The sequence below is a fragment of the Ranitomeya imitator genome, chromosome 1 (genome assembly GCF_032444005.1).
Source record: "Ranitomeya imitator isolate aRanImi1 chromosome 1, aRanImi1.pri, whole genome shotgun sequence".
Classification (NCBI taxonomy): Eukaryota; Metazoa; Chordata; class Amphibia; order Anura; family Dendrobatidae; genus Ranitomeya; species Ranitomeya imitator.
Window position 1 is genome coordinate 611,231,943 of NC_091282.1, and position 562,340 is coordinate 611,794,282.

Sequence of the window (562,340 nt, forward strand, 5' to 3'; positions counted from 1 at the left end):
GGAGGAAAGAGGAGACTCTTAAAGAAGAAGTTACAGGTCTGTGAGAGCCAGAAATCTTGATTGTTTGTTTCTGACCAAATACTTATTTTCCACCATAATATGCAAAAAAAATGATAAAAAAACAGACAATGTGATTTTCTGGATTTTTTTTTCTCAGTTTGTCTCCCATAGTTGAGGTCTACCTATGATGTAAATTACAGACGCCTCTCATCTTTTTAAGTGGTGGAACTTGCACTATTGCTGACTGACTAAATACTTTTTTGCCCCACTGTATATATATATATCCAAGAACAAAAAAGTCTGCGGCACTCACCCCGTTGTTGCTGTGTGAACGTGTTCTTTATTGAAGCATTACGTTATGGAAGTGTATACATCCAACTAGGCAGCAGGTTTTACAGGAGGGTGCGGTGATGGAGGGTGGACGACGGCCGTTTCGCACTGAATGTGCTTCGACGGGTCCAGGTGACCTACAATTTATGGGCAGGTAGAGTTGATTACCGCCACCTACAAGGTCAATGGGGGAAGTGCAAGATAAGTCTGGATGTTGCCACATCCATACAAATAGAAGAAAAAAAACAAATCAGCACTTCCAATGTGAACACGTCCAAGCTGCAAACTGCAACACACTGATAAAAAAAAGACCACAGCAGCATATGTACATGAATCGGCCATGTGAAAACACAAAAAAATATACATTTCACAAAAATATTTTGCGGTGGAACGCAGGACAGGTGAATATAGTAAGTGCTGGGGGGCCTGAGCTGGCGGCGATACCGGCACCTGACCCCCACAGCGCGCCGGTGTCCCCGCCTGCTCAGGCCCCCGGATGGGTGCAGCACATGACAGGATGGGGACGCAGGATGGGTGCAGCACATGACAGGATGGGGACGCAGGATGGGTGCAGCACATACCAGGATGGGGACGCAGGATGGGTGCAGCACATGACAGGATGGGGACGCAGGATGGGTGCAGCACATGACAGGATGGGGACGCAGGATGGGTGCAGCACATGACAGGATGGGGACGCAGGATGGGTGCAGCACATACCAGGATGGGGACGCAGGATGGGTGCAGCACATGACAGGATGGGGACGCAGGATGGGTGCAGCACATGACAGGATGGGGACGCAGGATGGGTGCAGCACATACCAGGATGGGGACGCAAGATGGGTGCAGCACATGACAGGATGGTGACGCAGGATGGGGACACAGGATGGGTGAAGCACATGACAGGATGGGGGCGCAGGATGGGTGCAGCATATGACAGGATGGGGACGCAGGATGGGTGCAGCACATGACAGGATGGGGACGCAGGATGGGTGCAGCACATGACAGGATGGGGACGCAGGATGGGTGCAGCACATGACAGGATGGGGACGCAGGATGGGTGCAGCACATACCAGGATGGGGACGCAGGATGGGTGCAGCACATGACAGGATGGGGACGCAGGATGGGTGCAGCACATGACAGGATGGGGACGCAGGATGGGTGCAGCACATACCAGGATGGGGACGCAGGATGGGTGCAGCACATGACAGGATGGGGACGCAGGATGGGGACGCAGGATGGGTGCAGCACATACCAGGATGGGGACGCAGGATGGGTGCAGCACATGACAGGATGGGGATGCAGGATGGGTGCAGCACATACCAGGATGGGGATGCAGGATGGGTGCAGCACATGACAGGATGGGGACGCAGGATGGGTGCAGCACATGACAAGATGGGGACGCAGGATGGGTGCAGCACATACCAGGATGGGGACGCAGGATGGGTGCAGCACATGACAGGATGGGGACGCAGGATGGGTGCAGCACATACCAGGATGGGGACGCAGGATGGGTGCAGCACATGACAGGATGGGGGCGCAGGATGGGTGCAGCACATGACAGGATGGGGACGCAGGATGGGTGCAGCACATGACAGGATGGGGACGCAGGATGGGTGCAGCACATGACAGGATGGGGACGCAGGATGGGTGCAGCACATGACAAGATGGGGACGCAGGATGGGGACGCAGGATGGGTGCAGCACATACCAGGATGGGGACGCAGGAAGGGTGCAGCACATGACAGGATGGGAACGCAGGATGGAGATGCAGGATGGGTGCAGCACATACCAGGACATACCAGGATGGGGACGCAGGATGGGTGCAGCACATGACAGGATGGGGACGCCGGGTGGGTGCAGCACATGACAGGATGGGGACGCAGGATGGGTGCAGCACATACCAGGATGGGGACGCAGGATGGGTGCAGCACATGACAGGATGGGGACGCAGGATGGGTGCAGCACATACCAGGATGGGGACGCAGGATGGGTGCAGCACATGACAGGATGGGGGCGCAGGATGGGTGCAGCACATGACAGGATGGGGACGCAGGATGGGTGCAGCACATGAAAGGATGGGGACGCAGGATGGGTGCAGCACATGACAGGATGGGGACGCAGGATGGGTGCAGCACATGACAGGATGGGGACGCAGGATGGGGACGCAGGATGGGTGCAGCACATACCAGGATGGGGACGCAGGATGGGTGCAGTACATGACAGGATGGGGGCGCAGGATGGGTGCAGCACATGACAGGATGGGGACGCAGGATGGGTGCAGCACATGACAGGATGGGGACGCAGGATGGGTGCAGCACATGACAGGATGGGGACGCAGGATGGGTGCAGCACATGACAGGATGGGGACGCAGGATGGGAGCAGCACATGACAGGATGGGGACTCAGGATGGGTGCAGCACATGACAGGATTGGGACGCAGGATGGGTGCAGCACATGACAGGAGGGGGACGCAGGATGGGTGCAGCACATACCAGGATGGGGACGCAGGATGGGTGCATCACATGACAGGATGGGGGCGCAGGATGGGTGCAGCACATGACAGGATGGGGACGCAGGATCGGTGCAGCACATGACAGGATTGGGACGCAGGATGGGTGCAGCACATGACAGGATGGGGACGCAGGATGGAGCAGCACATGACAGGATGGGGACGCAGGATGGGTGCAGCACATGACAGGATGGGAACGCAGGATGGGTGCAGCACATGACAGGATGGGGACGCAGGATGGAGCAGCACATGACAGGATGGAGACGACCATATACCAATATAAATGCTCGCCACCCGGGCGTAGAACGGGTTCAATAGCTAGTATATATGTATATATATATATACATATATATATACACACACACACACACATTTTATGTGTTTGAATTGGAGGTGTATGTATATACAATACACTGGCTGTAAGGGTTGTCCAGTTGTACTGTAAATATAAAAATGGATATTTTGATTCCATAGTGAAATATAGTGCCTTGTGAAGGTATTTGGCTCCCTGGAACTTTTCAACCTTTTCCCACATATCATGCTTCAAACATAAAGATACCAAATGTAAATTTTTGGTGAAGAATCAACAACAAGTGGAACACAATTGTGAAGTTGAACGAAATTTATTGGTTATTTTAAATTTTTGTGGAAATTCAAAAACTGAAAAGTGGGGCGTGCAATATTATTCGTCCCCTTTACTTTCAGTGCAGCAAACTCACTCTAGCAATTCATTGTGGATCTCTGAATGATCCAATGTTGTCCTAAATGCCTAATGATGATAAATATAATCCACCTGTGTGTAATCAAGTCTCCGTATAAATGCACCTGCTCTGTGATAGTCTCAGGGTTCTGTTTGAAGCACAGAGAGCATCATGAAGACCAAGGAACACAACAGGCAGGTCCGTGATACTGTTGTGGAGAAGTTTAAAGTCGGATTTGGATATAAAATGATTTTCAAAACTTTAAACATCCCAAGGAGCACTGTGCAAGCGATCATATTGAAATGGAAGGAGTATTGGAGCGCCCTGCAAGGGCTAGGGGTACTCTGTACCGGGTCCTTTGGTTCTCAAGGGGGATGTCACGGTGGCTGACCCGGTCCGTGGCCCTCGGGACGTCCGAGTATAAAGGGAAAGGTCTTTAAAGGGGAAATGTTCGTGATGCCACCTGTGGTATTCGGTCAGGGTGACCGACGCTGCTAAGGGGTCCGCTGGGGTGATGTTATGGCAGCTAGATGGTATACCTTCCCACAGGTGAAGTATGTCCCCAGGGCTTCCCAGTGTGTAGATGGTGGATGGTGGATGGTGAGAGGCGCAGTGAAAAACGAGGACACAAGGTTGCAGTCTCTTTACCTTTTTACTGAAGGCTTCAGCATCCACAGTCCAGGGCACCAGATCACAAGGCAGGCAGAGTCCGGCCGGTTTGGAGGCAAGTCCAGAGTCCCCTTATCCAGATGGAAATCAGTAGCCTTCCTCTAGCGCCTTGGTGTTGTAGTTCCTTACTGCTAAGCCTCTCATAAGGTCCTCACAGATGTTGTAGATGCTATCGATGTTATCTCTCTCTCTGTCCCCCAGATGGATAGAACAACCCATATGACCGGTGGCTTGAGGCTTTTTACAGGGACTCGATCATGCCCCGGCCTCTTGTGGGTGCCACCTTGCCTCCTGGGTATAGGGCGGATCAGTAACTTGCAATTAGCTGTCCTGCCGGTCTCTGGAGCAAGGTATAAAGAACTGTTGCTCCCTCGGTGTTCTGGCTACCAGGATCCTGCGCCTCAGAAGGAGGCAGCCTGTGTCGGGCAGAACTCCTCCTGGTATCTACTCCTTTGCTATGACTTCTTCACCCTCTCTACAATACAGTTCTCTTGTCGTGTCCTTTCTTAGGAACTGCCGTACTCAGGGCAAGCGCAGCTCCATGTCCCTCTGTCTCAGCGTCTAACAGGCTCCCACCCTGCCAGAGACCAACTACCTGAGCAAAGCTAGCCAGCAACTGTCTAACTTCCTCTCCAGGCCACCAGTTTTACCTAAGTGTGAAGAGTGCTGTTGTGAATTCTGTTGTCGGGCTCCCTCCTGTGGTCATGAATGGTACTTCGGCTGGTTCTGTCCATGGACTTCCTCTGGTGGGTTTTTCTGAGTTTCCTTCCTCAGGTGACGAGGTTAATTCGTTAGCTGGCTGTTCTATTTAACTCCACTTAGATCTTTGCTCCATGCCACCTGTCTGTCAATGTTCCAGTATTGGTCTAGTTCTCTCCTGGATCGTTCTTGTGACCTGTCTTCCCAGCAGAAGCTAAGTTCCAGCTTGTATTTCTTTGGTTTGCTATTTTTCTGTCCAACTTGCTATTTTTATTGTTGTCTTGCTTGCTGGAAGCTCTGGGACGCAGAGGGAGCGCCTCCGCACTGTGAGTCGGTGCGGAGGGTCTTTTTGCGCCCTTTGCGTGGTCTTTTTGTAGGTTTTTGTGCTGACCGCAAAGTAACCTTTCCTATCCTCGGTCTGTTCAGTAAGGCCTCACTTTGCTAAATCTATTTCATTTCTGTGTTTGTATTTTCATCTTTACTCACAGTCATTATATGTGGGGGGCTGCCTTTTCCTTTGGGGAATTTCTCTGAGGCAAGGTAGGCTTTATTTTTCTATCTTCAGGGCTAGCTAGTTCCTTAGGCTGTGCCGAGTTGCATAGGGAGCGTTAGGCGCAATCCACGGCTATTTCTAGTGTGTTTGATAGGTTTAGGGATTGCGGTCAGCAGAGTTCCCACGTCCCAGAGCTCGTCCTTATTATCAGTAAGTGCCCTAATAAATAGGAGCATAGCTCCCCCTGGTGGACTGGAGTATGAGATCTCCTTTATTGCCTCCAAATGTAACATCACTTCCCCTTAGAGGAAAATGACATTACTGCAATGACCAGGGCCATGGGATGCTGCAGTATCATACCATTACAAATCTACCAAGACCCAGCCGTCCCTCTATACTTTCATCTCAAACAAGGAGGAGACTGATCAGAGATGCAGCCAAGAGGCCCATGATCACCCTGGATGACCAGCAGAGATCTAAAGCTGAGGTGGGACAGTCTGTCCATAGGACAACAATCAGTCGTACACTGCACAAATCTGGCCTTTTGGAAGAGTGGCAAGAAGAAAGCCATTTCTCAAAGATATCCATAAAAAGTGTTGTTTAAACTTTGCCACAAGCCACCTGGGAGACACACCAAACATGTGGAAGAAGGTGCTCTGGTCAGATGAAACCAAAATCGAACTTTTTGGCAACAATCCCAAACAATATGTTTGGCATAAAGGCAACACAGCTCATCACCCTGAACACACCATTCCCACTATCAAACATGGTGGTGGCAGCATCATGGTTTGGGCCTCCTTTTCTTCAGCAGGGACAGGGAAGATGGCTAAAATTGATGGGAAGATGGATGGAGCCAACCACAGGACCATTCTTGAAGAAAACCTGTTGGAGTCAGCAAAAGACCTGAGACTGGGATGGAGATTTGTTTTCCAACAAGACAATGATCCCAAACATAAAGCAATATCTACAATGGAATGGTTCACAAATAAACATATCCAGGTGTTAGAATGGCCAAGTCAAAGTCCAGACCTCAACCCAATCGAGAATCTGTGGAAAGAGCTGAAAACTGCTGTGCACAAACGATCTCCATCAAACCTCACTGAGCTCGAGCTGTTTGCCAAGGAAGAATGGGCAAGAATTTCAGTCTCTCGACGTACAAAACTGATAGAGATATACCCCAAGCGACTTGCAGCTGTAATCACAGCAAAACGTGGTGCAACAAAGTATTATGTTAAAGGGGCCGAATAATATTTCACACCCCACTTTTCAGTTTTTGAATTTCCACAAAAATTTTAAATAAGCAATAAATTTCGTTCAACTTCACAATTGTGTTCCACTTGTTGTTGATTCTTCACCAAAAATTTACATTTGGTATCTTTAAGTTTGAAGCATGATATGTGGGAAAAGGTTGAAAAGTTCCAGGGAGCCGAATACTTTCTCAAGGCACTGTATACAGAATGCATTCAGACCATGAGGGTATGTGCACACGTTCAGGTTTTTTCACGTTTTTTTCCACGTTTTTTCGCGATAAAAACTCATTAACAATGCATACATTATGCATTCTATCATTTAGAATGCATTCTGCAATTTTTGCCAACATGATGCATTTTTTTCCACGAAAAAAAACCCATTGCGGTAAAAAAAGGAGCATGTTCATTAATTTTCATTAATTAATTTTCTGCATTTTTCCCACTATTCTATGCATTTGGAAAAAACGCAAGAAATAACGCATCAAAAACGCATTAAAAACACGCAAAAAAAAAGCGGGGAAAAAAAACGCAAAAAAAAAAAAAAAACGCATGCGGATTTCTGGCAGAAATGTCAGGTTTTCGTCAGGAAAATTTCTGCCAGAAATCCTGACGTGTGCACATAGTCTGACAGAGCAGCATTGCTGGTCATACACTTACAGACAATGCTCATAGTGACACAATCATGAGAACTGTTTACATATTGTCTGAAAGATTTTTTACCTCACAATTGGTTCTGTTTTTCTATGTTTGTTATTGTAAAACATGGAGGTTTATTTTACCTATGTTTGATGTTCTCTTTGGGAGCTTTTATATTCTATGGGTTTATTGCCCCCATTGTCTGGTGTTTGCCTGGTATCTCTGATTCTTCTTATTTTGAAAGCTAGCTGGCCACTGAAGGGGCAGGCTGAGCCAGAGTTAGTGTAAATTATAAGGACAGAGAAACATGACTGAGACGTAAGCAGAAAGTTAGGTACCTGTACTTATACGTGTACAGTATTGTGATACCTGCATAAGTGGGGACGCCCGTGCAGTGTTATGAATTTCCCAGGGGTTCTCTTTCTTGGTGTTGCTTCTTTGATATTCTGGATGGATGATGTTTAAAAAGCTCATTGGTGATGATGTGATTATGTGTATGCAATCATACTATTCCTTTAATTTTGTTCTTTGAAAAAAATTGCGTTATATCCCAAGTAGTAGCCTTCTTTAAAGCCATATCCGAACCTTAGTGTTAAAAACTTGGCAATACTCCAGTTTAGAGTTGAGCGACCTTGACCTTTTTAGAGTTGAGCCGGGTTTCGCGAAACCCGACTATCTCAAAAGTCGGGTCGAGTGAAATCGGCCGATTATGATGTAAAGTCGGGATCGACCGAAACACGAAACCCAATGCAAGTCAATGGGGCAGCATAGTCGGCAGTGAGTGGGGGCCAGGAAAACACCTAGAGTGCCCATTTTAATGTCAAAACCATCCATTCTTCTTAATGAAGCTTGTCAAGCGTAATTTACCTTATAATAATTGGAAGGCATTTGAAATTGGGGGTCATTTGGCTAAAGTTGTGGTGGCTAGGGCTGGTTCAAGTAATTAGTGGGCCCAGGAAATCTGGACCACGTCACGGCAGTGGAGCAGGGAGAGGTAAGTATTTCAACTTTGCCAGTGCTGTGAACCTGAGCAAGCAGGGGGGGCCCACTCGTTGGCATTGGCACTGGCACAGGGCCCCTCAAAGTACAGCGGTGTGTTTGCACGGCGGGGGCGCCTCCCACCGGCAGCAACACTTTTGCGTACTATGAGAGGCCCTGTGCCAGTGACGTCGCCAACTAGTATTCCTCCCCCCCACCTGATGAAGGAACCTGCACTTTCATCTGCACCTTCCTCTTTGTCCCCGTGTAAGGTGGTATGGTATGCGGGAAGAGCAACCTGACTTTCAGCAGGGTCACAATGTTGTTGTGTAGCGTGCACGGGGAATGTTGCGTTATGGGTCAATGTACCAGCAGACTCATCTATCACTGGCTGGGCAATGGGCAGGATGAGGAGGAAACACAGATATAGGCCCAAAGAATAAAGTTGGCTAAATGCAGTTCAAAATTGGTAACACAGGAATAACCAGGGGGCATTGCAGTGGAGGACAACTGGAATGAGAGGCTGACACAGAGAGTAGGCCCAAATCAGTAAGTAGTCGAAATGCAGTTCAAAATTGGCAACCGTAGTAAACAGGCGGCACAGCTTTGTTCAGTGGAGGAGAACAGCAAGGAGTGGCAGACACCGATAGTAGGCCCTAACCCAACTAGTAGGCAAAATGCAGTCTAACATTAACAACTACTTAACGAGCGCCTGAAAACGGAATTTCAGGACAGGAAACCAGGAGAACAGCAAGGAGTGGCAGACACCGATAGTAGGCCCCAAACCAACTAGTACGCCAAATGCAGTTGTTCCGTTTAACCACAATTTAATGAGAGCCTGAAGATAGAAGTTCAGGAAAGGCAACCTGGAGAACACCTTGGAGTGGAACACACCATCTCTCTACACCCCATACCCAATTTGTAGGCCTAATGCAGTGTAGTTTCCAAGAACTACTAAACGAGAGCCGGAAGATCGAAGCTCAGGAAAGGCAACCTGGAGAACACCTTGGAGTGGAACACACCATCTCTCTACACCCCATACCCAATTTGTAGGCCTAATGCAGTGTAGTTTCCAACAACTACTAAACGAGAGCATGAAGATCGAAGCATTGGCGAGGAAACCTGGGGAACACCTTGGAGTGGAACACACCATCTCTCTACACCCCATACCCAATTTGTAGGCCTAATGCAGTGTAGTTTCCAAGAACTACTAAACGAGAGCCGGAAGATCGAAGCTCAGGAAAGGCAACCTGGAAAACACCTTGGAGTGGAACACACCATCTCTCTACACCCCATACCCAATTTGTAGGCCTAATGCAGCGTAGTTTCCAACAACTACTAAACGAGAGCATGATGATCGAAGCATTGGCGAGGAAACCTGGGGAACACCTTGGAGTGGAACACACCATCTCTCTACAGTGGAACACACCATCTCTCTACACCCCATACCCAATTTGTAGGCCTAATGCAGCGTAGTTTCCAACAACTACTAAACGAGAGCCGGAAGATCGAAGCTCAGGAAAGGCAACCTGGGGAACACCTTGGAGTGGAACACACCATCTCTCTACACCCCATACCCAATTTGTAGGCCCAATGCAGCGTAGTTTCCAACAACTACTAAACGAGAGCCGGAAGATCGAAGCTCAGGAAAGGCAACCTGGGGAACACCTTGGAGTGTAACAAACCCTCTCTCTACACCACGGAAGGGCTGATTCTTAGGAAGGAAGGCTGTCGGAAAGAAGCAGGGCGCGTCCGAGGGTGATTATATTCTTATTAGGTATATACTCACCCTCGGACGCGCCCTGCTTCTTTATTTGTAATGAATGTTTATTTGCAATGTGGTTTTGACTTAATCTATTTTTTTGGTAAATAATGATTTTATTATTTTCATTGTTTTGCATCTTCTTGGCAATAATATAAAGAAGACGTGACAGGACAACACTCGGTGGATGCCATATCTGTGTTTAAAATTGAAAAAACCTTTCAGTTAACTACTTGCAGGAGAAAGTTATTGTAGCTGGTGGCCATTTTTAGTACTGTACCAGATTTCTGTTGTATGTGTTTGTTTTTAATGTTAAAATGTCTGCATTTGATATCTCTCCAGTATTTTCTTTTTTATAAGCAAAATACTTATTTTTATATTTTCTGATGTTGGTTCCAGGGGTACACGGGCAGCAGTGGTGTGGTCAGTGGAGGCCTAGTGGAAGGAGTGACCGCAGACAGGCATCGAAGGCCTAAAATAATAACACATGGCTGTAGGCAATTCTAAATTGGTTACAGGGGTACACGGGCAGCAGTGCCCTGGTCAGTGTAGTAGTAGTTGAAAGAATGGACCGCAGACAGGCATCGAAGGCCTAAAATAAAAAAATTGGGCTAGCTGTAGGCAATTTTAAATTGGTTCCAGGGGTACACGGGCAGCAGTGGTGTGGTCAGTGGAGGCCTAGTGGAAGGAGTGACCGCAGACAGGCTTCGAAGGCCTAAAATAATAACACATGGCTGTAGGCAATTTTAAATTGGTTCCAGGGGTACACGGACAGCAGTGGTGTGGTCAGTGGAGGCCTAGTGGAAGGAGTGACCGCAGACAGGCATCGAAGGCCTAAAATAATAACACATGGCTGTAGGCAATTTTAAATTGGTTCCAGGGGTACACGGGCAGCAGTGCCCTGGTCAGTGTAGTAGTAGTTGAAAGAATGGACCGCAGACAGGCATCGAAGGCCTAAAATAAAAAAATTGGGCTGGCTGTAGGCAATTTTAAATTGGTTCCAGGGGTACACGGGCAGCAGTGGTGTGGTCAGTGGAGGCCTAGTGGAAGGAGTGACCACAGACAGGCATCGAAGGCCTAAAATAATAACACATGGCTGTAGGCAATTTTAAATTGGTTCCAGGGGTACACGGGCAGCAGTGGTGTGGTCAGTGGAGGCCTAGTGGAAGGAGTGACCACAGACAGGCATCAAAGGCCTAAAATAATAACACATGGCTGTAGGCAATTTTAAATTGGTTCCAGGGGTACACGGGCAGCATTGCCCTGGTCAGTGTAGTAGTAGTTGAAAGAATGGACCGCAGACAGGCATCGAAGGCCTAAAATAAAAAAATTGGGCTGGCTGTAGGCAATTTTAAATTGGTTCCAGGGGTACACGGGCAGCAGTGGTGTGGTCAGTGGAGGCCTAGTGGAAGGAGTGACCGCAGACAGGCATCGAAGGCCTAAAATAATAACACATGGCTGTAGGCAATTTTAAATTGGTTCCAGGGGTACACGGGCAGCAGTGGTGTGGTCAGTGGAGGCCTAGTGGAAGGAGTGACCGCAGACAGGCATCGAAGGCCTAAAATAATAACACATGGCTGTAGGCAATTTTAAATTGGTTCCAGGGGTACACGGGCAGCAGTGCCCTGGTCAGTGTAGTAGTAGTTGAAAGAATGGACCGCAGACAGGCATCGAAGGCCTAAAATAAAAAAATTGGGCTGGCTGTAGGCAATTTTAAATTGGTTCCAGGGGTACACGGGCAGCAGTGCCCTGGTCAGTGTAGTAGTAGTTGAAAGAATGGACCGCAGACAGGCATCGAAGGCCTAAAATAAAAAAATTGGGCTGGCTGTAGGCAATTTTAAATTGGTTCCAGGGGTACACGGGCAGCAGTGGTGTGGTCAGTGGAGGCCTAGTGGAAGGAGTGACCGCAGACAGGCATCGAAGGCCTAAAATAATAACACATGGCTGTAGGCAATTTTAAATTGGTTCCAGGGGTACACGGGCAGCAGTGCCCTGGTCAGTGTAGTAGTAGTTGAAAGAATGGACCGCAGACAGGCATCGAAGGCCTAAAATAAAAAAATTGGGCTGGCTGTAGGCAATTTTAAATTGGTTCCAGGGGTACACGGGCAGCAGTGCCCTGGTCAGTGTAGTAGTAGTTGAAAGAATGGACCGCAGACAGGCATCGAAGGCCTAAAATAAAAAAATTGGGCTGGCTGTAGGCAATTTTAAATTGGTTCCAGGGGTACACGGGCAGCAGTGGTGTGGTCAGTGGAGGCCTAGTGGAAGGAGTGACCGCAGACAGGCATCGAAGGCCTAAAATAATAACACATGGCTGTAGGCAATTTTAAATTGGTTCCAGGGGTACACGGGCAGCAGTGGTGTGGTCAGTGGAGGCCTAGTGGAAGGAGTGACCGCAGACAGGCATCGAAGGCCTAAAATAATAACACATGGCTGTAGGCAATTCTAAATTGGTTACAGGGGTACACGGGCAGCAGTGCCCTGGTCAGTGTAGTAGTAGTTGAAAGAATGGACCGCAGACAGGCATCGAAGGCCTAAAATAAAAAAATTGGGCTGGCTGTAGGCAATTTTAAATTGGTTCCAGGGGTACACGGGCAGCAGTGGTGTGGTCAGTGGAGGCCTAGTGGAAGGAGTGACCGCAGACAGGCATCGAAGGCCTAAAATAATAACACATGGCTGTAGGCAATTTTAAATTGGTTCCAGGGGTACACGGGCAGCAGTGGTGTGGTCAGTGGAGGCCTAGTGGAAGGAGTGACCGCAGACAGGCATCGAAGGCCTAAAATAATAACACATGGCTGTAGGCAATTTTAAATTGGTTCCAGGGGTACACGGGCAGCAGTGCCCTGGTCAGTGTAGTAGTAGTTGAAAGAATGGACCGCAGACAGGCATCGAAGGCCTAAAATAAAAAAATTGGGCTGGCTGTAGGCAATTTTAAATTGGTTCCAGGGGTACACGGGCAGCAGTGCCCTGGTCAGTGTAGTAGTAGTTGAAAGAATGGACCGCAGACAGGCATCGAAGGCCTAAAATAAAAAAATTGGGCTGGCTGTAGGCAATTTTAAATTGGTTCCAGGGGTACACGGGCAGCAGTGGTGTGGTCAGTGGAGGCCTAGTGGAAGGAGTGACCGCAGACAGGCATCGAAGGCCTAAAATAATAACACATGGCTGTAGGCAATTTTAAATTGGTTCCAGGGGTACACGGGCAGCAGTGGTGTGGTCAGTGGAGGCCTAGTGGAAGGAGTGACCACAGACAGGCATCGAAGGCCTAAAATAATAACACATGGCTGTAGGCAATTTTAAATTGGTTCCAGGGGTACACGGGCAGCAGTGCCCTGGTCAGTGTAGTAGTAGTTGAAAGAAAGGACCGCAGACAGGCATCGAAGGCCTAAAATAAAAAAATTGGGCTGGCTGTAGGCAATTTTAAATTGGTTCCAGGGGTACACGGGCAGCAGTGGTGTGGTCAGTGGAGGCCTAGTGGAAGGAGTGACCGCAGACAGGCATCGAAGGCCTAAAATAATAACACATGGCTGTAGGCAATTTTAAATTGGTTCCAGGGGTACACGGGCAGCAGTGGTGTGGTCAGTGGAGGCCTAGTGGAAGGAGTGACCGCAGACAGGCATCGAAGGCCTAAAATAATAACACATGGCTGTAGGCAATTTTAAATTGGTTCCAGGGGTACACGGGCAGCAGTGCCCTGGTCAGTGTAGTAGTAGTTGAAAGAATGGACCGCAGACAGGCATCGAAGGCCTAAAATAAAAAAATTGGGCTGGCTGTAGGCAATTTTAAATTGGTTCCAGGGGTACACGGGCAGCAGTGCCCTGGTCAGTGTAGTAGTAGTTGAAAGAATGGACCGCAGACAGGCATCGAAGGCCTAAAATAAAAAAATTGGGCTGGCTGTAGGCAATTTTAAATTGGTTCCAGGGGTACACGGGCAGCAGTGCCCTGGTCAGTGTAGTAGTAGTTGAAAGAATGGACCGCAGACAGGCATCGAAGGCCTAAAATAAAAAAATTGGGCTGGCTGTAGGCAATTTTAAATTGGTTCCAGGGGTACACGGGCAGCAGTGGTGTGGTCAGTGGAGGCCTAGTGGAAGGAGTGACCGCAGACAGGCATCGAAGGCCTAAAATAATAACACATGGCTGTAGGCAATTTTAAATTGGTTCCAGGGGTACACGGGCAGCAGTGCCCTGGTCAGTGTAGTAGTAGTTGAAAGAATGGACCGCAGACAGGCATCGAAGGCCTAAAATAAAAAAATTGGGCTGGCTGTAGGCAATTTTAAATTGGTTCCAGGGGTACACGGGCAGCAGTGCCCTGGTCAGTGTAGTAGTAGTTGAAAGAATGGACCGCAGACAGGCATCGAAGGCCTAAAATAAAAAAATTGGGCTGGCTGTAGGCAATTTTAAATTGGTTCCAGGGGTACACGGGCAGCAGTGGTGTGGTCAGTGGAGGCCTAGTGGAAGGAGTGACCGCAGACAGGCATCGAAGGCCTAAAATAATAACACATGGCTGTAGGCAATTTTAAATTGGTTCCAGGGGTACACGGGCAGCAGTGGTGTGGTCAGTGGAGGCCTAGTGGAAGGAGTGATCGCAGACAGGCATCGAAGGCCTAAAATAATAACACATGGCTGTAGGCAATTCTAAATTGGTTACAGGGGTACACGGGCAGCAGTGCCCTGGTCAGTGTAGTAGTAGTTGAAAGAATGGACCGCAGACAGGCATCGAAGGCCTAAAATAAAAAAATTGGGCTGGCTGTAGGCAATTTTAAATTGGTTCCAGGGGTACACGGGCAGCAGTGGTGTGGTCAGTGGAGGCCTAGTGGAAGGAGTGACCGCAGACAGGCATCGAAGGCCTAAAATAATAACACATGGCTGTAGGCAATTTTAAATTGGTTCCAGGGGTACACGGGCAGCAGTGGTGTGGTCAGTGGAGGCCTAGTGGAAGGAGTGACCGCAGACAGGCATCGAAGGCCTAAAATAATAACACATGGCTGTAGGCAATTTTAAATTGGTTCCAGGGGTACACGGGCAGCAGTGCCCTGGTCAGTGTATTAGTAGTTGAAAGAATGGACCGCAGACAGGCATCGAAGGCCTAAAATAAAAAAATTGGGCTGGCTGTAGGCAATTTTAAATTGGTTCCAGGGGTACACGGGCAGCAGTGCCCTGGTCAGTGTAGTAGTAGTTGAAAGAATGGACCGCAGACAGGCATCGAAGGCCTAAAATAAAAAAATTGGGCTGGCTGTAGGCAATTTTAAATTGGTTCCAGGGGTACACGGGCAGCAGTGGTGTGGTCAGTGGAGGCCTAGTGGAAGGAGTGACCGCAGACAGGCATCGAAGGCCTAAAATAATAACACATGGCTGTAGGCAATTTTAAATTGGTTCCAGGGGTACACGGGCAGCAGTGGTGTGGTCAGTGGAGGCCTAGTGGAAGGAGTGACCACAGACAGGCATCGAAGGCCTAAAATAATAACACATGGCTGTAGGCAATTTTAAATTGGTTCCAGGGGTACACGGGCAGCAGTGCCCTGGTCAGTGTAGTAGTAGTTGAAAGAAAGGACCGCAGACAGGCATCGAAGGCCTAAAATAAAAAAATTGGGCTGGCTGTAGGCAATTTTAAATTGGTTCCAGGGGTACACGGGCAGCAGTGGTGTGGTCAGTGGAGGCCTAGTGGAAGGAGTGACCGCAGACAGGCATCGAAGGCCTAAAATAATAACACATGGCTGTAGGCAATTTTAAATTGGTTCCAGGGGTACACGGGCAGCAGTGGTGTGGTCAGTGGAGGCCTAGTGGAAGGAGTGACCGCAGACAGGCATCGAAGGCCTAAAATAATAACACATGGCTGTAGGCAATTTTAAATTGGTTCCAGGGGTACACGGGCAGCAGTGCCCTGGTCAGTGTAGTAGTAGTTGAAAGAATGGACCGCAGACAGGCATCGAAGGCCTAAAATAAAAAAATTGGGCTGGCTGTAGGCAATTTTAAATTGGTTCCAGGGGTACACGGGCAGCAGTGCCCTGGTCAGTGTAGTAGTAGTTGAAAGAATGGACCGCAGACAGGCATCGAAGGCCTAAAATAAAAAAATTGGGCTGGCTGTAGGCAATTTTAAATTGGTTCCAGGGGTACACGGGCAGCAGTGCCCTGGTCAGTGTAGTAGTAGTTGAAAGAATGGACCGCAGACAGGCATCGAAGGCCTAAAATAAAAAAATTGGGCTGGCTGTAGGCAATTTTAAATTGGTTCCAGGGGTACACGGGCAGCAGTGGTGTGGTCAGTGGAGGCCTAGTGGAAGGAGTGACCGCAGACAGGCATCGAAGGCCTAAAATAATAACACATGGCTGTAGGCAATTTTAAATTGGTTCCAGGGGTACACGGGCAGCAGTGCCCTGGTCAGTGTAGTAGTAGTTGAAAGAATGGACCGCAGACAGGCATCGAAGGCCTAAAATAAAAAAATTGGGCTGGCTGTAGGCAATTTTAAATTGGTTCCAGGGGTACACGGGCAGCAGTGCCCTGGTCAGTGTAGTAGTAGTTGAAAGAATGGACCGCAGACAGGCATCGAAGGCCTAAAATAAAAAAATTGGGCTGGCTGTAGGCAATTTTAAATTGGTTCCAGGGGTACACGGGCAGCAGTGGTGTGGTCAGTGGAGGCCTAGTGGAAGGAGTGACCGCAGACAGGCATCGAAGGCCTAAAATAATAACACATGGCTGTAGGCAATTTTAAATTGGTTCCAGGGGTACACGGGCAGCAGTGGTGTGGTCAGTGGAGGCCTAGTGGAAGGAGTGATCGCAGACAGGCATCGAAGGCCTAAAATAATAACACATGGCTGTAGGCAATTCTAAATTGGTTACAGGGGTACACGGGCAGCAGTGCCCTGGTCAGTGTAGTAGTAGTTGAAAGAATGGACCGCAGACAGGCATCGAAGGCCTAAAATAAAAAAATTGGGCTGGCTGTAGGCAATTTTAAATTGGTTCCAGGGGTACACGGGCAGCAGTGGTGTGGTCAGTGGAGGCCTAGTGGAAGGAGTGACCGCAGACAGGCATCGAAGGCCTAAAATAATAACACATGGCTGTAGGCAATTTTAAATTGGTTCCAGGGGTACACGGGCAGCAGTGGTGTGGTCAGTGGAGGCCTAGTGGAAGGAGTGACCGCAGACAGGCATCGAAGGCCTAAAATAATAACACATGGCTGTAGGCAATTTTAAATTGGTTCCAGGGGTACACGGGCAGCAGTGCCCTGGTCAGTGTATTAGTAGTTGAAAGAATGGACCGCAGACAGGCATCGAAGGCCTAAAATAAAAAAATTGGGCTGGCTGTAGGCAATTTTAAATTGGTTCCAGGGGTACACGGGCAGCAGTGGTGTGGTCAGTGGAGGCCTAGTGGAAGGAGTGACCGCAGACAGGCATCGAAGGCCTAAAATAATAACACATGGCTGTAGGCAATTTTAAATTGGTTCCAGGGGTACACGGGCAGCAGTGGTGTGGTCAGTGGAGGCCTAGTGGAAGGAGTGACCACAGACAGGCATCGAAGGCCTAAAATAATAACACATGGCTGTAGGCAATTTTAAATTGGTTCCAGGGGTACACGGGCAGCAGTGCCCTGGTCAGTGTAGTAGTAGTTGAAAGAATGGACCGCAGACAGGCATCGAAGGCCTAAAATAAAAAAATTGGGCTGGCTGTAGGCAATTTTAAATTGGTTCCAGGGGTACACGGGCAGCAGTGGTGTGGTCAGTGGAGGCCTAGTGGAAGGAGTGACCGCAGACAGGCATCGAAGGCCTAAAATAATAACACATGGCTGTAGGCAATTTTAAATTGGTTCCAGGGGTACACGGGCAGCAGTGGTGTGGTCAGTGGAGGCCTAGTGGAAGGAGTGACCGCAGACAGGCATCGAAGGCCTAAAATAATAACACATGGCTGTAGGCAATTTTAAATTGGTTCCAGGGGTACACGGGCAGCAGTACCCTGGTCAGTGTAGTAGTAGTTGAAAGAATGGACCGCAGACAGGCATCGAAGGCCTAAAATAAAAAAATTGGGCTGGCTGTAGGCAATTTTAAATTGGTTCCAGGGGTACACGGGCAGCAGTGCCCTGGTCAGTGTAGTAGTAGTTGAAAGAATGGACCGCAGACAGGCATCGAAGGCCTAAAATAAAAAAATTGGGCTGGCTGTAGGCAATTTTAAATTGGTTCCAGGGGTACACGGGCAGCAGTGGTGTGGTCAGTGGAGGCCTAGTGGAAGGAGTGACCGCAGACAGGCATCGAAGGCCTAAAATAATAACACATGGCTGTAGGCAATTTTAAATTGGTTCCAGGGGTACACGGGCAGCAGTGCCCTGGTCAGTGTAGTAGTAGTTGAAAGAATGGACCGCAGACAGGCATCGAAGGCCTAAAATAAAAAAATTGGGCTGGCTGTAGGCAATTTTAAATTGGTTCCAGGGGTACACGGGCAGCAGTGCCCTGGTCAGTGTAGTAGTAGTTGAAAGAATGGACCGCAGACAGGCATCGAAGGCCTAAAATAAAAAAATTGGGCTGGCTGTAGGCAATTTTAAATTGGTTCCAGGGGTACACGGGCAGCAGTGGTGTGGTCAGTGGAGGCCTAGTGGAAGGAGTGACCGCAGACAGGCATCGAAGGCCTAAAATAATAACACATGGCTGTAGGCAATTTTAAATTGGTTCCAGGGGTACACGGGCAGCAGTGGTGTGGTCAGTGGAGGCCTAGTGGAAGGAGTGACCACAGACAGGCATCGAAGGCCTAAAATAATAACACATGGCTGTAGGCAATTTTAAATTGGTTCCAGGGGTACACGGGCAGCAGTGCCCTGGTCAGTGTAGTAGTAGTTGAAAGAAAGGACCGCAGACAGGCATCGAAGGCCTAAAATAAAAAAATTGGGCTGGCTGTAGGCAATTTTAAATTGGTTCCAGGGGTACACGGGCAGCAGTGGTGTGGTCAGTGGAGGCCTAGTGGAAGGAGTGACCGCAGACAGGCATCGAAGGCCTAAAATAATAACACATGGCTGTAGGCAATTTTAAATTGGTTCCAGGGGTGCACGGGCAGCAGTGGTGTGGTCAGTGGAGGCCTAGTGGAAGGAGTGACCGCAGACAGGCATCGAAGGCCTAAAATAATAACACATGGCTGTAGGCAATTTTAAATTGGTTCCAGGGGTACACGGGCAGCAGTGCCCTGGTCAGTGTAGTAGTAGTTGAAAGAATGGACCGCAGACAGGCATCGAAGGCCTAAAATAAAAAAATTGGGCTGGCTGTAGGCAATTTTAAATTGGTTCCAGGGGTACACGGGCAGCAGTGCCCTGGTCAGTGTAGTAGTAGTTGAAAGAATGGACCGCAGACAGGCATCGAAGGCCTAAAATAAAAAAATTGGGCTGGCTGTAGGCAATTTTAAATTGGTTCCAGGGGTACACGGGCAGCAGTGGTGTGGTCAGTGGAGGCCTAGTGGAAGGAGTGACCGCAGACAGGCATCGAAGGCCTAAAATAATAACACATGGCTGTAGGCAATTTTAAATTGGTTCCAGGGGTACACGGGCAGCAGTGCCCTGGTCAGTGTAGTAGTAGTTGAAAGAATGGACCGCAGACAGGCATCGAAGGCCTAAAATAAAAAAATTGGGCTGGCTGTAGGCAATTTTAAATTGGTTCCAGGGGTACACGGGCAGCAGTGCCCTGGTCAGTGTAGTAGTAGTTGAAAGAATGGACCGCAGACAGGCATCGAAGGCCTAAAATAAAAAAATTGGGCTGGCTGTAGGTAATTTTAAATTGGTTCCAGGGGTACACGGGCAGCAGTGGTGTGGTCAGTGGAGGCCTAGTGGAAGGAGTGACCGCAGACAGGCATCGAAGGCCTAAAATAATAACACATGGCTGTAGGCAATTTTAAATTGGTTCCAGGGGTACACGGGCAGCAGTGGTGTGGTCAGTGGAGGCCTAGTGGAAGGAGTGACCGCAGACAGGCATCGAAGGCCTAAAATAATAACACATGGCTGTAGGCAATTTTAAATTGGTTCCAGGGGTACACGGGCAGCAGTGCCCTGGTCAGTGTAGTAGTAGTTGAAAGAATGGACCGCAGACAGGCATCGAAGGCCTAAAATAAAAAAATTGGGCTGGCTGTAGGCAATTTTAAATTGGTTCCAGGGGTACACGGGCAGCAGTGGTGTGGTCAGTGGAGGCCTAGTGGAAGGAGTGACCGCAGACAGGCATCGAAGGCCTAAAATAATAACACATGGCTGTAGGCAATTTTAAATTGGTTCCAGGGGTACACGGGCAGCAGTGGTGTGGTCAGTGGAGGCCTAGTGGAAGGAGTGACTGCAGACAGGCATCGAAGGCCTAAAATAATAACACATGGCTGTAGGCAATTTTAAATTGGTTCCAGGGGTACACGGGCAGCAGTGGTGTGGTCAGTGGAGGCCTAGTGGAAGGAGTGACCGCAGACAGGCATCGAAGGCCTAAAATAATAACACATGGCTGTAGGCAATTTTAAATTGGTTCCAGGGGTACACGGGCAGCAGTGGTGTGGTCAGTGGAGGCCTAGTGGAAGGAGTGACCGCAGACAGGCATCGAAGGCCTAAAATAATAACACATGGCTGTAGGCAATTCTAAATTGGTTACAGGGGTACACGGGCAGCAGTGGTGTGGTCAGTGGAGGCCTAGTGGAAGGAGTGACCGCAGACAGGCATCGAAGGCCTAAAATAATAACACATGGCTGTAGGCAATTTTAAATTGGTTCCAGGGGTACACGGGCAGCAGTGGTGTGGTCAGTGGAGGCCTAGTGGAAGGAGTGACCACAGACAGGCATCGAAGGCCTAACATAACAAAAATGTCAATACAATGGTATTGTCAGTTGCAGGCATTGAAGGATGTCAGCGCATAGACTAAACATTGGTGGAGCTGTGAGATAATTTTGCAAGTGGTAGAGCACTGTTTGAGCTGGGGTGGGGGGAAACTGTCTTGTGGCCGGCGGTACAGGCCCAGGGCCCCTCATATTACAACGGTGTGTCTGACGTTGGGTGCGCACCACCACCGCCAGAGACACTTTATTGTACTAGGAGGGACCCAGTGGCAGTGCCGTCGACCAAAAGCGGGCTCACCCACCTCTTCAGACAAACTGCACTCTCACGGGTGCTGTCGCCAAGTGTCGATACCACGGCCCCGTGTGGGGAGTTTGGCCATTTAGTGAGGTGTAAACATGTCGTATGCTGGACAATCAGGTGCAGAAAATTACGAGATTGGAAAAGGCATTCAGAATAGTCCACAGGCAAGACCTTTTCATAGGAAAGCTAGGTGTCAGCCGGGCAAGGTGGGGCAAAAGATTTCGAAATCCAGTTGTGGTTCATTTTAATGAAGGTTAGATCATCTACATTTTGGGTAGCCAGACGAGTCCTTTTTTCTGTTAGTATTGAACCTGCAGCACTGAATACTCTTTCTGATAGGACACTAGCTGCCGGGCAAGCAAGCTCCTGCAATGCATATTCTGCCAATTCTGACCAGGTGTCTAATTTTGATGCCCAGTAATCAAATGGGAATGACGGTTGAGGGAGAACATCGATAAGGGATGAAAAATAGTTTGTAACCATACTGGACAAATGTTGTCTCCTGTCACTTTGAATTGATGCTGCAGTACCTGTCCTGTCTGCGGTCATAGCAAAATCACTCCACAACCTGGTCAGAAAACCCCTCTGGCCAACGCCACTTCTGATTTCTGCCCCTCTAACTCCTCTGGTCTGCTGGCCCCTGCAGCTCGTGTGAGAACGATCACGGGCGCTGTGTGCAGGGAATGCCAGAAGCAAACGGTCAACAAGAGTTGATTGTTTGGTTGCTAATATTAGTTCCAAGTTCTCATGTGGCATTATATTTTGCAATTTGCCTTTATAGCGAGGATCAAGGAGGCAGGCCAACCAGTAATCGTCATCATTCATCATTTTATTTATGCGTGTGTCCCTTTTGAGGATACGTAAGGCATAATCCGCCATGTGGGCCAAAGTTCCAGTTCTCAAATCTGCGGTTGTGCTTGGTTGAGGGGCAGTTTCAGGCAAATCAACGTCACTTGTGTCCCTCAAAAAACCAGAACCCGGCCTTGCCGCGCCACCAATTTCCAGTGGCCCCGGAAAAGCTTCCTCATTAAAAATATAATCATCCCCATCATCCTCCTCGTCCTCCTCCTCCTCTTCGCCCGCTACCTCGTCCTGTACACTGCCCTGGCCAGACAATGGCTGACTGTCATCAAGGCTTTCCTCTTCCTCAGCTGCAGACGCCTGATCCTTTATGTGCGTCAAACTTTGCATCAGCAGACGCATTAGGGGGATGCTCATGCTTATTATGGCGTTGTCTGCACTAACCAGCCGTGTGCATTCCTCAAAACACTGAAGGACTTGACACATGTCTTGAATCTTCGACCACTGCACACCTGACAACTCCATGTCTGCCATCCTACTGCCTGCCCGTGTATGTGTATCCTCCCACAAAAACATAACAGCCCGCCTCTGTTCACACAGTCTCTGAAGCATGTGCAGTGTTGAGTTCCACCTTGTTGCAACGTCTATGATTAGGCGATGCTGGGGAAGGTTCAAAGAACGCTGATAGGTCTGCATACGGCTGGAGTGTACGGGCGAACGGCGGATATGTGAGCAAAGTCCACGCACTTTGAGGAGCAGGTCGGATAACCCCGGATAACTTTTCAGGAAGCACTGCACCACCAGGTTTAAGGTGTGAGCCAGGCAAGGAATGTGTTTCAGTTGGGAAAGGGAGATGGCAGCCATGAAATTCCTTCCGTTATCACTCACTACCTTGCCTGCCTCAAGATCTACAGTGCCCAGCCACGACTGCGTTTCTTTCTGCAAGAACTCGGACAGAACTTCCGCGGTGTGTCTGTTGTCGCCCAAACACTTCATAGCCAATACAGCCTGCTGACGTTTGCCAGTAGCTGCCCCATAATGGGAGACCTGGTGTGCAACAGTGGCAGCTGCGGATGGAGTGGTTGTGCGACTGCGGTCTGTGGACGAGCTCTCGCTTCTGCAGGAGGACGAAGAGGAGGAGGAGGGGGTGCGAACGGCTACAGCCAATTGTTTCCTAGACCGTGGGCTAGGCAGAACTGTCCCAAACTTGCTGTCCCCTGTGGACCCTGCATCCACCACATTTACCCAGTGTGCCGTGATGGACACGTAACGTCCCTGGCCATGCCTACTGGTCCATGCATCTGTTGTCAGGTGCACCTTTGTGCTCACAGATTGCCTGAGTGCATGGACGATGCGCTCTTTAACATGCTGGTGGAGGGCTGGGATGGCTTTTCTGGAAAAAAAGTGTCGACTGGGTAGCTCGTAGCGTGGTACAGCGTAGTCCATCAGGGCTTTGAAAGCTTCGCTTTCAACTAACCGGTAGGGCATCATCTCTAACGAGATTAGTCTAGCTATGTGGGCGTTCAAACCCTGTGTACGCGGATGCGAGGCTAAGTACTTCCTTTTTCTAACCATAGTCTCATGTAGGGTGAGCTGGACTGGAGAGCTGGAGATCGTGGAACGAGCGGGGGTGCCGGTGGACATGGCAGACTGAGAGACGGTGGGAGATGGTATTGTTGCCACCGGTGCCCTAGATGCAGTGTTTCCTACTACGAAACTGGTGATTCCCTGACCCTGACGGCTTTGGCCTGGCAAAGAAACCTGCACAGATACTGCAGGTGGTGCGGAAAATGGTGGCCCTACACTGCCGGAAGGGATGTTGCGTTGCTGACTAGCTTCATTGGCCGAGGGTGCTACAACCTTAAGGGACGTTTGGTAGTTAGTCCAGGCTTGCAAATGCATGGTGGTTAAATGTCTATGCATGCAACTTGTATTGAGACTTTTCAGATTCTGTCCTCTGCTTAAGGTAGTTGAACATTTTTGACAGATGACTTTGCGCTGATCAATTGGATGTTGTTTAAAAAAATGCCAGACTGCACTCTTTCTAGCATCGGATACCTTTTCAGGCATTGCAGACTGAGCTTTAACCGAATGGCCACGCTGTCCTCCAACAGGTTTTAGCTTTGCCACGCGTTTTGGGCAAGATACGGGCCCGGCAGATGGAACCTGTTGCGATGTTGATGCCTGCTGCGGCCCCTCCTCCTCCGCTTCAGAACTGCTGCCGCCTGCACCCTGTTCCCCCAATGGCTGCCAATCGGGGTCAAGAACTGGGTCATCTATTACCTCTTCTTGTAGCTCGTGTGCAACTTCGTCTGTGTCACCGTGTCGGTCGGTGGTATAGCGTTCGTGATGGGGCAACATAGTCTCATCAGGGTCTGATTCTTGATCAGCACCCTGCGAGGGCAATGTTGTGGTCTGAGTGAAAGTACCAGCATAGTAGTCTGGCTGTGGCTGTGCATCAGTGCACTCCATGTCAGATTCAACTTGTAATGGGCATGGACTGTTAACTGCTTCACTTTCTAAGCCAGGGACGGTATGTGTAAAGAGCTCCATGGAGTAACCCGTTGTGTCGCCTGCTGCATTCTTCTCTGTTGTTGTTTTTGCTGAAGAGGACAAGGAAGCGACTTGTCCCTGACCGTGAACATCCACTAACGACGCGCTGCTTTGACATTTACCAGTTTCACGAGAGGAGGCAAAAGAGCTAGAGGCTGAGTCAGCAAGATAAGTCAAAACTTGCTCTTGCTGCTCCGGCTTTAAAAGCGGTTTTCCTACTCCCAGAAAAGGGAGCGTTCGAGGCCTTGTGTAGCCAGACGACGAACCTGGCTCCACAGCTCCAGACTTAGGTGCAATATTTTTTTTCCCACGACCAGCTGATGCTCCACCACTACCACTACCCTCATTACCAGCTGACAATGAACGCCCCCGGCCACGACCTCTTCCACCATACTTCCTCATTGTTTTAAAAACGTAAACAAACTAACGGTATTTGTTGCTGTCACACAAATTACACGGTGAACTATAACTTCAGTATGATTTAGCTACCCCTTTACAGGTGAGTGAGACCACAACGAAAATCAGGCACAATGTTACACACTCTGTTGTTGGTGGCAACAAATGAGAGAGATGCCACACACGCAGGACTGTCACTGAAGCACAAATGTAAATATTAATCTCCCACTGATTTGATTTTTTTTTTTTTTTTCAGGGAGACTTTAGGAAAAAAAAAATAGAATAAAATGATTTTTTCAGGAAGAATTTAGAAACCAAATAAAATAAAATGATTTTTTCAGGGAGAATTTAGAAAACAAATAAAACAAAAAAAGGCTTTCTATGGCCCACTGAGTGAGAGATGACGCACACAGGAGTCAGGAGTGGCACACAAGCCTAGAGGCCAATATTTATCTCCCACTGATTGATGTAGTGATTTTTTTCAGGTAGATTTTGGAACCCAAATCAAGCTAAAAAAAATAATAGGCTTTCTATGGCCCACAATTGGAGAGAGAGAGAGAGAGAGAGATGGCACACCCAGGAGTCAAGACTGGCACACAAGCAGAAAGGGCAATATTAATCTCCCACTGATTTTTTTTTTTTTTTTCAGGGAGACTTTAGGAAAAAAAAAAATAGAATAAAATGATTTTTTCAGGAAGAATTTAGAAACCAAATAAAATAAAATGATTTTTTCAGGGAGAATTTAGAAAACAAATAAAACAAAAAAAGGCTTTCTATGGCCCACTGAGTGAGAGATGACGCACACAGGAGTCAGGAGTGGCACACAAGCCCAGAGGCCAATATTTATCTCCCACTGATTGATGTAGTGATTTTTTCAGGTAGATTTTGGAACCCAAATCAAGCTAAAAAAATAATAGGCTTTCTATGGCCCACAATTGGAGAGAGAGAGAGAGATGGCACACCCAGGAGTCAAGACTGGCACACAAGCAGAAAGGGCAATATTAATCTCCCACTGATTTGTTTTTTTTTTTGTTTTTTTCAGGGAGACTTTAGGAAAAAAAAATAGAATAAAATGATTTTTTCAGGAAGAATTTAGAAACCAAATAAAATAAAATGATTTTTTCAGGGAGAATTTAGAAAACAAATAAAACAAAAAAAGGCTTTCTATGGCCCACTGAGTGAGAGATGACGCACACAGGAGTCAGGAGTGGCACACAAGCCCAGAGGCCAATATTTATCTCCCACTGATTGATGTAGTGATTTTTTCAGGTAGATTTTGGAACCCAAATCAAGCTAAAAAAATAATAGGCTTTCTATGGCCCACAATTGGAGAGAGAGAGAGAGATGGCACACCCAGGAGTCAAGACTGGCACACAAGCAGAAAGAGCAATATTAATCTCCCACTGATTTGTTTTTTTTTGTTTTTTTTTCAGGGAGACTTTAGGAAAAAAAAATAGAATAAAATGATTTTTTCAGGAAGAATTTAGAAACCAAATAAAATAAAATTATTTTTTCAGGGAGAATTTAGAAAACAAATAAAACAAAAAAAGGCTTTCTATGGCCCACTGAGTGAGAGATGACGCACACAGGAGTCAGGAGTGGCACACAAGCCCAGAGGCCAATATTTATCTCCCACTGATTGATGTAGTGATTTTTTCAGGTAGATTTTGGAACCCAAATCAAGCTAAAAAAATAATAGGCTTTCTATGGCCCACAATTGGAGAGAGAGAGAGAGATGGCACACCCAGGAGTCAAGACTGGCACACAAGCAGAAAGGGCAATATTAATCTCCCACTGATTTGTTTTTTTTTTTTTTTTTTTTCAGGGAGACTTTAGGAAAAAAAAAAAATAGAATAAAATGATTTTTTCAGGAAGAATTTAGAAACCAAATAAAATAAAATGATTTTTTCAGGGAGAATTTAGAAAACAAATAAAACAAAAAAAGGCTTTCTATGGCCCACTGAGTGAGAGATGACGCACACAGGAGTCAGGAGTGGCACACAAGCCCAGAGGCCAATATTTATCTCCCACTGATTGAAGTAGTGATTTTTTCAGGTAGATTTTGGAACCCAAATCAAGCTAAAAAAATAATAGGCTTTCTATGGCCCACAATTGGAGAGAGAGAGAGAGATGGCACACCCAGGAGTCAAGACTGGCACACAAGCAGAAAGGGCAATATTAATCTCCCACTGATTTTTTTTTTTTTTTTTTCAGGGAGACTTTAGGAAAAAAAAAAAAATAGAATAAAATGATTTTTTCAGGAAGAATTTAGAAACCAAAGAAAATAAAATGATTTTTTCAGGGAGAATTTAGAAAACAAATAAAACAAAAAAAGGCTTTCTATGGCCCACTGAGTGAGAGATGACGCACACAGGAGTCAGGAGTGGCACACAAGCCCAGAGGCCAATATTTATCTCCCACTTTTTTTTTTTTGTTCCAGGGAAAATTTATAAACCCAATAAAAAAAATAATAAATAGGCTTTCTATGGCCCACTATCTGAGAGACAGAGAGAGATGGCACGCTTAGGACTGGCACACAAGCCCAAAGGCCAATATTAATCTCCCTTTTTTTTGTAAGGGAGAATTTATAAAACCAAAAAAAATAAAATAAATAGGCTTTCTATGGCCCACTATTTGTGAGAGAGATGGCACACTTAGGACTGGCACACAAGCCCAGAGGCCAATATTAATCTCCCACTTTTTTTTTTTTTCCAGGGAAAATTTATAAACCCAATAAAAAAAAATAAAAATAAATAGGCTTTCTATGGCCCACTATCTGAGAGAGAGAGATGGCACGCTTAGGACTGGCACACAAGCCCAAAGGCCAATATTAATCTCCCACTGATTGATTTATTGATTTTTTCAGGTAGAATTTAGAACCCAAATAAAGCAAAAAAAAAAAAAAAATGGGCTTTCTATGGCCCACTGAGTGAGTGATGATGCACACAGGAGTCAGGAGTGGCACACAAGCCCTGAGGCCAATATTTTTCTCCCACTGATTGATGTAGTGATTTTTTCAGGTAGATTTTAGAACCAAAATCAAGCAAAAAAATAAATAGGCTTTCTATGGCCCACTGAGTGAGAGATGTCACAGACAGGGATGGCACTCTAGCAGAAATGTCAATCTTAATCTCCCACAAAAAAAAAACAAAAAAACAGGGAGTGCCCTTCAATTACTATCTCCCTGCAGTAATCTCAGCCAGGTATGGCAGGCAGCAATAAGGAGTGGACTGATGCACAAATTAAATAAAAAGTGTGTACAAACCAAAAAGATAGCTGTGCAGAAAGGAAGGAACAAGAGGATTTGTGCTTTGAAAAAAGCAGTTGGTTTGCACAGCGGCGTACACACAGCAATGCAGCTATCAGGGAGCCTTCTAGGGCAGCCCAATGAGCTACAGCGCTGAGGGGAAAAAAAAAAAAATGTAGCTTCCACTGTCCCTGCACACCGAAGGTGGTGTTGGGCAGTGGAAATCGCTACAGCACCAGCGGTTTGGTGGTTAATGGACCCTGCCTAACGCTATCCCTGCTTCTGACGAAGCGGCAGCAACCTCTTCCTAAGCTCAGATCAGCAGCAGTAACATGGCGGTCGGCGGGAACTCCCCTTTATAGCCCCTGTGACGTCGCAGACAGCAAGCCAATCACTGCAATGCCCTTCTCTAAGATGGTGGGGACCAGGACCTATGTCATCACGCTGCCCACACTCTGCGTTTACCTTCATTGGCTGAGAAATGGCGCTTTTCGCGTCATTGAAACGCGACTTTGGCGCGAAAGTCGCGTACCGCATGGCCGACCCCGCACAGGGGTCGGATCGGGTTTCATGAAACCCGACTTTGCCAAAAGTCGGCGACTTTTGAAAATGAACGACCCGTTTCGCTCAACCCTACTCCAGTTGGCCTCTATAAATGATTGTGGTGGAGCTAGTTCCTTTTGTATTTGTCACAACTGGAAGAACAGGACATACAATTAGTGCACAAGTCCTTCCAAAATGTTTCACCTATAAGCGATATAAAGGGGTCGTGTCTGGCTTGTCGCCATTCTTGCCACTGTCATATACCCTGATGATGCCGCACATATGGTGAAACATGTTGGGAGATTTGTGCTCTGACTGTATGTCCTGTTCTGCCACTTAGTGATGACACCCCAGGGTGCCATCTTTTGAATATATACTGTATATTAGGAAGCAATGCTTAATGTCTATAAACAGTAGGCAGATTAGGGACATTATTATATCCACACCCAGTATGTATTTAACACATAATGTTAAAAGCTAAGCTTTATAGCTTGTTAGAGTGGGATTTCAGGTGGAGTTCTCCCCTTTTGATTCTTTTGAATACATCCCTCAGAAGATCCCTCTCATGGTCCTAATGCTCTGACAATCTGCTCCTGTACTGCATGCCTCCTTGTGTCAGCAGAGCCCCCTCCTTAGTCCTGGTGCCGCCCTGACTGTGGATGCTGAGGAGTGCAACCTCCTCCTCCATAGATGCTCACACCCCATCACTGGTACTGCAATTCCTAGATGCAGGCAAGCCGCAGACATCCTCCAGGACATCAGGTACCAGGGATGTGGATGGACGAGCTGTATATTGTGGAGGATGTGGATACTGGGGGAGGGGCTGGATATTGTGGATGATGATGTGGATACTGGTGGAGGAACAGGATACTGGTGGAAGGGCTGGATATTATGGAGGATGTGGACACTGGTGAAGGGCTGGATATTATGGAGGATGTGGACACTGGTGAAGGGCTGGATATTATGGAGGATGTGGACACTGGTGAAGGGCTGGATATTATGGAGGATGTGGACACTGGTGAAGGGCTGGATATTATGGAGGATGTGGACACTGGTGAAGGGCTGGATATTATGGAGGATGTGGACACTGGTGAAGGGCTGGATATTATGGAGGATGTGGACACTGGTGGAAGGGCTGGATATTATGGAGGATGTGGACACTGGTGGAAGGGCTGGATATTATGGAGGATGTGGACACTGGTGAAGGGCTGGATATTATGGAGGATGTGGATACTTGTGGAAGGGCTGGATATTATGGAGGATGTGGACACTGGTGAAGGGCTGGATATTATGGAGGATGTGGACACTGGTGGAAGGGCTGGATATTATGGAGGATGTGGACACTGGTGGAAGGGCTGGATATTATGGAGGATGTGGACACTGGTGAAGGGCTGGATATTATGGAGGATGTGGACACTGGTGAAGGGCTGGATATTATGGAGGATGTGGACACTGGTGAAGGGCTGGATATTATGGAGGATGTGGACACTGGTGAAGGGCTGGATATTATGGAGAAGCAGGATACTAGTGGAGGGGCTGGATATTATGGAGGATATGGATACTGGTGGATGGGCTGGATATTATGGAGGATGTGGATACTGATGAAGGGGCTGGATATTGTGGATGATGTAGACACTGGTGGAGGAACTGGATATTATGGAGGAACAGGATACTAGTGGAGGGGCTGGATACCAGTGGAGGAACAGGATACTGGTGGAGGGGCTGGATATTGTGGATGATGTAGACACTGGTGGAGGGGCTGGATATTGTGGATGATGTAGATACTGGTGGAGGAACTGGATATTATGGAGGAACAGGATACTAGTGGAGGGGCTGGATACCAGTGGAGGAACAGGATACTGGTGGAGGGGCTGGATATTGTGGAGGAGCAGGATACTGGTGGAGGGGCTGGATATTGTGGATTACGTGAATACAGGTGGAGGGGCTGGATATTGTGAATGATGTAGATACTGGTGGATGGACTGGATATTGTGAACAATGTGGATACTGATGGAGGGGCTGGATATTGTGGAGGATGTGGATACTGCTGGAGGGGCTGGATATTATGGAGAATGTGGACACTGGTTGAGGGGCTGGATATTGTGGATGATGTTGTGTCATGAGGTTACTTCGACAGTGTAGAGCCAGAAGACTACAGCATCTAATTGCTCCTACTCCGGCGCTGAGAAGAAGCACTTCTCTTTCATTTTAAATGTGTTTATTTCTTCTGGCAGAACAGGGGTTAATCGGCCATGATGGAAATCCCTGTGCTCACAGCTGTGCTTGATTGGTAACTCCTTTCCCCTTTACAATCTGGGTTCTGTTACAAATCCTTGTCAGAGCTAGCATTTGCTGCATGGCTAACGGAGGGAGAGGAGTACATATGAGAAGGAGAGTTGAAGGAGTTATTAGTGACTGCTGTATGGTTTGTATGTGTGGTAATTCTTATCCTCTGTTTTTGTTTATTCCCTACCTTTACACCCCGATGCATTCCTCTGTTTTATGTGAGTGAATATTTTGCATGTCTGGAGTTTTCTGTTAACCTTTGTTTGTGTTGCCTTGTTTGTCGGGTTGGTGTACTATGGTGCACAGTAGCGCCCCTCTTCACTGGGAGGGGGAAGAGAACAGATGGAGGGATGATTCAGGAGATAAGGCAAGGGTGGATGCTCAGGCACCTTCGCCATCTAAAGTATCCCAGGGAGCAGGGCGCCCCCTAGTGTTATGGACAGGGAAGGAGCCCCTGGTCCCGGGTCACCCGACAGCTGTGCCATGACATTTGGCTACTAGTGAAGAGGCTGGATATTGTGGATGATGTGAATACTGGTGTAGGGGCTCACAGTAAAGGTGAAGGGTGTCTTGGCTCTGTATGAGACTCCTAACTCCTTGAGGCAGCCATGTCTCTTGTGATCTGGGTTTATCGCCGTCTTCACCAGAGACATGGGCACTCACCTCTGTGTGCAGGAGGTCCTGGGTCAAGGGAGGTCAGTACTGAGCCTACTGAGGAACTCTTGCAAGTGGGGGTGGCACCTCACTTGGGTAAACTACCTTTTGTCTGGTGTAAGGGGCGAGCAAGTTTCAATTGTAGTAAAAAAGGGCCATTTCATGGGCACATGTCCATACTGATCACATGGTAAACAACTGCCTTTGTGGATAGTACACACTTTTTTCTACCAGCTTTTGGCCACCTGGGTGGGTTTAAGGTGGACCTGTCTACAATTTCTGGACAGTGGGGTGGGGTTTAATTTGATTGATGCTTGGTTCATCCAGGTCCAAGGCCTCATCCCACATACTGTGTCCAGACCCATACTCATAATTGCCATGGACTCCGCCCCCTTGAGACAGGTGCATTTTGCTCAACTCGTCCGAGACTTGCAGCTTCAGTTGGGGGCCATGCAAACTGAGGTGATAGACTGTTAATTGCTAGAGGGTGTGCCTTCGCCTGTGATACTGAGACTTCCTTGGCTCGCTCTGCACAATCCTGTAGTAGATTGGCAGACTCGGGAAGTAGTAAAATGGAGTGGGAATTGTCAAGGACACTGCTTGGGTACCCAGTTTGCTAGGGTGGATACCCAGTCTGTACCTCGTTACCTGTTGGAATTTGGGGATGTGTTATTGGAGCAGGGGTCCCAAGAACGCTCTTCCCATCGTCCTTATGATTGCGTCATTAATCTCGTTCCTGATGCTAAGCTGCCCAGGAGCAGACTCTATAATATCTCTGGTCCAGAGAGACAGACCAAGAAGGACTACATCGTGGAAAGCCTGGTTAAGGGTCATATCAGACCATCCCCCATTGCTGTGGGGTTCCTTTTTGTAAAGAAAAAAGATGCGGGTTACGCTCTTGCCTGGATTTCCTGGAAATCCTCTCTTCTTTTGTACTTGTATGTGTCTTGTATTGCTCATGTTTATTGTACTTATCTTTGTATGCACCTTTTTCACATGTAAAGTGTCATGGAATAAATGGTGCTATAAAAATGAATAATAATAATCATAATTCAGTACGATCAATGTCCGTGATCCTTAATCGCTCTCTCTCATTCCAGACCTCTTTAATCAAACTGTAGGGGCAAAATGGTTCTCTAAGATGGACCTCAGGGGGGCGCATAATCTCATCCCCATTAAAGAGGGGAATGAGTGGAAAACAGCGTTCATTAAGCCCAAGGGACACTAGGAGAATCTGGTGATGCCTTTTGGGTTGAAGAAAGCGCCTGTCGTCTTTCAACATTTTAGAAATGACATCTTTAGTTGCCTGGTAGGCAGATTCATTGTTATCTCTCTGGATGACATATTAACGTATTCACCTGACTTTGTGTCACACAAGATACATGTCAGGCAGGTCTTAGGCATACTCAGAGACCAAAATTTATATGTCAAACCCTTTCCTAGGATATGTGTTGTCTTCCACCAGTTTTCGCATGAATCTGGTGAAAGTCCAGGCGGTATTGGATTGGGATCATCTTGATGATTTGAAGGTATTGCAAAGATTTTTAGGTTTCGCCTACTACTACCGTAAATTCGTAAAGAACTTTTCGGTAGTAGCCAAACCTCAGTTATGACCAGGAAGGGGACGAACTTCTCCAAGTGGTCCAGTCCTGCCAGGGAGGCATTTGTTAAGTTGAAAAGATGTTTTTCTTCTGTGCCAATCCTTATACAGCCTGACGTCTCTTAGCCTTTTATCGTTGAGGTTGGTGCATCTGAGGTGGAAGTGGGGGCTGTATTGTTGCAGGGTGCATTTCCTGGTAAATAGCAACCATGTGCTAATTTTTCTAAAAAACTGTCACCTGCTGAGAAAAATTATGACATTGGTAACAGGAAACTGTTAGCAATCAAATGGGCTTTTGAGGAGTGGCGCTGTCAGGAACATAAGGTATTTGATTGTCTATTATCGGGCACACTGAGCTCTGCTACATCCAACAGCAGAGAACAGACACACGCTGTGGGCCATTTCAACCCCCCTTTTTTTCTCTGCCTGCAGCACAGTGGAATTCAAGCCACTCCTTTTCCCCTCCCCCAGGAATGTCTTTGTTGCCACTCTGAAGCTAAACGTAAAAAGTGTAGAAACCATGAGCTTCTATTGTTCTATTAAAGTGATATATAGGGGCACCGATCCGGGCTAGAGATATAAGAATTATATATTCCCGATGTCCATCGATAAATCTATCACTCACTGAAACCGCTAGCAGTTAACGCAATGAGTGCAAAGAGTGGATTACTTCGTAAGTGGATCATGTAATTACTCTGTGTTTACACTTAAAATAATCTCCATGATGTGGGGCACATTCTGATCATTGTGTCTTTCATATATGAGATTCATACAGCGAGCTAGGCATAAAAATAGTCTTCATAATTCTCAGGAAAGGAGATGTTTCAGCCTCTAAGTGAGGTCACCACAGGGGGAGGGCTTTGGTTTTAGGCTAGGAAATAACTGTGTGAAGCAGGAGTTTTCAGTGTCTTTTGTCTGGGGTCTAGCTGCTATGCAGAGGGGTGCTATGCATCTGGATATATGCTCGCCCTGCCCCCCCGCACACAGCCACCCATGATGATGCAGTGACATAACGACCTGTAAGTGTTTTTTTAAATTGTAATCCCTTTTTTATTTGTAATTGTACATATGATTTGTCTCCTTTATAATATCTTTGTGTACTTTGTAAACACTGCCTACCTTTTTTGTAGTAAAATATCAAAGTAGTAGCTTGTCTCTCCTTGTTCTATAACGAACTGTCATGTCCTCTGAAGTGAATTACACTACTGATTTGGGTTGGCTCCAGACCCGTTAATACTTGAAAATCGGAGCTGGTGGCAGCAGAATTTGTCCTGTACGTTTGGGAGGCTTTGAAGCGATGGCGGCATTGATAATTATTGTTCCCGCCTGAGAGGGAGTAGTTATATCACCCTCGCTGCAGTGTGCCCAATAGCCAGTACATAGCAGGCAGCCATTCTAGCGACTATTTACCCTAGGTGCAATACCCTGACTGACCTGAGGGTAAGGGGGGTGCCAGAGAGCTGCAAGTTCCAAACTGGAACTGGGAGGTGGGATATAGATAAATCCACTTCAGAAGTAACCAGGGGCAACCAAATAACCCCGGTCGTGACAAATTGGTGTGAGTGGTGGGGATGATAAAGGTATCTTCCCCGTGAACCGTGACATACAGTATTGGTGGGATCCCTGACATATACAGTGGGATTCATGACAGGCGCCATTTTTTGGAGAGAGCAGTTCACCCAGTTATGGTAATCACTGATCATAAGAATCTGGTAGATTGGAATCGGCGAAACGTCTAACACCTCGACAAGCAAGATGGGCATTATTCTTTACCACTTTTAACTTTTTTTATCACATATAGGCAGCGGAACAAAAACATTAAGGCGGATGCCTTATCTCATTGCTTTCCTGGGGGGCAGATAAGTGTGAACTGGTACTTATTCTTCAAAAAGAGGTGGTTATGACGGCTATATGCTTCGATCTGGAAAGAGAGGTGATTGATGCTCAGGGGATGCCCCTGCTGACTATCCACTTGGTAAACTGTTTGTTCCCGTTAATCTCCTTTTTAGAGTCCTTAGCAAACATCACGATTCAGTGTTGGCTGGACACCCTGGTAATAAAGCCACTGCTGATCTGCTTATTCAGCGTTTTTGGTGGCCAGGTGCTCATCAGGATGTCTGGTACTATGTAACCGCTTGCAGTGTCTGTGCACGTTCTAATACTTCTCATACTTGCCTGTCGGGGGCTCTCTGTTGTGAATTCTGTTGTCGGGCTCCCTCCTGTGGTCATGAATGGTACTTCAGCTGGTTCTGTCCATGGACTTCCTCTAGTGGGTGTTTCTGAGTTTCACAGGTGACGAGGTTAATTCGTTAGCTGCTGCTCTATTTAACTCCACTTAGGTCTTTGCTCCATGCCACCTGTCAATGTTCCAGTATTGGTCTAGTTCACTCCTGGATCGTTCTTGTGACCTGTCTTCCCATCAGAAGCTAAGTTCCAGCTTGTATTTCTTTGGTTTGCTATTTTTCTGTCCAGCTTGCTATTTAATTTGTTGTCTTGCTTGCTGGAAGCTCTGGGACTGTTATGCTGTGCTATCAGGCAACACAGTGTGCAGTAATCAGCGCACATACAGTGATATGGCAATAACCCAAAAACAATACCTGAACCTATCCTCACACAACTAAAAGCAGCAGTGGATTGCGCCTAACACTACCTATGCAACTCGGCACTGCCTGAGGAGCTGACTAGCCTGAAGATAGAAATACAAGCCTGACTTGCCTCAGAGAAATACCCCAAAGGAATAGGCAGCCCCCCACATATAATGACTGTTAGCAAGATGAAAAGACAAAACGTAGGAATGAAATAGATTCAGCAAAGTGAGGCCCGATATTCTAGACAGAGCGAGGATAGCAAAGAGAACTATGCAGTCTACAAAAAACCCTAAAGCAAAACCCCGCAAAGGGAGGCAAAAAGACCCACCGTGCCGAACTAACGGCACGGCGGTGCACCCTTTGCGTCTCAGAGCTTCCAGCAAAAGAGAATAGCACAGCTGGACAGAAAAAACGGAAACAAAAACAAAGTAACACTTATCTAGCAGAGCAGCAGGTCACAGGAAAGATGCAGTAGCTCAGATCCAACACTGGAACATTGACAAGGAGCAAGGAAGACAGACTCAGGTGGAGTTAAATAGCAAGGCAGCCAACGAGCTCACCAAAACACCTGAGGGAGGAAGCCCAGAGGCTGCAATACCACTTGTGACCACAGGAGTGAATTCAGCCACAGAATTCACAACAGTACCCCCCCCTTGAGGAGGGGACACCGAACCCTCACCAGAACCCCCAGGCCGACCAGGATGAGCCACATGAAAGGCACGAACAAGATCTGGGGCATGGACATCAGAGGCAAAAACCCAAGAATTATCCTCCAGAGCATAACCCTTCCATTTGACCAGATACTGGAGTTTCCGTCTAGAGACACGAGAATCCAAAATTTTCTCCACAATATACTCCAATTCCCCCTCCACCAAAACAGGGGCAGGAGGCTCCACAGATGGAACCATAGGTGCCACGTATCTTCTCAACAACGACCTATGGAATACATTATGTATGGAAAAGGAGTCTGGGAGGGTCAGACGAAAAGACACCGGATTGAGAATCTCAGAAATCCTATACGGACCAATAAAACGAGGTTTAAATTTAGGAGAGGAAACCTTCATAGGAATATGACGAGAAGATAACCAAACCAGATCCCCAACACGAAGTCGGAGACCCACACGGCGTCTACGATTAGCGAAAAGCTGAGCCTTCTCCTGGGACAAGGTCAAATTGTCCACTACCTGAGTCCAGATCTGCTGCAACCTGTCCACCACAGAATCCACACCAGGACAGTCCGAAGACTCAACCTGTCCTGAAGAGAAACGAGGATGGAACCCAGAATTGCAGAAAAATGGAGAGACCAAGGTAGCCGAGCTGGCCCGATTATTAAGGGCGAACTCAGCCAACGGCAAAAATGACACCCAATCATCCTGGTCAGCAGAAACAAAACATCTCAGATATGTTTCCAAGGTCTGATTGGTTCGTTCGGTCTGGCCATTAGTCTGAGGATGGAAGGCCGAGGAAAAAGATAGGTCAATGCCCATCCTACCACAAAAGGCTCGCCAGAACCTCGAGACAAACTGGGAACCTCTGTCAGAAACAATATTCTCAGGAATGCCATGCAAACGAACCACATGCTGGAAGAACAAAGGCACCAAATCAGAGGAGGAAGGCAATTTAACCAAGGGCACCAGATGGACCATTTTAGAAAAGCGATCACAGACCACCCAAATGACCGACATCTTTTGAGAAACGGGAAGGTCAGAAACGAAATCCATCGAAATATGTGTCCAAGGCCTCTTCGGGACCGGCAAGGGCAAAAGCAACCCACTGGCACGTGAACAGCAGGGCTTAGCCCTAGCACAAATCCCACAGGACTGCACAAAAGCACGCACATCCCGTGACAGAGATGGCCACCAGAAGGATCTAGCCACTAACTCTCTGGTACCAAAGATTCCTGGATGACCAGCCAGCACCGAACAATGAAGTTCAGAGATAACTTTACTAGTCCACCTATCAGGGACGAACAGTTTCTCGGCCGGACAACGATCAGGTTTATTAGCCTGAAATTTCTGCAACACTCTCCGCAAATCAGGAGAGATGGCAGACACAATGACTCCTTCCTTGAGGATACTCGCCGGCTCAGATAACCCCGGAGAGTCGGGCACAAAACTCCTAGACAGAGCATCCGCCTTCACATTTTTAGAGCCCGGAAGGTACGAAATCACAAAATCAAAACGAGCAAAAAATAACGACCAACGGGCCTGTCTAGGATTCAAGCGCTTGGCAGACTCGAGATAAGTAAGATTCTTATGATCAGTCAATACCACCACGCGATGCTTAGCTCCCTCAAGCCAATGACGCCACTCCTCGAATGCCCACTTCATGGCCAGCAACTCTCGGTTGCCCACATCATAATTACGCTCAGCAGCAGAAAATTTCCTGGAAAAGAAAGCAAATGGTTTCAACACTGAGCAACCAGAACCTCTCTGTGACAAAACCGCCCCTGCTCCAATCTCAGAAGCATCAACCTCGACCTGGAACGGAAGAGAAACATCTGGTTGACACAACACAGGGGCACAGCAAAAACGACGCTTCAACTCCTGAAAAGCTTCCACGGCAGCAGAAGACCAACTAACCAAATCAGCACCCTTCTTGGTCAAATCGGTCAATGGTCTGGCAATGCTAGAAAAATTACAGATGAAGCGACGATAAAAATTAGCAAAGCCCAGGAATTTCTGCAGACTTTTCAGAGATGTCGGCTGAGTCCAATCCTGGATGGCCTGGACCTTAACCGGATCCATCTCGATAGTAGAAGGGGAAAAGATGAACCCCAAAAATGAAACTTTCTGCACACCGAAGAGACACTTTGATCCCTTCACGAACAAGGAATTAGCACGCAGTACCTGGAAAACCATTCTGACTTGCTTCACATGAGACTCCCAATCATCAGAGAAGATCAAAATGTCATCCAAGTAAACAATCAGAAATTTATCCAGATACTCACGGAAAATGTCATGCATAAAAGACTGAAAAACAGATGGAGCATTGGCAAGTCCGAACGGCATCACCAGATACTCAAAATGACCCTCGGGCGTATTAAATGCCGTTTTCCATTCATCTCCCTGCCTGATTCTCACCAGATTATACGCACCACGAAGATCAATCTTAGTAAACCAACTAGCCCCCTTAATCCGAGCAAACAAGTCAGATATCAATGGCAAGGGATACTGAAACTTAACAGTGATCTTATTAAGAAGGCGGTAATCAATACACGGTCTTAGCGAACCATCCTTTTTGGCTACAAAAAAGAACCCTGCTCCCAATGGTGATGACGATGGGCGAATATGTCCCTTCTCCAGGGATTCTTTCACATAACTGCGCATAGCGGTGTGTTCAGGCACAGACAAATTAAATAATCGACCTTTAGGGAACTTACTACCAGGAATCAAATTGATAGCACAATCACAATTCCTATGCGGAGGTAGAGCATCGGACTTGGGCTCTTCAAATACATCCTGAAAGTCAGACAAGAACTCTGGGACCTCAGAAGGGGTGGATGACGAAATCGACAAAAATGGAACATCACCATGTACCCCCTGACAACCCCAGCTGGATACCGACATAGAGTTCCAATCTAATACTGGATTATGGGTTTGTAGCCATGGCAACCCCAACACGACCACATCATGCAGATTATGCAGTACCAGAAAGCGAATAACTTCCTGATGTGCAGGAGCCATGCACATGGTCAGCTGGGCCCAGTACTGAGGCTTATTCTTGGCCAAAGGTGTAGCATCAATTCCTCTCAACGGAATAGGACACCGCAAAGGCTCCAAGAAAAATCCACAACGTTTAGCATAATCCAAATCCATCAGATTCAGGGCAGCGCCTGAATCCACAAACGCCATGACAGAATACGATGACAAAGAGCATATCAAGGTAATGGACAGAAGGAATTTGGACTGTACAGTACCAATGACGGCAGAGCTATCGAACCGCCTAGTGCGCTTAGGACAATTAGAAATAGCATGAGTGGAATCACCACAGTAGAAACACAGCCTGTTCAGACGTCTGTGTTCTTGCCGTTCAACTTTAGTCATAGTCCTGTCGCACTGCATAGGCTCAGGTTTACTCTCAGACAATACCGCCAGATGGTGCACAGATTTACGCTCGCGCAAGCGACGACCGATCTGAATGGCCAAGGACATAGACTCATTCAAACCAGCAGGCATAGGAAATCCCACCATGACATCCTTAAGAGCTTCAGAGAGACCCTTTCTGAACCAAGCCGCCAATGCAGATTCATTCCACAGAGTGAGTACTGACCACTTCCTAAATTTCTGACAATATACTTCTACATCATCCTGACCCTGGCATAAAGCCAGCAAATTTTTCTCAGCCTGATCCACTGAATTAGGCTTATCGTAAAGCAATCCAAGCGCCTGGAAAAACGCATCAACATTACTCAATGCAGGGTCTCCTGGCGCAAGAGAAAACGCCCAGTCCTGTGGGTCGCCGCGCAAAAAAGAAATAATAATCAAAACCTGTTGAATAGGATTACCAGAAGAATGAGGTTTCAAGGCCAGAAATAGCTTACAATTATTTTTGAAGCTCAGGAACTTAGTTCTGTCACCAAAAAACAAATCAGGAATAGGAATTCTTGGTTCTAGCATAGATTTCTGATCAATTGTATCTTGAATCTTTTGTACATTTATAACGAGATTATCCATTGAGGAGCACAGAGCCTGAATATCCATGTCCACAGCTGTGTCCTGAAGCACTCTAATGTCTAGGGCAAAAAAAAAAAAAAAAACAACTGAAGACAGAGCTGAGGGAAAAAAAAAAAATGATGTCAGGACTTCTTTTTTCCCTCTATTGAGAATCATTGGTATGGCTCCTTGTACTGTTATGCTGTGCTATCAGGCAACACAGTGTGCAGTAATCAGCGCACATACAGTGATATGGCAATAACCCAAAAACAATAGAACAAGCTCTGAGACGTGGAATCTCTGCAGACTGCAATACCTGAACCTATCCTCACACAACTAAAAGCAGCAGTGGATTGCGCCTAACACTACCTATGCAACTCGGCACTGCCTGAGGAGCTGACTAGCCTGAAGATAGAAATACAAGCCTGACTTGCCTCAGAGAAATACCCCAAAGGAATAGGCAGCCCCCCACATATAATGACTGTTAGCAAGATGAAAAGACAAAACGTAGGAATGAAATAGATTCAGCAAAGTGAGGCCCGATATTCTAGACAGAGCGAGGATAGCAAAGAGAACTATGCAGTCTACAAAAAACCCTAAAGCAAAACCACGCAAAGGGAGGCAAAAAGACCCACCGTGCCGAACTAACGGCACGGCGGTGCACCCTTTGCGTCTCAGAGCTTCCAGCAAAAGAGAATAGCACAGCTGGACAGAAAAAACGGAAACAAAAACAAAGTAACACTTATCTAGCAGAGCAGCAGGCCACAGGAAAGATGCAGTAGCTCAGATCCAACACTGGAACATTGACAAGGAGCAAGGAAGACAGACTCAGGTGGAGTTAAATAGCAAGGCAGCCAACGAGCTCACCAAAACACCTGAGGGAGGAAGCCCAGAGGCTGCAATACCACTTGTGACCACAGGAGTGAACTCAGCCACAGAATTCACAACAGGGACGCAGAGGGAGCGCCTCCGCACTGTGAGTTGGTGCAGAGGGTCTTTTTGCGCCCTCTGCGTGGTCTTTTTGTAGGTTTTTGTGCTGACCGCAAAGTAACCTTTCCTATCCTCGGTCTGTTCAGTAAGTCGGGCCTCACTTTGCTAAATCTATTTCATCTCTGTGTTTGTATTTTCATCTTTACTCACCGTCATTATATGTGGGGGGCTGCCTTTTCTTTTGGGGAATTTCTCTGAGGCAAGGTAGGCTTTATTTTTCTATCTTCAGGGCTAGCTAGTTTCTTAGGCTGTGCCGAGTTGCATAGGGAGCGTTAGGCGCAATCCACGGCTATTTCTAGTGTGTTTGATAGGTTTAGGGATTGCGGTCAGCAGAGTTCCCACGTCCCAGAGCTCGTCCTTATTATCAGTAACTATCAGGTCATTCCGTGTGCTCTTAACCACCAGGTCCATTATTGTCCTGACCACCAGGTCATAACAGCTCTCCAACCATTTGATATTCCCAGTAGACCTTGGACTCACGTGTTGGTCAATTTTATCAAGGATCTTCCCGTGTCATAAGGGAATATTGTAATAGTGGTGGTTGGTAGATAGATTCAGTAAAATGTCTCATTTCATCGTTTTTCCAGCTTTACCAAACGCCAAATCCTTGGCGCAAGTTTTCATCAGGGAAGTAATTAGATTGCATGGGATCCCGACCGATATTGTTTCGGATCAGAGGGTGCAGTTTATCTCCAAGTTTTGGAGAGCATTTTGCACTCATCTGGGGATTCGTTATCTAGAGACGTAACTCAGGTGTTTCTTTCCTGAAAACCAGCAGGACTTGGTTACCTATTTACCGTTAGTGGAATTCGCTGTAAATAATCGTTGTCAGGAATCAACTGCTAAGTCCCCGTTTTTCAGGGCATATGGGTTTCATCCTCAGTTTAGTTCATTTAATAGTAATCGCCCTTCTGGATTACAGGAAGAACGGTTTTCATCTTCTATTAGTACCATATGGCAGGGGGTTACGAATAATTTGAGGAAGATGAGATCCAAATATAAGAGCGTGGCTGATCGGAGACGTTTGGTGGGTCCGGGCCTGTGTGTTGGTGACTTGGTGTGGTTGTCCTCTAGGAACACTAAGCTGAAGGTTCTGTCTTGAAAACTGGGTCCCAGGTTTATAAGCCCTTATAAGATCGAAGCCAACGTCCATCACGTAGCATTTCACCTTGCTTTACCGCCTACCTTTAGGATCCACAATGTATTCTATCGATCTCTCCTCAAAAAATACCTTGCATTATTATTATTATTATTTATTTATAGAGCTCCATTAATTCCATGGTGCTGTACATGAGAAAAGGGGTTACATACAGGGTTATAGATATCGTTAACAGTAAACAAATTTACAATGACAGACTGGTACAGAGGGGAGAGGACTCTGTCCTTGCGGACTTACATTCTTCGGGATAATGGGGAAGAGACAGGAGGTCGGGATGCTGCAGCACTGGTGGAGGTGAGGCAGCAGCTCTGGTGGTGGTGAGGCAGCAGCTTGGGTGGATGGTGAGGTGGAAGCTCGGGTGGTTGGTGAGGTGGCAGCAGCTCGGGTGGTTGGTGAGGCAGCAGCTCGGGTGGTTGGTGAGGCGGCAGAATGGTTGTTGCAGGCTGTAGGCTTTCCTGAAGAGATGGGTTTTCAGGTTCCGTCTAAAGTATCCGAGGGTGGTGGATAAACGGAGGTGTTGAGGCGTGGAATTCCAGAGGAAGGGGGATATTCGGGAGAAATCTTGGAGGCGGTTGTGTGAGGAACGAATAAGTGTGGAGGAGAGCAGGAGGTCTTGGGAGGATTGAAGATTACGTGAGGGAGGATAATGGGAGATAAGTTCAGAGATATAGGGAGGGGACAGGTTATGGATGGCTTTGTAGATCAGTGTTAGTAGTTTGAAATGATTAGCTGGGGAATTGGGAGCCAGTGGAGGAATTTGCAGAGGGGAGAAGCAGGGGAGTAGCGAGGAGAGAGGTGGATTAGTCGAGCAGTAGAGTTGAGGACAGACTGGAGTGGTGCAAGAGAATTAGCGGGGAGGCCACAGAGGAGGGTGTTGCAGTAATCAAGGCGGGAGACAATGAGGGCATGCACAAGAGTTTTAGTAGATTGGGGGCTGAGGAAGGGACGGATTCTGGCAATATTTTTGAGTTGGAGGCGACAGGAGGTGGCAAGAGTTTGGACATGCAGTTTGAAGGACAGCGCAGAGTCGAGAGTTACCCCGAGGCAGCGGATTTCAGGTGTGAGGGAGAGCGTGATGCCGTTTACCATAAAAGACAGATCAGGTGGGGGGGGGGATACGCGAGATGGGGGAAAGATGATGAGTTCGGTTTTGTCTACATTGAGTTTTAGGAAGCGAGAGTTGAAGTAGGAGGATATGGCTGACAGACACTCCGGAATTCAGGACAGCAGAGAGGCGACATCTGAGCCAGAGAGGTAGATCTGAATGTCGTCCGCATATAGGTGGTACTGGAAGCCATGGGGGTGGGAAACGCTAAATGTGTGGTCAGAAAGGTATGAGGCAATCCAGGACAGGGCAAGGCCTTTGATGCCGAGGAAAGAAAGAAATTGTAGCAGTAGGCAGTGGTCGACTGTGTCGAAAGCAGAGGACAGGTCGAGAAGGAGGAGGATGGAGAACTGTCTGTTAGCTTTGGCTGTGACTAAGTCGTTAGTAATTTTGGTCAGAGCAGTTTCGGTGGAGTGGTGGGGCGGAAGCAAGATTGGAGGTTGTCAAGGAGAGAGTTAGGCCGGGATCACACATGCGAGAAACACGTCCGTGTCTCGCATGTGAAATCCAAGCTCTGGCGCCGGCACTGTGGAGCGGAGCGTGCGGCCGCATAGCAATACATGGAGCTGCACGCTCCGCTCTGGAGTGCCGGCGCCAGAGCTTGGATTTCACATGTGAGACACGGACGTGTTTCTCGCATGTGTGATCCCGGCCTTAGATGAGAGGTGGGAGGAAAGTTGACCATGGACATGCTGCTCAAGGAGTTTGGAAGCAAATGGGAGCAGTGATAAGGGACGATAGCTGGGCATAGCAGTTAGGTCAAGGTTAGCTTTTTTTGCATACTGTGGAGGATGTGGATACTGGTGGAGGGGCTAGATATTGTGGACGATGTGGATACCGCTGGAGGGGCTGGATATTGTGGATGTTGTGGATACCAGTGGAGGGGCTGGATATTGTGGAAGTTGTGGATTCTGGTGGAGTGGCTGGATATTGTAAAAAATGTGAATACTGGTGGATGGGCTGGATATTGTGGATGATGTGTATACCAGTGGAGGGGCTGGACATTGTGGAGGTTATGGATACTGGTGGAGGGGCTGGATATTGTGGATGATGTGGATACTAGTAGAGGGGCTGGATTTTATGGATGGTGACACTTCTCACTGTCCTATACAGAGGACTGACACATTAAAATGTGCAATTTAACCCCTCAGTGACCGGTCCAAATTTTTGAAATCTGACCAGTGTCACTTTATGTAGTAATAACTCTGGGACGCTTCAACAAATCCCAGTGATTTTGAGATTTTTTTGTGGCATATTATAATTTAAGGTAATGGCAAATTTAGATATTTTAAAAGAAGAAATTTAAGAAAAAATTTTAAAATTAGCAATTTTCAAACTTTGAATGATTATCCCTTTAATCCAGATAGTCTTACCATACAAAAACATTAATAAATAACATTTCCCTCATCTTCTTTACATCAGCACTAGAGCTGAGCGACTTTTACTTTTTTTGGATCGAGTCGGGTTTCGTGAAACCCGACTTTGTCAAAATTCGGGTCAGGTGAAATCAGCCGATTATTGCGAAAAGTCGGGGGCCGACTGAAACACGAAACCCAATGCAAGTCAATGGGGAATCAAAGTCGGCAGTGAGTGGAGGACAGGAAAACACCTACAGTGCCCATTTTAATGCCAAAAACATCAATTCTTATTACTTAAGCTTGTCAATCTTAATTTACTTTATAATAATAGTTAGGCATTGAAAACTGGGGGTCATTTGGCTAAAGTTGTGGGGGGTAGGGCTGACTCTAGATTTTCGTGGGCCCAGGAAACGCAGAATACGTCACGGCGGTGGAGCAAGGAGAGGTAAGTATTTAAACTTTGCAAATGCTGTGATCCTAGCAAGCAGGGGGGCCCACTCGTTGGCACTGGCACAGGGCCTCTCATAGTACGGCAGTGTGTTTGACGGCGGGTGGCGCCTCCCACTGGCAGAGACACTTTTGCGTACTATGAGTGACGTCGCCAACGAGTATGCCCCCACACCTGATGAAGGAACCTGCACTTTCATCTGCACCTTCCTCTTTGTCCCCGTGGTAAGGTGGTATAGTATGTGGGAAGGGGACCCTGATTTTCAGCAGGGTCAGATTCTGGCTGTGTAGAGTGCAAGGGGAATGTAGTGGTCTGGGTCAATGTACCAGCAGACTCATCTAGCAGTGGCTGGGCAATGGGCAGGATGAGGAGGAAACACAGATATAGGCCCAAATAATAAAGTAGGCTAAATGCAGATCAAAATTGGTAACAGGACTAAACAGGCGGCATTGCTTTGTTCAGTGGAGGAAAACTGTAATGATTGGCAGACACAGTTAGTAGGCCCAAATAATAAAGTAAGCTAAATGCAGTTCAAAATTGGTAACAGGACTAAACAGGCGGCAATGCTTTGTTCAGTGGAGGAAAACTGTAATAAGTGGCAGACACAGTTAGTAGGCCCAAATAATAAAGTAGGCTAAATGCAGTTCAAAATTGGTAACAGGACTAAACAGGCGGCATTGCTTTGTTCAGTGGAGGAAAACTGTAATGAGTGGCAGACACAGTTAGTAGGCACAAATAATAAAGTGGGATAAATGTCTGCCAAAAAATTGTTCATAAATAAACTGATGGCATAGCTAGGTACAGGGGTGGGCTCCTCTGCTGAGTAGTAGACAGTGGTAGTAGGCGCAAAGTATTAACTGGTCTAAATGGAGGCCAGGGCCCCTGTATATTTTAACTATCATCTATCATTTCAACAAATTTGTATTGGCAGTGCCATTGAAGGATTTAACAGCACAGACTACACAGTGGTGGAGCAGGGAGAGGTAAGTATTGCAGGTGGTAGAGCACTGTTCGAGCTGGGGGGAACACTCTCTCGTGGGCGGCGGTACTGGCACGGGGCCCCTCATATTACGACGGTGTGTCTGACGTTGGTTGTGCACCACCACCGTCAGAGACACTTCATTGTACTATGAGGGACCTTGTGCCAGTGCCGTCGCCCAAGAGAGGGCCCACCCACCTGTCCAGGCAAACGGCACTCGCACGGGTGCTTGCGCCAGGTGGTGACCACGGCCCTGTGGGGGGAGTCAGCCCTTTAAAGGGACACTGTCACCTGAATTTGGAGGGAACAATCTTCAGCCATGGAGGCGGGGTTTTTGGGTGTTTGATTCACCCTTTCCTTACCCGCTGGCTGCATGCTGGCTGCAATATTGGATTGAAGTTCATTCTCTGTCCTCCGTAGTACACGCCTGCACATGGCAATCTTGCCTTGCACAGGCGTGTACTATGGAGGACAGAGAATGAACTTCAATCCAATATTGCAGCCAGCATGCAGCCAGCGGGTAAGGAAAGGGTGAATCAAACACCCCAAAACCCCGCCTCCATGGCTGAAGATTGTTCCCTCCAAATTCAGGTGACAGTGTCCCTTTAAGGGAGGTATAAAAATGGCCTATGGTGGACATTCAGCAGCTGCAAATGGAGGAATTGGAGAAGTCAGGAAGAGGAGGCCAAAAGCAAGACATTTTTCAGGCAAGCTACGTGTCAGCAGGGGAAGGTGGGGCAAAATAATTTTAAATTCATGATTGGTTCATTTTAATGAAGGTTAGATCATCAACATTCTGGGTAGCCAGACGTGTCCTTTTTTCAGTCAGTATTGAACCAGCAGCACTGAAGACTCTTTCTGATAGCACACTAGCAGCAGGGCAAGCGAGCTCCTGTAATGCATATTCTGCCAATTCAGGTGTCTATTTTAGATGCCCAGTAATCAAAGGGGAATGACCTGTGAGGGAGAACATCGATAAGGGAGGAAAAGTAGTTCGTAACCATACTGGACAAATGCTGTCTCCTGTCACTTTGAATCGATGCAGCACTACCTGTCGTGTCAGCGGTCATTGAGAAATCACTCCACAACCTGGTCATAAAACCCCTCTGTCCAATGCCACTTCGGATTTGTGCACCTCTAACACCTCTGCCATGTTTCCCCCTATGGCTCGTGTGAGAACCATCACCGCCGCTGTGTGCTGGGAATGCCTGAACCAAATGGTCTACAAGAGTTGCTTGTTTGGTAGCCAATATTTGCAAAAGGTTCTCATGCGGCATGATATTTTGTAATTTTCCTTTATATCGTGGATCCAGGAGGCAGGCCAACCAGTAATCGTCATCGGTCATCATTTTGATAATGCGGGGGTCCCTTTTTAGGATACGCAAGGCATACTCAGCCATGTGGGCCAATGTTCCAGGTGTCAATTCACTGCTTGTGCTGGGTTGAGGAGCACTTTCTTGCAAATCAGCATCACTTGTGTCCCGCAAAAACCCTGTACCTGACCTTGCAACGCCACCAGTTTCTATTGCCCCCTGAGAAGCATCCTCCTCCCATAAATATTCATCCCCATCATCCTCCTCCTCTTCGTCCGCCCCCTCGTCCAGGAGAGTTCCCTGAGCAGACAATGGCTGACTGTCATCAAGGCTTCCCTCCTCCTCGGCTGCAGATGCCAGCTCCTTAATGTGCGTCAAACTTTGCATCAGCAGACACATTAGTGGGATGCTCATGCTTATGATGGCATCGTCTGCACTTACCAGCCGTGTGCATTCCTCAAAACACTGAAGGACTTGACAGAGGTCTTGTACCGTAGCTTCGACCACTGCACACCAGACAACTCCATGTCTACCATCCAAGTGCCTGCCCGTGTATGTGTATCCTCCCACAAATTAATTACAGCACACCTCTGTTCACACAGCCTCTGAACTATGTGCAGTGTGGAGTTCCACCTTGTTGCAACGTCAATTATTAGGCGGTGCTGGGGAAGATTCAGCTATCGCTGATGGTTCAGCATACGGCTGGAGTGTACGGGCGACCGGCGGATGTGCGAGCAAAGTCTTCGCACCTTCAGGAGCAGGCTTGGTAACTCCGGATAATTTTTGAGGAAGCACTGCACTACCAGGTTCAAGGTGTGAGCCAGGCAAGGTATGTGTTTAAGGTCTGAAAGGGCTATGGCAGCCATAAAATTCCTTCCGTTATCACTGACTACCTTGTCTGCCTCAAAATGTACACTGCCCAGCCATGACTGCATTTGTTGCTGCAAATACTCGGCCAGTACTTCCACGGTGTGTCTGTTGTCGCCCAAACACTTCATTTGTAACACAGCCTGCTGATGCTTACCACTAGCTGTTCGATAATGGGACACCTCGTGTGCAACACTGGCAGCTGTAGATTGAGTGGTCGTGGGACTGCACTCTGTGGACGAGTTTTTGCTTCTGGAGGAGGAGGAGGGGTGGCGAACGCCTACAGCCAACTGTTTCCTAGACCGTGGGCTAGGCAGAACTGTCCCACTATGGCTGTCCCCTGTGGACCCTGCATCCACCACATTAACCCAGTGCGCCGTGATGGACACATAACGTCCCTGGCCATGCCTACTGGTCCATGCATCTTTTGTGAGGTGCACCTTTCCACTGAATGATTGCCTCAGTGCATGGACAATGCGGTCTTTGACATGCTGGTGGAGGGCTCGGATGGCTTTTCTCGCAAAGAAGTGCCGACTGGGTAGGTCATAGCGTGGTACTGCGTAGGCCATCAGGTCTTTGAAAGATTTGCTGTCAACCAACCGGTAGGGCATCATCTCTAACGGGATTAGTATAGCAATGTGGGCGTTCAAACCCTGTGTATGCGGATGAGAGGATGAGTACTTTCTTTTCCTAACGAGAGTCTCTTCTAGGGTGAGCTGGACTGGAGAGCTGCATATGGTGGAACCAGCGGTGGTGGTGGTGGACATGGCGGATTGAGAGAGGGTTGGTGATGGTATTCTTGATGTTGGCCTACATACAGTGTTTCCTACCAATAACCTTGTGAATCCCTGACTGCTTTTGCCTTGCGACGATACCTCCACATTTGCTGCTGGTGGTGTCCTAACCGGTGGGCTTACAGTGAGGGAAGTGGCTTTGCTATTTAGTTCAGTGAGGGAAGCAATGTAGCGTTGCTGACTACCTTCATTCTGAGCAGGTGCACCAACGGTACGGTACGTTTGGTAGTTAGTCCAGGCTTGCAAGTGCATGCTGGATAAAAGCCTAAGCATGTACGTTGTATTTAAATTTTGAAGATTCTTCCCTCTGCTAAAGGTCTTTGAGCATTTCTTACAGATAACTTTTGACTGATCATTCGGATATTGGTTAAAAAATTGCCACGCTACACTCTTCCTATTATGGAATACCTTTGCAGGCATTGCACACTGTGCTACTTTCATCGGATGGCCACGCTGTCCTAAAACTGTTTTTGTTTTTGACAAACGTTTTTGGCCTGATACAGGCCTGCCAGATGACAGCTGTTGTGATGTAGATAGCTGTTGCGGATCATCCTCCTCCACTTCTGAGCTACTGGCAGCGGCACCCTCTTCCCCCAATGGCTGCCAATCTGGGTCAACAACTGGGTCATCTATCACCTCGTCTTCAATGTCATGTGCACCTTCCTCTGTGTCACCGTGTAAGGTGCTATAGCGTTCGGGAAGGGGCACCATAGTCTCATCAGGGTCAGATTCTGGCTCAGTACACTGCGAGGGCAATGTAGTGATCTGAGTCAATGGAACAGCATAATAATCTAGCTGTGGCTGTGCATCAGTGCACTACATGTCCGATTCATCTTGTAATGGGCAGTTAACAATTTCCCTTTCTAACCCAGGCACGGTATGTGTAAAGAGCTCTATGGAGTAACCTGTAGTGTCGCCTGACGCATCCTTCACTTTTGGTTTGGGTGAAGGACACAAGGAAACGTCTTGTTCCTGACCGGGAGCATCCACTGATGACTCGCTGCTTTTATATTTGGAACTTTCTGAAGAGGAGGCGAAAGAGCTAGAGGCTGAGTCAGCAAGGAAAACCAAAACTTTTGCCTGTTGCTCCGGCTTTAAAATCTGTTTTCCTACTCCCAGATAAGGGAGCCTTCGAAGCCTTGTGTAGCCAGACGCTGGCTCAACACCTCCAGCCTTAGGTGCTATTGTGCTTTTGCCACTACCACCAGATGCACCACCACCACCACCATCAGTACCAGCTGGCAACCACCGCCCACGGGCTCTTCCACCAGACTTCCTCATTTTTTGGAAAATCTAACCAATATAACAACCATTATATGGTACTGTAAAATAAGGTAGAAGGTGTATATAAACTTGTTGAGAATTTAAATCTCCCTTTTTTTTGGGGGGGGGAGGGGGGGGAGACTGAACCAAAACTCAGGCCCTGTGCATGAAACAACACAATGTAAGTGGCAGAAAGTGGCTGGCTGACATACGACAAACTAACAGGACTGAAGTATATCCACTTTGTGAGAAATTGAATCTCCCTTTTTTTTGGGAGACTGAACCACAACTCAGCCCAATGTATATAACAACGCAATCTAAGTGGCAGAAAGTGGCAGGCTGACATACGACAAACTAACAGGACTGAATTATATCCACTTTGTGAGAATTTGAATCTCACTTTTTTGGGGGGAGACTGAACCAAAACTCAGGCCCTGTGCATAAAACAACACAATGTAAGTCGCAGAAAGTGGCTGGCTGATATACGACAAACTGACAGGACTGAAGTATATCCACTTTGTGAGAATTTGAATCTCCCTTTTTTTGGGGGGGAGACTGAACCAAAACTCAGGCCCAGTGTATATAACAACGCAATCTAAGTGGCAGAAAGTGGCTGGCTGATGTACAACAAACTAACAGGACTGAAGTATATCCAATTTGTGAGAATTTGAATCTCACTTTTTTTTTTTGGGGGGGGGGAGGGAGACTGAACCAAAACTCAGGCCCTGTGCATAAAACAACATAATGTAAGTGGCAGAAAGTGGCTGGCTGATATACGACAAACTAACAGGACTGAAGTATTTCCACTTTGTGAGAATTTGAATCTCCCTTTTTTTTGGGAGACTGAACCAAAACTCAGGCCCAATGTATATAACAACGCAATCTAAGTGGCAGAAAGTGGCTGGCTGACATACGACAAACTAACAGGACTGAAGTATATCCACTTTGTGAGAATTTGAATCTCACTTTTTTTTGGGGAGACTGAACCAAAACTCAGGCCCAATGTATAAAACAACACAATGTAAGTGGCAGAAAGTGACTGGAAGATATATGAAAAAATACAAGGACTGTAGTACAATTTTAATCTCCCTACAATGATCTCGGGACAAGTATGGCAGCAATAAAAAGGACTGCTGCACACAAAAGTGTGGACAAATAAACAAGATAAGTGTGCAGAAAGGAGCAACAGGATTTTTGCTTTTAAAAAAGCAGTTGGTTTGCTCAGCAGCGTGCAAACAGCAATGCAGCTATCAGGGAGCCTTATAAGGCAGCCTAATAAGCTACAGAGCTGATGGCAGCCTAATAAGCTACATCTGAGTGGGTCCCTAACAGGAGGACATATCATTGGTGCAACTTGCGCAGCTGCACATGGGTGCAAGAGGTAAGGGGGCCCATTTCTACCTCGAAAAAAGGTGCAATTTTGAATTTTTAGGAACTCTTGGACTGCAAAGGGCCCATATACTGTTGTGGTCAAAAGTATTGACACCCCTGCAATTCTGTCAGATAATACTCAGTTTCTTCCTGAAAATGATTGTAAACACAAATTCTTTGTTATTATTATCTTCATTTAATTTGTCTTAAATGAAAAAACACAAAAAGAATTGTCCTAAAGCCCAATTGGATATAATTCCACACTAAACATAAAAAGGGGGTGTGGACAAATGTATTGTGAAAAATCATGTGATGCTTCTCTAATTTGTGTAATTAACAGCACCTGTAACTTACCTGTGGCACCTAACAGGTGTTGGCAATAACTAAATCACACTTGCAACCAGTTGACATGGATTAAAGTTGACTCAACCTCTGTCCTGTGTCCTTGTGTGTACCACACTGAGCATGGAGAAAAGAAAGAAGACCAAAGAACTGTCTGAGAACTTGAGAACCCAAATTGTGAGGAAGCATGAGCAATCTCAAGCCTACAAGTCCATCTCCAAAGACCTGAATGTTCCTGTGTCGACCGTGCGCAGTGTCATCAAGAAGTTTAAAGCCCATGGCACTGTGGCTAACTTCCCTAGATGTGGACGGAAAAGAAAAGCTGCCCTGCAGTCCGAGGGTACAACAGTGTCAACCCATACTATCCGTCGGCGTCTGAATGAAAAGGGACTGTATGGTAGGAGACCCAGGAATACCCCACTTCTTACCCCGAGACATAAAAAAGCCAGGCTGGAGTTTGCCAAAACTTACCTGAAAAAGCCTAAAATGTTTTGGAAGAATGTTCTCTGGTCAGATGAGACAAAAGTAGAGCTTTTTGGCCAAAGGCATCAACATAGAGTTTACAGAAGAAAAAAGAGGCATTCAAAGAAAACAACACGGTCCCTACAGTCAAACATGGTGGAGGTTCCCTGATGTTTTGGGGTTGCTTTGCTGCCTCTGGCACTGGACTGCTTGACCATGTGCATGGCAATATGAAGTCTGAAGAATACCAACAAATTTTGCAGCATAATGTAGGGCCCAGTGTGAGAAAGCTGGGTCTCCCTCAGAGGTCATGGGTCTTCCAGCAGGACAATGACCCAAAACACACTTCAAAAACCACTAGAAAATGGTTTGAGAGAAAACACTGGAGACTTCTAAGGTGGCCAGCAATGAGTCCAGACCTGAATCCCATAGAACACCTGTGGAGAGATCTAAAAATGGCAGTTTGGAGAAGGCACCCTTCAAATATCAGGGACCTGGAGCAGTTTGCCAAAGAAGAATGGTCTAAAATTCCAGCAGAGCATTCTAAGAAACTCATTGATGGTTACCGGAAGCGGTTGGTCGTAGTTATTTTGGCTAAAGGTTGTGCAATGAAGTATTAGGCTGAGGGTGCCAATACTATTGTCTGGCCCATTTTTGGAGTTCATTCTCTTTTGTGTTTTTTCATTTAAGACAAATTAAATGAAGATAATAATACCAAAGAATTTGTGATTGCAATCATTTTCAGGAAGAAACTAAATATTATCTGACAGAATTGCAGGAATGTCAATACTTTTGGCCACAACTGTATTGTTCTTGCACAGGGGCCCTTTCTTTCTGTGTCCGCCTGTGGCCCCTAACCAGGTAATCAGGATTATAACTACAGTGGGTATAGGGGAACCTCATTAGATGACCGCCCTGTTATTGAAAATAAAAGTCTATACAAAGACTAGCACTGATATGACCGCCTAAGGCTACGTTCACACTAGCGTTATGCTAGTTTGCGTCGGGTTTGCGTCGGGCGACGCAGCGGCGACGCATGCGTCATGCGCCCCTATATTTAACATGGGGGACGCATGCGTTTTTGTTTGTTGCGTTGTGCGACGCATGCGTCTTTTTTGCCACAAGCGTCGGACCAAGAAAACGCAACAAGTTGCATTTTTCTTGCGTCCAAATTTCGGCAAAAAACGACGCATGCGTCGCAAAACGCAGCGTTTTTGCGTGCATTTTGGTGCGTTTTTGCGTGCGTTGTGCGTTGCATCGCCGACGCAGCGGCGCGCAACGCTAATGTGAACGTAGCCTTATGGTGACATATAGTGGTAGATACCAGTCCTGCAAGATATATAGAGATTACTGCATAGTTATCGATGGTGACTTACAAAAGACGTTCTTTCTGGTGGTGTCGTTCACTTTTCCTGTCTTTTCAATCTGGCCAGAGGTGTAGCTAGGGTTTTGGTTCAGGGGAGGCGAAGCTTCTGAGTGAGCCCCTAACCAGGTAACCTTGATTACAATTCAGTGACGTGCCCTAATAGTGGAGGAGAACCTCAGCAGATGACCGCGCTATTACTGAAGATAATCTCTATATAACGACCAACATGGATATTACAGCCATATGGTCAGTGGTAGATACCAGTCCTACAGAACATGTAAGAGATCACAGCACAGTTAGAGATAATGTCTTACCGCTGATGTTCTCTGATGGAATCGTTCACTTTTCCCGTCTTTTCCATCTGGCACAGACCGACATGACAACTTCCAGCAACGACTCACCTGCAGAGAATACAACAAAGACACATTTCATTTCTCATATTCCAGCCCCATCACCATCTATTCCCAACCTGCACAAACTCCTCATCCTGCTGATACCCCAATACTGAGCCGCTGCTGCCGTACGTGTCCCTATTACTGCACCTGATACCCCAATACTGAGCCGCTGCTGTCGTATGTGTCCCTATTACTGCACCTGATACCCCAATACTGAGCCGCTGCTGCCGTATGTGACCCCATTAGTGCACCTGCTGTGTGGTTCTATGTGCCTTCTAAATTCTAAAGCACCCCACTATAATATAGTAATGCCAGGTGCAAGTGCCCTAGAAAACAGTGCCCACATTTTGCTCCCTAGAAAGTAATATTGCTATGTGTGCCCCTTTGATAGTCACAGTAACCTGAGAACCCCTATAACAAGAAGTGCCCACTTTACATTTAATAATGTCCTGAGTCTATCCCCCTGTACAGCTCCCCTATACAGTATAATGCCCCTCACTGTATAGTACCATCCACACAGTATACTGACCCCTTAGTAGCCCCCAAACTGTTTGATGGCTCCAACACTGTATGATGGCCCCTTCAGTGTAATCTCCACACTGTATGATGGCCCACTAGATGGCCTCCATATAGTATAATGCACCAGATCATCCTAAATATAGTATAATGCACTCCCCATAGGACTCCATATAGTATAATGCACTCCCCATAAGCCTCCATATAGTATAATGCACTCCCCATAGGACTCCATATAGTATAATACACTCCCCATAGGACTCCATATAGTATAATGCACTCCCCATAGGCCTACTCTATAGCACAAGGCAGCACCCATAGGCAGATTCTGAAGTATAAGACAGCACCATATAGGCAGACCCTGTAGTATAAGGCAGCCCCCTATAGGCAGACTCTAGTAAAAGGCAGCACCCCATAGGCAGACCCTGTAGTATAATGCAGCACCCCATAGGCAGACTCTAGTAAAAGGCAGCACCTCATAGGCCGACCCTGTAGTATAAGACAGCACCCCATAGGCAGACCCTGTAGTAAAAGGTAGTACCCCCATAGGCAGATTCTGAAGTATAAGGCAGCACCCATATAGGCAGATCCTGAAGTATAAGGCAGCCCCCTATAGGCAGATCCTAAAGTTTAAGGCAGCCCCCCTATAGGCAGATCCTGAAGTATAAGGCAGCCCCCCTATAGGCAGACCCTGTAGTATAAGGCAGCACCCTTATAGGCAGATCCTGAAGTATAAGGCAGCCCCCATTAAAAAAAAAAAACAATAAATAAATACTCACCTCTCTTCCTCCTTGTTCCAGCGGTGCTCCGACCTCCCGCTCATCTTCTGACAGCGGCCGCCATGTGGTGACATCATCGTGCCCACTGTCAGAGTCGGCGTTGCTGACGCCAGACGCTGACAGGGGGATGATGGGAGAAGGAGCGCAGCACAGCGCTCCTTCCCTCATCAGTGCGGTGACCGGTGGGAGCCCACTACTGGCACCGGCCCCCCCCCCCAGCCTGCTCAGGGGCCCCATGGTGGGCGGCAGAGCAGGGAGATTGATACAGCGCGCGCCGATACAGTTACAGTAGCGTAGCTCCGGGTGGACCCCCTCTGCCCCCCTTCCCGGTAGCTACGCTACTGCATCTGGCCCAGACCAACATGTCGACTTCTCCAGCCAGGACTCATCTGCAGAGATTACAGCAAAGACACATCTGTCTTCTCATATTCCCAGCACTGTTCACATGTAGAATTATGAAATCCTAGAATGTTGGAGTTGGAAGGGACCTCCAGGGTCATCGTGTCCAACCCCCTGCTCAATGCAGGATTCACTAAACCATCTCAGACAAATGTCTGTCCAGCGTCTGTTTGAATAATTCCATTGAAGGAGAACTCGCAACCTCTCAGGGCCGCCTGTTCCACTCATTGATCACCCTCACTGTCAAAAAGTTTTTTCTAATATCTAATGTGTATCTTCTCCCATTCTGTTTCATCCCATTGCTTTTCGTGTTTCAATGTGAAAATGTATTCCCAACTTGCACAAACTCTTCATCCTGCCGATTCCCCAAAACTGAGCCACTGCTGTCGTATGTGTCCCTATTACTGCACCTGCTGGGTGGTACAAAAACAGAGCTCCTCTTAGTGCCCCACATAAAAATGCCACCACTGTGCCCCTTACATCATAATAATGCCTCCTTTGTGCTCTCTAGATGGTAAAATTGCCCCTAGAAAATATTAATTTCATGTGCATGTGCTCTCCAAATTTTGTCCCTTGAAAGTAATAATACTCCATGTGCAACTTTGATGGTCACAATACTGAGAGACCCTATAACAATAATGTTTAAGTGCCCACTTAACATTTAATAATGTCCCCTGAGTTCACTAAGTATAATTCCTCTATACACAGTATGATGATCCCACAGCTCTCCTATACACAGTATGATGATCCCAAAGCTCCCCTATGCACAGAATGATGGGCCCACAGCACCCCTACACACAGTATGATGCCCCTACACCTGCCCTGTACACAGTATGATGATCCCACAGCTCCCCTATACACAGTACGATGATCCAACAGCTCCCCTATACACAGTATGATGATCCCACAGCTCCCCTATACACAGTATGTTGATCCCACAGCTCCCCTACACACAGAATGATGGGCCCACAGCTCTCCTATACACAGTATGATGAGCCCACAGCTCCCCTGTACACAGTATGATGATCCCACATCTCCCCTTTACACTGTATGATGATCCCACAGCTCCCCTACACACAGAAAGATGGGCCCACAGCCCAGCTCCCCTATACACAGCCTTATGCCCGCAGCTCCCGTACAAACAGTATGATGTCCCCCAGAGTTCCCCTATACATATAATGATGTCCCCACTGTTCTTCCAATACAAAGTATAATAGTTAATAGTGTTCGGACACCTGCACTGAGAGCTCCTCTGTGATTATGACTCTTTCGGCTTCTTCCAATTATCTTCTATTGAGTGAAGTCACTTATCTAGTCTAAACGTGCAAATAGCAAATGTGGTCACATGACCGCCTGATTGCACCAGTGGTCTTGGGGTCTCATGACGGCAGGCGCACCCTATCACGATTTTGTGGTCTGTAGTCTCAGAGTGACTGCAGACAACTATCCTGAGCCTTTAATAACTTTATAATAATAATAAATTGCTTATTACTAAATTATTAAATAGAATGCAGCTCATGGTTACTTTATGGTTATACTTGTTAGGGACGTATTTCTCGTGCGAGGATCACTTCGCAATCCTCAGACTGACCGTCGGGTCTCCACACCTGAGAGTGACAGATGAATAGTAATACATCACGCTGTCACACTCATGTCAGGAGCGGTACCAGCCAGTCCGAGGATTGCAGTGCCATCCTTGCATGAGTTAAACGGCTTTCTGTCTGTGCCCTTGTTATACTAATATTGAAATATTAATCTATTATTAAAGTATTAACGAGCTCACAAGTAAAAAAAAATCACATTCACCCCAGTGCTCTGTCCCACCTGCCTCACAATACCCCTATCCTCTCACATTCATCCCACATTAACCATGACATGCATAAGCTGAATAAATTTCATAAATTCCATCCCCACTTACAGTACCAATAAAGTTTGCAGGCAGTGACTAAGGCAGGACCAGGAAGTGTCTGGTACACAGAGGGCACTAGGACCCAGTGTGGCTTGACAATCAGAGCCTGCATGGCAGAAACTGCAGCTGCTGCCCGAAACAGGAAACAGCTCCTCCCCTGAGAAAGCAACACCATACACTGCAGCCACAGACAGGCTCTGCAGCCGTGCAGCCGGCCACTGTGCAGAGTCTGTCAGACAGGGGAGCCGACATTGTGCTTCTCTCTCCCTGACACCTCAGATACAGCCAAATGACAAAAGTGGCTATGTCTCCCAGTGGGCCCCTGCATGTGACTGGGCCCTGGGCAACGGCTCCCTCTGCCCCCCCAGTAGCTACGCTACTGTCAGTAACTTCTGAATCTGGACAAGTCACTGTAGCCGGCAGACTCTAAGGTTGTGAATTGCCATGGCAAACATCAGGACCACAAAATCATGATCTGAGGGCACCGACGGGGATAAAGAGGGTACCCCCCACACCCTGTTAACTATTTACAGTGGGTACGGAAAGTATTCAGACCCCTTTAAATTGTTCACTCTTTGTTTCATTGCAGCCACTTGGCAAATTAAAAAAAGTTCATTTTTTTTCTCATTACTGTACACTCTGCACCACATCTCGACTAAAAAAAACAAATGTAGAAATTTTTGTATATTTATTAAAGAAGAAAAACTGAAATATCACACGGTCATAAGTATTCAGACGCTTTGCTCAGGCTCTCATATTTAAGTCACATGCTGTCCATTTCCATGTGATCCTCCTTGAGATGGTTCTACTCCTTCATTGGAGTCCAGCGGTGTTTAATTAAACTGATAGGACTTGATTTGGAAAGGCAAATAGACGCCTGTATATAAGACCTCACAGCTCACAGTGCATGGCAGACCAAATGAGAATCATGAGGTCAAAGGAACTGGCCAAGGAGCTCAGAGACAGAATTGTGGCAAGTTACAGATCTGGTCAAGGTTACAACAGAATTTCTGCAGTACTCAAGATACCTAAAGGTACCGTCACATTTAGCGACTTTAGAGCGATAACGATAGCGATCCGTGACGTTGCAGTGTCCTAGATAGCGATATTGTTGTGTTTGATCAGGATCCTGCTGTGACATCGCTGGTCGTTGCTGAAAGTCCAGAACTTTATTTCGTCGCTGGATCACCCGCTGACATCGCTGAATCGGCGTGTGTGATGCCGATCCAGCGATGTCTTCACTGGTAACCAGGGTAAACATCGGGTTACTAAGCACGGCCCTGCGCTTAGTAACCCGATGTTTACCCTGGTTACCATTGTAAAAGTAAAAAAAAAAACACTACATACTTACATTCCTGTCACGTTCCCCAGCGTCAGCTTCCCTGCGTTCCCCAGTGTCAGTGCCGGCCGGCCGTAAAGCAGAGCACAGCGGTGACGTCACCGCTCTGCTTTCCGGCCGGCGCTTTACACAGTGCAGGGAAGCTGACACTGGGGGACGTGACAGGAATGTAAGTATGTAGTGTTTTTTTTTTACTTTTACAATGGTAACCAGGGTAAACATCGGGTTACTAAGCGCGGCCCTGCGCTTAGTAACCCGATGTTTACCCTGGTTACCCGGGGACTTCGGCATCGTTGGTCGCTGGAGAGCTGTCTGTGTGACAGCTCTCCAGCGACCAAACAGCGATGCTGCAGCGATCGGCATCCTTGTCTATATCGCTGCAGCGTCGCTAAATGTGACGGTACCTTAAAAGCACAGTGGCCTTCATAATCCTTAAATGGAAGAAGTTTGGAACCACCAGAAGTCTTCCTAGACCTGGCCGTTCAGCCAAACTGAGCAATCATGGGAGAAGAGCCTTGGTGAGAGAGGTAAAGAAGAACCTCAAGATCACTGTGGCTGAGCTCCAGAGATGCAGTAGGGAGATGGAAGAAAGTTCCACAAAGTCAACTATCACTGCAGCCCTCTACCAGTCGGGCCTTTAAGGCAGAGTTGCCCGACGGAAGCCTCTCCTCAGTGCAAGACATATGAAAGCCCGCATAGAGTTTGCTAAAAAAAAAAACACATTAAGGACTCCCAGACTATGAAAATAAGATTCTCTGGTCTGATGAGATGAAGATAGACCTTTTTGGTTGATCATTCTAAGCGGTATGTGTGGAGAAAACCAGGCACTGCTCATCACCTGCTCAATACAATCCCAACAGTGAAACATGGTGGTGGCTGCCATCAGGGCATTACTACCCTTACTGGCATATGGAGCCCCATGAACAAAGGGGGCTTGCATCGGGCCCCCTCTCTTCCGCTCATCGGGCCCCAGCGGCAGGCTTCTGCCTGTGCAACTCAACCTGCGTCCGAAACGCAGATTCAATTAAACTCTATTGCTGTGCTGGCCCGCGTGGCAGTAGTTAAAAGCTGCCAGCCAATTGGAGGCTGGCAGCTGACGTCAGCACGCACATCGCCGGTGTATGATGTAATTGTCATTTGCTGGCGAGCACACGCTTGAAATGCCTGGGGTGGATGTTGGTGCTGGAGCGCGGCCTGGGAAGGAGAAAGTTTTTTTTTTTTTCATTTTTATTGAAAGCAGCCAAAGCGGTAGAATGGAGACAAGGGGCAGAATGGGAGACATGGGGGCTTGAAGGAGACACAGGGGGCAGGATGGAGACACAGGGGCATTTCCCACATGTCTACTTTACATCAGAAGTTTTGGAAACATAATTTTTTTTTGTTAGGAAGTTCTAAGGGTTAAAAATTGACCAGCGATTTCTAATTTTTACAACAAAATTTGCAAAAACATTTTTTTAGGGACCACCTCACATTCGAAGTGACTTTCAGGGGCCTATATGACAGAAAATACCCAAAAATGACACCATTCTAAAAACTGCACCTCTCAAGGTACTTAAACCCACATTCAAGACACGCAAGAAGTTTATTAACCCTTCATGCGCTGCACAGAAATATTTGGAATGTGGAAGGAAAAAATAAACATTTACTTTTCTTTCACCAAAATTTTCCTTTATACCTCATTTTTTTACTTTTGCAAGGGTAACAGGAGAAAATGGACAATACATTTTGTTGTGCAATTTCTACTGAGCATGCCGATACCCCATATGTGGGAGAAATCTACTGTTTGGGCACATGGCAGGGCTCGGAAGGGAAGGAGCGCCATTTCACTTTTTGAATGTAAAATTTGCTGGCATAATTAGCGGCTGCAATGTCATGTTTGGAGAGCCCTTGATGTACCTAAACAGTGGAAACCCCCAGCAAGTGACACCATTTCGGAAACTAGACCTCTTAGGCTGCCGTCACACTAGCAGTATTTGGTCAGTATTTTACATCAGTATTTCTCAGCCAAAACCAGGAGTGGGTGATAAATGCAGAAGTGGAGCATATGTTTCTATTATACTTTTCCTCTATTTGTTCCACTCCTGGTTTTGGCTTACAAATACTGAGGTAAAATACTGACCAAATACTGCTAGTGTGACGGCAGCCTTAGGGCTCATACTCACTGGCGAGCAAAATGGATAAAAAATCGGATTGCACTCGGACCAATGTTAGTCAATGGGTGACATCTCATTTGCAATTTTTTTCTCAGCCGAAATCGGACTGAGAAAAAAAAATCTCAGCATGCTGCATATTGCTGCGATTCTCGGACGAGACTCACCAATGTAAGTCAATAGGTGCGAGAAAAAAATTGCACAGCACTCGCACCATGCAAGTGCTGTCTGATTTTTACGCAGCGGTGTTCTTTGAAAAGCCAGCAATTCAGCGCAGTGTACAGTAAAATCACACTGACAGGTTAGAATAGAATACATATATACACATAGAATAGGTATATATATATGTAAGTGAGGCACATATATATATATTTATATTTCATACAGCGCTAGATATCAGAAAAGCCAATTGCCGGCTTTTGCTATCTCCTTCCCAAACCTGACAGGATATGAGACATGGTTTACATACAGTAAACCTTTTCATATCCCTTATTTTTTTACATATTCCGCACTAATAATGTTCTAAGGGTATGTGTGCAAAATATGGGGGCTCTAGCTGTTAAAATAAAGGGTTAATTCATGGGAAAAACTGACGTGGGCTCCCGCGCAATTTTCTCTGCCAGAGTGGGAAAGCCAGTGACTGAGGGCAGATATTAAAAAAATAAAGGGAACACTCAAATAACACATCCTAGATCTGAATGAATGAAATATTCTCATTGAATACTTTGTTCTGTGCAAAGTTGAATGTGCTGACAACAAAATCACACGAAAATCATCAATGGAAATCAAATTTATTAACCAATGGAGGCCTGGATTTGGAACGATACTCAAAATCAAAGTGGAAAATCAAATTACAGGCTGATCCAACTTCAGTGGAAATGCCTCAAAACAAGGGAATGATGTTCAGTAGTGTGTGTGGCCTCCACATGCCTGTATGACCTCCGTACAACGCCTGGGCATGCTCCTGATGAGGCAGCGGATGGTCTCCTGAGCGATCTCCTCCCAGACCTGGACTAAAGCATCCGCCAACTCCTGGACAGTCTATGGTGCAATGTGATGTTGGTTGATGGTGCGAGACAAGATGTCCCAGATGTGTTCAATCGGATTCTGGTCTGAGGAACGGGAAGGCCAATCCACAGATTTAATGCTTTCATCTTGCAGGAAATGCCAACACACTCCAGCCACATGAGGTCTGGCATTGTCCTGCATTAGGAGGAACCCAGGGCCAACCGCACCAGCATATGGTCACACAAGGAGTCTGAGGATCTCATCTCGGTACCTAATGACAGTCAAGCATCCTATGGCAAGCACATGGAGGGCTGTTTGGCCCTCCAAAGAAATGCCACCCCACACCATTTCTGATCCATGTCAAACCGGTCATGCTGAAGGATGTTGCAGGCAGCAGATCGCTCTCCACAGCGTCTCCAGACTCTGTCACGTCTGTCACATGAACTCAGTGTGAACTTGCTTTTATATATATATGAATGTGAATATATATACTGTATATAATAGATAGATTAAAAGCCGGTAAATGATCTGGTGCGTACAGTATAGAATAGAATAGGCTAGAATAAAATAGATTGAATAGATATATACACATATATCTATATACAGTACAGACCAAAAGTTTGGACACACCTTCTCATTTAAATATTTTTCTGTATTTTCATGACTATGAAAATTGTACATTCACACTGAAGACATCAAAACTATGAATTAACACATGTGGAATCATATACTTAACAAAAAAGTGTGAAACAACTGATAATATGTCTTATGTTCTAGGTTCTTCAAAGTATATACCTTTTCCTTTGATGACTGCTTTGTACACTCATGGCATTCTCTTGATGAGCTTCAAGAGGTAGTCACCGGAAAAGGTCTTCCAACAATCTTGAAGGAGTTCCCAGAGATGATTAGCACTTGTTGGCCCTTTTGCCTTCATTCTGCGGTCCAGCTCACCTCAAACCATCTCGATTGGGTTCAGGTCTGGAGACTGTGAAGGCCAGGTCATCTGGGGTGGCACCCCATCACTCTTGGTCAAATACGTAGCTCTTACACAGCCTGGAGGTTTGTTTGGGGTCATTGTCCTGTTGAAAAATAAAACGCAAACCGAATGGAATAGCATGCTGCTGCAAGACCCTGTGGTAGCCATGCTTGTTTAGTATGCCTTCAATGTTGAATAAATCCTCAACAGTGTCACCAGCAAAGCACCACCACACCATCACACCTCTTACTCCATGCTTCACGGTGGGAACCAGGCATGTAGAGTCCATCCGTTCACCTTTTCTGCGTTGCACAAAGACACGGTGGTTGGAACCAAAGATCTGAAATTTGGACTCATCAGACCAAAGCACAGATTTTCCACTGGTCTAATGTCCATTCCTTGTGTTCTTTAGCCCAAACAAGTCTCTTCTGCGTGTTGCCTGTCCTTAGCAGTGGTTTCCTAGCAGCTATTTTACCATGAAGGCCTGCTGCACAAAGTCTCCTCTTAACAGTTGTTGTAGAGCTGCTAGAACTCTGCTGCTAGAACTCTGTGTGGCATTGACCTGGTCTCTAATCTGAGCTGATGTTAACCTGCGATTTCTGAGGCTGGTGACTTGGATAAACTTATCCTCAGAAGCAGAGGTGACTCTTGGTCTTCCTTTCCTGGGGCAGTCTTCATGTGAGCCAGTTTCTTTGTAGCGCTTGATGGTTTTTGCAACTGCTCTTGGGGACACTTTCAAAGTTTTGCCAATTTTTCGGACTGATTGACCTTCATTTCTTAAAGTAATGATGGCCACTCGTTTTTCTTTACTTAGCTGCTTTTTTCTTGCCATAATACAAATTCTAACAGTCTTTTCAGAAGGACTATCAGCTGTGTATCCACCAGACTTCTGCACAACATAACTGATGGTCCCAACCCCATTTATAAGGCAAGAAATCCCACTTATTAAACCTGACAGGGCACACCTGTGAAGTGAAAACCATTCCCGGTGACTACCTCTTGAAGCTCATCAAGAGAATGCCAAGAGTGTGCAAAGCAGTCATCAAAGCAAAAGGTGGCTGGCTACTTTGATATCTTTTGTTTGAAGCATGATATGTGGGAAAAGGTTGAAAAGTTCCAGGGGGCTGAATACTTTCGCAAGGCACTGTAAATATATATATATTGTATATATATGTCAGTGACTCACACACACCTATATATATACAGTGTATATATATATATACAGTATATATATATATACATATGTCTTTATATTTCATAGACAGATAGAAGAATAGCCGTTAATTCATTTGTTGGCTTCTGTAAAATCAATGCAGAAGCTGACAGGATAGAAGACACGGATTGCATACAGTAAATCCATGCAGAATACGTAGATATATAGATGTCGTGACCAATACAATTAGTATAGTGTGTGTGTGCAAATTAGGGTACATGTATGTATTTAATAAAATAATCTTTTCGGTTGAAAAAATGGTTTGGGCTCCTGTGCAATTTTCTACGCCAGAGAGGGAAAGCCAGTGACTGGAGGCTGATGTTTATATGTTAGGAAGGGGTTAATAACCATGGATCTTCCCAGGCTATGAATCTCAGCCTGCAGCTGTATCTTTAGCCTTTACTGGCTATTAAAATGGGGGGCCCCTAAAAAAATGACGTGGGGTCCCCCTATAATTAATAGCCAGAAAAGGCTATGCAGACAGCTGGAGGCTGATATTCATAGCCTAAGAAGGGACCATGGTTATTGGCCCCCCTGGCTACAAACACCAGCTCACCGCCGCCCCAGAAATGGCACATCTGTAAGATGCGCCAATATCGGCACTTAGCATCTCTCTTCGCACTGCCCTGTAGCGGTGGCATGTGGGGTAATAGGGGGTCAATGTCACCTTTGTATTGTAAGGTGACATCAAGCCCAGCTTATTAATGGAGAGGTAGGTATCAATAAGACACCTATCCATTACTAATCCTATAGTTGGTAAAGGGTTAAAAAAGACACAGCCAGAAAAAAGTCTTTTAATTAAATAAAACACTAATCACAGCCTCATCCCTGGCATTTTCCCAGGGTCCTGAAGTCACAGCAGTTCATGCCGGCTGCGAGAACATCTTCAGTAAATAGAGATGATGTCACTGAATTACTGAAGCTGCGCTTCCTCACAGCCTGACCCGCACTGAACTCTTCAGCATGGGAAAATCAGCTGGCATTTTCCTATGCTCAAGAGTTCATCTGAGTTCAGGCTGTGAGGGAGCGCAGCTTCAGTGATGTCAGCGCTAGTCACACCAGTCACACCAAAAGTTCATGAACCGGAGTTGTTTGGTTGCCCAGTTCTTTCTGAAAGGGATTTATATATATCCCACTTCCCAGTTCTGGTTTGGAACTTGCAGCTTTCTGGTGCTCCCCTTACCCTCAGGTCAGACAGGGTACTGCACCTAGGATAATTAGTCGCCAGAAAGGCTGCCTTACATTGTACTGGCTAATGGGCACACTGCAGCGAGGGCGTTATAACTACTCTCACTCAGGTGGGAACAATAATTATCAACGTCGTCCGTCGCTACCAGGTCTCCCAAACATGCAGGACAAATCTGCTGCCACCAGCTCCAATTCCTTAATTAATAATAGGTCCAGAGCCAACCCAAATTAGTAGCGTAATTCACTTCAGAGGATGTCACAGTACATTATAGAGCAATTAGGTATGACGCTAGTAATTTTAAATATTTTACTCTAAAAAGGTAGGCAGTGTTTACAAAAGGAGAAAACTGAGAGCACTCACCGTCCTAAAAATAGTCCTTTGTTGCAACGGAAGAATCTTCAGCAGGGGAGAATGTGAATTGTGACAGACGACGGCCGTTTTGCGCTGCTGTGCTTCCACGGGTCCACGTGGTAGGACCCGTGGAAGCGCAGCAGAGCGAAACGGTCATCGTCTGTCACAATTCACATTCTCCCCTGCTGAAGATTCTTCCGTTGCAATAAAGGACTATTTTTAGGACCGTGAGTGCTCTCAGTTTTCTTCTTTCATTGGAATTTCCCTGCATATTTTTTTCAGATTGAGCACCCGATCCTTTTGGGGCATTTATGGCACATGGCTGTGGTGAGTGTGAGGCGCACTGATCCCTTGTTGCAGTGGTGTGGATTCTTTGCTTTTTTTATAGTGTTTACAAAAGGGTAAAAGGATATTATAAAAGAAGACAAGTATCGTATGTACAGTACAATTACAAATAAAAAGGGATTAACAGAAGAAAATCGACTTACGGTTCTTTCATATCATTCAATGGTATGCCATGTGGTGGCGGGGGTGGGGACCTTCCCAAAATCTTCAAGTCAGTTTGCCCAGCCTGTCGTAGCTGAATCCCCTGGCAAAAGACACCCCCTTATCTGGGCCTCTGAGTTTTATACCTTTGCCCAAAACAAAGGGTCTCCCCCCTGGATGACCTCATGGGGTGGCCAGAGCTATGAAATGCACTCCTCTTTCTTGAGTATATGAAAAACCATCATCGCATGTGCAGCACCCCAAGGTTTTGGTCGTCGCAGTGGTATTGCTTTCCTCTCGGGGAGAGTGATGCTACCTTTGGAGGCAATGAAGGAGAACTCTTTGTCAGGTAACACAATGCATGCAACATGTTCACACTCCAGACCAGAAGGGGGAGCTCTAAGCCTGTTTAAGGTGAACTCCCCTATAAGAACATCCTGATCAGGAGGGAAAGGGTTCAGTTCCTGTCAGAAAGACTGAGGGAAAGGAGGCAGAGGAGCCCTGTGGCATGAAGTGCTGCACCCCAGCAGACCCCTTAAAGCAGCATCGGTCACCCTGACCGAATACCACAGGTGGCGTCACGAACATATCCCTTTAAAGACCTTTCCCTTTTACATGGACGTCCCAAGGGCCACGGACCGGGTCAGCCACCGTGACATTCCCCCTGTGAATCGAAGGACCCCGTACCGAGTATCGCCGCTGCCCTTGGGGGCGCTCCACATATCTCGGCACATGAACCTCGTAGAAAGACGACACCCATGCCGTTATGCTCATCGTGACATAGGGATTCGTTTAAGTGTAGACATGGGGTAGCTGGGTGACCCAGTTATGTAGTAATCCGTTTCTCAATTGTGCTGGTTCTGGAACCTAGAAAACTTACTGGCTGCTAGTTCTACCGAGCCATATGTCAAAAATGTAATTGTCCCACTTCTATCAATAATCAGTGCTATGATAATTACATTTGCAAGGACAAAGGAACCTTAATTTTTTTCCATGTGCTTCTACTTGTATTTTAGTTTAAAGCCATAAAACTCCTCAGTGAACGTTGCTGGCACGCTGGTCTCACATTACAGCTCTATAGAAGGGGGGAGGAAGAAAAGTGGCTTAGAATTTCACTGTGCTAGCAGGCAGAGAAAAGAAGGGGGGTCGAATCTGCAGCGTGTGTCAGTTCTCACCTCTTGGATGTAGCAGATCTCGGTGTGCATGATAATAGACAATCAAATACCTCAGGTTCCTGACAGGGAGTTCACGGGGTGTACCCCAGGGAAGGAGTGGTGTCCCTAAAAGGGGTGGTGTCCCTAAAAGTGGGTGGTGACCCAAACAGGGATGGTTGCGCAAAAGGGATGGAGTCCCAAAAGGGGGTGGTAACCTGAACAGGGATGATTTCCTGAAAAGAGGTGGAGTCCAAAAAGGGGTGGTAACCCAAAAAGGGATAGTTGCCGAAAAAGGGGTGGAATCCCAAAAGGGGGCGGTAACCCGAACAAGGATAGTTGCCCAAAAGGGGGTTGAGTCCTGGGGAATGGTGGTTTCCCAAAAGGGCGGAGCATCCCAAAGAGGTGCTGCAGACGAACTGTTGCCCTGGGCATGTGAATTATGTGTGTCCAGTCTGTTATGTGAACTATCCACCCGGCGACAGTTTACGGGGCTGTGCCCTGCAGATGCATGAGAAAGAAATGTGCGAACTGGTCAATTACGGGAGCCCGGTAACTATAGTGAGGGTTGCACCTGAGGGATCTGAAATACCCAATAGGAAGGTCAGGGTCACCTGCATCCATGGGCGCACTAAGGACTATCCAGTGGCCAGGGTGGTCCTTGAGACGGCCAGGGACAGTGCAATCCATGATGTCGCTTTAGTATCAAACTTAACCTGTCCGGTGATAGTTGGCTGGGACTCTGGGCTGTTCACAGACTTGTGGGAGGGGAGCTTCTCTACAGCACGAGAATGGAGGGCTCTCGGCTGGTGGGGTTGAGTACTTAAAAGCACTAATACCTCTCAAAGTTAATGGGTCAGACATCATGTTGACCAGTGGGAAGGATGCGTCTGCCCAACTTACGGACATGATGTCACCTGACGTGTACCACAAGATGACTATTAGTGATGTAGTAAATAAAACATGTGGAGCTGACACCCAGATAGAGAGGAACTTGAGGGTTCACCATACTGTGGGGTGTGATACAGAGCCCGGGGGTGACTGTGACGTGTCATTGCCAGTAGCAACCCCTAGGGCTGATTACAATAGTGTGCTGACAGAAGCACTGACACAGAGGAACGACAGTGCTCCACAAGGTGACGTCAGGATGACGGAGGTAGCCATATCAGAACGTATGACCAAACGGAAGTGTGGGTCTGACCAACTCTGGGACTTGGCAGAGGTGACCAAAGGTGTGACCGTTGAAGACAGAGAGGCTCCAGGAATGGGGTCCGACAGCGTAAGAAATGGGGACCGCTGGTTCCAGGATGACCGATTGGGTGGTGGTAACTCCCATTCAGATGGTGACAAAAGGGGAAAAGAGAGGCGTAAAGGGCAAAAAGGGGCAGAACAAATGGCACCCTCTGAGAAGATAAATAAAAAGGAGACCGGGACAGGTGCCAACAAAGATAATGTCCTTGAGAAAGAGGTCACTTTATCCTTGACAAAACTTAGCACTCAAGTAGCCGAGGACGTGGGAAATGTAAAACTGTGTAAAATAAACTTTGGTACTCAACTTTAGTGATTCGTCCATCACTGTATACGCACGGTATATAATCATGCATTAGTCTCCCTACTCCATTTATGGAATTGTGTGAATTCTGTTGAGTTTTTTTGTTATGTATATTGATGGCTTTATTTTTATTTTGATATTACTGCAGTACACTGAAGAAGGTCAACAATACTGACCGAAACGTTTGTACAAGTGGCTGCCAATAAAAATACTTACGAATCACTAAAGTTGAGTGCCAAAGTTTATTTTACACAGTTTTTGGTTTGGAACCTTCTTTGTGCACCTCACAGCTGTGCCACGTTACATTGTAATATAGGAAATGTAAAACTGTCCCAGGGTGGTGGTAGGGCTCCAACAGCTGGAATCAGAGTTGGAGAACAACTCCAAGATAAAATAGAGAGCCTGCTGGAGAAGCTGTCCAATTCGACTGCTATCACCCAACAACTAGAGGTTCAAGTTGACAAACTGACCGAGGAAATGTGTACGTGGAAAGAATGAGGCAACAGTTTTCACCAGGTAGAAGCACGCGTACAAAGCTTGGAGAAAGAGCGCGAAGAGGTCTGTCAACAACTGGCGAAGGAAAGTTTAAAGGTGGCGATTATGGAAGTCACCAACTCTGTGCAGTTGGATCAGGGGCGTCACCTGGAGCCCGAGCTCTCGGCAGTCAAGGCCCAGCTTGGAGTGAAGGAAGCACAGGGTTTCCAGGACCTCGCTAAAAAGTTGTCTAGTGAGAAGAAAAAGGTGGCAGATTTACAGGCTGAATTAAAAACCATAAAAGAGCATGTCGAACAAGAAAAGGCCCTGAGAGAAATGGCGGAGCACAGACATAATGAGCTGGAAAGGAAGTCTCTGAGCTCAGAGGTCACCTGTCAGTGTGGCATAGTGTGAATAAGGCCTTAAGGGAAGATGTGGAAGTGCTCAGAGAAGCAGAAAGAGGTCTTCTGCAAGAGGAGAAGTTGGTGGTCGGAGACTTACAGCAGCCGTGCCCGAGTGATAACAGATCGGAGCTGCAAATGCCCATCTTAGCGAGGGGACTTGAAGAGTGGAAAAGTTAGGAAAAGTGTGCGCTAAGAGCGGAACAAGACAATAACCGGATGTGGCAGAAGTCTTGCTGGAAAGGTCTGTGGCAAAGAGGGAGTCATCCGTTCACAGAAAGAATGAGACTTCGCTCTTCAAGTCCGTAATAGAGGTACCCGAAGAGGTGCGAGAAACATGTACCAGTGAGTAAGTGCATGAGGCCTTTAAAAAGGCGGTCGAAGCGTGTAGTGTTGTCACGGTTCACGAGGAGGATACCTTTATCGTCCCCACCACTCACACCAAATTGTCATGAACCGCGGTTGTTTGGTTACCCCTGGTTCTTTCTGAAGGGGATTCATCTATATCCCACTTCCCAGTTACCCTCAGGTCAGACTGGGTACTGAACCTAGGATAATTAGTCGATAGAAGGGCTGCCCTACTTTGTACTGGTTAATGGGCACACAGCAGCGAGGGCGATATAACTACTCCCACTCAGACGGGAACAGTAATTATCAACACCGCCGGTCACCACAAAGACTCCCAATCGCACAAGACAAATTACGCTGCCACCATCTCCGATTTCTTAATTATTAACGGGTAAGGAGCCAACCCAGATTAGTAGCGTAATTCACTTCTGAGGACGTGATCGTACATTATAGAGCAAGGAGAGACAAGCTAGTAATTTTATATTTTACTCTACTTTTACAGAGGTATCAAAAGATATTATAAAGAAGACAAATATCATATGTACAATACAATTACAAATAAGATGGGATTACAGTTGAAAAACATTTACATTTCGTTGTCATATCATCTTATGGCTGACCGTTTGCTATGGTGGGAGGACGAGTATATATCCAGATGCATCACCCCTGTCTCTCAGCAGGACCCCAGACAAAGACACGTGAAGACTGCTGCTTCACTCACTTATTTCCTAGCCTAAAACCCAGGCACTCCTCCTGTGGTGACCTCACTTAGAGGCTGAAACCTCCCTTTTACTTAGAGTCATGGCCACCATTTTTATGACTAACTTGCTGCATGAATCTTGTATATTAAAGAAACACTGACCAGGATGTGCCCCACATGAGAGGGATTCTTTTAAGTGTAAACATGGTGTAATTAAATGACCCACTTACGGAGAAACCCATTATTTGCACTCGTTGGGTTTAGCTTCTAGCGATTTCAGGCAGTTATAGATCTCTCGATGGACATCCGAAATATATAATTCTTATATCTCTAGCCCTGATCATTGCCAATAGACATAACTTTCAGAGAACAATAGATTCTCATGCTTTCAGTACCAGTTTTAACCAGTACCAGGTGGGAGGGGGAATGAGTAGTGTAGGGAGACCTGCCTGCTGCAGCACGGAGCTGTATAAATTCTTGAGGGAGGGGGAAAATGAGGGGTTTAGGGTTACACACAGGCAGAGGGAGAAAGAGTGGCTCAAAATTCCAGCCATGTGTGGGCAGGCAGGGGAAACTGCAGCTGAGAGCACTGTATGTGTAAGTGAAGTAATCAGAACTTTCCTATTTCCTGACAAGTGTGCACTGGGAGCCTGAGACTCAGTAATTGTTCATACTGTCGACTAGGAAAGTCACAGTGAAGCTGGTGGCTGTCCTGAGGGATATGCATCTACAATGCCTCCGCGCGAAACAAATGATCATGTGGAGGAATAACGAAGCCGCTCGACGTCTGGAGCTTGCGAGAGAAGCTCAAAATCGGCTGGGCTTTGTGGAAGACATCGTCCTGGTACCCGGAAATTTGGTGGGGAAAGTCATCGGAAGACTTGGGAGAGTAATGCAGGAGATTGTGAATAGATCCGGTGTGAAGAGACTGAGGATTCCGGCTGATGACGAGGCCCAGGTCGTGGGTGAAGATGGGATGATTCCATTCCTTCTTGTCGGATCCATGGACAGCCTTGGGAATATCGGGATGCTCCTGGGGTATCGCGTGGCGTACCTAAAAGAAATCAAGCAGCTAAGACGTGAGAGGGAGCAGATCAGTAAAGAGCTGCAGAAAATGGTAAACATATGGCCGTCAACTTCATCTTGCGGGACAGAGAGGCGAAGAGGTTCGCTAAGGACTGAATGTCCTCAAAATGCAGCTAACAGAGGACATAGAGACATATGGGAGAACTGCTCTCTGGCCAATAAAGACCATACGAGAAATGTCCAGCAGAGAAATTACAGAAAGAGGCCTAACGAAAGAGGTAGAAGTAGTGTCGCCTCAGATTGCTCAAGGCTGAGTGACTTAGGTGGGAGACCCTGCAGCGGATTGTATGGGAGCAAGGGAATTGCGATGCCGGGTTGACCGTGACACACAAACCCGACTAAGAGGGCCCTTGCGACTTGTAGGACAAGGTGACTTGGGTACCCGGTCTCGAGACCCCTGGTTTATGACAAATGTTCAACCCCACAAGTTTGAACAGAGGGGTATGTGAGGCAGTGACCCCTGTCACAGCTAGGGGGCGCTGTATTGGCTCCTGAGGATATGCTTGGAGGCGTAATTGTAATGGTGAGATAGGGACTGGTATTATTGTGAATGGCCGGTATGTGTCACAGAGGAAGATTGCGCTGTAAGCCAGTAATGTTGTTCTGGGACCTGTAGTCCCACAAGTATTTACTTAGTTGCCCTTAGCAACCAATCAGATTCCACTTTTCATTCTTCACAGACTCTTTGGAAAATGAAAGGTGGAATCTGATTGGTTGCTAAGGGCAACTGAGTCAGTTTCACAGATCCAGTTTTCACAGATAAATCTCCCTCAAATCTGTTTTCTTTTCAGATAATTCAGATAACCCATAATGGCAAATAATTTAAATACCGATCAAAGAAAATGGATTTTAAAAGAGTATTGGAAATCTCAAAATGCTGAAACATTTAGAGCAAATTGGGTTGAAACATTTGGTACTCAAGCCCCAAAGAGACAAACCATTTAGGCTACGTTCACACTAGCGTTGCGCCGCCCTGCGTCAGCGACGCAACGCGCGACGCACGAAAAAACGTGCGCAAACGCACGCAAAAACGCGCGCGTTTTGCGACGCGTGCGTCGTTTTTTGACCAAAATCGGACGCACAGAAAATGCAACTTGTTGCATTTTCTTGCGTCCGACGCTAGCGTCGAAAACGACGCACGTGTCGAAAAACGCCACCCAAAAAACGCACGCGTCCCCTATGTTAAACATAGGGGCGCGTCGCCGCTGCGTCGCCGCTGCGTCGCCGGCGCAACAGCGACGCACATTGGCGGAACGCCTTCGTGACAAATTCGATGCCACTCAATCTTTAATGCTCCAAAAACTGGTCGACCCAAAACAGCCTGTACAGAAAATAATAAACAACTTGTTGCTGAAACATTTGTTCAGAGTCCAAAAAAGTCCACCAGAAGAGTGTCTTTAGAATAGGGAATTTCACGAGCTTCCATCATGCTAATCTTGAAATCTTTTCGGGGAAAGCTTATCGTCCATTGTCAGGAATCCCTGACCGCTGCCACCAATTTATCACGATTCACACCGTGACCGTCACCCCTACGTCACGGGTCGGGGTGACTTTAGGCCAACATACGGCTATCACATGTGCAGGGGGGCTTATCTTAGTTATCCCTCCACTGCTAACAATGTGATGAGAAAACACACACAAGGCTATTGACCTCTTAGTTTACAGCAGGGGCTTATTGTAGGTATCCCACTGCTTTTCAATATACCACGAACTGCAGGGATTTATGTCTATCCCGCTTACAGTTTCACTTAACACTTGCAGCTCTCTGGCGCCCCCCTTACTCTCAGGTCAGATTAGGTACTGCACCCTGGGTAATTAGTCGCAAGACAGGCTGCCTGCTATGTACTGGCTATTGGGCACGCTGCAGCGACGCGATGAACTACTCCCACTCAGGCAGGAACAATAATTATCAACGCCGCAGTCGCTACAACATAACCCAAAAGTCTGCACACGGTATCGCCGCCACCAGCTTCGATTAAACGGGTCCGAAGCTAACCCAACAACAACAGTAGCGTATTTCCCTTCAGGAGACTTAGGGTACGTTTAGAGAATGGAGAATGAACTAATATTAAATATTATATCCCATAAAAATTAGGCAGTGCTTTATCAAAAATATTTTATAAAGATGTTACAAATGAGACAATTGCAAATATGTACACGGTAATTATAACATAAAGGGAATAAAGGAGAAAAGCTAACACTCACATGTTCAAAGCATGGCAGGCACCCAGGCTAGTGCAGTTTTCCATACGTCCCAGTTCATGGGACGTGCTCAGCTCTTCCAGGGAAAAAGACAAGAAGTCAAGAAGACTGAGCTGGGGATCTTGGCAGACAGTTATAGCTTCAGCCTGTGACATCACAGAAAGGCTGGCTTATCCAGACCCTCCTCTCTCTACATTCTGAGTACTTCCAATCTTAAATTTATCTACTTTCTATAACTTCGCTACAAAACATGTCATAGTCATAACAAACCCATCATTCATCTCGGATTAACATGAGCATTCTAATGAGATCAAATATGTCCTATCTGGGATACATATTTACAGAGAAATCCCTACTTCTTTACCAGATGGAGTTAGAAGCCCGTGTTTCGAGGGATGGGTAGGTCCACCGAGTGAGATTAAGAATATATATTTTCGTGTTCGTAACGTAAAAGGTTTGCATAATATCTTACAAAAACAAAACAAAGAACTTTCATGGATCCTAGAAGTTTCTAGTTCACTTATAGCTGGACAAGAGCTTACACAGCAGGAAATGCCGGTCGTAAATACCTTGGCTCTCCTAAAACCCCCACACTCTGAGAAGGAAAGCTAAACTCTTAAGTAATGGGAAGGGGGGTTTTGAGCCCAGGGTCTGCCATGTGTTTTTGGAACCATGGTCAGAAGTGCTAAAAATCCCTCAGCTATGGTGCTAACAGGCAGAGAAACTACTACTTATTTTATACAGTTTCCTCACACCTCCCCCTTTTGGTGTGCACTACGGAGGCAGGACCTGATGGTTCTCCTCCATGCGCACCTCAGCAGGTTCACCCTGGTGGGCCAACCCATCACCATTGCCATGCTCTGGCTCCATGGTGCCTCCGCCTACCCGGTGCCTATCTGGCACTTTCCCAGCTTGATAGTCAGTCCTGCTTGGTGAATTCGCCTGAGCACCTCCTCGAGATGCTGCAGGTGTTCCTTCCAGGAGGAACTGAAGATGGCAATGTCATCCAAGTACGCCACGGCGTACTTCTCCAGTCCCTGAAGCAGGAGGTTGACCATCCGCTGGAAAGTGGCAGGGGCATTTTTCATGCCGAAGGGCATGACCGTGGACTCGTACAGTCCAAAGGGTGTGATAAAGGTGGACTTCTCCTGCGCCTCGGGGCTCAGGGGAATCTGCCAGTATCCTCGACTCAGATCCATTATTGTTGGGTAATCTGCGCCAGCTAGCTTCTCAAGCAGCTCCTCGATGCGCGGCATTGGGTGCGCGTCAGAGGCTGTGATGGCGTTGAGCCCCCTGCAGTCCACGCAGAACCGGGTGTTCCGGTCCTTCTTTGGCATGAGAACTACAGGTGATGCCCACGCGCTCTTTGACCGTCGAATCAGCCCCAGCTGTAACATCTCATCGATCTCTTGGCGCATAATCTGCTGCACCTGGCCAGAGATTCGATAGGGTGTTCGCCGTAGTGGGGCGTGATTCCCGGTGTCCACCTCGTGGACTGCTAACTGAGTCCTCCCAGGTCGGTTGGAGAACATGACCCGGAAGGGTTCCAGTGTGGTTTGCAACTGAAACCACTGGGGTTCAGTGTTGTGAGTTCTGTTTTTGGGCTCCCTCTGGTGGTTACTGATGGTACTGGGTGACTTGTGTTCTCTGCGGTCTCTGGTGTCCACCTGTTCCATCAGGTTATGGGAGTTTCCTATTTAACCTGGCCTTTTTGTCATTTCCTCGCCGGCTATCAATGTAATCAGCATGTCTTTTTACCTCTGCTCCCTGCGTCTGTTATCTTCAGGACAAGCTAAGTTTTGATTTTCCTGTTCCACGTTTTGCTTTATTTTTGTCTTAGTCCAGCTTGCTGATATGTGATTCCTTGCTGCTGGTTGCTCTAGTGGGCTGAAATTACTCCTCATGTTCCATGAGTTGGCACATGAGTTCAAGTAATTTCAGGATGGCTTTTTGAAGGGTTTTTCGCTGACCGCGCAGTTCACTTTTGTATCCTCTGCTATCTAGCTTTAGCGGGCCTCATTTTTGCTGATTCTATTTTCATAACTACGTATGTGCTTTCCTCTCATTTCACCGTTATTACATGTGGGGGGCTGCTATTTCTGTGGGGTGTTTCTCTGGAGGCAAGTGAGGTCTGTGTTTCTCCTAATAGGGGAAGTTAATCCTTCGGCTGGCGCGAGACGTCTAGGAATCATCGTAGGCACGTTCCCCGGCTACTGCTAGTTGTGTGTTTAGGTTCAGGATCGCGGTCAGCTCAGGTTCCATCACCCTAGAGCTTGTTTTGTTTTTGTGCTTGTCCTTTTGTGATCCCCTGCCATTGGGATCATGACAGTTCAGTTAACGAGGCGCTTACCTCCACGTCCTCGATGGACCCATTGGCCTTGGCTTGGGCCAGCATGTCCAGGAGGGTGTCTTCCTCACCGTCTTCGGGCAAGCTGCAGACCGGTAGGATGAAAGGTTCACGTTCGTGATGAGCCTTCACCATGTTGACGTAAAAGGCCTTTCGCCTACCCCGAGCGTGGTCAAGCATGACTACGTAAGTGACCGGGTTGAGCTGTTGGTGGACGACGTACGGGCCCTCCCAGGCTGCCTGAAGCTTATCCGTTGGCACGGGGACCAGCACCCACACCTTTTGACCCATGTGGTAGGTCCGCTCCTGGGCGTTCTGGTCGTATCAGTGCTTCTGGTCAGCCTGAGCCTGCGTCATGTTGTCATGCACCAACTGCGTCAAGGTCTGCATCTTGTCACGGAAGCGCATGACATACTCCACTATGGACACTTCAGAAGGGTTCGGCTCCTCTTCCCAGGATTCTCTTACCAAACCAAGGGGTCCCCGGACTCGCCTGCCGTACAGGAGCTCGAAGGGGAGAACCCCGTCGAGGCCTGCGGAACCTCTCGGTAAGCGAACAGCAGGTGTGGGAGGTACCGCTCCCAGTCGCGCCCTTGAGTCTCAACCAGCATGCGTAGCATCTGTTTGAGGGTACTATTGAAGCGTTCACACAAGCCATTGGTCTGTGGGTGATACGCACTCGATACCAGGTGCTTTACCTGCATTCTCTTACAGAGAGCCTCCATTAGGCGAGACATAAATTGGGTCCCTTGATCAGTAAGTATTTCCCTGGGAAATCCTACACGTGAAAAGATAGCCAACAGGGCATCCGCCACCTTATCTGCCCTAGTTGACGACAGAGCTACTGCCTCTGGGTAGGGTTGAGCGAAACGGATCGTTCATTTTCAAAAGTCGCCGACTTTTGGCAAAGTCGGGTTTCATGAAACCCGACCCCTGTGCGGGGTCGGCCATGCGGTACGCGACTTTCGCGCCAAAGTCGCGTTTCAATGATGCGAAAAGCGCCATCTCTCAGCCAATGAAGGTGGACGCAGAGTGTGGGCAGCGTGATGACATAGGTCCTGGTCCCCACCATCTTAGAGAAGGGCATTGCAGTGATTGGCTTGCTGTCTGCGGCGTCACAGGGGCTATAAAGGGGCGTTCCTGCCGACCGCCATCTTACTGCTGCTGATCTGAGCCTAGGGAGAGGTTGCTGCCGCTTCTTCAGAAGCAGGGATAGTGTTAGGCAGGGTCCATTAACCACCAAACCGCTTGTGCTGTAGCGATTTCCACTGTCCAACACCACCTTTGTTTGCAGGGACAGTGGAAGCTACATTTTTTTTTCCTCAGCGCTGTAGCTCATTGGGCTGCCCTAGAAGGCTCCCTGATAGCTGCATTGCTGTGTGTACGCCGCTGTGCAAACCAACTGCTTTTTTCAAAGCACAAATCCTGTTGTTCCTTCCTTTCTGCACAGCTATCTTGTTTGTCCACACTTTTTATTTAATTTGTGCATCAGTCCACTCCTTATTGCTGCTTGCCATACCTGGCTGAGATTACTGCACGGAGATAGTAATTGTAGGACAGTCCCTGTGTGTGTTTTTTTTTTTTTTTAATTCTCCCTAAAAAAAAAAAGCTGTGGGAGATTAAGATTGGCATTTCTGCTCGAGTGCCATCCCTGTGTGTGCCATCTCACATAGTGGGCCATAGAAAGCCTAATTTTTTTTTCTGTTTTTTTTTTTTTTGTGGGGTTTCTAAATTCTCCCTGAAAAAAAAAAAACAGTAGGAGATTAATATTGGCCTTTGGGCTTGTGTGCCAGTCCTGAGCGTGCCATCTCTCTCTGAAATAGTGGGCCATAGAAAGCCTATTTATTTTTTTTTATTGGTTTTATAAATTCTCCCTGGAAAAAAAAAAACAGTGGGAGATTAATATTGCCCTTTGGGCTTGTGTGCCTGTCCTGAGCGTGCCATCTCTCTGTCAAATAGTGGGCCATAGAAAGCCTATTTATTTAATTTTTTATTGGTTTTATAAATTCTCCCTGAAAAAAAAAAAACAGTGGGAGATTAATATTGCCCTTTGGGCTTGTGTGCCAGTCCTGAGCGTGCCATCTCTCTCTCAAATAGTGGGCCATAGAAAGCCTATTTTTTTTTTTATTGGTTTTATAAATTCTCCCTGAAAAAAAAAAACAGTGGGAGATTAATATTGCCCTTTGGGCTTGTGTGCCAGTCCTGAGTGTGCCATCTCTCTGTCAAATAGTGGGCCATAGAAAGCCTATTTATTATTTTTTCATTGATTTTATAAATTCTTCCAAAAAAAAAAAAACAGTGGGAGATTAATATTGCCCTTTGGGCTTGTGTGCCAGTCCTGAGCGTGCCATCTCTCTGTCAAACAGTGGGCCATAGAAAGCCTATTTCTTTCTTTTTTTTATTGGTTTTATAAATTCTCCCTGAAAAAAAAAAACAGTGGGAGATTAATATTGCCCTTTGGGCTTGTGTGCCAGTCCTGAGCGTGCCATCTCTCTCTCAAATAGTGGGCCATAGAAAGCCTATTTATTTATTTTTTATTGGTTTTATAAATTCTCCCTGAAAAAAAAAAACAGTGGGAGATTAATATTGCCCTTTGGGCTTGTGTGCCAGTCCTGAGCGTGCCATCTCTCTGTCAAATAGTGGGCCATAGAAAGCCTATTTTTTTTTTTATTGGTTTTATAAATTCTCCCTGCAAAAAAAAAAAATTGTGGGAGATTAATATTGGCCTTTGGGCTTGTGTGCCAGTCCTGAGCGTGCCATCTCTCTCTCTCAGATAGTGGGCCATAGAAAGCCTATTTGTTTTTGTTTTTTAATTTGGTTTCTAAATTCTCTCTGAAAAAATCACTTTTTTTTTATTTGTTTTCTAAATTCTTCCTTAAAAAATCTTTTTTTTTTTTGGGTTTCTAAATTCTCCCTGAAAAAATAAAAACAAACAGTGGGAGATTAATATTGACATTTGTGCTTGAGTGACAGTCCTGCGTGTGTGGCATCTCTCTCATTTGGTGCCACCAAAAACAGAGTGTGTAACATTGTGCCTGCTTTTCCTTGCGGTCTCACCCACCTGTAAAGGGGTATCTAAATCATACTGAAGTTATAGCTCACCGTGTAAGTTGTTTGACAGCAACAAATACCGTTAGTTTGGTTACGTTTTTAAAACAATGAGGAAGTCTGGTGGAAGAGGTCGTGGCCGGGGGCGTTCATTGTCAGCTGGTAATGAGGGTAGTGGTAGTGGTGGAGCATCAGGTGGTCGTGGGAAAAAAAATATTGCACCTAAGTCTGGAGCTGTGGAGCCAGGCTCGTCGTCTGGCTACACAAGGCCTCGAACGCTCCTTTTTCTGGGAGTAGGGAAACCGCTTTTAAAGCCGGAGCAGCAAGAGCAAGTTTTGGCTTACCTTGCTGACTCAGCCTCTAGCTCTTTTGCCTCCTCTTTTGAAACTGGTAAATTTAAAAGCAGCGCGTCGTTAGTGGATGTTCATGGTCAGGGACAAGTCGCTTCCTTGTCCTCTTCAGCAAAAACAACAACAGAGAAGGATGCAGCAGGCGACACAACGGGTTACTCCATGGAGCTCTTTACACATACCATCCCTGGCTTAAAAAGTGAAGCAGTTAACAGGCCATGCCCATTACAAGTTGAATCTGACATAGAGTGCACTGATGCACAGCCACAGCCAGACTACTATGCTGGTCCTTTGACTCAGACCACAACATTGCCCTCGCAGGGTACTGATCCAGAATCAGACCCTGATGAGACTATGTTGCCCCGTCACGAACGCTCTACCACCGACTTACACGGTGACACAGACGAAGTTGCGCACGAGCTAGAAGAGGAGGTTATAGATGACCCAGTTGTTGACCCCGATTGGCAGCCATTGGGGGAACAGGGTGCTGGCGGCAGTAGTTCTGAAGCGGAGGAGGGGCTGCAGCAGGCATCAACATCGCAACAGGTTCCATCTGCCGGGCCCGTATCTGGCCCAAAACGCGTGGCAAAGTCAAAACCTGTTGGAGGACAGCGTGGCCATCCGGTTAAAGCTCAGTCTGCAATGCCTGAAAAGGTATCCGATGCTAGAAAGAGTGCATTCTGGCATTTTTTTAAACAACATCCAATTGATCAGCGCAAATTCATCTGTCAAAAATGTTCAACTACCTTAAGCAGAGGTCAGAATCTGAAAAGTCTAAATACAAGTTGCATGCATAGACATTTAACCACCATGCATTTGCAAGCCTGGACTAACTACCAAACGTCCCTTAAGGTTGTAGCACCCTCGGCCAATGAAGCTAGTCAGCAACGCAACATCCCTTCCGGCAGTGTAGGGCCACCATTTTCCGCACCACCTGCAGTATCTGTGCAGGTTTCTTTGCCAGGCCAAAGCCGTCAGGGTCAGGGAATCACCAGTTTCGTAGTAGGAAACACTGCATCTAGGGCACCGGCGGCAACAATACCATCTCCCACTGTCTCTCAGTCTGCCATGTCCACCGGCACCCCCGCTAGTTCCACGATCTCCAGCTCTCCAGTCCAGCTCACCCTACATGAGACTATGGTTAGAAAAAGGAAGTACTTAGCCTCGCATCCGCGTACACAGGGTTTGAACGCCCACATAGCTAGACTAATCTTGTTAGAGATGATGCCCTACCGGTTAGTTGAAAGCGAAGCTTTCAAAGCCCTGATGGACTACGCTGTACCACGCTACGAACTACCCAGTCGACACTTCTTTTCCAGAAAAGCCATCCCAGCCCTCCACCAGCATGTTAAAGAGCGCATCGTCCATGCACTCAGGCAATCTGTGAGCACAAAGGTGCACCTGACAACAGATGCATGGACCAGTAGGCATGGCCAGGGACGTTAAGTGTCCATCACGGCACACTGGGTGAATGTTGTGGATGCAGGGTCCACAGGGGACAGCAATTTTGGGACAGTTCTGCCTAGCCCACGGTCTAGGAAACAGTTGGCTGTAGCCGTTCGCACCCCCTCCTCCTCCTCCTCGTCCTCCTGCAGAAGCGAGAGCTCGTCCACAGACCGCAGTCCCACAACCACTCCATCCGCAGCTGCCACTGTTGCACACCAGGTCTCCCATTATGGGGCAGCTACTGGCAAGCGTCAGCAGGCTGTATTGGCTATGAAGTGTTTGGGCGACAACAGACACACCGCGGAAGTTCTGTCCGAGTTCTTGCAGAAAGAAACGCAGTCGTGGCTGGGCACTGTAGATCTTGAGGCAGGCAAGGTAGTGAGTGATAACGGAAGGAATTTCATGGCTGCCATCTCCCTTTCCCAACTGAAACACATTCCTTGCCTGGCTCACACCTTAAACCTGGTGGTGCAGTGCTTCCTGAAAAGTTATCCGGGGTTATCCGACCTGCTCCTCAAAGTGCGCGGACTTTGCTCGCATATCTGCCGTTCGCCCGTACACTCCAGCCGTATGCAGACCTATCAGCGGTCTTTGAACCTTCCCCAGCATCGCCTAATCATAGACGTTGCAACAAGGTGGAACTCAACACTGCACATGCTTCAGAGACTGTGCGAACAGAGGCGGGCTGTTATGTTTTTGTGGGAGGATACACATACACGGGCAGGCAGTAGGATGGCAGACATGGAGTTGTCAGGTGTGCAGTGGTCGAAGATACAAGACATGTGTCAAGTCCTTCAGTGTTTTGAGGAATGCACACGGCTGGTTAGTGCAGACAACGCCATAATAAGCATGAGCATCCCCCTAATGCGTCTGCTGATGCAAAGTTTGACGCACATAAAGGATCAGGCGTCTGCAGCAGAGGAAGAGGAAAGCCTTGATGACAGTCAGCCATTGTCTGGCCAGGGCAGTGTACAGGACGAGGTAGCGGGCGAAGAGGAGGAGGAGGACGAGGAGGATGATGGGGATGAGTATATTTTTAATGAGGAAGCTTTTCCGGGGCCACTGGAAATTGGTGGCGTGGCAAGGCCGGGTTCTGTTTTTTTGAGGGACACAAGTGACGTAGATTTGCCTGAAACTGCCCCTCAACCAAGCACAACCGCAGATTTGACAACTGGAACTTTGGCCCACATGGCGGATTATGCCTTACGTATCCTCAAAAGGGACACACGCATTACTAAAATGATGAACGATGACGATTACTGGTTGGCCTGCCTCCTTGAACCTCGCTATAAAGGCAAATTGCAAAATATAATGCCACATGAGAACTTGGAACTAATATTAGCAACCAAACAATCAACTCTTGTTGACCGTTTGCTTCAGGCATTCCCAGCACACAGCGCCTGTGATCGTTCTCACACGAGCTGCAGGGGCCAGCAGACCAGAGGTGTTAAAGGGGCAGAAATCAGAAGTGGCGTTGGACAGAGGGGTTTTCTGACCAGGTTGTGGAGTGATTTTGCTATGACCGCAGACAGGACAGGTACTGCAGCATCAATTCAAAGTGACAGGAGACAACATTTGTCCAGTATGGTTACTAACTATTTTTCATCCCTTATCGACGTTCTCCCTCAACCGTCATTCCCATTTGATTACTGGGCATCCAAATTAGACACCTGGCCAGAATTGGCAGAATATGCATTGCAGGAGCTTGCTTGCCCGGCAGCTAGTGTCCTATCAGAAAGAGTATTCAGTGCTGCAGGTTCAATATTAACCGAAAAAAGGACTCGTCTGGCTACCCAAAATGTAGATGATCTAACCTTCATTAAAATGAACCACAACTGGATTTCGAAATCTTTTGCCCCACCTTGCCCGGCCGACACCTAGCTTTCCTATGAAAAGGTCTTGCCTGTGGACTATTCTGAATGACTTTTCCAATCTCGTAATTTGCAGCACCTGATTGTCCAGCATACGACATGTTTACACCTCCCTAAATGGCCAAACTACCCACACGGGGCCGTGGTATCGCCACTTGGCGCCAGCACCCGTGAGAGTGCTGTTTGTCTGAAGAGGTGGGTGTGCCCGCTTTTGGTCGACGGCACTGCCACTGGGTCCCTCATAGTACAATAAAGTGTCTCTGGCGGTGGTGGTGCGCACCCAACATCAGACACACTGTTGTAACATGAGGGGCCCTGGGCCTGTACCGCCAGCCACAAGAGAGTTCCCCCACCCCCAGCTCAAACATTGCTAAACCACTTGCACAATTATCTCTCACAGTTCCACCAATGTTTAGTCTATGCGCTGAGATCCTTAAATTCCAGCCACTGACAATACCATTGTATTGACATGTATGATGGTACTTAACATAGTCCGGGGCAGTGTCCTATATTTACCCAAGTAAATACTTTGCGCCAAATTACTAGGTCTGAAACTCCGCAGAGGAGCCCACCCCAGTACCGAATGATTGCACCCTTTGGTGGTTTCGTTTTGTTGTCATGCGAGAGATTAACATCTATTTATTGTTTGGGACTACTAACTGGCAGACACTCATTACTATCGGCCTCCGCTGACAACACCAATGCTGCCCGTGTACCCCTGGAACCAATTATAAAGTGCCTACAGCCCAATTTTATTATGTTAGGCCTTCGAAGCCTGTCTGCGGTCCCTTCTTTCTACTACTCCTCCACTGACCAGACCACTGCTGCCCGTGTACCCCTGGAACCTATTTTAAAGTGCCTACAGCCCAATTTTTTTTATGCTAGGCCTTCGAAGCCTGTCTGCGGTCCCTCCTTCCACTAGGCCTCCACTGACCTGTCTACTGCTGCCCGTGTACCCCTGGAACCAATTATAAAATGCCTACAGCCCAATTTTATTATGTTAGGCCTTCGAAGCCTGTCTGCGGTCCGTTCTTTCTACTACTCCTCCACTGACCAGACCATTGCTGCCCCCCGTGTACCCCTGGAACCTATTTAAAAGTGCCTACAGCCCAATTTTTTTATGGTAGGCCTTCGAAGCCTGTCTGCGGTCCCTTCTTTCTACTACTCCTCCACTGACCAGACCAATGCTGCCCGTGTACCCCTGGAACCAATTATAAAGTGCCTACAGCCCAATTTTATTATGTTAGGCCTTCGAAGCCTGTCTGCGGTCCCTCCTTCCACTAGGCCTCCACTGACCTGTCTACTGCTGCCCGTGTACCGCTGGAACCAATTATAAAGTGCCTACAGCCCAATTTTTTTTATGTTAGGCCTTCGAAGCCTGTCTGCGGTCCCTTCTTTCTACTACTCCTCCACTGACCAGACCAATGCTGCCCGTGTACCCCTGAAACCAATTATAAAGTGCCTACAGCCCAATTTTATTATGTTAGGCCTTCGAAGCCTGTCTGCGGTCCGTTCTTTCTACTACTCCACTGACCAGACCAATGCTGCCCGTGTACCCCTGGAACCTATTTAAAAGTGCCTACAGCCCAATTTTTTTATGTTAGGCCTTCGAAGCCTGTCTGCGGTCCCTCCTTCCACTAGGCCCCCACTGACCTGTCTACTGCTGCCCGTGTACCCCTGGAACCAATTATAAAGTGCCTACAGCCCAATTTTATTATGTTAGGCCTTCGAAGCCTGTCTGCGGTCCGTTCTTTCTACTACTACTCCACTGACCAGACCACTGCTGCCCGTGTACCCCTGGAACCTATTTAAAAGTGCCTACAGCCCAATTTTTTTTATGTTAGGCCTTCGAAGCCTGTCTGTGGTCCCTTCTTTCTACTACTCCTCCACTGACCAGACCACTGCTGCCCGTGTACCCCTGGAACCTATTTTAAAGTGCCTACAGCCCAATTTTTTTTATGTTAGGCCTTCGAAGCCTGTCTGCGGTCCCTCCTTCCACTAGGCCTCCACTGACCTGTTTACTGCTGCCCGTGTACCCCTGGAACCAATTATAAAGTGCCTACAGCCCAATTTTATTATGTTAGGCCTTCGAAGCCTGTCTGCGGTCCCTTCTATCTACTACTCCTCCACTGACCAGACCAATGCTGCCCGTGTACCCCTGGAACCAATTATAAAGTGCCTACAGCCCAATTTTTTTATGTTAGGCCTTCGAAGCCTGTCTGCGGTCCCTTCTTTCTACTACTCCTCCACTGACCAGACCAATGCTGCCCGTGTACCCCTGGAACCAATTATAAAGTGCCTACAGCCCAATTTTATAATGTTAGGCCTACTACCCCTGTCTGCGGTCCCTCCTTCCACTAGTCCTCCAGTGACCAGTCCACTGCCGTCCGTGTACCCCTGGAACCTATTTCAAAGTGCATACAGCCTACTTTTTTTCTTTAATTTATAATTATAAAGCCCAGATGGACTACGCTGTACCACGGTAAGAGCTACCCAGTCGTCACTTCTTTTGCGAGAAAAGCCATCCCAGCCCTCCACCATCATGTAAAAATCCGCATTGTCCATGCTCTCAGGCTATCTAATAGTAGAAAGGTGCACCTGAAAACAGATGCATGGACCAGTAGGCATGTCCACGAAAGGTTACATGTGCATTACGGCACACTGGGTTAATGTTGTGGATGCATGGTCCACAGGGGACAGCCTACTAAGTCTGTCTGCAGTCCCAAATAGAAATTGTCCTCCGCTTACCACACCAATGCTGCCTGTGTACCCCTGGAACATTTTATAAACTCCATTGACCAAAATTTTGGGTTTAAAGCCTACTACCAGTGTCTGCCGCTCCAAGGTGTTCTCCGGGTTGCCTTTTCTGAGCTTTGATCTTCAGGCTCTCGTTTAGTATTTTTTTGTAAATCTAACTGCAGTGGGGCTAGTACTTGGGTTGGGGCCTACTACCAGTGTCTGCCGCTCCAAGGTGTTCTCCATGTTGCCTCTCCATTGCTTAAATCTTCTGGCTCTCGTTTAGTAGTTGTTGAAAACAACACTGCATGTGGCCTACAAGTTGGGTTAGGGGTGTAGAGACGGTGTGTTCCACTCCAAGGTGTTCCCCAGGTTGCCTCTCCATTGCTTCAATCTTGAGGCTCTTCTTAAGTAGTTGTTGAAAACAACACTGCATTCGGCCTACAAGTTGGGTCTGGGTTGTAGAGACGGTGTCTTCCGCTCCAAGGTGTTCTCCAGGTTGCCTTTCCTGAGCTTCTATCTTCAGGCTCTTGTTAAATAGTTGTTAAATGGAACAACTGCATTTGGCCTACTAGTTGGGTTGGGGCCTACTAACAGTGTCTGCCGCTCCTTGCTGTTCTCCTGGTTTCCTGTCCTGAAATTCCATTTTCAGGCTCTCGTTAAGTAGTTGTTAATGTTAGACTGCATTTGGCCTACTAGTTGGGTTGGGGCCTACTATTGGTGTCTGCCGCTCCTTGCTGTTCTCCTCCACTGAACAAAGCTGTGCCGCCTGTTTACTACTGTTGCCAATTTCGAACTGCATTTAGACTAATTACTGATTTGGGCCTACTCTCTGTGTCAGCCTCTCATTACAGTTGTCCTCCACTGAACAAAGCAATGCCCCCTGGTTAGTCCTCTTACCAATTTTGAACTGCATTTAAACCACTTTATTCTTTGGGCCTATATCTATGTTTCCTCCTCATCCTGCCAATTGCCCAGCCAGTGATAGATGAGTCTGCTGGTACATTGACCCATAACGCAACATTCCCCGTGCACGCTACACAGCAAGATTGTGACCCTGCTGAAAGTCAGGTTCCTCTTCCCGCATACCATACCACCTTACACGGGGACAAAGAGGAAGGTGCAGATGAAAGTGCAGGTTCCTTCATCAGGTGGGGGGAGGAATACTCGTTGGCGACGTCACTGGCACAGGGCCCCTCATAGTACGCAAAAGTGTCGCTGCCGGTGGGAGACGCCCCCGCCGTGCAAACACACCGCCGTACTTTGAGGGGCCCTGTGCCAGTGCCAATGCCAACAAGTGGGCCCCCCCAGCTTGCTCAGGATAACAGCACTTGCAAGGTTTAAATACTTACCTTACCTTAACTATTATTATAAGGGAAATTAAGATTGACAAGCTTCATTAAGAAGAATGCATGGTTTTGGCATTAAAATGGGCACTCTAGGTGTTTTCCTGGCCCCCACTCACTGCCGACTATGCTGCCCCATTGACTTGCATTGGGTTTCGTGTTTCGGTCGATCCCGACTTTACGTCATAATCGGCCGATTTCACTCGACCCGACTATTGAGATAGTCGGGTTTTGCAAAACCTGACTCGACTCTAAAAAAGTCAAGGTCGCTCAACCCTACCTCTGGGTACTGGGTAGCATAGTCTACCACAGTTAGGATGTATTGCTTTCCAGAGCTGCTGGGGACGGCCAGCGGACGCACAATGTCCACCATGATCCTCTGGAAAGGCTCCTCTATCACTGGCAAAAGGATCAGGGGAGCCTTAATAGCAGGCCCCGCCTTCCTCACTCTTTGACAGGTGACACAGGAGCGGCAGTAGTTTGACACATCTGTCCCCATCTTAGGCCAATAGAAGTGTTGAGACAGCCGGGCCTTAGTTTTGCTCATCCCCAAGTGTCCAGCTAGCGGGATCTCATGGGCAATCCGCAACAACTCACCCCGGAATTGCTGCGAGACGACCAGCTGTCTTTCCCTCAACCACTCCTTTTGTGATTCTCCGGGTACTGTCTCCCGGTACAACCTTCCTCGTTCCCAGAACACCTTCTCCTTATCAGTCTCGGAGAAGAGCGTCCTGGCAAGTTGTCTCAAACTCTCTAGGCTCGCATCTGTGTGCAGAGCGGCCTGAAACTCCTGGCTAGGGGAAGCCAGCAGCGATGTCAGGGTCCCTTCCCCACGGGAACCCTCTTGGACCTGCTCTGGGTCGACCTCTGGTTCAGTCTCAGTGATGACTGAGGAGGGTCCGGAAGGCCGACAGTTATCTGCGTTCCGGGCACTCTGACTGCGGGTGACAGCAGCTACGTAGGCTGTCTCCCCGGCGTTTTCTACAGACCCATCAGCCGGCGCTGCTATGGGCTCTACCTCCCCATCCACCCCCAACACTCCAGGGGCAATGTTACTTATGGGCCAGTTACCTTCCTCGGTGGCACTGGTCACTTTCATGGCATCACCTTCCTCACGGTTCCCATGCATCTCCCCATTTCCTGTAGCACCGACACTTGCCCCTGTTAGGGGTTCCTCAGCCGTCTCACTCCTGTACCTATGGACACATTAACCTTCACAGAAAAATCATTATCAGGTTCAGATGGCACAGGTACAACATTTTCACCATCAATCCTAGGAAAAAAATGGTTATTAGATGCATCATTACAAGATAAAGCATGGTCAGGTAACACATGCGATTTCCCATCATCATCATCATCATCATCATCATCAGGGTTAACGTTACCCTTATTAGTAGATTGGGGAGGGGTGTCAGGGACGTAGTGTGCAACCAACCTCCCCAAATCAGTCCCCAACAAAACATCAGTGGGCAAATTATCAGACAGCCCCACTTCCTTCACCCCGCTCCTGGCACCCCAATCAATAAAAACCCGGGCCATCGGTAAGGGACAGCTGATGCCCCCAATCCCGGTGACAGTTAGGGTTTTCCCCGGAATGATTTCTTCAGGGGCCGCCAGTTCGGGTCGGATGAGGGTTCGTTCAGCCCCGGTGTCCTTGAGGCCTGTAGCAACATGGCCTCCCACAATGACGTGCTGTACATTGTCACACACCCTCCCAACCACACCACCCACCAAAAGAACTGCTGCATTAGGCCCTGGGGCCTTGGCTGGGGGGTTCTTCTGCTTGGTTGGGCAGGGGGGGCTGAGATGACCAGCCTGATTGCAGGTGTAACACTTGCGAGATTCGGTGGTAGGTCTGGTGCTGTTGGCTACGGGGACAGGACCTCTGGTGTGCTGGCTGGCAGGGGTACTGGCGTTGGTTGCAGGCTTACCCCCTCTCCAGTTGGTGGTGACTGGCTTCCGCACTTCCGATCTACGGTTGGCCTCGTAGGCATCGGCAATCTGCGCTGCTTTCGTCACGTCTTTGGGTTCTCTGTCCATCACGAACTGTCGCACCTCAGCTGGGCAAAGATGAAAGAACTGGTCTTTGATCATCAGGTCTCGCAGCTGTGCAAAGGTGGTCACTGACAGTCCTTGGGTCCACTGGTCAAAGTGGGTCCCCAGTCCATGCACCACATCACTGTAACTGTCGTGTGGGCCACGTTTGAGGGTTCGGAACTTTCTACGGTACACCTCAGGTGTAAGCTGGTACTTTGCTATCAGGGCCTGCTTGATGGCCTCATAGTCACCATCTTGTTCTTGAGGGAGGGCAGCAAACACCTCCAGAGCTTTGCCTCTCAGCCCTGGTGTCAGGTATCGTGCCCATTCATCTATAGGCAGCCGGTACTGTCTGCAGGCTTTCTCAAAAGCCCGCAGAAATGTGTCCAAGTCCCCATCCTTCTCCATAACAGGAAAGTGATCGGGCCGGGGCTTAGGTATCTGAGCGCTGCTGGGCTCACGTCTCTGGGCGGTGGAGGGCATCTCCCCCTGCCGGAGCATCTCCAGTTCATGTGCTCGCTGGGCTTGGCGCTCGGCTCTCTTAGCCTCCCGCTCGGCTCGCTGGGCCTGGGCCTCTCGCTCGGCTCGTTCCTGGTATTGCTGAATCATCTGCCGACGTCCCTCATGGTCATCAGTGGGGAATTCTTTCAAGGCCGCCTGCAGGTGGGGGTCCAATTCGCCCAGATTGCTAACAGGGTCAGCATTCAGTGGTTGGACCTCTGCTGCAGCACCTCTGCTCGTGCTGGCTTCTGCGGCCTCTGAGCTCTGAGAGTGGTCTAGAGCGGCTTCCCATTGCACCAGATCTGCGACCAGTTGGGCTTTGTTTTTGCTTGCAAAGTCAATGTGCTGTGACTTGCATAAGGCAATAAGGGTGTCTCTGGTCTGCTGCTCATAAAAGGTTTCTCCCAGCACAACCATGGTTGCCAAATAAAAGATAGGACAGAAAAACGAAGAGAAAGGGAGGGGATAATTACCAGTACGCAATTGTCTCAAGACTAAAAAATACTGAGATCCTTCTCCAAACTTATTTGCGCAGAGTCCTCGCAAGAACTTTCTGCAAGTTTTTAGTGAGAGGAATGATTACTCAAACCAAATCACTAATGCTCTAAGATATCCCACCGCCTTGCCATCAATTTGTCAGGAATCCCTGACCGCTGCCACCAATTTGTCACAATTCACACCGTGACCGTCACCCCTACGTCACGGGTCGCAGTGACTTTAGGCCAACAGACGGCTATCACATGTGCAGGGGGGCTTATCTTAGTTATCCCTCCACTGCTAACAATGTGATGAGAAAACACACACAAGGCTATTGACCTCTTAGTTTACAGCAGGGGCTTATTGTAGGTATCCCACTGCTTTTCAATATACCATGAACTGCAGGGATTTATGTCTATCCCGCTTACAGTTTCACTTAACACTTGCAGCTCTCTGGCGCCCCCCTTACTCTCAGGTCAGATTAGGTACTGCACCCTGGGTAATTAGTCACCAGACAGGCTGCCTGCTATGTACTGGCTATTGGGCACGCTGCAGCGACGCGATGAACTACTCCCACTCAGGCAAGAACAATAATTATCAACGCCGCAGTCGCTACAACATAACCCAAAAGTCTGCACACGGTATCGCCGCCACCAGCTTCGATTAAACGGGTCCGAAGCTAACCCAACAACAACAGTAGCGTATTTCCCTTCAGGAGACTTAGGGTACGTTTAGAGCATGGAGAATGAACTAATATTAAATATTATATCCCATAAAAATTAGGCAGTGCTTTATCAAATATATTTTATAAAGATGTTACAAATGAGACAATTGCAAATATGTACACGGTAATTATAGCATAAAGGGAATAAAGGAGAAAAGCTAACACTCACATGTTCAAAGCATGGCAGGCACCCAGGCTAGTGCAGTTTTCCATACGTCCCAGTTCATGGGACGTGCTCAGCTCTTCCAGGGAAAAAGACAAGAAGTCAAGAAGACTGAGCTGGGGATCTTGGCAGACAGTTATAGCTTCAGCCTGTGACATCACAGAAAGGCTGGCTTATCCAGACCCTCCTCTCTCTACATTCTGAGTACTTCCAATCTTAAATTTATCTACTTTCTATAACTTCGCTACAAAACATGTCATAGTCATAACAAACCCATCATTCATCTCGGATTAACGTGAGCATTCTAATGAGATCAAATATGTCCTATCTGGGATACATATTTACAGAGAAATCCCTACTTCTTTACCAGATGGAGTTAGAAGCCCGTGTTTCGAAGGATGGGTAGGTCCACCGAGTGAGATTAAGAATATATATTTTCGTGTTCGTAACGTAAAAGGTTTGCATAATATCTTACAAAAACAAAACAAAGAACTTTCATGGATCCTAGAAGTTTCTAGTTCACTTATAGCTGGACAAGAGCTTACACGGCAGGAAATGCTGGTCGTAAATACCTTGGCTCTCCTAAAACCCCCACACTCTCTGAGAAGGAAAGCTAAACTCTTAAGTAATGGGAAGGGGGGGGTTTTGAGCCCAGGGTCTGCCATGTGTTTTTGGAACCATGGTCAGAAGTTCCAAAAATCCCTCAGCTATGGTGCTAACAGGCAGATAAACTACTACTTATTTTATACAGTTTCCTCACATCCATGTCCAAAGGTACCTTCACACTGAGCAACTTTAGAACGAGAACGACAGCGATCCGTGACGTTGCAGCGTCCTGGATAGCGATCTCGTTGTGTTCGATCAGGATCCTGCTGTGACATCGCTGGTCGGAGCTAGAAGTCCAGAATTTTATTTGGTCGTCAGGTCGGCGTGATTCGTCATGTTTGACAGCAAAAGCAACGATGCCTGCAATGTTTTTTCATGGAGCAACAACCAGCGAGAACGATAAGTACGTCACTGGATTGCTCCTGCATCGTTCAGCTGTTGCTGTGTTTGACGTCTCCTAGCGACCTAAACAGCGACGCTGCAGCGATCAGCTCGTTGTCTATATCGCTGCAGCATCGCTTAGTGTAACGGTACCTTAAGTCATGGTTTATTGGAGGATGATCCAGACAGGCGGCTGCAATTTACTGAGATTATGCTTAACGAAATTGAAGAAAATCCAGTAATTTTAGATAACATTATGTGGAATGATGAAGCTTCTTTCAAATTATCTGGCCATATTAACAGACATAATTGTATTTACTGGTGTCATGAGACCATGCATGTAACATTAGAGCAACAAGTAAATGAGTCTGGTGTCAATGTTTGGGGTGGTGTTTCAAGTTTTGGTGTTTTTGGAGGATTTTTTCTTTGATGGAACAGTCACAGGAGATAAGTATCTCGAAATTCTAATGAATCAAGTTGTTCCCCAGTTACCGCAACAGCCTAATTCAAATGACCTTTATATCCAACAAGATGGGGCCCCTCCACATTATTCAAGAGTATTCAGCGAGTATCTTGACGAAACATTTCCTAATAAATGGATTGGCCGAAGAGGCCCACTTGATTGGCTGGCACGTTCACCAGACTTGACCCCAATGGATTTTTTCCTTTGGGGAGTACTCATGGACAAAGTTTATAGTAGAAAGCTAAAAAATGTCAGTGATTTGAAAAATTACATAAGGGATGCATTTCAAGAAACTAATACCCAAAGAGACTTGTGCAAAAATGTTTGTCGAAGCGTAAGAGGCAGACTTCAAAGCTGTGCAAATTGTGATGGAAAACAGTTTGAGCACTTTGTGTTGATAAAATTTAAGGGCTATTGTATTATTGTTCAGAATAAAATGTACCGTATATACTCGAGTATAAGCCGACCCGAGTATAAGCCGACCCCCCTAATTTTGCCACAAAAAACTGGGAAAACTTATTGACTTGAGTATAAGCCTAGGGTGGAAATGCAGCATTTACCGGTGAATTTCAAAAAATAAAAATAGATCATTCTTGCCCCATAGCTGTGCCATATAGTGCTCTGCAAGTTCATTATTGCCCCATAGCTGTGCCCCACATAGTGCTCTGCACCATTCATGATTGTCCCTATAGCTGTGCCCCATACAGTGCTCTGCACCGTTCATTATTTCCCTATAGCTTTGCCCCATATAGTGCTCTGCACCGTTCATTATTTTCCTATAGCTGTGCCCCATACAGTGCTCTGCACCGTTCATGATTGTCCCATAGCTGTGCCCCATACAGTGCTCTGCACCGTTCATTGTTCCCTATAGCTGTGCCCCATATAGTGCTCTGCACCGTTCATTGTTCCCTATAGCTGTGCCCCATACAGTGCTCTGCACCGTTCATTGTTCCCTATAGCTGTGCCCCATATAGTGCTCTGCACCGTTCATTGTGACCTATAGCTGTGCCCCATATAGTGCTCTGCACCATTCATTATTTCCCTATAGCTCTGCCATATAGTGCTCTGCACCGTTCATAGTTCCCTATATAAAGCTGTGCCATTGCCGCTGCTGCTGCAGTAAAAAAACAAAACAAAACATACTCACCTCTCTTGCTTGCAGCTCCCAGCGTCCGGTCCCGGCGCCTCCATCTTCCCGGCGTCTCTGCTCTGACTGATCAGGCAGAGGGCGCCGCGCACACTATATGCGTCATTGCGCCCTCTGACCTGAACAGTCAGAGCGCAGACGCCGGGAAGATGGAGCGGCGCCGGGAAGATGGAGCGACGCCCGGCGGCTGGAACGCGGACAGGTGACTATTACATACTTACCTGGTCCCGACGTCCGGCTCCCTCTGCCTGTCACAGCTGGTCTTCGGTGCCGCAGCTTCTTTCTCTAATCAGCGGTCACCGGCAGCGCTGATTAGAGAAATGAATAGGCGGCTCCACCCCTATGGGAGGTGGAGCCGCCTATTCATCTCTGTAATGAGCGGTCCCACGTGACCGTTGAAGAGGGGAAGAAGCTGCAGCACAGAAGACCGTGGGACGGCAGGGACAGCGCCAGGGTCGCTGGAAGCAGGTAAGTATGCCTCAGCGCCCTCACCCCCTCACCCGCCGACCCTGCCACCCACCTTGACTCGAGTATAAGCCGAGAGGGGCACTTTCAGCCCAAAAATTTGGGCTGAAAATCTCGGCTTATACTCGAGTATATACGGTAATTGTCAATGTTATGCTTGTGTTCATAAATATAATTTTACACATAAATCAAAAACTGGACTTCAGCTTTAAAACTGGAGATACAAATGAATGCAGCCTAAAAGGGACAGGACAGGTTCTGAATCATCAGATTTTCCGTATTATTGGACAGTCATTGCAAAGTCTACCTTCTAAGGTTGCAGCTTATTGGTGACCTTGGGTCACCTCTGGTTCCAAGTAAAAAACTGCAGCGTTGGCATAACTCTGACTGTACATTGTTTCCCGATGGGAGAGATTAGTGGAAACAACCTTGCAAAAATTGAAAAAAAAAAATTCATCCGTAGGAAAAAAAAGGTTAAATAATCCACAGATATTATTTTTTTTTAAAGGGATATTCTCATTTATTATACAATGGTGTAAATAAGCTTAGTTATGGGGTCAATTCTCCTTCATCATTTTTACTGTCAAAGTGGCACTGCTGTACAGGGAGCTACCCCGTTCACATACATAGGGCTGTGTTGCACTTCCCTACACTGCAGATAGATGGCAGTGCTGCTGTGGAGGGGGAAAAATGCTGCTGCCCTGTTCTTTTGCAAAGTCCTGACAATCAGACCCCTTCTGATCAGTAAGTAAAATACCATTACACCATGTTACAAATTATTATGCAAATGACATTTTTCTTGGATTTTCCTAAATGTTCGGTGCAAATGACAGTCTGATAAAAGTCATCACTAGGGTTGAGCGACTTTTCATTTTTTGAGGTCGAGTCGGGTTTTGCGAAACCCGACTTTCTCAAAAGTCGGGTCGAGTCAAATCGGCCGATCTTATTGAAAAGTCGGGGTCGGAGATCGGCCCAATGCAAGTCAATGGGAATTTTTTTTATATTTACTTCAGCGCGATATAGCAGAAAAGCCAGTAATTCAATTGCCGGCTTTTCATTTCTCCTGCCTAAATCCGACAAGATATGAGACATGGTTTACATACAGTAAACCATGTCATATCCACCTTTTTTTTGCATATTACACACTACTAATGTTAGTAGTGTGTATTTGCAAAATTTTGGCGCTCTAGCTATTAAATTTAAGGGTTAAATCGCGGAAAAAATCGGTGTGGGCTCCCGTGCAATTTTCTCCGCCAGAGTAGTAAAGCCAGTGACTGAGGGCAGATATTAATAGCCTGGAGAGGGTCCATGGTTATTGCCCCCCCCCCTGGCTAAAAACATCTGCCCCCAGCCACCCCAGAAAAGGCACATCTGGAAGATGCGCCTATTCTGGCACTTGGCCACTCTCTTCCCATTCCCGTGTTGCGGTGGGATATGGGGTAATGAAGGGTTAATGTCACCTTGCTATTGTAAGGTGACATTAAGCCAGATTAACAATGGAGAGGCGTCAATTATGACACCTATCCATTATTAATCCAATAGCATGAAATGGTTAAAAAAACACACACACAATATTGCAAAGTATTATAATGAAATAAACACAAAGGTTGTTGTAATATTTTATTGTACTCTCAGTGAAGATCCTCGCTCTGTAACAAAGGAAAAATAAACAAAACAACAATATCTCATACCTTCCGTTGATCTGTCACGTCCCACGATGTAAATCCATCTGAAGGGGTTAAAATATTTTACAGGCAGGAGCTCTGCTATAATGCAGCTGTGCTCGTGCCTGTAAAACCCCGGGAAATGAAGGTAATGTAGGTCAATGACCTGTAGTTACCTTCATTCGCGGTGATGCGCCCTCTGCTGGATGTCCTCATATGACCTCGAGCCTGGGAACTTTTCTGAATATTTTCCCACGCTCGAGGGACATCCAGCAGAGAGCGCATCACCGCGAATGAAGGTAACTACAGGTCATTGACCTACATTACCTTCATTCGCTGGGGTTTTACAGCCACGAGCACAGCTGCATTAGCAGAGCTCCTGGGTGTAAAATTATTTAACCCCTTCAGATGGATTTACAGCGTGGGATGTGGCAGATCATCGGAAGGTATGGGATATTGTTTTTTTTTTCATTTTTCCTTTGTTACAGAGTGAGGGTCTTCAGGTGGATTAAGAGTCTAATAAAATATTACAACAACCTGTGTCTTTATTTCATTAAAAGACTTTGTAATAATGTGTGTGTGTGTTTTTTAACCATTTCATACAATTGGATTAATAATGGATAGGTGTCATAATTGACGCCTCTCCATTATTAATATGGCTTAATGTCACCTTACAATAGCAAGGTGACATTAACCCTTCATTACCCCATATCCCACCGCTACACGGGAATGGGAAGAGAGTGGCCAAGTTCCAGAATAGGTGCATCTTACAGATGTGCCTTTTCTGGGGTGGCTGGGGGCAGATGTTTTTCAGCCAGGGGGGGGGGGGCAATAACCATGGACCCTCTCCAGGCTATTAATATCTGCCCTCAGTCACTGGCTTTACTACTCTGGCAGAGAAAATTGCGCGGGAGCCCACGCCAATTTTTTCAGCGATTTAACCCTTAAATTTAATAGCTACAGCGCCCAAATTTTGCAAATACACACTACTAACATTAGTAGTGTGGAATATGCAAAAAAAATGGGGATATGACATGGTTTACTGTATGTAAACCATGTCTCATATCATGTCGGGTTTCTGAAGGAGAAATGAAAAGCCGGCAATTGAATTACTGGATTTTCAACATTATCGCGCTGAAGTAAATATAAATATATATATGTCTCTATGATATATATATATATATATATATATATATATTGAAAAAACAGGAACAGCATCTAATACTACCTCAATGGTGTGCAAAGCTCTCCCAACCAGCAGTCCAAATGGCCTCCAGTAATAACATCAAAAAAAAGAAAAGCAGCACAAAAAATAATAGAAAAGGTGGACTTTATTGCCTGAGCAGGCGTGGCAACGTTTCGGATATGAGAATCCTTTTTCAAGCAGTGAACATGTGAGTGAGACATCTCTTTATACAAATAGTGAGCATATCCAATTACAACATTCATTATATTCAATAACATAAATACCGGCTAAATGTAAATATGTTCTAAAAAACAATGTGATGACGTGACCTGTGTCCCTTTCATAAAATTCATTGTCCATAAATACCGCCTCACCAACACCGGAGCTCCTGCAACTCTCAACCTACTGTCTCCTTCCCCATAATCCTGTAGAATGTAAGCCCGCAAGGGCAGGGTCCTCGCCCCTCTGTATCAGTCCGTCATTGTTAGTTTGTTTACTGTATGTGATATTTGTAACTTGTATGTAACCCCTTCTCATGTACAGCACCATGGAATCAATGGTGCTATATAAATAAATAATAATAATAATAATATGGCGCATCATGTGATTAATCTTAAAATTCTGCTCAATGAGCAATTAATACTTATAAAATCCAGGTGCTCCATTACCCAGAATCATGGTTACAGCAGACTTACAGCGTTACTTTCATGCACGCCCCGATCTCCGGCGTCCTAGCGCACTCACTGCGCATGTCTGTGACATCACAGTCAACGTACCCATAGTACACAGGCACGCAGCTGCGCAGTACCGCCAGGAGGACCGCGGTGCCATCTTTTTTAAGGGAAGGATCGCTGTATGGAGTGCCGAATCTCTTAATTAAATAATAATAAAAAAATAAAAAAATAGGTCAAACTATGTCCGATTTACATCAACCTGTTCTCATTGGGTTAAATATTTAAGAAAATAGAAAAATAAATAGAAAATTAACACTCGAGAGCACTATGAGGAAATTCCATATTGTGCTGGGGATGAATTAAGTTGTGCCTTCAGCAGGATTTAAGGGGCCAGGGCATAAGCCCATAGAAGTCATAAGGGCCGGGATACCCTCCCCAATCAAGTGGGGCATCCCGTACCTCCATGTGGAAATAGAGACCATAGAGATTATTATTATAGAGGTCATTTAATCTCTATGGCCTCTACATCTCCTGGTTCTCCTTTTTATTTGTTTTTTGTTTATTTTTTGGAAAGTAAAAGAAAGAAAAAACAATATGAGAGTATAATAAACTTTGGATATTAGGTGCAACTGTAACCTTGTGTGTGTCTTTGTTATGGGTTTGATATGTTGTGGCCATGGATACGGGTCGTTATGAGTCATTAGTGGGTTGGAGTTATGCGGGGGGGGGGACTTCTATGGGCTTATGCCCTGGCCCCTTAAATCCTGCTGAAGGCACAACTTAATTCATCCCCAGCACAATATGGAATTTCCTCATAGTGCTCTCGAGTGTTAATTTTCTATTTATTTTTCTATTTTCTTAGTTATTTAACCCAATGAGAACAGGTTGATGTAAATCGGACATAGTTTGACCTATTTTTTTATTATTATTTAATTAAGAGATTCGGCACTCCATACAGCGATCCTTCCCTTAACCCCTTCGTGACATGCGCCGTACTAGTACTGCGCTGCCGGCACTGCATTTGTGCCAGCAGCAGTACTAGTACGGCGCACCGATCACCGCGGTCTCGCGCTGAGCGCCACAATGATCGGGTGCGGGTGTCAGCTGTATATGACAGCTGACACCCCGCAGCAATGCCCACGATCGGCGGTAGCTCCGATCGCGGGCATTTAACCCCTCTGATGCCGCTGTCAGTAGTGACAGCGGCATAGAGGGGGATCGCGCAGGGACGGGGGCTCCCTGCGCTCTCCCACCGGAGAAACGCGATGAGATCGCATTGCTCCGGTGACCCGGAAGGAGTCCCCGGATCCAAGATGGCCGCCGGACTCCTTCCGAGTCATGAAATGACCTGGCTAGCCGGCGCCTGCTGAGAGTTGCTGAGAGCAGGCGCCGGAAAGCCACCTAAACTTGCCTGTCAGATCGTTGATCTCACAGAGTGCTATGCACACTGTCAGATCAACGATCTGATCTAATACAGTGATGTCCCACCCTGGGACAATGGTAGAAGGTAATAAAAAAAAAATAGAATGTATAAAAAAAAAATTAAAAAAATCCCCAAATAAAGAAAAAAAAAACATTTCCCAGTAAATCCATTTATTTATGTAAATAAAAAAAAAAACAATAAAAGTACACATATTTGGTATCGCCGCGTCCGTAACGACCTGCTCTATAAAACTATCCCACTAGTTAACCACTTCAGTGAACACCGCAAAAAAAAAAAAAAAAAAACAAGGCAAAAAACATTGCTTTATTATCATACAGGCGAACAAAGAGTGGAATAACACGCGATCAAAACGACGGATATAAGTAACCATGGTACCTCTGAAAACGTCATCTTGTCCCGCAAAAAAAAGCCGCCATATAGCATCATCAGCAGAAAAATAAAAAAGTTATAGCTCTCAGAATAAAGCGATGCAAAAACAATTATTTTTATTATATAAAATAGTTTTTATCGTATAAAAGCGCCAAAACATAAAAAAAAATTACATAAATGAGGTATCGCTGTAATCGTACTGATCCGAAGAATAAAGCTGCTTTATCAATTTTACCACACGTGGAATGGTATAAACGCCCCCCCTAAAAGAATTTCAGGAATTGCTGGTTTTTGTTCATTCCGCCTCACAAAAATCGGAATAAAAAGCGATCAAAAAAAGTCATCTGCCCGAAAATGGTACCAATAAAAACGTCAACTCGTCCCGCAAAAAACAAGATCTCACATGACTCTGTGGGCCAAAATATGGATAAATTATAGCTCTCAAAATGTGGTGATGCAAAAACTATTTTTTGCAATAAAAAGCGTCTTTTAGTGTGTGAAGCGGCCAATCATAAAAATCCGCCAGAAAAACGCTATAAAAGTAAATCAAACCCCCCTTCATCACCTCCTTAGTTAGGGAAAAATAATAAAATGTAAAAAAATGTATTTATTTCCATTTTCCCATTAGGGTTAGGGTTAGGACTAGGGTTAGGACTAGGGTTAGGGCTAGGGTTAGGGTTGGGGTTGGGGCTAGGGTTAGGGTTACCATTGGGATTAGGGTTAGGGGTGTGTTTGGATTAGGGTTTCAGTTAGAATTGGGGAGTTTCCACTGTTTCGGCACATCAGGGGCTCTCCAAACGCGACATGGCGTCCGATCTCAATTCCAGCCAATTCTGCTGTGAAAAACTAAAACAGTGCTCCTTCCCTTCCGAGTTCTCCTGTGCGCCCAAACAGTGGTTCCCCCCAACATATGGGGTATCAGCGTTCTCAGGACAAGTTGGACAACAACTTTTGGGGTCCAATTTGTCCTGTTACCCTTGGGAAAAAAAAACCTGGGGGCTAAAATATCATTTTCGTGGAAAAAAAAATATTTTTTATTTTCACGGCTCTGCGTTATAAACTGTAGTGAAACACTTGTTGGTTCAAAGTTCTCACAACACATCTAGATAAGTTCCTTGGGGGGTCTAGTTTCCAATATGGGGTCACTTGTGGGGGGTTTCTACTGTTTAGGTACATCAGGGGCTCTGCAAATGCAACATGATGCCTGCAGACCAATCCATCTAAGTCTGCATTTCAAACGGCGCTCCTTCCCTTCCGAGCTCTGCCATGCACTCAAACGGTGGTTCCCCCCAACATATGGGGTATCAGCGTACTCAGGACAAATTGGACACTAACTTTTGTGGTCCAATTTCTCCTGTTACCCTTGGCGAAAAAAAAATTGCGGGCTAAAACATCATTTTGTGGAAAGAAAAAATGATTTTTTTAATTTTCATACCGCTACATTCTAAACTTTAGTGAAACAATTGGGGGTTAAAAGTTCTCACCACACATCTACATAAGTTCCTTAGGGGTCTTCTTTCCAATGTGGGGTCACTTGTGGGGGGTTTCCACTGTTAAGGCACGTCAGGGGCTCTCCAAATGCGACATGGGGTCCGATCTCAATTCCAGCCAATTTTGCATTGAAAAGTCAAATGGCGCTCCTTCCCTTCCGAGCTCTGCCATGCGCTCAAACAGTGGTTTATCCCCATATATGAAGTATCAGCGTACTCAGGACAAATTGCACAACAACTTTTGTGGTCCACTTTCTCCTGTTACCCTTGGTAAAATGAAACAAATTGGACCTGAAGTAAAAATTTTGTGAAAAAAAAGTTAAATGTTCAATTTTTTTTAAACATTCAAAAAATTCCTGTGAAGCATCTGAAGGGTTAATAAACTTTTTGAATGTGGCTTTGAGTACCTTGAGGGGTGCAGTTTTTAGAATGGTGTCACTTTTGGGCATTTTCTGTCATATAGACCCCTCAAAGTCATTTCAAGTGTGAGGTGGTCCGTAAAAAAAATGGTTTTGCAAATTTTGTTGCAAAAATGAGAAATTGCTGGTCAACTTTTAACCCTTATAACTCCCTAACAAAACAAAATTATGTTTCCAAAATTGTGCTGATGTAAAGCAGACATGTGGGAAATGTTGTTTATTAACTATATTATCTATATATATAATTGTCTAAGGGTTTTTCCGTCTGTCTGTCTTTCTGTCTGTCTGTCTGTCTTTCTGTCTGTCTGTCTGTCCTGGAAATCCCGCGTCTTTGATTGGTCGAGGCCGCCAGGCCTCGACCAATCAGAGACCGGCACAGCATCGACGTAGAAATCCTGCGTCTCTGATTGGTCGAGGCCACCAGGCCTCGACCAATCAGCAACGGGCACAGCGACGATGATGACATAAAGGACGTAGACATCTCACGTTTCTGATTCAGCGACGGGCACAGTATCGACGTAGATGTCATAATGGTTGCCATGGCGATGATGATGTCATAAAGGTTGCCTCGACCAATCAGCGACGGGCACAGTCTGCCGCGAATTCTGGAATCATCATTGTCCATATACTACGGGGACATGCATATTCTAGAATACCTGATGCGTTAGAATCGGGCCACAATCTAGTGTGATATAACTCTCTAATTTAAGGGCATAAAAACGAAAAGTTTGAAAATTGCTAAATTTTCATAATTTCCGACAAATTTTTGTTTTTTTCACAAATAAATGCAAGTCATATCGAAGAAGTTTTACCACTATCATGAAGTACAATATGTCACGAGAAAACAATGTCAGAATCACCAGGATCCGTTGAAGCGTTTCAGAGTTATGACCTCATAAAGTGACAGTGGTCAGAATTGTAAAAATTGGCCCTGTCACTTGAGTGAAAACAGGCTTTGGGGTGAAGGGGTTAAACAAGATGGCGCCGCGGTCCTCCTGGCGGTACTGCGCAGCTGCGTGCCTGTGTACTATGGGTACGTTGACTGTGATGTCACAGACATGCGCAGTGAGTGCGCTAGGACGCCGGAGACCGGGGCGTGCATGAAAGTAACGCTGTAAGTCTGCTGTAACCATGATTCTGGGTAATGGAGCACCTGGATTTTATAAGTATTAATTGCTCATTGAGCAGAATTTTAAGATTAATCACATGATGTGCCATATAATGTATTTATGGACAATGAATTTTATGAAAGGGACACAGGTCACGTCATCACATTGTTTTTTAAAACATTGATATTTACATTTAGCCGGTATTTATGTTATTGAATATAATGAATGTTGTAATTGGATATGCTCACTATTTGTATAAAGAGATGTCTCACTCACATGTTCACTGCTTGAAAAAGGATTCTCATATCCGAAACGTTGCCACGCCTGCTCAGGCAATAAAGTCCACCTTTTCTATTATTTTTGTGCTGCTTTTCTTTTTTTGATATTATATACAGTGGGGCAAAAAAGTATTTAGTCAGTCAGCAATAGTGCAAGTTCCACCACTTAAAAAGATGAGAGGTGTCTGTAATTTACATCATAGGTAGACCTCAACTATGGGAGACAAACTGAGAAAAAAAAATCCAGAAAATCACATAGTCTGTTTTTTTAACATTTTATTTGCATATTATGGTGGAAAATAAGTATTTGGTCAGAAACAAAATTTCATCTCAATACTTTGTAATATATCCTTTGTTGGCAATGACAGAGTTCAAACGTTTTCTGTAAGTCTTCACAAGGTTGCCACACACTGTTGTTGGTATGTTGGCCCATTCCTCCATGCAGATCTCCTCTAGAGCAGTGATGTTTTTGGCTTTTCGCTTGGCAACACGGACTTTCAACTCCCTCCAAAGGTTTTCTATAGGGTTGAGATCTGGAGACTGGCTAGGCCACTCCAGGACCTTGAAATGCTTCTTATGAAGCCACTCCTTCGTTGCCCTGGTGGTGTGCTTTGGATCATTGTCATGTTGAAAGACCCAGCCACGTTTCATCTTCAATGCCCTTGCTGATGGAAGGAGGTTTGCACTCAAAATCTCACGATACATGGCCCCATTCATTCATTCATGTACCCGGATCAGTCGTCCTGGCCCCTTTGCCGAGAAACAGCCCCAAAGCATGATGTTTCCACCACCATGCTTTACAGTAGGTATGGTGTTTGATGGATGCAACTCAGTATTCTTTTTCCTCCAAACATGACAAGTTGTGTTTCTACCAAACAGTTCCAGTTTGGTTTCATCAGACCATAGGACATTCTCCCAAAACTCCTCTGGATCATCCAAATGCTCTCTAGCAAACTTCAGACGGGCCCGGACATGTACTGGCTTAAGCAGTGGGACACGTCTGGCACTGCAGGATCTGAGTCCATGGTGGCGTAGTGTGTTACTTATGGTAGGCCTTGTTACATTGGTCCCAGCTGTCTGCAGTTCATTCACTAGGTCCCCCCGCGTGGTTCTGGGATTTTTGCTCACCGTTCTTGTGATCATTCTGACCCCACGGGGTGGGATTTTGCGTGGAGCCCCAGATCGAGGGAGATTATCAGTGGTCTTGTATGTCTTCCATTTTCTAATTATTGCTCCCACTGTTGATTTCTTCACTCCAAGCTGGTTGGCTATTGCAGATTCAGTCTTCCCAGCCTGGTGCAGGGCTACAATTTTGTTTCTGGTGTCCTTTGACAGCTCTTTGGTCTTCACCATAGTGGAGTTTGGAGTCAGACTGTTTGAGGGTGTGCACAGGTGTCTTTTTATACTGATAAAAAGTGCCATTACTACAGGTAATGAGTGGAGGAAAGAGGAGACTTTTAAAGAAGAAGTTACAGGTCTGTGAGAGCCAGAAATCTTGATTGTTTGTTTCTGACCAAATACTTATTTTCCCCCATAATATGCAAAAAAAAATGATAAAAAAACAGACAATGTGATTTTCTGGATTTTTTTTTCTCAGTTTGTCTCCCATAGTTGAGGTCTACCTATGATGTAAATTACAGACGCCTCTCATCTTTTTAAGTGGTGGAACTTGCACTATTGCTGACTGACTAAATACATTTTTGCCCCACTGTATATATATATATATATATATATATATATATATATATATATATATATATATATATATATAAAAAAACGAAACCCGACCTTGGAGAAAAGATCGCTGACCGCCGACCCGATCCCACAGTGGGGGTTTCACGAAACCCGACTTTGCCAAAAGTCGGCGACTTTTGAAATTGGCCGATCTGTTTCGCTCAACCCTAGTCATCACCCGTTAGAGTATACATCGAATTTTATTGAGGAAACCTCCCAATTATAACAGTATGATCTCCAAAATGAATAAAAACTCAAAATGCACTGTTCCAAATTATTAGGCACAGTAGAATTTCTATACATTTGATATGTTTTAAAGCATTGAAAATGCTCATTTGTGGAATTTGCAGCATTAGGAGGTCACATTCACTGAACAAAAAAGCTATTTAACTCCAAAACATCCTAACAGGCCAAGTTACATGTTAAAGGGAACCTGTTACCCCAAAAATCGCGGGTGAGGTAAGCCCACCGGCTTCAGGGGCTTATCTACAGCATTCTGTAATGCTGTAGATAAGCCCCCGATGTTACCTGAAAGAGGAGAAAAAGACGTTATATTATACTCACCCAGGGGCGGTCCCGCTGCTGGTCCGGTCGGATGGGCGTCTCTGGTCCGCTGCGGCGCCTCCTATCTTCATTCCATGACGTCCTCTTCTGATCTTCAGCCACGGCTCCGGCACAGGTGTACTTTGTCTGCCCTGTTGAGGGCAGAACAAAGTACTGCAGTGTGCAGGCGCCGGAAAGGTCAGAGAGGCCTTGCGCCTGCGCACTGCAGTACTTTGCTCTGCCCTCAACAGGGCAGACAAAGTACGCCTGCGCCGGAGCCGTGGCTGAAGATCAGAGGGAAAACAAAACACTAGTTCATAGACAGGCACCAGGATCTGGCCGCAGCAGCAGATCCTAGCTCCTCACACCACACAGGTCCCAGAAGAATGATAGTATATCCATGGTCTTATTGTTCCACCCTCTAGGGATCAGCCCCTTGGATGGGTGGAGGGCTCACACCCACCCTCAAACATTTGTTACCTGGAGCTGAAAGTACAAAAGAGGCTCCAGATGTCCAGTCCCAGCCAGTCTGAGAAGCCCCCTGCAGAGAGCAACAAAGGAACACAATGCCCCCCACCAGAAGCAGGGTAGGAAATGTTAATGAAGTATGGTCTATGAAATCAGGGCGGGGGTGGTACTCCGTTACAACCCCTTCCCCTCTCAGATTGTGTACAGACTAGTGACCTCAACAGGTTGCTTGTCAAGTACACTTAAAGGGCCACTGTCACCCCCCTCCAGCCGTTATAAACTAAAAGAGCCACCTTGTGCAGCAGTAATGCCGCATTCTAACAAGGTGGCTCTTTTAGTTTTGTGTTCAGGTATTACTAAAATAAAGCAGTTTGAAACTTTGCAAAAATACCTATCTTTGTCCACGGAGGCGGGTCCTCAGCCCCCAGCTTGAACGGTACTCTGCCGTCACTCACATCTTCAGGGGCTTGGAGGGGGGTGACAGTGGCCCTTTAAGGTACCGTCACACTCAGCAACTTTGCAAAGAGAACGACAACAATCCGTGACGTTGCAGCATCCTGGATAGCGATCGTTGTGTTTGACACGCAGCAGCGATCTGGATCCCGCTGTGCCATCGCTGTTCGGAGCTAGCAGTCCAGAACTTTATTTCGTCGCCAGGTCGGCGTGTATCGTCATGTTTGACATCAAAAGCAATGACGCCAGCAACGAGCATAGGGCCCCTAGATGTGTGTCGGATCTGTACACTCCAGCTGTTTGACATGGAGCTAACAACCAGCAAGAATGAGAAGTGAGTTGCCGTTACGTCACTGGATCGCTCCTGCATCATTCTGGAGTTGCTGTGTTTGACGTCTCTACAGCGACCTAAACAGCGACGCTCCAGCGATCTAGTTTAGGTCGGCTCGTTGTCTATATCGCTGCAGCGTTGCTGAGTGTGACGGTACCTTTAGACATAGCCAACATGACTCATGACTCCTCCTGCCTGGACAATCCATTAGCCTTTGTGTCGACTGCCTCATCTTTATTGTATGGTGCAGCTGTAGGCTTAAAGGCGAGCTCCATTTTACATCTTCTTTGACTTAAACTCTGCTTCCGGCACCCACAAATCGACATTGTAGCTCTCCCACATCATTTCCTAAGACAATATCTACAGGCAGGCCCCCATCACCCCAACCACGCATTGCTTGACCCCCAAAGCCAAAGTCCAGTTCTACTATTGTGTTACGTGTTACGGAACCACTCAGCACCCAGAATATGTTGTGCAGCTATCTATATACATAATTGTCTAAGGGGTACTTCCGTCTGTCTGTCTGTCCTTCTGTCACGGATATTCATTGGTCCTGGCCTCTGTCTATCATGGGAATCCAAGTCGCTGATTGGTCGCTGCAAAACAGCCACGACCAATCAGCGACGGGCACAGTCCGGAAGAAAATGGCCGCTCCTTACTCCCCGCAGTCAGTGGCCGGCGCCCGCTCCCCGCAGTCACTGTCCCCGGCGCTCCGCTCCCCGTAGTCTGTGTCCCTGGCGCTCCGCTCCCCGCACTGTGTCCCCAGCGCTCCGCTCCCCGCACTGTGTCTCCGGTGCTCCGCTCCCCGCACGTTCCATACTCCCCTCCGGTCACTGCTAACACAGGGTTAATGCCGGCAGTAACGCATTCTGTTACCGCCACTATTAACCCTGTGTCCCCAACCTTTTACTATTGATGCTGCCTATGCGGCATCAATAGTAAAAATATGTCATGTTAAAAATAATTAAAAAAAACACAAAAAAAAACCTGCTATACTCACCCTCCGCCGCCTTTCTCGCTCCTCTCCATGCTCCCGGCACCGCTCCATTGCAAGCGGCAGGTTCCGCTCCCGTCCCAGGGCTGGTGTGGGACAAGGACCTGCCGTGACGTCACGGTCGGTCATGTGACCGCGACGTCATCATAGGTCCTGCTCACACGAGCCCTGGGATGGGACCGCAAGCTGCCGATTGCAATGGAGCGATCCCGGGAGCGTGGAGAGGAGCGAGAAAGGCGGCGGAAGGGTAAGTATATAGCAGGACTTCACCGGGCTATAGGTGAGTATATGTTTTTTTGTTTTTTTTAAGTCTCTATACTACGTGGCTCTGTGCTGGGCAATATACTACGTGGCTGGGCAATATACTACGTGGCTGGGCAATATACTACGTGGCTCTGTGCTGGGCAATATACTACATGGCTGGGCAATATACTACGTGGCTGGGCAATATACTACGTGGCTGGGCAATATACTACGTGGCTCTGTGCTGGGCAATATACTACGTGGCTCTGTGCTGGCCAATATACTACATGGCTGGGCAATATACTACGTGGACATGCATATTCTAGAATACCCGATGAGTTAGAATCGGGCCACCATCTAGTATGTATGTATAATAGGTTCCATGTGAGATGCATGTCCCTAATGCATGAGCCCACAGGCTGCGCCCCTGGGCAGAGGGGACACAATATTCCCCTTTTGTCCGCACCCCTTTGTAATTCCCACAGTAAATATCGGCAGGCTCCAGCCACCTGCAGCTATTGTAATGTATGTCTGGCCTGCCGCTGTTCTATTGGCCTGCCCTCTGTATCTGTGGGATATATTCTGTGTCCTGTGAGTAAAGTGTTGTCAGACTGGAAATACGTGGAGAAGCAGTGATCTTTTATATGTGCCCATGTAACCAAGCAATTCCAGCCAGCGTCCTTCATTCAGACTCCAGCCAAAGCAGAGTGGACCTCCTGAAACACGGGGTGGTACTGAAAGAGGTACCCCAGCTTGGTAGACCCCGTTAGACTGGTGGCAGACAGCGGGATATGATACCCCTTCTACAGGAGGAAAGGAATGAATGGAAAACAACTACCAGAAGTTAAAGAGGACTACATTAAAACATCAGGTGGAAGCCCGAGGGTTGATCGCCAGCAACAAAACAAAAGCGGATTTGATAGCAGCCATCATGGAACACGACAGTGCAGCACCCCCCAATGTGAACGTGGAGGAGACTGAATTCCAGAGGGAGGTAAAGAACAGACTGGCGTTCTATGGCCCAAACCCTGCAGTAGAGATCATACGAGAGGTGATGGCTGATGTGCGTACTGATCTGAAGGAAAAGATGGCCGAGCGGACCAGGATAGAGCTAGCCAAGATGGAGATGGCAGAGCGGACCAAAGTGGAGCTGGCCAAGATGGAGATGGCAGAGCGGAGAGAGGAGAGTCAGCGAGCAGGGGGAGCTCTGGCCTTTGACCAGGTACCTTCAACAGTAAGCCACAAAAAGATCCAGTATAATGCCTTCTGACAGTTGGGGGAGGCAGAGGAAGACATTGATGGCTTTCTGCAGGACTTTGAGCGGCAGTGTGCCCCTCATCAAGTGAAGCCAGAGGAATAGGATCAGATTCTGGCCAGCAAGCTGACAGGCCGGGCAGCGGACGCCTATCGCACGGTACCGAATGAGGACTGTATGGGCTATGAGCGGATCAAAGAAGTGATCTTGGCCCGGTATGCGCTGACACCAGAGGCATACCGTCAAAAGTTCCGCTGACTTATAAAACGTGTAACCGATACCCACGCTGAATAGGCCTGTAAATTACGGCGGTCACTGCTACAGTGGGTACAAGGGAGCCAAGCAACCACTAAGGAGGATGTCCTCCAGCTCTTCTTGTTAGAACGATTCTTTAATGGACTAACCACTGAGACACAGGAATGGCTTCGGGACAGGCTGCCAATGACTCTTGAGGAAGCCGCTCGTCTGACCGATGAACAGCATGATGCCAGGAGGCCTCAGTTGTCCGGATCAAAGATGGTCACTAGGGGCCCGCCCATGGACCTGGAGGGCCCCAAACCACTGAAGATTGTAGAGGACCAGCTAGAAACCCAGCCTACCACAGTCCCCCTGGGGTGCGATGCCACAACTGCTGTCAGCTGGGCCACCTGCAAAGACAATGTCCCAACCGGACTCAGCATACCCAGTGGCCAAAGGCGGGAACAGCTACCTTCAGCCGGGCTGCTGTACACTGCTACCAAGGCGAAGCTGACCCGGCATTGGGGGCTACGACTAACCAAGGGGTGGAAGAGATGGAGTAAGTGCTGCATGAAGTAGACCCCGTGCAGGCAGCTCAGGCAGATAATCGACAACAGCATCGACAGGTCGTGTGGGTTAATGGGAAACGAATGCAGGGACTAAGAGATTACGGGGCAACTATGACCCTTGTAAAGCCTCATCTCGTCCGGGACCAAGAGAAGACGGACCGGACAGTGGCAGTCCATGTAGCAGGGGGAGCTATACATCGACTGCCCACTGCCAGGATTCACCTGCACAGGGGAGTCGGGGATGGACTTGTTGAGGTCGGCTTGATGGAGGATTTGCCTGCAGACGTCTTGCTGGGAAATGACTTGGGGCCCATGTTGTCTGCCTTCTCGGTTGCCCCTCTGGCTGAGACATATCCTGTGACCACCCTGAGACAAGCTCAAGCTGCGGAGGCGGAATCACACTCAGAGGAGGCCCAGGTAAGACATCCCAGCCCTACACGTATTCCCATAGCCAGACACATTTCTTGTGCCACCCCAGATGAATTTAAGAGGGAGTTACTTGAGGATCCTTCTTTGGAGGAATATCGCGGGAAGGCACAGGAGGGGAGAGGGGTACTGGAAGGGGAACAGTTTGTATGGAAGCAGGGACTCCTCTACTGGATCACAGAGCAGCACCACACAGGGACGAGACCCACTATAAAACGACAGCTGGTAGTTCCCAAGAAGTATAGGCAGGAGTTACTGTGAATCTCTCATGACATACCTTTGGCCGGGCACTTCGGCGTCAGTCGCACCAGGCATCGTCTGACACAAAACTTCTTTTGGCTGGGGGTAACCTATGGTGTTCATCAGTACTGCCAGACCTGTGACAGTTGCCAGCTCATTGGCAAGATGCAAGGCCAAATTACGCCCCCTCCCCATTGTGGAGGAACCATTTAGCCGAGTACCGGTCGATCTGATAGGGCCGTTAGCCAAACCAAGTCCATCAGGGAAAAGGTATATATTGACAGTGGTAGATTATGCCACACGGTATCCAGAGGCGGTTGCGTTACCTAACATACTGGCAGAGACGGTGGCGGCCGCCCTGCTCCAGGTTTTCTCATGGGTTGGATTTCCCCGGGAGATTATCTCGGACCAGGGTACCCAGTTTACAGTAGAGGTGACCAACCAACTGTGGAAGCTGTGCGGCGTAAAGTCCATTAGAAGCACCCCGTACCACCCACAAACCAATGGGTTGTGTGAATGCTTTAAAGGGACGTTAAAACAACTCATTGGGACTTTTACCAGGACCTACAGGGACTAGGAGAAATTCTTGCCACACCTCCTGTTTGCCTATCAGGAGGTACCACCCACAAACCAATGTGTTGTGTGAATGCTTTAAAGGGACGTTAAAACAACTCATTGGGACTTTTACCAGGACCTACAGGGACTAGGAGAAATTCTTGCCACACCTCCTGTTTGCCTATCAGGAGGTGCCCCAAAAATCCACGGGGCTGGTATACGGGAGACGGGTAAGGGGACCCCTAGACTTAGTGCTAGAACACTGGGAAGGGGATGGCCTCATAGAAGGGGTATCTATTGTACCCTATGTGCTGGAATTCCGGGACCGCCTACAGGAGCTGACACAGGCTGTACGTGAGAACATGCAGGTGACCCAGCGGCGCCAGCACGTATGGTACGATCGGAGGGCCAGAGAGCGCATCTTGGAAATAGGACAGAAGGTCCTGGTGTTAGAGCCCACTAAGCAGAACAAGTTCCAAGCTGCATGGCAGGGGCCCTACCAGGTAGTGGCGAAAATAGCCGACACAACCTATAATGTCGCCGATTGTGACGACCCCAGGGTTATCCGAATGTTCCACTTGAATATGCTGAAGCCCTACCGGGAGCGCCCTGAAGAGATAGTGGCCATCTGTGCACCTGAAGCAGAGGATTTAGCCGGACTTCCCTTGCCGGATGTGTTAGGGGAAAGGACTCAGTCTAAAACATGGAACCAGGTACACTTGGGTGAAGACCTAGGCCCCTGGGAGAGACAGCAGGTGGAGGAGTTGTTGAGGCAGCGACAGGGGATGTTTTCGGGGAGACTAGGGTACACTCACCTGGCACAACACAAGGTTGAGACCCAGGATCAGACCCCCCTGCGACAAAACCCCTTCCGCGTCCCTGAGTCTGTATGAGAGGGGATGCGACAAGAGATACAAGAGATGTTGCGTTTAGGGGTCATTGAAGAGTCAAATAGTCCCTGGGCATCCCCCGTAGTGTTAGTGCCCAAGAAGGATGGGACTACACGGTTTTGTGTAGACTATCGTAAGCTCAATGAGAAAACAGTGACGGATGCATATCCCATGCCGCGTGTGGATGAGTTGTTAGACCGGCTGGTGGGGGGCAAAAAATTTGACCACCATCAATCTATGCAAAGGCTACTGGCAGATTCCCCTTAGTCCTGACGCTATTCCCAAGTCGGCATTTGTCACCCCGTTCGGCTTATTCCAGTTTCGAGTTATGCCATTCGGGATGAAGAATGCCCCGGCGACCTTCCAGAGGCTGGCTGACCGGCTTCTGGATGGTCTCCAGGACTATGCTTGTGGCTACCTGGACGACATCGCCATCTACAGTGCGACATGGGAAGAGCATCTAAATCACCTAGAGACAGTATTGGACAGGATCCACAAGGCCGGAATCACCCTGAACCCAAACAAGTGTCACGTGGGCAAAGCAGAGGTTCAGTATTTAGGGCATTGGGTGGGAAGTGGGAAACAGAGACCAGAAGCAGCCAAGATTGAGGTCATAGCCAAATGGCCCACCCCACGCACTAAAACCCAGGTCATGGCGTTTCTAGGGACAGCGGGGTATTACAGGAAATTCGTTCCCAATTACAGCAGCGTAGCCAATCCCCTCACTGATCTGACCCGTAAGAACCAACCCCACCAGGTAACCTGGACCCCAGAGTGTGAGGAAGCCTTCCGCCAACTAAAGGACGCCCTCACCAATACCCCTGTATTGGCCACACCCGATTCAACTAAACGTTTCCTTGTTCACACAGATGCTTCTATGTTTGGATTGGGGGCAGTACTGAGCCAAGTCGGACCGGACAGCCAAGAACACCCGGTAACTTACCTGAGTCGGAAACTACTGCCCCGTGAAGTAAGCTATGCGGCCATCGAGAAGGTGTGCCTGGCAGTAGTATGGGCACTCAAAAAGTTGCAACCATATTTGTATGAACGCCAGTTTTCCCTCCTAACGGACCATAATCCCCTAGTCTGGCTTAATCGGGTCTCCGGAGACAACGCCAGATTGCTGTGATCGAGTTTAGCCCTACAACCTCTGGACTTCACATCCATTACAGACCCGGTAAACAAAACGGTAATGCCGATGGACTAAGTCGACAAACAGATCTCGTACCAACCCCATAAACTTCGGTCATCCCTAAACCAATCCGTTAAGGATCAGACTGTGTATGCCGATCGCGTCGCTGAAAAGGGGAGCTGTGTTACGTGTTACGGAACCACTCAGCACCCAGAATATGTTGTGCAGTTATATGTATGTATAATTGGTTCCATGTGAGATGCATGTCCCTAATGCATTAGCCCACAGGCTGCGCCGTTATGAATAGGTAATTCAGAACCACAATGGACCTTGAAGTTCAGAGCACACAAAGTGACCTGACAACAACCAGAAAACATAGGACGAGCTCTGAGACGTGGGAACTCTACTGACCGCAATCCCTAATCCTATCCAACCACACTAGAGGCAGCCGTGGAGCGCTCCTGACCAGACCTATGCGCCTCGAGCAAAGCCTGAGAAACTAGCTGGCCCTAAGATAGAAAAATAAGCCTACCTTGCCTCAGAGAAATACCCCAAAGGAAAAGGCAGCCCCCCACATATAATGACTGTGAGTTGAGATGAAAATACAAACGCAGAGATGAAATAGATTTAGCAAAGTGAGGCCCAACTTACTGAACAGACCGAAGATAGGAAAGATAGCTTTGCGGTCAACACAAAACCCTACAAACAACCACGCAGAGGGGGCAAAAAGACCCTCCGCACCGACTAACGGTACGGAGGTGCTCCCTCTGCGTCCCAGAGCTTCCAGCAAGCATGAAAAACCAATATAGCAAGCCGGACAGAAAAAATAGCAAACAAAAACAACACAAGCAAAACTTAGCTTATGCAGGATAGACAGGCCACAGGAACGATCCAGGAGGAAGCAAGACCAATACTAGAACATTGACTGGAGGCCAGGATCAAAGCACTAGGTGGAGTTAAATAGAGCAGCACCTAACGACTTAACCTCATCACCTGAGGAAGGAAACTCAGAAGCCGCAGTACCACTCACATCCACCAACGGAAGCCCATAGACAGAATCAGCCGAAGTACCACTTGTGACCACAGGAGGGAGCTCGACCACAGAATTCACAACAGTACCCCCCCCTTGAGGAGGGGTCACTGAACCCTCACCAGAGCCCCCAGGCCGACCAGGATGAGCCATATGAAAGGCACGAACAAGATCGGCAGCATGGACATCAGAGGCAAAGACCCAGGAATTATCTTCCTGACCATAACCCTTCCACTTAACCAGATACTGGAGTTTCCGTCTCGAAACACGAGAATCCAAAATCTTCTCCACTATATACTCCAACTCCCCCTCCACCAAAACCGGGGCAGGAGGATCAACAGATGGAACCATAGGTGCCACGTATCTCCGCAACAATGACCTATGGAATACGTTATGGATGGAAAAAGAATCTGGAAGGGTCAAACGAAAAGACACAGGATTAAGAACCTCAGAAATCCTATACGGACCAATGAAACGAGGCTTAAACTTAGGAGAGGAAACCTTCATAGGAATATAACGAGATGACAACCAAACCAAATCCCCAACACGAAGTCGTGGACCCACAAAGCGTCTGCGATTAGCGAAACGTTGAGCCTTCTCCTGGGACAAGGTCAAATTGTCCACTACATGAGTCCAAATCTGCTGCAACCTGTCCACCACAGTATCCACACCAGGACAGTCCGAAGACTCAACCTGCCCTGAAGAGAAACGAGGATGGAACCCAGAATTGCAGAAAAACGGCGAAACCAAGGTGGCCGAGCTGGCCCGATTATTAAGGGCGAACTCAGCCAACAGCAAAAAGGACAACCAATCATCCTGATCAGCAGAAACAAAGCATCTCAGATATGTCTCCAAGGTCTGATTGGTTCGTTCAGTCTGGCCATTTGTCTGAGGATGGAAAGCCGAGGAAAAAGACAAATTAATGCCCATCCTAGCACAAAAGGCTCGCCAAAACCTCGAAACAAACTGGGAACCTCTGTCAGAAGCGATGTTCTCCGGAATGCCATGCAAACGAACCACATGCTGGAAGAACAATGGCACCAAATCAGAGGAGGAAGGCAATTTAGACAAGGGTACCAAATGGATCATCTTAGAGAAGCGATCACAAACCACCCAAATGACCGACATTTTTTGAGAGACGGGGAGATCCGAAATAAAATCCATAGAGATATGTGTCCAAGGCCTCTTTGGGACCGGCAAGGGCAAAAGCAACCCACTGGCACGAGAACAGCACAGCCCGAGCACAAATCCCACAGGACTGCACAAAAGAACGCACATCCCACGACAGAGACGGCCACCAAAAGGATATAGCCACTAAATCTCTGGTACCAAAGATTCCAGGATGACCAGCCAACACCGAACAATGAACTTCAGAGATAACTTTATTCGTCCACCTATCAGGGACAAACAGTTTCTCCGCTGGGCAACGATCAGGTTTATCAGCCTGAAATTTCTGCAGCACCCGCCGCAAATCAGGGGAGATGGCAGACACAATTACTCCCTCTTTGAGAATACCCGCCGGCTCAGGCAAACCCGGAGAGTCGGGCACAAAACTCCTAGACAGGGCATCCGCCTTCACATTTTTAGAGCCCGGAAGGAACGAAACCACAAAGTCAAAATGGGAGAAAAACAGCGACCAACGAGCCTGTCTAGGATTCAACCATTTGGCAGACTCGAGATAAGTCAAGTTCTTGTGATCAGTCAAGACCACCACGCGATTCTTAGCTCCTTCAAGCCAATGACGCCACTCCTCGAATGCCCACTTCATGGCCAGCAACTCTCGATTGCCAACCTCATAATTTCGCTCAGCAGGCGAAAACTTCCTGGAAAAGAAGGCTCATGGCTTCATCACCGAGCAATCAGAACCTCTTTGCGACAAAACAGCCCCCGCTCCAATTTCAGAAGCATCAACCTCGACCTGGAACGGAAGCGAAACATCTGGTTGACACAACACAGGGGCAGAAGAAAAACGATGCTTTAACTCTTGAAAAGCTTCCACAGCAGCAGAAGACCAATTGACCACATCAGCACCCTTCTTGGTCAAATCGGTCAATGGTTTAGCAATACTAGAAAAATTACAGATGAAGCGACGATAAAAATTAGCAAAGCCAAGGAACTTTTGCAGACTCTTCAGAGATGTCGGCTGAGTCCAATCATAAATGGCCTGGACCTTAACAGGGTCCATCTCGATAGTAGAAGGGGAAAAAATGAACCCCAAAAATGAAACCTTCTGAACACCAAAGAGACACTTTGATCCCTTCACAAACAAAGAATTAGCACGCAGGACCTGGAACACCATTCTGACCTGCTTCACATGAGACTCCCAATCATCCGAGAAGACCAAAATATCATCCAAGTATACAATCAGGAATTTATCCAGGTACTCTCGGAAGATGTCATGCATAAAGGACTGAAATACTTATGGAGCATTGGCAAGTCCGAATGGCATAACTAGGTACTCAAAATGGCCCTCGGGCGTATTAAATGCAGTTTTCCATTCATCGCCCCGTTTAATACGCACAAGATTATATGCACCACGAAGATCTATCTTGGAGAACCAACTAGCCCCCTTAATCCGAGCAAACAAATCAGATAGCAGCGGCAAGGGGTACTGAAATTTGACCGTGATTTTATTTAGAAGGCGGTAATCAATACAAGGTGTCAGCGAACCATCCTTCTTGGCCACAAAAAAGAACCCTGCTCCCAATGGCGATGACGACGGGCGAATATGACCCTTCTCCAAGGATTCTTTTACGTAACTCCGCATAGCGGCGTGCTCAGGTACAGATAAATTAAACAGTCGACCCTTAGGAAACTTACTACCAGGAATCAAATCGATAGCACAATCACAATCCCTATGCGGAGGTAGGGCATTGGACTTGGGCTCATCGAATACATCCTGGTAATCAGACAAGAACTCTGGGACCTCAGAAGGGGTGGATGATGAGATAGACAGAAATGGAACATCACCATGTACCCCCTGACAACCTCAGCTGGAGACAGACATTGATTTCCAATCTAATACTGGGTTATGGACTTGTAGCCATGGCAACCCCAACACGACCACATCATGCAGATTATGCAACACCAGAAAGCAAATATCCTCCTGGTGCGCAGGAGCCATGCACATGGTCAGCTGGGTCCAATACTGAGGCTTATTCTTGGCCAAAGGCGTAGCTTCAATTCCTCTCAATGGAATAAGACACTGCAAGGGCTCCAAGACAAACCCACAGCGCCTAGCAAACTCCAAGTCCATCAAATTCAGGGCAGCGCCTGAATCCACAAATGCCATGACAGAATAGGAAGACAAAGAGCAGATCAAAGTAATGGACAAAAGAAATTTCGACTGTACCGTACCTATGGTGGCAGACTTAGCGAACCGCTTAGTGCGCTTAGGACAATCGAAGATAGCATGAGTGGAATCACCACAGTAGAAACACAGCCCATTCTGACGTCTGTGTTCTTGCCTTTCAGCTCTGGTCAAAGTCCTATCGCACTGCATAGGCTCAGGTTTATGCTCAGATAATACCGCCAAATGGTGCACAGATTTACGCTCACGCAAGCGTCGACCGATCTGACTCATTCAGACCAGCAGGCATAGGAAATCCCACTATGACATCCTTAAGGGCTTCAGAGAGACCCTTTCTGAAAATAGCTGCCAGCGCACATTCATTCCATTGAGTGAGCACGGACCACTTTCTAAACTTCTGACAATAAATCTTTATCTCATCCTGACCCTGACACAGAGCCAGCAAATTTTTCTCTGCCTGATCCACTGAATTAGGTTCATCGTACAGTTACATAGTTACATAGTTATTAAGGTTGAAGGAAGACTATATGTCCATCTAGTTCAACCCATAGCCTAACCTAACATGCCCTAACATGTTGATCCAGAGGAAGGCAAAAAAACCCCATGTGCAAAGAGTAAGCTCCACATTGGGGAAAAAAATTCCTTCCCGACTCCACATACGGCAATCAGACTAGTTCCCTGGATCAACGCCCTATCAAGGAATCTAGTGTATATACCCTGTAACATTATACTTTTCCAGAAAGGTATCCAGTCCCCTCTTAAATTTAAGTAATGAATCACTCATTACAACATCACACGGCAGAGAGTTCCATAGTCTCACTGCTCTTACAGTAAAGAATCCGTGTCTGTTATTATGCTTAAACCTTTTTTCCTCCAACCGCAGAGGATGCCCCCTTGTCCCTGTTTCAGGTCTATGATTAAAAAGATCATCAGAAAGGTCTTTGTACTGTCCCCTCATATATTTATACATTAAAATAAGATCACCCCTTAGTCTTCGTTTTTCCAAACTAAATAGCCCCAAGTGTAATAACCTATCTTGGTATTGCAGACCCCCCAGTCCTCTAATAACAGTAATCCGAGCGCCAGAAAAAACGCATCAAAATTACATAATGCAGGATCTCCTGGCGCAAGGGAAAATGCCCAGTCTTGAGGGTCGCCACGTAATAAAGAAATAATGATCTTAACTTGTTGAACTGGGTCACCAGAGGAGCGAGGTTTCAACGCCAGAAACAGTTTGCAATTATTTTTGAAACTCAGAAATTTAGCTCTATCTCCAGAAAACAAATCAGGAATAGGAATTCTTGGTTCTAACATAGAATTCTGAGCCACAAAGTCTTGAATATTTTGTACTCTTGCAGTGAGATGATCCACACATGAAGACAGACCTTTAATGTCCATCACTACACCTGTGTCCTGAACCACCCAAATGTCTAGGGGAAAAAAAAGGCAAAACACAGTGCAAAGAAAAAAAAATGGTCTCAGAACTTCTTTTTTCCCTCTATTGAGAAGCATAGTACTTTAGGCCTCCAGTACTGTTATGAATAGGTAATTCAAAACCACAATGGACCTTGAAGTTCAGAGCACACAAAGTGACCTGACAATAACCAGAAAACATAGGACGATTTCTGAGACGTGGGAACTCTACTGACCGCAATCCCTAATCCTATCCAACCACACTAGAGGCAGCCGTGGAGCGCTCCTGACCAGACCTATGCGCCTCGAGCACAGCCTGAGAAACTAGCTAGCCCTAAGATAGAAAAATAAGCCTACCTTGCCTCAGAGAAATACCCCAAAGGAAAAGGCAGCCCCCCACATATAATGACTGTGAGTTGAGATGAAAATACAAACGCAGAGATGAAATAGATTTAGCAAAGTGAGGCCCAACTTACTGAACAGACCGAAGATAGGAAAGATAGCTTTGCGGTCAACACAAAACCCTACAAACAACCACGCAGAGGGGGCAAAAAGACCCTCCGCACCGACTAACGGTACGGAGGTGCTCCCTCTGCGTCCCAGAGCTTCCAGCAAGCAAGAAAAACCAATATAGCAAGCTGGACAGAAAAAATAGCAAACAAAAACAACACAAGCAAAACTTAGCTTATGCAGGATAGACAGGCCACAGGAACGATCCAGGAGGAAGCAAGACCAATACTAGAACATTGACTGGAGGCCAGGATCAAAGCACTAGGTGGAGTTAAATAGAGCAGCACCTAACGACTTAACCTCATCACCTGAGGAAGGAAACTCAGAAGCCGCAGTACCACTCACATCCACCAACGGAAGCCCATAGACAGAATCAGCCGAAGTACCACTTGTGACCACAGGAGGGAGCTCGACCACAGAATTCACAACAGCGCCCCTGGGCAGAGGGGACACGATATTCCCTTTTGTCCGCCCCCCACCTTTGTAATTCCCACAGTAAATATCGTCAGGCTCCGGCCACCTGCGGCTATTGTAATGTATGTCTGGCCTGCTGCTTTTCTATTGGCCTGCCCTCTGTATCTGTGTGATATATTCTGTGTCCTGTGAGTAAAGTGTTGTCAGACTGGAAATACGAGGAGAAGCAGTAATCTTTTATATGCGCCCATGTAACCAAGCAATTCCAGCCAGCGTCCTTCATTCAGACTCCAGCCAAAGCAGAGTGGACCTCCTGAAACACGGGGTGGTACTGAAAGAGGTACCCCAGCTTGGTAGACCCCGTTACAGCTTGCTTTTGGGATATTCTACTATTGGCCTCCAGTTAATTCAATGGTAATCCCAGGTCCATGCTGTATTGCCTCTGGCCGAACCACTCTGGGATCAGCTGTGGTGAGAAATGCCCCAGAGTCACAATAGCCAATAACTCTTCGACCGTCCAGCATGACCTCCTGTACGTGCTTTCTTTGAGGATTAAAGGAACTTGTGGCTGTGGCCTGCACCCCATAAACCCCTAATGGTCGAACATGGGTTTCTGAGCTATTACGCAAATCATTTTGTAGGGGTGGCACCTCTTCCTCCATTGTGTTTGGCTGTAAATAATTGATAGGCCGATTTGGTGCAGGGTCATTCCTCAATTTACCCTGAGGGCAGGTGTCTTGCAGATGCCCTGTCTGTCTACATCGGTAACATCTGCGCTGTATCGCACTCCTTCCCATGTGCACTCTGGGGACGGAGGTAAGGGAACCTGGAGGCTGATGTCTATGTGACGGTGCATGAGGTGGTTGTTGGGGTTGAGACCAATTTCTCCACTGTATAGCTGGGCAGGTGGCCTGCAGATGCCCACATCCATAACATTTACGATCTGCTATTCTTCCCCCACGTCGCATTCCAGAAGATGCGGTAGTAGCTGCAGTCACATTCACACGGGTATCAGTATGAGAGGGCGGTCCAGTAGGGCGGTGAACATTGGGGACTGAAGGTAAAGAAGCCACTGGTGATGAAGGGGAGTTGGTAGTTCTTTCTCCCTCTATCAGTAACTTTTTCCACTGAGGCTTGATGGTGAGAACCTCATCAGCGAAGGCGGCAGCTTCTTCTACTGTAGCTGGCTTTCACACCCATTCCCTGATCTCTGTGTGACACTTCCCAAAGAACTGTTATTTTAGGATGGCCTGGAGGATGGTCTCCGGAGTTAAGGCCCCCTCCCCCTCCAGCCAGCGATGGCATGCTTTTTTGATTCTATGGGCATACATTTTAAAAGACCCATGCCCCCTACAGGATAGCAAGCGGAAATGAGTCCTGTAGGTCTCCGGAGTCATAGCATAATGTTCCAGAATGGTTTATTTGATGCCGCATACTCTCGATTCCACCGAGGGTCCATAGCTCGGTATGCATCCGCAGCCCCACCGTCCAAAAGTCCCACCAGATGTCTGACCGGCTCCATTTCTGGGACTTCCATTAACTGACATTGATGTCCAAAGTCTTGGAAGAATCCCTCAATGTCCCCTGCAGACTCGTTAAATGGCTTAAAGTCCTTGCCAGACACTCTTGGAGGTTCCCTCATGGTGGGAGTTATGGTGGAGGTCTGCCTGTGGGCTCTAGCTGCTTCCTCAGAGAGCTGCCTTTCATGAGCTCTCCGAATAGCCTCCCATTTATCTTCTATGGTGGCTTCTTCTCCCAGCAAGGCCATCTCCTCCTCATACCACACAACCCACTGACTTTTCTGAGTATTTGCCTCCAGGTCCCGTCTTTCCTCCAATTGCTCTGGGAGTCCCTCTCCCGTGCCATCTTGAAGGCTAGCTCCTTCCAAAGCCTCAATCAGCTGATCCTTGTACAGTCCTTTGTAACTGACCCCTAATTCACGGGCCTTTGTCTGTAGGTTCATCACAGTCCAGTTCCTGTATCCTGATGTTCTGGTTCCATTTGTTGCTGGGCCGCTGATCTCCATTCCCTCTGCTCTGATCCCACTGCTTGCCACCAGTTTGTGACAGGGTGTGCGACAGAGCAAGCAGGGACAGCAGACCGATGAATAATCCAAGAGACCTTTATTGCAACTGAGAGAATATTCCGGCAAACAGTGATCAGGTTCTTCAACTTACACTAAAGGTACCTTCACACTGAACAACATTACAACGATAACGATCCGTGACGTTGCAGCATCCTGGATAGCGATGTCGTTGTGTTTGACACGCAGCAGCGATCAGGATCCTTCTGTGACATCGCTGGTCATCGCTGAAAGTCCAGAACTTTATTTCGTCGCTGGATTGGCGTGTGTGACGCCGATCCAGCGATGTGTTCACTGGTAACCAGGGTAAATATCGGGTTACTAAGCGCAGGGCCACGCTTAGTAACCCGATGTTTACCCTGGTTACCATTGTAAATGTAAAAAAAAAAAACCCTACATACTTACATTCCGGTGTCTGTCACGTCCCTCGCCGTCAGCTTCCCGCACTTTCTGTGAGCGCCGGCCGTAAAGCACAGCGGTGACGTCACCGCTGTGCTCTGCTTTACGGCCGGCCGGCGCTCACAGTCAGTGCGGGAAGCTGACGGCGAGGGACGTGACAGACACTGGAATGTAAGTATGTAGTGTTTTTTTTTTTTTACATTTACAATGGTAACCAGGGTAAACATCGGGTTACTAAGCGCGGCCCTGCGCTTAGTAACCCGATGTTTACCCTGGTTACCTGGGGACTTCGGCATCGTTGGTCGCTGGAGAGCTGTCTGTGTGACAGCTCTCCAGCGACCACACAAGGACTTTCCAATAATCACGGCCAGGTTGTATCGCTGGTCGTGATCGTTGGAAAGTTGCTGAGTGTGACGGTACCTTAAGGCCGCAACAAAATAACAAATCCAGGGCGACACCCGATAATCCGACTCCAGGGAAAACAAAGCACTAGTTCATAGACAGGCACCAGGATCTGGCCGCCACAGCAGCAGATCCTAGCTCCTCACACCACACAGGTCCCAGAAGAATGATAGTATATCCATGGTCTTATTGTTCCACCCTCTAGGGATCAGCCCATTGGATGGGTGGAGGGCTCGCACCCACCCTCAAACATTTGTTACCTGGAGCTGAAAGTACAAAAGAGGCTCTGGATGTTCAGTCCCAGCCAGTCTGAGAAGCCCCCTGCAGAGAGCAACAATGGAACACAATGCCCCCCACCAGAAGCAGGAGGGGCATTGCCCCCCACCGGAAGTAGGAAATGTTAATGAAGTATGGTCTATAAAATCAGGGTGGGGGTGGTTGTCCGTTACAGATATTCCAAAGGTTCTCTATAGGGTTGACATCAGGGGAAGATGGTGGCCACACCATGAGTTTATCTCCTTTTATGCCCATAGCAGCCAATGACTCAGAGGTATTCTTTGCAGCATGAGATGGTGCATTGCTCCTGAAGGCATGTTTCTGCTTTTTATACCATGGAAGAAAGTTATCAGTCAGAAACTCTATTTACTTTGCAGTGGTCATTTTCACACCTTCAGGAACCTTAAAGGGCCCAACCATCTGTTTCCCCATGATTCCGGCCCAAAACATGACTTTTCCACCTCCTTGCTGACGTTGCAGCCTTGTTGGGACATGGTGGCCATTTACCAACCATCCACGATTACATCCATCGGGACCATCCAGGGTTGCTCGATACTCATCAGTAAACAAGACTGTTTGAAAATTAGTCTTCATGTATGTCTGAACCCACTGCAACTATTTCTGCTTATGAACACTGTTTAGAGGTGGCCGAAGAGTAGGTTTATGCACCACAGCAAGCCTTTGATTTGAAGGATCCTACACCTTGAGGTTCGAGGGACTCCAGAGGCACCCGCAGCTTCAAATAACTGTTTGCTGCTTTGTAATGGTATTTTGGCAGCTGCTCTCTTAATCCAATGAATTTGTCTGTCAGAAACCTTCCTCATTATGCCTTTATCTGCATGAACTCTGTCTATGCTCTGTTTCAGTCACAAATCTCTTCACAGTAGTTTTCGTGAAATATCTATATATGTTTTCATACCTTGTCCAAGACATTGCATTATTTAACGCTTTTCAGCAGCAGAGAGATCCTTTTTATTTACCATATTGCTTAAAACCTGTGGCCTGCTTAATAATGTGGAACATCATTTTTAAGCAGTTTTCTTTTAATTAGAATCACCTGGAAAACTAAATATCACATGTGTTTAAGATTGATTTCAGTGATCCATTGAGCCTTGAGACACAATACCATCCACAAGTTTATTTGAAAAATAAAACAATTAAATCTTTATGACACTTAAATCCAATTTGCATAATAATTTGGAACATGGTGTATGTTTAATGTCGGGGGATCTCCTTTAGGCTGGAATCACAGACAACATATAAAAAATCAGTCCGTTTTACACGGACGACAATCGCAGAAATGTTCTCTGAACAGTGATCCGTATGTCATCCGTGTGCAGTGCGAGGATGCGATTTTCTCCCATGTAAGCATCCGTGTGACATCCATATGACATCCGTATAGCGAGATTTTGTCGCCGGCTTGCAAAATAGACATATAATGGATCCATGGGCTCAAATATTCATAGAAACATATATAATCTCTCTCTCCATATATATATATGTCAGTGAGACACATACCTCTGTGATCATCATCTCATTAAATACATTTACATTTGACCATCTTGATTTTCCTGAAATTACCTGCGCCCCCGACAACCAATGTGCGAAAATTTTGCATGGGCCAACTAGTATATATATATACTTATTCTATGTGTATATATGTAACTAGATGGAGGCCCAATGCTATCGCATCGGTTCTTCGGTAATGTCATGATGGAAGCAGGTATGCGGCGCTGTTGTTGCCTAATGGCATTCTGCGATAATCTAATTTTGCATTAGGGGACTCATGTGCTTGACGCCTACACTTATATGCATTGTTTTTGTCCCAGCGATGCTGTTGTTCTTCAAGAGTCTCATTTTCCCTTTGTTGTCTTCGACGTTGTTCCTTTCTTGCTTTCCTTTCAATGTCATTGGTGTACTTTTTAGGAGGAGCCATGTTGGCATTGATATTTGCTTTTTAAAAGGGTTTTCTCATGAATACAACTTCATTCTAAAAATTGTCTGTGACCGTGTACCGACATACCACAGCTCCTGGGTGGGGGTGGAAGCAAAACACAATACTGACATACTGAGATTGCAGAGGATACATTTTGTTAGGTAAAATATTTTTTAAAAAGTCAGTGAAATATTTTACCTCACAAAATGTATCCTCTGCGATCTCCTGCTGTAATGTCAGTATTGTCTTTTGCTTCCTCCCCTGCCTAGGAGATGTGGTATGCTCCGTACACGGTCAGTCACACTCACTCCTGTGTATGACAGTGTACAGAACATACCACAGCTCCTGGGCAGGGGAGGAAGCAAAAGACAATACTGACATTGCAGCAGGAGATCGCAGAGGATACATTTTGTGAGGTAAATATTTTTAAAAAACAGTTAAATATTTTACGTCACAAAATGAATCCTCTGTGATCCCCTGCTGTAATGTCAGTATTATTTTTTGTTTTCTCCCCTGCCCAGGAGATGTGGTATGCTCCGTACATGGTCAGACACAGTCAGTTTTTAAAATGAACTTACGTTCATGGGAAAACCCCTTTAATGTAACCGGCTTCCTCTGCCTGTAGACACGTCGCGCATCAACCGCCGTGATAAGCCAAATGATTCACTGCCCCTGCGCGTAATTCGTGCAGGCGCAGTAAATCAGACCACCGCCATCTTTGTGCAGATAGCGGCGGTCACATTAAAACTGCGCATGCGCTCCTCCTGTACAAAGATGGCGGCAGTAAGTGAATAATTCGGATCATCCTGGTGGCAGCGTGTTCGTGACGGTGTTCAGCTGGTGGTACTGCGCAAGAGGCTGCATGAGTGTGAATGTGAGTATGAATGTGAGTGTGAGAGTGTGTGTGTGTGTTTGAGTGAGTGTGTGGTGCGTACGGCGTATACAGTGTGTGTAGTGCAACGGTGTTCCACTGGTGGTACCGTGCAAGAGGCTGCGTGAGAGTGTGTGTGTGATTGAGTATGTGTGTAGTGCCACGGTGTTATGCTGGTGATACCGTGCAATAGGTTGGTACCAGCAGTAGTTTCCATATTGAGACACCCATCACTTGGGTGTCCCAATATGGCAGTCAGTGAACTTCCTCCGCTTGGAATTCTGGGATACGGTGACATCTGGACAGAACAGGAAATGAAAACATTACAAGGCAATTATTTAAATAGATGTATCTTTTCTATTCTAACCTGTCAGTGTGTTTTTACATTAGCCGCATATGAAATGCCGACTTTTCAAAGGACACCGGTGCGTAAAAATCGCACAGCACTTGCATGGTATGATTGCTGTGCGATTTTTTTCTCGCACCCATTGACTTCTATTGCAGGATGCGATCTGTTTTCTGATTAAAATCGCAGCATGCTGTGATTTTATTCTAGCCTGATCGTGATCCGATCCAAGCTGGAAAAAAACGCAGATGAGCACAACATCATAGATTAAGATTGGACCGAATTCAATCCAATTTTTTTATAGGATTGAATTCGTCTGCTTTCATCACAAGTGGACATGAGCCCTAAGTTTCATCTTAGCCTTCTTTTTTGCAAGCTAAACATTCCCAGATCCTTTAACCTTACCTCAAAGAACATACTTTTTCCACTTACCATCTGGTAGCTCCTCTCTGAACTTGCTCTAGTTTTTCAATGTCTTTTTTAAAATGTGGTGCCCAGAACTGGACACAGTATTGTAGATGAGGCTTGACCAAGGAGGAGTAGAGGGGGATAATTACTTCATGTGATCTAGACTCTATGCTTCTCATAAATACATCCTAGAACTGTGTTTGCCTTTTTTACTGCTGCATCACACTGTTGACTCATGTGCAGTCTGTGATCTATTAGTATACCTAAGTCTTTTTCACATGTGCTGTTGCTTAGTTCTATTCCTCCCACTCTATAGATGTAATTTTCATTTTTCTTGCCTTGCCCAGGTTTAGAATATTGCATTTCACCCTGTTAAATGCCATTCTATTAGTCGTTGCCCATTGTTCAAGCTTATCTAGATCCATCTGAATCCTTTTTCTGTCTTCTCTAGTGTTAGGGTACCGTCACACAGTGCAATTTTGATCGCTACGACGGCACGATTCGTGACGTTCGAGCGATATAGTTACGAGATCGCAGTGTCTGACACGCTCCTGCGATCAGGGACCCCGCTGAGAATCGTACGTCGTAGCAGATCGTTTGAAACTTTCTTTCGTCGTCTAGTGTCCCGCTGTGGCGGCATGATTGCATGGTGTAACATATATCGTATACGATGTGCGCATAGTAACCAACGGCTTCTACATCGCACATACGTCATGAAATTATCGCTCCAGCGTCGTAGATTGCAAAGTGTGACAGCAGTCTACGACGCTGGAGCGATATTGTTACGACGCTGGAGCGTCACGGATCGTACCGTCGTAGCGATGAAAATTGCACTGTGTGACGGTACCCTAAGCTATGCCTCCTAGCTTTGCATTGTCCTGCAAATGTGATTAGTTTACCTTCAGTTCCTTTATTTAGATCACTTATAATAATATTGAAGAGCGTGGCCATAATTTATTGTACCACCAACAAAAAATAACACTGGGGCCAGAACAGAGCCTTGTTGTACCCCACTTGAAAAACTCTTCCAATTGGATGTGCAACCATATATTACCACTCTGAGTACAATCACTGAGCCAGTTATGAATAGCCTTGTCAATCCCATACTTGGTCATTTTTTCAAAAAGGATAGTATGAGATACTTTATTAAATGCTTTGCTGAAGTAAAAATATACTATATCTAACGCATTTCCCTGATCCACCCAGTCAGTGATTCCATCATAGAAGGAAATTAGATTAGTCTGGCATGACTTGTTTGCTACAAACCCATGCTGACTCTGATTAATTACTGTATCCTTATCCAAGTACTTACATACATGCTGTATAATATTTTGTTAAAAATATCTTTCCTGGTATATAAGAAAGACTCACTGGCCTGTAATTTCTTGGCTCCGACTTCTTTCCTTTTTTGATGATAAGGCCAACTTTTGCCCTTCTCCAATCTTCTGGGACTTCCCCTGTTCGCAAGGATTTTTCAAAGATTCTGGCTAGTGGTCCTTCAATTTCCTCTGCTAACTCTTTCAGTACCCTAAAATGTAATTCATCTAGACCAGGAGATTTAAATTAGCTCAGTATTCCCTCACCATCTCTCTTTTTATGGATAAAGTGGATTCTTTTATTCCTTCTATGGCACCATGAAGATTAATTGTTACTCCTATATAACACCTGTAGTGCAGGGATATCCTCGCTGTGCAGTCATGAGGCAGTAACCCAGCAAAGTTTCAAACAAAAGTCTATTTAATGCGTTTACTTCACAGCATTAATGTCCAACTCACAGCATTATTGTCCAACTCACAGCAATACACAGTACACGATATCCTCCAGATCCCAGCCAGGAACCACATTCTTAAGTTTGCAGCTGATAAATATGCCAGTCCATTTCTGAGACCAGTTGCCGTGGATGACTGCACCGCTGTGTACACTGTGGTTGCCAGGCCTTCCAGCTGCCTTGGCTGTTTGGCTCCACTTACCAGTGTGGACTCACACAGGTGCAGCTCTGGAGCCCTGCAGAGCCGATTGCTCTGCAATCCTGCAAACACTAGACTGACACTGAACCTGACACACCCAAATCCTATACTGCGGGGTTTTTAACTTGAATCTGTGGCCTTCAGCCACATGGAAAACCTGGCCCGGAATGAAACGGACTATACCACTACTATACTGTAGACCAATTCAAAACACGAAAGCCCAGCAGGTTTTCTTAAATCTGCCTTGGACAAATAGGTTGCCCAAGACTAACACTTACTTTTATTCTGCATTGCAATCACAGCTATGCCTGTTACTGGAATGCACTCCCATGGCCTCAATACACCTCCGTGCGCATCCTGGGGAAACACACAGCAACTCCTACATGTAACACCGGTCACTGCCTCACACACCGAAGAAATGGAGCTTTACACACAGCCATATATCAATTAAAATAGTAATTTTTATTAAACAACTTCATAAAATAATTATTTAACAAAAGGAAGACAAATACCACAGGTACAGAGAAAACTGGGTGGGTACACCAGGGAATATTAATGATCCTCACAGAACGGTGTTGTACAAATAAATTAGTACACAAATTATCTGTTGCATATATATTCCATTATGCACACATATTCTAACTATCACACAATAGAAAGGAAAAAATCCTCAATATATCAAAAGGCAAAATAGTAAAAAGGAAGCCACAATACCATACACAATAGTACAAGTAAACTACTATTATAAAGATCAAGGTTGAAGTAAGAAAGTAAGGTATGTATAGGTGCGTGGTAACTGAAGTACAGTAAATGAGCCTCCTATATGACCTATTAGATAGCAAGGTAAAGTATGCATACATGTCCAGTGTGATGGTAAAATAAAGGTGCCTATATGGTAAACCAGAGACAGAGGAAGGTAAAATTACCTGAGGATGAAACCTGGAGGACTTTAGTGGGTGTCTTTTTTTTCTTCCTGTGTTAGCAGCTCCAATTCTCCTTGTTTCCCATTCTCTGTGCATTTGTATAGACACATTTTAGTTTGTAGTTGGCTTCTCTTGCTCCTCTATTTTCATTCAGAGTTTGTTGTTTTTGTTCTTCCTTTCCACTTCTCTTAGCAGGGTTCTCAAAAGAATTCATTATCTGCATATTTCTTCTTGGCCGTATGTTTACCATCCCATATTGCTCTAGTTTAACCCCTTAGTGACAGAGCCAATTTGGTACTTAATGACCAGGCCAATTTTTGCAATTCTGACCACTGTCACTTTATGAGGTTATAACTCTGGAACGCTTCAACGGATCCCGCTGATTCTGAGATTGTTTTTTCGTGACATATTGTACTTCATGTTAGTGGTAACATTTCTTCGATATTACTTGCGATTATTTATGAAAAAAACGGAAATATGGCGAAAATTTTTAAAATTTTGCAATTTTCAAACTTTGTATTTTTATGCCCTTAAATCAGAGAGATATGTCATGAAAAATAGTTAATAAATAACATTTCCCACATGTCTACTTTACATCAGCACAATTTTGGAAACAAAATTTTTTTTTGTTAGGGAGTTATAAGGGTTAAAAGTTGACCAGCAATTTCTCATTTTTACAACACCATTTTTTTTTAGGGACCACATCACATTTGAAGTCATTTTGAGGGGTCTATATGATAGAAAATAATGAAGTGTGACACCATTCTAAAAACTACACCCCTCAAGGTTCTCAAAACCACATTCAAGAAGTTTATTAACCCTTTACGTGCTTCACAGGAACTGAAACAATGTGGAAGGAAAAAATGAACATTTAACTTTTTTTTGCAAACATCTTAATTCAGAACCATTTTTTTTATTTTCACAAGTGTAAAAACAGAAATGTAACCATAAATTTTGTTATGCAATTTCTCCTGAATACGCCAATACCCCATATGTGGGGGTAAACCACTGTTAGGGCGCACCGCAGAACTTAGAAGTGAAGGAGCGCCGTTTGACTTTTTCAATGCAGAATTGGCTGGAATTGAGATCGGACACCATGTCACATTTAGAGAGCCCCTGATGTACCTAAACAGTGGAAACTCCCCACAAGTGACACCATTTTGGAAACTAGACCCCTTAAGGAACTTATCTAGATGTGTGGTGAGCACTTTGAACCCCCAAGTGCTTCACAGAAGTTTATAACGTAGAGCCGTGAAAATAAAAAATCGCTTTTGTTTACACAAAAATTATCTTTTCGCCCACAAATTCTTATTTTCACAAGGGTAACAGGAGAAATTAGACCACAAAAGTTGTTGAGCAATTTCTCCTGAGTACGCTGATACCCAATATGTGGGGGTAAACAACTGTTAGGGCGCACCGCAGAGCTTGGAAGAGAAGGAGTGCCGTTTTACTTTTTCAATGTAGAATTGGCTGGAATTGAGATTGGACGCCATGTCGCGTTTGGAGAGCCCCTGATGTGCCTACACAGTGGAAACCCCCCACAAGTGACACCATTTTGGAAACTAGACCCCTTAAGGAACTTATCTAGATGTGTGGCGAGCACTTTGAACCCCCATGTGCTTCACAGAAGTTTATAACGTAGAGCCGTGAAAAAAAAAAATTGCATTTTTTCTACAAAAATGATCTTTTTGCCCACAAATTTTTATTTTCACAAGGGTAACAGGAGAAATTAGACCACTAAAGTTGTTGTGCAATTTCTCCTGAGTACGTCGATACCCAATATGTGGGGGTAAACCACTGTTTGGGCGCACCGCAGAGCTTGGAAGAGAAAGAGTGCCGTTTTACTTTTTCAATGTAGAATTGGCTGGAATTGAGATCGGACGCCATGTCGCGTTTGGAGAGCCCCTGATGTGCCTAAACAGTAGAAATCCCCCACAAGTGACCCCATTTTGGAAACTAGACCCCCCATGGAACTTATCTAGATGTGTGGTGAGAACCTTGATTGCCCAAGTGCTTCACAGAAGTTTATAATGCAGAGCCGTGAAAATAAAAAATATTTTTTTTTTCCACAAAAAAGATTTTTTAGCCACCAAATTTTTATTTTCACAAGGGTAACAAGAGAAATTGGACCCCAAAAGTTGTTGTCCAATTTGTCCTGAGTATGCTGGTACCCCATATGTGGGGGTAAACCACTGTTTGGGCGCACGGCAGAGCTCGGAAGGAAGGAGCGCCGTTTTGGAATGCAGACTTTGATAGAATGGTCTGCGGGTATTATGTTGCGTTTGCAGAGCCCCTGATGTACCTAACCAGTAGAAACCCTCCACAAGTGACCCCATTTTGGAAACTAGACCCCCCAAGGAACTTATCTAGATGTGTGGTGAGAACTTTGAATGCCCAAGTGCTTCACAGAAGTTTAGAATGCAGAGTCGTGAAAATAAAAAATATTATTTTTTTCCACAAAAAAGATATTGTAGCCCCCAAGTTTTTATTTTCACAAGGGTAACAAGATAAATTGGACCCCAGAAGTTGTTGTCCAATTTATCCCGAGTACGCTGATGCCCCATATGTGGGGGTAAACCACTGTTTGGGCGCACGGCAGAGCTCAGAAGGGAGGGAGCACCATTTGACTTTTTGAGCGCAAAATTGGCTGTCGTATTTGGAGACCCCCTGATGTACCTAAACAGTGGAAACCCCCCAATTCTAGCTCCAACCCTAACCCCAACACACCCCTAACCCTAATCCCAACCTCATCCATAATCCTAATCACTAACCCTAACCATAATCACAACCCTTACCCCAAAACAACCCTAATGTCAACCCTAACCATAACCCTAATCAAAACCCTAAATCCAACACACCCCTAATCCTAATCTCAACCCTAACCTCAAACCTAACCCTAATCCCAATACACCCCTAATCACAACCCTAACCTTAACCCTAATCCCAAACCTAACCCTAATCCCAAGCGTAACCCTAATGCCAACCCTAACCCTAATACGAACCCTAATCCCAGCTCTAACCCTAACGTTAGCCCCAACCCTAGCCCTAACTTTAGCCCCAACCCTAACCCTAGGGCTACTTTCACACTTGCGTCGTTTGGCATTCCATCGCAATCCGTCGTTTTGGACAAGAAACGGATCCTGCAAATGTGCCTGCAGGATGCGTTTTTTGCCCATAGACTTGTATTGCCGACGGATCGTGACGGATGGCCACACGTCGCGTCCGTCGTGCACTGGATCAGTTGTGTTTTTGCGGAGCGTCGGCACAAAAAAAGTTCAATGAAACGTTTTTTTGTACGTCGCATCCGCCATTTCTGACCGCGCATGCGTGGCCGTAACTCCGCCCCCTCCTCCCCAGGACATAGATTGGGCAGCGGATGTGTTGAAAAACTACAGCTGCTGCCCACGTTGTGCACAATTTTCACAACGTGCGTCGGTATGTCGGGCCGACGCATTGCGACGGCCCCGTACCGACGTAAGTGTGAAAGAAGCCTAACCCTAAGTTTAGCCCCAACCCTAACCCTAAATTTAGCCCCAACCCTAACCCTAAATTTAGCCCCAACCCTAACCCTAAATTTAGCCCCAACCCTAGCCCTAACCCTAGCCCTACCCCTAACCTAACCCTACCCCTAACCCTACCCCTAACCTAACCCTACCCCTAACCTAACCCTACCCCTAACCTAACCCTACCCCTAACCTAACCATACCCCTAACCCTACCCCTAACCCTACCCCTACCCCTAACCTAACCCTAACCCTACCCCTAACCTAACCCTACCCCTGACCCTACCCCTAACCCTACCCCTAACCCTAATTTTAGCCCCAACTGCTGTTCTCCTGCCGGCCGGCAGATGGAGACAGATGGCGGGCGCACTGGGCATGCGTCCGCCATGTTCTGCTGCCGGCGGCCAGGAGGAGCAGCAAGAGGATCCAGGGACCTAGGTGAGTATGCTAGGGTCCCCGAATCCCCCTATTTCTCTGTCCTCTGATGTGCGATCACATCAGAGGACAGAGAATTACACTTTACTTTTTTTTTTTTTGCGGTCGCCGGTAAACAGTTAATTACCGGCGATCGCAAAACAGGGGTCGGTAATACCGACCCCGATCGTGCTCTTTGGGGTCTCGGCTACCCCCGGCAGCCGAGACCCCAAAGATTCTCCAGGTGCCGGCCGGCGGGCGCACTGCGCATGCGCCCGCCATTTTGAAGATGGCGGCGCCCACCGGGAGACACGAGGAGCATCGGGGGAACTAGGTGAGTATTGGGGGGCCACCTGGGACCCCTTTTCTCTGTCCTCCGATGTGCGATCACATCGGAGGACAGAGAAATTAAAAAGAGATCGCTTTTTTTTTTTTGCGATCGCCGGTAAACGGTTAATTACCGGCGATCGCAAATGCGGGGTGGGTTAAAACCCCCCCGAATCATGTTCTCTGGGGTCTCGGCTACCCTCGGCAGCCGAGACCCCGGAGAAAATCGGCCTCTGGGGGGCGCTATGGACTTTTTCCACAGCGCCGTTAATTAACGGCGCTGTGGTTTAAGTACCCTTAGCGGCCGCCGTTAAAAGGCGTATCGGCGGTCGCTAAGGGGTTAAAACTCTCCTGATGAGTGTAGAAAGGAATCTACTAAATACAGTGGGTATACAGTATTCAGACCCCTTTAAATTTTTCACTCTTTGTTTCATTGCAGCTATTTGGTAAATTCAAAAAAGTTCATTTTTTTTCTCAGTAATGTACACTCTGCACCCTATCTGGAATGAAAATAACATTGCAATTATTGCAAATTTAGTAAAAAAGAAAAACTGAAATATCACATGGTCATCAGTATTCAGACCCTTTGCTCAGACACTCAAATTTAAGACACATGCTGTCCATTTCCATGTGATCCTCCTTGAGATGGTTCTACTCCTTTATTGGAGTCCAGCTGTGTTTAATTAAACTGATAGGACTTGATTTGGAAAGGCACACACCTGTCTATATAAGACCTCACAGCTCACAGTGCATGTCAGACCAAATGAGAATCATGAGGTCAAAGGAACTGGCCAAGGAGCTCAGAGACAGAATTGTGACAAGGCACAGATCTGGTCAAGGTTACAACAGAATTTTTGCAGTACTCAAGGTTCTGAAGCACACAGTGGCCTCAATAATCCTTAAATGGAAGAAGTTTGGGACCACCAGAAGTCTTCCTATACCTGGCCATCCAGCCAAACTGAGCAATCATGGGAGAAGAGCCTTGGTGAGAGGTAAAGAAGAACCTCAAGATCACTGTGGGTGAGCTCCGGAGATGCAGTAGGGAGATGGGAGAAAGTTCCACAAAGTCAACTCTCACTGCAGACCTCCACCTGTTGGGCCTTTATGGCAGAGTGGCCTGACGGAAGCCTCTCCTCAGTGCGAAACACATGAAAGCCTGCATAGTTTGCTAAAAAAACACAAGAATGACTCCCAGACTATGAGAAATAAGATTCTCTGGTCTGATGAGATGAAGATAGACCTTTTTGATGATAATTCTAAGCAGTATGTGTGGAGACCAGGCACTGCTCATCGCCTACTCAATACAATCCCAACAGTGAAACATGGTGGTGGCAGCTTCATCCTATGGGGTGTTTTTCACCTGCAGGGACCGGATGACTGGTTGTCATTGAAGGAAACATGAATGCGGCCAAGTACAGAGATGTCCTGGATGTAAACCTCTCCCAGAGTTCTCTGGACCTCAGACTTGGCAGAAGATTCACCTTCCAACAAGGCAATGACCATAAGCACACAGCTAAAATAACAAAGGAGTGACTTCAGAACAACACTGTGACCATTCTTGACTGGCCCAGCCAGATTCCTGACCTAAACCCAATTGGGCATAACTGGAGAGACCTGAAACTGACTGTCCACCAACGTTCACCATCCAACCTGATGGAACTGGAGAGGATCCGCAATGAAAAATGGCAGAGAATGCCCAAATCCAGGTGTGAAAAACTTGTTGCATCATTTCCAAGAAGACTCATGGCTGTACTAGCTCAATAATGTGCTTCTACTTAATAATGAGCAAAGGGTCTGAATACTTATTTTTTAATAAATTTGCAAAAATTACTACATTTCTGTTTTTTCAGTCAAGATGGGGTGCATTAATGGAGTGTACATTAATGTGAAAAAAACGAACTGTTTTGAATTTACCAAATGGCTGCAATGAAACAAAGAGTGAAAAATGTAAAGGGGTCTGAATACTTTCGTACCCACTGTATGTGTGTTTTCCTGTTTTCGTAAGATGCAACCAATCTCTAGCAAAGAGTCCAACATGCAGGTAATCCATTCCATGGTCAAAAAGCCCAAAATGTAGCTCACGGCAATGTAAGAAGGTGCGGAAAAGCAGTTACATAGGGATTGCAGAACAAGGCTGTATAACAATATTATTATTTAGATCTGAGAGTCCTCAGTGGTTGATACCTTTTAATGGCTAACAGAAAAGATGGTAACAAATTGCAAGCTTTCGAGACTACGCAGGTCCCTTCATCAGGCAAAGAATAAAGCAAGCTCTGAAGAATCACATACTTATATACAACACAGCACAGAGAGAAGGAAGGCAATAGATAAGACAAGTGACATGAAGCAGAATTATTATGTGAGAGGGATAGCTATAAATAATGGAACAGTTCATAGATAAGGAAGTCTCAATGTTTTATGGTTCTCTGAATGGGTCTGGTTCTTTGTTGTGATGACCCCAGAAGGTCTGAAAAGCAAATTCCTTAATTGATGTAGAAAGACATAAATCCATGCAAAACATTCATTCCTGCACTGAGTGTGTCCAAGGTCCTCATGAGTTTATACTCTCAGATTCTTCTGTCTTTCTGAGATTTGAAATTACCTTTTAAAACAAGTAATTTCATGTCCATGATGCTATGACCGGGGAAACAAAAATGTTTTGCTATCGGTAGGTCCATTCTTTTTTCTCTTATTGTGTGGCGATGAGAATTCATTCTTGTTCTAAGTTTTTGTCCTGTCTCCCCCCCAGTTGTACATTTAGTACAAATAATTAAATACACCACAATAGATGTGATGGAGCTGAAAGTACCTGGGATATTGTAGTCCTGATGTGAGTTGGGGATCTTTATCTTGTCTGTGGTTATTATAAATGGACAAGTTTTACATTTTTAATGGTTGCAAGGAATGGTTCCTGCAGCTGTTTGAGAGGACAGGGAGCTTCTGACAATGATGCTTCTTAAATTTGGAGGCTGCCTAAAACACAGTTTTTGGGGGTCTGGAAAAATAGATTGTAATCGGGCATCTTTTTGTAGTTTTGTAATATGCTAATTATCTCCCACGAGCTTCAATTCCTGGTTTGACAATTTCCTCCAAGCAGTTCGATTCAGCTACACCCAAAGGTGCTCAAACTCGCTGTGACTCTTCACTCTTCCCAGGATGCACCAGGAATATGCAAATTATCTCTCACGAGACTAAATTCCTGGTTTGATGATTTCCTCCAAGCAGCTCGATCCAGCTACACCAAAAGATCCTCAGACACGCTGTGACCCCACTCTTCCCAGAATGCACCAGGAATATGCAAATTATCTCCCACGAGCTTCAATTCCTGGTTTGAATGCTTTGGCTAAACTCTCTTGGATGTATTCAGACATGGCTCAAGTCACAGGATGAGTCATGGGACCTGGGATGGTGAAGTGCCAGGTAAGAGATCTAAGAGGCAGTCATAATGTCTGTGGGGTGGCAGGACCTCGGCCTTCTTTTCACAGATGGTGTCTGAAAAGGCACAATAATGGATGGGCAGCGAAGTGAGGTTTGAATGCACAGGAGGTGGAGTCTTGGGCATGATCTTGGCTAGGCAGTTGGAAACACAGTGCTGTCCCCAATGACATACCTGACTGGAGGACCAGTCAATAACTGGAGCTTGTAGACGAAGCGAACATAGTTCTACGAGAATGGAGTTCACAGATCTAGGTAGCATGTAGAAGGAAATCTCAGTGGGCAGGGCTCCAATCCACAGCATGACTGCCAGCGTGATGAATCAAACAGGTTCAGCCACAAGTTGTGCATCAACAAAGGCGACAGCCAGGGGATGATCCAGTTGTTGAGTAGGGAGTTGAATTCGATGGGCCAGATCCAGATGATTGAAGTTGCCTGAGGCGTCATAATCCAGATGAGCAGCAGCAGATAAGGATTATTCCTGCCAGGTCAAGGTAAATTCAGTCAGTAGCTTTGGAGAGCAATTACTCTCCAGTCTCTCCAGCCAACCCTAGATGCTGGAGGTTCCTGGTCTCACTGGGAACTGGTGAACAAAATGTCCCTTGCCTACACATTACATAGAAACGTTTTCTCTGTACCTTTGCTGTCACTCCTGAACAGAAAGTTTGGCCTCTTCAACCAGCATCAGCTCAGTTGCTGGTGATGTGACTTCCGTAGCAAAGGGAACTGGAAATTTGGAGCCAATATGTGTGGTCTGGTGACATGAGGAGATGCTGAAGCTTGTTCAAGAGCTCACTCGTGGAAGTGAAGATCAATCCTAGTGGCCAGGTGTATAAGGACATCCAGCGAAGATGGTAAGTCTCTGCCAGCCAACTCATCCTTGATATGACCAGATATGCTCTACCGGAAGGTGGCCATAGGGGCCTATTCATTCCCAGCCAGCTATGCCACCAAAGGACAGAAGAATAAGGCATACTGGGCGACGGTCTCCGTGCTTTGCCTAGAAGACAACAGGGACAAAACAGCAGAGGTGTGGACTGGAACCTCGAATACCACTCAGAACATCTTCAGGAACCTGCCATCATTGCGGGTCTCTGGACCTTCATGCTACCAAGTAGGCTTTGCCATGACCATGGCTTATCCAGGCAGCAGAGAGACCATTAACGCTATCTTGGTCTGCTCCAGTGGAAAGAGGGGAGTGTGAAATTAATCTGACACTGATTGAAGAAGCTGTGGCTTTCCTTGAGGTCTCCATTGTAGCCAGATTGAATTGGAAGCTGGAGCTTGGCAGTTTCACCAGAAACTGGAACATTAGGCGGTTCCTTTGGAGAGGTTAACTTTCAAAAGGAGGGTTGGCCAGACATGATAAAAGCATAAGGCAGAGTGGACATTTTGACAAACAGACCCTGCAGCTGGGTTGCCACCATATTGATGACTTGCATCAGCTGGTCCTGACGCTAGCGCTGAGAGTGGACCTCCTCATGCTATATTGTACACTAGACTTGGGATCCCTGGGGCCTGATTTGTCAGCGGGGCCCATGGCCCAACCTTAATATAACACTGGTGGGGGGCAAACCCACTGCTCCACGAGCCGGGGGCCGTAACTAAGTGTCTACTGAGTCTTCCCTAGGGCCTCTGATAGTGAAGATAGGCTGGGCTGCTGGTACACACCTGGTACCACTCGAGGGAAGTGCCCAGGACTGCAGCAGGTGACCAGCAGCACAGGTACAAGGTACAAGAAGGCGAGACAAAAGCAGTCAGATGGTCCAAAGTTGGGGCAGGCAAGAAAAGAAGTCAAGCAGAGTAGGTAAACAGGCTAGATGGATAACGGGAGATAAAATATGGAGATACCCTTAAACAAGGTGCAAGCAGACTAGGAACCAATGATCAGGTGAAGAAAGGATGGAGCTGCCTGATATGTCACCTGCTATCAGGTGATAGACAGGGGAAGCAAATCTCTGCAGGACAGGGTGGATTTAAATTCCTGCATAGTTCGACCACGCCCCCTACTACTCGCAGCCAGCACAAGGCAACTGAGTGATGGTCAGGTATTGGGTGGAGCAGAGCAAAACACACGGTGAGTAGGGTGGCACTTTGAAGGCATGAGAGTGGCTGGTGTAACTATCTATAAGCTAAGCTTTATAATTCATGAATAAAAGATTAAAACCGCTGTGTGGACTGACACAAGAGGAAATAGAGAGGATATAACGCTAGTAAATATACATTTTCATATGCAATCAGCAAGCAGTGTAAAGTCTACTATTAGTACTTGGCTTTTGAAATTTGTGACCTTAACTTGAGACAACCCAAAAATGACAAACTAGACTACAGGAAGGTGTTATACATGATCGGGGCTTTCAATTCTGGGGGACAGGTCTACTGGAATAGACTAGGGAAGCAAGGACAATAGCCTGACTCCATGTTCCTCTAGGTAATATGGTGTAGGCAGTGACCTGTTTTGTGGATATGGTGGATTAAATTTCTTGTATAACGAGTTTACCACAACAGGGAGGAGCTAGAAGCATCTAATTTCTCCTATTCCTGCACTGTTTAGAAGTACTTCATCTTTATATTAAACGGTGCAGGTTTATTTTAGCAGTGCGAGGGTTAATCTGCTCACTTTAGAGCTCTTGGAAGCTTTCCTACATTAAAGCTATTCACTGTTGGCCACTCCCATCTCCTATATAATCTGGGCCCTGGCTAGCACCAATTGGCAGAGATAGCTTATGCTGCATGCAAGGAGATGGCGGTTTGTGGCTGTTGCTTGAGAAGGCATTTGGTGGATTTATCGGTGACTGTTGCTAGATTTTGGGTGTGCGCTAAATCCTCTCCTTCTCCTACTTTGGTTTTGCCCCATCTTCCACTCCCCGGTGTTTACCTCTGTTGTTTGCATGAGTATTTTTGTATGATTGGTATTTTCCTTTATCCTTATTTGAATCACCTTGTTAGTCTGGTTGGTGTATTGCGGTACCCTACTACTCCCTTCTCGCCTGGGTGTAGAAGGACACAAACTGAGGACGGATTCAGCAGCTAAGGCAAGGTATGTGGCGCCGGCGTCTTCACCATCATAAGTAATCAGGGGAACAGGGAGAGCTAGGGCGCCCCCAGCGTTAGGGACATGGAAGGACACCCAACAACAGAGTTGTGACATCTTGTCTCTGGATACCTGGTGATTGTGTCGTCTTGTCCTCGTTGTGTAGAGTATTTAACCCTTACGGTTTCTTGGAGTTAATGCCTCATCTTGGACTTTCCTGGTTCTTATCACCCACAGGAAACCATTAGGGCAATGGGTGCTTGGCGACTATGGGAAGCAAGATTGAATGACTGATGACTACATCCACAGCGGAAGTTAGACCTCTCCTGGTCGCTTTACCAATCTGAAGACCTTTCATGTTCACATTGTAAACAAGCACTAAGAACAGATTTCACAATGCTGGCCTCTAGAAAAGCTCTTTTGAGTAATCTGAACTATGTCCACCTACAGCATGTGTCCCTTGGTGTCCATTTATCAATACACCCAGAAGTGACTGATACTACCATGAACCAAGGAACAGGAGCGAAAGATGGATGTCACCACAAGTGGGGAAACAAAGAAGAGGTGGACCCCAACTCGAACGACCCATCAATGCCTTGTCAGTGCTGTGAACAACACCCAAAGCAGGAGTCTTTACAGTACAGCTCCTTGGAAGATCTGGAGGCAATCATATGTGATGAGTGCCTGTCCCCTGATGATCTCCCATTGAGTCCTCTATCTCTCTCTTCTCCTTCCACCGACAGTAGCAGCTCATCAGACTTCACTCTGGATGATTCTCCAGCCTCCATGTATTACAAGGAATACTCTCAGGATGGCCTGGACACCCCAGACCAGCAGCCAGATATTATTCCTCTTGATGTGGCCACAAACGGTCTGTACTGTCATTCACCACTAAAAGTGGACACAACCCCCAACTCCAACCTTTTGGAGACCTACTACCAAGAGATCACAAACAACAACATGGAGGCAGACGATACACCATTTATAGACTGGGACTCTGATTCGATACTGGATAGTAACAGTAACACCCTCATAGAAAAATCGGGGTGTTCTACCTTGGACAGTGATACCATCACAGAACCAGAAAGCCAAACAAGCAAAATGGGCCAAGATCAGTGGTCCCAGGAGCAGGACCTTCTGCCAGCATTACCCTTCCCAGAAAACACATCCATGCCAACCCCAAAGAAGAAAACTATTACTTCATTCCATGAGTTAGCTATGAGGAGGCGGAGGAGTGGGGGAGAGCTGCCTTCACAACCAAAAAGAGACCGTAGTGATTGGCTCATTGCCTTCTCCCCCGACACTGAGCATCCCCCTATGCATGAACTGACGACCACTGCTTTTGATCATGGAATTCTAGAATCCCAAATTCACCCATTAAAGGCAGCAAAGGAAGTCACTACCTTTCGGGAACTGAGATATCGCAACACACTGAACAAGATGAGTGTTCAGCAGATAAAGGTCTATGAAGAGCTGTCAAGCATGACCTCAGCAGAGGCCACCACTGATCCATCACCCTTAGGACAGGTTCTGAGTGGAGCCAGGGAACCAAAAGATTGTCAGCAGGTTCTCACAACACATGATGACACCATCGGAGAAACCAACAACCAGACTCAAGGGTCACAGCGCCCCAAGAGTCCAGCCGGTAGAAGTGGCACAGATACAAATATACCATCCTGGACAGATCATAAACAGTACAGCCTGGTTAACACCCTGCCAAGGATCAAGAATAAAGGTGACAGGTATTGGGAAATCCCAGACAAGCAGGCCATGACAACTGCAGCAGTGACCTGGACACGAGGATTGGCAGACGGAGGAGATCGAAGAGGTCATCAAGGTAAGAACCTGCGCACACAAGTACAGCATGATACACTTCTCAGTGACACCTGTAAACTCTTAGGGCCAGGGATATTGGTAGGGGACAGGAGCAATATTATTATTATTTATTGTTATAGCGCCATTTATTCCATGGCGCTTTACATGTGAGGAGGGGTATACATAATAAAAACAAGTACAATAATCTTAAACAATACAAGTCATAACTGGTACAGGAGGAGTGAGGACCCTGCCCGCAAAGGCTCACAATCTACAAGATAACAAGGAACTCCAGAAACAGGTGATGACATGTTCGAGAAGCACATGATAGATAACATGTTGTCAGAATTAAAAAGAACACAACTCCCTTTGTGTGTAAAACTGGGCAGTTTATGTTTCCTGATACTAGACAGCAGTGCATTGTGGGACCACAGACAAATCAGTGCACATATCTGTGATGGTGATAAGCTGTCACTGGCAGAATTCTGAAATCAGCTCTGGCTGCTGAATGTGCTACAGCCCCAAGTGGTGACCACTTTGCTCTGATGTCCCCTGGTCAGACAGGTCGCCTGCAGTGAGACATAGGTCCCGCAGGGTCTATGATGGAGTATTTAGCAGAACATTTTCTGGGTATGGTAGTAAATTACAGGAGCAGACACTCTGCTGACATCAGTGTAATCTGCTCCATTTTTGTGTTGTCACTAACTGCCCTTCCATCTCTTCTCTTGCTTTGCTCATTCCATCCTTGGGATAACCATGTCTCTGCTTTACTTCACCCCCTGCTGGCACCATATGTTGGTATTGTGACTCCTGTGCATCACGTTTTCCACTAAAACATCATCATGCAACATCCCTCCCGATGCTACAGATGCTATGACCTTTGCTTCTTCTCAATTTCTCCTCCCCATCTCTAAGCTGTGGCCCCTCTACCCACACTCCCTGATGTCCTGGCATAGCTTTGGCAATGATTATCCCCATCCTTGTGGCCCTGTCCAGATGCCCTGTTACTCTGGCTTACCTCCCCGTCTCTCCCCTGCGGGGGCCTCCTCCCCTCCTCACCGGGCATTGCTCCCACTGATGGACACACCAGATGTAGCCATCCTGCTATCACCATTGTTTCCAAAAAAAAGAACCTTCATCCAAGTGACGAGAGGCCATGAAGCATTGTGCCAGGTGAAGACAAATCCCCTCGACACAGGTTATACTACTTTACATAATGTTTCTTCATTCCATATAAATGGTTGCCAGCAGGTGACCACCCAATATCAACCCCCAAAAATGAATGATGCGCACTCTGTTGTAATCATAAGGTGCAGGCTGAACCTGGACTAAGTCCAGAGGTCAAACGGGTGAAAAGCAGCAGCACTCAAAAAAAGGGATTTTATGCATCAGTTTGCAAGTAATAAAAGATTTTAAGTTTATTGAACATTCACCACAGGAAAATGTCACTACAATTAAGTGTCAAGCTAAGGTAACGTTTCGACCCTGTTCCCGAGTCTTTATCAAACCACACTTTGGAAACAGAAAAAATAGCCAGGATTGACCCAGGTATATTGAGGACAAAAGTCCTAGCTGGGGCTTAAGGTATCTGCAATAATGGCGCCGTCTGTGGTGGTCAATCCTGGCTATTTTTTCTATCTCCCAAGTGAAGTTTTTTACTTGCAAACTGAAGCATAAAATCCCTTTTTTGAGTGTGGCTGCTTCTCTCACCCACCCGACATCAACCACACTGCCTCGCACCCCTACCCCTAAGTATTTCATGAGTTTCACACCTACCGCTCTTTGACTTTTTTCATCTTTGTCTGCTTCCATCCCGTGTATCTCTCTTTTCACCCGTCTCTTCTCAACTCCTCTGTATCTCTCCTGTAAAACCTTTACGAAGTATCACACCATTCTTTATCTTACAGCGCCCCCCTGTATCTCCTCTCAGCATTTCCCTCTGCGTATCTCTCCTCTGTATCTCTCTTCTCATCCCCTCTATATCTCTCCTCTCACTGCTCCATGTTTATTCTCAGCCAGTGAATCTCTCCTCTTACCCAGTGTGTGGCTCGCCTCTCACCAGCTCTTAATCCCTTTTCCCATCCCCTCAGTGTCTCCTCTCACCCACTCTGTGCCTGCTCTCACCCCTGCTGGCTCTTTTTACCCCTGTCTCCTCTCACTCCCCTCTGTATAGCTTTTCTCAACCCGCTGTATCTCTTCTCATCCTGTTTATCTTTTCTGACCCCTGTCTCCTCTCACCCCCTCTACATCTCTTCACTCCTCCATGTTTCTTCTCACCCTGTGTATCTCTCTTCTTTCCCAGTGTGTAGCTCACCGCTCACCAGCTCGGTATCTCTTCTCTCATCCCCTCTGTCGCCTCTCACCCCCTCTTTTTACCCGTGTCTCTTCTCACGACCTCTGTATCGCTCTTCTCACCCTCACTGTATCTCCTCACCCCGTTTCCTCTCTCACCACTTGTCTCTCCTCACCCCCTCTGAATAGCTCCTTTCATCTTTTTTAGTATCTCGTCTCCTGTCTTCTCTCACTTTGTGTCTCCTCTCACACTATGCATCTTTCCTCTCTACACCTGTGTCTCCTCTCACCCTTATTTCACCCCCTATGCATCTTTCCTCTCTACACCTCTGTGTGTCTCCTCTCACCCAGTCTCTTCTCAAACCCTCAGCTCCTATCTCTCCTCTCAGCCCGTCTCTCTCTTCTCAGCCCCTCTGTCTGTCTTCTGAGCCCGTCTCTCAGCCCCTCTGTCTCTCTCCTGTCAGACTCTGTCTTTCTCTTCTTAGCCCATCTCTCCTCTCAGCCCCTCTCCCTCTCTTCTCAGCCCCATTGTATCTCTCTCCTCAGCCCCTATCTCTCTTCTCAGCCCCTCTGTGTCTCTCCTCTCAGCCCCTCTGTCTCTCTCCTGTCAGACCCTGTCTTTCTCTTCTCAGCCCTTCTCTCCTCTCAGCCCCTCTTTTTCTCTCTTCTCAGCCCCTGTCTCTCTCTTCTCAGCCCCTCTGTCTCACTTTTCTGAGCCTCTCTGTGCCGCTCTTCTCAGCCCCTCTGTCTCTCTTCTCAGCCCGTCTCTCTTCTCAACCCCTCGGTATCTCTCTTCTCAGCCCCACCGTCTCAAATCTCAGCCCATGTCTCTTCTCAGCCCCTCTGTGTCTCTCCTGTCAGACCCTGTCTTTCTCTTCTCAGCCCGTCTCTCCTCTCAGCCCTCTGTCTCCTCAGCCCCTTTGTGTCACTCTTCTGAGCCTCTCTCACATTCGATGGGGACTGGCTGCATTACATTCTATGGGGGCTGTGCTGCATTACATTCTATGGGGACTGTGCTGCATTACATTCTATGGGGCTGTGCTGCATTACATTCTATGGGGGCTGGCTGCATTACATTCTATGGGGGCTGTGCTACATTACATTCTATGGGGGCTGGCTGCATTACATTCTATGGGGCTGGCTGCATTACATTCTATTGGGCTGGGCTGCATTATATTGTATGGTGGCTGTGCTGCATTACATTCTATGGGGACTGGCTGCATTACCTTCTATGGGGGCTGTGCTGTATTTAAATATGGGGCTGGATGTATTACACTCTATGGGGGCTGTGCTGCATTACATTCTATGGGGGCTGGCTGTATTACACTCTATGGGGGCTGGCTGCATTACATTCTATGGGGACTGGCTGCATTACATTCTATGGGGGCTGGCTGCATTACATTCTATATGTCTGGGCTGCATTACATTCTAGGGGGTCTGTGCTGCATTACATTCTATGGGGTCTGTGCTGCATTACATTCTATGTGGGCTGTGCTGCATTACATTCTATGGGGTCTGTGCTGCATTACATTCTATGGGGGCTGTGCTGTATTACATTTTATGGGGTCTGTGCTGCATTACATTCTATGGGGGCTGGCTGCATTACATTCTATGGGGCTGGGCTGCATTACATTCCACGGGGCTGGCTGTATTGCACTCTATGGGGGTTGACTGTATTACATTCTATGGGGGCTGGCTGTATTACATTCTATGGGGGCTGTGCTGCATTACATTCTATGGGGGCTGGCTGTATTACATTCTATGGGGGCTGTGCTGTATTACATTCTATGGGGGCTGTGCTGTATTAAATTCTTTGGGGGCTGGCTGTATTACAGTCTATGGGGGCTGTGCTGCATTACATTCTATGGGGGCTGGCTGTATTACATTCTATGGGGGCTGTGCTGCATTACATTCTATGGGGGCTGGCTGTATTACATTCTATTGGGGCTGTGCTGTGTTACATTCAATGGGGGCTGTGCTGCATTACATTCTATGGGGACTGAGCTGTAATGCTGGATACAGCTGTAATTATATGTTATATAGTCGTGTTACACTCCCCTCACTTACGTTCTATGGGGACTGGCTGCATTACAGTCTATGGGGCTGGCTGTATTACACTCTATGTGGGATGGCTGCATTACATTCTATGGGGGCTGGCTGCATTACATTCTATGGGGGCTGTGCTGCATTACATTCTATGGGGGCTGTGCTGTATTACACTCTATGGGGACTGGCTGCATTACATTCTATGGGGGCTGGCTGCATTACATTCTATGGGGGCTGTGCTGTATTACATTCAATGGGGGCTGTGCTGCATTACATTCTATGGGGACTGGCTGCATTACATTCTATGGGGGCTGTGCTGCATTACATTCTATGGGGGCTGTGCTGTATTACACTCTATGGGGACTGGCTGCATTACATTCTATGGGGGCTGGCTGCATTACATTCTATGGGGGCTGTGCTGTATTACATTCAATGGGGGCTGTGCTGCATTACATTCTATGGGGACTGGCTGCATTACATTTTATGGGGGCTGGCTGCATTACATTCTATGGGGCTGTGCTGCATTACATTCTATGGGGCTGGCTGCATTACATTCTATGGGGGCTGTGCTGTATTACATTCTATGGGGGCTGTGCTGTATTACATTCAATGGGGGCTGTGCTGCATTACACTCTATGGGGGCTGTGCTGTATTACATTCTATGGGGGCTGTGCTGTATTACACTCTATGGGGACTGGCTGCATTACATTCTATGGGGGCTGGCTGCATTACATTCTATGGGGGCTGTGCTGTATTACATTCAATGGGGGCTGTGCTGCATTACATTCTATGGGGACTGGCTGCATTACATTTTATGGGGGCTGTGCTGTATTACATTCTATGGGGCTGTGCTGCATTACATTCTATGGGGCTGTGCTGCATTACATTCTATGGGGCTGGGCTGCATTACATTCCACGGGGCTGGCTGTATTGCACTCTATGGGGGTTGACTGTATTACATTCTATGGGGGCTGGCTGTATTACATTCTATGGGGGCTGTGCTGCATTACATTCTATGGGGGCTGGCTGTATTACATTCTATGGGGGCTCTGCTGTATTACATTCTATGGGGGCTGTGCTGTATTAAATTCTTTGGGGGCTGGCTGTATTACAGTCTATGGGGGCTGTGCTGCATTACATTCTATGGGGGCTGGCTGTATTACATTCTATGGGGGCTGTGCTGCATTACATTCTATGGGGGCTGGCTGTATTACATTCTATGGGGGCTGTGCTGTGTTACATTCAATGGGGGCTGTGCTGCATTACATTCTATGGGGACTGAGCTGTAATGCTGGATACAGCTGTAATTATATGTTATATAGTCGTGTTACACTCCCCTCACTTACGTTCTATGGGGACTGGCTGCATTACAGTCTATGGGGCTGGCTGTATTACACTCTATGTGGGATGGCTGCATTACATTCTATGGGGGCTGGCTGCATTACATTCTATGGGGGCTGTGCTGCATTACATTCTATGGGGGCTGTGCTGTATTACACTCTATGGGGACTGGCTGCATTACATTCTATGGGGGCTGGCTGCATTACATTCTATGGGGGCTGGCTGCATTACATTCTATGGGGGCTGTGCTGTATTACATTCAATGGGGGCTGTGCTGCATTACATTCTATGGGGACTGGCTGCATTACATTCTATGGGGGCTGTGCTGCATTACATTCTATGGGGGCTGTGCTGTATTACACTCTATGGGGACTGGCTGCATTACATTCTATGGGGGCTGGCTGCATTACATTCTATGGGGGCTGTGCTGTATTACATTCAATGGGGGCTGTGCTGCATTACATTCTATGGGGACTGGCTGCATTACATTTTATGGGGGCTGGCTGCATTACATTCTATGGGGCTGTGCTCCATTACATTCTATGGGGCTGGCTGCATTACATTCTATGGGGGCTGTGCTGTATTACATTCTATGGGGGCTGTGCTGTATTACATTCAATGGGGGCTGTGCTGCATTACACTCTATGGGGGCTGTGCTGTATTACATTCTATGGGGGCTGTGCTGTATTACACTCTATGGGGACTGGCTGCATTACATTCTATGGGGGCTGGCTGCATTACATTCTATGGGGGCTGTGCTGTATTACATTCAATGGGGGCTGTGCTGCATTACATTCTATGGGGACTGGCTGCATTACATTTTATGGGGGCTGTGCTGTATTACATTCTATGGGGCTGTGCTGCATTACATTCTATGGGGCTGTGCTGCATTACATTCTATGGGGCTGTGCTGCATTACATTCTATGGGGCTGGCTGCATTACATTCTATGGGGACTGGCTGTATTACATTTTATGGGGGCTGGCTGCATTACATTCTATGGGGCTGTGCTGCATTACATTCTATGGGGCTGTGCTGCATTACATTCTATGGGGCTGGCTGCATTACATTCTATGGGGGCTGTGCTGTATTACATTCTATGGGGGCTGTGCTGTATTACATTCAATGGGGGCTGTGCTGCATTACACTCTATGGGGGCTGTGCTGTATTACATTCTATGGGGGCTGTGCTGTATTACACTCTATGGGGACTGGCTGCATTACATTCTATGGGGGCTGGCTGCATTACATTCTATGGGGGCTGTGCTGTATTACATTCAATGGGGGCTGTGCTGCATTACATTCTATGGGGACTGGCTGCATTACATTTTATGGGGGCTGTGCTGTATTACATTCTATGGGGCTGTGCTGCATTACATTCTATGGGGCTGTGCTGCATTACATTCTATGGGGCTGTGCTGCATTACATTCTATGGGGCTGTGCTGCATTACATTCTATGGGGGCTGGCTGTATTACATTTTATGGGGGCTGGCTGCATTACATTCTATGGGGCTGTGCTGCATTACATTCTATGGGGCTGTGCTGCATTACATTCTATGGGGCTGGCTGCATTACATTCTATGGGGGCTGGCTGCATTACATTCTATGGGGGCTGTGCTGTATTACAATCTATGGGGCCTGTGCTGTATTACATTCTATGGGGGCTGTGCTGTATTACATTCAATGGGGGCTGTGCTGCATTACATTCTATGGGGGCTGGCTGCATTACATTCTATGGGGGCTGTGCTGTATTACAATCTATGGGGCCTGTGCTGTATTACATTCTATGGGGGCTGTGCTGTATTACATTCTATGGGGGCTGTGCTGCATTACATTCTATGGAGGCTGTGCTGCATTACATTCTATGGGGGCTGTGCTGCATTACATTCTATGGGGACTGAGCTGTATTACATTCTATGGGGGCTGAGCTGTAATGCTGGATACCCTCCCTTCTCAGCCCCTCTCCTCTCAGCCCATCTCTCCCCACAGTCCCTCTTTATCTGTCTATTGTCCGTACCTCTCTTCTCACTCCTTCTGTACCTCTCTTCTTAGCCCGTCTCTCTTCTCAACCTGTCCATATCTTTTCTCATCCCCTCCATCTCGTTCTTTTGAGCCCATCTCTCTTCTCAACCCCGCTGTTCACAGCCCGTCAATCTCTTCTCAGCCAGTCTCTCCCCTCAGCTCCTCTGTATCTCTGTCCTCTCAGCCCTGCTGTATCTATCTCTCTTCTCTTAGCCCTTCTGTGTCTCTCATCTCAGCTCCTCCGTCGCTCTCATCTCTGAGCCCCCGTATTATGCCACACAGCTCCTCCTTCGTATCTTGCCCCTCTCTCCTCCCCCCTTTTTTGATCGCCCCCCTCCGTATCTCAGATTCTCGCCATTTCAATTCTCGCGTCTTTTGGCGAGACCTGTCAGCTGAGCGTGACCGCCTGCGGATTTTTATCAGGAAGTAATTACTGTGATTGCCTAATGTGTCACGTGACGTGTCTCTGCAAATCACAAGTCGGACTGGCGTTAGCGGGTGTGCGACCGCAAAGGGTGAGTGACGGCCCGGCCCCGCCTCAACACGTGACCACAGCCCCTCATAAGTGTCTGCCTGGACGCCGCAGAGGGGCTCAGCGCAGACCCTTACTGCAGTCACGTTTTCTGCCAGCATAGGTCGGAGTTTGTACTTGGAAGTGTGCCCCTGTTAGGGGCTGTGTGACTGATATCTGAGGGGCCCCTTTGGGTTTCTCCAGAGACTCGGCTCTGCTGCACCCCTAGTACCAGTCATTATAAGGGTCTCCATCTTCCTACTGTCATTATATAGGGCCACTCCGTCCTCTTGTCATTATATGGGACCCTTCCGTATAGGGCCTCTCCATCCTGTCCTAATATAGGACCCCTCCATCATGTCGTATAGGACCCATCCGTCCTCCTGTCTTTAGCAAACCAGAGAGCAAAAGCACCAATGTATGATATGCACAAGCCACTGTAATATTAAAATGCATAACTATTGACACACATCAAGCAATTAAAACACAATTAAAAACGTGGGTCTCCCCCATATCTTCTATCATTCCAACAGTAAACATATGGTTCATATCATACAAAAGTCAAACGTATATATGCCCCCTGTGAATCAACATAGCAGCCCAGTAATTGAGTACAGTAATAAGTATGCCATATCCCTGGGATAGCCTAGGCATCATGCATATGTGCATATCATACAGTGGTGGTTTTTCTCTCTGGTTTGCATTTCATGTGTGTTACCACTGATATTGCACTCATGTTATTATTCTCATGGTAGTGTGCCTTGTGAATGTTGTTATGGCCCTGTCTTAATATAGGGCCCCTCCGTCCTCATGTCATTATATGGGTCCCCATTTGGGATGTGTTTGGGGTAATGACCCCAGATGTCTCTCCTCTTTGGCTGCGGCCTCTTTTGTTCTTCGCCGGGGCCTACAGAGGGATCAGACTCCTGGGGTGTGGGTCCTCCTCACTCCACAGCCTTAATGCTATTTGCCCCAATGACACATGATCTGACACCAACTCTGTTCCTGCAGCTGCTGAGTGTGAGCTGTTAATGGCGGATGAGGCTGAAGACTCTGGGCAGCGGCAGAAAAAAAGTGAGTGCCATACCTGTCTGAGGCCTGGACCCCAAGTATAAAGGAAAACATGTCACACATATACCCTTGAGACCCCATTAAACTTTTTTTATACTGTGATCATAATACATCTACATAACAAGTGTAATCTCCGAGGTCTGCGCAGTCAGAGTCAGGACACATCAGGCAGCACATAATACACCTACACAATGAGTGTCATTGATGTGGCCTCTGGATAAGTTAGGAGTGATCCAGAGTCCAGGGGCAGCTCTGGAAGAGACTTCTATATTGGTGGGAGTTTTGTGTCACCAGACTTGTCTTATCTCCACCAGCTCTCCTCATTGCTGTTGGCTCGTCCGTGGAAAAGATCATCTCTCATTTCAACGCGAGCAGGAACCAAGTGCAGAAGGTAAGTGGCCATTGGGCTAGGCAATTGCCCCACAGGAACAGCTCTTCCCCTGGGACGTGATAGTCCTGTAGTCATTCACGTGGCTATTAGACACTAGCAGCGCGTCCTAGGAGCGTTCACGTTTTGGAGTGGGAGAGGATCCCATTCTTTGGAGAATATCATGATATTCTTGTCCTGTAGATGCCATGAGAGTGCAGGATTCTAGCTTTGTGGCATTGGATCTTTCTGCTCTCCCAGCACCTCCTTGTGGTTGCAGAGGGCTGTAGTTACAGTTATAGCTCCCTCTTTCAGGCACAGCTCGGGGACAGTAGACTGAGTCCTGTATTGGGCTACCTCATTCTGAATCACCTTTGTCCCTCGCTGTACTCACTCCTCGGCGATGGACTGAAGCCCTATCAGAAGGACGTGATTGTCGGTCGGCGGAGGTCCAGTCCATGGAGTTTGGTTGCGGCTTCTACGAAGACGGGTGAGAAGTTTGTTCTGTACTCCGAAGTGTAGTCAGGACTTCGCTTTACGTCTAACATCCGTCATTGTGGACACAGGCCCCGAGACCGTGCACCTCCTGTTCAGTAAAATCAACCATTTACCACAGCTACGAGACCCTCAGAGGAAATTCAATGCCTTCATCTTTGGCCTCCTGAAGTGAGTAAAGAATGGGATGAGCATGTTTTGTGGGTGGGGGTGTCCCAGATGAGGCACCTGGTGCATTCTAGCTCAGGCCGTCCCATATATGACATAACACGTTGGCCCTACTTCCGTATATTCTCTGTGTGTGATGTCACATCTTGTCTTTGTAGTATGAAACAGCTGGACATGTGGGTTCTGCACCTTCATCAGATATATGGTAAGTGCTCCTCCAATGGTAAGCATTGCTATCTTTCCTTGAGCCTGGTCTACATCCCCTGTTTCTCCGGTCCTTGCTTCACACCCGTCCCGTCCTGTCTGCCGGTAGACTCTGATAGGATATGACTGCTGAAAAGTTTGGTTGTTTCACCTTTCATTTTTCATCTGCAGAACAGATTTCCACATTTTACCTCCCATCTGGGTTTGTGGCGTTGGCAGCGACTTTGCATCTAAATCTTCGGGATGAGCTGCTGCTGAGCTTACAGCCCCTTTCTGCGCTCACCTTTCACACCGACCTTCTGTTTGAACATCATCACCTCTCACTACATGACCTACCAACCCCTCATAGTGTACGCAACCCTTTGTCCAACAACTGGGCAGTACCTTCCTTGCAGAACATATTGGACCTAGGAGGCTGGATCACACACAACCTCACAGGGAAAGCTGAGAAGGGCGCCTCTAATAAAGGAAAATCAGTGGATGTTGCTGGTGAAAAGTATGCTGCTGATAGTTCACAACCAGATTCCGCTTCCCTGGCTGGAGATCGTCCACACATTAGAGACACGTTTGTCCATTCTGAGCCTTCATCTTCAGGCACAGATGCCAAGGAGCTAGCTGCCTACGTCGAATCTTCCCAAGATGTGACCCCTGGCAACTGGTGGGGACATCTCCGCCAGGCCTCCCATATCTACATCTCAGAAAATAAGGAATCGCTGACCTTCTCTACTCTTAGGAAACTGACAAGCTGGGACCCCATAGGCAAAGAGTTGAACTACAGAGCATCGTCTACGAAAGAAAAAGATTTAGAAGAGGAAAGACTCACAGAGGAGATAATCAGAGTAGCCCCCAAAAACATGCCAAGAGGGACTCCGCTAGAGAAGCAAGAGGGTAAGAACGTGCCGTGTACTGCATTCACCCAGAGAACATCAGATGGTAATTCCTACAGCACTGGAGCTGAGCCTATGAAGGATGCCACCACCATGGACAGCAGCCAAGGGCAGTGTCTAACCAATGATGAGAAGGGCAGGTGGCTTGGGCAACTATTTGGTGTGAACTCCAGTCATGGGCGAGAGACAGAAGCAAAAAGCTCTAAATCCAGGTAGGACAAGTGGAAAATAGAAGTGGGTTTTTAGTGTGCTACCTTTATGGGGGAAACCCAAAATACAGCAACATTGTACTCTTCCAGAGAAGCCACCTCAAGCTTCCGCTCCTGTACCAGTGGCCATCAGATAGGAGGAGGTGTGGAGTGATGGGCTGGTGGATGATGCAGCCTCACACATTTTACCTTAGTTACACCAGACACACACAGTGATAGCTATGGATGAGCAGTCATCCGTGACCTCTTAGACAATGGTGGTCCCTCATCAGCAACTAAAACCATGTCATTACCTTTAATCCAATAAACAATCATTTTGGGTAAAATGTAACTTGTATTAGCGCAGCTGCCCTCTCATCCCGGCATTTTCTAGATGATGTATCCCTCATCACACCTTTCATTAGCAGTGACTGGCTACTGGATGTCCTCTGTCTAATGCAGATGCTTTCATCCTATAGGCGTCCTTCTAGTTGGCTGCTTCCAAATGTCAATGTTTGGCACCTCATAAGGAAGCAATCCACCCCAGGGAACACAGATACCTTCTGGCATAAAGAAGAGAATCTAAAGGATAGCACCAGACCACAAAGGTATGCAAGATGTTTTTAGTCTGCAGGCCACCATTACATGCCACATTTGGAGTTTGTAGGGGGCGGGTGTTGTGATGATTCCTACTGGGCATAAACCACAGTTTCCCTCCTGGCAGGTCTCTCCGTGCTCTCTGTGATCACTCCGCCTCAGCCAAGACTCATCTAAGCTTTAAGAAAGGTGATGTTCTGCAGTTGCTCAGTACGGTGGATGAGGACTGGATTCAGTGTTGTCGAGGCAGTGATACAGGTTTGGTACCAGTGGGATACACATCGCTGATCCTATGATGACTTCCCTGTGTAAAAGAGTCTTGTATCCAAGCTTCTTCCTCCATGTCGGAGATACTTTGCCTCCCACATCTCAATATTCAGCCCCACTCTTGGCAGGGGTGTCCTGATCGTAGTATGTTGTGCTGCCATGATGTGACGATCCGAGGACAGTCTGCCGATAGCATATTATGGAGGCGCTGGCCTTCATCATTGTGTCATTGGTATATTAATGTTATGATGGCACAGCCTGGAATAAGGCCGGTGGTGCAGAAGATGCCGTGCCGCCATTTCTTTGCATCACTCCCAGTCTGTAATGGTTATCAGATGAAACTGCAAAATAAAGAATGAAAATAAAAGCGACAGCTCCCACTTTTGTTGTGTCTTGTGCTCCTGTCACATCCAGAGCTGCGGCTCCACTTCTGTCATGTCTTGTGCTCCAGTCTCATACAGAGCTGCTGCTCAAAGTCTGTTTCATGTCTTGTGATCCGATCACATGCAGAACTGCGGCACCACGTCTATGCGTGTCGTATCTTGTTTTCTGGTCACATCCTGAGCCGCGGCTCCACATCTAGGTTATGTTGTGTCTTGTGCTCCAGTTATATCCAGAGCTGCGGCTCCACTTCTACGTATGTAATGTCTTGTGCTCCGGTCACATCCAAAGCTGCAGCTCCACGTCTATGACTGACTGACATCCTAGGACCGTTACTGGTGGTTTAGTGTTCAGGAGGTGCACACAGTGCAGGAGCACGTGCAATCACACATTGGCCATGTGGTGTGACTACAAAGCAGCAGAATAGAGCGCAGCTCTAGATGACATCACCAGACAATGGCTACCACTTCTTGCAGCTCGTGGCTCTTTATGGGAGAACTAACCCTCGGTCATTTATCCCTGTGACGACACTGCCTGTGCTTCAGCGATGTTATACACGCAAGGGAGCCCACCGGACAGGACTAGGCAGAGCATCCGGGCGGAGCCACTGGGCAGAGGCAGACATACAGCTCCTCCAGCTGTACATCTGTTCTGCCCGGCAGAGCGTCCGGGTAGAGTGTCCTGGTGGAGCTTAATGGCAGAGCGTTCGGGCGGCCTGCTGTACCGCTTTTAGAAACCATTAATAGAAAACCAGAAATGATGGAAAAGACACAAGCAACACACACAAGAGCCGATCTGGCCAGTGAGGCTGCCGCTCCCCGCAGAGCCGCCCACACTTGACAGTAAGAAAATATGCACAACACATCCATGGCCTTTTTTCTTTTTTAATAAAATATTTTTTACTGAAATGATTTGTGCGCTCTGGCCATGACGAGCGCTCATCTAGACGGGGCGCCGCCGAGCATCGTATTGCTTTACACCCTTAGGACTTGGCACATTTCTCTCCTTCTTTTACAAGGACTGGACATAATAGTTAAGCTTGGCTTTATTTACAACCGCCAGCCCCGGGTGGTCCTTCTTCCTGGGCGCTGGGAGGTTTGGGAGTGGGACACCTCCGCTTAGTGTGTGCTGACCATCACCGTCACTTGTCCCGCTGGGTAAAGTGCCTCTAGACCGTGGTGACAGCTTGGGTACATTGGGTAAAGTGCCTGTTGCCTGCCGCGTCTCTTGCTGCCCTGCGGAGGGCGCTGATTCGTTAGTGAACCGTTCATGTAAACACCAATGAGCAGGAGCCGGCGGGGGTCTGCAAATCTCCGCCCCTTACATTCAGCGCTCTGCAGAGGATTGTGGGTACTTAGTGTAAGGAAACCTCTCTTCTGCTGCAGTCAGACAAGGTAGGCGGGAGACACCCGACCCTGCGGAGCACGGAGCAGCTCAGTCCTTTCTTGTGGTCTCCATCGCTCCAGCATGCTCGGAGGTCACTTTCTGAAGATGCACTCGGGAAGGTTCAGAGTTCGGCGTCGTAGCTTCCGGCACGGACCCTCCTCCAGGAGGTATGTGACATCAATGGCTGCAGAAAGCAGAGAGCAGTCATTAACAGGACTAGACAAAATGAGATAGAGGACCTTGGCCCTGTGCAATGGGTGACTGGGTCCTCGTATGGACATACACACGGGAAAGGGGGGGAGCACGGGACTTACCATTCTTCCCGGGCAGTTTCTCCAGAAGTCTGAGTAGGACCCGGTTCAGCTTGTCTCTCTTAGTTCGCCGCTGTTCTTGCAGGGAGAAGAGGCGGGGGGGCCGCTCACTCACTTCAGCCTGGGGGGGTGCTAATAGATCTGAAAGAGGGGCCTCACTGTCCACCAGTAGGTCCTCCATGACGGGCATGGGCTCCTCCTGCTGTACGTCTGTTCTGGATGCCTTGGGTGGCTCACATTTCCATGATGACCTATAAGGGGGAACAGTCAGTGTTAGGCTGTGTGCACACGTAGAATGGTCCTCTGCTGATTTTTCCGCGCAGATTTGATAAATCTACCGCGGTTTTTGTGCGGATTCCACTGCGGTTTTACACCTGCGTTTTTTTTTTATTATGGAGCAGGTGTAAAACCGCTGCGGAATCCGCACAAAGAAGTGACATGATGCGGAATGTAAACCGCTGCGTTTCCGCTCGTTTTTTTCCGCAGCATGGGCGCAGCGTTTTCGGTTTCCCATAGGTTTACATTGTACTGTAAACTCACGGGAAACTGCTGCGGATCCGCAGCAATTTCCGCAACGTGTGCACATACCCTCAGAAGGTACCACAGTAACGTATGGCACGTATAGCCGGGGATGCCAAGTTCTCACCTGCCGCCATTACGCTTGTAATTATCTGGCACATAATGAGGCTGAAAAACAAGATACAGGACATATTACAGCAGAAGAAGCAGCATCCGAACACACCAGAATGTGGGACTCATGTGTGACACTCACTGAAAAGTCCCTTTTTGGGGTCAGCTTCTTGGGGAAATGGTGGAAGGCATAAGTCTTGGTGCAGACCGGGAAGCGGTTGCGGTGGATTTTGTAGAAGAGGTGAGCGGACTTATCAAGCCGGTAGTCGCAGATATACACGTCCGGCTCCTTAACTCCTTTTGGACGCCCTGTAATAAGACAGAGGAGTGTCATGACTGATGTGCAGACGAGGCGCATGGCAGCTGCTGGCTCGACCCTTTCTCTACCTTTGCAGTATGTGTACAAGTCCAGGACACAGCAGGTGCCGACCACAGCCTCCAGGGGGATGATCTCGTATAGCGGCACGCGGAACAACTCATTCTGGTAGAACTTACGGGATGGCGAGTGATGGGTTTCATGTGGCCGAAAATAATGGTGACCAAAGGCAAAGCGCTCGCCTCTGCGGAGAGAAGAACATCTGTTGGTGGCGTGTGTAATGTCCATCACTCGGGTACAGAGGAGACACCAAGGATGGGGTGGTAAGGGTGTAGACAAGACAACGGTTGGTGGCAGGGGCACAGAAGGCGACGGTTGACGGAAAGTGCACAGGAGGCGACGGGCAGCGGCAGGCGCACAGGAGCAGACAGTGGCAGGCGCACAGAAGGCGACAGTCGGCAGCAGGTGCACAGAAGGTGACGGTAGGCGCACAAAAGGCGACGGTAGGCGCACAGAAGGCGATGGCGGCAGGCGCACAGAAGGCGACGGTCGGCAGCAGGCGCACAGAAGGCGACGGTTAACAGCAGGCAGAACGCCTATCCACACAGTGGTGGCCATACTTCTCGTTCTTCCACAGCTTCTCTATCCGGAAAATATCCAGCTTCTCCCGGTTGATGTGTGACAGCAGTCGGTAGGACTGTCTGATGGGCTGTCCATCAGTTGTCCGGCGGCTGTCCCGCATGAGATAGACGCAGTCACCTGACAGACACAAAGTTAGAGGGCACACATCCAGAATACACCTACATCTAGTACTACTCATGTGACTGCCCGTACCTTGGCGCAGCAGAAGTTCATCTCGCAGGAGACAGATGAAATAGACGAATCCGGGCTTAGCGTAATGTGGGCACGGGATCATGGGAACTTCCTGGAATATCACATGACACCATGATGACTAGGCACCAACGCAACCACAAGACTATGATGTCATCACTCACCTTATCCACAGCCCGCGGGTCACAATGCTCGCACAGGTAATGCTCCACGTCAGATGTCACCCCCATACAGTCACAGTGTTGCCAGACCTGCTGGGCATAGAGCCATCACTAGCTATATGGAAGATATCGACAGGACACAGAGTATACACAGCTCATACAGCACATTACCGGACACAGGATGATATACAGTATATACACCGCTCATACTGCACATTACAGGACACAAGATGATATACAGTATATACACCGCTCACACAGCACATTACAGGAGATAGGAGGATATACAGTATATACACCGCTCATACTGCACATTACAGGAGAATATACAGTACTAGATGGTGGCCCAAATCTAACGCAGCGGGTATTCTAGAATATGCATGTCCACGTAGTATACAGCACAGAGCCACGTAGTATACAGCACAGACACGTAGTATATTGGCCAGTCACATAGTATATTGGCCAGTCACATAGTATATTGGCCAGTCACATAGTATATTGGCCAGTCACATAGTATATTGGCCAGTCACATAGTATATTGGCCAGTCACATAGTATATTGGCCAGTCACATAGTATATTGGCCAGTCACATAGTATATTGGCCAGTCACATAGTATATTGGCCAGTCACATAGTATATCACATAGTATATTGCCCAGTGACGTAGTATATTGCCCAGTGACGTAGTATATTGCCCAGTGACGTAGTATATTGCCCAGCCACGTAGTATATTGCCCAGCCACGTAGTATATTGCCCAGTCACGTAGTATATTGCCCAGTCACGTAGTATATTGCACAGCGACATAGTATACAGCACAGAGCCACGTAGTATATTGCACAGAGCCACGTAGTATACAGCACAGAGCCACGTAGTATATAGCACAGACACGTAGTATATTGGCCAGTCACATAGTATATTGGCCAGTCACATAGTATATTGCCCAGTCACGTATGTAACAGGTTAAAAAAGACTTAAAATAAAAAATAAACATATACTCACCCCTCCGAAGGCCAATTGAAGTCCTGGCCCTGTGTGCGGTGCACGCGGCAGCTTCCGGTCCCAGGGTTGGTATGAGCGCAGGACCTGTGATGATGTCGCGGTCACATGACCGTGACGTCATGGCAGGTTCTTCTCGCATAGCATCCTTGGCACCGAAGCCTGCCGAAGACAGAATGCGACGTCGGAGAGTGAGAATAACATTTTTGTTTTTTTTTTTATTATTATTTTTAACATTAGATCTTTTTACTAATGATGCTGCATAGGCATCATCAATAGTAAAAACTTGGTCACACAGGGTTAATAGCGGCGGTAACGGAGTGAGTTACCCGCGGTATAACGCGGTCCGTTACCGATCGCATTAACCCTGTGTGAGCGGTGATTGGAGGGGAGTATGGAGCGGGCGCTGCAGGGGAGTAGGGAGGGACTAATCGGACTGTGGCCGTCGCTGATTGGTCGCGGCAGTCATGACAGGCAGCTGGGGAGACCAATCAGCGACTGGATTTCCATGACAGACAAAGGCCGCGACCAATGAATATCCGTGACAGATAGACAGACGGAAGTGACCCTTAGACAATTATATAGTAGATATACACCGCTCATACAGCACAGTACAGGACACAGGATGATATATAGTATGTACACCGCTCATACAGCACATTACAGGACACAGGATGATATACAGTATATACACCGCTCATACAGCACATTACAGGACACAGGATGATATACAGTATATACACCGCTCATACAGCACATTACAGGAGGATATAAAGTATATACACTGCTTATACAGCACATTACAGGTGGATATACAGTATATACACCACTCATACTGCACATTACAGGACACAATGATACAGGTGCATCTTACAAAATTAGAATATCATGAAAAAGTTAATTTATTTCAGGTCTTCAATACAAAAAGTGAAACTCATATATTAGATAGAGTCATTACAAATAGAGTCATGTATTTCAAGTGTTTATTTCTGTTAATGTTGATGATTATGGCTTACAGCCAATGAAACCCCAAAAGTCATTATCTCAGTAAATTAGAATACTTTTTTCTAAAAGTGATTTTAACATCTGAAATGTTGGCCTACTGAAATGTATGTTCAGTAAATGCACTCAATACTTGGTCAGGGCTCCTTTTGCATCAATTACTGCATCAATCCGGAGTGGCATGGAGGCGATCAGTCTGTGGCACTGCTGAGGTGTTATGGAAGCCCAGGTTGCTTTGATAGTAGCCTTCAGCTCGTCTGCATTGTTGGGTCTGGTGTCTCATCTTCCTCTTGACAATACCTCATAGATTTTCTATGGGGTTAAGGTCAGACAAGTTTGCTGGCCAATCAAGCACAGTGATACTGTTGTTTTTAAACCAGGCATTGGTACTTATGGCAGTGTGGACAGGTGCCAAGTCCTGCTGGGGTATGAAATTTCCATCTCCAAAAAGCTTGTCAGCAGAGGGAAGCATGAAGTGCTCTAAAATTTCCTGGTAGACGTCTGCGCTGACTTTGATCTTTGTAAAATACAGTGGACCTACACCAGAAGATGGTATGGCTTCCAAAACCATCATTGATTGTGGATACTTCACACTAGACTTTGGAAATCAAAGTCTCAAGAGTCTGGAGGAAGAGTGGAGAGACAGACAATCCAAGCTGCTTAGGGTCTAGTGTGAAGTTTCCACAATCAGTGATGGTTTGGGGAGAGATATCAATTGCTGGTATATGTCCACTGTATTTTATCAAGACCAACGTCAGCGCAGCCATCTACCTGGAAATTGTAGAGCACTTCATGCTTCCCTCTGCTGACAAGATTTTTGGAGATGGAAATTTAATCCTCCAGTAGGAATTGGCACCTGTCCACACTGCCAAAAGTACCAATACCTGGTTTAAAAAGAACAGTATCACTGTGCTTGATTGGCCAGAAAACTAGCCTGACCTTAACCCCATAGAAAATCTATGAGGTATTGTCAAGAGGAAGATGAGAGACACCAGACCCCACAATGCAGATGAACTGAAGGCCGCTATCAAAGCAACCTGGGCTTCCATAACACCTCAGTAGTGATACAGACTGATTGCCTCCATGCCACGCCACATTGATGCAGTAATTGATGCAAAAGGAGCCCCGACCAAGTATTGAGTGCATTTACTGAACACACATTTCAGTAGGCCAACATTTCAGATGTTAAAAATATTTTTTCAAGCTGGTGTTATAAAGTATTTTAATTTACTGAGATAATGACTTTTGGTTTTTCCATTGGCTGTAAGCATAATCATCAATCATCAACAGTAACAGAAATAAACACGTGAAATAGATCACTCTGTTTGTAATGACTATCTAATATATGAGTTTCACTTTTTGTATTGAAGAACTGAAATAAATTAACTTTTTGATATTCTAATTTTGTGAGATGCATCTGTATACAGTATATACACCAATCATACAGCACATTACAGGACAAAATGATATACAGTATATACGCTGCTCATACTGCACATTACAGGACATGATATACAGTATATATATTGCTCATACTGCATATTACAGGAGACAGGAGGATACACAGTATATACACCATTCTCACTGCACATTAGAGAAGACAGGATATACAATATATACACAGCTCATACTGCACATTACAGGACACAATGATATATAGTATATACACCGCTCATACTGCACATTGCAGCATAGATCAAGAGGATATATAGTATATACACCGCTCATACTGCACATTGCAGCATAGATCAGGACGATATATAGTATATACACCACTCATACAGCACATTACAGGAGACAGGAAGATATACAGTATATACACCGCTAATACAGCGCATTACATGATATATCAGGAGGATATATAGTATATACACTGCTTATACAGCACATTACAGGAGACAGGATGATGTACAGTATATACACCACTCATATGGCACATTACAGCATACAGATCTGGCAACTATTAAGAGACCACTGCACAGTATTATAAAAATCAGCTTCTCTACATGTCTGACAGCCATTCCGTTCCAGTGTCAGTTGAATTCCAACCAGAGTACACCTCATTCTACTTAATGTGCTTCTGATTAGCTGATTACCTGAATCAAATCTTATTTAATGAAGGAAAGTCTAAAAAACACTGCTGTGGTGATCACAATTCTTTTGCAATAGGACAAGCTGGATGGCAAAACAAGTGCTATCCCAAAAGTAATAGGAATGAAAAAATAACTTTTAACCATGCCAAAGGAGTGGAAAAGAAAAGTCTTGAGTGAGGAAAAGAAGGGATTAATTCTGGCTTCACTAGCAGAGGGACACAGTGAGCGTCATGTTGCCTCCATCCTTACAATTTCTAAGACGGCAGTCCATTACAACAAGGTCAAGCAGCAGACATTGGGGACAACGAAGCTACAGACCGGAAGAGGACGAAAGTGACTCTCCACTGACCGGGATGACCGTCATCTTATTCAAATGTCACTCAGCAACCGCAGGATGACATCAAGTGACCTACAAAAGGAATGGCAAATGGCAGCTGGGGTGAAGTGCATGGCAAGAACAGTTCATTACAGGCTCCTAGAGGCTGGACTCAACTCATGTAAAGCTAGAAAAAAGCCTTTAATCAATGAGACGCAAAGGAGAGCCAGGCTGAAGTTTGCCAAAGACCATAAGGATGGGAGCATAGAGGACTGGACTAAGGTAATCTTCTCTGATGAGTCTAATTTTCAGCTTTTCCCAACATCTGGTTATTATTATTATTATTTATATAGCACCATTAATTCCATGGTGCTGCACATGAGAAAGGGGTTACATACAGAGTTATAGATATCGTTTACAGTAAACAAGTTTACAGTGACAGACTGGTACAGAAGGGAGATGATGCTGTCCTTGCGGACTTACATTTTATGGGATCTAATGGTTAGACGGAGACCTGGAAAAGCATACAAGCCACAGTGTCTTGCACCCACTGTGAAATTTGGTGGAGAATCGGTGATGATCTGGGGATGCTTCAGCAGGGCTGGAATTGGGCAGGTTGTTCTTTGCGAAGGACGTATGAATCAAGCCGTATACAAGGTTATCCTGGAAACAGTTAATTCCTTCTGCTCAGGCAATGTACCCGAACTCTGAGGACTGTTTTTTCCAGCAGGACAATGCGCCATGCCACACAGCTAGATCAATCAAGGTGTGGATGAAGGACCACCACATCAAATCCCTGTCATGGCCAGCCCAATCTCCAGAGCTGAACCCCACTGAAAACCTCTGGAATGTAATCAAGAGGAAGATGGATAGTCACAAGCCATCAAACAATAAAGAACGGTTTAAAATTTTGGACCAGGAGTGGCATAAGGTCACCCAAAAGCAGTGTGAAAGACTGGTGGAAAGCATGCCAAGACGCATGAAAGCTGTGATTAAAAATCATGGTTATTCCACAAAATATTGATTTCTGAACTCTTCTCTTTCTGAGTTAAAATATTAGCATTTCTGTTTCTAAATGATTATGAACTTGTTTTTTGCATTATTTGAGGTCTGCAAGCAATTTTTTTGTTATTTTGATCATTTCTCATTTTCAGAAAATAAATACAAAATTTATTGCTTGAACTTCGGAGACATGTTCTCAGTAGTTTATAGAATAAAAGAACATTTTACATTTTACTCAAAAATCTACCTATAAAGAGAAAAATCAGGCAAACGGAAAATTTTGCAGTGGTCTCTTAATTTTTGCCAGAGCTGTATATCAGGAGGATATACAGTTGTGTTCAAAAGTTTACATACCCCGGCAGAATATTTGCTTTCTTGGCCCTTTTTCAGAGAATATGAATTCTAACACCAAAACTTAGTCTCCACTCATGGTTTTGTTTATAAAAAAAATCTTGTAGTCTGGGAAATATGGTTGTCCCTACTATTCAAAATAAATCTTCTACTAAACAACCTACATTTTTTCAAAATATTCTAAAAGGTTTGTTCCCTGCCGCAAGTGCAGGATGTGCCAGCAGATTGCAACCCATAAACAAACAAGCATTAATAAGGGGGATACAAAGGTTAAGATCAATAATTTTATTACATGCTCCGCAGCGGGAGTCATATATGTTATCAAATGTCCATGTGAAAAACTTTATGTGGGATGTACCAAACGCCCATTTAGGGTTAGAATCAATGAGCATATACGAAATATAAAGAAAAAAATTTGTTGGACACCCGCTTTCTAAACATTTTGTAGAACATCACAGTCGACTGGTACATAATATGAAGGTCACTGGCATTGAAATTGTACATCCTCACTGAAAAAAGGGCAACTATATCAAATGCATGTCGCGAGTAGAGACTATCAGAGGACTTAACAGTGAAGTAGAGCTTTTTGGCTTCTATTGATAAGCACAAGGTAGGAAGAAATAGAAGGACCGCCAACTGGGGTAAGGACCATCCCGGTGGAAGGAAACAGATGTTACCGAAACGCGTCGGTTTATGGTTCTTACCGCGATTCGCACTCACACTCCAGTCACGCGGGTTATCACGTGATCCACTGCATCATGCAGATCCTCCAAACTAGCTGCACTCACTGTTCTCGTACTATGCGGCGTCTGGATACCAGGACCCGGAAACCTCCGCTGCTCACTGGAGTCTACAAAGTAGCTGCCACCGGCCGGGGCAGCTTTCCGGCATTATTTTTCAGACTCTACAGAATCTTCTGGCTCATCCTACCCTACCCAGGACAATCTGGACACCACCGACTAGACTGGTTATCTTTTTAATGGTAAGAAACATATACATTCGACTGCAACCTAGATTCCATAGATCATCACTGCAAGTGTATTGCATTGCACTCATTGCAGGTAATACCTGCAGGCTACATCTACGCAATTGACCAGACCTCAATGTGGCTTTTGGTGGCTATACCATACGAATCTGAGTAATGTTTGTCAAACTACCCATTTGTGTCTGCTCTTTCTTCAGCGTGAATACATTCCTTTTGTTAAAACAGCACAGACACAAGCCTCAAAACTTTTGGAACAAGATAATTTGAAGTGATGAGACTAAAATTGAACTTTTTGGCCACAACCATAAATGTTACATTTGGAGAGAAGTCAACAAGGCCTATGATGAAAGGAACACTATTCCTACTGTAAAGCACGGAGGCGGATTGCTGATGTTTTGGGGATGTGCGAGCTACAAAAGGCACAGGAACCTTGGTCAAAGTTGAAGTAAAGATGAATGCAGCACGTTATCAGCAAATACTGGAGTCATATTTGCACTCATCAGCCCGGAAGCAGCGCATGGGACGTACTTGGACGTTCCAACAGGACAATGATCCAAAACACAAGACCAAGTCGACTGGTCATTGGCTACAGCAGAACAAAGTGAAGGTTCTGGAGAGGCCATCTCAGTCTCCTGACCTCAATATCATTGAGCCACTCTGGGGAGATCTCAAGCGCGCAGTTCACCGTACTAACCTGATTAACATTAGCTGTACTCCATCTCCATATTTTAATTGTGTACTCTGGAATCCACGGTCTGTATGCAATAAGCTTCCTAAACTACACAATTACTTTCTGAACAACTCTCTTAGTCTGTTGGCCCTCACTGCAACCTGGATTCAGGATTCTGATACTGTCTCCCTGCTGCCATTTCCCATGGTGGCTTACAATTCTCCCATTCCCCAAGACCCACAAACAGACTTGGCGGTGGAGTAGGTATACTCCTGTCCCCACAATGCACTTTCCAGGTCATCGCCCCAGTTCCATCACTCTCATTCCCTTCTTTTCAGGTCCACACCATCAGGCTCTTCCATCCTCTCTCCCTCCAAGTAGCAGTCATATAACGTCCCCCAGGCTCTCCCACCTACTTCCTTGACCATTTCTCTGTCTGGCTGCCACACTTCATGTCCTCAGAACTACCAACTCTTATCCTGGGAGACTTCAAAATCCCCATTAACAGACCCACTTCCACATCTGCATCCCTGCTTCTATCACTAACCACTTCTCTCAGCCTCTCACAGCTCTCAACCTCTGTGACACACAAAGACAGTAAACCCTTGACCTGGTCTTTGTCCGGCTCTGTTCAATCTCTACACCACCCTGATCGCCTCACTAACAACCCCAAAAAACCCTGACATTTTTCATTCCCTCCTTAGTCCGAAAGCACAGGCCCCTATCACAGATACCTGTGCTGATGACCTGGCCTCCAACTTTATAGAGAAAATAGATAATATCCATCAGGAAATCCGCTCCCAGCCACCAAGAGCTGTGACACCCATCCCTCCCTGCATTTACCCTGGCTCACTCTCCACATTTGATACCATCACAGAAGAAGAAGTCTCCAGGCTCCTCTCCTTCTCGTCCGACTACATGCACTACCGACCCCATTCCCTCACATCTCCTCCAGTCTCTCTCCCAGTCGTCACTAATCACTTAAAGGGACTCTGTCACCTGAATTTGGAGGGAACAATCTTCAGCCATAGAGGCGGGGTTTTCTGGTGTTTGATTCACCCTTTCCTTACCCGCCGGCTGCATGCTGGCTACAATATTGGATTGAAGTTCATTCTCTGTCCTCCATAGTACACGCCTGCGCAAGGCAAGATTACACATTGGATAAATAATAACCACCCAGCTTTGCTGAGTAGGAAATACACACATTGCGCGGAGGCATCATACTCCAAAAAACAACGAGGAGTAGCTATATTAATCTATAATGGCCTTAAGTACGAAGTTCTTGACACTCTGGAAGATCCACAGGGTAGATTCTTCCTAGTTAAGATTGTAATTGAGGGTATGAGTTATAGTCTAATTAATATTTACGCTCCTAATACACCAGAAGCGCAGTTTCAAGCCAGGATTCTGGAGAAACTGGCGGGGTGGGATACGTCCAGGGTGGTCATGGGCGGGGACTTTAATGAGGTGGCTGATGCCTCCATGGATAGATCCAGTTCGTCGGCTACCCATAGGTCAGCACAAGGAAACAGCATTCAATCACTTTCGAAACATTTAGATCTGGTGGACATATGGAGACTGCAACATCCTCTTGAGAGAGATTACTCCTATTACTCCCATGTACATAACTCTCACGCTTGGATCGATTGTTGACTTTTACATTCATCACTTCTCCCCTTAATAGTTCAAACGGATATACATAACATCCATATTTCAGACCATGCCCCAGTGACATTTAATTCTAGATTGACGTCCCCAATACATCAGGAAAGGGGGTGGCGTTTCCCCTCCTACCTCTATCAATCAGATGATTTTAAGAAATATTTGCAAATGTCGTGGGGGGTTTATAAGGAGGATAATCGCATTCATTGGAATGATTCATAGTTGTTTTGGATGGCGTCAAAAGCTGTATTAAGGGGTCAGATTATCTCTTACGTCAGTCATTAAAGAAAAGATCTAATGAAGAGGACCGTAGATACACAAAACTCGCTGACCCAGGCCTACAAGGCTTTTTTATATGATTGTTTTGTTTTATGTTGAGAAACTTAATAAACAGATTTATAAAAAAAAAAAAATTAAATAACACTCCACTAACGAGAACACAATTTTTGGAGGCCAGAGACAGGGCGGATGTTTCGGCACATGAGACGGCCATGTTGAATCTAGATTATCAGAAACATACCGTATTTTTCGGACTATAAGACGCACCCCAAATTTTCAGAATAAAAATAAGGGAAAAAAAAAATGTTTCAAATGGCGGTACGTCTTACAGTCCAAATTCAGTTTACCAGTGAAGGGATCGGCACAGGTGGAGAAGTGGTCACAGGGGTCTTTCGGTGGTCCAGGCTGGTGCGTTGGCCTCCAGGAAATCCCATCCCAGGCTGGTGCTCTGTGCTTGGGCAGGGGTGGAGGCTCTGTGCTTCGGGGTAGTGGCTGTGCTCCGGGGCAGGGGCTGTGCTCTGCTCTAGAACAGTGGCTGTGCTGCGGGGCAGGGGCTGTGCTGCGGGGCAGGGGCTGTGCTGTGGGGCTGTGGCAGCAGCTCTCTGGGCTCAGTGAGGGCTCCGAGGCAGTGGCTGGGGCTGTGCTGCGGAGCAGGGGCTGTGCTGCGGGGCAGGGGCTGTGCTATTGGGCTGTGGCAGCAGCTCTCTGGGCTCAGTGAGGGCTCCGAGGCAGTGGCTGGGCTCCGGGGCTGGGGCTGTGCTGCGGGGCAGGGGCTGTGCTGCGGGGCAGGGGCTGTGGCAGCAGCTCTCTGGGCTCAGTGAGGGCTCCGACGGCATTTTGTCAAAGCCCGGTGGCCCCCCGCTCATCCGTTAATGGCATGGCCATGTTGTGGTGGCCTCCGAGAACATGGGCGCCGGGAAAATGGCCGCCGGCTGGCGCACGCTCAGATTCAGATCTTGTTGCCGAGATCTCGGGAGACGAGATCTCGTTGACGAGATTTGAATCTGAGCGTGCGCCGGCCAGGCGGCCATTTTCCCTGCGCCCATGTTCTCGGAGGCCACCGCAACATGGCCATGCCATTAACGGATGAGCGGGGGGCCACCAGGCTTTTTCGAAATGCCGTCGGAGCCCTCACTGAGCCCAGAGAGCTGCTGCCACAGCCCCGCAGCCCCACAGCACAGCCCCTGCCCGCAGCACAAGCCACAGCCGCACCAGCATTGGAAGGGAGGCTACATCGGGACCGCCGCCGCTGCCGCATGATTTGTAAGTATATTGCGACTACAAGACGCACCCCCATTTTCCCCTAACATTTTTTGGGAAAAAAGTGCGTCTTGTAGTCTGAAAAATACGGTAAATACTACAAATGGGGCAACAAACCAGGAATGGTTCTGGCTTCACTTACACGGCCGTATAGGATGATGACAAAGATACACAAAATACAACATCGTAGTGGCCACCAAGTAACTAAAGACGAGGAGATAGCAAACGAATTTAAATTTTTTTTTAGTGAATTATATAAATTTAAACCAACGGTAGGGGAGGAGATTGGGAGATTTCTCAAGGGTCACTTAGCACCAGCACTAGCTGAAGATGAGAGAGAGGTAATTAACGCTCCGATTTCTGCCTCAGAAATCTTACAGGTCATCAACAAACTTAAAATCTCCAAGGCACCGGGCCCGGACGGGTTCAGTAATGAACATTATAAAATTTTAGGACCCCACTTGGTGCCTCACCTTTGTCAATTATACAATGACATGGTCAGGAGTGGCTGTCTTCCGGACCGGTTCAACGAGGCGGTTGTCATTGTCCTTCCAAAACCAGGCAAGGATCACATGCTAGTTGAAGGGTATAGACCAATATCCCTACTTAACTCTGACTTCAAGATTTTTACAAAAATTTTGGCTGACAGACTCCAAAGAATTATCCCTAATTTAATCTCACCACAACAAACCGGGTTCGTACACGGGAAATCCATTACTTATAACATTAGAACAGCTCTGGGAGCTATATCTTATTGTAGAGCACATAAACTTATGAAAACTATCGTGGTCAGCTTAGACGCCGATAAAGCGTTCGATAGGGTAGCATGGGATTATCTACATGACCTGTTAGCATTTCGAAATTTTGGCCCCTGGTTCTGTGAAGCTGTTAAAACAATTTATAAAAACCTGATGTCTAGATTATCAGTGAATAACATTTTATCTAAACCATTCGAAATTCAACGGGGAACCCGTCAGGGATGTCCTTTGTCCCCTCTGCGGTTTAATTTGGCATTGGACCCACTCTTAAGAACTTTGCAGAGTGAGGCGGTTTTTGAGGGGGTAAAAGTGGGAACTGATTTGATAAAAATCTCAGCCTTTGCAGACGACATCCTTTTATTTATCGCCAATCCAGCCCAGGCAATTCCGGCTATCATGAAAATTCTAAAGAGTTTCGGTATGTGCTCGGGCTTCAAAATCAACTATGGTAAATCCGAGGCCCTGGCAGTTTTTAGAACTGGGAGGCTGCATGATCCACTGTTTCCATTTCACTGGAGCCAAGAATCTATCAAATACTTAGGGATACGGCTAACAGCAGATATGTCTAATCTGTACAGAGTCAACTATAAACCACCGATATCCTCAATAATTAATCTCCTTCACTCATGGAAACATTTTACATTGTCATTCTCAGGCAGATGTCATTTAATTAAGATGATAGTTTTTCCTAAACTGCTATATGCCTTTCAGACTTTGCCTCTCCTATTGTCTAAAACAGATCTTAGCTTACTACATTCAAATTTCCGGAAATTTATTTGGGGTGTGGGAGGTAGGACGCGCATCAGCCTTGTAAAGCTACAAGCGACAAGGGCGGAGGGTGGAATTAATTTTCCTGACATAGGTAGGTATAAACTTAGCTGCTAACTTTAGATTTGCCATTGATTGGATAAGGGATGTCTCATTTTGCTAATGTGAGCCTAGAACAACAAATGTGTCCACAGATCTTGCTGTCGGCATTATTGCATTTAAAGGGAGCGGAGATCCCGGCGGAGGTACAAGAATATCCAACATTGTGGCAAACAATACTGACTTGGAGGCGTTGTAGGGGGCTCTGTGGATTGGGTGCTGGGGCCTCCCCTTTTCAGCCATTTATTGGGAATCCGGGATTTTTGGGGGGTGGTGCTCCATCACTCTATAATCAACTGGCGACTCAGGGATGCAGGCAAGCAATAGATTTGCTAGATCTTAATTTTTCAGTGCTTTCATTTGAAACTGCTTCGCTCCGTTTTCCATTATTTGCCAATAACCCTTTTCTATTCCTTCAAGCGCGTAGTTTAGTACAAAAATGCCTGACTACCGGGGGGATGGGAGAGGGGAAAATCAATCTGGATGGTTTTATTAGAAACGCAAGATCTCAACCGGCGTCTATAAGTAATATTTATTCAGTAATACGTAGAAGATGGTCATGGGAAGGAAAGTCAAGGGATCTCACGGGCTTTCAAGCGGGAGACTTTCTTGAAGCTACCACAACACAAAGGAAATTTATATCATATAGTAGCTACACTGACATGGCTCTCTTAATCTTACATAGAGCCTATATCACACCTTACGTGCAGGCTAGGATGTCTCCCTTAAAGGTATACCTATGCTCTAAATGCAAATCACGCAACACTGATATTTACCATCATTTATGGAGTTGTTCAAGAATTCAGGAGCTCTGGGGTACCATACATAATGAGGTACAGAGGTTGTGTGGGATCAGCTTCATACTTACACCACAATGGGCCATTTTTAATATTATAGAGGATGCACATAATAATTGGCCCAAACATATCAAAGCAACTCTGATGATCTGGGCTTCGGCAACTAGGAAAAGTATATTGCAGCATTGGCTAAATCCAGCCGTCCCATCAATGTCTCTCATACATGCAAAGATTATGTTTTTATTTAAAATGGAGTGGATGGAGGCCCTGACCAATAGGGAAAGGTTATCAAGTAAATTTTTGACTACGTGGTCTCTCTTTATTCCTTCACTTCCTTTAGAATCTAGAGAAAAATTACGTACCCAATTTGAAAATACTCAATGGTATTTGTTACAACGGATAGGTGGTCGCTCACCTATTCCATAATACAATCGTTGAAGGTGTGCACACAGTTTCAGGGGTGGGTTCGGGATGGGATGCAGTTCGGTAAAATGTCATGTATGTTTGTTTATTGTTTGTTGGAAAATTTAATAAACAGAATTTAAAAAAAAAAAAAAAAAAAAGAGAGAAAGCACAGTAGTTTGACAATAAATGGCTTTATCCAACCAATAACCATGAGTGGAGAAAAAGTTTTGGCGTTATCATTCATAATCTCTGAAAAAAGGCCAAGAAAGCAAAAATTGTGCCGGGTATGTAAACTTTTGAGCACAAGTGTATAGTATATATACACCGCACATTACAGGAGACCAGATGATATACTATATATAATTCGCTCATACAGCACATTACAGCATATATCTGGAGGATATACAATATATACTGTACACTGCTCATGCAGCACATTACAGGAGACGAGAAGATATACAGTATATACACCACTCATACGACACATTACAGCATATATCAGGAGAATATACAGTATATATACCGCTCATACAGCACATTACAGGAGACAGGATGATACAGTACTGTATATACACTGCTCATTACAGTAGACAGGATGATATATAGTATATACACCTCTTATACAGTACATTACAGGATATATCAGGAGGATATACAGTATATACACTGCTCATACTGCACATTACAGGAGACAGAATTATATACAGTATATACACTGCTCATACAGCAAATTAAAGTATATTTAAGGATGATATACAGTATATACGCCACTCATACTGCACATTACAGGATATATCAGGATATACAGTATATACACCACTTATACTGCACATTATAGCATATATCAAGATGATAGTATAAAGTTACTTACCGGTAACTGTATTTTTCGGAAGCCCATGACAGCACCACGAAAGGGGATCAGCCCTTCAGGAACAGGAAACCTATAGATACAAAAGGGCGACACCTCTCCCAGGCATCAGTTGGATTACAGAGCTTGAGAGGACCACCATGGTTATTGGCAAATAATATGTACAAAATTTAAACCTGAACAATATCACACACGTGAAAACCTATAAGAGGGAGAAGTGCGCACCACATGTGAAGGGAGGGAACTAAGGGTGCTGTCACAGGCTTCTGAAAAATACAGTTACCAGTAAGTAACTTAATACTTTATTATGACTCCCATGACAGCACCACGAGAGAACTACAGAGATGGAAAAATGGAAAAACTACCTAGGGCCACTTTCACACTAGCATCGGTACGGGCCCGTCGCAGTGCATCGGGCCAGCGTACCAACTCATGCTGTGAAGTAAAATCACAACGGGGGCAGCAGATGCAGATTTACAATGCATCCGCTGCCCCATTGTAAGGTCCGGGGAGGAGGGGACGGAGTTCCGGCCGCGCATGCGCGGTCGGAAAAAGCGGACCCGACGGACTGCAAAAACACTTCGCATCCGTCGCACGACGGATGCAACGTGTGGCAATCCATCGCTAATGAAAGTCTATAGAGAAAAAACGCATTCTGCAGGCAACTTTGCAGGATGCGTTTTTTCTTCAAAACAACGCATTGTGACGTGCGTCGAATGACGCTAGTGTGAAAGTAGCCTTAGCGAGGGACTACGGCCTGCAGTACCCTTAACCCTAAGGTGAGATCTTAGGAAGCACCCATGTCCAGCATATAATAATGAAAAAAGGTGGAAGGAGATGTCCACCTAGCCGCTTTACATATTTGGTAGCTGGAAACTCACGATCTTTCTGCCCAAGAGGTTGCCATTGGCGTGAGTGGAATGCGCCCTCAAATTCTGTGGAGCCGGACCGCCACCTGCTGTGTATGCCAGAGAGATTGCCTCCCTAATCCATCTTGCTAATGTACACTTTGAAACTCTAGACCCTTCCTAGGGACCTGGAAGGATATAAACAAGACCTTTTTCCAAGGATTAGTGACAGAAATATATTCTAGCAGACAACTTCTTACGTCTATCGTGTGAAGCTTCTCTTCCTTCTGGCTAGTAGGGTTAGGTAGAAAAGAAGGAAGGACTATCTCCTGTCACCTGTGGCAGTCTGAGGCAACCTTGGGTAAGCAGGATCTGGCCTAAGCAGTATCCGGTCGTCCAAAACCTGCGTGTAAGGAGGAAGTCTAGAGAGTGCCTGAATATCACTTATTCTCCGTGCTGATGTTATTGCTACCAAAAAGGCCACCTTGAGGGATAGAACCTTAAATGAGGCAGATACCATGGGCTCAAACGGAGCCTCAGTCCTAGCCGAAAGGACCAAGTTCAAGTCCCATGGTACACACCTCACCTTGTGTGCGGCCTAGATCTGCCAGCTGCTTTAATAAATCTGGAGACCCAGTAATTATTAGCAATATCGCAGCTAAATAAGGCACCTAGGGCCGATACCTGTACTTTAAAAGTACTAGTGGAAAGTCTCAATTCAAGACCCCTCTGAAGAAATTCTAGAAACTGCCCTATAGGTACCCTCTCTTCAGATTTAAACTCAGAAGTGGATAAGAATTGTCTCCAGGTTCTTGCATAGATTTTAGTTGTACTTAACTTCCTACTCTTTAACAGGGTGGTTATTCAATTCGGGGAGAAACCTCTATCCCTCAACAATGCCCTTTCAAACTCCACGCTGTCAAGTGGAGTTCCGCTACTTGTGGATGGTTGACCGACCCTGGGAAAGAAGATTCGGAAGATCTGGAATCACCCATGGATCGCAGACTGACATAGTCCTTAGCCGCAAGAACCAAGCCCTTGGCCAAAAAGAAGCAATTAGTATAATCCTTGCCCTGTCTTCTCTGATCTTCCTTACTACCAGAGGTAACAGAGATAGCAAAATAATTTGTAGGCCATGTTGAAATCCCACTTCCTCGGGAAGAGGTCTACCATAAGAGGATTTTCCCTGGGATTCAGAGAACAGAACTGTTTTACTTTTCTGTTCTTTCTGGTAGCAAAGAGGTCTATGTCCGGTTGACCCCACATGCGGACAATCTCACTGAAGATGGCCCCATTTGGAGACCATTCTCCCTGTCTCAATGTGTTGCGGTTTAGAAAGTCTGCTTTGGTATTGTCTATTCCTTTTATGTGCAGCGCTGTCAAAGATAGAAAATGCCTTTCCGCTATCTGGAAAAGGCACTCTGCTACTTCCATCAGAGGCCTGGATCGGGTCCCACCTTGGTGGTTGATGTAGGCTACCGCCACCTGACTGTCCGAGAGAATTCTTACATGTTGACCCTGTAGGTACACGAGTTTTCTAACCAACAATTCTACCGCCGACCGTTCTTTCAGGTTAGATGAACCTCATGGGCCCCCCAACCGGGATCTCCCAGGGAATTCCTGAGGCCAGGTTATCCTTGTTCCACCACCACCTTAGGGAACTTACGGCTGACGGACTCAAAGTCATCTTTCTCTGCAGGACCTCCCCCCAGGGCCCTATCATTAAGTAAGACATACCTCTGAAGGAACCTTGTGTCAAACTGAACATGCCTTGCCTGATCAGAATGTCTGACTCCCGAGGATGGGCCATGACCTCGGCAACTAACTTTGTGAAAACTCGTGGAGCGACTGAAAGACCAAAAGGGACGGGCCTGAACTGGAAATGATGGACTATGCCCCCTATAGAAACTGCCACTCTCAGGAAACGTTGAAAGTCTATGTGAATAGGCACATGGTAATAAGCGTCTTTAACCCCTTAATGACAGCTAATACGTCTTTTAACTGACCTGAGATATAAGAGAATAGCCTCCCCATACAGGTGACAATCCAGCAGCTGTCAGCTGTCCACTATAGCTGACAACTTGCTGCATCAGCCACAATCAGTGTTTGCACCGTCCAACTCTGTTTAACCCATTAGATGCAGCTGTCAATAATGACTACATCATTATAAATGGTTAACAGAGTGTAGGGGCTTCCTATTTAACCAAATTGGTGCCCTCAGATCATCATTTTATGGTCCTGATATTTACGATGGCAATTCATGACGAAATAGCGGCCTTAGAGTCTGACGGCTGTAGTAATCTGTTCAGAAGGTAGAGACATTTAGGTGGTAAAAATGCACATTTTCATTCCTATCATGCCACTTTGCATTAATTCCTGTAAAGCAAGGGTGTCAAACTGCATTCCTCGAGGGCCGCAAACCATGCATGTTTTCAAGATTTCCTTAGCTTTGCACAAGATGCTGTAATCATTATGTGTGTAGGTGATTAAATTATCACCTGTGCAGTACAAGGAAATCCTGAAAACATGACCTGTTTTCAGCCCTTGAGGAATGAAGTTTGACACCTCTGCTGTAAAGCACCTGAAGAGTTAATAAACTACCTGACTGCAGTTTTCAATATGTCTGGGGGTGCTGTTTTTAAAATGGTATCACATTTGGGGGTTTCACAATATATGAGACCCCTAAAGTCACTTCAAACATGGATAAGTCCCTAAAAAAATAAATTTTGTTAATTTTCTTTGAAAAAATAAAAAATTGCTGCTACATTTTTAATCCTCCTAAAAAGCTAACAAAATAACATTTTACAAACGGTGCTGATGTAAAGCCGACATGTGGAAAATGTTATTTATTAAAGGTTTGCTGTGGTATGGCCATCTGGATTAAAGGGATAATCTTTCAAAGTTTGAAAATTGCACATTTTTTTAAATTTTTCTCACATTTTTGATATTTTTTATAAATAAACACAAAACATATTGACCTAAATTTACCATTATCTGAAAGCATATTGTGTCACGAAAAAAAAAATCTCAAAATCACTGGGATTTGTTGAAGCGTTGCAGAGTTATTACCACATAAAGTGACACTGGTCAGATTTAAAAAATTTGGCTCCGTCACTAAGGGGTTAAAACTAATACCGACATGAAACAGTTTTGAAATATCATCTTTATTGTCGAGCCAATTGACTCCATTTTAAAGGAGCAAGTGATCAGAAATTTATTGAGGGACCGAAGATTGATGATGGTTATGACATAGTTATCCGTTTTCCGAACCAAAAACAGGGGAAAGTAAAAACCTCTACCCTTCTCGGATTCCAGAACCTCCACCAGAATCTCTTTATGACACAGTTTCACAATTTTCGCCTCCAAGGCTGACTGCTCTAGGTGAGAGGAAGGGAGTTATCCTGAATTTATCCCCTGGAACCGAAAGAAATTCTAGTTTTAGTCCCGATGATATCACGCCCGGCACCCAGTCACTGTTAGTAATCTGAGACCAGGCTGGATAGAAGGCCGACAATCTACCCCCTACAGGAACCACTAGTCATTGAGATGGCTTTTTGCGTTCTTGTGAATGAAGTCTAAACATGAAGCCTGTACCTTTCTTTTTCCTGTCATCCCACTTGAAACGGTCCCTGGTAGACCTTTCCTGGCCAAACTTTCTCCTCCTGAAGGGACGCCGACAGGAGGAGGACGATAGGTTGGGGAATTTCTTTTTCTCGTCTCCCGTCTTATCCAGCAGCTCGTCCAAGACAGAGCAAAAGAGGTACTCCCCTTCACATGGGATAGCACAAAGTTTAGACTTCGTCTGGATGTCCCCTGCCAGCACTTCAACCACAAGGCCCTGTGGGCCACGTTGGAAAGACCTGCTGCTCTAGCAGCCATCCTGACCAAATCTACTGAAGCGTCCAACAGGAAAGCTGCGGCCCCCTGAATTACTAGAAGGGCTCCCAGAATAGTTTCCCGAGGAGACCCCTCCTTTAACTGAGACTTGAGATGGTCAAGCCAGACCATCATTGATCTGGCAGCACACGTGGATGCCACCGCTGGTCTCAGGGATCCGGCCGCCATCTCCCAAGTCCCCTTAAGGAAGGCGTCCGCCTTTCTATCTAGAGGATCCTTTAGGGCCCCTATGTCTTCAAAGGGTAGGGAGGATTTCTTTGATGCCGACTACAGCCGCATCTAATTTAGGGGCTTTATCCCAAGTATTAACAGCCTGGTTCTCAAAGGGGTACTTCTGCTTGAGGGCAGTAGGCAAGGAACCTTTTTTTTCTGGCCTCTTTTATTCCCGGAGAATCAGACCTTGAATCTTTTTATTCAAGGGAAAGGATCTAAGTTTCATCTGATCCAATCCCTTAAACATCACGTCCTGCATGGAAAGTTCTGGCCTGGGCTCTACTATCCCCATTGTTCCCCTAACTGCTTTCACTATTTTGTCCACGTGGTCTACGGGGAGGCAGAAGCGACCCAAGTCTTCCTCAGATGAAGAAGATGAGGGAGATGAATCCTCATCCAATCAGCAGGCGAATCTGATTCCGGAAAGTCTATCTTGCGCTCCTTCCATCGAGAACTTTCTCCTTGAGACAGGGAACTTATGGAGTCCCTCACTTTTGTTCTAATGTCTCAAACTTGTGGCGAAGTTAGGAGTTTCTTCTGCAATTTGAGGGGGGATAGCAAGAGGCAATATACACTGTGTGGAGAATTATTAGGCAAGTTGTATTTTGATCACATACGTTTTATACATGTTGTCCTACTCCAAGCTGTTCAGGCTTGAGAGCCAACTACCAATTAAGTAAATCAGGTGATGTGCATCTCGGTAATGAGGAGGGGTGTTGTCTAATGACATCAAAATCCTATATAAAAGATGTGCTTAATTATTAGGCAACTTCCTTTCCTTTGGCAAAATGGGTCAGAAGAGGGATTTGACGGGCTCTGAAAAGTCCAAAATTGTGAGATGTCTTGCAGAGGGATGCAGCAGTCTTGAAATTGCCAAACTTTTGATCCGTGATCACCGAACAATCAAGCGTTTCATGGCAAATAGCCAACAGGGTCACAAGAAGCGTGTTGGGCAAAAAAGGCGCAAAGTAACTGCCCATGAATTGAGGAAAATCAAGCGTGAAGCTGCCAAGATGCCATTTGTCACCAGTTTTGCCAAATTTCAGAGGTGCAATGTTACTGGAGTACCAAAAAGCACAAAGTGTGCGATACTCAGGGACATTGCCAAAGTAAGGAAGGCTGAAAAACGGCCACTTTTGAACAAGAAACATAAGATAAAACGTCAAGACTGGGCAAAGAAAACAGGATTTTTGGTTGCTTACCGTAAAATCTGTTTCTCGGAGCCTTCATTGGGGACACAGGAACCATGGGTGTATGCTGCTGCCACTAGGAGGCTGACACTACGCAAATAAAGTTAGCTCCTCCTCTGCAGTGTACACCCCACCGACAGGAAGTAGTATATTCAGTTAGTGAAAAAGCAGTAGTAGAAGCAATAAATATTAGAAAAATTACACAGAAACTCAAACTGTAATAGTATAATACAACAGAGCTGTTCAACTTGGGAGGGTGCTGTGTCCCCAATGAAGGCTCCGAGAAACAGATTTTACGGTAAGCAACCAAAAATTCTTTTTTCTCTATTGCTTCATTGGGGGACACAGGAACCATGGGACGTCCCAAAGCAGACCCTGGGGAGGGAACAGCAGAAAACATTCAGGTTGGAGAACGCACCACTGCCACCTGCAAGATCCTTCTGCCTAAGCTGGCATCTGCCGAAGCATAGGTACGGACCTCATAAAATTTGGCAAATGAATGAATGGAAGACCAGGTTGCCGCTTGCAAAGTTGTAGGGCGGATGCCCCATGGTGTACCGCCCAGGAGGCGCCCACTGCCCGGGGTAGAGTGAATCTTAATCCCAGAAGGAGTCACTCTGTTCTTGACCCGGTAAGCCTCCAGAATAGCGGTTCTGATCCAGCGAGCGATCATAGCCTTGGAGGCCAGCAGGCCTCTTGGCGCACCATCTGGAATGACAAATAAATGGTTCGTCTTCCTAAAGGAGGCGGTCCTAGACAAATAAATCCTCACCGCCCTGACCAGGTCTAGCCTGCTCAGCGAACGCCCCAGAGAATAAGTCGGAACAGGACAAAAAGGTGGGAAGGACGATCTCCTCATTCAAGTAAAAGAAGAACACCACCCTGGGAAGAAAAGAAGGCGGAGGCCGTAAAACTATCTTATCCTGGTGAAAAACCACAAAATAGGGGCGACAGGAGAGAGCCGCCAACTCGGAGACGCGCCTAATGGAGGTGATGGCCCCCTAAAACGCCACCTTGTAGGACAAAACAGACAGTGAGGTCTCATGGAGAGGTTCAAGGGGGGAACCCCACTGAGCCTCCAGAAAAAGATTGAGGTCCCAAAGGATCCACGGGAGTCCGGAACGGGAGAGCCGCATGCGCCACTCCTTGAAGAAAAGTTCTGCCCTGAGAACGGGAAAGATATAAATCTTTGTACCGAGATAGCCAGTAGAAAGACAAATCTATAGAATTGTCCATGTATGATGAAGAGGCCTGAGAAGTCTCGAAGGTTTGCAATTTGCTACCATCTTTTCAGTTAGCCATTATGAGGTATCAACCACTGAGGACTCTCGAATCTAAATACAGTATTTGACCTGAAAACGGGAAGATAAGGACTTCTGAAAAGGGACTTCTGAAAAAGAATGGAAAGGGTTGCTACCTGACCCTTTAGATAACAAAGGACAAGGCCAGCATCAAGTCCCATTTGGAGAAAAAGCCAAAATTACAGATTTCAACAGCAAAGCTGTTGAACTGAGCGACCAAGAACTCTGGTGGCAGATCGGTCCTTGGTACAGAAGATCTGGCCTGTCTGGGGGCCTCCAGGGCGAGTCTGCGGGGAGATTGATGATCTCAGCGAACCAGAACCTTCTGGGCCAATCTGGTGACCGGCAACCCCTCTGCATTGATCTTCAACAGCCTGGGAAGAAGGGGAATGGGAGAAAACAGATAGGGAAGTACGAGTTACGACCAGGAATGGCCAAAGCATCTGTATCCACCGCGAGAGGATCACGGGACCTGGAAACGAACCGTGGAACCCTCCTAATCAGTCGGGACGCCAAGAGATTCGCGTCCGGAGTTCCCCCATCAAAGGCAAATCTGATGGAAGACCTCCTGATGCAGGGACCACTCCTGCCGCAAGACCCTCGAGGCTGAGAAAAAAACCGTCAGCCTAGGTGTCCACGTCGGGAATATGCACTGCGGACATTGCCGGAACTCTTGCCTCTGCCCAGAGGAGGATCTAGGATACCTCCGCCATTGCCAAGAGACTCTGAGTCCCTCCCTAGTGATTGACATATGCCACAGCCGTGGCATTGGACATCTGGATGCTGACTGGCAGACCCATGAGAAGCTTTTCCTCGTGACTCAGGGACAGAAGGATGGCCCTTGTCTCAAGGATGTTGATCGGCAGAGAGGACTCTTGCTCCGACCAACGCCCTTTTCACTGACAGATGGCGAGAAACCGTGCCCCAGCCGGGAGGGCTGGTGACAGTCGTCACCACCTGTTAATGGGCGGGAAGGAAGGACTGACCCTGAGGAATGAGAGGGGATGACAGCCACCAGCAGAGAGACCGTTAGATTCGGACGGAAACCCGAATCGGACGATCCAGAGACAGCACAGACCTGTCCCACTGAGAAATGATTGCCTGCCGAAATGGCCTCAAGCGGAACAGCGCAAAAGGGACGCTTCCGATGCTGCCACCATTCGTCACAGGACCTTCATTGCTGAATGGAAGGAAGGCAGCCGAAGGCCTTGTAGAGAGCGAACTCCATCCTGGAGAATTGCCCGCTTCTCCTCGTGAAGAAAAACCCCGAATGACGGGTGACCAACAGCATGCCTAACAAGACAAGACTTCGTTCTGTTGACCAGCCACCCGAAACGGGACAGGGAGTCGAGGACGATGGTGAGAATCTCCTGGGCATGAGAGAGGGGCGGAGCCTTGATGAGGATGTCTTCGAGGTACGGAATGAGCACTAGGCCCCTGATCCTCAAAATGGCCATCAATATTGCCATGATCTTCATGAAAACACCAGGAGTGATCGCAAGATCGAATGGCAGAGCGATAAACTGGAAATGAATCTTCTGTGCCGCGAAACGCAGGAAACTCAGGTGTGCTGGGAAAATCAGGACATTAAGATAGGCGTCTTGGATATCTATGGAGCACAGGAATTCCTGCGGATCCATGGAAGCGAATACTGAACGGAGGGACTCCATCCTGAAATGCCGCAGTCAGACCCTTCTGTTCACTAACATCAGATCCAGGATGGGTCGAACTGCGCCGCCATTCTTCGGTACTACAAGCAGGTTTGAATAAAAACCTGTGAACCTGTGAAGAGTTCCTGCTCTGGGACGGAAACGATAACCTCCGAACAAAGAAGAGAGGCAATGGACACAAGGAAACTTGGGATCAGAGCAGGATCTTTTGGAGGGCGGGATTCCAAGAAGCGATCCCGGGGCCGTGAAGCGAACCCCATCTTGTATCCCGAGGATACCACCTCCCTGACCCAAGTGTCCTCACCGAGGCAAGCCAAACGTCCCTGAAAAACAGGAGACGCCCGCCCAATCTGGGAGGAATGCTGGGCGCTTGACACAAGTTATGCCGAGGAAGATCTGCCGGGTCTGGGCCTGGTGGACCTACCATGGGAGGCTCAGGAAATGTCAGGAAGGGGTGGGCTTGAAGGAAGCCTTTTCCCTAACCAGGCGAGACCGCGGTCTGTGCTAGCCAGAGGGATCTTCCGCCGCAAAACAGTGAAAGGACAAAAATAAACTGAACTGCCATTTCAGGGGAGGCCGGCAAGGCTTGGAGGGAACTTGTGCCTCCCGTGGCGCCCTTAATAATTTGATCCTGCATGGAGCCAAAGAGACCGGCCCCCTGGAAGGGGAGGCTGGTCAGGGACTTCTTTTCAGACAAGTCCGCCTGCCATGTCTTGAGTTAAATATTCTGCCGGAAGACCACCATATTGCTGGACGCCTGAGCTGCAAGACGCGGCATCTAGGGAGGCCGATTCGAAATATTTCCCTGCATAGGAAATCTGGTCGGTCAGGTGGGCTAACTCCCCCGGAGGAGCTCCGGCCACGATGCCCTTACAAAGCTGTTTGGCCCATTTAGCTATGGTCCTTGAGCCCCAGGTAGAGGCAAGGCCGGGCACAAAGCAGAAGCAGCTACTTCAAAGGCTGAGCTTGCCAGCGATTCTATAATTCTATCTCTGGAATCCATGAGGGCTGCATTAGAAAGTGGAAGGACCATGCTGGTGGACAGTCTGGGGACTGACGGGTCCACTGTTGGGGAAGCAGTCCAGTTAGCAGTGAGCTCAGGGGACAAGGGATATAGGATGCAGAGACGCTTCCCTCTCTGAAAGCATCTGGTATGGTTCACCCTTTCCCTGGCAAGTACCACCACAAATTCAGTGTGTAGGGCAAAGACCGTCTAAACGAAACCACCTATTCTGCGGGTTCCGTAGAGGTATTCATGATGCCTCAGGTCTGGTTGACCGCAACATTAAGGTTCTGTACCCTATTCTCATGCTAGAGGCCTGTAGTGAATCCAAGTCTGAATCATACCCTGAAGACGTGACCGAGGACGCTCTGTCTGACTCGGGAGAGGAGGATCTGGAAGAGGGATTTCGCCATGCCAGACTGGAGGGTGAGATGGAGCAGGAAAGGACCTAGAATGGAGCTCCTGTCTGGATCTCTTGTGGCCTGTGTTGAAAGGGCCGGACGGAGAATCCTTTGACCCACTGGCCACTGCGGGGGCTGGAAGGGACAATCTGACAAGCACGGACACCAGGGTGTGTGACATCCTGGTGAAGTCCGCCACAGACTGAGACAGAAGAAAAGCCCACCCAGGGATAGGGGTCTCGGTCTCACCCGGGACTCCTGGATGGTGGGTACAGTGGAGTTGCTGCAGCTGACAAGATTAGAGGAAGGATTAAGCCTGGTAAGCAGACCCACTAAATGATGCCAGAAGGTTAGGGGAACAGGATGCAGAGAGCAGTGACAGACTGCTAAGCAGGGCTACTCACAGCAGATGTAGTGTCCTATAGTCTGCTCATGGGCTGTAGCTGCGACCGGCATCAGGGCACAGGCCCAGGGCACCAGCAGGGAGACAGCGACCTTAGGGAGGATGTAGGGAACCCAGCCGGTGAAAGCGTGCGCTGGTGAAAAGGACCCACTCTCAGAAGTTGGAAGGGGGGGCGGGGTTAGCCACCAGGTCCGGAGGAGAAAGATGGCGGCGATCCCAGGGCGACAGGGGAAGCTGGGAGTAGTGGGCGGAGCTGACGCCCTTGTGCAGGAAGAGGCAGAGAATGGCGGGCGGGAGAAAAGCCCGCCCGGAAGTTGAGAGGACGGGGGTGGAGTTAACGCTGTAAATAGGCCCGAGAGAAGCTGGGACCTAGATTTACAGCAAGTGAAGGCCAGAACATAGGGGGGCGGCGCGGAGGACTCAAAACGTCACGGTGGAATGTCCAGTGCCCCCACTACCATCGGAAGCGGCAGGAATGGCTCCCCAAGCTAAAAACCTCTATAAAAATTACAGGGCCCGCAAAGGTATGAAAGAAATAAAGGATTTTCCTAAACTTCTTTTCTTCTAATCTTATCTTCTTCTGACTTCGCCAGAACCTGGGGAAAAAAAAGAAAGTACCTCCCCGTCCAGGATAGTGCGATATGGGATGTCCGCGTCTCCTCAGACCGACAGGCTCTGGTGGGCGAGTGGGTAGAGGGACGGAAGCAGGATTCTTGCGATGTGGGACATCCGCGTCTCCTCCAACCGACAGGCTCTTGTGGGCGAGTGGGTGGGAGACGGAGGCAGGACAGAGTCCGGATCACCTTAACACTCTTCTGTGTTAGGGCTGGGGTCCTGCCGAGTAGACATATGAGGATACGGGGTGGCAGTACATGCCGTACTCAGTCTCTGCGTGGGAGTACAGTAGTGACCGTTCACACTGTATCCCTCAGGAAATCTGAAAAGAAACGAAGCACACTGAGGTAGATATGGGTCTAATGAAATACCCGTGTCCACCTCCTACTGACACGAAGCCAAACTGAATATCCTACTTCCTGTCGGTGGGGTGTACACTGCAGAGGAGGAGCTAACATTTTTATTTGCATAGTGTCAGCCATCTAGTGGCAGCAGCATACACCCATGGTTCCTGTGTACCCCAATGAAGCAATAGAGAAATATCTTATGACTGACTTTTCAAAGGTTTTATGGACTGATGAAATGAGAGTGACTCTTGATGGGCTAGATGGATGGGCCGGAGGCTGGATCAGTAAAGGGCAGAGAGCTCCACTCCGACTCAGATGCCAGCAAGGTGGAGGTGGGGTACTGGTATGGGCTGGTATCATCAAAGATGAACTTGTGGGACCTTTTTGGGTTGAGGATGGAGTGAAGCTCAACTCCCAGACCTACTGCCAGTTTCTGGAAGACAACTTCTTCAAGCAGTGGTACAGGAAGAAGTTGGTATCATTCAAGAAAAACATGATTTTCATGCAGGACAATGCTCCATCACATGCCTCCAACTACTCCACAGAGCGGCTGGCCAGTAAAGGTCTCAAAGAAGAAAAAATAATGACATGGTGTCACGCCGATTACGGCGATAAAGGGGCAGGATGGCGTATTTGGAACCCGCACCTGTCCCTGCTACTATAAGGGGCCCTGGCTTTCCCTTATCTAGGGGGTACCTATGAAGGTTACGAGGCCCGAGCCGTCAGCGTATCCCTGTCTCCTATGCAGGCCCTATACAGAGAACCTGTCAGGAAGAGATAACTTGGGCTCAGGTTGAGCATTTACCTGGGCCGAAGCCCAAAACCCCACCAACTGCTGCAGCTGCTGCACCACCTCACCACGCATCACCTTAAACTCGTCGGTGAGGGTCTGAAGCAGTTGGGCAAAGGCCTGCATTTGAGCCATAGCTCACCAGAAAAAAATGTGAAGGTCGGTGTTAATGTCACGCCGATTACTGCGATAAAGGGGCAGGACGCCGTATTTGGAACCCGCACCTGTCCCTGCTACTATAAGGGGCCCTGGCTTTCCCTTATCTCGGGGTACCTATAAAGGTTAGGAGGCCCGAGCCGCCAGCGTATCCCTGTCTCCTATGCAGGCCCTATAGTGACCCCCACCCCCCCAAGGGAGGTGGACTGCACCAGTGTATAACTATAAAATAAACAGGAAAACAGACAATGTAAAGGAAAACCAAACTTAGCTTAATGCTGCAAGGCACAGCACAGCAGAAAGAAACACCAGATACAACGGACACAGCTGTAGAACAGCAGTTCCCAGCTAGCTCCTACTCCTGGCTTGGTCGCTGAAGAATGAACTAACACCGACAGTCAGCTGATGAACCAGGTGACTTTTTAAAGGATGGAGGGAGTGGTCATCACAAACATCAGCTGAGCCAGCAGCAATGCAGTAACATCAGCGGCCACCGGGGGGGGGGGGAAGAAACTGCATTAACCCCCGATGACCAGAAAGGAAAAAAGGTCTTTAACTGAGGTAAACCAGATCTGCCACAGATCCAAACATGGATCGTGACACATGGCCCCCTTGTTCACCTGATCTGAACCCCTTAGAGAACCTGTGGTCCCTCATAAAATGTGAGATCTACAGGGAGGGAAAACAGTCCACCTCTCAGAACAGTGTCTGGGAGGCTGTGGTGGCTGCTGCACGCAATGTTGACCGTAGACAGATCAAGCAACTGACAGAATCTATGGATGGAAGGCTGTTGAGTGTCATCATAAAGAAAGGTGGGTATATTGGTCACTAATTTTTTGGGGTTTTGTTTTTGCATGTCAGAAATTTTATTTCTAAATTTTGTGCAGTTATATTGGTTTACCTGGTGAAAATAAACAAGTGAGATGGGAATATATTTTGTTTTTACCAAGTTGCCTAATAATTCTGCAGAGTAATAGTTACATGCACAAACAGATATCCTCCTAAGATAGCCAAATATAAAAAAAAAAAAACACTCCAACTTCCAAAAATGTTAAGCTTTGATATTTAGGAGTCTTTTGGGTTGATTGAGAACATAGTTGTTGATCAATAATAAAAATAATCCTCCAAAATACAACTTGCCTAATAATTCTGCACACAGCGTAGTCTAACCTGGAACTGCTGTCACTCCGCCCCTCCCCCTTCCTGAGACCCCACCGTTTGCTGGACACCGGGGGAACATAACTTTTTTGGACGAGAGTGCGGTAGGGGGCATCCACAGAGGGCGCATTCCCTGTGCTTTGCTATAACTGTGCACTTCTTCCCCTAGAAATTGAAAACATAAGGGGAAGGCTGCATCACTGAGTGAACAATCCTGAAGCTCACTTACCAGTGCCTGCAGAACATAGGTACCAGATCACAAGGGAGGGATTTCTCAGCCGACATCACTGACTCCCGTTTGGAAGAGCTCCTGCAGCTGGATCGATCACTCAATTAGCCCCGAGCTGTACCATCACAGGTTTTTTGCCGGTTCCGAGGCTTCTGTGTAGCGTGCTGGCTTGCAGTCTCCTCTTGCTGAAGTAGCTGCTGCTGTTGCTCGCTTGCTTCCATTACGAGTCTCCTTGTGGAGTTCACCATATATGCGCTCCCTCCCCGGTATCTGGGTCAGCAGGTCATGCCTCGCCCCTCCCCAGAATCTCCCGCCCCCAGCCAGTGCCCAGGTCCCAGAACGGTGGGACCCACGTGCGCAGGGCTCCGGAGTTTCCTGAGCCCGGCTGCCGCCAGAAGGCCCTATGTGTGCGCAGACAAGCGCCCCCGGCATCGGTGACCTGGACGCACTTCCGGCCCCGCCCCACGACATCAACACGGTGTCCCCAAGACGCAGAACGCATCAGAGGTCCGCCCAAGAATGCCCGTAGACGGGTCTCCGTATGCCCAATGCCCCAGCCACACCCCCAGGTGCGCCGATAAACCGCCGGACCCGGAGCATGGAGCCCCGCACCCGTCAGAGCAGTAGAGACCCAGGGAGCATACCTACCTCGGCGCAGGCCCCTACCGGAGACGGCAATCCCACAGACCCCGCTCCCTGCCATCCAACGAGGACCACCGTGGCGCTTCCAGGAACCCTGTACCGGCCAAGGTAGGAGACCCTCCCGCTACCTGAGCCAACCGGCCCAGCCTTGGATCCGATGTCTTCCTTGCAGGTAACTGTAGGAACCGAGTCCTATCAGGAACAGGAAACCAACTGATGTGTGGGAGAGTTGCCGCCCTTTTGTATCTGTAGGTTTCCTGTTCCTGAAGGGTGGATCCCCTCTCGTGGTGCTGTCATGGGAGTCCAAATAACTACAGTATATACACTGCTCATACAGCACATTACAGCATATATCAGGAGGATATACAATATATACACCGCTCATCCAACACATTACAGTATATATCAGGAGGATATACAGTATATACAGTACATCGCTCATACTGAACATTACAGGATATATGAGGAAAATATACAGTATATACACCACTCATACTGCACATTACAGCATATGTCAGGAAGATATATAGTATATACACAGCTCACACAACACATTACAGGAGGATATACGGTATATACACCACTCATACAGCACATTACAGCATATGTCAGGAAGATATATAGTATATATACAGCTCACACAACACATTACAGGAGGATATACGGTATATACACCACTCATACAGCACATTACAGCATATGTCAGGAGGATAAACCGTATATACACCGCTCATACTGCACATTATAGCATAGATCACGATGATATAAAAACCAGAAAGCATGTATGGAACACAGAGCAATAATAAAAGGTACATTTTTATTGATAATTACATCAAATAATTTTATCTTGTTAAAATTACATAAATACACAGAATAAAAAGAAAGACAGAAGGGATTTAGTGACACCTTTGTGCCACGTCCAAGAATGACTGGTTTAGGTCAAAAGGGCAAAAGTAAGTCACGTACATATGTATACACATGTCTATTACCATAGCAGACAACCAAATCAAACAATTAATATTAGGTAAGTAATGCAAATACTATATAAATGATACCAGCTGCTATAGAGTTAACTATGGAACTTCATAAGGGCCTCAATAAAGTGGTAAGTGCATATTATATTAGAGAATACAAATGAAAATCATAAAAGAGGCCAAGCCATTAACACCATCATACAAGAAGCAGCTTAGTAAAATCAGATTGCCAAAAAATACACAGCAATGGAAGGCATGTAGATAATAGGAGTGGTAAAATGAAAAGCACCCATAATAGACCAACCTTTAACAAGGGCGTGGAAGACCGTCCCCAACGCGCGTTTCGTTACCAAGCTGCTTCTTGTATGATGGTGTTAATGGCTTGGCCTCTTTTATGATTTTCATTTGTATCCTCTAATATAATATGCACTTGCCACTTTATTGAGGCCCTTATGAAGTTCCATCTATAGCAGCTGGTATTATTTATATAGTATTTGCATTACTTACCTAATATTGTTTAATTTGGTTGTCTGCTATGGTAATAGACATGTGTATACATATGTACGTGACTTAATTTTGCCCTTTTGACCTAAACCAGTCATTCTTGGACGTGGCACTAAGGTGTCACTAAATCCCTTTTGTCTTTCTTTTTATTCTGTGTATTTATGTAATTTTAACAAGATAAAATTATTTGATGTAATTATCAATAAAAAATTACCTTTTATTATTGCTCTGTGTTCCATACATTCTTTTTGGTTGGATATTTATGCTTCTATGGATGAGCATTTGGTATTTGGCCCTTTTTTCTGGATATACAGTACATACACCGCTCATCCAGCACATTACAGGAGACAGGATGATATATAGTATATACACCACTCATACAGCACATTAAAGCATATATCAGGAGAATATACAAAATATAAACCACTCAAACAGCAAATTACAGGAGACAGGATGATATCCAGTATATACACCGCTCATACAGCACATTATAGCATACATCAGGATGACATACAGTATATATACCGCTCAAACAGCACATTATAGCATACATCAGGATGACATACAGTATATACACCGATCAAACAGCACATTACAGGAGAGAGGATGATATGCAATACATACACTGCCTATACAGCACATTACAGGAGACCGGACGATATATGCTGTAATGTACTGTATGAGCGGTGCATATACTGTATATCCTCCAGTCTCCTTTAATGTGCAGTATGAGTGGGGTATTCACTGTATATCCTCCTGTCTCCTGTAATGTGCAGTATGAGCGGTGTATATCCTATATATCCTCATGTAATGTGCTGTATGAGCCGTGTATATACTCTGATATATGCTGTAATGTACTGTATGAGTGGTATATACTGTATATCAGAGTATATACACGGCTCATACAGCATATTACATGAGGATATACAGTATATATACTGCACATTACAGGATATATCAAGATGATACACAGTATATACACCGCTCATACAGCACATTACAGCATACAGTGGGGAAAAAAAGTATTTAGTCAGTGACCAATTGTGCAAGTTCACCCACTTAAAAAGATGAGAGGCCTGTAATTGACATAGTAGGTAGACCACAACTATGAGAGTCAAAATGAGAAAACAAATCCAGAAAATCACCTTGTCTGATTCAACAAGATATATTTTGCAAATTATGATGGAAAATACCGTATATACTTGAGTATAAACTGAGATTTTCAGCCCATTTTTTTAGGCTGAAAGTGCCCCTCAGCTTATACTCGAGTTATCGTCCCAGGGGGTCGGAGGGGAAGGGGGAGCGGCAGCTCTCACATCATACTCATCCCTTCCTGGCGCTGTCTATGCACGTCCCTGCTTCTCCAATGGTCTCCGGCAGCTCTTCCTGTGTTCAGCAGTCACGTGGTAAAGTAACGAATATGGACGCGACTCCCCTCCCATAGGTGTGGAGCACATATTCATTAATTTAATGAGCGGTACCATGTGACCGCTGAACACAGGAACAAGCTGCCGGCTCCGGAGACCATCGGAGAAGCAGGGACTTGCAGAGGCCGTGCCAGAAGGGGGTGAGTATGATGGGGCAGGGTGAGCCATGCGATATTCACCTGTCCCCATTCCACCGCCGCACTCTGTCTTCCACGTCCTCTGGCTGTGACATTCAGGTCATAGGGCGAGATGACGTGTTTAGTGCATGCCCTATGACTGAACAGTCACAGCCAGAGGATGCGGAAGACACAGCGGAATGAGGCGGTGGAATGGGGACAGGTGAATATCGCAAGTGCCAGGGACCTGAGCCAGTGGCGACACTGGCACCTGACCCCCATAGCGCGTCGATGTCCCCGCCTGCTCATGGCGCCATCATTAACCTTTGTGCAGCATTATATGGGGCATATGTTTTGTATGGAGCATGTTATGGGGCCATCATTAAGCTTTGTGCAGCATTATATGGGGCATATTTTTGTATGGAGCATCTTAGGGGGCCATCATTAACCTTCTATGCAGCATTATATGGGGCATATTTTAATATGGAGCATCTTATGGGGCCATTATTAACCTTTGTGCAGCATTATATGGGGCATATATTTTGTATGGAGCTCATCATGAAATGTATGGAGCATTATATGGGGCTCCTGATTCAATATGGATATTCAAAAGCATTTAACCTACTGATGTCTCAATTAATTTTACTTTTATTGGTATCTGTCACGGATCCCTTCTCCGTGGTGTCACTTATTCGTCACGTGCCTGCTCTCACACGTGACTTGGGGTTGTGCCTGCAAGGGTTAATCTATCTCCCCACTCTCAGTCCAGCATTCAACCTCTGTCCTATGCTGTAATGGGAGCATAAATCACACACCAACCCAGGCCACACACCCGCTCATACGCGCTGCCACCACTCATCGAAGACACGGGCAATGAGTCCCAGGAATAACTAATAAAAATATGTTTATCACTCATAAGGCTCGCACACCTCTAGGCTATGGATTCTTTAGAACATTCAAGGTTCAACTTATTAAAGTTTTATACTGTAATAGCAAAAGGTTCAATGCTTACAATAAGAAAAAGGTATAAAAATAGGATAATAAAAAGACATACAACTTATGCAAACAATGTCAAAATAAACAGGATAAACTTACAGAAATCATCTAACTGGTAGTCTGCTTCTGCTCCCGGAGGGGGGGTGAATATAGATTGGATCACACCAGCTTCTCAGGCTGCCCTCACATGTGAACACAATTCTGTCTGCAGCCTAAATTTATAACTTTGGTCTGACGTCAGGTTTCTAGACCGGCCCCTCAGGCCAATATCATAACTGCTGCCTGTTTGATTGGGCCACGGCCGCGCTACTAATGAATATATATTATTTTCCTCTGGATACACTTGCGAGATGGTTCCCAGGAATAGCTAACCCTCAAGCAATTAACATCTCCCCTCCAAGCACTAGGAGGTGTCAAGTGTTCCTTTGTTCTTGGCTCTAGCTAGGCCTCCTGGTGAGATCTGGAGACAGAGGTCTTACTTGTCCCAAGGAAGTACCTATTAACACCTAGGTGTGACTTGCCTTCAGGACAGATGCTACATTGTCTAAGGGTCACTTCCGTCTTTCTGTCTGTCCTTCTGTCACGGATATTCATTGGTCGTGGCCTTGTCTGTCATGGAATCCAAGTCGCTGATTGGTCGTGGCAAAACGCCCACGAACATTGCCACGACCAATCAGCGACGCCCGCAGTCCGGCGGCAATATGGCCGTTCTTTCCTCCACGCAGTCAGTCAATGCCTGCTCCATACTCCCCTCCAGTCAGCCCTCACACAGGGTTAATGCCAGCGTTACCGGAGCGCGGTGTAACGCACTCCGGTTTTGCAGCTATTAAACCCTGTGTGACCAACTTTTTTACTATTTATGCTGTGTATGCAGTATCAATAGTAAAACGATCTAATGTTAAAAATAATAATAATAATAAAAAATAAAACGTTATACTCACCCTCCGCCGTCGCGTCCTCTCCTCGGCACTGCAAGCGGCAGGTTCCGCTTCCAAAGATGCTATGGGAGAAGGACCTTCCATGACGTCACGGTCATGCGACCGCGATGTCATGGAAGGTCCTGCGCTCATACCAATCCTGGAACCGGAAGCTGCCGGGTGCACCGTACACAAGCGCCGGAACTACAAGGGGCTCTTCGGATGGAGAGTATATGTTTTTTTTTTATATTTTTACACTCTAAACATACGTAACTGGGCAATATACTACGTGGCTGGGCAATATACTACGTGGCTCTGTGCTGTATACTATGCGACTGGGCAATATACCACGTGGCTCTGTGCTGTATACTACGTCACTGTGCAATATACTGTACTACGTGCCTGGGCAATATACTACGTCGCTGGGCAATATAGTATGTGACTGGGCAATATACTACGTGGCTGGCCAATATACTACGTGGACATGCATATTCTAGAATACCCGATGCGTTAGAATCGGGCCACCACCTAATATATATACAGTACAGACCAAAAGTTTGGACACACCTTCTCATTTAAAGATTTTTCTGTATTTTCATGACTATGAAAATTGCACATTCACACTGAAGGCATCAAAACTATGAATTAACACATGTGAAATTATATACTTAAGAAAAAAGTGTGAAACAACTGAAATTATGTCATATTCTAGGTTCTTCAAGGTAGCCACCTTTTGCTTTGATGACTGCTTTGCACACCATTGGCATTCTTTTGATGAGCTTCAAGAGGTAGTCACCAGGAATGGTCTTCCAACAATCTTGAAGGAGTTCCCAAAGATGCTTAGCACTTGTTGGCCCTTTTGCCTTCACTCTGCGGTCCAGCTCACCCCAAACCATCTCGATTGGGCTCCGGTCTGGTGACTGTGGAGACCAGGTGATCTGGCGTAGCACCCCATCACTCTCCTTCTTGGTCAAATAGCCCTTACATAACCTGGAGGTGTGTTTGGGGTCATTGTCCTGTTGAAAAATAAATGATGGTCCAACTAAACGCAAACCGGATGGAATAGCATGCCGCTGCAAGATGCTGTGGTAGCCATGCTGGTTCAGTTTGCCTTCAATTTTGAATAAATCCCCAACAGTGTCACCAGCAAAGCACCTCCACACCATCACACCTCCTCCTCCATGCTTCACGGTTGGAACCAGGCATGCAGAGTCCATCCATTCACCTTTTCTGCGTCGCACAAAGACACGGTGGTTGGAACCAAAGAGCTCAAATTTGGACTCATCAGACCAAAGCACAGATTTTCCACTGGTCTAATGTCCACTCCTTGTGTTCTTTAGCCCAAACAAGTCTCTTCTGCTTGTTGCCTGTCCTTAGCAGTGGTTTCCTAGCAGCTTTTTTACCATGAAGGCCTGCTGCACAAAGTCTCCTCTTAACAGTTGTTGTAGAGATGTGTATTCTGCTAGAACTCTGTGTGGCATTGACCTGGTCTCTAATCTAAGCTGCTGTTAACCTGCGATTTCTGAGTCGGGTGACTCGGATAAACTTATCCTCAGAAGCAGAGGTGACTCTTGGTCATCCTTTCCTGGGGCGGTCCTCATGTGAGCCAGTTTCTTTGTAGCGCTTGATGGTTTTTGCCACTGCACTTGGGACACTTTCAAAGGTTGCCCAATTTTTTGGACTGACTGACCTTCATTTCTTAAAGTAATGATGGCCACTCATTTTTCTTTACTTAGAATTTGTATTATGGCAAGAAAAAAGGAGCTAACAGTCTATTCAGTAGGACTATCAGCTGTGTATCCACCAGACTTCTGCACAACACAACTGATGGTCCCAACCCCATTTATAAGGCAAGAAATCCCACTTATTAAACCTGACAGGGCACACCTGTGAATTGAAAACCATTCCCGGTGACTACCTCTTGAAGCTCATCAAGAGAATGGCAAGAATGTGCAAAGCAGTCATCAAAGCAAAAGGTGGCTACTTTGAAGAACCTAGAATATAAGACATAATTTCAGTCGTTTCACACTTTTTTGTTAAGCATATGATTCCACATGTGTTAATTCATAGTTTTGATGCCTTCAGGGTGACTGTACAATTTTCATAGTCATGAAAATACAAAAAAATCTTTAAATGAGGTGTGTCCAAACTTTTGGTCTGTACTTTATATGTACAGTACAGACCAAAAGTTTGGACACACCTCATTTAAAGATTTTTCTATATTTTCATGACTATGAAAATTGTAAATTCACACTGAAGGCATCAAAACTATGAATTAACACATGTGGAATTACACTTAAGAAAAAAGCGTGAAACAACTGAAATTATGTCTTATATTCTAGGTTCTTCAAAGTAGACACCTTTTGCTTTGATGACTGCTTTGCACACTCTTGGCATTCTCTTGATGAGCTTCAAGAGGTAGTCACCGGGAATGGTCTTCCAACTATCTTGGAGGTGCTTAGCACTTGTTGGCCCTTTTGCCTTCACTCTGCGGTCCAGCTCAGCCCAAACCATCTCGATTGGGTTCAGGTCTGGTGACTCTGGAGGCGAGGTCATCTGGCTTAGCACCCCATCACTCTCTTTCTTGGTCAAATATCCCTTACACATCCTGGAGGTGTGTTTAGGGTCATTGTCCTGTTGAAAAACAAATGATGGTCCAACTAAACACAAACCGGATGAAATAGCATGCCGCTGCAAGATGATGTGGTAGCCAAGCTGGTTCAGTATGCCTTCAATTTTGCCTTCAGTTTTGCTGGTGTCACCAGCAAAGCACCCCCACACCATCACACCTCCATGCTTCACGTGGGAACAGGCATGTACGAGGGGCTATCCAAAAGTAATGATAATCGATTATTTCTGTTGCACACAGAAATTAAAATAAAATGTTTTCTTCTCTCTTAGGTACCCACTAGTCCAGGAAAAAAAATCACTTAAATAGACCACGATTCCCGGGAGCTACATTCATTTGAATATGAACTGCTGAAGAGTGAACATCAAAATGGAAAAAAAACGAGCTCAGAGCTGTCATCAAATACCTCTGCTTGAAAAAAATGACTACCAAAGACATACACAGCGACTTGGTGGAAACATTGGGGGACTCTTCTCCTCCATATTCCACAGTTGCATGCTGGGCCAAGGAATTTAAGCTGGGAAGAACATCGACGGAAGATGAACATCGTGAAGGACGCCCATCCACGTCCCTCAATGAAGAAAACGTGAAAAAAGTTGAAGAAGTTGTATTGGCAGATTGAAGAGTGACTATCAGGCATGTAGCTGAGGTCACAGGGATCTCGTATGGCAGTATACTCTTCTCCTCCATATTCCACAGTTGCATGCTGGGCCAAGGAATTTAAGCTGGGAAGAACATCGACGGAAGATGAACATCGTGAAGGACGCCCATCCACGTCACTCAATGAAGAAAACGTGAAAAAAGTTGAAGAAGTTGTATTGGCAGATTGAAGAGTGACTATCAGGCATGTAGCTGAGGTCACAGGGATCTCATATGGCAGTATTCAAAGAATCCTTGCAAAAGAATTGCATATGAGAAAGGTCTCCGCGCGTTGGGTGCCAAAAATGTTAAACGACAAGCAAAAGAAGAAACGAGTTGACATTTCAATAGCAAATCTCGAAAAGTTCCAAGCAGACAAGGAAAATTTTTTGTCACGTTTTTTGACCATGGACAAGACCTGGATCCACCACTTTGATCCTGAAACTAAACAACAATCGATGACGTGGAAACGAGCCGACGAACCGACGCCGAAGAAATTCAAAGTGTCAAGCTCAGCAGGAAAGGTTATGGCGTCCGTTTTTTGGGACGCTAAAGGAATTATTATGGTGGACTATTTGGAGAAGGAGCCACTATTACAGGCTCCTACTACGCAGAACAATTAAGAAGATTGTGGGAGGCTATCAAGGAGAAAAGGAGCAGCAAACTGCGGGCTGGAGTGCTGTTTCACCAAGATAACGCGCCGGCTCACAAAGCTGCAGTTGCCATGGCTACCATTCAAGAAGCGGGCTTTGAACGGGTGGAACACCCCCCCTATTGGCCAGATCTAGCCCCCAGTGACTTCTTTCTCTTTCCTCGGCTCAAGGAACACCTCCGGGGCAAGAAATTTGATGACAATAGCGACGTGATAACCGCTATTGGGGATTTTTTTGAGGGTCAAGATCAAGAATTTTTTATAAGGGAATTCTAAGTTTAGAAAAGAGATGGACTAAATGTATAGACTTGTTAGGAGACTATGTAAAAAAAATAAAAAAAATTTTTTGACTATATTCATTGTGTACTACACAAGGGAATTTCAATTGATGAAAAAAACCCAAAAAGAGTGTTTATACAAAAGATATAAATTTATTTCAACATAAAATATACATAATTATAACAAGGTAAAGCTAATCATGCAGGGTAGGGGGAGTAGCTATCCACATATCACAATGGTATAGATACGATCAATAAGTAGCCGAATCCAGGTAAAGAGTACCAGAAAAAATTACCAATAGATACCATAATGTAGTAACAGGCATATATTAAGCAGCACAGATGTAGAGAGATCTAAATTAGCCTAGTAAGATCAGCGTAAGAAGATGAAGAAGATCGGCGAAACGCGCGTTGAAGCGGCAGGCAGGGGTCCGGTTACCACACTTCTGAATAGGTAATCTATGCAAGCATACTATGTTCATTGAATAGCCTATTGGTATTATAGCGTTATCCCTAGACACAGCACTTGCTGTAACCTATTACATTTTGCACTATGTCACTTTATGTCTATGGATTTACGCTGATCTTACTAGGCTAATTTAGATCTCTCTACATCTGCGCTGCTTAATATATGCCTGTTACTACATTATGGTATCTATTGGTAATTTTTTCTGGTACTTTTTACCTGGATTCGGCTACTTATTGATCGTATCTATACCATTGTGATATGTGGATAGCAACTCCCCCTACCCTGCATGATTAGCTTTACCTTGTTATAATTATGTATATTTTATGTTGAAATAAATTTATATCTTTTGTATAAACACTCTTTTTGGGTTTTTTTCATCAATTGAAATTCCCTTGTGTAGTATATGTATCATTAGAGTGATCCACTTTGATGGATATTTTTTGGTGGAATTAGATGTTCTTATATTCATTGTGTTTAGTATTGATTATTATTACTTTTGGATCGCCCCTCGTAGAGTCCATCCGTTCACCTTTTCTGCGTCGCACAAAGACACGGTGGTTGGAACCAAAGATCTCAAATTTGGACTCATCAGACCAAAGCACAGATTTCCACTGGTCTAATGTCCATTCCTTGAGTTCTTTAGCCCAAACAAGTCTCTTCTGCTTGTTGCCTGTCCTTAGCAGTGGTTTCCTAGCAGCTATTTTGCCATGAAGGCCTGCTGCACAAAGTCTCCTCTTTACAGTTGTTGTAGAGATGTGTCTGCTGCTAGAACTCTGTGTGGCATTGACCTGGTCTCTAATCTAAGCTGCTGTTAACCTGTGATTTCTGAGGCTGGTGACTTGGATAAACTTATCCTCAGAAGCAGAGGTGACTCTTGGTCTTCCTTTCCTGGGGTGGTCCTCATGTGAGCCAGTTTCTTTGTAGCGCTTGATGGTTTTTGCAACTGCACTTGGGGACACTTTCAAAGTTTTCCCAATTTTTCGGACTGACTAACCTTCATTTCTTAAAGTAATGATGGCCACTCGTTTTTCTTTACTTAGCTGCTTTTTCATGCCATAGTACAAATTCTAACAGTCTATTCAGTAGGACAATCAGCTGTATATCCACCACACTTCTGCACAACACAACTGATGGTCCCAAACCTATTTATAAGGCAAGAAATCCCACTTATTAAACCTGACAGGGCACACCTGTGAAGTGACAACCATTCCTGGTGACAACCTCTTGAAGCTCATCAAGAGAATGGCAAGAATGTGCAAAGCAGTCATCAAAGCAAAAGGTGGCTACTTTGAAGAACCTAGAATGTAAGACATAATTTCAGGTGTTTCACACTTTTTTGTTAAGTATATAATTCCACAAGTGTTAATTCATAGTTTTGATGCCCTCAGTGTGAATGTACAATTTTCATAGTCATGAAAATACAGAAAAATCTTTAAATGAGAAGGTGTGTCCAAACTTTTGGTCTGTACTGTATAATATATTATATCTATATATATAATTGCCTAAGGGTTTTTCCGTCTGTCTGTCTTTCTGTCTGTCCTGGAAATCCTGGCTCTCTGATTGGTCGAGGCCGCCAGGCCTCGACCAATCAGAGACCGGCACAGCATCGACGTAGAAATCCCGCGTCTCTGATTGGTCGAGGCCGCCAGGCCTCGACCAATCAGCAACGGGCACAGCGACGATGATGTCATAAAGGACGTAGAAATCCTGCGTCTCTGATTGGTCGAGGCCGCCAGGCTTCGACCAATCAGCAACGGGCACAGCGACGATGATGTCATAAAGGACGTAGACATCTCACATTTCTGATTCAGCGATGGGCAAAGTATCGACGTACATGTCATAATGGTTGCCATGGCGACGATGATGTCATAAAGGTTGCCTCGACCAATCAGCGACGGGCACAGTCTGCCGCGAATTCTGGAATCATCATTGTCCATATACTACGGGGACATGCATATTCTAGAATACCCGATGCGTTCGAATCGGGCCACAATCTAGTATTTTTATTTTTATTTTTGAAATTTACCAGTAGTTGCTGCATTTCCTATTCTAGGCTTATACTCAAGTCAATAAGATTTCCCAGTTTTTGTGGAAAAATTAGGGGTTTCGGCTTATACTCAGGTGGGCTTATACTCGAGCATATACGGTAAGTACTGTATAAGCTGACCCGAGCATAAGCCGACGTACCTAATTTTACCTCGAAAACTTATTGATTCGAGTATACGCCAAGTAGGGAGATGCAGCAGCTACTGGATCCATGAGTCTCCCCTCTCCCTGTCGGACCACGAGTCTTCCACGGGGGTGTTTCTTACCCACTTCTTCACAGCAGCAGCGGTGTAGCGCCATCCTGTCATGTATGGCGTCCCGGAGGTAGCGGCGTGTCAGTAACGTATGGAGCAGCAGTAGCAGTCGTGGAGGCAAGCGGTAGCCATTTGGCAGGTGGAGGTTGCGGGCAGCCTGTATTTTCGCTGCGCAATTTCACTTCCAGTCCCGCTCATTATGGCTTATGAATATTCGTGATATCACTGGAAGTGAAGCGTATGGCACTGAAAATACATACCGCCCGCAACCTCTACCTGTCGCACGGCTACTGCTTGCTCCATACCATACCAGCACACCGCTAACTCTGGGACTCAATACATGCCAGGATCGCATGCTCCACCGCCGCTGCTGCTGTGAAGGAGGGGGTAAGAAACACCCTCTGGGAAGAGAGACGGACTGGGGGAGACAGACCAGTGGGGGTGACTCGAGTATAAGCCGAGAGGGGCACTTTCAGCCTAAAACAATGGGTTGAAAATCTCGGCTTATACTCGAGTACATAAGGTATTTGGTCACCTAAAAACATGCTAGATTTCTGTCTCTCACAGACCTGTAACTTCTTCTTTAAGAGGTTCCTCTGTCCTCCACTCATTACCTGTAGTAATGGCACCTGTTTGAACTTGTTATTAGTACATAAGACACCTGTTCACAACCTCTAACAGTCACACTCCAAACTCGACTACGGTGAAGACCAAAGAGCTGTCGAAGGACACCAGAAACAAAATTGTAGACCTGCACCAGGCTGGGAAGACTGAATCTGCAATAGGCAAGCAGCTTAGTGTGATCAACAGTGGGAGCAATAATAAGAAAATGGAAGACATACAAGACCACTGATAATCTCCCTCGATCTAGGGCTCCAGGCAAGTTCTCACCCCGTGGGGTCAAAATAATCACAAGAAAAATGAGGAAAAATCCCAGAACCACACGGGGGACCTAGTGAATGACCTGCATAGAGCTGGGACCACCGTAACAAAGGCTACCATCAGTAACACACTATGCCGCCAGGGACTCAGATACTGCAGTGCAGACGTGTCCCCCTGCTTAAGCCAGTACATGTCTGGGCCTGTCTGAAGTTTGTTAGAGAGCATTTGGATTATCCAGAAGAGTATTGGTGATGAAACCAAAGTAGAACTGTTTGGTAGAAACAAAACTCGTCGTGCTTGGAGGAGACAGAATGCCGAGGTGCATCCAAAGAACACTATGCCTACTGTGAAGCATGGGGGTGGCAACATCATGCTTTGGGGCTGTTTCACTGCAAAGGGACCAGGATGACTGATCCATGTACATGAAAGAATGAATGAGGCCATGTATCGTGAGATTTTGAGTGCAAACCTCCTTCCATCAGCAAGGGCATTGAAGATGAAACGTGGATGGGTCTTTCAGCATGATAGTGATCCAAAGCACACCGCCAGGGCAACGAAGGAGTGGCTTCGTAAGAAGCATATGAAGGTCTGGGAGTGGCCTATTCAGTCTCCACAAAGTCCGTGTTGCCCAGCGACAGGCCCAAAACATCACTGCTCTAGAGGAGATCTGCATGGAAGAATGGGCCAACCTACCACCAAGAGTGTGTGCCAACCTTGTGAAGACTTACAGAAAACGTTTGCCCTGTCAGTGCCAACAAATGATATATAACAAAATATTAAGATGAACTTTTGTTAATGACCAAATACTTATTTTCCACCATAATTTGCAAAATAAATCTTGCTAAATCAGACAAGGTGATTTTCTGGATTTGTTTTCTCATTTTGACTCTCATAGTTGTGGTCTACCTATGATGTCAATTACAGGCATCTCATCTTTTTAAGTGGGAGAACTTGCACAATTGGTAGCTGACTAAATCCTTTTTTCCCCACTGTATATCAGGAGGATATACTTACGGTATATACACGGCTCATACTGCACATTACAAGATATAACAAGAGGATATACAGTGCTCATATTTCACATTATAGGAGGATATATTGCATGTACACCGCTCATACTGCACATTACCGGAGAATATAGAGTGATTATACCACTCCAACTGCATATTACAGTATATATCAAGAGGCAATACCTCAGTATACTAGCCATACACATCCACTATCTCTGTATAAAAGCCATACACACACCATCATCCATAACTAGTCATACACACACACACACACATCCGCCATATACTAATCATACACACACACCATTCTCTGTATACTAGTCATACACACACCATCCTCCGTATACTAGTCATACATACACCATCCTCCGTATACTAGTCATACACACACACATCCGCCATATACTAGTCATACACACACACATCCGCCATATACTAGTCATACACACACCATCCTCCATATACTAGTCATACACACACACATCCGCCATATACTAGTCATACACACACCATCCTCCATATACTAGTCATACACACACCATCCTCCGTATACTAGTCATACATACACCATCCTCCGTATACTAGTCATACACACACACATCCGCCATATACTAGTCATACACACACCATCCTCCATATACTAGTCATACACACACACAACATCCGCCATATACTAGTCATACACACACCATCCTCCGTATACTAGTCATACACACACCATCCTCCATATACTAGTCATACACACACCATCCTCCGTATACTAGTCATACACACACCATCCTCCATATATTAGTCATACACACACCATCCTCCGTATACTAGTCATACACACACCATCCTTCATATACTAGTCATACACACAAACACACACAACATCCGCCATATACTAGTCATACACACACCATCCTCCATTTACTAGTCATACACACACCATCCTCCGTATACTAGTCATACACACACCATCCTCCATATACTAGTCATACACACACCATCCTCCGTATACTAGTCATACACACACCATCCTTCATATACTAGTCATACACACACCATCCTCCATATAATAGTCATACACACACACCACATCCACCATATACTAGTCACACACACCATCCTCCGTATACTAGTCATACACACACCATCCTCCATATACTAGTCACACACACCATCCTCCGTATACTAGTCATACACACACCATCCTCCGTATACTAGTCATACACACACCATCCTTCATATACTAGTCATACACACACCGTCCTCCATATACTAGTCATACACACACCGTCCTCCATATACTAGTCAAACACACACACAACATCCGCCATATACTAGTCATGCACACACCATCCTCCATATACTAGTCATACACACACCATCTTCTGTATACTAGTCACACACCATCCTCCGTATACTAGTCATACACACACCATCCTCCATATACTAGTCATACACACACCGTCCTCCATATACTAGTCAAACACACACCATCCTCCATATACTAGTTATACACACAAGTTGACCTCTGTATACTCACCATACATTTCTCACACTGAATCATTAGTCCTTCATCCTTGTAGAGATCACATATGCAGCGGATGATGTCATCCTCCTTCTCATGGCTTCCATCTTTGTCGCACAGGGAGTTCTCGCTGCTGTCTGCTTCACTAGCGGTCTCCCCCATAATTTCATCGATCTGTGCAGCAGACTCGTGGCGAGCACTATAATAAGCCTTCCGGAGCCGACACACATCTCTCCCGATAGCGGACTTCCTCCCGTGATATTTCTGGTAAATGGCAAGATTTTATCTTCACATTCGGTTTCCCTTAATTAGAAACCAGCCCCAAGTGTGACTTACCTCTGCGTTACGGAAAACTTTCAACATGTCTGTGTCAAAGGCTTCGACTGTCTTGTAGAATCCGCTTAAAATCTGTTTCTCAACCGTCAGCAGATCGAGGGGATCGCCAACCTTCTCATAGTAGTAAGGGTTCCTGCAACGGAAGCAACTACTGTAAGTCCACCCAGGGGTGGGACATAACCCCACAGCAGACCCCTATACATATAGAGAGCGCCCCCCAACGCTGCACTTTATAAAAAAAAGAGAGCGACCCCCACTGCTGCACTCTATACAAAAAGACAGCAACCCCACCACTGCACTCTATACAAAAAGAGAGCGACTCCACCGCCTCCCTCTATACAGATAATAGGGAGCGACCCCACCGCTGCACTCAATACAGATAATATGGAGCGACCCCACTGCCTTCCTCTATACAGATAATAGGGAGCGACCACACCACCGCCGTCTGTACAGATAATAGGGAGCGACCCAATCGCCTCTCTCTATACAGATAATAGGGAGCGACCCCACCACCTCCCTCTATACAGATAATATGGAGCGACCACACCGCCTCCCTCTATACTGGAAGAAGCTACGGCGAAACAGCACTTGCCGGGCGCCGGGGATCCGCACCTGCTCTCTACCACCTGCGTCAGGCACCTTTGTATTTCTATCCATACCACAGGTAATTGACCATTCGTATGAGTTTCCCCTCCCCCCTGGGTAGGAACTTTTCCTTCTCTTTTTCTGATCTTTTGTAGTGGGTTTATCTTCCAGCCTGTTAGCAATATATCTTTTGCACTACTGTATATATATATACAGTCATGGCCAAAAGTATTCACACCCCTGCAATTCTGTCAGATAATACTCAGTTTCTTCCTGAAAATGATTGCAAACACAAATTATTTGGTATTATTATCTTCATTTAATTTGTCTTAAATGAAAAAACACAAAAAGAATTGTCCTAAAGCCAAATTGGATATAATTCCACACCAAACATAAAAAAGGGGGCGGACAAAAGTATTGGCACCTTTTGAAAAATCATGTGATGCTTCTCTAATTTGTGTAATTAACAGCACCTGTAACTTACCTGTGGCACCTAACAGGTGTTGGCAATAACTACATAACACTTGCAGCCAGTTGACATGGATTAAAGTTGACTCAACCTCTGTCCTGTGTCCTTGTGTGTACCACATTGAGCATGAAGAAAAGAAAGAAGACCAAAGAACTGTCTGAGGACTTGAGAAACCAAATTGTGAGGAAGCATGAGCAATCTCAAGGCTACAAGTCCATCTCCAAAGACCTGAATGTTCCTGTGTCTACCGTGCGCAGTGTTATCAAGAAGTTTAAAGCCCATGGCACTGTGGCTAACCTCCCTAGATGTGGACGGAAAAGAAAAATTGACAAGAGATTTCAACGCAAGATTGTGCGGATGTTGGATAAAGAAACTCGACTAACATCCAAACAAGTTCAAGCTGCCCTGCAGTCCGAGGGTACAACAGTGTCAACCCGTACTATCCGTCAGTGTCTGAATGAAAAGGGACAGTATGGTAGGAGACCCAGGAAGACCCCACTTCTTACCCCGAGACGTTTTGGAAGAATGTTCTCTGGTCAGATGAGACAAAAGTAGAGCTTTTTGGGCAAAGGCATCAACATAGAGTTTACAGGAGAAAAAAAGAGGCATTCAAAGAAAAGAACACGGTCCCTACAGTCAAACATGGCGAAGGTTCCCTGATATTTTGGGGTTGCTTTGCTGCCTCTGGCACTGGACTGCTTGACCTTGTGCATGACATTATGAAGTCTGAAGACCACCAACAAATTTTGCAGCATAATGTAGGGCCCAGTGTGAGAAAGCTGGGTCTCCCTCAGAGGTCATGGGTCTTCCAGCAGGACAATGACCCAAAACACACTTCAAAAAGCACTAGAAAATGGTTTGTGAGAAAGCACTGGAGACTTCTAAGGTGGCCAGCAATGAGTCCAGACCTGAATCCCATAGAACACCTGTGGAGAGATCTAAAATGGCACTTTGGAGAAGGCACCCTTCAAATATCAGGGACCTGGAGCAGTTTGCCAAAGAAGAATGGTCTAAAATTTCAGCAGAGCATTCTAAGAAACTCATTGATGGTTACCGGAAGCGGTTGGTCGCAGTTATTTTGGCTAAAGGTTGTGCAACCAAGTATTAGGCTGAGGGTGCCAATACTTTTGTCTGGCCCATTTTTGGAGTTTTGTGTGAAATGATCAATGTTTTGCTTTTTGCTTCATTCTCTTTTGTGTTTTTTCATTTAAGACAAATTAAATGAAGATAATAATACCAAAGAATTTGTGATTGCAATCATTTTCAGGAAGAAAATGAGTATTATCTGACAGAATTGCAGGGGTGTGAATACTTTTGGCCATGACTGTAGACTCACTGTGTCAGCAAATATCATTTATATGGGATACTCTCCACACCGGTAACACATCACCATTAACATTAATCACCATTAATTCCACCATACATGATATTTTGGGGTTAATCTCACCATGTTAACCCTTGGTGGTATGGAGCAGGTTCATCTCCCCTGATTTTGTCTGGTGGTTAACCAAACCCCCCCCTGTCTTCTTTTCCCCACTGTTTGGTGTACTTTAGTGTACGGTTTTAATTATTGTTAATAAACATAATACTTTTTAACACTACCTCTTTCTCTTCATTTTGTTTTTCCTTTGTGATATTTTTCACAAATGAATATGTGAGTTAGATAATAGGGAGCGACCCCACCGCCTCCCTCTATACAGATGATAGGGAGAGACCCCACCGCCTCACTCTATAGATAATAGAGAGCGACCACACCGCCTCCCTCTATACAGATAATAGGGAGCGACCCCACCGCCTCCCTCTATACAGATAATAGGGAGAGACCCCACCGCCTCACTCTATAGATAATAGAGAGCGACCACACCGCCTCCCTCTATACAGATAATAGGGAGAGACCCCACCGCCTCACTCTATACAGATAACAGGGAGCGACCCCACAGCCTCCCTCTATACAGATAGGAAGCGACCCCACCACCTCCCTCTGTACAGGTAATATGGAGCGACCCCACCACCTCCCTCTATACAGATAACAGGGAGCGACCCCACCGCCTCCCTCTATACAGATAGGAAGCGACCCCACCACCTCCCTCTGTACAGATAATATGGAGCAACCCCACCACCTCCCTCTATACAGATAACAGGGAGCGACCCCACCGCCTCCCTCTATACAAATAGGAAGCGACCCCACCACCTCCCTCTGTACAGATAATATGGAGTGACCCCACCACCTCACTCTATACAGATAACAGGGAGCGACCCCACCGCCTCCCTCTATACAGATAATATGGAGCGACCCCACCGCATCCCTCTATACAGATAATAGGGAGCGACCCCCACACCTCCCTCTATACAGATAATATGGAGCGACCCCACCGCATCCCTCTATACAAATAGGGAGCGACCCCACCACCTCCCTCTGTACAGATAATAGGGAGTGACCCCACCGCCTCCCTCTATACAGATAATAGGGAGCGACCCCACCGCCTCCCTCTATACAGATAATAGGGAGCGACCCCCACACCTCCCTCTATATAAATAATGAGCGACCCCCACACCTCCCTCTATACAAATAATAGGGAGCGACCCCACCGCCTCCCTCTACACAGATAATATGGAGCGACCCCACCACCTCCCTCTATACAGATAACAGGGAGCGACCCCACCGCCTCCCTCTATACAGATAATATGGAGCGACCCCACCGCCTCCCTCTACACAGATAATATGGAACGACCCCACCACCTCCCTCTATATAGATAATAGGGAGCGACCCCACCGCCTCCCTCTGTACTGATAAAAGGGAGCGACCACACCGCCTCCATCTATACAGATAATAGGGAGCGACCCCACCGCCCCCGTCTTTACAGATAATGGGGAGCGATCCCATCTCCTCCCTCTACACAGATAATAGGGAACGACCCCACCGATGCACTCTATACAGATAATAGGGAGTGACCCCACAGCCACCTTTATCGGATATAAATCTGGGCCTTACTTTTTCTTCGGCGGGAGGCTGAGCAGAGGAGCTGCAAGACTTCGGTTGATGGAATCTGTGTGATTAGGAGATAACATCAGATGAACTGTCATCATGTCAACCATGCGCTACACTACATCATGCAGTCAGCAAGCAGTACCAGAGGTAGAGAGTAGTAATAATAATAATAATAATAATAATAGTAAAAAAAGAAAAGAAAAACATGGAAGCCTAATACTACAGTGTATCTATTTACAGAGGGGAAAATAAGAATTTGATACAATAGAAAAACAGAACGTAATATTTGGTCCAGAAAACTTTGTTTGCAATTATAGAGGTCAGACATTTCCTGTGGTTCTTCACAAAGTTTGCGCACACTGCAGCAGGGATTTTGGTCCCCTCCTCCATACAGATCTTCTCCAGATCTTTCAGGTTTCGGGGCTGTCGCTGGGCAACTCTGTCAGCTCCCTCCAAAGATTTTCTACTGGGTTCAGGTCTGGAGACTGCTAGGCCGCTCCAGGACCCCGAAATGCTTCTTACAGATCCACTCCTTAGTTACCCTGGCTGGGTGTTTCGTGTAATTGTGATGCTGGAAGATTGAACCACGACCCATCTTCAGTGCCCTTCTTGAGGATAGGAGATTGTTGGCCCAAATTTCGATACATGACCCCATCCATTCTCCCTTCAATACGGGTGTAGTCGTCCTGTCCCCTTTACAGAAAAGCACCCCTAATGCATGATGTTTCCCCACCATGCTTCACGGTTAGGATGGTGTTCTTGGGGTCCAAACAGGACGAGTGGAGTTGATACCAAAAAGTTCTATTTTGGTCTCATCTGACCACATGAACTTCTCCTATGCCTCCTCTGGATCATCCAGATGGTCATTAGGTACTTCAAACGGGCCTTGACATGTGCGGTCGTGAGCAGGGGTATCTTGCGTGCCCTGGAGGATTTTACTCCATGATGGCATAGTGCATAACGAATGGTTATGTTTCAGACTGTGGTCCCAGCTCTATTCAGGTTATTGACCAGGTCCTCCTGTGTAGTTCTGAGCTGATTCCTGACCTTGCTCAGAATCATCCTTACGCATGGGGGAAGATATCTTGCAGGAAGCCCCAGACCAAGGTAGATTGATGGTCATCTTGTGTTTATTCCATTTCCTAATAATTGTGAAAACAGTTGTTGCCTTCTCACCAAGCTGCTTGCCAATTGTCCTGTAGCCCATCCCAGCCTTGTGCAGGTGTACAGTTTTGTCCTTAAGGCAGCTGTTTGGTCTTGGCCATAGTGGAGAGGTTGTAGTGTGATTGAGTATGTGGACAGGGGTCTTTCATACAGGTAACAAGTTCAAACAGGTGCAATTAATACGGGTAATGAGTGCAGAGTAGGAGGGCTTCTCAAAAAAAATAAATAACAGGTCGGTGAGAGAGGGAAGTTTTGCTGGTTGGTCGGTGACCATATACTTATTTAATGCAATAAAATGCAAATTAATTATGTAAAAATCATACAATTGAAATGGCTCACAGTTGAAGTGTACCTACGATAAAAACTACAGACCTCTCCATTATTTGTAGATAGGAAAAAGTGCAGCACTGTATCAAACACTTATTTTCCCCAGTGTGTGTTCATATAGTACAGCACCAGTCATAAGTTCTGACACCCTTGCAGTGGTTTTCCCTGCTCCTATGGGAATGTGCACATTTTAGACTCAGACTGAAGGCAGCAAAACCATAGGAGGAACAGATACAGAAACAAAAAATAAAGACAAACGGCAGAATATGTTACGCCTCAGATTCATCCTGGTGCTGCCCATTTACTCTGATGATGGCTTTACACCTCATCAGCATCCTCTCCAGCAGCTTCATCAGCTAAAGTCTCTTCTCGATTGCCGCCCTCTGTGGTGGCCTCTTCTTGTTTGCCGCCCTCCGTGGCAGCTCCTTCTTGTTTGCTGCCCTCACTGGTGTCCCTTTATTGTTAGCCGCCTTCCGTGGTGGCCCCTCGTTTGCTGCCCTCCATGGCGGCACCTTCTTGTTTGCCGTTCTCCGTGGCGGACCTTTCTTGTTTGCCGCCCTTCATGGAGGATCGTTTTTGTTTGCCGCCCTCCGTGGCGGACACTTCTTGTTTGCCGCCTTCCGTGGCAGACCCTTCTTGTTTACCGCCCTCCGTGACGGCCCCTTCTTGTTTGCCGCCCTCAGTGGCTGCTTCTTTGTGTGCTGTCCTCAGTAGTGGCTTCTCGTTTCTGGTTCTCACTAGCGTCTTCTTTGTAGTAGTTTGACCACGAAGGCCACTTCTTGCAGTTTCCTCTTCACAGCCGATGATGGGATATGTCCGCTACTTAATGTCAATGTATCATTTATGAGAGCTGTTATCTGAGGTGAAGTCTGTGTGTTCTGGGGCTGGTACCTGATGAACTTATCCTCTGCAGCAGAGGTCATTCTTGGTTTTCCTACGATGGTCCTCAGTAATGATGGACTGTGGCTTCTCTTAGCTGTGGAATTTTGATTTCTGGCTTAGAGCGGCACTGTATGGAGCTGCCTCTGCAAAATACCTAATGGTCGTAAGCACTTTCTGATAACCAGCGACTCCATACCTGAGGTCCTGACGAGCTGACCACGAGGCGAGGTGACCTGATCACTTGAAGCCATTACAGTAGTGATGAACGAGTATACTCACTGCTCGGGTTTCTCCGTGCACGCTCGGGTGGTCTCCGAGTGTTTGTGAGTGCTTGGATATTTAATTTTTGTTGACGCAGCTGCATGATTTGCGGCTGCTGGACAGCCTGAATACATGTGGCGATTGTCTGGTTGCTAGGGAATCCTCACATGTATTCAACCTGTCTAGCGACCGCAAACCATACAGCTGCGTCAACAAAAACGAAATTTCCGAGCACTCAGAAATACTCAGGAGACGACCCGAGAATGCTAGGAGAAACCCGAGCAAGGAATATACTTGCTTATCACTACATACCAGGTGTCGAGATGATGAAGCTGCAGAGAGGCTGCTGAGGATGTAAAGCAGTCTTCAGAGTAATTGGGGGGGGGGGGGGCACAAGATGAGTATGAGGGGTAACATCTGCTGGTCCATGTCATACGTCGCTCTACCCCTTGTCGGTTCCTTCCTAGTTTGCTGTTTTTTGGCATAAGAACAAGGAAACCCACTGCAAGGAAACTTCTGACTTGTTCTGTATGTATACAATAGATTTTAAGTCAGTGTGTGTTCTGCACCTTTAGAATAGATTATCCCATCAGAGATCTCCTTAAATATCTGTGCAAGGCGGGCTGTCCGGGCCACTTCAATATTCTCCTCCGCAGCTGCTAGCCTCCGGGTGCGGACTGAACGCGATGTCTGCAGAGCTGCGAACTGCGTCAAAAAGACGTCTATAAAAGAAGAGGTGAAAGTGCTTACTGCCCGCCCGAGCACAGGACACTGGAGGCCACGCAGGAGGCCATCCTCACCAGACTTAATGTTCCCATCATCTCTACACACGCTGCTCCACCGGCTGTACAGCGAAGACGAGCTCAAGTCATCCTTCACCTCCTCGTGTCTGCGCCGTGTCGTCTCCCAGTTCCTCAACAGGAAAACACGATGTTTCAACACAAAATTCCTGAAAAGGTATAAGTGATGTAGGGATCAGCACATCAGGTATCAAAACATTAGGAAGGTAGTAATGAGACAGGAAGCAGCGGTCATACGGGCAGCGAGGCGGCAGCGGACAGAGCAGTAGCGGACAGGGCGGCAGCAGCCGACAGGGCGGCAGCAGCGGACAGACCGGCAGCGAGGCGGCAGCGGACAGGCCGGCAGCAAGGCGGCAGCAGACAGGGCGGCAGCAAGGTGGCAGCGGACGGACCGGCAGCACGGCAGCAGCGGACAGACCGGCAGCGGTGACAGGGTGCAGGACAATAAGGTGCACACACACAGGGCAGCAGCGGTCACACGTGCAGTGACAGGGAGCGTGAAAGTATGGTGGGCACACATAAGGACAGCAGCAAGTGACAGGGTGCGAACAGTACGGTGGGCACACATGGTGGCAGCAGTAGTGACACGTGGAGTGACTTGGTGCGGGGCTGTACGGTGGGCACACGCAGGGACAGCAGCGGTCACACGTGCAGCGACGAGGAGCAGGACAGTACAGTGGGCACACACGGGGCAGCAGCGGTCACATGTGCATTGACGGAGTGAGAGGTAGTATGGTGGGCACACGCAGGGACAGCAGCGGTCACGTGTGCAGTAACTTGGGGCGAAGCAGGACAGTGGGAACACACTGAGGCAGCAGCGTTCACACGTGCAGTGAACGGGGTGCAAGGTAGTACAGTGGGTGCACACAAGGGCAGCAGAGGTCACAAGTGCAGTGAAGGGGAGTGGGGCAGTACTGTGGGTGGGCACACACAGGGGCAGTAGCCTCCTCACCTCTCTCTGTTTGACATGGGCTTCATGTGCAGTTGGGTGCAGGGACGATTACCAGAGCCGACGCTGCGTTCCTCACTCTGGAGCCCTCTCTGCAGAACAGAAATGTTATGCAGTTATGGTGCATGTCTCCGGACCCCCGCAGTGACTGCGGCCTCACACTCACCCTCCTCTTCAGCCGGTGCTTCGATTTCCTCTTCTCCTTGGAGCGTCCTGACCTCCGGTGGGAGGGGACGTGGCCAGATTTGGTTGTCAGTCCGTTCATCCTCTGACTCTTGCCACCGATGATCCCGCGACATTCCTCGAAGCCGCATTTACAGAGTTGCTGCAGACAAGAGCAGGGATGTGAGGTTACTCATGAGGCTAAGCTGTGTCCGCGGACCCCCAGATTCAGGGACCCACCTGCTTCTCAGTGTTGAATGAGTGGAAGTTGTAGTCATAGGTCAGCTCAGTCCCGGCGGCCATGTCCTTCAGGGCGTACAGTCCGATGCGATAAACACCGTTCACAGACCTGACCAATCAATAAGCAGACATCATCTCCCATCACAGCAGGCCCAGACCCCATCTCAAAACCCCCGCCACAGCGGGCCCATGCCCCATCTCACTTCCCCAGCCACAGTGGGTGCAGACGCAGTCTCCCATCCCCACCACAGTGGGCCCAGGCGCCATCTGCCATCCCCACCATGACAGGCCCACACCCAATCTCCCTTCCCCAGCCATAGCAGGCGCAGACCCCATCTTCTATATCTGCCACAGCAAGCGCAAATCCAGTCTCCCTTCCCCATCTCCTGCCACCACGGGCCCAGGCACCATCTCCCATCCCCACCACAGCAGGCCCAAACCCAATCTCCCTTCCCCAGCCACAGAGGGCGCAGACCCCATCTCTCACCCCGACACAGCAGGCGCAGACCCAGTCTCCCTTCCACAGCGGGCGCAGACCCAATCTTCCTTCCTCGGCCACAGCGGGTGCAGACCTCATCTCCCACCCCCCGCCACAGCAGGTGCAGACTTCCCCAGCCATAGCAGGCTCAGGCCCCATCTCAACCCCCCACAGAGAGCCTAGGCCCTATCTCCCTTCCCCAGCGAGCTCAGACGCCATCTCCAGACACAGCGGGCCCAGACCCCATCTCCGGCGGGCCCAGACTCCATCTCCCATCCCCATCCATAGCGGGCCCAGACCCCATCTCCCATCCCCAGCGGGCCCAGACACAGTCTCCCTTCCCCAGCCACTGCAGGCCCAGACCCCACCTTCCATCACCTGCCACAATGGGCACAGACCCCTCCCCACTCGCTCACCACTTCTGCATCTCGCAGTTGGGGTCACAGCTGTGGTTAATGAAGCGCGCTTCGTTGCCCATCCGGTAGCTGTCGATCACCATGCCGCTGTCCAGGCTCAGGCAGTAATGGTCGCTGTGGTTGTGGTACTGCTCGATGGTCCGATTCCTAGGAGAATGCCGCACTTATTACCACTCCCATCATTCAGCCGTCATGCACACAGCAAAGGTGAACGTAGTACCTGAACTCCTGCTCGCTCACCACCTCGCCCAGGTACTCGATGATGAACTGCGAGGCCCTCAGTGCCTCCTTGGTGCGGATGCCCCAGCCCTTGCCCTCGGCCCGGAAGCGCTCCAGGCAATGCACCCACTCGTGTCTCTGGATCCGCTGGTTGCTGCACTGCTGTCCACATGGACACGTGTTAGGAGAGCACTCCGCCAAAATCATCCTACCCAGGAAAGAGAGTGTCAGCATCAGGCACACCCCAAGCAGCCTTCCAAACCCACCAGGCCACAGCCCACCGGTTCAGACAGTCCTCTCCACAGCCCAGCTCCGTTAAGTTCTCCGGCCTCTTACAGTTACAGGTGGTGGCTTCATCTCCAGAGAGTGGCCGCACATCCACATACACATCTGCCGGGAAAGAGGGCAACATGGGTGGAAGGTCAGCAACTGAAGTAGAGCACTATGGGGTCACATACAGAAGACACCCCATGTACGGGGAGCAGTATGGGGGTACAGCACCATGTTGTCACATATACAGGACAACCCCTCTACGGGGTGTAGTGTGGGGGAACAGCACCATGGGGTCACATACAGAGGACACCCCATGTACGGGGAGCAGTATGGGGGTACAACACCATGTTGTCACATATACAGGACACCCCCTCTACGGGGTGTAGTGTGGGGGAACAGCACCATGGGGTGCAAACTGGATGGGAGGCTGTCTTACTTACTGGAGCGGATTTTCTTGTACAGCGGGACGTCCGGCTTCTTGTACAACTATGATAGAGACAGTGTGGGAATGTGAGAGACCGCGTGAACCAGCGTGCAGACCACCCACGCCCTCACCCTTTGCACCTACCTGATTGTGCTTCCACTGCCACAGGATGTCGTACGGCAGCTGGAAGTCGCTTCTCTTATGTCGCAGATACTTGCCTGAAACACAAGAGGAAGGGCTGATGAGACACCACTCTGTGGCCCCTCAGGTACTAGACGTTGGGGACCACCGGTACTGGTAACATGATGAGAAGGGCAGGATTGAGCCGGAGATATTCGCAGCGATTAATCATCTGCCCTCAGTTAGGACGGCTCTGTTACCGGCAGCTCCAGGAAGGATCCAATCTGCTGGGAATCGGCTCCTTCTGGGGTGACCTTACTGACTACAACAAAGGCCTCATTGAGCAGCGGTGGCGGACGGCCAGGAGCACAGCACAATTCATCTGTGAGACACCAGGAATTGGGGAGCTACCAGAACCGTGCACCAGGAGTGGGGGCGCTACCAGGACCGTGCACCAGGAGTGGGGGCATTACCAGGACCGTGCACCAGGAGTGGGGGCATTACCAGGACCGTGTACCAGGAGTGGGGGCGCTAACAGGACCGTGCACCAGGAGTGGGGGTGCTACCAGGACCGTGCACCAGGAGTGGGGGTGCTACCAGGACCGTGCACCAGGAGTGGGGCCGCTATCAGAACCGTGGACCAGGAGTGGGAACACAACCAGGACCATGGATCAGGAGTGGGGACGCTACCAAGGCCATGCACCGTGACCGTGCACCATCTCACCGATGTGGATGGGGCCCGGCAGCAGCCCGTACTCGTGCTCGCGGGGGACGTACTCCAACTTCTCCTTCTTCAGCTGCATCAGGCGGGTCTTAGGGCTGCAGAACGAAGACACAAGAGGTAACACATGGAAGCCACACGCCGTCCCTGACACACGGATGCCACACACTGTCCTCGACACACGGACGCCACACCACATCTCCAAAACACGGATTCCACACCCCTTCCCCGACACCCGGACGCCACATCCCGTCCCCTGCATACTGACGCCACACCCTGCCTCCAACACACGGGACACCACACCCCATTCTTGACACACGAACACCACAATTCAGTCCCACCACATCCAGTCACCAACACACGAATGCAACAACACGTACTGACACACTGACGCCATACCCCGTCCCCAACACACGGATGCCACACCCAGTCCCCGACACACGGATGCCACACCCAAGCTCTACCACACCCCGTCCCCAACACACGGACACCACACACAGTCCCTGTCACATGGACCTCTCACCCCAGCCCTGACACACAGATACAACAATCCGTCCCCCGACACACTGACGCAACACCTCAGCCCCGACATGGACATGACAAGCAGGCAACAAAACATGGAGCTGACAAAATTGTCACTATGAGAACACCCCACCTCAATAGCTGATACAATGGTATAAGAGGACCCAACACATAGCAGTGACCACAGACTTCTCCCTTTTGGAGAGATTATCTGCTTCTTTGGAAGAATTGGAAAACCCTTTTAATAGCAACAATGTCCATAAGACTGTGCCTCACCCTCCCACGTAACAGTATACACATGGCACTACATGCACACCTCATCACAGTATTCCAACTCCGCGTTCCAAGCCCTGTCCTTGGGAAGCAACACTGTCCTCGGGAAGCAGCACTGCTCACTCATATTACTCACTCTGCGACTTTATACACATCGGAGAAGAGGCCAGCTTTCTGGAACTTCTTCTTGGGCAGACGAGGGACCTTCTTCTCTCGCTGCACCAGTGGTGTCAGGTGACAGGATGTACTGCTGTCACACATTTTGCGGCTTGTGTCAACATCATGACTGGGGGCAACTTCTCCAAGGTGCAGGTCAGCCACACTGTAAAGGATGAAAGCAATAGAAATCATTGACCAGCAGCATTACCCATTCCTCCATTGACACCAATAAGCAGACAGGTGACCATGCGCACACAGTCCTCTCTACCTGCTGGTGGGGTTCGGGTCCTCCTCACTTCTCTGCCTCTTCTCTGTGTTCTCCAGCTCATGGTGCTTCCTCTTCCAGCCTCTGCAATGCTCACTCTCCAGGCTCACACCTTGTATTACAGCCTCAATGACATCAGTAACGGTGTCTGCCCGTTCGAGGGTCCGGGAGATCAGCTGCAGAGGGAGGCCGTCCTGCAAGGGGTATTTACGGGGTCTTCCAGGCCGTCTCTTAACTATGTTGTTTCCAGTCCGGGACTGTCTCTGCAGCTTCTTGGCTTTCAGAATCTTGTTGACGTGGTCCAAGTTCTTCTTGGAGGCCAAGATGCGGTTGTAGTTACACATTCTACGTGCCTGCTTGTGTATGGCCTCCACCACCCTCCTCTTCAGGCTTTGGCTGGCGTAGTTACTGGGCAGACGATTAGAGGACATCCCCATGCTGTCTATTTGGGATTCTGGAGGTCCGTTGTCTGACTTGCCCTGGCTCCTCTCCCGGTTAAATCCTCTAGCTGGGCTGGAGGAGGGAGACACTGAGATGTTTGCGGTAAGGACCATATCCACCTCCTTGGCCAGAGCATTCTGCTTCTCTACACAGCCATTCCTGTGCAGCAGGCTGTCCACAGATTCATACCCCGCAGAGCCATGCCTCGTGCCTCGCAAAGGAACCCCCATGACTGAAAGAAGACGGTCCAATTTATTAGATACAGGCTCACCCAGAACATCGCCCCACCCACCTCCCAGAACATATCATATGTAGTGATCCTATAGAAATGAAATGTCGATGTCCATGGATAGCGTCTTGTCACATGTGGTCACCAATGTCTACATTGCCATCTACTGGTAATGTAACCTGCTCTGCAGCTCCACGTGGCCCCCTCAATACTGACCGCATGGACCCTCAGCAGCCAAAGACACCTTCATGTCCAATGTAAAATGTAGGTCACGGTCTACCAAATCAAGGCTGGCGACCTTTTAACAGACTTGTTTTTTTATACCTCACAATTAACAAAACCTATGCTTGGGTCAATGAATTTAAACAGCAGAGAGACTGCATTTTGATCGGGTCCTGCCGAGGGCCCCGCACTAGTGCCAGATTCTGCACAACCCAATATGTGGAGACCCAACGACTGACAACAATTATAGTCTGAAGATGGTGAGAATTTGGAAGTTTTCATTCTGCAGTGGCTGAGCTTTCTGGGTATTGTAGCGCTGTCCATTGCTTACGTACCTGAGCATGCAGTACTCTCTGAGGCGCTCCGTCTTCTGGGAGGACTACATCCTAACCGCTCCGGCGTTCTCAGGCTTCGCTCCTGACAAGCTGAAAGATGAGAAGATCATTACACGTGACATCACTTACAACCTTAGCTTCATTCCAGCACTGAAAATGACCAGAAACTATCATATCCCTGGGTGGCCATCAGTGCCAGGAGGAGAGTCAGGCTACACCGTGGGACATGAGACAGAATGCCACCTAGCGATGTCACCACCATTATCACCATTACCTGACTGGGATGGGGGGCTCTCCTTCCTCAGCCACCTGCCGTCTGAGAATAAGGAGGGGCAATCACTGAGTGATTTGCGGATGGTGCCTGATGATAGTCCGCCCCGGCAGTTCCCTATCGCGCTGGTGAAGAGGTTGGTGTGCTCTTCGCTGATGGCGGGCTCAGAAGCGGCAGTGTGATTACCAAGCGAGAGGCCAGCAGAACCACTGCAACAGTCGATCTGTAGTGGATTCTGAAGTCCGAGAGCCAAAGAGCCGGACTCGGGGGTCTCTCTACGGAGCCACGGCCCTTCTCTATTCATTAACCCTTTGGAAGGAGTCAGGTGACCACACGATAGGTGGCAGCGGTGCTTGTCTTTGTACCGATCGGTCATATGGTCTTTCCCAAATCTGTAACGTTTTAAAGAGTCCAGAACTGTCCTGGAAGAGCCAACTCCAGCCAGAGGGTCCAGGGAGACAGTCGGCTGCTCAGAGCGGTGCTCTCGGTGCTTGTGGCGATGACGATGTTTGTGCTCGACCATCCAGCTGTACGCCATGTCTGGATGGACGCTGGGGTACGAGCCCACTGGCAGGAGTGGGGTATGGCTGGTAGTCAGGAAGGCTTCCTGCCGCAGCAGCTTGTGTTTCTTCTTATGGTACTTTGCAGGGTTAAGTAGAAGATGACCTGTGTGCATATAAGATGGGGGGTGCAAGGGTGCAGTAAATGACGGAGATGGCGGGGGAGGATAAATAGTAGGGGGGTATCGTCCATAATAACTTAAACCGATGGGGGCAGCAGTAAGGGGTGAGGGGGAGTAAGGCATGCTGTATGAGGGGTAGAAGCCTGTGCTGGAGAGCGGGAAGCCCAGGCTGTGCATAAATGGCATTTCTGACAAGGTCTCCCGCATTTTAGGAGGACGCCCCCTTTTCTTTTTTAGATCCGGTTTTCGGATGTAGTGCAAAGGGTCCAGGGGAAATGTCGGGTGACTGTAAAAGCTATTGAAGTTGAGACGAAATATTGTGGGGAGCAAATCCCTGGGGATGAAGTGATGACTGCGATGGGTAATGTGGAGATCGCTCAGGTGGGCCATGATCTCCTCCAGCTCAGCCAGGAAGTCTGGGTCCTGGCAGCTGCGCAGCTGTGGGTGCTTCTTTTTCCGCTTCCTTTTCTGCCTCTTGATTTTGTCGTAGGATATGAAGTTGTAGCTCCGGTGCTTGCACTTGTGCTTGTGCTTCTCTTTAAGGCTGCCGAGAACAGCTGAAGCCTCTGGAGCGATGAGTGAGATGTGCTCGAAAGAATGCCTTCTCTTCTTTTGGGCACAGAACTTCTCAGCGCGGTCTGACGTGCTGTTGTTGTCCGTCCCGATGCCGCTGTCACTGGGGATAGTCTCGTCACTGTGAGATTCACTGATGGGTGAGGACGTGGCTTCCTTTAGAGACGTCATCTCATTTACGTGAGATGGAGAGTTAGGCAGTAATGTCGGAGGAGACAGCTGCCGAGAATCCTTGGAAGCCTTTCTCATGGCGAATGTCTGGAGGAAGGAACCGTGTCGAGAGGGAATGTGAGCGTATGGCACTGAGCTTGGCTCCACAAAGCTGGCATCACTGCTTAATGGGCTCTGGGCATCACTAGCACCAGAAGAGAAAGAGTTAACCGGAGAAGGGAAGGCCTGGGCACTGGGCATGGCTGGAGACATCACAGGTGACACAATTGACTCCGGTTGGCCGGTTTTCACCACTAAACTCTCAGTGGTGGCGTTTCTGGCCAATATGCAGTCAGCGGTTGCCTTTGGCTTCCGGCCTCGCCTTTTCCCGATGTAGATGGTGCCTTTTTTGCTGACATTTATTTGATGGCCCAGCTTGGAGCTGAAGGTGGCAGCCAGCGAGCAGACGGGTCCCGGCAGTTTTGCTTGCACTTTCTCCTTGCAGCTTTGGTCTGGGCCAGCAGAGAGGATCTGGCTCAGAAGCTTCTTCCTCTTGATGGTCTTCATCTTGTTGATCTTCCGTATGATAGTATTCATGAGCTGCCCATTGCTCCTCCGCACAGACTTCTTGTCTGGCTCACCACATGTAGGGCCTGCTTTGTAGGGGTTGTCTGTGTGGTGAAGTTTGCTGTGCAGCACATCTTCATTTTGCTTCCAATTATTTTCAGAATCTGTTCGCTTTGGATTATGGGTCACCAAAAAAGGTGCGACAGAGAGCACAGGTGGAGCCCGCAGTGGAGGGGCCGCGTCTCTCCTGGGTCTACCTCTCTTCCGCGGAAATAGTGGCCTAGAGAGATTATCTTTCAAGGAGGGCATCTGTATTTCGGGCTGCAGAACGGGAGGACCTGCCTCTTCTCTAGACCGTGAGGAAACAACCTTAAAGGATGGGATTTTTAGGGCTCTTTTGAGAGGACCATCCAAATGCGGCATGTGCTTACTCTTTGGCTTTCCCCTGCTGGGCTTTTCAGGTGAAGAGAATGCTATTTTATAGCTCCGGTGAGTGCCATGTAGTCTCGGAGATTCCTTGTGGGCTTCCTTGGCAGGTGCATGGTTGGAAGTGCTTGGTATAGACAATGTAGACTTCTGCATATGACTAGACAGTGCTGTTCTGCTGCCACCTTTGTCAGGTCTGGCTTGCTGATTGTTCTGTGGTTCCTTGGAGGAATGGAGGTTTTTGGTGGGTACTTTAGTCCACCGAGGCTTCCTGCCTTTTCGTCTTCTGAAGTGTTTTGCTGGAGGTTCAGGTTGCACACTGGAGCTCAGTTTCTCAGTCAGGCTAACTTTTATCTGCTGCTTTTTCCTAAGCAAACTGGCAAAGCTGACGATGGAGGGGTCCGACTTGTGAGCGGCGGGCTCCACACGCTGGGTAGGCTTTTTGGCAGACACACAGGGTCCGGGGACCAGAGGGCTGCTTACTTTCAACTCCTTACAGGTTTTATTCTGGTTGTGTAGAAAGTCTGGAGAGTGCTGGGAGGCTCCCGGACCCGGTACGGCAGCGGAGTGCGATGTAAACGAACTTCTGTCACTTGGTTCATCAATGCATTCCACGTGTAACGTGTCAGGGGTTAAGTGCAATGAGCTAGAGTGGGGCTGGGGACCGTTCACATTTGAGCTCCTGCTGCAGGATGTCAGAGCCTGCAGGGTTCCTTCACTGAAATGTGACACGGCGGTGGGGGCATCAGATGCATTCCCCTTCCTGTAGTCCAATGAAGTGCAAAATACAGGACCCAGCTTCTCCTGTGTCTCAGACATCACTTTCTCAGGAGGCGCACTTGTCCTGGCATTTTCCAGGATACTCTCCTCGTCTTGTCGTACACTAGTATGCTCTAACACTGGGCTGGTCTTTTTGTCGGGGTTGTCTGAGAATCCACTAGGTAGGCCAGAACGTTTCCCGACTGAAGCAGAGTCCATAGGCAGCGCTCCCCGCTCATCGGTGACTGTGTCGCCCTGAATGGACCCTGACTGCTTTTTGGCTCTGATTTTGGAAGACTTGGAAGGTGGGCAGGTGGCGATAAGTTGAGCGAGCTTCTCAGTAACACTGGTGGCTGTGCCATTTACCACAACCCTGTCTTTTAAGTCAGGGTCTCTGTTACTGATGGGTGCCGGTATCGGTGCCTTGTGCTCAGTTACTTTAGAGTGCAAAGGTGAAGGGTTCTTGGAAGAGGAGCTCTTTTCCTCAGGCCGGGCATATAAACGCTCCTCCTCAGGGTCATCAGGAGCTTGGCTGTCTGTAGACTCCATTACTTTGGAAAAATCCTAAAAGACACAAAAGGTAAAAGCAGCGTCACATGGGGGTGGTCTGCTCGCAAATCTCCTATTTGACCCATTATAATTAAATGCAGGTGCCCGTATGGCTATGGACTATTGAGAGTCACCACAGAATGAGATCAGCAACCATATACAACATCAGGCATCAAGGATGGCTTTCATGGCAGTACACCACGCCTCGCTCCTGATCCAGAATCTCACACCTCACAAGCCTCCTTACACTAGCCCAGAGTAAGCAGAAGCAGCCAACAGGAGGGCTATGAAACATAGATATGTGGTAATGTGTAGACATAGATGCAGATCCGCAGCAATCAGCTGTCTGGGTTTAGTGTTTAAACTGAACCCTGAGGAGGAATGCAACTGATGCTACAGAGAACTGGGCATGGTGCCAGCTGATGGTCTCCTCCCGCCCCACACACTGGTCTGTGCACAATCACAAAATCTACCAGGAAACATACAAGTGACTAGCACACTGGCCTGTTCACAACATGCAGCTCAACAACCACATAATCCACCACGAAACATCCACACCGGTCTGTGCACAACTTGCAGATCCACAATCACAAAATCCACCTGGAAACATCCAAGTGACTCGCACACTAGTCTGTGCACAACATGCAGCTCCACAATCACACAATCCACCAAGAAAAATCGAAGTGACTCAAGGAACAGCGGCTGTGGAAGCCAAGAAATCACATCACTGACAGATCTCTACCATATCAACACAAGTCATAGGAAGAGGACATTGGGGCCGAACGTTGTGTGGGGAGCATTGGGGCAGAATGAGGAGTTGTAAGCAGAGGACATGGGGCAGGACTATAAATGGTGAACGGAGGACATCGGGAACAGATAATGAGTGCACGGAGGACATCGGTGCAGGATGACGAGTGGTAAGCCGTGTGCGGAGCACATCGGACCTGCATAATGACTGGTGAGTGGAGGACATTGGGCACAGATGATGAGTGCACAGAGGACATTGGGTCCGCATGATGAGTGCGGAGGAGGATATCGAGCCCGCATCATGAACATGAGTGCGGAGGAGGACATCGGGCCCGCATCACGAGTGCGGAGGAGGACATCGGGCCCGCATCACGAGTGCGGAGGACATTGGGCCGGCATGCTGCGCGCAGAGGATGCGTGTATGGATCCCGGAATATGGATGTGAAGCATTGGTTCCGTGTCACAATATAATCATCACATAATAATCTTCCCCATCACCTCTAAAGCCTAATTTCAATATGTTGTCTAAAAACTCCTGCCTGCATGCACGAATTAGGTCAGCTGTCACCATGGAAACCATGAAAAGCTGCATCACGATAGTAGGTAAAGCAAACATTGCTTTACCAAAGCTAAGAATACCATCATGTCTGCACGCAGCACCATCAGCAGAGATCAGCGGCGCCCTCTGGTCAGCGACCTCTACCCCAACATACATGTAACAGCTGACCACAGGCATCTGCACACTACCACTGTTGGAAAGCAAGATGTGAGACCACGAACAGAGACTGCACCGAACAGTACAAACACTATGTGACCATGACCAGAGACCGCAAGCAGAGACCACACTGACCGGTGCAGCCACTGTGTGACAGAAAGCAGTGACTGCACCAACTGATACAGACACTGTGTGACCGTAAGCAGCGATTTCACCAGCTGGTACAGACACTGTGTGACCACTAGCAGCGACTACACCAGCTGATACAGACACTGTGACCACAAGCAGCAATTTCACCAGCTGGTACAGACACTGTGTGACCGCGAGCAGTGATTTCACCAGCTGGTACAGACACTGTGTGACCACTAGCAGCGACTACACCAGCTGGTACAGACACTGTGTGACCACGAGCAGCGATTGCACCAGCTGATACAGACACTGTGACCACAAGCAGCGATTTCACCAGCTGATACAGACACGGTGTCACCAAGAGCAGCGACTACACCAGCCGATGCAGACACTGTGACCGTGAGCAGCGACTACACCAGCTGATGCAGACACTGTGTGACCACAAGCAGCGACTACACCAGCTGATACAGACACTGTATGACCACGAGCAGCGACTACACCAGCTGGTACAGACACTATGAGACCACAAGCAGCGACTACACCAGCTGGTACAGACACTATGTGACTGCGAGCAGCGACTACACCAGCCGATGCAGACACTGTGACTGTGAGCAGCGACTACACCAGCCGATGCAGACACTGTGACCGTGAGCAGCGACTACACCAGCTGATGCAGACACTGTGTGACCACAAGCAGCGACTACACCAGATGATACAGACACTGTGACCACGAGCAGCGAGTACACCAGCTGGTTCAGACAATGTGTCCACGAGCAGCGACTACACCAGCTTGTACAGACACCGTGTGACCGCAAGCAGCGATTTCACCAGCTGATACAGACACTAGCTGATACAGACACGGTGTCACCACGAGCAGCGACTACACCAGCTTGTACAGACACCGTGTGACCGCAAGCAGCGATTTCACCAGCTGATACAGACACTAGCTGATACAGACACTGTGACCGAGAGCAGCGACTACACCAGCTGATACAGACACTGTATGACCACAAGCAGCGACTACACCAGCTGGTACAGACACTGTGACTATGAGCAGCCACTACACCAGCTTGTACAGTGTGAATACAAGCAGCGATCGCTCCAGTTAGAACAGGCACTGCGCGACTGCAAGCAGTGACTACACCAGCTGATACAGACACTGTGACCGCGAGCAGCGACTACACCAGCTGGTACAGACACTGTGTGACTATGAGCAGCGACTACACCAGCTGGTACAGACACTGTGTGACTATGAGCAGCGACTACACCAGCTCTTACAGACACTGTGTGACTATGAGCAGCGACTACACCAGCTGGTACAGACACTGTGTGACTATGAGCAGCGACTACACCAGCTGGTACAGACACTGTGACTATGAGCAGCGACTACACCAGCTGATACAGACACTGTGACCAAGAGCAGCGACTACACCAGCTGGTACAGACACTGTATGATTATGAGCAGCGACTACACCAGCTGGTACAGACACTGTGTGACTATGAGCAGCGACTACACCAGCTGGTACAGACACTGTGTGACTACGAGCAGCGATTGCTCCAGTTGGAACAGACACTGTGCGACTGCAAGCAGTGACTACATCAGCTGATACACAGTGTAACCAAGAGCAGCGACTACACCAGCTGGTACAGACACTGTGTGACTATGAGCAGCGACTACACCAAACCACATATCCAAGCCCTTTCCACTTCCTGCCGACTTCAACTCAAAAATATTTCACGAATCCGTTCATTCCTCAACCATGAATCTGCAAAAACCCTAGTCCATGCCCTCATCATCTCTCGCCTTGACTACTGCAACCTCCTGCTCTGTGGCCTCCCCTCTAACACTCTCGCACCCCTCCAATCTATTCTAAACTCTGCTGCCCGACTAATCCACCTGTCCCCCCGCTATTCCCCGGCCTCTCCCCTCTGTCAATCCCTTCACTGGCTCCCCATTGCCCAGAGACTCCACTACAAAACCCTAACCATGACGTACAAAGCCATCCACAACCTGTCTCCTCCATACATCTGTGACCTCGTCTCCCGGTACTTACCTACACGCAACCTCCGATCCTCACAAGATCTCCTTCTCTACTCCCCTCTTAATAATAATGATACAGACACTGTGACCGCGAGTAGCGACTACACCAGCTGGTACAGACACTGTGACCGAGAGCAGCGACTACACCAGCTGGTACAGACACTGTGACCGAGAGCAGCGACTACACCAGCTGATACAGACACTGTGTGACCACAAGCAGCGACTACACCAGCTGGTACAGACACTGTGACCGCGAGCAGCGACTACAGCAGCTGATACAGACACCGTGTGACCACAAGCAGCGACTACACCAGCTGGTACAGACACTGTGACCGCGAGCAGCGACTACACCAGCTGGTACAGACACTATGTGACTGCGAGCAGTGACTACAGCAGCTGATACAGACACCGTGTGACCACAAGCAGCGACTACACCAGCTGGTACAGACACTGTGACCGCGAGCAGCGACTACACTAGCTGGTACAGACACTATGTGACCACAAGCAGCGACTACACCAGCTGGCACAGACACTGTGACCGCGAGCAGCGACTACACCAGCTGGCACAGACACTGTGACCGCGAGCAGCGTACACCAGCTGGTACAGACACTGTGTGACTATGAGCAGCGACTACACCAGCTTGTACACTGTGTGAGCACGAGCAGCGATTGCTCCAGTTGGAACAGACACTGTGCGACTGCAAGCAGTGACTACACCAGCTGATACAGACACTGACCGCAAGCAGCGATTGTACCAGCTGATATAGACACTGTGTGACCGCAAGCAACGACTACAACAGTTGGTACAGGCACTGTGTGACTACGAGAAGTGACTACACCAGCTGGTACAGACACCGTGTGACCACAAGCAGCGACTACACCAGCTGGTACAGACACTGTGACCGCGAGCAGCGACTACACCAGCTGGTACAGACACTATGTGACCACAAGCAGCGACTACACCAGCTGGCACAGACACTGTGACCGCGAGCAGCGTACACCAGCTGGTACAGACACTGTGTGACTATGAGCAGCGACTACACCAGCTTGTACACTGTGTGAGTACGAGCAGCGATTGCTCCAGTTGGAACAGACACTGTGCGACTGCAAGCAGTGACTACACCAGCTGATACAGACACTGACCGCAAGCAGCGATTGTACCAGCTGATCTAGACACTGTGTGACCGCAAGCAACGACTACAACAGTTGGTACAGGCACTGTGTGACTACGAGAAGTGACTACACCAGCTGGCACACACACACACACACAACGTGAAACACATGACAATATAGCCACCAATGCTACAGAATAAGTGTATGAAGCACAGGACTGAGTACCAAACACAGCAGAGCCAGAGCGCAAAAAGGTTGACAACAGAAAAGTAAATGGAATAGGTGGACTAGAACACTCAGGAAGAAAATAAAATGGCTGAGGAGAAACCCAACATCTACATATCAATACACAGAACAAGGATAAGCATCTACACATGCTAGAGCAAGAACCACAGAATACAGCTAACCGCAAAACTGACCACCCGAAAATCATGGTGTCCTTGGGTCATCACCCGCCTATGTCATGGAGCCCCCCAGCCAAGTTACAGAGGTCACAGTGACCCCACAATTAAGGAAGGGATACTAACCCCTCAATCACCCAGTTTGCTAATATACTTTGGATTTTATTCCTTACTATTATTTATAAGGTTTCTGCTTTGTGACCATGAAAGAAAATAACCATGTTTACATACAGATTGCAGGGCCTGTGTAAATTTTATTACCGCATATACCAGAGTATAAGCCAACCCGAGAATAAGCCGAGGCACCTAATTTTGCCAAGAAAAACTGGGAAAACTTATTGACTCGATTATAAGCCGGGTATGCGTTGTCCCCTCATCCTTGTATGTATGTCTCCCCATCCTTGTATGCATGGCTCTCCATCTCCGTCCTTGTATGTATGACTCCCCGTCCCTTTCCTTATATGCATGGCCCCCCGTCCCTGTATGCATGGCTCCTTAACTCCTATCCTTATATGCATGGCTCCCTGTCCTCATCTTTGTATGCAGGGCTCCTTATCCCCGTCCTTGTATGCATAGTTCCTATAATTAAAAAAAAAAAAACTACATCCTACTTACCTTCCCTGCGCGCCCTTGCTGCATCTTGTTCCGGCGCCATCAGCTCTTCCGGCCGAGCGATCACGTGTCCCCGCTCATTAAAGTAATGAATATTCACTCTACGCCTATGGGAGTGGAGAGGGGTGAATATTCATTACCTTAATGAGCGGGGGACACGTGATCGCTCGGCCGGAAGACTGGCACCGGAAGGAGATGCAGCGAGGGCGCGTAGGGAAGGTAAATAGGATGTGTGCTGGAAGTCGGCGGCGGCTGTAAATGTGCACGCTATAAGAGAAATGAATATTCACTGCCAGCACAATGAATATTTATTTTTCTTTAGTAGCAGGCACAGTTACAGCCACCAACTCCTGCCTTTGTGACCCGCTGCTCCGCCACTCCTCCTCACCCGCCTTCTTCTGAGACAATGATTCATGTATAAGCTGAGGGGGGCGTTTTCAGCACAAAATAATGCTGAAAAACTCAGCTTATACACGAGTATATACGGTACATTTCTGACATGAGTGGATTTCTTACAGTGTGCATCTTCTGATAAATGCAGTATTAGGCTATGTGCACACGTTCAGGTTTTTCTGCGCTTTTTCACAATAAAAACGCATAAAAAACGCATACATAAGCATCCTATCATTTAGAATGCATTCTGCAATTTTTGTGCATATAATGCGTTTTTTTTCCGTGGAAAAAAAAACGCATCGCGGTAAAAAAAGCGGCATGTTCATTAATTTTGCGGATTTTTCACGTTTTTCCCCCTATTTAATGGATTGGGAAAAACGCGTCAAAAACGCGTCAAAAACGCATAAAAATCGCAGAAAAAAAACGCATGCGTATTTCTGGCAGAAATGTCCGGTTTTTGTCAGGAAATTTCTGCAAGAAATCTTGAACGTGTGCACATACCCTTACACATAACTATTTTCTAACAAAAATATCTTACATTACACAGAAATCTAGAATATCATCAAAAAGTTAATTTATATCAGTTCTTCAATACAAAAAGTGAAACTCATTAGATAGTGTCATTACAGAGTGATCTATTGCAAGTGTTTATTTCTGTTAATGTTGATGATTATGAAAATCCAATTCATTACCTCAGTAAATTAGAATACTTTATAAACAAAAGAATTGAAAAAATGATTTTAAAATTCATAATGTTGGCCTACTGAAATGTATGTTCAGTAAATGCACTCCATACTTGGTCGGGGCTCCTTCTGCATCAATTACTGCATCAATGCGGCTTGACATGGAGGCGATCAGCCCGTGGCACTGCTGAGGTGTTATGGAAGCCCAGGTTGCTTTGATAGCAGCCTTCAGCTCATCTGCATTGTTGTGTCTGGTGTCTCTCATCATAGATTTTCTATGGGGTTAAGGTCAGACAAGTTTGCTGAAAAATCAAGCACAGTGATAATGTGGTTTGTAAACCAGGCATTGGTACTTTTGGCAGTGTGGACAGGTGCCAATTCCTGCTGGAGAATGAAATTTCATCTCCAAAAAGCTTTTCGGTAGAGGGAAGCATGAAGTTCTCTAAAATGTCCTGGTAGATGGCTGTGCTGACTTTGGTCTTGATAAAACACAATAGACATACACCAGCAGATGACATGGCTCTCCAAATCTTCACGGACTGTGGAAACTTCACACTAGACTTCAAGCAGCTTGGATTGTGTGCCTCTCCACTCTTCCTCCAGACTCTGGGACCTTGATTTCCAAATTAAATGCAACATTTACTTTCATCTGAAAACACCTTTGGCCACTGAGCAACAGTCCAGTTCTTTTTCTCCTTGGCCCAGGTAAGATGCTTCTGGGGTTGCCTATTGGTCATGAGTGGCTTGACACAAGGAATGCGACACTTGTAGCCCATGTCCTGGAACCGTCTGTGTGTGGTGGCTCTTAAAGCAATGACTCCAGTAGCAGTCTACGCCTTGTGACCCCCCCAAAAATTTTTTGAATGGCCTTTTCTTAATCCTTTTAAGGTTGCGGTTATGCCGGCTGCTTGTGCACCTTTTTCTACCACACTTTTTCCTTCCACTCAAATTTCCATTAATATGCTTGGATACAGCACTCTGAACAGCCAGCTTCTATAGCTTGTGGAGTGTGTCAATGACATCTGTCAAGTCAGCAGTCTTCCCCACGATTGTGGAGCCTACTGAAACAGACTAATAAGGCCTTTTTAAAACCTTAGGAAGCCTTTGCAGGTGTTTTTTTGTTAATTATTCTAATTTACTGAGATAATGACTTTTGCGTTTTCATTGGCTGTAAGGCTGGTTTCACATTTGCGTTTTTTTTTTTTGCGTTTTAGCGCAAAAAAAAGCATGCTTTTTTTTCCCTATACTTAACATTAAAAGCGCATGCGTTTGTTTGCGTGCGTTTTGCCACGTTTTGACGATGCATGAGTCGTTTCTATGCATGCGTTTTGTTGCAGAAATGCAACATGTAGTAATTTCTAGCGGCGATTTTTGCCGCAAAAAAACACATGCGTTTTTTCGCGGCAAAAAAGGTATTGATGTCTATGTAAACGCATGCGTTTTTAAGCACATGCGTTTGAATGCGTTTTTAAACGCATGCGTTTTAATAGAAAAACACAAGAATACACACTGATAAGCCACCCCCCAACCCTAACCCTAAACCTAAGGGATCCTAACCCTAACCCTAGGGATCCTAACCCTAAAGATTAGGGTTAGGATCCCTAGGGTTACTATCGATCCTAACCCTAACCCTAGCTATTTCTGTTTATAGTGGGTTTTCTAGTTGATTTTGATGATTGGCAGCTGTCACACACTTCTCATCATGCGTTTCAAAAGCGCAAACGCAGGAAAAAATGCATGTAAACGGGTCAAAACGCTGCATTTGTGTTAAAACATGCAAAAACACACGCATCAAAAAAAGTAGCATTTAAACGCGTTTTTTTTTCACCACATGCGTTTGCGTTTAAAACGCTGCGTTTTAAAACGCTAATGTGAAACCAGCCTAAGACATAATCATCAACTTTAACAGAAATAAACACATGAAATAGATCACTGTTTGTAATGACGCTATATAATATAGGTGTTTTACTTTTTGTATTGAAGAACTGAAATAAAATTAACTTTTTGATGATATTCTAATTTTGACAGAAGCACCTGTATTACACAGAAAGCTAGGAGCGAGCAATGACCTACAACATAATTAAAGATACAAGCTAGAAGTGATCTTACAATACACAGAGAGCTAGAAGCAAGCAACATCCTTACATTATAATTAGACCATACCATGATCATACATTACACAGAAAGCTAAAAGTGAGCAATGCCCGTACAGTATAATGAGAGCTACCAGCGAGCAGTGACTGTACTTGATGAGCGCTACTAGTGCGCAGTACACAGAGTAAGAAATGAGCAGTGACCTTAAAAGTATAATGAGAGATAAAAGCAAACAGTGACCATACATTACACAGAAAGCTAGGGCCAAGCAATGACCTTACATTATAATGATAGATGCGGGCAGTGACCGCACACTATACAGAGAGCTAGAAGCAACTAGTGATCATAAATTACAGAGATATAGAAAAGAGCGAGCAGTGACCGTACAATATAATGAGAGCTAGAAGTGAGCAGTGACAGAACATTATAATGAGGAAGAAGTGAACAGCGACAGTACATGATGATGAGAGCTACAAGCGAGCATTGATCATTCATTATACTGAGAAATAGAAGCGAGCAGTAACCGCACATTACGAGAGCTATAAGCAGGCAGTGGTCCGTACATAATGATAACTAAAAGTGAGCAGTGACCATATATGAGAATGAGAACTAAAAGTGAACAGTGGCCATACATTATGCTGAGAGCTAGAAGCGAGCAGTGACCATATATTAGAATGAGAGCTAGAAGCGAGTAGTGACTGTACATTATAATGAGAGCTGGAAGTGACCAATTACTGTATGTTATACTGAGAGAAGCGAGCACTGATCATATATTATACTGAGATCTTGATGCGAGCATTTACTGTACATTATACTGACAGCTGGAAGCGAGCAGTTACTGTACATTATACTGAGAGCTAGAAGCGAGCAGTATTCATACATTATACTGATATCTAGAAGCGAGCAGTTACTGTTTATTATACTGAGAGCTAAAAGCAAGCAGTTACTGTACATTATACTGAGAGCTAAAAGAAAGCAATTACTGTACTTTATACTGAGAGCTAGAAGGGAGCAATTTGTGTATTTTATACTGAGATATAGAAGGGAGCAGTGACCATATATTATACTGAGAGCTAGAAGCGAGCAGTGACCTTACATTATACTGAGAGTTAGAAGCAAGCAGTTACAGTACATTATATTGCGAGTTAGAAGGGAACAGCGACCTTACATTATACTGAGAGCTAGAAGCGAGCAATTACTGTACATTATACTGAGAGCTAGAAGCGAGAAGTTACCGAACATTATACTGAGAGCTAGAAGCCAGCAGTGACCGTACATTATGCTGAAAGCTAGAAGCGAGCAGTGACCATACATTATACTGAGACCTAGAAAAGAGCAGTGACCTTACATTATGCGGAGTTAGAAGCAAGCAGTTACAGTACATTATACTGCAAATTAGAAGGGAAGAGCGACCTTACATTATACTGAGAACTAGAAGCGAGCAATTACTGTACATTATACTGAGAGCTAGAAGCGCGAAGTTACTGAACATCATACTGAGAGCTAGAAGCGAGCAGTGACCGTACATTATACTGAGAGCTAGAAGCGAGCTTACATTATACTGAGATCTTGAACCGAGCAGTTACCGTACATTATACTGAGGGCTAGAAGCGAGCAGTGATCATACATTATACTGAGACCCAGAAGAGAGCAGTGACCATACATTATACTGAGAGCTAGAAGCGAGCAGTAACTATACATTATACTGATAGCTAGAAGAGAGCAGTGACCTTACATTAGACTTAGGGTACCGTCACACAGTGGCATTTTGATCGCTACGACGGCACGATCCGTGACGCTCCAGCATCATAACAATATCGCTCCAGCGTCGTAGACTGCTGTCACACTTTGCAATGTACGACGCTGGAGCGATAATTTCATGACGTATGTGCGATGTAGAAGCCGTTGGTTACTATGCGCACATCGTATACGATATCTGTTACACCATGCAATCATGCCGCCACAGCGGGACACTAGACAACGAAAGAAAGTTTTAAACGATCTGCTAGGACGTACGATTCTCAGCGGGGTCCCTGATCGTCACGAATCGTGCCGTCGTAGCGATCAAAATGCCACTGTGTGACGGTACCCTAAGAGTTAGAAGCGAGCAGTGGACATATAAGCAGCGACCTTACATTATACTGAGAGTTAAAAGCAAGTAGTGATCGCACATTACCCAGAGCTAGAAGCAACAGTTGACCATACATTACATAGAAAGTGAGCAGGTACCTTACGTTATTTGACTGAGAGCTAGAAACTAGCAGTTACTGTACATTAAACGGAGCTCTAGAAGCAAGCAATTACTGTACGTTATACTGAAAGTTAGAAGCGAGCAGTTACCGTACATAATACTGAGAGCTAGAAGCGAGCACCGACCTTACATTATACTTAGAGCTAGAAGTGAGCAGTGACCTTAAAGGGAAGGTGCCATCAAAAAAAATTTTTTTTCAGAAATTGTAAAAATGTAAAGAATTAATGATTACATTTTCTTAAAAAATATTATCATTTGTTTATAATTTAGTAAAATATGAAAAATAATTTGAAAAGTTTTGGAATTTCCACTTTTCAACACTAGGGGGAGCAGCTGCTGAAATTTCAGAAAAACCTAGTGTACAACTAGCTCACATTACAGCACTGCAGTAATTATGGGCGGAGTCTGCTGACCTGTGTGATGTCTCCTCTCCTCCCCTTCTGGGTGTTTGCTAAGGGATTAGAGAGGATGATATTCAGGAACCCAGTGAGCAGCCATTTTGTTGGTGACTGCAGAGTATGGCTGCCGTCACACTATCAGTATTTGGTCAGTATTTTACATCAGTATTTGTAGCCAAAACCAGGAGAGGAACAATTAGAGGAAAAGTATAATAGAAACATGTCACCACTTCTGCATTTATCACCCACTCCTGGTTTTGGCTTACAAATACTGAGGTAAAATACTGACTAAATACTGAGCGTGGACGGCAGCCTTAGGCTACTTTCACACTAGCGTTGTTGGCTGTACGTTGCAATGCGTCATTCAGGAGAAAAAACGCATCCTGCAAAGTTGTCTGCAGGATGCGTTTTTTCCCCATAGACTAACATTACCGACGCATTGCGACGTATTGCCACACGTCACAACTGTCGTGCGACGGTTGCGTCATGTTTTGGTGGACCGCCGCCACAAAAAAAGTTACATGTAACGTTTGTGCGTCGAGTCCACCATTTTTTCGACCGCGTATGCACGGCCGAAACTCCGCCCCCTCATGCCCAGACCTAACAATGGGGCAGCGGAAGCGTCGTAAGACTGCTTGTGCTGCCCACATCGGACATTTCTTTCACAGCATACGTCGGTACGACGCACTGCGAAAGGCTCGTACCGACGCTAGTGTGAAAGCAGCCTTATTTTGACAAGTAGACAGTCACCGAGGATGGCAGGCAGCATGGATTCTGGGAGATAGGTGGTGGAGGGAGCAGGGTGACAGCAGCACAGAGTATTTCAGGAGAGCAGTGTGCTGGTCTATGGGGGCCCCCTGTTTGGTGCGCGGAGCAGCCAGGGATTGTACATAGAGCGCTATCTTTTATACACATGGATGGACCATCTGCTTGTTTGCTCCACCGAAATCCAGGAAACCTTTCTGCGGATTGATGGCCTGGTCTGATCCAGACTTTGCATACAGACCCCATTCCCCTCCTCAGATCCTGTCTTCTCCATCCTGTCCTGGCAATATGTGAAAGCGAGGTGACAGGCGAAGTACGGGGTGACGCTGGGAAGGAAATGTAGCCATATAGTAACGATAAAAATGAGACCCCTCTCTTCAGCTACCTCACCAGCCCTGACTACACCTAACTGGAGGTCATGCTGCCCCCTCTATTACCCCAGACCCGCGTGCAGGTGCTCAGCCAGAACCACCATAGAATGGGTCCGCTTTCTGAAGATAATACTGCCATAGTGTTCTCACATAATACCGCCATATAGATCACACACAATACTATCAAATAGATCACACAATATTGTCATACAGTTCTCACATAATACCACCATATAGATCACACATAATACCGCCAGTGTTCTCACATACCGCCATATAGATCACACATAATACCGCCAGTGTTCTCACATACCGCCATATAGATCACACATAATACTGCCATGGTGTTCTCACATAATACCGCCATATAGATCACACACAATACTATCAAATAGATCACACAATACTGTCATACAGTTCTCACATAATACCACCATATAGATCACACATAATACCGCCAGTGTTCTCACATACCGCCATATAGATCACACATAATACCGCCAGTGTTCTCACATACCGCCATATAGATCACACATAATACTGCCATAGTGTTCTCACATAATACCGCCATATAGATCACACATACCGCCAGTGTTCTCACATACCACCATATAGATCACACATAATACTGCCAGTGTTCTCACATACCACCATATAGATCACATATAATACTGCCATAGTGTTCTCACATAATACCGCCATATAGATCACACATAATGCTGCCAGTGTTCTCACATAATACCGCCATATAGATCACACAATACCACCATATAATTCTCACAATACTGATCAAGCATAATACCACCATACAGATCACATAATACCGTCATATAGATCTCACATAATGCCATAATACAGCATGACGCTCGCAGCTCCTGTTATCGTACACATTGAGTTGCGTGTGCAATGGGGAAAGATATGCAGGGGGGAGAGGAGTGCATAGAAGTGGATTAGATACACGGTTCACCAGACAGTATCACACAGGAGAGGATTAGATACACGGCTCAGCAGTCAGTATTTCACAGGATTAGGCTATGTGCACACGTCAGGATTTTTTCCTGACATAATCCTGAGAATTCTGCCAGAAATCCGCGTGCTTTTTTTGCGCGGATTTCTTGCGGAATTTGCGCGTTTTTTGCGCGGATTTTTTGCTTTTTATTTTTATTTTCCGGAATGTCCTTGTTGATAGGAAATCCGCAAAAAGATAGAGCATGTCCGGATTTTTTGCGGTATGCGTTTTTTTTGCGGAAAAAAACGCTAACATCTGCACAAAAAATGCGGAATGCATTCTAAATGATAGGATGCATAATGTTAGCGTTTTTTTAGTGGATTTATAGCGTTTTTATGGCGAAATTCCGCAAAAAAAAAAAACGCTAAAAATCCGGACGTGTGCACATAGCCTTAGATACACAGGTCAGCACAGGATAGGATTAGATACACGGTTCACCAGACAGTATCACACAGGAGAGGATTAGATACACGGCTCACCAGACAGTATCACACAGGAGAGGATTAGATACATGGCTCACCAGACAGTATCACACTGGAGAGGATTAGATACACGGCTCAGCAGTCAGTATTCCACAGGAGGATTAGATACACGGCTCAGCACAGGATAGGATTAGATACACGGCTCAGCAGACAGTATTACACAGGAGAGGATTAGATACACGGCTCAGCAGACAGTATCACACAGGAGGATTAGATACACAGGTCAGCACAGGATAGGATTAGATACATGGCTCACCAGACAGTATCACACAGGAGAGGATTAGATACACGGCTCAGCAGTCAGTATTCCACAGGAGGATTAGATACACAGGTCAGCATAGGATAGGATTAGATACACGGCTCAGCAGACAGTATTACACAGGAGATGATTAGATACACGGCTCAGCAGACAGTATCACACAGGATAGGATTAGATACACGGCTCAGCAGACAGTATCACACAGGAGAGGATTAGATACACGGCTCAACAGTCAGTATTCCACAGGATTAGATACACAGGTCAGCACAGGATAGGATTAGATACACGGTTCACCAGACAGTATCACACAGGAGAGGATTAGATACACAGTTCACCAGATAGTATCACACAGGAGAGGATTAGATACACGGCTCAGCAGACACTATCACACAGGAGAGGATTAGATACACGGCTCAACAGACAGTATAGGATTAGATACATGGCTCAGCAGACCGTATCACACAGGAGAGGATTAGATACACGGCTCAGCAGACAGTATAGGATTAGATACACGGCTCAGCAGACAGTATCACACAGGAGAGGATTAGATACACGGCTCAGCAAACAGTATAGGATTAGATACACGGCTCAGCAGACAGTATCACACAGGAGAGGATTAGATACACGGCTCAGCAGACAGTATAGGATTAGATACACGGCTCAGCAGACAGTATCACACAGGAGAGGATTAGATACACGGCTCAGCAGACAGTATAGGATTAGATACACGGCTCAGCAGTCACTATCACACAGGAGAGGATTAGATACACGGCTCAGCACACAGTATAGGATTAGATACACGGCTCAGCAGACAGTATCACACAGGAGAGGATTAGATACATGGCTCAGCAGACAGTATCACACAGGAGAGGATTAGATACATGGCTCAGCAGACAGTATCACACAGGAGAGGATTAGATACACGGCTCAGCACACAGTATTACACAGGAGAGGATTAGATACACGGCTCAGCAGACAGTATCACACAGGAGAGGATTAGATACACGGCTCAGCACACAGTATAGGATTAGATACACGGCTCAGCAGTCACTATCACACAGGAGAGGATTAGATACACGGCTCAGCACACAGTATAGGATTAGATACACGGCTCAGCAGACAGTATCACACAGGAGAGGATTAGATACACGGCTCAGCAGACAGTATCACACAGGAGAGGATTAGATACACGGCTCAGCACACAGTATTACACAGGAGAGGATTAGATACACGGCTCAGCAGACAGTATCACACAGGAGAGGATTAGATACACGGCTCAGCACACAGTATAGGATTAGATACACGGCTCAGCAGTCACTATCACACAGGAGAGGATTAGATACACGGCTCAGCAGACAGTATCACACAGGAGAGGATTAGATACACAGGTCAGCACAGGAGAGGATTAGATACACGGCTCAGCACACAGTATTACACAGGAGAGGATTAGATACACGGCTCAGCAGACAGTATCACACAGGAGAGGATTAGATACACAGGTCAGCACAGGAGAGGATTAGATACATGGCTCAGCACAGTATAGTGATAGATGCAGGGTCTGATGTCCTGTGAGGAGCTGCAGTGAGAGGTCAGAGCAGCACAGAGCCTCCCCCATCCCCCTCTGTTACCTCTCTGCAGCTCCTGATAAGAGGACATCAGACCACAGCACTTCAGACTCTCTAGCGATTCTAGAGATTACAGGCAGCAGAGGACAGGGAACGGCCGCTGAGTGTGAGAGGAGACAGATGGAGCTGCCCCTCCAACAGCACGGCTCTACAGTGGAGCTCACAGGTACACTCCACTGTAGGCTGAAGCAAGATGGCGCCGATCTCCTGCCTCTGCTGTGATGTGGAGACCGCCCAGGGGGCGTGGTCACATCAGAGCAGAGAAGCTTATAATGGTAGCTATGGGGTCGGACGCCGACTGCTGAGTCCTATGCCCAGGGCAGCCGTATGTGAAGACTGTAAGTGTCGTGCAGCTACACTTACAGTCCTGCAAATGAAAATGGCGGCGCCCAGTGGCAGAAAAAAAAATGAATAAAAAAAAAACAATAAATACTATGCACTTGAAAATAACTTATGAAAATAAGGAATTAAAGAGTTTTTTTTTTTTTTTTACAATATTAAAACGCGGCACCTTCCCTTTAAATTACACTGAAAGATAGGAGCGAAACCGGTTGTTACGTACCGGTAATAGGATTTTACAGAGTCCACGACAGCACCCACAACGAGAGAGGGGATCCGCCCACCTTCCGGACAGGAACCTACAGGTTAAAAAGGGGCGGTCCCCCTCGCCCTCCAGTTTGTGTTCCAGAGTACAAGGGTTACCGCCAATGAATCAGTACATGACAATATCATATTAAACAATACTAAATACCACCACCTCTATAGAGTGAACTCTACGGCACACCTTCCAACAGAGTGCAGGAATAAGTAACTAAATACGGGGGGGGGGGAATGTATGGGTGCTGTCGTGGACTCTGTAAAATCCTATTACCGGTACGTAAAAACCGGTTTTCCTATCGCCACGACAGCACCCACAACGAGAGACTTTCAAAGACTATTTAACTGGGAGGGACCACAGCACTAAGTACTGAACGGCCAAACTGTAAGCTGGAATTAGCAGATAGATCAAGGCGATAGTGCTTATAAAAGGTGGAAGGTGATGACCAAGTTGCCGCCTTACATATCATTTCAATGGGGACATCTGCCTTCTCCGCCCAGGATGATGCCATGGCCCGAGTGGAGTGCGCCCTGATGCCTTCTGGTGGTGTTACTCCCTTGGCAGAATAGGCAAGACATATCGCTTCTCTAATCCATCTAGCGATAGAGTTCTTCGTGACACCAGAACCCTTTTTCCGATTATGGAAAGAAACAAACAGAGCCCTACTCTGTCTCCAGCTTTGTGTCCTATCCAGGTATTCTAATATCGCCCTCTTTACATCTAGAGTATGATATTTTTTCTCCTCTTCTGAACCTGGATCTTCATAGAAGGATGGTAAATAAATCTCCTGACTTCTATGAAATTTAGATGCTACTTTTGGTAAATATGCAGGATCAGGCTTTAAGACAATCTTATCCTGGAGAATTATTAGATAGGGAGGATCTACTGATAACGCATGTATATCACTGACCCTCCTGGCAGATGTTAATGCTAAGAGTAGAGCTGTTTTTAAGGTTAAATTTTTTATTGAAATAGAGTCTAATGGCTCGAACGGAGGTTCAGTCAACGCCTCAAGTACCAAATTTAAATCCCAAGGGGGTATTCTTACAATATGGATTGGGTTAGAACGCTGACATGCCTTAATAAATCTAGCAACCCATCTATTACCAGCTACATCACTGTTATATAGAGCTCCCAAGGCTGAAACATGAACTCTTAGAGTGTTGACCGCTAAGCCTAATTCCCAGCCTTTCTGAAGGAATTCTAAAATAGCTGAAATCGGAGCCTTATCTCCTAATGGTTGCTGATGAAACAAAAGGAATTTTTTCCAAATTTTTGAGTAGATCTTTGTAGTGACCTCCTTTCTACTTTTCAATAAAGTAGCTATTAAAGCGTTAGAGAACCCCCTCTCCCTCAGAAGCTCCCTCTCAAATTCCAGGCCGTTAAGTGAAGAGTCTCCAAATTTGGATGATGAAATGGACCCTGAGAGAGGAGTTCCGGAACCACTGGCAACACCCAGGGATCGGTCACAGACATTGTCATGAGGAGAGAGAACCAAGGCCTCCTGGGCCAGAAGGGGGCGATTAAGATCACTCTGGCTCTTTCCTCCCGGATCTTCCTGAGAACTATCGGAATCAGACACATTGGGGGAAAGGCATATGCCAGCTGGAAGTCCCAACGGACACGAAGGGAATCCACTATAAATGGTTGGTCTGTTATATGTAAGGATGCGAACTTCCTGACCTTCCTGTTCCTCCTCGTAGCAAACAGATCTATTGTCGGCAACCCCCACAGATTGACTATCTGATCGAATATCTGTTGGTTTAGGGACCACTCTCCCTGACAAAGGGAATGGCGACTGAGGTAGTCCGCCTCTATATTGAGTTCCCCTCTTATATGTACTGCCGACAGGGATTGTAAGTGTTTCTCGGCCAGGGACAATATCTGTGCTGTAGTGGTCATCAGGGATCGAGACCTTGTCCCCCCCTGATGATTGATGTAGGCTACCACAGTCATATTGTCTGTTTGTATCTGTACATGCGTATTCCTCAGGGATGGTAGTAAGGAAAGAAGAGCCTGATAGACTGCAGTAAGCTCTCTTAGATTCGAGGAATTCTGGGACTCCTGACTCGACCATCGCCCTTGGGTTAGAATGTCTCCCATATGGGCTCCCCAACCGAACGGGCTGGCATCTGTTGTAACTGTATTGTTCGGAGTGATGGTCCAGAGAACTCCTTTTGACAAATGTGCTGGATTGAGCCACCATCTCAGATCGTGAAGAGTGGCGGGTGATAATTTGAACTTTCTGCTCAGAGCACCGTGAAGATCTTTTTCTGCTCGAAGAACTTCGTACTGAAGTATTCGGGTATGAGCCTGAGCCCATCTTACCGCCGATATACACACAGTCAAAGATCCTAGTAGAGACATTGCGTCTCTTAAACTTAAGTTTGGAGCTTTTCTTACGGCCGTGATCCTTTGAACGATCTTCCGCTTCTTGTCTTCTGGTAGGAAGGATGACTGATCTTCTGAGTCTAGAAGAACTCCTAGGAACATTTGACGTCTTGTGGGTTCCAGTTTTGACTTTTCCCAGTTGATTATCCATCAGAGATCCTGTAGGGATGATATTATGGCATTTACCCTAGACGTACACTGGTCAATTGAATTTCCTACTATCAAAAAATCGTCTAGATAGGGCACCACAAGGGTTTCTCTTTCCCTAATATGGGCCATTACTTCAGAAACAACCTTAGTAAAAACTCTAGGTGCCATGGACAGGCCAAAGGGCATTGCCAAAAATTGAAAATGTTTAATCTGATGGTTTACCCATACTGCCATCCTGAGGAATTGCTGGTAATTTCTGTGAACTGGAAGATGGTAGTACGCATCTTTTAGATCCAAGACCGACATGTAGCACCTAGGAAACAAAAGCTTAGTTGTTGACTTAATGGATTCCATCTTAAAAGCGTGGTACTGAAGATATCTATTCAATTTACGTAAATTTATGATAGTCCTAAAGGACCCATCAGGTTTAGAGATTAAGAATAGCGGAGAATAAAAGCCTGTCTTCTCCTGACGTTTTGGGACTTCTTCAATAACTCGCTTTGTAAGCAATTGTTGAATCTCTAATTCTAAGGCCTGTTGTTGGGCCGGAGTGTCCAGTGATGTTATCACAAAATGATCTGGGGGAGTTCTCAAAAATTCTAATTTTAATCCGGACTCAACAACCCCCATTATCCAGGCACTAGAAGTAATCTTTTTCCATCTATCTGAGAAGAACTTTAGTCTTCCCCCTACTGGTAGATCTGTTCTATCTGTAGTTACGTCTACGTCTTGAGAAAGATGAAGGGTTCTTATAGTATCCACCTTTCTTCTTATGATCTGATGTTTCCGAATCGCGATTATACCCCTGCTGGTCTGGCTGGAATCTCCTGAAGGGCATGCGTCTTCGGAAGGCGTTCCTAAAAGTGGGATTAAACGTTTTAGGAAATCCCTTCTTCCTATCTTCTGCCTTTGCAAGGATGTCATCCAGCACCGGGCCGAATAGGTACTCACCCTACATGGAATGGAGCAAAGTTTGGCCTTAGCCTGGGCATCCCCCTTCCATGTCTTTAGCCATAGAGCCCGTCTGGCTGCATTCGAAAGACCTGCCGATCTTGCAGCCAATTTCAGAGAATCAATTGAGGGGTCTGCTAGATAAGCTGCTCCTTCTCTGACCTGAGACAGGGAATTCAGCAACTTGTCCCTGGGTACCTTCGCTTTAAGCTGCTCCTCCAGCTGAGTCACCCAGACCATGATTGATCTGGCCGTACAGGTGCCTGCAATAGCCGGCTTAAAGGCTCCAGATGATGACTCCCATAGTTTTTTAAGGAGCATGTCAGCCTTTCTGTCTGAAGGATCCTTGAGGAGCCCTACATCTTCTAACGGAAGTGAGGCTGTTTTTGAAGTAGAGGCTACTACCGCATCTATTTTAGGAACCTTCATCCACTGTGACAAAGTGTCATCTTCAAAGGGGTACCTTCTTTTTGCCGCTGAAGGTAAGAACCCTTTATCCAGCTTGTCCCACTCCCGTTTGACCAGATCTTTAACAGAATCCACCACTGGGAAGGCTTTCCGACTTCTCTGGCTCAGCCCTGCGAACATGATCTCCTGGGTTGTTTTTGGTTCTTTACTCTCTGCAACCCCCATAGTTGCACGGACTGCCTTAATTAAGGTTTCCATACCCTCCATGGAAAAGCAAGGTCTTCCCTCCTCATCTGAAGAGGATGCCGAAGAACTTTCCGAGCACTCGCCTTCTTGTACTGAAGGGCTGGAATCGGACACCAACTCCACACTGCTTTTTTCATGCCGTCTGGTTTTAAGGGATGATTTTATTTCTTCCCTAATTACTTCCCTCAGATCCGATACCCGGAGAGGGGCCTCTTCTTCCAACATACGACATATGCATAATTGGCATAACTTTTTAACATGGGTGTCAGGTAGAGGCTCTGTGCATACAGCACACTGCTTATGCTTGGATTTGGAGACCTTTTTCCCCTATAATAAAGCATAGTGTAGAAAAACGGCTGTATCAGGCAATGGTTTACATATTACACTCACCACTGCTGAAAAAATGTAGAGTACCGGTTTTTGAGGGGGTGAGGCGCGACGTGACGCTGGTTTGCCAGGATCCTGCTGCCCACGTTCGCCGCTATGAGACCTGTGCTCTCCTGCCTGTCGGTGTTCAGCGTCTCCTGCTGAAGACATATTGCCGCACACACATCTCACCTGAGCGCTGCTCCTTTTCAAAAGTCCCGCGCTCCTCCTCCCGGTCTCCTCCGGAAGTCGATCGATCACTTCCGGGTCATAAGCGCCGACCTGCTCCCGCAGCGTGCCTTCCCCTGGGAACGCCACTTCGGCATTCAGCCGCTCCTTGCCAGACGAGGGGGAAAGCTGGACACAGGACTTCCCCCGACGCTGCTTCCGGGCCCCCGACTCTGCCGTTCTCACCCGGACACCGCACAGAGGCTTGGCGGACCCGGGTAGGTGAAACGACCTGTAGGCTCCCGCCGTCCGGACAGGAACCCAAACTGGAGGGCGAGGGGGACCGCCCCTTTTTAACCTGTAGGTTCCTGTCCGGAAGGTGGGCGGATCCCCTCTCTCGTTGTGGGTGCTGTCGTGGCGATAGGAAAAAGTGACCTTACATTATACTGAGAGTTAAGGTACCGTCACACTGGACGATATCGCTAGCGATCCGTGACGTTGCAGCGTCCTGGCTAGCGATATCATCCAGTGTGACAGGCAGCAGCGATCAGGCCCCTGCTGTGATATCGCTGGTCGGGGCAGAAAGGCCAGAACTTTATTTGGTCGCTGGCTCTCCCGCAGACATCGCTGAATCGGCGTGTGTGACACCGATTCAGCGATGTCTTCGCTGGTAACCAGGGTAAACATCGGGTTACTAAGCGCAGGGCCGCGCTTATTAACCCGATGTTTACCCTGGTTACCAGCGTTAAAGTAAAAAAAACAACCACTACATACTTACCTACCGCTGTCTGTCCCCGGCGCTCTGCTTCTCTGCACTCCTCCTGCACTGGCTGTGAGCGTCGGTCAGCCGGAAAGCAGAGCGGTGATGTCACCGCTCTGCTTTCCGGCCGCTGTGCTCACAGCCAGAGCAGAGAAGCACAGCGCCGGGGACAGACCAAACAGCGACGCTGCAGCGATCCGGATCGTTGTCGGTATCGCTGCAGCGTCGCTAAGTGTGACGGTACCTTTAGAAGCGAGCAGTGACCATACATTATACTGAGAGCTAGAAGCCAGTAGCAACCTTACATTATATGGAGAGCTAGAAACGAGCAGCGACCTTACCTTATACTGAGAGCTAGAAGTGAGCATTTACCGTACATTATACTGAGAGCTACAAGTGAGCAGTGACCATATATTAAACAGAGCTAGACGCGAGCAGTGACCTTACATTATACTGACAGTTAGAAGCAAACAGTTACTGTACAATATACTGCGAGCTAGAAGACCTTACATTACACTGAGAGACACGAGAAGTAACTGCACATTTTACTTGAGAGCTAGAAGCGAGAAGTGACCATACACTATACTGAAAGCTAGACGTTACCATATATACTGAGAGCTAGAAGCGAGCAGTTACCTACATTATACATTGAGCGAGAAACAAGAAGTGACCATACATTATTTACTGAGAGTTAGACGAGAAGAGCGAGATTACATTATACTGAGATCTTGAAGCGAGCATTTACTGTACATTATACTGACAGCTGGAAGCGAGCAGTTACTGTGCATTATACTGAGAGCTAGAAGCGAGTAGTTATGGTACATTATACAGAGGGCTAGAAGCGAGCAGTGACCATACATTATACTGAGAGCTAGAAGCTAGCAGTTACTGTACTTTATACTGAGAGCTAAAAGCGAGCAGTGACCACATATTATACTGAGAGCTAGAAACAAGCAGATACCGTATATTATACTATTATACTGAGAGCTAGTAGCAAGCAGTTACTGTACACTATACTGAGAGTTGAAGCGAGCAGTTACTGTATATTATACTGAGAACTAGAAGTAAACATTAAGATAGGACTGAGCATTAACTTTATATTATACCGGTCATGTAATATGCATGTACCACAGAGTGTCAGACCTGTTCCTGCTCTTATCTAAAGGTACCGTTACACTAAACGATTTACCAACGATCACGACCAGCGATACGACCTGGCCGTGATTGTTGGTAAGTCGTTGTGTGGTCGCTGGAGAGCTGTCACACAGACAGCTCTCTCCAGCGACCAACGATCAGGGGAAAGACTTCGGCATCGTTGCCCCCCCCAGGTTGGAGATGTCACACATGGGGTCTCACCTGCTTATTGGAGTCCTCTCCCATCTTTTTGCGGGGAATAAGCCTCCGCGTGTGCCTGATGCTTGTCTTTATTGCAGGGCGACAGACATAGTTCTCCAGGTTTTTGGGGGGCTTCTTAGTCCTTTTAGCCTGGAGTCCGATCTTCAGCTTTAGGTTTCCCTCAGAAAAGTTAGTCTGGGTGATGGAGAACTGCTGTGCCTGGTCCACTGGGAGGGCGTCAGAGGTCCTATCCTGCTCCTTGGTGCCACGGTCGGAATCAGTCTTGCCAGCAGATGCACTAGGAGATTTCACGTGCCCATCAGAATCGGCACCCACTCCTGACATAGCAGAATTCCTATGGTCCATCCCAGGCTGGCAGCGCCTTCACACGGTGGGCAGCAGGCATCTACCGGCCGTAGCTGTCAGGGCATGAAACAGACGAGAGATAGTCCCACATTAGACCACTGCAAGAACACCACAAGCAGTGAGACGCAGGATAACCACCTCCCCAACTATGAGGCAGAAACACCGTACGTACCCCCACTCACTGCAGACACTAGCCAGACCCCAGACAAGGTCACAGCTACACTATACGTCCCCACAACACTACACACAGAGGCAGCAGAGACATCACTCCACACAGCAGGGGGGGGGGAGGGTGCAGTGACATCACCCCACACAGCGAGAGAGGGTGCAGTGACATCACCCCACACAGCGAGAGAGGGGGCAGTGACATCACCCCACACAGCGAGAGAGGGGGCAGTGACATCACCCCACACAGCGAGAGAGGGGGCAGTGACATCACCCCACACAGCGAGAGAGGGGGCAGTGACATCACCCCACACAGCGAGAGAGGGGGCAGTGACATCACCCCACACAGCGAGAGAGGGGGCAGTGACATCACCCCACACAGCGAAAGGGGGCAGTGACATCACCCCACACAGCGAAAGGGGGCAGTGACATCACCCCACACAGAGAAAGGGGGCAGTGACATCACCCCACACAGAGGGGGGCAGTGACATCACCCCACACAGCGAAAGGGGGCAGTGACATCACCCCACACAGAGAAAGGGGGCAGTGACATCACCCCACACAGAGAAAGGGGGCAGTGACATCACCCCACACAGAGGGGGGCAGTGACATCACCCCACACAGAGGGGGGCAGTGACATCACCCCACACAGAGGGGGGCAGTGACATCACCCCACACAGAGGGGGGCAGTGACATCACCCCACACAGAGGGGGGCAGTGACATCACCCCACACAGAGGGGGGCAGTGACATCACCCCACACAGAGGGGGGCAGTGACATCACCCCACACAGAGGGGGGCAGTGACATCACCCCACACAGAGGGGGGCAGTGACATCACCCCACACAGAGGGGGGCAGTGACATCACCCCACACAGAGCGGACAGTGGCATCACCCCAAACAGAAGGAGAGGTCATGTCCCTCAGGCCTGCAGCTTACAAGCTCAGGGCAGAATAGTACATGACGGCGACGTCACAGAGTGCGGCCTTCAGCCACCGGCTGCCGCATAGCAGGCCCACCGCACTCTCCTGACATGGGAGCGCAGATCCCACTATCACTGTACCTGGTCCCGGCTGCTCCCCCGCTCTGTCTTGGGCTGCACTGGCCTCTGTGCTCTGTTTACACTGAGGAGGGCTGGCCCTTCACTGAAACCCAACCTGCCACAAGCCCCTGCATCTGTACTGGGGGAGGGGAGACGGAGGAGGGAGGGAGGGATTCCCAGGAACAGCAGCACCATTAACTCCTTCCTTACTGCCAGGCTCTGCTCCAAGGCAGCCTGCACAGCATCGCCCCGTATACTGTATCCACCCTCGGCTTCATTCACACATCAGTATTTTGCATCAGTGTTTGTATGCCAAAGCCAGGAGTGGAACTTACAAAGCAAAACTACAATTGAAATATTGATACCTATTCTGTGGTGTGAAGACACTCTTGGTTTTGGCATACAAACACTGATGAAATACTGATGTGTGAATGAACCCTTATGCTGTATCCCCCTCGGCCTCTTCCTTAGGCTGCCGTCACACTATCAGTATTTGGTCAGTATTTTACATCAGTATTTCTCAGCCAAAACCAGGAGTGGGTGATAAACACAGAAGTGGTGCATATGTTTCTATTATACTTTTCCTCTATTTGTTCCGTTCCTGGTTTTGGCTTACAAATACTGATGTAAAATACTGACCAAATTCTGCTAGTGTGACAGCAGCCTTATGCTGTATCCCCCTCAGCCTCCTCTGTATGCTGTATCCCTCTTGGCCTTCTCAGTATGCTGTATCCCCACCTCGGCCTCTTCCGTATACTGTATCCCCCCACTCGGCCTCCTCCGAAAGCTGTATCCCCCCTCGGCCTCCATCCTCGAGGAGACGAGAGAGGGAGGGGAAGGAGGGGAGGGAGAGGAGGGGAAGGAGGGGAGGGAGGGGGGGAGGGGGAAGGAAACGAGGGAGGGGGGGAGGGGGAAGGAAACGAGGGAGGGAGGGAGGGAGGGAGGGGGAAGGAAACGAGGGAGGGAGGGAGGGAGGGGGAAGGAAACGAGGGAGGGAGGGAGGGAGGGGGAAGGAAACGAGGGAGGGAGGGAGGGAGGGGGAAGGAAACGAGGGAGGGAGGGAGGGAGGGGGAAGGAAACGAGGGAGGGAGGGAGGGGGAAGGAAACGAGGGAGGGAGGGGGAAGGAAACGAGGGAGGGAGGGAGGGAGGGGGAAGGAAACGAGGGAGGGAGGGAGGGGGAAGGAAACGAGGGAGGGAGGGAGGGAGGGAGGGAGGGGGAAGGAAACGAGGGAGGGAGGGAGGGAGGGAGGGAGGGGGAAGGAAACGAGGGAGGGAGGGAGGGAGGGGGAAGGAAACGAGGGAGGGAGGGAGGGAGGGGGAAGGAAACGAGGGAGGGAGGGAGGGAGGGGGAAGGAAACGAGGGAGGGAGGGAGGGAGGGGGAAGGAAACGAGGGAGGGAGGGAGGGAGGGGGAAGGAAACGAGGGAGGGAGGGAGGGAGGGAGGGGGAAGGAAACGAGGGAGGGGGAAGGAAACGAGGGACGGAGGGAGGGAGGGGGAAGGAAACGAGGGAGGGAGGGGGAAGGAAACGAGGGAGGGAGGGGGAAGGAAACGAGGGAGGGAGGGAAGGGGGTTAGGGAGGGGGAAGGAAACGAGGGAGGGGGAAGGAAACGAGGGAGGGAGGGAGGGAAGGGGGTTAGGGAGGGGGAAGGAAACGAGGGAGGGAGGGAGGGAAGGGGGTTAGGGAGGGGGAAGGAAACGAGGGAGGGAGGGGGAAGGAAACGAGGGAGGGAGGGAGGGGGAAGGAAACGAGGGAGGGAGAAGGAAACGAGGGAGGGAGGGAGGGAGGGGGAAGGAAACGAGGGAGGGAGGGAGGGAGGGAGGGAGGGAGGGAGGGGGAAGGAAACGAGGGAGGGAGGGAGGGGGAAGGAAACGAGGGAGGGAGGGAGGGGGAAGGAAACGAGGGAGGGAGGGAGGGAGGGAGGGGGAAGGAAACGAGGGAGGGAGGGAGGGAGGGGGAAGGAAACGAGGGAGGGAGGGAGGGGGAAGGAAACGAGGGAGGGAGGGAGGGAGGGGGAAGGAAACGAGGGAGGGAGGGAGGGAGGGGGAAGGAAACGAGGGAGGGAGGGAGGGAGGGAGGGAGGGGGAAGGAAACGAGGGAGGGAGGGAGGGAGGGGGAAGGAAACGAGGGAGGGAGGGGGAAGGAAACGAGGGAGGGAGGGAGGGGGAAGGAAACGAGGGAGGGAGAGAGGGGGAAGGAAACGAGGGAGGGAGGGAGGGAGGGAGGGGGAAGGAAACGAGGGAGGGAGGGAGGGGGAAGGAAACGAGGGAGGGAGGGAGGGAGGGGGAACGAAACGAGGGAGGGAGGGAGGGAGGGAGGGGGAGGGAGGGAGGGGGAGGGAGGGAGGGGGAAGGAAACGAGGGAGGAAGGGAGGGGGAAGGAAACGAGGGAGGGGGAAGGAAACGAGGGAGGGAGGGGGAAGGAAACGAGGGAGGGAGGGAGGGGGAAGGAAACGAGGGAGGGAAGGAGGGAGGGAGGGAGGGAGGGGGAAGGAAACGAGGGAGGAGGTGGGAGGGGGAAGGAAACGAGGGAGGAGGTGGGAGGGGGAAGGAAACGAGGGAGGGAGGAAGGGAGGGAGGGGGAAGGAAATGAGGGAGGGAGGGGGGGAGGGGGAAGGAAACGAGGGAGGGAGGAAGGGAGGGAGGGGGAAGGAAACGAGGGAGGGAGGGGGAAGGAAACGAGGGAGGGGGAAGGAAACGAGGGAGGGAGGGGGAAGGAAACGAGGGAGGGAGGGGGAAAGAAACGAGGGAGGGAGGGGGAAGGAAACGAGGGAGGGAGGGGGAAGGAAACGAGGGAGGGAGGGGGGGAGGGAGGGGGAAGGAAACGAGGGAGGGAGGGGGGGAGGGAGGGGGAAGGAAACGAGGGAGGGAGGGGGAAGGAAACGAGGGAAGGAAACGAGGGAGGGGGAAGGAAACGAGGGAGGGAGGGAGGGAGGGGGAAGGAAACGAGGGAGGGAGGGAGGGGGGAAGGAAACGAGGGAGGGAGGGAGGGAGGGAGGGGGAAGGAAACGAGGGAGGGAGGGAGGGAGGGAGGGGGAAGGAAACGAGAAAGGGGGAAGGGAACGAGGGAGGGAGGGGGAAGGAAACGAGGGAGGGAGGGGGAAGGAAACGAGGGAGGGAGGGGGAAGGAAACGAGGGAGGGAGGGGGAAGGAAACGAGGGAGGAAAGGAGACTAGGGAGGGGGAAGGAGACGAGGGAGGGAGGGAGGGAGGGGGAAGGAAACGAGGGAATGAGGGAGGGAGGGAGGGGGAAGGAAACGAGGGAGGGAGGGGGAAGGAGACGAGGGAGGGAAGGAGACGAGGGAGGGAAGGAGGGGGAAGGAGACGAGGGAGGGAAGGAGACGAGGGAGGGAGGGAGGGAGGGGGAAGGAAACGAGGGAGGGAGGGAGGGAGGGGGAAGGAGACGAGGGAGGGAGGGAGGGAGGGGGAAGGAAACGAGGGAGGGAGGGAGGGGGAAGGAAACGAGGGAGGAAGGGGGAAGGAAACGAGGGAGGGAAGGGGAAGGAAACGAGGGAGGGAGGGAGGGGGAAGGAGACGAGGGAGGGAGGGAGGGAGGGGGAAGGAGACGAGGGAGGGAGGGAGGGAGGGAGGGAGGGATGGGGAAGGAGACGAGGGAGGGAGGGAGGGGGAAGGAAACGAGGGAGGGAGGGAGGGGGAAGGAAACGAGGGAGGGAGGGAGGGAGGGGGAAGGAAACGAGGGAGGGAGGGAGGGGGAAGGAAACGAGGGAGGGAGGGAGGGGGAAGGAAACGAGGGAGGGAGGGAGGGGGGAGGAAACGAGGGAGGGAGGGGGAAGGAAACGAGGGAGGGAGGGAGGGTGAAAGAAACGAGGGAGGGGGAAGGAAACGAGGGAGGGAACGAGGGAGGGAGGGGGAAGGAAACGAGGGAGGGAACGAGGGAGGGAGGGGGAAGGAAATGAGGGAGGGAGGGGGAAGGAGACGAGTGAGGGAGGGAAGGAGGGGGAAGGAGACGAGTGAGGGAGGGAAGGAGGGGGAAGGAGACGAGTGAGGGAGGGAAGGAGGGGGAAGGAGACGAGGGAGGGAGGGAAGGAGGGGGAAGGAGACGAGGGAGGGAGGGAAGGAGGGGGAAGGAGACGAGGGAGGGAGGGGGAAGGAGACGAGGGAGGGAGGGGGAAGGAGACGAGGGAGGGGGAAGGAGACGAGGGAGGGGGAAGGAGACGAGGGAGGGAGGGGGAAGGAGACGAAGGAGGGAGGGAGGGGGAAGGAGACGAGGGAGGGAGAAGGAGACGAGGGAGGGAGGGAGGGTGAAAGAAACGAGGGAGGGGGAAGGAAACGAGGGAGGGAACGAGGGAGGGAGGAGGAAGGAAACGAGGGAGGGAAGGAGACTAGGGAGGAGGAAGGAGACTAGGGAGGAGGAAGGAGACGAGGGAGGGAGGGAGGGAGGGGGAAGGAGACGAGGGAGGGAAGGAGACGAGGGAGGAGGAAGGAGACTAGGGAGGAGGAAGGAGATGAGGGAGGGAGGGAGGGAGGGGGAGGGAGGGAGGGAGGGAGGGGGAAGGAGACGAGGGAGGGAGGGGGAAGGAGACAAGGGAGGGGGAAGGAGACGAGGGAGGGAAGGAGACGAGGGAGGGAGTGAGGGAGGGGGAAGGAGACGAGGGAGGGAGGGGGAAGGAGACGAGGGAGGGAGTGAGGGAGGGGGAAGGAGACGAGGGAGGGAGGGAAGGAGGGGGAAGGAGACGAGGGAGGGAGGGAAGGAGGGGGAAGGAGACGAGGGAGGGAGGGAGGGAGGGGGAAGGAAACGAGGGAGGGAGGGGAAGGAGACGAGGGAGGGAGGGAGGGAGGGAGGGAGGGGAAGGAGACGAGGGAGGGAGGGAGGGGAAGGAGACGAGGGAGGGAGGGAGGGGAAGGAGACGAGAGAGAGGGGAAGGAGACGAGGGAGGGAGGGGAAGGAGGGGAGGGAGGGGAGGGGGAAGGAAACGAGGGGGGAGGGGGAAGGAAACAAGGGAGGGAGGGGGAAGGAAACGAGGGAGGGAGGGAGGGAGGGAGGGGAAGGAGACGAGGGAGGGAGGGGAAGGAGACGAGGGAGGGAGGGAGGGAGGGAGGGAGGGGGAAGGAAACGAGGGAGGGAGGGAGGGGGAAGGAGACGAGGGAGGGAGGGAGGGAGGGGGAAGGAGACGAGGGAGGGAGGGAGGGGGAAGGAAACGAGGGAGGGAGGGAGGGAGGGGGAAGGAAACGAGGGAGGGAGGGGGAAGGAAACAAGGGAGGGAGGGAGGGAGGGGGAAGGAAACGAGGGAGGGAGGGAGGGAGGGGAAGGAGACGAGGGAGGGAGGGGAAGGAGACGAGGGAGGGAGGGAGGGAGGGAGGGGAAGGAGACGAGGGAGGGAGGGAGGGAGGGGAAGGAGACGAGGGAGGGAGGGAGGGGAAGGAGACGAGGGAGGGAGGGAGGGGAAGGAGACGAGGGAGGGAGGGAGGGGAAGGAGACGAGGGAGGGAGGGGAAGGAGGGGAGGGAGGGGAGGGGGAAGGAAACGAGGGAGGAGGGGGGAGGGGGAAGGAAACAAGGGAGGGAGGGGGAAGGAAACGAGGGAGGAAGGGAGGGAGGGGGAAGGAAACGAGGGAGGGAGGGGGGGAGGGGGAAGGAAACGAGGGAGGGAGGGGGAAGGAAACGAAGGAGGGAGGGAGGGGGAAGGAGACGAGGTAGGGAGAAGGAGACGAGGGAGGGAGGGAGGGTGAAAGAAACGAGGGAGGGGGAAGGAAATGAGGGAGGGAACGAGGGAGGGAGGGGGAAGGAAACGAGGGAGGGAAGGAGACTAGGGAGGAGGAAGGAGACGAGGGAGGGAGGGAGGGGGAAGGAGACGAGGGAGGGGGAAGGAGACGAGGGAGGGAAGGAGACTAGGGAGGAGGAAGGAGACGAGGGAGGGAGGGAGGGAGGGGGAAGGAGACGAGGGAGGGAGGGGGAAGGAGACAAGGGAGGGGGAAGGAGACGAGGGAGGGAAGGAGACGAGGGAGGGAGTGAGGGAGGGGGAAGGAGACGAGGGAGGGAGGGGGAAGGAGACGAGGGAGGGAGTGAGGGAGGGGGAAGGAGACGAGGGAGGGAAGGAGACGAGGGAGGGAAGGAGACGAGGGAGGCGAAGGAGACGAGGGAGGGAGGGGGAAGGAGACGAGGGAGGGAGGGGGAAGGAGACGAGTGAGGGAGGGAGGGGGAAGGAGACGAGTGAGGGAGGGAGGGGGAAGGAGACAAGGGAGGGAGGGAAGGAGGGAGAAGGAGACGAGGGAGGGGGAAGGAGACGAGGGAGGGAGGGGGAAGGAGACGAGGGAGGGAGGGGGAAGGAGACGAGGGAGGGGGAAGGAGACGAGGGAGGGAGGGAGGGGGAGGAGACGAGGGAGGGGAAGGAGACGAAGGAGGGAGGGGAAGGAGACGAGGGAAGGAGGGGAAGGAGACGAGGGAAGGAGGGAGGGGAAGGAGACGAGGGAGGGAGGGAGGGGAAGGAGACGAGGGAGGGAGGGGGAAGGAGACGAGTGAGGGAGGGAGGGGGAAGGAGACGAGTGAGGGAGGGAAGGAGGGGGAAGGAGACGAGGGAGGGAGGGAAGGAGGGGGAAGGAGACGAGGGAGGGAGGGAAGGAGGGGGAAGGAGACGAGGGAGGGAAGGAGACGAGGGAGGGAAGGAGACGAGGGAGGCGAAGGAGACGAGGGAGGGAGGGAGGGGGAAGGAGACGAGGGAGGGAAGGAGACGAGGGAGGGAAGGAGACTAGGGAGGAGGAAGGAGACGAGGGAGGGAGGGAGGGGGAAGGAGACGAGGGAGGGAGGGAGGGGGAAGGAGACGAGGGAGGGGGAAGGAGACGAGGGAGGGAGGGAGGGGGAAGGAGATGAGGGAGGGAGGGGGAAGGAGACGAGGGAGGGAGACGAAGGAGGGAGGGAGGGGGAAGGAGACGAGGGAGGGAGGGAGGGGGAAGGAGACGAGGGAGGGGGAAGGAGACGAGGGAGGGAGGGAGGGAGGGGGAAGGAGACGAGGGAGGGAGGGGGAAGGAGACGAGGGAGGGAGAGAGGAAGTGAGGGGGAAGGAGACGAGGGAGGGGGAAGGAGACGAGTGAGGGAGGGAGGGGGAAGGAGACGAGTGAGGGAGGGGGAAGGAGACGAGTGAGGGAGGGAGGGAGAAGGAGACGAGTGAGGGAGGGAGGGGGAAGGAGACGAGTGAGGGAGGGAGGGGGAAGGAGACGAGGGAGGGAGGGACGGAGGGGGAAGGAGACGAGGGAGGGAGGGACGGAGGGGGAAGGAGACGAGGGAGGGAGGGAGGGAGGGAGGGAGGGAGGGGGAGGAGACAAGGGAGGGGAAGGAGACGAGGGAGGGAGGGGGAAGGAGACGAGGGAGGGAGGGAGGGAGGGAGGGGGAAGGAGACGAGGGAGGGAGGGAGGGGGAAGGAGACGAGGGAGGGAGAGAGGAAGTGAGGGGGAAGGAGACGAGGGAGGGGGAAGGAGACGAGTGAGGGAGGGAGGGGGAAGGAGACGAGTGAGGGAGGGAGGGAGGGGGAAGGAGACGAGTGAGGGAGGGAGGGAGGGGGAAGGAGACGAGTGAGGGAGGGAGGGGGAAGGAGACGAGGGAGGGAGGGAAGGAGGGGGAAGGAGACGAGGGAGGGAGGGAGGGAGGGGGAAGGAGACGAGGGAGGGAGGGAAGGAGGGGGAAGGAGACGAGGGAGGGAGGGAGGGAGGGAGGGGGAAGGAGACGAGGGAGGGAAAGAGGGGGAAGGAGACGAGGGAGGGAGGGAGGGGGAAGGAGACGAGTGAGGGAGGGAGGGGGAAGGAGACGAGTGAGGGAGGGAGGGGGAAGGAGACGAGTGAGGGAGGGAGGGGGAAGGAGACGAGTGAGGGAGGGAGGGGGAAGGAGACGAGTGACGGAGGGAGGGAGAAGGAGACGAGTGAGGGAGGGAGGGGGAAGGAGACGAGTGAGGGAGGGAGGGGGAAGGAGACGAGTGAGGGAGGGAGGGGGAAGGAGACGAGTGAGTGAGGGAGGGGGAAGGAGACGAGTGAGGGAGGGAGGGGGGAAGGAGACGAGTGAGGGAGGGAGGGGGAAGGAGACGAGTGAGGGAGGGAGGGGGAAGGAGACGAGTGAGGGAGGGAGGGAGGGGGAAGGAGACGAGGGAGGGAGGGAGGGGGAAGGAGACGAGGGAGGGAGGGAGGGAGGGGGAAGGAGACGAGGGAGGGAGGGAGGGGGAAGGAGACGAGGGAGGGGGAAGGAGACGAGGGAGGGAGGGGGAAGGAGACGAGGAAGGGAGGGAGGGGGAAGGAGACGAGGGAGGGAGGGGGAAGGAGACGAGGGAGGGAGACGAAGGAGGGAGGGGGAAGGAGACGAGGGAGGGAGGGAGGGGGAAGGAGACGAGGGAGGGAGGGGGAAGGAGACGAGGGAGGGAGGGGGAAGGAGACGAGGGAGGGAGAGACGAAGTGAGGGGGAAGGAGATGAGGGAGGGGGAAGGAGACGAGTGAGGGAGGGAGGGGGAAGGAGACGAGTGAGGGAGGGAGGGGGAAGGAGACGAGTGAGGGAGGGAGGGAGGGGGAAGGAGACGAGGGAGGGAGGGACGGAGGGGGAAGGAGACGAGGGAGGGAGGGAAGGAGGGGGAAGGAGACGAGGGAGGGAGGGAGGGAGGGGGAAGGAGACGAGGGAGGGAGGGAAGGAGGGGGAAGGAGACGAGGGAGGGAGGGAGGGGGAAGGAGACGAGGGAGGGAGGGAGGGGGAAGGAGACGAGGGAGGGAGGGAGGGAGGGGGAAGGAGACGAGGGAGGGGGAAGGAGACGAGGGAGGGAGGGGGAAGGAGATGAGGGAGGGAGGGGGAAGGAGACGAGGGAGGGAGACGAAGGAGGGAGGGAGGGGGAAGGAGACGAGGGAGGGAGGGAGGGGGAAGGAGACGAGGGAGGGAGGGGGAAGGAGACGAGGGAGGGAGGGAGGGGGAAGGAGACGAGGGAGGGAGGGAGGGGGAAGGAGACGAGGGAGGGAGAGAGGAAGTGAGGGGGAAGGAGACGAGGGAGGGGAAGGAGAAGGAGACGAGGGAGGGAGGGAAGGAGACGAGGGAGGGGAAGGAGACGAGGGAGGGAGGGGGAAGGAGACGAGGGAGGGAGGCGAGGGAGGGAGGGGGAAGGAGACGAGGGAGGGAGGGGGAAGGAGCCGAAAGAGGGAGGGAGAGGGAAGGAGACGAAAGAGGGAGGGAGGGGGAAGGAGACGAGGGAGGGAGGGAGGGAAGGAGACGAGGGAGGGAGGGGGGGAAGGAGACGAGGGAGGGAGGGGGAAGGAGACGTGGGAGGGAGGGGGAAAGGAGACGAGGGAGGGAGGGGGAAGGAGACGAGGGAGGGAGGGAGGGAGGGAGGGAGGGAGGGAGGGGGAAGGAGACGAGTGAGGGAGGGAGGGAGGGAGGGGGAAGGAGACGAGTGAGGGAGGGAGGGAGGAAGGGAGGGAGGGGAAAGAGACGAGGGAGGGAGGGGAAGGACACGAGGGAGGGAGGGAGGGGAAGGAGACGAGGGAGGGAGGGAGAGAGAGAGGGGGAAGGAGACGAGGGAGGGAGGGACGGAGGGGGAAGGAGACGAGGGAGGGAGGGAAGGAGGGGGAAGGAGACGAGGGAGGGAGGGAGGGGGGGAAGGAGACGAGGGAGGGAGGGAGGGGGGGAAGGAGACGAGGGAGGGAGGGGGAAGGAGACGAGGGAGGGGGAAGGAGACGAGGGAGGGAGACGAAGGAGGGAGGGAGGGGGAAGGAGACGAGGGAGGGAGGGGGAAGGAGACGAGGGAGGGAGGGAGGGGGGAAGGAGACGAGGGAGGGAGGGAGGGGGAAGGAGACGAGGGAGGGAGGGAGGGGGAAGGAGACGAGGGAGGGAGGGAGGGGGAAGGAGACGAGGGAGGGAGGGAGGGGGAAAGAGACGAGGGAGGGGGGGAGGGGGAAAGAGACGAGGGAGGGGGGGAGGGGGAAAGAGACGAGGGAGGGGGGGGAAAGAGACGAGGGAGGGGGAAAGAGACGAGGGAGGGAGGGAGGGGGAAAGAGACGAGGGAGGGAGAGAGGGAGTGAGGGGGAAGGAGACGAGGGAGGGGAAGGAGAAGGAGACGAGGGAGGGAGGGAAGGAGACGAGGGAGGGGAAGGAGACGAGGGAGGGAGGGGGAAGGAGACGAGGGAGGGAGGGGGAAGGAGACGACGGAGGGAGGGAGGGGGAAGGAGACGAGGGAGGGAGGGAGGGGGAAGGAGTCGAAAGAGGGAGGGAGACGAGTGAGGGAGGGAGGGGGAAGGAAACGAGTGAGTGAGGGAGGGGAAGGAGACGAGAGAGGGAGGGAGGGGAAGGAGGGGAAGGAGACGAGGGAGGGAGGGGGAAGGAGGGAGGGAGGGGGAAGGAGACAAGGGAGGGAGACGAGGGAGGGAGGGGGAAGGAGATGAGGGAGGGAGGGAGGGGGAAGGAGATGAGGGAGGGAGGGGGAAAGAGACGAGGGAGGGAGGGAGTGAGGGGGAAGGAGACGAGGGAAGGAGAGAGGGAGTGAGGGAAGAAGGGAGTGAGGGGGAAGGAGACGAGGGAGGGAGGGGGAAGGAGACGTGGGAGGGAGGGGGAAGGAGACGAGGGAGGGAGGGGGAAGGAGACGAGTGAGGGAGAGAGGGAGGGGGAAGGAGACGAGTGAGGGAGGGAGACGAGGGAGGGAGGGAGGGAGGGGGAAGGAAACGAGTGAGGGAGGGAGGGAGGGGAAGGAGGGGAGGGAGGGGAGGGAAGGAGACGAGGGAGGGAAGGAGACGAGGGAGGGAGGGAGGGGAAGGAGACGAGGGAGGGAGGGAGGGAGGGAAGGGGAAAGAGACGAGGGAGGGAGGGGAAAGAGACGAGGGAGGGAGGGGAAAGAGACGAGGGAGGGAGACGAGGGAGGGAGGGAGGGAGAAGGAGACGAGGGAAGGAGACGAGGGAGGGAGCGAGAAGGAGACGAGGGAGGGAGAGAGAGGGAGGGAGGGGGAAGGAGACGAGGGAGGGAGGGGGAAGGAGACGTGGGAGGGCGGGGGAAGGAGACGAGGGAGGGGGAAGGAGACGAGTGAGGGAGAGAGGGAGGGGGAAGGAGACGAGTGAGGGAGGGAGACGAGTGAGGGAGTGAGGGAGGGGGAAGGAAACGAGTGAGGGAGGGAGGGGAAGGAGGGGAGGGAGGGGAGGGAAGGAGACGAGGGAGGGAAGGAGACGAGGGAAGGAGACGAGGGAGGGAGGGAGGGGGAAGGAGACGAGGGAGGGAGGGGGAAGGAGACGAGGGAGGGAGGGGGGGGAAGGAGACGAGGGAGGGAGGGAGGGAGGGGAAGGAGACGAGTGAGGGAGAGAGGGAGGGGGAAGGAGACGAGTGAGGGAGGGAGACGAGTGAGGGAGTGAGGGAGGGGTAAGGAAACGAGTGAGGGAGGGAGGGGAAGGAGGGGAGGGAGGGGAGGGAGGGGAGGGAAGGAGACGAGGGAGGGAAGGAGACGAGGGAAGGAGACGAGGGAGGGAGGGGAAGGAGACGAGGGAGGGAGGGGAAGGAGACGAGGGAGGGAGGGGAAGGAGACGAGGGAGGGAGGGGAAGGAGACGAGGGAGGGAGGGGAAGGAGACGAGGGAGGGAGGGAGGGGAAGGAGACGAGGGAGGGAGGGAGGGGAAGGAGACGAGGGAGGGAGGGAGGGGAAGGAGACGAGGGAGGGAGGGAGGGGAAGGAGACGAGGGAGGGAGGGAGGGGAAGGAGACGAGGGAGGGAGGGAGGGAGGGAGGGAGGGGAAGGAGGACGAGGGAGGGAGGGAGGAGAAGGAGACGAGGGAGGGAGGGAGGGAGGGAGGGAGGGGAAGGAGACGGGGAAGGAGACGAGGGAAGGAGGGAGGGAAAGGAGACGAGGGAGGGAGGGAGGGAGGGAGGGGAAGGAGACGAGGGAGGGAGGGGACGAGGGAGGGAGGGAGGGGACGAGGGAGGGAGGGGAAGGAGACGAGGGAGGGAGGGGAAGGAGACGAGGGAGAGAGGGGAAGGAGACGAGGGAGGGAGGGAGGGGAAGGAGACGAGGGAGGGAGGGAGGGGAAGGAGACGAGGGAGGGAGGGAGGGGAAGGAGACGAGGGAGGGAGGGAGGGGAAGGAGACGAGGGAGGGAGGGAGGGAGGGAGGGGGGGGAAGGAGACGAGGGAGGGAGGGGAAGGAGACGAGGGAGGGAGAGAGGGGAAGGAGACGAGGGAGGGAGGGAGGGGAAGGAGACGAGGGAGGGAGGGAGGGGAAGGAGACGAGGGAGGGAGGGAGGGGAAGGAGACGAGGGAGGGAGGGGGGGGAAAGAGACGAGGGAGGGAGGGAGGGGGAAAGAGACGAGGGAGGGAGGGAGGGGGAAAGAGACGAGGGAGGGAGGGAGGGGAAAAGAGACGAGGGAGGGAGTCAGGGGGAAGGAGACGAGGGAAGGAGACGAGGGAGGGAGGGAGAAGGAGACGAGGGAGGGAGAGGGAGTGAGGGAAGGAGGGAGTGAGGGGGAAGGAGACGAGGGAGGGAGGGGGAAGGAGACGTGGGAGGGAGGGGGAAGGAGACGAGGGAGGGAGGGAGGGGGAAGGAGACGAGTGAGGGAGAGAGGGGAGGGGAAGGAGACGAGTGAGGGAGGGAGACGAGGGAGGGAGGGAGACGAGGGAGGGAGGGAGGGGGAAGGAAACGAGTGAGGGAGGGAGGGAGGGGAAGGAGGGGAGGGAGGGGAGGGAAGGAGACGAGGGAGGGAAGGAGACGAGGGAGGGAAGGAGACGAGGGAGGGAGGGAAGGGGAAAGAGACGAGGGAGAGAGGGAGGGGAAAGAGACGAGGGAGGGAGGGGAAAGAGACGAGGGAGGGAGGGAGGGGAAAGAGACGAGGGAGGGAGGGAGGGGAAAGAGACGAGGGAGGGAGGGAGGGGAAAGAGACGAGGGAGGGAGGGGGAAAGAGACGAGGGAGGGAGGGAAGGAGGGGGAAGGAGACGAGGGAGGGAGAGAGAGGGAGGGAGGGAGTGAGGGGGAAGGAGACGAGGGAGGGAGGGGGAAGGAGACGTGGGAGGGAGGGGGAAGGAGACAAGGGAGGGAGGGAGGGAGGGGGAAGGAGACGAGTGAGGGAGAGAGGGAGGGGGAAGGAGACGAGTGAGGGAGGGAGACGAGTGAGGGAGGGGGAAGGAAACGAGTGAGGGAGGGAGGGAGGGGAAGGAGGGGAGGGAGGGGAGAGAAGGAGGGGAGGGATGGGAGGGAAGGAGACGAGGGAGGGAAGGAGACGAGGGAAGGAGACGAGGGAAGGAGGGGAAGGAGACGAGGGAGGGAGGGGAAGGAGACGAGGGAGGGAGGGAGGGGAAGGAGACGAGGGAGGGAGGGAGGGGAAGGAGACGAGGGAGGGAGGGAGGGAGGGGAAGGAGACGGGGAAGGAGACGGGGAAGGAGACGAGGGAGGGAGGGAGGGGAAGGAGACGAGGGAGGGAGGGGAAGGAGACGAGGGAGGGAGGGAGGGGAAGGAGACGAGGGAGGGAGGGAGGGGAAGGAGACGAGGGAGGGAGGGAGGGGAAGGAGACGAGGGAGGGAGGGGAAGGAGACGAGGGAGGGAGGGGAAGGAGACGAGGGAGGGAGGGGAAGGAGACGAGGGAGGGGAAGGAGACGAGGGAGGGAGGGAGGGGAAGGAGACGAGGGAGGGGAAGGAGACGAGGGAGGGAGGGAGGGGAAGGAGACGAGGGAGGGAGGGGAAGGAGACGAGGGAGGGAGGGAGGGAAGGGGAAAGAGACGAGGGAGGGAGGGAGGGAGGGAGGGAAGGGGAAAGAGACGAGGGAGGAAGGGAGGGGAAAGAGACGAGGGAGGGAGGGGAAAGAGACGAGGGAGGGAGGGGAAAGAGACGAGGGAGGGAGGGAGGGAGGGGGAAAGAGACGAGGGAGGGAGGGAGGGAGTGAGGGGGAAGGAGACGAGGGAAGGAGACGAGGGAGGGAGTGAGGGAGAAGGAGACGAGGGAGGGAGAGAGAGGGAGGGAGTGAGGGGGAAGGAGACGAGGGAGGGAGGGGGAAGGAGACGTGGGAGGGAGGGGGAAGGAGACGAGGGAGGGAGGGGGAAGGAGACGAGGGAGGGAGGGAGGGAGGGGGAAGGAGACGAGTGAGGGAGTGAGACGAGTGAGGGAGTGAGGGAGGGGGAAGGAAACGAGTGAGGGAGGGAGGGAGGGGAAGGAGGGGAGGGAGGGGAGGGAAGGCGACGAGGGAGGGAAGGGGACGAGGGAAGGAGACGAGGGAGGGAGGGGAAGGAGACGAGGGAGGGAGGGGAAGGAGACGAGGGAGGGAGGGGGAAGGAGACGAGGGAGGGAGGGGGAAGGAGACGAGGGAGGGGGAAGGAGACGTGGGAGGGAGGGGGAAGGAGACGAGGGAGGGAGGGGGAAGGAGACGAGTGAGGGAGAGAGGGAGGGGGAAGGAGACGAGTGAGGGAGGGAGACGAGTGAGGGAGTGAGGGAGGGGGAAGGAAACGAGTGAGGGAGGGAGGGAGGGGAAGGAGGGGAGGGAGGGGAGGGAAGGAGACGAGGGAGGGAAGGCGACGAGGGAAGGAGACGAGGGAGGGAAGGCGACGAGGGAAGGAGACGAGGGAGGGAGGGGAAGGAGACGAGGGAGGGAGGGGAAGGAGACGAGGGAGGGAGAGGAAGGAGACGAGGGAGGGAGGGAGGGGAAGGAGACGAGGGAGGGAGGGAGGGGAAGGAGACGAGGGAGGGAGGGAGGGGAAGGAGACTAGGGAGGGAGGGAGGGGAAGGAGACGGGGAAGGAGACGAGGGAGGGAGGGGAAGGAGACGAGGGAGGGAGGGAGGGGAAGGAGACGAGGGAGGGAGGGAGGGAGGGGAAGGAGACGAGGGAGGGAGGGGAAGGAGACGAGGGAGGGAGGGGACGAGGGAGGGAGGGGAAGGAGACGAGGGAGGGAGGGGAAGGAGACGAGGGAGGGAGGGAGGGGAAGGAGACGAGGGAGGGAGGGAGGGAGGGAGGGAGGGGAAGGAGACGAGGGAGGGAGGGAGGGGGAAGGAGACGGGGAAGGAGATGAGGGAGGGAGGGGAAGGAGACGAGGGAGGGAGGGAGGGGAAGGAGACGAGGGAGGGAGGGAGGGAGGGAGGGGAAGGAGACGAGGGAGGGAGGGAGGGAGGGAGGGGAAGGAGACGAGGGAGGGAGGGGACGAGGGAGGGAGGGGAAGGAGACGAGGGAGGGAGGGAGGGGAAGGAGACGAGGGAGGGAGGGAGGGGAAGGAGACGAAGGAGGGAGGGGAAGGAGACGAGGGAGGGAGGGGAAGGAGACGAGGGAGGGAGGGAGGGGAAGGAGACGAGGGAGGGGAAGGAGACGAGGGAGGGAGGGAGGGGAAGGAGACGAGGGAGGGAGGGAGGGAGGGAGGGAGGGAGGGGAAGGAGACGAGGGAGGGAGGGAGGGAGGGGAAGGAGACGAGGGAGGGAGGGGACGGAGACGAGGGAGGGGAAGGAGACGAGGGAGGGAGGGAGGGGAAGGAGACGAAGGAGGGAGGGAGGGGAAGGAGACGAGGGAGGGAGGGAGGGGAAGGAGACGAGGGAGGGAGGGAGGGGAAGGAGACGAGGGAGGGAGGGAGGGGAAGGAGACGAGGGAGGGAGGGGAAGGAGACGAGGGAGGGAGGGAGGGGAAGGAGACGAGGGAGGGAGGGAGGGGAAGGAGACGAGGGAGGGAGGGAGGGGAAGGAGACGAGGGAGGGAGGGGAAGGAGACGAGGGAGGGAGGGAGGGGAAGGAGACGAGGGAGGGAGGGGAAGGAGACGAGGGAGGGAGGGAGGGAGGGGGAAGGAGACGAGTGAGGGAGTGAGACGAGTGAGGGAGTGAGGGAGGGGGAAGGAAACGAGTGAGGGAGGGAGGGAGGGGAAGGAGGGGAGGGAGGGGAGGGAAGGCGACGAGGGAGGGAAGGGGACGAGGGAAGGAGACGAGGGAGGGAGGGGAAGGAGACGAGGGAGGGAGGGGAAGGAGACGAGGGAGGGAGGGGGAAGGAGACGAGGGAGGGAGGGGGAAGGAGACGAGGGAGGGGGAAGGAGACGTGGGAGGGAGGGGGAAGGAGACGAGGGAGGGAGGGAGGGGGAAGGAGACGAGTGAGGGAGAGAGGGAGGGGGAAGGAGACGAGTGAGGGAGAGAGGGAGGGGGAAGGAGACGAGTGAGGGAGGGAGACGAGTGAGGGAGTGAGGGAGGGGGAAGGAAACGAGTGAGGGAGGGAGGGAGGGGAAGGAGGGGAGGGAGGGGAGGGAAGGAGACGAGGGAGGGAAGGCGACGAGGGAAGGAGACGAGGGAGGGAGGGGAAGGAGACGAGGGAGGGAGGGGAAGGAGACGAGGGAGGGAGAGGAAGGAGACGAGGGAGGGAGGGAGGGGAAGGAGACGAGGGAGGGAGGGAGGGGAAGGAGACGAGGGAGGGAGGGAGGGGAAGGAGACGAGGGAGGGAGGGAGGGGAAGGAGACGGGGAAGGAGACGAGGGAGGGAGGGGAAGGAGACGAGGGAGGGAGGGAGGGGAAGGAGACGAGGGAGGGAGGGAGGGAGGGGAAGGAGACGAGGGAGGGAGGGAGGGGAAGGAGACGAGGGAGGGAGGGGACGAGGGAGGGAGGGGAAGGAGACGAGGGAGGGAGGGGAAGGAGACGAGGGAGGGAGGGGAAGGAGACGAGGGAGGGAGGGAGGGGAAGGAGACGAGGGAGGGAGGGAGGGAGGGAGGGGAAGGAGACGAGGGAGGGAGGGAGGGGAAGGAATCGGGGAAGGAGACGAGGGAGGGAGGGGAAGGAGACGAGGGAGGGAGGGAGGGGAAGGAGACGAGGGAGGGAGGGAGGGAGGGAGGGGAAGGAGACGAGGGAGGGAGGGAGGGAGGGAGGGGAAGGAGACGAGGGAGGGAGGGGACGAGGGAGGGAGGGGAAGGAGACGAGGGAGGGAGGGGAAGGAGACGAAGGAGGGAGGGGAAGGAGACGAGGGAGGGAGGGGAAGGAGACGAGGGAGGGAGGGAGGGGAAGGAGACGAGGGAGGGAGGGAGGGGAAGGAGACGAGGGAGGGAGGGAGGGGAAGGAGACGAGGGAGGGAGGGAGGGAGGGAGGGAGGGGAAGGAGACGAGGGAGGGAGGGAGGGAGGGGAAGGAGACGAGGGAGGGAGGGGACGGAGACGAGGGAGGGGAAGGAGACGAGGGAGGGAGGGAGGGGAAGGAGACGAAGGAGGGAGGGGAAGGAGACGAGGGAGGGAGGGGAAGGAGACGAGGGAGGGAGGGAGGGGAAGGAGACGAGGGAGGGAGGGAGGGGAAGGAGACGAGGGAGGGAGGGAGGGGAAGGAGACGAGGGAGGGAGGGGAAGGAGACGAGGGAGGGAGGGAGGGGAAGGAGACGAGGGAGGGAGGGGAAGGAGACGAGGGAGGGAGGGAGGGGAAGGAGACGAGGGAGGGAGGGGAAGGAGACGAGGGAGGGAGGGAGGGGAAGGAGACGAGGGAGGGAGGGGAAGGAGACGAGGGAGGGAGGGAGGGAGAAAGAGACGAGGGAGGGAGGGAGGGAGTGAGGGGGAAGGAGACGAGGGAAGGAGACGAGGGAGGGAGGGAGGGAGGAGACGAGGGAGGGAGAGAGAGGGAGGGAGGGAGTGAGGGGGAAGGAGACGAGGGAGGGAGGGGGAAGGAGACGTGGGAGGGAGGGGGAAGGAGACGAGGGAGGGAGGGAGGGAGGGAGGGGGAAGGAGACGAGTGAGGGAGAGAGGGAGGGGGAAGGAGACGAGTGAGGGAGGGAGACGAGTGAGGGAGTGAGGGAGGGGGAAGGAAACGAGTGAGGGAGGGAGGGAGGGGAAAGAGACGAGGGAGGGAGGGGAAAGAGACGAGGGAGGGAGGGAGGGAGTGAGGGGGAAGGAGACGAGGGAAGGAGACGAGGGAGGGAGTGAGGGAGAAGGAGACGAGGGAGGGAGAGAGAGGGAGGGAGGGAGTGAGGGGGAAGGAGACGTGGGAGGGAGGGGGAAGGAGACGAGGGAGGGAGGGGGAAGGAGACGAGGGAGGGAGGGAGGGAGGGGGAAGGAGACGAGTGAGGGAGGGAGACGAGTGAGGGAGTGAGGGAGGGGGAAGGAAACGAGTGAGGGAGGGAGGGAGGGGAAGGAGGGGAGGGAAGGAGACGAGGGAGGGAAGGCGACGAGGGAAGGAGACGAGGGAGGGAGGGGAAGGAGACGAGGGAGGGAGGGGAAGGAGACGAGGGAGGGAGGGGGAAGGAGACGAGGGAGGGAGGGAGGGGAAGGAGACGAGGGAGGGAGGGAGGGAGGGAGGGAGGGGAAGGAGACGAGGGAGGGAGGGAGGGAGGGGGGGGAAGGAGACGAGGGAGGGAGGGAGGGGAAGGAGACGAGGGAGGGAGGGGAAGGAGACGAGGGAGGGAGGGAGGGGAAGGAGACGAGGGAGGGAGGGGAAGGAGACGAGGGAGGGAGGGGAAGGAGACGAGGGAGGGAGGGGAAGGAGACGAGGGAGGGAGGGGAAGGAGACGAGGGAGGGGACGAGGGAGGGAGGGGAAGGAGACGAAGGAGGGAGGGGAAGGAGACGAGGGAGGGAGGGGAAGGAGACGAGGGAGGGAGGGGAAGGAGACGAGGGAGGGAGGGGAAGGAGACGAGGGAGGGAGGGGAAGGAGACGAGGGAGGGAGGGAGGGAGGGAGGGAGGGAGGGGAAGGAGACGAGGGAGGGAGGGAGGGAGGGGAAGGAGACGAGGGAGGGAGGGAGGGAGGGGAAGGAGACGAGGGAGGGAGGGAGGGGAAGGAGACGAGGGAGGGAGGGAGGGGAAGGAGACGAGGGAGGGAGGGGAAGGAGACGAAGGAGACGAGGGAGGGAGGGAGGGGAAGGAGACGAGGGAGGGAGGGAGGGAGGGGGAAGGAGACGAGGGAGGGAGGGAGGGGAAGGAGACGAGGGAGGGAGGGAGGGAGGGGAAGGAGACGAGGGAGGGAGGGGAAGGAGACGAGGGAGGGAGGGGAAGGAGACGAGGGAGGGAGGGGAAGGAGACGAGGGAGGGAGGGAGGGGAAGGAGACGAGGGAGGGAGGGAGGGGAAGGAGACGAGGGAGGGAGGGGAAGGAGACGAGGGAGGGAGGGGAAGGAGACGAAGGAGGGAGGGAGGGAGGGGAAGGAGACGAGGGAGGGGGGGAGGGGAAGGAGACGAGGGAGGGAGGGAGGGGAAGGAGACGAGGGAGGGGAAGGAGACGAGGGAGGGAGGGAGGGAGGGAGGGGAAGGAGACGAGGGAGGGAGGGAGGGAGGGGAAGGAGACGAGGGAGGGAGGGAGGGGAAGGAGACGAGGGAGGGAGGGAGGGGAAGGAGACGAGGGAGGGAGGGAGGGGAAGGAGACGAGGGAGGGGAAGGAGACGAGGGAGGGAGGGAGGGGAAGGAGACGAGGGAGGGAGGGAGGGGAAGAAGACGAGGGAGGGAGGGAGGGGAAGGAGACGAGGGAGGGAGGGAGGGAGGGGAAGGAGACGAGGGAGGGAGGGGAAGGAGACGAGGGAGAGAGGGGAAGGAGACGAGGGAGGGAGGGAGGGGAAGGAGACGAGGGAGGGAGGGAGGGAGGGGAAGGAGACGAGGGAGGGAGGGGAAGGAGACGAGGGAGGGAGGGAGGGGACGGAGACGAGGGAGGGAGGGGAAGGAGACGAGGGAGGGAGGGAGGGAGGGGAAGGAGACGAGGGAGGGAGGGAGGGGAAGGAGACGAGGGAGGGAGGGAGGGGAAGGAGACGAGGGAGGGGAAGGAGACGAGGGAGGGAGGGAGGGGAAGGAGACGAGGGAGGGAGGGAGGGGAAGGAGACGAGGGAGGGAGGGAGGGGAAGGAGACGAGGGAGGGAGGGGAAGGAGACGAGGGAGGGAGGGAGATGAGGGAGGGAGGGAGGGAGGGAGGGGAAGGAGACGAGGGAGGGAGGGGAAGGAGACGAGGGAGGGAGAGGAAGGAGACGAGGGAGGGAGGGAGGGGAAGGAGACGAGGGAGGGAGGGAGGGAGGGGAAGGAGACGAGGGAGGGAGGGAGGGGAAGGAGACGGGGAAGGAGACGAGGGAGGGAGGGGAAGGAGACGAGGGAGGGAGGGAGGGGAAGGAGACGAGGGAGGGAGGGAGGGAGGGAGGGGAAGGAGACGAGGGAGGGAGGGAGGGGAAGGAGACGAGGGAGGGAGGGGACGAGGGAGGGAGGGGAAGGAGACGAGGGAGGGAGGGGAAGGAGACGAGGGAGGGAGGGAGGGGAAGGAGACGAGGGAGGGAGGGAGGGAGGGAGGGGAAGGAGACGAGGGAGGGAGGGAGGGGAAGGAGACGGGGAAGGAGACGAGGGAGGGAGGGGAAGGAGACGAGGGAGGGAGGGAGGGGAAGGAGACGAGGGAGGGAGGGAGGGGAAGGAGACGAGGGAGGGAGGGAGGGAGGGGAAGGAGACGAGGGAGGGAGGGGACGAGGGAGGGAGGGGAAGGAGACGAGGGAGGGAGGGGAAGGAGACGAGGGAGGGAGGGAGGGAGGGGAAGGAGACGAAGGAGGGAGGGGAAGGAGACGAGGGAGGGAGGGGAAGGAGACGAGGGAGGGAGGGAGGGGAAGGAGACGAGGGAGGGAGGGAGGGGAAGGAGACGAGGGAGGGAGGGGAAGGAGACGAGGGAGGGAGGGAGGGGAAGGAGACGAGGGAGGGAGGGAGGGAGGGGAAGGAGACGAGGGAGGGAGGGGACGGAGACGAGGGAGGGGAAGGAGACGAGGGAGGGAGGGAGGGGAAGGAGACGAAGGAGGGAGGGGAAGGAGACGAGGGAGGGAGGGGAAGGAGACGAGGGAGGGAGGGAGGGGAAGGAGACGAGGGAGGGAGGGAGGGGAAGGAGACGAGGGAGGGAGGGGAAGGAGACGAGGGAGGGAGGGAGGGGAAGGAGACGAGGGAGGGAGGGAGGGGAAGGAGACGAGGGAGGGAGGGAGGGGAAGGAGACGAGGGAGGGAGGGAGGGGAAGGAGACGAGGGAGGGAGGGAGGGGAAGGAGACGAGGGAGGGAGGGGAAGGAGACGAGGGAGGGAGGGAGGGAGGGGAAGGAGACGAGGGAGGGAGGGAGGGGAAGGAGACGAGGGAGGGAGGGGAAGGAGACGAGGGAGGAAGGGGGAAGGAGACGAGGGAGGGAGGGAGGGAGGGGAAAGAGACGAGGGAGGGAGGGAGGGGAAGGAGACGAGGGAGGGAGGGAGGGAGGGGAAGGAGACGAGGGAGGGAGGGAGGGGAAGGAGACGAGGGAGGGAGGGAGGGAGGGGAAGGAGACGAGGGAGGGAGGGAGGGGAAGGAGACGAGGGAGGGAGGGGAAGGAGACGAGGGAGGAAGGGGGAAGGAGACGAGGGAGGGAGGGAGGGAGGGGAAAGAGACGAGGGAGGGAGGGAGGGGAAGGAGACGAGGGAGGGAGGGAGGGAGGGGAAGGAGACGAGGGAGGGAGGGAGGGGAAGGAGACGAGGGAGGGAGGGAGGGAGGGAGGGGAAGGAGACGAGGGAGGGAGGGGAAGGAGACGAGGGAGGGAGGGAGGGGAAGGAGACGAGGGAGGGAGGGAGGGGAAGGAGACGAGGGAGGGAGGGAGGGAGGGGAAGGAGACGAGGGAGGGAGGGAGGGAGGGGAAGGAGACGAAGGAGACGAGGGAGGGAGGGGAAGGAGACGAAGGAGACGAAGGAGACGAGGGAGGGAGGGAGGGAGGGGAAGGAGACGAGGGAGGGAGGGAGGGAGGGAGGGAAGGGGAAAGAGACGAGGGAGGAAGGGAGGGGAAAGAGACGAGGGAGGGAGGGGAAAGAGACGAGGGAGGGAGGGGAAAGAGACGAGGGAGGGAGGGGAAAGAGACGAGGGAGGGAGGGAGGGGGAAAGAGACGAGGGAGGGAGGGAGAAAGACGAGGGAGGGAGGGAGGGAGGGAGGGGGAAGGAGACGAGGGAAGGAGACGAGGGAGGGAGGGAGGGAGAAGGAGACGAGGGAGGGAGAGAGAGGGAGGGAGTGAGGGGGAAGGAGACGAGGGAGGGAGGGGGAAGGAGACGTGGGAGGGAGGGGGAAGGAGACGAGGGAGGGAGGGGGGGAGGGAGGGAGGGGGAAGGAGACGAGTGAGGGAGAGAGGGAGGGGGAAGGAGACGAGTGAGGGAGGGAGACGAGTGAGGGAGTGAGGGAGGGGGAAGGAAACGAGTGAGGGAGGGAGGGAGGGGAAGGAGGGGAGGGAGGGGAGGGAAGGAGACGAGGGAGGGAAGGCGACGAGGGAAGGAGACGAGGGAGGGAGGGGAAGGAGACGAGGGAGGGAGGGGAAGGAGACGAGGGAGGGAGGGGGAAGGAGACGAGGGAGGGAGGGGGAAGGAGACGAGGGAGGGAGGGGGAAGGAGACGTGGGAGGGAGGGGGAAGGAGACGAGGGAGGGAGGGAGGGAGAAAGAGACGAGGGAGGGAGGGAGTGAGGGGGAAGGAGACGAGGGAAGGAGACGAGGGAGGGAGGGAGGGAGGAGACGAGGGAGGGAGAGAGAGGGAGGGAGGGAGTGAGGGGGAAGGAGACGAGGGAGGGAGGGGGAAGGAGACGTGGGAGGGAGGGGGAAGGAGACGAGGGAGGGAGGGAGGGAGGGAGGGGGAAGGAGACGTGGGAGGGAGGGGGAAGGAGACGAGGGAGGGAGGGAGGGAGGGAGGGGGAAGGAGACGAGTGAGGGAGAGAGGGAGGGGGAAGGAGACGAGTGAGGGAGGGAGACGAGTGAGGGAGTGAGGGAGGGGGAAGGAAACGAGTGAGGGAGGGAGGGAGGGGAAAGAGACGAGGGAGGGAGGGGAAAGAGACGAGGGAGGGAGGGAGGGAGTGAGGGGGAAGGAGACGAGGGAAGGAGACGAGGGAGGGAGTGAGGGAGAAGGAGACGAGGGAGGGAGAGAGAGGGAGGGAGGGAGTGAGGGGGAAGGAGACGAGGGAGGGAGGGGGAAGGAGACGTGGGAGGGAGGGGGAAGGAGACGAGGGAGGGAGGGGGAAGGAGACGAGGGAGGGAGGGAGGGGGAAGGAGACGAGTGAGGGAGGGAGACGAGTGAGGGAGTGAGGGAGGGGGAAGGAAACGAGTGAGGGAGGGAGGGAGGGGAAGGAGGGGAGGGAGGGGAGGGAAGGAGACGAGGGAGGGAAGGCGACGAGGGAAGGAGACGAGGGAGGGAGGGGAAGGAGACGAGGGAGGGAGGGGAAGGAGACGAGGGAGGGAGGGGGAAGGAGACGAGGGAGGGAGGGAGGGAGGGAGGGGAAGGAGACGAGGGAGGGAGGGAGGGAGGGGAAGGAGACGAGGGAGGGAGGGGAAGGAGACGAGGGAGGGAGGGGAAGGAGACGAGGGAGGGAGGGGAAGGAGACGAGGGAGGGAGGGAGGGGAAGGAGACGAGGGAGGGAGGGAGGGGAAGGAGACGAGGGAGGGAGGGAGGGGAAGGAGACGAGGGAGGGAGGGAGGGAGGGGAAGGAGACGAGGGAGGGAGGGGAAGGAGACGAGGGAGGGAGGGGAAGGAGACGAGGGAGGGAGGGGAAGGAGACGAGGGAGGGGACGAGGGAGGGAGGGGAAGGAGACGAAGGAGGGAGGGGAAGGAGACGAGGGAGGGAGGGAGGGGAAGGAGACGAGGGAGGGAGGGAGGGGAAGGAGACGAGGGAGGGAGGGGAAGGAGACGAGGGAGGGAGGGGAAGGAGACGAGGGAGGGAGGGAGGGGAAGGAGACGAGGGAGGGAGGGAGGGGAAGGAGACGAGGGAGGGAGGGAGGGAGGGAGGGGAAGGAGACGAGGGAGGGAGGGAGGGAGGGGAAGGAGACGAGGGAGGGAGGGAGGGGAAGGAGACGAGGGAGGGAGGGGAAGGAGACGAGGGAGGGAGGGGAAGGAGACGAGGGAGGGAGGGGAAGGAGACGAGGGAGGGAGGGAGGGGAAGGAGACGAGGGAGGGAGGGGAAGGAGACGAGGGAGGGAGGGGAAGGAGACGAGGGAGGGAGGGGAAGGAGACGAGGGAGGGAGGGGAAGGAGACGAGGGAGGGAGGGAGGGGAAGGAGACGAGGGAGGGAGGGAGGGAGGGGAAGGAGACGAGGGAGGGAGGGAGGGAGGGGAAGGAGACGAGGGAGGGAGGGAGGGAGGGGAAGGAGACGAGGGAGGGAGGGGGAAGGAGACGAGGGAGGGAGGGAGGGGGAAGGAGACGAGGGAGGGAGGGAGGGGAAGGAGACGAGGGAGGGAGGGAGGGGAAGGAGACGAGGGAGGGAGGGAGGGAGGGGAAGGAGACGAGGGAGGGAGGGGAAGGAGACGAGGGAGGGAGGGGAAGGAGACGAGGGAGGGAGGGAGGGGAAGGAGACGAGGGAGGGAGGGAGGGGAAGGAGACGAGGGAGGGAGGGAGGGGAAGGAGACGAGGGAGGGAGGGAGGGGAAGGAGACGAGGGAGGGAGTGAGGGGAAGGAGACGAGGGAGGGAGGGAGGGAGTGAGGGGAAGGAGACGAAGGAGACGAGGGAGGGAGGGAGGGGAAGGAGACGAGGGAGGGAGGGAGGGAGGGGAAGGAGACGAGGGAGGGAGGGGAAGGAGACGAGGGAGGGAGGGAGGGAGGGGAAGGAGACGAGGGAGGGAGGGGAAGGAGACGAGGGAGGGAGGGAGGGAGGGGAAGGAGACGAGGGAGGGAGGGGAAGGAGACGAGGGAGGGAGGGAGGGGAAGGAGACGAGGGAGGGAGGGAGGGGAAGGAGACGAGGGAGGGAGGGAGGGAGGGGAAGGAGACGAGGGAGGGAGGGAGGGGAAGGAGACGAGGGAGGGAGGGAGGGAGGGGAAGGAGACGAGGGGGGGGGAGGGGAAGGAGACGAGGGAGGGAGGGAGGGGAAGGAGACGAGGGAGGGGAAGGAGACGAGGGAGGGAGGGAGGGAGGGAGGGGAAGGAGACGAGGGAGGGAGGGAGGGGAAGGAGACGAGGGAGGGAGGGAGGGGAAGGAGACGAGGGAGGGAGGGAGGGGAAGGAGACGAGGGAGGGAGGGAGGGAGGGAGGGGAAGGAGACGAGGGAGGGGAAGGAGACGAGGGAGGGAGGGGAAGGAGACGAGGGAGGGAGGGAGGGGAAGAAGACAAGGGAGGGAGGGAGGGAGGGAGGGGAAGGAGACGAGGGAGGGAGGGAGGGAGGGGAAGGAGACGAGGGAGGGGAAGGAGACGAGGGAGAGAGGGGAAGGAGACGAGGGAGGGAGGGAGGGGAAGGAGACGAGGGAGGGAGGGAGGGAGGGGAAGGAGACGAGGGAGGGAGGGGAAGGAGACGAGGGAGGGAGGGGAAGGAGACGAGGGAGGGAGGGAGGGGAAGGAGACGAGGGAGGGAGGGGAAGGAGACGAGGGAGGGAGGGGAAGGAGACGAGGGAGGGAGGGAGGGGAAGGAGACGAGGGAGGGAGGGAGGGAGGGAGGGGAAGGAGACGAGGGAGGGAGGGGAAGGAGACGAGGGAGGGAGGGGAAGGAGACGAGGGAGGGAGGGAGGGAGGGGAAGGAGACGAGGGAGGGAGGGAGGGGAAGGAGACGAGGGAGGGAGGGAGGGGAAGGAGACGAGGGAGGGAGGGAGGGGAAGGAGACGAGGGAGGGAGGGAGGGGAAGGAGACGAGGGAGGGAGGGAGGGGAAGGAGACGAGGGAGGGAGGGAGACGAGGGAGGGAGGGAGGGAGGGGAAGGAGACGAGGGAGGGAGGGAGGGGAAGGAGACGAGGGAGGGAGGGAGGGGAAGGAGACGAGGGAGGGAGGGAGACGAGGGGGGGAAGGAGACGAGGGAGGGAGGGAGGGAGGGGAAGGAGACGAGGGAGGGGAAGGAGACGAGGGAGGGAGGGGAAGGAGACGAGGGAGGGAGGGGAAGGAGACGAGGGAGGGAGGGAGGGGAAGGAGACGAGGGGGGGAAGGAGACGAGGGAGGGAGGGAGGGGAAGGAGACGAGGGAGGGAGGGGAAGGAGACGAGGGAGGGGAAGGAGACGAGGGAGGGGAAGGAGACGAGGGAGGGGAAGGAGGGAGAGAGGGGGAGGGAGGAAGGAGACGAGGGAGGGAGGGAAGAGATGAGGGAGGGGGAGACGAGGGAGGGGGGAGGAGATGAGGGAGGGGAGACTAGGGAGGAGACGGGAGGGGAGAAATGGAGAGGAGGGAGGGAAGGAGACGATGGAGTGAGGGAAGGAGACGAGGAAGGGAAGGAAGGACAAGGAGAAGGAGGTTGGGACAGGGTAGAAAATGATGTTAGCGTAATTAACATGCAAGGCGGGGCATCTGTAGACCACACCCCGCTGCGTGGCACCTCCTCCGAGGTCCGGCTCTGTGTTGTCGGCCGCTGCATTCACCCGTATGTTCCGCGTGCTCTGGTGTCCGGTTCTTCTTTCCAGTTACCAGTCCTGATCTTCAGCGTGACAGCAGCGCGCCCTGTTCTCGTTCCCGCGCATGACGTCACCGCTCTACGGTGCCGGAAGTGACGCCGAAGCTCTAGCGGCTATAGTGGGCGTGGGCCTTTTTCTGTCCGTCTGAGTCCCGCCCTCTTCCGTGTCTGAGTCTGATCGGCTGCGAGTTGGGACGAGATCGGAGGTGATCTTTTGTGATCCTCCTTTTAGCCGCTCCGCTCCAGCCTGCTCACTGCTGAGGTGACTGCTCGGAGGTGATCTTTTGAGGCCGCCACTCCGATGTAGAAGCTGCAGTGCTGAAGCCAGTAGATTGGAGCGAGGCCCTCAGCCCATCCCCTCCGGTGTGCACAGCTGAGCACTGAGGCGTCTAGAGCAGAGCCGATTACTGGCCCCTCCGTCACTCTCCATTCTGGTCCCTCTTCTGGCTTGTTAATGCTTATTTATGGAACTGCTCAGCTTATAGTGGCGCAGACCTCACAGCTCAAACAGAAAGGTTTTTTACTCCGTTCTATATTTTATGGATTTGGGCAAAAATTGTCCTGGTTTATAAATCAGAAATTATTATTGTGGCTTGTAATATAAATAATTCTTCTCAGCGCTGATTGTTGAGAGCGTCACCAGAATGTGCCGCCTGTCACCGTCCTGTCCTCAGCCGCAACATTGTGGGGAGAGACTTAAAAGAGCGCAACACACATAACAGCGCAACCAACAGTCATAAAAGAGCGCAACACACATCATAACAGAGCGCAACCAACAGTCATAAAAGAGCGCAACACACATCATAACAGAGTGCAACCGACAGTCATAAAAGAGCGCAACACACATCATAACAGAGCGCAACCGACAGTCATAAAAGAGCGCAACACACATCATAACAGAGCGCAACCGACAGTCATAAAAGAGCGCAACACACATCATAACAGAGTGCAACCGACAGTCATAAAAGAGCGCAACACACATCATAACAGAGCGCAACCGACAGTCATAAAAGAGCGCAACACACATCATAACAGAGCGCAACCGACAGTCATAAAAGAGCGCAACACACATCATAACAGAGTGCAACCGACAGTCATAAAAGAGCGCAACACACATCATAACAGAGCGCAACCGACAGTCATAAAAGAGCGCAACACACATCATAACAGAGTGCAACCGACAGTCATAAAAGAGCGCAACACACATCATAACAGAGCGCAACCAACAGTCATAAAAGAGCGCAACACACATCATAACAGAGCGCAACCGACAGTCATAAAAGAGCGCAACACACATCATAACAGAGCGCAACCGACAGTCATAAAAGAGCGCAACACACATCATAACAGAGCGCAACCGACAGTCATAAAAGAGCGCAACACACATCATAACAGAGCGCAACCGACAGTCATAAAAGAGCGCAACACACATCATAACAGAGCGCAACCGACAGTCATAAAAGAGCGCAACACACATCATAACAGAGCGCAACCAACAGTCATAAAAGAGCGCAACCAACAGTCATAAAAGAGCGCAACACACATCATAACAGAGCGCAACCAACAGTCATAAAAGAGCGCAACACACATCATAACAGAGCGCAACCAACAGTCATAAAAGAGCGCAACACACATCATAACAGAGCGCAACCGACAGTCATAAAAGAGCGCAACACACATAACAGAGCGCAACCAACAGTCATAAAAGAGCGCAACACACATCATAACAGAGCGCAACCAACAGTCATAAAAGAGCGCAACCGACAGTCATAAAAGAGCGCAACACACATCATAACAGAGCGCAACCAACAGTCATAAAAGAGCGCAACACACATCATAACAGAGCGCAACTGACATCATAACAGAGCGCAACCGACAGTCATAAAAGAGCGCAACACACATCATAACAGAGCGCAACCGACATCATAACATAGCGCAACCGACAGTCATAAAAGAGCGCAACCGACATCATAACAGAGCGCAACCGACAGTCATAAAAGAGCGCAACTGACAGCCATCATAACAGAGCGCAACTGACATCATAACAGAGCGCAACTGACAGTCATCATAACAGAGCGCAACCGACAGTCATAAAAGAGCGCAACACACATCATAACAGAGCACAACCGACAGTCATAAAAGAGCGCAACACACATCATAACAGCGCAACCGACAGTCATAAAAGAGCGTAACCGACAGCCATCATAACAGAGCGCAAACGACAGTCATAAAAGAGCGCAACTGACAGCCATCATAACAGAGCGCAACCGACATCATAACAGAGCGCAACTGACAGTCATCATAACAGAGCGCAACTGACAGTCATAAAAGAGCGCAACTGACAGCCATCATAACAGAGCGCAACCGACATCATAACAGAGCGCAACTGACAGTCATCATAACAGAGCGCAACCGACAGTCATAAAAGAGCGCAACACACATCATAACAGAGCACAACCGACAGTCATAAAAGAGCGCAACACACATCATAACAGCGCAACCGACAGTCATAAAAGAGCGTAACCGACAGCCATCATAACAGAGCGCAAACGACAGTCATAAAAGAGCGCAACACACATCATAACAGAGCGCAACTGACATAACAGAGCGCAACCGACAGTCATAAAAGAGCGCAACACACATCATAACAGAGCGCAACCGACAGCCATCATAACAGCACAACCGACAGTCATCATAACAGAGCGCAACAGGCATCATAACAGAGCAAAACCGACAGTCATCATAACAGAGCGCAACACACATCATTACAGAGCACAACCGACAGTCATAAAAGAGCGCAACACACATCATAACAGAGCGCAACCGACAGTCATAAAAGAGCGCAACACACATCATAACAGAGCGCAACCAACATCATAACAGAGCGCAACCGACAGTCATAAAAGAGCGCAACCGACATCATAACAGAGCGCAACTAACAGTCATAAAAGAGCGCAACTGACAGCCATCATAACAGAGCGCAACCGACATCATAACAGAGCGCAACTGACAGTCATCATAACAGAGCGCAACAGACAGTTATAAAAGAGCGCAACACACAACATAACAGAGCGCAACCGACAGTCATAAAAGAGCGCAACACACATCATAACAGAGCGCAACCGACAGTCATAAAAGAGCGCAACTGACAGCCATATCAGAGCGCAACCAACAGCCATAACAGAGCGCAACGGACAGCCATAATAACAGAGCGCAACGGACAGTCATAACAGCGCGCAACCGACAGTCATCATAACAGAGCGCAACCGACAGTCATAAAAGAGTTCAACTAACAGTCACCATAACAGAGCACAACCGACAGTCATAACAGAGCGCAACCAATAGTCATCATAACAGAGCGCAACCGACAGCCATCATAACAGAGCGCAACCAACAGTCATAAAAGAGCACAACTGACAGCCATAACAGAGCACAACCGACAGCCATCATAACAGAGCGCAACCGACAGTCATAAAAGAGCGCAACCGACAGCCATCATAACAGAGCGCATCCGACATAATAACAGCACTACTGACAGTCATAACAGAGCGCAACACACATCATAACAGAGCGCAACCGACAGCCATCATAACAGAGCGCAACCAACAGTCATAAAAGAGCACAACTGACAGCCATAACAGAGCACAACCGACAGCCATCATAACAGAGCGCAACCGACAGTCATAAAAGAGCGCAAGCGACAGCCATCATAACAGAGCGCATCCGACATCATAACAGCACAACTGACAGTCATAACAGAGCGCAACACACATCATAACAGAGCGCAACCGACAGTCATAAAAGAGCGCAACACACATCATAACAGAGCGCAACCGACAGTCATAAAAGTGCGCAACACACATAACAGAGCGCAACCGACAGTCATAAAAGAGCGCAACACACATCATAACAGAGCGCAACCGACAGTCATAAAAGAGCGCAACACACATCATAACAGAGCGCAACCGACAGTCATAAAAGAGCGCAACACACATCATAACAGCGCAACCGACAGTCATAAAAGAGCGCAACCGACAGTCATAAAAGTGCGCAACACACATCATAGTAACATAGTTAGTAAGGCCGAAAAAAGACATTTGTCCATCCAGTTCAGCCTATATTCCATCATAATAAATAAATACCCAGATCTACGTCCTTCTACAGAACCTAATAATTGTATGATACAATATTGTTCTGCTCCAGGAAGACATCCAGGCCTCTCTTGAACCCCTCGACTGAGTTCGCCATCACCACCTCCTCAGGCAAGCAATTCCAGATTCTCACTGCCCTAACAGTAAAGAATCCTCTTCTATGTTGGTGGAAAAACCTTCTCTCCTCCAGACGCAAAGAATGCCCCCTTGTGCCCGTCACCTTCCTTGGTATAAACAGATCCTCAGCGAGATATTTGTATTGTCCCCTTATATACTTATACATGGTTATTAGATCGCCCCTCAGTCGTCTTTTTTCTAGACTAAATAATCCTAATTTCGCTAATCTATCTGGGTATTGTAGTTCTCCCATCCCCTTTATTAATTTTGTTGCCCTCCTTTGTACTCTCTCTAGTTCCATTATATCCTTCCTGAGCACCGGTGCCCAAAACTGGACACAGTACTCCATGTGCGGTCTAACTAGGGATTTGTACAGAGGCAGTATAATGCTCTCATCATGTGTATCCAGACCTCTTTTAATGCACCCCATGATCCTGTTTGCCTTGGCAGCTGCTGCCTGGCACTGGCTGCTCCAGGTAAGTTTATCATTAACTAGGATCCCCAAGTCCTTCTCCCTGTCAGATTTACCCAGTGGTTTCCCGTTCAGTGTGTAATGGTGATATTGATTCCCTCTTCCCATGTGTATAACCTTACATTTATCATTGTTAAACCTCATCTGCCACCTTTCAGCCCAAGTTTCCAACTTATCCAGATCCATCTGTAGCAGAATACTATCTTCTCTTGTATTAACTGCTTTACATAGTTTTGTATCATCTGCAAATATCGATATTTTACTGTGTAAACCTTCTACCAGATCATTAATGAATATGTTGAAGAGAACAGGTCCCAATACTGACCCCTGCGGTACCCCACTGGTCACAGCGACCCAGTTAGAGACTATACCATTTATAACCACCCTCTGCTTTCTATCACTAAGCCAGTTACTAACCCATTTACACACATTTTCCCCCAGACCAAGCATTCTCATTTTGTGTACCAACCTCTTGTGCGGCACGGTATCAAACGCTTTGGAAAAATCGAGATATACCACGTCCAATGACTCACCGTGGTCCAGTCTATAGCTTACCTCTTCATAAAAACTGATTAGATTGGTTTGACAGGAGCGATTTCTCATAAACCCATGCTGATATGGAGTTAAACAGTTATTCTCATTGAGATAATCCAGAATAACATCCCTCAGAAACCCTTCAAATATTTTACCAACAATAGAGGTTAGACTTACTGGCCTATAATTTCCAGGTTCACTTTTAGAGCCCTTTTTGAATATTGGCACCACATTTGCTATGCGCCAGTCCTGCGGAACAGACCCTGTCGCTATAGAGTCACTAAAAATAAGAAATAATGGTTTATCTATTACATTACTTAGTTCTCTTAGTACTCGTGGGTGTATGCCATCCGGACCCGGAGATTTATCTATTTTAATCTTATTTAGCCGGTTTTGCACCTCTTCTTGGGTTAGATTGGTGACCCTTAATATAGGGTTTTCATTGTTTCTTGGGATTTCACCTAGCATTTCATTTTCCACCGTGAATACCGTGGAGAAGAAGGTGTTTAATATGTTAGCTTTTTCCTCGTCATCTACAACCATTCTTTCCTCACTATTTTTTAAGGGGCCTACATTTTCAGTTTTTATTCTTTTACTATTGATATAGTTGAAGAACAGTTTGGGATTAGTTTTACTCTCCTTAGCAATGTGCTTCTCTGTTTCCTTTTTGGCAGCTTTAATTAGTTTTTTAGATAAAGTATTTTTCTCCCTATAGTTTTTTAGAGCTTCAATGGTGCCATCCTGCTTTAGTAGTGCAAATGCTTTCTTTTTACTGTTAATTGCCTGTCTTACTTCTTTGTTTAGCCACATTGGGTTTTTCCTATTTCTAGTCCTTTTATTCCCACAAGGTATAAACCGCTTACACTGCCTATTTAGGATGTTCTTAAACATTTCCCATTTATTATCTGTATTCTTATTTCTGAGGATATTGTCCCAGTCTACCAGATTAAGGGCATCTCTAAGCTGTTCAAACTGTGCCTTCCGAAAGTTCAATGTTTTTGTGACTCCCTGACAAGTCCCCCTAGTGAAAGACAGGTGAAACTGCACAATATTGTGGTCGCTATTTCCTAAATGCCCAACCACCTGCAGATTTGTTATTCTGTCAGGTCTATTAGATAGTATTAGGTCTAAAAGTGCTGCTCCTCTGGTTGGATTCTGCACCAATTGTGAAAGATAATTTTTCTTGGTTATTAGCAGAAACCTGTTGCCTTTATGGGTTTCACAGGTTTCTGTTTCCCAGTTAATATCCGGGTAGTTAAAGTCCCCCATAACCAGGACCTCATTATGGGTTGCAGCTTCATCTATCTGCTTTAGAAGTAGACTTTCCATGCTTTCTGTTATATTTGGGGGTTTGTAACAGACCCCAATGAGAATTTTGTTACCATTTTTCCCTCCATGAATTTCAACCCATATGGACTCGACATCCTCATTCCCTTCGCTAATATCCTCCCTTAAAGTGGACTTTAGACAAGACTTTACATAGAGACAAACCCCTCCTCCTCTCCGATTTTTACGATCCTTTCTAAACAGACTGTAACCCTGTAAGTTAACTGCCCAGTCATAGCTTTCATCTAACCATGTCTCGGTTATTCCCACTATGTCAAAGTTACCTGTAGATATTTCTGCTTCTAGTTCTTCCATCTTGTTTGTCAGGCTTCTGGCGTTTGCGAGCATGCAGTTTAGAGGATTTTGTTTTGTTCCAATCTCCTCACTGTGGATTGTTTTAGAAATGTTCTTACCTCCCTTCTGAGTATGTTTTCCTGGGTCGTCTTTGTTTGAGTCTAATGTTTTTCTTCCCGTCCTCTCTTCTTCTAGTTTAACGCCCTCCTGATGAGTGTAGCGAGTCTTCTGGCGAATGTGTGTTTCATCATAACAGCGCAACCGACAGTCATAAAAGAGCGCAACACACATCATAACAGCGCAACCGACAGTCATAAAAGAGCGCAACACACATAACAGAGCGCAACCGACAGTCATAAAAGAGCGCAACCGACAGCCATCATAACAGAGTGCAACCGACAGTCATAAAAGAGCGCAACACACATCATAACAGAGCGCAACCAACAGTCATAAAAGAGCGCAACACACATCATAACAGAGCGCAACTGACATTATAACAGAGCGCAACCGACAGTCATAAAAGAGCGCAACACACATCATAACAGAGCGCAACCGACAGCCATCATAACAGCACAACCGACAGTCATCATAACAGAGCGCAACAGGCATCATAACAGAGCAAAACCGACAGTCATCATAACAGCACGACCGACAGTCATCATAACAGAGCGCAACACACATCATAACAGAGCACAACCGACAGTCATAAAAGAGCGCAACACACATCATAACAGAGCGCAACCGACATCATAACATAGCGCAACCGACAGTCATAAAAGAGCGCAACCGACATCATAACAGAGCGCAACTGACAGTCATAAAAGAGCGCAACTGACAGCCATCATAACAGAGCGCAACCGACATCATAACAGAGCGCAACTGACAGTCATCATAACAGAGCGCAACCGACAGTCATAAAAGAGCGCAACACACATCATAACAGAGCACAACCGACAGTCATAAAAGAGCGCAACACACATCATAACAGCGCAACCGACAGTCATAAAAGAGCGTAACCGACAGCCATCATAACAGAGCGCAAACGACAGTCATAAAAGAGCGCAACACACATCATAACAGAGCGCAACTGACATAACAGAGCGCAACCGACAGTCATAAAAGAGCGCAACACACATCATAACAGAGCGCAACCGACAGCCATCATAACAGCACAACCGACAGTCATCATAACAGAGCGCAACAGGCATCATAACAGAGCAAAACCGACAGTCATCATAACAGAGCGCAACACACATCATTACAGATCACAACCGACAGTCATAAAAGAGCGCAACACACATCATAACAGAGCGCAACCGACAGTCATAAAAGAGCGCAACACACATCATAACAGAGCGCAACCGACATCATAACAGAGCGCAACCGACAGTCATAAAAGAGCGCAACCGACATCATAACAGAGCGCAACTAACAGTCATAAAAGAGCGCAACTGACAGCCATCATAACAGAGCGCAACCGACATCATAACAGAGCGCAACTGACAGTCATCATAACAGAGCGCAACAGACAGTTATAAAAGAGCGCAACACACAACATAACAGAGCGCAACCGACAGTCATAAAAGAGCGCAACACACATCATAACAGAGCGCAACCGACAGTCATAAAAGAGCGCAACTGACAGCCATATCAGAGCGCAACCAACAGCCATAACAGAGCGCAACGGACAGCCATAATAACAGAGCGCAACGGACAGTCATAACAGCGCGCAACCGACAGTCATCATAACAGAGCGCAACCGACAGTCATAAAAGAGTTCAACTAACAGTCACCATAACAGAGCACAACCGACAGTCATCATAACAGAGCGCAACCAATAGTCATCATAACAGAGCGCAACCGACAGCCATCATAACAGAGCGCAACCAACAGTCATAAAAGAGCACAACTGACAGCCATAACAGAGCACAACCGACAGCCATCATAACAGAGCGCAACCGACAGTCATAAAAGAGCGCAACCGACAGCCATCATAACAGAGCGCATCCGACATAATAACAGCACTACTGACAGTCATAACAGAGCGCAACACACATCATAACAGAGCGCAACCGACAGCCATCATAACAAAGCGCAACCAACAGTCATAAAAGAGCACAACTGACAGCCATAACAGAGCACAACCGACAGCCATCATAACAGAGCGCAACCGACAGTCATAAAAGAGCGCAACCGACAGCCATCATAACAGAGCGCATCCGACATCATAACAGCACAACTGACAGTCATAACAGAGCGCAACACACATCATAACAGAGCGCAACCGACAGTCATAAAAGAGCGCAACACACATCATAACAGAGCGCAACCGACAGTCATAAAAGTGCGCAACACACATAACAGAGCGCAACCGACAGTCATAAAAGAGCGCAACACACATCATAACAGAGCGCAACCGACAGTCATAAAAGAGCGCAACACACATCATAACAGAGCGCAACCGACAGTCATAAAAGAGCGCAACACACATCATAACAGCGCAACCGACAGTCATAAAAGAGCGCAACCGACAGTCATAAAAGTGCGCAACACACATCATAACAGCGCAACCGACAGTCATAAAAGAGCGCTACACACATCATAACAGCGCAACCGACAGTCATAAAAGAGCGCAACACACATAACAGAGCGCAACCGACAGTCATAAAAGAGCGCAACCGACAGCCATCATAACAGAGTGCAACCGACAGTCATAAAAGAGCGCAACACACATCATAACAGAGCGCAACCAACAGTCATAAAAGAGCGCAACACACATCATAACAGAGCGCAACTGACATCATAACAGAGCGCAACCGACAGTCATAAAAGAGCGCAACACACATCATAACAGAGCGCAACCGACAGCCATCATAACAGCACAACCGACAGTCATCATAACAGAGCGCAACAGGCATCATAACAGAGCAAAACCGACAGTCATCATAACAGCACGACCGACAGTCATCATAACAGAGCGCAACACACATCATAACAGAGCACAACCGACAGTCATAAAAGAGCGCAACACACATCATAACAGAGCGCAACCGACATCATAACATAGCGCAACCGACAGTCATAAAAGAGCGCAACCGACATCATAACATAGCGCAACTGACAGTCATAAAAGAGCGCAACTGACAGCCATCATAACAGAGCGCAACCGACATCATAACAGAGCGCAACTGACAGTCATCATAACAGAGCGCAACCGACAGTCATAAAAGAGCGCAACACACATCATAACAGAGCACAACCGACAGTCATAAAAGAGCGTAACCGACAGCCATCATAACAGAGCGCAAACGACAGTCATAAAAGAGCGCAACACACATCATAACAGAGCGCAACTGACATAACAGAGCGCAACCGACAGTCATAAAAGAGCGCAACACATATCATAACAGAGCGCAACCGACAGCCATCATAACAGCACAACCGACAGTCATCATAACAGAGCGCAACAGGCATCATAACAGAGCAAAACCGACAGTCATCATAACAGAGCGCAACACACATCATTACAGAGCACAACCGACAGTCATAAAAGAGCGCAACACACATCATAACAGAGCGCAACCGACAGTCATAAAAGAGCGCAACACACATCATAACAGAGCGCAACCGACATCATAACAGAGCGCAACCGACAGTCATAAAAGAGCGCAACCGACATCATAACAGAGCGCAACTAACAGTCATAAAAGAGCGCAACTGACAGCCATCATAACAGAGCGCAACCGACATCATAACAGAGCGCAACTGACAGTCATCATAACAGAGCGCAACCGACAGTTATAAAAGAGCGCAACACACAACATAACAGAGCGCAACCGACAGTCATAAAAGAGCGCAACACACATCATAACAGAGCGCAACCGACAGTCATAAAAGAGCGCAACTGACAGCCATATCAGAGCGCAACCAACAGCCATAACAGAGCGCAACGGACAGCCATAATAACAGAGCGCAACGGACAGTCATCATAACAGAGCGCAACCGACAGTCATAAAAGAGTTCAACTAACAGTCACCATAACAGAGCACAACCGACAGTCATCATAACAGAGCGCAACCAATAGTCATCATAACAGAGCGCAACCGACAGCCATCATAACAGAGCGCAACCAACAGTCATAAAAGAGCACAACTGACAGCCATAACAGAGCACAACCGACAGCCATCATAACAGAGCGCAACCGACAGTCATAAAAGAGCGCAACCGACAGCCATCATAACAGAGCGCATCCGACATAATAACAGCACTACTGACAGTCATAACAGAGCGCAACCGACATCATAACAGAGCGCAACTGACAGTCATAACAGAGCGCAACACACATCATAACAGAGCGCAACCGACAGTCATAAAAGAGCGCAACACACATCATAACAGAGCGCAACCGACAGTCATAAAAGTGCGCAACACACATAACAGAGCGCAACCGACAGTCATAAAAGAGCGCAACACACATCATAACAGAGCGCAACCGACAGTCATAAAAGAGCGCAACACACATCATAACAGAGCGCAACCGACAGTCATAAAAGAGCGCAACACACATCATAACAGCGCAACCGACAGTCATAAAAGAGCGCAACACACATCATAACAGAGCGCAACCGACAGTCATAAAAGTGCGCAACACACATCATAACAGCGCAACCGACAGTCATAAAAGAGCGCAACACACATCATAACAGCGCAACCGACAGTCATAAAAGAGCGCAACACACATAACAGAGCGCAACCGACAGTCATAAAAGAGCGCAACCGACAGCCATCATAACAGAGTGCAACCGACAGTCATAAAAGAGCGCAACACACATCATAACAGAGCGCAACCAACAGTCATAAAAGAGCGCAACACACATCATAACAGAGCGCAACTGACATCATAACAGAGCGCAACCGACAGTCATAAAAGAGCGCAACACACATCATAACAGAGCGCAACCGACAGCCATCATAACAGCACAACCGACAGTCATCATAACAGAGCGCAACAGGCATCATAACAGAGCAAAACCGACAGTCATCATAACAGCACGACCGACAGTCATCATAACAGAGCGCAACACACATCATAACAGAGCACAACCGACAGTCATAAAAGAGCGCAACACACATCATAACAGAGCGCAACCGACATCATAACATAGCGCAACCGACAGTCATAAAAGAGCGCAACCGACATCATAACAGAGCGCAACTGACAGTCATAAAAGAGCGCAACTGACAGCCATCATAACAGAGCGCAACCGACATCATAACAGAGCGCAACTGACAGTCATCATAACAGAGCGCAACCGACAGTCATAAAAGAGCGCAACACACATCATAACAGAGCACAACCGACAGTCATAAAAGAGCGCAACACACATCATAACAGCGCAACCGACAGTCATAAAAGAGCGTAACCGACAGCCATCATAACAGAGCGCAAACGACAGTCATAAAAGAGCGCAACACACATCATAACAGAGCGCAACTGACATAACAGAGCGCAACCGACAGTCATAAAAGAACGCAACACACATCATAACAGAGCGCAACCGACAGCCATCATAACAGCACAACCGACAGTCATCATAACAGAGCGCAACAGGCATCATAACAGAGCAAAACCGACAGTCATCATAACAGAGCGCAACACACATCATTACAGAGCACAACCGACAGTCATAAAAGAGCGCAACACACATCATAACAGAGCGCAACCGACAGTCATAAAAGAGCGCAACACACATCATAACAGAGTGCAACCGACAGTCATAAAAGAGTTCAACTAACAGTCACCATAACAGAGCACAACCGACAGTCATCATAACAGAGCGCAACCAATAGTCATCATAACAGAGCGCAACCGACAGCCATCATAACAGAGCGCAACCAACAGTCATAAAAGAGCACAACTGACAGCCATAACAGAGCACAACCGACAGCCATCATAACAGAGCGCAACCGACAGTCATAAAAGAGCGCAACCGACAGCCATCATAACAGAGCGCATCCGACATAATAACAGCACTACTGACAGTCATAACAGAGCGCAACCGACATCATAACAGAGCGCAACTGACAGTCATAACAGAGCGCAACACACATCATAACAGAGCGCAACCGACAGTCATAAAAGAGCGCAACACACATCATAACAGAGCGCAACCGACAGTCATAAAAGTGCGCAACACACATAACAGAGCGCAACCGACAGTCATAAAAGAGCGCAACACACATCATAACAGAGCGCAACCGACAGTCATAAAAGAGCGCAACACACATCATAACAGAGCGCAACCGACAGTCATAAAAGAGCGCAACACACATCATAACAGCGCAACCGACAGTCATAAAAGAGCGCAACACACATCATAACAGAGCGCAACCGACAGTCATAAAAGTGCGCAACACACATCATAACAGCGCAACCGACAGTCATAAAAGAGCGCAACACACATCATAACAGCGCAACCGACAGTCATAAAAGAGCGCAACACACATAACAGAGCGCAACCGACAGTCATAAAAGAGCGCAACCGACAGCCATCATAACAGAGTGCAACCGACAGTCATAAAAGAGCGCAACACACATCATAACAGAGCGCAACCAACAGTCATAAAAGAGCGCAACACACATCATAACAGAGCGCAACTGACATCATAACAGAGCGCAACCGACAGTCATAAAAGAGCGCAACACACATCATAACAGAGCGCAACCGACAGCCATCATAACAGCACAACCGACAGTCATCATAACAGAGCGCAACAGGCATCATAACAGAGCAAAACCGACAGTCATCATAACAGCACGACCGACAGTCATCATAACAGAGCGCAACACACATCATAACAGAGCACAACCGACAGTCATAAAAGAGCGCAACACACATCATAACAGAGCGCAACCGACATCATAACATAGCGCAACCGACAGTCATAAAAGAGCGCAACCGACATCATAACAGAGCGCAACTGACAGTCATAAAAGAGCGCAACTGACAGCCATCATAACAGAGCGCAACCGACATCATAACAGAGCGCAACTGACAGTCATCATAACAGAGCGCAACCGACAGTCATAAAAGAGCGCAACACACATCATAACAGAGCACAACCGACAGTCATAAAAGAGCGCAACACACATCATAACAGCGCAACCGACAGTCATAAAAGAGCGTAACCGACAGCCATCATAACAGAGCGCAAACGACAGTCATAAAAGAGCGCAACACACATCATAACAGAGCGCAACTGACATAACAAAGCGCAACCGACAGTCATAAAAGAGCGCAACACACATCATAACAGAGCGCAACCGACAGCCATCATAACAGCACAACCGACAGTCATCATAACAGAGCGCAACAGGCATCATAACAGAGCAAAACCGACAGTCATCATAACAGAGCGCAACACACATCATTACAGAGCACAACCGACAGTCATAAAAGAGCGCAACACACATCATAACAGAGCGCAACCGACAGTCATAAAAGAGCGCAACACACATCATAACAGAGTGCAACCGACATCATAACAGAGCGCAACCGACAGTCATAAAAGAGCGCAACCGACATCATAACAGAGCGCAACTAACAGTCATAAAAGAGCGCAACTGACAGCCATCATAACAGAGCGCAACCGACATCATAACAGAGCGCAACTGACAGTCATCATAACAGAGCGCAACCGACAGTTATAAAAGAGCGCAACACACAACATAACAGAGCGCAACCGACAGTCATAAAAGAGCGCAACACACATCATAACAGAGCGCAACCGACAGTCATAAAAGAGCGCAACTGACAGCCATATCAGAGCGCAACCAACAGCCATAACAGAGCGCAACGGACAGCCATAATAACAGAGCGCAACGGACAGTCATCATAACAGAGCGCAACCGACAGTCATAAAAGAGTTCAACTAACAGTCACCATAACAGAGCACAACCGACAGTCATCATAACAGAGCGCAACCAATAGTCATCATAACAGAGCGCAACCGACAGCCATCATAACAGAGCGCAACCAACAGTCATAAAAGAGCACAACTGACAGCCATAACAGAGCACAACCGACAGCCATCATAACAGAGTGCAACCGACAGTCATAAAAGAGCGCAACCGACAGCCATCATAACAGAGCGCATCCGACATAATAACAGCACTACTGACAGTCATAACAGAGCGCAACACACATCATAACAGAGCGCAACCGACAGCCATCATAACAGAGCGCAACCAACAGTCATAAAAGAGCACAACTGACAGCCATAACAGAGCACAACCGACAGCCATCATAACAGAGCGCAACCGACAGTCATAAAAGAGCGCAACCGACAGCCATCATAACAGAGCGCATCCGACATCATAACAGCACAACTGACAGTCATAACAGAGCGCAACACACATCATAACAGAGCGCAACCGACAGTCATAAAAGAGCGCAACACACATCATAACAGAGCGCAACCGACAGTCATAAAAGTGCGCAACACACATAACAGAGCGCAACCGACAGTCATAAAAGAGCGCAACACACATCATAACAGAGCGCAACCGACAGTCATAAAAGAGCGCAACACACATCATAACAGAGCGCAACCGACAGTCATAAAAGAGCGCAACACACATCATAACAGCGCAACCGACAGTCATAAAAGAGCGCAACACACATCATAACAGAGCGCAACCGACAGTCATAAAAGTGCGCAACACACATAACAGAGCGCAACCGACAGTCATAAAAGAGCGCAACACACATCATAACAGAGCGCAACCGACAGTCATAAAAGAGCGCAACACACATCATAACAGAGCGCAACCGACAGTCATAAAAGAGCGCAACCGACAGCCATCATAACAGAGCGCATCCGACATCATAACAGCACAACTGACAGTCATAACAGAGCGCAACACACATCATAACAGAGCGCAACCGACAGTCATAAAAGAGCGCAACACACATCATAACAGAGCGCAACCGACAGTCATAAAAGTGCGCAACACACATAACAGAGCGCAACCGACAGTCATAAAAGAGCGCAACACACATCATAACAGAGCGCAACCGACAGTCATAAAAGAGCGCAACACACATCATAACAGAGCGCAACCGACAGTCATAAAAGAGCGCAACACACATCATAACAGCGCAACCGACAGTCATAAAAGAGCGCAACACACATCATAACAGAGCGCAACCGACAGTCATAAAAGTGCGCAACACACATAACAGAGCGCAACCGACAGTCATAAAAGAGCGCAACACACATCATAACAGAGCGCAACCGACAGTCATAAAAGAGCGCAACCGACATCATAACAGAGCGCAACTGACAGTCATAAAAGAGCGCAACTGACAGCCATCATAACAGAGCGCAACCAACATCATAACAGAGCGCAACTGACAGTCATCATAACAGAGCAAAAACAAAATCCAGCTCACCATACCGACATTCCCAGGAGCTCGGAGCACGGAACCGCTGTGTCAGGGCGTGGACGAACAGGAAAGAGAAGGAGATCCAGCTCAACGAAATAGTGAAAAATCCATAATTTATTTCACTCAAAATACAGTGAAAGGACAAAACATCAGCATACAGAGGCGCACACACATCATAACAGAGCGCAACCGACAGTCATAAAAGAGCGCAACACACATCATAACAGCGCAACCGACAGTCATAAAAGAGCGCAACACACATCATAATAGAGCGCAACCGACAGTCATAAAAGAGCGCAACACACATCATAACAGAGCGCAACCGACAGTCATAAATGAGCGCAACACACATCATAACAGAGCGCAACCGACAGTCATAAAAGAGCGCAACACACATCATAACAGCGCAACCGACAGTCATAAAAGAGCGCAACACACATCATAACAGAGCGCAACCGACAGTCATAAAAGTGCGCAACACACATAACAGAGCGCAACCGACAGTCATAAAAGAGCGCAACACACATCATAACAGAGCGCAACCGACAGTCATAAAAGAGCTCAACACACATCATAACAGAGCGCAACCGACAGTCATAAAAGTGCGCAACACACATAACAGAGCGCAACCGACAGTCATAAAAGAGCGCAACACACATCATAACAGAGCGCAACCGACAGTCATAAAAGAGCGCAACACACATCATAACAGAGCGCAACCGACAGTCATAAAAGAGCGCAACTGACAGCCATAACAGAGCGCAACGGACAGCCATAATAACAGAGCGCAACGGACAGTCATAACAGCGCGCAACCAAAGTCATCATAACAGAGCGCAACCGACATCATAACATCACAACCGACAGTCATAAAAGAGTGCAACTAACAGTCACCATAACAGAGCACAACCGACAGTCATCATAACAGAGCGCAGCCAATAGTCATCATAACAGAGCGCAACCGACAGCCATCATAACAGAGCGCAACCAACAGTCATAAAAGAGCACAACTGACAGCCATAACAGAGCGCAACCGACAGCCATCATAACAGAGCGCAACCGACAGTCATAAAAGAGCGCAACACACATCATAACAGAGCACAACCGACATCATAACAGAGCACAACACACATCATAACAGAGCGCAACCAACATCATAACAGAGCGCAACCGACAGTTATAAAAGAGCGCAACTGACAGCCATAACAGAGCGCAACCGACAGCCATCATAACAGAGCGCAACCGACAGTCATAAAAGAGCGCAACCGACAGCCATCATAACAGAGCGCAACCAACATCATAACAGCAAAACTGACAGTCATAACAGAGTGCAACACACATCATAACAGAGTGCAACCGACAGTCATAAAAGAGCGCAACACACATCATAACAGAGCGCAACCGACATCATAACAGAGCGCAACCGACAGTCATAAAAGAGCGCAACTGACAGCCATAACAGAGCGCAACCGACAGCCATAAAAGAGCGCCACCGACAGCCATCATAACAGAGCGCAACCGACATCATAACAGCACAACTGACAGTCATAACAGAGCGCAACACACATCATAACAGAGCGCAACCGACAGTCATAAAAGAGCGCAACACACATCATAACAGAGCGCAACCGACAGTCATAAAAGAGTGCAACACACATAACAGAGCGCAACCGACATCATAACAGAGCGCAACCGACAGTCATAAAAGAGAGCAACACACATAACAGAGCGCAACCGACAGTCATAAAAGAGCGCAACACACATCATAACAGAGCGCAACCGACAGTCATAAAAGAGCGCAACACACATCATAACGGAGCGCAACCGACAGTCATAAAAGAGCGCAACACACATCACAACAGAGCGCAACCGACAGTCATAAAAGAGCGCAACACACATCATAACAGAGCGCAACCAACATCATAACAGAGCGCAACACACATAACAGAGCACAACCGACTGTCATAAAAGAGCGCAACACATCATAACAGAGCGCAACCAACAGTCATATAAGAGCCCAACACACGCAACCGACATCATAACAGCGCAACCGACAGTCATAAAAGAGCGCAACACACATCATAACAGAGCGCAACCGACAGTCATAAAAGAGCGCAACACACATCATAACGGAGCGCAACACATCATAACAGAGCGCAACCGACAGTCATAAAAGAGCGCAACACACATCATAACAGAGCGCAACCGACAGTCATAAAAGAACGCAACACACATCATAACAAAGCACAACTGACAGTCATAAAAGAGCGCAACACATCATAACAGAGCGCAACTGACAGTCATAAAAGAGCGCAACACACATCATAACAGAGCTCAATCGACAGCCATGAAGGAGCGCAACCGACATCATAACAGAGCACAACCGACAGTCATAAAAGAGCGCAACACACATCATAACAGAACGCTACCGACAGCCATAACAGAGCGCAACCGACAGCCATAAAGGAGCGCAACACATCATAACAGAGCACAACCGACATCATAACAGAGCGCAACCGACAGCCATAAAAGTGCGCAACACACATCATAACAGAGCGCAACCGACATCATAACAGAGCGCGACCGACAGTTATAAAAGACCGCAACACACATCATAACAGAGCGCAAGCGACAGCCATAAAGGAGCGCAACACATCATCACAGAGCGGAACTGACATCATAATAGAGCGCAACCAACAGTCATAAAAGAGCGCAACACACATCATAACAGAGCGCAACCGACAGCCATAAAGGAACGCAACACACATCATAACAGAGCTCAACCGACAGCCATAAAGGAGCGCAACACATCATAACAGAGCACAAGCGACAGCCATAAAGGAGTGCAACACATCATAACAGAGCGCAACCGACATCATAATAGAGCGCAACCGACAGTCATAAAAGAGCGCAACCGACATCATAACAGAGCGCAACCGAATATCATAAAAGAGCGCAACACATCATAACAGAGCGCAACCGACAGTCATAAAAGAGCGCAACCGACAGTCATAAAAGAGCGCAACACACATAACAGAGCGCAACCAACAGTCATAAAAGAGCGCAACCGACATCATAACAGAGCGCAACCGACAGTCATAAAAGAGCGCAACTGACAATCATAAAAGAGCGCAACACATCATAACAGAGCGCAACCGACAGTCATAATAGAGCGCAACCGACAGTCATAAAAGAGCGCAACTGACAGCCATCATAACAGAGCGCAACCGACAGTCATCATAACACAGCGCAACCGACAGCCATAAAAGAGCGCAACACACATAACAGAGCGCAACACACATTATAACAGAGCGCAACCGACAGTCATAAAAGAGCGCAACACACATCATAACAGAGCGCAATTGACAGCCATCATAACAGAGCGCAACCGACAGCCATAAAGGAGCGTAACACACATCATAACGGAGCGCAACCGACAGTCATAAAAGAGCGCAACACACATCATAACAGATCGCAACCGACAGCCATAAAGGAGCACAACACATCATAACAGAGCGCAACCGACATCATAATAGAGCTCAACCGACAGTCATAAAAGAGCGCAACACACATAACAGAGCGCAACCAACAGTCATAAAAGAGCGCAACTGACAATCATAAAAGAGCGCAACACATCATAACAGAGCGCAACCGACAGTCATAAAAGCGCAACCGACAGTCATAAAAGAGCGCAACTGACAGCCATCATAACAGAGCGCAACCGACAGTCATCATAACACAGCGCAACCGACAGCCATAAAAGAGAGCAACACACATCATAACAGAGCGCAACCGACAGTCATAAAAGAGCGCATCTGACAGTCATAAAAGAGCGCAACACACATCATAACAGAGTGCAACACACATCATAACAGAGCGCAACCGACAGTCATAAAAGAGCGCATCCGACAGTCATAAAAGAGCGCAACTGAAAGCCATCATAACAGAGCGCAACCGACAGTCATCATAACAGAGCGCAACCAACAGCCATAAAAGAGCGTAACACACATCATAACAGAGTGCAACACACATCATAACAGAGCGCAACTGACAGTCATAAAAGAGCGCAACTGACAGCCATCATAACAGAGCGCAACCGACATCATAACAGAGCGCAACTGACAGTGATCATAACAGAGCGCAACCGACAGTCATAAAAGAGCGCAACCGACAGTCATAAAAGAGCGCAACACACATAACAGAGCGCAACCAACAGTCATAAAAGAGCGCAACCGACAGTCATAAAAGAGCGCAACACACATAACAGAGCGCAACCAACAGTCATAAAAGAGCGCAACCGACATCATAACAGAGCGCAACCGACAGTCATAAAAGAGCGCAACTGACAATCATAAAAGAGCGCAACACATCATAACAGAGCGCAACCGACAGTCATAAAAGAGCGCAACCGACAGTCATAAAAGAGCGCAACTGACAGCCATCATAACAGAGCGCAACCGACAGTCATCATAACACAGCGCAACCGACAGCCATAAAAGAGCGCAACACACATAACAGAGCGCAACACACATTATAACAGAGCGCAACCGACAGTCATAAAAGAGCGCAACACACATCATAACAGAGCGCAATTGACAGCCATAAAAGAGCGCAACACACATAACAGAGCGCAACACACATTATAACAGAGCGCAACCGACAGTCATAAAAGAGCGCAACACACATCATAACAGAGCGCAATTGACAGCCATCATAACAGAGCGCAACCGACAGCCATAAAGGAGCGTAACACACATCATAACGGAGCGCAACCGACAGTCATAAAAGAGCGCAACACACATCATAACAGATCGCAACCGACAGCCATAAAGGAGCACAACACATCATAACAGAGCGCAACCGACATCATAATAGAGCTCAACCGACAGTCATAAAAGAGCGCAACACACATAACAGAGCGCAACCAACAGTCATAAAAGAGCGCAACTGACAATCATAAAAGAGCGCAACACATCATAACAGAGCGCAACCGACAGTCATAAAAGAGCGCAACCGACAGTCATAAAAGAGCGCAACTGACAGCCATCATAACAGAGCGCAACCGACAGTCATCATAACACAGCGCAACCGACAGCCATAAAAGAGAGCAACACACATCATAACAGAGCGCAACCGACAGTCATAAAAGAGCGCATCTGACAGTCATAAAAGAGCGCAACACACATCATAACAGAGTGCAACACACATCATAACAGAGCGCAACCGACAGTCATAAAAGAGCGCATCCGACAGTCATAAAAGAGCGCAACTGAAAGCCATCATAACAGAGCGCAACCGACAGTCATCATAACAGAGCGCAACCAACAGCCATAAAAGAGCGTAACACACATCATAACAGAGTGCAACACACATCATAACAGAGCGCAACTGACAGTCATAAAAGAGCGCAACTGACAGCCATCATAACAGAGCGCAACCGACATCATAACAGAGTGCAACTGACAGTGATCATAACAGAGCGCAACCGACAGTTATAAAAGAGCGCAACACACATCATAACAGAGCACAACCGACAGTCATAAAAGAGCACACCACACATCATAACAGAGCGCAACCGACAGTCATAAAAGAGCGTAACCGACAGCCATCATAACAGAGCGCAACCGACAGTCATAAAAGAGCGCAACACACATCATAACAGAGCGCAACTGACATCATAACAGAGCGCAACCGACAGTCATAAAAGAGCGCAACACACATCATAACAGAGCGCAACCGACAGCCATCATAACAGCACAACCGACAGTCATCATAACAGAGCGCAACAGGCATCATAACAGAGCACAACCTACAGCCATCGTAACAGAGCACAACCGACAGTCATCGTAACAGAGCACAACAGGCATCATAACAGAGCACAACCTACAGCCATCATAACAGAGCGCAACCGACAGTCATAATAACAGAGCGCAACCGACAGTCATTGTAACAGAGCGCAACAGGCATCATAACAGAGCGCAACCGACAGTCATCATAACAGATCACAACCGATAGTCATCATAACAGAACACAACCGACAGCCATCATAACAGAGCGCAACCGACAGTCATCATAACAGAGTGCAACCGACAGTCATCATAACAGCACAACCGACAGTCATCATGACAGAGCACAATCGACAGTCATCATAACAGAGCACAACCGACAGTCATCATAACAGAGTGCCACCGACAGTCACCATAACAGCGCAACCGACAGTCATCATAACAGTGCGCAACCAATAGTCATCATAACAGAGCGCAACACACATCATAACAGAGCACCACCGACAGTCATAACAGCGCAGCCTACAGCCATCATAACAGAGCACAACCGACAGTCATAAGAGAGCGCAACAGGCATCATAACAAAGCACAACTGACAGTCATCATAACAGAGCACAAAAGGCATCATAACAGAGCACTACCAACAGGCATCATAACAGAGCACAACCTACAGCCATCATAACAGAGCACAACCGACAGTCATCATAACAGAGTGCCACCGACAGTCACCATAACAGCGCAACCGACAGTCATCATAACAGTGCGCAACCAATAGTCATCATAACAGAGCGCAACACACATCATAACAGAGCACCACCGACAGTCATAACAGCGCAGCCTACAGCCATCATAACAGAGCGCAACCGACAGTCATAAGAGAGCGCAACAGGCATCATAACAAAGCACAACCGACAGGCATCATAACAGAGAGCAACCGACAGTCATCATGACAGAGAGCAACCGACAGTCCTCATAACAGCACAACATCATAACAGTCATCGTAAGAACGCAACACACATCATAACAGTGCACAACCGACAGTCATCATAACAGAGCGCAACACACATCATAACAGAGCGCAACCGACAGTCATCATAACACAGCGCAACCGACAGCCATAAAAGAGAGCAACACACATCATAACAGAGCGCAACCGACAGTCATAAAAGAGCGCATCTGACAGTCATAAAAGAGCGCAACACACATCATAACAGAGTGCAACACACATCATAACAGAGCGCAACCGACAGTCATAAAAGAGCGCATCCGACAGTCATAAAAGAGCGCAACTGAAAGCCATCATAACAGAGCGCAACCGACAGTCATCATAACAGAGCGCAACCAACAGCCATAAAAGAGCGTAACACACATCATAACAGAGTGCAACACACATCATAACAGAGCGCAACTGACAGTCATAAAAGAGCGCAACTGACAGCCATCATAACAGAGCGCAACCGACATCATAACAGAGCGCAACTGACAGTGATCATAACAGAGCGCAACCGACAGTCATAAAAGAGCGCAACCGACAGTCATAAAAGAGCGCAACACACATAACAGAGCGCAACCAACAGTCATAAAAGAGCGCAACCGACAGTCATAAAAGAGCGCAACACACATAACAGAGCGCAACCAACAGTCATAAAAGAGCGCAACCGACATCATAACAGAGCGCAACCGACAGTCATAAAAGAGCGCAACTGACAATCATAAAAGAGCGCAACACATCATAACAGAGCGCAACCGACAGTCATAAAAGAGCGCAACCGACAGTCATAAAAGAGCGCAACTGACAGCCATCATAACAGAGCGCAACCGACAGTCATCATAACACAGCGCAACCGACAGCCATAAAAGAGCGCAACACACATAACAGAGCGCAACACACATTATAACAGAGCGCAACCGACAGTCATAAAAGAGCGCAACACACATCATAACAGAGCGCAATTGACAGCCATAAAAGAGCGCAACACACATAACAGAGCGCAACACACATTATAACAGAGCGCAACCGACAGTCATAAAAGAGCGCAACACACATCATAACAGAGCGCAATTGACAGCCATCATAACAGAGCGCAACCGACAGCCATAAAGGAGCGTAACACACATCATAACGGAGCGCAACCGACAGTCATAAAAGAGCGCAACACACATCATAACAGATCGCAACCGACAGCCATAAAGGAGCACAACACATCATAACAGAGCGCAACCGACATCATAATAGAGCTCAACCGACAGTCATAAAAGAGCGCAACACACATAACAGAGCGCAACCAACAGTCATAAAAGAGCGCAACTGACAATCATAAAAGAGCGCAACACATCATAACAGAGCGCAACCGACAGTCATAAAAGAGCGCAACCGACAGTCATAAAAGAGCGCAACTGACAGCCATCATAACAGAGCGCAACCGACAGTCATCATAACACAGCGCAACCGACAGCCATAAAAGAGAGCAACACACATCATAACAGAGCGCAACCGACAGTCATAAAAGAGCGCATCTGACAGTCATAAAAGAGCGCAACACACATCATAACAGAGTGCAACACACATCATAACAGAGCGCAACCGACAGTCATAAAAGAGCGCATCCGACAGTCATAAAAGAGCGCAACTGAAAGCCATCATAACAGAGCGCAACCGACAGTCATCATAACAGAGCGCAACCAACAGCCATAAAAGAGCGTAACACACATCATAACAGAGTGCAACACACATCATAACAGAGCGCAACTGACAGTCATAAAAGAGCGCAACTGACAGCCATCATAACAGAGCGCAACCGACATCATAACAGAGCGCAACTGACAGTGATCATAACAGAGCGCAACCGACAGTTATAAAAGAGCGCAACACACATCATAACAGAGCACAACCGACAGTCATAAAAGAGCACACCACACATCATAACAGAGCGCAACCGACAGTCATAAAAGAGCGTAACCGACAGCCATCATAACAGAGCGCAACCGACAGTCATAAAAGAGCGCAACACACATCATAACAGAGCGCAACTGACATCATAACAGAGCGCAACCGACAGTCATAAAAGAGCGCAACACACATCATAACAGAGCGCAACCGACAGCCATCATAACAGCACAACCGACAGTCATCATAACAGAGCGCAACAGGCATCATAACAGAGCACAACCTACAGCCATCGTAACAGAGCACAACCGACAGTCATCGTAACAGAGCACAACAGGCATCATAACAGAGCACAACCTACAGCCATCATAACAGAGCGCAACCGACAGTCATAATAACAGAGCGCAACCGACAGTCATTGTAACAGAGCGCAACAGGCATCATAACAGAGCGCAACCGACAGTCATCATAACAGATCACAACCGATAGTCATCATAACAGAACACAACCGACAGCCATCATAACAGAGCGCAACCGACAGTCATCATAACAGAGTGCAACCGACAGTCATCATAACAGCACAACCGACAGTCATCATGACAGAGCACAATCGACAGTCATCATAACAGAGCACAACCGACAGTCATCATAACAGAGTGCCACCGACAGTCACCATAACAGCGCAACCGACAGTCATCATAACAGTGCGCAACCAATAGTCATCATAACAGAGCGCAACACACATCATAACAGAGCACCACCGACAGTCATAACAGCGCAGCCTACAGCCATCATAACAGAGCACAACCGACAGTCATAAGAGAGCGCAACAGGCATCATAACAAAGCACAACTGACAGTCATCATAACAGAGCACAAAAGGCATCATAACAGAGCACTACCAACAGGCATCATAACAGAGCACAACCTACAGCCATCATAACAGAGCACAACCGACAGTCATCATAACAGAGTGCCACCGACAGTCACCATAACAGCGCAACCGACAGTCATCATAACAGTGCGCAACCAATAGTCATCATAACAGAGCGCAACACACATCATAACAGAGCACCACCGACAGTCATAACAGCGCAGCCTACAGCCATCATAACAGAGCGCAACCGACAGTCATAAGAGAGCGCAACAGGCATCATAACAAAGCACAACCGACAGGCATCATAACAGAGAGCAACCGACAGTCATCATGACAGAGAGCAACCGACAGTCCTCATAACAGCACAACATCATAACAGTCATCGTAAGAACGCAACACACATCATAACAGTGCACAACCGACAGTCATCATAACAGAGCGCAACACACATCATAACAGAGTGCCACCGACAGTCATCATTACAGAGCACAACACACATCATAACAGAGCACAACCAACAGCCATCTTGACAGAGCCCAAAACACATAACAGCACAACCGACAGCCATCATAACAGAGCGCAACACACATAATAACATAGCACAACCGACAGCCAACATAGCAGAGCGCAACACACATCATAACAGAGCACAACCAACAGCCATCATAACAGAGCGCAACACACATCATAACAGAGCACAGCCGACAGTCATCATAACAGAGCGCAACCAACAGTCATCATAACAAAGCGCAACCGACAGCCATCATAACAGAGCACAACCGACAGTCATCGTAACAGAGCGCAACAGGCATCATAACAGAAAAAAACCAACAGTCATCATAACAGTGTAACAGGCATCATAACAGGGCGCCACCGACAGTCATCATAACAGAGCACAACTGACAGTCATCATAACAGAGCACAACAGTCATCATAACAGAGCACAACCAACAGTCATCATAACAGAGCGCCACCGACAGTCATCTTAACAGAGCGCAACCGACAGTCATCATAACAGAGCACAACTGACAGTCATCATAACAGAGCGCCACCGACAGTCTTTCTTTTCCCCTAAACCTTTGGGTGGTTCAGGACACAGGTGTAGATATGGACATTCAAGGTCTGTCCTCTTGTGTGGATCATCTCACTGCAAGGGTACAAAACATTCAAGATTTTGTGGTTCAGAATCCGATGTTAGAGCCTAGAATTCCTATTCCTGATTTATTTTCTGGGGATAGATCTAAGTTCTTGAATTTCAAAAATAATTGTAAACTGTTTCTAGCTTTGAAACCCCGCTCCTCTGGTGACCCCGTTCAACAAGTAAAAATCATTATTTCTTTGTTGCATGGTGACCCACAAGACTGGGCATTTTCCCTTGCGCCAGGAGATCCTGCATTGCGTGATGTTGATGCGTTTTTTCTGGCGCTTGGATTGCTTTATGATGAACCAAATTCAGTGGATCAGGCAGAGAAAATCTTGCTGGCTTTGTGTCAGGGTCAGGATGAAGCGGAGGTGTACTGTCAGAAGTTTAGAAAGTGGTCTGTGCTTACTCAGTGGAATGAGTGTGCCCTGGCAGCAATTTTCAGAAAGGGTCTTTCTGAAGCCCTTAAGGATGTCATGGTGGGATTTCCCACGCCTGCTGGTCTGAATGAGTCTATGTCCTTGGCCATTCAGATCGATCGGCGCTTGCGTGAGCGCAAAGCTGTGCACCATTTGGCGGTGTTCTCTGAGCATAGGCCTGAGCCTATGCAGTGTGATAGGACTTTGACCAGAGCTGAACGGCAAGAACACAGACGTCGGAATGGGCTGTGTTTTTACTGTGGTGAATCCACTCATGCTATCTCCGATTGTCCTAAGCGCACTAAGCGGTTCGCTAGGTCTGCCACCATTGGTACGGTACAGTCTAAATTTCTTTTGTCCGTTACTCTGATTTGCTCTCTGTCGTCCTATTCTGTTATGGCATTTGTGGATTCAGGCGCTGCCCTGAATTTGATGGACTTGGAGTTTGCCAGGCGCTGTGGTTTTTTCTTGGAGCCCTTGCAGTATCCTATTCCATTGAGAGGAAGTGATGCTACGCCTTTGGCCAAGAATAAGCCTCAGTACTGGACTCAATTGACCATGTACATGGCTCCTACACATCAGGAGGATATTCGCTTTTTGGTGTTGCATAATCTGCATGATGTGGTCGTTTTGGGGTTGCCATGGCTACAGGTCCATAATCCAGTGTTGGATTGGAGATCTATGTCTGTGTCCGGCTGGCGTTGTCAGGGGGTACATGGTGATGTTCCATTGTTGTCAATTTCGCCTTCCACTCCTTCTCAGGTCCCTGAGTTTTTATCAGATTACCTTGATGTATTTGAAGAGCCCAAATCCGGTGCCCTACCTCCTCATAGGGATTGCGATTGTGCTATTAATTTGATTCCTGGTAGTAAGTTTCCTAAGGGCCGACTGTTTAATTTATCTGTGCCAGAGCACGCCGCTATGCGGAGTTATATAAAGGAATCCCTGGAGAAGGGTCATATTCGCCCGTCGTCGTCACCATTGGGAGCAGGGTTCTTTTTTGTGGCCAAGAAGGATGGCTCTTTGAGACCTTGTATTGATTACCGCCTTCTCAATAAAATCACAGTCAAATTTCAGTATCCTTTGCCGCTGCTGTCTGATTTGTTTGCTCGGATTAAGGGGGTGAGAGGTTAGTGGGGGTGTCTGTTGATTATTACAGCTGGTCAGGGGGGAGGGACTTCTGGCTTATAAGGAAACAGCGGACGCCATGTGTAGCTGACTCACCCGTCCATTGCCGGCAGACAGCACACAGGTCTGCCTGTATTTGGGAAGCCATACAGCCACTGCGTATGGGCTCTGCTCGTTTGGACTATTCATTTTCCTACGGACTTGTTAGCTGTATCTGGGCCGGTTGGCCATGAAATACTCCCCTGATGAATCTCTGTGATCGGAGAAGAAACGCGTTGGGAGACGCTATTTATTACTGCAACTAACACTTTTTGGAGGGTGTCCGTAGTGGGACTGATTTGGGCCTGTCCTTGTGAGGACAGGAGCTATTACTGGGGCACGACAGTGGTTTAGGGAACAGGCCCCCCGTCCCCCCCCATCTCTCTAGCCCACAACTACTGGAACCTTATAGGGACCTTCAGCATTGGCAATGGGACCCTTTGTCCATGATTGGTGAGATCAAACCATTTTTTTATCTGAGCACAGTTTTCGGCGTGAGCACTTGTTTATTTCTTTCTGTATTGTTTTGTCCACTTTTTAACATTATCAGTAAAAGTTATGTTTTATTCTATTGGGTTATGCTCTTCTAGCTATTTCTACTTCGGATTAAGGGGGCTAGTTGGTTCACCAAGATAGATCTTCGAGGGGAGTATAATCTTGTGCGAATTAAACAGGGCGATGAATGGAAAACAGCATTTAATACGCCCGAGGGCCATTTTGAGTACCTGGTTATGCCATTCGGGCTTTCTAATGCTCCATCTGTGTTTCAGTCCTTTATGCATGACATCTTCCGAGAGTACCTGGATAGATTCATGATTGTATATTTGGATGACATTTTGGTCTTTTCGGATGATTGGGAGTCTCATGTGAAGCAGGTCAGAATGGTGTTCCAGGTCCTTCGTGCGAATTCCTTGTTTGTGAAGGGGTCAAAGTGTCTCTTTGGAGTTCAGAAGGTTTCATTTTTGGGTTTCATTTTTTCCCCTTCTACTATCGAGATGGACCCTGTTAAAGTTCAGGCCATTTATGATTGGACTCAGCCGACATCTGTGAAGTTCCTGGGCTTTGCTAATTTTTACCGTCGCTTCATCGCTAATTTTTCTAGTATTGCTAAACCGTTGACTGATTTGACCAAGAAAGGTGCTGATGTGGTCAATTGGTCCTCTGCGGCTGTAGAGGCTTTTCAGGAGTTGAAGCGTCGTTTTTCTTCTGCCCCTGTGTTGTGCCAGCCAGATGTTTCGCTCCCGTTTCAGGTCGAGGTTGATGCTTCTGAGATTGGAGCAGGGGCTGTTTTGTCACAAAGAAGTTCTGATGGCTCGGTGATGAAACCATGTGCCTTCTTTTCTAGAAAATTCTCGCCTGCTGAGCGCAATTATGATGTTGGCAATCGAGAGTTGTTGGCCATGAAGTGGGCATTCGAGGAGTGGCGACATTGGCTTGAAGGAGCTAAACATCGCGTGGTGGTCTTGACGGATCACAAGAATTTGACTTATCTCGAGTCTGCCAAACGGTTGAATCCTAGACAGGCTCGATGGTCGCTCTTTTTCTCCCGTTTTGATTTTGTGGTTTCATACCTTCCGGGATCTAAGAATGTGAAGGCTGATGCCCTGTCAAGGAGTTTTGTGCCTGACTCTCCGGGTGTTCCGGAGCCGGCGGGTATTCTTAAAGAGGGGGTAATTTTGTCTGCCATCTCCCCTGATTTGCGGCGCGTGCTGCAGAAGTTTCAGGCTGATAGACCTGACTTGTGCTCGGGCTAAGCCCTGCTGTTCTCGTGCCAGTGGGTTGCTTTTGCCCTTGCCGGTCCCGAAGAGGCCCTGGACGCATATTTCCATGGATTTTATTTCTGATCTCCCTGTTTCTCAAAGGATGTCGGTCATTTGGGTGGTTTGTGATCGCTTCTCTAAGATGGTCCAATTGGTACCCTTGTCTAAATTGCCTTCCTCCTCTGATTTGGTGCCATTGTTTTTCCAGCATGTGGTTCGTTTGCATGGCATTCCGGAGAACATCATCTCGGACAGAGGTTCCCAGTTTGTTTCAAGGTTTTGGCGGTCCTTTTGTGCTAAGATGGGCATTGATTTGTCTTTTTCTTCGGCTTTCCATCCTCAGACTAATGGCCAAACCGAACGAACTAATCAGACTTTGGAAACATATCTGAGATGCTTTGTTTCTGCTGATCAGGATGATTGGGTGTCCTTCTTGCCTTTGGCTGAGTTCGCCCTTAATAATCGGGCCAGCTCGGCTACTTTGGTTTCTCCTTTTTTCTGTAATTCTGGTTTCCATCCTCGTTTCTCTTCAGGGCAGGTTGAGCCTTCGGACTGTCCTGGTGTGGATACTGTGGTGGACAGGTTGCAGCAGATTTGGACTCATGTGGTGGACAATTTGACATTGTCCCAGGAGAAGGCTCAACGTTTCGCTAACCGCCGGCGCTGTGTTGGTCCCCGACTTCGTGTTGGGGATTTGGTTTGGTTGTCATCTCGTCATGTTCCTATGAAGGTTTCCTCTCCTAAGTTTAAGCCTCGTTTCATTGGGCCATATAAGATTTCTGAAGTTCTTAATCCTGTGTCATTTCGTTTGGACCTTCCAGCTTCTTTTGCCATCCATAATGTATTTTATAGGTCGTTGTTGCGGAGATACGTGGCGCCTATGGTTCCCTCTGTTGATCCTCCTGCCCCAGCGTTGGTCGAGGGGGAGTTGGAGTATGTGGTGGAGAAGATTTTGGATTCTCGTGTTTCGAGACGGAAACTCCAGTACCTGGTCAAGTGGAAGGGTTATGGTCAGGAAGATAATTCCTGGGTTTTTGCCTCTGATGTTCATGCTGCCGATCTAGTTCGTGCCTTTCATTTGGCTCATCCTGATCGGCCTGGGGGCTCTGGTGAGGGTTCGGTGAGTACTGTTGTGAATTCTGTTGTCGAACTCCCTCCTGTGGTCGTGAATGGTACTTCGGCGAGTTCTGTCCATGGACTCCCTCTGGTGGCTGTGAGTGGAGCTGCTGCTTCTGAGGTTCCTTCCACAGGTGACGTGATTTATCCTTTGGTTGGCTGCTCTATTTAACTCCACTCAGATCGTTACTCTATGCCAGCTGTCAATGTTCCTGCATTTGTTCAGTTCGCTCTTGGATCTTTCTGGTGACCTGTCTACTCCAGCAGAAGCTAAGTTCCTGCCAGTTATTATTTGTTCATTGTTGCCTTGCCCAGCTGGATATCATGATTTTGCCTTACTAGCTGGAAGCTCTGGGATGCAGAGTGGCATCTCCGCACCGTTTGTCGGTGCGGAGGTCTTTTTGCACACTCTGCGTGGTCTTTTGTAGTTTTTTGTGCTGACCGCAATGATACCTTTCCTATCCTCTGTCTGTTTAGTAAGTCTGGCCTCCCTTTGCTGAAACCTGTTTCATTTCTGCGTTTGTGACTTTCATCTTTACTCACAGTCAATATATGTGGGGGGCTGCCTTTTCCTTTGGGGAATTTCTCTGAGGCAAGGTAGGCTTTATTTTCTATCTCTAGGGCTAGCTAGCTCTTAGGCTGTGAAGAGGCGTCTAGGGAGAGTCAGGAACACTCCACGGCTATTTCTAGTTGTTATGATAGGATTAGGGGTTGCGGTCAGCAGAGCTCCCACATCAAAGAGCTTGTCCTGTGTCAGTTTAACTATCAGGTCGTGCCGGGTGCTCCTAACCACCAGGTCCATAACACACATCATAACAGAGCACAACCGACAGTCATCATAACAGAGCGCAACACACATCATAACAGAGCGCCACCAACAGTCATCATTACAGAGCACAACACACATCATAACAGAGCACAACCGACAGCCATTATGACAGAGCCCAAAACACATAACAGCACAACCGACAGCCATCATAACAGAGCGCAACACACATAATAACAGAGCACAACCGACAGCCAACATAACAGAGCGCAACACACATCTTAACAGAGCACAACAAACAGCCATCATAACAGAGCGCAACACACATCATAACAGAGCACAGCCGACAGTCATCATAACAGAGCGCAACCAACAGTCATCATAACAAAGCGCAACCGACAGCCATCATAACAGAGCACAACCGACAGTCATCGTAACAGAGCGCAACAGGCATCATAACAGAGAAAAACCAACAGTCATCATAACAGTGTAACAGGCATCATAACAGAGCGCCACCGACAGTCATCATAACAGAGCACAACTGACAGTCATCATAACAGAGCAGAAAAGGCATCATAACAGAGCACAACCAACAGTCATCATAACAGAGCGCCACCGACAGTCATCTTAACAGAGCGCAACCGACAGTCATCATAACAGAGCGCAACCAATAGTCATCATAACAGAGCGCAACACACATCATAACAGAGCACCACCAACAGTCATAACAGAGTGCAACCGACAGCCATCATAACAGAGCGCAACCGAGAGTCATAAGAGAGCGCAACAGACATCATAACAAAGCACAACCGACAGTCATCATAAGAGACTGCAACACACATCATAACAGAGCACAACCGACAGTCATAGTAACAGAGCGCAACAGGCATCATAACAGAGCGCCACCGACAGTCATCATAACAGAGCAAAACTGACAGTCTTCATAAGAGAGCGCAAAAGGCATCATAACAGAGCACAACCGACAGTCATCATAACAGAGCGCAACCGACAGTCATCATAACAGAGCGCAACCAATAGTCATCATAACAGAGCACAACACACATCATACCAGAGCGCCACCAACAGTCATAGCAGAGCGCAACCGACAGCCATCATAACAGAGTACAACCGACAGTCATCATAACAGCACAACACACATCATATCAGAGCGCCACGACAGTCATCATTACAGAGCGCAACACATACCATAACAGAGCACAACTGACAGACATCATAACAGAGCGCAACACACATAAGAACACAACCGACAGTCATTGTAACAGAGCGCAACCGACAGTCATCGTAACAGATCACAACCGATAGTCATAACAGAGTGCAACCGACAGCCATCATAACAGCGCGCAACCGACAGTCATCATAACAGAGTGCAAATGTCACGATATTGTATGAAATGTGATATGATTTTGTAGCTTGCCTGTTAGACCCATTCTGCGGGCTAACCCCCCCCCCCTCTCTCTGTCTCTCTTTGTTTCTATGTGTGTGTGTGTGCAGCTATTCTTCTCAATGATGCTCTGCCCTGCCCCCAAGGCCAGGAAGGTTTATTGCGCTTGTAGCGGCCCAAAGCTCCCTCCAGCTGAAACTGGTCTGATTATCCTTCTCAAAGACATGCGGTTCTTTGTTCGGTTATAGTAAGATATTGGGCCACCGATTTGGGCTAGAAAAATAAAAAGGATATATTTTGAATATCCATCGACGGATTTATCCGCCACTGTAAGCACTAGCCTCTAATTCCACCAGGTAAAAAAGTACGGATTTCTCTGGAACTGCATGTCCCAACCAGACCAAATTTGGTTTCCTTAGAAAGCCAATTTTAAAATAAGCTGAATGAGGGGTGTGCTGGGATTCTGGCATGTTCTGGAGCGGAGATACGAGCATTATAAAACTTTGTGTTAAATTTGGTATGTTTGAGGAGATAGGAGGGTCCGAGGAAACCAACCCCTTTAGTGATGTCACGAGGCTGGGGGTTTAAAAGTCTCTACCCTCAACCCAGGTTTTTGCCTGAGGAGCTGTACTATGCATTGGGATATTTGGGAGCACTGCCTATCAGCATGGTTTTGCCTGAAACGACCTGACAACATGTGAGTTTTACCTTTTCTCATTTAATCCCTTTATTTTATAATTACTTTGTACATATTTCAATTGTCTCTTTTGTAACATCTTTATATGCCTTTTTATAAACACTGCTTTAAACTTTCAAAGTAAAATACATAAATTACTAGTTTCGTTCTTCCTGCTCTAAAACGTACCCCAAGTCTTCTGAAGGGAATTATGCTACTGTTTTGGGTTAGCTTTGGACCCGTTTAAATGAAGCTGGTGGCAGCATACCGTGTTCTGGGTACTTGGGAGTCGTTGTAGCGACGGCGTCGTTGATAATTATTTTTCCTGCCTGAGTGGGAGTAGTTATCGCCTCGCTGCAGCGTGCCCAATACAGTGCAGTACCTAATCTGACCTGAGGGTAAGGGGGGCGCCAGAGAGCTGCAAGTTCAAGCAGAACTGTAAAGCGGGATATACATAATTCCCTGCAGTTCGTGGTATATTGAAGAGCAGTGGGATAACTAGAATAAGCCCCTGCTGTAACCTAAGAGGTCAATAGCCTTGTGGGTGTTTTCTCATCACATTGTTAGCAGTGGAGGGATAACTAAGATAAGTCCCCCTGCACATGTGATAGCCGTCTGTTGGCCTAAAGTCACCCCAACCCGTGACGCAGTGGTGACGGTCACGGTGTGAATCGTGACAAATTGGTGGCATAGACTTGTCCATAGACTTGTGTGTGTTTTTTTCATCACATTGTAGCAGTGGAGGGATAACTAAGATAAGCCCCCCTGCACATGTGATAGCCTAAAGTCACCCCGATCCGTGACGTGGGGGTGACGGTCACGGTGTGAATCGTGACATATTGGTGGCAAGAAACAACAAAAACCCTATGTACAGAGATCAAATAGGTGTGTGTTGTATAATATATTGGTGCATAATGGCCAGATTAAGAACAAGGTAAGACAAAAAAGTGCAATATAATAAAATGCCTTTATTAAAAATATATATAATGATCAACAAATGGCAACTACAGAAGTGTGCCTGTATCTGGAGGTATAAAAAATATACAACAAAATAGCAATAATTGAACGGACGCAGAGGAGGCTAGGTATGTATATAGGAACAAAAAAAAAAAAAATATATATATATATATATATGTAAATAGCAACGATTCAATGGCTAAAACTAGGGGCACTCAGAATTTACAATGGTAGATACACCAAAACATTTTTTTATAAAGATGTATAAAAAATGTGCTACACATAAAAGTGAAAAAAAAAATGGCAAGACAACCTTGATAATAAAAATGAAAAATATATAAATATATATATATATATATGTATATATATATATATATGTGCAAAAATTGCAAATAAAGTGCAAAAAAAGGTACACGAAGCCTGTATTGTAGGCAACAATTAATGTGAAGCCTGCTTATAGGCAAAAGGTGGAGAGTGCATGTGGACAGAGAAAATAACATATGTGGATAGTGATACACGTGCCAAGGAACATATACTGATTGCTGAGTGTAATGGACAAAAGCGCGATCCGATCCTCCAGGTACAGTGCACCCCGACGCGCGTTTCGGACTGTGTCCTTCGTCAGGGGGTGGTGTACAGGAGGAACCGGAGATCTATTTATATGCGTATCCATACTACCGATGAAAGGAGCAGAGGCGTAGCGGCGCATGTGCCGCCAGGAGGACCCGGAAGTGTGCAGCACCCGCGTCATGCGACCCGGCAGTAGAAAGTCTGCCATGGTAACAAAGACACGGGACGCACAGCTAGAGGGACACAGGCAGCGTATGCGCACAGCAATGGCATCTGAGCATGGGCAGATTGAAGAAAAAAGAATATGTATGAACGTAAGTGTAATGAAAAAACTATGACAACGAAAAAGTGGGTGCATCAAGGTATAGGTGGGCACATGCTGAAGGCATAGAATAACAAAGTATAGGGGACGATGAGTGCGGCAAAAAAGGATAAAGAATATGAACAAATGTGCAAACCACGCAAAAAAGGTGATGGGAAACAGGACAAAAGAAAAAGTAATGAAGGGAATCTCAATCAGAGATGGAGTGAAATACACATATACATGTATGTATATACTGTATATACACTAGATGGTGGCCCGATTCTAACGCATCGGGTATTCTAGAATATGCATGTCTACGTAGTATATTGCACAGCCCACGTAGTATATTGCCCAGCCACGTAGTATATTGCCCAGCCACATAGTATATTGACCAGTCACTCAGTATATTGCCCAGTTACGTAGTATATTGCCCAGTGACGTAGTATATTGCCCAGTCACGTAGTATATTGCCCAGCCATGTAGTATATTGCTCAGTCACGTAGTATATTGCCCAGTCACGTAGTATATTGCCCAGCCATGTAGTATATTGCTCAGTCACGTAGTATATTGCCCAGTCACGTAGTATATTGCCCAGTCACGTAGTATATTGCCCAGCCACGTAGTATATTGCGCAGCCACGTAGTATATTGCCCAGCCACGTAGTATATTGTCCAGTCACGTAGTATATTGCATAGTCACGTAGTATATTGCCCAGTCACGTAGTATATTGCCCAGCCACGTAGTATATTGCCCAGTCACGTAGTATATTGCCCAGTGACGTAGACATAGTATATTGCCCAGTCATATAGTATATAGCAGAACCATGTAGTATATAGCCCAGCGATGTAGTATATTGCCCAGTCACGTAGTATATTGCCCAGTTACGTAGTATATTGCCCAGTTACGGAGTATATTGTCCAGCCACGTAATATATTGCCCAGCCACGTAGTATATTGCCCAGCACAGAGCCACGTAGTATAGAGATGTAAAAAAAAACAAAATAAACATATACTCACCTTCCGAAGGCCCGTTGGAAGTCCTGCTATACTCACCATCCGCCGCCTTTGCCGCTCCTTGCCACGCTCCCGCGACCACTCCATTGCAAGCGGCAAGGTCCTTGTCGTGCAGGACCTGCCATGACGTCGCGGTCATATGACTGTGTAGCGGTCACATGACCGTGACGTCATGGCAGGTCCTTTTCGCGCAGGCGCACAGGACTTGTGATGACGTCGCGGTCACATGACCGTGACGTCATGGCAGGTCCTTCTGCCACACCATCCGTGCGACCGGAACGTGCCGCTTGCATAGCGAGGAGCGGGAAAGGCGGCGTAGGTGAGTATATAATCATTTTTTATTTTTTTTATTATTTTTAACATTCAATGTTTTTACTATTGGCACTGCATAGGCTGCGTCAATAGTAAAAAACTTGGTCACACAGAGTTAATAGCAGCGGTAACGGACTGCATTACACCGCGGCATAACGCGGTCTGTTACTGCTGCTGTTAACCCTGTGTGAGGGCAGACTGGAGGGGTGTATGCGGGCGCCGGGTAGTGAGTGCGGGGAGTAAGGAGCGGCCACTTTCTTCCGGACTGTGCGCGTCGCTGATTGGTCGCGGCAGCCATGACAGGCAGCTGCCGAGACCAATCAGCGAATGAATAACCGTTACAGACAGACAGACAGAAGGACAGACAGAAGTACCCCTTAGACAATTATATAGTAGACAAGGTACAATATATACATATATATATGATGTAAGCATATGCAAAATGGAATCTCTATATAAAGATATGGGAAATATATAAAAATATAAGGGGAAATACAAAAAATAAGAAATATACATGTATCTATATATACACATATACACATGTAAAAAATGAATGAAAAAAAAAAAAAGAAAATGACAAGTTTAGTCCAATAGTATGAAAGAAGCTGTCACATCATGACGGTCCTGGAAACGATGAGCATATCAGCATGGGTGCATCAAATTCAACGATGAGCATATCAACATAGGTGCATCAGGAGGTCCAGGATGAACGCCTTAATACCAGATTAAATACGAGCACAGGGAAATCATTCAAAAAGGTCACCATAAGACAAACTAAAGAGAAATAAGGATAAAAATGTTAAAATCAATACAACAAATGTAAATATAAAATGGATCGCAAAAAGATTAATAAAAATGTAAAATAGATATATACTAGATATAGATATATAAAAATATATGAAAATATATATACAAAATGATTATTTTATAAAAATGATATGTGCCCATATATCTAGGATAAAAAAGAAAAAAAGATAATCCCCAACAGACGTATATGTAAACAATTATCAATACTTCAAGGTATATATATATATATATATATATATAAAAAGAAGAAAATAACGGTTCAGTTAAAAACATGACATAAGAGGTTCACAAAAAGGAAGCAAAATTAAAATTCTCGTTGAGGCCTAATGGAGAAACTGTTTTGAGGTTCCAAATCCATTTAGAATCTAGTCTCGCTAATGGTATACTTACCTTTCTACCTCTAGAGGTGGGTTTAATGACATCGATACCAATAACCTGTAGTAAAGAAGCATCAGATTCATGGTGTATTCTGAAATGTTTTGGAAGCGTCTTAAGCGTAAATATGTCTTCCGTTCCCTTGGCAGCAATGATACCAAGGACATGTTCTCGAACTCTGACTTTGAGTTGGAGGGTAGTTAAGCCAACGTAAATTAAAGAACAAGGGCAGGTGGCATAGTATACCACCGCCTTAGTAGTGCAGGTTATAGGGGACATAATTTTAAAGGTATTTTGGCCATCAGAGCTAACGAAGTTATGGGCCCTCCCAACGTTCGGGCACGCTACGCATTTTCCACACGGGCGACAGCCTGCTGATGGTTTAAAGTCAGATAAAAAGGAATAAGGTTCGTTTAAATAATGGCTTTTGACCAGTTTGTCGCCCAGATTCGTGGCCCTTTTAAAGGTCATGCTGGGTTTCGTCCCAATGTATTGGGATATTATCGGGTCAGCTTGGAGAATAGGTCATGATTTCTCCAAGTATTTCATCATCAGCTCAGTCTATCCATTATACTGTATGATATATCTGACCAATTGGTTCGATGTAGTCGGTCTTGAGGAATATAGTGCCTGATGTCTGGTGGTATTTTTGTCACGGTTGTATGCCCTTTTAATTGAACGATGGCTATAACCTCTTTCCAAAAACCTCAATCTGAGATCAGCAGCTTGTTTGTCAAAGTCTTCGTTAGTTGAACAAATCCTGCAAAGTCTTAGAAATTGACCTATGGGAATAGAACATATGATCGCCGGTAGGTGCAAAGAGGAAGCATGTAAGAAAGAGTTAACGGATGTCGTCTTTCGATATAGATCAGTTTGGAGGCAATCGTCGGTTCCCCTATAGACCCTAACATCCAGAAAATCAATTTGGTCCTTGTTAGAATGATGGGTCAAGCGTATGTTATATTGGTTTTGGTTAAAAAAAATCATAAAGTCATTTAGATATTCTACAGACCCCTGCCAGATCAGAAAAATGTCGTCAATGTACCGTGTCTAAAAGAGGACACGGTTCATTGGCGACGACTGATCTGACAGGAAGAGGTCCCTCTCCCACAGCCCCAGAAAGAGATTAGCATATGCCGGTGCAAAAGAAGCACCCATTACTGTCCCGTGGAGCTGCAGGTAGAGACCCCTTAAAAAAAAAATATTATTTGATAAAGTAAAGGCCAGTAGTTGTTCCACAAGGGTACTTGTATGGGTGGACACCGTAGATGACTTCAAAAAGAATTGGGCAGCCCGTAAGCCATCTTCATGGCAAATATTAGTGTACAGAGACTCTATGTCACAAGTGACTAATAGGGTATCTGTACCAACATGTAATCCATCAATTTTTTTAAGGAAATCATTTGTATCCTTGATGAAAGAAGGTAATGTTTCCACTAGCGGCTGTAGCTCTCATTCAACAAATTTGTTCACATTCTCCAGGTAATTTCAGTAGCCGGAAATAATCGGTCTGCCAAGAGGGGTTATCCGATTTTTATGGACTTTAGGCAGCAAGTAAAGGGTGGGAATGCAAGGCTCACACACTTGCAGAATGTTAAATACTTCATTAATGATGAATTCCTCATCCTTAGCCTTCTTCAGGATGGTTAATAGTTCAGTTTGAAATTTGATTAGAGGATTGGTTGTCAATCTTTTATAGCAAGTAGCGTCATGTAATTGGCGAAAGGCCTCTGCCTTATATTGAGACTTGGGCCAAATTACCACATTCCCACCCTTATCTGCCGGTTTGTAAACCACATCCTGGAGTCCCTGTAGTCTCTTTTGGGCAAGATTTTCTTCCCTAGTTAGGTTAGTAACTTCCGGATAGCGGGGAATGTTCTCGAAGTCTTTGCTGACTGTCCTAACAAATACTTCAACAGTAGGGCAGTACGACAGGGGAGAGAATTTTTTGGACTTAGGTTTGATGGATGGGGGGATCTTACCTCCTGGGGGGGGTGTCATGTTCCCGTTTCAATTCCTCAAGGATAGCTAGCGCCTCCTGTTCTGTCTCTGTAGGAAATAATTTGAGGAGAGTTTCATCATGGAAATGCCGCTTAAATATCAGTTTCCGGGCAAAAATATGTAAATCCTTTATAGCCAGGAACTGGTCAAAATGTGCAGTTGGACAGAACATAAGAACCTTACATAATAGATTATTTTCAATGGGTGAAATAGTGTGTAGACTCAAGTTAATTACCTTAAAATTGTTCCCATAATTTTCAGGGGAGTATCTGAAGGATCTCTTCAACGGTGGAAAGCGTAAATCACGTTTTTGGTAAATGATGACAACTTTATCAAAGAATGGGAACACATTTGTAACGACACTTCTAAAAAATTGATGGAACTCCTGATTAAATTTCACTCGAATACTATACTAGAGATCGATAATTCGTTGGACGCTACGTATGTGGACGCTAAGACGAAATTGTCCACGGAACAACTTAATTCAATCGACACACAAGTGGATAAAATAATAAATCAGTGGGCCAAGGATATACAAACCAATCAGGCCAATAAACTCGCTAGAGACCAGAAGGATTTCAACCAGGGAAGAATATACAAATGGCGTAAGCAACCATCTGGAGTAGAATCCAGACTCCTTCAATATCATCTAATCTTTCGATGAGTGATATGTCTGACACCTCGTCTTCTGCCTCACACTTGAACCTTATGAATCTCACTACGAAACGTAAACGTGATTTACGCTTTCCACCATTGAAGAGATCCTTCAGATACTCCCCTGAAAATTATAGGAACAATCTTAAGGTAATTAACTTGAGTCTACACACTATTTCACCCATTGAAAATAATCTATTATGTAAGGGTCTTATGTTCTGTCCAACTGCACATTTTGACCAGTTCCTGGCTATCAAGGATTTACATCTTTTTGCCCGGAAACTGATATTTAAGCGGCATTTCCATGATGAAACTCTCCTCAAATTATTTCCAACAGAGACAGAACAGGAGGCGCTAGCTATCCTTGAGGAATTGAAACGGGAACATGACACCCCCCCAGGAGGTAAGATCCCCCCATCCATCAAACCTAAGTCCAAAAAATTATCTCCCCTGTCGTCCTGCCCTACTGTTGAAGTATTTGTTAGGACAGTCAGCAAAGACTTCGAGAACATTCCCCGCTATCCGGAAGTTACTAACCTAACTAGGGAAGAAAATCTTGCCCAAAAGAGACTACAGGGACTCAAGGATGTGGTTTACAAACCGGCAGATAAGGGTGGGAATGTGGTAATTTGGCCCAAGTCTCAATATGAGGCAGAGGCCTTACGCCAATTACATGACGCTACTTGCTATAAAAGATTGACATACAATCCTCTAATCAAATTTCAAACTGAACTATTAACCATCCTGAAGAAGGCTAAGGATGAGGAATTCATCACTAATGAGGTATTTAACATTCTGCAAGTGTGTGAGCCTTCCGTTCCCACCCTTTATTTGCTGCCTAAAGTCAATAAAATTCGGATAACCCCTCCTGGCAGACCGATTATTTCTGGCTGCGGAAATTACCTGGAGAATGTGAACAAGTTTGTTGAATCAGAGCTACAGCCGCTAGTGGAAACATTACCTTCTTTCATCAAGGATACAAACGATTTCCTTAAAAAAATTAATGGATTACATGTTGGTACAGATACCCTATTAGTCACTTGTGACATAGAGTCTCTGTACACTAATATTCGCCATGAAGATGGCTTACGGGCTGCCCAATTCTTTTTGAAGTCATCTACGGTGTCCACCCATACAAGTACCCTTGTGGAACAACTACTGGCCTTTACTTTATCAAATAATTTTTTTCTTTTTAAGGGGTCCCTCTACCTGCAGCTCCAGGGGACAGCAATGGGTGCTTCTTTTGCACCTGCATATGCTAATCTCTTCCTGGGGCTGTGGGAGAGGGACCTCTTCCTGTCAGATCAGTCGTCGCCAATGGACCGTGTCCTCTTTTAGACACGGTACATTGACAACATTTTTCTGATCTGGCAGGGGTCTGTAGAATCTCTAAATGACTTTATGATTTTTTTGAACCAAAACCAATATAACATACGCTTGACCCATCTTCTAACAAGGACCAAATTGATTTTCTGGATGTTAGGGTCTATAGGGGAACCGACGATTGCCTCCAAACTGACCTATATCGAAAGACGACATCCGTTAACTCTTTCTTACATGCTTCCTCTTCGCACCCACCGGCGATGATACGTTCTATTCCCATAGGTCAATTTCTAAGACTTCGCAGGATTTGTTCAACTAACGAAGACTTTGACAAACAAGCTGCTGATCTCAGATTGAGGTTTTTGGAAAGAGGTTATAACCATTGTTCAATTAAAAGGGCATACAACCGTCAGAGTTTGAGAACATGTCCTTGGTATCATTGCTGCCAAGGGAACGGAAGACCTATCTACGCTTAAGACGCTTCCAAAATATTTCAGAATACACCATGAATCTGATGCTTCTTTACTACGGGTTATTGGTATCGATGTCATTAAACCCACCTCTAGAGGTGGAAAGGTAAGTATACCTGTTCTGTCTCCACCATCTAATATTGTTACCCTGATTATCTCTTTGCATAATTGCAGGGTTCTCAGTATGAATATTCATACCTTTATTTGTTTGTGATGCTTTGGCTCCCTCTAGCGGTCAGAGTTATGTTGGCAGTTCAATCTTGTTTTTGTATTATCCATGTCTGATTCTCCTCCTCCTTTGCAATGCATTATGGTAGCTCAGCCTCCATTTCCCTCCATTTTTCCTTTCACTTTCTTCGGTTTGCCTTCAAGGAAAGACGCTTCACTTCATCCCCCTTGCGATTGCATTGCCGGTATGTCTTTATGCTTCCCAGAGGTGTATCTAGCTCCTCCTGCCCCCGGGGCAAAAGATCAGTTTGGCCCCCCCCCCAGATTTCTGCCCCCTATAATCTCCTCAGATTTCTTCTGCCCCCATAATGTCCTCAGGTTTCTTCTGCCCCCATAATGTCCTGATTCCTGCCTCCATCCCCTCCCTTCCCGGGTGCAGTTGCATGTGGTGGAGAAATCTGAGGAACATATGGGGGGGATGGGGGCAGAAATCAGGACATTAGGGGGGGGGCAGAAGAAATCTGAGCACATTATGGGGGCAGAAATCACGACATTGCACCCATCCAGCCCCCTGGCCTTGTTTCAGTCCTCACATAGTAGTAGCACAGACCACATAGTAGTATATAGGACAGCCCAAACAGTAGTATACAGCACAGCCCACACAGTAGTATACAGCACAGCCCACACAGTAGTATACAGCACAGCCCACACAGTAATATACAGCACAGCCCACACAGTAGTATACAGCACTGCCCACATAGTAGTATACAGCACAGCCCACATTGAAGTATACAGCACATCCCACGTAGTATATAGCAGCCCACGTAGTATATAACACAGCCCACGTAGTATATAGCAGCCCACGCAGTATATAACACAGCCCACGTAGTAAATAGCAGCCCACGTAGTATATAGCAGAGCCCATTTAGTAAATAGCAGCGCCCATGTAGTAAATAGCAGCCCACGTAGTAAATAGCAGCCCACGTAGTATATAGCAGCCCACGCAGTATATAACAGCCCACGTAGTAAATAGCAGAGCCCACGTAGTATATAGCAGAGCCCATGTAGTATATAGCAGCCCATGTAGTATATAGCAGCCCACGTAGTAAATAGCAGCCATGTAGTATATAGCAGCCCATGTAGTATATAGCAGAGCCCACGTAGTAAATAGCAGCCCATGTAGTATATAGCAGCCCACGTAGTATATAGCAGAGATCATGTAGTATATAGCAGCCCATGTAGTATATAGCAGCCCACGTAGTAAATAGCAGAGCCCACGTAGTATATAGCAGAGCCCATGTAGTATATAGCAGCCCATGTAGTATATAGCAGCCCACGTAGTAAATAGCAGAGCCCATGTAGTATATAGCAGCCATGTAGTATATAGCAGCCCATGTAGTATATAGCAGCCCACGTAGTAAATAGCAGCCATGTAGTATATAGCAGCCCATGTAGTATATAGCAGTCCACGTAGTAAATAGCAGCCATGTAGTATATAGCAGCCCATGTAGTATATAGCACAGCCCACGTAGTAAATAGCAGCCCATGTAGTATATAGCAGCCCACGTAGTATATAGCAGAGCCCATGTAGTATATAGCAGCCCATGCAGTATATAGCAGAGCCCACGTAGTATATAGCAGAGCCCATGTAGTATATAGCAGCCATGTAGTATATAGCAGTCCACGTAGTATATAGCAGCCCATGTAGTATATAGCAGAGCCCATGTAGTATATAGCAGCCCACATAGTATATAGCAGAGGCCACGTAGTATATAGCAGAGCCCATGTAGTATATAGCAGCCCACGTAGTATATAGCAGAGCCCATGTAGTATATAGCAGAGCCCATGTAGTATATAGCAGAGCCCATGTAGTATATAGCAGAGCCCATGTAGTAAATAGCAGAGCCCACGTAGTAAATAGCAGAGCCCACGTAGTATATAGCAGCCCATGTAGTATATAGCAGCCCACGTAGTAAATAGCAGCCATGTAGTATATAGCAGTCCACGTAGTATATAGCAGAGCCCACGTAATAAATAGCAGCCATGTAGTATATAGCAGCCCACGCATATTAGAGCCCATACCTTGTCCTTCCAGCCAGGCTCTGCATGCCCCCAGCCCCCCCGCAATCCTTTGCTCCAGGTGCTGCACAGTGCACACTTCCTGTTTAGCGACGCACGGCTCATTCTCCGGGCACTGGACGGGGTCGGAAGTCACTGCGTATCCATGGCGACGCACTGTGGGCAGCTCTCGTCTCCAGCAGCTGCGAAAGTCCCAGAGCTCTGTGCCGCCTCCTCTTCTAGCGTGCACCTCGGGCCGCAGATGCTTGCCTCAGGGGCTGCATGTTTGAGAATTCCGCGGACGGGGAGCCTCCTCCTTGGACCACCGCATCAGGTGGCCTGCTGGCGCCCCCTTGTTGGCTGCGCCCGGGGCACATGCCCCGGCTGCCCCCCCCTGGATACGCCACTGATGCTTCCTATAGATATTTCTGCTCTATATTAGCTTAGTTTAACCAGTTGTACTCCTAGTTTAGTCACTAGCTTTCTAAATGTTATGCATAATGTATATCATGTGTATTATGTATCTGTTCTATGCCATGCACTGATTCTATGTATATCATTGCAAAAACAAAACCGAAAAAAAGCCTTCACATAAAGACCAAGTAATAAAATATAAATACAATCTTTATTGAAAAAATACACAAACAAACATACATAAAATAGGACAGTAACCACTGGTGCAGGAGAGAAACACAGTGGGACCCATATATGGACCAACCTCACAAGGGCAGTATGACAATAGCTAAAGCAGGCTAACTGTAATTAACAGGTACATGCATAAGTCTCAATGATATGTACACAACAAATAACATCTCCATTACACAGTGTAAATAGATATAGATGGAGACAAGCGCCTAAAGAAATAGCGCTATGAGACATACACATAAATACATCCATGAAGCAGCCTAACAAAACATGTGAGCAGTACTGCAAAAGGTATCAGTATAATTACCAGGAGGAGGAACCCGGGACCCACCACACCCGACGCGCGTTTCGCATTGAAATGCTTCGTCCAGGGGTGGTTGGGTACTGGCCAGAGTAGGGTTATATTATGGTCATGACCAATCGGATCTAGGCAATGAAAAAGCAAGAATGACAGCACCTGTGATGAAGTCCTAGGAAGACCGGATATAATCAGGAACGACAGTGCAGCGCTGAAAGTGAAAGTAAAAACTAACCGGAAGTGGCGTAACTTTGACATGCGCACTAGAATAGAACAGCCGTTGCCATAGCAAAAATAAATACAAACAAAGGGCAGAGAAAGAAACAAGTAAAGACGTGACATGAGGTCGCCAGAGCAACAATTAATGAAAAAAGACCAAGTGCCGAATTACAAAAAGTGGCGGAGTAATTAAATAAAAAACCAGGAGAATAGCACATGCGCAACGACACAATGGCATCAATGACGCCACAAAGCCCAATGGTTTGAGAAGAGCGCAAACGGTGCCTGCGCAGGAAAAAATGCGGAATACTGTGTAAGAAAGAAAATGAAAGTGACATAATAAATGCATACATATCATGGCGAAAAGATCACCAACCCGAAGAAAGAAAGTGAAAGGTAAACGTCAATATGAAAAAGTAACAAAATGATGGACAAAGGCTGGGACAGGGGCGCATGCGTAACGGCACCATGGCAACATAGACACCACGGTACACAATGATACAAAAAGAGCGCAGGCAGCGCCTGTGTACAGAAAAATGCGAAATACTGCGTAAGAGATAAAGTGAATGCAGCCAAGGATCATATAATATGTGCATACCTGTCATGGCTGAGAGTCCATTGTCATGACAATGCAAAAACAAAAAAATTTTTTAAAAACAATACTTGAAAATCAGCATCAATGTGTAAATATAGCGAAAAACCCCAATATTAGAACTATATACATGTGTAGAAATGTTCCGTCAAAAGACGATACTACAAGAAACGCGTGGCTGCATATAAGCCATAATTAACAGTGTCAATGGACTGCGCACAAAAATAAATATACACATAGGGGACACTAAATAAACATTAATGCGCAATAACAGCACCACATAGGTACTATAAACCTAAAGGCACATACAAACAATGTATATGTGCAAATATGCAAAAGACTCTGTGCAAAATATGCGCAAAAGTGCAAATGGTGATAAACACACAGTTATACAGTATAAATACATGTGTAGAACAAATTAGATACCAGTAAAAAACACCAATGTAAAAACAGATGTGAACAATAAATGCTAATATTATACAGATACAGACATATGATATTTAACCCCTTTACCCCCAAGGGTGGTTTGCACGTCAATGACCAGGCCGATTTTTACAATTCTGACCACTGTCCCTTTATGAGGTTATAACTCTGGAACGCTTCAACGGATCCTGGTGATTCTGACATTGTTTTCTCGTGACATATTGTACTTCATGATAGTGGTAAAATTTCTTTGATATTACCTGCGTTTATTTGTTAAAAAAATGGAAATTTGGCGAAAATTTTGAAAATTTCGCAATTTTCAAACTTTGAATTTTTATGCAATTAAATCACAGAGATATGTCACACAAAATACTTAATAAGTAACATTTCCCACATGTCTCCTTTACATCAGCATAATTTTTGAACCAAATTTTTTTTTTGTTAGGGAGTTATAAGGGTTAAAAGTTGACCAGCAATTTCTCATTTTTACAACACCATTTTTTTTTAGGGACCACATCTCATTTGAAGTCATTTTGAGGGGTCTATATGATAGAAAATACCCAAGTGTGACACCATTCTAAAAACTGCACCCCTCAAGGTGCTCAAAACCACATTCAAGAAGTTTATTAACCCTTCAGGTGTTTAATAGGAATTTTTGGAATGTTTAAATAAAAATGAACATTTACCTTTTTTACACAAAAAATTTACTTCAGCTCCAATTTGTTTTATTTTACCAAGGGTAACAGGAGAAAATGGACCCCAAAAGTTGTTGTCCAATTTGTCCTGAGTACGCTGATACCCCATATGTGGCAGTAAACCACTGTTTGGGCGCATGGGAGAGCTCGGAAGGGAAGGAGCGCCGTTTGACTTTTCAATGCAAAATTTACAGAAATTGAGATGGGACGCCATGTTGCGTTTGGAGAGCCACTGATGTGCCTAAACATTGAAACCCCCCACAAGTGACACCATTTTGGAAAGTAGACCCCCTAAGGAACTTATCTAGAGGTGTGGTGAGCACTTTGACCCACCAAGTGCTTCACAGAAGTTTATAATGCAGAACCGTAAAAATAAAAAATCATATTTTTTCACAAAAATTATATTTTTGCCCCCAATTTTTTATTTTTCCAAGGGTAAGAGAAGAAATTGGACCTCAAAAGTTGTTGTCCAATTTGTCCTGAGTACGCTGATACCCCATTTGTGGGCGTAAACCACTGTTTGGGCACATGGGAGAGCTCGGAAGGGAAGGAGCGCCGTTTGACTTTTCAATGCAAAATTGACAGAAATTGAGATGGGACGCCATGTTGCGTTTGGAGAGCCACTGATGTGCCTAAACATTGAAACCCCCCACATGTGACACCATTTTGGAAAGTAGACCCCCTAAGGAACTTATCTAGAGGTGTGGTGAGCACTTTGACCCACCAAGTGCTTCACAGAAGTTTATAATGCAGAACCGTAAAAATAAAAAATCATATTTTTTCACAAAAATTATATTTTTGCCCCCAGTTTTGTATTTTCCCTAGGGTAACAGGAGAAATTGGACCCCAAAAGTTGTTGTCCAATTTGTCCTGAGTACGCTGATACCCCATATGTGGGGGGGGGAAACCACCGTTTGGGCGCATGGGAGGGCTCGGAAGGGAAGGAGCGCCATTTGGAATGCAGACTTAGATGGAATGGTCTGCAGGCGTCACATTGCGTTTGCAGAGCCCCTAATGTACCTAAACAGTAGAAACCCCCCACAAGTGACACCATTTTGGAAAGTAGACCCCCTAAGGAACTCATCTTGATGTGTTGTGAGAGCTTTCAACCCCCAAGTATTTCACTACAGTTTATAACGCAGAGCCGTGCAAATAAAAAATTTTTTTTTTTCCACAAAAATTATATTTTAGCCCCTAGTTTTGTATTTTTCCAAGGTTAGCAGGAGAAATTGGACCCAAAATGTTGTTGTCCAATTTGTCCTGAGTACGCTGATACCCGATATGTGGGGGGGAACCACCGTTTGGGCGCATGGGAGGGCTCGGAAGGGAAGGAGCATCATTTGGAATGCAGACTTAGATGGATTGGTCTGCAGGCGTCACATTGCGTTTGCAGAGCCCCTAATGTACCTAAACAGTAGAAACCCCCCACAAGTGACACCATTTTGGAAAGTAGACCCCCTAAGGAACTCATCTTGATGTGTTGTGAGAGCTTTCAACCCCCAAGTATTTCACTACAGTTTATAACGCAGAGCCGTGCAAATAAAAAATATTTTTTTTTCCACAAAAATTATATTTTAGCCCCCAGTTTTGTATTTTTCCAAGGTTAGCAGGAGAAATTGGACCCTAAATGTTGTTGTCCAATTTGTCCTGAGTACGCTGATACCCGATATGTGGGGGGGAACCACCATTTGGGCGCATGGGAGGGCTCGGAAGGGAAGGAGCATCATTTGGAATGCAGACTTAGATGGATTGGTCTGCAGGTGTCACATTGCGTTTGCAGAGCCCCTAATGTACCTAAACAGTAGAAACCCCCCACAAGTGACCCCATATTGGAAACTAGACCCCTCAATGAACTTATCTAGATGTGTTGTGAGAACTTTGAACCCCCAAGTGTTTCACTACTGTTTATAACGCAGAGCCGTGAAAATAAAAAATCTTTTTGTTTTCCCACAAAAATTATTTTTTAGCCCCCAGTTTTGTATTTTCCCAAGGGTAACAGGAGAAATTGGACCACAAAAGTTGTTGTACTATTTGTCCTGAGTACGCTGATACCCCATATGTGAGGGTAAACCCCTGTTTGGGCACTTGGGAGAGCTCGGAAGGGAAGGAGCACTGTTTTACTCTGTCAACGCAGAATTGGCTGGAATTGAGATCGGACGTCATGTCGTGTTTGGAGAGCCCCTGATGTGCCGAAACAGTGGAAACCCCCCAATTATAACTGAAACACTAATCTAAACACACCCCTAACCCTAATTCCAACGGTAACCCTAACCACACCTCTAACCCTGACACACCCCTAACCCTAATCCCAACCCTATTCCCAACTGTAAATGTAATCTAAACCCTAACCCTAACTTTAGCCCCAACCCTAACTGTAGCCCCAACCCTAACCCTAGCCCTAACCCTAGCCCTAACCCTAGCCCTAACCCTAGCCCTAACCCCAGCCCTAACCCTAGCCCTAACCCTAGCCCTAACCCTAGCCCTAACCCTAGCCCTAATGGGAAAATGGAAATAAATACATTTTTTTTATTTTTCCCTAACTAAGGGGGTGATGAAGGGGGGTTTGATTTACATTTATAGCGAGTTTTTTAGCGGATTTTTATGATTGGCAGCCGTCACACACTGAAAGACGCTTTTTATTGCAAAAAATATTTTTTGCAATACCACATTTTGAGAGCTATAATTTTTCCATATTTTGGTCCACAGAGTCATGTGAGGTCTTGTTTTTTGCGGGACGAGTTGACGTTTTTATTGAAAACATTTTTGGGCACGTGACATTTTTTGATCGCTTTTTATTCCGATTTTTGTGAGGAAGAATGACCAAAAACCAGCTATTCATGAATTTCTATTGGGGGAGGCGTTTATACCGTTCCGCGTTTGGTAAAATTGATAAATCAGTTTTATTCTTCGGGTCAGTACGATTACAGCGATACCTCATTTATATCATTTTTTTATGTTTTGGCGCTTTTATACGATAAAAACTATTTTACAGAAAAAATAATTATTTTTGCATCGCTTTATTCTCAGGACTATAACTTTTTTATTTTTTTGCTAATGATGCTGTATGGTGGCTCGTTTTTTGCGGGACAAGATGACATTTTCAGCGGTACCATGGTTATTTATATCTGTCCTTTTGATTGCGTGTTATTCCACTTTTTGTTCGGCGGTATGATAATAAAACGTTGTTTTTTGCCTCGTTTTTTTTTTTTTTTTTCTTATGGTGTTTACTGAAGGGGTTAACTAGTGGGAAAGTTTTATAGGTCGGGTCGTTACGGACGCGGCGATACTAAATATGTGTACTTTTATTGGTTTTTTTTTTATTTAGATGAAGAAATGTATTTATGGGAATAATATTTTTTTTTTTCCATTATTTTGGAATATTTTTTTTTATTTTTTTTTACACATTTGGAAAAATTTTTTTTAACTTTTTTACTTTGTCCCAGGGGGGGACATCACAGATCAGTGATCTGACAGTTTGCACAGCACTGATCTGACTAGCAGCGCTGCAGCCTTCACAGTGCCTGCTCTGAGCAGGCTCTGTGAAGCCACCTCCCTCCCTGCAGGACCCGGATCCGCGGCCATCTTGGATCCGGGCCTGGAGCAGGGAGGGAGGGAGGTAAGACCCCCGCAGCAACGCGATCACATCGCGTTGCTGCGGGGGGCTCAGGGAAGCCCGCAGGGAGCCCCCTCCCTGCGCGGTGCTTCCCTGCACCGCCGGCACATCGCGATCATCTTTGATCGCGGTGTGCCAAAGGTTAATGTGCCGGGGGCGGTCCTTGACCGCTCCTGGCACATAGTGCCGGATGTCAGCTGCGATAAGCAGCTGACACCCGGCCGCGATCGGCCGCGCACCCCCCGTGAGCGCGGCCGATCGGCTATGACGTACTATCCCGTCCAGGGTCAGATAAGCCCAGGGCACCTCGACGGGATAGTACGTCTAAGGTCACAGAGGGGTTAAAAACCATATCCTAAATAACAGCATAGTCCATGATCAATAACTGACGCATGACCAGCTACAGGCGTAGAAATTGTGCATGATGTATCCAAGAACCTAGGAAAAAAAGAGAATTGGTGCAACTAATCCAAGAGGGTAGAGATAATAGAAAGATCCAGGTCATGACCCCTGTAAAAATAAAAAGATAAATAAAATAAATAAAAAACAACTAAACAAGAACTTTATTAAAAACAGCCAGATTAAAACAACAGCCAGAAAACAGCACAAAGAAACTATGATGGCCAATGAATAGACACGGCTGATCAAACAGGTAAAAAGGGCACAAAGCTATTATGATCATTGAGACCGTGGGGTACAATGGTGTTAAGTCTGTGTATCCACCTGGTTTCCTTTTGCGCCAAGAGCCTCTTCCAATTACCTCCACGAGGTCCAATAAAAACCCGGTCAATACCACGAATCAACAAACCGGTAGGGTCACAGTTATGAAAAGCGTTAAAGTGACGTGGTATTGGCTTTAATTTGTGGACATCATCCTCAATAGAAGCATTCCCGATGTCGAGGACATGCTCACGTATCCTGCGACGAAATTCACGTGACGTCATGCCCACATATATGAGGCCACAGGGGCATGTAGCATGATAAATGACTGCCTTGGTGGTACAAGTGATAGTATGAGTGATCTTAAAGACCCTATCATTAGATGAATTGGGAAACTCTGTAGTTTCACAAACATTCTTACAGGCCACGCATTTACCACATCGGGTACAGCCCCACTTCGGACCTTTTGATCCAAAAATGTATTTTTGACTTGGGGCTCTATGATAACTATGGACAAGAAGGTCCTTAAGATTCTGAGATCTCCTAAAGGTGACAGCCGGAGTGTTGCCAATATGTTTGGAAATTGTCTCATCCAGTAATAAAATGTGCCAATGCTTGGACATGATTTCTTGGACCTCCTTACTCCTCGAGTGATAATCCAAAACACAACGTACCTGATCTTGAACCACCGCCTGTTTTTGTTGTAGAAGATCGACCCGTCGACTTTGAAAAGCCTTCTGATATGACCGGCAGATAGTCTTTCTTCCATATCCTCTATCTTTAAATCGTCTCGAAAGGTCAGATGCCTGTTTCTCAAAGATGGCGTCGTTGGAACAAATCCTTCTTGCCCGTAGATATCGTCCTGTCGGGATGTTCCTGATGAGTTGACGGGGGTGCTGGGAGGAGGCATGTAGGACAGAATTAACCGATGTACTTTTTCAAAAAAAGGTCAGTTTGTAAAAATCCATACTCATCAACAGAGATAGAGATGTCAAGGAACTCAATGGAGCTGGTACTGTGCTTATATGTTAGCTTGATGTTCTTGGAATTATTATTAAGAATGGAAAAGAAGGAATCCAAGTCCTCCTGAGTACCTTGCCAAACCATCAGCACATCATCAATGTACCTCCACCAAGAGATCACTCCTGTACTCAATTGGTGGGGAAGTGTTTGAAAAATTTCCCGCTCCCAATACCCCAAAAAAAGATTCGCATATGAGGGCGCACAAGACGCCCCCATAGCGGTACCCTGTACCTGAAGAAACAAAGAATCGCGGTAAATAAAGAAGTTGTGTGTTAGAACAAACTGTAAAGCCTGTAACAAAAAGACACAAAGAGATTCATGAAGGCCAGTGTTGCTCAGAAAAAACCTCACCGCTTCCAAACCATCTTCGTGACGTATAGATGTGTATAACGACTCGACGTCGCACGTCACGAGAAGCATATTGGGTTCCAATTGGATCCCATCCAATTTCTTCAGAGTATCCGTGGTATCCTTAAGATAGGACGGCAAGACCTCCACCAGAGGTTTCAAGTAGAAGTCAATCAGTTTAGAAACAGGCTCGGAAATGTTGTTAGTACCCGAGACTATGGGCCTACCTGGGGGTGTTATAGAGTCCTTATGAATTTTTGGGAGTAAGTAGATGCTTGCTACGGTGGGGTCGTCAATCCAAAGACCATCCATCTGCTTCGCCGTTAAGACATCATGATCCACTGCTTCTTGTAATAAGTGATGTAACTCATCCCTAAACTTAGATAAAGGATTAAAGGTTAACCTCTGATAACAGGACGTATTCCTAAGTTGACGCATCATTTCTCTCATAGGCGGAGACCGACCACACCACAACATTCCCCCCTTTATCAGAGGGTTTAATAATCACCTCGTGGAGGTTTCTCAATTCCTTTAATGCAATGCGTTCTTCATTAGTGAGGTTATCACCTGTGATGGTCTCAGGAATCCTTCTCACCTCTTTCATGACTGAGCGTATAAAGAGATCTAAAACAGGAACAGTGTTGATCTGGGGGAATTTCTTAGACCTAGGATGGAGATGCCTCGGAAAGTTCCTCGTGACGTGTCCATCAGCCTCCTCCGCCAGCTCCTCTAATATCTGGATTGTTTCCGCCTCGGTTTCTGTTGAAGACAAAACCCCTGATGTATCCTGGGAAACAACCTCTTAAAGAATAGCCTCCTTGCAAAAAGTTGCAAATCCTTCAGTACCGAGAATTGATCAAGGGCTGAAGAAGGAGAAAAAGTGAGACCCTTACTAAGCACAGAAATTTGAGCAGGTGACAAATCGATATCAGAGAGGTTAATTACCTTCATCGAAGAATTCTGAGAAGTATCCTCATGATCCGAGTCCAGGTTCTTAACATGTCTCCTAGTATTATAGCCACGGAACCGGTCGTCCTTCCGTCTCTGATTAAACCATTGGTGTCGCTCAGCTGTTGAATCTATTGATGCCGTGGAAGAATTGGCACTGCATACACTCGCTACTTTGGGTATAGGGCCCGTCTTGTTGGTATGATGCCATTTATATACTTTATTATCAATTTTATCTTGTTGATCACGTAAAATTTTTTAGTTTTTTAAAGTGGAGATGTCCTTCTCCCATACGTCATATAGGCCATCCATTTCTTTTTTGAAATTATCAAACTCCTCAGATGAGCATTCAGTTTGCAATTTCTTGTAGATCTCATCGATCTCGCAGCCCAACTCCGTAATGGTCTTGGTGTTAATATCAATCAAAATATTCATGAAGGTGGTTGAACATGAATGGCATGCTGACTCCCATCTAGCCCGCATAGACGTATCATTAATTGGAAAAGACGGAAAAATCTGGACACGTAGCCCTCTAGGAATGAGGCTTTTAGAAATATAATTTTCTAATGACGTCTTATTCCACCAAAGTCTAGTACGGCGGTTAAGTAAATTCTTGAAAGTTTTCTTTAGTGCTGTCTTCTGAACTGCTTCCTGCACCGGCGGACCACTGTCACAGAACACACTCTGAGCATGAATAGTACAAAAAGCGTCTCTGCTTCTAAAATCCATAGTGGATTGGAATATTGTTGAACTCTGAAAGTACAAAAAATACAAGACACACCAAATAATATCCCTACCAAGGTCATGAAGGAAAATATAACAAAACCGAAAAAAAGCCTTCACATAAAGACCAAGTAATAAAATATAAATACAATCTTTATTGAAAAAATACATAAACAAACATACATAAAATAGGACAGTAACCACTGGTGCAGGAGAGAAACACAGTGGGACCCATATATGGACCAACCTCACAAGGGCAGTATGACAATAGCTAAAGCAGGCTAACTGTAATTAACAGGTACATGCATAAGTCTCAATGATATGTACACAACAAATAACATCTCCATTACACAGTGTAAATAGATATAGATGGAGACAAGCGCCTAAAGAAATAGCGCTATGAGACATACACATAAATACATCCATGAAGCAGCCTAACAAAACATGTGAGCAGTACTGCAAAAGGTATCAGTATAATTACCAGGAGGAGGAGCCCGGGACCCACCACACCCGACGCGCGTTTCGCATTGAAATGCTTCGTCCAGGGGTGGTTGGGTACTGGCCAGAGTAGGGTTATATTATGGTCATGACCAATCGGATCTAGGCAATGAAAAAGCCAGAATGACAGCACCTGTGATGAAGTCATAGGAAGACCGGATATAATCAGGAACGACAGTGCAGAGCTGAAAGTGAAAGTAAAAACTAACCGGAAGTGGCGTAACTTTGACATGCGCACTAGAATAGAACAGCCGTTGCCATAGCAAAAATAAATACAAACAAAGGGCAGAGAAAGAAACAAGTAAAGACGTGACATGAGGTCGCCAGAGCAACAATTAATGAAAAAAGACCAAGTGCCGAATTACAAAAAGTGGCGGAGTAATTAAATAAAAAACCAGGAGAATAGCGCATGCGCAACGACACAATGGCATCAATGACGCCACAAAGCCCAATGGTTTGAGAAGAGCGCAAACGGCGCCTGCGCAGGAAAAAATGCGGAATACTGTGTAAGAAAGAAAATGAAAGTGACATAATAAATGCGTACATATCATGGCGAAAAGATCACCAACCCGAAGAAAGAAAGTGAAAGGTAAACGTCAATATGAAAAAGTAACAAAATGATGGACAAAGGCTGGGACAGGGGCGCATGCATAACGGCACCATGGCAACATAGACACCACGGTACACAATGATACAAAAAGAGCGCAGGCAGCGCCTGTGTACAGAAAAATGCGAAATACTGCGTAAGAGATAAAGTGAACGCAGCCAAGGATCATATAATATGTGCATGCCTGTCATGGCTGAGAGTCCATTGTCATGACAATGCAAAAACAAAAAAATTTTTAAAAACAATACTTGAAAATCAGCATCAATGTGTAAATATAGCGAAAACGCCAATATTAGAACTATATACATGTATAGAAATGTTCCGTCAAAAGACGATACTACAAGAAACGCGTGGCTGCATATAAGCCATAATTAACAGTGTCAATGGACTGCGCACAAAAATAAATATACACATAGGGGACACTAAATAAACATTAATGCGCAATAACAGCACCACATAGGTACTATAAACCTAAGGGCACATACAAACAATGTATATGTGCAAATATGCAAAAGACTCTGTGCAAAATATGCGCAAAAGTGCAAATGGTGATAAACACACAGTTATACAGTATAAATACATGTGTAGAACAAATTAGATACTAGTAAAAGACACCAATGTAAAAACAGATGTGAACAATAAATGCTAATATTATACAGATACAGACATATGATATTTAAAAACCATATCCTAAATAACAGCATAGTCCATGATCAATAACTGACGCATGACCAGCTACAGGCGTAGAAATTGTGCATGATGTATCCAAGAACCTAGGAAAAAAAGAGAATTGGTGCAACTAATCCAAGAGGGTAGAGATAATAGAAAGATCCATGTCATGACCCCTGATCTTGAACCACCCCTGGACGAAGCATTTCAATGCGAAACGCGCGTCGGGTGTGGTGGGTCCCGGGTTCCTCCTCCTGGTAATTATACTGATACCTTTTGCAGTACTGCTCACATGTTTTGTTAGGCTGCTTCATGGATGTATTTATGTGTATGTCTCATAGCGCTATTTCTTTAGGCGCTTGTCTCCATCTATATCTATTTACACTGTGTAATGGAGTTGTTATTTGTTGTGTACATATCATTGAGACTTATGCATGTACCTGTTAATTACAGTTAGCCTGCTTTAGCTATTGTCATACTGCCCTTGTGAGGTTGGTCCATATATGGGTCCCACTGTGTTTCTCTCCTGCACCAGTGGTTACTGTCCTATTTTATGTATGTTTGTTTATGTATTTTTTCAATAAAGATTGTATTTATATTTTATTACTTGGTCTTTATGTGAAGGCTTTTTTTCGGTTTTGTTATATTTTCCTTCATGACCTTGGTAGGGATATTATTTGGTGTGTCTTGTATTTTTTGTACTTTCAGAGTTCAACAATATTCCAATCCACTATGGATTTTAAAAGCAGAGACGCTTTTTGTACTATTCATGCTCAGAGTGTGTTCTGTGACAGTGGTCCGCCGGTGCAGGAAGCAGTTCAGAAGACAGCACTAAAGAAAACTTTCAAGAATTTACTTAACCGCCGTACTAGACTTTGGTGGAATAAGACGTCATTAGAAAATTATATTTCTAAAAGCCTCATTCCTAGAGGTCTACGTGTCCAGATTTTTCCGTCTTTTCCAATTAATGATACGTCTATGCGGGCTAGATGGGAGTCAGCATGCCATTCATGTTCAACTACCTTCATGAATATTTTGATTGATATTAACACCAAGACCATTACGGAGTTGGGCTGCGAGATCGATGAGATCTACAAGAAATTGCAAACTGAATGCTCATCTGAGGAGTTTGATAATTTCAAAAAAGAAATGGATTGCCTATGTGACGTATGGGAGAAGGACATCTCCACTTTAAAAAACAAAAAAATTTTACGTGATCAACAAGATAAAATTGATAATAAAGTATATAAATGGCATCATACCAACAAGACGGGCCCTATACTCGAAGTAGCGAGTGTATCCAGTGCCAATTCTTCCATGGCATCAATAGATTCGACAGCTGAGCGACACCAACGGTTTAATCAGAGACGGAAGGACGACCGGTTCCGTGGCTATAATACTAGGAGACATGTTAAGAACCTGGACTCGGATCATGAGGATACTTCTCAGAATTCTTCGATGAAGGTAATTAACCTCTCTGATATCGATTTGTCACCTGCTCAAATTTCTGTGCTTAGTAAGGGTCTCACTTTTTCTCCTTCTTCAGCCCTTGATCAATTCTCGGTACTGAAGGATTTGCAACTTTTTGCAAGGAGGCTATTCTTTAAGAGATTGTTTTCCCAGGATACATCAGGGGTTTTGTCTTCAACAGAAACCGAGGCGGAAACAATCCAGATATTAGAGGAGCTGGCGGAGGAGGCTGATGGACACGTCACGAGGAACTTTCCGAGGCATCTCCGTCCTAGGTCTAAGAAATTCCCCCAGATCAACACTGTTCCTGTTTTAGATCTCTTTATACGCTCAGTCATGAAAGAGGTGAGAAGGATTCCTGAGACCATCACAGGTGATAACCTCACTAATGAAGAACGCATTGCATTAAAGGAATTGAGAAACCTCCACGAGGTGATTATTAAACCCTCTGATAAAGGGGGGAATGTTGTGGTGTGGTCGGTCTCCACCTATGAGAAAGAAATGATGCGTCAACTTAGGAATACGTCCTGTTATCAGAGGTTAACCTTTAATCCTTTATCTAAGTTTAGGGATGAGTTACATCACTTATTACAAGAAGCAGTGGATCATGATGTCTTAACGGCGAAGCAGATGGATGGTCTTTGGATTGACGACCCCACCGTAGCAAGCATCTACTTACTCCCAAAAATTCATAAGGACTCTATAACACCCCCAGGTAGGCCCATAGTCTCGGGTACTAACAACATTTCCGAGCCTGTTTCTAAACTGATTGACTTCTACTTGAAACCTCTGGTGGAGGTCTTGCCGTCCTATCTTAAGGATACCACGGATACTCTGAAGAAATTGGATGGGATCCAATTGGAACCCAATATGCTTCTCGTGAAGTGAGACGTCGAGTCGTTATACACATCTATACGTCACGAAGATGGTTTGGAAGCGGTGACGTTTTTTCTGAGCAACACTGGCCTTCATGAATCTCTTTGTGTCTTTTTGTTACAGGCTTTACAGTTTGTTCTAACACACAACTTCTTTATTTACCGCGATTCTTTGTTTCTTCAGGTACAGGGTACCGCTATGGGGGCGTCTTGTGCACCCTCATATGCAAATCTTTTTTTGGGGTATTGGGAGCGGGAAATTTTTCAAACACTTCCCCACCAATTGAGTACAGGAGTGATCTCTTGGTGGAGGTACATTGATGATGTGCTGATGGTTTGGCAAGGTACTCAGGAGGACTTGGATTCCTTCTTTTCCATTCTTAATAATAATTCCAAGAACATCAAGCTAACATATAAGCACAGTACCAGCTCCATTGAGTTCCTTGACATCTCTATCTCTGTTGATGAGTATGGTTTTTTACAAACTGACCTTTTTTCGAAAAAGTACATCGGTTAATTCTGTCCTACATGCCTCCTCCCAGCACCCCCGTCACCTCATCAGGAACATCCCGACAGGACAATATCTACGGGCAAGAAGGATTTGTTCCAACGACGCCTTCTTTGAGAAACAGGCATCTGACCTTTCGAGACGATTTAAAGATAGAGGATATGGAAGAAAGACTATCTGCCGGTCATATGAGAAGGCTTTTCAAAGTCGACGGGTCGATCTTCTACAACAAAAACAGGCGGTGGTTCAAGATCAGGTACGTTGTGTTTTGGATTATCACTCGAGGAGTAAGGAGGTCCAAGAAATCATGTCCAAGCATTGGCACATTTTATTACTGGATGAGACAATTTCCAAACATATTGGCAACACTCCGGCTGTCACCTTTAGGAGATCTCAGAATCTTAAGGACCTTCTTGTCCATAGTTATCATAGAGCCCCAAGTCAAAAATACATTTTTGGATCAAAAGGTCCGAAGTGGGGCTGTACCCGATGTGGTAAATGCGTGGCCTGTAAGAATGTTTGTGAAACTACAGAGTTTCCCAATTCATCTAATGATAGGGTCTTTAAGATCACTCATACTATCACTTGTACCACCAAGGCAGTCATTTACATGCCCCTGTGGCCTCATATATGTGGGCATGACGTCACGTGAATTTCGTCGCAGGATACGTGAGCATGTCCTCGACATCGGGAATGCTTCTATTGAGGATGATGTCCACAAATTAAAGCCAATACCACGTCACTTTAAGGCTTTTCATAACTGTGACCCTTCCGGTTTGTTGATTCGTGGTATTGACCGGGTTTTTATTGGACCTCGTGGAGGTAATTGGAAGAGGCTCTTGGCGCAAAAGGAAACCAGGTGGATACACAGACTTAACACCATTGTACCCCACGGTCTCAATGATCATAATAGCTTTGTGCCCTTTTTACCTGTTTGATCAGCCGTGTCTATTCATTGGCCATCATAGTTTCTTTGTGCTGTTTTCTGGCTGTTGTTTTAATCTGGCTGTTTTTAATAAAGTTCTTGTTTAGTTGTTTTTTATTTATTTTATTTATCTTTTTATTTTTACAGGGGTCATGACCTGGATCTTTCTATTATCTCTACCCTCTTGGATTAGTTGCACCAATTCTCTTTTTTTCCTAGGTTCTTGGATACATCATGCACAATTTCTACGCCTGTAGCTGGTCATGCGTCAGTTATTGATCATGGACTATGCTGTTATTTAGGATATGGTTTTTAAATATCATATGTCTGTATCTGTATAATATTAGCATTTATTGTTCACATCTGTTTTTACACTGGTGTTTGTTACTAGTATCTAATTTGTTCTACACATGTATTTATACTGTATAACTGTGTGTTTATCACCATTTACACTTTTGCGCATATTTTGCGCAGAGTCTTTTGCATATTTGCACATATACATTGTTTGTATGTGCCCTTAGGTTTATAGTACCTATGTGGTGCTGTTATTGCGCATTAATGTTTATTTAGTGTCCCCTATGTGTATATTTATTTTTGTGCGCAGTCCATTGACACTGTTAATTATGGCTTATATGCAGCCACGCGTTTCTTGTAGTATCGTCTTTTGACGGAACATTTCTACACATGTATATAGTTCTAATATTGGGGTTTTTCGCTATATTTACACATTGATGCTGATTTTCAAGTATTGTTTTTAAATTTTTTTTTGTTTTTGCATTGTCATGACAATGGACTCTCAGCCATGACAGGCATGCACATATTATATGATCCCTGGCTGCGTTCACTTTATCTCTTACGCAGTATTTCGCATTTTTCTGTACACAGGCGCTGCCTGCGCTCTTTTTGTATCATTGTGTACCTTGGTGTCTATGTTGCCATGGTGCCGTTACGCATGCGCCCCTGTCCCAGCCTTTGTCCATCATTTTGTTACTTTTTCATATTGACGTTTACCTTTCACTTTCTTTCTTCGGGTTGGTGATCTTTTCGCCATGATATGTACGCATTTAATATGTAACTTTCATTTTCTTTCTTACACAGTATTTCGCATTTTTTCCTGCGCAGGCGCCGTTTGCGCTCTTCTCAAACCATTGGGCTTTGTGGTGTCATTGATGCCATTGTGTCGTTGCGCATGCGCTATTCTCCTGGTTTTTTATTTAATTACTCCGCCACTTTTTGTAATTCGGCACTTGGTCTTTTTTCATTAATTGTTGCTCTGGCGACCTCATGTCACGTCTTTACTTGTTTCTTTCTCTGCCCTTTGTTTGTATTTATTTTTGCTATGGCAACGGCTGTTCTATTCTAGTGCGCATGTCAAAGTTACGCCACTTCCGGTTAGTTTTTACTTTCACTTTCAGCGCTGCACTGTCGTTCCTGATTATATCCGGTCTTCCTAGGACTTCATCACAGGTGCTGTCATTCTTGCTTTTTCATTGCCTAGATCCGATTGGTCATGACCATAATATAACCCTACTCTGGCCAGTACCCAACCACCCCTGGACGAAGCATTTCAATGCGAAACGCGTGTCGGGTGTGGTGGGTCCCGGGTTCCTCCTCCTGGTAATTATACTGATACCTTTTGCAGTACTGCTCACATGTTTTGTTAGGCTGCCTCATGGATGTATTTATGTGTATGTCTCATAGCGCTATTTCTTTAGGCGCTTGTCTCCATCTATATCTATTTACACTGTGTAATGGAGTTGTTATTTGTTGTGTACATATCATTGAGACTTATGCATGTACCTGTTAATTACAGTTAGCCTGCTTTAGCTATTGTCATACTGCCCTTGTGAGGTTGGTCCATATATGGGTCCCACTGTGTTTCTCTCCTGCACCAGTGGTTACTGTCCTATTTTATGTATGTTTGTTTATGTATTTTTTCAATAAAGATTGTATTTATATTTTATTACTTGGTCTTTATGTGAAGGCTTTTTTTCGGTTTTGTTATATTTTCCTTCATGACCTTGGTAGGGATATTATTTGGTGTGTTATGTATATTATTGTTCACAGTTTCACCGCATCAATATACCACTACGTTTAATAAAGCACAGACTCAACCACAGTCTCCTTATTGGACCCCGGTATAGCGGTTTAGCTGACTGTATAGCTACGTATGAGCCTGCCTCAGCTAGTGAGGACAGAACAATACCATTGGCGAGACTAGAATCTAAATGGATTTGGAACCTCAAAACAGTTTCTCCATTAGGCCTCAATGAGAATTTTAATTTTGCTTCCTTTTTGTGAACCTCTTATGTCATGTTTTTAACTGAACCGTTTTTTTCTTCTTTTTATATATATATATATATATACCTTGAAGTATTGATAATTGTTTACATATACGTCTGTTGGGGATTATCTTTTTTTCTTTTTTATCCTAGATATATGGGCACATATCATTTTTATAAAATAATATCATTTTTTATATATATTTTCATATATCTATTTTACATTTTTATTAATCTTTTTGCGATCCATTTTATATTTACATTTGTTGAATTGATTTTAACATTTTTATCCTTATTTCTCTTTAGTTTGTTTTATGGTGACCTTTTTGAATGATTTCCCTGTGCTCGTATTTAATCTGGTATTAAGGCATTCATCCTGGGCCTCCTGATGCACCTATGTTGATATGCTCATCGTTGAATTTGATGCACCCATGCTTATATGCTCATTGTTTCCAGGACCGTCATCATGTGACAGCTTCTTTCATACTATTGGACTAAACCTATCATTTTCATTTTTTTTTGGTTTTTTAATTTTTATTTGTCATTCATTTTTTACATGTGTGTATATAGATATATGTGTTAGGTATCGAGTTCCCGCCTCTGCACAGGGGGAATCTCAAACCATTTCTGCTGCGGTCTCCCATTCTTCTCCAGCCGCAGTGGAGTCTGCTCAGCGGAGACGTCGGTCCCAGCGTCTTCCTCAGTCTCACTCTGTGCATAGGGTTACTGCTGCTTTTCCTGCTTCTGCCATTGAAGCCAGTGCTGGGCAGCGGCGAGCAGACGCTTTTGGGACTAAGTCCTGCCTTTTCCCTTCTGAGCATGCCCAGGGTGAGATCTCCCGTTGGAGATCGAGGGTCACATGCTCAGATGCTGCAGCGGTTCCCATTGGTCCTCCAGGAAGGTCCTGAAGGTGCTAAACTTCTGTGGCAGCTTCCCATTGGTCCTTTATTGGAAGGTCCTATACATGCTGCAGCTAATAAGCTTTGCATGACCGCACGGCCATGCGCTAGTGTACAATTGTAATCATGTGTGTGTTGATGAGTGCAAGTCGTTCCTTAAAAAACCCATCCCTTGTGTATGACTGTTCACGTAAGGTGTATGGCTGCAATCTAGCGCCCGGCTGAACTCACAGCGTTTACACACGAAACAGCGCCTACTGCTGTGACCGCCAGTACGGTGCCACGCGCCATTAGAGCGCTTCTTTAACCCAAGTCAGGGTGTTATGATACGGTGGTCTAGGAGCAACATGGAATGAGCTCTGAAGGACGTGCTAACTACCCCTAAAGAAAGAAGCAGGAAAACTATCTTGCCTCAGAAAAAAACCCCAAAGGATAGATTAGCCCCCCACAAATAATGACTGTGAGTGGAGAGGGAAAAGACATACACAGAATGAAACCAGGATGAGCACAGGAGGCCAGTCTAGCTAAATAGATAGGACAGGATGGAATACTGTGCGGTCAGTATAAAACACTACAAAAATCCACGCAGAGTTTACAAAAAAAACTCCACACCTGACTAAAGGTGTGGAGGGCAAATCTGCCTCCCAGAGCTTCCAGCAAGACAGAATAAATTCACACTGATAAGCTGGACAAACATAGAAAGCACAGAATGGATAAGTCCACAATCTATGGACAGAAAAGAGCAAGCAAAAACTTAGCTTAGCTGAACTGGTCAGGATAACAGGGAACTCCAAAGAGATGTGAATCCAACCAGAAACCATTTACAAGTGGCACAGGCTGAAGACAGAGCCAGACCTAAATAGCCGAGCAGAAGAGAAGATAAGTGGAGGCAGCTGATGACAGCTAACTCCAAGGAGCAGCCATACCACTAGAAACCACAAGAGGGAGCCCAAGAGCAGAACTCACAAAAGTGCCACTTACAACCACCGGAGGGAGCCCAAGAGCGGAATTCACAACATCAGGGTGGTTAGTGGCGTCCGACAGTACGGCACAGTTCGCACTGTCGTGCTATTTAATTATTAGTTTTGTTACGTGCGGTACTGCGGCCCTGTGATGCAACAGGGTTCGCTTCCTTCACACAGGGTGAAGTTAACCCGTGTGTGTATTCACATTGTACCGCCATATAGTCCGTCATTACTTGGCAGCAGGTTCCATCCCTGCACGGTGGACCCCGGGCTGCAAACGCACCTTATTCTATCTTATTATTTGGTGCGTTCCGCTAGCCCTAACAATATGTATATTTCTTCTTTTTTGTATTTCCCCTTATATTTCTATATATTTCCCATCTCTTGATATAGAGATACCATTTTGCATATGCTTACATCATATATATATGTATATCTTGTATCTTGTGTATATATATACATACATGTATATGTGTATTTCACTCCATCTCTGATTGAGATTCCCTTCATTACTTTTTCTTTTGTCCTGTTTCCCATCACCTTTTTTGCGTGGTTTGCACATTTGTTTATCTTTATCCTTTTTTGAAGTGCCGCACTCATCGTCCCCTATACTTTGTTATTCTATGCCTTCAGCATGTGCCCACCTATATCTTGATGCACCCACTTTTTCGTTGTCATAGTTTTTTTATTACACTTACGTTCATACATATTCTTTTTTCTTCAATCTGCCCATGCTCAGATGCCGTCGCTGTGCGCATGCGCTGCCGTGTCCCTCTAGCTGTGCATCCCGCGTCTTTGTTACCATGGCAGCCTTTCTACTGCCGGGTCGCATGACGTGGGTGCCGCACACTTCCGGGTCCTCCAGGCGGCGCATGCACCGCTACGCCTCTGCTCCTTTCATCGGTAGTATGGATACGCATATAAATAGACCTCCGGTTCCTCCTGTACACCACCCCCTGACGAAGGACACAGTCCAAAACGCGCGTCGGGGTGCGCTGTACCTGGAGGATCGGATCGCCTAAAGGAGGAGGTATTTAGCTTTTGTCCATTACACTCAGCAATCAGTATATGTGCCTTGGCACGTGTATCACTATCCACATACTTTATTTTCTCTGTCCACATGCACTCTCCACCTTTTGCCTATAAGCAGGCTTTACATTAATTGTTGCCTACAATACAGGTTTCGTGTACCTTTTTGTGCACTTTATTTGCAATTTTTGCAAATTTTTATATATATATTTTTTTTTTTCATTTTTATTATCAAGGTTGTCTTGCCATTTTTTTCACTTTTATGTGTAGCACATTTTTATACATCTTTATAAAAAAATTTTTGGGTGTATCTCCCATTGAAAATTCTGAGTGCCCCTAGTTTTAGCCATTGAATCATTGCTATTTACATATATATATATTTTTTCCTATATACATACCTAGCCTCCTCTGCGTCCGTTCAATTATTGCTATTTTGCTGTGTATTTTTTATACCTCCAGTTACAGGCACACTTCAGTAGTTGCCATTTGTTGCCCATTATATATATTTTTCATAAAGGCATTTTATTACATTGCACTTTTTTGTCTTACCTTGTTCTTAATCTGGCCATTATGCACCAATATATTATACAACACACACCTATTTGATCTCCGTACATAGGGTTTTTGTTGTTTCAATACACCGAATGGTCTGCCATTCATTTATTAAGTAGCGGTTCTTCCTTTATTCTTATTTTACTATTTTACACTTGGGCACAAGTATAGTTTTATATCTCTTATATTTTTAGCCCATTGTGTTTTTTATTATTTATTATTTTTCATATTATTATTATTATTATTATACATTTTTATAGCGCCATTTATTCCATGGCGCTTTACATGTGAATACGGGGCAAATATAGACAAATACATTAAACATGAGCAGATAACAAGGCACACGAGTACATAAGGAGGGAGGACCCTGCCCGCGAGGGCTCACAGTCTGCAGGGGGTGGGTGAGGATACACTAGGAGAGGGAAGAGCTGGCTGTGCGGCTGTTCAGTAGGTTGAGGATCACTGCAGGCTGTAGGCTTGTCGGAAGAGATGAGTCTTCAGGTTCTTTTTGAAGGTTTCTATGGTAGGCGCAAGTCTGATGTGCTTTATCCACAAAAGATGCTGTATGGGACTCTCGGCTATGGTCTCGTGGTATCTTTGGGCAAATCACAACGCTGTACCTCAACATAGTCAGATGGCACCATAAATGGATGGAAAATGTGGTGCTTTCATAATAATGCCCCAACTTTATCTACATACAGACTGCTCCTACCATAGGCTACCAGACAGCAGTGGTTTGACATTGTCCATACCCAAGTACAGGTACAAACAAGCAAATTTAATGCCAAAAATGGATCATGAATATGGGGTCCATCTGCGCTACATCATGTGGCACTTTTAAAATGGCAGAAAAAGTGCAGCATGGAGAATGTTACAGGAGATGTGACGATAAAAAAGGGCACCTGTATGACAGGCAAGTTCATCCAAACCTGGGTTCTTCATTTACATGTTCCCCAGCCGGTAAAGTGATGGCCGCAGCGCGCACAAAATCATGAGTCTGCTAGAAGTTTGCTCATTGGAGGTAGTTTAGTAGCTTTTTTAAACAGGCAGACCTTCATTTTGTGCACATCAGTAACAAATCAGTCTGCGCGCATAGACTGCCATTGTTTTCAGCTGCCAAGAACAATGATGTGTACACAAGTGGAAAGGAGTTGTGGAGGCTCTGGACAACAGTCAGCGGCTATTATGGAGATCAGATGTGCCCCCTATGCCAACGGGTGGTCACATGTCCCTACATATGTGATGTCTCATTGTGGACACGAGCCGCCTCTCAATTCACTTCTATAGAGAAGCTGAAGTGTACATCACATACATGGGATAGGTGATCACTGGCTCACACTGGCACTGCACGGTCAGCCAGCAGATGGGAGGCACATGTGATGGCAGACTGGCTCTACAGGGGCTGGGGAGTAACCGTGACCGCTGGATGGGAGGCCGGGGCACAACTCACAGGAAGGATGGAGGGGCTCCTGCAAGGCCCAGCTCTGCTCATAATGCCTGGTGATCCGGCCACTGGGGGTCCTAGGGCCCCTCACTCCCGCAGGCCTCTGGGTCAGGGGGCGCTCACATGGTGTGGAATGGCTATTCCTATGTCATGCTGTGCAGGACCGTGGGGTCCGGGACCACGGCACATCACGGGTGGCACACGTGTGTGGGGGAGAGCGGGCATTACTGAGCGCATATATTTATATATCTTTTTACTGCTACTTTTTTTTTTACTAATATTGGTGGCAAGGCGGTGGGATCCTCTCACTAAAAACTTGCAAAGTTCTTGCGAGGACTCTGCGCAAATAAGTTTGGAGAACGAACTCAGTGTTTATTAGTCCTGAGACAATTGTGTGTACTGGTAAATATCCCTTCCCTTTCTCTTTGTTTTTCTGTCCTATCTTTTATTTGGCAACCATGGTTGTGCTGGGAGAAACCTTTTATAAGCAGCAGACCAAAGACACCCTTATTGCCTTATGCAGGTCACAGCATATGACTTTGCAGGCAAAAACAAAGCCCAACTGGTCGCAGATCTGGTGCAATGGGAAGCAGCTCTAGACCAAGCCAGGCCACAGAGCCCAGTGGCCGCAGAAGCCAGCACAAGCAAACATGGTGCTGCAGCAGAGGTCCAACCACTGAATGCCGGCCCTATTAGCAATCAGGGCGAATTGGACCCCCACCTGCTGGCGGTCTTGGAACTACTCCCCGCCGATGACTGTGATGGACGTCTGCAGCTGATCCAGCAATAAAAGGAGCGAGCTGAGCGGGAGGCTGAGAGAGCCGAGCGCCAAGCCCAGTGAGAACATGAACGGGAGATGCTCCAGCAGGGGGTGATGCCCTCCACCGCCCGGAGCCGTGAGCCCAGCAGCGCTCAGATACCGAAGCTCCGGCCCAATCACTTTCCTCTTATGGAAAAGGACGGGGACTTGGACACTTTTCTGCGGGCCTTTGAGAAAGCCTGCAGGCAGTACCAGCTGCCTACAGAAGAATGGGCACGATACCTGACACCAGGGCTGAGTGATGGTGACTATGAGGCCATCAAGCAGGCCTTGGTAAGAAAGTACCAGCTTACACCTGAGGTTTACCGTGGAAAGTTTCGTAACCTCCAATGTTGCCCACTCGACAGTTACAGTGATGTGGCACATGGACTGGGGACCCACTTTGACCAGTGGACTCAAGGACTGTCAGTGACCACCTTTGCACAGCTGCGAGACCTGATGATCAAAGACCAGTTCTTACATCTTTGCCCAGCTGAGGTGCGACAGTTCGTGATGGACAGAGAACCCAAAGACGTGATGGAAGCAGCACAGATTGCCGATGCCTATAAGGCCAACCGTAGATTGGAAGTGCGGAAGCAAGTCACCACCAGCTGGAGAGGGGGTAAGCCTGCAACCAACGCCAGTACCCCTGCCAGCCAACACACCAGAGGTCCTGTCCCCGTGGCCAACAGCACCAGACCTACCACCGAACCTCGCCAGTGTTTCTTCTGCAAGCGGACTGGCCATATCAGTCTCTACTGCCCAGACAAGCAGAAGAACCCCCCAGCCAAGGCCTCAGGGCCTAACGCAGCAGTTCTTTTGGTAGGGTTGGGTGGCTGGGAGGGTGTGTGACAACATACAGCACGTCACTGTGGGAGGCCATGTCGCTACAGGCCTCAAGGACACCAGGGCTGAATGGACCCTCATCCGACCCGAACTGGGGCGCCGAAGAAATCATTCCGGGGAAAACCCTAACTGTCACTGGGATTGGGGGCATCAGCTGTCCCTTGCCAATGGCCCGGTTTATATTGATTGGGGTGCTGGGAGCGGGGTGAAGGAAGTGGGGCTGTCTGATAATTTGCCCACTGATGTTTTGTTGGGGACTGATTTGGGGAGGATGGTTGCATACTACGTTCCTGACACCCCTCCCCAATCTGCTAATGAGGGTAACGTTAACCCTGATGATGATGATGATGATGATGGGAAATCGCATGTGTTACCTGACCATGCTTTATCTGGTAATGATGCATCTGATAACCATTTTTCCCTAGGATTGATGGTGAAAATGTTGTACCAGTGCCAACTGAACCTGAAAACCATTTTTCTGCAAAGGTTAATGTGTCCATAGGAACAGGCGTGCTCAGCCACGTCGCTCTGCGGAGTGAGACGCTGAGGAACACCTAGCAGGGGCAAGTGTCAGTGCTATAGGAAATGGGGAGATGCATGGGAACCGTGAGAAAGGTGATGCCATGAGATTGACCAGTGCCACCGAGGAAGGTAACTGGCCCATAAGTAGCACTGCCCCTGAAGTGTTGGGGGTGGATGGGGAGGTAGAGCCCATAGCAGCGCCGGCTGATGGGTCTATAGAAATCTCCGGGGAGACAGCCTACATAGCTGCTGTCACCCGCAGTCAGAGTGCCCGGAACGCAGATAACTGTCTGCCTTCCGGACCCTCCTCAGTCATCATTGTGACTGAACCAGAGGTGGACCCAGAGCAGGTCCCAGAGGGTTCCCATGGGGAAGGGACCCTGACATCGCTTCTGGCTTCCCCTAGCCAGGAGTTTCAGGCCGCTCTGCGCGCAGATGCGAGCCTAGAGAGTTTGAGACAACTCGCCGAGACGCCCACTTCCGGGACTGAGAAGGAGAGGGTGTTCTGGGAACGAGGAAGGTTGTACCGGGAGACAGTACCCGGTGAATCACAAAAGGAGTGATTAAGGGAAAGACAGCTGGTCGTCCCGCAGCAATTCCGGGGTGAGTTGTTACGGATTGCCCATGAGATCCCGCTAGATGGACACTTGGGGATCAGCAAAACTAAGGCCCGGCAGTCTCAACACTTCTATTGGCCTAAGATGGGGACAGATGTGTCAAACTACTGCCGCTCCTGTATCACCTGTCAAAGAGTGGGGAAGGCGGGGCCTGCTCTTAAGGCTCCCCTGATCCCTTTGCCAGTGATAGAGGAGCCTTTCCAGAGGATCGCGGTGGACATTATGGGCCTGCTGGCCGTCCCCAGCAGCTCTGGAAAGCAATACATCCTTACTGTGGTAGACTACGCTACCCGCTACCCAGAGGCAGTAGCTCTGTCGTCAACTAGGGCAGATAAGGTGGTGGATGCCCTGTTGGCTATCTTTTCACGTGTAGGATTTCCCAGGGAGATGCTTACTGATCAAGGGACCCAATTCATGTCTCACCTAATGGAGGCTCTCTGTAAGAGAATGCAGGTGAAGCACCTGGTATCGAGTGCGTATCACCCACAGACCAATGGCTTGTATGAACTCTTCAATGGTACCCTCAAACAGATGCTACGCATGCTGGTTGAGACCCAAGGGCGCAACTTGGAGCGGTACCTCCCACACCTGCTATTTGCTTACCGAGAGGTTCCGCAGGCCTCGACAGGGTTCTCCCCCTTCGAGCTCCTGTACAGCAGGCGAGTCCGGGGACCCCTTGGGTTGGTAAGAGAATCCTAGGAAGAGGAGCCGAACCCTTCTGAAGTGTCCATAGTGGAGTATGTCATGCGCTTCCGTGACAAGATGCAGACCTTGACGCAGTGCAGTTGGTGCATGACAACATGACCAGGCTCAGGCTGACCAGAAGCACTGGTACGACCAGAACGCCCGGGAGCGGACCTACCACGTGGGTCAAAAGGTGTGGGTGCTGGTCCCCGTGCCAAAGGATAAGCTTCAGGCAGCCTGGGAAGGCCCGTACGTCGTCCACCAACAGCTAAACCCGGTCACCTACGTGGTCACGCTTGACCACGCTCGGGGTAGGCGAAAGGCCTTTCACATCAACATGATGAAGGCTCATGACGAACGTGAACCTTTCATCCTACCGGTCTGCAGCTTACCCGAAGACTGGGAGGAAGACACCCTCCTGGACATGCTGGCCCAAGCAAAGGCCGGTGGGTCCATTGAGGACGTGGAGGTAAGCGCCTCACTAACCGAACCCCAGCGGTCACAGTTGCAGACAAAGCTGGAACCCTTCCGGGCCATTTTCTCCAACCAACCTGGAAGGACAGAGTCAACAGTCCACGAGGTGGACACCGGGAATCATGCCCCACTACGGCGAACACCCTATCAAATCTCCGACCAGATGCAGAAGGTTATGCGCCAGGAGATCGATGAGATGTTACACCTGGGGGTGATTCGACAGTCAAAGAGTGCGTGGGCCTCACCTGTAGTTCTCGTGCCAAAGAAGGACCGGACCACCCGGTTCTGCGTGGACTACAGGGGGCTCAACGCCATCACAGCCTATGACACGCACCCAATGCCGCGCATCGAGGAGCTGCTTGACAGGTTAGCTGGCGCAAAATACCTGACAATAATGGATCTGAGTAGAGGATACTGGCACATTCCCCTGAGCCCCGAGGCGCAGGAGAAGTCTGCCTTTATAACAACCTTTGGACTATATGAGTCCACAGTCATGCCCTTCGGCATGAAGAATGCCCCAGCCACTTTCCAGCGGATGGTCAACCTCCTGCTTCAGGGACTGGAGAAGTACGCAGTGGTGTACTTGGATGACATTGCCATCTTCAGTTCCTCCTGGAAGGAACACCTGCAGCATCTTGAGGAGGTGCTCAGGCGAATTCACCGAGCTGGACTGACTATCAAGCCGGGAACGTGCCAGATGGGCATGAGTGAGGTCCACTACCTGGGGCATCGGGTAGGCGGGGGCACCCTTCAGCCAGAGCCTTAGAAAGTGGGAGCGATCGTGAACTGGCCCGCCCCCAGGACCAAGAATCAGGTGATGTCCTTCCTGGGCACTGCAGGGTACTATAGACGCTTTGTACAGCACTATAGTAGCCCGGCAAAACCTTTGACGGACCTCACCAGGAAGAAGCTACCCCATATCGTCAACTGGACCGACGGCTGTGAGGGGGCCTTCCAGGCGTTGAAAACAGCACTGTGCAACGCCCCTGTGTTGAAAGCAGTCGACCGTTCTTGGTACAGACTGATGCCAGCGAGTTTGGCCTAGGTGCTTTGCTCAGCCAGGTTGACTCGGAGGACCAAGAGCACCCCGTGTTGTACCTGAACCAGAAACTTTTGCTGAAGGAAGTGGCCTACTCCACCATCGAGGAGTGCCTGGCCATTGGCTCTGCAGCGCTTGCAGCCCTACCTGTACGGTCGCACCTTCACCGTGGTGACCGAACACAACCCTCTGCGCTGGCAAAACGCCATGTGTGGAACCAACGGCAGGTTGCTACGCTGGAGGCTTGCCCTTCAACAGTTTGACTTCACCATTGAACACAAAACGGGCAGGGAGCATGGCAATGCAGATGGACTGTCCCGCCAGGGTGAACCTACTGAGGTGCGCATGGAGGCATACCGTGGGGTTCTGCCTCTAGCGCAGACCAAAAGGGGGAGGTGTCACGATATTGTATGAAATGTGATATGATTTTGTAGCTTTCCTGTTAGACCCATGCTGCAGGCTAAACCCCCCTCTCTCTGTCTCTCTTTGTTTCTATGTGTGTGTGTGCAGCTATTCTTCTCAATGCTCTGCCCTGCCCCCAAGCCCAGGAAGGTTTATTCCGCTTGTATCAGCCCAAAGCTCCCTCCAGCTGAAACTGGTCTGATTATCCTTCTCAAAGACATGCGGTTCTTTGTTCGGTTATAGTAAGATATTGGGCCACCGATTTGGGCTAGAAAAATAATAAGGATATATTGTGAATCTCCATCGATGGATTTATCCGCCACTGTAAGCACTAGCCTCTAATTCCACCAGGTAAAAAAGTACAGATTTCTCTGGAACTGCATGTCCCAACCAGCCCAAATTTGGTTCCCTTAGAAAGCCAATTTTAAAATAAGCTGAATGTGGGGTGTGCTGGGATTCTGGCATGTCCTGGAGCGGAGATACGAGCATTATAAAACTTTGTGTTAAATTTGGTATGTTTGAGGAGATGGGAGGGTCCGAGGAAACCAACCCCTTTAGTGATGTCACGAGGCTGGGGGTTTAAAAGTCTCTACCCTCAACCCAGCCTGCAGTCTGAGTTTTTTGCCTGAGGAGCTGTACTATGCATTGGGATATTTGGGAGCACTGCCTATCAGCATGGTTTTGCCTGAAAATGACCTGAGAACATGTGAGTTTTACCTTTTCTCATTTAATCCCTTTATTTTATAATTACTTTGTACATATTTCAATTGTCTTTTTTGTAACATCTTTATATGCCTTTTTATAAACACTGCCTTAAACTTTCGGAGTAAAATATATAAATTACTAGTTTCGTTCTTTCTGCTCTAAAACGTACCCTAAGTCTTCTGAAGGGAAGTACGCTATTGTTTTGGGTTAGCTTCAGACCCGTTTAAACGAAGCTGGTGGCAGCATACCGTGTTCTGGGTATTTGGGAGTCGTTGTAGCGACGGCGGCGTTGATAATTATTTTTCCTGCCTGAGTGGGAGTAGTTATCGCCTCGCTGCAGCGTGCCCAATAGCCAGTACATAGCAGGCAGCCTTTCTGGCGACTAATTACCTTAGGTGCAGTACCTAATCTGACCTGATGGTAAGGGGGGCACCAGAGAGCTGCAAGTTCAAGCCGAACTGTAAAGCGGGATATACATACATCCATGCAGTTCGTGGTATATTGAAGAGCAGTGGGATAACTAGAATAAGCCCCTGCAGTAAACTAAGAGGCCCATAGACTTGTGTGTGCTTTTTTTCATCACATTGTAGCAGTGGAGGGATAACTAAGATAAGCCCCCCTGCACATGTGATAGCCATCTGTTGGCCTAAAGTCACCCCGATCTATGACGTGGGGGTGATGGTCATGGTGTGAATCGTGACAGCAACCGAAAGTCATCATAACAGAGCACAACCGACAGTCAACGTAACAGATCGCAGCTGTCATCATAACAGAGCACAACCTACAGCCATCATAACAGAGCGCAACTGACAGTCATCATAACAGAGCACAACCGACAGTCATTGTAACAGAGCGCAGCAGGCATCATAACAGAGCACAACATACAGCCATCATAACAGAGCGCAACCGACAGTCATCATAACAGAGCGCAACTGACAGTCATTGTAACAGAGAGCAACCGACAGTCCTCATAACAGAGCACAACCGATAGCCATCATAACAGAGCGCAACACACACCATAACAGAGCACAACCGACAGTCATCATAACAGAGCGCAACCGACAGCCATCATAACAGCGCACAACTGACAGTCATTGTAATAGAGCACAACAGGCAACATAACAGAGCAAAACCGACAGTCATCATAACAGAGCGCAACAGGCATCATAACAGAACGCCACCAACAGTCATCATAACAGAGCACAACTGACAGTCATCATAACAGAGCACAACTGACAGTCATCATAACAGAGCGCAACCGACAGCCATCATAACAGAGCACAACTGACAGTCATCGTAACAGAGCGCAACAGGCATCATAACAGAGCAAAATCGACAGTCATCATAACAGAGCACAACAGGCATCATAACAAAGCGCAACCGACAGTCATAACAGAGCACAACTGACAGTCATCATAACAGAGCACAACTGACAGTCATCAAAACAGAGCGCAAAAGGCATCATAACAGCACAGCCGACAGTCATCATATTAGAGCGCAACCGACAGTCATCACAACAGAGCGCAACCAATAGTCATCATAACAGAACGCAACACACATCATAACAGAGCGCCACCGACAGTCATAACAGAGCGCAACCGACAGCCATCATAACAGAGCGCAACCGACAGTCATAAGAGAACGCAAAAGGCATCATAACAGAGCACAACCGACAGTCATCATAACAGAGCGCAACAGGCATCATAACCGAGCACAACCTACAGCCATCATAACAGAGCGCAACCGACAGTCATCATCACAGAGCACAACCGACAGTCATTGTAACAGAGGGCAGCAGGCATCATAACAGAGCACAACCTACAGCCATCATAACAGAGGGAACCGACAGTCATCTTAACAAAGCGCAACCGACAGTCATCGTAACAGAGAACATCCGACAGCCATCATAACAGAGCACAACCGACAGTGATCGTAATAGAGCGCAACACATCATAACAGAGCACAACCGACAGTCATCATAACAGATCGCAACCTACAGCCATCATAAAAGAGCGCAACCGACAGTCATCATAACAAAGCGCAACCGACAGTCATCGTAACAGAGAACAACCGACAGTCCTAATAACAGAGCACAACCGACAGTCATCATAACAGAGCGCAACCTACAGCCATCATAACAGAGCGCAACACACATAACAGAGCACAACCGACAGTCATCATAACAGAGCGCAACCGACAGCCATCATAACAGAGCAAAACCGACAGTCATAACAGCGCAACTGGCATCATAGCAGAGCGCCACTGACAGTCATCATAACAGAGCACAACTGACAGTCATCATAACAGAGCGCAAAAGGCATCATAACAGTACAACCGACAGTCATCATAACAAAGCGCCACCGACAGTCATCATAACAGAGCGCAACCAACAGTCATCATAACAGAGCGCAACCAACAGTCATCATAACAGAGCGCAACACACATCATTACAGAGCGACACCGACAGTCATAAGAGAGCGCAACAGGCATCATAACAGAGCACAACCGACAGTCATCATAACTAGGGTTGAGCGAAACGGATCTGACAATTTAAAAAATCGCCGACTTTTCGCAAAGTCGGGTTTCGTGAATTCCGATCCGATCCCACTGTGGGATCGGCCATGAGGTTGGCGATCTGCGCGCTAAAGTCGCGTTTCGTATGATGCTTTAAGAGTAGTGTTGAGCATTCCGATACCGCAAGTATCGGGTATCGGCTGATATTTGCGGTATCGGAATTCCGATACCGAATTCCGATACTTCCCGCGCATCGGATACCGGAATCGGAAGTTCCCAGAATTCAAACTGCTCGCAGCAGCCAATGAGGAATGAATGGAAGTGTGGGCACATCCTGTTTAGCATGGTGGGCATGTAAGTACTGGCAAGGCTGTGATTGGCTGCTGAAATGATGTCACTCTGCACTATAAAAAACGCTGCCGCCATTTTGCGCTCACTCTGCTGTGAATTCAGTTAGGGACAGGACGCTGTGTTCTAACTGAGGGCCAGTTGAGATAGCTAATTGCTTTATTTTGCTTTTCCAAGGCTAATTTAGCAAACGCTGTGTTCACTGTTCAGTTCACCTTGCTCTTGCCTTGCAGCGCTGTTTTAACAGCGTTCTGCAAGGTCTCTGTGTGTGTGTGTGTGTGCAGCTCACTCTGTAGTCTGTGTGCAGCCATATACCAGGTTGTATTCAGCTCAGGGGGGGTTCACACTGCCTCATACAGTTCTATCCATTGTCCTTTTTTGCTCATAGTGCAGCCTGCTGCACATTTTTTCTAAAATTTCCTATTAGTGTCTTTCCACCCGTCTCCAGCCAAATAGTGGAAAAACACTACATAGGATAACCTAGAGGGGGGTTTTTGGGCCTTGCAGCGCCGTTTACGGCTGTCTGCACGGTCTCCGTGTGAGCGCAGCTCGCCCTGTAGTCTGTGTGCAGCCACAGCCGGTTGTATTCAGCTCAGGGTTTGTCACTGCCTCATACTGTAAAATAACTTGTCCTTTTTTCAAATAGTGCAGCCTGTTGAAAATTTTTTAAAAAATTTCCTATTAGTGTCTTTCCACCTGTCTCCAGCAAAATAGTGGAAAAACACTAGATAGGATAACCTAGAGGAGGGTTTTTGGGCCTTGCAGCGCTGTTTACGGCTGTCTGCACGGTCTCCGTGTGAGCGCAGCTCGCCCTGTAGTCTGTGTGCAGCCACAGCCGGTTGTATTCAGCTCAGGGTTTGTCACTGCCTCATACCGTTAAATAACTTGTCCTTTTTTTCAACTAGTGCAGCCTGTTTAAAAATTTTTTTAAAAATTCCTATTAGTGTCTTTCCACCCGTCTCCAGCTAAATAGTGGAAAAACACTAGATAGGATAACCTAGAGGAGGGTTTTTGGGCCTTGCAGCGCCGTTTACGGCTGTCTGCACGGTCTCCGTGTGAGCACAGCTCGCCCTGTAGTCTGTGTGCAGCCACAGCCGGTTGTATTCAGCTCAGGGTTTGTCACTGCCTCATACCGTTAAATAACTTGTCCTTTTTTTTCAACTAGTGCAGCCTGTTGAAAATTTTGGAAAAAATTTCCTATTAGTGTCTTTCCACCCATCTCCAGCAAAATAGTGGAAAAACACTAGATAGGATAACCTAGAGGAGGGTTTTTGGGCCTTGCAGCGCCGTTTACGGCTGTCTGCACAGTCTCCGTGTGAGCGCAGCTCGCCCTGTAGTCTGTGTGCAGCCACAGCCGGTTGTATTCAGCTCAGGGTTTGTCACTGCCTCATACCGTTAAATAACTTGTCCTTTTTTTCAACAAGTGCAGCCTGTTTAAAAATTTTTTAAAAAATTCCTATTAGTGTCTTTCCACCCGTCTCCAGCAAAATAGTGGAAAAACACTACATAGGATAACCTAGAGAAGGGTTTTTGGGTCTTGCAGCGCCGTTTACGGCTGTCTGCACGGTCCCCGTGTGAGTTAAACTCGCTCTGCAGCCCGATCTGCACAAAAAGAAAAAAGTAAAGTTCACCAAACACCACTTAACACTTGTGTAAGCCACATTTTATCAATAATAAAGTCTAGTCCACACTTTACAACATTAGTGTTTCTTACACCTGTTAGGAGGAGCATTTCAGGAATAAGCACACTAAGGCCTTAGTACTTTTCTGCTTATCTTTATCTGTCAACCAAGATGAAGAGGGCAGGGAGTAAGGGGCGTGGGCGCGGAGCAGAGAGAGGAGCAGGGAGAGGACGTGGTGATTCTGTGCCTGCTGCGGGCCCCGGTGACTCATCATCACCCAGTTTCAGCAGGGAACAGTCCTTCATGCGCAGCTTTGTCGGAGAGCGCCGTGCACCGCTGCTGCGTGAAGATCAAATTGAAGCCGTTGTCGGATGGATGGCAGCTAACGCATCGACTTCAATTAGTGCCACATCCTCTCAGGCACAGACCACTGGAGAACAGCCATCTGTCTCTTCACCACCTGCCAAATTGGCCAGGCAGTCAGAGAGCCCAGGACAGGAGCCATCTCTACTTCTGTTCTCTGAATCTCTTGGCTTGGAAACAGGGGGCCAGCCAAGCAGCATTGGAGAAATGGAAGAAGAGGCAGTGTGCAGTGATGCCCAACACCTTTGTCTCTCTGACTCTGAAGAGGCGGGTGGGCCAGTGCCTCCGGTGACCACAGCACAGTACGCATCTGATGATGAAACTCAGGTGCCGCTTTCTGGTGCGTACTGTGCTGCCGAGACTACCCAGGAGGAGCAGTTGGTGGCAGAGGGTAGTGGAGATGATGAGGTCCTTGACCCATCATGGCGTGAGGAACAGGAAGGTGGTGGGAGCAGCTCTGAGGAAGAGATTCCCCATACGGGCCAAAGAGGGAGAGGGAGGGGGAAGACTGCGGAGCCTGTAGCCTCCACTTTGGCACCCGTTAGGAGCGCTCCCAAGACTTGCAGTGCCTGGTCCTTTTTTGACACAGTTGCAGATGACATTTGTTTTGTCAAATGCAAGCTGTGTCATCAGAAAGTCAAAAGAGGGAAAAGTGTCAGCAACCTCAATACCACAAATATGTGGAAACATGTGCGGACCAGGCACGCGGTGGAGTTACAAAAACACACTGAAGACCTAGGCCATCCAACAGCGGCAGCTACCACCTCTTCAGCTCGTGTTGCCTCTTCCTCCAGCTCACGCACAGCTGATTCGGCTTCCTCCTTGGATCGCCATGGAAGAACCTCTGGCACGGTTGTCCAGAGACCTAGTGTAATTCCACCCACAGCACCATGTTCACAGTCATTCTCACACTCCCAGCCTAGTCTACAGCCATCGGTAGTACAGGCATGGGAGAAAAGGCGGGCATTCTCGGCAAACCACCCCCGAGCACAGGCTCTGAATGCAGGCATTGCCAAACTTCTGTCGCTGGAAATGCTCTCATTCAGGCTGGTGGAGACTGACAGCTTCCGTGACTTGATGGCATTGGCAGTCCCACAGTACAAGGTGCCCAGCCGCTTTTACTTCAGCAGGCAAGCCGTCCCTGCCGTCCCTGCCCTGCACAAGCATGTGGAGGGACAAATAAAACACGCGCTACTGAACGCCGTCAGTAGCAAGGTCCACCTCACCACCGATGCGTGGACCAGTCAACATGGACAGGGGCGATACCTTTCCGTCACTGCCCATTGGGTTAATGTTGTTGAGCCGGGTACAGACCGTGCGAGTGGTGCAGGACGTGTCCTGCCCACTCCAAGGATTGCAGGAATCCAGTCTGTACGCATTGACTCCTCCTCTTACACAAGTTCCTCAGATTCATCGCTGCAGGATCCGTCACAGTCCACCTCCACATGGACCCGTGAACGTTTACCTGTTACGACTGACATGAGCACAGCTGTGGCCAAACGTCAGCAGGCTGTCTTGAAATTAGTTTCTTTGGGGAATCGAAGCCACACAGCGCAGGAGCTCTGGAATGCCCTAAAGCAGGAGAGCGATGTGTGGTTTGTGCCAGCGAATCTCCAGCCAGGCATGGTAGTGTGTGACAATGGCCGAAATCTGGTGGCAGCTTTAGCCCTTGGCAACCTCACTCACATCCCATGTCTGGCACATGTGCTCAATTTGGTTGTGCAGAGTTTTCTGAGGGACTATCCGGATCTTGATGCACTTCTGCACAAAGCCCGCCTAGAGTGTGCTCACTTGCGGCGTTCCAGCTTGGCAAGATCCCGCATTGCTGCTCTGCAGCGTCGGTTTCGCCTTCCTGAACATCGCATCATATGTGACCTACCTACCAGGTGGAATTCCACGTTACATATGTTGGAGCGGTTGTGTGAGCAGCAGCAAGCAGTAATGGAGTACCAGCTGCATCAGGCGCAAAGAAGTCGCAGTTAGCGCCGATCAGACTTCACAACCACAGAGTGGGCCACTATGAAGGACATCTGCCAGGTTTTGCGTCCTTTTGATTATTCCACGCGGATGGCAAGTGCAGATGATGCACTAGTCAGCATGACTGTCCTCTTTATCTGCCTGCTTCAAGAAACCCTGCAAGGGATAAGGGATGATGTGGAAGAGGTGGAGGATGAGGAGTCACCTTTTCCATCAGCTTCTGGACAGTCAGTGGTTCCTCACAAAGGGGTCGGCAGGGGACCCTTTGTGAGGAGTATGAGGAGGAGTCAATGGACGAGGAAGAGCTACGTCCAGAGGAGGGAGTTACACCATTGTCCAGTGGTCAGTGTGTACAGCGAGGGTGGGGTGATGAAGAGCCGGCAGAGATCATGTCTCAAGCAGGGGACAGCATTTCTGGGCCAGTTGGCAGTCTGCAGCACATGGTTGATTTCATGTTGCAGTGCCTGAGAGACGACCGCCGCATCGACCACCTTCTCAACGTGCCTGATTATTGGGTGTACGCCCTCCTCGATCCTCGCTACCGTGACAACGTCCAAAACCTCATCCCGGCGTTGACACGGGAGCGTAAAATGCGGGAGTACCACGACACACTGGGGAATTCCATCATCTTCTTCAGTCCAACTGAGAGGAGTGCTGCTAGTGCTTTACAAAGCAGCTCAGTGCGTCGAGGCAGTGGAGGAGGCTCTGCACAAAGAGGGAGCAGAAGCAGTGCCTCTGCCCAAGGCAAGCCCAGTATGGCACAACTGTGGCAAACTTTTGTGTGCCCGCCCCAAATGTCTACACCATCACCGGCGGCTCCAGTCAGCAGGAGGCAACGGTTCCGTCAGATGGTGACAGACTACATGGCTTGCCCTCTTACTGTACTCCCAGACGGCTCTTCCCCGTTCAAGTTTTGGGTCTCTAAGCTGGATACATGGCCAGAGCTAAGCCAGTATGCATTGGAGGTGCTGGCTTGCCCTGCGGCTAGTGTCTTATCGGAACGTGTCTTTAGTGCCGCAGGTGGTGTACTAACAGACCGTCGCATGCGACTATCCTCCGATAACGTTGACCGGCTTACTTTCCTGAAAATGAACCAGGCCTGGATCTCGCAGGAATTTGCCACTCCTCTGCCTGATTAAGTAATTGGGTGTCATCCAGGTCTCCTGATGTGTTCATCTTTCTACCACCTGAACTGCTATTCCTGGGCTCCAACACCGCCAGTTGCGGCTCAGAAGTGCAGGCTGCACAGTCAAAACATACGACCCAGTGTTATTGGGTTTCAGTAACGTCAGCTGATCCCCAGCTGTGTAGCCGGCAATGTGTCCTGCGACCACCACGCTGGCACAACAACCTAAATGTAAGGGAACCTGAAACCACCCCCCCCCCTCTTCCTCGGCGTTTGTTACTGAAAGAGCCATCTTGTGCAGCAGTAATGTTGCACAAGGAAAAGGTAGCTCTTTTAGTTTAGCTCCTTGCACACGCAGAACTTAACACTTATAAAATGTGTTCACTGATACCGTTATACCGTCCCGGAGCTGGGACTTTCCTTCATAATGTGACGCAGCACAGCCGTCATTCCTACCCCCTTGGTGCCATGCGCTGCCTCCTCAGCGTTGTCACGGAGCCTGCGCTGTTCTGTTATCCCTTGGCCATGGCCAGTTTGCGCTGCCTGTCTTCTGACATAATTTGGTGTCAGGATGGCTGCGCCTGTGCGCCCGCGCTGCCCGAGAACCCGCCTCGCAGTGTCTTCTGATTGAATCACACTGCAAGCCTGGGATCCATGGGCATGCGCAGTGTATATCTTCACCTCGGGCTCTTGCCCATCTCCCTCCACCTTCTTTAGACTGTGCACCGACAGCTGATCCCTAATAGCATGCCACGGCCGTGACGCCGCACAGTCTGAAGAAGAGGGAAGGAGGGGAGTGAGAGGCGAGGATATGCACTGTGCATGCCCATGGATCCAAGGCCCGCAGTGGGATTACATTAGACGACACTGCGAGGTGAGATCTGGAGCAGCGTGGACGCACAGGCATTGACAGCCTGACACCAAATTATGTCAGAAGACAGGCAGCGCAAATTGGGCATGGCCAAGGGATAACAGACCAGCGCAGGCTCCGTGACAGCTTAAAACAACGCTGAGGAGGCAGCGCACGGCACCAAGGGGATAGGAATGACAGCTGTGCTGCGTCCCATTACGAAGGAAATTCCCACCTCCGGGACGGTTTTACGGTATAAGGGGACACATTTTTAGTGTTTACTTCTGTGTTTGCAAGGAGCATAATTAAAAGAGCAACCTTTTCCTTTTGCATCCTTAGTGCTGCACAAGATGGCTCTTTCAGCTACAAACGTCTTGGGGGGGGGGGTTAAAGGTTCCCTTTCAACTTGCTCCAATCAGGCTTCGGCCTACACTCTGTTCCTCCTGCTGTCCCTGGGCTCTAACACCGCCAGTTGGTGCCTGGAAGTGCTGTGTGCACAGTCAACAGTCGCTCCTCTGTTATTGGGGTTCAGTAACGTCAGCTGATCCCCAGCTGTGTGTGCGGCAATACCTCCAATCTGCTCCTCCTGCTGTCCCTGGGCTCTAACACCGCCAGTTGGTGCCTGGAAGTGCTGTGTGCACAGTCAACAGTCGCTCCTCTGTTATTGGGGTTCAGTAACGTCAGCTGATCCCCAGCTGTGTATCCGGCAACGTGTCATGCGACCGCCACGCTGGCACAACTAAAATGTAAGGGGACCTGTCCCCCCCCCCCAGGCGTTTGTTACTGAAAGAGCCACCTTGTGCAGCACTAATACTGCACAAGGAAAAGGTCGCTCTTGAAATTATGCTCCTTGGAAACGCTGAACTACACACTCATGTAATGTTTCCCGTCACACCGTCCAACCGTCCCGGAGGTGGGACTTTCCTTTGTAATGTGACGCAGCACAGCCGTCATTCCTACCCCCTTAGCACCGTGCGCTGCCTCCTTAGCGTTGTTTGATTCCGTCATGGACCCTGCACTGTTATGTTATCCCTTGGCCATGCACAGTTTGCGCTGCCCGTCCTCTGACATCATTTGTTGTCGTCCTGGCTGCGCCTGTGCGTCCACGCTGCCCGAAATGCCACCTCGCAGTGTCGTCTAATGTGATCCCACAGTGGGCCTGGTATCCATGGCCATGCACAGTGCATATACTAGCCTCTCACTCCCCTTCTTCACGCTTCTTCAGACTAGGCGGCGTCAGCTGATCCCTAATAGCATGCCACGGCCGTGACGCCGCACAGTCTGAAGAAGCAGGAAGGAGGTGAGTGAGAAGCGATGATATGTATTGCGCATGCCCATGGATCCCTGGCCCGCAGTGGGATTACATTACATGACACTGCGCGGTTGGATCTCGGGCAGCTTTGACGCACAGGCACTGCCAGCCTGACACCTAAATGTTGTCAGAAGACGGGCACCGCTAACTGTGCATGGCCAAGGGATAACATTACAGCGCGGGCTCCGTGACAGAACCAAACAACGTTGAGGAGGTGGCGCACAGCACCAAGGGGGTTGGAATGACGGCTGTGCTGTGTCACATTACAAAGGAAAGCCCCACTTCCGTTACGGTTTTACGGTGTGAGGGGACACATTATATGAGTGTGTACTTCAGCGTTTGCAAGGAGCATAATTTTAGGAGCCACCATTTTCCATGTGCAGTATTACTGCTGTACAAGATGGCTCTTTCAGCAACAAATGCCTGGGGGGGGTAAAGGTTCCCTTTCAACTTGCTCCACTGCAGGCTTCGGCCTACACTCTGCTCCTCTTTGATTCCCTGGGTTTCAACACTGTCAGTTGCCACCTGGAAGTGTTGTCTACACAGAAAAAACACTAGCTGATGTGTCAGTGGGGTTCAGCACCACCAGCTGTTCCCCTGCTGTGTAGTCGGCAACGTGTCCAGCACAAGCCACGCTGGCACAACAGAACAAAAGCTGCCACCAGTGCAGGCTTCGGCCTACACTCTGCTCCTCTCCTCCTCCTGCTGACCCTGGGCTCTAACACCGCCAGTTTTTGCCCGGACGTGCTAGCTGCACAGAGAAAAACACCAGCCAATGTGTCAGTGGGGTTCAGCACCGCCAGCTGTTCCCCTGCTGTGTAGCCGGCAACGTGACCTGCAAACGCCACGCAGGCACATGAACTGAAATTGAAGGGAGCCTGCCCCCCACCCCCAGGTGTTTCTATGTATAACAGCCACCTTGTACAGCAGTAATGCTGCATTTGTACAAGGTGGCTGACTTTTTCTACTTGCCCACGTGGAACTCAACACGTACAAAATATGTATAACAGCCACCTTGTACAGCAGTAATGCTGCATTTGTACAAGGTGGCTGACTTTTTCTCCTTGCCCACGTGGAACTCAACACGTACAAAATGTGTCTCATTGAGACCATTCCACTGTCCCTGAGGTGTGACTTTCCTTTCTAATGATACGCAGCACCACCCTTGGTAGTGCTGCCCGTCTTCTGACATCATTGGTTGGCTGCCTGTGCGTCCGCCCTGCCCTACACAACCCCCCTCGTTGTCTCATATATTTTGGCTGCGAGGGTGTGATTGATGGGCATGTGCAGTGCATATGTTCGCCTGTCTTAACTCATCTCCTTCCGCCTTCTTCAGACTGTGCGGCCTCATGGCCGTGGTAGGCGATAAGGGATCAGCTGAGGCCGCCCAGTCTGAAGCAGGAGTAAGGACATGTGTGAGCGGCGAACATATTTACTGCACAAGGCCACAAATCCCAGCTCTGCAGTGTGACTTTATTAAAAGACACTGCGGGTCTGGGATTCATGCCCATTGCTAACCGCACCGGCCAACATGAAATGAGGTGAGAAGACAGGTAGCGCTCACAGCGCATGGCCAAGGGATCACAATAGCGCAGACTCCTGTACAGCAAATAACAAGGAAGCTGCGCCCAGCACCAAGGCGTTATTTATGTGCACCTGTGCTGCGTCTCCTTAAAAAGACAAGTCACGCCTCCTTCTACTGTACAATGGGCTAAATTGTGTACGTCTTTCATTCTGCGTGTGCAATGAGCAAAACTTAAAGAGCAACCTTTAACTTGTGGAGCATTACTGCTGCACAAGGTGTGGCTCTTCAACATTGTAACACCTGAGGGTGGGTTAAAGGTTACCTTTGAAATTGGTTCAATTAGGCTTCGGCCTACACTCTGCTCCTCCTGCAGACCCTGGGCTCTAACTACGCCAGTTGGGGCCCGGAAGTGCTGGCTGCACAGAGAAAAACACCCGCCATTGTGTCAGTGGGGTTCAGCACCGCCAGCTGTTCCCCTGCTGTGTAGCCGGCATCGTGTCCAGCACAAGCCACGCTGGCACAACAGACCAAAAGCTGCCACCAGTGCAGGCTTCGGCCTACACTCTGCTCCTCTCCTCTTCCTGCTGACCCTGGGCTCTAACACCGCTAGTGGGGTTCAGCACCGCCAGCTGTTCCCCTGCTGTGTAGCCGGCAACGTGACCTGCAAACGCCACGCAGGCACATGAACTGAAATTGAAGGGAGCCTGCCCCCCACCCCCAGGTGTTTCTATGTATAACAGCCACCTTGTACAGCAGTAATGCTGCATTTGTACAAGGTGGCTGACTTTTTCTACTTGCCCACGTGGAACTCAACACGTACAAAATGTGTCTCATTGAGACCATTCCACTGTCCCTGAGGTGTGACTTTCCTTTCTAATGATACGCAGCACCCCCCTTGGTAGCGCTTCCCGTCTTCTGACATCATTGGTTGACTGGCTGCGCCTGTGCGTCCGCCCTGCTCGACACAACGCCCCTTGGTGTCTTACTTATTTTGACAGCGAGGGTGTGATTGATGGGCATGTGCAGTGCATATGTTCGCCTGTCTTCACTCATCTCCTTCCGCCTTCTTCAGACTGGGCGGCCTCATGGCCGCGGCATGCGATAAGGGATCAGATGAGGCCGCCCAGTCTGAAGCAGGTGTAAGGACATGTGTGAGCGGCAAACATATTTACTGCACAAGGCCACGAATCCCAGCCACGCAGTGTGAATTTTTGAAAACACACTGTGGGTCTGGGATTCATGGCCATCGCTAACTGCAACGGCCAACATGAAATGAGGTCATAAGACGGGCAGCGCTAACAGGGCATTGCCAAGGGATAACACAAGAGCGCAGACTCCTGTACAGCAAATAACAACGCTCAGGAAGCTGCGCCCAGCACCAAGGCATTATTTGGGACACCTGTGCTGCGTCTCCTTAAAAAGACAAGTCACGCCTCCACTACAGTTTGACTGTAGAATGGGCTAAATTGTGTACGTCTTTCATTCAGCGTGTGCAAGTTGCAAAATTCATAGAGCAACCTTTGACCTGTGCAGCATTAATGCTGCACAAGGTGTGGCTCTTGTACTTTGTAACACCTGAGGGGGGGTTAAAGGTTTCCTTTGAAATTGGTTCAACTAGGCTTCGGCCTACACTCTGCTCCTCTCCTCCTCCTTCAGACCCTGGGCTCTAACACCGCCAGTTGGTGCCTGGAAGTGCAGGCTGCACAGAGAAAAACACCCGCCATTGTGTCAGTGGGGTTCAGCAACGCCAGCTGTTCCCCCACTGTGTAGCCGGCAAAGTGTCCTGCAAACGCAACGCAGACACAAAGCTGCCTCCAGTGCAGGCTTCGGCCTACACTCTGCTCCCCCTGCTTACCCTTTGCTCCAACACCGCTAGTTGGGGCTGTAGGAAAACAATCTTTAATAGGCAACGCATCCTGGTTCCAGCACCGTTAGCTGGTTCCGGGTAGTGTCAAGGTCACTGACACACCTATACGTTGTCCCGTTGTGTTACGGTCGGGTTAGCCAACTCCATGGTGCCTCCAGTTTAGGAGCTTCCTATGTGGGCTGCGTGAATTGGTAGTCAAGGCTGGTTCTGTAGTGCCAGTAGGCCAAGCTCCCCCTGTAGGACTGTTGGTGTTCGGTAACTGCGGCTGCCTCGCGGCCTAGCTGTTCTCTTCTCTCCTGTGGGCCTTCTGGTCCACATCCTGGTTCCAGCACCGTCAGCTGGTTCCGGGCAGAGCCTTTGGCTTTGGTGCCTCCTCCTGGGTATCCGAGTTCTGCCAACGCCAGGCGGTCCTTGGTAGTGCTTTTAAGCGCGGGCACCTACAGCTTAGTAACCGGGTTCCAGCACCGTCAGCTGGTCCTCGGTCGTGCCATTGGCTCTTGCACACTGGGGCAACGCATCCGGGTTCCAGCACCGCCAGCTGGTTCTCGGCAGTGTTTTTGTCACGGGTACTCCCTCGTGCCCAGCCTGGTCCCAGCACCGTCAGCTGTTTCCGGGTAGTGTCAAGCTCACTGAGACGCCTATGCTTGCCCCGTCGTGTTGCGGTCGGGTTAGCCAACTCCAGGGTGCCTCCAGTTTAGGAGCTTCCTATGTGGGCTGCGTGAATTGGCAGTCAAGGCTGGTTCTGTAGTGCCAGTAGGCCAAGCTCCCCCTGTAGGACTGTTGGGGTTCGGTAACTGCGGCTGCCTCGCGGCCTAGCTGTTCTCTCCTCTCCTGTGGACCTTTTGGTCCACCACCTGGTTCCAGCACCGTCAGCTGGTTCCGGGCCGAGCCTTTGGCTTAGGTGCCTCCTCCTGGGTATCCGAGTTCCGCCAACGCCAGGCGGTCCTTGGTAGTGCTTTTAAGCGCGGGCACCTACAGCTTAGTAACCGGGTTCCAGCACCGTCAGCTGGTCCTCGGTCGTGCCATTGGCTCTTGCACACTGGGGCAACGCATCCGGGTTCCAGCACCGCCAGCTGGTTCTCGGCAGTGTTTTTGTCACGGGTACTCCCTCGTGCCCAGCCTGGTCCCAGCACTGTCAGCTGTTTCCGGGTAGTGTCAAGCTCACTGAGACGCCTATGCTTGCCCCGTCGTGTTGCGGTCGGGTTAGCCAACTCCAGGGTGCCTCCAGTTTAGGAGCTTCCTATGTGGGCTGCGTGAATTGGCAGTCAAGGCTGGTTCTGTAGTGCCAGTAGGCCAAGCTCCCCCTGTAGGACTGTTGGGGTTCGGTAACGGCGGCTGCCTCGCGGCCTAGCTGTTCTCTCTTCTCCTGTGGGCCTTCTGGTCCACATCCTGGTTCCAGCACCGTCAGCTGGTTCCGGGCAGAGCCTTTGGCTTTGGTGCCTCCTCCTGGGTATCCGAGTTCCGCCAACGCCAGGCGGTCCTTGGTAGTGCTTTTAAGCGCGGGCACCTACAGCTTAGTAACCGGGTTCCAGCACCGTCAGCTGGTCCTCGGTCGTGCCATTGGCTCTTGCACACTGGGGCAACGCATCCGGGTTCCAGCACCGCCAGCTGGTTCTCGGCAGTGTTTTTGTCACGGGTACTCCCTCGTGCCCAGCCTGGTCCCAGCACCATCAGCTGTTTCCGGGTAGTGTCAAGCTCACTGAGACGCCTATGCTTGCCCCGTCGTGTTGCGGTCGGGTTAGCCAACTCCAGGGTGCCTCCAGTTTAGGAGCTTCCTATGTGGGCTGCGTGAATTGGCAGTCAAGGCTGGTTCTGTAGTGCCAGTAGGCCAAGCTCCCCCTGTAGGACTGTTGGGGTTCGGTAACTGCGGCTGCCTCGCGGCCTAGCTGTTCTCTCCTCTCCTGTGGACCTTCTGGTCCACCACCTGGTTCCAGCACCGTCAGCTGGTTCCGGGCCGAGCCTTTGGCTTTGGTGCCTCCTCCTGGGTATCCGAGTTCCGCCAACTCCAGGCGGTCCTTGATAGTGCTTTTGAGCGCGGGCACCTACAGCTTAGTAACCGGGTTCCAGCACCGTCAGCTGGTCCTCGGTCGTGCCATTGGCTCTTGCACAGTTGGCCAACGCATCCGGGTTCCAGTACCGTCAGCTGGTTCTCGGCAGTGTCTTTTGCTCTTGTACCTTCTGCTCCCCATCCTGGTTCCAGTACCGTCAGCTGGTTCCGGGCAGAGCCTTTGGCTTAGGTGGCTCCTTCTGGGTATCCGAGTTCCACCAACGTCAGGTGGTCCTTGGTTGTGCTTTTTAGCACGGGTACCTCCTGCTTAGTAACCGGGTTCCAGTAACGTCAGCTGGTCCTCGGTAGTTCCATTGGCTCTTGGACCTTCGGCTACCCATCCGGGTTCCAGTACCGTCAGCTGGTTCTCGGCAGTGTCTTTTGCTCTTGTACCTTCTGCTCCCCATCCTGGTTCCAGTAACGTTAGCTGGTTCCGGGCAGAGCCTTTGGCTTAGGTGCCTCCTACTGGGTATCTGAGTTCCGCCAACGTCAGGCGGTACTTGGTAGTGCTTTTTAGCACGGGTACCTCCTGCTTAGCAACCGGGTTCCAGTAACGTCAGCTGGTCCTCGGTAGTTCCATTGGCTCTTTGACCTTCGGGTAGCCATTCGAGTTCCAGTTCCATCAGCTGGTTCTCGGCATTTTCTCAGCCTTCTTGTACCTTCTGCTACATTTCCAAGTTCAAGACCCTAAAGACGACGACCCGGAAGACCACCCCTAAGATGAGGACGACGACGGCGGAGACGACGACGACGGCGGAGACGACGACCCTGGAGACGACGACCCTGGAGACGACGACATGGAAGACCGAGAAGCAGAAGAACAAGAGGCTTCAGAACAAAGAGCAGAAGAACATTAAGCATAACACTTAATATCAGAGCAAAAGATATTATCTAAATTATATGCAGAAGAAGACTAAGCAGTGTATGGGGTGAGTCCGTTCCTCCTCGTGGTGCCCCTGGATAAAGCCTGATGCTGCAGGCCAAACTGAACGCGGACAAATGTAACTTTTGTGACAGGCAGAACGGAAGGTGTAATCTTCAAACTTTTATAGATAACAACTACGGCAATGCCTGTCACAAATGAGGATATGATGAAGAAGTAGAATAGGAAGAATAATAATAGTTGAATAAAATTAATATGAAGAATGTAATCCAAAAAAATAATAGGTAGAAGATGAAGAAGAAGATGAATAAGGTGAAGAAGAAGTTGATGTCAAAGATGCTGATGATGATGAAGATGAAAGTGTGGGAAAAGTAAAAAAAAAGAAGGGGAAGGGCGTGGAATAGTGAAACATCAATATCGGACAAAATAAAAAAAAATTTACATAGTCAATATCTTTGTCACTCCGAACGTCTTCAAAAAAAAAAAAATCATGCTATTCTAGTTGATTGGGCTAAACCTCTATGCCTTTAATGTCTCCGCCACCTCACCAAATACATCCTACATTATTCTTAGTTGTTTTCCTTCATGTAGAATGAACCTACAAGGAAAGAAAGGGTTTATTTTAATTCCGATATTTTGGTCCCATTGACTTGCATTGGGATCGGGTATCGGTATCGGCGATATCCGATATTTTTTGAATATCGGCCGATCCAATCCGATACCGATACTTTCCGATATCAGAAGGTATCGCTCAACACTAGTTAAGAGTGTGGGCAGCGTGATGACATAGGTCTCGGTCCACACCATCCTTGAGAAGGGCATGGCAGTAATTAGTTTGCTTTCTGCGGCGTCACAGGGGCTATAAAGGGGCGTGCACGCCAACCGCCATCTTACTTCTGACGGTCTTAGCATAGGGAGTGGTTGCTGCAGCTTCATGAGAAGGGATATAGTTAGGGAGGGAAGATTAACCCCGAAACTGCTTGTGATGTAGCGATTTCCACTGTCCAACACCACCTTTTCTTTGCAGGGACAGTGGAGTTTTTTTTTGGTGCATCAGCTCTGTAGCTTATTAGGCTGCATTCTAAGGCTCCCTGATAGCTGCATTGCTGTTTGTACGCCGCTGTGCAAACCAACTGCTTTTTTATAAGCAAAAATCCTGTTGCTCCTTTCTGCACAGTTCTCTTGTTTCTCTGTCCACACTCTTTTGTGTGCAGCAGTCCTTTTTATTGCTGCCATACTTGTCCTTTGATCATTGTAGGGAGATTGAAATTGTACTACAGCCCTTGTATTTTTTATATATCTGCCAGCCACGTTCTGCCACTGACATTGTGTAGTGTAATACACAGGGCCTGTTTTTTTTGTTGCATTCTCCCCCCCAAAAAAGGGAGTTTTAAATTGCCAAAAAGTTTCAATACGTCAGTTCTATTGGTTGTATATCTGGTAGCCACGTTCTGCCACTTACATTGTGTAGTGTAATACACTGGGCCTGTTTATTGCTGCATTCTCCCCCCAAAAAAGGAGATTTAAATTGAACACAAGTTTCTATACGTCAGTTCTGTTTGTCGTATCTGACACTGACATTGTGTAGTGTAATACACTGGGCCTGTTTTTTGCTAAAGGGAGATTTAAATTGCCCACAAGTTTCTGTACGTCAGTTCTGTTTGGCTACGTTCACATTAGCGTTCCGCTAATGTGCGTCGCTGTTGCGTCGGCGACGCAGCGGCGACGCAGCGGCGACGCGCCCCTATGTTTAACATGGGGGACGCGTGCGTTTTTTTTGTTGCGTTTTCCGACACGTGCGTCGTTTCCGACGCTAGCGTCGGACGCAAGAAAATGCAACAAGTTGCATTTTTCGTGCGTCCGATTTTTGTCAAAAAACGACGCACGCGTCGCAAAACGCAGCGTTTTTGCGTGCGTTTGCGCGCGTTTTTTTGTGCGTCGTGCGTTGCGTCGCCGACGCAGCGGCGCGCAACGCTAATGTGAACGTAGCCTTTGTCGTATATCTGGCAGCCACGTTCTGCCACTTACATTGTGTAGTGTAATACACTGGGTCTGTTTTTTGCTGCAGTCTCCCCCCCAAAAAAGGGAGATTTAAATTGCCAACAAGTTTCTAAACGTCAGTTCTGTTGGTCATATATCTGGCAGCCACGTTCTGCCACTGACATTGTGTAGTGTAATACACTGGGCCTGTTTTTTGCTGCATTCTCCCCCCAAAAAAAGGGAGTTTTAAATTGCCAAAAAGTTTCAATACGTCAGTTCTATTGGTTCTATATCTGGTACCCACGTTCTGCCACTTACATTGTGTAGTGTAATACACTGGGCCTGTTTATTGCTGCATTCTCCCCCCAAAAAAGCAGATTTAAATTGAACACAAGTTTCTATACGTCAGTTCTGTTTGTCGTATATCTGCCAGCCACGTTCTGACACTGATATTGTGTAGTGTAATACACTGGGCCTGTTTTTTGCTACATTCTCCTCCCCACCCCAAAAAAAAGGGAGATTTAAATTGCCCACAAGTTTCTATACGTCAGTTCTGTTTGTGGTATATCTGCCAGCCACGTTCTGCCACTTACATTGTGTAGTGTAATACACTGGGCCTGTTTTTTGCTGCAGTCTCCCCCCCAAAAAAGGGAGATTTAAATTGCCAACAAGTTTCTAAACGTCAGTTCTGTTGGTCATATATCTGGCAGCCACGTTCTGCCACTAACATTGTGTAGTGTAATACACTGGGCCTGTTTTTTGCTGCATTCTCCCCCCCAAAAAGGGATATTTAAATTGCCCACAAGTTTCTATACGTCAGTTCTGTTGGTCGTATATCTGGCAGCCACATTCTGCCACTGACATTGTGTAGTGTAATTCACTGGGCCTGTTTTTAGCTGCATTCTCCCCCCCAAAAAGGGATATTTAAATTGCCCACAAGTTTCTATACGTCAGTTCTGTTGGTCGTATATCTGGCAACCACGTTCTGCCACTGACATTGTGTAGTGTAATACACTGGGCCTGTTTTTTGCTGCATTCTCTCCCCAAAAAAAGGGAGATTTAAATTGCCAACAAGTTTCAGTACGTCAGTTCTGTTGGTTGTATATCTGGTAGCCACGTTCTGCCACTTACATTGTGTAGTGTAATACACTGGGCCTATTTATTGCTGCATTCTCCCCCCCCCCAAAAAAAGGAGATTTAAATTGAACACAAGTTTCTATACGTCAGTTCTGTTTGTCGTATATCTGGCAGCCACGTTCTGCCACTTACTTTGTGTAGTGTAATACACTGGGCCTGTTTTTTGCTGCAGTCTCCCCCCCAAAAAAGGGAGATTTAAATTGCCCACAAGTTTCTATACGTCAGTTCTGTTTGTGGTATATCTGCCAGCCACGTTCTGCCACTTACATTGTGTAGTGTAATACACTGGGCCTGTTTTTTGCTGCAGTCTCCCCCCCAAAAAAGGGAGATTTAAATTGCCAACAAGTTTCTAAACGTCAGTTCTGTTGGTCATATATCTGGCAGCCACGTTCTGCCACTAACATTGTGTAGTGTAATACACTGGGCCTGTTTTTTGCTGCATTCTCCCCCCCAAAAAGGGATATTTAAATTGCCCACAAGTTTCTATACGTCAGTTCTGTTGGTCGTATATCTGGCAGCCACATTCTGCCACTGACATTGTGTAGTGTAATTCACTGGGCCTGTTTTTAGCTGCATTCTCCCCCCCAAAAAGGGATATTTAAATTGCCCACAAGTTTCTATACGTCAGTTCTGTTGGTCGTATATCTGGCAACCACGTTCTGCCACTGACATTGTGTAGTGTAATACACTGGGCCTGTTTTTTGCTGCATTCTCTCCCCAAAAAAAGGGAGATTTAAATTGCCAACAAGTTTCAGTACGTCAGTTCTGTTGGTTGTATATCTGGTAGCCACGTTCTGCCACTTACATTGTGTAGTGTAATACACTGGGCCTATTTATTGCTGCATTCTCCCCCCCCCCCAAAAAAGGAGATTTAAATTGAACACAAGTTTCTATACGTCAGTTCTGTTTGTCGTATATCTGGCAGCCACGTTCTGCCACTTACTTTGTGTAGTGTAATACACTGGGCCTGTTTTTTGCTGCAGTCTCCCCCCCAAAAAAGGGAGATTTAAATTGCCCACAAGTTTCTATACGTCAGTTCTGTTTGTCGTATATCTGGCAGCCATGTTCTGCCACTGACATTGTGTAGTGTAATACACTGGGCCTGTTTTTTGCTACATTCCCCCCCCCCCCAAAAGGGAGATTTAAATTGCTCACAAGTTTCTATACGTCAGTTCTGTTTGTCGTATATCTGCCAGCCACGTTCTGCCACTTACTTTGTGTAGTGTAATACACTGGGCCTGTTTTTTGCTGCAGTCTCCCCCCCCCCCAAAAAAGGGAGATTTAAATTGCCCACAAGTTTCTATACGTCAGTTCTGTTTGTCGTATATCTGGCAGCCATGTTCTGCCACTGACATTGTGTAGTGTCATACACTGGGCCTGTTTTTTAGCTGCAGTCTCCCCCCCCAAAAAAGGGAGATTTAAATAGGCAACAAGTTTCTATACGTCAGTTCTGTTTGTGGTATATCTGCCAGCCACGTTCTGCCACTGACATTGTGTAGTGTAATACACTGGGCCTGTTTTTTGCTGCAGTCTCCCCCCCAAAAAAGGGAGATTTAAATTGCCAACATGTTTCTATACGTCAGTTCTGTTGGTCGTATATCTGGCAGCCACGTTCTGCCACTGACATTGTGTAGTGCAATACACAGGGCCTGTTTTTTTGCTGCAGTCTTCCCGCCAAAAAAGGGAGATATAAATTCTCCAAAAGTTAATATACACCTTCTACCTTGTTTAACAGTACCATATAACGGTTGTTATTTTGGTAACATTTCCCCAAGAATGAGGAAGTCTGGTGGAAGAGGCCGTGGGCGGTCGTTGCCAGCTGGTACTGATGGTGGTGGTGGTGGAGCATCTGGTGGTAGTGGGAAAAGCAAGATAGCACCAAAGGCTCGAGGTGTTGAGCCAGCGTCATCGTCTAGCTACACAAGGCCTCAAAGGCTCCCTTATCTTGGAGTTGGAAAACAGCTTTTAAGGCCGGAGCAGCAGGAACAAGTTTTGGCTTTCCTTGCTGACTCAGCCTCTAGCTCTTTCGCCTCCTCTTCAGAAGGTTCAAAATCTAAAAGCAGCGAGTCGTCAGTGGCTGCTCTTTGTCCGGAAAAAGTAGCTTCCTTGTGTCCTTCACCCAAAACAAAAGTGAAGGATGCGGCAGGCAACACTACAATTTACTCCAGGGAGCTCTTTACACATACCGTGCCTGGGTTAGAGAGGGAAATTGTTAAAAGCCCATTGCAAGATGAATCGGACATGGAGTGCACAGATGCACAGCCACAGCTAGATTATTATGCTGTCCCATTGACTCAGATCACTACATTGCCCTCGCAGTGTACTGAGCCAGAATCTGACCCTGATGAGACTATGGTGCCCAGTCCCGAACGCTATAGCACCTTACACAGTGACACAGAGGACGGTGCACATGACATTGAAGAGGAGGTGATAGATGACCCAGTTGTTGATCCAGATTGGCAGCCATTGGGGGAAGAGGGTGCCGCTGCCAGTAGCTCAGAAGCGGAGGAGGATGATCTGCAGCAGCCATCTACATCGCAAAAGCTGTCATCTGGCAGGCCCGTATCAGGCCAAAAACGTGTCAAAAACCACAACAGGTGTAGGACAGCGTGGCCATCCGGTGACAGTAGCACAGCGTGCAAAGCCTGAAAAGGTATTCCATAGTAGGACGAGTGCAGTGTGGCAATTTTTTAACAAAGATCCGAATGATCAGTCCAAAGTTATCTGTAAGAAATGCTCCAAGACCTTTAGCAGAGGGAAGAATGTTCAAAATTTAAATACAACGTGCATGCGTAGACATTTAACCAGCAGGCACTTGGAAGCATGGACTAACTACCAAACATCCCGTACCGTTGGTGCACCTGCTCATATTGAGGCTAGTCAGCAACGCAACTGTCACGATTGGACTGGCGAGTAAACTGGGACCAGGGGCACCTTTCCTGGCCCTAGCTCTAGGGGGCACCCTAACTCGCCCTGTTCCCCCGGATACCTCAGATGGCGAGGATGCCGGGGCCTCCGCCCTCGCCTTGTCTCCTGACTGCCGTCCTGCGTCTGTCCCCCTCCCCCACCCGGGGAAGAGAGGTGCTACTGTGTACAACTGTACACCAGCCCGACAAACAGGGGAAAAAGACAAGGGTAAAAAGAAAACTCCACTCACACAAAATATGCTCTCACAAATAACAGAGGTATCTACCAGGGTGTGAAGGACGGGGAGGGTAAATAAAGCAGGTAAGGATGAGGAATTTTCCAAGCGTACAAACCATACAACTGTCGCACAATAAATTCCTCCACCTCTCCAAACACCAGCTCCTCACTACTCTAGGTCTTTCAAGCAAGTGCTATTTCAGACAAGGATCTGACCAGAAGGCCTAGCTTTTATAGGAGAGAGGAGTGGCTAACCAAGCACAGCTGAAAGCAGGAATTTCCACAAGCCTATTAACCCCTGTCCTGCTGAAAGAAAACAAAACACTTTTAATACACATGAGAAGCGCTTCTTCAAAGCCATGAAGCAGAAGCCATCAGACGCCATGGTCTTCTGCTACTGCTCTGTCGCGGTAACTCCGTGACAGCAACATTGCTTCCCTCACTGGAAGCCCACCGGTTATGACACCACCAGTAGCAAATGTGGAGGTATTGTCGCAAGGCCAAAGCAGTCAGGGAATCACAAGGTTCTTGGTTGGAAACACTGTAGGTAGGCCCACATCAAGAATACCATCACCAAGCCTCTCTCAATCTGCCATGTCCACCACCACCCCCGCTAGTTCCACCATATGCAGCTCTCCAGTCCAGCTCAGCCTACAAGAGACTCTCGATAGGAAAAGAAAGTACTCTTCCTCTTATCCGCGTACACAGGGTTTGAACGGCTACATTGCTCGACTAATCTCGTTAGAGATGATGCCCTACCGGTTGGTTGAAAGCGAACCTTTCAAAGCCCTGATGGCCTACGCAGTACCACGCTATGACCTACCCAGTCGACACTTCTTTGCGAGAAAAGCCATCCCTGCACTCCAACATGTCAAAGAACGCATTGTTCATGCATTGAGGCAATCGGTCAGTAGAAAGGCGCACCTCACAACAGATGCATGGACCAGTAGGCATGGCCAGGGACGTTACGTGTCCATCACGGCACACTGGGTTAATGTGGTGGATGCAGGATCCACAGGGGACAGCCATAGTGGCACAATTCTGCCTAGCCCACGGTCTAGGAAACAGTTGGCTGTAGGCGTTCGCCTCTCCCCCTCCTCCTCCAGAAGCGAAAGCTCGTCCACAGAGCACAGTTGCAAGACCACTCCATCCGCTGCTGCCAGTGTTGCGCCCGAGGTGTCCCATTATCGAACAGCTTGTGGTAAGCGTCAGCAGGCTGTGCTGCAAATGAAGTGTTTGGGCGACAACAGACACACCGTGGAAGTACTGGCCGAGTACTTGCAGCAAGAAACTGAGCCATGGCTGGGCAGTGTACATCTTGAGAGGCAAGGTAGTCAGTGATAACGGAAGGAATTTTATGGCTGCCATAGCTCTTTCAGAACTGAAACACATACCTTGCCTGGCTCACACCTTGAACCTGGTGGTGCAGTGCTTCCTCAAAAATTACCCTGATTTACCAGCCCTGCTCCTGAAGGTGCGCAGACTTTGCTCGCACATCCGCCGGTCGCCCGTACACTCCAGCCGTATGCTGAACCATCAGCGATCGCTGAATCTTCCCCAGCACCGCCTAATAATCGACGTTGCAACAAGGTGGAACTCCACACTGCACATGCTTCAGAGGCTGTGCGAACAGAGGCATGCTGTCATGTATTTGTGGGAGGATACACATACGCGGGCAGGCAGTTGGATGGCAGACATGGAGTTGTCTGGTGTGCAGTGGTCGAAGCTCCAAGACCTCTGTCAAGTCCTTCATTGTTTTGAGGAATGCACATGGCTGGTCAATGCAGATGACGCTATCATAAGCATGAGCATCCCACTAATGCGTCTGCTGATGCAAAGTTTGACGCACATCATGGAGCAGGCGTCTGCGGCCGAGGAGGAGGGAAGCCTTGATGACAGTCAGCCATTGTCTGCTCAGGGAAGTCTCCGGGACAAGGTGGCGGATGAAGAGGAAGATGATGATGGGGATGAATATGTATGGGAGGAGGATGCTTCTCAGGGGGCAATAGAAACTGGTGGCATTGCAAGGTCAGGTACAGGGTTTTTGTGATGTAGATTTTCAAGAAAGTGCTCCTCAACCCAGCACAAGCAGTGAATTGACACCTGGAACTTTGGCCCACATGGCAGAGTATGCCTTGCGTATCCTAAAACGGGACCCCCGCATTATCAAAATGATGACCGATGACGATTACTGGTTGGCCTGTCTCCTGGATCTACGATACAATGGAAAATTACAAAATATCATGCCACATGAGAACCTTGAGCAAATATTGGCTACCAAACAAGCAACTCTTTTAGACCGTTTGGTTCAGGCATTCCCAGCACACAGAGCTGTAGTGGGCAACATGGCAGAGGTGTTAGAGGTGCACAAAGCCAAAGTGGCGTTGGACAGAGGGGATATATGACCAGGTTGTGGAGTGATTTTGCAATGACTGCAGACACAACAGGTACTGCTGCATTGATTCAAAGTGACAGAAGACAGCATTTGTCCAGTATGGTTACCAACTATTTTTCCGCCATTATCGATGTTCTCCCTCACAGGTCATTCCCCTTTGATTACTGGGCATCTAAACTAGACAATTGGCCCGAATTGGCAGAATATGCATTACAGGAGCTCGCTTGCCCAGCTGCTAGTGTGCTCTCAGAAAGAGTCTTCAGTGCTGCTGGTTCAATACTGACCGAAAAAAGGACATGTCTGGCTCCCCGAAATGTTGGTGATCTAACCTTCATTAAAATGAACCAATCATGGATTTCGAATTATTTTGCCCCACCTTCCCCTGCTGACATGTAGCTTGCCAGAAAAATTTATTGTTTTTAGCCTCCTCTTACTGACTGCTCCAATTCCGCCATTTGCAGGTGCCGAATGTCCACCATAGGCCATTTGTATACCTCCCTAAATGGGCTGACTCCCCCCACAGGGCCGTGGTCACAACTTGGCGCAAGCACCCGTGCGAGTGCCGTTTGCCTGGACAGGTGGGTGTGCCCACTCTGGGGTGACGCCACTGGCACAGGGTCCCTCATAGTACAATGAAGTGTCTCTGACGGTGGTGGTGCACAACCAACGTCAGACACACCGTCGTAATATGAGGGGCCCTGTGCCAGTACCGCCGCCCACGAGAGTGTTCCCCCCAGCTCGAACTGTGCTCTACCACTTGCAAAACTTACCTCTCCCTGCCCCACCACTGTGTAGTCTGTGCTGTTAAATCCTTAAATCGCACTGTCATCACAAATTTGTTGCAATGATAGATGATAGTAAAAATATACAGGGGCCCTGGCCTCCATTTAGACCAGTTAATACTTTGTGCCTACTACCACTGTCTGCAACTCTGCAGAGGAGCCGACCCCTGTACCTCGCTATGCCACCAGTTTATGAACAATTCCTTGGCAGACATTTAGCCCACTTTAGTATTTTGGCCTACTAACTGTGTCAGCCACTTATAACAGTTGTCCTCTGCTGAACAAAGCTATGCCACCTGTGTACTCCTGATACCAATTGTGAACTGCATGTAGCCTACTTACTTATTTGTGCCTAGTAACTGTGTCAGCCTCTCATAACAGTTGTCCTCCCACGCAGAACCAAGCTAGGCCGCCTGGTTAGTCCTGCTAGCAGTTTTGAACTGCATTTAGCCACCTTTTTTTATGTTAGGCCTCTGTCTGTCTGTCTGCGCCACACATTACAACTGTCCCCTGCTGAAAAAAGCTAGGCCGCCTGGTTATTCCTGCTAGCAGTTTTGAACTGCATGAAGCCACCTTTTTTTATGTTAGGACTCTGTCTGTCTGTCTGCGCCACACATTACAACTGTCCCCCGCTGAAACAAGCTAGGCCGCCTGGTTATTCCTGCTAGCAGTTTTGAACTGCATGAAGCCACCTTTTTTTATGTTAGGCCTCTGTCTGTCTGTCTGCGCCACACATTACAACTGTCCCCCGCTGAAACAAGCTAGGCCGCCTGGTTATTCCTGCTAGCAGTTTCGTACTGCATTTAGCCACCTTTTTTTTATGTTAGGCCTCTGTCTGTCTGTCTGCGCCACACATTACAACTGTCCCCCGCTGAAACAAGCTAGGCCGCCTGGTTATTCCTGCTAGCAGTTTCGTACTGCATTTAGCCACCTTTTTTTTTATGTTAGGCCTCTGTCTGTCTGCGCCACACATTACAACTGTCCCCCGCTGAAAAAAGCTAGGCCGCCTGGTTATTCCTGCTAGCAGTTTAGAACTGCATGAAGCCACCTTTTTTATGTTAGGCCTCTGGGGTTGTGGCACTATGGACGCTGTATGTGGGTGATGTGCGGAGGATGATGGGGTTGTGGTAGTACGGCCGGTGTATGTGGGTGATGTATGGAGGATTATGGGGGTTGTGGTACTATGGCCGGTGTATGTGGGTGATGTGCGGAGGATGATGGGGTTTGTGGAACTACGGCCGGTGTATGTGGGTGATGTGCGGAGGATGATGAGGTTGTGGTACTACGACCGGTGTTCAGTATGTGGGTGATGTGCGGAGGATGATGGGAGTTGCGGTACTACAGCCGGTGTATGTGTGGAGGATGATAGGGGTTGTGGTACTACGGCCGGTGTATGGGGGTGATGTGCGGAGGATGATGGGGGTTGTTGTACTACGGCCGGTGTATGTGTGGAGGATGATGGGGGTTGTGGTACTACGGCTGGTGTATGTGGGTGATGTGCTGAGGATGATGAGAGTTGTTGTACTACGGCCGGTCTACGTGGGTGATGTGCGGAGGATGATGGGAGTTGTTTTACTACGGCCAGTGTATGTGGGTGATGTGAGGAGGATGACGGGGGTTGTGGTACTACTGCCGGTGTATGTGGGTGATGTGCGAAGCATGATGGGGGTTGTGGTACTATGGCCGGTGTAACGGGGTCTACCAAGCATTAGGGACATGCATCTCACATGGAACCTATTATACATACATATAACTGCACAACATATTCTGGGTGCTGAGTGGTTCCGTAACACGGCTCCCCTTTTCAGCGACGCGATCGGCATACACAGTCTGATCCTTAACAGATCGGTTTGGGGATGACCGAAGTTTATGGGGTTGGTACAAGTTCCGTTTGTCGACTTAGTCCATCGGCGTTACTGTTTTGTTTGCCGGGTCTGTAGTGGATGGTGAAGTCCAGAGGTTGTAGGGCTAAACTCCACCGCAGCAATCTGGCGTTGTCTCCGGAGACCCGATTAAGCCAGACTAGGGGATTATGGTCCGTTAGGAGGGAAAACTGTCGTCCATACAAATATGGTTGCAATTTTTTGAGTGCCCATACTACCACACTCCTTCTCGATGGCCGCATAGCTTACTTCACGGGGCAGTAGTTTCCGACTCAGGTAAGCTACCGGGTGTTGTACCTGGTCCCATGTTTTGACTGAGTCCTTTCCCCTAAGACATCCGGCAAGGGAAGTCTGGCTAAATCCTCTGCTTCAGGTGCACAGATGGCCACTACCTCTTCAGGGCGCTCCCGATAGGGCTTCAGCATATTCACGTGAAACATGCGGATAACCCTGGGGTCGTCACAATCGGCGACATTATAGGTTGTGTCGGCTATTTTCCCCACTACCTGGTAGGGCCCCTACCATGCAGCTTGGAACTTGTTCTGCCTAGTGGGCTCTAACACCAGGACCTTCTGTCCTATTTCCAAGGTGCGCTCTCTGGCCCTCCGATCGTACCATACGCGCTGGCACCGCTGGGCCACCTGCATGTTCCCACGTACAGCCTGGGTCAGCTCCTGTAGGCGTCCTGCACATAGGGTACAATAGGTACCCCTTCTATGAGGCCCTCCCCTTCCCAGTGTTCTAGCACTAAGTCTAGGGGTCTCCTTACCCATCTCCCGTATACCAGCTCGAACGAGGAGAACCCCGTGGATTCTTGGGGCACCTCCTGATAGGCAAACAGGAGGTGTGGCAAGAATTTCACCCAGTCCCTGTAGGTCCTGGTAAAAGTCCCAATGAGTTGTTTTAACGTCCCGTTAAAGCGTTCACACAACCCATTGGTTTGCGGGTGGTACGGGGCGCTTCTAATGGACTTTACGGCACACAGCTTCCACAGTTGGTTGGTCACCTCTGCTGTAAAATGGGTACCCTGGTCCGAGATAATCTCGTGTTACGTGTTACGGAACCACTCAGCACCCAGAATATGTTGTGCAGTTATATGTATGTATAATAGGTTCCATGTGAGATGCATGTCCCTAATGCATCAGCCCACAGGCTGTGCCACTGGGCAGAGGGGACACGATATTCCCCTTTTGTCCGCCCCCCACCTTTGAAATTCCCACAGTAAATATCGGCAGGCTCTGGCCATCTGCGGCTATTGTAATGTATGTCTGGCCTGCCGCTTTTCTATGGGCCTGCCCTCTGTATCTGTGTGAGATATTCTGTGTCCTGTGAGTAAAGTGTTGTCAGACTGGAAATACGTGGAGAAGCAGTGATCTTTTATATGCGCCCATATAACCAAGCAATTCCAGCCAGCGTCCTTCATTCAGACTCCAAAGCAGAGTGGACCTCCTGAAACACGGGGTGGTACTGAAAGAGGAACCCCAACTTGGTAGACCCCGTTACACTGGTGGCAGACAGCTGGATATGATACCCCTTCTACAGGAGGAAAGGAATGAATGGAAAACAACTACCAGAAGTTAAAGAGGACTACATTAAAAGATCTGGTGGAAGCCTGAGGGTTGATCGCCAGCAACAAAACAAAAGCGGATTTGATAGCAGCCATCATGGAATACGACAGTGCAGCGGCCCCCAATGTGAACGTGGAGAAGACTGAATTCTAGAGGGAGGTAAAGAACAGACTGGCGTTCTATGGCCCAAACCCTGCAGTAGAGATCATATGAGAGGTGATGGCTGATATGCGTACTGATCTGAAGGAAAAGATGGCCGAGTGGACCAGGATAGAGCTGGCCAAGATGGAGATGGCAGAGCTAAGAGAGGAGAGTCAGCGAGCAGGGGGAGCTCTGGCCGGAGCCTGCAGATATTTACTGTGGGAATTACAAAGGTGGGGGGCGGACAAAAGGGGAATATCGTGTCCCCTCTGCCCAGGGGCACAGCTTGTGGGCTGATGCATTAGGGACATACATCTCCCATGGAACCTATTATACATACATATAACTGCACAACATATTCTGGGTGCTCAGTCGTTCCGTAACACGTAACAGCCGGTATGTGGGTGATGTGCAGAGGATGATGGGGGTTGTGGTACTACGGCCGGTGTATGTGTGGAGGATGATGGGGGTTGTGGTAGTGCGGCCGGTGTATGTGGGTGATGTGCAGAGGATGATGGGGGTTGTGATACCACGGCCAGTGTATGTGTGGAGGATGATGTGGGTTGTGTATCACGGCGGGTGTATGTGTGGAGGATGACGGGGGTTGTGTACCACGGCCGGTGTATGGGTGGAGGATGATGGGGGTTGTGTACTACGGCCGGTGTATGTGTGGAGGATGATGGGGGTTGTGTTGTACCAAGGTCGGTGTATGTGTGGAGGATGATGGGGGTTGTGTACCACTGTGGGTGTATGTGTGGAGGATGATGGGGGTTGTGTACCACGGCCGGTGTATGTGTGGAGGATGAGGGGGGTTGTGTACCATGGCCGTTTATGTGTGGAGGATGATGGGGTTGTGTACTACGGCCGGTGTATGTGTGGAGGATGATGGGGGTTGTGTACCACGGCCGGTGTATGTGTGGAGGATGATGGGGGTTGTGTACCACGGCCGGTGTATGTGTGGAGGATGATGGGGGTTGTGTACCACGGCCGGTGTATGTGTGTAGGATGATGGGGGTTGTGGTACCACGGCCGGTGTATGTGTGGAGGATGATGGGGGTTGTGTACCACGGCGGGTGTATGTGTGGAGGATGATGGGGGTTGTGTACCATGACCGGTGTATGTGTGGAGGATGAGGGGGGTTGTGTATCATGGCCGATGTATGTGTGGAGGATGATGGGGGTTGTGGTACCAGGGCCGTTGTATGTGTGGAGGATGATGGGGGTCGTGTAACACATCCGGTGTATGTGTGGAGGATGATGGGGGTTGTGATACCACGGCCAGTGTATGTGTGGAGGATGATGGGGGTTGTGTACCACGGCCGGTGTATGTGTGGAGGATGATGGGGGTTGTGTACCACGGCGGGTGTATGTGTGGAGGATGAGGGGTTTGTGTACCACGGCCGGTGTATGTGTGGAGGATGAGGGGGGTTGTGGTACCACTGCCGGTGTATGTGTGGAGGATGATGGGGTTGTGTACCACGGCCGGTGTATGTGTGGAGGATGAGGGGTTTGTGTACCACGGCCGGTGTATGTGTGGAGGATGATGGGGATTGTGTACCACGGCCGGTGTATGTGTGGAGGATGAGGGGGGTTGTGGTACCACGGCCGGTGTATGTGTGGAGGATGAAGGGGGTTGTGGTACCACGGCCGGTGTATGTGTGGAGGATGAGGGGGTTGTGGTACCACGACCGGTGTATGTGTGGAGGATGAGGGGGTTGTGGTAGCACTGCCGGTGTATGTGTGGAGGATGAGGGGGTTTGTGTACCACGGCCGGTGTATGTGTGGAGGATGATGGGGGTTATGGTACCAGGGCCGGTGTATGTGTGGAGGATGATGGGGTTATGGTACCACGGCCGGTGTATGTGTGAAGGATGATGGGGGTTATGGTACCACAGCCGGTGTATGTGTGGAGGATGAGGGGGATTGTGTACCACGGCCGGTGTATGTGTGGAGGATGAGGGGGGTTGTGGTACCACGGCCGGTGTATGTGTGGAGGATGAGGGGGGTTGTGGTACCACGGCCGGTGTATGTGTGGAGGATGAGGGGGGTTGTGTACCACGGCCGGTGTATGTGTGGAGGATGATGGGGGTTGTGTACCACGGCCGGTGTATGTGTGGAGGATGATGGGTGTTGTGTACCACGGCTGGTGTATGTGTGGAGGATGATGGGGGTTGTGTACCACGGCGGGTGGATGTGTGGAGGATGATGGGGGCTGTGTACCACGGCGGGTGTATGTGTGGAGGATGATGGGGGTTGTGTACCACGGCGGGTGTATGTGTGGAGGATGATGGGGGTTGTGTACCACGGCCGGTGTATGTGTGGAGGATGAGGGGGGTTGTGTACCATGGCCGTTTATGTGTGGAGGATGATGGGGTTGTGTACTACGGCCGTTGTATGTGTGGAGGATGATGGGGGTTGTGTACCACGGCCGGTGTATGTGTGGAGGATGATGGGGGTTGTGTACCACGGCCGGTGTATGTGTGGAGGATGATGGGGGTTGTGTACCACGGCCGGTGTATGTGTGTAGGATGATGGGGGTTGTGGTACCACGGCCGGTGTATGTGTGGAGGATGATGGGGGTTGTGTACCACGGCGGGTGTATGTGTGGAGGATGATGGGGGTTGTGTACCATGACCGGTGTATGTGTGGAGGATGAGGGGGGTTGTGTATCATGGCCGATGTATGTGTGGAGGATGATGGGGGTTGTGGTACCAGGGCCGTTGTATGTGTGGAGGATGATGGGGGTCGTGTAACACATCCGGTGTATGTGTGGAGGATGATGGGGTTGTGATACCACGGCCAGTGTATGTGTGGAGGATGATGGGGGTTGTGTACCACGGCCGGTGTATGTGTGGAGGATGATGGGGGTTGTGTACCACGGCGGGTGTATGTGTGGAGAATGAGGGGTTTGTGTACCACGGCCGGTGTATGTGTGGAGGATGAGGGGGGTTGTGGTACCACTGCCGGAGTATGTGTGGAGGATGATGGGGTTGTGTACCACGGCCGGTGTATGTGTGGAGGATGAGGGGTTTGTGTACCACGGCCGGTGTATGTGTGGAGGATGATGGGGATTGTGTACCACGGCCGGTGTATGTGTGGAGGATGAGGGGGGTTGTGGTACCACGGCCGGTGTATGTGTGGAGGATGAAGGGGGTTGTGGTACCACGGCCGGTGTATGTGTGGAGGATGAGGGGGTTGTGGTACCACGACCGGTGTATGTGTGGAGGATGAGGGGGGTTGTGGTAGCACTGCCGGTGTATGTGTGGAGGATGAGGGGGTTTGTGTACCACGGCCGGTGTATGTGTGGAGGAGGATGGGGGTTATGGTACCAGGGCCGGTGTATGTGTGGAGGATGATGGGGTTATGGTACCACGGCCGGTGTATGTGTGAAGGATGATGGGGGTTATGGTACCACAGCCGGTGTATGTGTGGAGGATGATGGGGGTTATGGTACCACGACCGGTGTATGTGTGGAGGATGAGGGGGTTATGGTACCACGGCCGGTGTATGTGTGGAGGATGAGGGAGGTTGTGGTACCACGGCCGGTGTATGTGTGGAGGATGAGGGGGGTTGTGTACCACGGCCGGTGTATGTGTGGAGGATGATGGGGGTTATGGTACCACGGCCGGTGTATGTGTGGAGGATGATGGGGGTTATGGTACCACGGCCGGTGTATGTGTGAAGGATGATGGGGGTTATGGTACCACGGCCGGTGTATGTGTGGAGGATGATGGGGGTTATGGTACCACGGCCGGTGTATGTGTGGAGAATGAGGGGGATTGTGGTACCACAGCCGGTGTATATGTGGAGGATGAGGGGGGTTGTGTACCACGGCCGGTGTATGTGTGGAGGATGAGGGGGGTTGTGTACCACGGCCGGTGTATGTGTGGAGGATGATGGGGGTTATGGTACCACGGCCGGTGTATGTGTGGAGGATGATGGGGGTTATGGTACCACGGCCGGTGTATGTGTGAAGGATGATGGGGGTTATGGTACCACGGCCGGTGTATGTGTGGAGGATGATGGGGGTTATGGTACCACGGCCGGTGTATGTGTGGAGGATGAGGGGGATTGTGGTACCACGGCCGGTGTATGTGTGGAGGATGAGGGGGGTTGTGTACCACGGCCGGTGTATGTGTGGAGGATGATGGGGGTTATGGTACCACGGCCGGTGTATGTGTGGAGGATGATGGGGGTTATGGTACCACGGCCGGTGTGTGTGTGGAGGATGAGGGGGGTTGTGGTACCACGGCCAGTGTATGTGTGGAGGATGAGGGGGGTTGTGTACCACGGCCGGTGTATGTGTGGAGGATGAGGGGGATTGTGGTACCACGGCCGGTGTATGTGTGGAGGATGAGGGGGATTGTGGTACCACGGCCGGTGTATGTGTGGAGGATGAGGGGGGTTGTGTACCACGGCCGGTGTATGTGTGGAGGATGATGGGGGTTATGGTACCACGGCCGGTGTATGTGTGGAGGATGATGGGGGTTATGGTACCACGGCCGGTGTATGTGTGGAGGATGAGGGGGTTATGGTACCACGGCCGGTGTATGTGTGGAGGATGAGGGGGGTTGTGTACCACGGCCGGTGTATGTGTGGAGGATGATGGGGGTTATGGTACCACAGCCGGTGTATGTGTGAAGGATGATGGGGGTTATGGTACCACGGCCGGTGTATGTGTGGAGGATGAGGGGGTTATGGTACCACGGCCGGTGTATGTGTGGAGGATGAGGGGGGTTGTGGTACCACGGCCGGTGTATGTATGGAGGATGATGAGGGTTATGGTACCACGGCCGGTGTATGTGTGGAGGATGAGGGGGGTTGTGGTACCACGGCCGGTGTATGTGTGGAGGATGAGGGGGGTTGTGGTACCACGGCCGGTGTATGTGTGGAGGATGAGGGGGGTTGTGGTAGCACGGTCGGTGTATGTGTGGAGGATGAGGGGGATTGTGTACCACGGCCGGTGTATGTGTGGAGGATGAGGGGGGTTGTGTACCACGGCCGGTGTATGTGTGGAGGATGAGGGGGATTGTGTACCACGGCCGGTGTATGTGTGGAGGATGAGGGGGATTGTGTACCACGGCCGGTGTATGTGTGGAGGATGATGGGGGTTGTGTACCACGGCCGCTGTATGTGTGGAAGATGAGGGGGATTATAATAATAATATTCTTTATTTTTATATAGCGCTAACATATTCCGCAGCGCTTTACAGTTTTGCACACATTATCTGTGGTACCACGGCCGGTGTATGTGTGGAGGATGATGGGGGTTATGGTACCACGGCCGGTGTATGTGTGGAGGATGAGGGGGGTTGTGGTACCACGGCCGGTGTATGTATGGAGGATGATGGGGGTTGTGTACCACGGCCGGTGTATGTGTGGAGGATGAGGGGGGTTGTGGTACCACGGCCGGTGTATGTGTGGAGGATGAGGGGGATTGTGGTACCACGGCCAGTGTATGTGTGGAGGATGAGGGGGGTTGTGGTACCACGGCCGGTGTATGTGTGGAGGATGAGGGGGGATGTGGTACCACGGCCGGTGTATGTGTGGAGGATGATGGGGGTTATGGTACCACGGCCGGTGTATGTGTGGAGGATGAGGGGGATTGTGTACCACGGCCGGTGTATGTGTGGAGGATGAGGGGGGTTGTGGTACCACGGCCGGTGTATGTGTGGAGGATGAGGGGGGTTGTGGTACCACGGCCGGTGTATGTGTGGAGGATGATGGGGGTTATGGTACCACGGCCGGTGTATGTGTGGAGGATAAGGGGGATTGTGTACCACGGCCGGTGTATGTGTGGAGGATTATGGGGGTTATGGTACCACGGCCGGTGTATGTGTGGAGGATGAGGGGGTTATGGTACCACGGCCGGTGTATGTGTGGAGGATGAGGGGGGTTGTGTACCACGGCCGGTGTATGTGTGGAGGATGATGGGGGTTATGGTACCACAGCCGATGTATGTGTGAAGGATGATGGGGGTTATGGTACCACGGCCGGTGTATGTGTGGAGGATGAGGGGGTTATGGTACCACGGCCGGTGTATGTGTGGAGGATGAGGGGGGTTGTGGTACCACGGCCGGTGTATGTATGGAGGATGATGGGGGTTATGGTACCACGGCCGGTGTATGTGTGGAGGATGAGGGGGGTTGTGGTACCACGGCCGGTGTATGTGTGGAGGATGAGGGGGGTTGTGGTACCACGGCCGGTGTATGTGTGGAGGATGAGGGGGGTTGTGGTAGCACGGCCGGTGTATGTGTGGAGAATGAGGGGGATTGTGTACCACGGCCGGTGTATGTGTGGAGGATGAGGGGGGTTGTGTACCACGGCCGGTGTATGTGTGGAGGATGAGGGGGATTGTGTACCACGGCCGGTGTATGTGTGGAGGATGAGGGGGGTTGTGGTACCACGGCCGGTGTATGTGTGGAGGATGAGGGGGGTTGTGTACCACGGCCGGTGTATGTGTGGAGGATGAGGGGGGTTGTGTACCACGGCCGGTGTATGTGTGGAGGATGAGGGGGATTGTGTACCACGGCCGGTGTATGTGTGGAGGATGATGGGGGTTGTGTACCACGGCCGGTGTATGTGTGGAAGATGAGGGGGATTATAATAATAATCTTTATTTTTATATAGCGCTAACATATTCCGCAGCGCTTTACAGTTTTGCACACATTATCTGTGGTACCACGGCCGGTGTATGTGTGGAGGATGATGGGGGTTATGGTACCACGGCCGGTGTATGTGTGGAGGATGAGGGGGTTATGGTACCACGGCCGGTGTATGTGTGGAGGATGAGGGGGGTTGTGGTACCACGGCCGGTGTATGTATGGAGGATGATGGGGGTTGTGTACCACGGCCGGTGTATGTGTGGAGGATGAGGGGGTTTGTGGTACCACGGCCGGTGTATGTGTGGAGGATGAGGGGGGTTGTGGTACCACGGCCAGTGTATGTGTGGAGGATGAGGGGGGTTGTGGTACCACGGCCGGTGTATGTGTGGAGGATGAGGGGGGTTGTGGTACCACGGCCGGTGTATGTGTGGAGGATGATGGGGTTATGGTACCACGGCCAGTGTATGTGTGGAGGATGAGGGGGATTGTGTACCACGGCCGGTGTATGTGTGGAGGATGAGGGGGGTTGTGGTACCACGGCCGGTGTATGTGTGGAGGATGATGGGGGTTATGGTACCACGGCCCGTGTATGTGTGGAGGATGAGGGGGTTGTGGTACCACGGCCGGTGTATGTTTGGAGGATGAGGGGGGTTGTGGTACCACGGCCGGTGTATGTGTGGAGGATGAGGGGGGTTGTGGTACCACGGCCGGTGTATGTGTGGAGGATGATGGGGGTTATGGTACCACGGCGGGTGTATGTGTGGAGGATGAGGGGGATTGTGTACCACGGCCGGTGTATGTGTGGAGGATGAGGGGGGTTGTGGTACCACGGCCGGTGTATGTGTGGAGGATGATGGGGGTTATGGTACCACGGCCGGTGTATGTGTGGAGGATGAGGGGGGTTGTGGTACCACGGCCGGTGTATGTGTGGAGGATGATGGGGGTTATGGTACCACGGCCGGTGTATGTGTGGAGGATGAGGGGGGTTGTGGTACCACGGCCGGTGTATGTGTGGAGGATGATGGGGGTTATGGTACCACGGCCGGTGTATGTGTGGAGGATAAGGGGGATTGTGTACCACGGCCGGTGTATGTGTGGAGGATGAGGGGGGTTGTGGTACCACGGCCGGTGTATGTGTGGAGGATGAGGGGGGTTGTGGTACCACGGCCGGTGTATGTGTGGAGGATAAGGGGGATTGTGTACCACGGCCGGTGTATGTGTGGAGGATGAGGGGGGTTGTGGTACCACGGCCGGTGTATGTGTGGAGGATGAGGGGGGTTGTGGTACCACGGCCGGTGTATGTGTGGAGGATAAGGGGGATTGTGTACCACGGCCGGTGTATGTGTGGAGGATGAGGGGGGTTGTGGTACCACGGCCGGTGTATGTGTGGAGGATGAGGGGGGTTGTGGTACCACGGCCGGTGTATGTGTGGAGGATAAGGGGGATTGTGTACCACGGCCGGTGTATGTGTGGAGGATGAGGGGGGTTGTGGTACCACGGCCGGTGTATGTGTGTAGGATGAGGGGGGTTGTGGTACCACGGCCGGTGTATGTGTGGAGGATGATGGGGGTTATGGTACCACGGCCGGTGTATGTGTGGAGGATAAGGGGGATTGTGTACCACGGCCGGTGTATGTGTGGAGGATGAGGGGGGTTGTGGTACCACGGCCGGTGTATGTGTGGAGGATGATGGGGGTTATGGTACCACGGCCGGTGTATGTGTGGAGGATGATGGGGGTTATGGTACCACGGCCGGTGTATGTGTGGAGGATGAGGGGGATTGTGTACCACGGCCGGTGTATGTGTGGAGGATGAGGGGGGTTGTGGTACCACGGCCGGTGTATGTGTGGAGGATGAGGGGAGTTGTGGTATCACAGCCGGTGTATGTGTGGAGGATGATGGGGGTTATGGTACCACGGCCGGTGTATGTGTGGAGGATGAGGGGGGTTGTGGTACCACGGCCGGTGTATGTGTGGAGGAAGATGGGGGTTATGGTACCACAGCCGGTGTATGTGTGGAGGATGAGGGGGGTTGTGGTACCACGGCCGGTGTATGTGTGGAGGATGAGGGGGGTTGTGGTACCACGGCCGGTGTATGTGTGGAGGATGATGGGGGTTATGGTACCACGGCCGGTGTATGTGTGGAGGATGAGGGGGGTTGTGGTACCACGGCCGGTGTATGTGTGGAGGATGAGGGGGGTTGTGGTTCCACGGCCGGTGTATGTGTGGAGGATGAGGGGGGTTGTGGTACCACGGCCGGTGTATGTGTGGAGGATGATGGGGGTTATGGTACCACGGCCGGTGTATGTGTGGAGGATGAGGGGGATTGTGTACCACGGCCGGTGTATGTGTGGAGGATGATGGGGATTGTGTACCACGGCCGGTGTATGTGTGGAGGATGAGGGGGATTGTGGTACCACGGCCGGTGTATGTGTGGAGGATGATGGGGGTTATGGTACCACGGCCGGTGTATGTGTGGAAGATGAGGGGGGTTGTGCTACCACGGCCGGTGTATGTGTGGAGGATGAGGGGGGTTGTGGTACCACGGCCGGTGTATGTGTGGAGGATGATGGGGATTATGGTACCACGGCCGGTGTATGTGTGGAGGATAAGAAGGATTGTGTACCACGGCCGGTGTATGTGTGGAAAATGAGGGGGGTTGTGGTACCACGGCCGGTGTATGTGTGGAGGATGATGGGGGTTGTGGTACCACGGCCGGTGTATGTGTGGAGGATGAGGGGGTTATGGTACCACGGCCGGTGTATGTGTGGAGGATGAGGGGGGTTGTGGTACCACGGCCGGTGTATGTGTGGAGGATGATGGAGGTTATGGTACCACGGCCGGTGTATGTGTGGAGGATGAGGGGGGTTGTGGTACCACGGCCGGTGTATGTGTGGAGGATGAGGGGGGTTGTGGTACCACGGCCGGTGTATGTGTGGAGGATGAGGGGGGTTGTGGTACCACGGCCGGTGTATGTGTGGAGGATGATGGGGGTTATGGTACCACGGCCGGTGTATGTGTGGAGGATGAGGGGGGTTGTGGTACCACGGCCGGTGTATGTGTGGAGGATGAGGGGGGTTGTGGTACCACGGCCGGTGTATGTGTGGAGGATGAGGGGGGTTGTGGTACCACGGCCGGTGTATGTTTGGAGGATGATGGGGGTTATGGTACCACGGCCGGTGTATGTGTGGAGGATGAGGGGGTTGTGGTACCACGGCCGGTGTATGTGTGGAGGATGAGGGGGGTTGTGGTACCACGGCCGGTGTATGTGTGGAGGATGAGGGGGGTTGTGGTACCACGGCCGGTGTATGTGTGGAGGATGAGGGGGGTTGTGGTACCACGGCCGGTGTATGTGTGGAGGATGATGGGGGTTATGGTACCACGGCCGGTGTATGTGTGGAGGATAAGGGGGATTGTGTACCACGGCCGGTGTATGTGTGGAGGATGAGGGGGGTTGTGGTACCACGGCCGGTGTATGTGTGGAGGATGATGGGGGTTATGGTACCACGGCCGGTGTATGTGTGGAGGATGAGGGGGGTTGTGGTACCACGGCCGGTGTATGTGTGGAGGATGAGGGGGGTTGTGGTACCACGGCCGGTGTATGTGTGGAGGATGAGGTGGGTTGTGGTACCACGGCCGGTGTATGTGTGGAGGATGAGGGGGGTTGTGGTACCACGGCCGGTGTATGTGTGGAGGATGAGGGGGGTTGTGGTACCACGGCTGGTGTATGTGTGGAGGATGAGGGGGGTTGTGGTACCACGGCCGGTGTATGTGTGGAGGATGATGGGGGTTATGGTACCACGGCCGGTGTATGTGTGGAGGATGATGGGGGTTATGGTACCACGGCCGGTGTATGTGTGGAGGATGAGGGGGTTGTGGTACCATGGCCGGTGTATGTGTGGAGGATGAGGGGGGTTGTGGTACCACGGCCGGTGTATGTGTGGAGGATGATGGGGGTTGTGGTACCACGGTCGGTGTATGTGTGGAGGATGAGGGGGGTTGTGGTACCACGGCCGGTGTATGTGTGGAGGATGATGGGGGTTATGGTACCACGGCCGTTGTATGTGTGGAGGATAAGGGGGATTATGTACCACGGCCGATGTATGTGTGGAGGATGAGGGGGGTTGTGGTACCACGGCCGGTGTATGTGTGCAGGATGATGGGGGTTATGGTACCACGGCCGGTGTATGTGTGGAGGATGAGGGGGTTATGGTACCATGGCCGGTGTATGTGTGGAGGATGAGGGGGGTTGTGGTACCACGGCCGGTGTATGTATGGAGGATGATGGGGGTTGTGTACCACGGCCGGTGTATGTGTGGAGGATGAGGGGGGTTGTGGTACCACGGCCGGTGTATGTGTGGAGGATGAGGGGGGTTGTGGTACCACGGCCAGTGTATGTGTGGAGGATGAGGGGGGTTGTGGTACCACGGCCGGAGTATGTGTGGAGGATGAGGGGGGTTGTGGTATCACAGCCGGTTTATGTGTGGAGGATGATGGGGGTTATGGTACCACGGCCGGTGTATGTGTGGAGGATGAGGGGGATTGTGTACCACGGCCGGTGTATGTGTGGAGGATGAGGGGGGTTGTGGTACCACGGCCGGTGTATGTGTGGAGGACGATGGGGGTTATGGTACCACGGCCGGTGTATGTGTGGAGGATGAGGGGGGTTGTGGTACCACGGCCGGTGTATGTGTGGAGGATATGGGGGGTTGTGGTACCACGGCCGGTGTATGTGTGGAGGATGAGGGGGGTTGTGGTACCACGGCCGGTGTATGTGTGGAGGATGATGGGGGTTATGGTACCACGGCCGGTGTATGTGTGGAGGATGAGGGGGGTTGTGGTACGACGGCCGGTGTATGTGTGGAGGATGAGGGGGGTTGTGGTACCACGGCCGGTGTATGTGTGGAGGATGAGGGGGGTTGTGGTACCACGGCCGGTGTATGTGTGGAGGATGATGGGGGTTATGGTACCACGGCCGGTGTATGTGTGGAGGATAAGGGGGATTGTGTACCACGGCCGGTGTATGTGTGGAGGATGAGAGGGGTTGTGGTACCACGGCCGGTGTATGTGTGGAGGATGATGGGGGTTATGGTACCACGGCCGGTGTATGTGTGGAGGATGAGGGGCTTATGGTACCACGGCCGGTGTATGTGTGGAGGATGAGGGGGTTTGTGGTACCACGGCCGGTGTATGTATGGAGGATGATGGGGGTTGTGTACCACGGCCGGTGTATGTGTGGAGGATGAGGGGGGTTGTGGTACCACGGCCGGTGTATGTGTGGAGGATGAGGGGGGTTGTGGTACCACGGCCGGTGTATGTGTGGAGGATGAGGGGGATTGTGTACCATGGCCGGTGTATGTGTGGAGGATGAGGGGGGTTGTGGTACCACGGCCGGTGTATGTGTGGAGGATGATGGGGGTTATGGTACCACGGCCGGTGTATGTGTGGAGGATGAGGGGGTTGTGGTACCACGGCCGGTGTATGTGTGGAGGATGAGGGGGGTTGTGGTACCACGGCCGGTGTATGTGTGGAGGATGATGGGGGTTATGGTACCACGGCCGGTGTATGTGTGGAGGATAAGGGGGATTGTGTACCACGGCCGGTGTATGTGTGGAGGATGAGGGGGGTTGTGGTACCACGGCCGGTGTATGTGTGGAGGATGATGGGGGTTATGGTACCACGGCCGGTGTATGTGTGGAGGATGAGGGGGTTATGGTACCACGGCCGGTGTATGTGTGGAGGATGAGGGGGGTTGTGGTACCACGGCCGGTGTATGTGTGGAGGATGATGGGGGTTATGGTACCACGGCCGGTGTATGTGTGGAGGATGAGGGGGGTTGTGGTACCACGGCCGGTGTATGTGTGGAGGATGAGGGGGGTTGTGGTACCACGGCCGGTGTATGTGTGGAGGATGAGGGGGGTTGTGTTACCACGGCCGGTGTATGTGTGGAGGATGATGGGGGTTATGGTACCACGGCCGGTGTATGTGTGGAGGATGAGGGGGGTTGTGGTACCACGGCCGGTGTATGTGTGGAGGATGAGGGGGGTTGTGGTACCACGGCCGGTGTATGTGTGGAGGATGAGGGGGGTTGTGGTACCACGGCCGGTGTATGTGTGGAGGATGATGGGGGTTATGGTACCACGGCCGGTGTATGTGTGGAGGATGAGGGGGTTGTGGTACCACGGCCGGTGTATGTGTGGAGGATGAGGGGGGTTGTGGTACCACGGCCGGTGTATGTGTGGAGGATGAGGGGGGTTGTGGTACCACGGCCGGTGTATGTGTGGAGGATGATGGGGGTTATGGTACCATGGCCGGTGTATGTGTGGAGGATAAGGGGGATTGTGTACCACGGCCGGTGTATGTGTGGAGGATGAGGGGGGTTGTGGTACCACGGCCGGTGTATGTGTGGAGGATGATGGGGTTTATGGTACCACGGCCGGTGTATGTGTGGAGGATGAGGGGGTTATGGTACCACGGCCGGTGTATGTGTGGAGGATGAGGGGGGTTGTGGTACCACGGCCGGTGTATGTTTGGAGGATGATGGGGGTTATGGTACCACGGCCGGTGTATGTGTGGAGGATGAGGGGGTTATGGTACCACGGCCGGTGTATGTGTGGAGGATGAGGGGGGTTGTGGTACCACTGCCGGTGTATGTATGGAGGATGATGGGGGTTGTGTACCACGGCCGGTGTATGTGTGGAGGATGAGGGGGGTTGTGGTACCACGGCCGGTGTATGTGTGGAGGATGAGGGGGGTTGTGGTACCACGGCCGGTGTATGTGTGGAGGATGAGGGGGGTTGTGGTACCACGGCCGGTGTATGTGTGGAGGATGAGGGGGGTTGTGGTATCACAGCCGGTGTATGTGTGGAGGATGATGGGGGTTGTGTACCACGGCCGGTGTATGTGTGGAGGATGAGGGGGTTATGGTACCACGGCCGGTGTATGTGTGGAGGATGAGGGGGGTTGTGGTACCACGGCCGGTGTATGTGTGGAGGATGATGGGGGTTATGGTACCACGGCCGGTGTATGTGTGGAGGATGAGGGGGTTATGGTACCACGGCCGGTGTATGTGTGGAGGATGAGGGGGGTTGTGGTACCACTGCCGGTGTATGTATGGAGGATGATGGGGGTTGTGTACCACGGCCGGTGTATGTGTGGAGGATGAGGGGGGTTGTGGTACCACGGCCGGTGTATGTGTGGAGGATGATGGGGGTTATGGTACCATGGCCGGTGTATATGTGGAGGATGAGGGGGGTTGTGGTACCACGGCCGGTGTATGTGTGGAGGATGAGGGGGGTTGTGGTACCACGGCCGGTGTATGTGTGGAGGATGAGGGGGGTTGTGGTACCACGGCCGGTGTATGTGTGGAGGATGATGGGGGTTATGGTACCACGGCCGGTGTATGTGTGGAGGATGAGGGGGGTTGTGGTACCACGGCCGGTGTATGTGTGGAGGATGATGGGGGTTATGGTACCACGGCCGGTGTATGTGTGGAGGATGAGGGGGGTTGTGGTACCACGGCCGGTGTATGTGTGGAGGATGAGGGGGTTATGGTACCACGGCCGGTGTATGTGTGGAGGATGAGGGGGGTTGTGGTACCACGGCCGGTGTATGTGTGGAGGATGATGGGGGTTATGGTACCACGGCCGGTGTATGTGTGGAGGATGAGGGGGTTATGGTACCACGGCCGGTGTATGTGTGGAGGATGAGGGGGGTTGTGGTACCACTGCCGGTGTATGTATGGAGGATGATGGGGGTTGTGTACCACGGCCGGTGTATGTGTGGAGGATGAGGGGGGTTGTGGTACCACGGCCGGTGTATGTGTGGAGGATGAGGGGGGTTGTGGTACCACGGCCGGTGTATGTGTGGAGGATGAGGGGGGTTGTGGTACCACGGCCGGTGTATGTGTGGAGGATGAGGGGGGTTGTGGTACCACGGCCGGTGTATGTGTGGAGGATGATGGGGGTTATGGTACCACGGCCGGTGTATGTGTGGATGATGATGGGGGTTATGGTACCACGGCCGGTGTATGTGTGGAGGATGATGGGGGTTATGGTACCACGGCCGGTGTATGTGTGGAGGATGAGGGGGATTGTGTACCACGGCCGGTGTATGTGTGGAGGATGAGGGGGGTTGTGGTACCACGGCCAGTGTATGTGTGGAGGATGATGGGGGTTATGGTACCATGGCCGGTGTATATGTGGAGGATGAGGGGGGTTGTGGTACCACGGCCGGTGTATGTGTGGAGGATGAGGGGGGTTGTGGTACCATGGCCGGTGTATGTGTGGAGGATGAGGGGGGTTGTGGTACCACGGCCGGTGTATGTGTGGAGGATGATGGGGGTTATGGTACCACGGCCGGTGTATGTGTGGAGGATGAGGGGGGTTGTGGTACCACGGCCGGTGTATGTGTGGAGGATGATGGGGGTTATGGTACCACGGCCGGTGTATGTGTGGAGGATGAGGGGGGTTGTGGTACCACGGCCGGTGTATGTGTGGAGGATGAGGGGGGTTATGGTACCATGGCCGGTGTATGTGTGGAGGATAAGGGGGATTGTGTACCACGGCCGGTGTATGTGTGGAGGATGAGGGGGGTTGTGGTACCACGGCCGGTGTATGTGTGGAGGATGATGGGGTTTATGGTACCACGGCCGGTGTATGTGTGGAGGATGAGGGGGTTATGGTACCACGGCCGGTGTATGTGTGGAGGATGAGGGGGGTTGTGGTACCACGGCCGGTGTATGTTTGGAGGATGATGGGGGTTATGGTACCACGGCCGGTGTATGTGTGGAGGATGAGGGGGTTATGGTACCACGGCCGGTGTATGTGTGGAGGATGAGGGGGGTTGTGGTACCACTGCCGGTGTATGTATGGAGGATGATGGGGGTTGTGTACCACGGCCGGTGTATGTGTGGAGGATGAGGGGGGTTGTGGTACCACGGCCGGTGTATGTGTGGAGGATGAGGGGGGTTGTGGTACCACGGCCGGTGTATGTGTGGAGGATGAGGGGGGTTGTGGTACCACGGCCGGTGTATGTGTGGAGGATGAGGGGGGTTGTGGTATCACAGCCGGTGTATGTGTGGAGGATGATGGGGGTTGTGTACCACGGCCGGTGTATGTGTGGAGGATGAGGGGGTTATGGTACCACGGCCGGTGTATGTGTGGAGGATGAGGGGGGTTGTGGTACCACGGCCGGTGTATGTGTGGAGGATGATGGGGGTTATGGTACCACGGCCGGTGTATGTGTGGAGGATGAGGGGGTTATGGTACCACGGCCGGTGTATGTGTGGAGGATGAGGGGGGTTGTGGTACCACTGCCGGTGTATGTATGGAGGATGATGGGGGTTGTGTACCACGGCCGGTGTATGTGTGGAGGATGAGGGGGGTTGTGGTACCACGGCCGGTGTATGTGTGGAGGATGAGGGGGGTTGTGGTACCACGGCCGGTGTATGTGTGGAGGATGAGGGGGTTGTGGTACCACGGCCGGTGTATGTGTGGAGGATGAGGGGGGTTGTGGTACCACGGCCGGTGTATGTGTGGAGGATGATGGGGGTTATGGTACCACGGCCGGTGTATGTGTGGAGGATGATGGGGGTTATGGTACCACGGCCGGTGTATGTGTGGAGGATGAGGGGGATTGTGTACCACGGCCGGTGTATGTGTGGAGGATGAGGGGGGTTGTGGTACCACGGCCGGTGTATGTGTGGAGGATGAGGGGGGTTGTGGTACCACGGCCGGTGTATGTGTGGAGGATGAGGGGGGTTGTGGTACCACGGCCGGTGTATGTGTGGAGGATGATGGGGGTTATGGTACCACGGCCGGTGTATGTGTGGAGGATGAGGGGGGTTGTGGTACCACGGCCGGTGTATGTGTGGAGGATGATGGGGGTTATGGTACCACGGCCGGTGTATGTGTGGAGGATGAGGGGGTTATGGTACCACGGCCGGTGTATGTGTGGAGGATGAGGGGGGTTGTGGTACCACGGCCGGTGTATGTGTGGAGGATGATGGGGGTTATGGTACCACGGCCGGTGTATGTGTGGAGGATGAGGGGGTTATGGTACCACGGCCGGTGTATGTGTGGAGGATGAGGGGGGTTGTGGTACCACTGCCGGTGTATGTATGGAGGATGATGGGGGTTGTGTACCACGGCCGGTGTATGTGTGGAGGATGAGGGGGGTTGTGGTACCACGGCCGGTGTATGTGTGGAGGATGAGGGGGGTTGTGGTACCACGGCCGGTGTATGTGTGGAGGATGAGGGGGGTTGTGGTACCACGGCCGGTGTATGTGTGGAGGATGAGGGGGGTTGTGGTACCACGGCCGGTGTATGTGTGGAGGATGATGGGGGTTATGGTACCACGGCCGGTGTATGTGTGGAGGATGATGGGGGTTATGGTACCACGGCCGGTGTATGTGTGGAGGATGATGGGGGTTATGGTACCACGGCCGGTGTATGTGTGGAGGATGAGGGGGATTGTGTACCACGGCCGGTGTATGTGTGGAGGATGAGGGGGGTTGTGGTACCACGGCCAGTGTATGTGTGGAGGATGATGGGGGTTATGGTACCATGGCCGGTGTATATGTGGAGGATGAGGGGGGTTGTGGTACCACGGCCGGTGTATGTGTGGAGGATGAGGGGGGTTGTGGTACCACGGCCGGTGTATGTGTGGAGGATGAGGGGGGTTGTGGTACCACGGCCGGTGTATGTGTGGAGGATGATGGGGGTTATGGTACCACGGCCGGTGTATGTGTGGAGGATGAGGGGGGTTGTGGTACCACGGCCGGTGTATGTGTGGAGGATGATGGGGGTTATGGTACCACGGCCGGTGTATGTGTGGAGGATGAGGGGGGTTGTGGTACCACGGCCGGTGTATGTGTGGAGGATGATGGGGGTTATGGTACCACGGCCGGTGTATGTGTGGAGGATGAGGGGGGTTGTGGTACCACGGCCGGTGTATGTGTGGAGGATGATGGGGGTTATGGTACCACGGCCGGTGTATGTGTGGAGGATGAGGGGGGTTGTGGTACCACGGCCGGTGTATGTGTGGAGGATGAGGGGGTTATGGTACCACGGCCGGTGTATGTGTGGAGGATGAGGGGGGTTGTGGTACCACGGCCGGTGTATGTGTGGAGGATGATGGGGGTTATGGTACCACGGCCGGTGTATGTGTGGAGGATGAGGGGGTTATGGTACCACGGCCGGTGTATGTGTGGAGGATGAGGGGGGTTGTGGTACCACTGCCGGTGTATGTATGGAGGATGATGGGGGTTGTGTACCACGGCCGGTGTATGTGTGGAGGATGAGGGGGGTTGTGGTACCACGGCCGGTGTATGTGTGGAGGATGAGGGGGGTTGTGGTACCACGGCCGGTGTATGTGTGGAGGATGAGGGGGGTTGTGGTACCACGGCCGGTGTATGTGTGGAGGATGAGGGGGGTTGTGGTACCACGGCCGGTGTATGTGTGGAGGATGATGGGGGTTATGGTACCACGGCCGGTGTATGTGTGGATGATGATGGGGGTTATGGTACCACGGCCGGTGTATGTGTGGAGGATGATGGGGGTTATGGTACCACGGCCGGTGTATGTGTGGAGGATGAGGGGGATTGTGTACCACGGCCGGTGTATGTGTGGAGGATGAGGGGGGTTGTGGTACCACGGCCAGTGTATGTGTGGAGGATGATGGGGGTTATGGTACCATGGCCGGTGTATATGTGGAGGATGAGGGGGGTTGTGGTACCACGGCCGGTGTATGTGTGGAGGATGAGGGGGGTTGTGGTACCATGGCCGGTGTATGTGTGGAGGATGAGGGGGGTTGTGGTACCACGGCCGGTGTATGTGTGGAGGATGATGGGGGTTATGGTACCACGGCCGGTGTATGTGTGGAGGATGAGGGGGGTTGTGGTACCACGGCCGGTGTATGTGTGGAGGATGATGGGGGTTATGGTACCACGGCCGGTGTATGTGTGGAGGATGAGGGGGGTTGTGGTACCACGGCCGGTGTATGTGTGGAGGATGAGGGGGGTTATGGTACCATGGCCGGTGTATGTGTGGAGGATAAGGGGGATTGTGTACCACGGCCGGTGTATGTGTGGAGGATGAGGGGGGTTGTGGTACCACGGCCGGTGTATGTGTGGAGGATGATGGGGTTTATGGTACCACGGCCGGTGTATGTGTGGAGGATGAGGGGGTTATGGTACCACGGCCGGTGTATGTGTGGAGGATGAGGGGGGTTGTGGTACCACGGCCGGTGTATGTTTGGAGGATGATGGGGGTTATGGTACCACGGCCGGTGTATGTGTGGAGGATGAGGGGGTTATGGTACCACGGCCGGTGTATGTGTGGAGGATGAGGGGGGTTGTGGTACCACTGCCGGTGTATGTATGGAGGATGATGGGGGTTGTGTACCACGGCCGGTGTATGTGTGGAGGATGAGGGGGGTTGTGGTACCACGGCCGGTGTATGTGTGGAGGATGAGGGGGGTTGTGGTACCACGGCCGGTGTATGTGTGGAGGATGAGGGGGGTTGTGGTACCACGGCCGGTGTATGTGTGGAGGATGAGGGGGGTTGTGGTATCACAGCCGGTGTATGTGTGGAGGATGATGGGGGTTGTGTACCACGGCCGGTGTATGTGTGGAGGATGAGGGGGTTATGGTACCACGGCCGGTGTATGTGTGGAGGATGAGGGGGGTTGTGGTACCACGGCCGGTGTATGTGTGGAGGATGATGGGGGTTATGGTACCACGGCCGGTGTATGTGTGGAGGATGAGGGGGTTATGGTACCACGGCCGGTGTATGTGTGGAGGATGAGGGGGGTTGTGGTACCACTGCCGGTGTATGTATGGAGGATGATGGGGGTTGTGTACCACGGCCGGTGTATGTGTGGAGGATGAGGGGGGTTGTGGTACCACGGCCGGTGTATGTGTGGAGGATGAGGGGGGTTGTGGTACCACGGCCGGTGTATGTGTGGAGGATGAGGGGGGTTGTGGTACCACGGCCGGTGTATGTGTGGAGGATGAGGGGGGTTGTGGTACCACGGCCGGTGTATGTGTGGAGGATGATGGGGGTTATGGTACCACGGCCGGTGTATGTGTGGAGGATGATGGGGGTTATGGTACCACGGCCGGTGTATGTGTGGAGGATGAGGGGGATTGTGTACCACGGCCGGTGTATGTGTGGAGGATGAGGGGGGTTGTGGTACCACGGCCGGTGTATGTGTGGAGGATGAGGGGGGTTGTGGTACCACGGCCGGTGTATGTGTGGAGGATGAGGGGGGTTGTGGTACCACGGCCGGTGTATGTGTGGAGGATGATGGGGGTTATGGTACCACGGCCGGTGTATGTGTGGAGGATGAGGGGGGTTGTGGTACCACGGCCGGTGTATGTGTGGAGGATGATGGGGGTTATGGTACCACGGCCGGTGTATGTGTGGAGGATGAGGGGGTTATGGTACCACGGCCGGTGTATGTGTGGAGGATGAGGGGGGTTGTGGTACCACGGCCGGTGTATGTGTGGAGGATGATGGGGGTTATGGTACCACGGCCGGTGTATGTGTGGAGGATGAGGGGGTTATGGTACCACGGCCGGTGTATGTGTGGAGGATGAGGGGGGTTGTGGTACCACTGCCGGTGTATGTATGGAGGATGATGGGGGTTGTGTACCACGGCCGGTGTATGTGTGGAGGATGAGGGGGGTTGTGGTACCACGGCCGGTGTATGTGTGGAGGATGAGGGGGGTTGTGGTACCACGGCCGGTGTATGTGTGGAGGATGAGGGGGGTTGTGGTACCACGGCCGGTGTATGTGTGGAGGATGAGGGGGGTTGTGGTACCACGGCCGGTGTATGTGTGGAGGATGATGGGGGTTATGGTACCACGGCCGGTGTATGTGTGGAGGATGATGGGGGTTATGGTACCACGGCCGGTGTATGTGTGGAGGATGATGGGGGTTATGGTACCACGGCCGGTGTATGTGTGGAGGATGAGGGGGATTGTGTACCACGGCCGGTGTATGTGTGGAGGATGAGGGGGGTTGTGGTACCACGGCCAGTGTATGTGTGGAGGATGATGGGGGTTATGGTACCATGGCCGGTGTATATGTGGAGGATGAGGGGGGTTGTGGTACCACGGCCGGTGTATGTGTGGAGGATGAGGGGGGTTGTGGTACCACGGCCGGTGTATGTGTGGAGGATGAGGGGGGTTGTGGTACCACGGCCGGTGTATGTGTGGAGGATGATGGGGGTTATGGTACCACGGCCGGTGTATGTGTGGAGGATGAGGGGGGTTGTGGTACCACGGCCGGTGTATGTGTGGAGGATGATGGGGGTTATGGTACCACGGCCGGTGTATGTGTGGAGGATGAGGGGGGTTGTGGTACCACGGCCGGTGTATGTGTGGAGGATGAGGGGGGTTGTGGTACCACGGCCGGTGTATGTGTGGAGGATGAGGGGGGTTGTGGTACCACGGCCGGTGTATGTGTGGAGGATGAGGGGGGTTATGGTACCACGGCCGGTGTATGTGTGGAGGATGAGGGGGGTTATGGTACCACGGCCGGTGTATGTGTGGAGGATGAGGGGGGTTGTGGTACCACGGCCGGTGTATGTGTGGAGGATGAGGGGGGTTGTGGTACCACGGCCGGTGTATGTGTGGAGGATGAGGGGGGTTGTGGTACCACGGCCGGTGTATGTGTGGAGGATGAGGGGGGTTGTGGTACCACGGCCGGTGTATGTGTGGAGGATGAGGGGGGTTTGTGTACTACGGTCGAGAGAGGGAATATGGATGGGAGGTAGAAGCCGCACGTTATTTGCCCTGGTTAAAGATGGTGGCCCCATCACTTCCTCTTTTCCGGCGCTGGTTGATGACTCGCGTGTGATTTGCGGAGACTGTAACCGGATCCAGAGAGTGCAGATGTAAAATACACCCTGCAAGACGGCATGGAGGCAAGGAGCTGTACAGAGGGGGGTCTGCACTAAGTAGGGGGATTCTGTTCTGAGGGAGGGGGTTCTGTACTGAGAAGGGGGATTCTGTACTGAGGGAGGGGGTCTATTCTGAGGGGAGGTAGGGTCTGTACTGAGGAGGGGGGCTCTTTCTGTACTAGGGAAGGGCGTCTGTATTGAGAGGGGGGAGGAAGTTCTGTACTGGGAGGGGGCTCTTTCTGTACTAGGGAAGGGGGTCTGTACTGAGAGGGGGAGGAGGTTATGTACTGAGGAGGGGGGTTCTTTCTCTACTTGGGAGTGGGGGTCTGGACTGAGAGGGGGGAGGAGGTTCTGGACTGAGGTGTTTTTTTCTGTACTGAGGAGGAGGGGGATTTGTACTGAGAAGGGGGTCTACTGAGGAGGGGGTTCTGAACTGAGGAGGGTTGTTCTTTCTTTACTGGGGGGTTCTTTCTGTACTGAGGAGGAGGGGGGTCTACTGAGAAGGGGGGGTTCTTTCTGTACTGAGAAGGGGGGTTCTTTCTGTGCTGTGGAGGGGGTGTGTGTTCTGTACTGAGGAGGAGGGGGGTCTGTACTGAGGGGGGGGGAGGTTTCTTTCTGTACTGAGGAGGGGGGTTGTTTTTGTCTTTTTGTACTGAAGAGGAGGGGGGGTCTGTACTGAGAAGGGGGGTTCTTTCTGTACTGAGGAGAAGGGGGTCTGTACTGAGGAGGGGAGGTTCTGTACTGAGAAGGGGGGGTTCTTTCTGCACTGAGAAAGGGTTCTGTACCGAGGAGGAGGGGGGGGGGGTCTGTACTGAGGAGGGTGGTTCTTTCTGTACTGAGGAGGGGGGGCCCTTTATGTACTGAGAAAGGGGGGTTCTTTATGTACTGAGGAGGGGGGTTCTTCATTTACTGAGGAGGGGGTCTGTACTGAGGAGGGTGGTTTTTCTGTACTGAGGAGAGGGGATCTGTACTGAGAAGGGTGGAGGAGGTTCTGTACTGAGGAGGGGAGGTTCTTTCTGTACTGGGAAGCGGGGGTTCTTTGTACTGAGGAGGAGGGTGTCTGTACTGAGGAGGGTGGTTCTTTCTGTACTGAGGAGGGCGGTTCTTTCTGTACTGAGGAGGGGGGGTTCTTTATGTACTGAGAAGGGGTTCTTTACTGAGAAAGGGTGGTCTGTACTGAGGAGGGTGGTTCTTTCTGTACTGAGAAGGGGGTCTGTACTGAGGAGGGGGTCTGTACTGGGGAGGAGGAGGAGGGTGGTCTGTATTGAGAAGGGGAGGTTCTTTCTGTACTGAGAAAGGGTTCTGTAATGAGAAGGAGGGGGAGGGGGTCTGTACCAAGGAGGGAGTGTGTAAAGAGGAGGGTGGTTCTTTCTGTACTGAGGAGGGGTTCTGTACTGAGGAGGGGGTCTTTACTGGGGAGGAGGAGGAGGGTGGTCTGTACTGAGGAGGGTGGTTCTTTCTGTACTGAGAAAGGGTTCTGTACTGAGGAGGAGGGGGGGTCTGTACTGAGGAGGGCGGTTCTTTCTGTAGTGAGAAGGGGTTCTTTATTGAGGAGGAGGGGGTCTGTACTGAGAAGGGGTGGTCTGTACTGAGGAGGGGGGTTCTTTCTGTACTGAGAAGGGGGGGTTCTTTCTGTACTGAGAAGGGGGGGTTCTTTCTGTACTGAGAAGGGGGGGTTCTTTCTGTACTGAGGAGGAGGGGGGGTCTGTACCAAGGAGGGGGTCTGTGCTGAGGAGTGCGGTTCTTTCTGTACTGTGGAGGGGGAGTTCTTTCTATACTGAGGAGGAGTCGGTCTGTACTGAGAAGAGGTGTTTCTTTCTGTACTGAGAAGGGGGTCAGTACTGGGGAGGAGGGTGGGGGGTCTGTACCAAGGAGGGGGTGTGTACTGAGGAGGGCGGTTCTTTCTGCACTGAGGAGGGGGGGTTCTTTATGTACTAAGAAGGGGTTCTTTACTGAGGAGGAGGGGGTCTGTACTGAGAAAGGGTGGTCTGTACTGAGGAGGGTTGTTCTTTCTGTACTGAGAAGGGGGTCTGTACTGAGGAGGGGGTCTGTACTGAGAAGGGTAGGTTCTTTCTGTACTTAGAAGGGGGGTTCTTTCTGTACTGAGGAGGAGGGGGTCTGTACTGGGGAGGAGGGTGGGGGGTCTGTACCAAGGAAGGGGTGTGTACTGAGGAGGGCGGTTCTTTCTGTACTGAGGAGGGGGGTTCTTTATGTACTAAGAAGGGGTTCTTTACTGAGGAGGAGGGGGTCTGTACTGAGAAGGGGGTCTGTACTGAGGAGGGGGTCTGTACTTAGGAGGAGGAGGGTCTGTACTGAGAAGGGGAGGTTCTTTCTGTACTGAGAAGGGGGTCTGTACTGAGGAGGGGGTCTGTACTGGGGAGGAGAAGGAGGGGGGTCTGTACTGAGAAGCGTAGGTTCTTTCTGTACTGAGAAGGGGGGGTCTGTACTGGGAAGGGGGTTCTGTCTGTACTGAAGAGGGGGGTTCTTTCTGTACTGAGGAGGGGGGTTCTTCGGTACTGAGGAGGAGGGGTTCTGTACTGAGGGGGGTCTTTACTGAGGAGTGGGGGTTTGTACTGAGGAGGGTGGTTCTTTCTGTACTGTGGAGGGGGGGGGGTTCTTTCTGTACTGAGGAGGAGGGGGGTCTGTACCAAGGAGGGGTCTGTACTGAGGAGGGCGGTTCTTTCTGTACTGAGGAGGGGGGGTTATTTATGTAATGAGAAGGGGTTCTTTACTGAGGAGGAAGGGGTCTGTACTGAGAAAAGGTGCTCTGTACTGAGGAAGGTGGTTCTTTCTGTACTGAGAAGGGGGTCTGTACTGAGGAGGGGGTCTGTACTGGGGAGGAGGAGGAGGGGGGTTCTTTCTGTACTGAGGAGGGGGGGTTCTTTCTGTACTGAGGAGGGGGGGTTCTTTCTGTACTGAGGAGGAGGCGGTCTGTACTGAGAAGGGGTTGTCTGTACTGAGGAGCTGGGTTCTGTGCTGAGGAGCGTGGTTCTTTCTCTACTGAGATGGGGGTCTGTACTGAGGAGGGGGTCTGTACTGGGGAAGAGGAGGAGGGGGTCTGTACTGAGAAGGGTAGGTTCTTTCTGTACTGAGAAGGGGGGTCTGTACTGAGGAGGGGGGTTCTGTCTGTACTGAGAAGGGGGTCTGTACTGAGGAGGGGGTCTGTACTGGGGAGAAGGAGGAGGGGGTCTGTACTGAGAACCGTAGGTTCTTTCTGTACTGAGAAGGGGGGTCTGTACTGAGATGGGGGGGGTTCTTTCTGTACTGAGGAGGGGGGGTTCTTTCTTTACTGAGGAGGGGGGGTCTGTACTGAGAATGAGATGTTCTTTCTGTACTGAGGAGGACGGGATCTGTACCGAGAGGGGGGGTTCTGTACTGAAGAGGGGGGTCTTTACTGTGGAGGGGGATTCTTTCTGTACTGATGAGTAGGTCTGTACTGTGGAGGAGGAGGGGGGTTCTTTCTGTACTGAGAGCGGGGTTCTGTACTGAGGGGGTCTTTACTGAGTGGGGGTTTGTACTGAGGAGGGGGTTCTTTCTATACTGAGGTATACTGAAGAGGGGGGTTCTTTCTGTACTGAGGAGGGGTTCTTTATTGAGAGGAGGGAGTCTGTACTTATGGGGGGATCTGTACTGAGGGGGAGGTCTGAACTGAGGGGATGGGGGTCTGTACTTAATGGGAGGCCTGTACTGAGGGGAGAGAGGATCTGTACTGAGGGGTCTGTACTAAGGGGAGGGAGGGTCTGTATTGATGGGGAGATCCTTTACTCATTGGGGGTTGCTCCTTGTACTGATGGGGGGTCTGTACTGAGAGGGGGTCTATACTGATGAAGAGTCCTGTACTCAATTATTATTATTATTTGTATACATTTTTATAGCGCCATTTATTCCATGGCTCTTTACATGTGAATACGGGGCAAATATAGACAAATACTTTAACCCCTTAGTGACCGAGCCAAATTTTTGAAATCTGACCAGTGTCACTTTATGTGGTAATAACTCTGCAACGCTTCAACAAATCCCAGTGATTTTGAGATTGTTTTTTCGTGACACATTATACTTTATGATAATGGTAAATTTAGTTCAATATTTTTTGTGTTTATTTATAAAAAATATAAAAAATGTGAGAAAAATGTTAAAAAATTAGCAATTTTCTAAATTTGAATGATTATCCCTTTAATCCAGATAGTCATACAACAGCAAACCATTAATAAATAACATTTCCCACATGTCTGCTTTACATCAGCATCATTTGTAAAATGTTCTTTTATTTTGTTAGCATTTTAGGAGGTTTAAAAATGTAGCAGCAATTTTTCATTTTTTCAAAGAAATTTACCACATTTATTTTTTTAGGGACTTATCCATGTTTGAAGTGACTTTAGGGGTCCCATATATTGGGAAACCCCTAAACGTGATATCATTTTAAAAACAGCACCCCTAGACATATTGAAAACTGCTGTCAGGTAGTTTATTAACCCTTCAGGTGCTTTACAGGAATTAATGCAAAGTGGTATGACAGAAATGAAAAAGTGTATGTTTACCACCTAAATGTTGCTAACTTCTAAACAGATTACTACAGCCATCAGACTCTAAGGCCGCTATTTGGTCATGAATTGCCATCGCAAACATCAGGACAACAAAATCATGATCTGAGGGCACCAATTGGGATAAAGAAGAAGCCCCCACACTCTGTTAATCATTTATAATGATGTAGTCACTATTGACAGCAGCATCTAAGGGGTTAAACAGATTTAGAAGGTGCAAATACTGACCGTGGCTGATACAGCAAGTTGTCAGCTATAGTGTACAACCAACAGATGCTGGATTGTCATCTGTATGGGGAGGCTATTCTCTTATATCTCAGGTCAGTTAAAAGACGTATTGGCGGTCATTAAGGGGTTAAACATGAGCAAAAAACAAGGTACACAGGTACATAAGGAGGGAGGACCCTGCCCGTGAGGGCTCACAGTTCGCAGGGGATGGGTGAGGATACTCTAGGAGAGGGTAGATGAGGTGGGGTCCTGTACTCATAGGTGGGAGTTGCTCCTTGCTCCTATGGTTTGGAGTCCTGTACTCATGGTTGGGAGTCCCTTCTTGTACTGACGGGAGGGGGGGAGTACCAGTCTGTACTCATGGCTGGTGGTCACTCCTTGTACCAATGGGGGGTGCTGTACTTATGGGTAGTGGGGTTGCTCCTCGTACTGATGGGGGGGTCCCATACTCATGGTTGTGGGTCGCTCCTTGTGCTGATGGGGGGTCCTGCACTTATGGCTGGTGGTACTGATGAGGGGGTGCCATACTCATGGGTGGGGGGTTGCTTTTCGTACTGATGGAGGGGGTCCCATACTCATGGTTGGAGGGTCCTGTACTGATGGGGAGGGGGTCCCATACTCATTTGTGGGGGGTTGCTCCTTGTACTGATAGGGGTTCCGTACTACTAGGTGGGGGGGGGAATCGCTCTTCTTGCTCATGGGAGGGTCCTGTACTCATGCCTGGGGGTTGCTCCTCGTACTGATGTGGCATCCTGTACTCATGGCTTGGGGCCGCTCCTCGTTCTGATGGGAGGTTCTGTACTCGTGGCTGGGGGCCGCTCCTTGTTCTGATGGAGGGTCCTGTACTCATGGCTGGAGGTTGCTCCTTGTACTGATGGGCGGGGTCCTGTACTCATGGCTGGGGTTGCTCCTTGTATTGATTGGGTGTCTTGTATCCTGCAGATTCTTCTCAGATGTGCTCAGAGATCAGCTCAGGTAAGTTGTCTCTACCCTGAGGGGTCGCTTGTGCAGGGTAGTCACATTTCTGGAGTCTTAATGCCGTGATGCTGAGTTCACTCTGGCTTTTCTATCTAGCTGTGTTCGGTCAGGTGTGTGCTAAACAGGGGACGATGCAGTGTGGTACCCCCAACACAGCAGCCGGCCCCCCGAGAAGTCTTTCGTACCACCGAGTCTGATCCTGTAAGTATTCTACTGCACCACCACCTGCGATATCACAAATCTTAGTGCCCACCCCCTGTATTATTATATGGTCGCTGCCCCCCGGGAAATATAATGTCGTCAATACTTCCCTGTCGTACTGTCTTGTGGTTACTGCCCCCCACCCCCCCGTATTATCATGTGGTCACTGCCCCCCTGTATTTAAAGAAAGGCTTACAGCATTCGCTAAATTGGGGCTCCTGTTCCAAGTCCAAGGAACCCTCTTGGAAAGTCCAGACAATCTAAAAAAAAAAAAGAACAGCGCTCCATCCAGGTGTAGTAATAAAAAAAGGACTTTATTCCACCTTAATGCAAACGACGTTTCGACCACCAATAGGTCTTTGTCAACTTGACAAAGACCTATTGGTGGTCGAAACATCATATGCATAAAGGTAAAGTGAAGTCCTTTTTTTATTACTACACCTGGATGGAGACCCCCTCCCCCCCCCCCCGTATTACCATGTCGTCACTTCGCCCCCTGTATTATCATGTTGTCACTTTGCCCCCCTGTATTATCATGTCGTCTCTTCGCCCCCCTGTGTTATCATGTCGTCTCTGCCCCCCCCCCCCCCCTGTATTATCAAGTTGTCACTTCGCCCCCGTTTTATCATGTCGTCACTACGCCCCCTGTATTATCATATGGTCACTGCCCCCCTCCTTTATTATCATTTGGTCACCGTCCCCCTGTAATGTGGTCACTGCCCCCCCTGTACCCCTGTAATATCATGTGGTCTCTGCCCCCCTGTAATATCATGTGGTCACTGCCGCCCCTGTATTACTGTTGTATTACGTGGTCACTGCATCCCCCCCCCCGTAGTATCATGTGGTCACTGCACCCCAACCAGTAGTAGTATCGTGGTCACTGCACACCCCCCCCCCCCCCGTAGTATCATGTGGTCACTGCATCCCCCCTGTAGTTTCATGTGGTCACTGCACCCCCCTGTAGTATCATGTGGTCACTGCACCCCCCTGTAGAATCATGTGGTCACTGCACCCCCCTGTAGAATCATGTGATCACTGCACCCCCCCGGTAGTATCATGTAGTCACTGCACCCCCCGTAGTATCATGTGGTCACTGCCCCCCTGTATTACTGTAGTATCATGTGGTCACTGCCTCCACTGTATTACTGTAGTATTATGTGGTCACTGCAACCCCCCCCCCCCCCCCCCCCCCGTATTACCGTGTGGTCACTGCCCCCCGTGGGGGTGGTTTTCCCTTCTCTCCCCCCTCCCCCCCCATAACCTCACCGTCTTTAGGATGCTCTTCGCGGACCTTTGTGGCTTTTGTCCCCTAGGACAGGCAGACGTCCGACGACGAGGGCCAGTTTTACTCCATCCCTTCAGAGTCTGTTCGGACCATCTTCCCCCACGGGTTGCCCCGACGCTTCCAGTTGCAGGTGAGCGTGCAGCGGGTGAGCACTGTCTGCTCCACGTCTTTGTGGTGACTCCGTTTTCTCTGCAGTGCTCCACCTTCCATGAAACCAGTATAATGGTACGGCGGCCGGCGCTGGAGCTTATACAGTACCTGCGGGACTCAGACCTTTCCCAACCTGCACTCTGCTACGTCCTGTGTATCCTTCCTGCAGCTTTTTACTGGGCGGTCATACGATGGTGGGCGGGGGGACACATTGCGTTCTAACTCTATATATGATCCTTAATGTGTTGGCAGACGGGAAAATTGGGACAGGGAAGAGTCTGACGATGTGTCATGTCTTACACTACTGCCACTCGCAGGGCTGGCTCATCGTACACCTGCCTGACGGTGAGTCCAACACGTCGCCATATGAGGGGGCGGACGGTGGGTGAGAGGAGGCAGACTTCCTGCAGGTGGGGGGCAGGAGGCAGACTGCTAGCAGGTACGTTTGGGGCTAGGCAAGGGCTGGATGGCAGAAGGCAGAAGACCCACAAGTGGGTGGCTGGCTAGGCAATGGGTGGCTTGCTAGGCAGTGGGTGAACAGCCCGGAGGTGGTGGATGGGGCAATGGGGGTGGACAGCCTACATGTACCTGGTTGGGGTGGAGGTGGGAGGCAGTGGGTGGACAGCCCGCAGATGGGTGGGAGGGAGGCAAGAGAGAGACCGCCTGCAGGTGGGCGGTTGGGTGTGGGAGGAGGTGGCAAGGCATGAATGGTCCGCAGTTGGGTGAGGGGGTGGCAGGGCGTTAATGGCCTGCAGGTGGATGGCGGGGAGGCACGAGGTGAATGGCCCTCTGGTGGGTAAGTGGGTTGAGGGGAGGTGTTTGGCTCAGAGGAGGTGGGAGGCAGGTTGAGGACGGCCTGCAAATGGGTAGGGGGACGCGGGAGGCGGACGGCCCGGATGGGAGACCGGGGTAGAAGGTGGAGAGACCGGAGGTGGGATAAGGGGGACAGCCCGGAGGTAGGAGGCAGACGGTAGGGGGATGGGTAGGTAGGAGGTCGATGGCTGGAGGCGGACAGCCAGGAGGTGGGTATGGGGGGGGGGTAGAATGAGGTATAAGGTGGAGGTGAGGGGGGGGAAGGTAGAAGGCGGATGGACAGGAAGAGGTGTGTGTACAGGGTTGGGGGGCTTTGGTATGTGACGCCGATTCGCTCTCTGGTTGCAGCGCATCTTCTGGTGAAGAACTGTAAAGAGCTGTTGACGTCGTCGCACAGTCAGCAGCGCTGGGATCAGCCGCTCGAGGCCTGCTCTTGGCTGAAGAACTTCAGGGCTTCCAATGAGCACTTCCTCTCTCAGGTGAATATACAGATAAGGGTTAACAGCTGTAGATTCTGTGAGGGTATCATCAATTTAATGGTGGGTGTGAGATCATGTGAGGCCTGAGGATGGTGGGAGTTGTGGATTGGGATCAACTTGCTCTGATGTTCATGCGCTTCCTCCTGAAATGTTGGTCGTTGAATTTTGTCTCCTGCTGTTGCAGATTGTGACGCAGCAGCGCTACGTGTGGAGTAAACGAGAGGCCACGGAGGCGGGGAGACCATTGGGGGAGGTGGTGGATCAGGTGAGTGAGGAGCAGCTTCTCTCCTGGGGGGTGAGGAGCGGCTCCTCTCCTGGGGCCAAGTGTCGGGGGTGAGAGGAGCGGCTCCTCTCCTGGGGGCTGAGTATCGTGGGTGCGAGGAGCGGCTCCTGTCCTAAGGCTGTTGGTGGGTGCGAGGAGCTGCTGCTGTCCTGGGGCCGAGTGTTGGGGTTGCGAGGAGCGGCTCCTCTCCTGGGGCCGAGTGTCGTGGGTGTGAGGAGCGGCTCCTCTCCTGGGAGTGTGTTGGGGATGTGAGGAGTGGCTCCTTTCATGGGGGCCAGTGTTGGGGGGTGTAAGGAGCGGCTCGTCTCCTTGGTTTCAGTGTCAGGGTTGTGAGGAGCTGCTCCTCTGCTGGGAACATCTCATGATTTTGCCTCTTTCAGGGTCTCGCCAGGGTGAAGACTTCCAGCGATGTGGTTGGGGTGGTACTGAAGGAGCTGAAGCTGCAGAGCGGAGGCCAGGCTTTCCGCCTTTTGGTGTCTGTAGATGGAGTGAATGCTTTATGGGGGAGGAGCACCATTAGGAAAGAAGATAAATCCTTTGTAAGTGCCCCCCCTTGTGGTCCTCCTTCTGTGGCCCCCCTTGTGGTCGTCCCTCCACGTGGCCCCCCCTTGTGGTTATCCCTCCACGTGGGTCCCCTTGTGGATCTCCCTTCACGTGGGTCCCCTTTTCAATGTCCTCCGTCCACGTGGCCTCCCTTGTTGTCGTCCTCCCTCCATGTCCCCCTCTTTGTGCCCCTCCCCCCTTGTGAGCTCGTCTATGACCACTGCAGTCTGTTGCAGGTGTCTCCGGAGGAGTTGACTCTTGTCCATAATTTCAGGAAAATGCTGCGGAATGACTGGGTAAGAGGTGTCCATCTGATTACTGCTCATTGTCTATCAGATTCTGTTGTTTATGCTGCCTTAGTTTTGTTGTAGACAGGTGGCGCCATAGTGACAAGTGTCACCCACACCGGCTCCGTGTTCACCTCGAAGTCGTCCTATCTACCGCAGGCGCTGCTGGGGAAGGTGAGTAATAAACCAGGAACTTGTACTACATTAACATGTAGATCAGGGGTGTCAAACTGCATTCCTCGAGGGCCGCAAACAGGTCATGGTTTCAGGATTTCCTTGTATTGCACAGGTGATAATTTATTCACCTGCACAGAATGATTCCAGCACCTTGTGTAATGCAAAGGAAATCTTGAAAACACGCATGGTCTGAGGCCCTCGAGGAATGCAGTTTGACACCCCTGATGTAGATGCTTCATGAACCGGTGTCTCTCGCACACTCCGATCAGTAGCCAGCGTCTCTGGCTCACAAACCAATCAGGAGCCATTGTCTCTTGTGCACACATGGCAAGCACTGAGTACTCATTACACATGTGCAGGGGGCCGTCGAGCCTCACGGGTGACGCTCAGGGTGTGCTCAGTCAGGCCTTGCAGGTGACGGACCTTGTGTTGCAGGGCGGCTTCGATGCTCTTGATCCCTTCATCCCGGTGCTCGTCGACTCATACAGCGAGAAGGAGTTTGAGAGCTGCTACCGCTATTACACCGAGAGGAGGTGGCTGCAGCATGAGAAAGGTACGGCGCCCCCTGCGGGCTGGGTGTGATCCGCTGTCGGGGTGTCGGTACATGTATTGCATCCAGTGTGTACGTGGTAAACTGAGGCTTTTGTGATTTTAGCACGGACGGAGGAAGGGAAGAAGGAAATTATCTTCTTGTGTAACTACAACCCCCGGGAGATGGAGAAGCTCTGTGCCTTCCTGTAGGTGACTGTTGCTGGGCCCCAGGATGTCACCTTATTGGGGACATACAGATCCCCTTTATCCAACCCACTGCAATCTATAACTGAGAGGACCTCACCAGCATCAGGGATGTTGCGACCATCAGAGGCCCTGCACAATGGCTGCAGAGCACTACGTCAGTTGCACAGCGCCTTCCATCATCTGCTCTGCAGGAGACTCTTAGGGCTTATGTTCAGGGCTGTGGAGTTGGTAAGCCACAGTTGCGACTCTGACCCCGACTCCTGGATTTTATCAGGTTCCGACTCCGGCTCCGACTCCTTCATAAATGGCCAATTCGTAACAATAAATTTACTGTTGTCAAATATTAACATCGTGCTTATTCAGTTTCTCACCATCATATAAGTAATCAGACCACTTAGAGCAAAAACTATATTTATTAGAATACTTTTAGAATATAGCAAATAACTTTTATAAACTTTTCTAAACTCTTGTAAGTAAATATGCAATAAACACTGTTATGCAGTTAATAAGAAGAAATCTATAACTTTGTCCTCAGAAAAAGTATTGCCTCTGTCAGATCCTCCTTCATGGATGCCCTCAAATCTGATCTAATTATTTTGAGAGCAGAGAACAACCTCTCTACACTAACTTGGGTTGGTGGCAAAGCAGTAACCACTCGGGCAACATCTCTGACAATGTCAGGATACAGAGGAATCGCTTGTTGCACTGTTATTTTTGATGAACGGTTAAATTTCTCAATTTCTTTTAGTGCACATGAAAAATTCTGCTGAAATGTACTGGCTGTGTTCTTTGATGGGGATGCCTCTTCTATGCGGGAACGCTTTGCACGGTCCTTGTGATCCAAATATTTTTCTAAATTAAATTCTTCATCAGTTGATGAGGGTGAAGATGTGGCAGGACGACCAAATTCTTCTTGTTCCTCCTGACTGTTCTGCAACCCTTTCATTCTTACTGCTATTTCAAACAGAGCTTTTCCTTTAGTTAGCTGTTGATCATCTAGAAGAATCCGATGCATTGGGTCTACATAAACAGCTGCCAAAAGAATGTTATTTTGTAATAGTAGCTCCTCTTTCCGTTTCATTGATGTAGCAATGCCACTTGCAATTAACCCTCCTCTTTGGGACAGGCGAAACATCAGGTTCTTCCACTCCTTTAAGAAAATACCTGGAGTTAAGTCCTCTGCTTGTAATTTTTTAGTCACTATAAATGGGTGCTCTAGCAATTTTTCTCAGTCACCTGATTCCACTGACTTTCATTTAGCGTCAGTTGAGGGTTAGCCATGTCTACAAGAAAGGTTTTCAGTTTAATCAAGCGCCGAATCATTAAGTAAGTACTGCCCCATCATTGATTGGGACAAAGGTGTTGAGTGAGGGCCTAGAGGGGGGACATTTCCGTGAGAAAGGTTCTAAATTTTGCACTGTAAGGCTCATTCACAAGGTGTGGGATAAAGTTAAAGGAATTAGGGGTGTACGGGCACTCACTAGATTCTCACCCATTTGGAACAACTGTGTCCTACAGGAGTTTAGACAGATGGAGGGATTTCATATTTGGAGGGAGGCAGGCATCTCTCGGATGGGCCAGATTTTACATCAGGGTAGAATTAGAGACTTTGAGATATTGCAGGAAGAATTTTTACTCCCGGAGTCTGAGATGTACCAATACCGTCGTCTTTCTCATGCGTACCGGGCACAGTGTAAGAGAGGGCCTGTTGAAATCCAGGTGGATCTTATGCTGGATTTTATCCTTGAAGGGGGAGGCACGAAGGGGGTGATTTCGGGTATATATGAATTCCTTCTATTTTCTTTTCTGGCGGAGCACCCTATTAGAGCAAGGGCGAAATGGGAGGCTGACCTGGGGGCGATTGATGATGACCGATGGGAATCCGTATTGGATTATGTGCCCAAGATATCAATGAGTGAGCCTGGTAGGCTGTCACAATTATTTGTCATTCATAGGGCTTACAGAACCCCAGACATGTTGTTCAAAGCCGGATTAAGGCCTAATTCAGAATGCCCTAGATGCTCGCAGTCCGAAGCAGGCATCCTTCATATGTTGTGGCAGTGCCCCAGGCTGTCCTCCTTTTGGGTGGTGGTGTTGAATAAAGTGGGTTTGGCATATAGTTGTAATGTGCCTCGGGATCCTCTGGTATGTGTTTTGGGCTATGTGGAGGAGGTAATAACTGATAAGCTGTATAAAACGGTTATAGCTAGACTGTTATTTATTGCGCGAAAGTTGATCGCCAAATTCTGGATTAGGGAAGAGCCACCAACAAGGAGAGGCTTTATGAAGCAAGTGGACCATATCATTGCTTTGGAGAAGAGTATCTACGTTAGGAGGAATAAGATGGACCTCTTTGACAGGTTGTGGAGCCCGTGGCTTGAATCAATGTGACCTGAAGACCTTTTGCCCCTATGGAAATATTTTTTGACAAGTCATCTTCCTCTTCTTGTACTTTTGTATGTGATAATTTAGTGGGGGATGACTCTTGACAGGTCTCTAGTGGGTGGGGGGAAGGGGGTGGGAGTTTGGTTTGGGACTAAATAAGTTTTCTAACAAAAAAAAAAAAGTATTGTGTATTTGTATATTGCTGAAAACAAACTATTCCTTTTATTGTCTATGCACAATTTTGATGGTTTAATAAAAATATCTGATTCAAAAAAAAAAGTAAGTACTGCCCCATCGTGTGGCTTGATCAATAATTGCCCCTTTTCCAGCACGTCTCTTCAAAATTGAGTCAACTTTAGGGGTTCTGGCAACAGTAGCCAATTTTCTCACCTTGCCAATCAGTGCAGTAGCATGTCCTTCTTGCAGACTGTCTCTTATAGCCAGCTGTAGCGTATGCACAACACAGCGCATGTGATGAATGAAAGAACATATTGACACAGTTTCAACAAGATCATCTAAACTATCATGTTGCTGTTCATCTGAAGCAACTTCAGTTTGCTCCTCAGTTACAATACTGTGTTCCTCTATTTCAAACATTTCTGTGTCTGTGGACCCAGAATGTTCTTCTAGTTGCTGGTCACCATCATTACTCTCATTCATTAGCTTAATAGTACTTATCATATTTGAAGCATTGTCAGTTACGACAGAAAGAACTTGCTCTTTTTTAAGTTTATAGTCTTGCAGAACCTTTTCCACTAAGACCTGGAGAAACTCACTGGTGTGATGAGCTTTGGTGTCTTTTACTGCCAATGTCTTGGTAACTATTTCATTTTTGTCACAAACAAATCGGACATTGATGGCAAAATAGTTCACTCTGTGACGTGTGCAGGCATCCATTTTAAGAAACAGAAAGCGTCCCTTGAGAGTTTTTTTAAGTTCTTCCTTTTGTTTAAAAGCTTCTTCGATTTACTAATTTTATAATACTCTCTCTCCAGAGAAACACCAAGCTTGCGGGCCATTTCCCCATTCAGCCACATAAAAGCTGGTCGTGAAAATAATGAAATAGGCACACTATCCTTTACAACAAGCTCTATGATCTGTTTTTTAAATGTATCTACTGTCATTGTCACAGTAACTTTGACACTGACAAAATATCTTGCAACTGATGGCTGCAAAGTTCTCTGCTCCTTTGTTTGGCTGGAAGAGCTGGGCACTGGTTTATTGGTTTGGATGCAGTCTTTCTCATCCACTGCTTTCAGTACTTCTGGATGAAAGTGCTGTAAATGTCTCTTTAGATTAGAAGCTCTGGTAGGAGCATTTTTATCTTTGCCTGAATATGCACTGATCTTGGCTTCACAGCATTTGTTTTCATCTGGATCATTTGTCATACACTGACAGACATAATGTTTTCTATCTTGAGTGATGGTGAAATGTTCAAATACAGCTGATTTAATGTGACGCTTCTTTGACATTCTCAGGTTTTTAATTTTGCATTCACAATCCAAATGACAATTGTTTTTCCTAAAAACAATTGTACAAAATTACCAGGTCGTACAACTGATATAGTGGTCAGTAATACTGTTATTCCTCATGTACTCACAGTTAACTGATGCAAAGTTTGTTGAAAGGATAATACTTCTTACAGTCTTCCTCTTCTAAGTAGCAGCTGTGAGATGCTTGGAAGACGCACACCAAACATCTAGTCTAGAGGAGGAGCTTTACTACTAAGGCTGCTTTCACACATCAGGTTTTTGGTTTCAGGCTAAATCTGGCAAATTTGCTAAAAAACGGATCCGGCGTAAATTGTGAAAAACTGATGCACGAATCCGTTTTTTTTTAGCTGGATCCGGCTCTCTGTACTGCGCATGTTTTTTGGGGAGAGAGAGAGACACATCCGTTCCATGCGTTTATTGCTGGAAACCTCCGTTCAGGCTTTTTCGACGGACACAAAAAACGTTGCAGTAGACTTTTTTTGTGTCCGGCAAAAAAGCCTGAAGGGACTGATCTGGCACAAAACGGATGAAACGCATGTCCTTCAGGCACAATCCGGCGCTAATACAACTCTATGGAAAAAACGGATCCAGATTGTGCCTGAAACTGCCGGATTGTGCCTGAAAGAAAAAACCTGATGTGTGAAAGCAGCCTAAAGGTACCGTCACACTAAGCGACGCTGCAGCGATACCGACAACGATCCGGATCGCTGCAGCATCGCTGTTTGGTCGCTGGAGAGCTGTCACACAGACAGCTCTCCAGTGACCAACGATGCCGGTAACCAGGGTAAACATCGGGTTACTAAGCGCAGGGCCGCGCTTAGTAACCCGATGTTTACCCTGGTTACCATCGTTAAAGTAAAAAAAACAACCACTACATACTTACCTACCACTGTATGTCCCCAGCGCTCTGCTTCTCTGTACTGGCTGTGAGCACAGCGGCCGCTGTGCTCACAGTGAGTGCAGGAAAGCACAGCGCCGGGGACAGACAGCGGAAGGTAAGTATGAAGCGTTTGTTTTTTTTACTTTTAGGATGGTAACCAGGGTAAACATCGGGTTACTAAGCGCGGCCCTGCGCTTAGTAACCCGATGTTTACCCTGGTTACCAGCGAAGACATCGCTGAATCGGCGTCACACACGCCGATTCAGCGATGTCAGCGGGAGAGCCAGCGACCAAATAAAGTTCTGGCCTTCTAGCCCCGACCAACGACATCACAGCAGGATTCTGATCGCTGCTGCGTGTCAAACTGAACGATATCGCTAGCCAGGACGCTGAAACGTCACGGATCGCTAGCGATATCGTTTAGTGTGAAAGTACCTTATCTCCAGCAGAACTGCTTATCACTGTTGTTCATAGTTTGATAGAAGAACATATATATTTGAGTAACATTTATAAAATTCATATGAAAGTTCAATTATGAAATATTAATACATTTTTTAAAGCTGGAGTCGGTACATTTCTACCGACTCCGACTCCAACCAAAACTAACTCCGACTCCACGACTCCGACTCCACAGCCCTGCTTATGTTACCAACTACTGATGGCGAGGCTGTAAAATAAAGAGATTGGGATCAAAACCAGAGAAGAATGCAGTCTCCTGTGATTACTACACGTCACAATATAGGTGTGTGGTAAGGGTGCGCGGTGTGTGGTGAGCGTGAGCACTGCGTGTATATACCTGATAATTGTCTCCCGTATACGGCACCCAGCAAAAGTATGGGGTAACAGTCTCCTGTGTACGGCCCCCATCCCTAGTACAGGGTAACAGTCTTCGGTATACGCCTCCCCCATCACTAGTACGGTGTGTGTGACAGAGCAGACAAGGACAGCAGGATGAGGAACAATCCAACAACTTGGAGACTGTGCGAATATAACATCAAAAGTAGATATAGTTCCTTAGAATATGCATGCGTGGTGGCCACACAAAAAGGAACAAATCCGGGGGGCGCCACCCGGTAGTTTAACGCCAAGGAATATGTGACAACAGTCTTTAGATTCGGTCCTCAAATCCAGCTGGGGTGAAACATCACAATTCCACATAGCAAATGATCTACAATCTCCATACATGGTACTAGTATCTGTCTGTAGCTGCTGATCCTCGCCCTTCCCAAGACACAGCATCAACTAACTGAACATGTGGCTTATTGTCCCTCTCTTGGGATCAGCCCCCTTGTTGGGCAGAGATACTAACACCAGTGTACGGCCCCATCACTAGTACGAGGTAACGGTCTCCCGTGTATGGCGCCATCACTAGTACGAGGTAACGTCTCCCGTATATGCCTCCCCCCATCACTAGTACGGGGTAACGGTTGTGACAGGGTGTGTGACAGAGCAGGCAAGGACAGCAGGTCGAGGAACAATCCAACAACTTTTGAGACTGGGCAAATATAACATCAAATGTAGATACAGTTCCATAGAATATGTGAAGAGATGGCCGGTGAACCACCACGGTGCAGAGAGACTACCATACACAAGACTGGAAGGCAAGGAATGAAGTGGAAGAGGAAGGTGCAAACGGGTATGCAATGGCAAAAGATAATTTACAAGAGTTGTATTCTTTAGCTGGGCCGTCAAATAGCACGGTGCTCCAACTATTACAGAATCAATAATATACAGTACAGACCAAAAGTTTGGAAACAACTCATTTAAAGATATTTCTGTATTTTCATGACTATGAAAATTGTACATTCACACTGAAGGCATCAAAACTTTGAATTAACACATGTGGAATTATATACAGTTATATGAAAAAGTTTGGGCACCCCTATTAATCTTAAGCTTAATGTTTTATAAAAAAAATTTTTTTTGCAACAGCTATTTCAGTTTCATATATCTAATAACTTGGACACAGTAATGTTTCTGCCTTGGAATGAGGTTTATTGTACTAACTGAAAATGTGCAATCTGCATTCAAACAAAACTTGACAGGTGCATAAGAATGGGTACCCTTATCATTTTCTTGTTTTAAATACTCCTACCTACTTTTTACTGACTTACTAAACCACTTTTTTTGGTTTTCTAACCTCATTGAGCTTTGAACTTCATAGCCAGGTGTATGCAATCATGAGAAAAGCTACTTAAAGTGGCCACTTGCAAGTTGTTCTCCTGTTTGAATCTCCTCTGAAGAGTGTCATCATGGGCTCTTCAAAACAACTGTCTAATGATCTGAAAACAAAGATTATTCAACATAGTTGTTCAGGGGAAGGATACAAAAAGCTGTCTCAGAGATTTAACCTGTCAATTTCCACTGTGAGGAACATAGTAGGGAAATGGAAGAACACAGGTACAGTTCTTGTTAAGGCCAGAAGTGGCAGGCCAAGAAAAACATCAGAAAGGCAGAGAAGAAGAATGGTGAGATCAGTCAAGGACAATCCTCATACCACCTCCAGAGAGCTGCAGCATCAACTTGCTGCAGATGGTGTCACTGTGCATCGGTCAACTATACAATGCACTTTGCAAAAGGAGAAGCTGTATGGGAGAGTGATGCGAAAGAAGCCGTTTCTGCAAGTACGCCACAAACAGTCGGCTGAGGTATGCAAAAGCACATTTGGAGAATCCAATTTCTTTTTGGAAGAAGGTCCTGTGGACTGATGAAACCAAGATTGAGTTGTTTGGTCATACAAAAAGGCGTTATGCATGGCGGCAAAAAAACACAGTATTCCAAGAAAAACACTTGCTACCTACAGTAAAATTTGGTGGAGGTTCCATCATGCTTTGGGGCTGTGGCCAATGCCGGCACCGGGAATCTTGTTAAAGTTGAGGGACGCATGGATTCCTCTCAGTATCAGCAGATTCTTGACAATAATGTTCATGAATCAGTGACAAAGTTGAAGTTACGCAGGGGATGGATCTTTCAGCAAGACAATGATCCAAAACACTGCTCAAATCTACTCAGGCATTCATGCACAGAGGAACAATTACACTGTTCTGGAATGGCCATCCCAGTCCCCAGACCTGAATATCATTGAACATCTGTGGGATCATTTGAAGAGGGCTGTCCATGCTCGGCGACCATCAAACTTAACTGAACTGGAATTGTTTTGTGAAGAGGAATGGTCAAAAATACCTTCATCCAGGATCCAGAAACTCATTAAAAGCTACAGGAAGCGACTAGAGGCTGTTATTTTTGCAAAAGGAGGATCTACTAAATATTAATGTCACTTTTCTGGTGGGGTGCCCATACTTATGCACCTGTCAAATTGTGTTTGAATGCAGATTGCACATTTTCTGTTAGTACAATAAACCTCATTTCAAGGCAGAAACATTACTGTGTCCAACAGTTATTAGATATATGAAACTGAAATAGCTGTTGCAAAAAAAAAAATGTTTATAAAACATTAAGCTTAAGATTAATAGGGGTGCTCAAACTTTTTCATATAACTGTACTTAACAAAAAAGTGTGAAACAACTGAAAACATGTCTTATATTCTAGGTTCTTCAAAGTAGCCACCTTTTGCTTTGATGACTGCTTTGCACACTCTTGGCATTCTCTTGATGAGCTTCAAGAGGTAGTCACCGGGAATGGTTTTCACTTCACAGGTTTGCCCTGTCAGGTTTAATAAGTGGGATTTCTTGCCTTATAAATGGGGTTGGGACCATCAGTTGTGATGTGCAGAAGTCTGGTGGATACACAGCTGATAGTCCTACTGAATAGACTGTTAGATGCTTTTTTCTTGCCATAATACAAATTCTAAGTAAAGAAAAACGAGTGGCCATCATTACTTTAAGAAATGAAGGTCAGTCAGTCTGAAAAATTGGGAAAACTTTGTGTTACGTGTTACAGAACCACTCAGCACCCAGAATATGTGCAGTTATATGTATGTATAATGGGTTCCATGTGAGATGCATGTCCCTAATGTATCAGCCCACAGGCTGCGCCCCTGGGCAGAGGGGACACGATATTCCCCTTTTGTCTGCCCCCCACCTTTGTAATTCCCACAGTAAATATCGGCAGGCTCCAGCTACCTGCGGCTATTGTAATGTATGTCTGGCCTGCCGCTTTTCTATTGGCCTGCCCTCTGTATCTGTAATATATTCTGTGTTCTGTGAGTAAAGTGTTGTCAGACTGGAAATACGTGGAGAAGCTGTGATCTTTTATATGTGCCCATGTAACCAAGCAATTCCAGCCAGCGTCCTTCATTCACCGGACTCAGCATACCCAGTGGCCAAAGGTGGGAACAGCTACCTTCAGCCGCGCTGCTGTACACTGCTACCAAGATGAAGCTGACCCGGCATTGGGGGTTACGACTAACCAAGGGGTGAAAGAGATGGAGGAAGTGCTGCATGAAGTAGACCCCGTGCAGGCAGCCCAGGCAGATAATTGACAACAGCATCGACAGGTCATGTGGGTTAATGGGAAACGTATGCAGGGACTAAATTCCGGGGCAACTTTGACCCTTGTGAGGCCTCATCTCGTCCGGGACCAAGAGAAGACGGACCGGACAGTGGCAGTCCATGTAGCAGGGGGAGCTGTACATTGACTGCCCACTGCCAGGATTCACCTGAACTGGGGAGTCGGGGATGGCCTTGTTGAGGTCGGCTTGATGGAGGTTTTGCCTGCAAATGTCTTGCTGGGAAATGACTTGGGGCCCATGTTGTCTGCATTCTCGGTTGCCCCTCTGGCTGAGACATATCCTGTGACCACCCGGAGACAAGCTTGAGCTGCGGAGGCGGAATCACACTCAGAGGAGGCCCAGGTAAGACATCCCAGCCCTACACGTACTCCCATAGCCAGACACATTCCTTGGGCCACCCCAGATGAATTTAAGAGGGAGTTACTTGAGCCTTCATTGGAGGGATATCGCGGGAAGGCACAGGAGGGGTAATGGAAGGGGAATGGTTTGTATGGAAGTAGGGACTCCTACCGGATCACAGAGTAGCACCACCCAGGGACGAGCCCTACTATCAAACGACAGCTGGTAGTTCCCAAGAATTATAGGGAGGAGTTACTGCGAATCTCTCAAGACATACCCTTGGCCGGGCACTTCGGCGTCAGTTGCACCAGGCATCATCTGGCACAAAACTTTTGGCCAGGGGTAACCTATGATGTTCGTCAGTACTGCCAGACTTGTGACAGTTGCCAGTGCATTGGCAAGAGGGGAGATCGATGCAAGGCCAAATTAGGCCTGTAACGGGGTCTACTGTGCTGTAGTACCTCTTACAGCACCCCCCGTGTTTCAGGAGGTCCACTCTGCTTTTGCTTGATTCTGAATGAAGGACGCTGGCTAGAATTTCTTGACTACATGGGAGCATATAAAAGCTGACTGCTACTCCAGGTATTTCCAGTCTAAAAGAACACACTTTATTTACAACACACAGAATATATGGCACGCAGGCGCCCAGACTGGTTGGCGTAACTAAGTAGCTTCCTAGGTGTTCGCTGGAGCCTCTGATGGTGAGGTCAGACTTGTGCAATAGGAAGCTACCAGGTGCCACTCCAGGGTGATGTCTGGCTGTGGCTGCTGATCCCACTAAGGAACGGAGCGGGCACGGCTGGCACTCTGGCTGACAGGCGGGCACGGCTGGGACACAGGCAGGCAGACGGGTACAACAGAGACACTGGAACATAGGAAGAACCGGTAGGGACCGGTCTGCAGGCAGGTATGTGAAACAGGTAGGAACCTGTTCAGACAGGAGGACTAAGTAACAAGTAGAGAAAGACCGCAAGAGCGGATGCAGAGCGAAAGCACAAGAGCTACAACCAAGAACAGAAACACAGGAGGCTGAGTACGAGTAGAAGGTGGAACGAAGAGAAGGAGAAGGCGGAGCCGCTGGAGGCGAAGCCAAGAGCGGAGACGCTGAAGGCGGAGCCAAGAGCGGAGACGCTGGAGGCGGAGCCAAGAGCGGAGACGCTGGAGGCGGAGCCAAGAGCGGAGACGCTGGAGGCAGAGCCAAGAGCGGAGACGGAGCCAAGTGCAGAAACGCAGGAGGCGGAGCCAGGTAGAACCGCAAAGAGTGGAGCCAGGTAGAACCGCCAAGAGTGGAGCCACAGAGCAAAGCCACAGAGTGCGGAGCAAGGTCTGAGTGCAGAGCAAAGCCACAGAGTGTAAAGCACGGTCAGAGTGTAGAGCAAAGTTACAGAGAGCAGAGCTGAGGGAAAAGCTGAGAGACACAGAAGCACAGGTTGTGGCAAACCAAGACAGATATAAACAGACAGTGGAATAGGACTAGACTAAGACAGAGTCAGGAACGAGACAAGACACAGAGACATAGACACAAGCCAGGGTATGATGCCCCTCTGGGTGGCTGACATAGGCCAGGGTACGAAGCCCCGCTGGGTGGCTACACAAGACAGAGACCAGGGTACTAAGCCCCACTGGGTGGCTACACAGGACACAGACCAGGGTACAACACCCCCCTGGGTGGCAGACAAGTGAGAGTAACCAAGACAGGACCTGGCACCTCAGCAGCTAAGAACTGACTGAGGGAGTAAGTTGCACAGGCCCAGACCACAGGGTGGAGCTGCACTATATACAGGAGGCCTCTTGGTAATTGGTCAGGAACTGATTAGACAGATGCACCTGATTCCTATAAGAACCAGAGAGTTCAGGCGCCGGCCCCCTATACACACAGCCATGAAGCATGCACAGAGCAGAGACACAGACATGGAGCTGGCATGAAACAGAAACCACATCATGGCCTGGAGCAGTGAGTAAGATTGTGTGAGATGTGAGGCCATGCCGTGATGTCAACAGAGTTGTTACAATATATAACAGATACACAGGGCAGGCCAATAGAAAAAGCAGGCCAGACTTACATTACAATAGCCGCAGGGGTCCGGAGCCTGCTGGTATTTACTGTGGGAATTACAAAGGTGGGGGAGGTCAGAAAGAGAATATCTTGTCCAGGGGCGCAGCCTGTGGACTGATGCATTTCACATGGAAACTATTATACAGAATATATATATAGCATAACATATTCTTGGTGCCGGGGGTTCTGTAACAATGCCCACTCCCCATTGTGGAGGAACCATTTAGCCGAGTAGCGGTCGATCTGATAGGGCCGTTAGCCAAACCCAGTCCGTCAGGGAAAAGGTATATATTGACAGTGGTTGATTATGCCACACGGTATCCAGAGGCGGTTGCCTTAGCTAACATACTGGCAGAGACGGTGGCAGCTGCCCTGCTCCAGGTTTTCTCACGGGTTGGATTTCCCCGGGAGATTATCTCGGACCAGGGTACCCAGTTTACAGCAGAGGTGACCAACCAACTGTGGAAGCTGTGCGGCATAAAGTCCATGAGAAGCACCCCGTACCACCCGCAAACCAATGGGTTGTGTGAACGCTTTAATGGGACGTTAAAACAACTCATTGGGATTTTTACCAGGACCTACAGGGACTGAGAGAAATTCTTGCCACACCTCCTGTTTGCCTATCGGGAGGTGCCCCAAGAATCCACGGGGTTCTCCCCGTTCGAGCTGTTATACGGGAGACGGGTAAGGGGACCCCTAGACTTAGTGCTAGAACAATGGGAAGGGGAGGGCCTCATAGAAGGGGTACCTATTGTACCCTATGTGCTGGAATTCCGGGACCGCCTACAGGAGCTGACCCAGGCTGTACGTGAGAACATGCAGGTGACCCAGCGGCGCCGGCGCGTATGGTACGATCGGAGGGCCAGAGAGCGCACCTTGGAAATAGGACAGAAGTTCCTGGTGTTAGAGCCCACTAAGCAGAACAAGTTCCAAGCTGCATGGCAGGGGCCCTACCAGGTAGTGAGGAAAATAGTCGACACAACCTATAATGTCGCCGATTGTGACAACCCCAGGGTTATCCGCATGTTCCATGTGAATATGCTGAAGCCCTACCAGGAGCGCCCTAAAGAGGTAGTGGCCATCTGTGCACCTGAAGCAGATAATTTAGCCGGACTTCCCTTGCCGGATGTCTTAGGGGAAAGGACTCAGTCTAAAACATGGAACCAGGTACACTTGGGTGAAGACCTAGGCCCCCGGGAGAGACAGCAGGCAGAGGAGTTGTTGAGGCAGCGACAGAGGATGTTTTCGGGGAGACAAGGGTACACTCACCTGGCAAAACACAAGGTTGAGACCCAGGATCAGACCCCCTGCGACAAAACCCCGTCCGCATCCCTGAGTCTGTACGAGAGGGGATGCGACAAGAGATACAAGAGATGTTGCGTTTAGGGGTCATTGAAGAGTCAGATAGTCCCAGGGCATCCCCCGTAGTGTTAGTGCCCAAGAAGGATGGGACTACACGGTTTTGTGTAGACTATCGTAAGCTCAATGAGAAAACAGTGACGGATGCATATCCCATGCCGCGTGTCGATGAGTTGTTAGACCGGCTGGCGGAGGCAAAGTATTTGACCACCATCAATCTATGCAAAGGCTACTGGCAGATTCCCCTTAGTCCTCCTGACGCTATTCCAAAGTCGGCATTTGTCACCCTGTTTGGCTTATTCCAGTTTCGAGTTATGCCATTCGGGATGAAGAATACCCCGGCGACCTTCCAGAGGCTGGCTGACCGGCTTCTGGATGGTCTCCAGGACTATGCTTGTGCCTACCTGGACGACATCGCCATCTACAGTGCGACATGGGAAGAGCATCTAAATCACCTAGAGACAGTATTGGACAGGATCCACAAGGCCGGAATCACCCTGCACCCAAACCAGTGTCACGTGGGCAAAGCAGAAATTCAGTATTTATGGCATTGGGTGGGAAGTGAGAAACAGCGACCAGAACCAGCCAAGATTGAGGCCATAACCAAATGGCCCACCCCATGCACTAAAACCCAGGTCATGGCATTTCTAGGGAAAGCGGGGTATTACAGGAAATTCGTTCCCAATTATAGCAGCGTAGCCAAGCCCCTCACTGATCTGACCCGTAAGAATCAACCCCGCCAGGTAACCTGGACTCCAGAGTGTGAGGAAGCCTTCCACCAACTAAAGGACGCCCTCACCAATATCCCTCTATTGGCCGCACCCGATCCAACTAAACATTTCCTTGTTCACACAGACGCTTCTATGTTTGGATTGGGGGCAGTACTGAGCCAAGTCAGGCCGGACAGCCAAGAACTCCCGGTAGCTTACCTGAGTCGGAAACTACTGCCTCGTAAAGTAAGCTATGCGGCCATCGAGAAGGTGTGCCTGGCGGTAGTATGGGCACTCAAAAAGTTGCAACCATCTTTGTATGGATCCCCTAGTCTGGCTTAATCGGGTCTCCGGAGACAACGCCAGATTGCTGCGGTGGAGTTTAGCCCTACAACCTCTGGACTTCACCATCCACTACAGACCCGGCAACAAAATGGTAACGCTGATGGATTAAGTCGACAAACGGAACTTGTACCAACCCCATAAACTTCGGTCATCCCCAAACCGATCCGTTAAGGATCAGACTGTGTATGCTGATTGCGTCACTGAAAGGGGAGCTGTGTTACTGTCACGATTCACACCGTGACCTTCACCCCTACGTCACAGATCGGGGGGACTTTAGGCCAACAGACGGCTATCACATGTGCAGGGGGCTTATCTTAGTTATCCCTCCACTGCCACAAGGTGATGAAAAAACACACACAAGGCTATTAACCTCTTAGTTTACAGCAGGGGCTTATTTTAGGTATCCCCCTGCTCTTCAATATACTACGAACTGCATGGATGAATGTATATCCCGCTTTACAGTTCTGCTTGAAAACTTGCAGCTCTCTGGCGCCCCCCTCACCCTCAGGTCAGACTAGGTACTGCACCCAGGGTAATTAGTCGCCAGAAAGGCTGCCTGCTATGTACTGGCTATTGGGCACGCTGCAGCAAGGCGATATAACTACTGCCACTCAGGCAGGAACAATAATTATCAACGCCGCAGTCGCTACGACTCCCAAAGGCACAGCACACAGTATGCTGCCACCAGCTTCGATTAAACGGGTCCGAAGCTAACCCAAACAGTAGCGTAATTCCCTTCAGAAGACTTAGGGTACGTTTTAGAGCAGGAAGAACGAAAACTAGTAATTTATATATTTTACTCCGAAAGAAGGCAGTGTTTATAAAAAGGCATGTAAAGATGTTACAATATGAGACAATTGAAAATATGTACAAAGGTAATTATAAAAATAACAGGGATTAAATAAGAAATCAACACTTACATGTGTTCAGATCATTTCAGGCAACCAGGCTAGTGGGCGGAGCTCCAAATATCCCAGTTCATCAGGGCTAGCAGTACAAGCTCCTCAAGTCAGACTCAGACAGACTCTGAAGGCTGGATAAAGTGGAGTCACTTACATAACCACAGCCTCGTGACATCACTAACAGGGCTGGTTTCCTCAGACCCTCCTATCTCTTCAGTCTTACTAAATTTCACACAAGTTTGTCTAATGCCTGTATCTCCGCTACAAAACATGTCAGAATCATAACACACCCAGCATTCATCTTGTAGTAACCCCTTAACGATTGCCGATACGCCTTTTAATGGCGGCAGTTAAGGGTACTTAAACCACAGCTGTGAAAAAAGTGAATAGCACCCCCCAGAGTCGGATTTTCTCTGGGGTCTCGGTTGCCGGGGGTAGCTGAGACCCCAGAGAACATGATTTGTTTTTTTTTTACCGACCCCGAGTTGCGATCGCCGGTAATTAACAGTTTACTGGCAATCGCAAAAAAAAAAACAAAAAAATGCGATTTCCCTTTTAATTTCTCTGTCCTCCGATGTGATCGCACATCAGAGGACAGAGAAATGGGATCCCCGATAGCCCCCCGATACCTGTCTCCCCCGATGCTCCTCGTGGCTCCCGATGGGCGCTGCCATTTTTTTCCTGCTAAAAAATGGCGGGCGCATGCGCGTTGCACCCGCCGGCCAGCACCCGGAGGATCTTTGGGGTCTCGGCTGCCGGGGGTAGCCGAGACCCCAAAGAACATGATCGGGGTCGGTATTTATCGACCCCTGTTTTGCGATCGCCGGTAATTAACTGTTTACAGGCGGTCAGAAAAAAAAAGCGATCTGTCATTCTCTGTCCTCTGATGTGATCGCACATCAGGACAGAGAAATAGGGGGATTCGGGGACCCTATCATACTTACCGGTGTCCCTGGGTACTCCTGCGTCCCCTCCTGCCTGCCAGCTTCTTCATCGGGAAAGAAAATGGCATGCGCATTGCGCCCGGCATCTGCCGGCCGGCAGGAGAGAGGAGTTGGGGCTAAAATTGGGGTTGGGGCTAAATTTAGGGTTAGGGTTGGGGCTAAATTTAGGGTTAGGGTTGGGGCTAGGGTTAGGCTTCTTTCACACTTGCGTCGGTACGGGGCCGTCGCAATGCATTGGCCCAACGTACCGACGCACGTTGTGAAAATTGTGCACAACATGGGCAGCGGAAGCAGTTTTTCAACGCATCCGCTGCCCAGTCTATGTCCTCGGGAGGAGGAGGCAGAGTTACGGCCATGCATGCGCGGAAATGGTGGACGCGACATACAAAAAAAAAGTTACATTAAACATTTTTTTTGTGATGATGGTCCGCCAAAACACAACGGATCCAGGGCACGACGGACGCAACGTGTGGCCATCCGTCGGCAATACAAGTCTATGGGCAAAAAAGGCATCCTGCGGGCACATTTGCAGGATCCATTTTTTGTCCAAAACGACAGATTGCGACATGTGCCACACAACGCAAGTGTGAAAGTAGCCTTAGGGTTAGGGTTGGGGCTAAAGTTAGGGCTAGGGTTAAATTTAGGGTTAGGGCTAAAGTTAGGGTTAGGGCTAGGGTTGGGGCTAAAATTAGGGCTATGGTTAGGGTTGGGGCTAAAATTAGGGTTAGCTTAGGGGCTAAAGTTAGGGTTGGGGCTAAAAGTTAGGGCTAGGGTTGCGCCTAAAGTTAGGGTTAGAGTTGGGATTAGGGTTAGGGTTTGGATTAGGGTTGGTGTTAGGGCTCTGCAAACGCAACATAACGCCCGCAGACCATTCTATCAAAGTCTGCATTCCAAAACGGCGCTCCTTCCCTTCCGAGCTCTGCCGTGCACCCAAACAGTGGTTAACCCCCACATATGGGGTACCAGCATACTTAGGTCAAATTGGACAACAAATTTTTGGGGTCCAATTTCTCTTGTTACCCTTGTGAAAATAAAAATTGGGGGGCAAAAAGTTCATTTTTGTAGAAAAAGAGATTTTTTATTTTCACGGCTCTACGTTATAAACTTCTTGTGAAGCACTTGGGGGTTCAAAGTGCTCACCACACATCTAGATAAGTTCCTTAAGGGGTCTAGTTTCCAAAATGGTGTCACTTGTGGGTGATTTCCACTGTTTAGGCACATCAGGGGCTCTCCAAACGTGACATGGCGTCCGATCTCAATTCCAGCTAATTGTACATTGAAAAAGTAAAACGGCACTCCTTCTCTTCCAAGCTCTGTGGTACACCCAAACAGTGGTTTACCCCCACATGTGAGGTATCAACGTACTCAGGAGAAATTGCACTACAACTTTTGTGGTCTAATTTCTCCTGTTACCCTTGTGAAAATAAGAATTTGTGGGCGAAAATATCATTTTTGTGTAAACGCGATTTTTTATTTTCACGGCTCTACGTTATAAACTTCTGTGAAGCACTTGGGGGTTCAAAGTGCTCACCACACATCTAGATAAGTTCCTTAAGGGGTCTGTTTTCCAAAAGGGTGTCACTTGTAGGGGGTTTCCACTGTTTAGGCAAATCAGGAGCTCTCTAAATGTGACATGGCATCCAATCTCAATTCCAGCCAATTCTACATTGAAAAAGTAAAACGGTGCTCCTTCACTTGCAAGCTCTGCGGTGCGCCCAAACAGTGGTTTACCCCCACATATGGGGTATCCGCGTATTCAGGAGAAATTGCACAACAAAATTTATGGTTAAATTTCTGTTTTTACACTTATGAAAATAAAAAAATGGTTCTGAAGTAAAATGTTTGCAAAAAAAAGTTAAATGTTCATTTTTTCTTCCACATTGTTTCAGTTCCTGTGAAGCACGTAAAGGGTTAATAAACTTCTTGAATGTGGTTTTGAGCACCTTTGAGGGGTGCAGTTTTTAGAATAGTGTCACACTTGGTTATTTTCTATCATATAGACCCCTCAAAATGACTTCAAATGTGATGTGGTCCCTAAGAAAAATAATGGTGTTGTAAAAATGAGAAATTGCTGGTCAACGTTTAACCCTTATAACTCCCTAACAAAAAAAAATTTTGTTTCCAAAATTGTGCTGATGTAAAGTAGACATGTGGGAAATGTTATTTATTAGTTATATTTCGTGACAAATCTCTCTGATTTAGGGGCAAAAAAAAACAAAGTTTGAAAATTGCAAAATTTTTAAAATTTTTGCCATATTTCCATTTTTTTCATAAATAATCGCAAGTAATATAAAAGAAATGTTACCACTGACATGAAGTATAATATGTCACGAAAAAACTTTCTCAGAATCAGTGGCATCCGTTAAAGCGTTCCAGAGTTATAACCTCATAAAGTGACAGTGGTCAGAAATGTAAAAATTGGCTCGGTCATTAAGTACCAAATTGGCTCTGTCACTAAGGGGTTAATATTGGCATTCTAATGAGACCAAATTTGGGCTTAATGGGATGCATAGTTCCAGAGAAATCCATACTCTGTCCCTTTTGGAATAAGAAGCCCGCGCTTACCGTGGCTGATAGATCCGTCGATGGAGATTCACAAACTGGACTTATTATTTTCCTAGCCTAAACCGTTGGCCCAATATATCACTATAATGGAACAAAGGACTTCTTGCCTTTAAAGAAGGAGATCAGATCAGTTTCTGCTGGAGGAAGGTTTGAGCCGACACAAGCGATCGTAAAAATTATTTTGGGAGGGGCATGAGGGGTTTGGGAGCTGCACATACACATCTCAGAACAGGAACACAGAGAAGGAGGGTTTTAGCGCACAGCATGGGCTAGCAAGAGAAACTAAAACTTATATTACATTTCTTACAATATCGTGACACCTCCACCTTTTGGCCTGTGCTACGGAGGCAGAACCCCTCGGTATGCCTCCATGCGCACCTCAGTAGGTTCACCCTGGTGGGACAGTCCATCTGCATTGCCATGTTCCCTGCCCATTTTGCGTTCAATGGTGAAGTCAAACTGCTGAAGGGCAAGGCTCCATCGTAGCAACCTGCCGTTGGTTCCACACACGGCGTTCCAGCGCAGAGGGTTGTGGGCGGTCACCACAGTGAGGGTGCGACCGTACAAGTAGGGCTGAAAGCACTGCAGGGTGCAGACTATGGCTAGGCACTCCTTCTCGATGGTGGAGTAGGCCACTTCCCTCGGCAAAAGTTTCTGGCTCAGGTTCAACACGGGGTGCTCTTGGTCCTCCGAGTCATCCTGGCTGAGCACCACACCGAGGCCAAACTCGCTGGCATCAGTTTGTACTAAGAACGGTTGACTGCTGTCGACTGCATTCAACACAGGGGCATTGCATAGTGCTGTTTTGAACGCCTGGAAGGCCCCCTCACAGCCATCGGTCCAGTTCACGATGTGGGGTAGCTTCTTCCTGGTGAGGTCTGTCAAGGGTTTTGCCAGGCTACTATAATGCCTATAGTACCCTGCAGTGCCCAGGAAGGACATCACCTGTTTCTTGGTCCTGGGAGAGGGCCAGTTCACGATCGCTCCCACTTTCTCAGGCTCTGGGTTTAGGGTGCTTCCGCCTACCCGGTGCCCCAGGTAGTGGACCTCACTCATGCCCATCTGGCACTTTCCCGGCTTGATAGTCATTCCAGCTCGGTGAATTCGCCAGAGCACCTCCTCGAGATGCTGCAGGTGTTCCTTCCAGGAGGAACTGAAGATGGCAATGACATCCAAGTACGCCACTGCGTACTTCTCCAGTCCATGAAGCAGGAGGTTGACCATCTGCTGGAAAGTGGCTAAGGGCATGACTGTGGACTCATACAGTCCAAAGGGCGTGATAAAGGCGGACTTCTCCTGCGCCTCGGGGCTCAGGGGAATCTGCCAGTATCCTCTACTCAGATCCATTATTGTCAGGTATTTTGTGCCAGCTAGCCTCTCAAGCAGCTCCTCGATGTGCGGCATTGGGTGCGTGTCAGAGGCTGTGATGGCGTTGAGCCCCCTGTAGTCCACACAGAACTGGGTGGTCCGATCCTTCTTTGGCACGAGAACTACAGGTGAGGCCCACGCACTCTTTGACTGTCGAATCACCCGCAGCTGTAACATCTCATCGATCTCCTGGCGCATAACCTGCTGCACCTGGTCGGAGATTCGATAAGGTGTTCGCTGTAGTGGGGCATGATTCCCGGTGTCCACCTCGTGGACTGCTAACTCAGTCCTTCCAGGTCGGTTGGAGAACACGGCCCGGAAGGGTTCCAGCTTGGTCCGCAACTGCGACCACTGGGGTTCGGTTAGTGAGGCGCTTACCTCCACATCCTCGATAGACCCACCGGCCTTGGCTTGGGCCAGCATGTCCAGGAGGGTGTCTTTCTCCCCGTCTTCGGGCAAGCTGCAGACAGGTAGGACGAAAGGTTCATGTTCGTGATGAGCCTTCATCATGTTGACGTGAAAGGCCTTTCGCCTACCCCGAACATGGTCAAGTGTGACCACGTAGGTGACCAGATTGAGCTGTTGGTGGACGAGGTAAGGGCCCTCCCAGACTGCCTGAAGCTTATCCGTTGGCACGGGAACCAGCACCCACACCTTTTGACCCACGTGGTAGGTCCGCTCCCGGACGTTCTGGTCATACCAGTGCTTCTGGTTAGCTTGAGCCTGCTTCATGTTGTCATGCACCAACTGTGTCAAGGTCTGCATCTTGTCACGGAAGCGCATGACATACTCCACTATGGACACTTCAGAAGGGTTCGGCTCCTCTTCCCAGGATTCATTTACCAACCCAAGGGGTCCCCGGACTTGCCTGCCGTACAGGAGCTCAAAGGGGGTGAACCCCGTCGAGGCCTGCAGAACCTCTCGGTAAGCGAATAGCAGGTATGGGAGGTACCGCTCCCAGTCGCGCCCTTGGGTCTCAACCAGCATGCATAGCATCTGTTTGAGGGTTCCATTGAAGCGTTCACACAAGCCATTGGTCTGTGGGTGATACGCACTCGATACCAGGTGCTTCACCTGCATTCTCCTAAAGAGAACCTCCATTAGGTGAGACATGCATTGGGTCCGTTGATCAGTAAGTATCTCCCTGGGAAATCCTACACATGAAAAAATAGCCAACAGGGCATCCGCCACCTTATCTGCCCTAGTTGATGACAGGGCTACTGCCTCTGGGTATCGGGTAGCGTAGTCTACCACAGTAAGGATGTATTGCTTTCCAGAGCTGCTGGGGACAGCCAGCGAGCCCACAATGTCCATCGCGATTGTCACGATATTGTATGAAATATCATATAAGTTTAGTTTCTCTTGTTAGCCAGGCTGTGGGCTAAAAAATCCCCCCTTCACTTTCACTCAGGCAAGAGCTGCCTTGCCAATGTACGTGGGGGGGAGTTTTATTGAAGAACAGAATTTACGACCGGCATGGCTGCATAGACAGTTGTACCAGCTTAAACTGGTAGAGAAGCTCCCAGAATCCATGAGAGTCCTTTGTTCTGTTTTTGTAAGATATTAGGCAAACCAATTAAGGTAGGAACAGGAAAATGCATATTCTTAATCTCCCTCGGTGGATCTATCCATCACTCTAAACATGAGCTTCTAACGCCATCAGGTAAAAACATAGGGATTTCTCTGTAATGACGCATCACACATATGACATATTTGATCTCATTAGAATGCCAATGTTAAGACGAGATGAATGCTGGGTTTGTTATGTCTATGACATGTGTCACGCTCACGCCGTGACTGGTGGGCGTGAGCTCGGGGGGTTTGTGGCCCCACTGTGCCACAAACCAGACTACCCTGGAAGGGGCGTGACTATGACAGCTGCCTGGGTTTTCACTGGAGCCTCTGATGGTGAGGACAGGCTTGTGCAGCAGGCAGCTGCCAGGTGCTACTCCAGGGTGGTGTCTGGCTGTGGCTGCTGATCCCACTTGGGAGACAGGAACACCTGGAATGGTGCGGGCATTAGGCAGGACTGACAGAAGAGCACGGCTGGAACACAGACGAGTAGGCTGGCACGGCTGAGACAGGGCTGGCAGAGACACGGCAGAGAACTCAGGGCTGGCAGAGACACGGCAAGAAACAGGACTGGCTAGGACAGCAGGAACACAGGACTGGAAGGCAGGGCAGGAACGGCAGGACTGGCAGGAACACAGGATTGGGAGGCACTGCAGAGAACACAGGACTGGAAGGCAGGGCAGGAACGGCAGGACTGGCAGGAACACAGGATACACAGGACTGGTTGATGTGGTGTATGAATCAGGCTGCACTCTGAAGACACCCGAGTGCAGTCCTATTGTGAGTGTGATGAAGGAACAGGTAGGGACCTGTACACACAGAAGATGCAGGTACGGAAACAAGCCAGAAGGAAAGGAGAATGAAGTAGAAGGTAGAACTAAGAGAAGAGGAGAAGGCAGAGCCAAGGACGGAGCCGCAAGAGGCAGAGCCAAGGGCGGAGACGCTGGAGGCGGAGCCAAGAGTGGAGACGCTGGAGGCGGAACCAAGAGCGGATACGCTGGAGGCGGAGCCAAGAGCGGAGACGCTGGAGGCGGAGCCAAGAGCGGAGATGCTAGAGGCAGAGCCAAGAGCGGAGACGCTAGAGGCGGAGCCAAGAGCGGAGACGCTGGAGGCGGAGCCAAGAGCGGAGACGCTGGAGGCGGAGCCAAGAGCGGAGACGCTGGAGGCGGAGCCAAGAGCGGAGACGCTGGAGGTAACACCAAGATCGGAGATGCTGGAGGCGGAGCCAAGAGCGGAGACGCTGGAGGCGGAGCCAAGAGCGGAGACGCTGGAGGCGGAGACGCTGGAGGCGGAGCCAAGAGCAGAGACGGAGCCAAGTGCAGAAACACAGGAGGCGGAGCCAGATAGTACCACAAAGAGCGGAGCCAGATAGAACCGCGAAGAGCGGAGCCACAGAGCAAAGCCAGAGAGTGCGAAGCAAGGTCTAAGTGCAGAGCCGCAAGAGTGCGGAGAGTAAGCAGACAGAAAACACAAGGAAAGAAAGCCGGGAAGGAAGCCACAAACAAGGAGACCGAGAAAAGACAAAGTACAGACAAGGCAATAGAACAAGACATAGGGACAAAGACACAGGGACCAGGATATTCTGCCTCCTGGAGGGCGGACTACAAGAACAAGGCAAAAGCACAGAGAAAAGCTCAGAGGGAGTAACTCAGAGCAAGGCCAGGCAAACTCAGCAGCAAAACACTAACTGAGCTAACACATTGCACAGGCCCAGACCACAGGGTGGAGCTGCACTATATACAGGAGGCCTCTTGGTAATTGGTCAGGAACTGATTGGACAGGTGCACCTGATTCCTATAAGAACCAGAGAGTTCAGGCGCCGGCCCCCTATACACATAGCCATGAGGCATGCAGAGAGCAAAGACACAGAACATGGAGCTGGCATTAAAGAGAAAGCACATCATGGCCTGGAGCAGTGGGTAAGATTGTGTGAGAGATGTGAGGCCATGCTGTGATGCCAGCAGAGTTGTTACAACATGTTCTGTAGCGGAGTTATAGACATTAGATAAAAGTTAGGGTGAAGTTAGTTAACTAAAGAGGTAGGAGGGACGAGGTGATCCAACCCCTTTCTGGGAAGTCACAGGCTGCAGCTATAACTGTCTGGCCAGATCCCAGCAGTCAGTCTGCTGTTGGAAGAACATGTGAGTCTGATCTGAAGAGCTGTACCTCATGCATTGGGACTTTTGGGTGCTCCGCCCACCAGCATGCTTTTTGCCTGAACTGATATGAACTGAGAACATGTGAGTTGTACCTTTTCTTATTTAATCCCTGTTTATTTTATAATTATCTTGTACAAATTTCAATTGTCTCATATTGTAACATCTTTATATGACTTTTTATAAACACTGCCTGAAACGTTTGACGGAGTATAATATTTAATACTAGAGTCGTTCTCCTGTTCTAAAACGTACCCTGTCTTCTGAAGGGAATTACGCTACTGTTTTTGGGTTAGCTTCAGACCCGTTTAATCGAAGCTGGTGGCAGCATACGTTTTGTACTGGGTAGTTGGGTGTCGTTGTAGCGACTGTGGCGTTGATAATTATTGTTCCTGCCTGAGTGGGAGTAGTTTATCGCGTCGCTGCAGCGTGCCCAATAGCCAGTACATAGCAGGCAGCCTTTCTGGCGACTAATTACCCCAGGTGCAGTACCTCATCTGACCTGAGAGAAAGGGGGGCGCCAGAGAGCTGCAAGTTTTACGTAAAACTGTAAGCGGGATATACATAAATCCCTGCAGTTCGTGGTATATTGAAGAGCAGTGGGATACCTAGAATAAGCCCCTGCTGTAAACTAAGATGTCAATAGCCTTGTGTGTGTGTTTCATCACATTGTGGAGTGGAGGGATAACTAAGATAAGCCCCCTGCACATGTGATAGCCGTCTGTTGGCCTAAAAGTCACCCCGACCCGTGACGTAGGGGTGACGGTCACGGTGTGAATCGTGACAGCAATCCTCTGGAAAGGCTCCTCTATCACTGGCAAAGGGATCAGGGGAGCCTTAAGAGCAGGCCCCGGGACGACCAGCTCTCTTTCCCTCAACCATTCCTTTTGTGATTTTCTGGGTACTGTCTCCCGGTACAACCTTCCTCGTTCCCAGAACACCCTCTCCTTCTCAGTCACGGAGGTGGGCGTCTCGGCGAGTTGTCTCAAACTCTCTAGGCTCGCATCTGCATGCAGAGCGGCCTGAAACTCCTAGCTAGGGGAAGCCAGAAGTGACGTCAGGGTTCCTTCCCCAAGGGAACCCTCTGGGACCTGCCCTGGGTCCACCTCTGGTTCAGTCACAATGATGACTGAGGAGGGTCCGAAAGTCAGACAGTTATCTGCGTTCCGGGAACTCTGCGGGTGACAGCAGCTACGTAGGCTGTCTCCCCGGGAATTTCTACAGACCCATCAGCCGGCGCTGCTATGGGCTCTACCTCCCCATCCACCCCCAACACTCCAGGGGCAGTGCTACTTATGGGCCAGTTACCTTCCTCTGTGGCACTGGTCAATTTCATGGCATCACCATTCTCACGGTTCACATGCTTCTCCCCATTTCCTGTAGCACCGACACTTGCCCATGCTAGGGGTTCCTCAGCCGTCTCACTCCGCAGAGTGACGTGGCTGAGCACTACTGTACCTATGGACACATTAACCTTTGCAGAAAAGTCATTATCAGGGTCAGTTGGCACAGGTACAACATTTTCACCATCAATCCTAGAGAAAAAATGGTTATTAGATGCATCATTACAAGATAAAGCATGGTCATCACATGCGATTTCCCATCATCATCATCATCATCAGGGTTAACGTTACCCTCATTAGCAGATTGGGGAGGGGTGTCAGGAACGTAGTATGCAACCATCCTCCCCAAATCAGTCCCCAACAAAACATCAGTGGGCAAATTATCAGACAGCCCCACTTCCTTCACCCCGCTCCCGGCACCCCAATCAATATAAACCCGGGCCATTGGTAAGGGACAGCTGATGCCCCCAATCCCAGTGACAGTTAGGGTTTTCCCCAGAATAATTTCTTCAGGGGTCGCCAGTTCGGGTCGGATGACGGTTCGTTCAGCCCCGGTGTCCTTGAGGCCTGTAGTAACATGGCCTCCCACAGTGAGGTGCTGTACATTGCCACACACCCTCCCAGCCACCCCACCCACCAAAAGAACTGCTGCGTTAGACCCTGGGTCCTTGGCTGGGGTGTTCTTCTGCTTGTCTGGGCAGTAGGGACTGATATGGCCAGTCCGATTGCAGAAGAAGTACTGGCGAGGTTCGGTGGTACGTCTGGTGCTGTTGGCCACGGGGACAGGACCTCTGGTGTGTTGGCTGGCAGGGGTACTGGCGTTGGTTGCAGGCTTACCCCCTCTCCAGCTGGTGGTGACTGGCTTCCGCACTTCCGATATCCGGTTGGCCTCATAGGCATCGGCAATCTGCGCTGCTTTCGTCACGTCTTTGGGTTCTCTGTCCATCACGAACTGTCGCACCTCAGCTGGGCAAAGATCGCCGTAGCTGTCGTGTGGGCCATGTTGGAGGTTCTGGAACTTTCTACGGTAAACCTCAGGTGTAAGCTGGTACTTGGCTATCAGGGCCTGCTTGATGGCCTCATAGTCACCATCTTGTTCTTGAGGGATGGCAGCAAATGCCTCCAGAGCTTTGCCTCGCAGTGCTGGTGTCAGGTATTGTGACCATTAATCTGTAGGCAGCTGGTACTGTCTGCAGGCTTTCTCAAAGGCCCGCAGAAAAGTGTCCAAGTCCCTGTCCTTTTCCATAACAGGAAAGTGATCGGGCTGGGGCTTCGGTATCTGAGCGCTGCTGGGCTCACGGCTCCGGGCGGTGGAGGGCATCCCCCCTTGCCGGAGCATCTCCCGTTCATGTTCTCGCTGGGCTTGGCATTCGGCTCGCTGGGCCTGGGCCTCTCGCTCGACTCTCTCAGCCTCCCGCTCGGCTCTCTCAGCCTCTTCGAATTGCAGGACCAGCTGCAGACGTCTCTCTGTGTCATCTGCGGAGCATTGTTGCAGAGCCAGCTTCAGGCGGAGATCTGCGCTCCCCTGGTTGCAAGTAGGGCCGGCATTCAGTGGTTGAACCTCTGCGGCAGCACCACCTCTGCTCGTGCTGGCTTCTGCGGCCTCTGGGCTCTGTGGCCTTGCTTGGTCTGCTTCAAATTGCACCAGTTCAGCGACCATTTGAGCCTTGGACTTGCCATGGGAGTTCAGGCCATGGTACGTGCATATCCCAGCAAGAGTGTCCTTCTTCTGCTGGGCGTACCAGGCTTCTCCTTTCACTGCCATGGTTGCCAAATAAAAGATAGGATAGAAAAACGAAGAGAAAGGGAAGGGATAATAACCAGTACACACAATTGTCTCAGGACTAATAAACACTGAGTTCGTTCTCCAAACTTATTTGCGCAGAGTCCTCTGGCTTTTGGGCAGGCCCCCGGAAGAAGGCATTCAGCCGAAACGTACATAGGGACTGAGCATCTATAGGTATGTGGAGCCTCTTTTAACTATCTAACTTTTATTTATGCTACCTATGCTGCTGCTAGTGTACAATAGCGGCGGTTTCATCTAGGCACTGTTTGCACCTTAGTACCTTGATTATATTACCCTATCTTATTATTGTTGCGCCGATTCTTTGGAATGCACTACCTAGGTTAATACGATTAATCCCCAATCCCCACAGTTTTAAGCGTACCCTAAAAACTCACTTGTTCAGACTGGCCTACCGCCTCAATGCATTAACCTAACGATCCCTGTGTGGCCTATTTATAAAAAAAAAACAAAAAAAAAACAGGTTCCTCGCATCATGTTCTCATTCACTTTATGCAGTTAATAGCCCTCTGTGTCTGTACTGCTACATACTTAGGCAGTTAACTGGTTCATGCAGCTTTACATGTACACCCGAGCCTTACACTATGGCTGGTCCGAATAACTAAAGCAATTGTTACCATCCACCTCTCGTGTCTCCCCTTTTCCTCATAGTTTGTAAGCTTGCGAGCAGGACCATCATTCCTCTTGGTATCTGTTTTGAACTGTATTTCTGTTATGCTGTAATGTCTATTGTCTGTACAAGTCCCCTCTATAATTTGAAAAGTGCTGCGGAATATGTTGGCGCTATATAAATAAAAATTATTATTATTATTATTATATTATTATTGTTGCACTATTTTCTATTGTGGTTTCTAGCGTGGTATTGTGCAATATAAGGGACCCAGTATTAGCTATTAGCACGTCTGCACTTTATAGCAGCACATCTTATATTATATGCAGAGCCTTTTTGCACTTTCTAGCATCTAGATTTAGCATTATTTGCACAATTTTGTGCAATATAGGGACCCAGGTTGGATTAACCCCTTCCCGACCTTTGACGCATACGCTGCGTCATGAAAGTCGGTGCCATTCCGACCCATGACGCAGCGTATGCGGGTGAAAGGGTTAACTCCCATTTCGCCCGATCTGCAGGGACAGGGGGAGTGGTAGTTTAGCCCAGGGGGGATGGCTTCACCCCCCCCCGTGGCTACGATCGCTCTGATTGGCTGTTGAAAGTGAAACTGCCAATCAGAGCGATTTGTAATATTTCACCTAAAAAACTGGTGAAATATTACAATCCAGCCATGGCCGATGCTGCAATATCATCGGCCATGGCTGGAAACACTAATGTGCCCCCACCCCACCCCACCGATCGCCCCCCCAGCCCCCCGATCTGTGGTCCGCTCCCCTCCGTCCTGTGCTCCGCTCCCCCGTCCTCCTGTCCGCTCCCCCCGTGCTCCAATCACACCCCCCGTGCTCCAATCCAACCCCCCCGCACTCCAACCCCCCCCGCATAGCGATCCCCCCCCCGCACAGCGATTCCCCCCCCCGCACAGCGATTCCCCCCGTGCTCCGATCCACCCCCCACACAGCGATCCCCCACCCCGTGCTCCAATCCACCCCCCCATGTTCCGATCCACCCCCCCGTGCTCCGACGCCCCCCCCCCCCCGTGCCCTGATCTCCCCAACCCGTGCCCTGATCTCCCCCCCTTATACTTACCTAGCCTACCGGGGTCCGTCCGTCTTCTTTCCTGGGCGCCGCCATCTTCCAAAATGGCGGGCGCATGTGCAGTGCGCCCGCCGAATCTGCCGGCCGGCAGATTCGTTCCAGAGTGAATTTTGATCACTGAGATATAACCTATCTCAGTGATCAAAATAAAAAAAATAGTAAATGACCCCCCCCCCCTTCGTCACCCCCATAGGTAGGGACAATAAAAAAAATAAATACTTTTTTTTTCCACTAAGGTTGGGGTAAGAACTAGGGTTAGGGGTAGGGTTAGGGGTAGGGTTAGGGGTAGGGTTAGGGGTAGGGTTAGGGGTAGGTGTAGGGGTAGGGTTCGGGATGTGCACACGTATTCTGGTCCTCTGCGGATTTTTCCGCAGAGGATTTGATAAATCCGCAGTGCTAAACCGCTGTGGATTTACCGCGGTTTTTCTGCGCATTTCACTGCGGTTTTACAACTGCGATTTTCTATTGGAGCAGTTGTAAAACCGCTGCGGAATCCGCAGAAAGAAGTGACATGCTGCGGAATGTAAACCGCTGCATTTCCGTGCAGTTTTTCTGCAGCATGTGTACAGCGATTTTTGTTTCCCATAGGTTTACATTGAACTGTAAACTCATGGGAAACTGCTGCGGATCCGCAGCGTTTTCCGCAGCGTGTGCACATACCTTTAGAATTAGGCCATGTGCACACGGTGCGGATTTGGCTGCGGATCCGCAGCGGATTGGCCGCTGTGGATTCGCAGCAGTGTTCCATCAGGTTTACAGTACCATGTAAACCTATGGAAAACCAAATCCGCTGTGCCCATGGTGCGGAAAATACCACGCGGAAACGCTGCGTTGTATTTTCCGCAGCATGTCAATTCTTTGTGCGGATTCCGCAGCGTTTTACACCTGTTCCTCAATAGGAATCCACAGGTGAAATCCGCACAAAAACACTGGCTATCCGCGGTAAATCCGCAGGTAAAACGCAGTGCATTTTACCCGCGGATTTTTCAAAAATGGTGCGGAAAAATCTCACACGAATCCGCAACGTTGGCACATAGCCTTAGGGTTAGGGTTGGAATTAGGGTTGTGGTTAGGGGTGTGTTGGGGTTAGGGTTGTGGTTAGGGTTACGGCTACAGTTGGGATAAGGGTTAGGGGTGTGTTGGGGTTAGTGTTGGAGTTAGAATTGAGGGGTTTCCACTGTTTAGGCACATCAGGGGGTCTCCAAACGCAACATGGCGCCACCATTGATTCCAGCCAATCTTGTATTCAAAAAGTCAAATGGTGCACCCTCACTTCCGAGCCCCGACGTTTGCCCAAACAGGGGTTTACCCCCACATATGGGGTACCAGCATACTCAGGACAAACTGCGCAACAATTACTGGGGTCCAATTTCTCCTGTTACCCTTGAGAAAATAAAAAATTGCTTGCTAAAACATCATTTTTGAGGAAAGAAAAATGATTTTTTATTTTCACGGCTCTGCGTTGTAAACGTCTGTAAAGCACTTGGGGGTTCAAAGTGCTCACCACATATCTAGATAAGTTCCTTGGGGGGTCTAGTTTCCAAAATGGGGTCACTTGTGGGGGGTTTCTACTGTTTAGGCACACCAGGGGCTCTGCAAACGCAACGTGACGTCCGCAGACCATTCCATCAAAGTCTGCATTTCAAAAGTCACTACTTCCCTTCTGAGCCCCGACGTGTGCCCAAACAGTGGTTTACCCCCACACATGGGGTATCAGCCTACTCAGGAGAAACTGGACAACAACTTTTGGGGTCCAATTTCTCCTGTAACCCTTGGGAAAATAAAAAATTCTGGGCTAAAAAATTATTTTTTAGGAAAGAAAACGTATTTATTATTTTCACAGCTCTGCGTTATAAACTTCTGTAAAGCACTTGGGGGTTGAAAGTGCTCACCACATATCTAGATAAGTTCCTTTGGGGGTCTAGTTTCCAAAATGGGGTCACTTGTGGGGGGTTTCTACTGTTTAGGCACACCAGGGGCTCTGCAAACGCAACGTGACGTCCGCAGACCATTCCATCAAAGTCTGCATTTCAAAAGTCACTACTTCCCTTCTGAGCCCCGACGTGTGCCCAAACAGTGGTTTACCCCCACACATCGGGTATCAGCGTACTCAGGAGAAACTGGACAAGAACTTTTGGGGTCCAATTTCTCCTGTAACCCTTGGGAAAATAAAAAATTCTGGGCTAAAAAATTATTTTTTAGGAAAGAAAACGTATTTATTATTTTCACGGCTCTGCGTTATAAACTTCTGTAAAGCACTTGGGGGTTGAAAGTGCTCACCACATATCTAGATAAGTTCCTTGGGGGGTCTAGTTTCCAAAATGGGGTCACTTGTGGGGGGTTTCTACTGTTTAGCCACATCAGGGGCTCTGCAAACGCAACGTGACGCCCGCAGAGCATTCCATCAAAGTCTGCATTTCAAAACGTCACTACTTCACTTCCGAGCCCCAGCATGTGCCTAAACAGTGGTTTACACCCACATATGGGGTATCAGCGTACTCAGGAGAAACTGGATAACAACTTTTGGGGTCAAATTTCTCCTGTTACCCTTGGGAAAATAAAAAATTGCGGGCTAAAAAATCATTTTTGAGAAAAGAAATTTTTTTTTTATATTCATGGCTCTGCGTTATAAACTTCTGTGAAGCACTTGAGGGTTCAAAGTGCTCACCACACATCTAGATTAGTTCCTTTGGGGGTCTAGTTTCCAAAATGGGGTCATTTGTGGGGGATCTCCAATGTTTAGGCACACAGGGACTCTCCAAACGCGACATGGTGTCCGCTAATGATTGGAGCTAATTTTCCATTTAAAAAGCCAAATGGCGTGCCTTCCCTTCTGAGCCCTGCCGTGCGCCCAAACAGTGGTTTACCCCCACATATGGGGTATCTGCGTACTCAAGACAAACTGGACAACAACATTTGTGGTCCAATTTCTCCTATTACCATTGGCAAAATAGGAAATTCCAGGCTAAAAAATCATTTTTGAGAAAAGAAAAATTATTTTTTATTTTCATGGCTCTGCATTATAAACTTCTGTGAAGCACCTGGGGGTTTAAAGTGCTCGGGAGAAATTGCTCAACAAATTTTAGGATCCATTTTATCCTATTGCTCATGTGAAAATGAAAAAATTGAGGCGAAAATAATTTTTTTGTGAAAAAAAAGTACTTTTTCATTTTTACGGATCAATTTGTGAAGCACCTGAGGGTTTAAAGTGCTCACTAGGCATCTAGATAAGTTCTTTGGGGGGTCCAGTTTCCAAAATGGGGTCACTTGTGGGGGAGCTCCAATGTTTAGGCACACAGGGTCTCTCCAAACGTGACATGGTGTCCGCTAACGATGGAGATAATTTTTCATTCAAAAAGTCAAATAGCGCTCCTTCCCTTCCGAGCCTTACCATGTGCCCAAACAGTGGTTTACCCCCACATGTGAGGTATCGGTGTACTCAGGAGAAATTGCCCAACAAATTTTACAATCCATTTTATCCTGTTGTCCATGTGAAAATGAAAAAATTGAGGCTAAAAGAATTTTTTTGTGAAAAAAAAGTACTTTTTCATTTTTACGGATCAATTTGTGAAGCACCTGGGGGTTTAAAGGGCTCACTATGCATCTAGATAAGTTCCTTGGGGCGTCTAGTTTCCAAAATGGGGTCACTTGTGGGGGAGCTCCAATTTTTAGGCACACGGGGGCTCTCCAAACGTGACATGGTGTCCGCTAAAGAGTGCAGCCAATTTTTCATTCAAAAAGTCAAATGGCGCTCCTTCCCTTCCAAGCCCTGCCGTGCGCCCAAACAGTGGTTTACCCCCACATATGAGGTATCAGCGTACTCAGGACAAATTGGACAACAACTTTCTTTGTTCAGTTTCTCCTTTTACCATTGGGAAAATAAAAAAATTGTTGCTAAAAAATCATTTTTGTGACTAAAAAGTTAAATGTTCATTTTTTCCTTCCATGTTGCTTCTGCTGCTGTGAAGCACCTGAAGGGTCAATAAACTTCTTGAATGTGGTTTCGTGCACCTTGAGGGGTGCAGTTTTTAGAATGGTGTCACTTTTGGGTATTTTCAGCCATATAGACCCCTCAAACTGACTTCAAATGTGAGGTGGTCCCTAAAAAAAATGGTTTTGTAAATTTCGTTGTAAAAATGAGAAATTGCTGGTCAAATTTTAACCCTTATAACTTCCTAGCAAAAAAAATTTTGTTTCCAAAATTGTACTGATGTAAAGTAGACGTGTGGGAAATGTTATTTATTAACTATTTTGTGTCACATAACTCTCTGGTTTAACAGAATAAAAATTCAAAATGTGAAAATTGCGAAATTTTCAAAATTTTCGCCAAATTTCCGTTTTTATCACAAATAAACACAGAATTTATTGACCTAAATTTACCACTATCATGAAGCCCAATATGTCACGAAAAAACAATCTCAGAACCGCTAGGATCCATTGAAGCGTTCCTGAGTTATTACCTCATAAAGGGACACTGGTCAGAATTGCAAAAAACGGCAAGGTCTTTAAGGTCAAAATAGGCTGGGTCATGAAGGGGTTAATAGTATCAGCACGGTTGCACTTTATATTAGTACACTTTATATTATATGCAGGGATTGCAATACTGCATACTCTATTTTTTGCACTAGATCTTTATTTAGCACTATTTGCACACACACACACACACACACACACACATATATATATATATATATATATACAATTAGTTGGGTTGTGCAATATATCTAGCATTATATATATATTTTTTTGGTTTATTTTTTTTGGTCTATTAGTTTTTTTTCACATACACTGCTTTTTAGTGCTTTAATAATTTTGTATTCATATTTTGCACAATTTTGCTATTTTGCACATTTCATTCATATTACTTTTTGTGTATATAATATTATTTTTAACACTATTTTTCAATCTGGGTATATATAACTATATATTTATCATATTTTGTGTGCAATATTTGTGCCATATAGGTATAGGCATTATTTATTTAGTTTGTATATTTTTGAGGTGTCTTATTATACCACTATAGTGTGTTCTATTTTTATCAGCCTCATTTGTGTATATTACTATTTTTTACTTTATATTACCATTAATAAAATTAATTTTAATACAGTGTCTTTATGTTGCACGTTTTGTTTGGGATGATTTATGTTTAGTAGTGCATGACATATATTTTGCATACAAGTGGTTATTTATTGGATTAGCCCCATCACTAGTACAGGATAACAGTCTCCAGTGAATGGGCCCATCACTAGTACGGGGTAACGGTCTCCAGTGTACGGCCCCATCACTAGTACGGGGTAACGGTCTCCAGTGTACGACCCCATCACTAGTACGGGGTAACGGTCTCCAGTGTACGGCCCCGTCACTAGTACGGGGTAACAGTTTCCCTTGTACGGCCTCATCACTAGTACGGGCTAACGGTCTCCAGTGTACGGCCCCATCACTAGTACGGGGTAACAGTCTCCAGTGTACGGCCCCATCACTAGTACGGGGTAACAGTCTTCTGTGTACGGCCCCATCACTAGTACGGGGTAACAGTTTCCCTTGTATGGCTCCATCACTCGTACGGGGTAACGGTCTCCAGTGTACGGCCCCATCACTAGTACGGGGTAACGGTCTCCAGTGCACGGCCCCATCACTAGAACGGGGTAATGGTCTCCACTGTATGGCCCCATCACTAGTACGGGGTAACGGTCTCCAGTGCACGGCCCCATCACTAGAACGGGGTAATGGTCTCCACTGTATGGCCCCATCACTAGTACGGGGTAACGGTCTCCAGTGTACGGCCCCATCACTAGTACGGGGTAACGGTCTCCAGTGTACGGCCCCATCACTAGTACGGGGTAACAGTTTTCCCTGTACGGCCTCATCACTAGTACGGGGTAATGGTCTCCCGTGAACGGCCCCATCACTAGTACGGGGTAACAGTTTCCCTTGTATGGCTCCATCACTAGTACGGGGTAACGGTCTCCAGTGTACAGTCATGGCTAAAATTTTTGAGAATGGCACCAAAATTATATTTTCACATGATCTGCTGCTCTCTGGTTTTTATTAGTGTTTGTCTGATGTTAATATCACATACAGAAATATAATTGCAATCATATTATGAGTACCAATAGGTTATATTGGCAGTTAGAATGAGTTAATGCAGCAAGTCAATATTTGCAGTGTTGACCCTTCTTCTTCAAGACCTCTGCAATTCTCCCTGGCATGCTTTCAATCAACTTCTGGACCAAATCCTGACTGATAGCAGTCCATTCTTGCACAATCAATGCTTGCATTTTGCCAGAATTTGTTGGTTTTTGTTTGTCCACCCATCTCTTGATGATTGACCACAAGTTCTCAATGGGATTAAGATCTGGGGAGTTTCCAGGCCATGGACCCAAAATCTCTATGTTTTGTTCCATGAGCCATTTAGTTATCACCTTTGCTTTATGGCAAGGTGCTCCATCATGCTGGAAAAGGCATTGTTGGGCGCCAAACTGCTCTTGGACGGTTAGGAGAAGTTGCTCTTGGAGGACATTCTGGTACCATTCTTTATTCATGGCTGTGTTTTTAGGCAAGACTGTGAGTGAGCCGATTCCCTTGGCTGAGAAGTAACCCCACACATGAATGGTTTCAGGATGCTTTACAGTTGGCATGAGACAAGACTGGTGGTAGCGCTCACCTCTTCTTCTCCGAATAAGCTGTTTTCCAGATGTCCCAATCAATCGAAAAGGGGATTCATCAGAGAAAATGACTTTGCCCCAGCCCTCAGCAGTCCACTCCCTATACCTTTTGCAGAATATCAGTCGGTCCCTGAATTTTTTCTGGAGAGAAGTGGCTTCTTTGCTGCCCTCCTTGAAACCAGGCCTTGCTCAAAGAGTCTCCGCCTCACAGTGCGTGCAGGAGCACTCACACCAGCCTGCTGCTATTCCTGAGCAAGCTCGGCTCGGCACTGCTGGTAGTCCGATCCCACAGCTGAAACAGATTTAAGATACGGTCCTGGCACTTGCTGGTTTTTCTTGGGCGCCCTGGAGCCTTTTTTGCCAACAATGGAAGCTCTCCTTGAAGTTCTTGATGATACGATAGATTGTTGACTGAGGTGCAATCTTTGTAGCTGTGATACTCTTCCCTGTTAGGCCATTTTTGTGCAGTGCAATGATGGCTGCACGTGTTTCTTTAGAGATAACCATGGTTAACTGAAGAGAAACAATGATACCAAGTACCAGCCTCCTTTTAAAGTGTCCAGTGATGTCATTCTTACTTAATCATGACTGTTTGATCGCCAGCCCTGTCCTCATCAACACCCACACCTATGTTAATGGATCAATCACTAAAACGATGTTAGCTGCTCCTTTTAAGGCAGGACTGCAATGATGTTGAAATGTGTTTTGGGGGTTAAAGTTCATCTTCTGGGCAAATATTGACTTTGCAAGTACAGTAATTTCTGTTAAGCTGATCACTCTGACATTCAGGAGTATATGCAAATTGCCATTAGAAAAAATGAAGCAGTAGACTTTGGAAAAATTAATATTTGTCTCATTCTCAAAATTTTTGTCCATGACTGTACGGCCTCATCATTAGTACTGGTTAACGGTCTCCAGTGTACGGCCCCATCACTAGTACGGGGTAACGGTCTCCATTGTACGGCCCCATCACTAGTATGGGGTAACGGTCTCCAGTGTACGGCTGTTACGTGTTACGGAACGACTCAGCACCCGGAATATGTTGTGCAGTTATATGTATGTATAATAGGTTCGATGTGAGATGCATGTCCCTAATGCATCAGCCCTCAGGCTGCGCCCCTGGGCAGAAGGGACACGATATTCCCCTTTTGTCTGCCCCCCCCACCTTTGTAATTCCCACAGTAAATATCGGCAGGCTCCGGCCACCTGCGGCTATTGTAATGTATGTCTGGCCTGCCGCTTTTCTATTGGCCTGCCCTCTGTATCTGTGTGATATATTCTGTGTCCTGTGAGTAAAGTGTTGTCAGACTGGAAATACGTTGAGAAGCAGTGATCTTTTGTATGCGCCCATGTAACCAAGCAATTCCAGCCAGCGTCCTTCATTCAGACTCCAGCCAAAGCAGAGTGGACCTCCTGAAACACGGGGTGGTACTGAAAGCGGGACCTGTTGTGAATTCCGCTCTTGGGCTCCCTCCGGTGGTTGTAAGTGGCACTTTTGTGAGTTCTGCTCTTGGGCTCCCTCTTGTGGTTTCTAGTGGTATGGCTGCTCCTTGGAGTTAGCTGTCATCAGCTGCCTCCACTTATCGTCTCTTCTGCTCGGCTATTTAAGTCTGGCTCTATCTTCAGCCAGTGCCACTTGTAAATGGTTCCTGGTTGGATTCACATCTCTTTCGAGTTCCCTGTTATCCTGACCAGTTCAGCTAAGCTAAGTTTTTGCTTGCCCTTTTCTGTCCATAGATTGTGGACTTATCCATTCTGTGCATTCTATGTTTGTCCAGCTTATCAGTGTGAATTAATTCTGTCTTGCTGGAAGCTCTGGGAGGCAGATTTGCCCTCCACACCTTTAGTCAGGTGTGGAGATTTTTTGTAAACTCTGCGTGGATTTTTGTAGTGTTTTATACTGACCGCACAGTATTCCATCCTGTCCTATCTATTTAGTTAGACTGGCCTCCTGTGCTCATCCTGGTTTCATTCTGTGTATGTCTTTTCCCTCTCCACTCACAGTCATTATTTGTGGGGGGCTAATCTATCCTTTGGGGATTTTCTCTGAGGCAAGATAGCTTTCCTGCTTCTATCTTTAGGGGTAGTTAGCTCTTAGGCTGTGACGAGATGCCTAGGGAGAGTTAGGAGCATTCCACGGCTACTTCTAGTGTTGTGTTGAGCTTAGGGACTGCGGTCAGTACAGTTACCACTTCCTTCAGAGCTCGTTCCATGTTGCTCCTAGACCACCGTATCATAACAGTACAAGTGGCCAAAAATGAATTGAATGCATCTCAAAAGAAGGAAAAGAAAGTTCTGAACCATTTTTTTTTCTGTGCTCTAGTTTGTCTTTTTTTTTTCTTCTCCTCTTGATATCTGGGTGGTTCAGGATATATGCTTTGGCATGGATGTTCAGGGTTTGTTTTCTCGTGTGGATCAACTTGCTGCAAGAGTACAGAGTATCCAGGACTATGTTGTCCAGACTCCAGCTTTAGAGCCCAGAATTCCTACTCCTGATTTTTTTTTTTTGGGGACAGATCCAAGTTTTTGAACTTTAAAAATAACTGCAAATTGTTTTTTGCTTTGAAAACCCGTTCTTCTGGTGATCCCATTCAGCAGGTAAAAATCATCATATCCTTGCTGCGTGGTGACCCTCAAGACTGGGCTTTTTCTCTTGAAACAGGGGATCCGGCATTATTGAATGTAGATGCATTTTTTCAAGCGCTCGGATTATTGTATGACGAACCTAATTCTGTGGATCATGCATAAAAAACCCTGTTGGCCTTATGTCAAGGTCAGGAAGCGACAGAGTTATACTGCCAGAAATTTAGAAAATGGTCTGTGCTCACTAAATGGAATGAAGAGGCTCTGGCTGCTATTTTCAGAAAAGGTCTTTCTGAAACCCTTAAAGATGTTATGGTGGGCTTTCCTACGCCTGCCGGTTTGAGCGAATCTATGTCTCTAGCCATTCAGATTGATCGGCATCTGCGCGAGCGCAAAGCTGTGCACCATATGGCAGTATCCTCTGAGCAAAGTCCTGAACCTATGCAATGTGACAGGATTTTGACTAGAATAGAACGGCAAGAATTCAGACGTCAGAATAGTCTGTGTTTTTACTGTGGTGATTCGGCTCATGTTATCTCTGATTGCCCTAAGCGTACTAAGAGAGTCGCTAGGTCTGTTACCATTAGTACTATACAGCCTAAATTTCTCTTATCTGTGACCCTGATTTGCTCATTGTCGTCCTTTTCTGTCATGGCATTTGTGGATTCAGGTGCTGCCCTGAACTTAATGGACTTAGAATTCGCCAGGCGCTGTGGTTTTTCCTTGCAGCCTTTGCAGAGCCCTATTCCTTTGAGGGGTATTGATGCTACACCCTTGGCCAAGGATAAACCTCAGTACTGGACACAGATGACTATGTACATGGCTCCTGCACATCAGGAAGATTGCCGTTTTCTGGTGTTGCATAACCTGCATGATGTTGTTGTACTGGGATTTCCATGGTTACAGGAACATAATCCGGTGCTGGATTGGAAAACTATGTCGGTGACTAGTTGGGGTTGTCGAGGAGTACATAGTGACGTTCCTTTGATGTCAATTTCCTCTACCCCCTTTTCTTAGGTCCCTGAGTTTTTGTCGGATTTCCAGGATGTATTCGATGAGCCCAAGTCCAGTTCCCTTCCTCCGCACAGGGATTGTGATTGTGCTATTAACTTGATTCCTGGTTGTAAGTTCCCTAAGGGCCGACTTTTCAATCTGTCTGTGCCAGAGCATGCCGCCATGCGGAGCTATGTTAAGGAATCTTTGGAGAAAGGGCATATTCGGCCCTCTTCGTCACCATTGGGAGCGGGTTTCTTTTTTGTTGCTAAGAAGGATGGCTCCTTGAGACCCTGTATTGATTATCGTCTTCTTAATAAGATCACGGTCAAATTCCAATACCCCTTGCCTTTGCTTACTGATTTGTTTGCTCAGATTAAGGGGGCTAGTTGGTTTACTAAGATTGACCTCCGAGGGGCATATAATCTTGTTCGTATTAAACAGGGTGACGAATGGAAAACTGCATTTAATACGCCCGAAGGCCATTTTGAATACCTTGTGATGCCATTTGGGCTCTCTAATGCTCCATCTGTGTTCCAGTCTTTCATGCATGATATTTTCCGCAATTATCTTGATAAATTCATGGTCGTATATTTGGATGATATTTTGATTTTTTCCAATGATTGGGAGTCTCATGTGAAGCAGGTCAGGATGGTGTTCCAGATCCTTCGTGATAATGCTTTATTTGTGAAGGGGTCTAAGTGCCTATTCGGAGTTCAGAAGGTCTCTTTTTTGGGTTTTATTTTTTCTCCCTCATCTATAGAAATGGATCCTGTTAAGGTCCAAGCTATTCATGACTAGATCCAACCCACATCTGTGAAGGGTCTTCAAAAATTTTGGGGTTTTGCTAATTTCTATCGCCGTTTCATTGCCAACTTTTCCAGTGTGGTTAAGCCCCTTACTGATTTGACGAAGAAAGGCGCTGATGTGACAAATTGGTCCTCTGAGGCTGTTGAGGCCTTTCAGGAGCTTAAACGCTGATTTACTTCTGCCCCTGTGTTGCGTCAACCGGATGTTTCTCTTCCTTTTCAGGTTGAGGTCGACGCTTCTGAGATTGGGGCAGGGGCCGTTTTGTCTCAGAGGGATTCTGATGGTTCTTTGATGAAACCGTGTGCTTTATTTTTCCAGAAAGTTTTCGCCTGCGGAACGCAATTATGATGTCGTCAATCGGGAGTTGTTGGCTATGAAGTGGGTGTTTGAGGAGTGGCGACATTGGCTTGAGGGAGCATAACACCGTGTTGTGGTCCTGACCGATCATAAGAATCTGATTTACCTCGAGTCGGCCAAGCGGCTGAATCCTAGACAGGCTGTTTTCCTCCCGTTTTGATTTTGTGGGGCTCGTATCTTCCGGGATCTAAGAATGTTAAGGCTGATGCCCTCTCTAGGAGTTTTTCGCCTGATTCTCCTGGAGTCCTTGAGCCGGTTGGCATTCTTAAGGAGGGGGTGATTCTTTCTGCTATCTCCCCTGATTTGCGGCGGGTGCTTCAGGAATTTCAGGCTGATAGGCCTGATCGCTGTCCAGTGGGGAAGCTGTTTGTTCCTGATAGATGGACAAGTAAGGTAATTTCTGAGGTTCATTGTTCAGTGTTGGCTGGGCATCCTGGGATTTTTGGTACCAGAGATTTGGTTGCTAGGTCCTTTTGGTGGCCTTCCTTGTCGCGCGATGTGCGTGCTTTTGTGCAGTCCTGTGAGACTTGCGCCCGGGCCAAGCCTTGCTGTTCCCACGCTAGTGGGTTGCTTTTGCCTTTGCCGGTCCCTGAGAGGCCCTGGACGCATATTTCCATGGATTTTATTTCGGATCTTCCTGTTTCCCAGAAGATGTCTGTTATCTGGGTTGTTTGTGACCAATTCTCTAAAGTAGTCCATCTGGTACCTTTGCCTAAGTTGCCTTCCTCCTCAGATCTGGTTCCATTATTTTTTCAGCATGTGGTTCGTTTGCATGGCATTCCGGAGAATATTGTGTCTGACAGAGGTTCTCAGTTTGTCTCTAGATTTTGGCGGGCCTTTTGTGCTAGGATGGGCATTGGTTTGTCTTTTTCTTCGGCGTTTCATCCTCAGACTAATGGCCTAACTGAGTGAACTAATCAGACCTTGGAGACCTATTTGAGATGCTTTGTGTCTGCTGATCAGGATGATTGGGTGTCTTTTTTGCCGTTGGCCGAGTTTGCCTTTAATAATCGGGCTAGTTCGGCTACTTTGGTTTCACCTTTCTTTTGTAATTTTGGTTTTCATCCTCGTTTTTCTTCTGGGCAGGTTGAGCCTTCTGATTGTCCTGGTGTTGATTCTGTGGTGGACAGGCTGCAGCAGATTTGGACTCATGTGGTGGACAATTTGACGTTGTCTCAGGAAAGGGCTCAACATTTTGCCAACCGCCGTCGGTGTGTTGGTCCCCGGCTTCGTGTGGGGGATTTGGTTTGGTTGTCTTCTCGTCATATTCCTATGAAGGTTTCTTCTCCTAAGTTTAAGCCTCGGTTTATTGGTCCTTATAAAATTTCTGAAATTATTAATCCAGTGTCTTTTCGTTTGGCTCTTCCTGCCTCTTTTGCCATTCATAATGTTTTCCATAGATCTTTGTTGCGGAGATATGTGGTGCCTGTTGTTCCCTCGGTTGACCCTCCTGCCCTGGTGTTGGTTGAGGGAGAGTTGGAATATGAGGTTGAGAAGATTTTGGATTCTCGTTTTTCGAGGCGGAGGCTTCAGTATCTTGTCAAGTGGAAGGGTTATGGCCAGGAGGATAATTCTTGGGTTGTTGCCTCCGATGTCCATGCCACCGATCTGGTTCGTGCTTTTCATTTGGCTCGTCCTGATCGGCCTGGGGGCTCTGGTGAGGGTTCGGTGACCCCTCCTCAAGGGGGAGGTACTGTTGTGAATTCCGCTCTTGGGCTCCCTCCGGTGGTTGTAAGTGGCACTTTTGTGAGTTCTGCTCTTGGGCTCCCTCTTGTGGTTTCTAGTGGTATGGCTGCTCCTTGGAGTTAGCTGTCATCAGCTGCCTCCACTTATCGTCTCTTCTGCTCGGCTAATTAAGTCTGGCTCTATCTTCAGCCAGTGCCACTTGTAAATGGTTCCTGATTGGATTCACATCTCTTTCGAGTTCCCTGTTATCCTGACCAGTTCAGCTAAGCTAAGTTTTTGCTTGCCCTTTTCTGTCCATAGATTGTGGACTTATCCATTCTGTGCTTTCTATGTTTGTTCAGCTTATCAGTGTGAATTAATTCTGTCTTGCTGGAAGCTCTGGGAGGCAGATTTGCCCTCCACACCTTTAGTCAGGTGTGGAGATTTTTTGTAAACTCTGCGTGGATTTTTGTAGTGTTTTATACTGACCGCACAGTATTCCATCCTGTCCTATCTATTTAGTTAGACTGGCCTCCTGTGCTCATCCTGGTTTCATTCTGTGTATGTCTTTTCCCTCTCCACTCAGAGTCATTATTTGTGTGGGGCTAATCTATCCTTTGGGGATTTTCTCTGAGGCAAGATAGCTTTCCTGCTTCTATCTTTAGGGGTAGTTAGCTCTTAGGCTGTGACGAAATGCCTAGGGAGAGTTAGGAGCATTCCACGGCTACTTCTAGTGTTGTGTTGAGCTTAGGGACTGCGGTCAGTACAGTTACCACTTCCTTCAGAGCTCGTTCCATGTTGCTCCTAGACCACCGTATCATAACAGGGACTGTTATGACCTGGTGGTTAGGAGCACCCGGAATGACCTGATAGTTAAACCTCATACAGGACGAGCTCTGGGATGTGGGAGCTCTGCTGACCGCAAGCCCTAATCCTATCACACACACTAGAAATAGCCGTGGAGCGCTCCTGACCAGACCTAGGCGCCTCGTCACAGCCTAAGAACTATCTAGCCCTAGAGATAGAAAATAAAGCCTACCTTGCCTCAGAGAAATTCCCCAAAGGTAAAGGAAGCCCCCCACATATATTGACTGTGAGTAAAGATGAAAGTCACAAACGCAGAAATGAAACAGGTTTCAGCAAAGGGAGGCCAGACTTACTAAATAGACAGAGGATAGGAAAGGTAACTTTGCGATCAGCACAAAAACCTACAAAAGACCACGCAGAGTGTGCAAAAAAGACCTCCGCACCGACTCACGGTGCGGAGGGGCCACTCTGCATCCCAGAGCTTCCAGCTAGCAAGACAAAATCATGAAAACCAGCTGGACAAGAAAACAGTGAACAAATAAAGACTATCAGGAACTTAGCTTCTGCAGGAGAAGGCAGGTCACCAGAGAGATCCAGGAGCGAACTGAACAAATGCAAAAACATTGACAGCTGGCATGGAGTAACGATCTGAGAGGAGTTAAATAGAGCAGCCAACCAAAGGATAACCCACGTCACCTGTGTAAGGAACCTCAGAAGCAGCAGCTTCACTCATAGCCACCAGAGGGAGCCCATAGACAGAATTCGCCGAAGTACCACTCACGACCACAGGAGGGAGTTCGACAACAGAATTCACAACAGTACCCCCCTTCTTGAGGAGGGGTCACCGAACCCTCACCAGAGCCCCCAGGCCGATCAGGATGAGCCAAATGAAAGGCACGAACAAGATCGGCAGCATGAACAACAGGGGCAAAAACCCAGGAATTATCTTCCTGACCATAACCCGTCCACTTGACCAGGTACTGGAGTTTCCGTCTCGAAACACGAGAATCCAAAATCTTCTCCACCACATACTCCAACTCCCCCTCGACCAACACCGGGGCAGGAGGATCAACGGAGGGAACCATAGGCGCCACGTATCTCCGCAACAACGACCTATGGAACACATTATGGATGGCAAAAGAAGCCGGAAGGTGCAAACGAAATGACACAGGATTAAGAATTTCAGAAATCTTATATGGCCCAATGAAACGAGGCTTAAACTTAGGAGAGGAAACCTTCATAGGAACGTGACGAGATGACAACCAAACCAAATCCCCAACACGAAGTCGGGAACCAACACAACGCCGGCGGTTAGCGAAACGTTGAGCCTTCTCCTGGGACAATGTCAAATTGTCCACCACATGAGTCCAAATCTGCTGCAACCTGTCCACCACCGCATCCACACCAGGACAGTCCGAAGGCTCAACCTGCCCTGAAGAGAAACGAGGATGGAAACCATAATTACAGAAAAAAGGAGAAACTAAAGTAGCCGAGCTGGACCGATTATTAAGGGCGAACTCAGCCGAAGGCAAGAAGGACACCCAATCATCCTGATCAGCAGAAACAAAGCATCTCAGATATGTCTCCAAAGTCTGATTAGTTCGTTCGGTTTGGCCATTAGTCTGAGGATGGAAAGCCGAAAAAAAAGACAAATCAATGCCCATCTTAGCGTAAAAGGACCGCCAAAACCTCGAAGCAAACTGGGAACCTCTGTCCGAGACGATGTTCTCTGGAATGCCATGCAAACGAACCACATGCTGGAAAAAAAATGGCACCAAATCAGAGGAGGAAGGCAATTTAGATAAGGGTACCAAATGGACCATCTTAGAGAAGCGATCACAAACCACCCAAATGACCGACATCTTTTGAGAAACAGGGAGATCAGAAATAAAATCCATGGAAATATGCGTCCAAGGCCTCTTCGGGATCGGCAAGGGCAAAAGCAACCCACTGGCACGAGAACAGCAGGGCTTAGCCCGAGCACAAGTCCCACAGGACTGCACAAAAGAACGCACATCCCGTGACAAAGAAGGCCACCAAAAGGATCTAGCCACCAAATCTCTGGTACCAAAGATTCCAGGATGACCAGCCAACACTGAACAATGAATCTCCGAGATAACTCTACTAGTCCATCTATCAGGGAGAAACAGTTTTTCCGTAGGACAACAGTCAGGTCTATCAGCCTGAAACTTTTGCAGCACACGCCGCAAATCAGGGCAAATGGCAGACAAAATTACCCCTTCTTTAAGAATACCCGCCAGCTCTGGAACACCCGGAAAGTCAGGAACAAAACTCCTTGACAGGGCGTCAGCCTTCACATTCTTAGATCCCGGAAGGTATGAAACCACAAAATCAAAACGGGAGAAGAAGAGCGACTATCGAGCCTGTCTAGGATTCAACCGTTTGGCAGACTCGAGATAAGTCAGGAATAGGAATTCTAGGCTCTAACATAGGATTCTGAACCACAAAATCTTGAATGTTTTTTACCCTTTCAGTGAGATGATCCACACAAGAGGACAGACCTTGAATGTCCATATCTACACCTGTGTTCTGAACCACCCAAAGGTCTAGGGGAAACGAAAAACAAAACACAGTGCAAAGAAAAAAAAATGGTCTCAGAAGTTCTCTTATCCCTATATTGAGATGCATTAATACTTTGGGCCAGCTGTACTGTTATGACCTGGTGGTTAGGAGCACCCGGAATGACCTGATAGTTAAACCTCATACAGGACGAGCTCTGGGATGTGGGAGCTCTGCTGACCGCAAGCCCTAATCCTATCACACACACTAGAAATAGCCATGGAGCGCTCCTGACCAGACCTAGGCGCCTCGTCACAGCCTAAGAACTATCTAGCCCTAGAGATAGAAAATAAAGCCTACCTTGCCTCAGAGAAATTCCCCAAAGGTAAAGGAAGCCCCCCACATATATTGACTGTGAGTAAAGATGAAAGTCACAAACGCAGAAATGAAACAGGTTTCAGCAAAGGGAGGCCAGACTTACTAAATAGACAGAGGATAGGAAAGGTAACTTTGCGATCAGCACAAAAACCTACAAAAGACCACGCAGAGTGTGCAAAAAAGACCTCCGCACCGACTCACGGTGCGGAGGGGCCACTCTGCATCCCAGAGCTTCCAGCTAGCAAGACAAAATCATGAAAACCAGCTGGACAAGAAAACAGTGAACAAATAAAGACTATCAGGAACTTAGCTTCTGCAGGAGAAGGCAGGTCACCAGAGAGATCCAGGAGCGAACTGAACAAATGCAAAAACATTGACAGCTGGCATGGAGTAACGATCTGAGAGGAGTTAAATAGAGCAGCCAACCAAAGGATAACCCACATCACCTGTGTAAGGAACCTCAGAAGCAGCAGCTTCACTCATAGCCACCAGAGGGAGCCCATAGACAGAACTCGCCGAAGTACCACTCACGACCACAGGAGGGAGTTCGACAACAGAATTCACAACAAGGGACCCCAGCTTGGTAGACCCCGTTACACTGGTGGCAGACAGCGGGATATGATACCCCTTCTACAGGAGGAAAGGAATGAATGGAAAACAACTACCAGAAGTTAAAGAGGACTACATTAAAAGATCTGGTGGAAGCCCGAGGGTTGATCGCCAGCGACAAAACAAAAGCGGATTTGATAGCAGCCATTGTCACGAATCCACACCGCTGCCACCAATATGTCACGATTCACACCGTGACCGTCACCCCTACGTCACAGATCGGGATGACTTAAGGCCAACAGACGGCTGTCACATGTGCCGGGGGGCATATCTTAGTTATCCCTCCACTGCTACAATGTGATGAAAAAAAAAACACACAAGGCTATTGACCTCTTAGTTTACAGCAGGGGCTTATTTTAGGTATCCCACTGCTCTGCAATATACCACGAACTGCAGGGATTTATGTATATCCCGCTTACAGTTCCACTTGAAACTTGCAGCTCTCTGGCACCCCCGCGGCAGCGAGGCGATTTAACTACTCCCACTCAGGCAGGAACAATAATTATCAACGCTGCAGTAGCTACAATGACTCCCAACTACCCAGTACAAAGGTATGCTGCCACCAGCTTCGATTAAACGGGTCCGAAGCTAACCCAAAACAGTAGCGTAATTCCCTTCAGAAGACTTAGAGTATGTTTTAGAGCAGAAGAACGAATCTAGTATTAAATATTATACTCCATCGAAGGTTTAAGGCAGTGTTTATAAAAAGTTATATAAAGATGTTACAATATGAGACAATTGAAAATATGTACAAAGATAATTATAAAAAAAAACAGGGATTACATGAGAAATCAACACTTACATGTGTTCAGAGCATTGCAGGCAACCAGGCTAGTTCCCATATGTCCCAATGCATCAGGACTGGCAGTCAGGCTCCTCAGGTACAACTAACTGCTGGGGCCTGGCAGAAACTTATAAACCGCAGCCCGTGACATCACTAACAGGGCTGGTTTACCCAGACCCTCCTCTCTCTTCAGTCTTAGTAAATTTCACACAAGTTTGTCTAATGCCTGTATCTCCGCTCCAGAACATGTCAGAATCATAACACACCCAGCATTCATCTTGTATTAAGATTTGCTCTCTATAGATACTAAATTCAGGCTAGTAGGGACACTCAGTTCCAGAGAAATCCGTACTCTGTACCTGTTGGACTTGGAGGCTCCTGCTTACAGTGGCGGACAGATCCGCAGATGGACGTTAGCAATATGTATTTATTATTCTCCTAGCCCAAGTCGATGGCCCAGAATCTTATCATATTAGAACAAAGACCCTCATGGATTTTGGAGAACTTCTATACCAGTCCTAGCTAGTGCAGATGGGAGGGGAACGAGTAAGTTGCTCCTAGCCTGGAATTTATGGCCAGAGCAATAAAACCTTTTCTACACACACATCTCAAAAACACAGAGGGAAGGGAGGGTTTTTTAGCATGGGTCTGACAGGAAAACTCCAAAATCATATTATATTTCATACAATCTCGTGACAGCCATCATGGAACACGACAGTACAGCGTCCCCCAATGTGAACGTGGAGGAGACTGAATTCCAGAGGGAGGTAAAGAACAGACTGGCGTTCTATGGCCCAAACCCTGCAGTAACGATCATACGAGAGGTGATGGCTGATGTGCGTACTGATCTGAAGGAAAAGATCACCGAGCGGACCAGGATAGAGCTAGCCAAGATGGAGATGGCAGAGCGGACCAAAGTGGAGCTGGCCAAGATGGAGATGGTAGAGCGGAGAGAGGAGAGTCAGCGAGCAGGGGGAGCTCTGGCCTTTGATTTGAGCGGCAGTGTGCCCTTCATCAAGTGAAGCCGGAGAAACGGGTTCTGATTCTTGCCAGCAAGCTGACAGGCCGGGCAGCGGAAGCCTATCGCACGGTACCTGATGAGGACTGTATGGACTATGAGCGGATGAAAGAAGTGATCTTGGCCCAGTATGCGCTGACACCAGAAGCATACCGCCAAAAGTTCCCGGACTTATAAAACGCGTAACCGATACCCACGCTGAATGGACCTGTAAATTATGGCGGACACTGCTACTTTGGGTACAAGGGAGCCAAGCAACCACTAAGGAGGATATCCTCCAGCTCTTCTTGTTAGAACGATTCTTTAATGGACTAACCCTCGAGACACAGGAATGGCTTCGGGAAAGGCAGCCAACGACTCTTGAGGAAGCCGCTCGTCTGGCCGATGAACATCATGATGCCAGGAGGCCTCAGTTGTCCGGATCAAATATGGTCACTAGGGGCCCCCCATGAACATGGAGGGCCCCAAACCACCGAAGATTGTAGGGAGACCAGCTAGAAACCCGGCCTACCATTGTCCTCCTGGGGCGCGATGCCACACCTGCCATCAGCTGGGCCACCTGCAAAGACAATGTCCCAACCGGACTCAGCATACCCAGTGGCCAAAGGCGGGAACAGCTACCTTCAGCCGGGCTGCTGTACACTGCTACCAAGGCGAAGCTGACCCAGCATTGGGGGCTACGACTAACCAAGGGGTGGAAGAGATGGAGGAAGTGCTGCATGAAGTAGACCCCGTGCAGGCAGCCCGGGCAGATAATCGACAACCGCATCGACTGGTCGTGTGGGTTAATGGGAAACGTATGCACGGACTAAGAGATTCCGGGTCAACTTTGACCCTTGTGAAGCCTCATCTCGTCCAGGACCAAGAGAAGACGGACCGGACAGTGGCAGTCCATGTAGCAGGGGGAGCTGTACATCGACTGCCCACTGCCAGGATTCAGCTGAACTGGGGAGTCGGGGATGGTCTTGTTGAGGTCGGCTTGATGGAGGATTTGCCTGCAGACGTCTTGCTGGGAAATGACTTGGGGCCCATGTTGTCTGCCTTCTTGGTTGCCCCTCTGGCTGAGACATATACTGTGACCACCCGGAGACAAGCTCGAGCTGCGGAGGTGGAATCACATTCAGAGGAGGCCCAGGTAAGACATCCGAGCCCTACACATATTCTCATAGCTAGACACATTTATTGGGCCACCCCAGATGAATTTAAGAGGGAGTTACTTGATGATCCTTCATTGGACGGATATTGTGGGAAGGCACAGGAGGGGAGAGGGGTACTGGAAGGGGAACAGTTTGTATGGAAGCAGGGACTCCTCTACCGGATCACAGAGCAGTACCACACAGGGACGAGCCCCACTATCAAACAACAGCTGGTAGTTCCCAGGAAGTATAGGCAGGAGTTACTGTGAATCTCTCATGACATACCCTTGGCCGGGCACTTCGGCGTCAGTCGCACCAGGCATTGTCTGACAAAAAACTTATTTTGGCCGGGGGTAACCTATGATGTTCATCAGTAGGGTTGAGCGAAACGGATCGTTCATTTTCATAAGTCGCCGACTTTTGGCAAAGTAGGGTTTCATGAAACCCGACCCGATCCCTGTGTGGGGTCGACCATGCGGTATGCGACTTTCACGCCAAAGTTGCGTTTCAATGATGCAAAAAGCGCCATTTCTCAGCCAATGAAGGTGGACGCAGAGTGTGGGCAGCGTGATAACATAGGTCTCAGTCCCCACCATCTTAGAGAAGGGCATTGCAGTGATTGGCTTGCTGTCTGCGGCGTCACAGGGGCTATAAAGGGGCATTCCCGACGACCGCCATCTTACTGCTGCTGATCTAAGCATAGGGAGAGGTTGCTGCTGCTTCGTCAGAAGCAGGGATAGCGTTAGGCAGGGTACATTAACCCCGAAACCGCTTGTGCTGTAGCGATTTCCACTGTCCAACATCACCTTTTGTTTGCAGGGACAGCGGAAGCAACATTTTTTTTTCCTCAGCGCTGTAGCTCATTGGGCTGCCCTAGAAGGCTCCCTGATAGCTGCATTGCTGTGTGTACGCCGCTGTGCAAACCAACTGCTTTTTTCAAAGCACAAGTCCTGTTGTTCCTTCCTTTCTGCACAGCTATCTTGTTTGTTTGTCCACTGTTGATTTAATTTGTGCAGCAGTCCACTCCTTGTTATTGCTGCCTGCCATACATTGCTGAGATTACTGCAGGGAGATAGTAATTGTAGGACAGTCCCTTTTTTTTTTCCGTTACATCTCTTCAAGCCACTTTCTGCCACAGAAAATATACTCTAATACAGTGGCCCACATTTATTCACTAGTCTCCCTGAATAAAAAAAAGGGTGCAGATTAAAATTGGCAAATCTGCATCAGTGGCAGTCCTGTGTGTGGCATCTGTGTCTCATTTTCTGGCACAGAAAACATACAGTCTAACAATGGGCCTGATTTCTTGCCAATTCTCCCAGAAATAAAAAAAAAAATAGTGGGAGATTAAGATTGGCATTTCTGCTTGAGTGCCAGTCCTGTGTGTACCATCTCTTTCAAATTTTGGTGCACAGAAAGCCTAGTGTCTAATACTGTTTTTTTTGTTTGTTTTTTTAAAATTCTCCCTGCAAAAAAAAATAGTGGGAGATTAATATTGACATTTGTGCTTGAGTGCCAGTCGTGTGTGCCATCTCTCTCAAATTTTGTGGCACAGAAAGCCTAGTGTCTAATACTGTTCTATTTTATTTTTTTAAATTCTCCCTGAAAAAAAATAAATAGTGGGAGATTAATATTGGCATTTGTGCTTGAGTGCCAGTAGTGTGTGCCATCTCTCTCAAATTGTGGGGCACAGAAAGCCTATTGTCTATAATACTGTTTTTCTTTTTTTGTTTTTTAATAATCCCTTAAAAAAATATAGTGGGAGATTAATATTGGCATTTGTGCTTGAGTGTCAGTCGTGTGTGCCATCTCTCTCAAATTTTGGGGCACAGAAAGCCTAGTGTCTAATACTGTTTTTTTTTTTTTTTTTAAATTCTCCCTGAAAAAAATAAATAGTGGGAGATTAATATTGGCATTTGTGCTTGAGTGCCAGTCGTGTGTGCCATCTCTCTCAAATTGTGGGCCACAGAAAGCCTAGTGTCTGTTTTTTTTTATTTTGGTTTCTAAATTCTGCCTGAAAAAAAAATAAATAGTGGGAGATTAATATTGGCATTTGTGCTTGAGGGCCAGTCGTGTGTGCCATCTCTCTCAAATTGTGGGGCACAGAAAGCCTAGTGTCTATAATACTGTTTGTTTTTTTTGGTTTTTTTAATTCTCCCTTAAAAAAAATAAATAGTGGGAGATTAATATTGGCATTTGTGCTTGAGTGCCAGTCGTGTGTGCCATCTCTCTCAAATTGTGGGGCACAGAAAGCCTATTGTCTATAATACTGTTTTTCTTTTTTTGTTTTTTAATTATCCCTTAAAAAAATATAGTGGGAGATTAATATTGGCATTTGTGCTTGAGTGTCAGTCGTGTGTGCCATCTCTCTCAAATTTTGGGGCACAGAAAGCCTAGTGTCTAATACTGTTTTTTTTTTTTTTTTTAAATTCTCCCTGAAAAAAATAAATAGTGGGAGATTAATATTGGCATTTGTGCTTGAGTGCCAGTCGTGTGTGCCATCTCTCTCAAATTGTGGGCCACAGAAAGCCTAGTGTCTGTTTTTTTTTATTTTGGTTTTTAAATTCTGCCTGAAAAAAAATAAATAGTGGGAGATTAATATTGGCATTTGTGCTTGAGGGCCAGTCGTGTGTGCCATCTCTCTCAAATTGTGGGGCACAGAAAGCCTAGTGTCTATAATACTGTTTGTTTTTTTTGGTTTTTTAATTCTCCCTTAAAAAAAATAAATAGTGGGAGATTAATATTGGCATTTGTGCTTGAGTGCCAGTCGTGTGTGCCATCTCTCTCAAATTGTGGGCCACAGAAAGCCTAGTGTCTGTTTTTTTTTATTTTGGTTTTTAAATTCTCCCTGAAAAAAAATAAATAGTGGGAGATTAATATTGGCATTCGTGCTTGAGTGCCAGTCGTGTGTGCCATCTCTCTCAAATTGTGGGGCACAGAAAGCCTAGTGTCTATAATATTGTTTGTTTTTTTGGTTTTCTAATTCTCCCTTAAAAAAAATAAATAGTGGGAGATTAATATTGGCATTTGTGCTTGAGTGCCAGTCGTGTGTGCCATCTCTCTCAAATTGTGGGGCACAGAAAGCCTAGTGTCTATAATACTGTTTGTTTTTTTGGTTTTTTAATTCTCCCTTAAAAAAATAAATAGTGGGAGATTAATATTGGCATTTGTGCTTGAGTGCCAGTCGTGTGTGCCATCTCTCTCAAATTGTGGGCCACAGAAAGCCTAGTGTCTGGGTTTTTTTTTTTTTTTGTTTTTTAAATTCTCCTTGAAAAAAAATAAATAGTGGGAGATTAATATTGGCATTTGTGCTTGAGTGCCAGTCGTGTGTGCCATCTCTCAAATTTTGGGGCACAGAAAGCCTAGTGTCTAATACTGTTTTATTTTATTTTTTTAAATTCTCCCTGAAAAAAAATAAATAGTGGGAGATTAATATTGGCATTTGTGCTTGAGTGCCAGTCGTGTGTGCCATCTCTCTCAAATTGTGGGGCACAGAAAGCCTAGTGTCTATAATACTGTTTGTGTTTGTTTTTTTTTTTGGTTTTTTAATTCTCCCTTAAAAAAAATAAATAGTGGGAGATTAATATTGGCATTTGTGCTTGAGTGCCAGTCGTGTGTGCCATCTCTCTCAAATTGTGGGGCACAGAAAGCCTAGTGTCTATAATACTGTTTTTTGTTTTGTTTTTTTTTTTAATTCTACCTTTAAAAAAAATAGTGGGAGATTAATATTGGGATTTGTGCTTGAGTGCCAGTCGTGTGTGCCATCTCTCTCAAATTGTGGGCCACAGAAAGCCTAGTGTCTGTTTTTTTTTAATTTTGGTTTTTAAATTCTCCCTTAAAAAAAATAAATAGTGGGAGATTAATATTGGCATTTGTGCTTGAGTGCCAGTCGTGTGTGCCATCTCTCTCAAATTGTGGGGCACAGAAAGCCTAGTGTCTATAATACTGTTTTTTTGTTTTTGTTTTTTTAAATTCTCCCTTAAAAAAAAAATAGTGGGAGATTAATATTGGCATTTGTGCTTGAGTGCCAGTCGTGTGTGCCATCTCTCTCAAATTGTGGGGCACAGAAAGCCTAGTGTCTATAATACAGTTTTTTTTGTTTGTTTTTAAATTCTCCCTTAAAAAAAAAATAGTGGGAGATTAATATTGGCATTTGTGCTTGAGTGCCAGTCGTGTGTGCCATCTCTCTCAAATTTTGGGGCACAGAAAGCCTAGTGTCTAATACTGTTTTATTTTTATTTTTTTAAATTCTCCCGGAAAAAAAATAAATAGTGGGAGATTAATATTGGCATTCGTGCTTGAGTGCCAGTCGTGTGTGCCATCTCTCTCAAATTGTGGGGCACAGAAAGCCTAGTGTCTATAATACTGTTTGTTTTTTGTTTTTTAATTCTCCCTTAACCCCTTCATGACCGGGGGATTTTTCGTTTTTCCGTGTTCGTTTTTCGCTCCCCTCCTTCCCAGAGCCATAACTTTTTTATTTTTCCGTCAATTTGGCCATGTGAGGGCTTATTTTTTGCGGGACGAGTTGTACTTTTGAACGACATCATTGGTTTTAGCATGTCGTGTACTAGAAAACGGGAAAAAAATTCCAAGTGCGGTGAAATTGCAAAAAAAGTGCAATCCCACATTGGTTTTTTGTTTGGCTTTTTTGCTAGGTTCACTAAATGCTAAAAATGACCTGCCATTATGATTCTCCAGGTCATTACGAGTTCATAGACACCAAACATGACTAGGTTATTTTTTATCTAAGTGGTGAAAAAAAATTCCAAACTTTGCTAAAAAAAAAAAAAAAATTGCGCCATTTTCCGATACTCATAGCGTCTCCATTTTTCATCATCTGGGGTCGGTTGAGGGCTTATTTTTTGCGTGCCGAGATGACGTTTTTAATGATAGCATTTCGGTGCAGATACGTTCTTTTGATCGCCCGTTATTGCATTTTAATGCAATGTCGCGGCGACCAAAAAAACGTAATTCTGGCGTTTCGAGTTTTTTTCCCGCTACGCTGTTTAGCGATCAGGTTAATACTTTTTTTTATTTGATAGATCGGGCGATTCTGAGCGCGGCGATACCAAATATGCGTAGATTTGATATTTTTTTATTGATTTATTTTGATTGGGGCGAAAGGGGGGTGATTTAAACTTTTATGTTTTTTTTATTTTTTTCACATTTTTTTAAACTTTTTTTTTTTACTTTTGCCATGCTTCAATAGCCTCCATGAGAGGCTAGAAGCAGGCACAACCCGATCGGCTCTGCTACATAGCAGCGATCTGCTGATCGCTGCTATGTAGCAGAATTGCACGTGTGCTGTGAGCGCCGACCACAGGGTGGCGCTCACAGCGACGGGCAATCAGTAACCATAGAGGTCTCAAGGACCTCTATGGTTACCATTCACAAGCATCGCCGACCCCCGATCATGTGACGGGGGTCGGCGATGACGTCATTTCTGGCCGCCCGGCCGGAAGCGGTAGTTAAATGCCGCTGTCTGCGATTGACAGCGGCATTTAACTAGTTAATAGGTGCGGGCAGATCTCGATTCTGCCCGCGCCTATTACGGGCACATGTCAGCTGTTCAAAACAGCTGACATGTCCCGGCTTTGGTGCGGGCTCACCGCAGAGCCCTGCATCAAAGCAGGGGAGCCGGCATCGGACGGTATAGTACGTCCGATGCCGGTAAGGGGTTAAAAAAAATAAATAGTGGGAGATTAATATTGGCATTTGTGCTTGAGTGCCAGTCGTGTGTGCCATCTCTCTCAAATTTTGGGGCACAGAAAGCCTAGTGTCTGTTTTTTTTTAATTTTGGTTTTTAAATTCTCCCTGAAAAAAAATAAATAGTGGGAGATTAATATTGGCATTTGTGCTTGAGTGCCAGTCGTGTGTGCCATCTCTCTCAAATTGTGGGGCACAGAAAGCCTAGTGTCTATAATACTGTTTTTTGTTTTTGTTTTTTAATTCTCCCTTAAAAAAAAAAATAGTGGGAGAATAATATTGGCATTTGTGCTTGAGTGCCAGTCGTGTGTGCCATCTCTCTCAAATTTTGGGGCACAGAAAGCCTAGTGTCTAATACTGTTTTATTTTTATTTTTTTAAATTCTCCCTGAAAAAAAATAAATAGTGGGAGATTAATATTGGCATTTGAGCTTGAGTGCCACTCGTGTGTGCCATCTCTCTCAAATTGTGGGGCACAGAAAGCCTAGTGTCTATAATCCTTTTTTTTTTGTTTGTTTTTTAATTCTCCCTTTAAAAAAAAAATTGTGGGAGATTAATATTGGCATTTGTGCTTGAGTGCCGGTCGTGTGTGCCATCTCTCTCAAATTTTGGGGCACAGAAAGCCTAGTGTCTAATACTGTTTTTTTTTGTTGTTGTTTTTTTTAAAATTCTCCCTGAAAAAAAAATAAATAGTGGGAGATTAATATTGGCATTTGTGCTTGAGTGCCACTCGTGTGTGCCATTTCTCTCAAATTTTGGGGCACAGAAAGCCTAGTGTCTAATACTGTTTTATTTATTTTTTTAATTCTCCCTGAAAAAAAAAATAGTGGGAGATTAATATTGGCATTTGTGCTTGAGTGCCAGTCGTGTGTGCCATCTCTCTCAAATTTTGGGGCACAGAAAGCCTAGTGTCTAATACTGTTTTATTTTTATTTTTTTAAATTCTCCCTGAAAAAAAATAAATAGTGGGAGATTAATATTGGCATTTGTGCTTGAGTGCCAGTCGTGTGTGCCATCTCTCTCAAATTGTGGGGCACAGAAAGCCTAGTGTCTATAATACTGTTTTTTTTGTTTGTTTTTTAATTCTCCTTTAAAAAAAACAAATAGTGGGAGATTAATATTGGCATTTGTGCTTGAGTGCCAGTCGTGTGTGCCATCTCTCTCAAATTGTGGAGCACAGAAAGCCTAGTATCTATAATACTGTTTTATTTTTATTTTTTTTAATTCTCCCTGAAAAAAAAAATTAGTGGGAGATTAATATTGGCATTTGTGCTTGAGTGACAGTCCTGCGTGTGTGGCATCTCTCTCATTTTGTGCCACAGAAAACCTAGTGTGTAACATTGTGCCTGATTTTCCTTGCAGTCTCACCCACCTATAAAGGGATATCTAAATCCTACAGAAATTAGAGTTCACCTTGTAAGTTGTTTTACAGTAACAAATACCGTTACTTTGGTTACGTTTTGCAAACAATGAGGAAGTCTGGTGGAAGAGGTCATGGCCGTGGGCGGTCATTGCCAGCTGGTAATGATGGTAGTGGTGGTGGAGCATCAGGTGGTCGTGGGAAAAGCAATATAGCACCTAAGTCTCGAGTTGTGGAGCCAGGTTCGTCGTCTGGCTACACAAGGCCTCGAACGCTCCCTTTTCTGGGAGTAGGAAAACCGCTTTTAAAGCCAGAGCAGCAAGAGCAAGTTTTGGCTTTCCTTGCTTACTCAGCCTCTAGCTCTTTTGCCTCCTCTTCTGAAACTGGTAAATGTAAAAGCAGCGCGTCGTTAGTGGATGTTTACGGTCAGGGACAAGTCGCTTCCTTGTCCTCTTCAGCAAAAACAACAACAGAGAAGGATGCGTCAGGTGACACAACGGGTTACTCCATGGAGCTCTTTACACATACCGTTCCTGGGTTAGAAAGTGAAACAGTTAACAGGCCATGCCCATTACAAGTTGAATCAGACATGGAATGCACAGATGCACAGCCACAGCCAGATTACTATGCTGTTCCTTTGACTCAGACCACAACATTGCCCTCGCAGTGTACTGATCCAGAATCAGACCCTGATGAGACTATGGTGCCCCGTCACGAACGCTATACCACCGGCTTACACGGTGACACAGACGAAGTTGCACACGAGATAGAAGAGGAGGTCATAGATGACCCAGTTTTTGACCCCGATTGTCAGCCATTGGGGGAACAGGGTGCAGGCGGCAGTAGTTCTGAAGCAGAGGAGGAGGGGCCGCAGCAGGCATCAACATCGCAACAGGTTCCATCTGCCGGGCCCGTATCTGGCCCAAAACGCGTTACAGAACCAAAACCAGTTGGAGGACAGCGTGGCCATCCGGTTAAAGAATCTCAGTCTGCAATGCCTGAAAAGGTATCCGATGGAAGAAAGAGTGCAGTCTGGCATTTTTTTTAAACAACATCCAAATGATCAGCGCAAAGTCATCTGTCAAAAATGTTCAACTAACTTAAGCAGAGGTCAGAATCTGAAAAGTCTAAATACAAGTTGCATGCATAGACATTTAACCAACATGCATTTGCAAGCCTGGACTAAAGGTACCGTCACACTAAACGATATCGCTAGCGATCCGTGACGTTGCAGCGTCCTGGCTAGCGATATCGTTCAGTTTGACACACAGCAGCGATCAGAATCCTGCTGTGATGTCGTTGGTCGCTGCAGAAAGTCCAGCACTTTATTTCGTCGCTGGACTTCCTGCTGACATCGCTGAATCGGCGTGTGTGACACCGATTCAGCGATGTCTTCGCTGGTAACCAGGGTAAACATCGGGTTACTAAGCGCAGGGCCGCGCTTGGTAACCCGATGTTTACCCTGCTTACCAGCGTAAAAGTTAAAAAAAAAAAAACACTACATAATAATAATAATAATAATAATTTTTATTTATATAGCGCCAACATATTCCGCAGCGCTTTACAAATTATAGAGGGGACTTGTACATACAATAGACATTACAGCATAACAGAAATACAGTTCAAAACAGATACCAGGAGGAGTGAGGGCCCTGCTCGTAAGCTTACAAACTATGAGGAAAAGGGGAGACACGAGAGGTGGATGGTAACAATTGCTATAGTTATTCGGACCAGCCATAGTGTAAGGCTTGGGTGTTCATGTAAAGCTGCATGAACCAGTTAATTAATTTTTTTTTTTTTTTTTTTTTTAATATAGGCCACACAGGGATCGTTAGGTTAATGCATTGAGGCGGTAGGCCAGTCTGAACAAATGAGTTTTTAGGGCACGCTTAAAACTGTGGGGATTGGGGATTAATCGTATTATCCTAGGTAGTGCATTCCAAAGAATCGGCGCAGCACGTGTAAAGTCTTGGAGACGGGAGTGGGAGGTTCTGATTATTGAGGATGCTAACCTGAGGTCATTAGCGGAGCGGAGGGCACGGGTAGGGTGGTAGACTGATACCAGGGAGGAGATGTAGGGTGGTGCTGAGCCATGGAGTGCTTTGTGGATGAGGGTAGTAGTTTTGTACTGGATTCTGGAGTGGATGGGTAACCAGTGTAATACTTACATTCCGCTGTCTGTCCCTCGGCGCTCTGGTTCTCTGCCCTGTGTAAGCACAGCGGCCGGAAAGCAGAGCGGTGACGTCACCGCTCTGCTTTCCGGCCGCTGTGCTCACAGTCAGTGCAGGAAAGCACAGCGCCGGGGACAGACAGCAGAAGGTAAGTATGTAGTGTTTTTTTTTTTTACTTTTACGCTGGTAACCAGGGTAAACATAGGGTTACTAAGTGCGGCCCTGCGCTTAGTAACCCGATGTTTACCCTGGTTACCGGGGACCTCGGGATTGTTGGTCGCTGGAGAGCTGTCTGTGTGACAGCTCTCCAGCGACCAAACAGCGACGCTGCAGCGATCCGGATCGTTGTCGGTATCGCTGCAGCATCGCTTAGTGTGACGGTACCTTAACTACCAAATGTCCCTTAAGGTTGTAGCACCCTGGGCCAATGAAGCTAGTCAGCAACGCTACATCCCTTCCGTCACTGTAAGGCCACCATTTCCCACACCACCTGCAGTATCTGTGCAGGTTTCGTTGCCAGGCCAAAGCAGTCAGGGTCAGGGAATCACCAGTTTCGTAGTAGGAAACACTGCATGTAGGGCACCGGCAAGAATACCATCTCCAACCGTCTCTCAGTCTGCCATGTCCACCGGCACCCCCGCTAGTTCCACGATCTCCAGCTCTCCAGTCCAGCTCACCCTACATGAGACTCTCGTTAGAAAAAGGAAGTACTCATCCTCGCATCCGCGTACACAGGGTTTGAACGCCCACATTGATAGACTAATCTCGTTAGAGATGATGCCCTACCGGTTAGTTGAAAGCAAAGCTTTCAAAGCCCTGATGGACTACGCTGTACCACGCTACGAGCTACCCAGTCGACACTTCTTTTCGAGAAAAGCCATCCCAGCCCTCCACCAGCATGTTAAAGAGCGCATCGTCCATGCACTCAGGCAATCTGTGAGTACAAAAGTGCACCTGACAACAGATGCATGGACCAGTAGGCATGGCCAGGGACGTTACGTCTCCATCACGGCACACTGGGTGAATGTGGTGGATGCAGGGTCTACAGGGGACAGCAATATTGGGACAGTTCTGCCTAGCCCACGGTCTAGGAAACAGTTGGCTGTAGCCGTTCGCCCCCCCTCCTCCTCCTCCTCGTCCTCCTGCAGAAGCGAAAGTTCGTCCACAGACCACAGTCACACAACCACTCCATCCGCAGCTGCCACTGTTGCACACCAGGTGTCCCATTATGGGGCAGCTACTGGCAAGCGTCAGCAGTCTGTATTGGCTATGAAGTGTTTGGGCGACAACAGACACACCGCGGAAGTTCTGTCCGAGTTCTTGCAGAAAGAAACGCAGTCATGGCTGGGCACTGTACATCTTGAGGCAGGCAAGGTAGTGAGTGATAACGGAAGGAATTTCATGGCTACCATAGCCCTTTCCCAACTGAAACACATTCCTTGCCTGGCTCACACCTTAAACCTGGTGGTGCAGTGCTTACTGAAAAGTTATCCGGGGTTATCCGACCTGCTCCTCAAAGTGCGCAGACTTTGCTTGCATATCTGCCGTTCGCCCGTACACTCCAGCCGTATGCAGAACTATCAGCGGTCTTTGAACCTTCCCCAGCATCGCCTAATCATCGACGTTGCAACAAGGTGGAACTCAACACTGCACATGCTTCAGAGACTGTGCGAACAGAGGCGTGCTGTTATGTATTTGTGGGAGGATACACATACACGGGCAGGCAGTTGGATGGCAGACATGGAGTTGTCAGGTGTGCAGTGGTCGAAGGTACAAGACATGTGTAAAGTCCTTCAGTGTTTTGAGGAATGCACACGGCTGGTTAGTGCAGACAACGCTATAATAAGCATGAGCATCCCCCTAATGCGTCTGCTGATGCAAAGTTTGACGCACATAAAGGAGCAGGCGTCTGCAGCAGAGGAAGAGGAAAGCCTTGATGACAGTCAGCCATTGTCTGGTCAGGGCAGTGTACAGGACGAGGTAGCGGGCGAACAGGAGGAGGAGGAGGATGAGGAGGATGATGGGGATGAGTATTTTTTTAATGAGGAAGCTTCTCCGGGGCCAATGGAAATTGGTGGCGTGGCAAGGCCGGGTTTTGGTTTTTAAGGGACACAAGTGACGTAGATTTGCCTGAAACTGCCCCTCAACCCAGCACAACCGCAGATTTGACAACTGGAACTTTGGCCCACATGGCGGATTATGCCTTACGTATCCTCAAAAGGGACCCACGCATTATTAAAATGATGACCGATGATGATTACTGGTTGGCCTGCCTCCTTGATCCTCGCTATAAAGGCAAATTGCAAAATATTATGCCACATGAGAACCTGGAACAAATATTAGCAACCAAACAATCAACTCTTGTTGACCGTTTGATTCAGGCATTCCCAGCACACAGCGTCGGTGATGGTTCTCACACGAGCTGCAGGGGGCAGCAGACCAGAGGTGTTAGAGGTGCACAAATCAGAAGTGGCGTTGGACAGAGGGGTTTTCTGACCAGGTTGTGGAGTGATTTTGCTATGACCGCAGACAGGACAGGTACTGCAGCATCAATTCAAAGTGACAGGAGACAACATTTGTCCAGTATGGTTACTAACTATTTTTCATCCCTTATCGATGTTCTCCCTCAACCATCATTCCCATTTGATTACTGGGCATCCAAATTAGACACCTGGCCAGAATTGGCAGAATATGCATTGCAGGAGCTTGCTTGCCCAGCAGCTAGTGTGCTATCAGAAAGAGTATTCAGTGCTGCTGGTTCAATATTAACCGAAAAAAGGACTCGTCTGGCTACCCAAAATGTTGATGATCTAACCTTCATTAAAATGAACCACTCCTGGATTTTGAATTATTTTGCCCCACCTTTCCCAGCTGACACCTAGCTTTCCTATGAAAAGGTCTTGCTTGTGGACTGGTCTGACTGAGTTTTCCAATCTCGTAATTTGCAGCAGCTGTTTGTCCAGCATATGACATGTTTACACCTCCCTAAATGGGCAAACTCCCCCCACGGGGCCGTGGTCTCGCCACTTGGCGCAAGCACCCGTGAGAGTGCCGTTTGTCTGAAGAGGTGAGTGTGCACACTTTTGGTCGACGGCACTGCCACTGGGTCCCTCATAGTACAATAAAGTGTCTCTGGCGGTGGTGGCGCGCAACCAACGTCAGACACACCGTTGTAACATGAGGGGCCCTGGGCCTGTACCGCCGGCCACAAGACAGTTCCCCCCCCAGCTCAAACAGTGCTCTACGATTTGCAAAATTATCTCTCACAGCTCCACCAATGTTTAGTCTATGCACTGACATCCTTCAATGCCTGGCACTGACAATACCAATGTGTTGACATGTATGATGCTACTTAAAATAGTCAGGGGCAGTGTCCTATATTTACACCAGTAAATACTTAGCGCCAAATTACTAGGTCTGAAACTCAGCAGAGGAGCCCACCCCTGTATCTAAGTATGCCACCCTTTTGTTTTTTGTTTTTGTTGTATTGCGAGACATTAACATCTATTTATTTTTTGGGAGTACTAACTGTCAGACACTCCTTACAATCGGCCTCCGCTGACAACACCAATGCTGCCTGTGTACCCCTGCAAGATAATTCCAAGTGCATAGAGCCTACTTTTGTTATGTTAGGCCTACTAAGTCTGTCTGCGGTCCATAATAGAAATTGTCCTTCACTGACCACACCACTGCTGCCCGTGTACCCGTCGAACCTATTTTAAAGTGCCTACAGCCTACTTTTCTTATGTTAGGCCTACTAAGCCTGTCTGCGGTCCCTCCTTCCAATAGTCCTCCACTGACCAGACCAATGCTGGCCGTGTACCCCTGGAACCTATTTTAAATTGCATAGAGCATCCTTTTTTTAATTGTAGGCGTACTAAGTCTGTCTGCGGTCCATAATAGAAATTGTCCTTCACTGACCACACCACTGCTGCCCGTGTACCCCTGGAACCTATTTTAAAGTGCCTACAGCCTACTTTTCTTATGTTAGGCCTACTAAGCCTGTCTGCGGTCCCTCGTTCCAATAGTCCTCCACTGACCAGACCAATGCTGGCCGTGTACGCCTGGAACCTATTTTAAATTGCATAGAGCATCCTTTTTTTAATTGTAGGCATACTAAGTCTGTCTGCGGTCCATAATAGAAATTGTCCTTCACTGACCACACCACTGCTGCCCCTGTACCCCTGGAACCTATTTTAAAGTGCCTACAGCCTACTTTTCTTATGTTAGGCCTACTAACAGGTCCCTCCTTCCAATAGTCCTCCACTGACCAGACCAATGCTGGCAGTGTACCCCTAGAACCTATTTTTAATTGCATAGAGCATCCTTTTTTTAATTGTAGGTGTACTAAGTCTGTCTGCGGTCCATAATTGAAATTGTCCTCCACTGACCAGACCAATGCTGGCCGTGTACCCCTGGAACCTAGTTGAAAGTGCATAGAGCCTACTTTTTTTCTTTATTTTATATTTATAAAGCCCAGATGAACTACGCTGTACCACGGTACGAGCTACCTAGTCGACACTTCTTTTGCGTGAAAAGCCATCCCAGCCCTCCACCAGCATGTAAAAGTCCGCATTGTCCATGCACTCAGGCAATCTAAGAGTAGAAAGGTGCACCTGACAACAGACGCATGGACCAGTAGGCATGTCCATGGAAGGTTACGTGTCCATTACGGCGCACTGGGTTAATGTGGTGGATGCATGGTCCACAGGGGACAGCCTACTAAGTCTGTCTGCAGTCCCTAATTCAAATTGTCCTCCGCTGACAACACCAATGCTGCCTGTGTACCCCTGTAACCTTTTTTAAACTGCATTGAGCCAAATTTTTTGTTTAAGGCCTACTACCTGTGTCTGCCTGCGACACTCAATACAGCTGTCCTCCTCTGAAAAAAGCTGAGCGTCAATTGTCTGGTTTTCAGCCTATAGGAATTTGAAAACTGCATTGGGGCTACTACTTCGGTAGGGCCTACTAACGGTGTCTGCCGCTCCAAGGTGTTCTCCTGGTAGCATTTCCTGAGCTTCAATTTTCAGGCTCTCGTTGAAGAGTTTTTAATTTAAAAACTGCAGTGGGCCTACTTGTTTGGTTGGGTTCTAGAAACGGTGTCTGCCGCTCCAAGGTGTTCTCCAGGTTGCCTTTCCTTAGCTTCAATTTTGAGGCTCTCGTTAAATTTTGTAATATAACAATGCACTTGGCCTACTTGTTTTGTTGGCCCTACTAACGGTGTCTGCCGCTCCTTGCTGTTATCCACTGAACAAACCAGTGCCGCCTGTTTACTTCTGTTTCCAATTTTGAACTGCATTTAGTCTACTTACTGATTTGGGCCTACTCACTGTGTCAGCCTCTCATTACAGTTGTCCTCCACTGAACAAAGCAATGCCCCCTGGTTAGTCCTGTTACCAATTTTGAACTGCATTTAGCCCACTTTATTCTTTGGGCCTATATCTGTGTTTCCTCCTCATCCTGCCCATTGCTCAGCCAGTGATAGATGAGTCTGCTGGTACATTGCCCCAGACCACTACATTCCCCTTGCACGCTACACAGCCAGAATCTGACCCTGCTGAAATTCACGTTCCCCTTCCCACATACTATACCACCTTACAAGGGGACAAAGTGGAAGGTGAAGATGAAAGTGCAAGTTCCATCATCAGGTGGGGGGGGGGCATACTCGTTGGCGACATCACTGGCACAGGGCCCCTCATAGTATGCAAAAGTGTCGCTGCCGGTGGGAGGCGCCCCCGCCGTGCAAACACACCACCGTACTTTGAGGGGCCCTGTGCCAGTGCCAATGCCAATGAGTGGGCCCCCCCTGCTTGCTCAGGATCACAGCACTTGCAAAGTTTAAATACTTACCTCGCCCTGCTCCACTGCTGTGACGTGGTCCAGATTTCCTGGGCCCACAAAATACTTGAACCAGCCCTACCCCCAACAACTTTAGCCAAATGACCCCCAATTTCCAATGCCTAACTATTATTGTAAGGGAAATTAAGATTGACAAGCTTCATTAAGAAGAATGGATGTTTTTGCCATTAAAATGGGTACTCTAGGTGTTTTCCTGGCTCCCACTCACTGCCGACTATGCTGCCCCATTGACTTGCATTGGGTTTCGTGTTTCTGTCGATCACGACTTTACGAGATAATCGGCCGATTTCACTCGACCCGACTTTTGAGATAGTCGGGTTTTGCGAAACCCGACTCGACTCTAAAAAAGTCAAGGTCGCTCAACCATATTCGTCAGTACTGCCAGACCTGTGACAGTTGCCAGCGCATTGGCAAGAGGGGAGATCGATGCAAGGCCAAATTACACCCCCTCCCCATTGTGGAGGAACCATTTAGCCGAGTAGCGATCGATCTGATAGGGCCGTTGGCCAAACCCAGTCTGTCAGGGAAAAGGTATATATTGACAGTGGTAGATTATGCCACACGGTATCCAGAGGCGGTTGCGTTAGCTAACATACTGGCAGACGGTGGCTGCCGCCCTGCTCCAGGTTTTCTCACGGGTTGGATTTCTCCGGGAGATTATCTAGGACCAGGGGACCCAGTTTACAGCAGAGGTGACCAACCAACTGTGGAAGCAGTGCGGCGTAAAGTCCATGAGAAGCGCCCCGTACCACCCGCAAACCAATGGGTTGTGTGAACGCTTTAATGGGACGTTAAAACAACTCATTGGGATTTTTACCAGGACCTACAGGGACTGAGAAATTCTTGCCACACCTCCTGTTTGCCTATCGGGAGGTGCCCCAAAAATCCAAGGGGTTCTCCCCGTTCGAGCTGGTATACGGGAGACGGGTAAGGGGACCCCTAGACTTAGTGGTAGAACACTGGGAAGGGGATGACCTCAAAGAAGGGGTACCTATTGTACCCTATGTGCTGGAATTCCGGGACCGCCTACAGGAGCTGACCCAGGCTGTACGTGAGAACATGCAGGTGACCCAGCGGTGCCAGCGCATATGGTACGATCGGAGGGGCAGAGAGCGCACCTTGGAAATGGGACAGAAGGTCCTGGTGTTAGAGCCCACTAAGCAGAACAAGTTCCAAGCTGCATGGCAGGGGCCCTACCAGGTAGTGGGGAAAATAGCCGACACAACCTATAATGTCGCCGATTGTGACGACCCAAGGTGTATGCGCATGTTCCACGAGAATATGCTGAAGCCCTACCGGGAGCGCCCTGAAGAGGTAGTGGCCATCTGTGCACCTGGACTTCCCTTGCCGGATGTCTTAGGGGAAAGAACTCAGTCTAAAACATGGGACCAGGTACACTTGGGTGAAGACCTAGGCCCCTGGGAGAGACAGCAGGTGGAGGAGTTGTTGAGGCAGCGATAGAGGATGTTTTCGGGGAGACAAGGGTACACTCGCCTGGCACAACACAAGGTTGAGACCCAGGATCAGACCCCCCTGCGACAAAACCCCTTCCACATCCCTGAGTCTGTACGAGAGGGGATGCGACAAGAGATACAAGAGATGTTGCGTTTAGGGGTCATTGAAGAGTCAGATAGTCCCTGGGCATCCCCCGTAGTGTTAGTGCCCAAGAAGGATGGGACTACACGGTTTTGTGTAGACTATCGTAAGCTCAATGAGAAAACAGTGACGGATGCATATCCCACGCCGCGTGTGGATGAGTTGTTAGATCGGCTGGCGGGGGCAAAGTATTTGACCACCATCGATCTATGCAAAGGCTACTGGCAGATTCCCCTTAGTCTTGACTATGCTTGTGCCTACCTGGACGACATCGCCATCTACAGTGCGACATGGGAAGAGCATCTAAATCACCTAGAGACAGTATTGGACAGGATCCACAAGGCCGGAATCACCCTGAACCCAAACAAGTGTCACGTGGGCAAAGCAGAGGTTCAGTATTTAGGGCATTGGGTGGGAAGTGGGAACAGTGACCAGAACCAGCCAAGATTGAGGCCATAGCCAAATGGCCCACCCCATGCACTAAAACCCAGGTCATGGCGTTTCTAGGGACAGCGGGTGTTGTGAATTCTGTTGTCGGGCTCCCTCCTATGGTCATGAATGGTACTTCGGCTGGTTCTGTCCATGGACTTCCTCTGGTGGGTGTTTCTGAGTTTCCTTCCACAGGTGACGAGGTTAATTCGTTAGCTGGCTGCTCTATTTAACTCCACTTAGATCTTTGCTCCATGCCACCTGTCAATGTTCCAGTATTGCTCTTGTTCACTCCTGGATCGTTCTTGTGACCTGTCTTCCCAGCAGAAGCTAAGTTCCAGCTTGTATTTCTTTGGTTTGCTATTTTTCTGTCCAGCTTGCTATTTTCATTGTTGTCTTGCTTGCTGGAAGCTCTGGGACGCAGAGGGAGCGCCTTCGCACCGTGAGTCGGTGCGGAGGGTCTTTTTTGCGCCCTCTGCGTGGTCTTTTTGTAGGTTTTTGTGCTGACCGCAAAGTAACCTTTCCTATCCTCGGTCTGTTCAGTAAGTCGGGCCTCACTTTGCTAAATCTATTTCATCTCTGTGTTTGTATTTTCATCTTTACTCACAGTCATTATATGTGGGGCCTGCCTTTTCCTTTGGGGAATTTCTCTGAGGCAAGGTAGGCTTTATTTTTCTATCTTCAGGGCTAGCTAGTTCCTTAGGCTGTGCCGAGTTGCATAGGGAGCGTTAGGCGCAATCCACCGCTATTTCTAGTGTGTTTGATAGGATTAGGGATTGCGGTCAGCAGAGTTCCAACGTCCCAGAGCTCGTCCTTTATTATCAGTAATTATCAGGTCATTCCGTGTGCTCTTAACCACCACGTCCATTATTGTCCTGACCACCAGGTCATAACAGTACAGGTGGCCCAAAGTACTAATGCATCTCAATAGAGGGATAAGAGAAGTTCTGAGACCATTTTTTTTTCTTTGCAGTGTGTTTTGTCTCTCTTTTCCCCTTTACCTCTGGGTGGTTCAGGACACAGGTGTAAACATGGACATTCAAGGTCTGTCCTCTTGGATGGATAATCTCACTACAAGGGTACAAAACATTCAAGATTTTGTGGTTCAGAATCCGATGTCAGAGCCTAGGATTCCAATTCCTGATTTGTTTTTTGGTGATAGATCTAAGTTCTTGAATTTCAAAAATAATTGTAAATTGTTTCTTGCCTTGAAACCTCGCTCCTCAGGTGACCCTGTTCAACAAGTAAAGATCATTATTTCTTTGTTACATGGTGACCCTCAAGACTGGGCATTTTGCCTTGCGCCAGGAGATCCGGCATTGCCTGATGTTGATGCGTTTTTCCTGGCGCTCGGATTGCTTTATGACGAACTTAATTCAGTGGACCAGGCAGAGAAAATCTTGCTGGCTCTGTGTCAGGGTCAGGATGAAGCAGAGATATATTGTCAGAAGTTTAGAAAGTGGTCTGTGCTTACTCAGTGGAATGAATGTGCCCTGGCCGCAATCTTCAGAAAGGGTCTCTCTGAAGCCCTTAAGGATGTCATGGTGGGATTTCCCATGCCTGCTGGTCTGAATGAGTCTATGTCTTTGGCCATTCAGATCGATCGACGCTTGCGTGAGCGTAAAGCTGTGCACCATTTGGTGGTACTATCTGGGCATGGGCCTGAGCCTATGCAATGTGATAGGACTTTGACCAGAGCTGAACGGCAAGAACACAGACGTTGGAATGGGCTATGTTTTTACTGTGGTGATTCCACTCATGCTATCTCCGATTGTCCTAAGCGCACTAAGCGGTTCGCTAGGTCTGCCACCATTGGTACGGTACAGTCTAAATTTCTATTGTCCGTTACTCTGATTTGCTCTTTGTCATCCTATTCTGTTATGGCATTTGTGGATTCAGGCGCTGCCCTGAATTTGATGGACTTGGAGTATGCTAGGCGCTGTGGTTTTTTCTTGGAGCCCTTGCAGTATCCTATTCCATTGAGAGGAATTGATGCTACGCCTTTGGCCAAGAATAAGCCTCAGTACTGGACCCAATTGACCATGTGCATGGCTACTGCACATCAGGAGGATATCCGCTTTCTGGTGTTGCATAATCTGCATGATGTGGTCGTTTTGGGGTTGCCATGGCTACAGGTTCATAATCCAGTATTGGACTGGAAATCTATGTCTGTGTCCAGCTGGGGTTGCCAGGGGGTACATGGTGATGTTCTATTTTTGTCTATTTCGTCTTCCACTCCTTCTGAAGTTCCAGAGTTTTTGTCGGATTATCGGGATGTATTTGATGAGCCCAAAGCCAGTGCCCTACCTCCTCATAGGGATTGTGATTTTGCAATAAATTTGATTCCTGGTAGTAAGTTTCCTAAGGGCCGATTGTTCAATTTATCTGTGCCAAAACACGCCGCTATGCGGAGTTATATAAAGGAATCCTTGGAGAAAGGCCATATTCGCCCGTCGTCATCACCGTTAGGAGCAGGGTTCTTTTTTGTGGCCAAGAAGGATGGTTCTTTGAGACCTTGTATTGATTACCGCCTTCTTAATAAAATTACAGTCAAATTTCAGTATCCTTTGCCGTTGCTGTCTGATTTGTTTGCTCGTATTAAAGGGGCTAGTTGGTTCACCAAGATAGATCTTCGAGGGGCGTATAATCTTGTGCGTATTAAACAAGGCGATGAATGGAAAACAGCATTTAATACGCCCGAGGGCCATTTTGAGTACCTGGTTATGCCATTCGGGCTTTCCAATGCTCCATCAGTATTTCAGTCCTTTATGCATGACATCTTCCGAGAGTACCTGGATAAATTCCTGATTGTGTATTTGGATGATATTTTGGTCTTTTCGGATGATTGGGAGTCTCATGTGAAGCAGGTCAGAATGGTGTTCCAGGTCCTTCGTGCAAATTCCTTGTTTGTGAAGGGGTCGAAGTGTCTCTTTGGAGTTCAGAAGGTTTCATTTTTGGGGTTCATTTTTTCCTCTTCTACTATCGAGATGGACCCTGTTAAAGTCCAGGCCATTTACGATTGGACTCAGCCGACATCTGTGAAGAGCCTGCAAAAGTTCCTGGGCTTTCCTAATTTTTATCGGCGCTTCATCGCTAATTTTTCTACTGTTGCTAAACCATTGACTGATTTGACCAAGAAGGGCGCTGATGTGGTCAATTGGTCTTCTGCAGCTGTAGAGGCTTTTCAGGAGTTGAAGCGTCGTTTTTCTTCTGCCCCTGTGTTGTGCCAGACAGATGTTTCGCTCCCGTTTCAGGTTGAGGTTGATGCTTCTGAGATTGGAGCAGGGGCTGTTTTGTCGCAAAGAAGTTCTGATGGCTCGGTGATGAAGCCATGTGCTTTCTTTTCTAGAAAGTTTTTGCCTGCTGAGCGTAATTATGATGTTGGTAATCGTGAGTTGTTGGCCATGAAGTGGGCATTCGAGGAGTGGTGTCATTGGCTTGAAGGAGCCAAGCATCGCGTGGTGGTCTTGACAGATCACAAGAATTTGACTTATCTTGAGTCTGCCAAACGGTTGAATCTGAGACAGGCTCGATGGTCGTTATTTTTCTCCCGTTTTGATTTTGTGGTTTCGTACCTTCCGGGCTCTAAGAATGTGAAGGCTGATGCCCTGTCAAGGAGTTTTGTGCCTGACTCTCCGGGTGTTCCTGAGCTGGCGGGTATTCTCAAAGAGGGGGTAATTTTGTCTGCCATCTCTCCTGATTTGCAGCGGGCACACAAGCAGAAAGGGCAATATTAATCTCCCACTGATTTGTTTTTTTTGTTTTTTTTCAGGGAGACTTTAGGAAAAAAAAATAATAGAATAAAATGATTTTTTCAGGAAGAATTTAGAAACCAAATAAAATAAAATGATTTTTTCAGGGAGAATTTAGAAAACAAATAAAACAAAAAAAGGCTTTCTATGGCCCACTGAGTGAGAGATGACGCACACAGGAGTCAGGAGTGGCACACAAGCCCAGAGGCCAATATTTATCTCCCACTTTTTTTTTTTTGTTCCAGGGAAAATTTATAAACCCAATAAAAAAAATAATAAATAGGCTTTCTATGGCCCACTATCTGAGAGAGAGAGAGAGATGGCACGCTTAGGACTGGCACACAAGCCCAAAGGCCAATATTAATCTCCCTTTTTTTTTTCAGGGAGAATTTATAAAACCAAAAAAAAATAAATAAATAGGCTTTCTATGGCCCACTATTTGTGAGAGAGATGGCACGCTCAGGACTGGCACACAAGCCCAGGGGCCAATATTAATCTCCCACTTTTTTTTTTTTTGTTCCAGGGAAAATTTATAAACCCAATAAAAAAAATAATAAATAGGCTTTCTATGGCCCACTATCTGAGAGAGAGAGATGGCACGCTTAGGACTGGCACACAAGCCCAAAGGCCAATATTAATCTCCCACTGATTGATTTATTGATTTTTTCAGGTAGAATTTAGAACCCAAATAAAGCAAAAAAAAATGGGCTTTCTATGGCCCACTGAGTGAGTGATGATGCACACAGGAGTCAGGAGTGGCACACAAGCCCTGAGGCCAATATTTTTCTCCGACTGATTGATGTAGTGATTTTTTCAGGTAGATTTTAGAACCAAAATCAAGCAAAAAAATAAATAGGCTTTCTATGGCCCACTGACTGAGAGATGGCACACACAGGAGTCAAGAGTGGCACACAAGCCCTGAGGCCAATATTTTTCTCCCACTGATTGATGTAGTGATTTTTTCAGGTAGATTTTATAACCCAAATCAAGCAAAAAAATAAATAGGCTTTCTATGGCCCACTGAGTGAGAGATGGCACACACAGGGATGGCACTCTAGTAGAAATGTCAATCTTAATCTCCCACAAAAAAAAAAAACAAAAAAAAAAAAAAACAGGGAGTGTCCTTCAATTACTATCTCCCTGCAGTAATCTCAGCCAGGTATGGCAGGCAGCAATAAGGAGTGGACTGATGCACAAATTAAATAAAAAGTGTGTACAAACAAAAAAGATAGCTGTGCAGAAAGGAAGGAACAAGAGGATTTGTGCTTTGAAAAAAGCAGTTGGTTTGCACAGCGGCGTACACACAGCAATGCAGCTATCAGGGAGCCTTCTAGGGCAGCCCAATGAGCTACAGCGCTGAGGGGAAAAAAAAAAAATGTAGCTTCCACTGTCCCTGCACACCGAAGGTGGTGTTGGGCAGTGGAAATCGCTACAGCACAAGCGGTTTGGTGGTTAATGGACCCTGCCTAACGCTATCCCTGCTTCTGACGAAGCGGCAGCAACCTCTCCCTAAGCTCAGATCAGCAGCAGTAACATGGCGGTCGGCGGGAACGCCCCTTTATAGCCCCTGTGACGCCGCAGACAGCAAGCCAATCACTGCAATGCCCTTCTCTAAGATGGTGGGGACCAGGACCTATGTCATCACGCTGCCCACACTCTGCGTTTACCTTCATTGGCTGAGAAATGGCGCTTTTCATTGAAACGCGACTTTGGCGCAAAAGTCGCGTACCGCATGGCCGACCCCGCACAGGGGTCGGATCGGGTTTCATGAAACCCGACTTTGCCAAAAGTCGGCGACTTTTGAAAATGAACGACCCGTTTCGCTCAACCCTACACATCACATTTGAAGTCATTTTGAGGGGTCTATATGATAGAAAATAATGAAGTGTGACACCATTCTAAAAACTACACCCCTCAAGGTTCTCAAAACCACATTCAAGAAGTTTATTAACCCTTTACGTGCTTCACAGGAACTGAAACAATGTGGAAGGAAAAATTGAACATTTAACTTTGTTTTGCAAACATCTTAATTCAGAACCATTTTTTTTATTTTCGCATGTGTAAATACAGAAATGTAACCATAAATTTTGTTATGCAATTTCTCCTGAATACGCCAATACCCCAAATGTGGGGGTAAACCACTTTTTGGACGCACCGCAGAACTTAGAAGTGAAGGAGCGCCGTTTGACTTCTTCAATGCAGAATTGGCTGGAATTGAGATCGGACGCCATGTCACGTTTGCAGAGCCCCTGATGTGCCTAAACAGTGGAAACCCCACACAAGTGACACCATTTTGGAAACTAGACCCCTTAAGGAACTTATCTAGATGTGTGGTGAGCACTTTGAACCCCCAAGTGCTTCACAGAAGTTTATAACGTAGAGCCGTGAAAATAAAAAATCGCTTTTGTTTACACAAAAATGAACTTTTCGCCCACAAATTCTTATTTTCACAAGGGTAACAGGAGAAATTAGACCACAAAAGTTGTTGTGCGATTTCTCCTGAATACGTCGATACCCCATATGTGAGGGTAAACCACTGTTTGGGTGCACCACAGAGCTTGGAAGTGAAGGAGCGCCGTTTTACTTTTTCAATGTAGAATTGGCTGGAATTGAGATTGGACGCCATGTCGTGTTTGGAGAGCCCCTGATGTGCCTAAACAGTGGAAACCCCCCACAAGTGACACCATTTTGGAAACTAGACCCCTTAAGGAACTTATCTCGATGTGTGGTGAGCACTTTGAACCCCCATATACTTCACAGAAGTTTATAACGTAGAGCCCTGAAAAAAAAAATCGCATTTTTTCTACAAAAATGATTTTTTTGCCCACAAATTTTAATTTTCACAAGGGTAACAGGAGAAATTAGACGACAAAAGTTGTTGTGCAATTTCTCCTGAGTACGTCGATACCCAATATGTGGGGGTAAACCACTGTTTGGGCGCACCGCAGAGCTTGGAAGAGAAGGAGTGCCGTTTTACTTTTTCAATGTAGAATTGGCTGGAATTGAGATCGGACGCCATGTCGCGTTTGGAGAGCCCCTAATGTGCCTAAACAGTGGAAACCCCCCACAGATGACACCATTTTGGAAACTAGACTCCTTAAGGAACTTATCTAGATGTGTGGTGAGCACTTTGAACCCCCATGTGCTTCACAGAAGTTTATAACGTAGAGCCGTGAAAAAAAAAATTCACATTTTTTCTACAAATATGATCTTTTTGCCCACAAATTCTTATTTTCACAAGGGTAACAGGAGAAATTAGACCACAAAAGTTGTTGTGCGATTTCTCCTGAATACGTCAATACCCCATATGTGAGGGTAAACCATTGTTTGGGTGCACCACAGAGCTTGGAAGTGAAGGAGCGCCGTTTTACTTTTTCAATGTAGAATTGGCTGGAATTGAGATCGGACGCCATGTCGCGTTTGGAGAGCCCCTGATGTGCCTAAACAGTGGAAACCCCCCACAGATGACACCATTTTGGAAACTAGACTCCTTAAGGAACTTATCTAGATGTGTGGTGAGCACTTTGAACCCCCATGTGCTTCACAGAAGTTTATAACGTAGAGCCTTGAAAAAAAAAATTCACATTTTTTCTACAAATATGATCTTTTTGCCCACAAATTTTTATTTTCACAAGGGTAACAGGAGAAATTAGACCACTAACGTTGTTGTGCAATTTCTCCTGAGTACGTCGATACCCAATATGTGGGGGTAAACCACTGTTTGGGCGCACCGCAGAGCTTGGAAGAGAAAGAGTGCCGTTTTACTTTTTCAATGTAGAATTGGCTGGAATTAAGATCGGACGCCATGACGCGTTTGGAGAGCCCCTGATGTGCCTAAACAGTAGAAATCCCCCACAAGTGACCTCATTTTGGAAACTAGACCCCCCATGGAACTTATCTAGATGTGTGGTGAGACCTTTGAATGCCCAAGTGCTTCACAGAAGTTTATAATGCAGAGTCGTGAAAATAAAAAATATTTTTTTTTCCACAAAAAAGATTATTTAGCCCCCAAGTTTTTATTTTCACAAGGGTAACAAGAAAAATTGGACCCCAAAAGTTGTTGTCAAATTTGTCCTGAGTATGCTGGTACCCCATATGTGGGGGTAAACCACTGTTTAGGTGCACGGCAGAGCTCGGAAGGAAGGAGCGCCGTTTTGGAATGCAGACTTTGATAGAATGGTCTGCGAGCATTATGTTGCGTTTGCAGAGCCCCTGATGTACCTAACCAGTAGAAACCCTCCACAAGTGACCCCATTTTGGAAACTAGACCCCCCAAGGAACTTATCTAGATGTGTGGTGAGAACTTTGAATGCCCAAATGCTTCACAGAAGTTTAGAATGCAGAGTCGTGAAAATAAAAAATATTTTTTTTTCCACAAAAAAGATATTGTAGCCCCCAAGTTTTTATTTTCACAAGGGTAACAGGAGAAATTGGACTGCAATAGTTGTTGTCCAATTTATCCCGAGTACGCTGATGTGCCATATGTGGGGGTAAACCACTGTTTGGGCGCACGGCAGAGCTCGGAAGGGAAGGAGCGCCGTTTTGGAATGCAGACTTTGATAGAATGGTCTGTGGGCATTATGTTGCGATTGCAGAGCCCCTGATGTACCTAAACAGTAGTAACCCCCCACAAGTGACCCCATTTTGGAAACTAGACCCCCCCAAGGAACTTATCTAGATGTGTGGTGAGAACTTTGAATGCCCAAGTGCTTCACAGAAGTTTAGAATGCAGAGTCGTGAAAATAAAAAATATTTTTTTTTCACAAAAAAGATATTGTAGCCCCCAAGTTTTTATTTTCACAAAGGTAACAGGAGAAATTGGACTGCAATAGTTGTTGTCCAATTTATCCCGAGTACGCTGATGCACCATATGTGGGGGTAAACCACTGTTTGGGCGCACGGCAGAACTCGGAAGGGAAGTAGCGCCGTTTTGGAATGCAGACTTTGATAGAATGGTCTGTGGGCGTTATGTTGCGTTTGCAGAGCCCCTGATGTACCTAAACAGTAGTAAGCCCCCACAAGTGACCCCGTTTTGGAAACTAGACCCCCCAAGGAACTTATATAGATGTGTGGTGAGAACTTTGAATGCCCAAGTGCTTCACAGAAGTTTATAATGCAGAGTCATAAAAAAATATATATATATATTTTTCCACAAAAAAGATTTTGTAGCCCCCAAGTTTTTATTTTCACAAGGGTAACAAGAGAAATTGGACCCCAGATGTTGTTGTCCAATTTATCCCGATTACGCTGATGCCCCATATGTGGGGGTAACCCACTGTTTGGGCGCACGGCAGAGCTCAGAAGGGAGGGAGCACCATTTGACTTTTTGAGCACAAAATTGGCTGTCGTGTTTGGAGACCCCCTGATGTACCTAAACAGTGGAAACCCCCCAATTATAGCTCCAACCCAACTCCAACACACCCCTAACCCTAATCCCAACCTGATCCATAATCCTAATCACTAACCCTAACGATAATCACAACCCTTACCCCAAAACAACCCTAATGTCAACCCTAACCATAACCCTAATCAAAACCCTAAATCCAACACACCCCTAATCCTAATCTCAACCCTAACCTCAAACCTAACCCTAATCCCAATACACCCCTAATCACAACCCTATCCTTAACCCTAATCCTAAACCTAACCCTAATCCCAAGCGTAACCCTAATTCCAACCCTAACCCTAATACCAACCCTAATCCAAACCCTAACCCTAATCCCAACTCTAACCCTAACTTTAGCCCCAACCCTAGCCCTAACTTTAGCCCCAACCCTAACCCTAGCCCTAAGGCTAATTTCACACTTGCGTCGTTTGGCATCCGTCGCAATCCGTAGTTTTGGACAAGAAACGGATCCTGCAAATGTGCCCGCAGGATGCGTTTTTTGCCCATAGACTTGTATTGCCGACGGATCGTGACGGATGGCCACATGTCGCGTCCGTCGTGCACTGAATCAGTTGTGTTTTGGCGGAGCGTCGGCACAAAAAAAGTTCAATGAAACGTTTTTTTGTACGTCGCATCCGCCATTTCTGACCGCGCATGCGTTGCCGTATCTCCGCCCCCTCCTCCCCAGGACATAGATTGGGCAGCGGATGCGTTGAAAAACTACGTCCGCTGCCCACGTTATGCACAATTTTTAATGCACAACTTATGTACCGACGTAAGTGTGAAAGAAGCCTAACCCTAAATTTAGCCCCAACCCTAACCCTAAATTTAGCCCTAGCCCTAACCCTAGCCCTAACCCTAGCCCTAACCCTACCCCTACCCCTAACCCTACCCCTAACCCTACCCCTAACCCTAGCCCTAACCCTAGCCCTACCCCTAACCCTACCTCTAGCCCTAACCCTACCACTAACCCTACCCCTAACCCTAGCCCTACCCCTAACCCTACCCCTAACCCTACCCCTAACCCTAACCCTACCCCTAATCCTACCCCTAACCCTACCCCTAGCCCTACCCCTAGCACTACCCCTAGCCCTAACTCTAACCCTAGCCCTAAACCTAGCCCTACCCCTAACCCTAGCCCTACCCCTAACCCTAACCCTAATTTTAGCCCCAACTGCTGTTCTCCTGCCGGCCAGCAGATGGAGACAGATGGCGGGCGCACTGCGCATGCGCCCGCCATTTTCTTTTCCCCGACAGCCAGGAGGAGCAGCAGGAGGACCCAGGGACACAGGTGTGTATGCTAGGGTCCCCGAATCCCACTATTTCTCTGTCCTCTGATGTGCGATCACATCAGAGGACAGAGAATTACACTTTACTTTTTTTTTGTTTTTGCGATCGCCGGTAAACAGTTAATTACAGGCGATCGCAAAACAGGGGTCGGTAAAACCGACCCCGATCATGTTCTTTGGGTTCTCGGCTACCCCCGGAAGCCGAGACCCCAAAGATTCTCCCGGTGCCGGCCGGCGGGCGCACTGCGCATGCGCTCGCCATTTTGAAGATGGCGGCGCCCACCGGGAGCCACGAGGAGCATCGGGGGAGACAGGTAAGTATTGGGGGGCTACCTGGGACCCCTTTTCTCTGTCCTCCAATGTGCGATCACATCGGAGGACAGAGAAATTAAAAAGAGATTGCGTTTTTTTTTGTTTTTTGCAATCGCCGGTAAACGGTTAATTACTGGAGATCGCAAATGCGGGGTCGGTTAAAAAAACCCCGAATCATGTTCTCTGGGGTCTCGGCTACCCCCGGCAGCCGAGACCCCGGAGAAAATCCGACTCTGGGGGGGCGCTATTCACTTTTTCCACAGCGCCGTTAATTAACGGCGCTGTGGTTTAAGTACCCTTAGCGGCCGCCGTTAAAAGGCGTATCGGCGGTCGCTAAAGGGTTAAACTTAGGAGAGGAAACCTTCATAGGAACGTGACGAGATGACAACCAAACCAAATCCCCCACATGAACTCGGGGACCAACACAATGCCGGCGGTTAGCGAAACGTTGAGCCTTCTCCTGGGACAATGTCAAATTGTCCACCACATGAGTCCAAATCTGCTGCAACCTGTCCACCACCGCATCCACACCAGGACAGTTTGAAGGCTCAACCTGCCCTGAAGAGAAACGAGGATGGAAACCAGAATTACAGAAAAAAGGAGAAACTAAAGTAGCCGATCTGGCCTGATTATTAAGGGCGAACTCAGCCAAAGGCAAGGAGGACACCCAATCATCCTGATCAGCAGAAACAAAGCATCTCAGATATGTCTCCAAAGTCTGATTAGTTCGTTCGGTTTGGCCATTAGTCTGAGGATGGAAAGCCGAAGAAAAAGACAAATCAATGCCCATCTTAGCGCAAAAGGACCGCCAAAACCTCGAAACAAACTGGGAACCTCTGTCCGAGACGATGTTCTCTGGAATGCCATGCAAACGAACCACATGCTGGAAAAACAATGGCACCAAATCAGAGGAGGAAGGCAATTTAGACAAGGGTACCAAATGGACCATCTTAGAGAAGCGATCACAAACCACCCAAATGACCGACATCTTTTGAGAAACAGGGAGATCAGAAATAAAATCCATGGAAATATGCGTCCAGGGCCTCTTCGGGATCGGCAAGGGCAAAAGCAACCCACTGGCACGAGAACAGCAGGGTTTAGCCCGAGCACAAGTCCCACAGGACTGCACAAAAGAACGCACATCCCATGACAAAGAAGGCCACCAAAAGGATCTAGCCACCAAATCTCTGGTACCAAAGATTCCAGGATGACGAGCCAACACTGAACAATGAATCTCAGAGATAACTCTACTAGTCCATCTATCAGGGACAAACAGTTTCTCCGTAGGACAACGGTCAGGTCTATCAGCCTGAAACTTTTGCAGCACACGCTGCAAATCAGGGGAAATGGCAGACACATTTATTTCAAAAACCTGACCTGCACATCCAAACATAGACTAAGTGTGAACAGGTGCTGAACCTAGAGTCGCCAACTCGTATATAGTTAAATAAATAAGGCAGCACACTGCAGCGCTAGAACATACAAACTTGAAATACGAAATTTGAACTGCATTACAGCACTAGAAATATGAAAAATGAGAGCGTTTAGCGCATAAAAATGGCCAATTTTATGTGTACCTGCTAGCCACTTTACGGCATCTCTCTTATACCAGGTCCTACGCTTGCCTTACCTCGCTGAGAATAAACGTCTACATCTGAATGGGTACATGTGAAACCTCCTCCTAGACTAATATTCTCTCTCTCTATGGAGGGGTATTGGACCTGCTGTAATTAAAACACCTGTGGCTAGAAGGCGGAGTGCACGATCAGAAGGCTAGAGAATACATTTCAAAAACCTGACCTGCACATCCAAACATAGACTAAGTGTGAACAGGTGCTGAACCTAGAGTCGCCAACTCGTATATAGTTAAAAAAATACTGTTCACACTTAGTCTATGTTTGGATGTGCAGGTCAGGTTTTTGAAATGTATTCTCTAGCCATCTGATCGTGCACTCCGCCTTCTAGCCACAGGTGTTTTAATTACAGCAGGTCCAATACCCCTCCATTGAGAGAGAGAATTTTAGTCTAGGAGGAGGTTTCACATGTACCCATTCAGATGTAGATGTTTATTCTCAGCGAGGTAAGGCAAGCGTAGGACCTGGTATAAGAGAGATGCCGTAAAGAGGCTACCAGGTACACATAAAATTGGCCATTTTTATGCGCTAAACGCTCTCATTTTTCATATTTCTAGTGCAGTAATGCAGTTCAAATTTCGTATTTCAAGTTTGTATGTTCTAGCGCTGCAGTGTGCTGCCTTATTTATTTAACTATATACGAGTTGGCGACTCTAGGTTCAGCACCTGTTCACACTTAGTCTATGTTTGGATGTGCAGGTCAGGTTTTTGAAATGTATTCTCTAGCCTTCTGATCGTGCACTCCGCCTTCTAGCCACAGGTGTTTTAATTACAGCAGGTCCAATACCCCTCCATAGAGAGAGAGAATTTTAGTCTAGGAGGAGGTTTCACATGTACCCATTCAGATGTAGACGTTTATTCTCAGCGAGGTAAGGCAAGCGTAGGACCTGGTATAAGAGACATGCCATAAAGTGGCTACCAGGTACACATAAAATTGGCCATTTTTATGCGCTAAACGCTCTCATTTTTCATATTTCTAGTGCAGTAATGCAGTTCAAATTATGTATTTCAAGTTTGTATGTTCTAGCGCTGCAGTGTGCTGCCTTATTTATTTAACTATATACGAGTTGGCGACTCTAGGTTCAGCACCTGTTCACACTTAGTCTATGTTTGGATGTGCAGGTCAGGTTTTTGAAATGTATTCTCTAGCCTTCTGATCGTGCACTCCGCCTTCTAGCCACAGGTGTTTTAATTACAGCAGGTCCAATACCCCTCCATAGAGAGAGAGAATTTTAGTCTAGGAGGAGGTTTCACATGTACCCATTCAGATGTAGACGTTTATTCTCAGCGAGGTAAGGCAATCGTAGGACCTGGTATAAGAGAGATGCCGTAAAGTGGCAACCAGGTACACATAAAATTGGCCATTTTTATGCGCTAAACGCTCTCATTTTTCATATTTCTAGTGCAGTAATGCAGTTCAAATTTCGTATTTCAAGTTTGTATGTTCTAGCGCTGCCGTGTGCTGCCTTATTTATTTAACTATATACGAGTTGGCGACTCTAGGTTCAGCACCTGTTCACACTTAGTCTATGTTTGGATGTGCAGGTCAGGTTTTTGAAATGTATTCTCTAGCCTTCTGATCGTGCACTCCACCTTCTAGCCACAGGTGTTTTAATTACAGCAGGTCCAATACCCCTCCATAGAGAGAGAGAATTTTAGTCTAGGAGGAGGTTTCACATGTACCCATTCAGATGTAGACGTTTATTCTCAGCGAGGTAAGGCAAGCGTAGGACCTGGTATAAGAGAGATGCCGTAAAGTGGCTACCAGGTACACATAAAATTGGCCATTTTTATGCGCTAAATGCTCTCATTTTTCATATTTCTAGTGCAGTAATTCAGTTCAAACTTCGTATTTCAAGTTTGTATGTTCTAGCGCTGCAGTGTGCTGCCTTATTTATTTAACTATATACGGGTTGGCGACTCTAGGTTTAGCACCTGTTCACACTTAGTCTATGTTTGGATGTGCAGGTCAGGTTTTTGAAATGTATTCTCTAGCCTTCTGATCGTGCACTCCGCCTTCTAGCCACAGGTGTTTTAATTACAGTAGGTCCAATACCCCTCCATAGAGAGAGAGATTTTTAGTCTAGGAGGAGGTTTCACATGTACCCATTCAGATGTAGACGTTTATTCTCAGCGAGGTAAGGCAAGCGTAGGACCTGGTATAAGAGACATGCCGTAAAGTGGCTACCAGGTACACATAAAATTGGCCATTTTTATGCGCTAAACGCTCTCATTTTTCATATTTCTAGTGCAGTAATGCAGTTCAAATTTCGTATTTCAAGTTTGTATGCTCTAGCGCTGCAGTGTGCTGCCTTATTTATTTAACTATATACGAGTTGGAGACTCTAGGTTCAGCACCTGTTCACACTTAGTCTATGTTTGGATGTGCAGGTCAGGTTTTTGAAATGTATTCTCTAGCCTTCTGATCGTGCACTCCACCTTCTAGCCACAGGTGTTTTAATTACAGCAGGTCCAATACCCCTCCATAGAGAGAGAGAATTTTAGTCTAGTAGGAGGTTTCACATGTACCCATTCAGATGTAGACGTTTATTCTCAGCGAGGTAAGGCAAGCGTAGGACCTGGTATAAGAGAGATGCCGTAAAGTGGCTACCAGGTACACATAAAATTGGCCATTTTTATGCGCTAAATGCTCTCATTTTTCATATTTCTAGTGCAGTAATTCAGTTCAAATTTCGTATTTCAACTTTGTATGTTCTATCGCTGCAGTGTGCTGCCTTATTTATTTAACTATATACGGGTTGGCGACTCTAGGTTCAGCACCTGTTCACACTTAGTCTATGTTTGGATGTGCAGGTCAGGTTTTTAAAATGTATTCTCTAGCCTTCTGATCGTGCACTCCGCCTTCTAGCCACAGGTGTTTTAATTACAGCAGGTCCAATACCCCTCCATAGAGAGAGAGAATTTTAGTCTAGGAGGAGGTTTCACATGTACCCATTCAGATGTAGACGTTTATTCTCAGCGAGGTAAGGCAAGCGTAGGACCTGGTATAAGAGACATGCCGTAAAGTGGCTACCAGGTACACATAAAATTGGCCATTTTTATGCGCTAAACGCTCTCATTTTTCATATTTCTAGTGCAGTAATGCAGTTCAAATTTCGTATTTCAAGTTTGTATGTTCTAGCGCTGCAGTGTGCTGCCTTATTTATTTAACTATATACGAGTTGGCGACTCTAGGTTCAGCACCTGTTCACACTTAGTCTATGTTTGGATGTGCAGGTCAGGTTTTTGAAATGTATTCTCTAGCCTTCTGATCATGCACTCCGCCTTCTAGCCACAGGTGTTTTAATTACAGCAGGTCCAATACCCCTCCATAGAGAGAGAGAATTTTAGTCTAGGAGGAGGTTTCACATGTACCCATTCAGATGTAGACGTTTATTCTCAGCGAGGTAAGGTAAGCGTAGGACCTGGTATAAGAGAGATGCCGTAAAGTGGCTACCAGGTACACATAAAATTGGCCATTTTTATGCGCTAAACGCTCTCATTTTTCATATTTCTAGTGCAGTAATGCAGTTCAAATTTCGTATTTCAAGTTTGTATGTTCTAGCGCTGCAGTGTGCTGCCTTATTTATTTAACTATATACGAGTTGGCGACTCTAGGTTCAGCACCTGTTCACACTTAGTCTATGTTTGGATGTGCAGGTCAGGTTTTTGAAATGTATTCTCTAGCCTTCTGATCGTGCACTCCGCCTTCTAGCCACAGGTGTTTTAATTACAGCAGGTCCAATACCCCTCCATAGAGAGAGAGAATTTTAGTCTAGGAGGAGGTTTCACATGTACCCATTCAGATGTAGACGTTTATTCTCAGCGAGGTAAGGCAAGCGTAGGACCTGGTATAAGAGACATGCCGTAAAGTGGCTACCAGGTACACATAAAATTGGCCATTTTTATGCGCTAAACGCTCTCATTTTTCATATTTCTAGTGCAGTAATGCAGTTCAAATTTCGTATTTCAAGTTTGTATGCTCTAGCGCTGCAGTGTGCTGCCTTATTTATTTAACTATATACGAGTTGACGACTCTAGGTTCAGCACCTGTTCACACTTAGTCTATGTTTGGATGTGCAGGTCAGGTTTTTGAAATGTATTCTCTAGCCTTCTGATCGTGCACTCCGCCTTCTAGCCACAGGTGTTTTAATTACAGCAGGTCCAATACCCCTCCATAGAGAGAGAGAATATTAGTCTAGGAGGAGGTTTCACATGTACCCATTCAGATGTAGACGTTTATTCTCAGCGAGGTAAGGCAAGCGTAGGACCTGGTATAAGAGAGATGCCGTAAAGTGGCTACCAGGTACACATAAAATTGGCCATTTTTATGCGCTAAACGCTCTCATTTTTCATATTTCTAGTGCAGTAATGCAGTTCAAATTTCGTATTTCAAGTTTGTATGTTCTAGCGCTGCAGTGTGCTGCCTTATTTATTTAACTATATACGAGTTGGCGACTATAGGTTCAGCACCTGTTCACACTTAGTCTATGTTTGGATGTGCAGGTCAGGTTTTTGAAATGTATTCTCTAGACTTCTGATCGTGCACTCCGCCTTCTAGCCACAGGTGTTTTAATTACAGCAGGTCCAATACCCCTCCATAGAGAGAGAGAATTTTAGTCTAGGAGGAGGTTTCACATGTACCCATTCAGATGTAGACGTTTATTCTCAGCGAGGTAAGGCAAGCGTAGGACCTGGTATAAGAGAGATGCCGTAAAGTGGCTACCAGGTACACATAAAATTGGCCATTTTTATGCGCTAAACGCTCTCATTTTTCATATTTCTAATGCAGTTCAAATTTCGTATTTCAAGTTTGTATGTTCTATTGCTGCAGTGTGCTGCCTTATTTATTTAACTATATACGAGTTGGCGACTCTAGGTTCAGCACCTGTTCACACTTAGTCTATGTTTGGATGTGCAGGTCAGGTTTTTGAAATGTATTCTCTAGCCTTCTGATCGTGCACTCCGCCTTCTAGCCACAGGTGTTTTAATTACAGCAGGTCCAATACCCCTCCATAGAGAGAGAGAATTTTAGTCTAGGAGGAGGTTTCACATGTACCCATTCAGATGTAGACGTTTATTCTCAGCGAGGTAAGGCAAACGTAGGACCTGGTATAAGAGAGATGCCGTAAAGTGGCTACCAGGTACACATAAAATTGGCCATTTTTATGCGCTAAACGCTCTCATTTTTCATATTTCTAATGCAGTAATGCAGTTCAAATTTCGTATTTCAAGTTTGTATGTTCTATCGCTGCAGTGTGCTGCCTTATTTATTTAACTATATACGAGTTGGCGACTCTAGGTTCAGCACCTGTTCACACTTAGTCTATGTTTGGATGTGCAGGTCAGGTTTTTGAAATGTATTCTCTAGCCATCTGATCGTGCACTCCGCCTTCTAGCCACAGGTGTTTTAATTACAGCAGGTCCAATACCCCTCCATAGAGATAGAGAATTTTAGTTTAGGAGGAGGTTTCACATGTACCCATTCAGATGTAGATGTTTATTCTCAGCGAGGTAAGGAAAGCGTAGGACCTGGTATAAGAGAGATGCCGTAAAGTGGCTACCAGGTACACATAAAATTGGCCATTTTTATGCGCTAAACGCTCTCATTTTTCATATTTCTAGTGCAGTAATGCAGTTCAAATTTCGTATTTCAAGTTTGTATGTTCTAGTGCTGCAGTGTGCTGCCTTATTTATTTAACTATATACGAGTTGGCGACTCTAGGTTCAGCACCTGTTCACACTTAGTCTATGTTTGGATGTGCAGGTCAGGTTTTTGAAATGTATTCTCTAGCCTTCTGATCGTGCAGTCCGCCTTTTAGCCACAGGTGTTTTAATTACAGCAGGTCCAATACCCCTCCATAGAGAGAGAGAATTTTAGTCTAGGAGGAGGTTTCACATGTACCCATTCAGATGTAGACGTTTATTCTCAGCGAGGTAAGGCAAGCGTAGGACCTGGTATAAGAGAGATGCCGTAAAGTGGCTACCAGGTACACATAAAATTGGCCATTTTTATTCGCTAAACGCTCTCATTTTTCATATTTCTAGTGCAGTAATGCAGTTCAAATTTCTTATTTTAAGTTTGTATGTTCTAGCGCTGCAGTGTGCTGCCTTATTTATTTAACTATATACGAGTTGGCAACTCTAGGTTCAGCACCTGTTCACACTTAGTCTATGTTTGGATGTGCAGGTCAGGTTTTTGAAATGTATTCTCTAGCCTTCTGATCGTGCACTCCGCCTTCTAGCCACAGGTGTTTTAATTACAGCAGGTCCAATACCCCTCCATAGAGAGAGAGAATTTTAGTCTAGGAGGAGGTTTCACATGTACCCATTCAGATGTAGACGTTTATTCTCAGCGAGGTAAGGCAAGCGTAGGACCTGGTATAAGAGACATGCCGTAAAGTGGCTACCAGGTACACATAAAATTGGCCATTTTTATGCGCTAAACGCTCTCATTTTTCATATTTCTAGTGCAGTAATGCAGTTCAAATTTCGTATTTCAAGTTTGTATGCTCTAGCGCTGCAGTGTGCTGCCTTATTTATTTAACTATATACGAGTTGGCGACTCTAGGTTCAGCACCTGTTCACACTTAGTCTATGTTTGGATGTGCAGGTCAGGTTTTTGAAATGTATTCTCTAGCCTTCTGATCGTCCACTCCGCCTTCTAGCCACAGGTGTTTTAATTACAGCAGGTCCAATACCCCTCCATAGAGAGAGAGAATTTTAGTCTAGGAGGAGGTTTCACATGTACCCATTCAGATGTAGACGTTTATTCTCAGCGAGGTAAGGCAAGCGTAGGACCTGGTATAAGAGAGATGCCGTAAAGTGGCTACCAGGTACACATAAAATTGGCCATTTTTATGCGCTAAACGCTCTCATTTTTCATATTTCTAGTGCAGTAATGCAGTTCAAATTTCGTATTTCAAGTTTGTATGTTCTAGCGCTGCAGTGTGCTGCCTTATTTATTTAACTATATACGAGTTGGCGACTATAGGTTCAGCACCTGTTCACACTTAGTCTATGTTTGGATGTGCAGGTCAGGTTTTTGAAATGTATTCTCTAGACTTCTGATCGTGCACTCCGCCTTCTAGCCACAGGTGTTTTAATTACAGCAGGTCCAATACCCCTCCATAGAGAGAGAGAATTTTAGTCTAGGAGGAGGTTTCACATGTACCCATTCAGATGTAGACGTTTATTCTCAGCGAGGTAAGGCAAGCGTAGGACCTGGTATAAGAGAGATGCCGTAAAGTGGCTACCAGGTACACATAAAATTGGCCATTTTTATGCGCTAAACGCTCTCATTTTTCATATTTCTAATGCAGTTCAAATTTCGTATTTCAAGTTTGTATGTTCTATTGCTGCAGTGTGCTGCCTTATTTATTTAACTATATACGAGTTGGCGACTCTAGGTTCAGCACCTGTTCACACTTAGTCTATGTTTGGATGTGCAGGTCAGGTTTTTGAAATGTATTCTCTAGCCTTCTGATCGTGCACTCCGCCTTCTAGCCACAGGTGTTTTAATTACAGCAGGTCCAATACCCCTCCATAGAGAGAGAGAATTTTAGTCTAGGAGGAGGTTTCACATGTACCCATTCAGATGTAGACGTTTATTCTCAGCGAGGTAAGGCAAACGTAGGACCTGGTATAAGAGAGATGCCGTAAAGTGGCTACCAGGTACACATAAAATTGGCCATTTTTATGCGCTAAACGCTCTCATTTTTCATATTTCTAATGCAGTAATGCAGTTCAAATTTCGTATTTCAAGTTTGTATGTTCTATCGCTGCAGTGTGCTGCCTTATTTATTTAACTATATACGAGTTGGCGACTCTAGGTTCAGCACCTGTTCACACTTAGTCTATGTTTGGATGTGCAGGTCAGGTTTTTGAAATGTATTCTCTAGCCATCTGATCGTGCACTCCGCCTTCTAGCCACAGGTGTTTTAATTACAGCAGGTCCAATACCCCTCCATAGAGATAGAGAATTTTAGTTTAGGAGGAGGTTTCACATGTACCCATTCAGATGTAGATGTTTATTCTCAGCGAGGTAAGGAAAGCGTAGGACCTGGTATAAGAGAGATGCCGTAAAGTGGCTACCAGGTACACATAAAATTGGCCATTTTTATGCGCTAAACGCTCTCATTTTTCATATTTCTAGTGCAGTAATGCAGTTCAAATTTCGTATTTCAAGTTTGTATGTTCTAGTGCTGCAGTGTGCTGCCTTATTTATTTAACTATATACGAGTTGGCGACTCTAGGTTCAGCACCTGTTCACACTTAGTCTATGTTTGGATGTGCAGGTCAGGTTTTTGAAATGTATTCTCTAGCCTTCTGATCGTGCAGTCCGCCTTTTAGCCACAGGTGTTTTAATTACAGCAGGTCCAATACCCCTCCATAGAGAGAGAGAATTTTAGTCTAGGAGGAGGTTTCACATGTACCCATTCAGATGTAGACGTTTATTCTCAGCGAGGTAAGGCAAGCGTAGGACCTGGTATAAGAGAGATGCCGTAAAGTGGCTACCAGGTACACATAAAATTGGCCATTTTTATGCGCTAAACGCTCTCATTTTTCATATTTCTAGTGCAGTAATGCAGTTCAAATTTCTTATTTTAAGTTTGTATGTTCTAGCGCTGCAGTGTGCTGCCTTATTTATTTAACTATATACGAGTTGGCAACTCTAGGTTCAGCACCTGTTCACACTTAGTCTATGTTTGGATGTGCAGGTCAGGTTTTTGAAATGTATTCTCTAGCCTTCTGATCGTGCACTCCGCCTTCTAGCCACAGGTGTTTTAATTACAGCAGGTCCAATACCCCTCCATAGAGAGAGAGAATTTTAGTCTAGGAGGAGGTTTCACATGTACCCATTCAGATGTAGACGTTTATTCTCAGCGAGGTAAGGCAAGCGTAGGACCTGGTATAAGAGACATGCCGTAAAGTGGCTACCAGGTACACATAAAATTGGCCATTTTTATGCGCTAAACGCTCTCATTTTTCATATTTCTAGTGCAGTAATGCAGTTCAAATTTCGTATTTCAAGTTTGTATGCTCTAGCGCTGCAGTGTGCTGCCTTATTTATTTAACTATATACGAGTTGGCGACTCTAGGTTCAGCACCTGTTCACACTTAGTCTATGTTTGGATGTGCAGGTCAGGTTTTTGAAATGTATTCTCTAGCCTTCTGATCGTGCACTCCGCCTTCTAGCCACAGGTGTTTTAATTACAGCAGGTCCAATACCCCTCCATAGAGAGAGAGAATATTAGTCTAGGAGGAGGTTTCACATGTACCCATTCAGATGTAGACGTTTATTCTCAGCGAGGTAAGGCAAGCGTAGGACCTGGTATAAGAGAGATGCCGTAAAGTGGCTACCAGGTACACATAAAATTGGCCATTTTTATGCGCTAAACGCTCTCATTTTTCATATTTCTAGTGCAGTAATGCAGTTCAAATTTCGTATTTCAAGTTTGTATGTTCTAGCGCTGCAGTGTGCTGCCTTATTTATTTAACTATATACGAGTTGGCGACTATAGGTTCAGCACCTGTTCACACTTAGTCTATGTTTGGATGTGCAGGTCAGGTTTTTGAAATGTATTCTCTAACCTTCTGATCGTGCACTCCGCCTTCTAGCCACAGGTGTTTTAATTACAGCAGGTCCATTACCCCTCCATAGAGAGAGAGAATTTTAGTCTAGGAGGAGGTTTCACATGTACCCATTCAGATGTAGACGTTTATTCTCAGCGAGGTAAGGCAAGCGTAGGACCTGGTATAAGAGAGATGCCGTAAAGTGGCTACCAGGTACACATAAAATTGGCCATTTTTATGCGCTAAACGCTCTCATTTTTCATATTTCTAATGCAGTTCAAATTTCGTATTTCAAGTTTGTATGTTCTATTGCTGCAGTGTGCTGCCTTATTTATTTAACTATATACGAGTTGGCGACTCTAGGTTCAGCACCTGTTCACACTTAGTCTATGTTTGGATGTGCAGGTCAGGTTTTTGAAATGTATTCTCTAGCCTTCTGATCGTGCACTCCGCCTTCTAGCCACAGGTGTTTTAATTACAGCAGGTCCAATACCCCTCCATAGAGAGAGAGAATTTTAGTCTAGGAGGAGGTTTCACATGTACCCATTCAGATGTAGACGTTTATTCTCAGCGAGGTAAGGCAAACGTAGGACCTGGTATAAGAGAGATGCCGTAAAGTGGCTACCAGGTACACATAAAATTGGCCATTTTTATGCGCTAAACGCTCTCATTTTTCATATTTCTAATGCAGTAATGCAGTTCAAATTTCGTATTTCAAGTTTGTATGTTCTATCGCTGCAGTGTGCTGCCTTATTTATTTAACTATATACGAGTTGGCGACTCTAGGTTCAGCACCTGTTCACACTTAGTCTATGTTTGGATGTGCAGGTCAGGTTTTTGAAATGTATTCTCTAGCCATCTGATCGTGCACTCCGCCTTCTAGCCACAGGTGTTTTAATTACAGCAGGTCCAATACCCCTCCATAGAGAGAGAGAATTTTAGTTTAGGAGGAGGTTTCACATGTACCCATTCAGATGTAGATGTTTATTCTCAGCGAGGTAAGGAAAGCGTAGGACCTGGTATAAGAGAGATGCCGTAAAGTGGCTACCAGGTACACATAAAATTGGCCATTTTTATGCGCTAAACGCTCTCATTTTTCATATTTCTAGTGCAGTAATGCAGTTCAAATTTCGTATTTCAAGTTTGTATGTTCTAGTGCTGCAGTGTGCTGCCTTATTTATTTAACTATATACGAGTTGGCGACTCTAGGTTCAGCACCTGTTCACACTTAGTCTATGTTTGGATGTGCAGGTCAGGTTTTTGAAATGTATTCTCTAGCCTTCTGATCGTGCAGTCCGCCTTTTAGCCACAGGTGTTTTAATTACAGCAGGTCCAATACCCCTCCATAGAGAGAGAGAATTTTAGTCTAGGAGGAGGTTTCACATGTACCCATTCAGATGTAGACGTTTATTCTCAGCGAGGTAAGGCAAGCGTAGGACCTGGTATAAGAGAGATGCCGTAAAGTGGCTACCAGGTACACATAAAATTGGCCATTTTTATGCGCTAAACGCTCTCATTTTTCATATTTCTAGTGCAGTAATGCAGTTCAAATTTCTTATTTTAAGTTTGTATGTTCTAGCGCTGCAGTGTGCTGCCTTATTTATTTAACTATATACGAGTTGGCAACTCTAGGTTCAGCACCTGTTCACACTTAGTCTATGTTTGGATGTGCAGGTCAGGTTTTTGAAATGTATTCTCTAGCCTTCTGATCGTGCACTCCGCCTTCTAGCCACAGGTGTTTTAATTACAGCAGGTCCAATACCCCTCCATAGAGAGAGAGAATTTTAGTCTAGGAGGAGGTTTCACATGTACCCATTCAGATGTAGACGTTTATTCTCAGCGAGGTAAGGCAAGCGTAGGACCTGGTATAAGAGAGATGCCGTAAAGTGGCAACCAGGTACACATAAAATTGGCCATTTTTATGCGCTAAACGCTCTCATTTTTCATATTTCTAGTGCAGTAATGCAGTTCAAATTTCGTATTTCAAGTTTGTATGTTCTAGCGCTGCCGTGTGCTGCCTTATTTATTTAACTATATACGAGTTGGCGACTCTATGTTCAGCACCTGTTCACACTTAGTCTATGTTTGGATGTGCAGGTCAGGTTTTTGAAATGTATTCTCTAGCCTTCTGATCGTGCACTCCACCTTCTAACCACAAGTGTTTTAATTACAGCAGGTCCAATACCCCTCCATAGAGAGAGAGAATTTTAGTCTAGGAGGAGGTTTCACATGTACCCATTCAGATGTAGACGTTTATTCTCAGCGAGGTAAGGCAAGCGTAGGACCTGGTATAAGAGAGATGCCGTAAAGTGGCTACCAGGTACACATAAAATTGGCCATTTTTATGCGCTAAATGCTCTCATTTTTCATATTTCTAGTGCAGTAATTCAGTTCAAATTTCGTATTTCAAGTTTGTATGTTCTAGCGCTGCAGTGTGCTGCCTTATTTATTTAACTATATACGAGTTGGCGACTCTAGGTTCAGCACCTGTTCACACTTAGTCTATGTTTGGATGTGCAGGTTAGGTTTTTGAAATGTATTCTCTAGCCTTCTGATCGTGCACTCCGCCTTCTAGCCACAGGTGTTTTAATTACAGCAGGTCCAATACCCCTCCATAGAGAGAGAGAATATTAGTCTAGGAGGAGGTTTCACATGTACCCATTCAGATGTAGACGTTTATTCTCAGCGAGGTAAGGCAAGCGTAGGACCTGGTATAAGAGAGATGCCGTAAAGTGGCTACCAGGTACACATAAAATTGGCCATTTTTATGCGCTAAACGCTCTCATTTTTCATATTTCTAATGCAGTAATGCAGTTCAAATTTCGTATTTCAAGTTTGTATGTTCTATCGCTGCAGTGTGCTGCCTTATTTATTTAACTATATACGAGTTGGAGACTCTAGGTTCAGCACCTGTTCACACTTAGTCTATGTTTGGATGTGCAGGTCAGGTTTTTGAAATGTATTCTCTAGCCTTCTGATCGTGCACTCCGCCTTCTAGCCACAGGTTTTTTAATTACAGCAGGTCCAATACCCCTCCATAGAGAGAGAGAATTTTAGTCTAGGAGGAGGTTTCACATGTACCCATTCAGATGTAGACGTTTATTCTCAGCGAGGTAAGGCAAGCGTAGGACCTGGTATAAGAGAGATGCCGTAAAGTGGCTACCAGGTACACATAAAATTGGCCATTTTTATGCGCTAAACGCTCTCATTTTTCATATTTCTAGTGCAGTAATGCAGTTCAAATTTCTTATTTTAAGTTTGTATGTTCTAGCGCTGCAGTGTGCTGCCTTATTTATTTAACTATATACGAGTTGGCAACTCTAGGTTCAGCACCTGTTCACACTTAGTCTATGTTTGGATGTGCAGGTCAGGTTTTTGAAATGTATTCTCTAGCCTTCTGATCGTGCACTCCGCCTTCTAGCCACAGGTGTTTTAATTACAGCAGGTCCAATACCCCTCCATAGAGAGAGAGAATTTTAGTCTAGGAGGAGGTTTCACATGTACCCATTCAGATGTAGACGTTTATTCTCAGCGAGGTAAGGCAAGCGTAGGACCTGGTATAAGAGAGATGCCGTAAAGTGGCAACCAGGTACACATAAAATTGGCCATTTTTATGCGCTAAACGCTCTCATTTTTCATATTTCTAGTGCAGTAATGCAGTTCAAATTTCGTATTTCAAGTTTGTATGTTCTAGCGCTGCCGTGTGCTGCCTTATTTATTTAACTATATACGAGTTGGCGACTCTATGTTCAGCACCTGTTCACACTTAGTCTATGTTTGGATGTGCAGGTCAGGTTTTTGAAATGTATTCTCTAGCCTTCTGATCGTGCACTCCACCTTCTAACCACAAGTGTTTTAATTACAGCAGGTCCAATACCCCTCCATAGAGAGAGAGAATTTTAGTCTAGGAGGAGGTTTCACATGTACCCATTCAGATGTAGACGTTTATTCTCAGCGAGGTAAGGCAAGCGTAGGACCTGGTATAAGAGAGATGCCGTAAAGTGGCTACCAGGTACACATAAAATTGGCCATTTTTATGCGCTAAATGCTCTCATTTTTCATATTTCTAGTGCAGTAATTCAGTTCAAATTTCGTATTTCAAGTTTGTATGTTCTAGCGCTGCAGTGTGCTGCCTTATTTATTTAACTATATACGAGTTGGCGACTCTAGGTTCAGCACCTGTTCACACTTAGTCTATGTTTGGATGTGCAGGTTAGGTTTTTGAAATGTATTCTCTAGCCTTCTGATCGTGCACTCCGCCTTCTAGCCACAGGTGTTTTAATTACAGCAGGTCCAATACCCCTCCATAGAGAGAGAGAATATTAGTCTAGGAGGAGGTTTCACATGTACCCATTCAGATGTAGACGTTTATTCTCAGCGAGGTAAGGCAAGCGTAGGACCTGGTATAAGAGAGATGCCGTAAAGTGGCTACCAGGTACACATAAAATTGGCCATTTTTATGCGCTAAACGCTCTCATTTTTCATATTTCTAATGCAGTAATGCAGTTCAAATTTCGTATTTCAAGTTTGTATGTTCTATCGCTGCAGTGTGCTGCCTTATTTATTTAACTATATACGAGTTGGAGACTCTAGGTTCAGCACCTGTTCACACTTAGTCTATGTTTGGATGTGCAGGTCAGGTTTTTGAAATGTATTCTCTAGCCTTCTGATCGTGCACTCCGCCTTCTAGCCACAGGTTTTTTAATTACAGCAGGTCCAATACCCCTCCATAGAGAGAGAGAATTTTAGTCTAGGAGGAGGTTTCACATGTACCCATTCAGATGTAGACATTTATTCTCAGCGAGGTAAGGCAAGCGTAGGACCTGGTATAAGAGAGATGCCATAAAGTGGCTACCAGGTACACATAAAATTGGCCATTTTTATGCGCTAAACGCTCTCATTTTTCATATTTCTAGTACAGTAATGCAGTTCAAATTTCGTATTTCAAGTTTGTATGTTCTAGCGCTGCAGTGTGCTGCCTTATTTATTTAACTATATACGAAATGGCAGACAAAATTACTCCTTCTTCAAGAATACCCGCCGGCTCCGGAACACCCGGAGCGTCAGGCACAAAACTCCTTGACAGGGCGTCAGCCTTCACATTCTTAGATCCCGGAAGGTATGAAACCACAAAATCAAAACGGGAGAAAAAGAGCGACCATCGAGCCTGTCTAGGATTCAACCGTTTGGCAGACTCGAGATAAGTCAAATTCTTGTGATCCGTCAAGACCACCACACGATGTTTAGCTCCTTCAAGCCATTGTCACCACTCCTCGAATGCCCACTTCATGGCCAACAACTCCCGATTGCCCACATCATAATTGCGCTCAGCAGGAGAGAATTTTCTAGAAAAGAAGGCACAGGGTTTCATCACTGAGCCATCAGAACTTCTTTGCGACAAAACAGCCCCTGCTCCAATTTCAGAAGCATCAACCTCAACCTCAAAAGGGAGCGAAACATCTGGCTGGCACAACACAGGGGCAGAAGCAAAACGACGCTTCAACTCCTGAAAAGCCTCTACAGCCGCAGAGGACCAATTGACCACATCAGCACCTTTCTTAGTCAAATCAGTCAACGGTTTAGCAATACTGGAAAAATTAGCGATGAAGCGACGATAAAAATTAGCAAAGCCCAGGAACTTCTGTAAGCTCTTCACAGATGTCGGCTGAGTCCAATCGTAAATGGCCTGAACTTTAACAGGGTCCATCTCGATAGTAGAAGGGGAAAAAATGAAACCCAAAAATGAAACCTTCTGAACTCCAAAGAGACACTTTGACCCCTTCACAATCAAGGAATTCGCATGAAGGACCTGGAACACCATTCTGACCTGCTTCACATGAGACTCCCAATCATCCGAAAAGACCAAAATGTCATCCAAATATACAATCATGAATCTATCCAGGTACTCTCGGAAGATGTCATGCATAAAGGACTGAAACACAGATGGAGCATTAGAAAGCCCGAATGGCATAACCAGGTACTCAAAATGGCCCTCGGGCGTATTAAATGCCGTTTTCCATTCATCATCCTGTTTAATTCGCACAAGATTATACGCACCACGAAGATCTATCTTGGTGAACCAACTAGCCCCCTTAATCCGAGCAAATAAATCAGACAGCAGCGGCAAAGGATACTGAAATTTGACTGTGATCTTATTAAGAAGGCGGTAATCAATACAAGGTCTCAAAGAACCATCCTTCTTGGCCACAAAAAAGAACCCTGCTCCCAATGGTGACGACGACGGACGAATATGACCCTTCTCCAAGGATTCCTTTATATAACTCCGCATAGCGGCGTGCTCTGGCACAGATAAATTAAACAGACGGCCCTTAGGAAACTTACTACCAGGAATCAAATTAATAGCACAGTCGCAATCCCTATGAGGAGGTAGGGCACCACATTTGGGCTCTTCAAATGCATCCCGGTAATCTGATAAAAACTCAGGGACTTCAGAAGGAGTGGATGGCGAAATTGACAGCAATGGAACATCACCATGTACCCCCTGACAACCCCAGCTGGACACAGACATAGATTTCCAATCCAAAACTGGATTATGGACCTGTAGCCATGGCAACCCCAAAAGGACCACATCATGCAGATTATGCAACACCAAAAAGCGAATATCCTCTTGATGTGCAGGAGCCATGCACATGGTCAATTGAGTCCAGTACTGAGGCTTATTCTTGGCCAAAGGCGTAGCATCAATTCCTCTCAATGGAATAGGATACTGTAAGGGCTCCAAGAAAAAACCACAGCGCCTGGCAAACTCCAAGTCCATCAAATTCAGGGCAGCGCCTGAATCCACAAATGCCATTACAGAATAGGACGACAGAGAGCAAATCAGAGTAACGGACAAAAGAAATTTAGACTGTACCGTACCAATGGTGGCAGACCTAGCGAACCGCTTAGTGCGCTTAGGACAATCGGAGATAGCATGAGTGGATTCACCACAGTAAAAACACAGCCCATTCCGACGTCTGTGTTCTTGCCGTTCAGCTCTGGTCAAAGTCCTATCACACTGCATAGGCTCAGGCCTATGCTCAGAGAATACCGCCATATGGTGCACAGCTTTGCGCTCACGCATGCGCCGATCGATCTGAATGGCCAAAGACATAGACTCATTCAGACCAGCAGGCGTGGGAAATCCCACCATGACATCCTTAAGGGCTTCAGAAAGACCCTTTCTGAAAATTGCCGCCAGGGCACATTCATTCCACTGAGTAAGCACAGACCACTTTCTAAACTTCTGACAGTACACCTCCGCTTCATCCTGACCCTGACACAAAGCCAGCAAGATTTTCTCTGCCTGATCCACTGAATTTGGTTCATCATAAAGCAATGCAAGCGCCAGAAAAAACGCATCAACATCACGCAATGCCGGATCTCCTGGCGCAAGGGAAAATGCCCAGTCTTGAGGGTCACCACGCAACAAAGAAATAATGATTTTTACCTGTTGAACGGGGTCAGCAGAGGAGCGGGGTTTCAAAGCTAGAAACAGTTTACAATTATTTTTGAAATTCAAAAACCTAGATCTATCCCCAGAAAATAAGTCAGGAATAGGAATTCTAGGCTCTAACATAGGATTCTGAACCACAAAATCTTGAATGTTTTGCACCCTTGCAGAGAGATGATCCACACAAGAGGACAGACCTTGAATGTCCATATCTACACCTGTGTCCTGAACCACCCAAAGGTCTAGGGGAAAAGAAAGACAAAACACAGTGCAAAGAAAAAAAATGGTCTCAGAGGTTCTCTTATTGAGATGCATTAATACTTAGGGCCAGCTGTACTGTTATGACCTGGTGGTTAGGAGCACCCGGAATGACCTAATAATTAAACCTCATACAGGACGAGCTCTGGGATGTGGGAGCTCTGCTGACCGCAAGCCCTAATCCTATCACACACACTAGAAATAGCCGTGGAACGCTCCTGACCAGACCTAGGCGCCTCGTCACAGCCTAAGAACTATCTAGCCCTAGAGATAGAAAATAAAGCCTACCTTGCCTCAGAGAAATTCCCCAAAGGTAACGGAAGCCCCCCACATATATTGACTGTGAGTAAGATGAAAGTCACAAACGCAGAAATGAAACAGGTTTCTGCAAAGGGAGGCCAGACTTACTAAATAGACAGAGGATAGGAAAGGTAACTTTGCGATCAGCACAAAAACCTACAAAAGACCACGCAGAGTGTGCAAAAAAGACCTCCGCACCGACTCACGGTGCGGAGGAGCCACTCTGCATCCCAGAGCTTCCAGCTAGCAAGACAGAATCATGAAAACCAGCTGGACAAGAATACAGAGAACAAAATAAGACTATAAGGAACTTAGCTTCTGCAGGAGAAGGCAGGTCACCAGAGAGATCCAGGAGCGAACTGAACGAATGCAAAAACATTGACAGCTGGCCTGGAGTAACGATCTGAGAAGAGTTAAATAGAGCAGCCAACCAAAGGATAAACCACGTCACCTGTGTAAGGAACCTCAGAAGCAGCAGCTTCACTCAAAGCCACCAGAGGGAGCCCATAGACAGAACTCGCTGAAGTACCATTCACGACCACAGGAGGGAGTTCGACAACAGAATTCACAACAGCCATCCTTCTTAGCAACAAAAAAGAAACCCGCTCCCAATGGTGACGAAGAGGGCCGAATATGCCCCTTCTCCAAAGACTCCTTAACATAACTCCGCATGGCGGCATGCTCTGGCACAGACAGATTGAAAAGTCGGCCCTTAGGGAACTTGCAACCAGGAATCAAGTTAATAGCACAATCACAGTCCCTGTGCGGAGGAAGGGAACTGGACTTGGGCTCATCGAATACATCCTGGAAATCCGACAAAAACTTAGGGACCTCAGAAGAGGGGGAAGAGGAAATTGACATCAAAGGAACGTCACTATGTACTCCTCGACAACCCCAACTAGTCACCGACATAGTTTTCCAATCCAGCACTGGATTATGTTCCTGTAACCATAGAAATCCCAGTACAACAACATCATGCAGGTTATGCAACACCAGAAAACGGCAATCTTCCTGATGTGCAGGAGCCATGTACATAGTCATCTGTGTCCAGTACTGAGGTTTATCCTTGGCCAAGGGTGTAGCATCAATACCCCTCAAAGGAATAGGGCTCTGCAAAGGCTGCAAGGAAAAACCACAGCGCCTGGCGAATTCTAAGTCCATTAAGTTCAGGGCAGCGCCTGAATCTACAAATGCCATGACAGAAAAGGACGACAATGAGCAAATCAGGGTCACAGATAAGAGAAATTTAGGCTGTATAGTACTAATGGTAACAGACCTAGCGACTCTCTTAGTACGCTTAGGGCAATCAGAGATAACATGAGCCGAATCACCACAGTAAAAACACAGCCTATTCTGACGTCTGAATTCCTGCCGTTCTATTCTAGTCAAAATCCTATCACATTGCATAGGTTCAGGACTTTGCTCAGAGGATACTGCCGTATGGTGCACAGCTTTGCGCTCGCGCAGACGCCGATCAATCTGAATGGCTAGAGACATAGATTCGCTCAAACCGGCAGGCGTAGGAAAGCCCACCATAACATCTTTAAGGGTTTCAGAAAGACCTTTTCTGAAAATAGCAGCCAGAGCCTCTTCATTCCATTTAGTGAGTACAGACCATTTTCTAAATTTCTGGCAGTATAACTCTGCCGCTTCCTGACCTTGACATAAGGCCAACAGGGTTTTTTATGCATGATCCACAGAATTAGGTTCGTCATACAATAATCCGAGCGCTTGAAAAAATGCATCTACATTCAATAATGCCGGATCCCCTGTTTCAAGAGAAAAAGCCCAGTCTTGAGGGTCACCACGCAGCAAGGATATGATGATTTTTACTTGCTGAATGGGATCACCAGAAGAACGGGGTTTCAAAGCAAAAAACAATTTGCAGTTATTTTTAAAGTTCAAAAACTTGGATCTGTCCCCAAAAAACAAATCAGGAGTAGGAATTCTAGGCTCTAAAGCCGGAGTCTGGACAACATAGTCCTGGATACTCTGTACTCTTGCAGCAAGTTGATACACACGAGAAAACAAACCCTGAACATCCATGCCAAAGCATATATCCTGAACCACCCAGATATCAAGAGGAAAAAAAAGACAAACCAGAGCACAGAAAAAAAAATGGTTCGGAACTTTCTTTTCCTTCTTTTGAGATGCATTTAATTCATTTTTGGCCACTTGTACTGTTATGATATGGTGGTCTAGGAGCAATATGGAACGAGCTTTGAAGGAAGTGGTAACTGTACTGACCGCAGTCCCTAAGCTCAACAAAACACTAGAAGTAGCCGTGGAATGCTCCTAACTCTCCCTAGGCATCTCGTCACAGCCTAAGAGCTAACTACCCCTAAAGAAAGAAGCAGGAAAGCTATCTTGCCTCAGAGAAAATCCCCAAAGGATAGATTAGCCCCCCACAAATAATGACTGTGAGTAGAGAGGGAAAAGACATACACAGAATGAAACCAGGATGAGCACAGGAGGCCAGTCTAGCTAAATAGATAGGACAGGATGGAATACTGTGCGGTCAGTATAAAACACTACAAAAATCCACGCAGAGTTTACAAAAAATCTCCACACCTGACTAAAGGTGTGGAGGGCAAATCTGCCTCCCAGAGCTTCCAGCAAGACAAAATTAATTCACACTGATATGCTGGACAAACAAAGAAAGCACAGAATGGATAAGTCCACAATCTATGGACAGAAAAGAGCAAGCAAAAACTTAGCTTAGCTGAACTGGTCAGGATAACAGGGAACTCCAAAGAGACGTGAATCGAACCAGGAACCATTTACAAGTGGCACTGGCTGAAGAAAGAGCCAGGCCTAAATAGCCGAGCAGAAGAGACGATAAGTGGAGGCAGCTGATGACAGCTAACTCCAAGGAGCAGCCATACCACTAGAAACCACAAGAGGGAGCCCAAGAGCAGAACTCACAAAAGTGCCACTTACAACCACCGGAGGGAGCCCAAGAGCGGAATTCACAACAGACGCTTCTATGTTTGGATTGGGGGGCATTACTGAGCCAAGTCGGGCCAGACGGCCAAGAACACCCGGTAGCTTACCTGAGTCGGAAACTACTGAACTGTGAAGTAAGTTATGCGGCCATCGAGAAGGAGTTCTGTTGTGAATTCTGTTGTCGGGCTCCCTCCTGTGGTCGTGAATGGTACTGCGGCGAGTTCTGTCTATGGGCTCCCTCTGGTGGCTGTGAGTGAAGCTGCTGCTTCTGAGGTTCCTTACACAGGTGACGTGGTTTATCCTTTGGTTGACTGCTCTATTTAACTCCTCTCAGATCGTTACTCCAGGCCAGCTGTCAATGTTTTTGCATTCGTTCAGTTCGCTCCTGGATCTCTCTGGTGACCTGCCTTCTCCTGCAGAAGCTAAGTTCCTGATAGTCATTATTTGTTCATTGTTTTCTTGTCCAGCTGGTTTCCATGATATTGTCTTGCTAGCTGGAAGCTCTGGGATGCAGAGTGGCCCCTCCGCACCGTGAGTCGGTGCGGAGGTCTTTTTTGCACACTCTGCGTGGTCTTTTGTAGGTTTTTGTGCTGATCGCAAAGTTACCTTTCCTATCCTCCGTCTATTTAGTAAGTCTGGCCTCCCTTTGCAGAAACCTGTTTCATTTCTGCGTTTGTGACTTTCATCTTTACTCACAGTCAATATATGTGGGGGGCTTCCTTTACCTTTGGGGAATTTCTCTGAGGCAAGGTAGGCTTTATTTTCTATCTCTAGAGCTAGATAGTTCTTAGGCTGTGACGAGGCGCCTAGGTCTGGTCAGGAGCATTCCACGGCTATTTCTAGTGTGTGTGATAGGATTAGGGCTTGCGGTCAGCAGAGCTCCCACATCCCAGAGCTCGTCCTGTATGAGGTTTAACTATCAGGTCATTCCGGGTGCTCCTAACCACCAGGTCATAACAGTACAGCTGGCCCAAAGTATTAATGCATCTCAATAGAGGGATAAGAGAACTTCTGAGACCATTTTTTTTTCTTTGCACTGTGTTTTGTCTTTCTTTTCCCCTAGACCTTTGGGTGGTTCAGGACACAGGTGTAGATATGGACATTCAAGGTCTGTCCTCTTGTATGGATCATCTCTCTGCAAGGGTACAAAACATTCAAGATTTTGTGGTTCAGAATCCTATGTTAGAGCCTAAAATTCCTATTCCTGACTTATTTTCTGGGGATAGATCTAGGTTCTTGAATTTCAAGAATAATTGTAAACTGTTTCTAGCTTTGAAACCCCGCTCCTCTGGTGACCCCGTTCAACAGGTAAAAATCATTATTTCTTTGTTGCGTGGTGACCCTCAAGACTGGGCATTTTCCCTTGCGCCAGGAGATCCGGCATTGCGTGATGTTGATGCGTTTTTTCTGGCGCTTGGATTGCTTTATGATGAACCAAATTCAGTGGATCAGGCAGAGAAAATCTTGCTGGCTTTGTGTCAGGGTCAGGATGAAGCGGAGGTGTACTGTCAGAAGTTTAGAAAGTGGTCTGTGCTTACTCAGTGGAATGAATGTGCCCTGGTGGCAATTTTCAGAAAGGGTCTTTCTGAAGCCCTTAAGGATGCCATGGTGGGATTTCCCACGCCTGCTGGTCTGAATGAGTCTATGTCTTTGGCCATTCAGATCGATCGGCGCATGCGTGAGCGCAACGCTGTGAACCATATGGCGGTATTCTCTGAGCATAGGCCTGAGCCTATGCAGTGTGATAGGACTTTGACCAGAGCTGAACGGCAAGAACACAGACGTCGGAATGGGCTGTGTTTTTACTGTGGTGAATCCACTCATGCTATTTCCGATTGTCCTAAGCGCACTAAGCGGTTCGCTAGATCTGCCACCATTGGTACGGTACAGTCTAAATTTCTTTTGTCCGTTACTCTGATTTGCTCTCTGTCGTCCTACTCTGTAATGGCATTTGTGGATTCAGGCGCTGCCCTGAATTTGATGGACTTGGAGTTTGCCAGGCGCTGTGGTTTTTTCTTGGAGCCCTTGCAGTATCCTATTCCATTGAGAGGAATTGATGCTACGCCTTTGGCCAAGAATAAGCCTCAGTACTGGACTCAATTGACCATGTGCATGGCTCCTGCATATCAGGAGGATATTCGCTTTTTGGTGTTGCATAATCTGCATGATGTGGTCGTTTTGGGGTTGCCATGGCTACAGGTCCATGATCCAGTGTTGGATTGGAAATCTATGTCTGTGTCCAGCTGGGGTTGTCAGGGGGTACATGGTGATGTTCCATTGCTCTCAATTTCACCTTCCACTCCTTCTGAAGTCCCTGAATTTTTATCAGATTACCGGGATGTATTTGAAGAGCCCAAATCTGGTGCCCTACCTCCTCATAGGGATTGCGACTGTGCTATTGATTTGATTCCTGGTAGTAAGTTTCCTACGGGCCGTCTGTTTAATTTATCTGTGCCAGAGCACGCCGCTATGCGGAGTTATATAAAGGAATCTTTGGAGAAGGGTCATATTCGTCCGTCGTCGTCACCATTGGGAGCAGGGTTCTTTTTTGTGGCCAAGAAGGATGGTTCTTTGAGACCTTGTATTGATTACCGCCTTCTTAATAAGATCACAGTCAAATTTCAGTATCCTTTGCCGCTGCTGTCTGATTTATTTGCTCGGATTAAGGGGGCTAGTTGGTTCACCAAGATAGATCTTCGTGGTGCGTATAATCTTGTGCGAATTAAACAGGGTGATGAATGGAAAACGGCATTTAATACGCCCGAGGGCCATTTTGAGTACCTGGTTATGCCATTCGGGCTTTCTAATGCTCCATCTGTGTTTCAGTCCTTTATGCATGACATCTTCCGAGAGTACCTGGATAGATTCGTGATTGTATATTTGGATGACATTTTGGTCTTTTCGGATGATTGGGAGTCTCATGTGAAGCAGGTCAGAGTGGTGTTCCAGGTCCTTCGTGCGAATTCCTTGTTTGTGAAGGGGTCAAAGTGTCTCTTTGGAGTTCAGAAGGTTTCATTTTTGGGTTTCATTTTTTCCCCTTCTACTATCGAGATGGACCCTGTTAAAGTTCAGGCCATTTACGATTGGACTCAGCCGACATCTGTGAAGAGCTTGCAGAAGTTCCTGGGCTTTGCTAATTTTTATCGTCGCTTCATCGCTAACTTTTCCAGTGTTGCTAAGCCGTTGACTGATTTGACCAAGAAAGGTGCTGATGTGGTCAATTGGTTCTCTGCGGCTGTAGAGGCTTTTCAGGAGTTGAAGCGTCGTTTTGCTTCTGCCCCTGTGTTGTGCCAGCCAGATGTTTCGCTCCCTTTTCAGGTGGAGGTTGATGCTTCTGAAATTGGAGCAGGGGCTGTTTTGTCGCAAAGAAGTTCTGATGGCTCGGTGATGAAACCCTGTGCCTTCTTTTCTAGAAAATTCTCGCCTGCTGAGCGCAATTATGATGTGGGCAATCTGGAGTTGTTGGCCATGAAGTGGGCATTCGAGGAGTGGCGACATTGGCTTGAAGGAGCTAAACATCGCGTGGTGGTCTTGACGGATCACAAGAATTTAACTTATCTCGAGTCTGCCAAACGGTTGAATCCTAGACAGGCTCGATGGTCGCTCTTTTTCTCCCGTTTTGATTTTGTGGTTTCATACCTTCCGGGATCTAAGAATGTGGAGGCTGACGCCCTGTCAAGGAGTTTTGTGCCTGACTCTCCGGGTGTTCCGGAGCCGGCGGGTATTCTTAAAGAAGGGGTAATTTTGTCTGCCATTTCCCCTGATTTGCGGCGTTTGCTGCAAATGTTTCAGGCTGATAGACCTGACCGTTGTCCTACGGAGAAACTGTTTGTCCCTGATAGATGGACTAGTAGAGTTATCTCGGAGATTCATTGTTCAGTATTGGCTGGTCATCCTGGAATCTTTGGTACCAGAGATTTGGTGGCTAGATCCTTTTGGTGGCCTTCTTTGTCACGGGATGTGCGTTCTTTTGTGCAGTCCTGTGGGATTTGTGCTCGGGCTAAGCCCTGCTGTTCTCGTGCCAGTGGGTTGCTTTTGCCCTTCCCGATCCCGAAGAGGCCCTGGACGCATATTTCCATGGATTTTATTTCTGATCTCCCTGTTTCTCAAAAGATGTCGGTCATTTGGGTGGTTTGTGATCGCTTCTCTAAGATGGTCCATTTGGTACCCTTATCTAAACTGCCTTCCTCCTCTGATTTGGTGCCATTTTTTTTCCAGCATGGAGTTTGTTTGCATGGCATTCCAGAGAACATCGTCTCGGACAGAGGTTCCCAGTTTGTTTCGAGGTTTTGGCGGTCCTTTTGCGCTAAGATGGGCATTGATTTGTCTTTTTCTTCGGCTTTCCATCCTCAGACTAATGGCCAAACCGAACGAACTAATCAGACTTTGGAGACATATCTGAGATGCTTTGTTTCTGCTGATCAAGATGATTGGGTGTCTTTCTTGCCTTTGGCTGAGTTCACCCTTAATTATCGGGCCAGCTCGGCTACTTTAGTTTTTCCTTTTTTCTGTAATTCTGGTTTCCATCCTCGTTTCTCTTCAGGGCAGGTTGAGCCTTCGGACTGTCCTGGTGTGGATGCGGTGGTGGACAGGTTGCAGCAGATTTGGACTCATGTGGTGGACAATTTGACATTGTCCCAGGAGAAGGCTCAACGTTTCGCTAACCGCCGGCGTTGTGTTGGTCCCCGACTTCGTGTTGGGGATTTGGTTTGGTTGTCATCTCGTCACGTTCCTATGAAGGTTTCCTCTCCTAAGTTTAAGCCTCGTTTCATTGGACCATATAAGATTTCTGAAGTTCTTAATCCTGTGTCATTTCGTTTGGATCTTCCAGCTTCTTTTGCCATCCATAATGTGTTCCATAGGTCGTTGTTGCGGAGATACGTGGCGCCTATGGTTCCCTCCGTTGATCCTCCTGCCCCGGTGTTGGTCGAGGGGGAGTTGGAGTATGTGGTGGAGAAGATTTTGGATTCTTGTGTTTCGAGACGGAAACTCCAGTACCTGGTCAAGTGGAAGGGTTATGGTCTGGAAGATAATTCCTGGGTTTTTGCCTCTGATGTTCATGCTGCCGATCTTGTTCGTGCCTTTCATTTGGCTCATCCTGATCGGCCTGGGGGCTCTGGTGAGGGTTCGGTGACGCCTCCTGAAGGGGGGGTACTGTTGTGAATTCTGTTGTCGGGCTCCCTCCTGTGGTTGTGAATGGTACTTCGGCGAGTTCTGTCTATGGGCTCCCTCTGGTGGCTGTGAGTGAAGCTGCTGCTTCTGAGGTTCCTTACACAGGTGACGTGGTTTATCCTTTGGTTGACTGCTCTATTTAACTCCTCTCAGATCGTTACTCCATGCCAGCTGTCAATGTTTTTGCATTTGTTCAGTTCGCTCCTGGATCTCTCTGGTGACCTGCCTTCTCCTGCAGAAGCTAAGTTCCTGATAGTCATTATTTGTTCATTGTTTTCTTGTCCAGATGGTTTCCATGATATTGTCTTGCTAGCTGGAAGCTCTGTGATGCAGAGTGGCCCCTCCGCACCGTGAGTCGGTGCGGAGGTCTTTTTTGCACACTCTGCGTGGTCTTTTGTAGGTTTTTGTGCTGATCGCAAAGTTACCTTTCCTATCCTCCGTCTATATAGTAAGTCTGGCCTCCCTTTGCTGAAACCTGTTTCATTTCTGTGTTTGTGACTTTCATCTTTACTCACAGTCAATATATGTGGGGGGCTTCCTTTACCTTTGGGGAATTTCTCTGAGGCAAGGTAGGCTTTATTTTCTATCTCTAGGGCTAGATAGTTCTTAGGCTGTGACGAGGCGCCTAGGTCTGGTCAGGAGCGTTCCACGGCTATTTCTGTTGTGAATTCTGTTGTCAAGCTCCCTCCTGTGGTCATGAATGGTACTTCGGCTAGTTCTGTCCATGGGCTTCCTCTGTTGGTTGTGAGTGGGGCGGCGGCTTCTGAGTTTCCATCCACAGGTGACGAGGTTGATTCGTTAGCTGGCTGCTCTATTTAACTCCACTTAGATCATTGCTCCATGCCACCTGTCAATGTTCCAGTATTGGTCTAGTTCACTCTTGGATTGTTCTTGTGACCTGTCTTCCCAGCAGAAGCTAAGTTCCTGCGTTTTTTTCTTTAGTTTGCTATTTTTCTGTCCAGCTTGCTATTTTGATTTTTGTCTTGCTTGCTGGAAGCTCTGGGACGCAGAGGGAGCGCCTCCGCACCGTGAGTCGGTGCGGAGGGTCTTTTGCGCCCTCTGCGTGGTCTTTTTGTAGTTTTTTGTGCTGACCGCAAAGTTACCTTTCCTATCCTCTGTCTGTTCAGTAAGTCGGGCCTCACTTTGCTAAATCTATTTCATCTCTGTGTTTGTATTTTCATTTTTACTCACAGTCATTATATGTGTGGGGCTGCCTTTTCCTTTGGGGAATTTCTCTGAGGCAATTTAGGCTTATTTTTCTATCTTCAGGGCTAGCTAGTTCCTTAGGCTGTGTCGAGTTGCATAGGGAGCGTTAGGAGCAATCCATGGCTATTTCTAGTGTGTGTGATAGGATTAGGGATTGCGGTCAGCAGAGTTCCCACGTCTCAGAGCTCGTCCTATATTATTTGTAACTATCAGGTCATTCCGTGTGCTCTTAACCACCAGGTCCATTATTGTCCTTACCACCAGGTCATAACAGTACAGGTGGCCCAAAGTATTAATGCATCTCAATAGAGGGATAAGAGAAGTTCTGAGACCATTTTTTTTTCTTTGTAGTGTGTTTTGTCTCTTTTCCCCTTTATCTCTGGGTGGTTCAGGATACAGGTGTAGATATGGACATTCAAGGTCTGTCCTCTTGTATGAATAATCTCACTGCAAGGGTACAAAACATTCAAGATTTTGTGGTTCAGAATCCGATGTTAGAGCCTAGGATTCCAATTCCTGATCTGTTTTTTGGGGATAGATCTAAGTTTCTGAATTTCAAAAATAATTGTAAATTGTTTCTTGCTTTGAAACCTCGCTCCTCAGGTGACCCTGTTCAACAAGTGAAAATCATTATTTCTTTGTTACGTGGCGACCCTCAAGACTGGGCATTTTCCCTTGCGCCAGGAGATCCGGCATTGCGTGATGTTGATGCGTTCTTTCTGGCGCTCGGATTGCTTTATGATGAACCAAATTCAGTGGATCAGGCAGAGAAAATCTTGCTGGCTCTGTGTCAGGGTCAGGATGAGGTAGAGATATATTGTCAGAAGTTTAGGAAGTGGTCTGTATTCACTCAGTGGAATGAATGTGCCCTGGCAGCAATTTTCAGAAAGGGTCTCTCTGAAGCCCTTAAGGATGTCATGGTGGGATTTCCCATGCCTGCTGGTCTGAATGGGTCTATGTCTTTGGCCATTCAGATCGATCGACGCTTGCGTGAGCGTAAAGCTGTGCACCATTTGGCGGTATTATCTGAGCATAGACCTGAGCCTATGCAATGTGATAGGACTTTGACCAGAGCTGAACGGCAAGAACACAGACGTCGGAATGGGCTGTGTTTTTACTGTGGTGATTTCACTCATGCTATCTCCGTTTGTCCTAAGTGCACTAAGCGTTTCGCTAGGTCTGCCACCATTGGTACGGTACAGTCGAAATTTCTTTTGTCCGTTACTCTGATTTGCTCTTTGTCATCCTATTCTGTTATGGCATTTGTGGATTCAGGCGCTGCCCTGAATTTGATGGACTTGGAGTTTGCTAGGCGCTGTGTTTTTTTCTTGGAGCCCTTGCAGTATCCTATTCCATTGAGAGGAATTGATGCTACGCCTTTGGCCAAGAATAAGCCTCAGTACTGGACCCAATTGACCATGTGCATGGCTCCTGCACATCAGGAGGATATTCGCTTTTTGGTGTTGCATAATCTGCATGATGTGGTCGTTTTGGGGTTGCCATGGCTACAGGTCCATAATCCAGTATTGGATTGGAAATCAATGTCTGTGTCCAGCTGGGGTTGTCAGGGTGTACATGGTGATGTTCCATTTTTGTCTATTTCGTCATCCACCCCTTCTGAAGTCCCGGAGTTTTTGTTGGATTCCTGGGATGTATTTGATGAGCCCAAATCCAGTGCCCTACCTCCTCATAGGGATTGCGATTGTGCTATCGATTTGATTCCTGGTAGTAAGTTTCCTAAGGGCCGACTGTTCAATTTATCTGTGCCAGAGCACGCCGCTATGCGGAGTTATGTAAAGGAATCCTTGGAGAAAGGTCATATTCGCCCGTCGTCGTCACCATTGGGAGCAGGGTTCTTTTTTGTGGCCAAGAAGGATGGTTCTTTGAGACCTTGTATTGATTACCGCCTTCTTAATAAGATCACAGTCAAATTTCAGTATCCTTTGCCGCTGCTGTCTGATTTGTTTGCTCGGATTAAGGGGGCTTGTTGGTTCACCAAGATAGATCTTCGTGGTGCGTATAATCTTGTGCTAAACAGGGCGATGAATGGAAAACAGCATTTAATACGCCCGAGGGCCATTTTGAGTACCTGGTTATGCCATTCGGGCTTTCTAATGCTCCATCAGTATTTCGGTCCTTTATGCATGACATCTTCCGAGAGTACCTGGATAAATTCCTGATTGTATATTTGGATGATATTTTGGTCTTTTCGGATGATTGGGAGTCTCACGTGAAGCAGGTCAGAATGGTGTTCCAGGTCCTTCGTGCGAATTCTTTGTTTGTGAAGGGGTCAAAGTGTCTCTTTGGAGTTCAGAAGGTTTCATTTTTGGGTTTCATTTTTTCCCCTTCTACTATCGAGATGGACCCTGTTAAAGTCCAGGCCATTTATGATTGGACTCAGCCGACATCTGTGAAGAGTCTGCAAAAGTTCCTGGGCTTTGCTAATTTTTATCGTCGCTTCATCAGTAATTTTTCTAGTGTTGCTAAACCGTTGACTGATTTGACCAAGAAGGGTGCTGATGTGGTCAATTGGTCTTCTGCGGCTGTGGAAGCTTTTCAGGAGTTAAAGCGTCGTTTTTCTTCTGCCCCTGTGTTGTGCCAGCCAGATGTTTCGCTCCCGTTTCAGGTCGAGGTTGATGCTTCTGAGATTGGAGCAGGGGCTGTTTTGTCGCAAAGAAGTTCTGATGGCTCGGTGATGAAACCATGTGCCTTCTTTTCTAGAAAGTTTTCGCCTGCTGAGCGCAATTATGATGTTGGCAATCGAGAGTTGTTGGCCATGAAGTGGGCATTCGAGGAGTGGCGTCATTGGCTTGAAGGAGCCAAGCATCGCGTGGTGGTCTTGATGGATCACAAGAATTTGACTTATCTAGAGTCTGCCAAACGGTTGAATCCTAGACAGGCTCGTTGGTCGCTATTTTTCTCCCGCTTTGATTTTGTGGTTTCGTACCTTCCAGGCTCTAAGAATGTGAAGGCTGATGCCCTGTCAAGGAGTTTTGTGCCCGACTCTCCGGGTGTTCCTGAGCCGGCGGGTTTTCTCAAAGAGGGGGTAATTTTGTCTGCCATCTCCCCTGATTTGCGGCGGGTGCTGCAAAAATTTCAGGCTGATAGACCTGACCGTTGCCCAGCGGAGAAACTGTTTGTCCCTGATAAATGGACTAGTAGAGTTATCTCTGAGGTTCATTGTTCGGTGTTGGCTGGTCATCCTGGAATCTTTGGTACCAGAGATTTGGTGGCTAGATCCTTTTGGTGGCCGTCTTTGTCGCGGGATGTGCGTTCTTTTGTGCAGTCCTGTGGGACTTGTGCTCGGGCTAAGCCCTGCTGTTCTCGTGCCAGTGGGTTGCTTTTGCCCTTGCCGGTCCCGAAGAGGCCCTGGACGCATATCTCTATGGATTTTATTTCGGATCTCCCTGTCTCTCAAAAGATGTCGGTCATTTGGGTGGTTTGTGATCGCTTTTCTAAGATGGTCCATTTGGTACCCTTGTCTAAATTGCCTTCCTCCTCTGATTTGGTGCCATTGTTTTTCCAGCATGTGGTTCGTTTACATGGCATTCCGGAGAACATCGTTTCGAACAGAGGTTCCCAGTTTGTTTCGAGGTTTTGGCGAGCCTTTTGTGCTAGGATGGGCATTGATTTGTCTTTTTCCTCGGCTTTCCACCCTCAGACAAATGGCCAAACCGAACGAACTAATCAGACTTTGGAAACATATCTCAGATGCTTTGTTTCTGCTGATCAGGATGATTGGGTGTCCTTTTTGCCTTTGGCTGAGTTCGCCCTTAATAATCGGGCCAGCTCGGCTACTTTGATTTCGCCGTTTTTCTGCAATTTGGGTTTCCATCCTCGTTTCTCTTCAGGGCAGGTTGAGTCTTCGGACTGTCCTGGTGTAGATACTGTGGTGGATAGGTTGCAGCAGATTTGGACTCATGTGGTGGACAATTTAACATTGTCCCAGGAGAAGGCTCAACGTTTCGCTAACCGCCGGCGCTGTGTGGGTCCCCGACTTCGTGTTGGGGATTTGGTTTGGTTGTCGTCTAGTTATGTTCCTATGAAGGTTTCCTCTCCTAAGTTTAAGCCTCGTTTCATTGGTCCGTATAAGATTTCTGAGGTTCTCAATCCTGTGTCGTTTCGTTTGACCCTTCCAGCTTCTTTTGCCATCCATAATGTATTCCATAGGTCGTTGTTGCGGAGATACGTGGCGCCTGTGGTTCCATCCGTTGATCCTCCTGCCCCGGTGTTGGTTGAGGGGGAGTTGGAGTATGTGGTGGAGAAGATTTTGGATTCTCATATTTCGAGACGGAAACTCCAGTACCTGGTCAAGTGGAAGGGTTATGGTCAGGAAGATAATTCCTGGGTCTTTGCCTCCGATGTTCATGCTGCCGATCTGGTTCGTGCCTTTCATTTGGCTTGTCCTGGTCGGCCTGGGGGCTCTGGTGAGGGTTCGGTGACCCCTCCTCAAGGGGGGGGGGTACTGTTGTGAATTCTGTTGTCAAGCTCCCTCCTGTGGTCATGAATGGTACTTCGGCTGGTTCTGTCCATGGGCTTCCTCTGTTGGTTATGAGTGGGGCGGCGGCTTCTGAGTTTCCTTCCACAGGTGACGAGGTTGATTCGTTAGCTGGCTGCTCTATTTAACTCCACTTAGATCATTGCTCCATGCCACCTGTCAATGTTCCAGTATTGGTCTAGTTCACTCCTGGATCGCTCTTGTGACCTGTCTTCCCAGCAGAAGCTAAGTTTCTGCTTGTTTTTCTTTAGTTTGCCATTTTTCTGTCCAGCTTGCTATTTTGATTTTTGTCTTGCTTGCTGGAAGCTCTGGGACGCAGAGGGAGCGTCTCCGCACCGTGAGTCGGTGCGGAGGGTCTTTTGCGCCCTCTGCGTGGTCTTTATGTAGTTTTTTGTGCTGACCGCAAAGTAACCTTTCCTATCCTCTGTCTGTTCAGTAAGTCGGGCCTCACTTTGCTAAATCTATTTCATCTCTGTGTTTGTATTTTCATTTTTACTCACAGTCATTATATGTGGGGGGCTGCCTTTTCCTTTGGGGAATTTCTCTGAGGCAAGGTAGGCTTATTTTTCTATCTTCAGGGCTAGCTAGTTCCTTAGGCTGTGTCGAGTTGCATAGGGAGCGTTAGGAGCAATCCATGGCTATTTCTAGTGTGTGTGATAGGATTAGGGATTGCGGTCAGCAGAGTTCCCACGTCTCAGAGCTCGTCCTATATTATTTGTAACTATCAGGTCATTCCGTGTGCTCTTAACCACCAGGTCCATTATTGTCCTTACCACCAGGTCATAACATATTTCTAGTGTGTGTGATAGGATTAGGGCTTGCGGTCAGCAGAGCTCCCACATCCCAGAGCTCGTCCTGTATGAGGTTTAACTGTCAGGTCATTCCGGGTGCTCCTAACCACCAGGTCATAACAGAGTTCCTGGCGGTAGTATGGGCACTCAAAAAGTTGCAACCATATTTGCATGGATGACAGTTTTCCCTCCTAACGGACCATAATCCCCTAGTCTGGCTTAATCGGGTCTCCGGAGACAATTCCAGATTGCTGCTGTGGAGTTTAGCCCTACAACCTCTGGACTTCACCAAACAAAACGGTAATGCCGAAGGACTAAGTCGACAAACGGAACTTGTACCAACCCCATAAACTTCGGTCATCCCCAAACCGATCCTTTAAGGATCAGACTGTGTATGCCGATCGCGTCGCTGAAAAGGGGAGCCATGTTACGTGTTACGGAACCACTCAGCACCCAGAATATGTTTGTCCGGGTGGTGACGGAGGACCTTGGTAATATTCATAAATCATCTAGTGGGGATAATCTTTCTAGGGCTGAAAGGAATAGACTACAATTCCTCAAAAATCTTCTGGATGTGGTCATAAAGCCGGCAGATAAGGGTGGTAACGTCGTCCTGTGGCCTGTGGACATGTTACACAATAACATCTGTTATAAAAAACTTACATATAACCCCCTCTCTGCCTTCACTGCACAATTAGACACCATTGTGCATCGGGCCCTACGGGACGAAGGTTATCACCAAAGACCTGGCATCAGCCCTAATGGTTAAAGAACCAACTATACCAACACTATATTTACTCCCAAAAATACATAAGGGCTGTTTTGAGTTCCTTTCTGGAGCTCCCTCCTGTGGTTGCTAATGGTATGTTTGCGAGTTCTGCCCTTGGGCTCCCTCTGGTGGTTTCGAGTGGAACTGCTGCTCCGTTAGGTAGCTGTAGCAGCTGCCTTCACTAATCGCCTTGCATGGGTTTGTTATTTAAACCTGCTCTGGGCTTTAGTCCATGCCTGCTGTCAATGTTCTTGGTTGGATTTGATTCTTCCCTTGGATTTCTCATATGGCCAGTCCTTGTCTGCAAAAGATAAGTTTTGCTAGTTTGTTTGTCCATTTGTTTGGACTCTATTGCTTTGCATTTTGTCTCTTTTGTCCAGCTTGTCACTATGTCTTATTTAGGCTAGCTGGAAGCTCTGGGAAAGCAGATTTGCCCCTCCACACCGTGAGTCGGTGTGGAGTTCATTTTTGTAAACTCTGCGTGGATTTTGTAGTTTTTAATACTGACCGCACAGTATCCTTTGCTCTCTGTCTATCTAGTTTAGTATTGGCCTCCCCTTTGCTGAATTCTAATTTCATTTCTGTGTTTGTCATTTCCCTCTCCTTTCACAGTCAATATTTGTGGGGGGCTGTCTTTCCTTTTGGGGGTTTCTCTGAGGCAAGATAGCTTTCTATTTTCTTCTTTAGGGGTAGTTATATCTTAGGCTGTGGCAAGGTGTCTAGGGAGTGTCAGGACATCCCACGGCCATTTCTAGTTAGGGACTGCGGTCAGTAGAGATACCACCTTCTCAGAGCTCGTTCCATGTTGCGTTTTAGCCACCAGGTCATTTCAGTGTGGCCTCTTAACCACCAGGTCATAACAAAGGGCCTCCAGTCTCCACCCGGCGGACCCATAATCTCCGGTAGGGGAAACCTGCTGGAGCATGTTAATAGGTGGATAGACTTCCACCTCCAGCCCCTCGTTACTAGTCTTCTGTCCTTTCTTAAGGACCCTGGGGATTTTCTGTGCAGGGTCGATGGATTGTGCTTAGAGGGTGGTTCTCTATTAGTTTCAGTGGATGTTGAATCTCTATATACCAATATTAGACATACAGATGGCACCCGTGCTGTTAAATTTTTTTTGGAAACTTCATCACTTTCCACTGGCATGAGGTCACTTGTGCTGGAGCTTCTAGAGTTTACCCTCACCCACAATTGTTTTGTATTCAAGGGGTCCTTCTACCTGCAGCTCCAGGGGACCACCATGGGAGCTGCCTTTGCGCCCTCGTATGCCGGTCTCTTCCTGGGGCTGTGGGAGAGGGACCTCTTCCTGTCAGATGAACAGGGATCAATCGACCGTGTCCTTTTATGGACACGGTATATTGATGATATCTTCTTCATCTGGCAGGGCACATCTGTCGACCTTGGGCAGTTTATATCTCTCCTGAACAGCAACGACCGAAACATACATTTGACATTTGTATCCAACGTTGAGTCAATTGATTGATTTTTTTGGACGTGACAGTGAAGAGAGACTCTAAGGGCATTTTAAATACGGATATTTTTCGTAAAAAGACGTCCTCTAATACCCTTCTACATGCTACCTCGGGCCATCCAAGGCATATGATTAAGTCTATTCCGGTAGGGCAATTTCTTCGCCTAAGACGAATTTGTTCCACCAATGTGGATTTTGAAAGGAGAGCTGAGGAGTTACAGGTTCGGTTTAGGGAGCGGGGCCATAGTGGTAGATCAATCAAAAAAGCATATTTACGGGCCAAACATACCTCACGTGAAAATCTGATATATGGGGCCCCTGATCGCCCTACTGGAAACAGCAAGGACGTATCAAGATTTATCACTAACTTCAGCTCTGAATCCGCCTAGATACGTTTGGCTTTGGAGAAAGCATGGCCTATATTGATGGTAGACCCAATTATGAGGAAATTTCTCCCAGCCCGCCCCCCCCATGACATTCAGATGTACCAGAAACCTTCGGGATCACTTGGTCCGTAGTCACTACGTGTACCAACGCCCCCCGACTTTTCTGGACTGTTTTCCACCAAGATCTGGTTACAGTCCGTGTGGCCACTGTGTCGCCTGTCCAAATGTGGAAAGTTGTAGCTCCTTTTCTAACTCTAAGGGCACAAAGACATATTCCATTAGACAACACATTACATGTTCCACACGATACGTAATTTACTATGCCACTTGTCCCTGTGGCCTTATTTATGTAGGCCTGACCACGCGCCAACTAAAGGTCAGGATCAGGGAGCATGTGTTGGGCATACAGGCGGCCCCTGGCCACACGGACGGATCTATGCTCAAAACCCTGCCTAGGCATTTTAAGGACTTCCATGGATGCAATGCATCTCTTCTCAGGGTTAGGGGTATAGATTCATTAAAAATTAACATCAGGGGTGGCCAACTTTCTAAAAGGCTTGGGATGCTTGAGACGCAATGGATATGGCGTCTCCAGACTGTCCAGCCGAACGGCTTGAATGAGAATATTTCCTTTGCACCATTCTTGTAGTCCGCCGCTTGCTCCATTTTTTAGTCCCTGTGTGCACCCCCGCATGTACTTTGTTTTATGTGGTTTAAAAGGGTTTTATCTTTTTCTTTTAGTATCTGTAATTATGGCACGTGAGGATGGGTATCTGCTTTTATGAACATTTTGAGGACATGAACCACTACGGCTACTTTCAGTGTTCCTGAGGATAACACTACTATCAACACCTGGCCATTTTAGCCAAAGTATCATATTGGGACTCCCTTGCTATGGACTATGCATATTATCCCCACTAATTTGCTATTTGACAGATGATGTGATTATATGGATTTATTAACCGGAGGGTAATATTCGTGGCCCTAGTGACGCATCACTTTAGAATAATTATGGATGCTATATTTTATTCGTGGAGTATTCATCTTTTTTTTTTTTTTTCCGGTGGCGATGGTCAGTATTGCCATGGTACATCTATATGATGGGGCCAATAATATAATAACTCTGTGGCTTATTAATGTCCTTTCGTGTACTATAGATAAGTAATGCTGTCTTCACGGTCTATTGTATTTTGTTGTTTGTTGTTTGTAATTTGTATGTATAAATTATTCTTGGGGTTGATATATATGTATATAGGGACACATTCTGATCCGTTCCCTATATTTCTATCTACATGATATATATCTTTTATATCTTTATACCTCTATTGGGGTTTCTTGCTTGTTTTGCGGAATGGATGGATGTGCCCCTTTAGATATATCTATACTATGCTGATGGATAATGTCCGTTTTTGAATGTCCGTATTGTTTAGTACACTAGGCCTGCCGTCTTAGGAGTTGTAGGGCACTATATACTGTCAACTGCGCTATTAATCTGGCCTCTATTATGATGGCTGTGCGGCTAAGTGCATCCATCGATATTTAGATGGCTGCACTATAGTGTCCTTATATTACCTGCACCATTACGACGGTATGGTAGTTTTTGCGCATGTCTGACTCCATCAAGATGGCCGCACCACAATCTTTTGTTGTGGACTTCAATATCATGGCCGCGCGGTATTTACTGCGCATGTCCAGCTATCGCTTGTTTACATTGCGTCTGCAGTGCCTCATTTCCGGTAATCTTTGCGCATGTCCGTCTCCACCAAGATGGCTGCGCTGTAATCTTCTGTTGCGGGCTTCAATAACATGGCTGCGCGGTACTAACTGCGCATGCCCAGCCGTTGCTTGTTTGTATTGCGTTCTCGGCGCCTCATTTCCGGTGCTATGCAGCGCGGTATCGGCTCAACTGTGACACATGGGGCCCGTGTGTCTCTGGGTGTTAGATGACCATGTGTGCTAGGTGCCGGTGATTGAGTGATACATGAGGGACGTAATTGATTTCAGCCCCATCCAACTGTGAGTATGTATATAATGGACCCAGTAGTACATCCACATACCCCTTGAGAAAGGTATTCGCGGAAACGCGCGTCGGGGTGGACAGGGATGGTGTGCCTATACATCCTACTTCGCTATCCTTTACGGTTGACCGGTATGTATACTATATTTATGGCTGTTCTTACTGCTTACACTTGTTTGGAGCATGGGCTCATATACGCAGACATATGAATCGGCCTTCTACCTATACATTGGATTAGTATACACTGTGCAGGGTCATTCCATGTATTTAGATATGTGATACTAGGCAACCTTCCCCTGTCCTATTCTTGTGCGTGCTGTCGGTGGCACGGTGTTTGTGTCTTACTGTTATCTATTTACCTGATATTATTTCTAATAAAGTTTTCTATGTTTTGCATATAATTGGACTTCTGACTGTAGTTCTTCTTTTTGGTTTGGTAGCACCCAGAATATGTTGTGCAGTTATATGTATGTATAATAGGTTCCATGGGAGATGCATGTCACTAATGCATCAGCCCACAGGCTGTGCCCCTGGGCACAGGGGACACGATATTCCCCTTTTGTCTGCCCCCCACCTTTGTAATTCCCACAGTAAATATCGGCAGGCTCCGGCCACCTGCGGCTATTGTAATGTATGTCTGGCCTGCCGCTTTTCTATTGGCATGCCCTCTGTATCTGTGTGATATATTCTGTGTTCTGTGAGTAAAGTGTTGTCAGACTGGAAATACGTGGAGAAGCAGTGATCTTTTATATGCGCCCCTGTAACCAAGCAATTCCAGCCAGTGTCCTTCATTCAGACTCCAGCTAAAGCAGAGTGGACCTCCTGAAACACGGGGTGGTACTGAAAGAGGTACCCCAGCTTGGTAGACCCTGTTACAACGGCCTCATCACTAGTACGGGGTAACGCTCTCCAGTGTACGACCCAATCACTAGTACGGGGTAACGGTCTCCAGTGTACGGCCTCATCACTAGTACGGGGTAACAGTTTCCCCTGTACGGCCTCATCACTAGTACGGGGTAACAGTTTCCCCTGTACGGCCTCATCACTAGTACGGTGTAACGGTCTCACGTGTACTGCCCCATCACTAGTACGGGTTAACGGTCTCCAGTGTATGGCCTCATCACTAGTACGGAGTAACGGTCTCCAGTGTATGGCCCCGTCATTAGTTCGAGGTAACGGACTCCTGTGTACGCCACATCACTAGTACGGGGTATCGGTCTCCCATGTACGGCCCCATCACTAGTACGGGCTAACGGTCTCCAATGTACGGCCCCATCACTAGTACGGGGTAACGGTCTCCAGTGTATGGCCCCATCACTAGTACGGGGTAATGGTCTTCTGTGTACGGCCCCATCACTAGTACGGGGTAATGGTCTCCAGTGTACATCCCTGTCATTAGTACGGGGTAAACGGTCTGCCGTGTACGGCCCCATCACTAGTACGGGGTAACGATCTCCAGTGTACGGACCCATCACTAGTACGGGGTAACGGTCTTCTGTGTACGGCCCCATCACTATTATGGGGTAACGGTCTCCCATGTGCGGCCCTATCACTAGTATGGGGTAACGTTCTCCAGTGTATGACCCTATCACTAATACGGTGTAACGGTCTTCTGTGTACGGCCCCATCACTAGTACGGGGTAACGTTCTCCAGTGTATGGCCCTATCACTAGTACGGAGTAACGGTCTCCAGTGTATGGCCCCGTCATTAGTTCGAGGTAACGGACTCCTGTGTACGCCACATCACTAGTACGGGGTATCGGTCTCCCATGTACGGCCCCATCATTAGTACGGGCTAACGGTCTCGCGTGTACGGCCCCATCACTAGTACGGGGTAACGGTCTCCAGTGTATGGCCCCATCACTAGTACGGGGTAATGGTCTTCTGTGTACGGCCCCATCACTAGTACGGGGTAACAGTCTCCCGTGTATGGCCCCATCACTAATACAGGGCAACGGTCTTCTGTGTACGGCCCCATTACTAGTATGGGGTAACGGTCTCCCATGTACGGCCCCATCACTAGTACGGGGTAATGGTCTCCAGTGTACATCCCTGTCATTAGTACGGGGTAAACGGTCTCCCGTGTACGGCCCCATCACTAGTACGGGGTAACGATCTCCAGTGTACGGACCCATCACTAGTACGGGGTAACGGTCTTCTGTGTACGGCCCCATCACTATTATGGGGTAACGGTCTCCCATGTGCGGCCCTATCACTAGTATGGGGTAACGTTCTCCAGTGTATGGCCCTATCACTAGTACGGGGTAACGGTCTTCTGTGTACGGCCCCATCACTAGTACAGGGCAACGGTCTCCAGTGTATGTCCCCATCAATAGTACGGGTAATGGTCTCCCGTGTACGGCCCCATCACTAGTACGGGGTAACAGTCTCCCGTGTACGGCTTCATCACTAGTACGGGGTAATGGTCTCACGTGTACGGCCCCATCACTAGTAAGGGGTAACGGTCTCCCATGTACGGCCCCATCACTAGTACGGGGTAACGGTCTCCAGTGTACAGCCTCATCACTAGTACGGGGTAACGGTCTCCAGTGTACGGCCCCATCACTAATACGAGGTAACGGTCTCCAGTGCACGGCCCCATCACTAGTACGGGGTAACGGTCTCCAGTGTACAGCCTCATCACTAGTACGGGGTAACGGTCTCCAGTGTACGGCCCCATCACTAATACGGGGTAACGGTCTCCAGTGTACAGCCCCATCACTAGTATGGGGTAACGGTCTCCAGTGTACGACTCAATCACTAGTACGGGGTAACGGTCTCCCGTGTATGGCCTCCTCTCTAGTACGGGGTAACGGTCTCCCGTGTATGGCCCCATCACTAGTACGGGGTAACGGTCTCCCATGTACGGCCCCATCTGTACGGCCCCATCACTGGTACGGGGTAACGGTCTCCAGTGTATGGCCCCATCAATAGTACGGGGTAACGGTCTCCAGTGTATGGCCCTGTCACTAGTACGGGGTAACGGTCTCCCGTGTACGGCCCCATCACTAGTACGGGGTAACTGTTATGAAAGGCAATTCAGAATCACAATGGACATGGAGGTCAGAGCACATACAGTGAACTGACAATAACCCAAAATAATAGAACGAGCTCTGAGACGTGGGAACTCTGCAGACCGCAATCCCTAAGCCTATCAAACCACACTAAAGGTAGCCGTGGAGCGCTCCTGACCAGAACCTAGGCGCCTCGTCACAGCCTGAGAAACTAGCTAATCCTGAAGATAGAAAAATAAGCCTACCTTGCCTCAGAGAAATTCCCCAAAGGAAAAGGCAGCCCCCCACATATAATGACTGTGAGTAAGATGAAAACACAAACATAGAGATGAAACAGATTTAGCAAAGTGAGGCCCGACTAGCTGAACAGAACGAGGATAGGGAAGATAACTTTGCGGTCAGCACAAAAACCTATAAAAAACCACGCAGAGGGGACAAAAAGACCCTCCGCACCGACTAACGGTACGGAGGTGGTCCCTCTGCGTCTCAGAGCTTCCAGCAGGCGAGAAAAACCAAAAAAGCAAGCTGGACAGAAAAATAGCAACAAAATAACATAAGCAAAACTTAGCTTTGCAGAGCAGCAGGCCACAGGAATGATCCAGGGAAAAAACAAGTCCCACACTGAAACATTGACAGGAAGCATAGATCAAAGCATCAGGTGGAGTTAAGTAGAGAAGAAGCTAACGAGCTCACCAGATCACCTGAGGGAGGAAACTCAGAAGCTGCAGTACCACTTTCCTCCACAAACGGAAGATCCCAGAGAGAATCAGCCGAAGTACCACTTGTGACCACAGGAGTGAACTCTGCCACAGAATTCACAACAGTACCCCCCCCCCCTTGAGGAGGGGTCACCGAACCCTCACCAGAGCCCCCAGGCCGACCAGGATGAGCCACATGAAAGGCACGAACAAGATCGGGAGCATGGACATCAGAGGCAAAAACCCAGGAATTATCCTCCTGAGCATAACCCTTCCATTTAACCAGATACTGGAGTTTCCGTCTTGAAACACGAGAATCCAAAATCTTCTCCACAATATACTCCAATTCCCCCTCCACCAAAACCGGGGCAGGAGGCTCAACAAATGGAACCATAGGTGCCACGTATCTCCGCAACAATGACCTATGAAATATGTTATGTATGGAAAAAGAATCTGGAAGGGTCAGACGAAAAGACACAGGATTAAGAACCTCAGAAATCCTATACGGACCAATAAAACGAGGTTTAAACTTAGGAGAGGAAACCTTCATAGGAATATGACGAGAAGATAACCAAACCAGATCCCCAACACGAAGTCGGGGACCCACACGGTGTCTGCGATTAGCGAAAAGTTGAGCCTTCTCCTGGGACAAGGTCAAATTGTCCACTACCTGAGTCCAAATCTGCTGCAACCTGTCCACCACAGTATCCACACCAGGACAGTCCGAAGACTCAACCTGTCCAGAAGAGAAACGAGGATGGAACCCAGAATTGCAGAAAAACGGTGAAACCAAGGTAGCCGAGCTGGCCCGATTATTAAGGGCGAACTCAGCCAAAGGCAAAAAGGACACCCAATCATCCTGATCAGCAGAAACAAAGCATCTGAGATATGTTTCCAAAGTCTGATTAGTTCGTTCGGTTTGGCCATTTGTCTGAGGGTGGAAAGCCGAGGAAAAAGACAAATCAATGCCCATCCTAGCACAAAAGGCTCGCCAAAACCTCGAAACAAACTGGGAACCTCTGTTCGAAACGATGTTCTCCGGAATGCCATGTAAACGAACCACATGCTGGAAAAACAATGGCACCAAATCAGAGGAGGAAGGCAATTTAGACAAGGGTACCAAATGGACCATCTTAGAAAAGCGATCACAAACCACCCAAATGACTGACATCTTTTGAGAAACGGGAAGGTCAGAAATAAAATCCATAGAGATATGTGTCCAAGGCCTCTTCGGGACCGGCAAGGGCAAAAGCAACCCACTGGCACGAGAACAGCAGGGCTTAGCCCGAGCACAAATCCCACAGGACTGCACAAAAGCACGCACATCCTGCGACAGAGAGGGCCACCAAAAGGATCTAGCCACTAACTCTCTGGTACCAAAGATTCCAGGATGACCAGCCAACACCGAACAATGAAGTTCAGAGATAACTCTATTCGTCCACCTATCAGGGACAAACAGTTTCTCCGCTGGGCAACGATCAGGTTTATTAGCCTGAAATTTTTGCAGCACCCGCCGCAAATCAGGGGAGATGGCAGACACAATTACTCCTTCCTTGAGGATACCCGCCGGCTCAGATAAACCCGGAGAGTCGGGTACAAAACTCCTAGACAGAGCATCCGCCTTCACATTTTTAGAGCCCGGAAGGTACGAAATCACAAAGTCAAAACGGGCAAAAAACAACGACCAACGAGCTTGTCTAGGATTCAAGCGCTTGACAGACTCGAGATAAGTCAAGTTCTTATGATCAGTCAATACCACCACGCGATGCTTAGCTCCTTCAAGCCAATGACGCCACTCCTCGAATGCCCACTTCATGGCCAGCAACTCTCGGTTGCCCACATCATAATTACGCTCAGCAGGCGAAAACTTCCTGGAAAAGAAAGCGCATGGTTTCATCACTGAGCAACCAGAACCTCTCTGCGACAAAACAGCCCCTGCTCCAATCTCAGAAGCATCAACCTCGACATGGAACGGAAGAGAAACATCTGGTTGACACAACACAGGGGCAGAAGAAAAACGACGCTTCAACTCTTGAAAAGCTTCCACAGCAGCAGAAGACCAATTGACCACATCAGCACCCTTCTTGGTCAAATCGGTCAATGGTTTAGCAATACTAGAAAAATTGCAGATGAAGCGACGATAAAAATTAGCAAAGCCCAGGAACTTTTGCAGACTTTTCAGAGATGTCGGCTGAGTCCAATCATGGATGGCTTGGACCTTAACAGGATCCATCTCAATAGTAGAAGGGGAAAAGATGAACCCCAAAAATGAAACCTTCTGCACACCAAAAAGACACTTTGATCCCTTCACAAACAAAGAATTAGCACGCAGGACCTGAAAAACCGTTCTGACCTGCTTCACATGAGACTCCCAATCATCCGAGAAGATCAAAATGTCATCCAAGTACACAATCAGGAATTTATCCAGGTACTCTCGGAAGATGTCATGCATAAAGGACTGAAACACTGATGGAGCATTGGCAAGTCCGAACGGCATCACGAGATACTCAAAATGACCCTCGGGCGTATTAAATGCAGTTTTCCATTCATCACCTTGCTTAATTCGCACCAGATTATATGCACCACGAAGATCTATCTTTGTGAACCAACAAAGATAGATAATCCGAGCAAACAGATCAGATAACAATGGCAAGGGGTACTGAAATTTAACCGTGATCTTATTAAGAAGGCGGTAATCTATACAAGGTCTCAGCGAACCATCCTTCTTGGCTACAAAAAAGAACCCTGCTCCTAATGGCGACGATGACGGGCGAATATGCCCCTTCTCCAGGGATTCCTTCACATAACTGCGCATAGCGGTGTGCTCAGGCACGGACAAATTAAACAATCGACCTTTTGGGAATTTACTACCAGGAATCAAATTGATAGCACAATCACAATCCCTATGCGGAGGTAGGGTATTGGACTTGGGCTCATCAAATACATCCCGGTAATCAGACAAGAACTCTGGGACCTCAGAAGGAGTGGATGACGAAATTGACAGAAATGGAACATCACCATGTACCCCCTGACAACCCCAGCTGGACACCGACATGGATTTCCAATCTAATACTGGATTATGGGCTTGTAGCCATGGCAACCCCAACACGACCACATCATGCAGATTATGCAACACCAGAAAGCGAATAACCTCCTGATGTGCAGGAGCCATGCACATGGTCAGCTGGGTCCAGTATTGAGGCTTATTCTTGGCCAAAGGCGTAGCATCAATGGAATAGGACACTGCAAGGGCTCCAAGAAAAACCCACAACGCTTAGCATATTCCAAGTCCATCAAATTCAGGGCAGCGCTTGAATCCACAAATGCCATGACAGAATATGATGACAAAGAGCAGATCAAGGTAACGGACAGAAGAAATTTTGACTGTACAGTACCAATGGTGGCAGACCTAGTGAACCGCTTAGTGCGCTTAGGACAATCAGAGATAGCATGAGTGGAATCACCACAGTAGAAACACAGACCATTCAGACGTCTATGTTCTTGCAACTCTGGTCAAGGTCCTATCACACTGCATAGGCTCAGGTTTAAGCTCAGGTAATACCGCCAAATGGTGCACAGGTTTACGCTCACGCAAGCGTCGACCGATCTGAATGGCCAAAGACATAGACTCATTCAAACCAGCAGGCATAGGAAATCCCACCATGACATCCTTAAGGGCTTCAGAGAGACCCTTTCTGAATATTGCTGCCAGCGCAGATTCATTCCATTGAGTGAGCACTGACCACTTTCTAAATTTCTGACAATATACCTCTATCTCATCCTGAGCCTGACAAAGAGCCAGCAAATTTTTTTCTGCCTGATCCACTGAATTAGGCTCATCGTACAGCAACCCAAGCGCCAGGAAAAACGCATCGATATTACTCAATGCAGGATCTCCTGACGCAAGAGAAAACGCCCAGTCCTGAGGGTCGCCGCGCAAAAAAGAAATGACGATCCTAACCTGTTGAATTGGGTCACCAGAAGAGCGAGGTTTCAAAGCCAGAAATAGTTTACAATTATTTTTGAAACTCAGAAATTTAGTTCTATCTCCAAAAAACAAATCTGGAATAGGAATTCTCGGTTCAAGCAAAGAATTCTGGACCACAAAATCTTGAATATTTTGAACTCTTGCCGTGAGCTGATCCACACATGAAGACAGACCTTTAATGTCCATTGCTACACCTGTGTCCTGAACCACCCAAATGTCTAGGGGAAAAAAAAGACAAAACACAGTGCAAAGAAAAAAAAATGGTCTCAGAACTTCTTTTTTCCCTCTATTGAGAATCATTAGCACTTTTGGCTTCCTGTATTGTTATGAAAGGCAATTCAGAATCACAATGGACATGGAGGTCAGAGCACATACAGTGAACTGACAATAACCCAAAATAATAGAACGAGCTCTGAGACGTGGGAACTCTGCAGACCGCAATCCCTAAGCCTATCAAACCACACTAAAGGTAGCCGTGGAGCGCTCCTGACCAGAACCTAGGTGCCTCGTCACAGCCTGAGAAACTAGCTAATCCTGAAGATAGAAAAATAAGCCTACCTTGCCTCAGAGAAATTCCCCAAAGGAAAAGGCAGCCCCCCACATATAATGACTGTGAGTAAGATGAAAACACAAACATAGAGATGAAACAGATTTAGCAAAGTGAGGCCCGACTAGCTGAACAGAACGAGGATAGGGAAGATAACTTTGCGGTCAGCACAAAAACCTATAAAAAACCACGCAGAGGGGACAAAAAGACCCTCCGCACCGACTAACGGTACGGAGGTGGTCCCTCTGCGTCTCAGAGCTTCCAGCAGGCGAGAAAAACCAAAAAAGCAAGCTGGACAGAAAAATAGCAACAAAATAACATAAGCAAAACACAGGAATGATCCAGGGAAAAAACAAGTCCCACACTGAAACATTGACAGGAAGCATAGATCAAAGCATCAGGTGGAGTTAAGTAGAGAAGAAGCTAACGAGCTCACCAGATCACCTGAGGGAGGAAACTCAGAAGCTGCAGTAGCACTTTCCTCCACAAACGGAAGATCCCAGAGAGAATCAGCCGAAGTACCACTTGTGACCACAGGAGTGAACTCTTCCACAGAATTCACAACAGGTAACTGTCTCCCATGTACGGCCTCATCACTAGTACGGGGTAATGGTTTCACGTGTACGGCTCCATCACTAGTACGGGGTAACGGTCTCCCGTGTACGGCCCCATCACTATTACGGGGTAACGGTCTCGAGTGTACGGCCCAATCACTAGTAAGGGGTAACGGTCTCGCGTGTACGGCCCCATCACTAGTACGGGGTAACTGTCTCCCGTGTACGGCCTGATCACTAGTACGGGGTAATGGTCTCACGTGTACGGCCCCAACACTAGTACGGGGTACGGTCTCCCGTGTATGGCCCCATCACTAGTACGGGGTAACGGTCTCCAGTGTACGGCCCAATTACTAGTACGGGGTAATGGTCTTCCGTGTACGGCTTCATCACTCATCACTAGTACGGGGTAACGGTCTCCGGTGTACGGCCCCATCACTAGTAAGGGGTAACGGTCTCCAGTGCACGGCCCCATCACTAGTACGGGGTAACGGTCTCCAGTGTACAGCCTCATCACTAGTACGGGGTAACGGTCTCCAGTGTACGGCCCCATCACTAATACGGGGTAACGGTCTCCAGTGTACGGCCTCACCAACAAAGATAGATAATCCGAGCAAACAGATCAGATAACAATGGCAAGGGGTACTGAAATTTAACCGTGATCTTATTAAGAAGGCGGTAATCTATACAAGGTCTCAGCGAACCATCCTTCTTGGCTACAAAAAAGAACCCTGCTCCTAATGGCGACGATGACGGGCGAATATGCCCCTTCTCCAGGGATTCCTTCACATAACTGTGCATAGCGGTGTGCTCAGGCACGGACAAATTAAACAATCGACCTTTTGGGAATTTACTACCAGGAATCAAATTGATAGCACAATCACAATCCCTATGCGGAGGTAGGGTATTGGACTTGGGCTCATCAAATACATCCCGGTAATCAGACAAGAACTCTGGGACCTCAGAAGGAGTGGATGACGAAATTGACAGAAATGGAACATCACCATGTACCCCCTGACAACCCCAGCTGGACACCGACATGGATTTCCAATCTAATACTGGATTATGGGCTTGTAGCCATGGCAACCCCAACACGACCACATCATGCAGATTATGCAACACCAGAAAGCGAATAACCTCCTGATGTGCAGGAGCCATGCACATGGTCAGCTGGGTCCAGTATTGAGGCTTATTCTTGGCCAAAGGCGTAGCATCAATGGAATAGGACACTGCAAGGGCTCCAAGAAAAACCCACAACGCTTAGCATATTCCAAGTCCATCAAATTCAGGGCAGCGCTTGAATCCACAAATGCCATGACAGAATATGATGACAAAGAGCAGATCAAGGTAACGGACAGAAGAAATTTTGACTGTACAGTACCAATGGTGGCATACCTAGTGAACCGCTTAGTGCGCTTAGGACAATCAGAGATAGCATGAGTGGAATCACCACAGTAGAAACACAGACCATTCAGACGTCTATGTTCTTGCAACTCTGGTCAAGGTCCTATCACACTGCATAGGCTCAGGTTTAAGCTCAGGTAATACCGCCAAATGGTGCACAGGTTTACGCTCACGCAAGCGTCGACCGATCTGAATGGCCAAAGACATAGACTCATTCAAACCAGCAGGCATAGGAAATCCCACCATGACATCCTTAAGGGCTTCAGAGAGACCCTTTCTGAATATTGCTGCCAGCGCAGATTCATTCCATTGAGTGAGCACTGACCACTTTCTAAATTTCTGACAATATACCTCTATCTCATCCTGAGCCTGACAAAGAGCCAGCAAATTTTTTTCTGCCTGATCCACTGAATTAGGCTCATCGTACAGCAACCCAAGCGCCAGGAAAAACGCATCGATATTACTCAATGCAGGATCTCCTGACGCAAGAGAAAACGCCCAGTCCTGAGGGTCGCCGCGCAAAAAAGAAATGACGATCCTAACCTGTTGAATTGGGTCACCAGAAGAGCGAGGTTTCAAAGCCAGAAATAGTTTACAATTATTTTTGAAACTCAGAAATTTAGTTCTATCTCCAAAAAACAAATCTGGAATAGGAATTCTCGGTTCAAGCAAAGAATTCTGGACCACAAAATCTTGAATATTTTGAACTCTTGCCGTGAGCTGATCCACACATGAAGACAGACCTTTAATGTCCATTGCTACACCTGTGTCCTGAACCACCCAAATGTCTAGGGGAAAAAAAAGACAAAACACAGTGCAAAGAAAAAAAAATGGTCTCAGAACTTCTTTTTTCCCTCTATTGAGAATCATTAGCACTTTTGGCTTCCTGTATTGTTATGAAAGGCAATTCAGAATCACAATGGACATGGAGGTCAGAGCACATACAGTGAACTGACAATAACCCAAAATAATAGAACGAGCTCTGAGACGTGGGAACTCTGCAGACCGCAATCCCTAAGCCTATCAAACCACACTAAAGGTAGCCGTGGAGCGCTCCTGACCAGAACCTAGGTGCCTCGTCACAGCCTGAGAAACTAGCTAATCCTGAAGATAGAAAAATAAGCCTACCTTGCCTCAGAGAAATTCCCCAAAGGAAAAGGCAGCCCCCCACATATAATGACTGTGAGTAAGATGAAAACACAAACATAGAGATGAAACAGATTTAGCAAAGTGAGGCCCGACTAGCTGAACAGAACGAGGATAGGGAAGATAACTTTGCGGTCAGCACAAAAACCTATAAAAAACCACGCAGAGGGGACAAAAAGACCCTCCGCACCGACTAACGGTACGGAGGTGGTCCCTCTGCGTCTCAGAGCTTCCAGCAGGCGAGAAAAACCAAAAAAGCAAGCTGGACAGAAAAATAGCAACAAAATAACATAAGCAAAACACAGGAATGATCCAGGGAAAAAACAAGTCCCACACTGAAACATTGACAGGAAGCATAGATCAAAGCATCAGGTGGAGTTAAGTAGAGAAGAAGCTAACGAGCTCACCAGATCACCTGAGGGAGGAAACTCAGAAGCTGCAGTAGCACTTTCCTCCACAAACGGAAGATCCCAGAGAGAATCAGCCGAAGTACCACTTGTGACCACAGGAGTGAACTCTTCCACAGAATTCACAACAGGTAACTGTCTCCCATGTACGGCCTCATCACTAGTACGGGGTAATGGTTTCACGTGTACGGCTCCATCACTAGTACGGGGTAACGGTCTCCCGTGTACGGCCCCATCACTATTACGGGGTAATGGTCTCGAGTGTACGGCCCAATCACTAGTACGGGGTAACGGTCTCCGGTGTACGGCCCCATTACTAGTAAGGGGTAACAGTCTCCAGTGCACGGCCCCATCACTAGTACGGGGTAACGGTCTCCAGTGTACAGCCTCATCACTAGTACGGGGTAACGGTCTCCAGTGTACGGCCCCATCACTAATACGAGGTAACAGTCTCCAGTGTACGGCCCCATCACTAGTACGGGGTAATGGTCTCCAGTGCATGACCCAATCACTAGTACGGGGTAACGGTCTCCCGTGCATGGCTTCCTCACTAGTACGGGGTAACGGTCTCCCGTGTACGGCCCCAACACTAGTACGGGGTAACGGTCTCCCGTGTACGGCCCCATCACTAGTACGGGGTAACGGTCTCCAGTGTACGGCCCCATCACTAGTACGGGGTAATGGTCTCCAGTGTACGGCCCCATTACTAGTACGGGGTAACGGTCTCCAGTGTACGGCCCCATCACTAGTACGGGGTAACGGTCTCCAGTGTACGGCCCCATCACTAGTACGGGGTAACGGTCTCCAGTGTACGGCCCCATCACTAGTACGGGGTAACGGTCTCCAGTGTACGGCCCCATCACTAGTACGGGGTAACGGTCTCGCGTGTACGGCCCCATCACTAGTACGGGGTAACTGTCTCCCGTGTACGGCCTCATCACTAGTACGGGGTAATGGTCTCACGTGTACAGCCCCAACACTAGTACGGGGTAACGGTCTCCCGTGTACGGCCCCATCACTTGTGCGGGGTAACGGTCTCCAGTGTACGGCCCAATTACTAGTACGGGGTAATGGTCTCCTGTGTACGGCTTCATCACTCATCACTAGTACGGGGTAACGGTCTCCGGTGTACGGCCCCATCACTAGTAAGGGGTAACGGTCTCCAGTGCACGGCCCCATCACTAGTACGGGGTAACGGTCTCCAGTGTACAGCCTCATCACTAGTACGGGGTAACGGTCTCCAGTGTACGGCCCCATCACTAATACGGGGTAACGGTCTCCAGTGTACGGCCCCATTACTAGTACGGGGTAATGGTCTCCAGTGTATGACCCAATCACTAGTACGGGGTAACGGTCTCCCGTGTATGGCCTCCTCACTAGTACGGGGTAACGGTCTCCCGTGTATGGCCCCATCACTAGTAAGGGGTAACGGTCTCCCGTGTACGGCCCCATCACTAGTACAGGGTAACGGTCTCCAGTGTATGGCCCCATCACTAGTACGGGGTAACGGTCTCCAGTGTACGGCCCCATCACTAATACGGGGTAACGGTCTCCAGTGTACGGCCCCATCACTAGTACGGGGTAATGGTCTCCAGTGTATGACCCAATCACTAGTACGGGGTAACGGTCTCCCGTGTATGGCCTCCTCACTAGTACGGGGTAACGGTCTCCCGTGTATGGCCCCATCACTAGTAAGGGGTAACGGTCTCCCGTGTACGGCCCCATCACTAGTACAGGGTAACGGTCTCCAGTGTATGGCCCCATCACTAGTACGGGGTAACGGTCTCCAGTGTACGGCCCCATCACTAATACGGGGTAACGGTCTCCAGTGTACGGCCCCATCACTAGTACGGGGTAATGGTCTCCAGTGTATGACCCAATCACTAGTACGGGGTAACGGTCTCCCGTGTATGGCCTCCTCACTAGTACGGGGTAACGGTCTCCCGTGTATGGCCCCATCACTAGTAAGGGGTAACGGTCTCCCGTGTACGGCCCCATCACTAGTACAGGGTAACGGTCTCCAGTGTATGGCCCCATCACTAGTACGGGGTAACGGTCTCCAGTGTACGTCCCCATCACTAGTACGGGGTAACGGTCTCCCGTGTACGGCTCCATCACTAGTATGGGGTAATGGTCTCCAGTGTACGGCCCAATTACTAGTACGGGGTAACGGTCTCCCGTGTACGGCTTCATCACTCATCACTAGTACGGGGTAACGGTCTCCGGTGTACGGCCCCATCACTAGTAAGGGGTAACGGTCTCCAGTGCACGGCCCCATCACTAGTACGGGGTAACGGTCTCCATTGTACAGCCTCATCACTAGTACGGGGTAACGGTCTCCAGTGTACGGCCCCATCACTGATACGGGGTAACGGTCTCCAGTGTACGGCCCCATCACTAGTACGGGGTAATGGTCTCCAGTGTATGACCCAATCACTAGTACGGGGTAACGGTCTCCCGTGTATGGCTTCCTCACTAGTACGGGGTAACGGTCTCCCGTGTACGGCCCCATCACTAGTACGGGGTAACGGTCTCCCGTGTACGGCCCCATCACTAGTACGGGGTAACGGTCTCCAGTGTACGGCCCCATCACTAGTACGGGGTAACGGTCTCCAGTGTACGGCCCCATCACTAGTACGGGGTAACGGTCTCGCGTGTACGGCCCCATCACTAGTACGGGGTAACTGTCTCCCGTGTACGGCCTGATCACTAGTACGGGGTAATGGTCTCACGTGTACGGCCCCAACACTAGTACGGGGTAACGGTCTCCCGTGTATGGCCCCATCACTAGTACGGGGTAACGGTCTCCAGTGTACGGCCCAATTACTAGTACGGGGTAATGGTCTTCCGTGTACGGCTTCATCACTCATCACTAGTACGGGGTAACGGTCTCCGGTGTACGGCCCCATCACTAGTAAGGGGTAACGGTCTCCAGTGCACGGCCCCATCACTAGTACGGGGTAACGGTCTCCAGTGTACAGCCTCATCACTAGTACGGGGTAACGGTCTCCAGTGTACGGCCCCATCACTAATACGGGGTAACGGTCTCCAGTGTACGGCCCCATCACTAGTACGGGGTAATGGTCTCCAGGGTATGACCCAATCACTAGTACGGGGTAACGGTCTCCCGTGTATGGCCTCCTCACTAGTACGGGGTAACGGTCTCCCGTGTATGGCCCCATCACTAGTAAGGGGTAACAGTCTCCCGTGTATGGCCCCATCACTAGTACGGGGTAACGGTCTCCAGTGTATGGCCCCAACACTAGTACGGGGTAACGGTCTCCAGTGTACGGCCCCATCACTAGTACGGGGTAACGGTCTCCCGTGTACGGCCCCATCACTAGTACGGGGTAATGGTCTCCAGTGTACGGCCTCATCACTAGTACGGGATAACGGTCTCCAGTGTACGGCCCTGTCACGATATGGTATGAAATATCATATAAGTTTAGTTTCTCTTGCTAGCATGCTGTGGGCTAAGCCCCCCTTCTTGAAGTGATTCTGCAACAGCTTTTATGGCTTGTAGCTGCAAATTCCTGACTTTCAGCTCCCAAGCCCCTCATCCCCCTCGCCAAGGAATTTATGACCGCTAGTGAAGGCTCAAACTCTGTCCAGCTAGAACTGGATTACAAGTCCCCAGATTCCCTGAGGTCTTTGTTCTGTTTTTGTAAGATATTAGGCAAACCAATTAAGAGAGGAACAGGAAAATGCATATTCTTAATCTCCCTCGGTGGATCTATCCATCACTCTAAACATGAGCTTCTAACGCCATCAGGTAAAAACATAGGGATTTCTCTGTAATGATGCATCACACATATGACATATTTGATCTCATTAGAATGCCAATGTTAAGACGAGATGAATGCTGGGTTTGTTATGTCTATGACATGTTCTGTAGTGGAGTTACAGAAATTAGATAAAAGTTAGGGTAAAGTTAGTTAACTGAAGAGGTAGGAGGGACGAGGTGATCCAACCCCTTTCTGGGATGTCACAGGCTGCAGCTATAACTGTCTGGCCAGATCCCAGCAGTCAGTCTGCTGCTGGGAGAACATGTGAGTCTGATCTGAAGAGCTGTATCCAATGCACTGGGACAGATGGAAACCCCCCCCCCCACTAGCCTGGTTGCCTGAACTGATATAAACTGAGAACATGTGAGTTGTACCTTTTCTTATTTAATCCCTGTTTATTTTATAATTATCTTGTACATATTTGCAATTGTCTCATGTTGTAACATCTTTATATGCCTTTTTACAAACACTGCCTTCTTTCGGAGTAAAATATATATGTCACGATATGGTATGAAATATCAAAGAAGTAGTTTCTCTTTCTAGCAGGCTGTGGGCTAAAAAAAAACCCCTTCCCTTTAATTCAGGCAAGAGCTGCCTTGCCAATGTACATGGGGGAAGAGAGTTTTATTGCCTACAGGAATTTTTACGACCAGGCTAGAATCTTCCTCCAGCAGGAACTGGATTAGAAATCTCTAGAATCCATGGAAATTCTTTGTTCTGTTTTTGTAAGATATTACGCAAACCATTTAAGTTAAGAACACGAAAATATATATTCTTAATCTCCCTCGGTGGATCTACCCATCACTCTAAACATGGGCTTCTAACTCCATCTGGTAAAGAAGTAGGGATTTCTCTGTAAATATGTATCCCAGATAGTACATATTTGATCTCATTAGAATGCCCACATTAATCCGAGATGAATGCTGGGTTTGTTATGACTATGACATGTTTTGTAGCGAAGTTATAGAAAGTAGACAAATATAAGGTTGAAGTACTCAGAATGTAGAGAGAGGAGGGTCTGGATAAGCCAGCCTTTCTGTGATGTTACAGGCTGCAGGTTTTTAAGTTTCTGGCAGGCTCCCAGCAACTCCTTCTTGTCTTTTTCCTGGAGAGCCCTGAGCACGTCCAATGAACTGGGACGTATGACGTATGGAAACTCCACTAGCCTGGTTGCCTGCAATGCTTTGAACACATGTAAGTGTTATTCTCATGTAATCCTTGTTTTTTTATAATTACCCTGTACATATTTGCAATTGTCTCCTTTGTAACATCTTTTTATATAAACACTGCCTGAAACTTTTGATGGGGTATATTATTTAATACTAGTTTGATCATCCTGTTCTAAACCGTACCCTAAGTCTCCTGAAGGGAATTATGCTACTGTTGTGTTGGGTTAGCTTCAGACCCATTTAATCGAAGCTGGTGGCAGCGATACCGTGTGCAGGCTTTTGGGTGATGTTGTAGCGACTGCGGCGTTGATAATTATTGTTCCTGCCTAAGTGGGAGTAGTCAATCGCGTCGCCGCAGCGTGCCCAATAGCCAGTACATAGCAGGCAGCCTTTCTGGCGACTAATTGCCCCAGGTGCAGTACCCAATCTGACCTGAGAATAAGGGGGGGGGGACGCCACAGAGCTGCAAGGTTTAAGTGGAACTGTAAGCGGGATATACATAAATCCCTGCAGTTCGTGGTATATTGAAGAGCAGTGGGATACCTAGAATAAGCCCCTGCTGTAAACTAAGAGGTCAATAGCCTTGTGTGTGTTTTTCATCACAGTGTGGAGTGGAGGGATAACTAAGACAAGCCCCCCTGCACATGTGATAGCCGTCTGTTGGCCTAAAGTCACCCCGATCCGTGACGTAGGGGTGACGGTCACGGTGTGAATCGTGACAATATAAATTACTAGTCTTCGTTCTTCTTGCTCTAGAACGTACCCTGTCTTCTGAAGGGAATTACGATACTGTTTTGGGTTAGCTTTGGACCCGTTTAATCGAAGCTGGTGGCAGCTTACCGTGTGCAGGCTTTTGGGTGATGTTGTAGCGACTGCGGCGTTGATAATTATTGTTCCTGCCTAAGTGGGAGTAGTCAATCGCGTCGCCGCAGCGTGCCCAATAGCCAGTACATAGCAGGCAGCCTTTCTGGCGACTAATTACCCCAGGTGCAGTACCTAATCTGACCTGAGAGTAAGGGGGGCACCAGAGAGCTGCAAGTTTTAAGTGGAACTGTAAGCGGGATATACATAAATCCCTGCAGTTCGTGGCATATTGAAGAGAAGTGGGATACCTAGAATAAGCCCCTGCTGTAAACTAAGAGGTCAATAGCCTTGTGTGTGTGTTTTCATCACATTGTGGAGTGGAGGGATAACTAAGATAAGCCTCCCTGCACATGTGATAGCCGTCTGTTGGCCTAAAGTCACCACGATCCGTGACGTAGGGGTGACGATCACGGTGTGAATTGTGACAAATTGGTGGCAAGGCGGTGGGATATATTAGAGCATTAGTGAGTTGGTTTGAGCAATCATTCCTCCCACTAAAAAACTTGCAAAGTTCTTGCGAGGACTCTGTGCAAATAAGTTTGGAGAACGAACTCAGTGTTTATTAGTCCTGAGACAATTGTGTGTACTGGTAATTATCCCCTACCCTTCTCTTTGTTTTTCTGTCCTATCTTTAATTTGGCAACCATGGTTATGCTGGGAGAAACCTTCTATGAGCAGCAGACCAGAGACACCCTTATTGCCTTATGCAAGTCACAGCACATTGACTTTGTGGGCAAAAACAAAGCCCAACTGGTCGCAGTTCTGGTGCAATGGGAAGCTGCTCTATACCACTCTCAGAGCTCAGTGGCCGCAGAAGCCAGCAAAAGCGAACATGGTGCTGCAGCAGAGGTCCAACCATTGAATACGGGCCCGACTAGCAACCAGGGCGAATTGGACCCCCACCTGCAGGCGGCCTTGAAAGAATTCCCCACTGACGACCATGAGGGATGTCGGCAGCTGATTCAGCAATACCGGCAGGAGGCCCAGCAAGCCGAGCGAGAGGCCCGAGCTGAGCGGGAGGCTGAGAGAGCCGAGCACCAAGCCCAGCAAGAACACGAACTGGAGATGCTCCGGCAGGGGGGGATGCCCTCCACCGCCCAGAGCCGTGAGCCCAGCAGCACTCAGATACCTAAGCCCCGGCCCGATCACTTCCCTGTTATGGAAAAGGACGGGGACTTGGACACTTTTCTGCGGGCCTTTGAGAAAGCCTGCAGACAGTACCGGCTGCCTACAGATGAATGGGCACGATACCTGACACCAGGGCTGAGAAGCAAAGCTCTGGAGGCTCATGCTGCCCTCCCTCAAGAACAAGGTGGAGACTATGAAGCCATCAAGCAGGCCCTGATAGCCAAGTACCAGCTTACACCTGAGGTGTACCGTAGAAAATTCTGGACCCTCCAACGTGGCCCACACGACAGTTACAGTGATGTGGTGCATGGACTGGGGACCCACTTTGACCAGTGGACCCAAGGACTGTCAGTGACCACCTTTGCACAGCTGCGAGACCTGATGATCAAAGACCAGTTCTTTCATCTTTGCGCAGCTGAGGTGCGACAGTTCGTGATGGACAGAGAACCCAAAGACGTGACGAAAGCAGCGCAGATTGCCGATGCCTATGAGGCCAACCGTAGATCGGAAGCGCGGAAGCCAGTCACCACCAGCTGGAGAGGGGGTAAGCCTGCATCCAACGCCAGTACCCCTGCCAGCCAACACACCAGACGTCCTGGCCCTGTGGCCAACAACACCAGACCTACCACCGAACCTTGCCAGTGTTACTACTGCAAGCGGCCTGGTCATATCAGTACCCACTGTCCAGACAAGCAGAAGAACCCCTCATCCAAGGCCCCAGGGCCTAATGCAGCAGTTCTTTTGGTGGGTGGTGTGGTTGGGAGGGTGTGTGACAACGTACAGCACGTCACTGTGGGGGGCCATGTTGCTACAGGCCTCAAGGACACCGGGGCTGAACGAACACTCATCCGACCCGAACTGGTGGCCCCTGAAGAAATCATTCCAGGGAAAACCCTAATTGTCACAGGGATTGGGGGCATCAGCTGTCCCTTACCAATGGCCCGGGTTTATATTGATTGGGGTGCCGGGAGCGGGGTGAAGGACGTGGGGCTGTCTGATAATTTGCCCACTGATGTTTTGTTGGGGACTGATTTGGGGAGGATGGTTGCATACTACGTCCCTGACACCCCTCCCCAATCTACTAATGAGGGTAACATTAACCCTGATGATGATGATGATGATAATGATGGGAAATCGCATGTGTTACCTGACCATGCTTTATCTTGTAATGATGCATCTAATAACCATTTTTTCCCTAGGATTGATGGTGAAAATGTTGTACCTGTGCCAACTGAACCTGATAATGATTTTTCTGTGAAGGTTATTGTGTCCATAGGTACAGGCATGCCCAGCCACGTCGCTCTGCGGAGTGAGACGGCTGAGGAACCCCTAACAGGGGCAAGTGTCGGTGCTACAGGAAATGGGGAGATGCATGGGAACCGTGAGGAAGGTGATGCCATGAAATTGACCAGTGCCACCGAGGAAGGTAACTGGCCCATAAGTAGCACTGCCCCTGGAGTGTTGGGGTGGATGGGGAGGTAGAGCCCATAGCAGCGCCGGCTGGTGAGTCTGTAGAAACCCCGGGGAGACAGCCTACGTAGCTGCTGGCACCCACAGTCAGAGTGCCCGGAACGCAGATAACTGTCGGCCATCCGGACCCTCCTTAGTCATCAGTGTGACTGAACCAGAGGTGGACCCAGAGCAGGTCCAAGAGGGTTCCCGTGGGGAAGGGACCCTGACATCGCTTCTAGCTTCCCCTAGCCAGGAGTTCCAGGCCGCTCTGCGCACAGATGCGAGCCTAGAGAGTTTGAGACAACTCGCCGAGACTGCCACCTCCGAGACTGATAAGGAGAGGGTGTTCTGGGAACGAGGAAGGTTATACCGGGAGACAGTACCCGGAGAATCGCAAAAGGAGTGGTTGAGGGAAAGACAGCTGGTCGTCCCGCAGCAATTCCGGGGTGAGTTGTTACGGATTGCCCATGAGATCCCGCTAGCTGGACACTTGGGGATCAGCAAAACTAAGGCCCAGCTGTCTCAACACTTCTATTGGCCTAAGATGGGGACAGATGTGTCAAACTACTGCCGCTCCTGTATCACCGGTCAAAGAGTGGGGAAGGCGGGGCCTGCTCTTAAGGCTCCCCTGATCCCTTTGCCAGTGATAGAGGAGCCTTTCCAGAGAATCGCGGTGGACACTGTGGGCCCGCTGGCCGTCTCCAGCAGATCTGGAAAGCAATACATCCTTACTGTGGTGGACTACGCTACCGGGTACCCAGAGGCAGTAGCTCTGTCGTCAACTAGGGCAGATAAGGTGGCGGATGCCCTGTTGGCCATCTTTTCACGTGTAGGATTTCCCAGAGAAATGCTTACTGATCAAGGGACCCAATTTATGTCTCGCCTAATAGAGGCTCTCTGTAAGAGAATGCAGGTGAAGCACCTGGTATCGAGTGCGCATCACCCATAGACCAATGGCTTGTGTGAAAGCTTCAATGATACCCTCAAACAGATGCTACGCATGCTGGTTGAGACCCAAAGGCGCGACTGGGAGCGGTACCTCCCACACCTGCTATTCGCTTACCGAGAGGTTCCGCAGGCCTCAACGGGGTTCTCCGCCTTCGAGCTCCTGTACGGCAGGCGAGTCCGGGGACCCCTTGGGTTGGTAAGAGAATCCTGGGAAGAGGAGCCGAACCCTTCTGAAGTGTCCATAGTGGAGTATGTCATGCGCTTCCGTGACAAGATGCAGACCTTGACGCAGTTGGTGCATGACAACATGACGCAGGCTCAGGCTGACCAGAAGCACTGGTACGACCAGAACGCCCGGGAGCGGACCTACCACGTTGGCCAAAAGGTGTGGGTGCTGTTCCCCGTACCAAAGGATAAGCTTCAGGCAGCCTGGGAGGGCCCGTACGTCGTCCACCAACAGCTCAACCCGGTCACCTACGTGGTCACGCTTGACAACGCTCAGGGTAGGCGAAAGGCCTTTCACGTCAACATGATGAAGGCTCATCACGAACGTGAACCTTTCGTCCTACCGGTCTGCAGCTTGCCCGAAGACGGGGAGGAAGACACCCTCCTGGACATGCTGGCCCAAGCCAAGGCCAGTGGGTCCATCGAGGACGTGGAGGTAAGCGCCTCGTTAACTGAACCACAGCGGTTGCAAACCACACTGGAACCCTTCCGGGTCGTGTTCTCCAACTGACCTGGGAGGACTGAGTTAGCAGTCCACGAGGTGGACACCGGGAATCACGCCCCACTACGGCGAACACCCTATCGAATCTCTGACCAGGTGCAGCAGGTTATGCGCCAAGAGATCGATGAGATGTTACAGCTGGGGGTGATTCGACGGTCAAAGAGCGCGTGGGCCTCCCCTGTAGTTCTCGTGCCAAAGACCGGACCACCCGGTTCTGCGTGGACTACAGGGGGCTCAACGCCATCACAGCCTCTGATGCGCACCCAATGCTGGATAGGTTAGTGTTGTGATCCGGTGACCTAGGAGCTGCATGAGAACTTTCACTGGAGAAGGTGTCCACTATACTGACCGCAATCCTGAACTTAACACCGCAACTAGAAGTAGCCGTGGAGTGTACCTAACACACCTAGACACCTCGTCACAGCCGGAGGACTAAATACCCCTAAAGATGGAAATTGGAATACTATCTTGCCTCAGAGAAAATCCCCAAAGGACAGACAGCCCCCTACAAATATTGGCGGTGAGTCGGAGAGGAAAAAACATACACAGGCAGAAAAACAGGATTTAGCACAGGAGGCCACTCTAGCTAGGTAGGACAGGATAGGATAGAGTTCTGTGCGGTCAGTATTAAAACCCTTCAAAACATACACAGCAGAATATACAAAAAACTTCCTACATCTACTAAAAGATGTAGGAGCGTAAATCTGCAACTCCAGTGAATCCTACAATCAGAGCAGGAATAAAACTGAACAAGCACACAGCAGTGTGCCCCAGATACAAAAACCAAACACTTATCTTTGCTGAATTTGGCAGCCAGCAGGAGAAGCCAGAAAGAGATCCAACACTTCACAAGGAACATAGACTACTGGCAAGGGCTAAAGGATCCTGCACACCTAAATATCCCAGTCAGAATTGTAATCATCCGATACACCTGGCCAGGACTGCGAGTCAGAGACAACTGCATTCCCACCTACAACCACTGGAGGGAACCCAAGAGCAGAATTCACAACAGGTTAGCTGCCGCAAAATACCTAACAATAATGGATCTGAGTAGAGGATACTGGCAGATTCACCTGAGCCCCGAGGCGCAGGAGAAGTCCGCCTTTATCACGCCCTTCAGACTGTACGAGTCTACGATCATGCCCTTTGGCATGAAGAATGCCCCTGCCACTTTCCAGCGGATGGTCAACCTCCTGCTTCAGGGACTGGAGAAGTACGCCGTGGCGTACTTGGATGACATTGCCATCTTCAGTTCCTCCTGGGATGAAAACGTGCAGCATCTCGAGGAGGTGCTCAGGCGAATTCACCAAGCGAGACTGACTATCAAGCCGGGAGAGTGCCAGATGGGCATGAGGGAGGTCCACTACCTGGGCATCGGGTAGGCGAAAACACCCTAATGCCAGAGCCTGAGAAAGTGGGCGCGATCATGGACTGGCCCACTCCCGTGACCAAGAAACAGGTGATGTCCTTCCTGGGCACTGCCGGGTAGTATAGGCGCTTCGTACAGCACTATAGTAGCCTGGCAAAACCCTTGATGGACCTCACCAGGAAGAAGCTACCAAACATCGTCAACTGGACAGATGGCTGTGAGGGGGCCTTCCAGGCGTTGAAAACCGCACTGTGCAACGCCCCTGTGTTGAAAGCAGTCGACTGTTCTTGGTACAGACTGACGCCAGTGAGTTTGGTCTTGGTGCTGTGCTCAGCCAGGTTGACTCGGAGGACCAAGAGCACCCCGTGTTATACCTGAGCCGGAAACTTTTGCTGAGGGAAGTGGCCTACTCCACCATCAAGAGGGAGTGCCTGGCCATAGTCTGGGCCCTGCAGCGCTTGCAGCCCTACTTGTACGGTCGCTCCTTCACTGTAATGACCGACCACAACCCTCTGCGCTGGCTAAACGCCATGTGTGGAATCAACGGCAGGTTGCTACGCTGGAGCCTTGCCCTTCAGCAGTTTGACTTCACCATTGAACACAAAACGGGCAGGGAGCATGGGAATGCAGATGGATTGTCCCGCCAGGGTGAACCTACTGAGGTTTACATTGGGGGTACCCTTAACATTGAGCGTCCCTCCAGAGATCCACCGTCCCAAGGTAGGGCCCAAAAGGTTTACCTCGTGTACCGCTGGAGGGGCCAAAAGTGGGCGTTCCCGTCGATTTCTTACCCAGAACTCATCCTTGCCTATACTTTAACATTGCAATGGCATTCTGCACGGTCTCTATGGAGGGGCTAGAAAGGCAATTTCTATGTTGACTCTCTTATCTCCTATACTATAACATGGGGCCAGCGCCGAGCTTCGCTCGGCGCTGGCCCCATGTCGGCCTGCGCTATTTGAGAGCGCGCCAAAATCGTATTTGGCTCGCTGGTGCCATACCTTTTCGCCAAATTTTTTTACGAGCACAAAACAAATTTTTCGGAAGCTTGGCGACCTCCAAGTTCAAAAACGCACGGAATACAGCCCCCGTAAAGGGCTTTGGGGCTGGATTGCGCCATTTCGGAGAGCGCCAAAATTATATTTGGTCCGCAAGCACCTTAAGTGAGCGCGTCAAAGTTTTTTCGGACCCAAAACGACCTCCTAATTCGAAAGCGCGCTATATACAGCCCCCGTTTAGCTTGCTCAGTTGATCTGCTTCGCGAAAATCACGTCACATTTTTCGTTCTGACGCGCATTTCAAAAAATTGAGGCGGCTTTTTCGGGGCCTGACTGCCTTGTATTTCGAAACCGTCCGGGTTGCAGCCTCTTTATACACTCGGGAGATGATCTGCGTCGCAAAAAACACGACAAAATATTTCGTTTTCGTGTACCGGAGCTAGCATTCTGAGGTGTTATTCACCAATGCCACAGTGCATACTCAAAAATGGCCACAAGATGGTGGTGGTGATCCACTACAATAATTTTAACTGAATTAATATAATTTACACTTGCACAGTGAAAAAAATCCACCAGGTGGCGACGTTTGCAGTTTGGTCCGGGTAAGAAAAGCTACATGTCACGTTTATTACCAAGACATTTTCATTGCAGGGGGAGCTCACGGTCCCGGCGTCATTTCTCCGGAACCACAAGTCTCAGCGACACGCTTTTGGTGTCATTTTAAAGGGCAGACCCTGGGCTTTCTTCCCCGTAAAGAACTTGTCCGCAGGACCTACGACTGCCGAGCGGTGACCCCCAGAGTTTTGGCATGGTTTTCTCATAGACATGCATTGGAAGCGATTTGATGGGGGGGGTCCCTGTTTGGGGCCAATATCTCTGGAATCCCAAAGCTCAGCCGGTCGAGGGGGTCTTAACATTTGTGGGAGAGTCTGTGCTCTCACCACCTGAAATATCTAGTGCACATGTCAGTCAACCATGGAGATACAAGCGTTTATCTCCCTATGGGGAATCCCATTCATTTCGGACTTTGAAATATTTTTACCACTGGCAGGGTTTGATCCCGGTAAGAAAAGCTATATGTCACGTTTCTTACCCAGACCACACCGTGTGATTTTCATTGAAGGGGGAGCTCACGGTCCCGGCGTCATTTCTCCGGAACCACAAGTCTCAGCGACACGCTTTTGGTGTCATTTTAAAGGGCAGACCCTGGGCTTTCTTCCCCGTAAAGAACTTGTCCGCAGGACCTACGACTGCCGAGCGGTGACCCCCAGAGTTTTGGCATGGTTTTCTCATAGACATGCATTGGAAGCGATTTGATGGGGGGGGGTCCCTGTTTGGGGCCAATATCTCTGGAATCCCAAAGCTCAGCCGGTCGAGGGGGTCTTAACATTTGTGGGAGAGTCTGTGCTCTCACCACCTGAAATATCTAGTGCACATGTCAGTCAACCATGGAGATACAAGCGTTTATCTCCCTATGGGGAATCCCATTCATTTCGGACTTTGAAATATTTTTACCACTGGCAGGGTTTGATCCCGGTAAGAAAAGCTATATGTCACGTTTCTTACCCAGACCACACCGTGTGATTTTCATTGAAGGGGGAGCTCACGGTCCCGGCGTCATTTCTCCGGAACCACAAGTCTCAGCGACACGCTTTTGGTGTCATTTTAAAGGGCAGACCCTGGGCTTTCTTCCCCGTAAAGAACTTGTCCGCAGGACCTACGACTGCCGAGCGGTGACCCCCAGAGTTTTGGCATGGTTTTCTCATAGACATGCATTGGAAGCGATTTGATGGGGGGGGGTCCCTGTTTGGGGCCAATATCTCTGGAATCCCAAAGCTCAGCCGGTCGAGGGGGTCTTAACATTTGTGGGAGAGTCTGTGCTCTCACCACCTGAAATATCTAGTGCACATGTCAGTCAACCATGGAGATACAAGCGTTTATCTCCCTATGGGGAATCCCATTCATTTCGGACTTTGAAATATTTTTACCACTGGCAGGGTTTGATCCCGGTAAGAAAAGCTATATGTCACGTTTCTTACCCAGACCACACCGTGTGATTTTCATTGAAGGGGGAGCTCACGGTCCCGGCGTCATTTCTCCGGAACCACAAGTCTCAGCGACACGCTTTTGGTGTCATTTTAAAGGGCAGACCCTGGGCTTTCTTCCCCGTAAAGAACTTGTCCGCAGGACCTACGACTGCCGAGCGGTGACCCCCAGAGTTTTGGCATGGTTTTCTCATAGACATGCATTGGAAGCGATTTGATGGGGGGGGGTCCCTGTTTGGGGCCAATATCTCTGGAATCCCAAAGCTCAGCCGGTCGAGGGGGTCTTAACATTTGTGGGAGAGTCTGTGCTCTCACCACCTGAAATATCTAGTGCACATGTCAGTCAACCATGGAGATACAAGCGTTTATCTCCCTATGGGGAATCCCATTCATTTTCTCCCATAGGGACCACGTATGGTCCCCCCCCATGTATCTGGCCACGCCTACGCTCACACGGTAAGGTTTTCAATGTCTTTTCCCATCAAGTCACCCTGTATGATGTGTGTAGGTACTCTTCTACCGAACTGTTTTTTTTTTTTTTTGTGGCACCAAAATACGCTTCGCTGAGTTGTTTAACGGACAGCTATATGTGACTGTCCGCTGCCAATTAAAAAGTTGCTTTACGGTGTAAAAAAACATAAACCTGTATGTGTGCAATGTATGTAATGTTAAGTAGGTGACATATGTATACACAGTATGTATCCACCTCCCCCCACAGCTCCTACCCAACATCCCCTCAGTCCCTATCCCTATTGCCTCTATACACTTGCTTTGGCAAAACTGATGTGTATTTGGTCCTGCCAATAAAGCTTCTTTGAATCTTGTATGTCCCGTTAACACTAAAGAGGAACAGTTTGAGAAGGCTCCATTCATTTTCTCCCATAGGGACCACGTATGGTCCCCCCCCCCATGTATCTGGCCACGCCTACGCTCACACGGTAAGGTTTTCAATGTCTTTTCCCATCAAGTCACCCTGTATGATGTGTGTTGGTACTCTTCTACCGAACTGTTTTTTTTTTTTTTTGTTTTTTTTTTTGTGGCACCAAAATACGCTTCGCTGAGTTGTTTAACGGACAGCTATATGTGACTGTCCGCTGCCAATTAAAAAGTTGCTTTACGGTGTAAAAAAACATAAACCTGTATGTGTGCAATGTATGTAATGTTAAGTAGGTGACATATGTATACACAGTATGTATCCACCTCCCCCCACAGCTCCTACCCAACATCCCCTCAGTCCCTATCCCTATTGCCTCTATACACTTGCTTTGGCAAAACTGATGTGTATTTGGTCCTGCCAATAAAGCTTCTTTGAATCTTGTATGTCCCGTTAACACTAAAGAGGAACAGTTTGAGAAGGCTCCATCCATTTTCTCCCTTAGGGACCACGTATGGTCCCCCCCATGTATCTGGCCACGCCTACGCTCACACGGTAAGGTTTTCAATGTCTTTTCCCATCAAGTCACCCTGTATGATGTGTGTAGGTACTCTTCTACCGAACAGTTTTTTTTTTTTTGTGGCACCAAAATACGCTTCGCTGAGTTGTTTAACGGACAGCTATATGTGACTGTCCGCTGCCAATTAAAAAGTTGCTTTACGGTGTAAAAAAACATAAACCTGTATGTGTGCAATGTATGTAATGTTAAGTAGGTGACATATGTATACACAGTATGTCCCGTTAACACTAAAGAGGAACAGTTTGAGAAGGCTCCATCCATTTTCTCCCATAGGGACCACGTATGGTCCCCCCCCCATGTATCTGGCCACGCCTACGCTCACACGGTAAGGTTTTCAATGTCTTTTCCCATCAAGTCACCCTGTATGATGTGTGTAGGTACTCTTCTACCGAACTGTTTTTTTTTTTTTTTTGTTTTTTTTTTTGTGGCACCAAAATACGCTTCGCTGAGTTGTTTAACGGACAGCTATATGTGACTGTCCGCTGCCAATTAAAAAGTTGCTTTACGGTGTAAAAAAACATAAACCTGTATGTGTGCAATGTATGTAATGTTAAGTAGGTGACATATGTATACACAGTATGTATCCACCTCCCCCCACAGCTCCTACCCAACATCCCCTCAGTCCCTATCCCTATTGCCTCTATACACTTGCTTTGGCAAAACTGATGTGTATTTGGTCCTGCCAATAAAGCTTCTTTGAATCTTGTATGTCCCGTTAACACTAAAGAGGAACAGTTTGAGAAGGCTCCATCCATTTTCTCCCATAGGGACCACGTATGGTCCCCCCCCCATGTATCTGGCCACGCCTACGCTCACACGGTAAGGTTTTCAATGTCTTTTCCCATCAAGTCACCCTGTATGATGTGTGTAGGTACTCTTCTACCGAACTGTTTTTTTTTTTTTTTGTGGCACCAAAATACGCTTCGATGAGTTGTTTAACGGACAGCTATATGTGACTGTCCGCTGCCAATTAAAGAGTTGCTTTACGGTGTAAAAAAACATAAACCTGTATGTGTGCAATGTATGTAATGTTAAGTAGGTGACATATGTATACACAGTATGTCCCGTTAACACTAAAGAGGAACAGTTTGAGAAGGCTCCATTCATTTTCTCCCATAGGGACCACGTATGGTCCCCCCCCCCATGTATCTGGCCACGCCTACGCTCACACGGTAAGGTTTTCAATGTCTTTTCCCATCAAGTCACCCTGTATGATGTGTGTTGGTACTCTTCTACCGAACTGTTTTTTTTTTTTTTTGTTTGTTTTTTTGTGGCACCAAAATACGCTTCGCTGAGTTGTTTAACGGACAGCTATATGTGACTGTCCGCTGCCAATTAAAAAGTTGCTTTACGGTGTAAAAAAACATAAACCTGTATGTGTGCAATGTATGTAATGTTAAGTAGGTGACATATGTATACACAGTATGTCCCGTTAACACTAAAGAGGAACAGTTTGAGAAGGCTCCATTCATTTTCTCCCATAGGGACCACGTATGGTCCCCCCCCATGTATCTGGCCACGCCTACGCTCACACGGTAAGGTTTTCAATGTCTTTTCCCATCAAGTCACCCTGTATGATGTGTGTTGGTACTCTTCTACCGAACTGTTTTTTTTTTTTTTTGTTTTTTTTTTTTGTGGCACCAAAATACGCTTCGCTGAGTTGTTTAACGGACAGCTATATGTGACTGTCCGCTGCCAATTAAAAAGTTGCTTTACGGTGTAAAAAAACATAAACCTGTATGTGTGCAATGTATGTAATGTTAAGTAGGTGACATATGTATACACAGTATGTATCCACCTCCCCCCACAGCTCCTACCCAACATCCCCTCAGTCCCTATCCCTATTGCCTCTATACACTTGCTTTGGCAAAACTGATGTGTATTTGGTCCTGCCAATAAAGCTTCTTTGAATCTTGTATGCCCCGTTAACACTAAAGAGGAACAGTTTGAGAAGGCTCCATTCATTTTCTCCCATAGGGACCACGTATGGTCCCCCCCCCATGTATCTGGCCACGCCTACGCTCACACGGTAAGGTTTTCAATGTCTTTTCCCATCAAGTCACCCTGTATGATGTGTGTAGGTACTCTTCTACCGAACTGTTTTTTTTTTTTTTTTGTTTTTTTTTTTGTGGCACCAAAATACGCTTCGCTGAGTTGTTTAACGGACAGCTATATGTGACTGTCCGCTGCCAATTAAAAAGTTGCTTTACGGTGTAAAAAAACATAAACCTGTATGTGTGCAATGTATGTAATGTTAAGTAGGTGACATATGTATACACAGTATGTATCCACCTCCCCCCACAGCTCCTACCCAACATCCCCTCAGTCCCTATCCCTATTGCCTCTATACACTTGCTTTGGCAAAACTGATGTGTATTTGGTCCTGCCAATAAAGCTTCTTTGAATCTTGTATGCCCCGTTAACACTAAAGAGGAACAGTTTGAGAAGGCTCCATTCATTTTCTCCCATAGGGACCACGTATGGTCCCCCCCCCATGTATCTGGCCACGCCTACGCTCACACGGTAAGGTTTTCAATGTCTTTTCCCATCAAGTCACCCTGTATGATGTGTGTTGGTACTCTTCTACCGAACTGTTTTTTTTTTTTTGTTTTTTTTTTTGTGGCACCAAAATACGCTTCGCTGAGTTGTTTAACGGACAGCTATATGTGACTGTCCGCTGCCAATTAAAAAGTTGCTTTACGGTGTAAAAAAACATAAACCTGTATGTGTGCAATGTATGTAATGTTAAGTAGGTGACATATGTATACACAGTATGTATCCACCTCCCCCCACAGCTCCTACCCAACATCCCCTCAGTCCCTATCCCTATTGCCTCTATACACTTGCTTTGGCAAAACTGATGTGTATTTGGTCCTGCCAATAAAGCTTCTTTGAATCTTGTATGTCCCGTTAACACTAAAGAGGAACAGTTTGAGAAGGCTCCATCCATTTTCTCCCATAGGGACCACGTATGGTCCCCCCCCCCATGTATCTGGCCACGCCTACGCTCACACGGTAAGGTTTTCAATGTCTTTTCCCATCAAGTCACCCTGTATGATGTGTGTAGGTACTCTTCTACCGAACTGTTTTTTTTTTTTTTTGTGGCACCAAAATACGCTTCGATGAGTTGTTTAACGGACAGCTATATGTGACTGTCCGCTGCCAATTAAAAAGTTGCTTTACGGTGTAAAAAAACATAAACCTGTATGTGTGCAATGTATGTAATGTTAAGTAGGTGACATATGTATACACAGTATGTATCCACCTCCCCCCACAGCACCTACCCAACATCCCCTCAGTCCCTATCCCTATTGCCTCTATACACTTGCTTTGGCAAAACTGATGTGTATTTGGTCCTGCCAATAAAGCTTCTTTGAATCTTGTATGTCCCGTTAACACTAAAGAGGAACAGTTTGAGAAGGCTCCATTCATTTTCTCCCATAGGGACCATGTATGGTCCCCCCCCCATGAATCTGGCCACGCCTACGCTCACACGGTAAGGTTTTCAATGTCTTTTCCCATCAAGTCACCCTGTATGATGTGTGTAGGTACTCTTCTACCGAACTGTTTTTTTTTTTTTGGTTTTTTTTTGTGGCACCAAAATACGCTTCTTCGCTGAGTTGTTTAACGGACAGCTATATGTGACTGTCCGCTGCCAATTAAAAAGTTGCTTTACGGTGTAAAAAAACATAAACCTGTATGTGTGCAATGTATGTAATGTTAAGTAGGTGACATATGTATACACAGTATGTATCCACCTCCCCCCACAGCACCTACCCAACATCCCCTCAGTCCCTATCCCTATTGCCTCTATCCACTTGCTTTGGCAAAACTGATGTGTATTTGGTCCTGCCAATAAAGCTTCTTTGAATCTTGTATGTCCCGTTAACACTAAAGAGGAACAGTTTGAGAAGGCTCCATTCATTTTCTCCCATAGGGACCATGTATGGTCCCCCCCCCATGAATCTGGCCACGCCTACGCTCACACGGTAAGGTTTTCAATGTCTTTTCCCATCAAGTCACCCTGTATGATGTGTGTAGGTACTCTTCTACCGAACTGTTTTTTTTTTTTTGGTTTTTTTTTGTGGCACCAAAATACGCTTCGATGAGTTGTTTAACGGACAGCTATATGTGACTGTCCGCTGCCAATTAAAAAGTTGCTTTACGGTGTAAAAAAACATAAACCTGTATGTGTGCAATGTATGTAATGTTAAGTAGGTGACATATGTATACACAGTATGTATCCACCTCCCCCCACAGCACCTACCCAACATCCCCTCAGTCCCTATCCCTATTGCCTCTATACACTTGCTTTGGCAAAACTGATGTGTATTTGGTCCTGCCAATAAAGCTTCTTTGAATCTTGTATGTCCCGTTAACACTAAAGAGGAACAGTTTGAGAAGGCTCCATTCATTTTCTCCCATAGGGACCATGTATGGTCCCCCCCCCATGAATCTGGCCACGCCTACGCTCACACGGTAAGGTTTTCAATGTCTTTTCCCATCAAGTCACCCTGTATGATGTGTGTAGGTACTCTTCTACCGAACTGTTTTTTTTTTTTTGGTTTTTTTTTGTGGCACCAAAATACGCTTCTTCGCTGAGTTGTTTAACGGACAGCTATATGTGACTGTCCGCTGCCAATTAAAAAGTTGCTTTACGGTGTAAAAAAACATAAACCTGTATGTGTGCAATGTATGTAATGTTAAGTAGGTGACATATGTATACACAGTATGTATCCACCTCCCCCCACAGCACCTACCCAACATCCCCTCAGTCCCTATCCCTATTGCCTCTATCCACTTGCTTTGGCAAAACTGATGTGTATTTGGTCCTGCCAATAAAGCTTCTTTGAATCTTGTATGTCCCGTTAACACTAAAGAGGAACAGTTTGAGAAGGCTCCATTCATTTTCTCCCATAGGGACCATGTATGGTCCCCCCCCCATGAATCTGGCCACGCCTACGCTCACACGGTAAGGTTTTCAATGTCTTTTCCCATCAAGTCACCCTGTATGATGTGTGTAGGTACTCTTCTACCGAACTGTTTTTTTTTTTTTGGTTTTTTTTTGTGGCACCAAAATACGCTTCTTCGCTGAGTTGTTTAACGGACAGCTATATGTGACTGTCCGCTGCCAATTAAAAAGTTGCTTTACGGTGTAAAAAAACATAAACCTGTATGTGTGCAATGTATGTAATGTTAAGTAGGTGACATATGTATACACAGTATGTATCCACCTCCCCCCACAGCACCTACCCAACATCCCCTCAGTCCCTATCCCTATTGCCTCTATACACTTGCTTTGGCAAAACTGATGTGTATTTGGTCCTGCCAATAAAGCTTCTTTGAATCTTGTATGTCCCGTTAACACTAAAGAGGAACAGTTTGAGAAGGCTCCATTCATTTTCTCCCATAGGGACCACGTATGGTCCCCCCATGTATCTGGACACGCCTACGCTCACACGGTAAGGTTTTCAATGTCTTTTCCCATCAAGTCACCCTGTATGATGTGTGTAGGTACTCTTCTACCGAACAGTTTTTTTTTTTTTGTGGCACCAAAATACGCTTCGCTGAGTTGTTTAACGGACAGCTATATGTGACTGTCCGCTGCCAATTAAAAAGTTGCTTTACGGTGTAAAAAAACATAAACCTGTATGTGTGCAATGTATGTAATGTTAAGTAGGTGACATATGTATACACAGTATGTCCCGTTAACACTAAAGAGGAACAGTTTGAGAAGGCTCCATTCATTTTCTCCCATAGGGACCACGTATGGTCCCCCCATGTATCTGGACACGCCTACGCTCACACGGTAAGGTTTTCAATGTCTTTTCCCATCAAGTCACCCTGTATGATGTGTGTAGGTACTCTTCTACCGAACAGTTTTTTTTTTTTTGTGGCACCAAAATACGCTTCGCTGAGTTGTTTAACGGACAGCTATATGTGACTGTCCGCTGCCAATTAAAAAGTTGCTTTACGGTGTAAAAAAACATAAACCTGTATGTGTGCAATGTATGTAATGTTAAGTAGGTGACATATGTATACACAGTATGTCCCGTTAACACTAAAGAGGAACAGTTTGAGAAGGCTCCATCCATTTTCTCCCATAGGGACCACGTATGGTCCCCCCCCCATGTATCTGGCCACGCCTACGCTCACACGGTAAGGTTTTCAATGTCTTTTCCCATCAAGTCACCCTGTATGATGTGTGTAGGTACTCTTCTACCGAACTGTTTTTTTTTTTTTTTGTGGCACCAAAATACGCTTCGATGAGTTGTTTAACGGACAGCTATATGTGACTGTCCGCTGCCAATTAAAGAGTTGCTTTACGGTGTAAAAAAACATAAACCTGTATGTGTGCAATGTATGTAATGTTAAGTAGGTGACATATGTATACACAGTATGTATCCACCTCCCCCCACAGCTCCTACCCAACATCCCCTCAGTCCCTATCCCTATTGCCTCTATACACTTGCTTTGGCAAAACTGATGTGTATTTGGTCCTGCCAATAAAGCTTCTTTGAATCTTGTATGCCCCGTTAACACTAAAGAGGAACAGTTTGAGAAGGCTCCATTCATTTTCTCCCATAGGGACCACGTATGGTCCCCCCCCCCATGTATCTGGCCACGCCTACGCTCACACGGTAAGGTTTTCAATGTCTTTTCCCATCAAGTCACCCTGTATGATGTGTGTAGGTACTCTTCTACCGAACTGTTTTTTTTTTTTTTTTGTTTTTTTTTTGTGGCACCAAAATACGCTTCGCTGAGTTGTTTAACGGACAGCTATATGTGACTGTCCGCTGCCAATTAAAAAGTTGCTTTACGGTGTAAAAAAACATAAACCTGTATGTGTGCAATGTATGTAATGTTAAGTAGGTGACATATGTATACACAGTATGTATCCACCTCCCCCCACAGCTCCTACCCAACATCCCCTCAGTCCCTATCCCTATTGCCTCTATACACTTGCTTTGGCAAAACTGATGTGTATTTGGTCCTGCCAATAAAGCTTCTTTGAATCTTGTATGCCCCGTTAACACTAAAGAGGAACAGTTTGAGAAGGCTCCATTCATTTTCTCCCATAGGGACCACGTATGGTCCCCCCCCCCATGTATCTGGCCACGCCTACGCTCACACGGTAAGGTTTTCAATGTCTTTTCCCATCAAGTCACCCTGTATGATGTGTGTTGGTACTCTTCTACCGAACTGTTTTTTTTTTTTTTTGTTTTTTTTTTTGTGGCACCAAAATACGCTTCGCTGAGTTGTTTAACGGACAGCTATATGTGACTGTCCGCTGCCAATTAAAAAGTTGCTTTACGGTGTAAAAAAACATAAACCTGTATGTGTGCAATGTATGTAATGTTAAGTAGGTGACATATGTATACACAGTATGTATCCACCTCCCCCCACAGCTCCTACCCAACATCCCCTCAGTCCCTATCCCTATTGCCTCTATACACTTGCTTTGGCAAAACTGATGTGTATTTGGTCCTGCCAATAAAGCTTCTTTGAATCTTGTATGCCCCGTTAACACTAAAGAGGAACAGTTTGAGAAGGCTCCATCCATTTTCTCCCATAGGGACCACGTATGGTCCCCCCCCATGTATCTGGCCACGCCTACGCTCACACGGTAAGGTTTTCAATGTCTTTTCCCATCAAGTCACCCTGTATGATGTGTGTAGGTACTCTTCTACCGAACTGTTTTTTTTTTTTTTGTGGCACCAAAATACGCTTCGATGAGTTGTTTAACGGACAGCTATATGTGACTGTCCGCTGCCAATTAAAGAGTTGCTTTACGGTGTAAAAAAACATAAACCTGTATGTGTGCAATGTATGTAATGTTAAGTAGGTGACATATGTATACACAGTATGTCCCGTTAACACTAAAGAGGAACCGTTTCAGAAGGCTCCATTCATTTTCTCCCATAGGGACCACGTATGGTCCCCCCATGTATCTGGCCACGCCTACGCTCACACGGTAAGGTTTTCAATGTCTTTTCCCATCAAGTCACCCTGTATGATGTGTGTAGGTACTCTTCTACCGAACTGTTTTTTTTTTTTTGTTTTTTTTTTTTGTGGCACCAAAATACGCTTCTCTGAGTTGTTTAACGGACAGCTATATGTGTATAGGGTGTCTGTGGCTGGAGGAGGGTGTCCGTGGCTGGAGGAGGGTGTCCGTGGCTGGAGGAGGGTGTCAGTGTCTGGAGGAGGGTGTCTGTGGCTGGAGGAGGGTGTCCGCGGCTGTAGGAGGGTGTCCGCGGCTGGAGGAGGGTGTCCGTGGCTGGAGGAGGGTGTCATTGATGGAGGAGGGTTACATGGCTGGAGGAGGGTGTCAGTGGCTGGAGGAGGGTGTCAGTGGCTGGAGGAGGGTGTCCGTGGCTGGAGGAGGGTGTCCGTGGCTGGAAGAGGGTGTCCGTGGCTGGAGGAGGGTGTCCGTGGCTGCAGGAGGGTGTCCGTGGCTGGAGGAGGGTGTCCGTGGCTGGAGGAGGGTGTCCGTGGCTGGATGAGGGTGTCCGTGGCTGGATGAGGGTGTCCGTGGCTGGATGAGGGTGTACGTGGCTGGAGGAGGGTGTCCGTGGCTGGAGGAGGGTGTCCGTGGCTGGAGCAGGGTGTCCGTGGCTGGAGGAGGGTGTCCGTGGCTGCAGGAGGGTGTCCGTGGCTGGAGGAGGGTGTCATTGGCTGGAGGAGGGTGTCAGTGGCTGGAGGAGGGTGTCCGTGGCTGGAGGAGGGTGTCAGTGGCTGGAGGAGGGTGTCCGCGGCTGGAGGAGGGTGTCCGCGGCTGGATGAGGGTGTCCGTGGCTGGAGGAGGGTGTCCGTGGCTGGATGAGGGTGTACGTGGCTGGAGGAGGGTGTCCGTGGCTGGAGGAGGGTGTCCGTGGCTGGAGGAGGGTGTCCGTGGCTGGAGGAGGGTGTCCGTGGCTGGAGGAGGGTGTCCGTGGCTGGAGGAGGGTGTACGTGGCTGGAGGAGGGTGTCCGTGGCTGGAGGAGGGTGTCCGTGGCTGCAGGAGGGTGTCCGTGGCTGGAGGAGGGTGTCCGTGGCTGGAGCAGGGTGTCCGTGGCTGGAGGAGGGTGTCCGTGGCTGGAGGAGGGTGTCAGTGGCTGGAGGAGGGTGTCCGTGGCTGGAGGAGGGTGTCCGTGGATGGAGGAGGGTGTCATTGGCTGGAGGAGGGTGTCCGTGGCTGGAGCAGGGTGTCCGTGGCTGGAGGAGGGTGTCCGTGGCTGGAGCAGGGTGTCCGTGGCTGGAGGAGGGTGTCCGTGGCTGGAGCAGGGTGTCCGTGGCTGGAGGAGGGTGTCCGTGGCTGCAGGAGGGTGTCCGTGGCTGGAGGAGGGTGTCCGTGGCTGGAGGAGGGTGTCCGTGGCTGGAGGAGGGTGTCCGTGGCTGGAGGAGGGTGTCCGTGGCTGGAGGAGGGTGTCCGTGGCTGGAGGAGGGTGTCCGTGGCTGGAGGAGGGTGTCCGTGGCTGGAGGAGGGTGTCCGCGGCTGGAGGAGGGTGTCCGCGGCTGGAGGAGGGTGTCCGCGGCTGGAGGAGGGTGTCCGTGGCTGCAGGAGGGTGTCCGTGGCTGGAGCAGGGTGTCCGTGGCTGGAGGAGGGTGTCCGTGGCTGGATGAGGGTGTCCATGGCTGGAGGAGGGTGTCATTGGCTGGAGGAGGGTGTCCGTGGCTGGAGCAGGGTGTCCGTGGCTGGAGGAGGGTGTCCGTGGCTGGATGAGGGTGTACGTGGCTGGAGGAGGGTGTCCGTGGCTGGAGGAGGGTGTCCGTGGCTGGAGGAGGGTGTCATTGGCTGGAGGAGGGTGTCAGTGGCTGGAGGAGGGTGTCTGTGGCTGGAGGAGGGTGTCCGTGGCTGCAGGAGGGTGTCCGTGGCTGGAGCAGGGTGTCCGTGGCTGGATGAGGGTGTACGTGGCTGGAGGAGGGTGTCCGTGGCTGGAGCAGGGTGTCCGTGGCTGGAGCAGGGTGTCCGTGGCTGGAGGAGGGTGTCCGTGGCTGGAGGAGGGTGTCCGTGGCTGGAGGAGGGTGTCCGTGGCTGGAGCAGGGTGTCCGTGGCTGGAGCAGGGTGTCCGTGGCTGGATGAGGGTGAAATTTCCGATTTTGTAAAAAATGACACTTTTCCCCTACTTCCACGCCAGGGGGGCGTCAATATGTTGTGAGGTACCCCAAGGCAGTGACCTAACTGTGGGTGAAGTTTGCGAGTCATGGGCGCAAAGTCGAATTTTGGGTGAAAAAACGCGTTTTCATACTCTAAAAATTTCAGACAAGTGTCAGACTTCCAGGCAGGGGGAAACCGCCGGAGGCGTACCGAGGAGGCTTCCAGGAGCCTGGGGAAGATTTTCCAAAAGTGTCCTTGACACTTAGAAAAATTTTGAGAAATTTCCAATTTTGTGAAAAATGACCCATTTCCCCTCCTTCCACCCTAAAGGGGCGTCAATATGTTGTAAAGCACCCCAAGACAGAGACCTAAGCGGGGGGCAAAGTTTGGGTCTGATGGGTGGAACACTGAAAAAGATATGATTTTCCACTGAGAACAAACAGAGAACTTTCAGACTTCCAGGCGGGGGAAAGCTCTGAGGCTGTACCGAGGACACTTCCATGGTCCCCGGATTGATTTTCAAGAAAGAGTCCTTGGGACTTTGAAATTTTCCGGCGAGGTGTTTTTGGCTTCCAGGAGCCGTAGAACTTTGGGACCTGAAATATCTAGTGCATATGTCAGTCAACCAC

General features: G+C 48.3%; 3 protein-coding genes across 6 annotated transcripts; 2 read left to right on the plus strand and 1 right to left on the minus strand.

Moving 5' to 3' along the window:
* Window positions 1–29,266: 29,266 nt before the first annotated feature.
* RUSC1 (RUN and SH3 domain containing 1) lies at window positions 29,267–155,308 on the plus strand. Its single transcript, XM_069769486.1, has 10 exons — window positions 29,267–29,394; window positions 140,905–142,504; window positions 151,705–151,767; window positions 152,079–152,155; window positions 152,447–152,621; window positions 152,698–152,797; window positions 152,953–152,999; window positions 153,170–154,097; window positions 154,553–154,681; window positions 154,798–155,308. The coding sequence occupies exons 2-10, from the start codon at window positions 141,064–141,066 to the stop codon at window positions 154,964–154,966; spliced, it is 3,129 nt and encodes a 1,042-aa protein (XP_069625587.1). The 5' UTR covers window positions 29,267–29,394; window positions 140,905–141,063; the 3' UTR covers window positions 154,967–155,308.
* Window positions 155,309–156,188: 880 nt separating this feature from the next.
* Window positions 156,189–272,924, minus strand: ASH1L (ASH1 like histone lysine methyltransferase). Of its 4 annotated transcripts, none has more exons than XM_069725901.1 (28): window positions 272,817–272,924; window positions 245,158–245,555; window positions 217,973–221,690; window positions 217,699–217,788; window positions 216,475–217,144; window positions 216,184–216,369; window positions 215,256–215,350; window positions 214,556–214,629; window positions 214,428–214,473; window positions 213,996–214,104; window positions 213,716–213,922; window positions 213,496–213,642; window positions 212,602–212,710; window positions 212,366–212,524; window positions 212,203–212,291; window positions 211,251–211,399; window positions 211,020–211,172; window positions 207,820–207,874; window positions 203,773–203,905; window positions 203,452–203,700; window positions 158,957–159,043; window positions 158,796–158,886; window positions 158,582–158,720; window positions 158,033–158,205; window positions 157,788–157,954; window positions 157,662–157,702; window positions 157,019–157,266; window positions 156,189–156,888 (listed from the first exon to the last, which is right to left on the minus strand). In XM_069725901.1, the coding sequence occupies exons 2-28, from the start codon at window positions 245,500–245,502 to the stop codon at window positions 156,797–156,799; spliced, it is 7,821 nt and encodes a 2,606-aa protein (XP_069582002.1). In that variant the 5' UTR covers window positions 245,503–245,555; window positions 272,817–272,924; the 3' UTR covers window positions 156,189–156,796. The 4 variants fall into 4 exon arrangements, 3 of the variants coding, with proteins under 3 accessions (XP_069582002.1, XP_069582021.1, XP_069582011.1); XM_069725920.1 differs by having other exon boundaries at window positions 272,774–272,907; XM_069725910.1 differs by lacking the exon at window positions 272,817–272,924 and adding an exon at window positions 246,730–246,850.
* Window positions 272,925–397,964: 125,040 nt separating this feature from the next.
* Window positions 397,965–409,218, plus strand: DAP3 (death associated protein 3). The gene is made up of 13 exons (XM_069725934.1): window positions 397,965–398,192; window positions 403,880–403,912; window positions 404,012–404,116; window positions 405,430–405,531; window positions 405,597–405,705; window positions 405,804–405,896; window positions 406,713–406,843; window positions 407,028–407,108; window positions 407,507–407,665; window positions 407,906–407,965; window positions 408,041–408,130; window positions 408,569–408,686; window positions 408,789–409,218. The coding sequence occupies exons 1-13, from the start codon at window positions 398,187–398,189 to the stop codon at window positions 408,872–408,874; spliced, it is 1,173 nt and encodes a 390-aa protein (XP_069582035.1). The 5' UTR covers window positions 397,965–398,186; the 3' UTR covers window positions 408,875–409,218.
* The last annotated feature ends 153,122 nt before the right edge of the window (window positions 409,219–562,340 follow it).

What these genes read in the sequence shown, in the direction of transcription:
- RUSC1 (XM_069769486.1), top strand. Translation starts at nt 141,064, where the DNA reads ATGCTGGCCTCTAGAAAAGCTCTTTTGAGTAATCTGAACTATGTCCAC. An exon ending in AGATCGAAGAGGTCATCAAG is followed by an intron (nt 142,505 to 151,704) that starts GTAAGAACCTGC and finishes CTGTTCCTGCAG; the next exon opens with CTGCTGAGTGTGAGCTGTTA. An exon ending in TGGGCAGCGGCAGAAAAAAA is followed by an intron (nt 151,768 to 152,078) that starts GTGAGTGCCATA and finishes TATCTCCACCAG; the next exon opens with CTCTCCTCATTGCTGTTGGC.
- ASH1L (XM_069725901.1), bottom strand. Translation starts at nt 245,502, where the DNA reads ATGGACCATAGGAATTCTGCTATGTCAGGAGTGGGTGCCGATTCTGAT. An exon ending in GGAGAGGACTGTCTGAACCG is followed by an intron (nt 213,923 to 213,995) that starts GTGGGCTGTGGC and finishes TTTCCTGGGTAG; the next exon opens with GATGATTTTGGCGGAGTGCT. An exon ending in CCCATGTCAAACAGAGAGAG is followed by an intron (nt 211,400 to 212,202) that starts GTGAGGAGGCTA and finishes ATACCTTTTCAG; the next exon opens with GAATTTTGTGTTGAAACATC.
- DAP3 (XM_069725934.1), top strand. An exon ending in GTACCACCGAGTCTGATCCT is followed by an intron (nt 404,117 to 405,429) that starts GTAAGTATTCTA and finishes TTTGTCCCCTAG; the next exon opens with GACAGGCAGACGTCCGACGA. An exon ending in GGAAAGAAGATAAATCCTTT is followed by an intron (nt 407,666 to 407,905) that starts GTAAGTGCCCCC and finishes AGTCTGTTGCAG; the next exon opens with GTGTCTCCGGAGGAGTTGAC.